General features: G+C 40.9%; 6 protein-coding genes across 16 annotated transcripts in view; 3 read left to right on the top strand and 3 right to left on the bottom strand.

Moving 5' to 3' along the window:
• The window catches only part of RORB (RAR related orphan receptor B), a 207,928-nt gene extending 9,487 nt beyond the window's left edge, over positions 1-198,441 (top strand). The window contains exons 2-10 of the mRNA XM_073346242.1: positions 138,280-138,365; positions 145,371-145,512; positions 149,369-149,770; positions 182,703-182,824; positions 185,970-186,102; positions 190,346-190,453; positions 191,825-191,935; positions 196,373-196,485; positions 198,083-198,441. Of these exons, the coding sequence (XP_073202343.1) occupies positions 138,280-138,365; positions 145,371-145,512; positions 149,369-149,770; positions 182,703-182,824; positions 185,970-186,102; positions 190,346-190,453; positions 191,825-191,935; positions 196,373-196,485; positions 198,083-198,238 (1,373 nt within the window). The 3' untranslated portion in view covers positions 198,239-198,441. The remainder of the gene's footprint in view (positions 1-138,279; positions 138,366-145,370; positions 145,513-149,368; positions 149,771-182,702; positions 182,825-185,969; positions 186,103-190,345; positions 190,454-191,824; positions 191,936-196,372; positions 196,486-198,082) is intronic.
• LOC140911727 (uncharacterized) lies at positions 69,928-105,808 on the top strand. The gene is made up of 3 exons (XM_073345343.1): positions 69,928-70,040; positions 71,325-72,167; positions 105,555-105,808. The coding sequence occupies exons 2-3, from the start codon at positions 71,357-71,359 to the stop codon at positions 105,806-105,808; spliced, it is 1,065 nt and encodes a 354-aa protein (XP_073201444.1). The 5' UTR covers positions 69,928-70,040; positions 71,325-71,356.
• Positions 198,442-235,250: 36,809 nt separating the features above from the next.
• TRPM6 (transient receptor potential cation channel subfamily M member 6) lies at positions 235,251-396,364 on the bottom strand. Of its 4 annotated transcripts, none has more exons than XM_073345123.1 (39): positions 390,860-396,364; positions 356,110-356,189; positions 354,824-354,862; positions 338,305-338,485; positions 325,844-326,057; positions 323,375-323,499; positions 320,040-320,211; positions 318,369-318,543; positions 312,778-312,901; positions 308,650-308,722; positions 308,433-308,533; positions 305,286-305,420; positions 302,852-302,905; positions 300,899-301,039; positions 299,452-299,589; positions 297,817-298,097; positions 296,377-296,605; positions 296,056-296,211; positions 292,300-292,440; positions 289,473-289,601; positions 286,470-286,721; positions 283,423-283,597; positions 281,371-281,485; positions 279,699-279,898; positions 273,985-274,117; positions 271,229-272,127; positions 270,951-271,075; positions 269,409-269,532; positions 268,115-268,212; positions 264,418-264,476; positions 262,881-262,906; positions 259,500-259,550; positions 255,929-255,994; positions 252,938-253,224; positions 252,606-252,688; positions 248,930-249,135; positions 246,786-246,837; positions 237,788-237,894; positions 235,251-236,482 (listed from the first exon to the last, which is right to left on the bottom strand). In XM_073345123.1, the coding sequence occupies exons 1-39, from the start codon at positions 390,866-390,868 to the stop codon at positions 236,358-236,360; spliced, it is 5,880 nt and encodes a 1,959-aa protein (XP_073201224.1). In that variant the 5' UTR covers positions 390,869-396,364; the 3' UTR covers positions 235,251-236,357. The 4 variants fall into 4 exon arrangements, with proteins under 4 accessions (XP_073201224.1, XP_073201225.1, XP_073201226.1 ...); XM_073345124.1 differs by having other exon boundaries at positions 270,963-271,075; XM_073345125.1 differs by lacking the exons at positions 338,305-338,485; positions 354,824-354,862; positions 356,110-356,189; positions 390,860-396,364 and adding an exon at positions 326,405-326,478.
• Positions 396,365-396,450: 86 nt separating this feature from the next.
• CARNMT1 (carnosine N-methyltransferase 1) lies at positions 396,451-442,699 on the bottom strand. 4 transcript variants are annotated; one of them, XM_073345131.1, is made up of 9 exons: positions 442,615-442,699; positions 435,380-435,575; positions 434,155-434,318; positions 418,399-418,539; positions 408,976-409,154; positions 407,064-407,177; positions 406,315-406,418; positions 405,843-406,016; positions 396,451-396,525 (listed from the first exon to the last, which is right to left on the bottom strand). In XM_073345131.1, the coding sequence occupies exons 1-8, from the start codon at positions 442,635-442,637 to the stop codon at positions 405,900-405,902; spliced, it is 1,038 nt and encodes a 345-aa protein (XP_073201232.1). In that variant the 5' UTR covers positions 442,638-442,699; the 3' UTR covers positions 396,451-396,525; positions 405,843-405,899. The 4 variants fall into 4 exon arrangements, with proteins under 4 accessions (XP_073201232.1, XP_073201229.1, XP_073201230.1 ...); XM_073345128.1 differs by lacking the exon at positions 442,615-442,699 and adding an exon at positions 438,478-438,592; XM_073345129.1 differs by lacking the exon at positions 442,615-442,699 and adding an exon at positions 438,395-438,549.
• On the bottom strand, positions 440,692-457,127 carry NMRK1 (nicotinamide riboside kinase 1). Of its 5 annotated transcripts, none has more exons than XM_073345137.1 (9): positions 456,177-456,563; positions 454,560-454,620; positions 453,626-453,716; positions 452,581-452,629; positions 450,557-450,728; positions 450,379-450,450; positions 448,645-448,751; positions 444,420-444,504; positions 440,692-442,717 (listed from the first exon to the last, which is right to left on the bottom strand). In XM_073345137.1, exons 2-9 carry the CDS (start codon positions 454,586-454,588, stop codon positions 442,714-442,716), a joined length of 609 nt encoding a protein of 202 aa, XP_073201238.1. In that variant the 5' UTR covers positions 454,589-454,620; positions 456,177-456,563; the 3' UTR covers positions 440,692-442,713. The 5 variants fall into 5 exon arrangements, with proteins under 5 accessions (XP_073201238.1, XP_073201233.1, XP_073201235.1 ...); XM_073345132.1 differs by having other exon boundaries at positions 456,064-456,562; XM_073345134.1 differs by having other exon boundaries at positions 454,560-454,648; positions 456,064-456,560.
• Positions 456,457-482,022, top strand: OSTF1 (osteoclast stimulating factor 1). The gene is made up of 10 exons (XM_073345138.1): positions 456,457-456,852; positions 468,337-468,383; positions 470,523-470,573; positions 470,674-470,737; positions 474,986-475,039; positions 475,645-475,752; positions 476,297-476,346; positions 476,465-476,543; positions 477,019-477,117; positions 480,983-482,022. Exons 1-10 carry the CDS (start codon positions 456,819-456,821, stop codon positions 481,039-481,041), a joined length of 645 nt encoding a protein of 214 aa, XP_073201239.1. The 5' UTR covers positions 456,457-456,818; the 3' UTR covers positions 481,042-482,022.
• The last annotated feature ends 94,694 nt before the right edge of the window (positions 482,023-576,716 follow it).

The raw sequence follows: 576,716 nt of genomic DNA, 5'->3' as shown, positions 1-576,716 counted from the left end.
TAATGAGTGTTTTCAGATAATATGGATTCTGGTGTTCAAAGGTACTTATTTTGAGAAAAGTGGAAGATGCAAGGACAGGGGGCCCAATTCTGCTTCCATTGCAATAAGTGACAAAATCCTGCTTATTCAAAGGGATTAAGACTAGGCCTTTAACTAGAATAGTGAAAACAGCATCAGAGGATGAACATGGATAGAATTTACAACCCACTTTTTAACAGACTCACTTAGGAAAGGGATGACTGCATATACTGTATATGAACAACAGTAACTAAGTCAACATGTTGTTTTAAGGATAACAAGAAGGATTCTAGCTAAGAAGTTATAATAAAGAGACATTTGTCTCTTGGTCTTCCATTTTATGAAAATGTGCCTGGTTTTATTAAGTGGAAAAAACTTCTAGCTGGATCTTTTTAATTTAAGACACTGTTAGAGAAGTATAACTATTCTTTAGAAAACTTCATGCAGCACTTCCAGTGTTTGTTTTCATGACCACTTGTTAGTGCTGATTTTGTTTGCTACAAGATGTTTGGAAAATAAAACATTACAAATCAGGTCTTAACTATATAATCTAGACATAGTTAAAAGGATACTTGTGGGGTTGCCTTTCGTTGATAGCTGTCTGGGAGAGAAATAAAACAGTGGTACTTGTTTCTAGTTACTCAGAACTACTATGAAAAACCATCCTGACAACAACATGTAAATTTTTTTTACAATATAATTATGTACTAGAATATGCTTGGTATTAATTTATACTGCTGCAAATTTTAATTATGAGTTTGGGAAAAAAAGCCAGATTTGCATATCTTTACCCAAATACAGGGGAATCAAGAATGAGCAAATGTGGTAGTCTGGTAGCACAGAGAAGCGATGACACTAGAGAAAAACATTAGGGAAGGGGGCACAGTGTTTTTCTGGGGTCATATTTTTGAGAAGGGAACCTGTCTTTGGAGCAAGTCGTATTGATAACTTATTTTAACATGCTTAGGAATATATAAGGTAGCGATCATTATCCTGTCTGGGTATGCTTGAAAAAATATTTAACTACCATCAATGATTGCCATCAACTAACTGCAAATCAGACTTCTTCCATTACGATTAATTCCACTTTGCCAACAAAAATGTACACTTTCAAACATTAAGTGCTCCGTTCAAAATATAGAAAGCCAAAATAACAAAACAAACAAACAAAAAATCCCAATCAGATGGGTCAAAATAATAAACTATATTGCACCACCAGTTTTTAAGAAGAAATATCAATTGAGATCAGTGGAGGGCTTTTGTAATAATTGGGCTTACAAATTTACTCAAATTATAAGATCATCTGTAAAAAGTATGTAAACATTTATAAAATGTTACAATAACCTAAGATAGCTAATGTTAATTTTAAAAAGTACAGAAAGGACTAAATTAGTCTAAACAAAAAAGCCTACTAGTATAACTCCAGAACAATGTTAGAGTTATGGTTAATTAACAAGAAAACTGTTTGTTTGTTTTTTTTAAAAAAAGGGTTAACCAAAATTAGTGTGTCAGAAACTAAGCCTAACTGGTAAACAAAAGAATTAGGACAGTGTTTCTCAAACTTGCTCTGCCACTTGTGCAGGGAAAGCCACTGGCAGGCCGGGCCAGTTTGTTTACCTGTCGCATCCGCAGGTTCGGCCAATTGCGGCTCCCAGTGGCTGCAGTTCACTGCTCCAGGCCAATGGGAGCTGCTGGAAGTGGCGCGGGCCGAGGGACGTACTGGCCACCGCTTCCAGCAGCTCCCATTGGCTTGGAGCAGCGAACCGCAGCCACTGGGAGCTGCGATCGGCTGAATGTGCGGACGCGGCAGGTAAACAAACCGGCATGGCTCGCCAGGGGCTTTCCCTGCACAAGCGGCAGAACAAGTTTGGGAAACACTGAATTAAGAGATGGGCTGTTCTGCCCACCAATCCCTTTGTGGGGCCTTAGAAAGAAATTAGCTGCTGAAGCAAGCTTCACCTATCATGGCTGCCACCTTTAACCTCTCCTGGGCCTTTATCATCCTGATCCTGAGAGATATTCTTTCCAGACCAGGCTAAGGGAGGAATCCAGATAGTATCACCACATCTACCAGCTCCTGCTAAATCCAAATCACCACCTGAAGTGAAATGGGATTGGATTTTAACAATAATAGCAATGACACTAGCCCATGTCACTAACTCCCAAAAGACAGTTATTACCATCTTTAATACAATCTAAAACCCGTCAAACATGGTTTGTTTGTTTTTCCCGTCTAAAAACTCTCTCCTGCTAACAGGAAAGAGAACAAGTAATGTTATTAAAATGAAAACCGTATTTAATACTTTACATTTCAAATGCTTTAACTGTTTTTCCTTTCTTTATCTTTAATAAAAAGTTAAAAATTTTTAATATAGTATTTGTCTTAATATGAAATTGGCTGAAGTCTCTGTATAACAAACCCCAAACCTTATTTAATGCTGTTTAATGTTAATTAGTGACTAAGTTATGTTGACGCTATTGGCCTATATATTCCATCTAAATTAATACAACAGAGCTCTACTTGAAAATCAATGGCACAGAGTAGCTTAGTGAAAATTGCAAAAGCAGGAGATTTTGCACTTAACCTTCTGACTCTAAAATCTTTTATAACCATCGCGGTTTATTCAATGCAATTACCTGAAACGGTCCACACCCAAATGAGAACATAAGTCTTCATATGCTGAAAAAACTAAGTGTGCTAAGTGTTACTAAAAAGAAAAAGAATCAGTATCAAATGTTTCTTGATTATAATAAGGTTTTGTCTAGTTCAAGCTGAATTCATCCCTCCAGAAAGAATAAAGAGGGGACCTTATTAGTGAAGAAAAGGATAAAACAGTGATGTCAATAGGTTTGGGTATAATTGTATCACCCTTACCAATGTGTAGCAATTTACAATCATGAATAGTTCCATTGTATAAGAATTGCAGAATCAGGTCCTATATAATTAACAAATATTCAAATAAAGTGTTAAATATTTCTGGATCATCTGGATTTACCTATGAAATCATTTCCTTACTGTCACTTACTGAGAGTAGCTTAAACTAAAAAAGGTGTTTACAATTGTAAGGCTGCTGTCAAGATAGTAAGGGTGGTGTTTTAAAGAGCACCCAATGTTTTGCCTTACTTGGCTTCCAGTTTTGCTCCTGACTTCAATGGCAAACGGTGAGTGCTCTTCAAAATTCCACCCCAAAAGTCTTATTTTTCAAGTAAAAAGTATCTTGCTCATTTTGAAGGACATTTTGCAGGCCTCTCCTCACATGAAAGGTTTCTAGAATAATTGTTTTTGATATGCTTCTCTATATAAATGTCAATATCCCAACTGAACATCTAGTATATTACATTTGGTGAATAAAATCTGTGTGCATGCAGAACTTTTGCTCACACTGGGCCATAATGTATTCTTGATTTTTTTTTTTTTTTAAGTCAAACTCTCTACTGACTTTGACAGGGGGTTCTTAAAAACTGATGGCATGACATGCCTCATCAGTTGGAGTTTGCTCCAAGAACATAATAAGGGTGTAACATAACCCTCTGACTATTATTGAAAGATAACAAGGCTAGACAAGGACATCATGTAAAGAAAGAAATTACTAAGGGCTAGGCTGTGCTATTTACACACATCTCACATAAAGGATAGTGTGGAGCCATGTTGCCCTGGGGGAACACAAAATGCATTCTGCTTTGGGGAGGCAGAGTACATCTCTTGGAGCTTTGATGTGTGCAGGCTTCAACCCTGCTTCTGTACCATTTTATAGGTTGTAGTTGTCCTGCTTCCCCTCTGCCTTCCCTGTTCCCTTTGCAGCAACATGTTTCCCAGGAATGTATGGAGGGAGCAGGATTGTGCTCTTCAGAGTTCAGGGGCTGGTATTTCTGTTTGGTCAGCTATGCAAGGGGAAGAAGGAACCTTACACCCTCCCCGCACTCTGTGTACTTAGGCAGACTCTGGCTTCAATTGAATTTATTGTTAAGTAGGTATTCAGCTGTGTCTGGGCCAAAACTCCAATCTTTGACTTTGAAATGAACATTTTTCAATATCTGCTCTAAGCCAAATAGTAGCTACAACCCAAAAAGGCCTATGATTGCATGTTTCGAAGTATCTTGCAGGGCACATATCAGAATAAGGTATTTTGCAACATTTAATTCTAGACTGCTGAATGCAGGGAAAACCAGGAAACTGAAGGGAGAAAGTGAAAGAAAAATATATGAGTGTGAGGGCTGGAGCATCTGAAGAGATGTAAGGGGAAGAAAAGGGAGGAGAATAGAGAAAAGGGAAAACTTGGCAACCCAGAGGAGAATATTGGAAAAAATAGGAAAATGTGCTATCAAGAGAGAAAAGAAGTGGAGGCCAAAGGAAAACATAAAGAGAGAGAGTGGAACTGTAGAGAGAAAGGACAGAAATAAAAATTGCTCAGTATTACAACACACTGAGCTCCCTCACTTCCCATTGATGTCTGTGGGAGTTCTGGCACTCTGTCAGAAAGGCAAAAGGAAAAGAATGAAATAAATGGAAAAAGAACGAACACACAACATTAATCTGCTAATTGTATTACTATCCAGTATTTGCTGTTGTGTTTGGATTTGGTGGGTTAAAATCTCCAGGTATTTAATATTCAGCCAAACACTAACATTAGCCATCCAGTACATTCTTATTCATTCCAGTACATTTACGTTGTGGTCTGCTCTTTCAGACTGCTGTGAAATTGGCACATCATATTTATATTTACTGTGACATACATTCTCATGTCACACCATAGTTTATATACATTTCCTCTGAATGTTTGGCCTGGCTATTAATTGTAAATTTTATACATCAGTCATATTCTCCCAATTCCAAAATATGGCCAAAACCAGTCACTTAAAACACTATATTGAAACAAAAATTGTTTTAGCTTTAATTTATCATATAAAAAGAGAAAAGTAGAACAATTTGTTTAGAAAAGTTGTAGACACTGGTTATAAAATGCAGTACTTGTTCTTGCATCATAGAGTTACCCATTGTCTCTATTTTAATTAGTCCTGTTTATTTTACCAGATTATTTTATTATTTTGGACCCACTGTTTGAAGGGTGGTTCATTCACACAATAAAGAAATTAATGACAATGTTAAGAACAATGAGTCAAATCCTGACCCCCAGTGCATCTCCTCTACATTTGTGTGGCTCCAAAACCTTGGAGGAAATGTAGATTCCCATCCAAGTACACAATTTGGTCCCAACATGCTGTATATTTACTATTTTATAGATTTTGTTGAAACAATTGAATTATCTAGAATGCAATTTTCCAGTCCATTTGCACATCTTGTGTTTATTTTTGTAGGTTTTCATCTTAGAACTAAATAGTAATTTCAGGAACTTTTTTTTTTTTAACAGTTTACCGAAAAGTAAGAGGCTGTGTACCTTTTAGGTTGCAGATTCAAATCCAGCCGAGGTTGGTAGTGACTGATAGTTGTTATTGTCTCATGGCTGCTTAGAGGCCCAGAGTGAATAGAGTTGCTCCAGTTCTGTTTTTTGCGAGGTATTCCCATCAGAGAAAGCACCACCATAATTGTCACTCTTGGTGGCATTCTCAAAAGGGAGACCAAATACTGAATGGACACTGAGAATGAATTGTCCTTTCAGCCTTTGATGTGGTCCTTACAAGTCAGTCATGAGGCTCATTGGCAGGGCAGCACAAAGAAGGAGCTTTTACTTGCCAGGCTATCCATACCCCTGGCTATAAAAAAATACTTTATTTTCCAAGGTTGTCAATCTGGCACCATTTACCAGCAAGAGATTTAGATGAAAACTATAAAGAAAAGTATGCATATTGTAATAAGGTATGTGATTTTTTTTCTTTGATTGAATTCTTCTCTTCTTTCTCTTTAATAATATACTTGTCTTGGTTTCCACACGATATAGTGTAAGAGTAATAGCTTTCTAAGGTGAACACATTGACCACATTTATGCACTAAGGAAAAAACAATAAGAAATATTTTGTGAAATGCTAGTGTATAAGGTGGACCCAGCCCTTGGCTATGGGAACTTGCCCTGTTTTAGAAGTCAAATAAGCACTATAAACAAAGAATTGTTGTAAAGCAGGGACGGTGATCATGTACCTTCAGAATGATCAATACTAATTTAGTACTGAAAGGTCCCACACTGATCTCACTCCTGGAGACTGAAATGTCTTGGGACCCTGATGATGCCTTATGTATTTGAGTAGTTACATGGATAAAGTTACCCATACGCCCAAGTGTTGAAAGGATCGGGCCCTTATTTAGCTACAGAAACAGATACAGGAAACTGTACAGGCAGTGTCAGAGCAAGCTTCTCCCAGGCCGTTCCACTACTGTTATTCAACCTTGACCTGGAGAGACCCCTTTTTCATGTCCATTAAATCCTTGGCCTTACAGCTGAGACTGCCAACGGGGGTGCCAATTAGTGCTAACAGAAGTGTGTGTTCATTTTTTTTAAACAAAGTCCATTGAAAACTGGATTGAGACCACCAACTTATTTCACACAGGCCACCAAATAGCCATCACATTTTTATAACATTAAGTCACTACTGACCTGAAGTTCAACCTGCAGTTTAGTCTCTATATTCATTATGAATTCCCTGACCCATCTAGTTTTGAGAGGGTGCTTGCTAATTGAGCAGCATATATTTTAAGAAGTAATGTAAACTGTAAGTAATAAATAAGTGGTACAAGGCAAATACAGAAATAAAATCCATGCAGATGTTGTCTTTCATGCTGGTATATCAAATTTATTTGATCAACCATGTTTTAAAAAAACCTCAAGATTTTTTTAACATAAAATTTGAATATGATGGAAAATTGAAAGAATCATGCCAGGCAGATGAATAAAATGGATAGGACAATGAATAGCTGAGCAGAACAGAGTTTATTTAGAAGTTTCCCTTATATCTTTTTTGGTGTTCAAAAAAAAATCTTCTGTATTATAATAAATCTCATAATCTAATACACATACAACATTTTTTGTTATACTACTATGGATTTTTATATTAGGATGGGGGAATCTAACAATATTTTCAGTTACTAATACCTTTCCACCTAGAAATGCATATACGTATCCATAAATCTAGCTTAGATTTATTAAGAACTTCCAACGGTGAGACAGATCCTGCCTTTTATATACCTGTATTTGCAGGAGCCTGCGTTTAAATGGGCTGCCCTGAAACATGGTTCTATTTTTTTCCCTAAAAAGGCCATGTAGTAATGGAAATAAGAATTGTTTTTAATATGTGCTTTGACTTTTTATATAGGGAATAGGATCTTCTCAATATCTGATATAAGGGTTAAATAATCATTAGTCCCTCTGTAAACCTGTAATTCTCAATTTCAGATTCAAATACTGTACACCCTGTGGTTAGTCAAAATAGTGTCTGAAATGCTGGGAGAATGAAATACATCTGTGTTGGATGAAGATGGCATGTTGCTTTTTATCTTTTAGAATAATTAAAAAATGAGACGGCAACATTTTATAACTAGGCCGGGAGTCAGTTTTCTTTTCAATGGAAATGGTGAACGTCAATCTCTCACAATGCAATATATATTTTATAGTCAAGTCCTGTTGTGATGGAGTTAAAGTTGAGTAAAATTTGGAACTTCTTTATTATCTAGAGTAGACTGGAAGCCACAGGGACAGCTAAATTGACTTTTTATTGAGCTGCAGGCTGTGCTGCGGATACATCCTGTTAGCATAGCAGGCTTGATATTAAAAAAGGTTAGTCTTGGTATTCCAAATGTATATACTAACTGAGAAATTTCAAAAGGAATCATGTGAACGTTGGATCTGCTTGGAAAGTTATGCCAAAAGGGCATTTTTTCCAGTTCAGTAAACTTGAGTTCTGTAAATTTGTGTGTGTGTGTGAGAGAGAGAGAGAGAGGGAGAGAGATTTTGTGTGGAGAGAGTAAAGATTTCTGTGTGAAAGATGAGAGAATTGGGAGAGGGAGACACTTTAGCCTCTCCTTCAAGAACATCTCCCTCCTGAGTACGTTTACTTCCATCGCAATGGACTAGAAGAGATCCTTGTTTAGTGGTGCAGTGCCCCTGAGATCTAATTTAGCTTTTATAGGAAATTCAAAAAGAGACAGAGTGAGCAAGGGAGAACAGAACAAAGATATGAGTTTGCACAGGGAATATTGATATTTTGTAGGTTGCTTCTATAAATCCTTTCAAAGAAATTCTCTTAGAAAATGCTGACTTGGACTTTCTGCTAGAAGAGGGCAGAGCTTCAGTGCTGCACATTGAGCTTCACTCTTCTTCTTCTTCCAAAATCAAGGGTGGTCAGAAAGTTTGTTGTTGTGTGGTCTTCATTTTGTTGTTTTAATATCATAAACACAGTAACCTGTTTAAAAAGTATGTTTAATGTTGTTGCCTTTGGAAGCTTTTTTTAATTCTGAGGCTTATTGTTAAAAATATGTACTGGGCCCAGCTCTGTGAACACTGCAGCAAATATTCTCAAACATTATTTGAATAAAATTCACTTGAAAAATATTTGTGAGCATGACAAGTGATCAATCATACAAGCAATTCTGTTTGTTTTTTCACAAGTGTGTTAGAGTCTAACAAAAGTCTTGCAAATATTCATGAAGAAATTTGCACCAAAAGAGTTTGTGTAGCCCTCTTGATAGCTTGCTTTTTTTTCTGTATTTAATTTTTCTCTTCATATATTCAAAAATTTGTCATCCGATCAAGGAGCTGAAAAAATACCATGCAAACTAGGTGACTGATCACACACTATGAATAACCAGTTCCTGTAGAATTCAAACTTCCAAGTGAACAAGCAGAGGTTTATCCATTGCTAATCCCTGCAGGTGGACCCTGCAGGCATATTTCATGTAACCCACATGAATCATATCCAACTGGGTTTGTTCTCTTCATCCTGATTACCAGTCTCCCGCTTTCCCCATTATACATGCTCCCGTATGATCCTGAGCAGCACTAATCTAAAAACACAACATGAAGCTATTGTGTATGTGGGGCAAACTTTTAGGGGAAAACAGTCAATTTAATCGCTATGAAATTAATTAGCTGTTGAGAAATGTGTCATTTTCATATCAGTAATAACACATGAAATCTTTAATGTGCTCTGGGCAGACAGGTATGAAAATGTTCTTTTGGTTGGTAAGAGGCCAGATGAATTGCGTATACGTTTCTTTTATTTTAGGTTTTGTTGGTGGCTTTTGGCTGGCCCAGTTGTATCACTGTATAGTTTTTTAATTTTCTTTTTCCTTCAACTAATATTTTGTAAATAAAAATATGTTTGTCAAGAACAGATGGGAAGCTGAATTCAGACAACATGCTTTTTTTTAGTGATACCACTGGATATTTATTCTTTATTCATCACCTAACACTGATTGGATTCCTTTCTCTTTCCCCTCCTCTAAAGAGCACATAGTAAGTCACTAATAAATATCCTGCATCCAGAGAACCATGCCCACAGCAGTACTCTCCAGTTTATATCATATTGCTTAGCTGAAATTGTTGTTGTTGTTGTTTGTTGTTTCTAGGCAACTAGATTTATATAAACTGATAGAATTATGTAATTTGGCTCTGTAACAGAGTGCAATTAAGGGTCCAATCACATAATCAGTTACTTCAGATGATCAACTCCAGAGGTAGAACAATGAACCAGAAACCAGAACCACATTCACATTTGGTCCTATAAGGTTTTCATAATAGGTCTTACATTGATAAATCATAAAAATAATTATGCAATTAATTGAACTACTTATCTTTTTCTTCTTTACTAGCAAAATACAGCATTAGCTACAGGGCCATATTTTTCCAGTGCTTTACGAATAGATTTTATCCCTACATAAAAATATTAATGATGTTTTCGCAAAGTCCTGTTTCTGATCTAAAATGGTGAGGCTAGGAATCAGCAAAATAAAATCTGGGCTAAGGGAAAAATGTAAGCTTTTTAGAAGAAAGCTTAACAGTAATTTAGAGAAAAAATATAGGGAACTGCATTTCAATAATAAATTAAAGAAGGGATCTAAAGGCGAAACAAGAAGCTTTAGGATAAAAATGATATTTTGTATTTATAAAGGATTTATATAGGAATGCTGAAGAGCCATTTGGGAATTAGTAAAATGAGATATTCTTCAATAACATTTCTTGGTGATTTGAGTCATCTTTTTATACTGTGCCAAAGTAACCAAAAATTAAAGATACCAAGGCAGATTCTGAGATTGGTATGGTTTATTAAAACCTGGACTAATTCTGCTGACTTTTGATTTACTCCAGTGTAGTTAAGATCAGATTCTGGCCCAGGAGGAAATATTTTTGCAGACACCTTGTTATTGCTACTTACCCAAAAGTAAACTGAATATTTTTCCTGTTAATATGAGGTCAAAATTGAATTTGCACAATTTCACTAACGTTCTTACAGGTAACAGGCCTTGTCCTTGTAAAAATAAGCCTGAAGAATTTGTAGAATACTGTAATGGTACCTGGACCTATTTCCTACCCTCTGTCCATGTACCCTCTGTACGTGAAGATACTGGAGTCGGCTACTTGAAGAAAAAATAGTTAGTGTTTTCCTTCTCGCTGATGATGCCATATCCTTTAAGTGAATTCAAATTCTATAGTAAACTGGAGTATGTCTGCATAAGGACTACAGGATAGGCCACTATTATTGGAAAACTAAGTAGTAAGCTTCCAATATACAGCTTAGCTATGGTGTGTTCCATAGCAACTGAATGGAAGCTATTAGGAACCAAATTCTGCCCTCTTTTTTGCCAGATTGTTTTCAGTGGGTTTGCACAGATGTAATTCTGAGGAAAATTTGGCCCTAAATGTCCTATTTTATCCTGAAGAGGCCCAGAAACCCTTTTTCTCTGTGTGAAATAAATAAAATGTTCTCCTCCTGGCAGAAAAGAGATGGCATATTTCAGTTTCCATGTTTGAAAACAACCCCTCAGATGCTGAACATGGAGGAAGAGTCCATAAACTGGATTGTAACTGGTAAATGTCACCTAATGATAAAGGTTCCTGAAAGGTCAGGTTCTGTGCTACCCCAATCACTGGAATCTCTTGTTATTACTGAGCTTTAGGCTGAAGAGACAAAGTTCAGTGTATTATGCTCTCGTCCTCCTGAAAGTCACAGATAAATGAGTTTGGTAGTCTTAACAAAAGATCATCATCACACAGTTACTATAATAGTCTGTTGCCAGAAAAACCCAGGACTAGAATAACAGATGCACTGAGTTTCAGAATCCATGTTTATTGACAGATGTGTACAATAGGACTGGGCTGGTCTCCTCTTGGCCAGGCTTTACGTACCTGATGGTACAAATTCTGCTTGCCTTCCTCATATACGTAGTCCCAGCAACTCTTTCTTGATTACAGCCAGCAAGCTTTATACTTATGTCAGTACATCTCCCTGCTACAATATGAACATAAGAACGGCCAGACTGGGTCAGACCAAAGGTCCATCTAGCCCAGTATCCTGTCTTCTAACAGTGGTTAATGCCAGGTGCTTTAGAGAGAATGAACAGAACAGGCGGTGGTGAGCTGGAGCCAGTTCCCACCGGTTCGCTAGAACTGGTTGTTAAATTTCCAAGCCTTTTTAGAACCGGTTGTTCCGCGAGGGACAACCGGTTCTAAAGGGGCTTCTAAATTTAACCGGCCAAAAGTGGTGCCTTAGGCGCCAACTCCATGGGTGCTCCAGCCCTGGAGCACCCAAGGGGAAAGTTTGGTGGGTTCAGAGCATCCACCGGCAGCTCCCTGCCCCACCCCACTCCCGGCTCCAGCTCACCTCCGCTCCACCTCCGCCTCCTCCCCTGAATGTGCCGCCCCGCTCTGCTTCTCTGTCCCTCCAGGCTTCCCGTGAATCAGCTGTTCGCGTGGGAAGCTGGAGCGGGCTGAGAAGCAGGTGGCAGCTTCTTGCTCAGGCCCAGGGAGGCAGAGGTGGGCTGGGGCGGGGGGGGACGGGACGAGGAGGGCCGCCCGTGCCACAGCAGGTAACCCAGGGTGTGGGGGCACGCAGGGGAACCACTCCTCGCCCCAGCTCACCTCCGCCACCCTCGGCCTCAGTGTGAAGCCGCCACCTGCTTCTCAGCCCTCCCAGGCTTCCCGCCGAACAGCTGATTCCTGGGAAGTGGGGTGGGGGGCGGCACGGAGAAGCAGAGCAGGGTGGTGCATTCAGAGGAGGAGGCGGAGCAGAAGTGAGGTGAGCTGGGGCTGGGTGCAGGGCGGGGAGCTACCCGTGGGGGCTCTGCACCCACCAAATTTTCCCTGTGGGTGCTCCAGCCCCAGAGCCCACATGGAGTCAGCGCCTAAGGTGCCACTTTTGATGTGATCAGTGGGGGGAGTGGCCGCTCCCCTTGCTCCCCCACCCCTAGGAGCCAGAGGGACCTACCGGATGCTTCCTGGGAGCTGCCCCAGGTAAGCACCGCTGGGACTCCCCACTTTGCCCCCCGGCAGGTCCCTCTGGCTCTTAGGGTGGGGTGGGCACCCACTACGATGGCCCACGAGACCCTCCTGCCTGGTTCTGGGGGCAGTCAGGGGACAGGGGACGGGGGTGGATGGGGCAAGGGTCCTGGGGGGGGCATCAAGGAATGCGGGGGTTTGGATGGGGCAGGAGTCCCGGGGGGCGGGGGTGGGCAACGACCCCCTCGTGGGGTGAGGAGGGAACCAGTTGTTAAGATTTTGGCAGCTCATCACTGAGAATAGATAATCATCAAGTGAGCCATCCCCTGTTGCCCATTCCCAGCTTCTGGCAAACAGAGCCTAGGGATACCATCCCTGCCCATCCTGGCTAATAGCCATTGATGGACCTATCAAAATTAAAATACAAAACAAATAAAAGGAGAAATAAGTGGTCTGGAGGAGAGCAGTGCATTTGGTTCAATTCATAGCTCTGCTTTGACATTTGTCACTCCTTTGAATGTCAGCAAATGACAACAGGCTATTTGATAAAGTAAGGAGGGACGAGAATTATTGTGGAAGCATTTGCTATTTAAAAAGAATAAGTCAGTATTTTCCCAAATCTAAAATTCAAGAGAGGTGTAATTTTTAAGAGCAATGCACAGCACTGAAGACATTTGGACTCTGAAGGGTCAACTTCTATTTTTAAAGGGTCTACCTGGGTGTTACACAATTTTGGGGTCAGATCCTGTGAGGCATTTCTCAGGAGGCGCAGCCCAGAGGTGGAGGCAATGTGACTTTATGCCTCCTTGGTACCTCTCTAATTCTGGATTGCTCTGAGGCCAGTGCTGCCCACAGCATCAGGTAAAGGACCCACTTTATGTATCTCTCATGGGCTCCTCCATAACCCAGAATTGTTAGTGAAAAGATGAGATTCTAGAGCACAGTTCTGTGGCAAGGGGTGAATTGTACAGTCATGGAATCAGTGCATAGATAGCTCCTTGAATGTAACTGTATAACATGCCCTACTCCAGCTCACTGTATTATTAACTGTATCACACTGATTGATTGGTCATAATGCTGCAGTTTAGTTTCAAGTCAATAAACCATAAGCATCCTTTTGGAGATCACTTAATCTCAAGTGAGAAACTGTTGCTTCTTCTGTATTTCTAGATTTCCTTTTTCTTTCTTAATAGGTTTTGTTGTATTATTTTTTCTTGTATTTTTATTTGATCTTTTTGTTCTTTTCCAGTCTTTCCTTGTATTTGCTCCTCTAGTTTTTCATTTGTTTTTGCTTCATTTTCTGTATTTCTACTTATATTTCTCTCCTGCCAGTTTCTTCTTTTAATCTCCCTTCTTTGTATTTTCCTCTTCTCTACTCTTCTTTCAGTCATCTCTCTCTTTGTTGGCTTTGTCCATTGAGTGTGAATTGATCCATAGCTAGTCATAGCCCTTTAGAATTAAAGGTTTTCATGAGTCTCAGCTATTTTAAGAACCAGAATATCTCCTCTAACTCCACTGATATCTCCACAGATTTCAGCTTTAATATTGATATTAATAAAACAAAGTTAACCTGTCAATTACCTTGTCCCAAAGGGTTCTCAAAGCCGGTCTGCCACTTGTTCAAGGAAAGCCCCTGGCGCGCCGGGCCGGTTTGTTTACCTGCCACGTCCGTAGGTTTGGCTGATCGCGGTTCCCACTGGCCGCGGTTCACCACTCCAGGCCAATGGGGGCTGAGGGAAGCGGCGCAGGCCGAGGGATCTGCTGGCCACCCTTCCCGCAGTCCCCATTGGCCTGGAGTGGCGAACCGCGGCCAGTGGGAACCGCGATCAGCAGAACCTGTGGACGCGGCAGGTAAACAAACCTGCCCGGCTCGCCAGGGGCTTTCCCTGAACAAGTGGTGGACCGGCTTTGAGAACCACCATACTCACAAGCTTATTCATCACCTGTTTTGCTTTTTGACTGCACTAACTTCCAGCCCAGATCACGATCAAATCAATACATAATAATATATCTGCAGTTTGGGGAAAGTTTTGATTCCACCCATGTTAGACATATCTCCTACAGCATGTAAAAATATGTTATTTCTTATTGATTCCGAAGGTAGGTTCACACCACAAAGAGCACCATTTGTGTTTTCATGACCTAGGATGTGATTCACCATATATATAAGCATTAGCAACCAAGGGACAGATCTTCATCTCATGTAAATCAGCATAGCTCTCCTGAAGGCATTTCAGTAATAACAATGTAGACTAGCTAAGGATCTGGCCAAAGAGATTGATTATATGGAGGAAGAACTCAATTGCAGTGAAGAGTGGTTTTAAATGTCCTTCTTTGGTACCTTCCAAATTAATGACAGAGGGGTTAATTGCCAGATGGTAAACAAGACTCTGGGAAGTTCTCTTCCCTGCCTGGAGCATGCAGCTTTAGCAAGGACATTCTTACCCTTTTCCTATTCTGTAACAACTCCAAGTTGTCTGTTTTTACTGTACTGGGCTTGATTCTTCTTCTTTCATTTATATATTGGTTTTACACAAGTGTGAATCCATTGACATCAGTAGAGTTATTCCTTAGTTAGCAAAATTCATATTGGTAGCATCATAATCACTGTGGGGCAGACTCTGTTTTCCTTACTCACATGGCTTATTCCAGGAGTCATCTTACTGATTTCCATGGGCTTATTTGTGGACTGTTCAGTATGAATAAGGATGGCAGAATCTGGCCCTCAGTGGCTTGTTTTACCCTTCAACTTCAGGATGCTTCTGAATATAAGTACCAACAGTTTCAATGCTAATACAAAGAGGACTATCTGACTTCACTCATCTTTGCCTCTTTCAAAAATGAAACCATCCAAACCTTGACCATTAGTTGCACTGCTGCTTTTTGTAATAAAGAAGTTTCACTAGACAATGAAGCTCCTGTGGGAGGTGAAGTGAGGAAAGGGAGCACCTGGTAGTCCTCGGGTTCATTACTTTAGTTATTTCTTGAAATAACTTCAGGACTAAACAAGCTGATTTTAAGTTTAAGATTCTCAGCTTGCTCCATGAGCCTATATCAGTACATGAAGTGTTAAAACTGTACGAGAAAACTTTGTGCCCTTAAATCAGGACTCTGAGGTAGTCCTATTCTCACCAAACTATCTGTGATTGTAATGCAGACCTCTGAGATTCTTTTAAGCTTGGGACTATAGTTTCCAGTGTTTACAGGTTTTAAAGGCCCTCATTATCTGATGGATGCTGACATTCCTACTCATGTTGAGTAGAACCTTATTCCGCAATTAGCCCTATTGATTTCAGTGTGACTACTTGCAGAGTAAGGTGCTATTCAATGTAAGGGCGCTTGAATCTGGCTCAATGCATCTTGTAAAGGGTGGCACACAGCTGTCATTCACCCTTTATAACCACACATCTTCAGAACACTTGTGAGAAATTCAGTTTTATGACTTTTATTACATAGCCAATTGAATATTTTATTCTGATTCATACTTCCTATGTGGGAACCAGTAGCCCCACTGTTTAAATGAGTGAAAGAAGCTCAGTCCTCTTCCACTATAATAATGGCTCCATAAAGCAGCAGTCCAAAGATATAGGCTGACCACTTTGTCAATCTGTAGCCATCCCACCACATATGACCTGTGCTTTTCAAAATTTTATCTATATATTTCAATAAGACTACCCTTTTCTCAGCCCTATTCACCAATAATGGTCAAAATGAAGAATTTTGAGGTCAGTTCTCAATTTTCTAATTAGTTATCATCCATTTTCTTTTGATATTTTAAACAACATCTTGGCAATTCCCTACCCAATCTGGTCAATGCATAGAATGGGGACATCTCTGCATATTCTTTGCCCTATATTTTCTCATAGCTTGCACCAAACGTTTATCTAAAGTCTACTACATGCACCAGCAATATCAATCTGCTTTGGCAAGGCCCATCATTTTGCGTAATTTTGCTTGAACATTTTTGTCTTCTCTTTTTCTATTAGCCAGATGTTCCCATCTGGTTCTGATGCTGTAGTTGCCTGAGGTTTGACACAAACTTGACCCATAATGTTTTTCCTCTGCCTGCGAAATCCACTGATGCAGCCCCTTTCCTATTAACCATCTACAATCTGAACAATGGGTCTTACATACAAGAATCACTGCTGTGTGAGCACTTCAGAGTCTTGGTTGCAGAGAAGAGTAATTGCTCTTAATTGCTTGCAACCAGCTGCTCAGATTATGTATCACAACCATATCATTGAGATAACATGTTCAAAACTATTGCATAGTCTTTGTCATACACCTTAGAGTAAGACACTCTTTTTTTGTGTCTTCACTACTGCATACTTCCATCCTATGACAGACTTTCCTTGGCAGCACATGAGATGACCATAATTCTATTCTCTAATTTCCCTCCTTTCCCACAATTTTCTACTCTTTTTCCACCAGCATGTCTATTCTTAAATTACTTTGGGTACCTTGCTGCATGCAACCCTTTAATGGCACACTTCATGGTGTTCTTATGTTGTGTTTCCTTTGATCTTTTTTCTAGGTTTGGCCCTCTTAGCTCTGATTCTTATTCTCTTAGGCCAGACCTACTTTCATGATGGGCCTGCCCAAACCTTCAGCAACTGTGTACTATTTTTCTTTTCATCTCTTATTTCTTGTTCTCACTATGATAATTTGGTATAGCATCTAATGGGGGATATGTTGCAAGCACTCTGGATCACAACCCTGGCATACCTTTTACATCTATAATAATTTACCATATGTGGATTTTATAATAGAAACTCTGAAATGCTGTTTTTCCCCTTTGGAAAAGATGGAGGAGCTTGATTCAAAGTTCAGGCTTCCTGTTTGGCTTACAGTTATTTATAACTCTCTTGTTTTCTGATATCGCTATCATAAAATAATACAGGGGTCGGCAACCTTTCAGAAGGTTTATTTCATTTATTCACTCTAATTTAAGGTTTTGCGTGCCAGTAATACATTTTAACGTTTTTAGAAGGTCTTTTTCTATAAGTCGTAATATATAACTAAACTATTGTTGTATGGAAAGTAAATAAGGTTTTTCAGATGTTTAAGAAGCTTCATATAAAATTAAATTAAAATGCAGAGCCCGCCCCCCCCCCACTGGACCAGTGGCCAGGACCCAGGCAGTGTGAGTGCCACTGAAAATCAGCTCGCATGCTGCCTTCAGCATATGTGCCATAGGTTGCCTACCCCTGAAATAATACCATCATGGTCTCCATTGAACTAGCCACTAGTGTTTTAACTCACAACTGCCTCCTACTAACTTACAGTTGAATATCCCTCTATGACATCTATTGAATAACATTTAATTAATCCTTTTTTAGTAAATGAGAGTTTTTTACAGATCCTTGCTAGTTTACTTGCCATGCTGCTGCTGATTCTTTCTCCCTGTTTGTTTTATCTCCATGCTGCTACTTTATCATCAGTGATGCTTCTCCACTGCTACTGATTTGTTCATTCACTTGGTCACTTAACCATTTTCCCACTGCTGTAAGGCATCTCTTTCTACTTGTTCTCCCCTTCATGCAGACGAGTGGAGGTCCTTTCCCAAATAGATCATTCAAAGTAGTCATGTGCCGTTAAAATCTGTTATGGTTCTTACTGTCTGGTTCTTATTCACTTTTTTCAGTCAGTCCTTTTGTGTGAGTAAGGAATTCAGGAGTTTGTATAAAAATAATAGGGTAATCATTGTAACAGTAGCCACCACAGTCAGTGAGTACTGATCCCTGTCATGTGACAAGAGTAATGACCTTTAATCCTGCCCCTGCAAGTAAATGGAATCATGCACCTGCACTCCTGTGTGTTACACTCTTATTACAGTCACCCGCGCTTCTCTAAATGGCCTACTTAATTGGATTAATTCAGTTATAACAAACATTACCAACTTGAGAGGTGAAAAGAAAAGGAGTACTTGTGGCACTTTAGAGACTAACCTAATTTATTTGAGCATGAGCTTTCTTGAGTTACAGCTCACTTCATCGGATGCATACTGTGGAAACTGCAGAAGACATTATATACACAGAGACCATGAAACAATACCTCCTCCCACCCCACTCTCCTGCTGGTAATAGCTTATCTAAAGTGATCATCAAGTTGGGCCATTTCCAGCACAAATCCAGGTTTTCTCACCCTCTGCCCCCCCCACACACAAACTCACTCTCCTGCTGGTAATAGTCCATCCAAAGTGACCACTCTCTTTAAAATGTGTATGATAATCAAGGTGGGCCATTTCCAGCACAAATCCAGGTTTTCTCATCCCCCCCACCCCCCTCCAAAAACCACACATACAAACTCACTCTCCTGCTGGTAATAGCTTATCCAAAGCGACCACTCTCCCTACAATGTGCATGATAATCAAGGTGGGCCATTTCCAGCACAAATCCAGGTTTTCTCACCCCTCCCCCCCCCACACACAAACTCACTCTCCTGCTGGCAATAGCTCATCCAAACTGACCACTCTCCTTACAATATGCATGATAATCAAGGTGGGCCATTTCCAGCATAAATCCAAGTTTAACCAGAACGTCGGGGGGGAGGTAGAAAAAAACAAGGGCAAATAGGCTACCTTGCATAATGACTTAGCCACTCCCAGTCTCTATTTAAACCTAAATTAATAGTATCCAATTTGCAAATGAATTCCAATTCAGCAGTTTCTCGCTGGAGTCTGGATTTGAAGTTTTTTTGTTATAAGATAGCGACCTTCATGTCTGTGATTGCGTGACCAGAGAGATTGAAGTGTTCTCCGACTGGTTTATGAATGTTATAATTCTTGACATCTGATTTGTGTCCATTTATTCTTTTACGTAGTGACTGTCCAGTTTGACCAATGTACATGGCAGAGGGGCATTGCTGGCACATGATGGCATATATCACATTGGTGGATGTGCAGGTGAGCCTCTGATAGTGTGGCTGATGTTATTAGGCCCTTTGATGGTGTCCCCTGAATAGATATGTGGGCACAGTTGGCAACGGGCTTTGTTGCAAGGATAGGTTCCTGGGTTAGTGGTTCTGTTGTGTGGTATGTGGTTGTTGGTGAGTATTTGCTTCAGGTTGGGGGGCTGTCTGTAGGCAAGGACTGGCCTGTCTCCCAAGATTTGTGAGAGTGTTGGGTCATCCTTCAGGATAGGTTGTAGATCCTTAATAATGCGTTGGAGGGGTTTTAGTTGGGGGCTGAAGGTGACGGCTAGTGGCGTTCTGTTATTTTCTTTGTTAGGCCTGTCCTGTAGTAGGTGACTTCTGGGAACTCTTCTGACCCTATCAATCTGTTTCTTCACTTCCGCAGGTGGGTATTGTAGTTGTAAGAATGCTTGATAGAGATCTTGTAGGTGTTTGTCTCTGTCTGAGGGGTTGGAGCAAATGCGGTTGTATCGCAGAGCTTGGCTGTAGACGATGGATCGTGTGGTGTGGTCAGGGTGAAAGCTGGAGGCATGTAGGTAGGAATAGCGGTCAGTAGGTTTCCGGTATAGGGTGGTGTTTATGTGACCATTGTTTATTAGCACTGTAGTGTCCAGGAAGTGGATCTCTTGTGTGGACTGGACCAGGCTGAGGTTGATGGTGGGATGGAAATTGTTGAAATCATGGTGGAATTCCTCAAGGGCTTCTTTTCCATGGGTCCAGATGATGAAGATGTCATCAATATAGCGCAAGTAGAGTAGGGGCGTTAGGGGACGAGAGCTGAGGAAGCGTTGTTCTAAGTCCACCATAAAAATGTTGGCATACTGTGGGGCCATGCGGGTACCCATTGCAGTGCCACTGATCTGAAGGTATACATTGTCCCCAAATGTAAAATAATTATGGGTAAGGACAAAGTCACAAAGTTCAGCCACCAGGTTAGCCGTGATATTATCGGGGATAGTGTTCTTGACGGCTTGTAGTCCATCTTTGTGTGGAATGTTGGTGTAGAGGGCTTCTACATCCATAGTGGCCAAGATGGTGTTATCAGGAAGATCACCGATGGATTATAGTTTCCTCAGGAAGTCAGTGGTGTCTCGAAGGTAGAGACTGGGAGTGGCTAAGTCATTATGCAAGGTAGCCTATTTCCCCTTGTTTTTTTCTACACCCCACCCCCCACCCCCGACGTTCTGGTTAAACTTGGATTTATGCTGGAAATGGCCCACTTTGATTATCATGCACATTGTAAGGAGAGTGGTCACTTTGGATGAGCTATTACCAGCAGGAGAGTGAGTTTGTGTGTGTATGGGGGTAGGGGGGTGGGAAAACCTGGATTTGTGCTGGAAATGGCCCACCTTGATTATCATGCACATTGTGAGGAGAGTGGTCACTTTGGATAAGCTATTACCAGCAGGAGAATGAGTTTGTATGTGTGGGTTTTGGAGGGGGGTGGGGGGGTGAGTAAACCTGTATTTGTGCTGGAAATGGCCCACCTTGATTATCATACACATTTTAAAGAGAGGTTTCAGAGTAACAGCCGTGTTAGTCTGTCTTTGCAAAAAGAAAAGGAGTACTTGTGGCAACTTAGAGACTAACCAATTTATTTGAGCATGAGCTTTCGTGAGCTACAGCTCACTTCATCGGAAGAGAGTGGTCACTTTGGATGGACTATTACCAGCAGGAGAGTGCGTTTGTGTGGGGGGGCGGAGGGTGAGAAAACCTGGGTTTGTGCTGGAAATGGCCCAACTTGATGATCACTTTAGATAAGCTATTACCAGCAGGAGAGTGGGGTGGGAGGAGGTATTGTTTCATGGTCTCTGTGTATATAATGTCTTCTGCAGTTTCCACAGTATGCATCCAATGAAGTGAGCTGTAGCTCACGAAAGCTCATGCTCAAATAAGTTAGGTTCGTCTCTAAGGTGCCACAAGTACTCCTTTTCTTTTTGAGAATAGAGACTAACACGGCTGTTACTCTAAAACTTCAGAGGTGGTGTGCCTAGTGGATGGAACAGAGGGGGGTCAGGCCTCCTCTGTCCTAGTTGCAGCTCTGCAAGTCAGTTAATCTCTCTGAGCCTCAGTTTATCCCCTTTAATGTGTGGGTAACAACTGCTACCTCTCAGGGATGCCATGAGTATTAATTATTTTTGGTTTTGCTCTGTCAGATGCTATATTAATTACAGAGTATTATTATTTAATTTAGGTTTATGATATAACAGCTAACAGCACACAAACCTGAAGGGACTGAATGGGAATATAGGAACCATATCCCCTACTCCACTATAAACACCAACTAGTACTACCAATAAAGGATAATACTTACAATTAGAAGAGAAATATGGTGCAAAGGGAAAACAGGCACAAGTAAAATCCCTGTTTAATTGGTCATGGTAGTGAGAAGGAGCCTCTAAGTTATAAAGACACTGAAGTGTTTCTAAAGTGAACCGCAACTGTGAAGTCACCTTGTATATAATTGTCTTTAGTTGAGAGTGATGTGTTGCCCTAACTAGTCTATCTGGAGTAGTGCCTGAACTACATCTAAAACACTGGGATCATAAAGACATAAAAGGGTCACTTGCTGGATTCTTTCTCTGCTTCCTTACCATATTCTTTCATTTTGCCTACAGCATAGCATCAGCCAAAATCTTTTTCAGTCCACTAGTGCTTTAAAAGGGATGCATATAAGGAAGACCTCCAAATGGTTTCATTTTCATGAAGTGTTTTATCCAGATTGTGTTTGACTTTTAAGCCAGACATAGCTTTTTCAAATTATTGGAACATTAACCCCAAAATGTTTGGTTTACTCTTATAATCATTTCAAGTATCCAGTTAGGAATCAAACTATTTTGTTTAAAAATATTTGAAGTGCAATTAGTGCCTGCTCCAAAGCCCACTGAAGTCAGTGGAGTCTTTCAGCTGATTTCAGTTGCTTTGAATCAGGCCCTTAGTGTGCATAAATTTGAGAAGACAGCGTTATTCACAACTCACAAACGAGTTAAGCAGTTCAACCCAAATGAGTGCCAATTAAAATTTGTATAGCAAGTCCCACCATCATACATTCAGTAAACAGATTTTGGAGACAAACAAATCAGTGAATATTTTAGAGAGTGTAAAAAAATTATTGGTAATATTTTTTCAATGCCCTCTGCTTGCAAAGCCAGGCTTTTAGTTACAGTGACTCAAATACTACTACTTTCAGTTGTGCCCTTGTAAGACTGGAGTAACCCTGCTAGCAGATTTACTATGGTGTAGTGAGATGAGAATTTGTGTCAGGAAGCCCAACTGTACAGGGCTTTGAAGGACAGGAAAATTATTGTTAAAAAATGTACCTTAAATAGCATTTCTACACATAATAATGTCAGAGTTTTAAAATGTGAGATCAAGTATTCTTTATATCAATGGGAAGCTGGTAAACTCCCTTTTATGTTGGAAAACTATTCAACAGAATATTGTGAATAACTCTGGTCAGTTTCCTGCACTTGGTTCATGTTTGGAAAGCTATTTTTATAACCATATAGTTTAGAAACATTTTTTAAGTATTTATTTATTTGTATAATGAAAGAGCTGCCTCACCTTAGGTGAGTGGATTTTTCAAGCACGTAGTGTGTGTGCACAGGTGTTCGTGTCTGAAAGAGAGAGAGAGAAATGGAGAGACACATAATGACTCCTTAAGTAAGAATGAAGTTATAATTGTAATCATAAATACACACACACACACTTGGATAACTATAGATATAAAAAAAATCAAAAATTAATTTCTTTTGGTAAGGTAAAAGAAACCTCAGGAAACCCATCTTTGATTTGTGTTGTATTTAAACAAATGAAGTAACTAAAAGTTTCATAATGCTGATGGTGGAAAATGGAACACTGTTTTTATCCAAAAATATGTTTATAATCTTTAGATCATGAAATAACTATGTAGGCAATTCTTCTTTTTAAATTTAATACACCAGAATTACAGAAACCACATAATACAGCTCTAGTAAGTGAACAAAGACTGAAGAGAATAAACAAAATGTGCTTCTGCTGTCTGTAATCCCTCCTGTGCTTTATTAAACACTCGGTAAAATAAAATACAGATGTTATAAAGAGTTGGAGGGAACATTGATTTTTTCATTACTAGCTAAAGGTTTGCAAGCAGTATAAAACCAATTCAAACATCATAGCAGCAAGAAGTAATGTTTTTAAAATTCTTTTGTAGAAAGCAGCAGGAGACCAAACAACAGCTTGCTTTAGTTATTGTTGTTGTGGTTTAATGTGTGGAGATGGTGGAGTAGGGTCTTACTTATTTCTGATATTAGCAGTTTTTGTTCGGTTTTGTTTATGTTTGCGGGGGAAGGGGGTTATGTGTGTGTTTATTTATTTTTAAATAAAGCTATAGATTACAGCTAAGTAAATAGTGTATTTGATGCATTTTGCCCCCTTTGTTCCTAAATTATTCACAAGCAGGCAGCAAATTTATCAAATTATTCACTATTACATATTAATTTCTAAATATTTTCTGTTATAATTCTTGGTGTCTAGATTGTTCACAAGCGGTAAGTTGCCAAAGTTTGATTTTCAAAATTCAAGATGTACTGGTTAGGTCTGATCACATGACATGTGGTGGTGTTTCTGTTTCCTGACAGGATTACAGTAACTCTTAAAACCAGATTTTCTAGTGTGAATGCATTCAAAATTCATGACATTCTCTAATATTAACTTAAAATTAGTTGTTCCTGAAATTCAGTAATTTTTTTTTGCTAGACTACTTGTGGAAAGTGAACATGAAAGGAATATGAAAAAATCTGAAGCTAATTCAATTTTTTCAGGTAAATATTTGCTGAAAATATTTTTAGGTATTTGCTCAGCTCTACTACAGATTAAATATTATTAGTCTAGTGAAATTTTTCCTAAATTCCTTTATTTGCTTTGCAGATATTATAGACCAGTCAGCCTATCTTCAATACCTGGAAAGATACTGGAACAAATTATTAAACAATTTTTTTTTAAAGCATCATGGATTTGTCAAGAACAAACTAACCTAATTTCCTTTTTTGACAGGGTTACTGGGCTAGTGAATGGGGGTGGAGGGAGCAGTAGACATAATATTGGTTGATTTTAGTGAGGCTTTTGACACAATTGCATGTGACATTCTCATAAGCAAACTAAGGAAATGTGGTCTCGATTAAATTACTAAAAGGTGGGGTGTGCAACAGATTGAAAGACTGTACTGTACTTGAAGAATAGTTAAGAATGGTTTGCTGTGAAACTGGGATGGTGTACTTGGGGGGTCTTGCAAGGGTGAATCCTGGAGCCAATACTATTTAATATTTTCATTAATGACTTGGATAATGAAGAGGAGAGTATGTTTATAAATTTTTTGGATGACACCAAGCTGGGAGGGGTTGCAAGCACTTTGAGAGACAGTATTAGAATTCAAAACAACCTTGACAAATTAAAGAATTGGTCTGAAATCAACAAAGATATGTGCAAAGTACTACATGTAAGAAGGAAAAATCAAATGCATAATTACAAAATAACTGGCTAGGTGGAAGTACTGCTGAAAAGGATCTGGGAGTTATTGTGGATCAGAAATTGAATATGAATCAACAATGTGATGCAGTTGCGAAAAAGACTAATATCATTCTGGGGTGTATTAACATGAGTAGTGTATATAAGACACAGGAGGTAATTTTTCCATTCTACTCAGCACTGGTGAGGCCACAGCTACAGTACTGTGTCCAGTTTGTGCCAAACTGGAGAGAGTCCAGAGGAGAGCAACAAAAATGATAAAAGGTTTACAAAATCTGATGTCTAAGGAATGGTTAAAAAAAAACCTGGCCTTGTTTAGTCTTGAGAAAAGAAGACAGAATGTGGACTTGATAACAGTCTTCAAATATGTTAAGGGTTGTTATAAAGAGGATGGAGATCAATTGTTCTCTAACTCCATGGAAGATAAGACAAGAAGTAACGGGCTTAATCTGCAGCATGCGAGATTTAGGGTAGATATTAGGAAATACTTTCTAACTATTAGGACAGTTAAACTCTGGAATAAATACGGAAGGGAGACTATGGAATCTCCATCATTGGAGGTTTCTAAGAATAGGTTAAACAAACACCTGTCAGGGATAGTCTAGGTTTACTTGGTCCTGCCTCAGTACAGGAGACTGGACTTCATGTCCCCTTAAGGTCCTTTCCAGCACTACATTTCTATGATTTTATTTGCTGCATAGTTTGTATTGTTTAAGATGATGATGTGTATGCATGTTTCGGTGTGACAAATTGCATGAATATGGTCTGCAGGATCAAGTCGTAGTACAGTTTGCTTATATTTGTGTGGGGGAGAGTGCAAGCTTGTATGTATGAACAAAGTGGTGTGTGCATGCATGCACACGTACACAGATAAATAGCAGGCTACAGTCCTGCAAACACTATGCAACAACTAACGTGCCAGTCTTTCACTACTGAAGTCAATGGCAAAACTGTCATTGACCTCAGTGGGATAGGATTTAATCTTCATAGACTTTAATGATGCAGAGATATATCCTAAGGATGCAATGTTCATTGCATCTGTGAGCTGCTGAGCTCCCTTAATTGCCACTGACTTCAATGGAAATTGAGGTTGCTTAGCACCCCTGGCTGCTTCAGTACCTTTGGTATCAGATCCTCTCATATTCATTCTAACTAAAACCCTTTGTTTAATAGGCTATTTATTTACTTGGTTTCTGATGATGAGATAACAGATGACCATTTGTGGAACCAATACTGATGACTGAATTGACTGATTTTATAGCTGTGTTCAATACATTATTTGAAAAGGTTCTTTCCTGACTTTGATACATGCACTTTGTGCTATGTTCTCTTGTCAGACTAGGTGAAATGGCTTTTCTGGAAAAACATGAAGAAATAATATGATAAAGTAAGCTGGTAAAAGCATCGGATCTTTCTTATATACATTATCAAATTATTTGGTATTCAAATACAAATTTCTATCATTTAAAAAGATCTTAAGTTTTCAAAAAGTATTTTAAGAGCCTAAGTCCCATTTTCAAAAGCAGTTAGTTAAGCAGTTAGAGCCAGATTTGAAAGGTATTTAGAACCTAACTCTGACTAAAATTAATGGAAGTTAGGTGCCTAAATACCTTTAAAAATCTGGTCATTAGGTCCAGATCTTCAAAGGTATTAATGTGAAGGTATTACCTTCAAAGGTATTAATCTACTAACTCCCGTAGATTTCAATGGGAGTTAGGCTCCTAAATATCTTGGGGGATCTGGGCCTTAGGAGCCTAAGTCCCACTGACTTTCAGTGAGATTTAGAGGCCAGATTTACAAAGATATTTTAGGCACCTAAAGATACTGACAGGCAACTTGTAGGATTTACAAAAGTGTGCAGACAAGTTAGGTGAAAGTCCGTGGGAGTTAGTCACGTAACTCACTAAGGTGAATTTGTAAATCTCACTAGGTGCCTGTCTGTGTCTTTAGGTGCCTAAATACCTTTACAAATCTGTCTGCAAATTTACAGGTAGGTCTGCACAGCTCATGGAAGTGAGCCTCCCAGCCCTGGTCAACAGACCTGGGCTAGCTGGGCTCGTGCTATTGCTTTAGAAATAGCTGTGTAGGCAGCACTTTGAAGTTGCGGCTGGGGTGGAGCTCAGGCTCTGAAGCCCACCCCTTCACCTCCCTAGCATTACAGAGAAGATATATTAAAAACAACAAAAGGACTTGCATGCATTCTAATAAGCCTATCAGCTCCAAAAAGAGCTTTGGCAAGTGAACGGTCCATCAAAACCCACACAGTGTCTACAACAGCATAACACCTTTTTCTCAGAACAAGAATCTCCATGAGCAGGTCAAGTCCTTCCAACCCTTTCCAGAAAGGATTGAACTCTCCCTGGTACAGAAGGTGCCGTCCATTTTCTGGATCAGAAAGCAGGCCCTGATTGAGTTTAAACTCAGGCAGTGTATCCAAAAGTCGTTTCTTTTTCTGCTGATCTGTGGAGAATCCAGTTTGAACCAGTAGATGAAAGTCTCTCCAGGCAGTGGTACCTTTTGGGAAGTGTTACAACCTGAGTGAGTTTGCCTAATCACCCCCAACTGTTCTTACTTTCTGGAAAGTTGTTCTTCCCCGACCCCTTGGAATTGCATACAATCTCTGGCCCACAGTGATGCATACATTTAATACAGTAAATCTCCTGGAGACACTGCGGGAAATTGCCATTGTCTGTCATGGAAGGTTGTGCTGCTTGTCACTGGAAAGATAATTTTAGCTACATTTATCGTAAGTATTTGGATCTGGCATTTGACCTGAGTAAAATAGGACCACATTTCCAAAATAAAAAAGCAGGACCTTTGTGAAGGCAAAATAGTCATAACAGGAAACTAAAGTATACTTTAAAAAAGTGTGTCCTTACTGCCAGTTTCTAATGGTCCTGAGACACCTGGGTATTTCTCAGCTTGGAGGATTTTTCCAGTAGCTTAAAGCACTGAATGAGTTTATCATGAAACACTAAACAGGTGTCATTAACATTTACTTTGAGCAAAAGAATATCTTTGATAGAATATATATTCATTCAACCTTTTGCTACAAACACCGTTCGCTACACCCAGTGCTCATTCCTCACTGGACTGTTTGTTCCTGATAAACAGAGCAAATGTTACTGAGTTTAGCAATATTCTTGCACATACATTTGGCAGTTATGGAATAAATAAATATTTTGACTGATCAGATGAAAAGCTGGGAAATTTCAGGACATCCCAGAAGTTGTTCTTGGGATACTAAGACATTATATGAAAAATTGGGATTGTTTTTACTAACACCATGACACATGGTTACATTATCACAGTGTAATGATGTTTTGTGCAATGGGGGTTGTAGTTGCCTTGTGTCACCGCAACTCCCCTCCATGCTGGCTTTGCACAACTGATCCTTTGTGTAATGCCATCAGAAGCCAGTATAATGGCAACGCTGGGGCAGAGTTGTTCAAGATGTGTATTTTGGGAGGATGGAGTGTCTGGGTCACTCTCCTGGGACTCAAAGTCTACCAAGTGGTAGATGAGTTTGTAGATGCATTATTTGCCAGCACCTGGTTACTAGGAAGCAGAGTATGAACAGCAACTGAAGGCCAGTTGACACAAGGCTCTGGTATCAGAAGTCTTCTAGGAAGTTTATTGGCAACGTATTGCAGTTGAAATAAATTCATGAATAAATAAAATGCCTATTCACTGCAGAGTATTCATCTGTTATCTTTTGAACACTTGGGGGAAAGATTAGATGTATATCTATCTGTTTTGATTCCCCCCCCCCCAAATGGAAACTGGTTTTGAGTTTTATTGAGCTGCCCAGGCAGAGGATCCCAGATGAATTTTAATAAGAAGCTGGGAGGAGGGGGGGGGCGCAAGGGGAAGGACTCCAAGGACCTTGTTGACTGCCCTGCATGTGTTTAAATGTTGTTTCCCATTTAAACATTCTCCACTGGAGAAGACTTTGGATTTTCTACCTTTCATTATGGAGAGGGCATGTATGCATGTTCACTGAGGGCCTGGTTATCGTTTCTCAGTTGTTTGGATTTTCAGGAACACTACACTCCTAAGGTTGGTAGAAGTTAGTTTTATCCTCTAATATCTAATGTGATTCTGTAGCTGAGGAAGTCTTGGTTCATAGACAATGGCAAATCAGTGTTCTCTGGCCCTAGTGATCAGGTAAATTGTGAAGGAAAGAATGGATTGTATTTTATCCTTGCATTGAGTCACAGATATTGTCAGTGACTTTTAAAGGTATAGTGGAGAATACAAACATGACTGTAAATACAAGCAGGATATGTATAATGCATATTAAAAATCCATATCAACAATTATATTCTCATCATAATGTTCAGGGATTTTATATATGTAACACTGGGATGAAAAGTTATGAAATCTGCATAAAATAGTTGCTTTAAAATTCAGAACATGGCTGTTTTCCAAAATGAAAACAGATATTAAGTATCTGTAATACTGTATATTTATCTTGCAGTATATTGACCTTCAAGACTTGCCCATTTGGCCTTAGTTAAATGGACCAGTTTATCCTAATATGTATGGTATTACCAAAACTTCTATCTCCTTACTATAGGGGAATACCTAAAATGCTACTGTTTACCTAAGATTTTATTTATAAAAGAGAATGTGTTAATTATGTCCTTTTAACCAGAGGAGAAAAGGACTATAGGAACTAGAAGTTTCCTTGTCACTTAGATTATGAATGTCACTTAGAATGGGACCATTAGGGCTTGAACTTGTAACCAAAACACACATGATTTGGCCTAACCATGCAAGTAGGCTCACTGATGCGTGAGTAGGTGTCCAGAATTGGGTCCTAGGAGGGAGGAGAGATCAAGTGGAGAAGAGGGAGAAGTGTGTCAGTAGCAAGACCCTCCAGGAGGAGCAGCACAGGGAATAGTAAGTGAAGAAGAGTTATCAGGGTAAAGTATGTGATAAAAACATAGTGTAAGGGAGGTGAGTTAATAAAAGGAAGGAGAAAGAAAGAAAAAGAAAAAGAAAGTGGCTGAACTAAGAACAAAGTAAGAACAGAACTTTGCCAACGATGGAAAAGCAGACTGAGAAATCCATCTGAAAATATTCTCTCCTCATTATTGCTCACTTCACTGATGGTATGGGAGGGGTTTAAATAGCTGCCTACCGCTATCTCATGCTTACACATGGCCCAAATTCAACGCTCACTAAGACCAGTGCAATTCCATTGTCTACATATATCTTTTCTTATTGAATAAAGGTTTGTCAGTAACACACTGATTGATTAGTTAGTGGAGCTGAGCAAAACATACTTATTTGAATGTATCTGGAAACGGTCTGTCTTGCTTGGCAAGTGTTCACTTGGAATTTTGGATCTGATTGTTCAAATCCAGGGAGCTAGTTGTGTGGGAAGGATTATCACTGGCAGTGCAGGGCACCTGAATCTCCTATGAGGTTTCTGTCAACTTTACACACAGTTTCACAAACCTACACCCGAAATTCACACAATTCTCTGCTTTTAATTAAATTCTTTCTGAAAATCTCCTACCATTGCTCTTGCAGACAAGATGAATGTATTTCATTCTCTGTGTAAAATTTTAGAAGCTACTCCCGTTTACTCTAGATATGTGCAATAAATTCACCACTGTGGAAAATGGATTTACCAGTTTTTGCATCTGTCAAACATTTACCCCCACAAAGCAGCATAACAATTTCTTTTAATCAGTGCTTTCTGGCTGATAGTTTGCTATCCAGCTAACATCTCAGTGCTGGCTAGAAACAGATGTGGCGTAGTTATAGTAGTTGATGCGTTAGCCAAGGAAATCTGGTTACTTACACCCATTAATCTGAAAAGATGTTCAGTTACAACTTCTTTTTGGACCCAGTTCCACTGCAAGAGATGCCTATTAAGAAATAGAGGTCTGGGAATACTCAGCCTGCTAACTGATTGAACAATGTGTAGTGCTTTAAAAAGCAGTTTGTGCTACTGTCATGACTTTGTGTAAAGAGAGCACTGGCTGGGAAAGAGATACTGTTATCTCCTGGTTGAGCATTCTGTCTCATCACTTCCCTGGATGGGCATATTTTTATAATGGGAAATGATAAGTCCATTCTCTGTAATATCCTCTTGAGCCATTAATATGCTGTCCTGTTTTGGGAATGGCAGAGAGTTGCGTTGAGCTGAGTCAAGCCCCAGGAGGCACTGTGTATGAGAGAAACCGTGCTACCTGGAGATTTTGTGTGCTTGGGGAGTGGGGGGTAGTATGAGCACTGTACCACTCCATCAGAAGGTGCAATGTGTGCCTTGCTCAGCAGCACCCAACTGTCCTGGCAGGTATGGATGTGGGCACTGCCTAAGGTGACCAGATAGCAAGTGTGAAAAATTGGGACAGGGGGTGGGGGGCAATAGGAACCTATGTAAGAAAAAGCCCCAAATATCGGGACTGTCCCTATAAAATCAGGACATCTGGTCACCCTAGCACGGCCTCTTTCCTTTACCCCTTTGTGGTGCCTTCTGCCCAAGGTGATGGTAGCAGAGAGCAGTTCTTACGTCCAGGAGAGTGACAGTAATTGTGCTGGGGGACACATACTGAGGGGAAAAGGCTTCTTTCTACCTTTTCCCACCCACTTTTTCACCTCCCAGCGGTCAAGAAAATCTGGTTCACAATACACAGCACCTTTCATCCCAAAGGATTATGAAGTACCTTATAAACGATATACAGACCAATACAGGAATCAGGCAGCCACTTCTGGGGTAGAAGAGCTGTAACCAGATGGATGTCTGCTAAAGAACACTAGAGTGGAAAACAAATGCCTCTTCTTACCAAAATAGTGCCGGGGGGTATTAATGTCCACACAGAGGAAATAGGACATTGGCATTTAAGTATTACTGAAGATCTCCTCCTACCTGTCCTCCCCTCTTGGAATTCAACAGGTATGTTCCTTCTTACAATGATAAATACCTACTTTACCCTGTTTACTGTTTTCAAGAGCAAATTAAAAGATTAATAATATTTTAACGTTTACATTTGGGGTTATATCTTAGCCCTAGAGAGGCTCATTCATATCAGCTATACTTTAAGTTTCTCAACTTGTACCCTTTACTCATAAGGTGATACTCCTATACTAAGTGGTATCTCTGATGATGCATATTAATGTTTATGGCAATGCTATACTGTACACTCACTTTGCTGAACTGGAAAAGAACAGTGTGTCTTTCAGTGTGAGCTAACACCTCCTTAAAGATGTAAACTGACAACCAGCACACTGGAATTTCACTAATTATTTTACCAAGCCAATGACGACTAATCAAATTGTATTATTAGGCTGTCTGCTGTAAAGTAGCTGGCACTACCTGTTTTGTGGATTTAGGATTTCTCTTTCTCACCAGTATCTGCTGTCAATCTAGCATCTTTCATGAATACAAAATTCACTGAAGAATCTGAAAGGAAAAAATAAACAAAACTCTGTGAGGTCAAAACAAAATCTCCCTAGGCTCCTGATCTTGAAATATCTCCCACAATTTTAAAAAATACAGTCCAAGATTTTTAGTGGGAACTACTGTGTACTTGGCTTTTTTGGAAATTAGGCCACTAATTTAAGTGCCTAAATACAGACTTTAGAACTTGTCTTTAGGCCCCTATTTATTAACATCTTGGCCACAGTTAAGATTTTAAGCACCAAGCCTGCTAGTCCTCTGCTCACAGAACCTCTTTTAACATGGCAGGAATTCTGTCACTTGTTTTGAAATGCGTTTTTGCTACTATGTTGTTAAAGCCCAAGTTCTGTCCTTTGACACATGTGCGGCTCCAGGGCAAAAGTATATGTAGGATATTTCTATGAGAATATTCTAACTATGGAGTACTGGCACGGCTGATGTTTAGGTTCATGGGTTCAGATATTTTGGTCACTGTAAAACCTTTGTAAAGCTTGTGCTGCATGAAGAAATGTTTGTTGTCTTTTATAACTGAGCAGATATATTGTGTCCCTATCTGAAAATAAACCTATATAGTCCATTGAAGCCTGACTCCAAGCTGAGTTTTCTGTCAAGACTATTTGTCCTTAAGCAGGCTCCCTAAGACCTCAGCAGAGAGTCTTTAAAGAGAAAAAAAAACAGTAATACCGCAGGGGTGCTCACTGATATCATTTCCACATAAGGTAAACTAGCAAGTAAAATGTAATTATGTTCTATTAGTAGCAACATTATTTAGTAACAATTATCAGATAAGAGCAAACAAAATCTACCACCAGAAACCATAACAGCATGTTTGAAGGAGGTTCCAACTCTTTTCCATTCGTAACCCCATCCAAGTCCAATTCTGTCCTTTATATCATTTCTTCTTGATTTCTGTTTGTGTTATATTCATCACTGATGTATTCTGGACTACTCAGACCCAAAACAGCCTAGCGTGTTTTATGTAATATTACATAATTATCAGCATTTTGTTTTGATGAGATCAGTATGTGCACAGAGCTTGTGGAAAACTCTAGAATGTTCCCATCAGGGCTCTTTACCTGAGCTATTCCAACAATTTTGGTCTCAGAAATTATGTAAATTGGAATGTTTGGCTGCAGTGATTAAAATATAGAAAACCAGGTTTCACTGGTGGCCACTGTAAGTGCCTAGCACACTTTTAGTTCTACACAAATGATAAATACTGTGGCAGGACTGACGGAATAGCAGTACCTTATCTTCTCTGATACGCTGCCTTGTTTATTGTTCATCTCAATGTAGCCACAGAGGGATTACATCTTCAGTATGTAGAGTTTTTTCCCCTTGATGATTTCAATCACTTTAGTGTTAAAAAAGAACGCACCTTTTAAAAACCAGTGTTGATTTATAAATAGTTTACTAAGCTTTAAATCCCAGCATAACAAACTTGGGTAAGTAGATGACACTGCTAAGCAATTACAGATGTAACAAAAAAGATGACTTCTTTCTGTTTATTGTTGTTGTTGTTGTGTTACTGTTTTCAAGGAAACGCAAGATGTACAATAATTCTACCATTAGGAATTGTTTAGTGGGATATCGTTTGAGATTTAAATTTTTCAGAATAACCTGATTTGTTATTGTATAGTTCTACATTCTACAGAAGGTGAAGACATCTAGGTGATGTCGCTATTGCAGACAGAGTTTATCCATAATGATATAATGCTTCAGCTGTGGTCTTCATAGCATTATCTACCAACAGCCAACTTTCTGTTTCACTTAGTAGAGATTTATCATGACACTGCCTTTCTACTCTACTTCCACTGTGGTGGTCACCATAATCCTCTGTGTTGTGCCTTTAAGGACTCCCAGTAAAGGGGGCCTGTGGCAGGGCAGCGGTAAACCCCTTTAAGGCCCTGCCAAAATGCTGGCTGCAGCCTGCCCTCTGGTCAGGAGGCCAGGGGTAGAGACACAGGTATTCAGCAGGGAGCCGAGCTGCAAGCCCTAATGAGGGCTGGCTCAGAGGAACATGATGAGCTAAGTGCTGACAGCTGGGCTGAGGCATGAGAGGGCTATAAAAGCCCTGGGCAAACCTCAGTGTGGAAGCTAGCCTGGGAGGAGACAGGAGGGTGGTATTGCTGTCTCCTTACCAAAGAAGGAAGCCTCAAAAGCCAGGAGACCCTTGGGAGGGTCTGTGGGGCACTAGCTGTTAGGGGATCTGGGAACTGCATGAACACTGTAAATAAAGACAGTTGGGTGATCCAGCAAAAGAAGGTATGGAAGATTCTTTATTATACCAGCCTAAACACAGGGTGCAGGCTCAAGAGGGAGGAAACCTGTGGTGATCCTGTGACAGGGCCTACTGCCTGAAAAACCAAATCTAATTTTGTATATTGTGATTGCACCCAGATGTGTCTTGACTGCAGCCAAGGAGTCTCCCTGATGCAAATATCAGAGAAACTGCATTAGGATGCAGCGTCCCCCTGTTTGCATGGAGCTCCTCACATCCCTAACTCAAATCTATGTGTAACTCACACAGTCTGACTTTAAACAGTTTGTCCATGGTCACACAGTGAGTCAGTAGCAGAACTGGGAATAGAACATAAGAATGGCCATATTGAGTCAGACCAATGATTCATCTAGCCCAGGACTCTGTCTTCCAACAGTGGACATTGCCAGGTGCTTCAGAGGAAATGAATAGAACAGGTTAATTTATCAAGTGATCCATCCCTCTGTTGTCTACTCCCAGTTTCTGGCAATCAGAAGCTAGGGACACTCGGGGCATGGGTTGCATCCCTCACCATCTTGGCTAATAGCCATTGATGGACCATCCTATATGAACTTATCTAGTTCATTTTTGAATCTTGTTATAGTTTTGGCTTTCACAGCATCCCCAGCAATGAGTTCCACAGGTTGACTGTGTGTTTTGTGAAGAAGTACTTCCTTTTGTTTGTTTTAAACATGCTGCCTATTAATTTCATTGGATGATCCCTGCTTCTTGTGTTATGTGAAAGCATAAATAACACTTCGTATTCACTTTCTCCACACCAGTCACAATTTTATAGACTGGTTTTTACTTTATCATATCTCCTCTTAGTCATCTCTTTTCCAAGATGAAAAGTCTGTCTTTTTATCCTTCTCATACAGAAGCTGTTCCATACCCTCATTCATTTTTGTTGCTCCTCTCTATAACTTTTCCAATTCTAATATATCTTTTTTGAGCTGGGGTGACCAGAACTGCATGCTGTATTCAAGTTGTGGGTCTACCATGGATTTATAGTGGCATTATGATATTTTCTGTCTTACTATCTATCCCTTTCCTAATGGTTCCTAACATTCTGTTAGCTTTTTTGACTGCCACTGCACCTTATGCCCAGGAATCTTGATTCTTTCTCCCCTAGTAATAATCCACTCTCTCCCAATAGTTATAGTAATCTGTAAAGATGCAGATTAATACAGATTTTGTTACAGCATAAACAAAATGTCTTTTATTGACACCCCCTGGAAAAGCACTAACAAAAGTAAAAGTCTGACTGAATTGAGTGTTCTGTCCATCAGAAATAAAGCAGCTCTTCAGAAAAAATGGTCATTTTTTTCCTATTTGTTTTGTTTTTCTTTTTTTCAAAATTAACGGTGAAGACAAACTCACTGTAGCAAACCACAAGCCAGACTTCAAGGGCCCCACACTGGACCAGAACTGTTTTGCGTCTGCCACAGGGAGAAGCATCTAGAGTTGACCAGAGACCCCAAAGAGAGGACAGGAGAGACTAAAAGAGACTCCTCAGCAAACTACATGCTAGACCCAAAGGTCCCCATCTCTCATGTAGAATAAAGGGCTGCAGCTGCCTGAACCCTAGGAGGAGGAGGCAGGGGAAGCAATGAAGGCCCTGCCCCCAACAAACCTATGCCATTAGCTTTGGACACTTGGGGCCTGATTCTCCACTTTGTTATGCCAGTTTTATGACAGTGGCATAAAACTGGCATAACGAAGTGGAGACTCAGGGCTGGTCTACACTAGAAAATTAGGTCAGCATAACGATGTTGCTCTGGGGTGTTTAAAATCCACATGTTTTAGTGGTGTAGATAAGCCGACCGAAGTCCCCATGTAGACAGTGCTAGATCAAAGGAAGAATTCTTCTGTTGACTTAGCTATTGCCTCTTGGGGAGGTGGATTGTCTTCACCGATGGGAGAATCCCTCCCATTGGCATAGGTAGTATCTACACTGAAGCACTACAGTGGCACAGCTGTGCTGCTGTAGCATTTTACGTGTAGACAAGACAGTCCTTTTAGATGCTAGTCACTTAGAATCAATGACTTATGGGCTAGTCGCTCTTACTTTTATCCCCTCGTGACATAACTTCCTTGTACTCAGATCAAGGTTCCTGAAGAGAAGGAAGGAGGGAATAAGTCTAAAGGAAGGGGTGGTGCACACTGTCTACGGTCGGGGAGGTGGGTCAGGAACAAATGGCCAGAGGGAGAAGATGAAAAGGAGTAGGAGGAAAGGGGGTAAAAGGAACTAACAAATTTTAGATAGATGGGCAGTTGGGGATGGCTTATGTACACTACCTTAAGCAATGGAACTAGTAAATTATGCATCAGTTATCACCCTAATCATTTTGCCTGTAATATGGTATGTCCCTTTCTCTCCCGCTCTGTTTTAGTTTTTACTGGTTTAGATTGTAAGATCTACAGGCAAAGACTTCATTTTCCAGTATCTCTGTACAATGCCAAGCACACTTGGAACTTTAATAAAAAATAGTAATTTTTAAAAAAGCAGAGAAGCCATTTCAACACATTTTACACTCTAGGTTTTCCACTGGTAAAGCAGAAGAGGGAGTGGAGACTATGAAGTTCCCATGAGAGAGATTTCAGAGTAACAGCCGTGTTAGTCTGTTTTTGCAAAAAGAAAAGGAGTACTTGTGGCACCTTAGAGACTAACCAATTTATTTGAGCATAAGCTTTCATGAGCTACAGAGAGAGAGAGAGGTTCTCCAGCTAGCAGGAAGCTCCACTCAATTTGTTGGAAAAGCACTGCGAAGCATTGGGAGCCCTGGAACAGGCTCCACAACCCCAGGGTTGGAGTAGTGTATAGTCTGTTAACTGAACTATGTGAGCCCCTGACAGAATAGTGCTAGGAAACAGGAACCCAAACTAGGGCAGTGAATCGCAAGGAAGCAGCGGGAACCCAGATGGACCCCACACGGAAACAGAGTAGTCACCAGCTTACTCCCTATAATTATATCTGCGAGCAAGTGGCATCAGGAGACTCTGAAGGAGAGGCACTGCCTACTCTTAATGGTCAACAATCTTGAAGGTCAGCTGGAGCATCCCTGAGCACATAAATAAACCATGTCAGAAGAGTACAGGTGGAGGTTTCATTCACAAAACATGAAGCTGAACACAGTTTAAGCTGAACAAGTGGAACTTTACTAAACTCTGTCCACTGCTCCGTCTATAGAGCTGAGTTGCCTCCAGCCTAACTTCTCACCTACCTTGTTCTCCTGGTGGCCCTTCAATAACAGTCCTTGCAGGGAACATGGGCCCTCTGAATCCAGTTCCACTCATCGTGAGACAGAGGGGACCTCTTCAGATTATAAAACTTGTCCTGGGGTCAGAAAAGGTTCCAGGGGGGAGGGGTGTAACAAGGCTGCCTTGCCCTTGAAGACCCAAGAGGTTTTGGGTCATTTGGCCCTGTTCAGTTAGCCCTGCCCCACTGCACATGTGCACAGTGTGGGACTTAAAAAGAGGAAAGCACAGCTGTTGGGGGATGGGTGGGGAGGAGGGTGGACAGACTGCACTGATATGGGGCAAGAAGCTGGACTTGAGCTAGGAACTGTTTGAGGGCTGTGGCCTGTCAGACCTTGGTAGGAGGATAGACCTGACCTTGGATGGTTGAGTTGACTGGAACCCAGGAGCTGGCGGCTGAACAGTAAGACAGGCCGTTGCTGCTGGGAGCCTGCCTGTAAGGAAGAGAGTTGAAGGCTGAACCCAGCAAGGCAGACAACACTTTTGTTGCTTTTAGACATGTGCTAGGGGTTGAACTTTTTCAAGTAGCTTAGCCAGAGCGCCAAGTCACCTCTACAGTGGGAGAGGGCCAAAGAGCCTGGTGGGGAGGGTGAGGCAGAGTGGCTGCAATGAGAGGGTGTTCTGGGATGGTCAATCTTGTACACACAGGCTCTTCTTTAATAATAGTGCACCTGTGTTTCTTTGTAGCAATATTCATTTGGCCAACAGTAGCTTTACAGCATTTTTCACGAATCCCAGTGATGATTTTAGCTGTGTAAATTATCCTTGATATTGCCAATAATGGCAAGAGCAGGAATTTTTGTTGTGACCTGGTACTGCTATACAATGATATGCATGCACTGCAGTGAATGTATGATGAAATGAGTCGAGGACCCCTATGGCTGAGCTGCAAGACTGACACTACTCCAAACAGTTTGAGATAGTGATTATAATAATATTTTCCCCCACAGTTATTGCACCCCAAAGTAGTTATGTCAGGACATCACTACTACTTCTGTTTTCTCAACAACAAAACTGGGGTTGGAATTCATTTTGGCAGCTGCTGAGCCACCCTAATATAGCAGCAGACGAAGCCAGGCAAAGAACAGATCTATCACTATATCTGACTGATCTTTCTGTTTATGCACAGTGACAAATTCTCACCTCTCCATATAGATCAGCAGGCTCTGTAACCAGTCAGTCACACATAAGTTGTGACAGCACATCACAAGATTGGCAATTTGGAGCCCTGGAGAACAAGGTAAAACATGCAGTTATTTTACATGAACACAGAAGCCTTTTCCATATCAAGAATTTTTTTCTTTTGCATCATCTTACAACATTCTTCTCAATATATTAAAATACATAGAAAGATATATAAAGATAGGAGACCATGAAAACAAATCTTTACAGTTCTGTTTGCTTCTTTTTCTCTTTAACAGGATTTTATTCTGAGGTGGCTGGACAAGGTAATAAATGAAGTTATTGACTAATAATTGGCATGATCACCTTCCGAATTAAATTATAGAACTGAGGACTGATTCAAAATATTTGAAATGGTATTATCCCCTTTCCTCCACCACAAAAGTTTGTGGTTTTTTTGTTTTTTTGGGGGGGGGAGGGTTAGGTACTTACTCTTCATTATGAAAACAAAATCAATTACTGTCTGCCACTGCACCCTTACAAACCAAGGACTGAAAATTCAAATGAGTCCATAAAGCTAGGCACCTAAATCTGTATTTAGGCACTTACATAAAAAGACCTGATTTTCACAGGCTACTATCAGCTGCCATTGGCTTTCCTGAATCCTTTAGGTGCTTTGGAAAATCCAACCTTTACTCTTCTAGTTTTGAGAATTTTGACCAAGATGCTTGGAAAAAAAGGTATTTTGGGGAGTTGTGAGGGAATTTGTTTTCATTTTATTCTTTGTTATAAATGTACGTGTGTGTGTGTGTGTGTGTGTTGAAAGAGACCAAATGGTAGCCACAGAAATGACTCTAGTGCACCAGTATTCAAATGTGTAAAATTTAAGTGAAAAAAGAGGACAAACTGGCACTGAGAGCTTCTGGTTTTAATGAAAAAAAGTCTAGGAGCACAAAAAATTAGGGATGGGGATGAGGGAGAACTGCGCAGCTGAAGGGGAAAGAGAGATACTGAGTCTTCCATTTTGAGGTTATTGGCTCAAATGGTAGTAAGCAAAATGTATTACATTTTTTCCTGTGGTTTTAAGACGAGTAAGAGTAAACCAACAACTATCTTTCACGAGGGTGTGCACACCCAACATGTATCCATCCCTCATAAGATGGGAGGAAATTAGGTAAGTTGAAAAATAGCTGTGTTATTTTGGTATTATTTCAGACAATGTTGAGTGAGGCTTTCATAAAAACGAACATCCAGGGAGAGAAATCTGAGGGTGGGGTGAGGACTGCAGAAATATAGATGGAAAAGAAGTGTTGGTACAAAATTGGAGTTTATGTCCTGCCTTCAGTCATGTGACATGAGTTGAAGGTCATTACTCTTGTCACACAACAGGGTTCATTATCCAGTGGATATTGTTACAGCCACCACTGTGTAGTGGGCTTATCATCGGATGATTTTTCAGCAGTTTGTGTGTAATTAGTTGGTGGTCTCAGCCCATTTCCTGGTGGAGATGTGTCCACACCACAAAAACTACCACCTCAGTTTCTGCAGAGAGCACAAAGATTAAATGGGCACAAAGACTGAAATATCTTTTCAACAGATGGCCCCTGGTCTATGAAGTGCAGGAAATGTTACTTTACTGCAGCACGCAGAGTGGAGTGAGAATGAGTAATAAAAGGGGGTATCTCTAAGAAAGGCAACCTAGGTCTCTTAAACTGATATATAATTCTAGAAAAACCATAGTATCAGGAGGTCAAGGGTCTCAGAATAATGGAAGCTTTCCAGAATACAAGCTCTTTTGTGTTGGTCTTGATTCCATAAAGAGCCATAATACCAACATTTTTCATTTACGCACAATTTCGGCAAGTCTTTTGTCTCAGTTGGCAGTACACTGATCACTTACATTTAAAAAGGGACTTGAGAAAAATGATAGGACTTCTACCTTCATTTCATCCAAGGCTGAGTGTTACCACTAAAAAGGGTTTTAGCCTGAGAGGGTATTCTTGAGGATGGGGCAGTCGTCCCTCCAAGAATGAGACTGTCCTTTCAATATCAGGAGAAGTAACTTGGGGCACATGGAGGGGCAAATGAAGATCCAGAATAAAAGAGAAGATAAAACCCCTAAACTTCTTTGACTAAGCCACGAGTCTTTCATTAGGGATGAAAGAACTAGAAATATCTATTATTTACCAAAACTCACAAAATACAGTGAAATCCATTTGTGAAACTCCATGGATAGTGCAGTGGAAGGGAAGTCCCAAATTCTTTCAATGCTCTGCACTATCAGTTGCAATTCTGATTTTTGTGAAACTTCACGTACCGTATAGAATACAATGTGAAAGAAATAATTCACTATGAATAGTTTCCAATGTACTTGCAGCTTCTCTGCTTCCAATGTATTACAGCCTCGCTGATGCATTTCCCTGTAATGTCATTCCCAAAAGCACCTATCTAAATTGGCAGTACTTTTGAAAATCCATTGTAGGACCAAGCCAGATATTACTTTCAGTGCTGCAGTGATAGTCCTGTCAGTACTAATTTTCAAGGTTTTTGTAGCAATAGAGAAATATCCATCTTGCCTTTTGCCCTCCAAACATCCCCCAAACTCGGTAGCTCAACTTTAGGATAAACCTCTTTGGCAGAGTCCCTGGCTATTTTTGAGCAGAAGGATGAATATCAAATATTGGGGTTCAGGGGAAGATGGGTGTCTTGCTATGATGACTTATTAGTCATTAATAAGCAAAGTCTCCATTAAAAGTATAACTTATGTTGCAAGCTAGTAAAATACTGTTTAATATTTAAATGTTAGATTTTAAAAGTGGATGGAATTTTTTCCTTTGTAATAAAGTAGAGGGAATTAACATTTATTTAGCAGAACAAAATAATAAATGACTAGGAAACCCAAGAAATGTACATTATATTGAGTTTCTTATATAGGGCCAGATCCTCAGTTGGTGTAAATTGGCAAAGCTCCATTGTAAATTAATCTGCCCTATAATCTATAGGAAGCAGTGTAGTGTAGCACCAGCATTTAGATCAAAGGTTTGGAAACTAGAAGGCTCTCTGTTTGAATCCCACTGACACACTACCTGACTGTGTGGGCTTGGACATGTTACCAGACCTCATTGTTCTCATTCACCCTATCTGAAAACTTGCTACAATCCAGGACCTTTTTGAAAGCAAGAGGCTGCAACTTAATTACATTTTTGTGGATAAACACATTGGAAAGAAACTTAACTATTCTTGTGGATTCCATCCATTTTCATATTTAAGTGACATGAACAAGGTGAACAAAAATAATAAAATAAATAAAAGGCCATGAGGCAAAGGCCAGGGCAGTTACTGTTAGATTACACACCACCAGTTATGGGATACCTTAAAGTCCCCCAAACTTCCGGTGCCATAAAATGCCGTTAGATGTTCCTTCAGATAAGGCAGAATCTTATTTTTAATAAAAGGAGTGGTCAGAATGTTCAGGGTTATGTTTGGCTCAGAAATTCTTGGATACTTTATTTTTTTAACTAGAGGAGGGGAAATGTTAATGTTCTTTAGAAGCAGGGGGATGTTTCAATGTAAGCCACAGTGGGGTTTTCTTGCATTCTTTTGTTTTACTTCTAGGGACTAGATTTCCTCCTTTTCAATCTATTTGTTGTCTCAAGAAGGACGAGAGTCTGCCAGTAATGCAACTGGAACGGGTGTAGAGAGGCCACATTCCAGAAAAAGCCTTCAAGAGAAATTCTGGCTAAGCCAATCAGAATTATTTCCAGAGGCTCCCCGGGAATGCATGTCACAGCCGCGGCTCTGCCACACATGCTGAGGCTATATTGTGCTCATTGTTCCATTCCCACCCAATTCTGTGGGCCAATGTGAAGGAAGGAACTATAGATCTGCCCATCCCCTCTTTGAGGCAGCTAGCACCCAAGAGAGCAACACAAGGTAGCAGGAACTGCAGTCACTACTCACTAGTGACATTTGGGCCAGACTCTAAGGGTCCATGACAGAAATGAGTGATTTGCTACTACACTGACCAAAAATCTGCTTCCTGGGACTGGCCAAAATCTGGGCCATAAATTGTAAGCTCTTTGGGGGCAAATACTATGGCTTCCTGTAGCATGTGTTCTGTAAAATATTATGTAAATCCATGGTACGGTTCTACATAAATGTTAATCATCATCATCCTTACAAACGCTTGCTATACAGTAAAATAGTATGTCTTTCAAACCATTGGCTAAAGCCTCGGCAGGAAGTAAGCTCTTTAGCTTTATAAAAGATCTGATTCCACTGGAAGTTCAGCATCTTTTGTCTAATTCTTCTTAAAGTATCCATTACACAGTGAGCCTTTTCAGATGAAAGAAAACTTTGCTAGAGAGAAAAGGTATTTGTTGTCCAGGAGACTAGCTTTGACTCCCTTTCTTTTAGCTGCATCAAAGAATAATTGTACCAATTGGTAATGCAAACCCCAAAAGAAACAAAAAAGTCAGGAAAATTTCACAATCAATACAAATGTAAATGCAGCACATTTTGATTTTTCTAAAAGCTGAACCTTTTTTACAAATATGAGAATTTGTTTAAAAGCAAGGAAGAGAGAGTTTGTTGGACTGAATTCTGGCTGAATTCAACTGCCTTAAAGCTAAAGTAATTCCAGTGAAGTCAATGGATGTTGAGTGGTGTAACTGAAAACAGAGTTTGGTCTAGGGTGTGAATGTGCTCTCAAGAGACTAACCCTGATTCTTTTTTCACTCACACCAGTTGAGAGTAACTCCTTTCAAGTCAATAAAGTATCTTACACCTCTGGTGTAAAATAGAAGAGAATCACACCCCACTGTTCTCATTCTCCAGCAATTGCACATTTGCTAAATGGGTTTATGCTACTATTTGCCCTTACTGAGACCACGCCACTCTTTAGTACCCTCCATCTTCCAGAGGATTAGCTCGCAACCTTGCCAGACAACTGACAAGTCTTGTAGGGGAAGGCATGGAAACTGTGACCATTTTAAACCATTTTGAACTCTCCTTCAGCAGTCAGGTAAATACTACATACTTTACAAAAGTAAAACAATAAGATCCAGATAAGGATCCCCATCGATATATTGAACTGCAGATGAGTATGTAATATGGCAACTGGAGCTCGTACATGTCTACTGGAACAGACTAAACTCTGTTGTACCCCGTAGATGTTCTGAAGTTCTGCTTAAATATGTGTGATAATAGTAATACAGAATAATGGAATATTTTATGACCAACATCATCTGGATGTTGTATGTAAAGCTAAGGGTATAAAAATCTTGTGTTTCGAGATGTAAACTGATTGCTGCTGTGGTCAGGAAGTCATTTCTTCTACTCCCTTTTCTAGTCCCATTATTCAGCTTTGTATAAAAATTAGCTCCCTGCAGTGTGTGTGAATCTGGGGGCTTTTACATTTCTCTGAACAACCAGATATTGGCTACTGATTGAGGCAGGATACTAGACTTATTGGAGCTAATGCTTTGATCCTTAGTTATGACATATTCTCTATTCCTATGTGTAATGCAAAGCTTCTCTACTGTTTGCGTATTTTTTTAACTCTGTATACTGTTCCCAGCAAGATGAGATGTGTAATCAAAAGATGGAGTCTTTTTCTGGTAATCAGCTGCAGTACTTAGCAGAGAAGGTTTGATAAATTTCAGTTATATGAAAGGATTTAATGTAATATAAGGAGGAGGGGTGTAGATCTGTTAAGATGAATTATTTTTGCGAATGATCAGCTGTTCCTTTAAAATTTGCTCCTTCACACCAGTTAACATATATATATACTAGAGAGGCCCAAGGCAGAAAATGTATATCTGCATCCAAATTTCAAGCAGCACAAATTCTAGGTGCGTGTGGAGCTGTAGTCACATCTAGGTTTTAATTTTGGCACATAATACAGAAAGGGGCCTAGCAAAATATTTGGATCAGGATCTGAGCTTGGATTATGAACGCATCATGCCAAACTTTATGGGATGTTTTGGTTTGGGCTACTTTCAAATTTAAAGGAGATTCTAGAAAAACTCAATATGTGTTCTGTACTCTCCTAAACTTCTTGAGCTAAATCCTCTGCTGGTGTATTTCCACTGACTTAAGCTGAATTACACCGGCAGAAAATTTGGCCCCGTATACTAAATGTAACAAAAAGCACAGGCCAAAATTGTCAGGCATTACCTTACACTGATTTTCACTGCATCTTCATGTTGGGGTACCTACTAAACTGACAAAGAGTCCTGTGGCACCATATAGACTAACATACATATTGGAGCATAAGTTTTCGTGGGTGAATACCCTCTTCGTTCAGACTACTAAACTGAGACACTCAGGTGACAATTTTGACCCTCTGGTATAACAGCATCGATCTAAAAGAGTGCAACAGGCTTAATTACACAGCTAATTGGAGAAGAACAGAGATGTGTGAAATATTTGCAACAAAATATTCAAAACCCTTATCATTTGAGTTGTTCTTGTTTCATTGCTAATTATTGAAAATGGTCCAACTTCATGAAAAAGCTGTGACACTTTGTAGCATTTCTTTCAAAACTAGGACTGTTCTATTTATGTTCTATTTAGCATAAATGGTTCCCTCCTGACCACTGTCACTGCATTCTGAGGAAGACTATATGAGTCAAATTGCCTTGTTTTTTATTTGCCCTCCCTCTCCTATATAAAAAGAAATGTGTATCAAGTATTATTGGCCTTTGTCTCCTTTGGTGTGTCGTTACTGCTGGTGTTTTGTTTTGGCTGCGTAATTGAAAAGCAGCAATCTTTAGTGTGCCATAGGTAAACTTGAGAAGACAGCATGGTGCTACTTTGAGGTTCAGTTTCTTCAAAAATCGAGTCTGAATAAATTTAAGAAATAATGAAGGGTTGTTATCTCTTTTAGTGGGTGCTTATCTGATTGGCGCTAAAGGACAAGCTCTTTTTTGTTGAAGTAAAGTAAATACAAAGGGTTCGAGAAGAAGTGGAAAGGTAGTTGAAATATTAGCCTGATCATTTTGATGACCCAGAGGAATACTTGGTAGCACCTACAGCTTGGTTGACTTTCCTCTCTTCCTCTTCTTTCCCCCTGCACCCCACACTTACTTTTCAGGTAAAATAGTATTACAGAAAATTTTGTTATTCTAAAACTCTTGCAGCATCTCGTTTCTACTGTGGTGAGAACATACAAATGGTATACAGTTGCCCAGATGAGAGAGAGAGCTGGAGGGTATAAAGGGTCATAAACTAAATTTGGAAATATCCTGTACAGTAAAGCAGTAATAAAAACAAGCCAAACCTTGCTTCCTCTGCCTTAGTTCCACCTTCCCACACCCCTTTGATGGCTTTATTTCTTTACGTGCTGAGGATATAGCATGGTCTGCCTCTTATGTAAGTCTGAAATCAGAGCTGGCATGTGGTTTGTTTCAGCCTGTCACAGATGCAGTGCACTGTATTCCATTCACCAAGGCTGTTTAACATAGCATATGACTGTAAATCTTCTCTTTCATACACTCTACAGTGGAGACCTTTGTCCCAGCAGTGATTTAGCAGCTTTTATTAGACTGTGCAGGGCCTAGTGATCAAAAGAGATTTTGAGAGTTTACTAATCTTGAGAGAGAGAAAAGCAAAAGCTAAATTCTTTAAAACAAATAAATTAAATCAGATCCAACATACAGGCAGTTGATGGCTTTATTTCATTCATGATTATGGAAAAAATTATTCTTGCAAAAATTCTGCAATATATTTTGTTTGTAAGGCTATTATATATCAGGAATTACTCACTGAGTAACTTACTCAGAAAAAGCTTTGCAGGCTTGAAGGCAGTAATTTATTTAATGCCTCCTCTTTCTAAGTCCCTGAAAGTTACTGTCTACTTTGCACTGCAGTGTAATTCCAATTAGGTCTTGGACTGACTTTTCAGCAAAAGCTGCAAACAAGAGCTAATAATGCTTCTTTTTGCTGCTTCCAAATGTTAGATTTGACATGGCAGTTTGTGTATGATGTCAGCATGGAAGAAAGAAGGAATTAGCATCTGTAAGCCTAGCAGAAGCTTCCAAAGAAGGCACACATCAGGCTCATATTGCTGAACACACAGTTTAGACACTTTTAAAAAACATATATTTAAGCTTTAAGATCCTGTCAGTTGTTATATTTGTATTGCCAAGCTTTAACTAGACTTCACTAAAATAATGTATTGTATTGCTACTCAGTGCTTGTTATCTTCTTCCTGTATGTCATTTCAACTCAAATTTCTGCATAAAGCAATTTCCAAGACTTAAGCATTGATATTAACCCATCCCATGCTGTACCTCTGAACCACTGAGAGTTTAGGAGACGAAGACTATTAATTTAAATCATTGTAGCAACAACGTATCCTGCTTACACCATGCTCAATCACTAAGCTCACATTGGAAGTATTGTGTGTGCCTTAGATCCCTGTAGCACTGATGGGATTAAATTACTTTTGTAATTTAATTTGTTCCTTCTTTTCAGTAAATGGCACAGCAAAAGTGGACACAAGAGGTTGTAGAAGTTACTGTTGATTCACAAGAATCAGCAAGGACAGGCTGATCTGTTGAACTGTAGATGTCTATAAGAGCATTCCTGCAAAACTGAGCTCTCTCCCCCTTTCCAGATGTAAGAGTTTGAGTGTATATTTATGAGAGATTTGCATGAAACATTCTAAAATGTTCCATACTCCCAGAGAGAAAATGCTTGAGAATTAAAGGTGAGTGAGTCAAAAGAAAATGATATCCAAGGAAGCATAGAAGTCCAAACAAAGACCATTAGCATCCTAAGCAACTGGCTCTACTTAATGTAGACTGAAATTAGATGTAGTGAAGGGGAATACAAGAAAGGCTACCTGAGGTCCTATCTTAATCCCTCTGAGCAGCAGCTGTATTTGTTTGTTTGTTTAAACAGAAGGTATTAGGACCAGAAATAAAACATCTTTGGTTCTTTTTTCTGGTTGCATATTATGTATATGTTGCATATAGTTTGTGACCGGGAAATTGCAGTCTGTGATTTAGGAGCTGTGGAAATGGAAAAACTGGGAATTATGGGATGTTTGGCTTTAATTCTGTTCCATCTATAGGATAAAATACAAGCTATTCTATACGCATTCTTCAGTAAAGATCTAACAGGCTCAAACTAGAATATAGATTCACCCCCTCTTAGCACTTGGGAGCAGTCCAAATTTTTATAACAATTTATGGCTTGAGTCTTATTTAATCATTTAAAGTGAAATTCTCCAGCACATAGTCCATAGTAGCTGGAGTTTGTGGGAAAAACACACTCCCCCCCTCGTCTTCCTTATTGGTCCCATTTATTTGGGGTTTATGTGACAGATGTAAATTTCATTCTTATTAAGATGATTATAGTAAAATACCCCCAGAAGAGCCAAAATTGTGAGGATTGTGTTAGTATGAGAAAATGTTACTATCTAGGTACTATTTGTTTAAAAATGTAGCAGGATGCAAGCAGGAAGGGGCTGGAGAATGTTCTAGTCAGAAGCTCTACAAAGGGGCAGAGCAATATTAGAAATAATCCTAAATAATCAAATAAAGTTTCTTGTTTAGTGTTAGAAGAAAATGACTGTGAGTCTTTACCAGTGCCATATGACACTACTGAGCAATACAGTTTAGAGAGATGACAGGTCTGAGTGAGCACTGTGATTGACAAGCAAAAGTTCTAATTCATGTGATTCACAGAGAAGCTGTCACTCTGTACCTATGAAGCCATTTAAATCAGGGTGTGCCAACATTAACCGTGTAGGTATTACAAGTATCTCCTAATCTAAATATAGGAAAAAACTGATAATTTGCTGTGATTTTTTTTGGCTATACCATAGTTGCTCTTACCATTTTTTCTCACTCAGAAAACTAATGATGGTCAGCTAATGATGGTTGAAATTCGGAATTTTTGTCCCAAAGGAAATTCCAATATTTCAACATTTTCAGTGTAATATTTTGATCCCAAATCTAGATGAAAAACTAAAATATCAAAAAAAATTCTCAAAATTTCCAGTTGTTGAACTGACCAAAACCATTATGCTTCAGCACAGTTCAACATGAAACCACATTTCTCTGTTGTGTCACATTGCCTCATGTATCGAGGACCCTCATGCCCCTATTCTTCCCAGGATCCCTAACTGGACTATCACTTCTATTATGCACCTAGTCATGTGACTCCCATGATGTACTACACAACCGGGCGAGCAGGAGTCATAGTGCATTATGGAATGTAGTCCTCCAGGAAGCCCAGCCCATAGGAGAGAATGAGGTCCCAAATTACTACTCCCAGGATGCAATTCTTCATGATAGGGAAATGCCACTTGATGTTGAACGGATTTGAAACAAAATGTTTTAGGTCATTTCAACAGAACAAAATATCCAATTTGGGTCCAACCAAGAGGAAACAAAACATTTCATTTTACTTTTCCTGATGGAAAATCAAATTTTTGACAAAATTGAAATTTCCCATGCAAAAATTGTTTTTTTGAAAAGTGCATTTTCCATCAGAAAACAATTCTGATGAAAAATTCCCAAAATTCCCTAATGATAACACGTTTCTCAATGTAATAACAACACACCATAGGTGGTTATTCTAAAATTACATCATTTCATGACCTTTATTCAGTCCTACACTACTGGAGTATATTGCAACAATCCTACTGACTTCAGAGATATAGAACTGGGCACACGCATATGGAGCAATTCCAAGTGTGTATTTTACTCAAGTGCTTATTGCTACAGTTTAGGACTATTGCACCTGCATTTCCCCTCAGTGGTCAGCAAGGACACCCACTCTCAGGTTTCCAGCTTCCTACCCATTGCATTGCTGGGTGGGGTATTTCCAGGCTGCACAGTTCTCTGTTGTCATTGTATTATTCCCAGCACACATAGATTGCCGAAGGACATCAGCTTGCTTTCTCCTCAGAGACAGTTAACAGGTGTAATTACTATAGTTATAAGTACCACAGTTCTTTCTATGAAAGCCTATTTTATTCCTACAGTAAAAGGCATTACAGAGAAACCATATTAAAAATAATAAAAGAACCTACACATAGCCTAATAAGCTTATCAGAGTTAACTCCAATTCTAACAAGGATTTTGGGGAGAATAATCCTTCAAACCCAACCCCCCACACCTTCTCCCCACATACAAACACCACCACCACTAAGGGCTATTCAGTGTGGTTACCAGTCCACCACAGCTTCAGCTCAAAATGAACACCCAGTCTTACGAGTCCTCAGTAGGCCCAGTCCTTCCAACACTGCCCTAAGAATTGGGGCTCCCAGTAGAGTAGGGGTCCTGTCAGTTTGCTGGATCAGGAAGGAGGCCCTGAGCCTGTTTAAAACCAGACTGTTTATCCAAAAACTCTTTCTTAGTCTGTTGATCCCTGGAGAATCCAGTTTGAACTAGTATATGCATCTCTCTTCAGGGGGTTGGCTTCAAAGCGTTGATAATGGAGGAAGTTCTTTAGCATCCCTTCTCCATATGAGAGAAGGTACATACAATGACACAGTAACACCTACGTAATTGCATTTTAATACAGTGTACCCCAAGGTATTAACCCTAATTCAATAAAATTTATTGAATTAAATTAAACCTTATCTTAATTCCATAAAGTTTGTTCAGGCTATTACAGGATATTGTTAGTCTGACACGTTTATTCTACCTCTATGTAAAGTATGCAATGATACATACATTGGTTATGAAACAGGATCAGACAGTTTAAAAACAAATGAAGAAATTTCTAAATGCCTTTTTTAAAATTCTAATACTTTGGTTTTTAAAAAGATGTTTGATGTCCCTAAATTTACTTTTTGTACCATCTTTGGTACCACTTTAATGGAATCCTTGATCATTTTAAATTATTAAACTTTTTGGAGGATTATAATTGCTATTACTAATTATACATTGATTTATAATCAAATATCATCATCATAATTGAGATAAAAATGTTTAATCCCAGAAATGTTTAGAGCAATGCAAAACATCCTGGATTTAATTAAGATAGAAGGTTAGGAATTAAATTTTAAAGGAAAACCTAACGTGGGATGGGGAGAGAGGGGACGGGCATTTATGTGTTTTAAAAAATTTAACTTAATTGTTAAGTCCTCTTCAGTTTAAGTTCAGGGGAAAGAAGAGATCCATAGTAACACAAAGGGAAGGCAAGCTACATTCCAGCCAAGGGTTATGGCCAACCAGGACTTTCACTTGCTTTGCATGTCTTCATTTACACTGGTCACTTAAGCTTTTAGACAGACTCCTGTTCCTCTATGCATCTCATTGCAGGACTGAGGGGTTAAATTGCACCTTTGCAGGAGAAGACATGAGGCTTTTAGGGCACATTTTTCTTGTTTATCCTAAGTCTTCACCCCAATGTTTCCACATACCCTTGTTTTTTTCCTAGTGAGCTCATGTATTAAGCTGAGTGAGAGACAACAATTTAAGCAACTCCACTTACATTCACAGGAAATTCCCAGAACAAGGTAAATATATACTGTGACTCTGATCCAGTTTATGACTCTAAGGCTGATGTGGTTTTGTCATGGGCCTTGCAGATATTCCTCAGAGTTCTAGTATTTCTTCAAATCTTGGATAACAGTGTTTTGTGTTTGGATGAATATACATGAAACCAAGACTTACACTTGAAGCCTCCATGTTAGGACAGAAAGTGTCCTCCTTGCTCATCTCTAGTTTCACTCTATTGTTTCTAAAAAAAAAAATGTTTTCTAGGAGAAATAATAAACTCCAGTTACCATCTTCTTCACATAGCTGCTAGATCATTGTGAAGAGGGCAATTGTATACCTGGTTCATGGTCTCATTTTGTATTGTTTAGTTGGTAAGCACACTTAATACAATATAAATAATGTAACTTCTTAAATTTAACAAATATTTTAATCTGACAAAACATTTCTTAATTTAAAAAAAAATAAAAGCAATTTTATGAGGCACTTCTAGTGCCAAGTGAAATGTCCAACGGTAAAATTTTGAAAAGTGGGTGCCAAGAAATTGTAACCCAAGAGCTGAAATTTGGCATTGCTAGTTGTAACTAAACGTTATGATGTCTTAGGACTGTGATTTGAGAATCTTCAGATAGTGTCTTGAATATAGTTATTGCTAGCATCAGCTATGAGTGCAGATGTAATTCTGTAATATAATTCTTGCTAAGGTATGTGTAAAATGGATATTGCTTCTCATTGGTGTGAATAGAAGATAGACACTATTCTGAGTATAAAAAAGTTCTATATAATGTTCAGGCCAGTTTCATTCACGGATTTGCTAATGTTTTGAACCCTTGACAAATCTGGACTGATTTATAGTTTTGTATCAAAAATTGCCATTTCAAATAGTTTCAAACTACTCAGATTCAAAACCTCAGTGACTATGAACCCGCTCAGAGCAAAGAAAGTGTTCCAACAAATCTCTGTAAAGTGAAACAGCCAAGTTTCACAGAGCTCTAATTAGATGTCTAATGATGGTAATACTTGTTCACAAGCAGAGGGTTTTACTGATGATCCGATTTGGAACCAGGAAAGATATTTTCTTGACAGGGAAGATCTGTTTTTCTCCTTCCTCTGGAGCACTGAGCAAGGATCACCACCAGCAGCAGGCAGCTGTATCCGGCACAATCAGATTCTACTAACTGCAAAGAAGGATGGGTAAAGATGGGTCTCGACCTTTGTTTCTTTACAGATCCACAGCACTAGAAACAGTTCAATTTGCCACAGCAAATCTGATTTCAGCTGTAGTCTCAGGATTTCACTAACTGAACTGCGGATAGAGTATGGAGTGTGAAAACTGTGGAGATAAGTAACTTTCAGTCAGTCAGTGTTTAGCTTGCCAGCCTACTATTATCCTTACTTTACACTAGCACATAGGTGGGGTCTTACTGATTGCTTAAAAAAATTCAACTCTAGGCAAATTATTTTTTTATCTATGATAATGGAAGAAAACAAACACTTCATACTATACTCAGCAACTCCATCAGCTTGTAGGATGGTTTCTCACCACAGTACCGGGAAAGCTACCTTAGCTACAGACTTCTCGTACTATTTATTCTGTCACAGTGTCATTGCCACTTCTGGTGCTCTAAAACCTGTTACTGTTATATTCACTGAGTTTCATACCACTCCACACTATCTAGGTGTCTATATAGTCTCAATTACTGTAGTATCTGAGCATCTCACGAAAGTTCATGAATTTAACCTATGAGGTAAGGAAATATTATTACTCTCATTTTAGAAATGGGACATTGAGGAAGAGAAAGATTAAGTGACTTGCTCAATTTCATACAGGAAATCAGTGGCAGAACAGGCCAGAAATCCATCTCAGATCTTCTGCATCCTAAAACATAAAACTGCCCTTCCTCTGTCCAGCCAGTGCTGGATGATGGAGTACAGTATAATGTGCAAGTATTACCAGTTGCTTTGTTTCATCAGAGTAATGCTACCAGAAAAACAAGCAAACAGTCATGTGTTATATTCTCTGATACACTTGGAAAGTCACAAAGGAGTGCAGATGTATTGAACAGAATATTGCTTATACTGTCCACAGTTAATGTCCGTTCAAGAAAAAGAGTAAATGGAACATGAAGACTTTATCTCTGTCATTTAGGCAGAAGTCTATTTAGACCCATTACATTAAAGATACTATTCAAGAAAGCTACCCTTGCATAATATTGTGGTTTTATGCTGGCAAGGTCAGGTTCTGTATGGATTATCTGCTACATAAGCATCAGCTATGTGAGTTAAATAAATTGAAGGTAGCTTTATCATGGACTCTCAGCCTCGACTTTTCCCAGTGTAGGGTTTTATGAATCAATTTTATTTGCCTGAGCATGATTCTCTTTGAGACTGATCTTGTCCCTATTGAAGCCAATGGTAAAACACCCAATGACTCTAGGGAGAGCAGGATTGAGCTCTTTATTCTATTTCTCTTCCTACTTCCCTTTGGATTTGTGTAATTGCACTTCCCGCTCCCCAGACTGAGTGACTGTTTCTTTGTGTGATCATTAACCCACATTGATAAAGATCAGTTTCATGTATGAGGTTTGTGCTATGTAAATTTTCATATAATTTACACCAAAATTTGAATCATTCATGGCATGTGACAGGACCCTAAAACTGTAATGAAATTTGTGCTACAGGAGATTCAGGTCAAGAAAGAGTTATGGTCTGCTGCTGCCTCCTTTTCAGACATGTTTTGGCTGCACAAGACAGATTTTAACAGGTGTCCTTGGGTTAAGCAACTTGTTTTGCTCCTTTCAGTTTGAATTTTTATTTAGGACTCTGTTCTTATGGCCTATTACCATGACTAACATCGCCAGCATTAGTACCAATTAATGGGAGCTATGATTGTGGTGTTTTGTGAAGTGAACACTATAAGACTAGGACTTCGAACCTAGGCAGGATTTGAACAGGTGGCCTACTGGTAAAGAGCTTTCTCTGCTATTTACCAGTCCCTCTCATCATGAAACCTGAGATACACAGTTAAAAATGTTACCTTCCCTAATTTAGGACCGAGTCTTGCTAGATGCTGGGCACCTCTTGGAAGAAGCTGAAATCCACAGAAGCTGAGGATGCTTGGCACCACCTTGCAGGATTGGGCCTCTTGTCACATTCTCCACATTTTGCACCCCAAGTGTCAGTATAATCAGAAAGGAAGTACCAGCATTTTTGTTGATCAGTTTACAGAGAGGACCTTATCAGATGCCTTGTCACTAATGTCTTCTACAATATTCTGAGTAGGATTATCAATATTTGTATTCGTTGGTTTGTTTATTTAGCAAACATGGATTTCAATGGATTTTCCATGGCTGCATGTATCAGACATCACAGATTGTAATCTGGTAAATCATTTAACAATCAAAACACACTGGCCTATTTTCAAGTGTCAGTCATGTCTTCCCTTCCCCCTCCATACTCTCCACACAAATCAAAATTCATGATGCAGTCAATTCTGAATATGTATGAAAAGGTTGACTACAAAAATTAAAAATAATTCAGCACTGGACAGCACTTTCTGTTAGCTGAGTGATTCTGGTTAAAAAAATGCATTTCTGTTTTTGCCTGCAGCATATATTTACATGAATTTTCCAGAAATGGGAGCCAATGTGCTAATCATTATTATTTCCTGTTTTACCTGGTGACACAGGAAAGTTACAGAGTGAATGCGACTATAAACAGAACTGTCACTTCTTTTCCACAGAAGAACCAACTAGACATAACAGATTTTTTTCATAATAAATAACCTATAGCTTTCACTTTATTGTACATGTTATGTGGCAAATTAAAAGTATATTGTCATTTGAAGTAATGGAACCTTGAAAATCCAAAGAGAAGAAACTCTGATTCTTAACAAGAAAAAGAAAGATATTATAAACTGTTTCTAAGCTTCAGATGTTTACAATACATGCTGTGAATCTACAACCATGAAATTCATTAGTCTAAACATTGTACATTCATAACTGGAGAGTCAGGAAAACTACAAATGTTACAGGATTATCTGCTGCCTGTACATGCAAGTCATCACAGTTCTATATATACCCTGTGAAGATATGACATATTGAATGTGTGAATGGTAGGGTTACTAAATGGTAGTCAAAATTGGTTAAGAAATCATCCTTGCACAGTGGATATACTACGGAAATCATACTGTGTAGTAAAACATATCATAGCCTGCCAGCAATAAATAGTTAGTGATATTTTCCATATATATGCTGTTGATTGAGTGGCCTTATTACACAGCTGTGAGACCAATCCTGGATTCCTTGCATAACCCAAACTTCCCGTTGATTTTTACCCGAATAAGGAGTGCAGGATCCTATCCCTCATAATTAAAGTTTGCACCACACTTTGATAATGTAAATCTTGATGTGCTAGTCAGTAACACATATTTGACTATTTACAGTTATTACATTAAACCTTGTAATCCTTGGATATGACATCAGAAATGTAAATAGTGGCTAGATTCTCAGCTAGCATAAGTCAGTGTAGCTCCACTGAACTCAATTGAAGCTATGTAATTTTATACTAAGAATCTCATCCTGTGGATTTTAGTTGGCATAGGCTGAACTGTGCCTGATAGGCAGAGTGGTTTGGAAGAGGTGCAGAGCCTTACCACCGCAGGGGAGCATTAGAAGGTGCTATACAAGCAGCATTTACTACAGCCCTTGAAAAGGTATAGCATACTATCCTCTCAACCTCACATATTTTGCCATAAGGCTAAAAATGTTGGCTCTCTAGTAATTTATTTTAGATATCTCTCTCTCTTTCTTTCTCTCTCAATTTTACAAAATATATAAAAATATAAATAGTTACAATCTTTATCTCTTAAATTACATTAAAATATGCAAGTATTACATAAAAGAGTGTGGGAAAAGTTTCACTAATTGTTTATATCACCTGAAATCACAATGTAATTTTCTCATAAGGTGTATTCCTTCACATAAGAGAGCGAGGTCTTTGGGGATGTGGCAGACTCTACCGAATGTGGTCTTATCCGATGAGATCTGGGTAGTTTATGTGATGTCAGATTTACTACTATCCTATGTGCCTATCACCCACATAGTTTATTTTCTGATCGACAAAACATACTATTATTAGTCATGATGTGCATTTATAGCCAATCAGATTGACCAGAAATAAACTCCAAAGTATGTGACTGAGCATGAAACAATATAATGTACTGGCAAATGAACATGTGTTCCAGTGACTTCTGCTAGCTGGAATCAGAATGGTTCCACTGTGGCCAATATTATTCACAGCTAATGGAGATTCCTATTTTAGCTCAACTAGTACTGTCCTGTGTTGTGGAGCAGGAGCATCTGAGTTCTACTCCCATTATTGACATGAAATTCTTCATAGGCCATCAGCATAATGACAGCCAGAAGTCCTAGTTTGTCTCGGCTTGTAACAATCTAGAGGAGAGTAATATCCTGCAATTTCCGACTAAGAGGCTCCCAAAACAAAATAAACCAGGGAAGTGCTTCTGCTCCCTTGAGAATCATACTTCTATGTAACAACAATCGGAAATACTACAGAATGTGTGATATTTTTATGGAAAGATAGAATTTTTAGTAAGATAAGACTTTACGCCAAATTCATCCCTGGTGTAACTAGATTGATGTCAAAGATGAATTTGTCCCAATAGGTTTTAGCCTATAAAGAATGAAAACCACAAATGTTCCTTGCTTATGTGACCAATTTTACGAAACTTCTTTCTATGACGCTGTAGTTCTCAGTGACACCATGTGGCTGATAAAGACATGTACAACTTGGTGCATCTGGTGTAATAGATCATTTGATACATTGTAATGGATAGGTGTCATATTTCAGCCTCACAATCTATTTTATGTCATATTTATAATAAGGAAATTACCCCCAAACTGGGAAAATAATTGGATCAAATTCTATTGTTGCAAGTATATACTGAGAGCCTGTTCCTTCTCTCACTAAAACTTGTGAAAAGCAGTTGTTAGTGTTAGTGTAGTTACACCACTATAAAAATGGTCTAAGATTTTCCTTGCTCAAAATGTTGGCACAGAGGAGTAGAACTGTATTTTGTAGTATTATTACAGTACTGCAATAGAAAAGCTTTTCCACAGAGTACAAATGAACTACCCTCTGTTTAAGGAACGTAGTGTATTTTAGTTTATCACAGAATGACCAAGAATGCATATTGCCTAAAGACATTTCTGAAATAACTCTGATGTATTATTAATTACAGTAGTTAGACACAACTGGGCTTGTCTCCAAATTCTGGGAGCGCCCAAGGAAAGAGGGTTAGTATCAGTGTTGGAATTATGCCAGGGCCCACAAGGGTTGTATCCTGATAGTTCAAGAAGGAGCCTAGCACCTTCTGGTGAGGACAGACTAAATGGAAGTGCATCACCCTGGTTCTGACAGCTGATTTCTCATGGCTGTAAACAGCTAGAAGCTGCCAAGGGAGGGTCAGCCCCCCAAAAACTTAGGGAGTAAATTAATAAAGGAAACACTGAGTCTGGAACAGAAGCTTGTTTATCTCACTTTATTAAAAATGGACTATTAGTACAAAAATACTCATTAAAGCATTACTTTTTAAATGAATAAAAAGAACTATTTAGAAATTTGAAAATGTTGCAAACAATCTTCTCTCCGAGTTTCTTGAAATGAAATCTTCTACAGCATTGGTAAGCTGGAAGTCATTTTTTTCTTTGTGTACAAGTAAAATCATATACCAGTTGAGCAGTGATTGTCCCGTTGTGTATCAAAGCCATGTTTTAGCAGGACATAGATCACTGAAACTATGCACTCTAACAGCATAGGTTGCTAGTACCATCAAAATAATTTTTTATCAATTTTACCACTTCAGAAAACAGCTGATATTTGAGTCAGATAAGCAAACTGAGGTATTTCTGAACTGACTTCAGTGATCTTTCTGTAGGCTGATGGTTTGCAAGAAATGAAGCTGAGTAATCATGGTTGAAATTGAAACCATACACCTGAAACACCTCTTGAATTTGTGTTTCTGTTATGTTTGGAATTTTTATGAACATTTCAATATGTTTGAATAATTTTGTAGCCTTTCTATTCAGATTTTGATTGAATACTGGACAACGTAAAATCAATTAGTTCATGGTAGATGTACTTATAAAATTCCTGAATTTGGGTAGCTGCGTTCATTTGTCCCTATTTGCATTTTCTTGGTAACTTTTCCTTGGAAGTTCAGCCATTCAGACTCTCTACAACTTTAATCCTTTTTGGTAAATTTGCTCCCAGTGTAGTTTTCATCTGATTGAATGCACTGAGGTGAAGTAAGTGTAATTTTTTTAAGAGATTGGCCTTCTGTTCCTGAAACTTCTGATCCATGTTTATGACTTTTTGTCTTTGTTCAAAGTAAAAGAGTAAGTTAAACTTTTCCATTTGAGCTCCAATGCCGCCAGTTTGACCTCTCATTTCAGGATCTTTCACTGCGTCCTTTGCAACCTCCCACGTTGCACAGAGTGCAGGGTAGTTCTCAGAAACTGAAGCAAATTCTCCTGCACAGAGAGGCCATCTTGGTGTTGTACTTGCACTTCTCATTTTATGTCTTGAAATATAGCATTTTGGAATGTTTTTTAATTAATCTGGAGATTTTGTAAGGTGTTTGTGACAGTATTACTTTTAATGGTGTCTGGGCATGCCAAATTCAAAGGTTGCCTGTAACAACGAATATACAGAGCTTGTGCTTGCAATCTGCTTGCTACACCTGAAACTAAGCCACCCATATTAGCAGCAACGTAACAGCTTTGTCCATGACAGTTGTTGATGCTTGGTTTTAGGCACAATACTGTATCTTTAATTACTGATATAATTACCTCCTTCCTTCCATTTGTGAAAAGAGCACACTGAAGTCATGTTGTTGGAGGAAGGAGGAAGAAGAGAGAGGCCAACTAGGAGACTTCAGGAGTCAGCCCCAGAGAAGTGGCCATTGGCTGGACATATCCCAAGTCTCCCTGGAGAGAGGAAATCAAGTCCTCATACACACAGAGAGAAAAAGTGGATCAATGGCCTTAGTGAGAGGAGAAAAACAGCCAGCCTGGCTGCAGAAAGAGTGGGAGACTTTGCATGTTGAGCCATTTTCCAGCCAGGGAAGAAAGGAATCCGAATTTTCTTTGGAAGTAGGGTTTCCAACATTGTATTTCAAAAATAAGGAACTGTTTTCTTACCAGCTCCACCCCACCCCTCCTCCTGATATTATTATTAGTTTTATCATTATTTATTATCTTTAATAATAATAATAATAATATAATAATAATCAGTACTCACCAACATTCACCAGGAGCATTTCTTGCTGCTTTTTCAGCACTCAGCAACTCCTGATCTTGTACAGAGATGAAAAAATAAGGGATGTCCCTTGTAATAAGGGACTGTTGGCAACCCTATTCAGAAGAGACCTTCAACCCATCCCCTGATTTCAAGAGCCTGCTTATATTCTGGGGGAAAGAAAGGAACTATCAAAAGACTGTACCCTTCCTGGGCTGAAGAGAACAAAATGCGTTATGTGATAACTGTCCCTGCTATGATTATTAGATAGTGTGCAAATGGTATTCAACAGCTATTAGCTTATTATTTTTTTTAATTCTAACCTCTCAAAAAAAAGTTGTCTATGTCCCTGATTCTGAATTAAAGGTCAGAATAGTATCTAGATCTCTTTCCTGCTTTTTAAAAATCTGAACTTTCCAGAAAAGTGGGACAAACATATCTGGAAAAGCAGCTATAGGTATCTTAAGACACAGCCTGGCTAAGCAGTTTCACAGTGGCATAGTCTTTCAGCAATCAAGGTGCTCTTCACCGTTTTGTAAGTATTGTGTTCATTGCCTACCAAACACATTATACTATAATTCAGAGGGAAGGATAGTTCTTGAAATAAGTTAAAAGTATGGGCCATGTGACACCAATGAGAACTTTAATTTGAAAAAGGCAGCTTATACATACATTTGCAATAACTGCCAAAGATCATGCAATTTTGGATTGGCCTATGCAGTCACATGAGACATTGCAAACTATCTACATCATAGGTTGCAACTCCTGTCAATAGGATGCCAACAACAAAAAAATGATCTCAGGACATGATCAGTCAACGGAGGGTTTGTTCTGGTGATGTAATGATTCATAGTTAGTGTTTTATCGGTTGAATGTGTTGTCGCTCTAGCTTGATATTTTTGATTACTGTTGTTCTCTACACAACAAAGGAACATATAGAAAGTCTGCTGTGAAAGCTAAAAGCTAAGATATTTTGGAAAACAAAGTTTTGTTTATCTTTAAAGGTATTTGTGTGTGTTTCGATTTAGAGTCAGAGAAACTTGTGTTTTTAAAGGGTATATTAGTAATAAGGCTTCATTAGTGCATGGGAGCAAAACAGAGGTGTCTGTTTCCCCCCTCAGTGTATGTATTACTCTTAGTGATGCTAACTAGCATTGGGTAAAGTATTTGCTGCAAAAAAGTTAGAACATAGGTCCCTTTTCTCCTTCAGAAATATCTGTGAAAAGACTGATTTTTACAAATTTGGGGAAGATATGTTTTCCATACCCACCTTGTGCTAACAGATGTAAATTATGATGCTACATGCAAATACCCTTCTCATTTCATTGAAGTGAGCCGTTAGACTCCATTTTGCCCCTGTGTTCCACCTAGCCTGTACTTCCGCATGTCATATCATCTTCCCACTGTCATCTCTATGGCTTCTTCTGTGTAGCCTTATGCCTGCAATCTCTCCCAGGGTTCGTCTGCCATTCCTTGAACCTCTTCTTCTTCAATTCCCTCCTTAAAGTGCATTTTCTCCATGAAACCTCTAAAGCCCTCACAGAGAGTGTTAACCCACTAGATGAATGGGAAAAGAAATCCTATCCATAAAACTAACATGGTAGTCCCAAGCATCACCCATCAAGCATACAACTTTTCATTACACACATCCTTTTATTTGTATCCTGCTGATACTTATGCACATGCCATTGTATTTACATGTATATGTGTTGGCAAACTGAAACCTGGGATTGTAAGTGCTTTGAGATAGGGATCCTGAACCTGACTCTCTTTTCACTTACACCAGTATAAATCAAGAGTAACACCATTAGAGCCAGTGGAGTTAATCATAGAATCATAGAAAATCAGGGTTGGAAGGGACCTCAGGAGGTCATCTAGTCCAACCCCCTGCTCAAAGCAGGACCAATCCCCAACTAAGCCTGACCTTAAAAACCTCTAAGGAAGGAGATTCCACCACCTCCCTAGGTAACGCATTATAGTGCTTCACCACCCTCCTAGTGAAAACTTTTTTCCTAATATCCAACCTAAACCTCCCCCCACTGCAACTTGAGACCATTACTCCTTGTTCTGTCATCTGGTACCAATGAGAACAGTCTAAATCCATCCTCTTTGGAACCCCCTTTCAGGTAGTTGAAAGCAGCTATCAAATCTCCCCTCATTCTTCTCTTCCGCAGACTAAATAATCCCAGGTCCCTCAGCCTCTCCTCATAAATCGTGTTCTCCAGCCCCCTAATCATTTTTGTTGCCCTTCAATTTTTCCAAATCCTTCTTGTATTATGGGGTCCAAAACTGGACACAGTACTCCAGATGAGGCCTCACCAATGCCGAATAGAGGGGAATGATCACGTCACTTAATCTGCTGGCAATGCTCCGACTTATACAGCCCAAAATGCCGTTAGCCTTCTTGGCAACAAGGGCACACTGTTGACTCATAAATTAGTTAAATTAGTTTGAGAGAGGCGCCTAGACCCCCTGCCTTCCTATTAGTTTCTAACACACCTAAAACAATGTTGTTGTTGTTGTTATGGTCTATGGCTCCAATCCTGCAAAGTTCTAGAGCTAGTCAAAAATTTTCAGTTTAAAAGGTTTGAGTGGGGGGTTGTTTTGTTTTGCTTACTATCTGGTTGGTACAAGAGAGATGCCTGTTTTTTATTAATTTTTTCAGGTTTTTGTTGAAAAAACTCAGCTGATGTGGGGTGGGGGTGGGAATTCAGTAAAACCAAAAATGTTTGCCTGGTGGCTGAAATGTTTCAGTTTTCAGTTGCCAAAAACAAACTTTTTTTTAAAAAAATTCAGTTTTTAAATTTCCTTTTTTTTAATAAAACCCTCAAAAAATTAGAAAACTTTTGATGAAAATAAAAAAAATAGTTTTCATCTACACTTTTGGTAGTGGGAAAAATCCATTTCTCAACTAGCTCTATAAAATGCTTAAAGCTAAACACATGGGTAAACCTTTGTTGGGTTGGGGCCTAGATTGTGAACCCTTTCCCTGTCTTGTTGAGCAGTTACTTATACAAGTCATGCCATTGAAGTCAGTGGGACTCTTTGCATGAGAAAGTGTTTGCCAACGAAAGCAAGGAGTTGACAATCTGGATCTAACAGTAATAATAGACCACAAAATTTTAAAATATATTTTAATCCAGCTCTTAATCTTAATTCTTTATTTTGTTTATTTATTGAATTGATAGTCATTTATCTAGCTGATACATCCACAGACTTATTGGTCTGTGCTTTTATTTTAAAGGATATCAGAGATCAGGTAGCCAAGAATAGCCAACAGCAGCGCTTACGCATGTCATTTGAACTAATGAATTTCTCCATTAATCTTTATATTTTAGAGGCAGCTTTGGCACTTTTATTTATTTCATGTAGGGACTGAAACGCAGAGCTCCTGTGAGCCTGATCTGACAATATTCAACACAAAGGCAGAACTCCTGTTGTTAGACCACTGGACGTAATGATCACAGCAAGTCGGATTGAAATTTTATTGGTGTGCTTCTGTGTGACTGTGTGTGACAACGCTGACACTAAATCAGAATCAGTTAGCAAGGGCTCATTAATGAGTTCTGCTGCTTTTCAAGGTAGAAAGGACAAAGCATTCTGCAATCTCCATGCTGCAGATTAGTTGCTATCTCAGTGTTAACAGAGCAATAGTTTAGGGAACAACTGCAGGATTTTCTCCCTAGATTAATGTTAAAGAATGCTTTGCTAATGAATCCCTAAATAAATGTGTTGTTTGTGTTATTGGAGAAGGGGGTGCCAGGAGAGAAAAATGCAAGAAAATGTCCTCAAGTGCTCTTGAAGTGATTTATAAAACCATTCTGAAGCTTAGAGAGCAGTGGAAGCTGCATCTGTGGATGACAACATGGCTGAACAGAGATTCAAAGCTGCCAGGGGAAATGCATTCTATTGTCTACTCAGCATATCACTAAAGCTAAGGACTGTGCCTGTCATGCATCTCTGCTGGGTATCACATTCCAGGAACACATGGGAAGTAACACACTATGTGCTCAATCCTGCAGGGTGCTGAGTAATCTGGCCCTGATCCAGCAAAGCACTTAAGCATACGCTTAACAGTAAGAATGTGTGTAGTGCCATTCAAGCCTCTGGGGCTATGCTAGAGTGTTCACCACCACTGAGCTCTATCAAAGTAGTAGTTAAACAAATAGGCCACTAGACAACAACCAGAGGGAGATGAGAAGGATGCAAGTTCTAGATTACAGGATTGTTGTGAGTCATAGCCTGCCCTTAGCTTTTCTTATTTACTGTTCATCCAGTAGACTCATTAATACGCTCTAGGTTTTGGAAAAGAAATGCCCCCCCCGCCCCCCCGCACCAAAACATCACAAACACAATTTCCTGTTGCAATTAGAGAATAACAACACTAATAACTTTCCCTTAAGATCTACAAACCGGCCCAATTATTTTACAAGGTGTTTGTGTTCCCTTCAAACACTATAGGAATATTATTACAGAAGACAATACAGTTGTTAATATTATTACCACACTTTAATACTACACTGAATTTTAAAAAGTAGTTACATTTCTGGTAGATACTACATCTCTCTGTATTATGTGTTCGGTGTTGTATTTAAAACATAACACCCATTAAGCCCAGGTAGTGTGGCAGAGGAAATTGCATTATTAAAATACAGAAAAGACAGGAGCCAGACCTGGTGCTGGTGCTGGGGGAATAGATGGGGACACAGAATCTTGTGGAGCGATTGAGACTGTTGTGGGGACGGGAGAAGAAAACTGAGACTGAGTTGGGGTGAGAGGGTGTAAATGTTCTCAGGTACCCAGGACTGAGAGTAATTTTATTACCCCCTTGTCCCCAGTGAGAGGGAGAATTGCTTGTGCTTAACTGGGTATCAGCTTCCTGACACCTTCAGTCTGTCAGCCACCCAAACAATCTTCTCTAGCCTGTGCCAGCCCTCCCTTTTTGCCTTGCAGGTTAACGATAGGTGTACCCCATACCGCAAGCCCCTTTGAAATATTCCCCTTTAGTCTGCAGCTCCTTATCCACTGAACACTCACAAGAATACCAGGTCTGTTGTCCCCCCTGGGAGCAATGTACCAGCTTGAACGATTCAACCCAGGACCATCTCCTTGTATAATACCATGGCACTGAGATACATTTATAGTGAAAACAACAATGTATTTATTGTGAAAGGTTCATGGTTCAGGAGATAATGTGAAAGGATAATAGAAACAAAGAGGTTACATATAAAACAAAATCATACAATAATTTCTAGAAATTAAATTTCACTTAAGCTAACCTTCTGTCTTTTTCAGTGTTTCCGACCAGGGCAGGTTGTGATCCCATTTTCATGAATGTAATCATACTGTTTAGTTACTTCCTAGATGCAGGATAAAGGGATGTCTCTTTGCCTTCCCCTTATATACCCCAAAGTTCATTGTCAGTATCTGAGTCAGGGATAACTCCCTGTAGCTTATTCTCTGGCGTGCTGCCTCCCTGTTGATTTCACATCTCCTCCCCCACCCCGGGGACTTTGTATGAAAATGACTCTCCAGTGTGTTAATTTACAATGCTTAATTTACATGTCAAAGGGACAGGTGAATAAACATCTGTTGTGTGACAGAAAACCACTCTGCCTTGATACAGACTCTAGGAGCATATTTTCAGCACACATACATAACTCCTTACAGAGTACCTGTATGTACATTTCACAGTGATACTAAAGGGAGACCTTGGCTTTCATTTAAGACCTTGCTTTGGTGAACCAGAATGTACAGGATCAGGATATTCTTGTAACGCCCTTGCCAGCTGGCATTTAGGTGTTCTTAGGGTCACAGGGAGGAGACTGGGACTGGGAGTCTGTCCACCAGATTGCAGTCCCCTCCAGAGCCTGGAACAGAACCCAAAGATTCTATAATCTCACCATTCCCCTGCTGTCAGCAAATATCTGTGAAACCCACCGACAAAGTATTTCATTCCATCTAAAAAAGAAAATGAGTACTAGTGGCACCTTAGAGACTAACCAATTTATTTGAGCATAAGCTTTCGTGAGCATCCGATGAAGTGAGCTGTAGCTCACAAAAGCTTATGCTGAAATAAATTGGTTAGTCTCTAAGGTGCCACTAGTACTCCTTTTCTTTTTGCGAATACAGATTAATACGGCTGCTACTCTGAAATATTCCATCTAGTGCTGGTCTACATAAAGGATAACAACTACAGCTGTGTGGAGAACAACCATTCCATTTCCTATAGGATTTGGTTCAAAATTTGATAGAATTACAGTTCGAAATGTTTGGTTTGCATTCCAAATTCTCTAAGAAACAGAATCCAGGAAAAAAAATGAAAAATTAAAAGTTTGTTTTGATCATTTCAAAACAATATTCTGCCTGATGGACTGAAGTGGGAGTTGGGAGCCTGGACGCCCTGGCTCAGCACACTCAGCACACTGGCTGAACTGGGAGTCTCAGAGCTTGGGAACCAATGCACTGCGGTTTCCAGGCTCCCAACTTCCTGATAGTCTGCCCGACAGGCTGCCAAAGAACAGGGTGAGCAAGCTGGAAGGAAACCAGGCAGGGCCCCTGCCTCATTCAGAGCACAGAATGGACCTGCTCTGGGGATGAATCAGGGTTGAGCAGTGAATGGCATTGTTGCCTGCAGGACTTCTAGTTCATTTGCTGTAGAATTTGGTGGCTGTGTAGTGAATGAGGCAGGGCATTGCAGTTAGATAAAGGATGTCTCATGGTTTAGGCAGTTTAATGCTGTGCTGGAGAATTGGATTCTGTGTCTGCCTCAGCCAGAGAGCTCTTATGTGATGCTAGTCAAGCCACATAAACCAAATTTTTTACACATAGTCACTAACTGTGTGTTCCTCCTTTTCTTGGTACCTGATTTGAGACTCTAGGGTCTGATTTGCAGAAATGCTGAGCACTCACAGCTGCAGTTGAAGTCAATGGGAGCTGGGCTTTGAGAACATAACAATACAATGCTAAGTATTCTGAAAAATCAGGTCCTAGTTATTTCAGATTGGATACCCAGAATTAATTGATACTTTTACCTTAATTTCTCTGTGCTTCAGTTCCACATATGTGAAATGGGGATTATAATACTCCCCGCACCCAAATCTCACTGGGACTTTGTGAAAATAAATTCATGAATGTTTGAAATTAACAAAAACGGAGCAGAGTTTCAATAGTGTGCAGTAAATAAGGCCTAGGGCTGCACATTGAACAATAAGGAGAAACAAAATACTGAATAACTGCTCATTAATTGAGCACCATCCATTCTGTGCACTGACTCAAGCTCAGTCCTGTGCAAACTTAGTATCTGACCATGTAATTAAAGATTGTCTCCTAGAGCATAACCATAAGAAGTATAAATTAAGGTTATACAGGCATCCTTAATTCTGGCATTTCCTAATTTTTGAGTGCTTGATTTTCCAACCACAATAATTCTCTTTTAATATGATGGGAGAGGATTGTGTGTAATGTACATACTAGATATAAACATGTGGAAAAGCATGTGCAGCATTCCGTCAGACTATAATGGGCCAGACGTGGTCCAAATGTCATTCAATCATGCACAGCTTGCAAAACCTAGTTTTTTGTTTCTATCAATAAATCAGATAATATTCTATATTTTCATGTGATTTTTTCATTGCATTCATGTCTGATGAATGTAGCAGAGAGGAAGTATGGTGTGAGTCTAGGATCCAGGAACTTCTGAGCCCTAATCCTAACTCTGCCATTAAATTGGTGTATGCAAATCACCACATCAGACTCTGATCTCAGTTACAGTGGTGTCAATCTGGAATAATTCAATCAAAGCCAATGGAGTTACACTAGAAGTGACTGCAACTGTTCAGAATCTGGCCCTTTAAATGCAATATCAGACCTAAGTTTTTTATCGTTTTTTATTACTCTAGTTTGAATATGGTGTGTTCATTGTCCTCTCTTACATAAGGCTTATGTAATTCTTTGTAAACTTGAGCCTTTATTTATACATGAACTTTCCCATTGCATTCAACTGGTGATACAAAAAACATGTTTTTTCCATTGAAAAAGAATTTCAATGATATAATATTACATTAGATAGACTCAGTATTAGTAAGGAGATTCTTCTAGGATGCTAAATGGAATAATGTAATAGAAGCAGTTTGATCTTTGATCATAACGTTCTATCATCATATTCCATATTCTTTTAGAATCTGATACAGTACATTTTATTTTGATTTAGGGTTTACCTTGGTGCTGTCCTTAGACTTTGTGGCAAATTATGCGAAAGGCTTTTGTTCTTTATAATACTTTGTTTATATATAAAGTAGTGCCTTTCACACAAAGAGGGCAGAGCACTTTACAAACACAAATAAAACTTGAGAATGCTTTTGAAACGCTTCCTTATTGTGACCATTCCCCTTTGGAAGTCAATTACCTTTGACATTAATCCGGACTCCAAAATGGAGCTTTAAATTGCTAACTTCACTATTAAATATATTGGGGTCCTAAGCTGTTTATTTAACTTATTTGAGCTATTCCTCAGTGGAAGAAATACTGCATTTTAAACTGTATTTTTGGTAAGATCAATAAATGCTTTGATATGAAAATACTGTGGACTAGGTGGTGGCATTACAATTTACCAGGCAATAGATTTGTTTTATCATGGCTAACATTTAAAATGTGCTACTAATAATATTTTTACTTTTATAGTTCCTTCCATCTAAGGATCTCAAAACATAAAGGGACAAATCCTGCCTCCCCAATGTCAGTGCCAATCTGTGCCTATAAACTTTGGTGGGTTGTTCTACTTTGAAGGGAGATGGGGAGGATGTGGGGAACCTACACAAGAGGGCAGCACACAGTTGGGTACAAAGAGGTGTGTTTTGTGGAATTTCCACTACCATAGTATGAAGGAATGCTTTGGGGATGGGCTAGGGGTGTGCACAGGTGATCTGCAAGTTCCCCCAATCGACCAGTAAAGTAGGGAGGGATCACAGCTAACATAGAAGCTACTGCAGCATTAAGGCCCGAGTACAGCCATGGAGCAATTTTGTGGTGTTCCAGGGTTTGGAATACAGGATTCAATTCCCCCGTGCAACATCTGTGCTTAACCCTTTGGGTCAGTCTTGATCAGGGAGGAGTTTGGGCTCCAGTTAACTGAGCTACACAACATCCTTTTAGTAAGGAATAAACTATATATTTAAACGATATGTAAACTAGTTACATAGAAGTACTAGTACACTCTCAGAAGTATCCATCAGATGTATTTTTCAGAATATCTGCGTACCCACTTCTTCAGCTAACATCAGTGAGAGCTACAGGGGCTCTGCAAGTCAGGGCTTCAATTTCTCATAATGGATACACCCCAAATTACTGGACACTTTTGAAAATGTTGGCCTCTATGGTTGTGAGTTGTTGGAAGAGCAAAGAACAAACCCAGGGAGTATTCCAGACCTTGTTGCATAACCATTAGATTGCCCATCTCCCCTAAGAAAGGAGGTGGTTAGCTAAAATGCCTTATCAATATAACTCAGACACGTTGCATTATCCCAGCATCATTGGGCTCAGATTGCAAAGACTTGCTAGAGCTACAACAAATGGCACAGCCATCAGTAGGAACCTTCCTTGCAGACTTTGTGGTGGGAGTGACGCAATTAGTTGGGCAGAGCCGAATGTGATGATAATGCAGTGACAGGTTTGCCCCATTTGCCTACCAGTGCAGGAATTGCTGAACCCACCCATTTTGTAAGCATTGAGTGAAGCTGTTTTTGCGGGAGTTATTAAAATTTATCTCCAGTAAAAGGCTAATTATACAAATGCTAAGAAATAATCAAGCTAACATTCATGATTCACTCTATCTTTTAAATTACATAGAGGTGCTAAGAAGGTTGATTAGTTGGATGGGTTTTTTTGGTTTTATTTTTTTATTCTCCAGTATAAGTACAACACAAAGAAATGACACTTTTAACCTGAGTCGTAACTAGGCATTTTAGCGACCATGGCAAGCAAGCAAGAAAACCTCTGTGCTAAATGGAAAGCTGAAATCGGGGAGGGGGGGGGGGCGGGGGACACAAAAAGTTCGCAAAAAGAAAAGGAGTACTTGTGGCACCTTAGAGACTAACAAATTTATTTGAGCATAAGCTTTCGTGAGCGACAGCTCCCTTCATGGGATGCTGTCATAAATATAAAGGGAAGGGTAAACCCCTTTGAAATCCCTCCTGGCCAGGGGAAAGCTCCTCTCACCTGTAAAGGGTTAAGAAGCTAAAGGTAACCTCGCTGGCACCTGACCAAAATGACCAATGAGGAGACAAGATACTTTCAAAAGCTGGGAGGAGGGAGAGAAACAAAGGGTTTGTGTGTCTGTCTGTAGTCGTCTTGGCCAGGGACAGAACAGGAATGGAGCCTTAGAACTTTTAGTAAGTAATCTAGCTAGGTATGTGTTAGATTATGATTTCTTTAAATGGCTGAGAAAAGAATTGTGCTGAATAGAATAACTATTTCTGTCTGTGTATCTTTTTTGTAACTTAAGGTTTTGCCTAGAGGGGTTCTCTATGTTTTTGAATCTAATTACCCTGTAAGATATCTACCATCCTGATTTTACAGGGGGGATTTCTTTATTTCTATTTACTTCTATTTTTTATTAAAAGTCTTCTTGTAAAACACTGAATGCTTTTTCATTGTTCTCAGATCCAAGGGTTTGGGTCTGTGGTCACCTATGCAAATTGGTGAGGCTTTTTATCCAACATTTCCCAGGAAAGGGGGAGTGCAAGTGTTGGGAGGATTGTTCATTGTTCTTAAGATCCAAGGGTCTGGGTCTGTAGTCACCTAGGCGAATTGGTGAGGCTTTTTACCAAACCTTGTCCAGGAAGTAGGGTGCAAGGTTTTGGGAAGTATTTTGGGGGGAAGGACGCGTCCAAACAGCTCTTCCCCAGTAACCAGTATTAGTTTGGTGGTGGTAGCGGCCATTCCAAGGATAACGGGGGTAATATTTTGTACCTTGGGGAAGTTTTGACCTAAGCTGGTAAAGATAAGCTTAGGAGGTTTTTCATGCAGGTCCCCACATCTGTACCCTAGAGTTCAGAGTGGGGGAGGAACCTTGACATGGTGGCGCAGCGGTGGGATTAACCTGAAATCATTTTGAGATCCAGTTGAGATTTTTTGAACTAGAAATACAGATTTTAAAAAGGAATTTTTAGGAAGTCCAGAAGGCAGCTTTGAAACTGAAAGCAGCTTGGTTTCTCTCTGCTTTGTGGCCAAGCAGAGACAAAAGGGGATTATCTTGTGAATTGCAGGTTTCATTTGCCTGGAGGCAGGGTACTTAACTCCTGCAGGGAAATTCACAGTCTTCCAACCCAGAGGTTTGTTTTTTTTTTTCTTTTCTTCCTAAAAGTAAATAGGGGGTGTGTGCTCTACCCATTTGCCTGGAGACAAAAGTGGCAGGGTTTTTTTTAGGATTTTGATTTTTTTTTTTTGTTTTACAAGGAGCACAGGTTTGAAAAGAAATTTTTTTTTTTCTTCGTTGGGCTGGGTAAGCAGGTTTCCAAGTAGTTGGAGGTTTTTTGCTTTAATTTGGGCCCAGAGCAGAGACAAGGGAATTGTCTTTTTCTGTAGGCTGACAATCACTATCAGAGAATAGGTATTCTATTCCAGCACAGCAAAATTTTACAGCCAAGTTTTGTTTGTTTATTTCTAAACCTCAGGTGTAAAGTTAGTTAAAAACAGAGAGGTTAGAATGACCAAATCCTCAGCTCGACTACAGCTGGAATTAGCCAAATTTCAGGCTGAGGAAAAACAAAGGGAACATGAAAGACAGATAGAACTCATGCGGCTGGAGAAGGAGGTACAGGAGGCTGCACACAAGAGGGAAATGGAGGCAAGGAAGCATGTGGAGGAGGAGAAGGAAAAAGAGAGGAAGCATGTGGAGGAGGAGAAGGAAAAAGAGAGGAAGCATGTGGAGGAGATGGAGAGGATAAAGGCCCAGCAGAATATACCAACAAACCCTAGCAATCCTTCTCCAGGTACCACTTCCCATCCCAGAAAGTTCCCCACCTACAAGGCAGGTGATGATACTGAGGCCTTCTTAGAAAACTTCGAAAGGGCCTGCCTTGGGTACAGCATCTCTACTGACCAATACATGGTAGAGCTGAGGCCGCAGCTCAGTGGACCCTTAGCTGAGGTGGCAGCTGAAATGCCTAAAGAACACATGAACAAGTATGAACTGTTTAAATCCAAGGCGAGAGTCAGAATGGGGATAACACCCGAGCAGTCTCGTCGGAGGTTCAGAGCCCTAAGGTGGAAACCAGACATGTCATTTACCCGACATGCCTACCACATTGTGAAACATTGGGATGCCTGGATATCAGGAGCAAGTGTTGAATCTCCAGTAAATTTGCCCTTCCTAATGCAAATGGAACAATTCTTAGAGGGTGTTCCTGAGGAAATAGAAAGATACATCCTAGATGGGAAACCCAAAACTGTAATCGAGGCAGGAGAGATTGGAGCCAGATGGGTGGAGGTGGCAGAGAAGAAGAAAACTGGTCGCAGTTGGAGCGGAGACCAGAAGGGACCACCCCAGACCACACCCTATTACCGGGGGCCGCCCAAAGCCCCACCTACCTCCCAAAGAACCCTCCAGACCCCTTATCGTCCCACCACCCCGTTCTCCAGCAACCCTCCTCGTCCCAGTGACCCGTCAGCTGGACGATGTTTTAAGTGTAACGAGCTGGGGCATGTAAAGGCCAACTGCCCCAAGAACCCCAACAGATTACAGTTCATTGCACCGGAATCACACCAGAGGTCCACAGGCCCAGATACCTCCCAGATACCCTTGGAGCGGAGGGAAACTGTGAGTGTGGGCGGGAAGAAGGTCACCGCGTGGAGGGACACCGGAGCACAAGTGTCAGCTATCCATGCTTCCTTAGTGGACCCCAATTTAATCAACCCAGAGATCCAAGTGACGATTCAACCCTTCAAGTCCAACTCTTTCAATTTGCCTACAGCCAAGTTGCCTGTCCAGTACAAGGGCTGGTCAGGAATGTGGACTTTTGCAGTCTATGATGATTATCCCATCCCCATGCTGTTGGGGGAAGACTTGGCCAATCATGTGAAGCAGGCCAAGAGGGTGGGAATGGTCACCCGCAACCAGGCTAAACAAGCCGTGAGGCCTAGCTCTGTTCCGGAAACTTCTATCAGGACCCAGTCAGAGGTGATGGACCTGGACCCCAGGCCAATGTCTGCAACAGCAGTAGTGGATCCAGTCCCAGAGACCCAGACGGAACTAGTCCCAGAACCGGAACCAGCCGAACAACCAACACCAGACCCCGTGTCAGCACTGAATCCAGTACTTGCAACCTCAACACCAGAGGGCCCCACCGAACCTGAACTGGCAGCAGCCGATAACCCTACACAAGAGGCTCAGCCGGAGCCTGAATCCCAACATAGTGCACCAGCGGAGAGCGGTTCACAGTCAACAGAAACAGCTCCATCCCCTATATCGCTTCCAGAGGGACCAAGCCTAGGTCCACAATCCCATGAGGAACTGATGTCTCCAGCATCAAGGGAACAGTTCCAGACCGAACAGGAAGCAGATGAAAGCCTCCAGAGAGCTTGGACGGCGGCACGGAGCAACCCACCGCCTCTCAGCTCTTCTAATCGATCCAGGTTTGTTGTAGAAAGAGGACTTTTATACAAGGAAACTCTTTCTGGGGGACACCAGGAAGACTGGCATCCTCAGAGACAGTTGGTAGTTCCAACTAAATACCGGGCCAAGCTCTTGAGCTTAGCCCATGATCACCCTAGTGGCCATGCTGGGGTGAACAGGACCAAAGACCGTTTGGGGGGGTCATTCCACTGGGAGGGAATGGGCAAGGATGTTTCTACCTATGTCCAGTCTTGTGAGGTGTGCCAAAGAGTGGGAAAACCCCAAGACCAGGTCAAAGCTCCTCTCCAGCCACTCCCCATCATTGAAGTTCCATTTCAGCGAGTAGCTGTGGATATTCTGGGTCCTTTTCCGAAAAAGACACCCAGAGGAAAGCAGTACATACTGACTTTCATGGATTTTGCCACCCGATGGCCGGAAGCAGTAGCTCTAAGCAACACCAGGGCTAAAAGTGTGTGCCAGGCACTAGCAGACATTTTTGCCAGGGTAGGTTGGCCCTCCGACATCCTCACAGATGCAGGGACTAATTTCCTGGCAGGAACTATGAAAAACCTTTGGGAAGCTCATGGGGTAAATCACTTGGTTGCCACTCCTTACCATCATCAAACAAATGGCATGGTGGAGAAGTTTAATGGAACTTTGGGGGCCATGATACGTAAATTCGTAAATGAGCACTCCAATGATTGGGACCTAGTATTGCAGCAGTTGCTCTTTGCCTACAGAGCTGTACCACATCCCAGTTTAGGGTTTTCCCCATTTGAACTTGTATATGGCCGTGAGGTTAAGGGGCCATTGCAGTTGGTGAAGCAGCAATGGGAGGGATTTACACCTTCTCCAGGAACTAACATTCTGGACTTTGTAACCAACCTACAAAACACCCTCCGAACCTCTTTAGCCCTTGCTAGAGAAAACTTACAGGATGCTCAAAAAGAGCAAAAAGCCTGGTATGATAAACATGCCAGAGAGCGTTCCTTCAAAGTAGGAGACCAGGTCATGGTCTTAAAGGCGCTCCAGGCCCATAAAATGGAAGCATCGTGGGAAGGGCCATTCGTGGTCCAGGAGCGCCTGGGAGCTGTTAATTATCTCATAGCATTCCCCACCTCCAACCGAAAGCCTAAGGTGTACCATATTAATTCTCTAAAGCCCTTTTATTCCAGAGAATTAAAGGTTTGTCAGTTTACAGCCCAGGGAGGAGACGACGCTGAGTGGCCTGAAGGTGTTTACTACGAAGGGAAATGTGCTGGTGGTGTGGAAGAGGTGAACCTCTCCATGACCCTTGGGCGTATGCAGCGACAGCAGATCCAGGAGCTGTGCACTAGCTACGCGCCAACGTTCTCAGCCACCCCAGGACTGACTGAACGGGCATACCACTCCATTGACACAGGTAATGCTCACCCAATTAGGGTCCACCCTTACCGGGTGTCTCCTCAAGCTAAAACTGCTATAGAACGGGAGATCCAGGATATGTTACAGATGGGTGTAATCCGCCCCTCTGAAAGTGCATGGGCATCTCCAGTGGTTCTAGTTCCCAAACCAGATGGGGAAATACGTTTTTGCGTGGACTACCGTAAGCTAAATGCTGTAACTCGCCCAGACAACTATCCCATGCCACGCACAGATGAACTATTAGAGAAACTGGGAAGGGCCCAGTTCATCTCTACCTTGGACTTAACCAAGGGGTACTGGCAGGTACCGCTAGATGAATCTGCCAAGGAAAGGTCAGCCTTCATCACACATCTCGGGCTGTATGAATTTAATGTACTCCCTTTCGGGCTGCGAAATGCACCCGCCACTTTCCAAAGACTTGTAGATGGTCTCCTAGCGGGATTAGGAGAATATGCAGTCGCCTACCTTGACGATGTGGCCATATTTTCGGATTCCTGGGCAGACCACCTGGAACATCTACAAAAAGTCCTTGAGCGCATAAGGGAGGCAGGACTAACTGTTAAGGCTAAGAAGTGTCAAATAGGCCTAAACAGAGTGACTTACCTTGGACACCAGGTGGGTCAAGGAACTATCAGCCCCCTACAGGCCAAAGTGGATGCTATCCAAAAGTGGCCTGTCCCAAAGTCAAAGAAACAGGTTCAATCCTTCTTAGGCTTGGCCGGTTATTACAGACGATTTGTACCGCACTACAGCCAAATCGCTGCCCCACTGACAGACCTAACCAAAAAGAAACAGCCAAATGCTGTTCAGTGGACCGGAAGGTGTCAGAAGGCCTTTAACAAGCTTAAAGCGACACTCATGTCTGACCCTGTACTAAGGGCCCCAGACTTTGACAAACCGTTCCTAGTAACCACAGATGCATCCGAGCGTGGTGTGGGAGCAGTTTTAATGCAGAAAGGACCTGATCAAGAATTCCACCCTGTAGTGTTTCTCAGCAAAAAACTGTCTGAGAGGGAAAGCAACTGGTCAGTCACTGAAAAAGAATGTTATGCCATTGTCTACGCTCTGGAAAAGCTACGCCCATATGTTTGGGGACGGCGTTTCCACCTGCAAACCGACCATGCTGCACTAAAGTGGCTTCACACCGTCAAAGAAACTAACAGAAAACTTCTTCGGTGGAGTTTAGCTCTCCAAGATTTTGATTTCGACATCCAACACATCTCAGGAGCTTCTAACAAAGTGGCTGATGCACTCTCCCGTGAAAGTTTCCCAGAATCAACTGGTTAAAATCGTCCTTGAGATGTGGAAAATATTGTTAGTCTTTATGTACTTGGTAGTATATTTAGAGATGCATGTGTCTTATTAACTCTGTTTTCCTAGAGCTCCAGGAAGAAATCCCAGCCAGTGTTTCACCCTAGCTGAGATTTGGGGGGCGTGTCATAAATATAAAGGGAAGGGTAAACCCCTTTGAAATCCCTCCTGGCCAGGGGAAAGCTCCTCTCACCTGTAAAGGGTTAAGAAGCTAAAGGTAACCTCGCTGGCACCTGACCAAAATGACCAATGAGGAGACAAGATACTTTCAAAAGCTGGGAGGAGGGAGAGAAACAAAGGGTTTGTGTGTCTGTCTGTAGTCGTCTTGGCCAGGGACAGAACAGGAATGGAACCTTAGAACTTTTAGTAAGTAATCTAGCTAGGTATGTGTTAGATTATGATTTCTTTAAATGGCTGAGAAAAGAATTGTGCTGAATAGAATAACTATTTCTGTCTGTGTATCTTTTTTGTAACTTAAGGTTTTGCCTAGAGGGGTTCTCTATGTTTTTGAATCTAATTACCCTGTAAGATATCTACCATCCTGATTTTACAGGGGGGATTTCTTTATTTCTATTTACTTCTATTTTTTATTAAAAGTCTTCTTGTAAAACACTGAATGCTTTTTCATTGTTCTCAGATCCAAGGGTTTGGGTCTGTGGTCACCTATGCAAATTGGTGAGGCTTTTTATCCAACATTTCCCAGGAAAGGGGGAGTGCAAGTGTTGGGAGGATTGTTCATTGTTCTTAAGATCCAAGGGTCTGGGTCTGTAGTCACCTAGGCGAATTGGTGAGGCTTTTTACCAAACCTTGTCCAGGAAGTAGGGTGCAAGGTTTTGGGAAGTATTTTGGGGGGAAGGACGCGTCCAAACAGCTCTTCCCCAGTAACCAGTATTAGTTTGGTGGTGGTAGCGGCCATTCCAAGGATAACGGGGGTAATATTTTGTACCTTGGGGAAGTTTTGACCTAAGCTGGTAAAGATAAGCTTAGGAGGTTTTTCATGCAGGTCCCCACATCTGTACCCTAGAGTTCAGAGTGGGGGAGGAACCTTGACAGATGCACTCAGTGAAAAATACAGTGTGGAGATTTATATACATAGAGAACATGAAACAATGGGTATTACCATACACACTGTAACAAAAGAGTGATCACTTAAGGTGAGCTGTTACCAGCAGGAGAGCGGGGGGGGGGGAGTAAACCTTTTGTAGTGATTTTGTAAATCTCCCCACTGTATTTTCCACTGAATGCATCCGATGAAGTGAACTGTAGCTCACGAAAGCTTATGCTCAAATAAATTTATTAGTCTCTAAGGTGCCATGAGTACTCCTTTTCTTTTTGCGAATACAGACTAACATGGCTGCTACTCTGAAACATGATCCTCTGTGTGTGTGTGTGTGTCCCTGCAAACCTCCCCATTTTTCCACCCTGCGGCTTTGTACCCTGGGCAGCTGCCTCTCTTGCCCTGCCTTGATTATGGCCCTGCATAACCTCTTTAGTTTAACTTGCAAGGTTACTGAATAGTTCTTGAATCTTTTTATTAAAATAGGGAAAGCATGAACTTTCTTATGCAGTCAACACTATAAGGTTTGTACAAATGAATGCTGCATGACTCAGTGGTTTTTCTGATCAACATAGGTGTGAATCTTTTCACTGCAAGAGAAAGTATACCAAAGCAGGGTTTTAAAGGGATGCTCTCCTAGACTTATTTTCAGGGTTTATATTTGAATTTTTATTTTCTGTTTTTAATTTCTCTAGGAAGCTTGAATACTCTTTATCATGTATTTCTCTACCTTTTTGTCCTTTTTGGAGAAACACAAAGCAACATGGCTTTTTGTTTGTTTAGACCTTTGCCCACAGAGTTGTCATTGATTATGTATATGATTATGTCAGCACTGTTATGTGGTTGGGTTTGTATTAATTAATTTGATTTGACTGGCTGGGCTTCCAGTATCAGAATAACAAGATTGTGGAGTCACACATGACTGTAGATTTATTTTCATATTTCTCATATTTCTTGGCAGTGACATGTTAGATTAGTAAGGTACATAAATAGGACTAGATGGTGCATATGAAATCTGCCCTGTGTAAGAGCAACACATACCTCTGCCACCCCAGGGCACTGCAGCTTGAGAGAGGTGCAATTTCTTCCCTTCCCTCACCTCCTCCTGCTCCCACTCATTCCAATGGCTTATATGATCTGTGTAGGGTGACCAGATGTTGCAATTTCATAGGGACAGTCCTGATATTTGATGCTTTGTCTTATATAGAGGCCTATTATCCCCCACCTCCTGTCCTGATTTTTCACACTTGCTGTCTGGTCACCCTAGATCTGCTGCTTGTTTACACCAATAACACATTACTCCTCCCCACCTGCACACTGTCTCAGCTGCACCAGCCAGAGCATTGGTAGGAGAAGAAAGCTGAGCCAAGACTTCCCCCTTCCTCTACCCCTCTGTTCCTACTTGCTCAGTTCATGAGGGGAACTAGGATGTCTTACTCCACATTAGTCCTCTGCATGGCCACATAGATCAGGCTATGATTTGGCCCTGTAAATCCAGAGAACCTTCTTCACTACTAGATCTATATTACTTGACTGTATCATGTTAATGATTCAGAGATATTCTGCTATGAAATAAATGTGAAGAATGCTAATGTCATAAAGGGCTATTTGAAAAAGGCCATTCTTTTCTCTTGCAAATGCTAGAATTGAGATGTCTGCCTACCTACTTAACTTGGACTACAGTTTTGGAAGTGTAAGGTCCTTCTAGAAATGTACCCCAATTAGTTAAAATATGTTTGTGTCAGATGATTGTTTTGTGGAGAGGTACGTCATCCTCATTCTGACTTGATTTTGAAATAGCATCTCATTTTCATCTCACATCAGCACTTTACCAGTTAACCCAGTGATTTTACTAGCATGGCTCCTAATTTACGTCCGTGTGACATCAGAATCAGGCCTACTTGTCGGATTTTTATTTTTTCCATTCACTTACTCTGAAGGTGCATGCAAATCAGGTAACTGCATATGCAAAATGATGGTTTTGCAGGCAAACAGCACACACAATGAGCAAATTTCCATATACAGGCACAATTAGTTTACATGCAAATTAGATGTGCAGTTGCATATGTATTTTTACATCTGCATAATTTGTACATTTGGGCAATTTGAGGAAGATTTTTCAAGGTGCAAAGGGGAGTTAAGCACCCAACTCCCATTAAAATCAATGAAAATTGGACACCTAACTGCTTTCTGTACCTTTTAAACTCTCCCCCATTCTGTCTATGAATATGAGTAGAAGGTCAGGACTTGATGACGTTTTAGATGTGAGAAGTTTCTTTATTTCCTGTTTTATTCATTATGTTCCCCTATCCCAGTCTGTTACCTAACTAGTTACAAAGAATAACAATGTAGATCTGTGAATGCTACTGGTTGTATTCTGCTATTTCCTTTTTAACATTTAGACTGATAGACTTTAATGCCAGAAGAGACCATCAGGATCATCTAATCTGATCTCCTGCACATTACAGGCCACAGAACCTCACCCACCCAGTCCTGTAGTAGACCCATAGCTTCTGTCTGAGCTACTGATGTCCTTAAATCATGATTTAAAGACTTCAGGTTACAGAGAATGCACCATTTACTCTAGTTTAAACCAGCAAGTGACCTGTGCCCTCATCCCCAGGATTTAATTGTGAGATTATTGGTAGCATTTCTGTGCAAGCATAAGATACTATTATTTTTTGTCCTTATTTCATAAGCAAGCATAAGCATGGGCTAACTTTGAGAAATACAATTAAGAGAGCTCCAAAAAGTACTTGTAATGTTGAAATGCCTATAGATAGGAATTGAGAGGTATAGCAGAAAAAGCACTGTTCCATCTTTCACGGCTGGGACCAGTGTTCAAGTGTGGATAGATTTCCTAAGAAATAAAATGAACCGATCACAGCTGGATGCCTAGCAAATTGGAGTCCACTGTAAACCACCACACATGACTGAGCAGTTAACTGAAGCCCAGGACTGTAATGAACTATTCCTTACCCTGAAAAGGGAGGATCTTCCAATTCAGAGATCATGAGAAAAAGAAGAGGGCTTGGATTTCCATTACTGTTACTAATATTCATAGGCAAAAGTATACAAAATAAAACAGATTGTCACTATATTAAAATGGCATCATTTTACTCACAAAGCTGCCCCTCATGTGTACCCAGTTGTCATATCTTCTCTTTTTAGCGAAGATCATTTCTGCACTGTTTTTTACTCCTGCTAGTCAGGCAGAACTAACATAGCTAAGAGAGAGTGACTTAGATTCAGTAGAATTGTTTACAAAGTTCTAACCATGTTCAACCATCTTTGATGGGCATTGATTAAAAAGTGGAAATCATGTCACATATGTTGTCAAGCCACTTATGTTTGCATTTGTCTTCTGGAAAACTCTACCTCAAGTCAGGAGCCCATTATCACTACCAGGACAGACCAAAGCAAGTCATTTCAGAGCAAAGTCAAGAGACTAAAAGGACTGAGCCCAGGCCAGGTAGTGAAAGTGGGGTTTTACTCTGTAAATTAACTATATAAATATGACACCTGCTTGCTCAGTAGAACTATGCGTTATGTCACTTACATCTGTAAAAGGCAATGGAGTGCCATAGATCTAACTGGAGTGCCATAGATCTAGCAAAATGATCTCTGGTTGAGTTTGCAAGGCTAACAGTGAGAAAAACCCCTTTTTTACTTATAGACCGAACACATTTGACATGGAATTCCTTGAGCAAGACTGTAACCATGAAGCCTCACCATGCTATTTTTAGAAAGGCACTTCTCAGAGTACAACTGCACTTCAGTGAAGTTTGTATGTTGACACTGGCAAGAGCAGCCAATATTGTTAAAACCATTTGCCCAGAAAGGATTAGGGTTGACCTATATATATATTGGTATCATTGGATTACCCCTTAGTAAGGGGGAGAATACATAATAGTATTTATAAATTACTTCATATTACAGTATATCAACAGTATGGAATAATAACACTTCACTCATGTACTGATTTACATATTCAAAGTTTTGCACAATCTTAACAAATTAAGCCAATTAGTTAATACACACAGACTAATTTAACTAATTAAAGTTTACATCTATAGTGAAAGATGCTACTTACTGGACCCCATTTAAAAACAATGGCATAAGAAAATATTCTGGAGGTACTTTATAGAGTTGGGCAAATTTAAATTGTTAATTTACTATTAGTATTATTACTGCTTTGTTACACCTATCAGACCACAAGAACTGAAGAGCCAGGAAGAAGGTGATCATTTACAGTATGAAAGAAACAAAGTCCTATTTTGTTTTTATCAGATTTTAGCCCTCTTACTCAGAGCAGAAGTAGGGACTTTTCGGTTTTCAAATAAGATCTCACCGACACAGAGAACAATATATATTTAAGATGTGAATTTATATTTAAGATGTGAATTTGAAGACAATATTCACATCTTCTGAGGCTGGAATGATTGTTTGCACTGGATGAAAAGGTGAGAAGAGAAAATCATTCAGAAGACAGGAGTAACATTTTCCTCATAGATGAGTAACTGATCTCAGTGAGAGTTATGTATATGTCAGAAGAACAGACTACTGCAGACAGATCAGCCACGCAGAACAGAGAATTTTGCCAATGAGTAGGAAGGGTAAAGCTGGGGTTTCTCTTTCTCCCCACTCTTTCCCAATCCGTCCCAGCCTATTGGCTTTCATGGCTTTTATTTGGAAAGTAGCCCCTGCTCTCTGCCTCATCCCCATGGCCAGATCTGCCACACACAGCCAAGAAGGGGAATAATGGAGAAACTTTAATCCCCTGCACATCTTAGTAAAGACAAGGGACTGTTTAGCCCTTGGTTTGCATTATTAGCATAAGGAAGCTCTCTTGAGAGCTTTGAGTCCATGGCTGATATTTTTAATGTACCCTTTGGCAGCTCAACAAAAGATGTACTTTTGTGTTCATTTTTTGTTATGCACACAACATATGTTCAATATGCTGTTTTATATTATTATTATTCCCCTCTCCCCTGCAGTACACAACATGAACACACACATATACAGATTGTGTTAAATAAATTCTCTACTACCCCTCAGTGCATTGCACTATCCAGTACTGAGGTACTAAGACATGGTTGGAATGTATCGTTGATCTTTGGTCCTCTGTCTGTTGCTTGTATAGTACAGTTTTGAGAATGCTTCAGCAGGGCTTTGAGAATGCAAATGTGAAAGCACACTGCACATATTTTGCAAGCATTAAATTGTTGGGGGGTTCTCCTCTTATCTAAAAGTCAGCAAGAGAAAATGAAAAAGGAAATAAAAAATTGTCCGGGATCAACTGGTTCATTGAATTTTCTGAGGTCTTAGATTTCTATTGGGTGCTATTTCTATGAGGTGTATACCTCTGAGGATAGACATAAACATATTCCTTCAGAAAGTCCTCCAAGTGACTAGCTATTTGCATCTATTCTATTGAGTGGGGCTTATAACCTCGTGGGTGAAATACTGGGAAAAACAATAGTGTTAAACACCAACTGAAGAAACAGTACATAATGTTGAGTTGGACTGCAATCATGGAAAAGTGTACGTAATATTAAAGTATACACATTAATAAGCACTAGTATTATGCTTTAATAGAGATTACTTGATCAACATAGTTCCACAAGCTTACCTAAACCTGTCAAAATACAAAGCTACTCTAGCGCATATTTCATAATAGTTGTCACTCACACACATTTGCAGTATTTCTCTCCCTAAGGTTCTGAGGCTTTGGAGGAATTTTAAAAATACTTCCACTTGTTCAGCCATACAGACTGCTCAGCTCTTTCTGACACCTTCTTGACTTCAGTACAGTTTCTCCAGATATACACTGGGGTAAATGAGAGCAGATATTTACCTGTTTGGCTTCCACAATTAAATGTCCACACTTCGTGGATGATGTATTCACTCTGTTGTCAGCATTAGGGAGAAGCGTTTTTTCTTCTTTACACATTTTTAAAACTCTCTGCTTCTTTATTTAATAATAGTATAAAATGGAGATGGACCTGAAATGGAACCTGGAATCTGAACCTCTTTGTATCTCAAGGAAGTTTGGATTTGAATTGCTGGATATTAACCCTTCCTTACGGTTTTTACTTTTTTCAGGTCAAATCCAAAACCAAAGAGGCCTACAGTATTTTCCATTTCTAATTTGGATAGAGCTGAAACCTAATTCAAACAGCAATTTTTAAAAGATTTTAGCCCCAAGTGGCAAAAATCTTATGAGACCAGCACATCTTGTGAAATTTCTGCTACTCACAGTGAAATTGTGCAAGATTAGCTTCCCTCACAAGAACAGTCCAGAAGATTGTAATGCTGTCGAATTCAAATATAAACCTTAGCCCTGATTCATCTTCAAACCTGAACTCTAGGTTAACCTGATTTGAATCTGGATCTTAACACTGCCTCCACAGTCTATATCTAAAACTACATTCTCAATTTCTTCTGTCTTCCAAGTACTGCACTGAAATGTGGTTTCTCTAGCTTCTTGGGTATGTCTTTGTAATATGGAGTTTTTTAAATTAATTTGTTACTCCGTATGACCAGGTGTATTCTTTAGTAAAGTTGGAAATTTTAAGTGTCTCAAAATAATTTCCACAAAGGTACATCATAAAAACCATTTGAACTAAAGTGTGTACGATTTATATGTAGAGTATAGTAAATTAAAAGGAATAAATCTGAGATGATATTTGAACCTTTTCTTAAGGTATCTTATCCTATACTTTTCATTGTAAAGAAGGCCTAGGGTAGTTGTATCTAATTTCCATGCTGGTCCCATATTGGCCTCTTAATGATCAGTGAACTCTCAAATGCTGTAGGTATTATTTTTATACAAGATATTGGTAACGTATTTGTGTGAGGTTTGCAGAGCATAATTTTGTTAGTTCTCTCTCTATATTTTTTTCATATTATCTAACTGAGTTTGGCATTTTTTATTCCTCATTCTTTTATCATCCTTTAAAATTGGCAGAAGCCTCATATTGTTCATCCCCACAAGTATATTTCTATGCGTAAGTTTTGTCTGAGAAAGGAATCAATGACCAAATTTGATGCAAGGATCAGACAAAACTGGCTGGTGGTTTGATTATGTGTAGACATAATTGTGAACTAGCTTTGCTTAAACTAATAATATTCTCCCTCCCTTAATCCCGGTTCCAGTTCTTGTTTGTCACGGAACTAGACCCTCTACCGAATAAGTACACATTACATGATACACTTTGTGTAAGATTTGTTGCAATTGTAGAACAGTGGTAGCAACAATGATAGAAATGGTCATTTTCAATCAGACAGCATCACACTGAACAAGGACTGAGTAAAATTCAATAAGGACCTCATGATCTGACCCAGAGGATGGTTTCAGTGAAGTATGTAGTAAGGTTTAATTCAAATGTTTTTACTGTTACTGGGGGAGGAAGGATAGTTCCAGGGACTTTGAAGACTCAAGTTCAGTTCCTTGCTCTGCTACAGACTCCCTGGATGACCTCGGGCAAGCCACTTAGTCTCTCTGTGCTGTAATACTCCAGCTGTGAAATGGGGATGATAGCACTTCCCTACATCACAGGGGTGCTGTAAGTATAAATACAGTGAAGGTTGGGTGGTGCTCAGACACTAGAATGATGGGGGAAATATAAGTACCCCCCATAGATAGATAGATACTTTATACATCATCCATCCTTTACATTTCTTTTATTCTCTTCTTCAATTAGCTTTTAACTGTGCTTAATAATGGCTATCTCCTCATGCTACCTTTACTCACATTGAGTAGCACCTTACTCTACAAAGGGTCCCACTAGCTTCAGTGGGCAACTCATGGGTGAACACTGGTATCAGAATCTAGCCCTTAGGGAAAATAAGTAATGTTCGCCACATATCTTTGTGCATTAAAGAAAAACAATTGTAATAAACCAGATGGCACTGTCATAGGACAATCAACTGGACTAATGCTATCACTGAAGAAAAAGATGTTACAAACTATAATCACCATTCTGTTTTTATTATGGCTATCCTTCCATTGATTACATATAATATTTTCTCTGATGTTCACTCTTGTGTTTACTGTTAAAGTATAGTTTTCTATACCAGTAACACCAGTTACCAGTACTGTCTTAAATGAGAGTATCTCTGTTAATTCACCCATGAAAAATCAAATTTCCATGACAGTCCAGTGCAGGACAGTTTAAGTCCACTAGTATTGAGGATGGATAACTCTTTGAAAACTGCATCTCATTCTGTCACACTGTCACCAGGATCATTTCTCTTTGCTCCATTGCTATGGCTGGAAGAGACATCACATCACTGAAACTCTCATGCAGCGATCCTCTTCACATCCTTTCTTGCCACTGCTCTATGTGGGGCCTAGGTTCTCTTCTTTGTTTTTAAAAAATAGTCAATTAGTTGAAAAGTAGCTGTATGTTTGCACACTATGGCTGAGCTGGGAAATGGGGATACCTGTTGTTATTAATGGGAATGGGGTGTCCAAATCCACTAGACAGCTTTGAAAATTTCTATAGCCCTATCTTTGCTTCTGGATCATATGATCAATGTTTAGCCTGTGCCTATAACCATGTGTCATATTAATTTCTTTGTTCATTATTTGTCTGCCACATTGTTCTGGCTGTCCAGTCCAGGACTGATTCCCTAGCCATATCTTACCTGGGCATAATTTAGGCCAGCTAAGTAACTGTTTAATGGAAATCAGGAATAAACAATATTTGAATGAAATTGTAGGCTCCAAACAGTCTAACCAACATGTGTGAGCTGAAAATACTATGTATATTTGCTTTTATTGCTTCTATTCCTTTTGGGAGTGCAGTAATCACAAATTACAGTGTAATATGCCTGACTGGTATCTACAGCAGGATTTTGCACTTAGGGTTGCAACTTTTTGTGACATGAGACTTGACTCTTGGTCCAGAGTAAGGCACATCATAAGAGGGCTTTTTAGACTTTCCAAGTCACTCCTCATTCAAAATCCCAAAGCATCACTTGTCTTCTATTTGTACATACCAAAACTTTGCAGTACTCACCCACAATTGGGACTTTTTGTATTTTCCATTCAGTGTAGTTTCCCATATACAAATTTCAGAAGCAGTTAAATAAACTAGCCTGTATCTAATTGACTCAGGTAATTTAGATTGAATGATAGTTGAATTCATTATTAAATGAGGAGTATTGCTCATGTTATGTCTGCCAGAGATGATAAATTACATATGGATGAGTGTTAAGGCATTCATTTGGTTGTGGAGCCAGAAAACCCTAGAGAGTGTCACAGACCTACATTAATGGCTCAGAGCACTGAACTTTGTTCTGAATCTCTGAGGTAGCTGAAAAAGTATACAATCACATGTGTGCTAACCACTCCCTGCTAACAATGCATTTGGGGAATAAGCACATCGATTATGTAGCACTCATGAAATGTGCTTCTGACACTAATTTCAGAAAATGAATAAGCAAATAACCAAGGATGTAGTTAACAAATTTGGAATGTATATACATATTGGCACATCTATTGTGCTCTGTCTGCCTTAAAGCAGACCTGTCATTGCAAATCTCCATTTATAACAACATATTAAAATTGCTTTAAAGTAAAGCTCTATAAGCAGGAGAGGGAAACTATCCTGTCAGCCTTGCAAAGTATATATCCAACCTTGCAAAGCATTTATATCTGATCAGCTTGTTGGAATTCAGTTATATTGCCCAAAGTGATACCACAGAAACTTTAACAGATCCTATAAGGTCATTTTGCTTAAACTAGATATGGTCCTGAATGCTAACATTTGATTCTGGATCTGGAAGCAGATCTTGAATCCTCCCAGATTTTCAGGGTGTTCCAATCTGGAGTTGCAGTTCAACTCATGAGAGACAGAGAAAAACTCCCCTTACCAATCAGGGCTGTTTGAATCTGGTGCTTGTCTCTATATAACTAACTTGTAAAAACACCTCTTGTTTAAATAGTTTCACAAAACAAAAAACAAAACAAAAAGTGAATTAAAGGAATGACAGACAACAACCACCAATTGCCAGGATTACCAAAGATGAAAAAATATTTTCTTTTAAATACTATCAGTTGTACCAATAAGGTATGTATAAATAAACATTTTATGAAATAAACCGAGTGACTCCTATCTTGATTTTCTGTCCCCAAAGTAGATGGTGTATGTTAGCAGGACTGGTCACTGCTCTTATTTTTATATGAAAAGGTCAGTGCAGAGATCAAGAAAATCCTTTCCCAGATGCATTAGGATTATGAAAATCCCTTTTTATGGCAGTTTGGCTCAGAGAAAGCCTCCTATAAGTCCACTGAGGACAGAGGGATAATAGCTTGGGTCTGAGAAACCTTGCCTAGACCTGGGTGTTTCTGGAATACTATATCAAAATGTTATGGTGCAGTGTTGTGTGTTCTGAGTTTACCAAGTTCTCATTTTTCCTGAAGAAACTCTTCACTCCATTTTTCTTGTTATACTCTGAAAAGTAACTACTCTGTGTATGTGTGTGTGAACACATGTGTGTATATGTGTCTACATATTCTCTCTCTCTCTCTCTCTCCCCCCCTGGATGGATCTTTGCTTCTGATGTATTTTCAGAATTTATAGCTAATCACTTTAATAACCACAGTAAGTTTTTAATTTTTCATACTCCTGTTAAAGCTGTAGAACCATGACAGCTAAGAGAGCATGATCTGGGTTCTGTTCCTCCTTGTGTATCATCATCAGAGTTGATTAATAAATTCCAGTCATTTACTCCTGTTCAAATACCCAGTTTGCAGTGGGACTGAACAGGTGTCATTGAGGTCATGGAAGACTGGAAGACATTGAGGTTGTACGAGTATAACTGAAAACCTAATTTTTCTTGCAGAGCCTTTATTAACTTAGATGATGGCTCAGAAAGAGTCCAGCTTGATTCTCAGATCCCAAGTTGAGTTTTCAGGGATTACAATTAGAAAAACAAAATCTTGTAAAATCGATTTGCTTTGAAAATTATTAAGAAACAATAAAGATAGAACTCACCATTCAATTTGTAGGTGTTATTTTTCAGAGTGCAAACACACTTTAAGGAGCAATATTGTACTTCCCTTAACCACTCCACATATCCCAAAACAAGCTATGCTGGCATTAATTTTGGAAGAGGCTAGTTCAGTACAGAATCCTCTTTCTCTCTCACACACACACATACACATTCTCTTTCTCTCATTTTTGTTGTTGTTGCTTTCCTCCTTGTACTTAGGAAGTGTCTTGTCATTCTGAAAGGATCTTTCTTGAAAACTAATGAACAGGAATTTCTGCAAAATACAAATACAAATAAAGGGTTAGTTTGTGGCCAGCACCTGTGCTGCTGAGCTAGGGAGCCTCTCCTGTGCAAAGATCAGCCACACTTAGCACAAGGATGCCCCTTGGCTGGTGCTGCTAGAAGTGGTAACCACACTAAATTAGGTATAGATAAAATGGGACCATAGCCCCTCCCTTTACTATGACCAAAGGAAGAAGGATACAGTGCAGCCCATTAAGCGGTGTAGGAGTGGGTGTGCTCTCCTATGCACCAGGGAGCTCAGAGAGGCATTGTGCATAATACCTACTGGAGTAGTCTACTGCTGAATTGCACCAATGCAGGACAGTACCTTAAACGAACAATTGAGCCCAAGTTTTCATGTAAGGACTACAGGTAATTGTTCTTACAATTCAATAAGAATTAATCAAAGAGTATGTTTAAGTAAGACGTTTCTTTTTTTAAAGGATTCAGGGACAAAATCCTCTGTTCTGTGTATCCATGCTTTTCCTTAAAAGTCCTTCCCTCTTCCAGCCAGTGACCTTCTACTCTGCTGGTACATAATCATCCTCAAATTGCCTACTTGTTCTTCCTCTTTTCTGAAGAGATTTCAGAACTCTTTTACCAAGAGCAGCTTAAAATAACAGCCCTCTGCCCCCTCCAACCTACTGTTTATTTACACTAATAGGGAGTACTCGTATGTTTAAAGTAGATAGGTGTTTAAGTACTTTGCTGAACTAGGTCCTATATTGTTTTTAGATGGGTCAATTTGATAGTGTCCTTTTCAAAAATAGACCTTAGAGGTCAGCACTACACTCTGGAGAGGTCAGCACCTTAGTCTAGTGACAACTGCTACCCAAGAGACCTGAGTTCAAGTCCAAAGCTTACTCTAAATTCCTTAGTCATGAAATACACTCTACTGCCACATCCAGCAGTATTATTGTGGTCTTGAGCAATGGTTGCTGCCATGTGGGATCTTTGAGGGTAGGGTGAGAACCCCTATTTTTCTCTTGGAAAAATAAAACTTTTCCAGGGCTGGAGAAATCAGTGATGTTAGGCCTCATGAATACTGTCACATTAGCAGCGTTAGGAGATGAATATTTAAATCCATGAAAGAGGCACAACATCGGTAACATGTGAAGTTCCGCTCATCGTCTCACAATATGTCCTCACCAATACCTGGAGGTATCACTGGCAAAATGGTAGTTCACTCTCCATGCCCAGTCAGTCCCAGGTATGTCTCTCAAACCTGCCATCAGTCTCAAATTAGTTCCAGCTTTGATGTGCACATCTGTCCACCTGGATTTAAGTTGATAACACAAACCCATTTCAGACTAATCAGACATTCAATGGCAAATAAGGTTTAGCTGCTATCAACCTGGGCTGCTTTCAAATCCATTAAAATGTGGTTCTTTTGTTAAAGATATTATATTGTTGCTGGCCTCCAGAAAACAATTTTCTTACAAGCAAAATGTCAGGAATAAAGAAAATCTGTGAAGTTGTACATCTGTGTGTTTCACAGAGAAACACACAGATGTACAACTGTGAATGAAACAAAAATCTTGTTTTGAGTCATTGTGTACCAGGTACAATCCCGTGGATGACTAAAGACAATGCTACTGATAGTTTGCATTTCTGGGATCAAATCTGTTCTCTGTTTCACATGTGTTGAGGTTATGTAGGTGCAGCAGACAGTAGAATTTGACCCCTAATCTTTACAGTAACATTTCAAAACCATCTATGTGACTCAAGCACTTAAGTCCCATTTTCAAAAGAGATTTAGGCAATTAGGTGTCTAAATCCCATTCACTTTCAATGAAATTTAGGCTTCTAAATGCATAATCCCTTTTAAAAAAAATTATATTGATTTTCATAAGAAACAGACAATGAACGGTACAAAAAGGGAAAATATTTACAGCTTGTATATATTTCCAAATCTTATGCGTCACAGGATCTCCAATAGAATTAAAAAAAATTGAGGGTGTCAAAAAGCATGTGGACAAGGGTGATGCAGTAGATACAGCATACTTGGACTTTCAGAAAGGTCCAGCATCAAAGACTCCTATGCAAACTAAGCAGTCATGGGATAAGAGGGAAATTCCTCTCATAAGAACATAAGAATGGCCATACTGGGTCAGACCAAAGATCCTTCTAGCCCAGTATCCTGTCTTCCAACAGTAGCCAATGCCAGGTGCCCCAGAGGGAATGAACGGAGCAGGTAACCATCAAGCGATCCATCCCCTGTTGCCCATTCCCAGTGTTTGGCAGACAGAGGCTAGGGACCCCATCCCTGCCCATCCTAGCTAATAGCCATTGATGGACCTATCCTTCATGAATATATCTAATTCTTTTTTGAACCCTGTTATAGTCTTGGCCTTCACAACATCCTCTAGCAAGGAGTTCCACAGGTTGAGGGTGCATTGTATGAAGAAATACTTGCTTTTGTTTGTTTTAAACCTGCTGCCTATTCATTTCATTTGGTGACCCCTAGTTCTTGTGTTATGAGAAGGAGTAAATAACACTTCTGTATTTACTTTCTCCACACCAGTCATGATTTTATAGATCTCTATCATATCCCCCCTTATTCCTCTCTTTTCCAAGTTGAAAAGTTCCAAATCTCTCTTCGTATGGCAGCTGTTCCATACCCCTAATCATTTTGTTGCCCTTTTCTGAACCTTTTCCAATTCTAATATATCTTTTTTGAGATGGGGTGACCACATCTGCACGCAGGGTTCAAGATGTGGCCATACCATGGATTTATATAGAGGCAATATCATATGTTCTGTCTTATTATCTACCCCTTTCTTAATGATTCCCAACATTCTGTTAGCTTTTTTGACTGCATCAGTAACTGGTTAAAAGATAGGGGTAGGAATAAATGGTCAGATTTCACAGTGGAAAGACATAAATATCAAGGTCCTCTGTGGATCTGTTCTGTGACCTGTGCTGTTCAACACATTCATAAATGATCTGGAATGGGGATAAACAGTGAGGTGGCAAAGTTTTCAGATGATACAATGTTACTCAAGCTAGTTAAGGCCAAAGCTGACTGCAAAAAGTTACTGTCAGGGTTCCCTTTCCACTCTGAACTCTTGGGTACAGATGTGGGGACCCGCATGAAAGACCCCCTAAGTTTATTTCTATAGCTTAGGTTAAAAACTTCCCCAAGGTACAAATTCCTTTTGTCCTTGGACGGTATGCTGCCTCCACCAAGTGATTTAAACAAACACTTAGGGAGGGCCACTTGGAGCCCTATCTCCCCCAAAATATTCTCCCAAGCCCTTACACCACCTTTCCTGGGGAGGCTTGAGAATAATATCCTAACCAATTGGTTACAAAGTGAGCACAGACCCAACCCCTTGGGTCTATAGGACACTGAAAAATCAATCAGGTTCTTAAAAGAAAAATTGTATTTAAAGAAAAGGTGAAAGAATCACCTCTGTAAAATCAGGATGGAAGATAACTTTTCAGGGTAACAAAAGATTCACAAACACAGAGGAGCTGCCTCTAGGCTTAGTTTCAAAGTTACAAAAAACAGGAATAAACCTCCCTCTAGCAAAGGGAAAATTCACAAGCTAAAAACAAAAGATAATCTAACGCGCCTTGCCTTATTTATTTATTCTCTTTGCAATATTGAGGCTCATTTTAGGATGATTTTAGGAGAAGGAATTTTCTGACCTGATGCTTCTCTGCATCCCCAGAGAACACACAAAACAAAGAGCACAAACAAACCTTCCCCCACTCCCACCCCCAATTTGAAAGTTTCTTCTTTCCCCATTGGTCAGGTGCCAACCAGGAGCTTCTTAACCCCTTATAGGTAAGGAGGAATTCTAGGCTACCCTTAGCTGTATGGTTATGACAGTTACAAAGTTACTAAATTGGGTGACTGGGCAACAAAATGGCAAATGAATAAGACCCTACTTGAATTGCAGGGTGATTGTCAAAAAATTGCGGCTGAAAATTGCAGAAAAGTAATAATAGACCTTATTATTTACAGTAATAAAGTCCATTGTTACTAGTCCACGATTTTCCACTGTCGGCTGCCTGGGGCTGAGAGCGTGGCCTGGTGCTAACAGCTGGAACACAGGGCTGAGAGCAGAGACTCCCACTCTGAGCCCCGGAGTTCTTGATGTCAGAATTGCAGTGGACGCTTAATATTGTGGAATCCACAATTTCTGCTATGTCACAAGTTAAGTGGGGCTTTACAGATGAAATTCAATGTTGATATGTTGATAAATGCAAAGTAATGCACACTCGAAAAAAATAATCCCAACTATACATACAAAATGGTGGGGTCTAAGTTAACTGTTACCACTCAAGAGAGAGATCTTGGAGTCATTGTGGATAGTTCTCAGCAAACACTTTTCAATGTGCAGCAGCCGTCAAAAAAGTTAACAGAATGGTAGGAACTGTTAGGTAAGGGAAAAATAATAAAACAGAAAATATCATAATGCCACTATATAAATCCCTGGTATGCCCACACCTTGAATACTGTGCACAGTTCTGGTCACCTGTTTCAAAAAAAGTTATATTAGAGTTGGAAAAGGTGCAGAGAAGGGCAACAAAAATGACTAGGGGTATGGAACAGCTTCTATAGGAGAAGAAAATAACAAGACTGGGACTGTTCAGCTTACAAAAAAGATGACTAAGGAGGGATATAATAGTGATCTAAATCATGAATGGCATGGAAAAAGTGAATAGGAAAATGCTGTCTATCCCTTCACATAATACAAGAACCAGGGATCACCCAATGAAATTAATAGGCAGCAGGTTTAAAACAAACATAAGGAAATACTTCTTCACACAATGCACAGTCAAGCTGTGAAACTCAGTGCCAGGGGATGTTGTGAAAGCCAAAAGTATAACTACTGGGATCAAAAAAGAATTCGATAAGTTTGTGGAGAATAGGTCCATCAATGGCTACTAGCCAAGACAGTCAGGGATGCAACCCCATCCCTAAACCTCTGACTTTCAGAGGCTGGAATTGGACGACAGGAAATGGATCATTCAGAATTGCCCTGTTCTGTTCATTCCCTCTAAAGCGTCTGCTCTGGCCACTGTCGGAAGACAGGATACTGGGCTAGATGGACCATTGGTCTGACCCAGTCGGGCCGTTCTTATATTCTTAAGTATTCAGTTACACAATTTTACAACTTGTCAAAGCTGCAAGACTAGACAATACAAACCCAGACACTACTACATACACATACAATGTCAGGGTGGAGGTAACAGTAAAAAAAAAAAAGGGCAGGAGAAGACATACATGAACAGGGAGAAGAGAAAATGAAGACACAGGGAGAGGGGAAAAGAGGAGGCGGAATTGAGCTCTGGCATGCTTAGAGCCATATCAGCATTTTTTACCCCAATGTATCTAGAAACAGGGTTCAAATTTTTTTGAATTCATATAATGGCTCTTGACAGCGATAAGATATTCTTTCTTTGGCTGCTAACTCAGACAGGTCTGAATACCACCGTTCTATTTTGGCCATAAGCCTGGTTTTCTGTTTTTGTAAAACCATGAGGTTGGTGATGATTGCAGGCCTCGAGAACCAAAATCGCTGTGGCGGAGCTCAGCAGGTAAATCACCTAGGATATAATTTTCAGCTGAGGTTTGCTTACTGAAGCCAAGCACCATTTTAACTCTCGTGTCCACCTCTTTCCACAGCAACCTGGCTGTTGGACAGTCCCATAGCATATGCACCAGGTTTCCTTATACAGCACCAACAAACATCAGAGCATAAGGCCTTTATCTTGTGCCTCCTCTGTAGCATCCAGTACATTTTGAATAAAATCTTGTTGTATCAGGCATAGGCTGAAATCCAGAGAAGCATTTTTAATATTCCCATAATATCCTCTGCTATTGGGATTCTTTTAGGGGACTGGTGATAAATCTTCTTTCTACACTTGCATAAAGTACTCCATACTAGTGGCATTCCTCTTCATTAACAAAGTTTACATAGTGGATATGGGCCTGGGGAGTTTATGAAGTGCTTCTAAGGTATCCAGTAGTTCTGGGGCCTGTGGCAGTCCTAGGGCATCCAGACCAAATTAATATGCTATCAAGTGTGTTAATTGTAAGTACTGCCAATCTGCTAAGGGTGAAGGATCATAACGTTGCTTTTGCATTAGAAAAGGAACAAAGCACTCATCCTTGGCTGCTTGGGAAATCCACACAATGCCCCTGCACAGCTAGTGCTTCCAAATTATAGATTTGTTCCCAATCTGCAAGTCTGGGTTGCCCTGAATAGGTGATTTTGCATCACGGCAAGAATGAAAATAGTACCTCTTAGCTAGAACAGTCCAAACCCTTCAACCAGCAACCACTGTAGACACTTTATTTCTCCATTGGACAAAAAGAGGCATCAAGGAGACCCACAGGGGGAACTGGATACATAAATACATATTCAATATCCACCCACATGGGTATAAGGGTATTAGCATAGTAGAACCAGTTTGACACCTGTGACATGGTCATTTTAATTCTGTAGGTCTGGGAGCCCAACTTGCCTATAGGGCATTGCAGTTTTTAAATGTTAGTCATGGATATTGACCATGCCTTACAGAAAGGGTCTACTAATCATATTAAATTTTCCAGTATGCAGATAAGCCATTTAGAATATAGAGAAGCCAAGGGAGAATATTCATTCTTATTATGTTAACCGTTCTCCACAGGCTCTGGAATAGAAGATGCCATCTATTTGTATCACTATTTGAGAGACTATGGGATCTAAATTTATCTGCATTAGTTTATTAGTATTTCTTGGTACTTTTCTACTGAGACACTTAATTCCATCAATGTGCATCTATTGAGAGAGAGCCCCACTATGTGATAACCAGGAGATTTCCAATAGTTTAGATTGTTCCCAATTTATTTGTAACCAGACACTCACTGATCCTGATTTTTGAATTAGTGGAATTGTGGTTTTTGGCTAGGAAATATAGAAAAGGGCATTGTCTGCATATAACATTAATTTATAGTCCATGGAGCAAAGCTGTATCCTCAGATATTTGAATGAGCCCATAAGTCATTTTTAAAAATGGGACTAAGGCTACTAAATTACTTAGATACTTTTGAGCATTTTACCCTCAGCAACTAACATGCTATTTCATACACCACCAGGCAACAAAGAATTTACCTGTTCACCAGAGCAAAACTTAACTGAATCACTAATAATAATAATAAATTGATATTCTATATTGTTTGGTCTATAAGAAAAGTGGTCAACCCTTTAATATCATCTTTGAAAGGGTTTGTCGATAATAAACAAATGCTGACTTCTGTTGATATGAATATCAACAGCTATTGACCTGAGATGGTCAATATTTAATGCAAGGGCCAATAAAATTTCATTACTCACCCAAACAATTCGTCAGTTTGTATATTTTTACATATATTCTGAATTTCTTCGTTGAAATGAATGTATGTGAATCTTCCATTATGGCCACAAAATTAAAAAATGAAACAGTTTCCTTGAAATAAACTTTCTCAGAGTATATACAGGGATCTAGAAAAGCTTCTGTTTATTTCCTGGGATGTGAATAATAGTACCATAGAATTCACTGCAAGTAATTGCAATGCAATTATTCACATGTGTTATCCAATTGGTAATTTTCCAAATCTCATTATTGACCTCTGAGGAGGTAAGCAATAGAAACGTATTGGCATGTCACATGATGGTTTTCAGCTAAGTAGGAGCTAGTACTTTACTCTTGTACCCGGCAATAAGCAGATATTGATATCTGTTGTGACAAATAAAGATGTATTGATCCCACATAGTTGAGGTCAGTCATATTTGCATTGAAAGACAATGAATCTACATGTTTTAATCCATAAATGAATCAGTTATATAAAGTTATTTTGAATGTCTCCATCAGCTTTACCTAGAAAGATCACCATTGTGGCCATGGATTTAAAGTGTTATGGTTTTTTAAAGCCATGCTATCTGAGTGGCTTCAGATTGTGGTGTGGGAAAGCTATACTTGATTGAACCCTTGAACCCTGTCAGAGGCCAATCACTATGGAGTAATTTGTGCATGCAATTGAATTAGTTTACATTGTTCATTATAAACCTCTGAGGTGGTAAACAGCAGAAACATCTTGACTTACCACAGAATAGTTTCTGCTAGTAATGAGCCAGGATCATTTCTTCCATATACCAATAACTGATATTTAAATTTCAATTAAATCTAGTTCACTGTTAGAGAGCAATTGTTTTGTTGATTGGTTCACATTGCTGTAAAGTTGACAAAGGGAAAGGATTCAAACCATTTGATTTTCTTTTCACAGCAAATTTATCATTCTGGACAATTTCTAACATAAGGTCAATAGAACAGTAACAAGCAAAATGTAACTTGACCAACATTACATGCAATCCATAATTATTTTCTTTAATTATGCCTGTTTAGTAAATATAGCATTCTACTGGACTGGCAAATGTCTTGTACAATTCTTGAAATAATTTATTATTGTTCATTTTATGTATGGTTGTCTTGAACTGTTTTTCACTAAAAGCAAATGGTGTTGGGAAGCCAAATATATTCTGTTCCAGAATATATTCATATCACTAGTTCCTCAAGTGGGCAGATAATGCATTTTTATTACTAATGCACCACAAGCAGATGACAATGGCCTTGCATTTCTGACCTCTTTAGGTATTCTGTTGTTATTTTCCCCATGGTTTCCAGTGGCCTTGCATGTCATAAAATTTCATCTGGAAGTGTTTACTAAGAATATTTTCTGAAATAGTGCAATATTACAAGACCTTAGCTGTGATACAGTAGTTATATGTTAGAAGCAACAAAAGAGGATCAGATACTTTAAGGGCCAAATTTCCAAAATCTTGTGCAGGCTAACTCACAATGTGCAATCAAGAGCTACAATTGCATGGATATCCAGGCTGGTGGTAATGCACTGATCATGCGCACACCACAGAATGGGCAGTGTAGAGGGAATAGCCCCTGAGGTTAGTGTGCACAATCTTCTTTCAGAATTGCATGAGGTGCACTGAGGCTGGATTAAGCACACACAAAGTAGATGTCGTTTTGGCAGGTGGAACGTAGATGGAGAAAGTCTCCCATCAGCCCTCTATTCTTCTGCTACGTAACTCACTCTGGGTCAAAGAGGCAAAATTTGAGGAAAGGAACCCATATATATATACACACTACTTGTATTGGAGAGAGACAATTTTCTGAGTGTAGAGAGGAGCTTTGAAAAAAAGGGAAGAGGAGAGAGCCCGGGGATTGGAGGAGGAAATAGCCTGAGTTTTGTGGAGCTGATGGGAAGGGATGGCAGATGGAACCTTGGGAATGGGACTGAGGAGCAAGCAGCAGTGCTGGACCTATTAATTCTAAGGCAGATGAGGAAGAGGAGAGCGAGAGAAGGAAAGAAAAGACTAAGGGCCCTAACTCAGAGGTAGAGTCCACAAGCCACCTTCTTGCTATAGGGAAGAGCATATTTGGCTACAGACTAGCTAACCTAATGAGGAGGGCTATAAACTAGGTTCAGTGGGGCAGGTGACCAAAGCCCACAGGTAAGTCAAAAACATGAAGACCTGGGAGAAGGGTCAGAATCTGGGGGGAGCATGGGCTGTTATAGCAGAAAAAAAAGGGAGAGACAAGACAGAACTTCAGGAGGGAGGGAAATCAAATCAGTATCTTAGATGTCTGTATACTAATGCGAGAAGTGTGGGAAATAAGCAGGAAGGACTTGAAATGCTAGTAAATAAACACAACTATGACATAAATGGCATCACGGAGACTCGATGGGATAATACGCATGACTGGAATATTGGTATAGAAGAATACAGCTTGCTCAGGAAGGACAGGCAGGAAAAAAGGGAGGAGGTGTTGCCTTATATATTAAAAATGTATACACTTGGAATTAGGTTGAGCTAGAAATAAGAGATAGACTTGTTGAAAGTCTCTGGGTAAGAATAAAAGGGGTAAAAAACAAGGGTGATGTCCGGGTAGGGGTCTACTACAGATGATCAAACCAGGAAGAAGAGGTGGATGAGGCTTTTTTTAAACAACTAACAACATCATCCAAAGCACAGGACTTGGTGGTGATGGAGGACTTCAACTACCCAGATATCTGTTGGGAAAATAACACAGCAGGGCACAGATTATCCAACAAGTTCTTGGAATGAATTGGAGACAATTTTTTATTTCAGAAGGTGGAGAAAGCTGCTAGTGGCTGTCCTAGATCTGATTTTGACAAATAGGGAAGCACTGGTTGAGAATTTGAAAGTGGAAGGCAGCTTGGGTGAAAGTGATCATGAAATGGTAGAGTTCACGATTTTAAGGAACAGTAGGAGGGAGAAGAGCACAATAAAGACAATGGATTTCAAGAAGACAGACTTTAGCAAACTCAGGGAGTTGGTAGGTAAAATCCCATGGGAAGCAAATCTAAGGGGAAAAACAATTGAAGACAGCTGGCAGTTTTTCAAAGAGACATTATTAAGGGCACAAGAGCAAACTATCTCATTAGGTAGGAAAGATTGGAAGTATGGCAAGAGACCATCCTGGTTTAACCAGGAGATCTTCAATGATCTAAAACTCAAAAAAGAGTCCTACAAAAAGTGGAAACTCGGTCAAATTACGAAGGATGAATATAAACAAATAGCACAAGTATGTAGGGACAAAATTAGAAAAGCCAAGGCACAAAACACGATGAAACTAGCAAGGGACATGAAGGGTAACAAGAAAACATTCTACAAATACATTAGAAGCAAGAGGAAGACCAAGGACAGAGTAGGCCCATTACTCAATGAGGAGAGAAAGACAATAACAGAAAATGTGGAAATGGCAGAGGTGCTTAATGATTTCTCTGTTTCGGTTTTCACCAAGACGGTTGGTGGCAATTGGACGTCTAACATAGTGAATGCCAGTGAAAATAAAGTAGGATCAGTCTAAAATAGGGAAAGAACAAGTCAAAAATTACTTAGACAAGTTAGATGACTTCAAATCACCAGGGGCTGATGAAATGCATCCTAAAATACTCAAGGAGCTAACTGAGGAGATATCTGAGCCATTAGCAATTATCTTTGAAAAGTCATGGAAGACTGGAAACATTCCAGAAGACTGGAAAAGGGCAAATATAATGTCCATCTATAAAAGGGAAATAAGGACTACCCAAGGAATTACAGACCTGTCAGCTTAACTTCTGTACCTGGAAAGATAATGGAACAAATAATTAAGCAATCAGTTTGCAAACACCTAATTTGTTATACCTTTGTACAAACCAGTACAAAGATAATAAGGTGATAAATAATAGTCAAGATTTGTCAAGAGCAAGTCGTGTCAAACCAACCTGATAGCTTTCTTTGACAGGGTAACAAGCCTTGTGGATAGCGAGGAAGCGGTAGATGTGGTATATCTTGACTTTAGTAAGGCTTTTGATACTGTCTCACATGACCTTCCCATAAACAAATTAGGGAAATACAACCTAGATGGAGCTACTATAAGGTGGGTGCATAACTTGTTGGAAAATTGTTCCCAGAGAGAAGTTATCAGTGGTTCATAGTCATGCTGGAAGGGCATAATGAGTGGGGTCCCGCAGGGATTGGTTCTGGGTCCAGTTCTGTTCTATATCTTCATCAATGATTTAGATCAGTGGTTCTCAAACTTGTTCCGCCGCTTGTGCAGGGAAAGCCCCTGGCGGGCCGGGCCAGTTTGTTTACCTGCTGCATCCACAGGTTCGGCAGATCACGGCTCCCAGTGGCCACGTTTCGCTGCTCCAGGCCAATGGAGGCTGCTGGAAGCGGCGGCCAATACGTCCCTCGGCCCGCACCACTTCCAGCAGCTCCCATTGGCCTGGAGCAGCAAACCGCGGCCACTGGGAACCGCCATCGGCTGAACCTGCAGACGCGGCAGGTAAACAAACCGGCTCGGCCCAACATGGGCTTTCCCTGCACAAGCGGCGGAACAAGTCTGGGAACCACTGCTTTAGATAATGGCATAAAGAGTACACTTATAAAGTTTGCGGACGATACCAAGTTGGGAGGGGTTGCAAGTGCTTTGCAGGATAGGATTATAATTCAAAATGATCTGGACAAACTAGAGAAATGGTCTGAAGTAAATAGGATGAAATTCAATGAGGACAAATGCAAAGTACTCCATATAGGAAGGCACAATCAGTTGCACACATACAAAATGGGAAATGACTGCCAAGGAAGGAGTGCTGCAGAAAGGGATCTGGGTCATAGTGGATCACAACTAAATATGAGTCAACAGTGTAACATTGCTGCAAAAAAAGTAAACATCATTCTGGGATGTATTAGCAAGAGTGTTGTAAACGAGACACGAGAAGTAATTCTTCCGCTCTACTCCATGCTGATTAGGCCTCAACTGGTGTATTGTGTGCAGTTCTGGGTGCCACATTTCAGGAAAGATGTGGACATTTGGAGAAAGTCCAGAGAAGAGCAACAAAAATTATTAAAGATCTAGAAAACATGATCTATGAGGGAAGATTGAAAAGATTGGGTTTGTTTAGTCTGGAGAGACTGAGAGGGGACATAACAGTTTTCAAGTACATAAAAGGTTGTTACAAGGAGGAGGGAGAAAAATGGTTGTTCTTAACCTCTGAGGCTAGGACAAGAAGCAATGGGCTTAAATTGCAGCAAGTTTAGATTGGACATTAGGAAAAACTTCCTAACTGTCAGGGTGGTTAAGCACTGGAATAAATTGCCTAGGGAGGTGGTGGAATCTTCATCACTGGGGATTTTTAAGAGCAGGATGGACAAACACCTGTCAGGGATGGTATAGATCAGGGGTCGGCAACCTGCGGCACGCGTGCCAATTTTTACTGCCACGCTGCTGCCAGCTGGGGTCCCAGCCGCCAGCCCCGCTCAGCCCACTGCCTGCCTGGGTGAATAGAACCTCAGACCAGCAGCGGGGCTGGCGGCTGGGACCCCAGCTGGCAGGAGCCGATGGACAGAACCCCAGACCGGCAGGGGGCTGAGCGGCTCAGTCCGCCGCCAGTCTGGGGTTCTGTCCGCTGGCCCCACTCAGCCCACTGATGGTCTGGAGTTCTGGCTGCCAGCCCCTTGCCAGCCGGGGTCCCGGCCATCTGCCCCACTCAGTCTGCTGCCGGCCAGCCGCTGGCCCTGCTCACCTTGCTGCTGGTCTGGGGTTCCAGCCACCCAGCCCCCTGCCAGAAGGGGTCCGGGCCTCCGGCCCTGCTCAGCCCTCCTTCCGGCTTGGGGTACCAGCAGCCAGCCCAGGGATCTGCTTCTGGCCTGGGCCCAGCGCTCTGCAGTTCTTATCAAAAATTACACTACAATTAGCTTAAAAACTTGAAAACTTAAAAAATTTAAAAGTTTGTATATTACAGTAATCGTTAAAAAATGTATAATGTTAATAAATACATAGGTTTGATGAAACAAAGTAGTTGTACTTATGTGCCTGTGCTTAATTTGTTTTCGATGATTTACCTTCTAAACAAATCTCGCATGTCTTGCAACCCTGGAAAGGGCATCTCTCATCCCCAGGGGGTGCGTGCATCCCAGGTTAAGAACCACTGCACTAAACTGATAAGATCTGCATTTTAATTTAATTTTAAATGAAGCTTCTTAAACATTTTTAAAACCTTGTTTACTTTACATACAACAATAGTTTAGTTATATAATATAGACTTAGAGAGAGAGACCTTCTAAAAACATTAAAATGTATTACTGGCATGAGAAACCTTAAATTAGAGTGAATAAATGAAGACTAGGCACACCACTTCTGAAAGGTTGCAGACCCCAGTCTAGATAATACTTAGTCCTGCCTTGAGTGCAGGGGATTGTATTAGATGACCTCTCGAGGTCCCTTCCAATTCTATGATTCCTGGTCCTGGAAAGAAGGGAAAGAAGCAGGGAAAGAAGCTGGCATTCCGTACTCTCTTCAGGGAACTAAAAGATGGATTGGAGAGCCAGACTCAGCAGAGGCATGTCCTTCCAATTTCTGTGAAGGCCACCATGACCCTTGGAATCCTTTGAGACACTGTGTAGTCAGTTACCTGCATATACTTCCCTAGATTAATTCTTTAAGCATTTCCCTGTAGGATCAGCGAATGTATCCATTGTCCAAGGGACAAAGAGAAGTAACAGCAAACCATGCAGGAGGTCTATACAATGGCATAGTTCCTGTTTGTCCTGGGTATCATGTCCCCCTGAAGCCACCCAAGTAATAAAATGCTGCTTACAAAAAAGAAAATTCACCTACTTCTTGTCTATAATAGCAGTTTACAATTTCAAGCAGATGTTCACATATGCAGCAGCCTAGTATCTGGGATCCTGTCATGACTCCTTCATACTCAGGCACTCTGGTCTGGTAGAGGGCACTGAGATTATTTGTACTATACACATAATCATAATATACCTAACCTAAGTAACCACTGTCATTGCAGACAAGGATGATCTCCTCTCTTCTAGTGTTGTCACCACAGAATGGAGATAAGTAATTACTATTGAGTAATCACTGCACCGGGGACAATGTAAGGATAAAGGTTTGCAAATGCACAGCACCCAGTTTAAACAAGCACAACACATTCCTGGGGAACCGTAAAGCACCACCTTGTTGTTTAGAATAGTTGAAGATCATGGGATCCTAAATTAAAGGAAAAATGCATCCAATGAAGTGAGCTGTAGCTCACAAAAGCTGATGCTCAAATAAATTGGTTAGTCTCTAAGGCTCCACAAGTCCTCCTTTTCTTTTTGCAGATACAGACTAACACGGCTGCTGCTCTGAAACCAGGAAAAAGGCAGTAAGCTCTGGCCCCTGTCACTTCAACCCCTCTTTTCAAGACACTTCTTAGCGTGTTCACTAGTAAATGAGGTCCTGCTAAGGCAGTGAGTGTGTTGTGTGAACAAGTTTCAGCACCAATGCAGCAGAGGCAAGGGACCAAAAAGTGCAAAAACACTGTGAAGAGCTGAGACGTGAGCTGTCTAAAACACTGTTCATTTTTATGATCAGTTATTTGTCTGTATTTGGATAAATCTCTGGTAGTTTCCTGAATAAGACCGTGCCAGTACTATAGTGTATCTCAGGGGTGGGCAAACTTTTTGGCCCATGGGCCACATCAGGAGTGCGAAACAGTATGGAGGGCCAGGTAGGGAAGGCTGTGCCTCCCCAAACAGCCTGGCCCGCACCCCATATCCGCCCCCTGACTTCCCCCCTCAGAACCCCTGACCCATCCAAAACCCGCCCCCCCCACTCCTTGTCCCATGACCTCTCCCTCTCGGGACCCCCATCTCCTAATCGTCCCCCCCAGGACCCCACCCTTACCCAACCCTGCCTGCTCCCTGTCCCCTGACTGCCCCAACCCCTGTCTGCACCCCTGCCCCCTGACAGGCCCCCTGGGACCCCCGACCCATCCATTCCTCTCCCACTCCTTGTCCCCTGACCGTCCCCTTTCAGGACCCCGTCCCTAACTGCTCCCCCAGGACCCAACCCCTTATCCAACCCCCCCTGCTCCCTGTCTTCTGACCGCCCCCCCCGGAACCTCCACTCCATCCAGCTGCCCCCTGTCCCCTGACTGCCCCCCAGGACCTCCTTCCCCCACCCCCATCCCTTTACCCTTACCAGGCTGCTCAGAGTGGCAGGACAGGCTTATTTGAAAGCCTGGGAGGTGGGCGGGCACAAGTCACGCTGCCCCCACGCTGCGCTGAGGCTGCAGGGGAGGAGGTACAGCGGGGGAGGGGCTGGTGACTAGCCTCCCCGGCCGGGAGATCAGGGGCCGGGCAAGACGGTCCTGTGGGCCGGATGTGGCCCGCAGGCTGTAGTTTGCCCACCCCTGCTCAAGATTGCCACCAATATGTCTTTTTCATTTTTGGTCCTATTGTTTTACATAAGGGAGAGTCACATTTTTCACTGAAATAGCAGAGATTTTTCTTTCACACGGAATCAAGTTGCTCAATGAAGACAGTAGTCTCATCAACGGCTGTTGACATTTGAAATTGACAGGAGGGAGAGAAAACTTTAAATACACATAAACTAATGGAGCTAGCAGCAGCATTTGAGAAACCCTTAACCTAAGAGCCTGCTGTTAGGTGTAATAATCCCAATTTGTTATTGAGAAAAGAGTACAGGAGTCACCTGAAGAAAGAGGATTCATATTTTCTTCTAGACATGTCCTTTCTTAGCATGCTGTTTAAAGACTCAACTGTATAAAACAGGATTGACATTATGTAATTACTTGCCTTTTACACTGTGCTAACTTAATTTGCTTTTGGTTCCCAGGTATTTAAAAGACCATTATTTTCCCATCAGACTTTACTGTCTGCCAATTAAAGCATTAGATCGATGAGGTGGAGAGAGAACTTTGTTATAAAAGGTTTCAGGTAGACATATTGAAAACATCTGTTTTTCATTGCTCAATTTTTTGCAATTTTACTGGTTAATTATAACAGCTTCTCTGACATTTTTTTTCCCCAATTTTGTTCTCCAAAGCAAAATGTTTGAGACTTAATAACTGTTTTGCTTAGCAACCTTAAGTGGAACAGTAAGAGCAATGGGAATTCAGTCCAACAGCTGCAGCTGTTTTTTAAGTCCCTTTTGCCCTCTTGGATGTACCTACTAATGTTACACCCAATAAGCGCACATTATTGTGGGCTGCAACTGTGACATGGCTCTGTACTTGGTTTCTGGAATTATTGTGTTTCCCAGTGCCTTGCTGGATACTTTTCAGTGGGCCAATATTACAGCTTCCACTGGATCTTTTGAGTTGCATGATCGGAAATCATTAGTGTCCAAGAAAACATTAAGCTGGAGTTGGATAATAAGTAAGATATAACCATCTGAAATGAAAATGCATGTGCTGTCCCTTGTTATCCACTGTCATTTTAAGTAATAAGAGCTATGTTAGTAAGGTCTTTCTTTCTTGCACGGTACTTTGAATTCAGGTCATTTTCCTTCTCTCTGTGTAGTTATGGGAAATGACTGCACTTTTGAGGTGCAGAAAATTATAGCAATTGCATTATGCATGAGAACTGTGGAAAGGGATAGCCAGTAAAAAGATGTATACATTTTCTTTCCTCAAAAAGAGCATTTTAAATGAAAAGAATAATGGATAAAAGGTCACTATTAGCAGACTAAGGTTTACTATACCATTAACACATTTTAATTGAGATGCCATTTTTGACAATTATAATATGAATATAGTGCAGCATTTAAGAGTACAGTGGAAGTATCTTAGTACTTTACTTTGATAAAATATGATTGTTCTACTGTAACCTTCATTTAACTTTTTCTAACAAATTATGTTCTCATTTTCAGGACCTAGAAAGGAATGTCTTGTACTTTCAATTAGGGATCACACAAGTATCAGAATTAGAAATCTAGAGAACAGTATTTTTGATTATGCCATCCTCTTTGGATTCTTGCATTTTATCATCTACCATATCTCATTAGGAGATGCCAAATTTGCATCTAATTATTTTATTAGCTTCATCAGAGGATATGTCTTTTATCCCATCCAAGAACAATCAAAACTTAGCATGGATAAAGAATTGCAGGCATTCATTGTGTAGGCAAAGTACATTTCCTTCAGTAAACTTGTACTTTCCAATCTGGATGATCTAAGACATATCTGGAAACATGTATATTTGCCTATCAGGAAAATGCACTATTTTTTTCTTGACAACTTTCATGGACTCTGTCCTAAGTTAAGATGTACAAAATCATATCTTCCCATCCCTTTTTAAAATAAAATTCATCTCTAATTCCTTGAAGATGGTATCTATAAAACTTTTTCCACCCAAAAGGGATATCAGATGTCACCTCCATGAAAAAATTCCAGTAACACTTAGGTTCTGTCAGTGGTCTCTGCACCCTCCAGTCTTACTTTCAGTTTACACTTTCTGACTTCCAGTTTCCTGTAAATCAGATGAGCTTTCCTTACATAAGACTTCTGATAAAGCCATTACACTTTAATACTATGTGGCAGGAAATTGTGTTGCTGATTCAGTGGGTGGCTCCCTTCTCTTTTATTCAATGCTTCAGCACTGGACAATGACAGGATACTGTTTGTTGGATAAAATGTTAAACTGAGGGCCTGTACCCAGAGGTGAAAGTAACTTAAAGGACTTACCGTTACTCTGGAGTCCTGAGAAGGGGGCATGGCCTCGATCGGAAGGGGCATGGCCTCCACTGGAAGAGGTGGGCCGGGCCCTTTAAATCAAGATTTAAAGGCCCCAGGGCTCCGGCTGTGGCTGGGAGCCCCGGGGCCTTTAAATCACCCCCAGAGCTACCAGCTGCAGAGGCGGCTGGGAGCCCTGGGGCTCTTGGGCAATTTAAAGGGAGCCCTTTAAATAACTGCCAGAGCCCTGCCACCGCTACCCCGGGGCTCCAGCAGCGGGGTTTGGACAGCGCTTTAAAGGGCCCCCCAAACCCCGCTGCCAGAGCCCCTGGGATAGCGGCAGGGCTCCGGAGGTGCTTTAAAGAGCCTGGGGCTCTGGCTGCTGCAGAGAGCGCAGGGCCCTTTAAAGCGCCAGTCTGGGGGAAGCCAGTCCGGTCCAGCATGGCATACTGGCTCTTGCCGGTACGCCGGACCGGACCGGACCGGCTTACTTTCACCTCTGCCTGTACCCCTTGTGGCCATTAGAGAGTCCATGACTCATTTTGCAAGAGTAGGGGCTTTAGCCCTAGAGTCCTAGCCACACCTGAATTTGGGTAGTTTCATTCCACCTAACTAACTAAATATCCCATGAGGTTTTAATACACAGAGTAACTTTTATTTCCTGTCTTGAGCTGCTGTGTGGTGTATCTGATGGTATTAAATAGCTATCTTAATCCATCCCAGAGATGGCAGCATTTCTGTGTTGGTTGCAGTGATTTCCAAATATTACCCTATAGCTTGTAAAGTGCTTTGTGATCTTTTGGGCTGACCAGCATTATGTCAGCATAAGATTTTATTATTATTTTACTACTTAGAATTTATCTCTGTTTTCATATAGCTTCATGTTGAGTTTGGGTTTTAATTATGTGCATTGCAGCTAGCTTGTTCCATGAGCATTTTTATAAAAGGATGAACCATTTTCTGTGATTGCTGCAGAGATATTCAGTGAACTGCCCTCCTTCCCTCCAATGCCGATCCCTGTCCAGACAGATTAATTCAGATATCTCAGTAGGGATGCCCTATCAGTTGATTTTTTTCACTTATAGGGCATCCTTCTCTTCTGTTAGACTGACATTCCAATAGGACCCTGCACAAAAGACCTCATGTGGAGGGGGAATAAAACTCCCAATGGCAACAAACTGAAAAACTTCTGATGGAACATAAGAATTGTCAGACCCAACGTCCATCTAGTTCAGTATCTTGTCTCTGACAGTGGCTGGCACCAGATGTTTCAGAGGAAGATGTAAGAACCCCACAGCAGGCAGATGTGGGGTAATCTCTCCCCCATATTAGGTCTCATCCTGGTCTCTAATATTTAGAGCCTGGCTTAAGCCCTGAAGTAGGAGGTTTAAAAGAAAAAGTCCTCTTACTGATTACATGAAAATTCAACCCGAGAAGTGGTGGCTACCCTGAAATTCATTTTTAAGTCTTCTACTGAATATGATTTATACAGTATAACAGCAGCACTACTGATTCACTATTTATCCCAGAAAGAGGATACATCATCCTGCATACTAGTCTTATTCCTAAAATTTTAAGGTGAGATTAATAAAAGGGATTTCCCAACTCATAGGCCCCCTGCTGCCTAGTGGAATTCATAGCCCTCAGTTAGGCATCCAGGTGCCCCAGACAATGCATAGGGAAAGTTAGGCACCTAAAAAATAAATTCACAGAAGTCAACATGCTGAGTGAGGAGCCACCTAAATTAACCAGTAGGAAACACCGAGGAGAGGGGCATGGCCTAAGCCCCACTCCTCAAAGGAAATTAGATGCCTAAATCTGGATTGAAGGAAGGTGGCTCCCTTCACTCAAGTTGCACAGCTATGGACTGTCTCCTGAAGTTAGGTGCCCAAACCAGATAAAAGCCCTTTCTCAATAAAAAACAAGGAAGAGGAGCAGGTGGTGGTAACAGTGCCACCCCTCCCTTTACCAAAGAGCCCAGCGGTGAGAGCACTCACCCATTATGCAGGAGACCCAGGTTCAAACGCCTTCTTCGCTTGATGTAGAGCAAGGACTTGAACCCAGCTCTCCCCTTATGACTGCATCATAAGTCATATGATAAGTCATGACCACTGGGCTATAGGGTATTCTAGGGTGGGCATCTCTCAGTCACTCTGTTGAAAATGTTCCACTCTGTATAAATAGTTAAATATTCTTTGAGCCAGAGAGAGAGAGAAAGGAATAATGCTATGACCCAGGGATAAGGGCACTCACCTGGGCACGTGGGGGAAGACCTCCGTTCCAGTCCCTACTCCAGTGACACTTCAAGTAGTTCTTACAAAAGAACAACTCCAACAAGAGAGATAGACATGGCTCTACTCTACAGTACCATATAGCCCAGTGATCAAGGCAGTCAGCTAAGTCCCTGCTCCACATCAGGAAAAGGAAGGATTTGAACCTGGGTCTCCCCTGTCCTGATGACTGTGCTAAGCACTGGGCTATTGGGCTGAATGGGGGTAGTACCCCCTGTTTTGCAGAGATGGAGGGGTGCTCTGAGCACACCTACTGTGTTGGGACCCAGAGGTGAAACAGATGGGGGAATGCCTAGATATTGAATCCCACCACGACTTAGGCATGAGTTAGGTGCCTAGCAATTTGGCAGTGTCAGGACTGAGGTGGCTGAGGTGCATGTGCCATGGGGCAGAAATTTAGCCCTCGGCGTCATTACCAGGGAAACTTAGATGCTTCCAGGATTAGGGAGTAGCTGAGCAGGGGTTTTGTGAATGTCAGTGGTGCCTAAATATTGGACTGAAGCACCTACAAGGACTGTTAGATGCCTCAGCCTTCCTTTTTAATCTATTTTACTATTTAGTCATTACTGAGAATATAACAGGGTAGATTTTCAAAGTAGCTTGTGTGTCTAATTCCCATCAGTGGGAGTGAGGTACCTAAATGACATTTTTGCCTTTTAAACTCTACTCCAATTTCACTGTGTACTCAAAGCATAAAACCCATAAAATCGCCTTTAGAGGAGTGGATAGCTTGGGGAGCTGGTAATGGGTAAAGTAATTTTCACCTCTGTGTTAAAAGTCAAATGTAGAAATGTTCACCTCTTCATTATCAGCTGAAATACAACACAGGAGACTAGTGAGTAAAAGAAACCACAGAAAATAGGATTGCTGTTTATCCTGGCTTTTGCAGGATCCTCCTAATTTTGAACATAACAATCCCACATAAGTGTCCCAAAACATCTTTTAGGGCATGACGGAAGTTGAAACGGAAGCCTCGACATACCATTTTTAATCACTGATTACAGATGAGTTTTGTCTTGTAAAGTTGGTGGATTTAATTGACCAAATTACTTTGAGCTGCAATCTTGTTAGTTTTGATGATTAGTGAGGTAAGAGTACTCAGAAACTCTGAGTACAAGCTGTTGATGATTCATCAGGAGGCAGTTCTCCAGTTAGGAACCCTGGCTGCCACACTGCAAGGTCTTAACCAATGCCTGAGCAAGGTGTTAGGACACAAGGTTGTTGGGATGCTGTGTTTTGAAAGAGAGAGAGGGAGAAAAAATCCCAACCATTTTTATTCATGAAAGACACACAGCCCTTTTTATAGAGGATGGTTGTTAGCTCCCATGTGCTCCTCAGATTCCAGTTTAAATAATTACATCTGGCCTATTTAAATTCCCCTGGCGGGTGCAATTGGATATGGAATGTTTCTTCTCTTCTTGTCCTAGACTGTTTGTGTTGTGTTTTGCTGTGCACTATTAAACAATCCTCATTCTCCTCTCGAGAAGTGGCTGCTTTTCAGCAATGACTGAAGTGATTATATATTTTGTAATACATAAGGGCTTGATCCTGTACATTGCAGTAGAGTCAGGACTGTTGCACATATAAGTGCAAGCTATGAAATGATGAACAGGAAAAGAAGCCCAGAGAAAACAGATCCTACGTTAATGAGAGAGCTGCAGCGCAGCTGATGAGTTCTTCTTTTCTCATAACAGGAGTAAGGTCAGAGATAATTCCCTATTGTAGCTATATTCCTCATTGTTGTGCTGAGAACCACACATAAGCTTATGTATCTTCAGACAAGCCCTTCTGCCTGCATATAGACACTACCTGTTTTATACCATGGGCTGTTGAGAATAGACGGAACATCTTCTCAGTGTGGAGGTCTACATTTAGTCCCAGATGCACAGAGGTATTTAGGCTCCTAACTTCCATTGATTTCAACAGAAGAAAGGAGTCTAAATATCTTTGTGGATCTAGACTAGTGCTTACCCTTATTTCAGCCGAAACATAGCGTCTGCTCACACTGGCATTGGAGCACAACTCCCTTTCATGCCTTCCTGTGCACTGCACAAGGACATCCATGGTCAAGAGAGTTGTGCAAATAAATAATTTTGGGGGTTTCTGTCAATTCCAAAACAAAACAGGGGGGGGAGGAAATTGGTTCAGTTTGAACAACAATTTTGGAATTTTCAGTGAATTGAAAAAGTTGAAAAAAAATTATTTTGGGGTATTTTTAACCTTTAAAAGGGTAAAAGGAAATGAAGGTCTAGATAATGAAAACTAGGAGGTCCAGGAGGCACTGCATCCATCTTTTGCCCCCATAGCCATTGGCCCAGTACTTACGGCATTCTCCTGGGATATGAGACGCCCAGGTCCAAATCCCTGCTCTGAAGTGGGGATTCAACTCCCATTTTGCAAATGTCACCTAAATTGCCTTGTGAATCTAGCCTGAAAAGCTGACTTGTTCTGATAACAATTTGATGTGTTTCAATATTTCTGAATTTTTTTTGATTGAAATAATTTGCCAAAATTGACACAAATTTGCAAAATGTTTTGGTCGACCAGAACCTTCATCTTTCAGCAAAAAAAAAGTTTCAGATGAAAAATTTCACTAGTGCCAGAAGTTATATATTTTGTGAAATGTTCTGAGATCCTGTCAGATGAGAACACTACAATAATAGCACATTATTACGATTGTTTCTAGCTCCCAAGAAATTAAGTTTATTTCTCAGACAACAGCAGAGATCTTTTAATTTTTTTCTTATTTAAAAATACTGACCTCGGCATGTATTATTTACGTGCTGCATTCTGAAACAGAAAACTTTGCAGGCGTTTAGAAGAATGACTTAAACATGGATGCAGTCTTTTTGTCAAAGAGCACAGTCCTCACCTTTGGGAGTGCCAGTAAGTGCTGACAGAGCAGTTAAAGCATAGTTCTGGCCTTGTTGTTTTAGAAAGGTTTAATGTATTTTGTATTATTAACGAGCACGAGATTCAAGATTAGAAACCCAGTACTGATGTTTTCTTTGCAGCTGACCTTGCAATGTGGCAGCCAGTGGTCCTATTTTTGAAAACTAGCTTGAGAATTAACATATTACCAAAAAGCACCTTTAATATAAGGCACAGGTTTCCCCCTCCCTTTTGCACCCTTCACATTGACATTCTGTAGAAAATGTTATTCATGCAAATAGAATAATGTCCACATTGTTTCAAGATGCCTACTTAAATAATTTTGTTGTGTCTCTCATTTCATACATTTGGGCTTAGCAGACAGAGAGGGATTTCTTATAAATACAATCAGCACCCAGTGGCCACTGTTAACTAGGTAATATTCACCCACAGTACTGCTTATACTTTAATGGGAAATAGCAAAGGTCTCTGACTCAACTATGCAGTAACACAGGGGTATGTTGACTTTGTAATGGCGACTACTGTTCATTGATAGATAAGACTTGTAAGGCTTTCTGTGTGCATGCTTTACTAAATTGCATGTAATTCGGGAATTTTATAATGGATTTTATTTAGGAGCCAGAGTGCAGTAATTTTACTTCACAATTAAAATATTTGAACACAGTGAAGAGGTTTCAGTTCAGATATAATAGTGATTCTCAAACTTTTTTACCACTGACCCCCTTTCACATAGCAAGCCTCTGAGTGCAACCCCCTCTCCCCCCATCAATTAAAATGCTTTTTTATATATTTAACACCATTATAAATGCTGGAGGCAAAGTGGGGTTTGGGGTGGAGGCTGACAGCTCACGACCCCACATGTAAGAACCTTGCGACTCCCTGAGGGGTCTTGACACCCAGTTTGAGAACGCCTGAGATATAATGTAAAATATGGAACGTATAAGTTACATTAAGGCTTACATTTCATATTAACACATTCTTGCATACATGTTTCACTGAGATACTTGCTTTATTCACAAATTAGTCTAAACCTTCTAGTTTTGTTATGCTTTTCTCTGCAGCTTGAGGCAAACACACTGCTATTCCTAGCAGATCACCCAGTGCCAGTGACTGCCTTCAGCAATTCAAGGCAACCTGTTGGATTGTTAGCTCTACAGTTCAAGTGGTTGGACCTGTTAGTAGTTTAGATTATACCACTTTCCCTTTTTTTATTGCCAAGAGTCATCAATAGCATTTTCTTATTGGACACTTTTATAGTCTTCTCAGGCCCTGATCACTTGTAAACTTCCTTGGCAGATCGGTTCTCAGTATCCCTCCATGTGTCAAGAGTTGATAGTTCTGCTATTCCAGAAAGCCGGAGTTTATAGTGGAGGCACAGTGGAGGTCCTGCTTTACAGATATCCATCCCCAGAATCCTTAGAAAGATCAAGATAACACTATGACATTTCTTTGGGAAAAGGAGGCATTTACATATATCCTAACTGTGAAGGTGTCCTCCCAACCCAGAGGACAAGAATAGAAAAAATGACTAACTTATATCCCTTACAGGCACAGATGGATGGTGATGCCTCATACTAAACAGTATGTCTTGATTTTATAGAAATGATATTATAAGGCATTATACGGGGCCACTGCGACTGCTTCCCTTCTGCAACTTACCAAAGCCCAGGATCTGCAATTCTAATTGATTTTATCCTGTAAAAGCAAAGACGTCCTCTGCTTGGGAGCCAAGCTACATAATACGTGCTCAGAGCATCAGGCCAAAAGAGAATAATATGGATTGACATGTTAGACATGAAAGCAGCCTTCAAAGCTTTCCTGGTTTTCAGAAGCTGACTCATGAAAAAGAAAGAGTTTATTGGCCAACCTCACTTTGGTCAAAAATATCTAAGGGATCACCAATCACTTAAAAGTGGAACTCAGCACATAAGCTGGCAAATTTCCGATGTACCAAATACATTGGAAGATGTCTAAATTTGGATTTTACTTTCCTAGGTTAACTCATTTTCAGAACTATGATTTCTTGTGTACCCATGACAGAGTGGGAGTGAGTGCTACATTTAGGTTAAACCTAACAAGAATTCCAGCTACAGCTCTCCAGTCACAACCAGAAGATCTCCAATCATTACACTGTTATAGAGACTGTCAGAGAGTACCAATGTGTGCTGTTCTTTAGAAGTCAATCAGATCTCTGTTGTGTATATTTCCTCATTACTAATGATTGCAAAGATATTAGAAAAATGCAGTTGCATGGCTGGGAAAATTTACTGATTCCACAGGAACATAAGAATTGCCAGACTGGATCAGATGCAAGGTTAGTCTAGCAGCCTGTCTTTGACAGTAGTCAATACCAGATGCTTCAGAGGAAGGTATAAGAACGCAACGGTGGGCAGATATGGGATAATCTTCCCCCCACATTAAGTCTCATCCTGGTCTCTAATAGTTAGAGATTGGTTTAAATACTTAAGCATGAGGTTTGGTATCTCTTCCAAAAAAATTATTATGATTAATTATAGTCACTCTGGATATTCTTGTTATCCATACAATTGTCCAATACCTTTTTGAATCTTGCTAAGTTCCTGGCCTCGCTAGCATGAGGAAGCCCAGCATCCAAAAAGTTGTGATGCAATGAGTTCCACAGTCTAATTATGTGTTGAATGAAAAATATTTCCATATTGTAAAAGGGGATGAGGTTTCCTGAATTGGTGGACTTGGCCATAAATGTTCCTTTAGAGATTTCAAAGAGCCTGACATCATTTTTCAGGAGACAGATTTTTACCAAGAGCAGCCTGTCACTCACTGCTTGGAAAGTGAAATGGAAGCAGTGAGGCAAAAAGGTCATCCGGACATTGCAAGTTTCCAGCAAAACGTCTAATAATAGAGCATACTAAAAATCGGAGGTCAGCTTTTTTCAATTGGTTCAGTTTAGAAGATACTGTTTTCTACATGTCCTTGATTTTCTTCTTCTTTGGTATGGATAACTTTCTAGCTCACAGAGTTCTTAAAGTGGTGGTTTTCTGTGCTATTAGAAGTCATATTGCAGGGGAAAGTCTCTCTACTTACTCTAATGTTGTAAGGTTCTTCAGAGACACTTCCTTTCTCTTCATAAAGGCAAAGGCTCTGTTACCATCTTTGAATTCTTTGAACTTAAATGCACTGCTCAGTGGACCAACAGACCTTTAATCTCTCTCTCTCCCCGCCCCCGTTCTAGAGGGTTTATTTTCACAAGGTCCAAGAGAGAACTGGGGCAATGTCTTTGTTGAGATCCCCCATATATAGTAATCCCAATATAATAATAATATATAGTAATATATATATATATATATATATATATATAATATATAGTAATATAGTAATATATATAATAATATATAGTAATCCCAATGAAAGTTCCTGTATTCATTCTGTATACATTAGTATTGATTTTCATTGAAACCAGGAGGCAGTGTCACAATTTCTGTATTTTAAGCCTGTGAACAGAATTTAATTCATATTGGCAAAATGTCCCCAAGGCCATGGAGACTTAGATTTACAGATCACAAACGTCAGAATGGCAGAGAGACTATTCTTTGTATTCTGTATGCACAAGGGAGGAAGCCCAGCATCCAAAAAGTTATTTACAAGGTGGATCAGAGCCTGCATGGCTGAAGTATATAAAGCAAAAAAGAGTAAGCCTGCAGGTTCATCTGATCACATTCCCCAAGGACAATACCTACTTCCTACAATGAAAGAGTAGAAGCTTCTTCTTTGAAATTGTGCAGGGCCACAACCTAGAAGCTGTTGCTCAATTTCCTATGGCACTGTCAGTAAAACCCGGGGGGGTTACAGCATATGCAGCTTTCAAAAGAAGAGCTCTGCAGTCAGCTGCACTTTTTACAAAGTTCTAGTCTTTTCTTTAGTCTACTATAATGACTGATGTAGGAATAATTGAGAAGATAGGACCAGATCCTCAGATAGTGTTAACTGGCACAGCTCCATTGACTTCAGTGGAACTATGCCAGTTTACATCAAGTCAGGAGCTGGCCATATAGAATTTATTCTTATGTGTAGTTATACTTTTTCAACCCTCCTTCTCCTAAAAGAGTTGGATGTATTTTCATAAAATAGAAGAAATGCATTTTGAGAAAAAAGTTCCACTCTGGATACATTCGGGGCTTGATCTTAAAATATTGGTGCACTGATAGGGGTGTGTGGATAGCAATAAATGCAAGCTGCTACTCTCCTTTAATCTCACCATTTATAGCTGTCTCTAAAGCTTGGGCCAGATTGGCCTCAGTTAAGATGAACCATCTCACGTAGAACAACTGAAATGTTTTACGTTATAAAAACGTATGCAGGGTTGCAGTAATCACCATAGTCTGAAATCAACACACCAGAGTATGGACAACACCCTCAGTTTCCACTCAGCCCTATGCAGGATCAGTTCCTTTGTCATCAGATTTAATCAGATCTATTTCAAACTGTATATTTGTTTGATTTTTGCCTTTAAATCCAGCCCTGCATTTTTATCATTCGAAATATCAATATTTACTTCTGGAGGCAAGGAGGCTATCATAGGATTGAAAGTTCCCCCTCCTTTTCTTTGCTCTACACTGATCATGTAATAATTAGCCTGTGAGTCCCTCATGCATTCCGTGCACAAGTCTTAGCGACCAGTTACAAGAAAAATAAAATGTAAAGCTAATTTTATAGACTTTAAGTCACCTACATGTGGGACAGATGCAAATATAAAGATGTTACTGTTTATTGCTTTCAAAATCTGCAATCTCAAAAAACAAAACCTGGAGTACCTGACAGATTCTCTCTTTTAATGCCTCTGACTTTTGAGGATCAAATTCGTATTATGGTATAATCGCTGGTATCCTCATATTTCCAACCAATAGCCTATAGTGTTGCTTGTTCTTGTAGTTTCTTTTCTTTTTCAGCTCCTAAGGAATAGATGCCAACTTCTTATTCTCTCTCACCCTCTTCCCCCTCCCAGCGGGAACTTGATGTTTACCTCCATATATTGGAAGAAAATACAGAGCAAATCATGGTTCAAGAACGACTGAAAGGGCATTCATAGATAAGACTGTATTCCACAGTTTAAAGTGACTATGCATAGAACAGCAGATATAAAATGCCATGAAACATATGAAAAACACTCTTCATTTTAATTCCTTGACCTTTTTCAAAGAAGTTTTCACATACAAGAATACCCTTTTCTCCTTCATTGAACAATACTACTTCATCTTAACTGCCAACCTGGCAATACTGCACATGGGGAATTTTTTTCACAAACATCCAAAAATGTTTTTTTCTTGGTTCCCTTGTGTCTAATGTGTAAACGATGCCTGAGTCCTTGACATTCATGCAATAACTACTGTGCAGTAGTTTGATCATTTAGGTAAGTACTTTTTCAGCTCAAAATGGAGGTAGCAGTGGAACTTCAGGGATTTCGGAGCTCACATAACTCTGTACTAAGAGAATTGGAGTTCCAGTGGGCCAGTCCATATTTGTTGAGCTTCTGTAATGGTGTCCTCAACGTACATTTTCAGGAATAATAGAATAATTCATTTCCGGAAATGTTACCTACTGTAGTTTCATCTTTCTATGAACTTGAAATAACGTTATAGTCATATATTTATTTTCAAAAGCTGCGGTTCAAGTATTGCCAACTTTTCTAGAAATAGAACATCATTACCAAATTCAAGTTGACTATAAATATTTGGGGCCAAATTCTGCCTTCACTGATGCCCATCGAAATCAAGAAGTTACTCTTCCTGTAAATACTGTATAAATAGATCCTGCATTCCTTGCACACCAAAAATTCCCATTGAAACCAATGGGACTTCTGAGTACACAAGAGATGGATAAGTGGATTTGAAATCTAGCATATCAGTAATTGAAACTCTGCACCAATTGGAAGTTAAATTCTGTGTAATATTTGGTGACAATCTATTGATTTCCTTATGACTTACGCAGAACCAATTCTTACTGAAACAAATTAGAGAGGAAAAAATGAAAACAGCTTCTATGTTGTTCATTTCCTTTGGCCATTTCATTGATCCATGTACTTATATGGGAGAAACATGGTGGGTTTAATATGAAACAGTGAGCCATAGAAATCTCCTTCTGTGATCACTCATTCAGCAGTATAAAATGCTGTTGCAACAGAAGGGAAATTATACACCAATTATTTATCAAATAATCATGAAAAATTATGCCTTGCAACTTCAAAGGCTTGCATTTTATGAAATAATAGAGCTAGGGCTATCCCTATTCTTCTAGTATGCAAGACTGCCTCTTGAGGGTTTTTTATTCATCTGAAATGCGGTATGCCCAGTGTTTTGGAATAAGAAATGAAGCTGCTGCTTATTTAGGATTATAACCTACAGTATAAGAAGTAGCCTGTGTTACTGAATCTAAGCAAGATCACATGAAAAATAGCCGGAGGCTGTTAGTGAAGATTTAAATTAATTATTATTGGTAATTAACTCACTGCTGTTGCTCAATGCAATGATAAAAATAATATACAATAAAAACATTGTTTTTTATTAGCGACTCTAACTTTCCATAGACTAAATCGTCATTGGAAAAAATATTTAACAGGGTGACATGTTCTTATGCATTCCCCCCCCATATTTTCCCTTAACTTTCTATATTTTTCCTTATTTTGATAAACTTTTGGAACTCCTCTTAATGTTTTCTCATTTGTCAATTTCTCCTTTAAATTCCTCAACAATTGTATCAAACTCATACAGATTTTCAAAGTAAAGTGTATGTGACATCTCATGGGGTCCAAATGCAATAGATGGCGAGAAACAGAAGTGGCAAATTAACCTTTTAGCTTCAAACACAGGTCGGAGTGCATTATTTTACATGATGGTTTTATTACATGTATTAATATGGCATCTGCAACATGCCATTCAAATCTAGTCCTCTGTTTCACATATCAGACTGAATGAATGATTTCTGATGTTAGGACAAGGCTGAGATTTATCTATATATCTTTCTAAAAAGCATTAGTTTAAAAAAACTGCAGGTAAATAAGAAACAGGATTTTCCATTCTACATAAAGATGGTATCAACCTTTTCCATCCCTCATTCCCTCACCCAGTCTCTCACTGTTTCTTAATGAAATGGAACAGTCTAGGCCTTTAACACTTCTTTCATTTAATCTTGCTAATGCAGTCTGTTAAGATTCCAGTTTTGCAGCAGCATAGGTGGAGTAGCCAGTAAGTAGAGTAGTAGAAAGAATACTATTCTGTATTTAGGCTTTATATTTATTTGCATCAAAATGTCTGATAATCAACTCAGAATAAAAACTGATGCAATTGGTGAGTTCAAACTTTTTTCTTCTTCCATTCTTTGGTAATATGAGGTGTTCACATGAAGAATACATGGAAAATATTAATCAAGTTGGGCCAAATATATCCCTGATATACCTCAACTTGGAGTTTTACTTAGACTGTATATTACCCAGTGAGTTAAAAGATACCAAATTAAATTGGGAAGTTGACAGATAGCCAGAAAGCAGACTTTGCAACAGATGCAAATCCATGAGCTATCTCTGGCTGATTTACTACCTTTGAAAAGAAGGTACAGTGAAATTAAATAAAAATATGTCAAATTGAAAATCTATAGATAATGATCAAAAATATGACCAAATACAGAAAAACATGAGAGTGGATCTAAAGTGGGAAGTCTAGCTGATTTCAGAAAAACTTTCTGTCAGCCTGAAATCTTTGTTATTGTTTATTTGTTGTGGTGTTGCTTTAGCTGTAACAGTTTTGCTTTGTGGAAGATGTGCTGTGCATATATGATACTGGATAGTTAATGCAGGGTCTAATCCAAATCCCAATGAAAGTCAATGGAAGTTCTTTCCATTAACTTCAATAGCATTTCTATAAGATCCCAAGATAAGGTGGGCCAGATTTTGATCTCTGTTGCACTGGTAAATACACTTAAATTACTGGAGTTACTCCAGATTTACTCACGTACAAATAAGACCAGAATCTGGCCCAGCAGTGACTCACATCCTCCCTCACATTAGTGAACTTTCAGCAGATGGTTAATTTAGCTTTGAAATTTCTTATTCTTTCAAAAGGGGGGGGAAAAGATGACAGCTCAGGTTTGAAGAAAGTTTTTGCTACTGAATCATGCTCATTAATAAAATAAAGACATGAACTATGCTCATGAAGTCTTCCTTCTAAACTTTTCCTTGAGCATTGTAGTTAGCTATTTTGGCAAGGAGCCTAAAGCAGTAAAATATTAGCATGAAAAGCTACATTAATTAATTACATTTCAGGATTGCAAATATACTGGATATTTTGCTTACTAAAATGTTTTTTTAAATTGCATCATACCCTGTGGTTCAAAAATATACTGTAGTTAATCAAAGTAGATAGTAGTAACAATCAACTGGGCCAAATTTTGCCCTGAGATATCTTACATAAGTCAGAAAATGATGTAATTAGCAAAATAGCCTTAGTTGCATGGTTATATCATTTTTCAATAAGGGCAAAAGGCATCTAGCTTCACCGAGATACCAGAAGAGCAAAGGGATGTCTACCAGGAAATGGGAGCATGGCCAGATTAGGAGAAAAAGTTGATCTTATTGGTGGAGGGAGGGGAAGCCTATATGGTAAATGGGCCACTATTCTTCTCTGCATTCATCCTTCCACTTCTCTTACCAAGACCAGACCCAAGTCTGTGGTTCCTGATCCACATTCCCTACTTAGTGGTCCATGAAGTACTCTGTAAATCTTCGAGGACTGTTATGTCCGGCAGATTAGATGTCCAGAAGACCCAGTGCTCACTGTTCTTCATAGGCTAATGCTGGCCTCATTTGTATTCTTAATGTTCCTTGTATTTTTTAATAAATAAAAGGAAATTCTGCCACAAAAAAACTTAATTACTTTAAAATATAAGTTTGTTACAGTATGTAATATAACTGTGAGAAAATATACATACCTTAATAAAACCTAAGCAATGAAAACTATGGCAATGATCAGTGAAGGTAATGTAGATAATGATTTTAATGCTCTTACCAGTCCATATATCCTCTTTAAAATATAGATGAGGGAATTCACATTAGATATTTCAGTAATCTTAACCCTGACCCCGTCCTCATTTTTTAATTATATATGGTAGTGCACATACTTTCTAATAACTATGGTATGGCATAAGTAATCGGTAATGTAATGAATAAGAGAAAAGTAGTGGCTAATGAATAAGGCAAGTGTTATGGTATTTTATATATTATATGTTTTACATATTATAATACTTACTAAATAAAGATATGTCCCTGATGTATATCAGTATGAGATAAAAAAGATTTTGTTTGTTTGTTTTTAATATATTGTGTACAAAATTCAATATTCTGCAATATGTGCAGAAAGAGAAATAAACCACAAAATGTATAGTTTAGATAGTTTGGTGAAAGTCAGTTTATAGTTACTGTATATACTTCAGTGATGTGTACATGTAAGTCATTTTAACTTAAGTTTGTAAAACTTGAAAAGTGAAGTGCTACTTTTGGTAACTGTGTATTATAGGTCAGAGTTAAGGTTGTTACAATGTATAAAAAGAATTTTCACATCTGTTTTTGAAAGGGAATTTATGAGCTGCAAAGGTATTAATATCTTCACTTTAACTAAAGATTTCCACACCTGGTAATGTTTTGTTCCAAATTAATTCTAACATTTTTATATGTATGTTTTTAGAGCAACTTTTATGATAACAACCAGTTGCACTGGAATAATTTTTATAGTAGGGGGACTGAAAGCCTTTGAACAAAATTGTAAATCTCATATATGATGAAAAACACTTCAATTCAGGGGTGCTACTGCATCCGCAGCACTTAGTTCCAGCACCCGTGATAACAACAAAGATTTCTGTCTGGTCAGTATTAGGTGTCAAATGTTTTAATCCCAGACTCCCTTCTTCTTTTACTTCCAGTATTGTGGGTGCAAAAAGGAGACCGAACTGAGGCTTTGTTAAATTCGTACCATGTATGAATAAATGTTCACATGAGGTGAATGATATGAAACATAATTGCCAAGCAACATGAGCAGCAGCAGTGACTTGCTTGTGACAGAATAAGATATCTTTTCCATTCAAACGTTATTAGCAAGTAACTTTTCTAAATCCATATCATAATTTTAAATAATCTTATTTATTTCTAACAATTTACTGCTTATTCAATGTTCAATTTTTTATTTTTTTCCATGTATGGTGTAATACATTCCTATAAATGGGGGTTGAAGTTTAGTCTCTCTTTGATATTTATACTTAAGATGAAAGCTGTATGCTGATATCAGGAAGATAATATACTAGAGGTAGGCCCACACCTTAAAGTTCAGGTCTAGATATAATTTCTCCAAAGTGTGGGATTGTTTGATTATGGGGGTTTGATTTGTATCTCTAGAATGAACCCCTTAGATTCTAAACTGTTCTCAGTAGAGCATGACATAATAAAGAACCTTACAAACACATTACTGTTTCTGACATCTCTATAACCCAGAGATTGCTGCAATATTTATCCTTCTTATTAGTCAGAGTGATTGTAGTGTTGTTGTTCAGAGAATAAACAGTTTAGAGGAGGAGTTAAACAGGAGTATACTTGAAGCACGTGGGCCACAAGCTTTATTTTGTGGCATGAGTCATGAATATTAAAGTTGCTTATTGTCAACTAGTTTTCTGTCAAGGTCTTACATTGTATCCCCTGATGATTAGGCCGGGCATGGAATTCTGTTTTCAAGTATTACATAAAGGGTATGAAACTCAGACAGCTTGAGCAGGAAGACATTTTCCTTTGGGGACAGGAAGTTTATAAGCACACTTTGGCCTCTATCCTGTGGTGCATAGTTGGGAGTGGAAGGCTGCTCACAGAGACTGCATGAGCTCAAGTAAGAGTAAGCATTAGACATAGTCTTCCATCCTCAGTGGAAATAATTCACAACACTTACACACTTGCTGTCTGGTCTCATACAAGCAGTGGTTAAAATGAGTGGGTGTGGGTAGAGACTAAATGTGTCTATGGAGACATGAGCTTGATCTTCAGCCTTTAAAAGAGGCCCTTCAGTATCTCTTCCATGCTTTAGCCTTTCTTCTGCTACTAAGCAGGAGTAACATGGTGGCTGTGTAGCAGCATGACTCTCATTAATGCAGGATCAGGCTTCCTTGTGCTCTCTATCCTGATAATTCCTATTTATGTGATATTCCTACTAGTACGTGCAACACTCTGCACATATACTGTTGCAGAATCCTGTTCTTTAAGACAGAGTAATGCAAAAAATCTCTCACCATTTTTAAACTCATCAAAAATCAAATCTTTGCACCCCTGCAATAGCTAAACAATTTACACTTTGAGTGTTATATGTGAATGACAAGCAGCTGTCATAGGCAAAATGCTTTCAAGTTTGTACGTGAATACTGGGAAAACAAAAATAGATAATTAAAATTAAAGGCATATGTTTGGCAGGCCAAAAATTTGCCCTACTCTTTTGCCCAATCAAATTGCAAAATCTGTGTCATTCTTTCAGTTTCTTCCCCCCCCCCCCCCCGCCCCAAGAGCTCCCAAATGTTTGCATGACATTATGTTCTATTAAAAAAGAAATCAATACTAACAGACCAATACTCATGAACGGCTTTCAAAACAAATCACTATGTGTGTGTGCGATGGAGTAGAACATGTGGGGAGGGAAACGGATTTTGGTTTTAAGCTGCAAAGAGGTTATTAGATATTGAAACAGTGGTGGGGAGGGGAATGTTCTACAAAGAGCTTGACTGTGTAAAACAGTGAATATAGAGCATGCTTCTCCTAGAGAAGAACTTCTCATTTGTAATATATTTTCCATATATGCTATTATTGCTCGTATAAGTACATATTTTTGCTGTAGTTCATTTTGTGCAGAGAAAAGACATGGTCGTCTTTGCTCAAACAGTCATCCTGACCAGCTTATGTAAACACTAGCTAAAGCTGCTGGAGATTATTTGCAGAACGTTGGAGCTGATGAGCTCAAATATAAGATAGCCTGGGTAGTATAATATTTTGGATTACAATAGTAATCGCTTTAGGAAAAGTGTGCAGCGTCAGCAGTACGGTTGCTTGAGTCTTTATGGGATGTGGGAACTGTGCACTAATAATTCTGCCTTTATTATGCAGTTAAATCTTCTCCTAGTAGTAATGCTGGACATGTGTCCCTGCTGTTTTTAAGGCTTGTGTATGGGGCACAGGATATGGCTTTTAGAGTTTTCTTAAATTACCATGATTTGAACATACTAAAGTAGCCCAGATTGCTGGTTGGGGGGCCTGCTTCTTATCTTATGTGGTGCTTACTTTACTTTAACATCTCCATTAAGTTCTGTATGTATAATTTGGAGCCATATTATGTAAAAAGTAAAAATGGGTTAATAGATTTCAATAGAAATACCAGGCTGTGGAAGAGGAAGCACCTTCCTAGGGAAGCTTAAGAAGTGTTGTGCTTATAGTCACAGTTACTGAGCTAACTGCACCCCGACTCCTCTGAATGCATCCCTTCTCGCATTCAGGCCTCAAGCTATCACCTCCATCAGGATGGGATCACAGGATTCTCCCATTCTCAGACCAGGCCTTGGGCTGCAGTTGCTTGATACTAACTGTGATTACCTCAGCAGGTTCAATTTACATTGAGTATCTACAAGTCTGTTCCTTGCATGCCCAAACAGCCTTCTAAAAGCAAACTATGTCTTAATTTAGAACCCAAAGCCTTTCAGGAAAAAAAGATCCTACAACAATAAGCAGTCTATATCAATGCCTGTTTTCCTCACGTTTACCATCCCCTGGAAGGCTGCAGATACCCTGGCTGCTTCACACACTCCACCAGCACTTGTGTCAGGGTTAGCCTGTTCCCCTCACAAACAGCATATTGACAACTCTCCCGAGAGTCTTTTTAACCAGTGTGGCTCTCCTTGATCTCTACACTCCCTCCCAGCCTTTGCAAAAGATCTGAGTAACTTTGGGTTGGAGCCTGGACGTAGCATCTTTACCACTTAGAGCTCAGCCGTTGTCTTGTAATTGCCCAAGTGTTTGTTGGAAGGCTGATTATCTAGAGCTGTTTGCTGCCTTCCTCCTTGTTTTTCCAGTAGCTCCTTGGAAACCAAACAATACATTCACATAAGCCCAAGAATCCAATATAGTTGTACAGTAACTGTCTCACTAAGTAGGTCACATACAGTATTCATAGCAGCTGCATGTCCATCACACTAATGTATTAGAAACTCGAGGTGGAGGGCATTTATGTGTGGATATTTTGCCTAGCTCTATTCTTCATGATGTAATGGGAAGAAATTGCTCTCCTCAGCTCATTTTCTCCTATAATTTCACCTTCACTATTGGATGTAAAGACAAATAAATCAACATTTCTTGGAAATGTATCTATTTAGTATTCTAAAATTAGTATATGCCAAACAAGGTGCAGTAAACTAGGATAACATGGACAGTCTGGAGATTGCCTTTGCCTCATGAGTAATAATAATCACTAATAATTTGGACTCATATCACTTTTCATCTATAGATTTCAAAGCACTTCATAAAGGTGAGTAAGCATCATTATGCCCATGTTACAGATGGGTAACTGAGGCATAGAGTTTTGAAATGACTTGCCCAAAGTCAGTACCTCATCCAGTAAATACAAAAAAATTCTGAGCCACAATGGCCCCTAATTACATTTGGCATCTTGTCCCACTTGAGTTGAAAAAAGCTATGCAACAAAGCATGAACTACAAGGAGGACTGAATGATGGCAATTGTGTTTGATGTTCACTGTTAAAAAGGCAGAAATGATGTGTCATGAAAATTTGTACTGATGTTTGTATTTATAAGCTGAAAAATGCCACCTGAGAACATGATACCATTATACTGTTATGATGAAGTAAAGTAAGGTAGTGCAGAGTCAAGGCACAGAGTCAGAGGTCTGGGCACAGGCCAAATTTCTAAACTGTGAACCTACATTGTGACTGACTGTATAAAAATGGCACCTTTTTATAAAACAGCTCAGTTCTTTGTGTATAGTCAGAGTCATATCTGCTTACTTTAGTGACTAACATAATTGTAGTCTATCTATTCCCTCTTGTGCACGATCAACAGAAGTGATTACTAGATTCCAGAGCAAACCAACTGAAAGCTTGAAGGGTGATGGGAGTTCCTGAAAGCATTAAAGTGGATGCCATCAGACTGCTCACTGACTCTCTAAATCGCAAGCTCCACTGATTTTTCCAAGTATGATCTCTGTGGTATCAACAAATCCACTAAGAGATATCTTTCCCTTCCAGCTGAATGCCATCTCTTGTGTACAACACTCTTTTGATCAGGAACAACATCTTAAAAGCTTTGAATACCCCCTCGACACACACGCTCCTTCCCCAACTAGTCCAAAGTGACCAGTTTGGATGATTATAGTCCAGCTTCTTTTGAATGAAAGTGAAGTTCCTCTGATGTTAAGCAGTGATTGCATGAGACAGAGTCTCATTTAGTCCTGCTTTTTCCTGCCAGACTGCATGTGGACATGCTTGGCCAGTCTCACATTATCCAGAACTCCATAGCCTGCTTTTCTTTTTGTTGCTAAGACCAGGAAGGAATGGTCTCTAGCGACTATCAAACACATTGTACAAAGGACACCTGCTGACTTTTACTTACATTTCAGCATGAACTTTGTAAACTCTTTTTACACTGCATTATAGATTTACCACTAATTCCTTATGTTCAAAACATATGACTCTTACCTCCTCGTATTTTAGGATATCTGGTTTGACTATAGCCAGTGAATGACATTTCTAGTAGGAATGGAATTAGCTCCAGCTAGAAAAAATGCTGGTCTATGCTGATTGAATACAGTTGCTTATATTCCTTTGGTTGAGTGAGGAAGCTGTTTGTTAGCTGTATGATGTGCTGTCTCCTTGGAACATGTGATTGAAGACTTGGATCTTTGACATATTGAGCTCAGAGGTGACTGAGTTCACCTACAGCTACATCACATTTAGAGCGTCCAGTCAGGCAATGGGATTTTTTGTTTGCTTGTTTTCCACTCTGGAGAGAATCTGAGAGACTGGGTAACTAATGTCTGGCTTGAAGATAGTTTAAAGAACACATTTACACAAATGTTGGTACACAAATCCTTCTCTTTTCAGGGGTTTTCCTTGAGTGACATTAATTTATTCTGTAGGTATTCCTTTGCTGTTAGACTTTAAAATGTCATCTTCTGCACTCCATCTCCTTTCACTATTCCCTGCTGTTATTCTAGTGGTATTAGGTTCCATAAAGAAAACCCCATTTTGGGGTTTTTTAATTAATTATCATTTTATTATTTATTTGTATTGTCAGCTCCCAATGGCCATAGCCCCAGTTGTGCTAGCTACTGTACAAACACATAACGAAAAAACAGTTCCTGTCCCAAAGAATTTACAATACAAGAATAAAACAAGACATGAATACAACAAACTAATGGGGTGAGCACAAGTTACCAATGAGATGATCACGATTAGTGTGATAAGCACCAATCACAGCACAGCAAGTGCCTAACCAGTGTTGATTTTTTTTAGGCTTCATAGCAGAGATAAGTTTCAAGGAGGGATTTGAAGGAAGATGATCTGGTAGCATTTCAGATCTTTATGAGGAGCTCCTCCTATGCAATTTTTCGAGCAAGCATCTTCACACTTTCTCCCCAGGCATGGGAGAATGTGTGAAGGTGCTTGCTTGAAAATTTGGCTAATGGACAACTGAGACCAGTATAATTGGCAAATAGGAGACAGAACTCAATATTCTCAGTAGATTATTAGATATAATAAGTTGGAAGGGGATAGGCCATGAAGTGCCTGAAAAGTGAAGACAAGTAGTTCTCTATTATACTAATATATAATACGTTTACTGTGTCTGAGTGGTAGAAGGACATAATTTCCTGTATTGCTGAAAGTTGCCATGAGTGGCAACTTTACTGTTAGTTTATTTTCAAGGTACAAAATGTAATGACTTTAACGTTCTGAAAGAAACCGAAAATACCCCCTTGATAAAAGGATACATTTGTTATGCTTATAGGGGATTCAAAACGAAACAGCTTCTTTTGTAATAGTTCTACAGAAAGAGAGCTAATGTACTATTTGATCAACTCGCTGTTTGAGAGGAGGAGGAGGGAGAGGGGAAAATATACAAATCTAAAGCATTGAACAAAGATGCAATGTGAAGAAGGTGTAGGAGCTGCTGACAATCATTAAATCTGCAAAGGAAACCTGGTACACTGGGTGTTAATTACAGTAATTCAAGATGTTTCTGGGAATACAGTGGCTTCTTTTTCTTCTGGCCTGTACAATTAACGACTCAGGTTTTCTGTTATGAATCCTTAAATTGTCCTGCTGTCTTATGAACAAAAGAGAAATGCCTAGGAGACAGCAGCAAAGTCTGCTTTTCCAAACTTCTTTAAATCTCTTCTCTCTGCCCTAGAGATGTTTCATTTTCCATGAGCTATCTTAGGGGATGTCTACACTGGCAGACTTACAGCACCAGCAGTTACAGCGCTGCTCAGAGAGCACTGAAGGGAAACTGCTGTTGTGTGTTCACACTGTCAGCTGCCTGTGCAATAGCATGTTCACACTTGTGGTACTTGCAGCGCTATTCGGGGCTGTGCACTCTGGGCAGCTATCCCACCGATAGCTCTTTTCTGCTGCTAAGAGTTGTGGGAAGGCGGAGGGGTTTGCGGGACATCCTGGGTTGTGTCCTGATGCCCCATGGTGCATTGCTTCGCATCCCAGCAATCCCTGTGCTTCCGTCCGCATTTGGCGCCATCTTTCAACGGTTTGTGTACTGCGCGCTTTGCCTCTTTGGTCTGGAGAAATGGATCCCGAACTGTTGACCAGTATGCTACTCGCTCTGACCAACAATCATGAATGGCAGTGGAGTTATTCCTTAAACTACAAAGGGAAGAGGAGTGCGACATTGATTTCACCACGCGTAGTAGCTATGACATGAGATTGTTTGTGGCATTCACAGACATGCTGACCACAGTGGAACGCTGCTTTTGGGCTTGGGAAACAAGCACTGAGTGGTGGGATCACATCATCATGCACGTCTGGGATGATGAGCAGTGGCTGCAGAACTTTTGGATGATGAAAGCCACATTCATGGGACTCTGTGATGAGCTTGCCCCAGCCCTGTGGTGCAAGGACACAAGAATGAGAGCTGCCCTGCTGTTGGAGAAGCATGTGGTGATTGCACTGTGGAATCTGGCTACTCCAGACTGCTACCAATCCGTTGCTAACCAGTTTGGAGAGGGAAAGTCGACCATTGGACTCATGTTGATGGAAGTATGCAGGGCCATTGATTGCATCCTGCTCCAAAAGACCATGACTCTGGGCAATGTGCGTGACACTGTGGATGGCTTTGCTCAAATTGGCTTCCCTAACTGCAGAGGGGTGATAAATGGCACGCACATTCCAATTCTAGCACCAGACTACCTAGCCACCGAGTACGTTAATTGGAAGGGGTATTTCTCTATGGTTCTCTGGGCGCATGTAGATCACTGTGGGCATTTCACGGACATTAATGCAGGCTGGTCCAGAAAGGTGCATGACACACACATCTTTTGAAACACTGGCCTGTTTAGGAAGCTGCAAGTAGGGATTTTCTTCCCGGACCATAAGATCACTGCAGGGGAAGTCGAAATGCCTAATGCGATCCTGGGAGACCCCGCCTACACCTTAATGCCGTGGCTTATGAAGCCATACACGGGTACCTTGACAGCAGCAAGGAGTGGTTCAACAACAGGCTGAGCAAGTGCAGAATGACTGTTGAGTGTGCTTTTGGCCATTTAAAGGCCCGCTGGTGCTGCCTCTATGGAAAGCTGGACCTGACCGATGACAGTATTCCTATGCTTATAGCCATGTGCTGTACACTCCATAATATTTGTGAAGGGAAGTGTGAAAGCTTCACTCAGGACTGGACCACTGAGGCTTGTGCCTGGAGGCTGAATTTGAACAGCCAGAGACTAGGGCTATTAGAGGGGCGCAGCGCCGGGCCATAAGGATCAGGGATGCCTTCAGGTAGCAATTTGAAGCTGAAAGCCACTAATATTTGTTGCTATGCTAGGGAGTGCAGTGCTTGTAATGCTAGGAGGTGATAGTGATTGGTGCAGATGATGCAGTATGAAGGTTTAAGATAACTGTCTGTTGCTTTGCAGAGCTCTGTTTGCTTTCAATTAATAGAATAAAGATTGCTTTCAACCAACACAATTATTTTATTAAAAACAGCAACTGGAGGAGAGAGACAAACAAAAAAAACACATCAGCACTGAGGGGGTTGGGGTAAGGGAAGGTCCCAGGAGGAGGTGGGGTCCCGGGACTGTTAAAGATTTGTGTATGTCCAGGGATCATACCCAACCTTCTTCGGAGTGCAGCAGCTACTGTACTTCAACAGGGCTAAACTGCAGAGGGACGCGTGTTGAGTGCAGTGGGTAGTGGGAGTCCACAGTGTTGGACTGTAACGGGGGAGAAGTGGAATGCCGCGGGTACAGACTGGAGCCAGGAGGTTGGCGTTTCTGGGGGGGCACATGGGAAAGAGTTTTGCGACAGCGGCTGCAGGGGAGGCGGGCATGGAGCTGCTCAGTTTGCAGTGCTTATATTGCCTGGAACATGTCCACTTGGTGCTCCATAACGTTTAAGAGCTTCTCCGTGGCTTCATTCTGGTGCATCGCATTCTCCTTTCAGTCCCTTTTCTCACTCTCCCTCCACTCCTTCAATTCCTGTTTCTTGGCAGCAGAGTGCATCGTAAACTCATGGAGAAAGTCCTCCTTAGTTCTTTATGGCCTCTTTCTAATTCTGTGCAGCTGTTCAGCCGCTGATACCAAAGAGGGAGGCTGGGCTCCAAAGGTCATCTCTCCACAAAACACAAGATTTTACAGAGCAGTATTGTTTGCAACACAGAGAACACTGATTCAGTGATTTAAAACACAGTCACTATTCACATACCTGTCACTAACTGGCTGACCCCAGGCAAGCACAGATGAGCCACAAGCCACAAGGGGCACTGTGGGGGGGGATCATTCCTGTCCCCACACTTTCCACAGGCTGTGATCATTATGGAAGATATCTTGCTGCTGAGGGTGAGCAGGGAATCAAGGGAGGGTCTTCTCCAAGACTGCGGCTTCTGCCCTGGCCCTTATGTGGATCGCCTGTGTTGAGCAATGGTCCCCACACCCTGTGACGGCACAGTGGCACGGGAAAGTTAACATTAATGGGGCAAGAAGCAAAGCAGCTCTGACAAAGAACCTGCAGGAGTGGATTGCCCAGTATCTCCATGAGAGTTTCCTGGAGATCTCTGAGGGAGATTCCCGTGAAGTGGGGGAGTCAATCAGCAGCCTGTTCCACCACTCAGACTAGGCATGTGATGGTACGCGCATGATACAGACACAAGACTGCTTTCTGCAACCCTCCTGCCCCAACAACTCACTTCAGCAATTCCCAAAATCAAATCCACTTACCAGGGGCCTCCTCTCCTGTTTGTACTTCACCAAAATCCGACTGCTGTGACTGCCTCCTCCAGAGTAGAAAAGAGCTCTTGGCTGCATGCATCTCTGACCTCCGAGTTGTCCTCTGCCTCTGGGTCCCCCGTCCCCTCCACATCCTCGTCCAAGATTTCCTCCTCCTGCCTCAGTCCACTCTTGACTGCCATGCGAGCCACCGAAGTATCTACAAAAAGAGAAAAGGAGTACTTGTGGCACCTTAGAGACTAACAAATTTATTTGAGCATAAGCTTTCGTGAGCTACAGCTCACTTCATCGGATGCATTCAGTGGAAAATACAGTGGGGAGCTTTATAGACATAGAGAACATGAAACAATGGGTGTTACCATACACACTGTAACAAGAGAGTGATCACTTAAAGTGAGCTATTACCAACAGGAGAGCGGGGGGGGAGGGACACTTTTTGTAGTGATAATGAAGGTGGGCCATTTCCAGCAGTTGACATGAACGTCTGAGGAACAGTGGGGGGTTGTCTGTAAGCAAGGACTGGCCTGTCTCCCAAGATCTGTGAGAGTGATGGGTCGTCCTTCAGGATAGGTTGTATATCCTTGATGATGCGTTGGAGAGGTTTTAGTTGGAAGCTGAAGGTGATGACGAGTGACGTTCTGTTATTTTCTTTGTTGGGCCTGTCCTGTAGTAGGTGACTTCTGGATACTCTTCTGGCTCTGTCTGAAACCTGAAGCAAATACTCACCAGCAACCACACACCACACAACAGACCCACTATCCCAGGAACCTATCCTTGCAACAAAGCCCTTTGCCAACTGTGTCCACATATCTATTCAGGGGACGCCATCATAGGGCCTAATCACATCAGCCACACTATCAGAGGCTCATTCACCTGCACATCTACCAATGTGATATATGCCATCATGTGCCAGCAATGCCCCTCTGCCATGTACATTGGTCAAACTGGACAGTCTCTACGTAAAAGAATAAATGGACACAAATCAGACGTCAAGAATTATAACATTCAAAAACCAGTGGGAGAACACTTCAATCTCTCTGGTCACTCGATTACAGACCTAAAAGTTGCAATTCTTCAACAAAAAATCTTCAAAAACAGACTCCAACGAGAGACTGCTGAATTGGAATTAAATTGCAAACTGGATACAATTAACTTAGGCTTGAATAGAGACTGGGAGTGGATGGGTCATTACACAAAGTAAAACTATTTCCCCATGTTTATTACCCCCCCACACACTGTTCCTCAGACATTCTTGTCAACTGCTGGAAATGGCCCACCTTGATTATCACTACAAAAGGTTTTTTTCCCCCTGCTCTCCTGCTGGTAACAGCTCACCTTATGGTAACACCCATTGTTTCATGTTCTCTATGTATATAAAGCTCCCCACTGTATTTTCCACTGAATGCATCCGATGGATTGAGCTGTAGCTCACGAAAGCTTATGCTCAAATAAATTTGTTAGTCTCTAAGGTGCCACAAGTACTCCTTTTCTTTTTGCGAATACAGACTGAAACAGCTGCTACTCTGAAACCTCTCAAAGTATCTACAGTGGCCTTCGCAGTGGAGGTGGGGTCGCCACCGAGTATCGTGTCCAGCTCTTTGTAGAACCGGCAGCTCGTGGGCACAGCACCTGAGCGGTGGTTTGCCTCCCACGCCTTGTGGTAGGCGTTCCACAGCTCCTTCACTTTTACCCTACACTGCAATGTGTCCCAGTCATGGCCCCTTTCTATCGGGCATCATTAAATCTATCCATAAGTATCATAATTCCTACGGCTGGAGCGCAGCTGAGACTGGACAGCCTCCTCTCCCCAAATGCTGATGAGGTCCAACAGCTCAGCATTGCTCCAAGCTGGGGATCGCCTGGTACATGGAGCAGGCCTGGCCACCTGGTAAGATGCATTGAGACCACTGTGCGCATCACCGAGCAAACAGGAAGGGGATTTTCAAAATTCCAAAGGAATTTATGGGGTGGAGATGACGGTTGGTAAGCTGTGGGCAGGGCAGTAGAGTTCAACCCAATGACCAGAGAGGCGAGAGCAGGCATTGTGGGACACCTCCCGGAGGCCAATCGCAGCGCTGTAATCGACCAGGGTGTCTACACTGGCATCGCAGCGCTGTAGAACGCCTCTCGTCGGGGTGGGTTTTTTACAGCGCTGAACTGCACAGTTTCTGCGCACTAAGTGGCTTGGCAGCATGTACCCCTCAGGAGTTACAGCGCAGAAAGCTGCTTTACTGCGCAGAAACTTGCCAGTGTAGACAAGGCCTTAGAAGCAGCAACACCAATCTGCTGGAGACTGTTTTCACTATTACTATAATACACTAAGCCCTCCAGTTCCCTTCCCCCCAAAACCACATGACTGGAGAGATGTTAACAGGCTACTTCACCTTGAATGGGCTCTTGAAATATGTGTTAACTACTTATGCTAAACAATTTCTTCCACCTTACATTTAGCTGTGACACTTGAGAACCTTTCCCAGATCTAAAGAAGAACTTTGTGGGCTTGTCTACACTGGCAAGTTTTGTCGCCTAAAACTGCCTTTTGGCGACAAAACAGATGAGCCTACACACTACAATGGGACTTTTGTCGTAAAAAATGCCCAGTTTGACAAAAAACTTCCACCCTTACCAGAAACTTTTGTCTTTTCCCCTCCCTTTATTGTGGACAAAGAGCCAGTGTAGACACTGCTGATTGTTTTGTGGACAGAACTGGCTTCCGCCAGTATCCCATATTGCCTGCCCTGATTGCTCTGCTCAGTGTTTTGATCTCTGCTGCCCTGCAGGCATGTGCCCCTCCCCTTTCAAAGCTGGGGGAAGTATCTGTGTGCTGCTCCTTTTGGGGAACAAACAAAGAGCAAATCATTGGAATGCTCCTGTTCTGCCCTGCACTAGGAATGCAGCAGCAGGCAGACTACTGCTGCAGGGGAGGGGGACAGACTGCCGTGCTGCTTTGCCCTTCCTCAGCACAGAGAGCTCACAGAGCTACTCATGATGCTGCTCTCGGCAGCTGAGGGGGCTCTGGGAGAACTCAGAGAGAATTCCAAGATGCGCAGCGATCAGCTCTTCCCTCCCACAACACTGCACTGTGGGATACATACCCCCGGTGCATTGCTCACCCTGTCGATGATGGTGTCCCCAATGTGGACATGAGCTGTCGACAGAGGGAGCAAGTGTGAACACCCTTTGGTGATTTTTGTTTTGTTGACTTTTGGATGTCGACATAAGTTTTGTCAACAAAACTTGATAGTGTAGACAAGCCCTTAGTAATCTTGAAAGCTTGTCTCTTTCACCAACAGAAGTTGGTCCAATAAAAGATATTACCTCACCCACCTTGTCTCTCTAATATTTATTACTACTAACTTATAAAATGATTAGTTTGATTCTGATTTGCGGATGAGGTCTCAGCGTAGTGTATTTGTTTCATAATAATTGAAATCAATAGCTTTAGCATTTAGGGACCCAATTCACAAACACTTATAACTGAGCACAGTACTTATGAGTAGTCCCTTAATGTGTGTAGTATTATTGACTCTTCACAGTAACAAGTATGAAGCTCAGTGCAGCAAGTGTTTGAAGAATTAAGCCTTATGCCCTTGTTCCTATCACAGGAATAAATTAATAAGTAGTAAATATGTTTAAACTATTTTTTAAAATCTAATTTTTTTATTATTATTATTATTTTATTTTATTATTCCTCTATTTTCACTTGTTGCCTCACACATCTTGACTTATTAAGTTTTGAGGATTTCCCCATATTCCAGACTTTAGCTTCTGCCTGAGATCTACATCTCCCTTTGAGTCTGGCAACCCAAAACAGTCCATTCTTCCAAAGACTAAACTTTCTCCCTCTGCATGGTTCTCACCCTAGGGATCTACAATTACTTGAAACCCAGTCTCTCAACTGGCAGCTCAGGCTTTGTCTTTGCTGCCAAAAAGGGTGTGTTTTTACCATGGAATAATTAGGGTGTCTTAGCTGTCCCAGTGCATAGTCCTTGTGGAAGTAAAGAACTGCAGTTTTACTGTGAGATGAACTGGGCAAGGTCAGCCATGGGTGAGGGTATACTGTAGACCTCACCTAGCTATCTCACACTAAAACTGCATTGCTTTGTCTCCACAAGGATTTTACAGCATAGTAGTTAATGCCTATTAATTACCCTGCTGTAAAACCCCACTACCATCTTTTATGCAGTGAAGGCATAACCTAAGGTGAAGCTAGAGTCAAGGGTGGCCTAGGAACAAAATTTACTTCTACAGTATATCTGAACTTTCCCAGAGTTCATAGGCACTTGCATTAAGGGATTTGGTTCTAGCCCATCTCTACCTAAAATATATGAACAAAAAATTATATTCAACTCAAGCTAATAAGTAAAATATGTGATAGGTTAACCATAAATCAACCACATTTTGGAAACAATACAGTAATGAAATAGCATAGCAGAATTACTTTACTTTATTGTTAAGTTTGGGGCGGGGGGTATTATTTCTTCTTGCTCCCTCACTTTACATGTGCAGAAGCTGTCTTGTGTGCTAGGTTGTTAGATGAGCAATTGCACCGAAATATATGAGATTTGTGTGAGTGTAATTTAGAGACTCAGTTTAAAAACCCATTTGAAAATTTGTCTTTAGTGAACTGGAGTTCACAAGTGCATGCAACTGTGTATGTCTAGATCATGCTTTTATCACCCGGTCTTGCACTGGGGAAGACAGACAGCTGAGCTACTGTGCCCCAAGAGGTGCTCAAGGAGATATTGTGCCTCAGGGAAGCACAGTCCTTCCCCAAATGCCTTAGAGTTCACAGTGGGTGTGGAAGTTTCACCATCCATGTATGTTCCTTCCTATCTCCTTCCTTCCCTCTGTGGGACACTGTTCACCTCTGGGAATACACCCAAGGAATATTCACCTCCCTGAAAGAAGGGGCCTCAATTATGACTGGCAGGTTTCAGAGTAACAGCCGTGTTAGTCTGTATTCGCAAAAAGAAAAGGAGTACTTGTGGCACCTTAGAGACTAACCAATTTATTTAAGCATGAGCTTTCGTGAGCTACAGCTCACTTCATCGGATTTGTGCTGGAAATGGCCCACCTGATGATCACTTTAGATAAGCTATTACCAGCAGGACAGTGGGGTGGGAGGAGGTATTGTTTCATATTCTCTGTGTATATATAAAGTCTGCTGCAGTTTCCACGGTATGCATCCGATGAAGTGAGCTGTAGCTCACGAAAGCTCATGCTCAAATAAATTGAATTATGACTGGCTTGCTTTCCAGGCTGTTTGAGGGTGGGAGGCAATTGTGCAGGCCACTGTATCTGGAAATTAAACTGAGTTATTTAAAAAATGAATTCTTAACCACCATAAACAATCATTTAGTGGTGAGAGACACACAGCACATTTCAAGAGGTTGTAGGGACAACCCCTTACAGGTACTCATCTGATTTTAGTCAAGCTATAAAGGGAACTATAAAGATAATTGTAATGAGTCTCTGTTCTCTCACCTGGGAACAATGATGACAGGTACAGTTTGGTACTAGATTATGAAGCCAGAGCACTTTACTGCTTTCCCAACAGCATCCATAGTATGAACACCTGAATGCATGTGTGTGCGCAGTAGTTTGAAAATGATTTTTTCATTCTCTTCAGCTAAGTGTGCGCTCTAGCATTTGTGGTACCTCCAAGTGAAAGCATGGTTTTTAAGGGAATGCATCTTAGGTTCCCTCTGGGCTGTTCCGTTTCCCCCTCACTCCCATCATGGCTCACTGTATGTGCACACTTGTTACTTACTAAAAACCAGATTGTGCCTTGAAGGCACTGACCCACAATCTGTCCCAGAGCTCTGGGGAGTGCATACTGCACTACTCCCTTAGGAGACAGCATGCTCCCCCTCTGCATCCATCCCAGCCAGGCTTCAGTGGCACGACTGCCAGATGCATCTTTGTGGTGGGAGGCGGGCATGTGCCTTCCCCACTCACTTTGGGGTGGCATTTGCCTCACCAGGGAGTCAGAAGGAAGCAGTATTTTGCTCAGGAGGTCACACCCACAGCTCCACTGACTTCATTAGAGCTATACCAATTTGTACCAGCTGAGGATCTGGCCCACAACGTGCAAGGGCTACAATTATGCCTGGCTCTTGCATGGGAAGGAAGGCTTCCTGCTCCCTCTCCCAAGTGCACCTGCCCAGAGCCAAGCACAGTCTGTCCCTACATACTGTACTAGTAAGCAGATGTGACAATGCAGTATAGACAGGAGAAGTCATGCAAAGGATTCAAAGTTGGAGAATGAGGCGAATATTCTGTCTCACATATAGGACGGAAAAAAGAAAATTATATGTAGAGAGAGGAAAATATATTTTCAGATTAAGAAGTGATTGAATATTTAGGTTGTAGAAGGGCCTGAACCAAAAGCAAACACCTTCCAATTCTGAGTATATCTGAATCTACATGCAGTTCTGAATCTTGCAGTTAGCCGCTAATTCTATAGTTAGCCAAAGCAAAGAACGGATACTGGAGATGTTAGGATCTGGATCTATAGCTCCTGCTCATCTCTAATTTAGAGCCAGTAAATAAATGGCTTTGACTGGAGTAGGTGAGGTATGTCTGCAAATAAATCACTGGTTTAAGCAATTCCTTGGAGGCAGAACTTTGCAGATATATACAGATGTTGCTAGTATCTTTGATGTATGTCAGTAAATCACAAATCAGAGGACATGAAAGAATATCACATGAATTGCATCATATCAAATGTACAAGTACAATGAGCCATGATGGGGGTGAGAGGGAAGAGCCCAGGGGAGCTTAATAGAAAGAGCATCAAATCATATATGGCCATTCTGCCTCAGCAAAATGAAGAGTGAGGATATGATGGAGGATAAGATTATTGGCTAGCAGTATTTGAAGGCTAAAAACACCAAAAAAAGGAGATTAATTGTTTAGAGTGATCCAATAGGTATAGCTAGGGGATGAAATTTAAAAAAAAAAAGAAAACTTACGGCGAATGTCAGGGAAAGTTTTCTTATCATGAGATCTATTAGATTGTGAAACAGTCCCTTCGGGGAAATGGTGGAAGCCCCATCATGTGAATCAATTAGAACTGGACTGAACAGAGCACTAAAAAACAAAAAATATCATAAAGAACAATTTTACATTTGCAGGGAGTTAGATGTCTGACCAGCTCTAACATCTATGATCAGTAGTTAGGGCAGAAAAGAAAGAAACAGTATTATAAATCAAAAATAACCCTTTTCTCTTTTTCAGCACAAATTGAAGTGATACCATGCAAAATTTGTGGAGATAAGTCCTCTGGAATACACTATGGAGTCATCACATGTGAAGGCTGCAAGGTATGAGACTTTATACAGCACTGTCATTGGCATCTGCATTAGCCTCAGGCATCTGTGTACTTAACAACACACTCTGACACCCTTTCAAACAAGGCGTGTCAAAGGCTGTAATGCCTGCTGCTGATACACAGGTGTTCCGTGTCTAATTTTACTAGTTGTCTTCCTTATTCAACAGTCAGATGATATTTAGAAATAGCTCCTGGTTTGAGGCTTTGAATTATTAATATGTGATGCAGCATAAATGGTGATACAGATGCTGGTTACAGTATGTTAGAACTGCTCCACCCCGAATGAACCTGGAGACTAGTTTTGTGCTCTTGTTTCATTTACGGTATGTGTGAAATGTCAAAGTTAATTTAAGTGTCATAATGCACAGTTTAAAGAGATATGGTGCTGATTTTGGCCCCCACTCTGGTGCCTCTGTGCTCTCAAGGGGACATAAATAAGTTGCAATTGCCCAGAGAGAAATTCCCCCAGCTCAGGAAGAGTGTAACTGGCATGGCATTGTCCCTCCTTGTAGGCCTGGCATACCCCGGTGATGGAAGGGAGCAGGCTGGGGTACAAGGGAGAATGCCCACATCCGATGAAGTGAGCTATAGCTCACGAAAGCTTATGCTCAAATAAATTGGTTAGTCTCTAAGGTGCCACAAGTCCTCCTTTTCTTTTTGCCAATACAGACTAATGCGGCTGTTACTCTGAAACCTGTCACCCTGCTCCAGTGATTTGAGGCTGCAGCACAAGCCATTGGCACCTGTGGGAAGGCTGCCATATGTTAAAGCAGTCCCTGTGGCTATTTTGGCTCTCACAGCAGCCAAGAATTTTGCAAAGGCAAATCTTGGTGTTTGCAGTTCTGACTACCTGCTTGAAGGTGCAAAGATGCAAAGGCTCTGATTAGCACCTGCAGGTCATTTTGTAGATGGAAACGTGCACCTGTACATTTTGTGGGCGCACATACACATCTATCTACATGTGTGTAGTGTGCAATATCTCGCTCCCCAGGTTTGTATTTAGCATTTTATAACATTGAAGGCATCTGAAAAATCCAAAACATTGGATTTACCACATCCCAAAAATAAAGAGTTTGATTTAATGCCAGTAAATTGAGAAGTGACATATTGTCAAAAATCAGACCTTGCCTTTTGGAAACTTTAATAATTGTAAATGAGCCATCCCCCCTGTGACACGGTTTTATTGTGATACTGGACTGGAAATAGACATAAAACAGGATTAATCTAATCGATCTGATACTTTAAAATTGGCACAAAAATAATAATAAAGAAAAATGCTTTTAAGCAGAAAAAGAGCTTCTTGTCTCTGTAACCAGTCTACACAAAGCAGTAAGGAATAGAGTCTCCTCTGGATGTGATTAGTGTTAATGGTAGCCCTTGTGTGTGCCTCAAGAGGAGACAATACCTCTTAGCTCTATGTGCATATTGAGATAAGAAGCTCCTCTACCACTTAACACAGTTGTAACCCTATTGTTTTTGTGCCAGTTTCAAAGTAGCAGATCAATTAGTCTAATCCTGTTTCATGAGACTGTCATGAAGAAAGATGTATGCAGTCTAGTTGTAGCTGTGCTGGTCCCAGGAGATTAGAGAGACAAGGTGGGTGAGGTAATATCTCTTACTGGACCAACTTCTGTTGGTGAGAGAGACAAACTTTTGAGCCACACAGAGCTCTTCTGCAGGTCTGCGAAAGGTACTCCCAGCATCACAGCAAAATGCAAGATGGAACAGATTGTTTAACATAAGTAGTTAGCACATATTCTAAGGGACCATTCAAGGTAGAGTGTCCCGTTAACACCTCTGTAGTCATAGGACAAAAACAGAGGGGTAAAGAGTAACAGGTTGTTGTAATAAGCCATAAATCCAGGAAATCTGTTCAATCCATGATTTTTAGTGTCTAGCGGAAAGATGAATTTAAGCACCTGGGCTCATCTTTTGAAAGTGTTGTGCAGGTTTCCTTTGAGGATGAGGACTAAGGGGTCAGATATAGGCCATATCTCCACTACAGACCTATATCAGTATAGTATATAGTATAGTATAACCAATATAACTACATCGCTGAGGGGTGTGCAAAATCCTACCTCCTGCGCCCACCTCTAGACAGTGCTATGTTAATGGGAGAGCTACCGCCTCTTGGGAAGGTGGATTAACTACACTGATGGGAGAGGCTCTCCCAGCGGCATAGTAGCGTCTTCACTAAGGCCTTGTCAACACTGCCACTTTACAGCGCTGAGACTCTCTTGCTCAGGGGTGTGAAAAAACACCACCCCGCCCAAGCAATGCAAGTTTCAGTTCTGTAAAGTGGCCGTGTAGACAGTGCACCAGCACTGGGAGCTTCTCCCCTCATGGGAGTGGTTTTTTTACAGCACTGGGAGAGCTCACACAGCCACGTTGGTAGTGAAGACATCCCCTTAAGCGCTACATTGGTGCAGCTGCAGTGCTGTACACGAAGACAAGCCCATAGAGTGATTGTTTTGTAAACACCCACTGCTGGCGTTTAAACAACCCCTCAGCCTTTCCAAGCTCATCATCAGAAGAAAGCTCCCCACAGACCAGGACACAGAGACTCAAAACGGCACCAGAACCAGACAGAACAACGGATGCAAAACCTGCAGCCATATCTCCACTGCTACAATGATCAACACCCACCACAACACATCTTTACTCTTCGAGTGCACTAAATGCCCCAATAAAAACTATCTGGGTGAAACCAGATAGTCACTGCTCTCTCAGATGAACTCACACAGGAAAATGATAAAAGACAAAAACACCCTGTCACCTGTGGGTGAACACTTTTCACAAAGCTATCACTCTATATCTGATCTATCAGTCCTCATTGCACCTTGTTAAAGGGTGTAGCAAATAGCACTATTGTATCCTGCAGCATGCCTGGGCACCTTCAGTGCAATCTTTGCCCCATTGAAGCCAATGGGAATTTCCCCACCAGCTTCATTTGGACCTGGATTTCACCCCTTGTTCCTACCTCAATGTCTCTGGGGCTCTCAAAAGTGTCTCGTTCCACCTGTCTCTCCACCATTGTGGGAAGTGGTTAAAACTGCAGCCTAGTTCTTTGAGGTATGGGACATATTACTATCCCTGTTTTACAGACTGGGAAACTGAGCTAGAGAAAGGTTAAGTGAGTTGCCCAACATCACGAAGTGATTTAATGTCAGAGTTAGGAAAAGAACCAAGAAACTTTGTTTTTAGCTCTTCTACTCTACCCATTAGGTCAGTAAAAAGAAAAGGAGTACTTGTGGCACCTTAGAGACTAACCAATTTATTAGAGCATAAGCTTTCGTGAGCTACAGCTGAGGAAGTGAGCTGTAGCTCACGAAAGCTTATGCTCTAATAAATTGGTTAGTCTCTAAGGTGCCACAAGTACTCCTTTTCTTTTTGCGAATACAGACTAACACGGCTGTTACTCTGAAACCTGTCATTAGGTCAGTGCAATTCTTCTACCCAAAAGAGCAATTGTTCTCCCCAATAAATGTAGCCATTCAAAAAAAGGATATAAAATATTATATATTCTAAGAAAACATTTAGCTCTGATGAGGGAAGGGAAAAAATAAATTATACCAAGTCAAAATTTGAATATGTCCTATGATATTCTAATAAGAACAAAGAATGATAGTGTAAATTCCTGTATGATAGAAAATAAGCGACTCAGTCTTCACTATCAAAAGCTTTGTAGCACTAAAATATGATACTCTACACTATGTAATAGTTACAATTTTAAAAAACTTAATTTTTATAACTGTTACATTTAAAAATAAGATTGACCTGATCTGATTAATCCAGTCTTTCAGTTCCCTATTCACACTGAATTGCTTAAATTTAAAACAGAAAACCCTTTTTATGCCAAAAAGGAAATTTGTAATGAAGTACGGCAAATACATAAGAAATGTCTCATAATTAGCGCTAAATTAGCCTTAAATTAATCCCACAGCCATTGGTTCAGTAAATTCTTTGACAGTCAGGATCAGATAAGTGCTTTACAATTTTTCATTGGCACTTTCCCTAAAGGACAACTGCATTCCCAAAGATAAAAAACTCACATATTAAATTAAATTTTAAATTGGTTGTGTTAGTGGTTATAACCTATGCAGGGTAGATGAAATGGGACTTTAAACTTCACTTCATGGACTGGGAATGTCGGTATCTTTACTCAAACCCAATACCTGTTGTCCAGTGCTAGTGACACCTCTGGCCATCGTTCAATGCACTAGGACTTGAGTGAAGCGTCAAATACTGTCTTTACTGAGTGAATCCAGTCATGTACAATCCAATTACATTGTTTCTTCACCATTGTTTCTCCAGACTCCACAGCTATTATTATTGCCATCATTTGCTGCTGTCATCCATAGTCCTGTACTGAAACAACACTGGACTAGCTGTTGAATGAAGCCAGCCCTAGCTTTCTGATTCAGTTCGGGTTTAGTCTACAAACCATCCTAGCAACACTCAGCCGCCTCACTGCCACTGCTACCAGTGTCTAACCTTACTCTGTCTTCCTCCTACAGATGCTAACTGCACTTTTTACCTTCTATCTGCCTTCATGGCTTCCTGCGGTTGCTAGACTCCCCCTCCATCTCTTTCTCACTTTGTAAGTGTGCAGTTGCCTGTTTCTAAAGCTGCTAGGTTCTCCAATGAATTTCTCTCCTTTGTTTCTCTCCCCCTCTTTGGGCTCCCTGCTCCTCCTGTGCTCTTTACCTTTCGTTGTTCTGTAGAAGAGAGAAGAACATCACGTGTCGCTTTACGTCTCTCATCTCCCCTTCCTGGCTCCATTCCTCTTGACATCTCTGGAATTTCTTGTCACTTCTGCCCTAATATTGCCTGATGGTGCCATTCTCAATGGCTATGACTAAGTAAGGACATGCTCTCCAGTTCTAGTACTCTTGTCCCCAGTCACAAATCCAAACAACTGGCCAGAATAACACTCAAAAAAACCCTACTGAGACTGGGTAACTAAAAGTTTTAAGGTTTTTTAGCCCATTCCCTAGCTAAACTGGGCTTTTTAATTTTCTGTATTTACCTGATAATAATATATTTCTTTTACATATGAAATGTCATGATTTTTTTCATGGAGGAGGATGGTATTGTTTAAAAGTGTTGCTTTTTCCATTGCACTTTAGCTAATAAGGTCATTAAATCCTAGGGCTCTTGTAGATGCCTCAATTTGAATTACCTGTCACTTGTGGAGTATCTGCTCCCTCCAAATCAGTTCATGCTTCTCCAGGTTAACCTAGGGAATCACACAGTACATTACATCAGAGGGGTAGCCATGTTAGTCTGGATCTGTAAAAGCGACAAAGAGTCCTGTGGCACCTTATAGACTAACAGACATATTGTCTCAGCCTGGACCAATCTACACAGGAGGTTCACTTCTTAGACACCACAGTGCAAATAAGTGATGGTCACGTTAACACCACCCTATACCGAAAACCCACCGACTGCTATGCCTAGCTTAATGCCTCCAGCTTCCATCCCGGACACACTGCATGATCCACTGTCTACAGCCAAGCGCTGACGTACAACCGCATTTGTTCCAACCCCTCAGACAGAGACCAACACCCACAAGATCTTCACCAACATTCTCAAAACTACGATACCCACACGAGGAAATAAGGAAACAGATCAACAGAGCCAGATGTGTACCCAGAAGCCTCCGGCTGCAAAACAAGCCCAAGAAAGAAACCAACAGAACTCCACTGGCCATCACATACAGTCCTCAGTTAAAACCTCTCCAAATCATCATCAGTGATCTACAACAATCCCTCACTTTCACAGGCCTTGGGAGGCAGGCCAGTCCTTGCCCACAGACAACCTGCCAACCTGAAGCATATTCTCACCAGCAACTACACACCGCACCATAACCTCTAACTCAGGAATCAATCCATGCAACAAACCTCGATGCCAACTCTGCCCACATATCTCCACCAGCAACACCATCACAGGACCTAACCAGATCAGCCACACCATCACAGGTTCATTCACCTGCACGTCCACCAGTGTAATATACGCCATCATGTACCAGCAATGCCCCCACTGCTATGTACATGGGCCAAACTGGACAGTCCCTACGTAAAAGGATAAATGGACACAAATCAGATATTAGGAATGGCAATATACAAAAAACCTCTAGGAGAACACTTCAACCTCCCTGGACACAGAATAGCAGATTTAAAGGTAGCCATCCTGCAGCCAAAAAACTTCAGGACCAGACTTCAAAGGGAAACTGCTGAGCTTCAGTTCATTTGCAAATTTGACACCATCAGCTCAGGATTAAACAAAGACTGTGAATGGCTCGCCAACTACAAAAGCAGTTTCTCCTCCCTTGCTGTTCACACCTCAACTGCTGGAAGAGGGCCTCATCCTCCCTGATTGAACTAACCTCGTTATCCCTAGCCTGATTCTTGCTTGCATCTTTATACCTGCCTCTGGAAATTTCCACTACATGCATCCGACGAAGTGGGTATTCACCCATGAAAGCTTATGCTCCAATACGTCCGTTAGTCTATAAGGTGCCACAGGACTCTTTGCCGCTTTTACAATACATTACAGCTTCTGATACCACATGTAGCCAGTGAATAAACAAATTGTCCGTGTTAGAAGTTACCAGTACATTTTCTTCAACAAAAAAAGTATTCGGAGCAAATGGCACTAAGTCGCCTTGTTATAAATATTGGTGAGAGTCTCCCTGAGCATTTGATGAAGTTCAGTGTTTATTGTATTATTGAGGATGTACTATATTTTATCACTCTATCCTATTTGTTACCCTCATACCCGCATATTATATTTTACGGAGTAATGCACAGGTTTTTCATATCAGGAGAGAACATGAGTTTATTTCACTATTTATGGTTAAAGCATCTACAAAGTTGTATCATAAACAAAATGTCACTGAATTAGAGTTTATTGCAGTGGCATGCCACTATATATATATCTATATATATGGTAATTTTCTCTCTCTCTCCCTCTCTTTTTCACTCTGTCTCTCTAGGGTTTCTTTAGGAGGAGTCAGCAGAACAATGCCTCTTACTCCTGCCCCAGGCAGAGAAACTGTTTAATTGACAGAACCAACAGAAATCGTTGCCAACACTGCCGACTGCAGAAGTGTCTTGCCCTAGGAATGTCTAGAGACGGTAAGGAGTTAGCTTCCTGCTTCATAGATAAACCCTTTGAAACTGTTCTTCATTGCTGCTGACTACTTAAACCCCTGACAGATTTCTGGAAAGAAAGAAGAAAAGCTAACTGCTCCTTAACATGTTCACAGTAAAACAGATCTTTGCCGTTCCTTAAACTTAGGAGCATTTTTTCATGGGGGTGGGAGAATAACAAATAGAGAGCAACATTAGATTAAAACAAAATGTTATAAAGAGAAATGTGGCATTCTGGTTAAAAGCAAAAAGGTCCTCCTCTCTTAGAGATGGCTTCACATGCTGGATCAGATAACATTTTATATTAATAATATTAAATATTGATGTATTAAAACTCCCCTGCTTAAAAATGTTTGAGGGCCTGAGACAGTATAATAAATAAAATGTACAGTTAAAAAGGAAATATGCATGCTTAGAGCGATTTTTATGCTAAAGGATCTGAAAGCACTTCAATAAAAATTGCATTACATTACAAAGGAATGACTTGGTGCAACCTTCTGCTGTTTAGCAGTGAACAAGAGAGCTACACAACTGCTGAAAACAAAAAAATGAAGAAGGTTCGTGTATCCCGTTGAAACTTCAGGGTGAGGCTGCACAGAGCAAACTATATATTTTGGTGCTGGTGGTCTCCGCTTGGTCCTTACTGAGTTATTAGTCCTCTTAACCACTTCCCAAACTGACACACAAGTCAGCATGATTGACAAATTGAGAATTGCCTGGGACTAGAATAAGAGTTGTGTTGCAGGTTAGCATTGAGGTGCAATGGCAGAGCTGTGCAAGGAAGCTTGAGCAAAGCCCGTTGGCATTATTCCAGCCCTAGCTACTACTGTTAATTTGGGTTCTTCCCAAATCCATACTGAAATTTTAAAATCATCAAAAAGAAAACAAAAATTTCTCCTATTTTGTAGGCATAATTGTACCTTAATTTGCTTATCTATAGCTATATAGTGGCAAAAAAAATGGTCATGGAGAGTTATAAAAATGTGCCATTTGAATTTATTTTAAATTTCCTATAGCTTTGTAGATCACCAGAGAAATTATGGTCATTTGATGGTTCAGAGGTTTTAAATTAGTTTAAGGTCAGATTGCAATACTCATATGCACTTTGAGTAGTACTCTACTCCATAGGTACAATGGGGCGGTTCACAATGTAAAATTCTATCCAACATGCGTAAGGGTACCACAGTCTCACCATTAAGTGAATTCAACTTGGTCTCTAGCATGCAGCAGACCGGGTTCTTAGCCTCTCCTTTCTGCCCAAAGAAGATTAATGCTGTGCTCTTTCAGCAGTTAATCAGCATATAGTCTCCTCATAAAAGTGGTGTCTCCTGACTGCAGCAGAAGGATCTAAGGCATCACAGGGACACTTGTGTTTGGCTGCTAGAGCTCTGTCCCTCACCTGTAAAACAGAGTTTCTCAGTCTGTGCTCCTGAGTCTTCTATAGTGTAGATGAATAGAAGGTTTCATCTCCCAGTGCTGCCTTCCTCTAACCAAGGGATTGGCATCTTTGGCATGAGGCCCGTCAGGAAAATCTGCTGGCAGGCCAGGATGGTTTGTTTACTTGCAATATCTGGAGGTTCGGTCAATTGAAGCTCCCACTGGCCACAGTTCGCCATTCCAGACCAATGGGGGCTGCGGGAAGTGGCGTGGGCCAAGGGGTGTGTTGGCTACCGCTTCCTGCAGCCCCAGTTGGCCTGGAATGGCGAACCGTGGCCAGTGGGAGCTGCGATCGGCTGAACCTGCGGATGCTGCAGTTAAACCAACCATCCCAGCCTGCCAGCGGATTTCCCTGATGGGCCGTGTGCCAGAGGTTGCCACTCCCTGCTCTAACCTCTACAAGTATAAACACTGTAATATAAATAGTCTTGCCTTTATTGATTTTTTTTCATTGTTACAAAGAAATCATATGTGAATTTTAACTCTCAGTCTAATAACAGACTAATTTCTATCACACAGAGGCAGGATGCTAATTGACAGCAGCTGGAGAGCCCAATTAATGAAAATATAATGAGCATAAACAGTGGGTGTTTGTTTCTATTACTGAGGCCCTAAAATTAAAGAAAATATGTAGTTGCATTTTTCAACATAAAGTAGTTGTGGATTGGCCCTCCCTGCTCTCATCTGCTGAGGTTAAAATAAGAGCGAGAAGTGAATGATGGGCAGGATCCATAGGTAATGCAAATGACGGTGTAAAGAGATATAATTTATATGCTCAGGGGATGGAAAGGCAGGGCCATAGCAGGGAATCGAATCCCTAAATGAATCCATCGAATCCCTGATGGAGCTGTTATCTGATATACCTTCTTGCACCCTGCTTTCTTTGGTGCTTTTCTTCTCTTCTTGCACATCTTTCAGCTCCCTCAGATTGCAAGTTACACTCACATTCGCACAGACTTATAGGATCTGACTATCATAAGGGGGTCTGAAAGAGGATATAAATAGAAGTATAAAGTGGCCCTAGTGTAAATGAGAATCAGGCCCATCTTCAGCAGTCACTTATGTTGTCTCTAAATTTAGCACAATAAGTAGAAGGATCTAAAGTAATTCAGCGGCTTTGGAAAACACTTGTCCTCATACCACATGAAAGGAGTATTTGATGCTTCATTAAGAATGGCCATACTGGGTCAAACCAAAGGTCCATCTAGCCCAGTATCCTGTCCTCCGACAGTGGCTAATGCCAGGTGCTTCAGAGGGAATGAACAGAACAGTTAATTAAGTGATCTGTCCCCTGTCACCCATTCCCAGCTTCTGGCAAACAGAGGCTAGGGAGACCATCCCTCTCATCTTGGCTAATAACCATTCTATAATTACATTCCCAAAAAGGAATGTCCTGGTGTCCCTCCCTTGTGCTCTGTATTGGTATCCCTCAGGACTCCATCCTTGATACCCTCTTCTTCCCCCTCTAGATCTTCTGCCCACTAAGTGACCTCATTTGTTCTAAAAGCTTATTTACCATCTTTGGGCTGAAGTTTCCCAGATTTGCCCAAAAATATTTAATAGATTTTAAGGCCAGAAAGGACCATTAATATCATCTAGACTGACCTCCTGTATAACATAGGCCATAGAATTTCAGCCAGTAATTCTTGCATCAAGCCTAATAACTCATGCTTGAATTAGAGCATACCTTTTAGGAAGACATGAGTCTCTAAAGATTTCAAGCGCTAGAGAATCCAGTTTGTACTCTGATGCTGACTTACTCTAAAAGTAACACTATTTCCTTCATTTGTCAACAGTGAAGAATGTACAAATTTTATCGATGGAGATTAGGTAAAATATGATTGTGCAAATCCAAATGAGATGTGCCATTCATTTATGCTGCTTACCTTCAAGTCTGCTGTTTCCCTGCAGGTCCTGACTCTAACCTATAATGTTGTTTAAAAAAAAGTAGGAGTGTGAAGATAATAGCCCCTTGAAAGGTTTCAATAACAGGCCTTTAGGATTTGCTTTCATCAGAAGGCACTAATCAGTTAGTGCATAGTTTAAAGGTTTGGGAGCAACTTGATAAAGCACATGGGATACAAATCTAAAGGTTGTAAGTTTTATATACCTCTGGGTTGTTGTGAAGTGAACACAGCGAGAGAAGAGAAAGATGCCAGGTCTTTTTAACATTCACAGCAGGGAGAAATATGTTGCTTGACTGAGTCCCTGTCTGTCAAAATGGAGCAGCGTTGGTACCTTGCAAATCCAAGAGCATACTGCTTCAGCTTTCATAATACGTGGGTAGTCTGCAGATTTGTGTCATCTCTGATTTCCCCAGCAGAAAGACAGGGCAAAAGTGATGTTAAAAGGGAAACAATTTAAGAAAAGAGAGCAATGGTTTCTGTTATGGTTTGCTTTTCAGCTGTGAAATTTGGAAGAATGTCCAAAAAGCAGAGGGACAGCCTGTATGCTGAAGTGCAGAAGCACCAGCAGCGATTACAGGAGCAACGGCAGCAGCAGAGTGGTGAGGCAGAAGCCCTTGCCAGGGTATACAGCAGCAGCATCAGTAATGGCTTGAGCAACCTGAACAACGAAACTGGTGGCACTTACTCAAATGGGCATGTCATTGACCTGCCAAAGTCCGAGGGTTATTATAATGTGGATTCTGCCCAGCCCTCCCCAGATCAGTCTGGGTTAGACATGACTGGAATCAAACAGATAAAGCAGGAACCTATCTATGACCTCACTTCTGTACCAAACTTGTTTACCTATAGCTCTTTCAACAATGGGCAGTTAGCTCCGGGGATAACCATGACTGAAATAGGTAAGAAAAACTCTCACTCCTCAAGCATTCACTATTCCATTTGACTTTCTTTGTTGTTGAATAAATTGCAGTCCAGTTCTAACTGATATGGTACACAGCCGATTCATTTAGAATGGACTGGTCCTGAAACAGGGCTGGCTGGCTGGCTGGCTAGCTGGGCCTTTTGTTGTGGACTGAGTTTACGACATTCTAAAATAATTATTACATTTCTTAACTCAGCAATTCATGAACTGTTTATGAAAATGGAACACCAAAAGCAACTGATGAATCAATCAAAACCAAGTAATAATTACTAACAGGGAGCTTGTTTCAAATGAGCTCATTACCAGAAGGGTTTAATGATCTTTTCTGACAGCTATACATATTCTTGTCAAAACAGAGAGTCCCTAAGGTGGCTCATTCTATTGTGTTTATTAAAATGAGCACCAGATTCTGATCTCAGTTACATAGATGTACGTTTGGAGTAATTTCACTGATCTCTTGATTTAAAAGCAGTGTAATTGAGATGAAGATCTGGCCCGATATAGGCTGTGATTTGTATTCTCCTGATTAACTCACTCGATGTTTTAGGCATACGTCTTACTACAGTTTTCCTTTAGCTGCCAGTGCAAGCCTTCTGCCAGCTGTTTCAGTTAAAAAGGCTGTGTTTGGGTGAACAATAATGTTCTTTTGGTCACACTCTAGGGAAGGTTTCTAACGAAATAAAATGGCTCAGGCTCTCATGTGTACACACTCAGCCGAAAGCACTGTATTCTATTCTAAGAAAGAAAGAACAAGAGGCTGGCTTTCTAATTAAGAGCTTCCCACCTCAACAAGTGATGACTGCTGAGTCAGTTGTGGTTTAGAATAAAATTAGAGGGTAACACCTCTCTAATTGGGTTTAATTAAAAAACAAGAGGGAAAGGGTAATCTCTAACTTTTTTTTTATCTGAGCCCCCCCACCCCCGAACATGCTATAAAAACTCCAGGGCAGGTGGGGCGGGGGGTGTCCTTGGGCGTAGGCGTAGTTTGACTTCCATTTTCGGGGGGAGCAGGGCTCAGGCCAGCTCTGCGTAGCGTGGCTCAGGGAGGGATCACCACCTCCACCCCCTGACTCACCTCAGCAGTCCATCCAGCCTATCAGGGGACAGGAAAGCTGGAACCAAAATTTATAAAACAAATGGGAGGGTGGAGTGGGGCTCAGCTCAGTTTGAAAACCACTCAAGGTGCAGGCTGAGGCAGGGAGTATCTGGGGCTATGTGCAGGGAGGAGAGGTAGCTCAGGGTGCAGGGAAAGGAGTAGCTAGGATTTGCATGGAGAGAGGGGTGTAGCCCAGTGCAAGGAGAGGGGTAGCTAGGGGCTGTGTGGAGAGAGGGGTGTAACTCAGTGCAGGGAGAGGGGTAGCTAGGGACTGTGTGCAGGCACGGGGGTAGCTCAGGGTGTAGGGAGAGGGGTAGCTAGGGGCTGCGTATCAGGAGCCCAGGAACGCTCCCAGTCCTGCGGTCACTGCTGCCTGAGGACTCTGCTGTCCAGGAGTCGGGTCACCCACTTTGGTGGCTCTTACCAACTGCTCCAGCAGTAAAAGCTGGGAGCTGAGGAGCAGCCACAACCCTGGGCACCATCAGCAGCAGCAGTAGCCGCAGGAGATAGGAGAGCTCTGTGGCTGCCCTCTTCATGGCAGCAGCTGCCCTCCAGTGCCTGGCTCCAACTTCCCCCTTCTGACCTGGCCAGGGGGCAGGGCCTCTTGGGGTAGAGAATGAGGTGGGGGACAGTGTGGAGTTGCCCCCAGGACTGCCCCGCTCTGGGTAAGGCACTGCCATTTTGTGGGGAGGGGGTGGAACAACGCCCTCTGTGCACTCCCAACTCCCACTCTTGGACTTGGGGCTTCCGCCCTGCGGGGTGGCACCAGGGCTCCTGGCTTCAGTCCCACAGCTCTGGGCTCAATCCTGTGGGTGGGGCTAGGGCTTGGGGCTTCAGCCAGGAGTACTGAGGCTCAGAGCTACGGGTTTCAGCCCTGTAGCTCTGGGCTTTAGCCCTGTGAAGGGCATTGGGGCTCGGGGCTTCAGTCTTCATCCACGGGGCCCAGTGGCTCTCCTGAAATGACTCGCAGACCCCCAGTTGAGAACCACTGATCTATAACATCAGTAAAAAAATAAACTAAAGTAGGTTCACTCTCAGAAAACCAAATCCTTGAGCTCTTTGCACACACTGAATGGTTTGCAAAAAGAAAAGGAGTACTTGTGGCACCTTTGAGACTAACCAATTTATTTGAGCATAAGCTTTCGTGAGCTACAGCTCATGCTCAAATAAATTGGTTAGTCTCTAAGGTGCCACAAGTACTCCTTTTCTTTTTGCGAATACAGACTAACACGGCTGTTACTCTGAAAACTGAATGTTTTATACACTTGGCTTGTGCAAACGTGACTATATGCTTTGGAAGAGTCACATTTCCAATTTGTGCCTAAAGATATCTGGGGTGGGAACAAAGGAGAAAAGTCAAGTCTAAGAGATACCACCACTTGTGACCCTGAAGTATCTTGTGTAGGAAGGGACTTTGTAATGAGAGTAAAGATGCTGCTGTAATTTGTACCATCAGCCTATTTGCTACTTGTTTATCTAAAAAACTGTGAACCAATACTCACCTGCACCAGGGGACCAATAGCTTCTGTGGTGTGCTAACAGAAACACTGCAGTAGATTGTTCAGGTGGGGATGATGAGGTGCTGCCCCAGTGTTTCTTGGGCTCTCTATGGGCTTGACCCAGACACTTAAGTCAGTGGGAGTCTTTCCATTTACTTCAGTGGGTTTTAGATCAGGCCCAAACTCTCTCGTCCTTCAGGGTCACTCAGATAAAACAATATCCCTGCCTAAATCTTCATCCTTTCCTTGCTTTCCTAGCAAAAAACTGAGCTGGGCTCACCTTGATCTTCCACTCCCTCTGATCATACCAGAGGTGAGCACATCAGACAACTGCCTCTTCAACACACTGTAATGAGACAATTTAGTGAGCACTGAGTTGGCACTCACCCTTTCCTTTCCCTAAATTTCCCTCTGATCCCATATATTCGGGGTAACTTTAGCTTCCTGAGGATGGAACAAGGTTGAGGAGCATGAGGGTTAATCAGAGGAGTTTGGAACTCAGCACAGGAAGAATTCTCACTCTCTCCACTTAGTGAAACTGAAAACCATTTGGTGGTTGAGCAGCCTTATACTAGCTCCAAATTTGGGTAGGGAAAGTTGGACTAAGCAAAGGTTTTTGGCTACATCCACAAAGGAATTTAGGCACTTAACTATCACCTAAGTCCAAATTTAGATCCTCAAAACCTCTGCTCAGTCACCACTTAACCCTGTAGGCACCTAAATTCCCTAGATTGCTAAGTTTTCACTGGTAAAGTCCCCGATGAGCCTACATTTCTGCCAGTGGGCATGCACGCTGCCTAAATCCTGATGCTACCTCAGTTCCAGCAGGATCCTCAAGCTAGGAATTCCCTCATCTATCTCGCCTGTGGAGGCCAATCCGTAGGCATTCTCAGAGGCCACTGTAGAGCATGCCTACCAGATCAGGCTCCACACAAACAGAAAGGAAGAAGGTGAGTAATCTAGCTGCTGGGCTATATGGTATTCCGTATATAAGGTGGATCTCTCTCAATCTCTCTCACTGCCCTACAGTCCATGGTCCCAATACAGGAAAACACTAAAGCACATCTCTCCTGTTGAAGGTGTTCCACTTTTTATGAAATACTTAAATAGTCATTGGAGCAGGGCCTGGAATCCAGGTCTCTCAGGACAGTGTGCTAACCACTTGGCTATAAAGTCATTCTCACTTTCTCTCTGACCCAGTGACCAAGTTACAGCTAAGGATTTCAGTAGGTGGCAGAACTCTAAACATTCGGTATTGCACTATGGAGTTTACGTTTCCTTTATGGATCTAGCCCTTTGTGAAACTTAACTGCCTAAGTGCCTAAGTTACTTTTAAAAATTGGTCATAGGGCCTTTTGAAATTTTACCCAAGTGGTTTTGTTTTGTTTGTTTGTTTGATTGTTTGTTTTGTTTTAATGAATGAAAACTACTGTGGATGCTCTTAAGACCAGATCTTCAACTAGTGTCAATTGGCATAGAGTAGAACTTCAGAGTTAAAAACACCTCAGGAATGGAGGTTGTTCAGAACTCTGAAATAGTCATAAGTTTACAACTGAACTTAATGCGGCTTTGAAACTTTACTGTGAGAAGAAAAATGCTGCTTTTAACCATCTTAATTTAAATGAAACAAGCACAGAAACAGTTTCCTTATCTTATAACATCTTTTTTTGTTTAATTCTTCCTTTATTTTGTTAGTAGTTTACATTTAACAAAGTACTGTACTATATTTGCTTCTTTTTTTTTTGTCTCTGCTGCTTCCTGATTGCGTACTTCTGGTTCCAAATGAGGTGTGTGGTTGACTAGTCAGTTCATTCCTCTGGTGTTCGGAACTCTGAGGTTCTACTGAATTTCCACTGACATCAAGTTTGTTCCATTCTGAAAGATCCTGTTAGTTTGAGAGATGTTCCCTGTGTCTTTAACTGCAGGAACCAGTAATATTATTCACAAGGGAATGAACTGTTCAGTACAATGACTGTATGTAGCTTAGTACAAATAAGAAATCAACATATTTTTCAGCTCTTCAGTCCTTTTGTTGACTTTCCAGTTATATATAAACAATTCTGACTACCTGACTCACTCTTAGTGAAGAGGTATGTTTAAACAAAATAGAAAAGATGTGCTAATGCTATATTACTTGAACTTTTGGAAAACTGCTCTGCAGTCCATGGTCCCAATATATGAAAACACTGAAGCACATGCTTAAGTCCCCTCTCCCCACATTCAGGATATCTCTTAAGCATATACTTAATGTTTAGCATGTGATTATGTCTTGTTGTCTTCAGTGAAATTGAAGCTTGGGCTTAAATTTAAGTATGTACTTAACTATTGTGTGAGTAGAAGTGCTCTCCTGAGTTATGGCCTGTACTATGTGAAAATGATAGAGAATAATATAAAATAGAGATGGAAAGGATGTATTAAGTTGATCCTATGCCAGTGAAGATTGCTCCCTATAATATATTTTCTTGTGATTTACTCAGTCTTGCTTTAACTGTCCCAAGTGACATTAATGTTCCATTAATTCTTACTACTCTTTGGAAGCATTCCAGCCAATCTCATGGTTAGGAAGTTTTCCAGATTAAATTTTCCTCTTCTGTTTACATTCTTAAAATACTTTTAGTTGGTTATCTTGCTGCTCCTTAGTTGTCACTTAGCCAGTTGGTACTATACCCACTCTATTAATCTTACCTCAAGAATCAATCTCTCAAACTCTGCAGCCAAAATACATGTTGCTATATTTTATTCAACTCCCGTAAATTGCTTTACATCTCTTTGGTACTGAGATACCCAAAACTGATTGCAAGTTTATTCTCATGGGAATCATGTGGAGAAATGGAGAGACACAAATGGTTCCATGGTTTGGGACATGTTGGCTCTGCAGAGGCAATCCAGAATCACAGTGACCGTTTTTGCTTCCACTTTATATGCCCACTAATCTCTATTTTGCTGCTCACCGTAGCCCCTTCATCTCTTTTCATATTAGAGCTTTGTTCTTTTCTCCCACACATCGAATTTCTCATTTGGGGCTAGCTTCCCAAGATATATTGGTGTGCATATTTCCAAGGCTGAATCCCCTTTTTCTATACCCATACTTTTAACCTCTTTTGGTCACTTTAAATTGTCTCTCTCCTCACTTACATTTGCACTTCCTTACAATTTAGAATAATTTGATCATTTAAATAACATGTGGCGAATCCTCTCTTCCAGATTATTAGACAAAATGTTCAATATTGGTAGAATTAAACCTAACAATGATCCCTGCTGCACCCAGCTAAACAACTTGCTGCAATTGAATAAATTGCCTTTGAGCATTTTGTTCATGGCCCATCAGCCAGTTTGCAGTCCATGTCATGGTGTTCACTTAAAAGTCAATTTAATTTTATAAATAAAATTTCATGAGATGCCCTATCAAATGCTTTATACATTGTCGATGGTCCCTTCTTCACGTACTAATTTTGTAATTCTTATTAAAAATAGGTCAGGTTTGCCTGGCATGATTTGTTCTTTAAAAACCATGTTATTTTTAGACCTTTTTAAAAAAATAATAATCTTCACTATGTTCTGAATCTAAGTTCACATCCATTAATATCAGTAATGAAAATGTAGATGTGTTAATGTCATATTCATCTCTTCATTTTGAAGTTCACTACTGATACCCAATTGATATTTTAAAAAAACAGGGTCCTATCATGTCAAGGCAACATGAGGCTTTTTTATGGGCTAGATACTCAAGTACTGCATGCCAGTTTGTGTTCCTAAGTATTGTAACAGCAAATAGGCCTGTAGGAGGAAATATTGACAAATAGTAGTTAAATTCCAGGCTTCCACATTGTATTTAGAAACATAGTGCATTCATTCAAAGCGGTTGAATAGTTCCCTGTATAACTGTACATGATCTGGTCACAGTATGTGCTAAGAGGGTAAAATGACTGTCCTCTGTTAAACACAGGATATATATAATCAAAAGCAGCATCCAGGGCGTAGAAGCAAAACTGTGAAGTCTTTTTGCTAGCTAAGAAATAATGTTCATGATGAAACATATGGAGCAATAAACAGGCTTTGTGGATAATTAAACATAGATGCAAAACTAAGGCATTTGATAACTGGAAAATCTATTTATTGAAAGAAATATGTTCCAATATCCTGATTCCTATTACATAGCTAAATAAAATAAGACTACTTACAATATGTTTTTAAAATGAAATAAATATATAGGGGCAGATCCTCAGCTTTGCACCAGCTAAGGATCTGGTCCCTTTTTCTTTTTCTTTTTCTTTTTCTTTTTCAAGAGTGATGGAAACTGTTCTCCAAGAATCATGAACCATTAGAACAAAGCAGATGAAATTTGGCAGATTTGACAGAATTTACCTTTTTATTTTGGGGTTTCGAACCTGAAATTCATAGTGAAATTCATGAGATAAAAGTCTGTGTGGACTGCAGCAGAACAAGGGTTTGATAACCCCACTGAATTTATCACTGCTCTAGCTATGATCAGCTAAATCACTTCTCTCATTTTATAAGGAGTCCCTTTGATTGCAGGGGATTCCACTGTGGTGTTCAGTAATGACTCTGGGTCCAAGAGGCTTGAAAGAAATCCTCATTATTCAGGGACACAGTTCAAACTGCCTCTGTATAACTTCCTGTCTGGGATACTAAACTATTTTAAGGTACAGTTCCTAATACCACACTTACACTGGTGAATCTCTTGGCAAGACTGGGGTCCAATACAAGACAACTGGCTGCTGTGGAAGATGAATGGGAAAGTTGATAGTCATTTAATATTATTTTGAGGGAAAGGAGCAAGCCCCATCCCCTTAGTTCCTGTAAAATCCACAGAAGAAGGAGAACAATTTATTATTATACCTGGTGAGGGTGGGGAAAAAGCCTATTCGGGGATACAACTGTGGAGAGTGTTACAGGAGTGTCTATATCTATATATACATATGCAAATAGTGAATAGGTAAGATAGATGTCATTCCTGATTGCATAGCATAATTCCTGGGTTTTATAGGGCCACTAAAAATGTTGTCGTGCATCAGAAATGGCTTCCTCTAGTAGCTCTTTACATCAGCTCTTAACAGCGGGCAGGAAGTGGTGGTAATCTACTTAAGCTGCACCTGCCAGCCTTGTGTATCTACAAGTTTCTCCTAAAATAAGCAACTGTGAAATAGTGAACAATGTTGACATCATCTGGCCTGATATTATCCCCTCAGCCTTCACCACTGTGAATGAACTAACGTGCTTTAACACCTGCAGCCACTCTTTAGTGTGCTGTGTAGGAGGAGTGTATGTTTTATTTCACACAGGCCCCTGCAAAATGAAGGGCTGGCCCTGACCCTGCCTTCAACCAGAAACCAAAAGCAAAGTGAGGTCTGCAACATGGCAAAAATAAACAGTTACATTTAAAGTTAAAAACCCTTGACTGGTATTTAACAGAAAAGAAAACCAAAATATGGGTTGAGGTCGGGGGCACAATAACTTCCAGTTAAGGGTTCAGATAGCCCCACAGAAACAACAATGCTCAATACCTTGAAGGTTTCAACCGTGATTCGGTTCAGTGTATAACAATGCTGAAGGTCCTTGGATAAACAGCATTATATACAGTAAAGTGTTGTTGTTATTATTATTATTATTTATTAAAGCACTCTGACAACCAGGAATTTAGCACACAGTTTCTCATTTTTATATGAGATATTAATTTTTAAAAGCTTTTGGCTCCTTCACTGATGCATTTTAAGGGCCGAATCCAACTCCCCTTCATATCAATGGAAAAGCTCTCATTGACTTTAATGGGAGCTGGATCTATCCCTCCATGCTGACATTCTATTGGGATTTCAGCAGCACTTTGAACTGAAGCTCTATGCTTTGCCTCATATACCAGGTTCCTATGATAGCACCAAACTTTCTTGCAAGACCATGTAGTATGTTTCATTTCTAAGGGTATGTCTATACATGCAGCAGCACAGCTGAGCTGTTACAGTCGCACTGCTGCAGCACATCTGGTGAAGATGGTGATGGGAGAGACCTCGCCCATCGCGGTAAAAAACCCACCTCCGCGAGCAGCAGATGCTGTGTTAGCGGGAGAAGCTCTCTTGCTGACATAGCACTGTGTACATGAGCGCTTATGTCAGTATAATATATGTCATTCAGGGGATGTGGAATATTCACACCCCTGAGCGACATACATTTTGCCAACATAGGCTGAGGGGTAGACATAACCTGACTGTTGAAAAAAATATGTCCCCAAGAGTATGAATTCTGTTTTCTCTAACTCCTGCTTCAGTCACTCCAGAATTTGTCTTCTCTGCTGAGTTGGATTTCAGCGGGCATGTAATTTAAGATGATCTTTTCAGTCAAATGTTACTTGAAGGGACACTCTGGAGACTGACAGAGTCGTACTGTAACCCATCTCCCTCCATAAAAATATATTTAAAATTAAAAAATGTCTTCTTAATATTTCAAAAATGTCAAAAATACTACTGCCAAGTACAATGTTAAAAACCCACCTACTCTATAGGATTATCTTGCCATTGCAACACACATGCACAATAAACCAGAACAAACTGATACATCTGTAACTGTAGCCCTGTGAGCCTTGTGTGTCTCTTTGCTTCTCTCTTTCCCAGGCCATATTTTAAGATCCCTCTTACAGAGGTGATATGAAGTCACATTTCTCAACTCCTGTTTTAAAATCCCCTCAAGTACAGCAACAGTATATGTCTTAAAGCTATATTTCAATGGAGCAACGTTGCCATCTAGTGACTAATTAAACTACTCCAACGTGTGTATTCCACGGACACCCTTTGGGCACTATTCCACACCATCATAACCTTACTTTCCATACCTATTTAAAGGTGATAGTCAAAATAAATTAATATGACAGTTGTATGCCCATTTCAGCACATCTGACTCAGTTTAGACCAAAAAACCCAACCCTTAATTTTGTAACTATCACGGTAACTATTTTGTTAATTCTCTCTCTCCCCTCCCCTCTCATACGTTCACTCAAACTCACAAAGAGAGAGCGGTATATGGCAAGATTTAAAACTAATTTGACAGCTTTCCTCAGTCAGAAACTGTTTCAGCTACATCACACAAAGGGACAGAAAAGCAGAGGAATAAACTAGAACATGCCAAAACTGAAACACCTTCATCTTTCTCGCTTCAGCTGATACTGAACCTAAGAGCCTTTTTTTGGTTTCCTCTTCACTGTAAAACCTGATTTTTTTAGCTGCTCTGGGCTTATCATTTAGAAATAAATGTTTGATTTGGTCTCAAAAAGTACTGTATAAGTTTGCAGAAATGCAGAGGATTATTTTTTTAAACTGAAAAGTTTGCTAGTTTTACAATGCCTTGTTTCTCATTCAAGCAAGTTGTCATGTGTCATAGGGTTAAAATTAACCTAAAACAACCTAATTATAGATATATGCAGTGGCCTTATTAGCGTTTGTTACACAATGTGACAGTTTAAAATGAACTAAATGTACATAAATAACTTACTATGTTGTTACAATGTAATCAAGGCATATTTAATTGCTTACTGAACTGTAATGACTTTTGGGGGAATTCAGTCTGCAGTATAACTCATGATGCAGTCTTTGAAAATAAACAAGATTTTCACAAATAAGGGCTTTAAGTTAAGCACCTAGGCCAATATTTAAACACCTAAATAACTGGCCTGATTTTCAAATTGCTTACCAGCCAGAAGCTCCCATTGATATCAATGGGCTTTGGATCCAGACCATAGTCTAACAAGTCAAAATCACTTCAATATATCTCTGAAAGGGATTCAGCTTCCTTAAAATTAAATCAATTCACATGTCAGTTGTAGACCTGCTAATAAAGTCACTATAATGTTACAAATGATGGCCGCTGGCAGTGTTCCTAATTGGGGTTTGATCAATTTACGCTAGACTCAAAGCCCTTTAAATATTTCCCTTTAAGTTTGTTGTGGAGGTGAATGTTCTAAGTAGAAGTTTAAGCAGAGTTCTGCCTAGGGTGATTTAAAGTTTATTTCCTTTTTGTTTATGGTATATTATGTTGGGGGGTTGGGTGGGAAGGCAGTTTTCCTTGGGAAATGAGTTTGTACAGCACCCGGGACAATGTTTTGGGGAAGTTTGGGGCATTACTGTAAGAGTCAGAGTTTAAGCCAGATGGAACCACTAGATCCCCTAGTCTGACCTCCTGTATATCACAGGACACCAACACCACCATTGCACTAAACCCAACAACCAAAATCAGACAAAGCAATGCAACTCACAGGAGACTAGATAATTATGGGCCTCAGCCAGAAAACAGGAGGGACACAGTGCTTGAGGTCCCTAAAATGTCAGGGAAATGACTAAGGGAGATATACCCAGATAATCCTGGCAAGTGACCCACACCCACACACTGCAAAGGAGGGTGAGACCATCTAAAGTAACAACTTTGGGGGAAATTCCTTTCCGACCCCACATATGGTGATCAGTTAGACCCTGAGCCTATGAACAAGAACCAGCCAGCCAAGTACCTGAGAGAGAGAATGCTTGGAGCCACGTCAGAGTCCTGGCCCACCCCACCCACTATTCCATCTCCAGTCATGTCCATCCCTGATGCTTCAGAGGAAGGAGATTAAAAAAACCCACTCCTTGAATACACTGGGAGATGGGGGGAAATCCCTTCCTGACCCCTGCTATTAGCCAGCTGAACTCTTGAAGCATGAGCTTTAGGAACATAGGACAGAAACTTTTGAGCCCTGCCCCCATTACAAACAACCCTGTCATACAATTGCATTCATAAATTTGTCCACTCTCTCTCAAAACTAATCAAGTTGTTTGTCCCCATAACTCCTATTATGAGGCTGTTCCAGAACCTCACCCTTGTGGTGGTTGGAAACCTTCTTCTAATGTTCAGCCTAAGTTTGTGACCAGTTTATATCCATTTATTCTGGTGAAAACATTTTCCTTCATCTTGAATAGCTCTTCACCCTCCCTGGTATTTATTCCCCTAATGTATTTATAGACCGCAATCGTATCCCAGCTCAACCTCTTTTTTTTTTTTTTGATAGACCTCTCATAAGACAGGCCCTCCATTTCCCTGATCATCCTAGTAGCTCTTCTCTGCACCTGTTCCAGTTTAAATTCATCTTTCTTGAACACAGGTGGCCAGAACTGTGCCCAGTATTCCAAGTGAGGTCTTACCAGTGCCTTGTACAATGGCATTAATACTGGAAATGCCTCAGCTAATACATTCTAGGCTTGCATTGGCTTTTTCATACCCACATAGCTTTGGTGGCTCAGAGTCATCTGTCCAGGTAACTGGCCTCCTCTGTTGCGTCCAACTGATGAGCCCCCAGCTTGCAACAGAAATTCTTATTATTAGACCCTACATACATGACCTGGAGAATTACACTACAAATTTGTAATTGTAATACAAATAAATAGAGATGGATGGTACATTTTGAAAGTCATAATTTCAGTGACATTTTTCATTTACATTTTTGATGGAAAAAATCGGGGCAACATTTTTGTGATTTTTATGACTGTTTTGACCCACTTTTCCAAATGAATTAGAAATAATAATAAATTTAAATGTACTTACAAATTTTAATAAGCAAGAACAGACTTTACCATGGATTGTACTCCAAGATGTTAAATATAGGCCAGTGAAATAGGCTGCATTTTAAATTTTCTTAAAGGAACATTGTCTAAATAAAAAAATGGGAATAACTCCTTCTATTGTAAACTGATAAAAACGAGTTCGTTCCATTGAGTGCACAAAAAAGTATCTAGAAAAAATACCTCTATAGATGTGCAGAATAAGCGGATCATCACGTAACCACACGTTTCCCATGAAATATTGTGATGAAAGATTGTATTCTTTTCAGGGCAGGGATCATGGCTGTGTTTGTTCTGCATAGTGCCCTGAACACAGTTGGCACATAATAAAAAATTATAAAAGATCAATTTACAGCCAGTACATTGTAATGAATAATGAGATATACCATGCCCATTTAATGTCAGAGGGATGGCCATTTAATCAAACAAAAGTATATGGCATGGAGCAGCAAAGTCAGTAGCAGAAGTAATTTAATCTGGCAACTGGTACCATCATAACTGGCCCATGATGAGGACGTTCTGGAGGGAATGGGTCACAGAAGTTGCAAGAACAATTGGGGATGGGAAATGGGAAGTAGAGTAGCTGCAAAGTAAGTGTTAGGGCCCCTAAATGAACAGTAACTGACATGAATGATAGAAATCCAGAGAGGTGTCAGCAGGGCAGGCGATGGAGGGAAGAGCACCTTTGTGACGCTATGCCAACTGCTACAGTGATGTCCATGCCACACAGAAGCACAGAAATGCTTTGGTATCTGTGAGAGTAAATGTGTGCTGGAGTTGTACTATTCTGTTTCTGTACCTTCTTTCCTTTTTAGACACCTGCTGCACCATCTGAGCAGCCTTTGTTTTCCAGCATTTATCCTCCCCTCGTCTTAAGGTTTACGTTGTCTCTGGCTGATCCCCTTCCTGCTCTGTATATTGTTATTCTGCATGTCAAGTCCATAAAGCATTGCTCTCTCACACTAATTAACATTGTCTCAGACTCTGACATGTGTTCTTTGTGGAACTCCCTTTAACCATAGTCACACTAGAGCACAGGTGAGCCGGTATAGCTTGTAGCTGCTTGGAGCAGCTTTACTTTATACATCTATAGTGCATTTTCTAGAATATATGCATGGGGAATATGCATCACAGGTTCTTTTCACAAAACCACATCTCCATTTTCAAATACTATGTGTCCTGTACAGTAGATGTGTTGGAAAACCACATTGTTTGTCACTATCTACTATTTCACGGTTGAGAATGTTGTACTTCCTTTTTAATATTGTTTATGCTGCTGTTCCCACCTTCATTAGTAACTTGTGTCTTGCATTGGAAGAAATGACTGGGCACTGTTAATTTTAAACATCTGTTTTATTTCATGAGGAAGATATTCACAAACTGGAGAGAGTTCAAGAACAGTAACAAAAATGACTACGTGGCTAGAGACTTATATGCGAGAAAAGAGTAGATGAATGACAAGTATATGGGAGATGGGGAAACATGATGCATTTATTTATGGTGGGATATAAATGGCCATAATGAGATCAAATTAACACACCAGACACTTGAGGCAGGATATCAGGAAAAATATCTTAATAATGAAATAGTCTTTCACAAGGGTCTATATAGATTGGGACTCTTAAAGCTAGGCTGCAAGTCTCACCATATATGTTTCTTGTTTACTGTTTGCAATGAAATCACTCAAATTGGCCAGTTTTGTTTCTATTCAGTTTCATTTCCTATGCACTTGCTCAGTGTTGGTCTGTATTAGTTTCCAATACTGCCAGGGAAGATATTAATTACTTTTAGAATATTGTCATGATTTTTTAAAAAAATATTAAAAACAAAAGGCAAAATGTTCATTCGTAGATTTTGTGAAATCTATGGCCTTATTTTAGCAAAGTACTGAAGCAAGTGCCTAACTTCAAGCACATGAGAAGTCCTGTCGTTTTTAATGTACTTGGTTGTGTGTGTTTGATTCTCTTCTGAATTATTAAATATTATTGTGGGCCACAAATTTTCTGATTGAATTCCAAGAGCCTTAAAATGCCACCTGTCCCTCAGGAATTTCTTGTCCTTCCAGGTGAATTCAGCTGAAAATTTATTTCTTGTTCTAATATTAACAATAATAATAATAACAATAATAAAAAATAAAGACAGCCCCTTATTGCAAGATAGATTGAATTTTAATGCTCCAGGACTGCATAAAGATGTCTTTCTGTGAGCTGTGATTCCACACTGGAAAGAGTCACAAAGCAAATCATCTCAAATACTTTAAAATATATCTGTAATAATTAAATGTTGTTTATAGAGTCCACGTCCTATAGTCTTTTAACTATTCAGTTGCTGTGGTGTGTGCTTCTACAGTCAGCTAACCTTGTTTCTAATCGGCAGAAAATCCATCTTTTGCTAAATGGTCCCAATTCCAGCAAAGGTATCCTTAAACCCTCATGCAGTTCATTGAATTCTGGATGGGAGTATGGGGTCTAACTTTTTGCAGGATTGGAGCTTTATTCAAATGTATTATAGTTTCCATTTTTTTAATGTCACATTGTTGAGATGCAAACAATACAGTGATTTATTTGAAGGGAAGGTGAGGGAGAAGCCACAGAAAATTCACACTCACATGCTTCTATATTATTTGTCCTTTTGCTCTTAGCATTCAATCATTTCAGACCAGGGAATTAAATTAATACAATAGGTTTGTGCCTATTGGTACTTTAATTTTTGTTGTTGTTTGCATTCTCATTTGGCGAATGGTTGAAAAAGAGATTAGAAAAAAAAAAACATTTTCAGGAAAAATTAGTTTCCCCTTCCCTTTCTTTTCCCCAACAAATTTTTAAATTTGAGATTTTTCAGCCAGCGCAATAGTCTATATACATTAAGGGCATACACTTTGGTCCACAGTTGTGACATCTTCATTTGCCTTTTTCTGCATTCATAACTCTATCACCTCCTAAAAATTCCACAAATTAATTAATGAAATGACACATAGAGAATAGAGACCATATTTTAACAGAATGCAAAACATTTTATTTTGAAAGCACAAAACCTAGAATTAGGACTCGGATGGTAATGGGACAACAGCCTAGCAATATCCCGGGCACTCCATCAGTGATTTTTGGCTTGAGAGGCTGTGTGACATTTTAAAAACCTGACATAAATGCTTACAACAGCTATCAAACAAAGCTGTGGTGTTTTTGCAGCATTAATTCAAAGTGGATCCCTAAGAGAGCTGAACTTAGGATATAAGCTGAGATGAGCTCTTAGCTACTCAACTGGATCCTAAGGGTAAGCGGCAAATTAAAAATTCATTATTCATTTTAATTGAGGATGATTATCAGTATTTTAGGAGGCACACTTCAAAGTTCTTCAGCTCCCAGTGCAAAAGAAGGGGATGCTGAGAAAGCTAGACTCTCTCATGAGACAAGAGAAACAAATGAACAAACTCAAGAGCCTGTAGGAAACATAGACTACATAATTCTATGTGTAGCTTATATTTAGCAGGCCAAATGCCCTGCTGGTGTAAGCGTCATTCAAGTAAATGAAAATGCACCCACTTACACCAGATCTGCATTTGTCCCTAAGTCTAAGTTTTTCCCTTATGAACCGTCAGCACTGCAGTTTGGGATCTTTTGATACTGACATTAAACATGGAGGGCCAAATCATCAGCTAATGTAAATCTGTGTAGCTCCAAGCTATGCTGATTTACGTCATATGTGGACCTGTCCTGGAACATTCAGCTTTCTGTACATGTCTTGGATGTAGGTAGCTTCTTAACTCACCAGCACAATGTATGTTTGAGAGGTGGTAACCTTTGAGATCTCTACTGAAACCTAAAATAAGGAAACTTCATTGGAAAAAAATAAAAATCCAGCCGTGCTACTGAAATCAGAAATAAAAAAGGTCACTTGCTATTTTGGAAGTTGTAAGCTATAGTCCCAGTTTTCGAACATCAAAGTTGTTAACCATACATTGTCACTTTCCCTGCAAAGCATTTTTTCATTGTAAATTAGGCCAGTCTTACAAAAATATGCTGGTTTCCTTTTTTTCTGCCTGCAGTTTAAAGAAACCTTGACTGAACGTAAAGACCTATTAAGTTAAGTAGCCCATCCCTTTGCCGGGACACAACTGTACCCTAGTGTCCCAAACTATACGTCCCCCATCATTTCCTTTGGAAGACAATTCCATATTCTGATTGGCTTCCCTGTCCAGATTTTTTTCCTAATGATCAGCCTTAATTTTAATTATCTTCATTTCAATCTATTATTGCCAGTTAGATCCTCTCTACAATACTAAACGGACCCCGTCATTCAAATGTAGGCCCTAATACTGCAATTTGTGCATGGGTGGATTGTTGCACCCGCCCAGAGAGTCACTGAAATCAGAGGAACTGTCTGCCTATGATCAGCAGTTTGCAGGATTGTGGTCATACTTTGTAGATATTTACTATGTCCCTGCTCTCCCTAGTCATCACATAATCAAGTTAGATTATTTTCGTCTTTTATACTTTCATCACATGTAAATCCCTTTTTTCACACAACTATTGTTTCATAAATTTTAAGGCCAGAAGGCTCTATGATGATCATCTAGCCTGTCCTGCAGTATAACACAGATCACAGAATTTCAACAAGTGATTTCTGTAGCAATTCTATAACTAGATCTAATCTCAATTTAGAGACCTCAAATGATGGAGAATCTACCACATCCCTTGGTACATTGTTACAGTAGTTAAACCCTCCTTATTAAAATGGTGAGCTTTATTTCTAGTCTGAATTTGTTCAGCTTCCAGACATTAGATCTTGTTACACCTTTGCCTTCTAGATTAAAGAGTCCTCTTCTACCAGAAATGCAGCTGTCATTCTCTGAACTCCTGCTAGTTTGTCACTATTTTTTGGTGCTGAGAAATGATCCCAAGTGTCCTCTTACCAGTGCCACTTAGGGATCATTATTATTAGTAGTGTTGTTGTTGTTATTTCTATTGATTTATTGTTATATAGTATGATATTTTACTTATATCAAACATGTATGTAGTACTATAGCTTTGCATGACACTTTCCAGAGATATATCTGAATAGACAGGTTCTTGTCCTTCTGACAAGAATTGGGATGTCCTTCCAAGCAAAGGAATGAGCATGACAAAAGGCACCAGATGAGAGTAAGAGAGGGAGCAAGAGGGTGAGAAGAATGAGCAGAGTATGAATGGGGAGTGACAGGGGATGACGGATGATACATAGGCAGAGCCTTAAAAGAAATGATGGAAAGTTTGAATTTTGCATGGATGAAAGTGGAACCAGTGGAGTTACATGGTCATAGTGCTGGGGAAAGAAGATTGTTTTATCTGTAACATGATGGACAGATAGAAGAGATGAGAGCTAAGGATTGCAGAGAGGAGGAAGATAGAGTTCTTGGCATGAGAGAGCACCATGGCATGAACCAAAGTTTTGGCAGTGAGGACAGAGAGACCTTTGACAGAGGGGTCTTTTATCTCTCAGCTGCAAGATCTGCAGCTTCTCCCAGCATTGCCCAAAATGTATCTGCCTTTCTACTGCCATATCTCTTTGAAAAGTCATAACTGTTCTGTTGCCCACTCTCATTTCTAAGTCCCTGTGGATATTACTGATTTCCAGTTTTCTCCCACACATTGAATATCTATGTTGCTTGGATGAATGGCCCCCTCCCAGTTGTGCAATGTTAGCTGGCTTTGTCCAGGTTGAGTCTCATTTTGTTATTTCCTCTTCATCTTTCTTACTATAACATTTGGCAAAACACTCAGGAGTCAGAATTGGCAGGAGAGAAGAAGAAGTGTGATGCACAAAAGCGCTGTGAAGAGACAGGCTGTTGTTTTCTGGCTCCAGTCACAAAACATGGATCAGGGTTACAAAAGACTGTCCCCTGTCTCACAGCAGGGGCCAGTATTCACTCAGTTCTATCTATCCATCCATCCTGGTTCTTACAGGGCCTCCATCACTGCAGGATCTGAGCTCCTGTTAAAAGAACTGCAACATTTCTATCAACTGCAGAAGCACCCAGGTGAGTCTGATCACTCAGGTTCTGAAAGCTGCTATTTCACATTGGGCACGCTCATTGTGTTGATGGATATTAGCAAAATCATTCCCATGCTGGTGAAATTGATACCTATACTTACATCCTTCCCTTTTAGCTATTTTAATTCTTCTTTTAACATTGAAATAACATAGGGTGATGGATCTGCAAAGCAAGGGACTACACTCCCATCAGCCCTTACCCCTCTGTACTTCCCTTTTCCCTGGCCAGGTAAGAGGAAAGGTCCTGAACCAGGAAGTGGCCAGGTTCTGTTTAAGGCTTGAAAGTGGGAGCTGCATGACATCAGGGAGCTGTAGAGAAGCCTTAGGGACTGTGGACAAAGCTGCGTGTGGAACAGCCCTGTGACTGCCAGATGTTACACTGTATAGGATTTAGGGTGGAGCAGCAGTGGCTGGGCAGGGAGTCAGTGTGGAGAGGTCCCAGTGGGAGACACTGACCCTGTCTGGAACCCTGCAAGCACCTATTTGCTGGAATAGATTCTGGGCTGGAAAGGGTAGCCCAGACACTAGGCCTGCAGAGCCCTGACTCATGATTGGGCTGCTCAGAGACCCAAACAAGAACTGCTGTTGCTCACTCTGAACTCTGTTTACGCCTCTTTACCTAGGGTATTTGAAACCTTTCCCTTTCCTGTCAGCCCTAGTAAAATGCCCTTTCCCATAGCTGTGTGTCCAAGTGCATACTGTGGCATACCAGAGCTAGCATCTGCAAGCCCAGCTGCTGAAACATCTCCAGAACTTTCCTCCTAGTCGTGGTACCCCTGGCACACTACTGACACTCTAGGAGTTTGGGGTACTGGGCAGCCATAATAATTAAAATATCAATAGATTTTGAAATATTTATTTGTCACTTAGTCAGCTGTAATTTATTTCAGTCCTTCTGAATTTGCCTGTTTTCTCAAGAAATGGTCACCCAGGGCATGTCTACACTGCATCTGGGAACATGCTTCCCAGCTCCAGTATACAGACACACACTCGCTCTACTCGAGCTAGCTCATCAAACTAGCAGTATAGCTAGGGGTAGCATGGGTGGCAGCTTGAGCTAGCCACTCAGTGATGTCCCCAGGGCTTGGGGGCGGATTTGTACTCAGGCAGTTAGCCTGAGATGTCATCTCGGCTACCCAGGCATGCTGCTATTTTTAGTGCAGTAGCTTTAGCAGAACTATTGCGTGTCTGTCTACTGGAGCTAGGGAGCACACTCTCAGCTGCAGTGTAGATGTACTTGAACCAAATTCACCCTAGTCTGATTACTTATGGCCTCAGCCAGGTACTGCCTAGATGAGGCAGCTTTGCCAGTGCTGGTATCTGTAGTGATTCCACACTTGCCAATTTTGGCGATGCTAGTGCCTGTATCTATTCTGCTGACACGAATACAAATTCTTTTCTTTCTCTATTTGGTTGTTGAGATTTCCTCTTTTTCTACTACATCAGCAGTTCTCTAGGATATCACAAGTACTTCAAATAAATCTTGATGGTTTCTCCAGTACTTTTGAGAGTCTGTTTCATCAGTGTATATGCATGGCTCTGAGGGAGGGCTAATGACTCTTGTTTGGTTCCAGCTGTTGTTGTCAATTCTCAAGTGAACTAGATTCCTGGTTGGACAATTGCTTTTAGGTCTGTTGTAAGAAAACTGTCATTTCTTTTCCTTTAATTCAGTTGTATTTGAGGTTTTGTAGAAAGCCAAGTCCTTGTTCATCTCCCCACTAGCATCTGTTCTGGGGGAAACCAATACTTCTACTGGTCTGCGCTTCTAAAATCCAAAGAAACAGATTTCTATTGGCAGCTTCAGCTTTCTTTAAGATATTTTCATTGCCTAAATAGCTCTCTTGGTCATGATGTTACTCTGGGTGTGTTTTAGCAAGGAGGTGACTTACTTAAACTAGTCAGTCTTAGTAGAAACATGAAATTCTACCCAGCAGAAAAGTGGTGAGTTCTCAGGTATCAGAATCTTTGGTATTTGATGTCTGTGTGTGTTTTTTAGTTTTGAAATTCCTATGAATTAAGAGTAGAAATCAGTTAACAGCAAATAAGTTTCCATGTCAAGTTCAAGCAGCCTTTACCAGTTTAAGACCTTGTATAATCAGCCTGGAATGAGTTATATTAGTGTCTGTGGTCTGAGAAATTTAATCAGATAGATACAGAACAGAAATAAAGTTTAATTGATAATTATATGTCATGTTGGGTCTCTCTAGTATTTCATGACCTTGTATTCCTTGAGTTTTGCATATAGTAAGTAAGTACCTTTTTCTATAGTTGAAAATGATCTACCAAAATTGTTTTTTGGCAGAAAAATGAGTTTACAATTGAACAGATTTTTGTTGTGAAAAGTATCTGCTTTCCATGGAAAATTTGCATTTTTTTTGGCAAAAAAAATGAGTGCCCCAAAACCCAAAAGGTTTCAAATCCCAAAAGCGGCCCAAAACCCACATACTTCAGACCAAAATAGACCAAAACCAGAAATAGTTTAATTTGGTTACACTACTTAGGTGCCTCATAGGAGTTGTAGTTCCGTTGTCATGTCTCTATTCTCCTTTATAGGCTGTGCTCCCCAGCCAGATTTCATCTCCATGACTCCCATGATGCACTGCATCAAGAGGAGTGTTGAAATGGATCTTTAATGGCCCATGGCTGGGCAGATGTTACCAGTACCAGTGAGAATTTGGAAACCCATATGCTTAATGCACAATAATTTATTTGAGAAAGAATCACACAAGTAGTTAAGGTTACACTGTGCATGTCTTTTCCTATAAACCTTAGCTCCCCAAGCATAAACCCTCAGTAACTATGTTGGCCATACACAGAATCCTGATTAGCAAACAAGGCAGATATATCTACCAATTCTAGCTGGAGACTTCTTTTCGTCTCTTCTTTTCCCTTTTAGGTACTGGATCTGTTAAATGTCCCTCAAAGCAGGGTCTAGGTCACCCCGAGGACTTTTGTCTCACAGTCTTGAACCTCTTCAGATGTTAATTGGGGAACTAACTTAACTAATTTACTTTGCTTAGCATTTATACCTTTTTGTTCTCAAAGGAGTCACATGTCCCAGAAATATGCCTCGTGAGTATTTATCACTGGTTTTCTCTAATTAATATTTGGAAGGAGAGGCTGCAGAACAGACCCAGACCAAAGCTCAATCAAGGTTTACCCTCTCATCCATCATTCACTTAAGCTCTTAGCGTGATGTTATCCAAAAGGGGTCATTTTGACCCATGTCAGCCTGCACCAAGCCCACCTATCGCATGATTGTATGTGTTTTTTTATCTTGTGAGCTGGTTCTCTGCTGATATATTCCAAATTTCTATGTTGAAACTTACACGGCCATCGAGCCATTATTAACCATTCAAATGCAGTTTCAGCACCTCCAGTAGTTTTCCACAACATTCATCTAATGCTAAAAGTATTCTGCTCCCAGAATCCTCTAGCAAGTTCAGGCATACCAAGCCATACAAAACTCATGCTTATCACATTCGTTCATTTTAATCACAGCAATTCATAATAATTTGGCATCGTCTCAACAGTCCCTCACTCGATATCCAATTATCCAAAGTAATTGTGATATCGCACCAATCATGCCAATTGTACCAATATGTCAATTATTGGATCATGTGTCTCCTTTTGACCTACAGCCTCATTTTATGATCTTTAAAAACATAATCTGACAATTTAATTTTAAAAGTTTTCTTCAAAGCTTGTCTTTACTTTTATACTGCTTACATATTTGGCATTTAAAACAGAAGCATAGCAGAAATAATACAGTTGTTTTACAAATTTGAAATATTATTACCCATTTAATTTTATTTTATTTTATTACTTGGTATACAACATTATACCAAACACACATTTTAGATCTTAAGTTTTCTGCAACTTTTTAAATAATTTTATATTTTCAAGCAAGTGTATTTTTTTTTCAATTATTACAAGTGTGGTGATTGTTTTATTGTCACATTACTCCCCCCCCCCTTTTTTTTTCAATTCCAAATGCCAGTTCCTTTTTTTTTTATTTTTTTTTAAATTAAGATGCCCCATTCTCATTGGGCTCCTATTATTTGTTTTCATCCCTCTCTGGGTATCCACCATAATCCCTCATTTCCCTCTGGCACTATTTCATAGTACCCTGTTTCATTTCCCCAGGTGCTTGCATATATTACTGGATGCACTTCTTGTACCTCCCCATTAGCTATACCAGAAAGGATAAGGGCACACTGGCGTATGGTACATGTGTGCACTTGGACCTTCCAGGTATCTTGGAACAATTGGTTAATATAGGAGACTCAATGCCCAATTAAATGTCTCTGGCCAATTACCTCTGCGACTTTGTTTCAAGATATCTCTTCATTGTTCTCCCAAGATTCCCTAGGCTTCTATACATACTTTTCTCCAGAACAATCCTGAACAAATATTTTTATTTGTTTAACAATTTCCAAAACACTCTTCCCCAGGAGTTCACTTAGTTCCAATACAGAGTATCCCATTTCTTGATCCATTCTTTCTCCTTGCTTCTCAGTGTGTGCTGATTTTACTCCTGTACAGTACTTTTGCAGGGATTGGTTCCAAGTTGTCTCCCACAGTAAGGTTTACTTTGGTTGGCACATTGATCAAATCTGTACCGTTGTCTACCCCAGTATTGGAATTTAGACTTTCCAAAAGCTTTTTCAGAACTTTTCCCTCCCTCGGAGAATTAACCTTGGAGGCTACTTTCAGGTTTGGGGATTTTTTTCTATTTCTTCAGTATGTTAAAGGTTTAAACAGGTTAATTGAATACTTTTATCGGTAGGTTTGTTTTATTTTCTACACACCTACTAAACCATCAGTGAGGCCACTGTGTGACCACGGTTAATCTGAGGAACTGTCCCAGATTAAAGTATCATTAAAGGAGGTTTTGGGAACAAATAAATGGTCATTCTTTAGAACAGAAAGAGGTATATTTTGGTGTCCAGGGATCTGTACGGGGACCAGTACCGTTAAACATATTTATAAATGATCTGGGGGAAAAAGGGGGTAAACAGCGAGGTGGCAAAATTTGCAGATGATATAAAACTACTCAAAATAGTTAAGTTCAAAGCAGATTGCAAAAAGTTACAAAGGGATTCTACAGAACTGGGTGACTGGGCAAGAAAATGGCAAATGAAAATTAATGTTGATAAATGCAAAATAATGCATACTGGAAAACATAATCCCAATTATACAAAATAATGGGGTTCAAATCAGTATGCCCACATCTTCAGTAAGATGTATTGAAATTGGAAAAAGCACAGAAAAAAAACAAAAATGATCAGGGGTCTGGAACAACTTCACATGAGAAAAGATTAATAAGACGTGGACTCTTCAGCTTGGAAAAGAGATGATTAAGGAGGGAATATGATAGAGATCCATAAAATCATGACTAGTGTTGAGAAAGTAAATAAGAAAGTGTTATTTACTTTTTATTATAACACAAGAACTAGGTGTACTAAATAAAATTAATAAGCAGCAGGTTTAAAATAAAAGGAAATATTTTCTTCACATAGTTAACCTGTGGAACTTCTTTCAGAAGGACGCTGTGATGGCCAAGACTATAACAAAAAAAATTAAAAAAAGAAAGAACCAAATAAATGTATGGAGGATAGGTCCCAATGGCTATTAGCCAGGATGGGATGGGATGGTGTCCCTAGCCTCTGTTTGCCAGAAGCTGGAAATGAGCAACAAAAGTTGGATCATTTGATGATTGCCTGTTCGGTTCACTCTCTTTGAAGCACCTGGCATTGGCCACTGTCGGAAAACAGAATACTGGGCTAGATGGACCCTGGGTCTGACCAGTATGTCCATTCTTATATTCTTATATTTGTGCCCCTAATAGGGGTGATCATTGTATTAAAATCTGAGTAGTAACTTAACAATCTTCTGGCTTATTCTTTGGATAGAGTCCTATGGCACAAACAGGTCCAGCAATCATACAGAAAACAAGCCCAGAAGCAACAAAATGAAGTAAACTTCACAGCATACTTCTTGCTTTCATAAATGCATAGGTTAACCTGCAAAAATATAAACAAACAAAAAGCAAACACCTCTGACCAGGCCTTATAGGTGTAACCCTTCTGCCCGTCAGAGTTGGCAGCAACAAGGGCCGGGTTCAATATCTAGGGGATCCATTCCACTAACACAATGCAAACCGGCTCGAGCCCCCACCCAGTGACCTGGGACAAATATATACCACCCCCGCTGGGCGCCTCCAAGAGGCAATACTTCCCCTCTCGCAAGCACATAGTCTGAGTGTAACAAAAAAGCCTTTTAATAACAGAGAGAAACAATGTGGCATTATGTTGGGGAAACACCACCAACAGGATTCATAACACAACCCATGAGCAAAAAAACCCACCCCAAGCAAATTGGGGCATGCCCCTTTCCCTTTGGTTCTTGAGTCCAGCAACCCCAGATCACCCAAAGTCCCAAAAGTCCAATGACCCAAAAGTCTCTGTCCCTGGTCAGGGCAGCCCCAGAGTTCAGAAGTTTATCTGCGGAGCTTTACCTCCCAACCTGGGTGGAGATGAGACGGGGGTAAGAGGCACCTTACATGATCTGAAGCTGACCGCCCCACAGCTCCATAGGCCTTCGCCTCGCTCTGCTCCGCTCCACCAGCCGCCCCACAAACTCCTTTGCTCCGCTCCGTGGCCCACAAGCAGCTCCTGCCGTCCCACAAACTGCTCCGCATCCCACCAGCAGCTCCCGCCGTCCTACGAACTGCTCCACCAGCCTGTCCACAAGGCGCTCCAGCCATCCCGCAAACTGCTCCACAATATATCTTCAGGCTCCCCCACTACTTAACACAACGCTCAGTGATTTCAGCTCTTAGTCCGTTCAGCTCTTTGGTGAGTTCAGCTTGTAGTAGGGGAGCCTCAGTGCTGGTGCACCATTAGCCCAAAGTGAGCTCAGCAGCCTGTAACTAGACTCCTAATGGAATCAAAATTAGCTCTGATATTCCACAGTGGAGAGAGGAGGAAGTGCAATTAGCATGTAAGGCCCTCACCAAGGGGCCCATGCCACCAAGTATTAATACTTGTCCCCAACCTCTCTCAATTCACAGAGTTTTAAAACCCATGACCCTTGCCTAGCGAGTGCTACTTAGTTGATGGTGAGTCCCTCCATCACAACAAAAGGCCAAGCACAGTTCCCATAATCAGGGTAATAACAATTTATTCTTCCTGCCCCAATAACAGAGACACTGGGGATCCCACAGCAGCCAAAGTGACCATTTGGGAAGCTATGGCCTCATTCTAGACGGGGTGGGTGTGCCTATGCAAATGAGATCGGCCCCTGAATTCTTTTCCACAACTTGCCACACCTCACCACCAGATGTCAGGGTGGAGCTCATCCTGACACTGCTTACATAGGTTAGTACATACTATGCATTCATTTCTGATAATTGTTATAACTAGTCTGTTGGCAAGTATAATTTGATTTGATCAGAATATCTTCACACACCTCCATCCAAAGAGTTTACTAAAACTGCCCTGAGACTGGCCACATACTTAACTGGAAAGAGTTCCTTTTATATAGGTTTTATTTTACCTTTGTTTACCAGTTCTTTAAGCATCACCTTGTTCTCTATTTTTCATTGATATTTCAGTTGTTCCTTCTAGTCTTTTTTTTTTCTGCGTTGATTTTTTTCCCCTGTCCAAATGTTTTTAACTGTTTGCACCAAATTTGCCACCCAGATCTTCTTTCATACCCACTCAGGCATTTGTTTCTTTGGTGTTAACAGGAACCCAGGAGTTTTCAAAACTTAGTCTGTTATTAATTTAAAGAAGCTAATGGAATAGCAAAGAAACAATTAGCAATGTTCAGTATAAAGTACCATTTAGGCATGGCCACTACTCTGTTCATTAAAGTTGGAAGGTGGGCTACAGTTAGGACCATAGGTACTGTAGCTTTATTATGTTTTCTATAATCAGTTGTGGGATGCCATTTGCCGCCCAGTTTCCGTACAGAGCAGACTGGGGAGTTGTAAGGACTTTGACATTTTACTGCTACCCTCTGTGCTTTCAAATCCTGTAACAGTTCTTCTATATGTGCAACAGCTTCTGCTGGGTAGGAATACTGAGGAGTTGGTGGAAAAATTTGTAAAGCCATTTCCACTGCTCTTCTATGTCTTCACATTCAGATTTCTTTTCTAGCCCAAACCATGGGAAATTCCTGCATTCACTCATTGCCTGGCAGTGCCGCAGCTGCCATAGCCTTGCAGGCCCACTTTCTTAATCCTTCTGAAATCCTTCCGCTTTTCAGTTTCAGTCAGAGGATGAATTACTTCCTCTTGTATTTGCCATGGAGGCTGAGGCATTTGCACTCCCACTACTGGCTGGGTTACCAGAGGTCCTGGAAGGGGCTCCTCTTCCTCCTGTATCTTTATTCTTTCCTCTGAGTCCTGACATGTATAAGTTAAAGCTGTTATCTGCTGAGCCTTAGTTACATTCTGTGCTACAGCAGTTTGCAGGTCCAATTTCAGGTTTTCATTTTGCAATTTTAGTTTTTCCAGTTCCTGTTCTAAACTTCCTTGGTGACATTCCAAAACATCTCGCTGACATTCCGAAACATCTTGCTTCTTTGCAAGCTTATTTACAGCATGATACATAGCACAGACGACTTGTGCTGATGTTTGGGCTTAGGAGTGTAACCCTTTTGATACCCCAACAACAAATTGTCCAAACCTTTCTCATGCAGCGTGGGGACTGCATCAGCCAGACTTGAATCTGACCCCAGTCTATCACATGCCTGTTTTAGTAAGCACTTATCCACCATACCCAGAGGCTTTGAGGTATCGCCCTTGTCCTCTGAAGTAAACCCGCCTTGCTTACGCTTGCAGAACATCATTGGCTTTAAGATGACACTGATACAACCCTGCGTACTTGTGTGTTTCTCTCTCTCTCAATATACTGGTTCCAAGCTGTATTTAACTCCTGGTTCCCCAGCACCATACAATATCTCAATATTTTAACTTGGCTTACCAAAATATTCTGGTTCCGAGCTATATTTCCCCAGTTCCCCGGCACCATACAATGCTTTAAGAAAATATATTGTTCCTTTTAGCTTGGCTTACCAGTTCATGGTAGCTTTTCCCACTAGCATGGTAAACCATCTTCTGCTACCAATGTTGAAACGGATCTTTAATGACCCATGGCTGTGCAGATGTTACCCGTACCAGTGGAAATCTGGAAACCCATATGCTTAATGCAGAATAATTTATTTGAGAAAGAATCACACAAGTAGTTAAGGTTACACAGTGCGCGTCTTTTCCTATAAGCCTTAGCTCCCCAAGCATAAATCCTCAGTAACTATGTTTGCCTTACACAGTATCCTGATTAGCAAACAAGGCAGATATACCTACCAATTCTAGCCGGAGACTTCTTTTCTTCTGTTCTTTCCCCTTTTAGGTACTGGATCTGTTAAATGTCACCCGAAGCCGAGTCTAGGTCATCCCGAGTACTTCTGTCTCACAGTCTCAAACCTCTTCTGATGTTAATTGGGGAACTAACTTAACTAATATACTTTGCTTAGCATTTATACCTTTTTGTTCTCAAAAGAGTCACATATCCCAGAAATATGCCTCATGGGCATTTGTCACTGGTTTTCTCTAATTAATTTTTTGGAAGGAGGGGCTGCAGAACAGATCCAGACCAAATCTCAATCAACATTTACCCTCTCATCAATCACCCGCTTAAGCTCTTAGAGTGACGTTATCCAAAAAGGGTAATTTTGACGCATGTCAGCCTGCACCAAGCCCATCGATCATATGATTTTATATGTTTTTTACCTTGTGAGCTGGTTCTCTGCTGATATATTCCAAAGTTCGACATTGAAACATACACGCCCATCGAGACATTATTAACCATTCAAGTGCAGTTTCAGCACCTCCAGTGGTTTTCCACATAATTTATCTAATGCTAAGAGAATTCTGCTCCCAGAATCCTCTAGCAAGTTCAGGGATACCAAGCCATACAAAACTCATGCTTATCACATTCATTCATATAAATCACAGCAATTCATAATAATTTGGCACTGTCTCAAGAAGGTGAACCCATGGTGAATCATGGGAGATGTACTCTGACCAGGGAGATGTACTCTGACCAGGGAGGCTGGCCTATAGAGGAGAATGGAAAGATGAAGCCCCCAAACTACAACTCTCATGATGCACTGTGGCAGCATTTATTGCATTGAACGATGTTTGGGTTTAGCTAAAATATTTCAGAGTTTGATTTTTTGCCAAAAAGTCGGTATTTTCCACGAGACCCTTCCCTCCATAATATGACCAGCTCTATTTGTTTCATACTGAGCTATCATGTATGCTATATGAACATCTCTCTTTCTCAGCACTGCTGAAACAGTTGGTTTTTGTCTTTTTGATGGGACACTCCCCCATTCCACTGGTTCGAAGGATAATGAAGTAAGTAGAGGCCTCCACAAATGTATGCTAGATAAAATCCATACATTAAACTCGTGCCCTACACCCCAGATCACAAGACAGACATGCCACTTACTGACCTGGCAGGATATTATCTCCAGTTCAGCCCCAACATTGCATCAATTGCGGCTCCCTGACTGACCTACTAAAGGGCCAAGACACCAAAAATGCCCAGAAAGATGTAATGCCTTTAGAGTGTTGTGACAAGAAGATATTCTGTACACTTTGCTCTTTTTACCTGAAGTATCTTGTGTTGCTTGTCCCTCAGAAAACCCATACTTTTACTTTTCATCTCTCTCTTGTCAATGGCTTGTGCAAAACCCATCAGCCAAACACTTGCCATTTTAACACTAATCCCCTTTTCCTTTTCATGACTGCCATCTCTGAAAGCAGGCAAGCAGTTTCCTCTGATGCTTATGCATCTTTCTAATCAGCCAACAGAGGGAGCTGTCAGGATCCTTTCCCCAGAGACCAAGCATATCCTTTTTATGATACAGTCAGACTTAGCTGGCCTGCAGCACCAGAATTTCAAGTACGTCTTTGCACCTCGTTCATTTTGGAAGGCAGCATGCTTCCCCTAGGCCTTCATACACGTAGATAGGTTTTAACATCAGCTCAAGAAACAATTAATATATGGGAAACAGTTCTGTGTACAGCTGTACAGAGCTATCGCTTGGATGCCAGCCCCACAAAATATTGAAGAGCATATGAATGGCCGCAGAACCAGCTCATCCTAAGTAAATACATAAATAGGAAGTACAAGAATAAGAGAGCAGTGATTTGATTGTTACATCTAGCTTATGGTACCCACGCGTGTATTTCAAGGCAAATAATGCTAGAGCATGTGTATATTCTTTTCACATTGTTAAACTTCAGTATGCCTCGTTCTGACTGAAAAACAATAAGCTACCTCCTCTACAGGCTATGCAGTAATATGTTTTTTTATTTTCTTTATAACAAAAGTATAAATAATTCTTGCTTCATATAAGGAAAGGTGGAGGGTGGGGTAGGAAGAATCAATGAAAACCGCAAGCAAGAACTTGAAGTCAGTAGAAAGGAAATGAATATACTAGCCCCAAGAGCTTGGGACTAAAACATGGTTTGCAACATTGTCTGGAAAAATGCAAAGTTAAAATTATGTTTCCACTGTCAGATATTTTGATTAAAAAAACTTATAAATTCCTGCACTTTAGTTGACTGCACTTCAGTCTTACAAGTTGACTGCACTTCAGTTCCATCTGGTTAAATCCTCCTCAGTGTAAACAAGCCCTTCATCTTGAGCTTAATTTCTGCAGTTAGGTTTGCTATGGTTCAATATGTTTCCAGCAAACATCATATACTTATTTCTCATTACCTTAATATTAATGTATTCAGTGTTATATCTTAATGACATCCATAGGAGTTAAGACCGTTCAGAGTCCAGGCTGAAACTCCCTCCTTAATTTACCACCATTATGTCCAGACATTGCTGGAGTTTAAATTCAGTGATTGATCTTTTAGCCTGGACTGCATGTACTTCAACATAGAGATATATTTGGGTGAGTTAAATAAGGATTAAATGGAAGCCTGCTAGTTTTTAGTGATAAAAAGAATCCCAAATGGAGTTAACCCTAATCTAAAGCATTTTTAAGTGGTTGTACTTTGAGATTATTTATGAGCAGAGCAATCTTTCAGATTTGTGTTTTTTAATTATTCTAATTTTGGTTTTCTTTTTAAGAAAAAATAGCTCATTTTCTGGGGATAAAAACTGAGATTTGGTGTTTATAAAATTGTTTTCTTTGAATCACTTTTAAAAAAAAAAATCAGCCTTATCTGATTCCCTTGAGAGAAGGGAAGAGACAATAAAATCTTTAGCGCTTGCCACACCCTTAGCAAATAAATTTCAGTCCTGAAAAATGCCCTGGAAATTTTCAAAGGCATATCTTATAAATCCCTATTTTCATAGTCTTGCTTCAGCTAAGTTAACATCATTTTAACATGAAACCAGAAACGTGGGGCAAATTCTTCCCTGTCTCACACTGCATCCTGCCCAGTGGTTGGACAGAACTGGACCTTCTTGTTCAGGGAGCTATTTTTTCCGTGTGGTATGTAGGAATCTTTTAGCATGCTGTTTATTAAGTTGAGAGAATGTGTGTGTGTGCGCATGCATAAAATACAAGCACATATATTTTGTATAAGTATTATACATATTGTATATGCACACATTTATATACTATCTATAATGGTCAAACTGTTTATTAACTCTTCATTTATAAGTGGTTTAGAAAGAGTTAAATGATTAGTAAATGTTATAAACATATTATAGACTTGAGTAAGTAATTATAGTCTGGTTTATTTTTAAGTATAATTTATATTAGATTAATTCATTGTTGAGCCTGATCAATAAGCATGTGGGAAATTTTTTCTAACATCTTGGTTGTACAGCAACAGCAAATGGACTATGCAATTTCTTGGGAAGTGATAAATGTTCTTGTGCTGAATGCTGCTTTGAACCAGTGTAAATCCACAGTATCTCAACTGAAGTCAGTGAAGTAACTCTGAATAACACATGTATAAGGGGAAATAAGAGGGGAATTTTTTTCCACTCAGTTATAATTTGAGTTTGGAGATTGAATTAACCTGAAATATTTAAAGTGAGACTGCTAGGCTTTGTCTAAATTCTGGGTAAAACCATGATAACAAGTGAATTTTCACGTGGTTTCCTTCTAAAACTATAAATGGGACTCACCTCTTCTCCTCCAGAACACTACCTGAACAAGCCAGGATCGATGGTCTGCTTTAACCCATTCCACAGCTATTAGGCACCCAGATCACTTCATGCTAGCAAAACTACTGCTTTTGCCATGACAGATTTAAGTGGAGGAAAGTGGTTTTCCTTCCAGCCATAGTACATTCAAGAGATGGGTGCATTGAGACCTGCCATTACTCGGTATGAAGATTTTACACCCAAGTCCCTGACTTGTCTGATGTAGTTCTCTTACTTTCCTGTATCTTCTCTACTCCCTTCCCAGGATTTTCTTTTTCATCCCTTTCTCCCAGCATGACCAGATATACAGTAGGTTATTAGTGTGACAAAATAGGGCAACCTGGTACCCTGAGACAAAGGTTCTACCTCTCTCTCCTGGATAATAATATGGTATAGACCCTTCGCAGTCACTAATATGCCCTTTTGTTGTTATTACTAGAGCTGGGTGAAAGATTTTGGCTGCAACTCTTTTTCACAGCAACATACACATTCACGTTGACCAAATCATTTTTGTGAGTTTATGTTGACTTTGGTGAATTTTTTCCATTTAAAAAAAAAAGGAAACATCAGAATGAAATATTTTGATTTTGGCGTTAGAATCACAAGGGGAGTTAAGCACCATTCACAAAGTGGTTGCAGCATCACTACTCCCTATCCCCTAACAACCGAGTGGATAGGATGCTCATCTGTGATATGGGAGCCCTAGGTTCAAATCCTTGCTTCAGAGCAAGGACTTGAACCCAAATCTCCTCTCTTCCATATGACTGCACTAGCCATCAAACCACTGAGGTGTGGGGTCTCTCTTAATCTCTCCTGTTGCAGCTGTTCCACTTTGTATAAATAATGAATTATTCACTGGAGCAGGGACTGGAATCCAGGTGCCCTCCCTCCCAGATGAGTTCCCTAACCACCAGGCCTCAGAGTCATTTTCTCACTCTCTCTCTGGCCCAATGAATATATAATTATTTATACAAAGTGGAACAGTTGCAACAGGAGAGATTGAGAGTGATGTAGACAATGATGAAGAAGCTATGCTGTTCCTGCCCAAGTCTGGCTAAAGCACCTTGAATGTACTGCCTCTTTCTGAGGAATACGTTGTCATTTGTGTATGAGGTTTTTCTGCTGCTGCTCCATTTCAAAATCTATATGAAAATACCACCCTTGGTTTCTAAAAATGTGTGCCTATCCGGATACAGATAAAACTTTCATTTCCAATTTTAACTGGGTACATTTTCAACCAAAGGCTGGCTATTTTTAATTTTGTAATCCACAACCAAGCAAATTTCTTGTGGCTCTGGATTTAATAAGGAACATTTCCACAGCTCAAACGATAACTAGCTAAATACGAAAACATTGATAAATGTGACATTGTCCAGTCACCTATGCCATAAAATATATTGTTGTCTACTGATCATGCCCCGCAACATTTATGTCTTCAAAATTTTGCTATTGCAAATTACTATTCATTGTGACTTTCTGCTTTCCCCCCATTTCTTAGATCGAATTGCACAGAATATCATTAAGTCCCATTTGGAGACGTGTCAATATACAATGGATGAACTACACCAGCTAGCATGGCAAACCCACACGTATGAAGAAATTAAAGTATACCAGAGCAAGGTACAATACCCTAACACTACTTCTCTTGCTTCCCCTTCTCCTTGCGATTTATAGTGATTCAGTGCACTATATTTGGCAAGGACTTGTTGATCAATACCCAGTTAAGCTTTAAACCTTTGGGGTGGGAAATAGCAGTTTGATATTAGAAAAACTTGGCAACTGAAGATGTGAGAATGGCATTTTAAAATAGAAATAACAGCTTACTAGTGTGTATGCTAGTAGCATAATGTCAGGGAAAAGAAAACGGTGATAAAATCAGCCTCCCATATTAATTATTTGTTTCCATGGGCCTGATCTTTTCCCAAAACTGCAGTTGATTTTATTGGGAACAGGATTGGACTCCATATGTTGGAAGAGTTTTCAAAACAGAAGATAGATTTGTTTAACATATTTATGACAACTGTTAAAACTGTCCCCATTTTCATGTGGAAAAATGAGTGTTTTTTATTGCAAAGAAAGTAAATCTCCATCACCTATCTACAGTAGATAATGCAGAGTTTAACACACTCGGTAAAGTGTGGTAATACTGTTTGTTGAAAAGTGGCCGTAAAAATGCCTTTATTTGGTTGTATATTTATTCTCCCCCTATGATTCCCATATCAAATTCATTCAGAATATTTCTCCCACTTGCAGCTCTTCAAATTCAGCCGAGGCAGGGGAAATCAAGCTGAGTTCTTCTGCTTTTTTCATTTTCACCAATAATTCTGATTCAGCAATCAGAATTTAGACAAAGTAGAATAGAGTTCAGTTTGTTCTTTGACAGCTCTGTTGGCTCCTCAATGATAACAGGAGTCGAAACCCACCTGTGGCAGATGTAGTCCAAAGATACACTTGTGCACGGGCAAGCACGCACACAAAGGTGATAAATTGAACAAGAAGGTCCCGATTTTGTGGGGTCATTATTCTGACTGTAATTACACTTTAATGGTATTTTGAAAAGGTTTTAAACCCAGCAGAAATGTTCAACAAGGTGACTAAATAGCATTAGTCTATTTCCTTTGCTAGCAATATATTTGCATTGCCTAGTTGTCATTCATTTATATCTATATGTAGAAAGAGATAGATATAGGCTAGATTCACAAAAGGACTTAGGCACCTAACTGCCACTTTAGGTGCCTAAATCCCAGAATTAGGCCCTACTAGGGTTCACAGAACCCCCACTCAGCTACTGCCAAACCCAATAAGCACCTAAATTTGTTCAGCACCCTAATTTGTGCAGAATTTTTTTCTGTAGATGCGTGGGTTTCTGTCTCTGTGCATGCAGACTGCAACCCAATACCAGGCATCCAGAGGACTAAGGCCCAGAGCGAGGCATGAACCAACAATGCTGATGCATTTTTAAGCCTATGCTTGTTATTGAGAGAGAAATCTTTAGGGAATATCCTTCTGCGATAAATCTGTTTTGCTGCAGTCTGTCACACTTGGCCTTGGTTTAAATCCACCTGTAGTTCCTGATCTGGTAGGCGATCTCAGAATTTTCCTATCAGAGCGGGACCCTCTAGATGAGCTTACCCCAAACACCTGGGTGGTAGAAGACCTCTCTCATAATGTTTGATTAGGGTACTTCCCCCCCCCTGGATTTGGGAGCCCCCCCAATTCAACTCCCCCCACCACCTGAGGAATCAAAGGGATTTGAACAGGGGCCTGCCATCTCTGCGGTGTGTGCTCTAAACAGTATGCTATAGGATATTCTGACGTAGGGCTTCTTCAGTCTCTCATGCTGAAGCTGTTCCACTGTGGATAAACAATTTAAAAAGTCATTAGAGCAGGGGGACTGGATCCTGGGTCTCCCACATGATTACTCTAACCAGCAGGCTACAGAGTCATTTAGTGCTTTTGCACTTTCTCCCCACCCCACCCCACCATGATTCCTTCATTATGCATCCACAATACAATAGCTTTGAAAGGGGAGAGTGAGAATCCCAAACAGAGGGAGGCTCCTATCTCCAAGAGAGAGGCAGGGCTTAGCACACATCCCTTGGCTAGGCACCTCCCATTGGCTAGCTTAGTCAAGAATTCCACTCTGAGGTGCCTAACTCCCCCTATTCATTATATAGGGAGTCTAACTGCTGAACTCGGTCTTTGTGAATCCCAGGGATTTTCTAGGCGCCTGAAAGATCGGTGTGGCAATGTTCAACACCACCACTCCTGTTACTTTTTTTAATCTAGCCCATATATAGTGCTTGACTTGGAAACCTTTGTGATGTTTAAACATAGTTTTTTGTGTAATATATATATATACAATACAATACAATATATATTTTGTATATATATTACACAAAAAACTATGTTTAAACATCACAAAGGTTTCCAAGTCAAGCACTCAAAAGTTGGGAAATGCCAGCTTTAAGCCTGTGCAATATTAATTCACCTCCCTCCCTTGTATGTCTGAATTATGATACAGTCTTTAATTACATTCTCAAATACTTTTTTTTCCACAGGAGCTTGAGAAATCCCGTGCACAGAATGACAGTGCTCCCTTAATGAGCAGCTATTCAATATTTTCTTTTCTCCTCCTTGTTCAATGTGCAGCCCTACACCTTGTTTACTGCACTCTAGCCAAACCTTGCTCTGAAAAGAGAACTATTAATTTCTTCATGAGCTTTTCTATGGTTCTCATCACTATAGTTTCAGAGGACTTCACATATATTAATGAATTTATTTTCACAACATCCCTGTCAGGTGAGAGGGTGTTATCCCCATTTTATAGATGGGGAACTGAGGCAAACAGAGAGATAGTCAAAAGTACCAGATTTCATGTCCTTCCTCCAAAGCATGGAGGCACTAGAGTTTTTAAAAAAGAAATTTACATGAGCAAAACAATGTATTTGTCATTAGCCTTGTTCTTGTAAAACGCTGACATGATTTGGCTGAATTTTTCCAAAAAAAATCTTCAGCCAGAGGCAGACACCCAGCATGGAAAATTTCAGCCCAAACAGTTAAAGTTTGGCAAAGTTATAAGCAACTGCAAATAGGATCTTATAATGGGAAGAGTCAGGCCACCTTGATTGTAAGTGGAGTTACCAGCTCTGCCTATTATAAAATCTAAATTGCACACTTTGTGTAACACAGCATTGTGTCGTTTTGCCTCTGAACATTCTGGTTGCTTACTGCTTTATTTTTTATTGCATATTTCCTTTGGAAGGCAAGAGAAGCATTGTGGCAGCAGTGTGCCATCCAGATCACTCATGCTATTCAGTACGTAGTGGAGTTTGCAAAGCGGATAACAGGCTTCATGGAGCTCTGTCAAAATGATCAAATTCTACTCCTTAAATCAGGTGAGTGGTTTCGTCAGTCATTCTCTCTTCAAATAACCTTACTTCTCCCCATCACAACCTTGCCTCCCCACACATGTAAACCCTACGTGATCTTCTGCGTTAATAACATTCATGTCTTCAGATCCCATTCCCTCTAAAGTCAATTGTGTTTTTCATTTACAGAAAAACTTAACTGTTAATTGCAGAAGCCACAAGCCCCAGCTTGACATGCCGTGTAAGGTATTATTGAGTTGAGCTGCTTGAATCACCAAACTGCTGCTTCTAAAACCACCACTTGATTTTAGTTAGTCAAATCCATGCGAACTGTGCCCTCTGGCCTCTCTGGTCAACTCTAATCATTTTAATGATGCTACAGCAATACCTATAATCTTATGTCAGTACTTAGTAGGAGAAATCCCTGTGGGCGATAATTAATACTGGAGTGAGCGTGGTTGGGTTGCGGCAGCATGCATTGACACTGTTGTGTGCGTGTGCGTGTTGTGGTGTGTGTATGGGGGGGCGGGGGGGTAGTTTTTCTGTCATGTCACACAGCAAGTCCCGCCCTTCTTTTAGAATAATCATTTTAAGAAGCACTCTGGTGACATTTAGTTGTTAGGAATTGTGAGCTTGCAATAACTCCATGTCACTCAGTAGGACCAAATGGTATTATCAAACAAGCTGCATCTGGTTATTAACTGCATTACCCTGTGCTACCCTGGTCCCCAGATCTGGCAGAGGCTGGGATGTAGCATGAGGCAGTTTCTTTGAGCTAGAGAAGTGCCTTGTGTCATTCAACAGAGAACTCTCAGGCAGTTCTGAAAGAGGTAGTGTGATCCAGTCCTTGCTCAGAAGGCTGTGGCTATAATATGGGACCAAGATGCTGGAGGCAGGTGCAAACTGCAGAAAAATAAGAGGACCAGCAGGAATACAGAAAATTCCCTGGAAAAGAAGGCTCTTAGCATGAGAATAATTAATAATATCCTCATTAACAATCCAGCTTCTGCATTAAACAACTGTATTCATTTGACTGGTAAAGCAAAAGAAACAGGAGCACTTCAAAAAAAGATTCAATGACATTTGGACATAAAATGTATTAAGAGAACCCTAATTAGCTACAGAGTGTATAAACTGCTAAGGTTTTACTGCCCCTCATGCTGCTAATATTGAGCAGAGCTAGCCAGAATTCTGGGATTTTTCTCACAGTTTCCTTCAAAAATCCCCCTTTGAATTTTTCCTGTGAGGAAATTCTGGTTTCTCTGTGGTAAAGTTTAAAAATGTGACAAAGTGTTATTTCCCCCCTTGCATTCCACACCCTCTGACTGTTTCTCCTCTTTTTCCATTATGAGAAAGGGGGGAAGCCTACGTTTCACACTTTCTTACAGTTTTCCAACTGAAAACATCATGGAAACAGTGTGGAAAAGTGTGTGTAGGGGGAAACAATTTTTACATTTAAAAGTAGAACTTCCATTTTTAAGCTAATTTACTGTCAGAAAACACTTTGTTACAGTTTTCAAACTAGCAAACATTGGAAAACTATCAGAAAGTGTGGAAACCCCCATAATATCTAAATGGAAAAACTTCAAAAAATCCAGAAAAAAATGTCCTAATTTTTTTCTTTTCATAGAAAAATTTGGGATGCTTTTTCAAAAACTTTCATGTAAAAATTTTTTAATGAAACCCTTTAAAAAAACAACTTTTAATCAGAAAATGTTTGACTAGCTATACTACTGAAATTAGGGATGGCCTGATAATATGCACTCCCCCTAGAAAAAGTGGAGCTCTAAACGGAAGGGAAATGGGACTGGATCATGAATTGCTTCCTTCTCTGGTCAGTGGCAGAGGCAGAGATTGGAGGGTGAGTTGTCTCCTACTCAGATCCCATCAGCAAATGTGTAGGTTGTGGTGTGGTGTTTGAGTGGGATTCACAAGGGGGACATAGATGCTGCAACACTCCATATTGCAGCACCTAACTTTACGGTAGAGCTAGGTAAACAGTGGATTTTTCAGTTCGATGACATTTCTGAACAATCAAAAAAGAAAAACTGAAAATCAAAAAATTGTGAAAAATATCAGTGTATCGAAAAATTCTATTTTAGGTCAAACAAAACAAAATCTGAAAATAGATTTTTTTTCCTAGCACTTGTGAAGGGCTCGATAGTGGTGGTGGAAGAAACCACTACTACAACTTTTAGCCCAGTGCTTAGAGCACTCATCTGGGATGGGAAGCCCTCCGTTCAACTCCACTTCTGCCTGATATGAAGAAGGGATTTTAACTGGGGTGTCCTACATTATAGCCCAGCCACTGGGGCTATGGTATATTATGGGTAGGGCCTTTCTAAATCTCTCCTGTTGAAGTTGATCAACTTTTTACAAATAATTAAATATGAACTGGCATAGCAGGAATGGAGCCTGGGGATCAAAGTGGAACAGCTTCAACAAGAGAAACGGAGAGAGGCCTGTCCCACAATATCCCATAGCCCTGGGGTGAAGGCATTTTTTCTGGGAGATGTGAAACCCACGTTCAAATCCCTGCTCCACACTAAGTAGAGCGGAAAGTTGAACCTGGGTCTCCAATGCCCTGGGGGAGGGCTAAAGGCTGTAAGGAGGGGACACAACATCCTCTCCCTGCTGTTTTGTGGGAGTTTCAACATGCTCTGAGCACATCTACCAGATTGAGCCCCCCAAAAGGCGGGGGAATACCTACTTCTAATCCCACCTCAGGTTTCAGCGTGAGTTAGACACCACGCTGCTGTGCAGTGTCAAGATTTAGGCAGGTGTGCAAATGCCCCGCTGCTGACATTTAGGCCCCTTGGGGACTTCAGTAGTGGGAAGTTAGGCACCTAGGCCCAGATCTACAAAGATATTTAGGCTCCTAACTTCTGTTGAAATCAGTGGAAGTTAGAAACATAAATACCTGTGTGGATCTGGGCCTTAGGGATTTAGGCACTTACAGGGTTAGGGGGCTGCTGAGCAGGCCAGTGACTGTGAATGCCAGTGGCACATAATATTGGACTTAGGTGCTTAAGCCCCGCTGTAAATCCCACCATTTGTGCAGAAGGTTGTTTCTGTTCATTGGTATTTTGCAAGAAACTTTTTTGAAATTTAATACATTCTGCTTTCAAAAGTGCCTTGAAACATCATAGAATCATAGAATATCAGGGTTGGAAGGGACCCCAGAAGGTCAGCTAGTCCAACCCCCTGCTCAAAGCAGGACCAATTCCCAGTTAAATCATCCCAGCCAGGGCTTTGTCAAGCCTGACCTTAAAAACCTCTAAGGAAGGAGATTCTACCACCTCCCTAGGTAATGCATTCCAGTGTTTCACCACCCTCCTAGTGAAAAAGTTTTTCCTAATATCCAATCTAAACCTCCCCCACTGCAACTTGAGACCATTACTCCTCGTTCTGTCATCTGCTACCATTGAGAACAGTCTAGAGCCATCCTCTTTGGAACCCCCTTTCAGGTAGCTGAAAGCAGCTATCAAATCCCCCCTCATTCTTCTCTTCTGCAGGCTAAACAATCCCAGCTCCCTCAGCCTCTCCTCATAACTCATGTGTTCCAGTCCCCTAATCATTTTTGTTGCCCTTCGCTGAACTCTCTCCAATTTATCCACATCCTTCTTGAAGTGTGGGGCCCAAAACTGGACACAGTACTCCAGATGAGGCCTCACCAATGTCGAATAGAGGGGAACGATCACGTCCCTCGATCTGCTCGCTATGCCCCTACTTATACATCCCAAAATGCCATTGGCCTTCTTGGCAACAAGGGCACACTGCTGACTCATATCTAGCTTCTCGTCCACTGTCACCCCTAGGTCCTTTTCCGCAGAACTGCTGCCTAGCCATTCGGTCCCTAGTCTGTAGCTGTGCATTGGGTTCTTCTGTCCTAAGTGCAGGACCCTGCACTTATCCTTATTGAACCTCATCAGATTTCTTTTGGCCCAATCCTCCAATTTGTCTAGGTCTTTCTGTATCCTATCCCTGCCCTCCAGCATATCTACCACTCCTCCCAGTTTAGTATCATCCGCAAATTTGCTGAGAGTGCAATCCACACCATCCTCCAGATCATTTATGAAGATATTGAACAAAACCGGCCCCAGGACCGACCCCTGGGGCACTCCACTTGACACCGGCTGCCAACTAGACATGGAGCCATTGATCACTACCCGTTGAGCCCGACAATCTAGCCAGCTTTCTACCCACCTTGTAGTGCATTCATCCAGTAACGAAGTATGTGTAGTTTTCATAGTCTTTCCTTGTCCAACAGGCTGCTTGGAAGTGGTTTTGGTGAGAATGTGCCGTGCCTTCAATCCACTCAACAACACTGTTCTGTTTGAAGGAAAGTATGGAGGAATGCAAATGTTCAAAGCTTTGGGTAGGTTTGCCTTTTTTATTTTCATCCATTACAGTGAGCCAAATTCTGGAGTGAGTGGGAGACTTACCTTTCTAAATATAACCACCCTCCCAACCAAAAGTCATTAGCAGCTTTTGAATCTTTTACCTTTAGCACTGAAGAACAGGGAACTGCCATTTAAACTCACAAAGTAACTCCAATAGCTGCTAGCAGTAGGAAGCTGTTTTTCCCTAATAGAAAAGGAGCAATGGGAGGTTTGCAAGATACACTTTGGCAGTGTGCCACGTAAGGACTGAATAAAATATGAATGAAGATTTCAGAATTTGGCCTATAGTGATCCCAGCTCATTTGTGGTTGACATTTGCACTGGTGTGTAATATCAGCATGACATCAGCTAAAAGAATGGTTTCAATATTGAAACCCGTGTGGAAGGAAGGTGAATGTTGCAGAACGGGTAAGTGGATGAAGTCTATTTTGGCCTCTTGGCAGAGGCAGATGGATGGATGGATCCCACAAAGGTCATGAGGGGGCACCAATGGGTTATCCAGAATACTCTGAAGCTTGAGAAAGATTCAGGCAAAGCTCAGGTTCATTCTGATTCGTTTGGTAGAGCAACTGTTTAATTCCTCATCACTATATGTAACATGCATGATGACTGTTACCTTGCTTGTAGTGTTACCTTATAAATTATGTCAGTGTTCTGGTTGTGAGAATAATTAACCTGTTAATCATTCAGCAATCAGAACCAAAGCCAATGAAGGTTTCAATATTGGTAGTAATTAATAAATATTTAGCTCATTGCTTACATATACATCATATATAAACATTCCATGTATGTTTAGCTGGTTTTCTTTGTCCCATAGCATGTTTTCCCCCAAACTTCTAAGAAGGCTATCTTATACTGTTATTGATGGGATGTTGTAGGAGATCGCTGTTCTGTATTAGTCAGATTCCTTTTGTAGATGTCACTTTGGTTTCAAAAACAAGATTTTCTTTCATAAAGAGAAAGAAAATTCTTGGCTAACATTTCTGTGTGACATTGCAAAAGACATTTTTTTTCCTTGATTTTTTCTTTGGAGTTTTCAGAGAAAGAGTGTTTCACACTTTGTACTGAATAGATACTGATTCATTGAAAGTTCTAGTGATATGCAGCTGCAAATGCTACTTTTTAAATAGCCTCACATTCCATGTGAGTGCAAATTCAGCAGTCAATGAAAGCGTTCACCTAACCAAAACACTTGCTCACTTACTTGCACTCTTTCTCTCTCTCACTCAGATGTGTGCACACACGCACACACACGCGCACTCCTGACATCAAAACAAGCAGCTTTTCAAGGCAGATTAAAGAGCTGATAAATTTCTAGCATTGACTTTGTTCTCTGTGATCTGTAGGTTCTGATGATCTGGTGAATGAAGCGTTTGACTTTGCAAAGAATTTATGTTCCTTACAGCTGACTGAGGAAGAGATTGCGTTGTTTTCGTCTGCTGTTCTGATATCACCAGGTAGTTATCTCCAAGTATTTTGATAAATCCTCTTTTTCACTGCATCCTTGTTCATATTTTTTTGCCGGCATAAACAGCTGTTGTTCCTACTTAAACTGGCACACTAAGTAATTGAAGAATTGCCTGGATTATTCTCTAAAGTTTTCTTGAATACATTATATTGACAGCAGTTAACCTGCTGGAAATAGGCTCAGAACAAAATATGGCTACACCAGCCTAAAGAGCCACAGGTAGGCAGATTTATGACCTGCCTGTTATCCAAAACATTCTGACCAGCTGTTCAGAACCTGAATTAAATTATAGAAAAATAACTGGCTGGATCTAAGCCAAGTATTGTCTCTTCAACATTCAACAGCACTGTCATAAGATGAAGGAAGAAAAATAGGAACACTAGAAAGAGAGAGGGGGCCAGATTGTGTGTGATAGGTATAGATACTGATTACAAGTAGGGCAGAACAGCATTTCCCCAGGTGGACCTCTGAGAGATATTGTGCCTCAGGGAGGCATATTCCTTCTTGAATTTCAGGAAGCACAGGGCCTCAGCTCCTTCCTTCCCACTCTGAGGCAGCAGGCACTCTCATGGTTAGCACTAGGGAGCATGCTCTGCCTTTGGTAGAGTATAGGGACAGCACTGTGACTGGCTTCTCCTGTGGGATGGGAGCAAGCAGGGCAAGGGCCTTCCCCATACTGCCCACCTGTACAAGGGCAAGTCAGAAATACATTTATTGTCATGGGAATATGCTCATTTGCACAAAATACCCATAGTCACACATATGTGTTTGAAAACACACTGGCTGAATGAATGTTCATGGAAAAGCAGAAAAACCAGGGTCTGGACCATGGGTGATTGGATCAGATCACAAGCTGAATCTAGTGGACATATTCACAATTCAGTGTGGGATTTTTTAAAAGCACCTTAGGGAGAAGTACTTTCCCACGGAAAGTTAATGGGTATTGTGCGCCTACCTCCTTCAGGCCTATATATCGCCCCTACACACACACACACACACACACACACACACAATTCACCCAGTTCTGCTCCTGGCCTCCTCTAGGTTTCTCTGCCCTTTGTCACATCTGTGGAGGAGATTAATTTAGATAAAATTAGACCAGCATAGATGGTGTCAACACGCTTGATATCTTCATAATAACATGTGCTGCAAGGATTCTGGTCCTTGTTATTTCTACAGGAGATTTTGTGTTCTGTAACAGTTTGCTCATTGATGGAAGGGATGATCCAGTGAGTACTTGCTGCAGGTTAGTACCATTAGCTTTGTAGATAGAGTCACCGGATACAAAGCCGCTTTTCTAGGATGTTTTCTTGGCTGGAAAGTTCCTCAGCCACAGGAGAAAGGACAGCAGCAGTGCTGTGTGCAGAATCATACTTCTCCAACCAAGCTTTGTTTTATATTACAAAACCTTCACAATGTGCAGAGGTGGAATCCTTGTGTTTTTGTATTTAAATCTTCATTGAGAGTTGTGTTCCAATTTGATGTCTTACAACAGTGACTCGGAAATATAGGATCTGATCCAAGGCACATTTAAATCAGTGGGAAACTTTCCATTCACTTCAGTCGGCTTTGTCTCAGGCTAGTACAGCACATCCGTAGAAAAGGTGTGTGACAAGTGCAGTAGTTGAATGTGTTTGGGAGCTAGAGAAACTTCAGTGAAATCAAATTTCTACCCAATGTTATGCCTCAGACAATACAGGAAGGAAGAGCAAATTACTGCTTCAGCCAGCCAGCAAGATCTGGTAACAAATCTGTCAATAATTCTAAGACTATGGCACTTTCTTTGGGCCTGATCCAAACCCCACTGAAGTAATGGACATATTCCCATTAACTTTAGTTGGTTTTGATGCAGCCTTTTATGCTTAGCTGCAGGGAGATGGTACATGGATATCAAAATATTGATTCATCCCTGTGGTCCTCTAAATAACCCATCGTTTGGAAAGTACCAAATGTTTCTACTTGGTACTAGTATTTGCTGTCAACTGAGAATCCCTTGCTCATTTCTACTTTTTCTAAACCATTTGTGGATGTATTTAGCACTCAGAAAAGTGAGTGACTCAGCCCTGACTTTGAGACAATTGAACTGCAGGCAAGTGTTCCGAAAGCTTCCCCATTAGCTTTGCTAATGAATTCAGTCCTGCTATACAACCGTCCTGCTACAGTACTCAAGTGCTGCGCCTCTCTGGAACAGAAATGGTTGGATATAGCAAGCTGTTTGGGAGTTGTGTCCTGTAGATAAACAGGAGCAACTACCAAACTCATATTCACTGTGCTCCAACTCGGAATTTCAGTCTGCTCTTCAGAGGCACAAGAATAGTTACTGTAATATCCCATAGTTCTCCCTTTCATCTCTTGAATGGGTCTTTCCTACACACAGACATGAAACCTGTCAGAAAGACATGTGTAACTGATTTCTTTTCTCGCCCACATCACAAAGAAACGAATGTCAAAGTGAATGCTATGTGCCACTTCTTTCTGCAGTGTGTGTGTGTTTGTATATGGGAAAGGGGTAATATGACAGACAGATGGGTTGAAACACCATGTATGACTATGCCAAACTCTTTTTCATTAACTTAACAACTGTTATGCTTTGTGCCAAACAGCCCTAATGTGTATCATTAGACACCAAAACGTAATTCACAAACACTGTGTACCAACAATGCTGGTTCATTTTTAAACCCATGCTTGTTACTGAGAGAAAAATCCTTAGGGAATATCCCTCTGTGATAAATCTGTTTTGCTGTAGTCTGCCACACTGGGCCTTGGTTTAAATCCACTAGAGTGCATGTTTTTATGACAGCATAAAATTTAGCACTTCATGTATGAAGTCTGAATATTACTGTATGCTCACTTAGGCAGGTGTTATGTAAGCTCTTAGCTAATCTTGTTACTACTGCTATTACCGAATTCAGTTGCTTACCTTATGTGAACAAGATTCTTTATCTTTCTAACAAGGTTCCTTTCTCTGAGCATCTGTTCAGTGTCTGGAGACCTCAGCTCTGTCTCTTTTCAGCAAAGGCTCAGACTAGTGTGTTCCAAACAGCAATCTTTTCATGCTACACCCTTTTCATGCACTTCTCTTCACACAGGGCCTGACAAAACGATAGTATCTTGTTAATTATATGTTGAAACATCACCATTATCTGGCCTGTATGATAAATTTATATTAATGGTTAGTTTACAATAATCCTATGTAATCAGTGCCATTACTTCACTTCTGTCTCTGATTAACAAAATAAGCATCTGAATGAGGGAAGGGCTCTTCTGCACCTCCTGGCTCTTTCTGTAAAATTCATCTTCTGCACTAAGATAGATTTTTCATTTCCTGTTTGAAAGCCAAAAACTATTTCTAAGATCCAATCTGAATAGACAGAGAGAGAGAGAGAGATTTGCAGCATGATAACAAAAAAAAGTTTACTGGTACAGTAAATGCATTGTATTAATGGACTCAGAATTGAATCAAGATCTGCTGCACCACTTGCCATATGGTTGTTTCAGGAAGCCATGAGTTGGGAGAATATAGATCCTTATCTTTCCCTGAAATCAGGGGGAGTTTTGCCTTTGACTTCAGTACAAGTAAGATAGGTTCCAAGCAGCTATTTCTGTAAATGTATTATCCCAGATAATTTAGAATTTATTTTATCTGGAGCCATGTAAAAAGGAGTGTATTTTTTAAATAATTGCACTTCAAGATGTTGCAACAAAAAAATTCATCTAAAGTATTAAGAAACTCTTTTGAAGGAAACTATTTCTGTTCATTCAGACTTAACTGTTGGTCTCAAAATGTTAGCCCAGTTGAGACTCTGGTTTATTTTATTTTAAATTTTCAAATTGTTATATTTTATTACTGTCAAAGAGGTGTGATTACTTTGATCAGTTTGTTTATTCTTTCTGTACTCAGTAGACACTCAGATAGCATTACTTGTGAGATATGAAATAGATATTCAGATTGTGAGATCTGTTATTGTGATATTATATAATATATATATTATATTATTATATTATTATCTGATATTGTGAGATATTACTCTGTGAGATATGAAATAGAGAAATATGAACTAGAAAACAACAGTATAAATGAATTACTTGGACCTTGCTTAATTTTTTTGCAGGAGTTGTCCATTTTGTCACATCTTTCTCTCTTTTGTCCTTTTTTAAAAATCCTCATAGTCAAGTTCAAACATGTAAAGGCAGTGCATTGGTAGCAAGTACGTACTTCATGTCCATGACTTGAACTCCCAGGTGATCTTATAGTAGTTCATAACATCCTGCCTCTGAAATCATGTGTTAATAGCACTGCAGTCCCTCAGCATAATGAGATTATTATTAACTCTTGTCAGCCTGGTATGTGGTGCCCATGTGTGAATGAGCTGGTTCATTTTCCTTGTTCTTGTTGGCTTTAGCCCTTGCCTTTCTTCTTTGTCAGACCGAGCCTGGCTAATAGAACCAAGAAAGGTCCAGAAACTTCAGGAAAAGATTTATTTTGCACTTCAACATGTGATTCAGAAGAACCATCTTGATGATGAGACCTTGGCAAAGGTAGATCCTTAGAACATGCTAGTTCATGACTATATTAACGGAACAAGTGTTCCTAAAATTCAGGAGTGTTGCCAACATGTACATAGCAATTCTATTATAACTCTTATATATCTGATAACCAAAGTAAGGCTTTGATAGAGGATGATTTCAAAGTGGAGGAACAGCAATAGTGCTGCCGAAGGTGAAGTGGCAATTTAGTCAGTATCAGATTATCTAATGCAGTATTCAAAATGTAATCTTTTTTTTTAAAGAATTCACTGAGAATGAGAGTCAGAAGACTCTGGAAGATATTAATATAAGAATTCAGAAAGCAAGCTCAGTCTTAATATATTTCCCCACTGAATAAGGGTAAGAAAGAAAGTGTTACCATTTTATAATATTTTGTTTCAGTTGTTCGACTGAGGGGGTAATAAATTCTGGAATTTGCAATCACATAAGGGGAACATAGCATTGAGTTATCCCTGACGGTTCACAGCCATAGATCATCCTGAATAAATCTGGTATTTATTCTTTATTCTATTGGCCAAACTATTTTGCTTCTGAGTTGCTGTAATTGTAATTCTTTAGTCTATTGGCCAAACTATTTTGCTTCTGAGTTGCTGTAATTGTAATTGTTTAAAAGAGAAATAAAATTTGTAAACTTGAAATGAGGCAGGTCCCTTCCAGATTTCAGTAGAACCAAGATAATAGCTTTATGAATTGGGCTGGTAAGGCTTCTTACTGAAATGCTCCTATACACATATCTGCTAACATCGGGGGAAAGTGTAGGCACATTGTTCTAGAAAATCAAATGGAGAGCGCATAGCGAATCTGGCCCCCTGCTTTTTTCATGTCCACTGTAAGGATCACAAAGATACTTATTTTGTAATTTTTAGAGATTTCATATCTGTCAAATGTATGTACTACTGTAAAAAATTTATTGAAACTGTCATCAGAAAAGCAAGGCAGTCCTGGTAAATAAATAAACCTCCCATTAATTTCAATCAGAGTTTTGCCAGAGGAAGGACTCTGAAATGTGTGGCATGCATTACATAAATTGTAAATTCAGAGGAAATGGAGACATTTTAATTAGGTAGGCTCCTTACGTAACTGCACTCAAATCTGTTGCTAGACAAAAAATATGTTACTTTCCACAGGAAATTCTCTCGGTTTATGTAGTGGTATTTTGATTCAGTTAACGGCAGCATGCTATATGCTTAGTTTTTCTAGGGAAAAAAAAGGGAGTTATTGCTATTCTTTTCCCTGGTACCCTATCTTATTGCCTTCCTTTTTCACTACAACCATTAGTGGTTCTTTGGTGCTATTACGGGAATGAGACTTCATTAAGGACCACCTCCAATATGCAGCCCTCTTTCTTAAATGGCCACTTTAAAGTAACACCAAGGTTTCTAGGACAATTGTGTTTGGCCTTTAATTAAAAAACAGTCTCTTCTAGACCATTTCATTTTGCCGGTTGGTGTGGTCATTTTAAACAGGTTTCACTATTCTCAGTGAATCACAGTCAGTTACTCTTCCACCCAGCAGGATGCTACCTCTGTTCATTCTGGAAACCCTGCTTTATTCTAAACACTTTCTTGCTCTTTTTTTCCCCTTACAGTTAGTAGCCAAGATACCAACCATTACTGCACTTTGCAACTTGCATGGAGAGAAACTGCAGGTATTTAAGCAATCTCATCCAGATATAGTGAATACACTGTTTCCTCCATTGTACAAGGAGCTTTTCAATCCAGACTCTACCACGGGCTGCAAGTGAAGGGGAAGATAGAATTGTCACATAGTCCTGGAATGCATCACTGTTAAGACAAAAGAAATGTTTTCATGAAGACTTATTAAAAATGTCACTACTGCAACACTAGGAATGTCCTGCACTTAATAGAATTATTTTTCACCGCTACAGTTTGAAGAATGTAAATATGCACCTCTGAGTGGGGCTCTTTTATTCTTGTCTTTCTTTTACTTCTTTTTTTTTTAACTGACCATAAATATACAAATATAGGACACTGGGTGTTACCTTTTTTATTTTATTTTATTGGGGTATGTTTTGGGAGACAACTGTTCATAGAATTTTATTGTAGATATAAATGAGAATAGAGCGGTACTTTGCAGTATTACTCTTGCTGTTTATTGTTCAAATATAATTTAAGAAAATTCCACTTATTACACTTGCCTATTTCTATGTTTTTAGATAGTTTAATGCATGTAGAAATTTATAGCTGTCTTGGAAATTGTTGTGCATATATGAAATATACATATGTATGTGTACTATAGACATATATATATATGTAATATATGCACATGCTGTAGCTTAAAAATCCCATGCCTACTTTCAAAGGATGCTCAGTCAGGCTCTCCTGCAGGTTTTACTCTCCAAGTCATGTATTAAATTTATGTTGGGCAATCAGGATTTTGCTCTGTGAGGCAGAGTTAAATCCTCACTCACCAATGTATAATGAAAGGACGGTATCGCTTCTGAGAAACTTGTCATATAGTGTGTATATGCAGTCTGCAGTCTGTAAATCAAACATTAAGATTGTATCAATGATGCAAAAGCCTTGTCTGGATGGTTCAAATGGACAGAGGAAAAGTTATTTGGAATTTTCTCCCTGTTAACGGGAATAAAGCATATATAAAAATGAACATAACAGGACAGCATGCCAGTAAAGTATCCAAACCGCAGAGTCAAAATGTAAATTATCCCAAACAGAACATTATTGTGAATCAGCAAAACATTATATTTTATTAGCGCTTCTTAGAGAAATAGATACAGGGCCCATCTTGCTCCCATTGACTTAAATTGAACCAGCAGAAGGCCCAAAATATAGCTTTGAAGAGTAAAAATGTGATGTGGTGATGGTTGTGGTGATGATGACAGTGACACTCTGTCGCCAGCTAAGTCACCATAAGCTGTTGGATGACAATGGAGGGTTTCCATTTCATAAAACTATCTTGCTCAGGTGCTACTATTAGAGGTTCAGGATAGGCAAGTGAAGGGATGTGATTTTTTTTTACAGATTTGAATTAAAAATAGAGCTAGGCCTGAGTAGCAGCATTCAAATGCAAATGTGAATCGGTCCCAGATCATTCTCCCAAACCTGAGAGTGTTCAAATCTATGGTTTGTCTTCATGTTTGTCTCTTTGTGCCGCAGATACTGGGCAGAGGGGAGTGGGAGGATACCAAAAGCTGAAAAGGCAGTAATGAAGAATGTGTTTGTTTCTCCCAGATCCACACACAGTAGACCTTCCACCTGTGGAAAGATGAGGGATTCAGCTTCCCCCATAGCACAATCCCTACTGTCCCCTTATCCTGCGAAGGCTTCTCCATAAGTTCAGGGACCTGAGAGTGGATAGCTGGCAAAGAGGGAGAATTCTGAGGGTGTGGGCCACAGTGAGATGAATTTCCCTCCCCACTCTCCCACCCCCCAAACCACACAGAAATTAATAGTCATTCAGCACAGCGGAACTACCCTGTAAAGGGATTTCTGCGGCCTGCATGGAAAGCCCTGTCGGTATGGCTCCACAGTGGAACTGTGTTGATAGGGAGCTGGAGGAGACACCCCAAGACCCCACAGCTGATGTGCAGGTGCAGGGTTTCCACACGGGTAGCCCTGAGCCTCTGGCCCATTTCTAGGAATCTGTAGGATTCTGGTCTGAATCTCCTCCTCCTCCTTCCTCAGGGACCAAACCCCACATCTTATCAACGAATCCATAGGAAACTCTGATAAGGGAATTTCCTTTCCCCCACTGGCCACTATTCTGTTTCTTTGGCATGGGAGTGGCCTATCTGAGCAAAGTTAAGAATTGTTTGTCTCACATGTTCATTTTCTTTCGTAATCACAGACAAGACACAACAGCAATAATTTTTTTAAGCCTCTATTATGCATGTAACCTATAGTTTTATACTAAATCATTTTTTCCACCGGCCAGTTTCTAATCTCAAAAAATGCACAGCTGACGTAGTTCTGCTGGGAAAGGATTTGTTGTAAACCTGATTGTGCTTGCAAAATTACTTTGTACTGTAATCCATTTCTGAAATAACTTGTTTTCCAAACCAGGGCCATGTCCCCTGATATTACTAATTACACCAAAAATGTCCTCAGTTAAAAGAAACAAATAAAATTTGCACTTCTATAGCAACTTTCATCTCAATACAACTTACAAATACTGATTTAACCCTAGAACACCCTTGTATGGTGAGGAATGTATTTATATCCCCATTTTACAAAGGAGGAAAGTGAAGCACAAGAATACTAAGGGGCTGACCCTGTACCTCCAAAGTGAGAGTTTTACTTGACTTCATCTGAAGCAGAATTTAGAACCAATGTGTGACTTGCTAAAGGACATGCAGGACATCTGTGGCAGAATGATGAGTAGAACCCAAATTCCATTCTTCCTCCTCATATTATTACTGTCTAAAGCCTTGGTTATCTGAATTTACTCAGTGACCCTCCAGACAATCAAGGTATGCAAATAAGTTACAATAAGAACAAATAAATGTAAATACAGCTAAAAATAAAACTACCCGCCAGGTCAGGTGGTAGCAGCTCAGAAGAATATATTTATAATTATACATGGTTAGTCCCCTGCTTGTCTTTTTTTAAGCACAAGAACAAAAACATATAGTTGAAAACCCTCAAAGTGTTTGTTTTAGTGTTGTGGTGACCAGACATCATAAATTTAGCCCACCCTCCAGACCCATAGAGTAAGTGATTAAATATAATTGTCCTGTTTGGGGGGGTAAATAATGAGGCATTGTTATGTGGGTAAATAAGAACAGTCCTTCATTATGCTGTGTTGCTTCCTGAAAAGTTATTCATTCCTTTTCTTTCATAAAATAAAACAACTATCTTTGGGAATTTTACCTCTTGTACTCTAGTCAAGCTAACTGGATGTAGATACAAAAGATATTACTTAGCATTTATATAGTGCTTTTCTTCATCAAAGCACTTACTTTACCCTCAACCAGTTAAACCTTGCAACACTCTTCATGCATAAGGATTATTATACCTATTTTAAAATGGTGAAACTCAGGCAAATTAATTAAGAACCTTGCCTAAGGCTACAGAAGAAGCAGTGTCCAAACTGGGATTAGAAAACAGGGATTTTTTTTCTTAAATCATTTTTAATGTGCACTGCTGCCCCTTTGCACTGAGATGTGTATAACAGTGGTGTTTAAAAATTGCTGATTCACAGAACCTTGATCACCATTAAAAAGGCAACAGTTATCAACAGTTACCACTATAATTATTCAATTTATTCCTTGCAAATTATATTTGTTGTGAATTTAGCATCCCACTTTTTTATTGCTTTTGAATAATTTGCTCATATACCCTGATTTTTTCCAATTTATTTGTTAGTATTCACTGAATACTTAATACAAACAAATTTTGATACAACTTGTTTGCAAATGTTGACTAGTTGCTAATTGCTATTCATTAGCTGTGGCATGAGACTGGTAATTTAAGTAAAATGGTATTGTTTCTGCTCCTTGACTGGATGACTAAAACTTTTAAAACCCAGAGAATAATGAGTAATCAATCATGCACTCTAGTGCGAATTTTTGGATGATGATTCATTTGTGCTCAAATTTGAAAAAATTGGGGATTTGATACCTTTTTCATGAATAGATGACAACCATATTAAGAACAATGTACAATATGAGCTCCACACTTAACAGCACACGGAACATAGTTTTTTATTTATTTCAGAAAGTATTTGTGGATCATTTTATATATTATTCGTAGCTCTAGTGATTCCACAGTTGTATCAAAGACAGCAAAGGTTAATTCCCTACAATTAGAATATGTCATATTTCAGCCACCACTGTGTTAACTACTGATACATGGAGACTTTTTTAATGGCAAGCACTTTAGATTAGACTGATTTTCAATGACTGATTAATCTCAATGCTTTAACAAAAAAAGAAAGTTTTAAAAAATGATTCCTGCTCCTCCATTTCTGGTATTGTATTCAGATAATTCAACCACATTGAACCAAATTATCCACACCGTCTGAACAGACAGATGTAGACGGCTTGTTACACTACTACAGAGATTTAATTTTGGTATAAATGTCACTCCTGTTAGCTCTTTGTATAAAGAATTAATTCCAAGAGTCATATTTCCTTCTAATGGGAAAATTACTTTCCTGATTGCTGGGAAAACAGGGTAATAGAAGTCACTCAATTAAACTGAGCAGTTTCCAAATACAATATATGTTTTGATTGGTTTGTGATTGGCAGCATTTGGGGTCTGATTCTGCAATTTGTCGAGCTCCCTTAGCTCCAGTTATAGATAATGAAATTGGAGGCCCCTCAGCACCTCCCAGGAGGTATTTGGCACCTGATATAATCAAAGGCCTCAGAGTTTGGAACTCCCATTTGAGCTTTGTGGAATGCATGTCAAATGTTGCCTTCATACTTATTTTAATGTTTTTACTTTGTGGTTCCCATTGTTAATTTCAGCTTCCTTGCACATGGGATAATTTATTTCCTCCGCTTCACCTTCGATTTTTAGATTGGGCCAATTTATGTGTTTAGGAAGGTGGGGAGGATCAAAAGTTTATTACCCAAGACCAGTTTTACGAAGTGATTGATTTTTTTGTTTATGTTCCTCATAGGTAGCCTGCAGTAGTCTGAGTTTTTCTTTGGGTTAGCTGTGGTTTGTTCCCTCTCTCACTCCCTATAATGACATTTACACGGAAAAGGGGGCAAATCCTGTTCCTTGTGAACAGTTGTGTAAATAAACTGTGTAGAGAAGTGCTCTGCAAAGGCTGGGGAAAGGAACATTCCCCTTGCCCCCTTCCACCTCCATTCCAAATTGTGGAATGATAGTAGAGCTGCTTCCTGGAGGCTACTGTAGCCTCCGATGTGCTGCAGCCCCTAGGACTTGGAATTTGTTCTGGCAGGTAGATCTGAATAATCACAGATACACAGGTCCTGGCCCCTGCCCCCAAAATCTCCCCTATGCTACTATGGAGCTGTACAATATGTCACAAAGGGTGTTCAGTCTCCCTACATCTTCCCCCTAACACTATCCTTCCCCATGCAGTCTATCGCTATTGGTTGTGCTGCAATCAGAATCACACAAAGCCCTTGCTAGGACTGGAGGATTTGGCCATATTATTATACAATATTATGCATTCCTGAAATATAACTGGGTAATGAGATGAGAATGAAACATGATACCATCATTTTGAGCTAAGCACATCCTGTAAAAATATGTGTGTTGAAACTGAAACCCAAGACAAACATAGCTTCCTTTTCCCTGACACTAACAAAATATCTATTCTTAAAATTACCCAGCACTTTCTGCCTCCACTGTAAGGACTACCTACTGTCTCTGACATCCTGTAAAAACAGTGGATCAGAGAATCAGTCCTCTTCTTTCCTTTAAAGTTTCACACTTTGTAAATGACAATCACTGCTTGATGCAGATGTTGCACTGTATGCCACTCAGGGATGTTTCATTATTAAAAATAAAATATAATGGTAATAATAAGGAAAAGAATGTTAGAGGCTTTGAAGGGCACCCATTTAGATGCCCAAATGAGAGATCCAGACAAGGCTTTCAAGCCAATGATTAGAAATGACATTGGTTAGAAACTGAATTCACTGTCATTGTTGCCTCAGCTCAGTGCAGTACCTTCTTCACTTATTGTTTTATTCAGTACAGTGTTTCTGAGCAATTAATTCATGTTTTTGAAATGTCCCCACAGAATCAGAATGTAAATTAGCTCTGTATGATTTACTGAATTTAGACTATTGACAAAAGAAAGTTTGATTTAAAGGTACTGAGGTAAGGTACCATTAATCTGGGCTATATTGAGAATGGCTGGAGGCATGTAGGATGAAGGACTAGGACACAGAATAAATGATAACATGTTGGTAGTAACAGCCACCATTTTGCTGACTGACCATATGGAGAAATAATCACTGAGAGCAAGCAATAGAAAAGAAAGAGATTAACTACGCTCCTTTCCTCTCATGGATGTATCAGATCATCAAACCCAATCCCCATCTGGGCCACTAAGCCAACTCTTCTCCCAGCCTACACCCATGGGCTTCTGAGCTCATGCTCATTTCTGACTGAGACACTGTTATTTTTTGCTACTCCACCAGAGGCATGATATTCCCATATTCCAACTACACTAGAATTGGGAGTCTATGCTCCTCCTCCCCAGTCCTACTCCTCGATGCCTTAAGCAGGCCCCTACTTCATCTGTTTACATGAACTGCCTTGCCCTCAGTGTGCAGGGAACTCAAAAACACACACACACACACACACACACACAAAATCAATTCCCTTCAGGTCCCTGACCTAGCTAAGCTGTTCCTACCCCCTGACCATGATAAGATCACATCACTTCTCCCAAGTGTGTTAGGGGTGAGGGCAGCTAGGATCCCTTTCTACCTCTGTGTCCCCCATATAGGAATGATGAGTGGGAAACCTCACATCAAGAGTTGGAAGGGAGAGATTAAGGCCCCTGCTACCAGTGGTTTAAAGCTATTGATCTAGCTAGCTGAGTTCTTATACTGGCAACCATCACCATAGTAGCTAGCACCTTGCAGCTTGAGTTTAGGCTATTCAATTTTCTGGGCTACTTCGAGCCTGTCATGGAGGTTATGGAGATCCACAGGTACTGCATCAGCACATCAGAAGGCAGAGCCCCCAGACCAATCTCAAATATGACTGGGACACTCAAGATTTGTGAAGTGACTGGCCCACTTTGGAACATGCTTAAAGCTAATTCACCCCACAGAAGCCCTCCTCTCTCCTTATCCTGGAGACTTGTGAGACCTTCTCCACTGGAAAGGCAGGAAACTGCCTCCTTTGTCTCTCTCTCTCTGCCAGCAAAGGCAAGTGGATTGGACTTTATGGTTCTCACAGTTAATCTTGTAAATCACTAATGGTAATATCCCACTAATGCACAGTCTCCGAAGTGGTCTAGAAGAAGATCACTTAACTATAAAAGTCACTTGCATGCACAGCCTACACTATATAAAAAAAAATAACCAGTGTGAAAAGAGAAAAAATTCTCCAGTGGTATCTAATAGATCAGTAACTCTCCCTAAAAGGCAGTCTGAATGTACAATGACATGGATGGATTATGCCAATCTGCTAGTGTCCTTTTTAAACAATCCTTCCATTTAGTTTACACTAAAAGCCTAAGGAAACACACAAAAGCATCCGCGAATAAGGACTACATTCTTGTTTGGCGCTTAATATTGCCTGAACATTTATTGCAGACAATGCAAATAATACTGTTGACAGTGAGTTCAGTAACTCGATGTATTGTACGTACATATATTTATCATCCTAACAATTCAACCGCATCATATAGGGAGAGTGAAAGAAAACATCACTGAATATAGCAGCAATAAATTCTAAGTGTTTCTTTGTAACTATACATGCAGAAAATGTTTGCTTTGCACGCTGTCTTCTGTACAGTAACATAAAGAAAAAACTTCATCTACTGTAGATATGACAATGTTTTTCCATATTTGTTGGACTTTGATTGAAGATACTGCTGTTGGGAAACATGTATATGCTTCAAGGCAAGGCAACACTCCTTGTTTATTGCTATACATTGGCAACAGTGAAACTATATCTGGACAGAATTAGAAAATTGTCTCCTTGTTTTCAATTTTGTAACCACATTATTCAAGCAGCAAAAGCCCAAATGCATTGAAGAACAAATAGGGCCAGATGGGCAGCCGCAGAGAACAGACTTTACCTTGAAGACTGTTCTACTTAAAAACAGCTTATAAAAAAAGCACTTATATTTGTCTTGATTAGACGCCCAGCTTAAGAAATCAAGTAAATAGATTAGTCTGTCAGCTTCTTCTGGGATTCAAATGCACTATAATTGTTTTCTTTAATGTGTCATTTCAGTGTCTGAATCAGGCAAATTTTTTGTTGTTGTTAATACGAAATTCTAATAATGATGTAAACCTTTGAGGTTCTAAAGTGTGGACCATGCATTTGTGTGCAGTAGATGGGGATTTGTTCATGCACTTATTATTTAAAAAAAATCACTGAATAGCATAACAAGTGAACTAGTTGTGGTAATCTCTGCCTCTTGCATTACTGTAGTGTGACCTCCAGTGGGCTACAGGGAGCAGCTCAGTGACAGTATTTGTAGCCATGACTAAAGCACAACCGAAACTCTAACTGAGCTACTGTTCACACCCTGTTCAAGAAAATGTAGGGGTGTTTTGAGTTTTATGCTAATCTCTGTGGGATGATTCCCATGTCAAACTAATTGCCCTGGCTGTAATTGATGGACAACAAATATAAATGAATTAGGAAGCTGAATGACTACATAAATCCCTTATTTTACTACTGCATTGTCTGCCTCATCTGATTAACACTAAAGAAAGTACTAAAAACAAAACAAACAGAAACTGAGTATGTATTGTAGAAATGTAGAGGACAAATAAAATATTTTTTCAAAAGCAATTACTTTTAATATATGCTTGTGGAAGGTCTACTACTATGTATGCTGTCTCTGTAATTTTTGCTGTAAATAACTTGGGACAGTGAATACACTGATTTTTTCTATGTCTCTGTTTAAGCATAAGACTTTGTAACAATTTTTTTTTTAAACAGGAAAAAACATCAAAGAGCAAACTATGTACTTGCTTCCTATAAGTGTAATGTTTTCTTCAGTTTTTAATGGAAACTGATTGTAACAGATAAAGCCTTTTGATCAGCCATTGGTGTTTAGAGTATACTTCTGCTTGTAATGGGGGAGGAATAAGACAGGTCTGTCAATGACACCTGTTCCCAATGAGTCTGTAAAGTGAATATTGTGCTAATAATACCTGAAGACCGCATTTGAACAATACAATTTGCAAAAGGTTACTCAAGCAAATAATGTTTCCTTACAGCGTATGGCTTTTATGAATCTTTCCAGCATGAATTATATTAATAAAAACAAATTCTTCTTTCCCATGAACTAAATATTTTTGTATGCTTTTAATTTCTTATTCAGATTTGAGGTCAGGCCACTCATTAGCTGTAATCTGAAGCCATAACTGACCTTCGCCAAATAAACATTTTAAAGATCACAATAGAAAAAAGAAACTGTGTCCAGTGTATCAACAGCTATAACAACACAAGCAGGAGCATAAATAACATGCGAACCATTTGGATGCCTTTCCTGCATCCTAAATATGATTTTAATGGCTAGTATTTTATGATTACCAATTTATAAATAAAATAAAAATAGCTATTTAGATTTAAATGAAACTTTCTAATATTTTTAATATCCCTGAAAATGCTTCCTTGCTTTTAGGATTGTGAGCGGATATGATTTTTCATATACTTCCAAGTTTCAAAGGTTTAATGTTTTTATCCTATTTCCAATTACTTTTGTTAGCGTGAAGTGAGATGTTAATTCCCAGATTTCAAAACCCTGAGCTATTTGGTGCTTGGCTGTAGCTACATTGTTGTAAATTGATTTAATTTGATTTTGGGGGGGAAAGCGGGGTAACTTGCTACACAGTGAGCATGCTCACCACTTTAGCAACACACAAGAGCTTCATTGCCTGATGACGAGTGTAAAAAAAATCAAATAAAAAATGACTCACACTCAAAGCAGAATGAAAAGTACTTTCTGAAGCTAAATGCCTCCTAGAGCCAACATTGATTTTTGTTTCTGAAGCTTAATTGTATAATAATAATAATAATAAATTAATCATGAATGATGTATTTTTACTAGCCTGTAGATGCAAAAAGCAAAACCACAAATGACAAAGAGACATATTGGTTGAAACTCTGGCCCCATTGAAGTCAATGGCAAAAGTCATATTGACTTTAACAGAGCAAGGATATCATCCACTGTTTTTACATCTGCAGTTTTCTTCTGATCTCTCTCTGCTCTCTTTCTCCCCTGTTTAATATATGAGCCCTAATTTATGTGTATGTGAGTAAAACTACAGCCTGATTCGTTTAGAAAGTGACCATTGAGGGGTTTTTTTTAAGATCATGAATACCCTAGAACCAGCATCCCTGTCGAATAAAAAGGTTTTATATTGCTTTAGAATGTAATAGATTTTTGTCTTATTTTATGTCCTGTAATTTATTAGTTCAATACTTTTAGCATTCCATAATAATGCACACATGATTTTTGAATGTTTTCTGTAAATGACAATCAATGTTGATGAAGTTCCTTTCTTTAACGCTGAATTAAAAAAAACTGTATAAGAAAATAAAACCTGCCTTCTGTCTTTGTTTTATTCTGCAGTGGGGGGCTGTATGTTTATCATTTTACGCAGTGATGGAAGTGTAAAAAAAAAAAGGCATGAAAGAGAACATTTTCAGGATTTTTTTTTCTTTTACCTATAGCATGACATATAATATGTGTATCCCTCAATGCACCAAAACAACTGTTAATTTACAACTTAAATTAGAGCTGCAACTTTTGAATATGTAAATGTTAGCCATTTCTTTGGGTTTGTTTTGTGGGGGTGGGGGTTGTTTGTTTTTAAGAAAAAGCTTCAGCTAGTAGAAGAGTGACGGATTTTAGTTCAGCCACTTCCATGAATGGAAAATTCAGAGTAATATAAGATTTTCTAATCAGTACACCTACTGAAAAGATGACCATGTCAATCATATATTTTTAAAATTTACTTATGTGTAATAAAAGTGACTAACACTGCTTCAGAAAGTCTCTATCTTCAGAGTCTGAGGACATAAGGCTAGATTTTTAAAGATATTTAACAAGGCAGCAAATCCCACTAGGTACTTATCTATGCTTTTAGGTGCCTGAATACCTTTACATATAGGGCCTGACACTGCAAACCTTTACCAAAATCACACATGTAGTCCTGCTGACTTCAGCGGCACTACTCCCGTGTTTGGAGCTAAATATCATTACACCAGGGCTGTGGTGGATGGGGCGGGGGGGGCCCTTGAGCCCCCACTGCACCATGGTTTGGGTTGCTTCCCCTCTCTGGCACTCAGAGTCCTTCTCCTGCTCAGGGCATACAAGAGTCTCTCCAAGCAATAAAAGTTCTCTCCCTTCTTCCCCTCCCCTCCCCCATTCCTGAGGACAGGTTGAATCACAGTAAAGAAAAGAAAAAGGAAATTAAAAAGTGCTGTGTCTCTTGGGCAGTCTCTCGGTCACCTCTTTGGGGCCTAGCTGGTCTGTGGACTTTTTAGTGTCCTGATCATGGTTAGAGTCCATCCTCCACCCCTCAGCTTTCAGTAACGCCCATTCTATATCAGTTAGTATTTCCAAGGGGCACTTCTATGTGTGAGAAGAGCTTCAGGGGGTTTCAGGCAAGGGGGGGGGGGGGAAATGATGCTCAGGCTCTTGGGCAGTTTCTCAGTCGCCCTTCTGGGGCTTGACTTGTTAGTGTCCTGATCAGGATTTGAGTCCATTTGCGACATTCCTGTTTTTTGTCGCTGCTGTTCTGTATCTGGTCCAGACAGTCTCAGTGCAACTGTCTCCCTCTTCACCGATGTCACCAGCTGTCTCTGAAGCACAGCAGTCTGGCTCTAGTTTCTGTCCCATCCTGTGGCAGGCTTTCCCTTTTTAAGCTTCCTCCCTGCAAGCCAAGCAAGCTTTGAGGCAGTGGTGGATTAGCGCTAATTTGGGGACCTCTGAAAAAATGGGCACCGCGAGCCCCTGCAGAAGCCACGAGGTTACAAGAAGCTGGAAACTCCTGCACAACCCCTTTCTCCCCACCAAAGCTCTGCTCCCCCCCACTTCCTCTTCCCCCAAGGCTCTGTCATTCCCGCTTGCTCCTCTCCATCCCCTCCCTTTGCTCACCCTTAAGTAGGATTGCCAGCTCTCCAGGATTGCCCTGAAGTCTCCAGGAATTAAATATTAATCTTTAATTAAAGATTATGTCTCTGATGAAACCTCCAGGAATATGGCCAACCAAAATGGGCACCCCTAGCCTTAAGGCAGGTAAAAAGTGGAAAGGCATAGCCCTCCCACTTTTAAAAGTGATTGGGCCATGGCCCCCTGGCTGCCCCTGTTCCAGCGACCCTGGGCTGAAGCCCTGACCCCGGGCGCCTACTCCTCCAAGTCCTAGCAGAAATTGCAGGGCAGAAGCCCTGAGCCCAGGTGCCCCGAGCCCTGGCAGAAGCCACTGGGCTGAAGCCCTGAGCCCAGGAGCCTTCCCCCACCCCCACCCCAAGCCCCAGCAGAAGCCCAGAGCCCCATGCCCCACAGCTGAAGCCCAGCACTGTAGAGTGCAATTCATTTCCTGCAGCCAGGACTGAGTAATTGCTTCCCTCTCCCTACCCCCTATGTCTTTGGCTCCACTGCCCAAGCTCTGCAAGTCCCCAGTCAGTTGAAGCAGGCTCTGAGACTTGGTGCCGTTTGGGGGGAGGGCTGAGGAGGGAGGCAGGTTGCACACCTGGCTTGCCTGTCCCAGCTTTAAGGCAGCATCATGCAAAGAAGCCACCATGTCAGTGAGTGGCCAGAGAGAATGAGAGAGCAAATCACCTCTGCCAACACCATCCAGCTGACAGGGAAAGGCAAAGCCAGAGGAAGATCATTTGCATCAAGGTGTCTAATTAAAACCACACCCCTGCCAGAATGCACAGTTCCATGCACAGTGCAGTTCAATGGCTGCACCCTTGTGTCCAATTCAAAGAAGCAATACATGTAACTGGCTGTAGCAGTAGCAGCATCTCCAGTCAGTGCGCCTCTCCCACCACAGGTGACTTTCTTCCTTGGGCTCCAGGAGTGCAGGAACCTGTGTAGAAGTGAGGGGCCACCAGCACTGGAACTGTGGTGCCCCCACCCCGCTCCTCCTCTTCCCCTGAGGCCCCGCCCCTGGCCAGGCCAGAAGACGGAGCTGGGCCATGGTAAGAGCTGCCCAGGGAGCCCAGGCCACTCTGGGGAGTCCCAGACCCTCCACCTGTCCTGGGCAGGGGGTCAAAGTGTCCGAGAGCAGCCCCTGGCTTGTGTCTGCACCACCGGCATACGCTGCCCTGGGCAGGTGGAGGGTCTGAGGCTCCCCACAGCAGCCTAGGCTCCCTGGATGGCTCTTCCCATGGCCTGGGTCTGGCTTCTGGCTCTGGCTTCCAGCTTGATTGGGGGCAGGGCCTTAGGGGGAAGAGGAGGAGCAGGGGGCAAGGTCTCTGCCTTGAGGTTGTGGTTTGTTAGTTTGGGCTGAGCCCCAGACAGCTTGTTAGCTGCCTTCCTATTAGGGAGAGGGCATGCCCCCCTCACAAGGGCCCAAGTAAGTACTGATTGGTAGAATCTGACCTATTATTTAACATGCAAAAAGTATAACTGAGCATAATGAAACAGCAAAAGGTTTTTCATAACGCCACTATAATAAATCTGTTTGTGTAGTATTACTGTTTAATTTAACGGTGGGTTCACATACTGAAGCTTACACAGTGGGCAGCGTTAAAAAGTGGACATTTTACAATCCATGGACCTTAAAGTTAGAAATACTGTAAATACTGCAGTAAATGTAAAACTAGGGAATGCTGCAAATACATTGGAGAGGGTAAAAAAATGCAGTGGGATAAATACTTATTCTGAACTATATTTTTATAGTGAACTATATTTTCTGAGCAAAAGACGATCAAAGGCAGTGCTGTACTTTACAACAACTGGGAAAGACACCGGTCTATTTCATGTCTCCCTTTCCCTTAGCGGCCCTTCCTATGGCTCAGCGTGTTTCATCTCACTCATCTTCCTGGGGAGAAATATCAGTAAAATTATTGCTTTGCTGAACAATATAATCAACCTCTTTCACATGTATAGTACCATTGACAGACACCATGGTGATCAGCACAATGTGAGAACCTGAGTAGAGTAGAACAATTGTTTCTAAACCATTATAAAAAAATCATTTAAAGGACGTGAATCATAATAAATGTATTGAAAATCTGATGGTATGTTATTTGGACTATCTTAGCCTATTTGTTTGCAGTGTGGTTGTAGCCCTGGTAGTCCCAGGATAAGAGGGAGAGACAAGGTGGATGAGATAATATCTTTTATTGGACCAACTTTTGTTGGTGGGCAGGACAAGCTTTCGAGCATCGTCACAGCTCTTCTTCAGGTTTGGGGAAGATAACTAGAGTGTTCAAGCTAAACACCATGTCAGACAGATTGTGAAGCGTAAGGGATGTTGTAGGAGACCGCTTAAAAGAATGCGGGCAATAAACACCTCTGCAGGCATAGGACAATGGAGGATTAGCAGGCAGCAGAGTTCTACATATTGTTGTCATGGGCCATAAAACCAGTCACTCTCTTACGTCCATGGTTTTTAAGAGTCCAGGGATAGGGTATTTTTGTCTTTTATCATTTTTCTGTGTGCATTCATTCAAGAGCATAGTGATTGTCTGGTATCACCCACATAGTTGTTGTTGGGGTGATTTTTTACAGAAATGGGATAACAAGCCAAGCTTTTGTTTTTGTAAAATGTTTCTTTATATTACTCACCTCCACCTTGTCCTGATTTTAAAAGATAAAAAAACAAAAAACATAAAAACCCAGAGATTTCATATGTATATACTGTATATATAAATATATGTGCATACACATTATACAGTTGACTAGATATGCAAATTGGGCCCATATAAGTCAGTGGGAATTTATGAAAATGTATGGCTAATTTATAGCTAGAGCTTTTTGTAAGTTTTCAGAATTTCCGCCAAAAGAATGACAAATCTGGATGAACGGTTTCACACAAATGTTTTGGCATTTTTGGAGCAGTTCAGCTTATAATGGATATTCACTTTCATATGGTTTGATATTTCCATTGTACATTCAAAAACAAAACATATGTATGTGTATAATTTACAAATATTGGAATGTTATTGTAATGTCAGGTAAGAGACCGAGTGCATATGATATAAGACTATTCAGAGAGTTACATAAATTCTAGAATAAAATGCTGAGTGATAACAGAGATCCTCTTTAATGCTAAGTTACTTAACAACCACAACTGCCCAGTGTACTTTTAAATGATCTTACAGGACTGTCTCTTAGGGAAGCAAATATGGTTATGGTTCAGTCTAACAGCCACAGAACAAGACATTGTGAGACACTGAAAAGACAAATCACCTCAGAATAAGGTTGAGTGGATTTCATTAAATGGTAACATATGAGAGAATGATGTAGAGACTGCAAAGTCAGCATAGGTTTGAGAAACCCTATATGGTATATAGTATAAGGATAAAGAAACTACTGCTGACAACTAATATGCAGTGGTACTAGATTAACATTATGATAAAGAAGCAGAGAAATGTAGGCTTTATCAAAAGCCACCTTACCAGTTCATCTAGGATTAAACAATATTTGTAAAAAGAAAAGGAGGACTTGTGGCACCTTAGAGACTAACAAGTAGTCTCTAAGGTGCCACAAGTACTCCTTTTTCTTTTTGCGGATACAGACTAACATGGCTGCTACTCTGAAACAATAATTGTAGTTCACCTCCCCCAACACCTTGTACCAATTTAAACATTAGTTTGTCCATTTTCTATAATTCTTCTCTGTTATTTTGTATCGTGATCTAGTGCAAGGGTCACATACCAAGAAACTTCCTAACAAACAGAATGGACTCATTCCATACACAGGAACATGACAAGTAATATTGCTCCTTAAATATCAGTTTAAACTGAGAAGTTTTGAAGTCATCCATACCAAAACAGGCTTAAACAAGACTTCTTATGCAATGTAAATGTCCTAGTCAAGTAATTTTATAGCCATTCAGTGCTAACTACAACACTGGTAGCTCATAATACAGAAAAGCGTGTGGGAACCCCTGCAAATATACATTTACAAATGTAGAACACAGCATTAAATGAAGGGATGTGCTGTCCATCCAGTATGATTGACTAGCCATGGGCTACTCTCTGTGCATGTCCTGAAGCCACTGCAGCTCCGGACCTTTGGAGAGGTCATTAAGGCTACACCCTGGGTATGATATACTAGCTCTTTATTAACAGAAGTAAACAAGCTGAGCGCTTTTTGTAACTCAGTTGGTTCCTAGCTCTTTTTTGGATGCCCCTCGGCGACTGTACAGCATACGTTTGTAAAGTTATAATGCACAATAGATTATACTTGTTCTCTTCTGGGTTTTTCATGTGCTTTTCTGGGCAGTAACATAGTTTGGCCCAATCAGGCCTGGATAAAGAGGACTGGAGCCTGTGTTCCCTCAGAATACTGCATGCAGCTCAGGAGCATTTCTAATTGCATGGAAGCAGAAAGCAGCACAGTGGAAGTGTAGTTTGGGGGAATCAGAGTTGTTCTGCCTAGACATGCTTAACTCAAAATAAAAATACAGTTGTGAAAGTCATAGGTTTTTGCAGTGAGCAGCTCAGCTACAGAGAGAATGGGGGCTGGAGGAATACAGACGAGATAAGGAAGCATGCAAGCGGGAAAGGAAAAGAGGGAGACAGTACAGAAAGCATCCTGTTGTGTTCAGTCAAAAGAGGCCGACTGAGTTCGGAGTGGCAAAGCTGTCAAAATGTTCCAAAAGCGAGGCCCTGCTTCCCCTTCTTGAGGTTGGTCAAATGCTCCAGTAAGGTCATGTGCTTTTGGCACTTCAGTTTGAATTTGGCTCCTCCTTTAGCAAAAGAAACTATTTCCAGTTTCCACTCCATGACAGAAAACCCCACAACGTTGTTTTGTACTGTGCACCTGCTGGACTGGTGTGATGAGCTTGTAAACTAACTTCTTGTTCCTTCCCCATTTCTGTTCTGGGTGTATCTGCATGAAAAGGTTGATTAGGCTTTTGATTTTCAAAAGGCTTCAGCATTAGTCTAACTCTGCTCCCACAGACGCGAATGGGATTTTTACCCTTAACTTCAGGAGGAGAAGAGCTTGGCCAATCCCACCCAAGATATCTTTATTTACCAATCTTGGGTTGGATCCGTACTCCCTTGGGCTTCAGTAGCGATATTTATGTGAGTAATTAGTACTCACATGAGCACGTGTTTGGAGAATCAGAGCCTTTGTTACTTTTTTTATTTGTTGATGTGGTTTTTTTCCCCACTTTTATTTCACAAGGATCTGACATGAAAAGTTTTTTTGGTTGTGTGATAGCATTGTCTGTGTGATATTAGCACAGCTTGATGAACAGTTTGTCAATTAACTTCTCCCTAGAAGCCAGCAGAAGGACCTAGGACCAAAAAACATTGTTAAAGGTTCTTCATCATTTTGTTCTGCAGGTCACTAAGAGCTCCTCCGTGGTACTCCCCTCCCTCCTCAAGGACCCACTGCTTAGATCTGAGAAGTTAACCCGGGGAGGGCCTCAAAGATGAATGGTGTTCTGTGTTCTTATTTATATATCTCTCTATATATAGCAGCTGGCTTCTATAATTCGTTTTACTCATAAAGCTGTGCATTTGCAAAGTGAATCCTTCTAACAATATTTAGGACTTGGGCCAAGGAGCTTTTACTAGTCTTTATTAATATAATATTTATATTGCAGTAGCACCTTGAGGCCTCATACAAAAGCCAGGCCCCACCTGAAAATGGTTCTGAACAAATTCCTACATGAAATGTGATGATCTATGGGTGAGTTTCTACAGATAATGTTATGCAGGAGGTCAGAGTAGATGATCATAATGGTCACTTTTGACCATCAAATATATGAAGTAACATGGTGCCTGCCCAGAGAGCGGTCAGACAAAGACGGGAGAGTTTAGCATAGTGACTGTTTAACAATCATTGGGATGGGACAGTAGGAAGGAGGAAGCTGAATAAACTTCTGCTGGTATAACCTCCATGCTTACATCACAGCATTTAGTGGTGTAAATAAGGGAAGAAACACTGGGGAGGATACTTGGTGCTCGGGTTTGTTGTGGAACACTGTGTCTGACTGCAGACTTGGCAGAGCGAGGCAGGGTGACGTTGGACCAGAATCATCCAGAAATCGGGTGTGCCAGGCACTAAGCAGTCGGATTGGCTGTTTGTAGCTGGTTAGGTGCTCTCCATTGTGGATACACCCAGAGTCACTCTCTCAGAGAGGAACCAATGGGACCTCAAGGAGAGGAGGAGGTGTTTATAAATAGAAGCAGTGAGAGCCAGACTGGAGGGGAGGGGAGAAACAGTTGTGGAGCAGTGCAAAGACAAGAAAGGTCTGTTGTAAGGATTGTGGACATTGCCAGATTATAGTATTTAGACTGCAGGCCACCTCACCACATTGGAAAATAAGAAGAAGAGGACTAGAAGTGCTGCAGGTGGTGCAAATTGCAGCTTGCCATTGCAGAGACAGGGAGGTTGAAGGAGACTGTGGGACTATCACTTAGTTCCCAGACTTTATGGAGCTGGCATGACTTACAGAGGGTCTGGACATCATTCTGGAGACTGAAAAGGAATATATCCTCCAATAGAAGGCCTAGGGGAATGTAAGTAAGTGTGTGTGTGTGTGCATAATAATACTTTGCTGTATTCCACCTGTGGCCTCATCAGAGAAGTATAGTCACCTCCATATGCAGCGTCCATGTGTGTACAGTACAAAGTCACACTGGTCTTTTTTTTTCCCCCTGTATACATGTGTCTATCTGTGGATGAGTTTGGGTGGGACCCCATCCGAACTGACCCTTTTGCAGCAGTTGTTAGAACGTAAAGAGTCTCAGAGGAACACCCGTGTCTTTTAATGTGCTTACAATTAAAAAAAAAATCAGGACACTTCGTAATTCCAAAAGCCTTAAATGAAAATAAGCTGCATTCAGAATTGAGTTAATTGTGCTCTATCTATGTCACCCCTTGCTGCAAATCAGTGCAGTTTTCAACTAACAAGAATGGGTGCCCTACTTGATCCAGCAGCCCACATTTCCCCTCCTAGGAGAGGCACTTAGTATGGCATTACCATCATTACATCCCCAGGTTAAAGGCAATGAAACTCCAGGAGTGGTAAAGTCAAATCAGTTCAATTGTCTGATTGTTCATACTCATGAAGCAGTGAAGCTGGCAGGGGTCCAGTATAAAACTTAGGGTTTTACAGAGGAGCTCTTTTAAAGTAATTCATTGCCCTCTGCAGTAGCTTAAATCAGAAGGGCTAGAATGGTCACAGTAAATGTGACTCCCGACACTTCTTAAGAGCAATACACCAGATAGCCAGCTGCTAGGCCAGATGTCAAAGGTGCGTTAAGAGCACTTGGTTTTCATCTAATCCATTCCAGAGAAGTACAATAGATTTGGTTTTAAGCACTGCAATAAAAAAAGATTGTGATTAATGAAGCAGTACAACTTAATAAAGCAAGTTGACTCCCGCTTCCTTCTCTCAGGCATTTTCACTGTCCACAAAACAGTTCTTTTACTTACCAGCAGGGACATGTAAAATGTTAATCATCAATCTGTGGGCCATTAAAGAAGTTGCTTTGCCTTTCTCAACTTGAAAACCAAGGGGGAAAGATAATAGGTTTGGTTAACAGAGCTGTTCAGATAATGGAGATGTTCAGAGGAAAGCTTTGATGAAGTCAGCATGGGAGCTCAATGCCCTAATCCATCCTACTCTTAGGTACCATGAGTTCAAAACATAGCTGGGGACTGAAAATCAGGTCTGAGGTGGGGGTGACTTTCTTCAACTTTGTGGGATCATCGTCAACCTGGACTTGCCATATGTGGCAGAGCCAAAGAGGGAGAAAGGATATTAATCTTCATTCTTCATCACTTGAGCTGAGTACACACTGCTAGCAGTATTAGGTAGGCCTTTCCCTACTGGTTTATCACTAGGTAAAGAGACTAGGGCAAAATACATTCAGTATGTGAGAGAGAAAACTAAAGAGAATGTGGATGTGGTGTGTAGTAAACCAGGGATCTTTGCAGTAAGTGAGGAGCATTTACAGTTCTGTCTTTTCACATTAAAATGTTTGAATTATAGTGCATCATGCACAGCAAATGTTGTGAAGATTAAGGGACTGGCAATACTGAAAACAGAAATTTTGTAGATCCACAAGCCATTTTGCAAAGTGATTCCAGCTTCTGTTGTTTCAAGGAGTGAAAGGTGAGGTAATTATTCAGACTACCTAGAATTATAGGGAGGCAGACTATAAATCTGTGACAATCAAAGGAACATGGCAATCTTAGCAGAATCAAGAAGCCTACCAAAAACTCAGTCCACCTAGGATCTCAATGTAGATTCAAGCTGTAGTCCTGGGCTCCATAGGCGCTGACTTTTGGTTTTGCTGTGGGTGCTTGGAAAAGGTGTGTGTGTTTGGAGGGGGGAGGGGCACTCTGCCAGTTTGCGGGGCGGGCTATTTTCAGCATATTTATATACTTCTTTCATATTCTAGTTATTGAATGTGTCTATCATTGGTATCTTTACTATTTTAATAATGATTAAATTGTTATGAACTACATAATTACATTATTATGAATTACAATAGATTAAAATCAGTGCACTCACCTACAAGCTGTCTTCACTAATGTCCCAGTTTAAAGACATTATGTCTCACTGTAGCGTTCTGGATAAAACTGTCAGCGATCTTATTTACATCTAGTTCCCTCGTAAGGACAGTTACATTATTCAGTTGCTTCTGTCCCCTTGATGACTGGAGATCATTTTTGAGTCTTCTGAAGCTGGGGAACATCTCCCAAGTCCTCACAAACCAAGAAAATAAGGCACAATTTCAGCTCACATGAGATGGCAGCAGTGTGCCCAAACTCCATTATGACACCCTGCGGCCTTACAACCCTGAGGAATGAGGAACTCCATTATGATTAGGTTAGTGCATTAAGTTAATGCAAATAAATTGCATGTGAGGAGACTTTTTCAGTAAGCAGATGTGGGAAACAGAGAGAAGCTGTAGAACAGATTTTAGGACTCCTTTGTAAAATCCCTGGGCTGCGTTGTTGCCTTTATACAGGCTATGTCTACACTACGAAATTAGGTCAAATTTATAGAAGTCGGTTTTTTAGAAATCGATTTTATACAGTCGATTGTGTATGTCCCCACTTAAGACCATTAAGTCGGCGGAGTGCGTCCACAGTACCGAGGCTAGCGTCGACTTCTGGAGTGTTGCACTGTGGGTAGCTATCCCACAATTCCCGCAGTCTCCGCCACCCATTGGAATTCTGGGTTGAGATCCCAGTGCCCGATAGGGCAAAAAACATTGTCACAGGTGGTTCTGGGCACATGTCGTCAGCCCCCCCCCACTCCGTCCCTCCGTGACAGCAATGGCAGACAATCGTTTTGCGCCTTTTTTCCTGGGTTACCCATGCAGGTGCCATACCATGGCGAGCATGGAGCCCACTCAACTCACCATCACCATACAGCTCCTGGGTGCTGGCAGACATGGGACTGCATTGCTACGCAGCAGCAGCTCATTGCCTTGTGGCAGCAGATGGTACATTACGACTGGTAGCAATCCTTGTCGTCTCCTGGATGCTCTTGGCCAGCCTTGGTGAGGTCGGTCGGGTCACCTGGGCAAACCTGGGTGCTCCTGGCAGATCTCAGTGAGGTCTGTCTGGGGCACCTGGGCAGACATGGGTGCTCCTGGCAGACCTCGGTGAGGTCTGTCAGGGGTGCCTAGACATAAATGGGAGTGACTCAGGTCATTCTCTTCTTTAAGTTTTGTCTAATGGAGATTCAGTCCTGCCTGGAATATTGGCAGAGGGATAGCTCGGTGGTTTGAGCATTGGCCTGCTAAACCCAGGGTTGTGAGTTCAGTAATCCTTGAGGGGGGCCATTCTGCCTCAGGCTGCTCTCCCAGCCAGCAGCACTGCAAGCACCCAGGAGATGATGACAGCTAGCAGTCGTACTGCACTGTCTACTGCCAACCTACCCCTTGCTCCTCCCTCCGTGAAAGCAACAACAGACAATTGTTTTACACCTTTTTCCCTGCAGGCACCATATTGCTGTCAGCATCATCATCCACCCACCGCTTCAGCTGCCACTCTGCTCTCCTGCAGACGCCATACCACGGCAAGCATGGAGCCTGCTCAGATCACCGCGGCAGTTATGACCGTTCTAAACACCACGCGCATTATCCAGCAGTATATGCAGAACCAGAACCTGCAAAAACAGTTGAGTAGGCGACGGCAGTGCGGTAAGGAGAGTGATGAGGACATGGACACAGACTTCTCTCAAAGCACAGGCCCTGGAAATGTGGACATCATGGTGGTAATGGGGCAAGTTCATGCCATGGAATGCCGATTCTGGGCCTGGGAAACAAGCACAGACTGGTGGGACCGCATAGTGTTGCAGGTCTGCGACAATTCCCAATAGCTGCAAAACTTTTGCATGCATAAGGGCACTTTCATGGAACTTTGTGACTTGCTTTCCCCTGCCCTGAAGCGCCAGAATATCAAGATGAGAGCAGCCCTCACAGTTCACAAGCGAGTGGCGATAGCCCTGTGGAAGCTTATAACACCAGACAGCTACCGGTCAGTTGGGAATCAATTTGGAGTGGGCAAATCGACTGTGGGAGCTACTGTGATCCAAGTAGCCAACACAATCACTGAGCTGCTGCTATCAAGGGTAGTGACTCTGGGAAATGTGCAGGTCATAGTGGATGGCTTTGCTGCAGTGGGATTCCCTAACTGTGGTGGGGCGATAGACGGAATGCATATCCCTATCTTGGCACTGGAGCACCAGGGCAGCAAGTACATAAACCGCAAGGGGTACTTTTCAATAGTGCTGCAAGTACTGGTGGATCACAAGGGACTTTTCACCAACATCAACGTGAGATGGCTGGGAAAGGTACATGACGCTTGCATCTTCAGGAACTCTGGTCTGTTTCAACAGCTGCAGGTAGGGACTTTATTCCCAGACCAGAAAATACCCATTGGGGATGTTGAAATGCCTATAGTTTTCCTTGGGGACCCAGCCTACCCCTTAATGACATGGCTTATGAAGCCATACACCGGAAGCCTGAACAGTAGTCAGGAGCTGTTCAACTATAGGCTGAGCAAGTGCAGAATGGTGGTAGAATGTGCATTTGGACATTTAAAAGTGCGCTGGCGCAGTGAAACCAATATTCCCATTGTTATTACTGCTTGCTGTGCGGTCCACAATATCTGTGAGAGTAAGGGGGAAATGTTTATGGTGGGGTGAGAGGTTGAGGCAAATCACCTGGCTGCTGATTATGCACAGCCAGACACCAGGATGGTTAGAAGAGTACAGGAGGGCGCGGTGCACATCAGAGAAGCTTTGAAAACCAGTTTCATGACTGGCCAGGCTACGGTATGAAAGTTCTGTTTGTTTCTCCTTGATGAAAACCCCCACCCTTTGGTTCACTCTACTTCCCTGTAAGCTAACCACCCTCCCCTCCCCCCTTCGATCACTGCTTGCAGAGGCAATAAAGTCATTGTTGCTTCAAATTCATGCATTCTTTATTAATTCATCACACAAATAGGGGGATAATGGCCAAGGTAGCCCGGGAGGGGTGGGGGAGGAGGGAAGGACAAGACAACACTGCACTTTAAAACTATTGAATACCAGATTTCTGTTGCTTGGACAGTCCTCTGGGGTGGAACGGTTGGGTGCCCGGAGGCCCCCCCACCACGTTCTTGGGCGTCTGGGTGAGGAGGCTATGGAACTTGGGGAGGAGGGCAGTTAGTTACACAGGGACTGTAGTGGCGGTCTGTGCTCATGCTGCCTTTCCTGCACCTCAACCATTCACCGGAGCATATCAGTTTGATCCTCCAGTAGCCTCAGCATTGACTCCTGCCTTCTGTCAGCAAGCTGACGCCACCTATCATCTTCAACCCGCCACTTATTATCTTCAACTCGCCACCTGTCCTTGAGATCATATTGTGCTTTCCTGGTCTCTAACATTGTCTGCCTCCCTACATTCTGCTGGGCTCTTTCAGTGTGGGAGGACTGCATGAGCTCAGAGAAGATTTCATCGCGAGTGCAGTTTTTTCACCTTCTAATCGTTGCTAGCCTCTGGGAAGGAGATGATAGTGTGAGCATTGAAACATTTGCAGCTGCGGGAGGGAAAAAAAAGGAGAGTAGTAGTTAAAAAGACACATTTTTGAGAACAATGGGTGGACTCTTTCAGGGTGAACCTTGCTGTTATCATTACATAGCACATGTGCATTCGGTACAAGGTCACATTTTGCCTCTTATCTTGAGGATCAGCCGGTTTCGTGTGAGAGATCACACACGCAGGGCCGGCGGGCAACAGAATTCGGCTTGCAGGCAGCCATGGTAAGCCACAGTCTTTTAGCTTCTTTAACCTTCATAACATGGGGGAATGGTTTCAAACAGCAGCGCCCTCCTTTCTCATACCAAGCACCCATTGGTTTGGCCATTTAAAATGGGTTGGCAATTTAAAAGGAGGGGCTGCGGTTTTCAGGTTAACATGCAGCACAAACCCAACAACCCCCCCCCCCACACACACACACACACCCAATTCTTTGGGATGATAACTTCACCCCTCCCACCACCACATGGCTAACAGTGGGGAAAATTTCCATTCAGCCACAGGCAAACAGCCCAGCAGGAACGGCCACCTCTGAATGTCCCCTTAATAAAATTCCCCTATTTCAACCAGGTGACCATAAATGAGATCACTCTCCTGAGGGTAACACAGAGAGATAAAGAACCGATGTTGCTTGAATGTCAGCAAACACCGGGACCATATGCTGCCATGCTTTGTTATGCAATGACTCCAGACTATATGCTACTGGCCTGGCGTGGTAAAGTGTCCTACCATGGAGGACAGAATAAGGCAGCCCTCCCCAGAAACATTTTGGAAAGGCTTTGGGAGTACCTCCAGGAGAGCTTTATGGAGATGTCCCTGGAGGATTTCCGCTCCATCCCCAGACACGTTAACAGACTTTTCGAGTAGCTGTACTGGCTGCAAATTAATCATTGAACACACTTGCTTTTAAACCATGTATTATAGTTACAAAGGTACACTCATCGGAGGTCCCTTCTCTGCCTGGCAGGTCTGGGAGCCCGCCTTGGGTGGGTTCGGGGGGTACTGGCTCCAGGTCCAGGGTGAGAAACAGTTCCTTGCTCACAGGGAAAACGGTTTCTCCGCTTGCTTGCTGTGCACTATCATCATCTTCCTCATCCCCAAAACGCGCATCCCTGTTGCGTGATAATCCATTGACGGAGTCAAAGCACAGGGGTGGGGTAGTGGTGGCTGCACCCCCTAGAACTGCATGCAGCTCATCATAGAAGCGGCATGTCTAGGGCTCTGACCCCGAGCAGCCGTTTGCCTCTCTGGTTTTTTGGTAGGCTTGCCTGAGCTCCTTAAGTTTCACATGGCACTGCTGCAGGTCCCTGTTATAGCCTCTGTCCTTCATGCCCTGGGAGATTTTTTCAAATGTTCGGGCATTTCATCTTTTGGAACGGAGTTCTGATAGCACGGATTCATCTCCCCATACAGCAATCAGATCCCGTATCTCCCATTCGGTCCATGCTGGAGCTCTTTTGCAATTCTGGGACTCCATCATGGTCACCTCTGCTGGTGAGCTCTGCACTCACCTGCAGCTTGCCACACTGACCAAACAGGAAATTGACATTCAAAAGTTCGCGAGCCTTTTCCTGTCTACCTGGCCAGTGCATCTGAGTTGAGAGTGCTGTCCAGAGCGGTCACAATGGAGCACTCTGGGATAGGTCCCAGAGGCCAATACCTTCCATTTGTGACCACACTACTCCAAATTCAACCCGGCAAGGTCAATTTCAGCTCTAATCCCCTTGTCAGGGGAGGAGTACAGAAATCGATTTTAAGAGCCCTTTAAGTCAAAGTAAATAGCTTTGTCGTGTGGACAGGTGCAGGCTTAAATCAATTTAGCACTGCTAAATTCAACCTAAACTCCTAGTGTAGACCAGGGCAAAGTCAAGTAAACTTTTCAAATGTGAACTTGTCTTCCTGAGGCTTGGGACAACAGCCTGAAACAATATACTGAGAGGTATGAAACAGCCCATCCATCTGAATTGTGTGCTAACGCAGGCCTAATAATGGCAATGTTCATGTTAATAACAAATGAGCATCAATAACTAGCTAATGTGCTTACCAGCATGATTGAGAAGCATAGGCATTAGAGCATAGGTATAGATCTATGAAGCCTGTGATATATAAATCCATGGCTCTGAGCTGACCTTGGCTTCAATATTTCTCTGGACAAGAAGAATATGGGTGAGGGTGGGCGGAAAGTAGAGAAAGCCTATATGGAAGCAGCAGATGGCCAGGGCAGCTTGTAGAAGGCAAGTTCTGCAGCCAGCTCTGGATGACTCAGCTCACTAGATGTCTGAACCCAATGTATTTTCATATACTTTAAATTTTTGACCTCCGAGAGAACGAGAGGCCTTTGCCAGCCACTGCCCAGGAAGCGAAGAGGATTGGAGGCCTTTGTTTGCTGGGGGTTACAGGAAGCTAAGAAAGGGGAGCATGCCTAGACTCAGAAAACAGGTGTTTTAAATGGGTAAGCTAATTCACAAGGTTTTAACAAGATTTTAAACAGGACTTAGCTCCCTGTATACACAGAACAAGTTGCGTTTTAAAAAATGTTAGCTGGTCAACCTTCAGCGGTGACTTTCTCTTCAGTCATATTGCTCACATGCTTAAAGTTAGGCTGAACTGAAGCCAGGAAAGGGGTCAGTATCTGCTGACTCCAATGGCTGTTACCTCTCGGAGCTTAATGAGAGCAAAGGCAAGTCCTGTCATAAGAGGTGAAATCTTGACCCAAGGTGTGTACAAAAATGTTCTCTCTCTCTCTCTCTCTCTCTCTCTCTCTCCCGGTGTTTTCACTGATGGTGTAGAACTGTTAAATACCTTGTACTCCGCTCTCTGACAGGTACCTGACAATAGTTCCATAGAACAATAAACATTGCCTCTTCATTCAGCTATTGTATGGTGAGTAAAAGTAAATGTTTTACACATGAAGTCCAAACCAAATCCTAAAAGGAATGACGTGTTAACAGGAGTGCTAAATGCTTTGAACCAGGTTTTTATTAAAGATGTTAAATATATTCCAAAGGACATGCCGCAATTAACTACCTTACATAAAATCAGGGTTTTACATAATTCACTACAACACACAGAATATAATGCTCCCTACCACCTAACTTTAGCTGTTGACACGGCTAAACCGTACAGTGATTATGGTCATTCAGTGTAGGAAATGAATTAGATTCTCCACAGGATTCTCATTTGTGCTGTATATTAATAGACTTCTTACATAAATAGTCACTTGTACATCACTGCTTATTTGCCTGCTAGCTGGGTTGTATCTAATTTAGAAAAGAGGCAAAAATGTTTAATTTGACATAATGTAGCTTATCCAACAGCAGTAGTTTTTTATTTACATAATAGTTATTACCTGAAGTAATCTAATACATATTCACAATAGCCCATCTATCTTTGGGCCCAGTGGCTCTAAAGATATTACAATGCTGCCTAAAGATAGTGGACAACATTTTAAAAGGTGCCTAAATGACTTTGTAGTTTCAGTGGGGCTTAGGCTCCTAGGTCACTAAGGGTATGTCTACTCTGCAAAAGAAAAACCATCCACATCAAGTCTCAGAGCCCATGTCAATTGACTCAGGCCTGGTCTACACTAGAAAATTAAATCATCATAACTATGTCGCTCAGGGGCGTGAAAAAGCCATACCACTGAGTGGCATTGTTAAGCCAATTTAAATCCCTGTGTAGACAGTAATAGTCTTCTGTTACGCTAGCGACTGCATCTGCGGGAGCTAGATTACCTATGATGAAGGGAGTCTCCCTCTATCAGTGTAGGGAGGGGCTTGCTGAAGTGCTTCAGTGGCACAGCTGTGATGCTGTAGCATTTTAAGTGTAGACAAGCCTTTAGGCTTGCAGACCTTGGGCTAAAAATAGCAGTGTAGGTGCTCTCACTTAGGCTGGAGGTGGGCTCCCAAACCCAGCAAGGTGGAGGGTCTTGGAGCGCAGGCCCCAGCCTGAGCGGGAATGTCTACACTGATATTTTTAGCCCCATGAGCCCAAGTCAACTGACCAGGATGGTGAGATTCAGCACTGGCGGTTTTTCTTTACAGTGTAGGCTTACCCTTAGATGCTTTGCAAATGTGACCCACTGGTTGCAGTTCTCACTGCACTATGCCATTATTTTCAAAGTGCATCTTAATTGTAGTTTTGGTTCATAATCTCCACTGCACATAAGTCTGATGATACTGTGAAATATGAAGGTGTGGTCCTTTGCTTCTTATCTCCTTAGACTGCAGCTCTTCATGACAGAAACGGTCATTAGGTGTACATATACAACCTACATACACAATGTGGAGGTCAGTTGAGTAACACTAATTACAGCACGTAAGCTCCCAGTTGGTTTCAGTAGCATCCTGAGGCTGAATCTGGTAGCTTTTGAGCCACTCCAGCTTTCTAAGCCCACATCACATGTGCAACACTTTTTCTGTGTAAAGGGAATAGTTCCCTGAGCAAAGCCTTGTTCATATTCACTGCTGCCCTATGTATTTTCACTGTAGGTGCCTAACCTGTTCCAGGATGCTTAGTGGTATATCAGGGATGGAGTCAGTTCCCAGAGAAATTCTTCTATTTTGGATTTTCTCAAATTGTCCTGAAATGTGAGTTCAGCTCTTGGCAGCATAAAAGCCACTACAGTTAAAGAACCATTGGGGACCAAAAGCATGCAATCAGCAGATCTGCCAACTTGTGTTATGCATACATTCCCATATGACTTTGACATAAGAGAGAGAGACACTTTCTCCCCCCACCTCCCCACCCCCTGCCACTTAATACATAGAGCATAGGGGAAAGAGCACTGAACTACCAACTAAGAGTCCATGGGGGTGCTAATCTCAAATTCTTCTACTGACTGCTCTGTGCATTTCTCACCCCTTATTGACAATGGCTGTAATTGCTACATTTGGGGACATATAATTCCTCCATTTTATAACTTGGATAACTATGAGGTTGGACCAAGTCACTGCAAGGAGACCTAGGCATAGAACCTAAATCTTTGTTCTATTGCTGCCAGGTGAAATATGGCAAACTACCTCCTGTGTAACCCAGGCTAACACAGTGTGGCTTTTTGGCCATCTGTAGTAGCAAGACCTCATACAGAGGTTTGAATCTGCTACCATCACCATACTGCTTGGACTGGTTCTTTAGTTCAAGTAGTAGAAGCTCATACTTCCAGATTTAGCAATCCCAGATTCATTCTCTACAGACATCCCAAACAGGGCCAGCCTTACATTGGATTGCACAGTGTCTCACCACTCGCCCATATTCTACTCCCAGAACTAGAGAACTTACTATTGATCATTCTAGTCTGAGTTCACAAAAAGTTGTACAACCCTGTATGGGGTGTTCTCATGGAGAAAACAACATACCTCCCTCACCAGTTGCTTTTATATCTAAAGGGGTAGAGCTCTTTGCCATGCTTCTGAAGGTTGAGGGATCAAACCTGGCTAATGACCTGTGGAAATACATGTGGGCCAGCATGAACACCTTGCAACAATTGGTGAAGTTATTTTATATTTGAAACATTGCATTTAGAGGTGAGCTTGGAGGTTGTGTTAATATTTGTTTTATGTTGCATTTGTACTATTTCTATTTAGATTAATAGGAGCTATACCTTTAAGAACAGGTTGGGGGCATGTTACAGGTTTAGTTTGAAGAAGCCTCAGATAGGTGTGTGAAAGATGTTACCTATGTGTGCAGAAAGAAGATCCGACCTGTGCAACCTCTAAAAAGGTCAGCACTTGCCCTTGGCCCCACAAGCAAGGTAGGCATTCGACCACCATCTTCCCTGACTTTGCTCTGTGGCTTAGGTGGGAGGTAGGTGCCCAGATGCCAAGAGGAAGGCAGCAGTGTGCGTGTTCAGAGGCAGAAACCTAGGTCCTAAAGGAATTTTTACCCTGAAAATTTAGGTGCTGAGTGAGTTTAGGTGCCTACAGAGTTCAGCGGGAGTTTTGTGGACCACAGTAGAGCCTAAAACTGGGACTTAGGCACCTAAGTACCTTTGTGCATCTGGACCTAATCAACTATAGCATTGTTCAGGAGATCACAAGCAGAACAATGCTAAGGTACTTTGCTAATCCTACGGTTGATGGTGGTATCACAGTTACACTACAGCTGCTGATAGAAACCAAGGGGGTCCAGACAACCAGTTCCCTGCTCTCGCAGTAGACTGTACTCTCTTCACACTAATACCGTATTTCAGTATGTCTATTTCTTTCACCTGAATTCAATATCTTGTCTCCTAGTTCTTTGATACAATGTATTTCCCATAGTAAATTGCCAGTATTAATGGTGAGGTCACCATTGCTTTATCTGCTTGTTCCAATCCCAGAGGCATGTTAGCATAATACAAGTGTCAGAATTATACAGAAGCCAATACTCTTTAATTTAACATTCCCTTAATCCCTTTGTTGTGCATAGCCCAGATCACAAAGGCAACACACACAGTTGGCCATAGCTCAGCAGGATTACAGGTTTATTCCTGGTTTCAGAGTAACAGCCGTGTTAGTCTGTATTCGCAAAAAGAAAAGGAGTACTTGTGGCACCTTAGAGACTAACCAATTTATTTGAGCATGAGCTTTCGTGAGCAAGTGAGCTGTAGCTCACGAAAGCTCATGCTCAAATAAATTGGTTAGTCTCTAAGGTGCCACAAGTACTCCTTTTCTTTTTAGGTTTATTCCTGAAAGCTAAGAGTAGAATGGCTATGGAAGTCAAAGTCCCCTTTCTGATCCTTGCTCTCCCCTCGCCCTGGCCTACCAGTTGTGGTTGCATCAGACTGGCAGGGCACTGTCAAGACCCTGGATTGACCCTGTTCTGGGACAGACTGAGAAATGGAAGGTTTTAGCTTCCTAACTAAATCCCTGACACAAAAAGCATGTCAAAAGCTTTCTTTGCTGGAAATGAGTAGCTGGTTTTTTCTTTCTTTCTTTCTTTCTTTCTTTCTTTCTTTTTTTTAAACTCTTCAGGGGTTTTTGTCACATGGCTACATGACACAATCTGGAGGAAAATCATTTATTTTTAACGTTTGGAGAGAGAGAACAAATAAACTAATGTCAACTAAGCACATCAAGTTTTCCTTCCCCGTAACAATATGTGTACACTACAATTAGACATTCGCAGCTAGCCCGTGCCAGTACCACAGGGCTCAGGCTAAGGGTATGTTTAATTGCAGTGTAGATGTTCCAGGAACACTCCCACCGCATGGGGTCCTTAGATTCCTGAAGACCATGTCAAAGCACAAGTTGAAACACCTCTTTGCATCTCCCTTCTAAGAACAAAAAACAGACTTAAAGCCAGACTTAAAGACGGTGTAAATTAGCGTAATGAATTGACTTCAACGGCACTCTAGTGATTTATATCAACTGAGACTCTGGCCCAAAGGTGTTTGTTTATACCAAATGCTTTATTTTCCACTCACACTACAGTTCCAGAACTATGGTTTAGGAATCATGCAGTCACTTCAAATTAATTCATGTTTGGTTTATAACAGCTTCTTCATTTAGAAAATGATTACCAAGATTTTTACGTATTAAAAATGTAGGCAGATAAAGTGTAAAATTAGAGGCTTATTTTATGAACTGAGCTGTATTCACTAGCCCTGACTGTAACTAAAAAGACAGTGGAATTCTAATGGAAACAGAGTTTCCACTTTTTTAGATGGCGCAGTCACATGTGTGTAAAGAAGAATTACTATAATGGGGAAAAAAGAATTAAAAGGCACATGACAGAGACATAGAAATAAAATCTACTTATTATTTCAAGGTCCTAATTATTCCCAAAAATTCCCAAGTAAAAAATAACTTCCCATTATTTTCTGTATGTAGCTTGCTGCCTGTTTCCATTACCTTTAAGAAACATGTTCTGTGGTTGTACATTTATCAATGAAGAAATTGTTTTTATTTGTTTTCAGAATAGGATAAACCAGACCAACAAAATCACAAAAACCCTAAGTACGTTCATAGGAAATTATATATCGTATATCCCTCCTATCTTTTTTCACCAACAGTAAAGAAGTCACTGACTATGCCATGACCATTACAAAAGCACATGAGAATAGATTGCCTGAGAACAAGGTCTGAAACCTTTAAACTTCCCATATGTTTAAGCAAAAGTATCCAATGCGAATGGCAGCTGAGATTAGTGTATCATTTAGCTTTGAGTAATTTAACTTACTTCCTTACTCCAGTAAAGGTCTTTCACTCACATTTTTGATACGTGCCTGTAAATTCTTTGGTTCTGATTTAAAAAAATGCTTCTATGTAATGAATTCCTATGTAGGACCAAATCCTCCTTGTGAGTGAGTGAGTAAGGTGAGTTGGATTTGGCCCTGAGCCCACAAGCAAGGTAAACATTCTCCCAAATGTGTTTTTAATCTAAAACAAATCTTGAAATTTAAAATCAGACACTTCTGAGCCTAGACATGAATTATTTACTCTGCAGTGGGTGGCACTAAGTAACCAGAGAAAAAGCCCAATCCTGCATACCCTTTGCGCACATGAATGATCTTTGTTAATAAGGGGCCTGACCCTGTCCCCACTGAAGTCAACAGGAGTATTGACATTGATTTCAAAGGGACAATGTTAGCAGGAGTTTGCAGAATCTCAGAAATAGTTGATATTGACACTGAGGATTAAAGAAAAAAAAATTCTCTAATTTTTCTTATTACACTTTACAATGCACTGTAAAAGAGACAGAAAAAAGACATTTTTAGTCAAAATATCAGATTTAAAACTATATGAAATGGAAATCAGCCCTTCTCAAGTGTGTATTTTAAGTTAAGGTAAAAGTAATTAACAGCTATAGCTATTGAAAATTTACTACAGTGCATTGTGCATACATGGAAAAGATGAGTACTATGTTGGAAATGCAGCCTGAAACAGTTGTAAAGGCAGGCACTGTATTGCGGTTATAGCATTAGAGATTAAGCAGAGTTTGACATTGTACATGTTCACATTAACTGCCTTTAAAAACATCTGTGATTTTCTTGGGCACTGTTAAAAGAATCCATGATTACTTTGATATATATTTACCTGGGCACGCATATACATTAGAAAGTAATGTCAAAATAATAAGCAAGTAACAATTTGCAGTTCACATAATTATAACCACTCATGAGAGTTACTGCAAATTTCAGAAGCCACAAATTCTTAAGAGGACAACAACTATTGTTTAAACAGTGTCGTAACTAAGGGTATGTCTACACTACGAAATTAGGTCGAATTTATAGAAGTCGATATTTTAGAAATTGTTTTTATATATTCGAGTGTGTGTGTCCCCACAGAAAATGCTCTAAGTGCATTAAGTGCATTAACTCGGAGTGCTTCCACAGTACCGAGGCAAGCGTCGATTTCCGGAGTGTTGCACTGTGGGTAGCTATCCCACGGTTCCCGCAGTCTCCGCTGCCCATTGGAATTCTGGGTTGAGATCCTAATGCCTGATGGGGCTAAAACATTGTCTCGGGTGGTTCTGGGTACATATCTTCAGGCCCCCGTTCTCTCCCTCCCTCCGTGAAAGCAGCAGCAGACAATCGTTTTGCGCCTTTTTTCTTGAGGAAATGAGATTCAAACGTTCGCGGTTCTTTTCTTGTCTACCTGGCCAGTGCATCTGAGTTGAGAGTGCTGTCCAGAGCAGTCACAATGGATCACTCTGGGACAGCTCCCGGAGGCCAATACCGTCGAATTGTGTCCACAGTACCCCAAATTCGACCTGGCAAGGCCGATTTAAGCGCTAATCCACTTGTCAGGGGTGGAGTAAGGAAATTGATTTTAAGAGCCCTTTAAGTCGAAAAAAAGGGCTTCATCATGTGGATGGGTGCAGGTTTACATCGATTTAACGCTGCTAAATTCGACCTAAAGTCCTAGTGTAGACTAGGGCACAGTCAAGGTTAAATACGTTGTAAGACTACTTTAAAGACTTCTGTGTAATCTTAAAAAGTCACCAGAAAGTCAGTTAGGCCCAAATTATGGCATCGATTCAGGAAAGTATCCCTATTCAAGGTAGCACTTACGCATGTGCCTAACTCTAAGGAATTAATTTAATTGATCTTAAACACATGCTTAAAATATGGATGGTTCAATATTTAGGAGTTCCTTTCCAATAATACAACACAGAACTGGCTTGAGCCCCCACCCAGTAATCGGGGAAAATTATACACCATCCCTGGGCGCCTCTGAAAGCCAATACTTCCCCACTCACAAGCACAGAGTCGTAAGAACATAAGAATGGCCACACTGGGTCAGACCAAAGGTCCATCCAGCCCAGTATCCTGTCTACCGACAGTAGCCAATGCCAGGTGCCCCAGAGGGAGTGAACCTAATGGGTAACGATCTAGTGATTTCTCTCCTGCCATCCATCTCCAGCCTGTGACAAACAGAGGCTAGGGATACCATTCCTTATCCATCCTGGCTAATAGCCATTAATGGACTTAACCTCCATGAATTTATCCAGTTCTCTTTTAATCCCTGTTATAGTCCTAGCCTTCACAACCTCCTCAGGCAAGGAGTTCCACAGGTTGACTGTGTACTGAGTGAAGAAGAACTTCCTTTTATTTGTTTTAAACCTGCTACCTATTAATTTCATTTGGTGGCCCCTAGTTCTTATGTTATGGGAACAAGTAAATAACTTTTCCTTATTCACTTTCTCCACACCACTCATGATATTATATACGTCTATCATATCCCCCCTTAGTCTCATCTTATCCAAGCTGAAAAGTCCTAGCCTCTTTAATCTCTCCTCATATGGGACCAGTTCCAAACCCCTAATCATTTTAGTTGCCCTTTTCTGAACCTTTTCTAATGCCAATATATCTTTTTTGAGATGAGGGGACCACATCTGTACGCAGCATTCAAGATGTGGGCATACCATGGGTTTATATAAGGGCAATAAGATATTCTCCGTCTTATTCTCTATCCCTATTTTAATGATTCCTAACATCCCGTTTGCTGAAAGAAAAAGCAAAGAAAAGAATATTTTAAAGACAGGGGGAAGTCACACAACATTAATTAGGAAAAATGCCACAAGCAGGATTCATAAACCTAAAACTGCGAGCAGGACACCCACCCCAGGGTGCGTGGGGTGGTGTCTTCTGCCTCGTGTTCTTGAGTTCTACAACCAAAAGTTCCTTTACTGTGTCCCTCTCTGCTCCCTCACCATACCACACTCACAGTGGTTGTCTTTGGTCAGTGAGGACCCAGAGTTCAGAGGTGCATCTGTGAGAGTTCACCTCCCAGCCAGATGAGCACTTGCTCTGGCTGGCCGCCCTGCCAGATGCTCTTCCTTGCTGCCCAGCCAGCTGACTGCTTGCCACTCCCACCAGCCACTTGTCAGTTCACCGCTCCCACCGGCCACTCCTCAGTCACCTTTTGCTGACACCTGCCTCTCTGCTGTGACCGCTACAGGTCAGTATCTTAATGATTGTCAGCTCTTATGCTGGGCAGAAACACTGCCCCACCACAAGTGATTTCAGCTCTTTTGAGCACTTAAAATAACAAAAGGCTCCTAATGGAGCCTATTTAGCTCTATCTTTGAGCAGTGGGGAGGAACAGGTTAAATCAGACCAGGGACCCTTAGGGAGAGTCCCCACCGCCTGGCTGGGACACCTGTCCCCACCCCTCTTACTTTCACCAGGGTCTGGCATTTGAGCCCCGGGCTTACCAAGGTCCTTTCAGCTGAGGGTGACCCCTGTGCAGGTTAAGCACAGTTCTGCTCCCCTTTATTCATACAATACAACAACACTGATAACAACTTTTCACTACTCCTGTATTTAGTACTAAAATTATTTGTAACCCAACACCAGCCAAAGTTGATCACTTTGAGCAACACCACTCTATCTGCTGTATATCTAGGCAGAGCATGTTCATGTAAATACAGTTTGCTCCTGAAGTCTCTCCCCATCCCAGCTAGCTGTCACGGGAGAAACTCATTCAGACCCTGCTTACATCTACATATACATTCTCTAAATGTACCAAATTCATGTCAAGTCATAGTGGGGCACAATGCTGCTCTCAGTTAAAGTAATGGGAGTTTTGTCACTGACTGCAATGACAGCAAGATCGAGCCCCAGTAAATGAAAAACACTGGATTCCAGGGTGAAATCCTGAACCTATTGAAGTCAATGACAAAATTCCTTTTTTTTTTCAATGGAGCTAGGATATTATCCCAGGTAGCTTAGCTATGCACTGACCTGTAATGGTCTGCTTCAGTGCATGATTTAGAAAGATATGCTGCCTAAAAGGAAACAAAATTACTGGTGCAATCACGTGACATTACAATCTTCTTCCACAGAGTCAACTAGAATGTCTTTGTTCGCAACTCTCAGACACTCAAAGTCTCATGATGACTTCTGCAATGAGTGGTTCAGCAGCTACAAAATATAGTATAGAGAAAAACAGAAATGTAAGATTTGTTTTTTTGACGTTTCCTATCCTTTTAAGTTCCAAAATTTGGCATTTCTAGCATCAACTATTTACAACAAGAAGAAGAAATCAGCTAACGCAAGATTTGGAATTTGATTGGAGGGGTTAAAGATTTTAGAAAGTGCAACGCTGGGGTCACTACGGCCCCAATCCTGCCAAGACGTGCTTACTTGTACCCCCTGCTTTGAGTAGTTCCATTGAAATCACAGTGCACAATTTAAGCACATGCATAAATCTTTGATCTACCACTGGATCTCAGTAGGAAAGAGCGAAAAGAAAATGTATCTCTACACCTACTCAATCACACTTTGGGAGAAAAGCCAAGTACCTACAATATTCAACTAAACACCCAAGCAAGTGTAATTTTATATTATTCATTAGGTTTTTTCAATTTTCTATTGTATCTTAAAACTTAAAGAATTGAGAGGGTTTTTTTTTTCAAATTACAGACATTTTCAAGAAAGACAAAATGCTATTTAAAAATTGAAATTATTTGGTTGTAAAAAGTATAGTGCTTTTGCAGCAGATGAATTCACCTTCTGACCTATTCACATTTGGAAAGACATGCAATTTCATTACACCTCCAGTTTTCACTTTAATGGGATTTTTGGGGTATGAAAAGAATGCAGGAATGGGCCATCATTGCACGGTGCAGTCCTCTCCCAAACTCACAGAATGAGGACTTTTGTTTACATGACTTTTAAACTCCTGAGCCCAGAGACTCAAGAGGTATTTCAGAACTTAAATCCCATGGGATTTAGGCAACTAGATACACTGGAGAATCTTTATCATTGTTCTCACATGGCCCATCTCTGCATCCAAACTGCACTACAGAATCACCAAAAAACATTTTCCCAGTTTTCTCCACACTGAACACACGGGGGCCATGTATACAGCTCTAGAGCTATTTATGCATATGCATACATACATTGTTTTACTGAAAGCAGGGATCAGGTAAGGTAGCAGGGAAATAAGCACCATATAATTCCTACTTGGGGAAATACAACTTTAAAAAAACAGCCCCATTTATTTTCCAAAATAAACACCGTTCAGCTTCATATCATATGTCCAGCTAAGGCACTGAAGTATAAATGAACTTTATTAGCAGGTAAGGCAGCCCCCTGTTCCAGTCTTTTTACTAAGCAGTATTACAACAAAGTACAAAAATCTTCAGTGCACTGAAAATAAAGAATTTCCTTTGGAAAACATGTGCCCTATTTACCTGTAGGATATCACTCTTGTGCATTTATGGGTTTGTCTATACTGTAATCAAAGGATGTGATTATAGCTTGAATACACATACTCCACCTAATCTAGCTATCTTGGGTCCCAGAACAGTTAACCCACAGTAGCGTGAGCTTCCCCCATGAATAATTACCCAGGGTTCTAGGCAGGTTCATACAAGCCACACAGACTCCTGCTGCCACAACTTCACTGCTACGGGACCTGACCTACATTAAAGCTAGCTCAGGAATGCCTACTTGACCTACAGTCATACCCTGTGGTTATGGTATAGACATACCCAAGATTTTGTCCTTTCAGACTGACAGGTGACAAAACTAAGTAAGGAGTGTTTTCAAGTGTTCAAAAGGCCAAAAGTCACCCTGCTTGATCACAGACGGGTATAATTTTCCAGAAGCTTGTCATCAGTAGCAACAGCACTCTCTGCTCCTGCCTCTGTCTCCACTTTGACAGCTGGATTGAGCCTTGCAGGGGTGTAGTCATTTCGTCTCATATCTGTGGGGGGAAACAAATTCAGTGACATGGACAGTAACTGTTTGAAGAATATATGCAGACTATGCAAAAGCCAGATCCTGAGGGTGAGAGTAAGGGGCACGTTAATCCTATGTTGTGCTAGGGTGACCAGACAGCAAATGTGAAAAACCGGGACAGGGGTAGGGGGTAATAGGACCCTATATAAGAAAAAGACCCCAAAATTGGGACTGTCCCTATAAAATTGTGACATCTGGTCACCCTATATTGTGCATTGGGGGAGAGGGAGATGCTAAACTGACCTGACTCTTTCTAAGAGAGGTCAGCCCAGAGTGGGAGGAGATGCACTAGAGGAGGACCCATGGATAGGCAGAGGGGGTGGGGAACTTACACAAATGTATTCTCCACTGTCCTACACTACTAGTTAATCATTTGCAAGTCCTGCCCCTTCCTCCCGCATCCCAATATCCATTGGCCACAGAGGCAAGCAACCATATTCAGAATGAGGCAGCTATTGAAATCAGAGTATTTTTCATTAGAAAAAAAAAACATAGATAGCAATTCTCTGTCTTTCATCCGACACCATATTACAACACTTTTCACCCAGAACTGCAATTATTTTTGACACTCTGAGCCCCATAAAACAGATCTGATCTACATCACAATGAAAAGTACATTTCTAACAAATATAATGTATGTGATAGGTGGTTCCAAATACATAGAAAGCAAAAGCTGTGATATATGGAGCCAAGTTTGAAGGTAACATCTGCAAGCAGAGAAAGACTCACGGAGATCTCTCTGTGGGCTGCTGCATTGCTGATTTTTACGGATTTTCTCAGACCCTTATTTAAACGCTAAAAATTATTGCTGTGGTAACTATATTGATCCCGCTGGAAAGTGATCTATCATTTTACATGGAGAAGAAAATAATTTAATGTGTGTTTAATGGTAGGGGTTCACATCATGAACTCCAGACCTCTGACTGATGGCTTCTAATTTAAAAATGATAGCCAGGCAAAAGAAAAAGGGAAGTTGAGTGCCAATCAGTGCAGCGCAGCTTCATCTGTGCATGCAAAGGGAGCTCCAGATCATCAGCTTTACTGAGGAAAAAGATAACCTGTCAGTGTTACTCAATCACAACTCACCAGAGTTCTAAGACAATACCTGTTAGTCATTTCAGGACCTTTGTTATTTTGGAGTTAGAAAGTTAGACATGGACTGGAAATAAGACACAACAGTATGCCCAATATGCCACCCATACCAGCTTCTACAGAACTCTGTTCTTAAAATGGATTTGCTCAGGAACATATAAAATCTTACAGTTCATACCAGGAAGTTTCAGCTTCCTGCAGCAGGAGTTACAACAGTGCTTTGTAATGAAGTTTTTAATTGCATGTTCCCCTAGGTTTGCTGGTCCAAACACCATCCTTCCAGATCTGAAAGAAATGAGAGAATATCAGTGAGCTGAAAGTTAAAGAAAGGATGTGCTTTATGCATTATCCCTTGGAATACTACTCTTTAGAATGTAGTGAAGCTGTTTCAGGGATAAGTTATTCAGTGAGACCATTTTTTCTGTGTAGCAAACCAAAGTACAACCAAAACCTTTTAAATAAATGGGGTCAAACCTTGTCTCCAGTGCACAACTGGGGAGATTAATGAAGTTATCCTCCTCCAACTCAGCCCATGGAGGAGTACCAGGTTACTCCCTGGCTACTTCTGTAACCTCAAAGGTCCAGGAATACTAATGGCCACTGTGCTCTGTCTCCACTGGGGAGAGAATCCCTGGTTGATTTACTCAGTCCCCACTAAAACCCTCTTGACAGAATTGTGATCTATGGTGCTTGGGGGGCATGGGCTCCTGGTGTGGACCTCCCTCCACCTACCCCACAACAGGACCATCATGGTTGTGCTGCACCAACTATTCTCCAGACCTACAGAATGAATAGGATTGTGGGAGACATTAGGGTATAAACCAGAGCTACCAAAGAAGTGAAATTCAATGGAACTATGACCTGATTTAGGAACAGATCATTTAAACAAATACAGTTCCAGCGTTTGCAAACAGAAAGAAATTTCCTAAAACAAGAAGAACTCTATTTACACCAACACCTATTAAGAATACAGTGCATTGCTAGTAAACAAGGCTCTTCAATTATCTGCTTCCAACTGTACTCATTTCTGTATTCCTACATTTTCTGGGAAATTCAGCAATGTAACCAAATTCATTTGTGGAAGCATATAGCATATTCTGGATGAAGCTGACAAAATAACAAATAGACTAAGATAAACCAGACATGTATTAGAAGAACTGCATAATTATAACAGATTCTTAATGTCATTTGAAAGATCAGTGTTCATTAATTTTAATATTTCTCCACCATTATTCTCGAGGATTTAATTGACATTCTAGACATCATGGAACAGAGCACATAAGGAACACTTCCAAAGAAACTTTATGAAAGCTAATATTTTATTTTAATGACATGCAGAGTGGAAACAACACATTTTAAAATCTGAAATCAATTATAGCTCAGAAAAGCAGACCTGAAAAAAAGAATCTGACTCTCACAAATCTCTACTCTCCACACAAAAACACATCAATCACCTCAAAGGAGAGCAGCTTTCAAAAAGGGCATGGTCAAAAATTGACTTTTCCCATATATATATAAAATGAATCCCCATTTCCCCTGGAGAGAAGTACAGTGGTTACAAAGAAGAAACACCAAACCTAGAATGGGAGGCCTGATAACAATTTAATGTCTGGCTGAGAAGCAGAGACTGTTCCCAGGCTCATTCAAGGAAATAACACAACTAGGACTAGTTCTAGTGTCCTCTATGGCTCCTTAGTGCCACAGAAATAGAGTAGAAGCTGCAAGGTATTAAAGTGCCATCAAAGCACTTTGAATACCATGGTATGTGGTAGTCGCTTTTGGTCCAATTTGGTAAAGTGCCAACAAGTTGCAGTCATAGGGCTTGTCTACACTGGCAAGTTTTATCGCCAAAAACTGCCTTTTGGCGACAAAACAGCATGAGCCTACACACTATAATGGGACTTTTGTCGTAAAAAATGCCCAGTTTGACAAAAAACTTCCACCCCTACCAGAAACTTTTGTCTGTTCCCCTCCTTTTATTATGGACAAAGAGCCAGTGTAGACACTGCTGATTGTTTTGTCCACAGAACTGGCTTCCGCCAGTATCCCACATTGCCTGCCCTGATTGCTCTGCTCAGTGTTTTGATCTCTGCTGCCCTGCAGGCATGTGCCCCTCCCCTTTCAAAGCAGCGGGAAGTATCTGTGTGCTGCTCCCTTTGGGGAACAAACAAAGAGCAAATCATTGGAATGCTCCTGTTCTGCCCTGCACTAGGAATGCAGCAGCAGGCAGACTGCTGCTGCAGGGGAGGGGGACAGACTGCCATGCTGCTTTGCCCTTTCTCAGCACCGAGAGCTCACAGAGCTACTCATGATGCTGCTCTCGGCAGCTGAGGGGGCTGTGGGAGAACTCGGAGAGAATCCCAAGATGCGCAGAGATCAGCTCTTCCCTCCCTCAACACTGCACTGTGGGATACATACCCACTGTGCATTGCTCACCCTGTCAATGATGGTGTCCCCAGTGTGGACATGAGCTGTCGACAGAGGGAGCAAGTGTGAACACCCTTTGGCGATTTTTGTTTTGTCGACTTTTGGGTGTCGACATAAGTTTTGTCAACAAAACTTGGTAGCGTAGACAAGCCCTTAGGCACTCTTGTAAGTAAAGCAGCATGCCTGTGCTAATGCAGTGTGAGTCCGTCCCCCGCAGTGCCTAGACCACAACAAAGTTGAGGAGTCTGAGCTGCCTCTGAACTAATGGACCTTGTCTGTCAGCTCAAGCTATACTGGCTCGTGCTTTCAGATATGGAGGTCCTGCATTCAAGCCATGTAGATGGCCTGTCCAGCACACTGAAGGGAAGCCTAGTTCTGTACAAATGCGCTAGAAAAGTTTTATTTTGGCCCTTCAGACACATGCTGATGGCCCTTCAGACACCTCTGCTTGCTGGTGTCCCAACCGCCTACCTTGGCATCTGCGTGGAGATAGTGGGAGTTCTAACTCCTACTGCCTTTAACCACAGCCATCTCCTTTGTCTTATATCTTTTTATACCCTCCTGTGGCATGTTTTTCTTGCTACAAGCCTGTTCGTCAGCTCTCTCAGTATGTAAGTTATGCCAGGCTAATGCTGCTCATCCTTATTTGCTAACTCGAAACATAAACCCCTATTTACAGCACCTCTGAACTAGTGTATAGAAAACTACAGAACTGTTGTGACAAATATCATCATGCCATCATAGAGGGGCGGGTCTTGGCATTGAAAACTCCATTTTAAAGGCAATGGTAGAATGCACGAAAGAAAAGACCCATTATGAGATAATGGCATAAATCTCCCACACAAATTACTTTAAAAATGAATCCCAGAATCAATGGAACTAAAGAAACAACACATTAATAATAATTATAATGATTATTAGTAGTACTAAAATATGCACCAGCCCCATCAGTCAGATGTCGCCCACTCTCTTATGGTATCTAAGAGAATATGAGCTCAAAGACATGCCTTTGAGTCTTGCTAGCAACTTTTCAAGCAGCATGCAATTTTTGGAGAAATAAGTCATCGATAAAGGAAAACATAAAACAGACCCCAATACTCTGGAATTTTTCCCTTGTGAGTGAGTGAAGGAGAAAGTTAAGAGTGAATTTTAAAGTTTGGGTTTTTTTAGGAAGTATATCTCTGGAATGATCACTTTACACAAGTATATTGCTAGCTGCATACAAGTGCCATCTGTAGCTTCATTGTCATATTCTCTCAGATCACCAAGTCAAAACAACACTATTTTGCTTATTGCAGTTCTTAAGATTTCCCCTAACACATGAAGAGCAAGCTGGTTTTTTTGCTTCATTAATCAGTGTCTGCTATAACTCATCTTTAGCTAGTATACTGAATGCCTTTTAAATGGAAACTGTATAACTCGTTTTTATTAATCTGGGTGTAATGCTTTAAGTGTCCATAAACGATGGAAGGTACTTACCCTTCATAACTGGAGTTCTTCAAGATGTGTGGTTCCTATCTGTATTCCACTGTGGGTACACATGCATTCCATGTGCCTGAGTATCCATTGGTCCATACCCTTGCTTTCCTGATGCTCTGTGCTGATTGCGTAAGGGGAAAAGTCAACCAACACATCTCCAGATCCTCCTCTTAGCACAAATCAGAGATGATCCTTAGCAGAGAGAAAGGAGGGCACATAGTGGAATACAGACAGGGACCACACATCTCGAAGAACTCCAGTTACAAAAAGTACGTAACTTCCCTTTCTTCTTTGAGTGCTGGTCCCTATGTGTATTCCACTGTGGGTGACTGACAAGCAGTACTCAGTGAGAAGGAGGGTGCGATGATGGAGGAGGTCTGGTTGTTTGTAGAACCACTGTTTTCATTCTACTATGGCAACAAACAGCCGGGTGACTTTTCAATCTGTTTTGTTCTCTATAGGTAAAATGCCAATGATCATTTCACATCAAGGGAATAAAATCTTTTCCTTTGCTGGCAGCGTGAGGTTTTGGGAAGATCAGAAGTAACTGGATAGTCTGGTTTATGTGAAATTCCAAAACTACTGTAGGGGTAAATTTTGGATGTAGTCATAGCAAGGCTTTGTCATTATCAAATAGTGTGTAATAAGGATCTGCCGTTAGGAACCCCAGTTCACCTGTCTGCCTGGCCAAGGTGATGGCAATGAGGAAAGCAACCTTCATAGACAGATGAAGCATTGAACAGGTAGCCAGGGCGTTGAAAGGTGGCTTGAAAAGTGATGAAAGTACTAAATTAAGGTCTCATTGAGGGGTTAGTTTTCTTATTGGTAGGAAAGCTCTAATTAAACACTTTAAGAACCTAGAGGTGATTGGATGAGTAAATACAGAGAGTCATTTATTGGAGGGTGACATGACCTAATTGCCTATAGGAAAACTCGCATCGAGCTAAGGGAAAGACCCATCTTCTTGAGGGTAAGGAAGTAATCAAAGATATCAGGACTACCTATTGTAACAGGAGACATACTGTGGTGCTGGGCCCAGACAGAAAAATGCTTCCACTTGGCTAGGTAACATTTTCTGGTGGAGTCCTTTCTGCTTTAGTGAGAACGACTTGCACAGTTTCTGAATAGGAATGTTCTAGATCCGACACCCATCCAAATACCAACCCGGGAGGTGAAGAGCTTCTCGGGTGGGATTTCTGATCATGAGTCAAGAGGTCCTTGAAGGGATGAATGCTGATGGATAGCTGGGCCGACACATGCAGGAGACCTGGGAAGCAGAACAGTTCAGGCCATTTGGACACAATGAAAATGGTTCATGCTCTGTGCTGTCAAATCTTTCGTAAAACTTGAGGAAGTAGTGGTATAGGAGGAAAGGCATAGTTCAAAAGGTCTATCCAAAGAAGTAGGACAGCATCACCACTGAATAACTGGCCCTGAGCTCCCTTGGAACGGTATGTGCTGTACTTCCCATTTGTCTGGGAGCAGGTCCCAGGTAGGCTCCCCCTGAGCAAAGATGCTGTTTACCACTGAGCTGTGAGGCACTCACTTATGATCAGTGGCAAAGTACCTGCTGATGCTGTCTGCCAGTGAATTTTTGGCTCCAGGGCAGTACACTGCTGATAGAGTGATTGTGATTCTTCCAGTTCCATACATTGACCTCTTCTATACACAAGGCAATGGAACTTACTCCTCCCTGTTTGTTTATGTAGAATATGGTTGTCATATTGTCTGACATTATGAGAGAGCATAAGATTGAATTAATGGTAAGAATGCCCTGCATGCTTCTCCGACTGCTCTGCATTCCACAAGATTTATGTGCATTCTGGTTCCCAAGCCATCCAAGTGCACTGTGCTATGTGACTGTCCATGTGCATCCCCAAACCTAACAAGCAGGCAGCTGTGATTATTGTCCTGTTGGGTGTGGGGGATAGGAAAGGAATGCCCATGCATATTTGTGCAGAATCTTTTCACCAAATCAGAGAGGCCCTTATCTTATTGGGGATTGTCACTACAGTGTTCATGCTGTGTTTGCTCAGTATACATACTGTTTGAAGCCAAGCGTAAAGGCATGGAGATGGATGAACAGCAGTATGTAAGTAGATGATGGCATGTGACCTAGGAGAGTAAGGCAAATCCAGACCAATATCAGAGGATTGTGCATAACCTGATTTATTGGGTTGCCCATGACTTGGAATCTAAGTCATGGGGAGCTAAGCCCTTGTTTTGAATCTAAGGTCACTCCCATGAAATCTATAGTCTGAGCCAGAGCCAGGATAGACTTTTGCATGTTCACAGAGATTCCCAGGGATTCTAGGAGATGAAGCAGAGATGAGGTTGACATTATGACTTCTGAATATGTCCTGTCCGTAAGAAGCCAATCATGTAGACACTGGAAGATGGTAGAACCACTCAGTCTAAATTGTGTGGCTACTACAGAAAATAATTTTGTAAAGACGCTGGGTGTAGTTGCTAGACCAAACGGGAATACCCTGTATTGACAGTGGTCAGGACCCACCACAAATATGAGGAATCTATTGTGCGAAGGGTGAATATCCACTGAAAGTACATGTCTTTTATATCGAGAGTTGTGAATCATTTGTTTTTTCTAGGGATGTTATTACTGATGCCATGTAGAATTGTACCTTATGAATGAAGACCTTGAGTCACCACAGGTTGACAATGGGTCTCCACCCACTTGTCTTTTTGGGACTACAAAATACTTGAAATAAAACCCTTTTCCTTGATGATAAAGAGGTACATACTCTATTGCTCAGCATTTGTGGAGGGGTGTTATCTCCTGAAGGAGGATCTCCTCCTTTAATGGACCTTCAAAAGGGATACAGAAAGAGGTAGTGGAGGGGGTAAAGAGAGAAACTCGATGATATAGCCAGATGGATGATAGCCAGCACCCACTTGTCTGTTGTTATTGACCTCCAATTGTGGGGAAATTATGGTAGGCATCGACAAAAATGGATCTCGAAATTGGATGGAGATGGCATCAACGTTAATTTGCAGTTCCCCAAAGTACCATCAAAAGAATCTTTTGGCTGGGTGACTGCAGTAGAAGTGAATGGGGCAAAGTATCTTGATTTCTGCACCTTCTGGCATATGTGAGGTGGCTCATAACAGGAACTGGTGGTAGAAAGGCTGTGATAAAGACCTCTGCTTGTAAGGTTGCTTCTGGTACTTCTTCTTCAGGGCTGGTGTATACATACCCAGGGAACAGAGGGTTGCCGCCCTAGAATCCTTTAGTGAATGCAAAGACTCATCTATTTTTTCATTAAAAAGATTGACTTCACTGAAAGGCAATCCTGTGCAGTGTTCTGTACCTCTCTGGGGAACCCCGCAGAGTGTTGCCAAGATTCCTGGTGCATCACTATAGCAGTCACCATGGATCTTGAACCAGCATTGACTTTTGCTTGTAACAAGGTTCCTACAACCAATCTGCCATCACCCAATAAGGGCTTGAAATTGAGCCCTATCCTCCCAGGGTAATTAGTTTTTACAGGCCAAGAATGTAGAATAGTTCAAAAAATCATATTTGGCCAGAAGGTCCTGGAATTTAGAAATTCTAAATTGGAGGCTGGTGGAAATAGACTCCATTCTCTCCATAAGGTCCAAATATTTGGCTTCCTCATCAGCAGAGGTGACCCCTGGTGGTGTTGTCTGGACCTTTCCATGACCACTTGGACAACCAGGAAGTTCAGGGCCAGGTGGGAAAACAAGACCTCTATTTTCTCAGAGGGGACAAATTACAGCTTTTCTGCCCTCTTGAAGGCAGGGCACAGATAGCTGGCATATGCCATACTGGGTCCAGTATGGCCTCTTTCAGTGGGAGAGCTACTGAGCTGGATCCTAAAAGCTGTAGGAGGCCCAGGAGGTTGTGTTGTGAGTCCTAGGCTTCCTCTAAGGGGATTTAGAGCTCTTCTGCCCCTCTCTGAACCAGCTTTTGGAATTAACTGTGGTCATCAGGAAGAGACAGCAAGACTGGAGCAACCGGTTCATCCTCCTCCTCTTCCACAGGCTCAGGAGTTTCCATCTGACCTCTAGGAGGGGAGGGATGGCAAGACTCCCTGTTGACTCATACGGACTCTGGGTACTGTGCATATGGGTCCTGTGGCCCCAAGTAAGGCCTGTATGAGGGGTCAAAAGTAGATTGTCTTATATTTGTTGTGAAACACCTAGCACATTTTTTCAATAATACATATATAGTATATATAATCAAAATGTGATAGTAATTACTTATTAATGTTGTGCGAATGTTTATTAATTACTAATGTTATTGATAATACAAATAATATTAGTCATAATAATGGTTTTGGAGACAGGAGATCATGTTTTTAATTCCAATTCTGGAATTGACTTGTTCTGTGTCTTGGGCAAGTCATTTAATATTTCTGAACTTCAGTTTCCCCTTTTGTGAAATTGGGTTAATGATATGTACCCAGTACTTAGGGTACTGTGAGATCTAACTATAGACAAGGCTTGATCCAACACTCTGATCCATACAGATCATCCATACATCTGTCTGTGTGGAGCCACGCTGACCTGGGGCCTCTGTGCAGGTTAAGGGCTTGTCCACACAAACATTTAGTTCACACAGAGCTGGGGTGTGAATACACCCCTGACTTGGTCTGTCACGCACTAACTGATCCGATGGGATCTAACAGTATAACAGTATACTCTGATCTACTCTGCTTTGAAACAGGAGTAGATTAAAGTGCACTAACAAACTTCTGGTGCACATCATCAGGGTCCACATGGACAGTTAGCATGCAGTATATTCACATCCCAGCTTGCTGTGAACTCAGTGTTCAATGAAGTCAAGCCCCAAGTGTCATAATTTAAGGTCAGAAGGGGCCATCAGATCATCTAGTATGACCTCTTGTACACCCCAGGCCAGAAACAAAACCATTGTGTCTCCCCATATGGATCAGAGCCATTGTATATGAAGAGTTGTGTATATAAAAAGCACTATTAACAATCCTGTTGTGAAACCAGGAATCTTGTGTGCCCAGTCCCCTCCCCATTTTCCTAGATCATGTATAATTATTCAGTTGGAACTACACCATCTGGAAAAAAAACATAACTACTACATTCAAATCAAGTATTTAACTCCTGACTAAAAAAAAAAAATAATAATCAAAAACACTCATTGAGAATGTAAATATCCACTTAAAATACACCATTAACTATCAATTGTCTGAAGTGAATTACATCAAACACCTCATGTTCTGAAATGACAGCTAATAAAATGACAATAAACTTACTGCTTGCCTTCAGGTTTAATAACAGATGGATCTGTAAGGACTTCCCCAACACCTACAGTAAATTAGAAGAGAGTGTTACAAGCAAAGATTGTTTTTTTTAAATATCATGTTATGAAATCATAACCATGTAAATACCAATTTCCTCTATAGACTCTAAATTTACACTTAAGGTAGAAATAAAATGCTAAACTATTTGTTAAAAATAGACAAATGAATGCTAATTGTTCTCACCCCATTCCTGATATTACGTGCTGGTTGATTTATGAATGGATAGGCTAGAAACTTACCCAAATGATTCTATACTATGAAACCATGGAAAGAGTTGCCAAAACTGTTGTAACTACAGTAAAATGAGGCCAAATCCTGAGGCCTGTATTCATGATTAATAGCACCTTATTTCATTATTAAAATCCCGTTGATTTCAATAGGACCACTCAAGAGGAAAGGTGCTATTCAAGGTGAGTAAGGGTATCAGAATATGTCCCTTTATTTAGATGCTGTGCTGTGAGGATGCTGGGGTCTATTCTCCCCTGACATTCTGGTGGTGGTTACAGTAGAGTTAGATAGGTAACTCCAATCAGTGCTAATAGGCGTTTTATGGTAAATCAGTGGAAGAACAGATTCCTTTGTTCTAAATTCCTCTCTTCAACCAATGCCCCATTAGCGCTTATGGGATTCTACTTTAAAAAGTCATTGCCTTATATCTTAGTAAATGATTGGGCTGCTGATGTACAGGAAAACTTCCATGAACATTAGCATCCAATTATTTTAATTCCCACGGTCCATTCGTGACGAACTCATGTGCTGCAATGGATACAGGTAGATAGGTAAAGAATAGCTATAACTATTGTGCTCCCCGTATATTAAAACACCTGAAAATTTGTAACACATTCCAATGACAATGGGCCTTTCTTAATAAAGAATATATTTAAATAAAAGTATAATAAATATAGTTATAGATATTGTGTGTGAGAGAGAGAGATTTTTACACACACGCACATCCCTTTAGTTGCACGTTTCCAATAGACAGACTAGTCTGCCTGGAATTCCAACAGAAACAGATTTTGTGCTCTGATTAGAGAGCTCCAGTTTAGGGACAGCCAATCTAGTATGGACAAACCGAACGCTGACCCATACCTAAGTCAGACCTTTTCTCAGGTTTAAAAGAATTTTGTAAATAATTTTATTCCATTTTTTTCACACTTCTCTTTCCTGGTTTGGGATGGAAATGAGGGCCCCAGTTTTGCAAAGATTTATGCACATACTTCCCTTTTGCAGGCGAAAGCCACTGGTACTGGTCTGTCAGTTTCAGGAGTATTATACTAAACCAAATTTTAAAAATAAGGGACAAGGTGTGGCTCAGTTCCAGTATGTTGTAACAAAGATATACAAAGTCCCATTATATTTCTTAATGTGAAGATAAAATCAAATGAAGGCAAGCATGGACTTAATGGTTTATTTTGCTTGACCAGGAATTCTTACTGTAATTCACAGCTTCTGAATGCTGTAAAATGTAAATATGATAAGCTTACGCCTAGCAGTGCAAATTGCCCTTGATAGGAGTGAGAACCAATGATGTTTAAACTGCGCAATGGATGGTGTTCGTTTTCTGTACACTGTCAAATATTTATTTTTTTAAATATACCGTGTTCCCCTTTACACATGTGTTGTAAAGTGATCATACCACACACTGTGTTCTTTTGAGGAGCCACCAGGCTCTGTGAATAGTTCTCAGAACTTCAACTTACTTAAACTGTTTACAGTTTTATTAATGAAAAATATAAAAAATAACTGATGCCAGTTTTCAGCCTTCCGATGAGAAAAATGTGTTTTTGTTACAAATATTTAACAATCTTCATCAACATTAACATGTGAAGTGGCTTTTATACAGCCAATTGAAATGTTACTGTGCATTGTTTTAGTACACGGTGCTTGTACACCTAAACTAGATATATGGGGCCAGATACTGTTCTCATTTACACCTACATTCAGAGTAACTCCATGGATGTCTTTGGAGTTGCTCAGGATTGACATGGATGTAAATGGGGGCAGAATTTGCCTCTTTTTCTCTAAGTTGAATTCAACATTGTTTTCTTAGTGGCATCTCTAAGTTATATAATAAACTGTTACATTTTGGCAGTCACCTTGCAAATCCAGGACAAGGAGCTCCCCTCGGGTGTACTCGTAGGTCCAGTGAGAGAAAGCCAACATCATCTCTTCCAGCAAATTGCTGGGGGAAATCTCATCCCCGTTGTTGTTGTTGTACTTGCAGAACTCACCCGTCATGTACTTCTCTATGGTGAGCCACTGATTGGCTGAATGGCAATATATTAAAAAAACCTCCAGAAACCTGTGGGTAAAAATGCTGTCAGTCAGGAGCTGGCAGGATGATGAGTGTCCTGGCCATCTGGTCACAATTATTACGGAGCAAAGCAAATATACTGAAAAGTGGGGCACTACTCCACCATTTACAAACTTCAAACCTCTCAGAAAACTCTCAGCAGCAGAAGATAACAAATGGTGGATAGCAGGAAGTCATTCCTGAGAGATGTAACCTACTGGAGTAGACAGTTCAGAGAATGATCTCAAACCAAAGCCATTCTGTGGACAGGAGTGTCAGTGGACAAGAAGCGTATGCTGAGTAAACCAGGAAATGCTATTGGTACACTAGCTAATCTCTACAGCTACATCTAGGCTACGAGCTAAGGGTGTTATTCCCCTGTTCACATACACATACTTGCCCTTGATCTCATTGATCTAGCACAAGTATTATTAGCAGTGTAACTGCATTAGCGTGGGTAGCAGCTGTGGAGGCACAGGCCAAGTACGGACCCCCTGGTTTCAGGCAGGTTTGTACTTGGCACAGTTAAGCCATGACTCCATTGCCACTACTCATGCTATCACAGCAACACTCCTATTTACACTTGCTCTTGTTCAAGGAGAGCTAGCGCGGGGTATGTGTACTCACGCAGGTGAATCACTCCCCTACCTCGTAGTGGAAGCATAGCATAAATAGATAGACTGAAATCTTTAAGATTAATTAAAGAAATGGCCTTGAACAACAACTGCTATAAAATGCTAAGTCAGGACCCCTTTGGAAAGTTAATTTACCATCACACACCATTTTGTAAAAGAGGTGCAAAGTTGCAGTCCTTCCCCTGCGAAAGCCTGATGATAGTCTTCAAAATAACAAAAAAATCCTCATTTTTATAAGACACACTTGGGCTCATAGGACGCACTATGTTACACCTGATAATCTACTCAGTATAAATCAGGAGAAGCTCCACTAAAGTCAGTGGAATTGGGGTTTACCTCAGTGTAAAACTAATGAGAGAGGATATTTAGTGTCTAGGTTCTCTTTGTTAAGATGGCTCAAATCTTCCTTTCTTCTGCAGAAAGAAAGGAGTAAAATTATGCATGCAGTTTTTTGTTTTGTTTTTGCGGGTTGGGGGGGCATTGTTTGTCTTTTTGAGGGTCTCTCAAAGTCACAGGGTTCCTCTCAAACTCAAAAACTTTCTTCAAAATAAGCCAGTCTAAAGATATCCAGTGACCAGTAATGCTCACAGATGCCACAGTATCTAAGTAATGGGGTGAACAGGGAGAATATTCATAGACCTTAAGGCCAGAAGGGACTATCGTGAACATCTAGTCCAGTGGTTCTGAACCTGGTGTAAACGTATCCCTGGGGGTATGCACAAGTCTTCCAGGGGGTACATCAACTTATCTAGATATTTGCCTAGTTTTACAACAGGGTATATAAAAAGCACTCACAAAGTCAGTACAAACTAAAATTTCATACAATGACTTATTTCTACTGCTCTATATACTGAAATGTAAGTATAATATTTATATTCCAATTGATTTATTTTATAATTATATGGTAAAAATGAGAAAGTAAGCAGTTTTTCAGTAATCGTGTGCTGAGACACCTTTGTATTTTTATGTTTGATTTTGTAAGCAAGTAGTTTTTAAGTGAGGTGAAACTGGGGCTACGCAAGACAAATCAGACTCCTGAAAGGGGTACAGTAGTGTGGAAAGTTTAAGAGCCACTGATCTAGTCTGACCTCCTGCATATCACAGGACACAGACCCTCACCCACCCACTTCTATAGTCAGCCCATAACCTCTGGCTGAGTTACTGATGTCCTCAACTCTACACTTAAATACGTCAAGTTACAGAAAATCCACCATTTACCATAGTTCAGATGAGCAAGTGACCCATGTCCCACTCTGCAGAGGAAGGCAAAAAACCCTCTAGGATCTCTGCCAATTTGATCTGGGGGGAAATTCCTTCCCGATCCCAAGTACTGAACCACAGTTCTATATTGTTATTCCTAAGGGGAAAAAAATGCTCATAAAGGTAACAAAAAACAGCATACAGTGAGATGGAACTGGCTTGTGTAGAAGTGTGGCTGCTACTGAATGAGAGATCAGAAATATACTTGTTTTCTCCCAAGAGTATTTCTGGGTACTGGGTAATGGGAATGTTTTGGGGACAGGATCAAAAGCTCATGGTTTCCACATCTGATGCTGCATATTCGCCCCTGATGTAGTAATGATATAATACAAAGAGATCATATCCATGCCCACTGAAGTAAATAGAAAGACTCCCACTGACTTCAATGGGCTCTAGATCAAGCCCTACATATAATCCTAAATTGTAACACACATGAGGTCATCATTCCCACAGAAGCACAGGTTTTAACAGTGGCATTTCTAGAAATGGTATAGAAAAAACAGGGCTGTGACCAAAAGAGAAGGAAAAGCATTGGTGCACATAACAAAATATGTGCCCTAATTATTTGACTAATAATATAACTAATTTGAATTATGGGCCTTCAAATATCTTGGCCCTCATACTTTCCAAACCGGATCTGCTCATCCCTCCTAAACATGAGGTTTTGCTTTTCTGAAGTGGAAAGCCATTTTCACTTTGATAAAACTTTGATGAGCAGAAGGCCTTATGTTTCCTGTCATACTCTGTAAACTTCCTCGTAAAAGAAACAGTAAAACTTTACTGAAAGTACTCAGTAGCAAATATTGATCAGCTTTCCCATATGAATAAGGATCTATCGGGATGTCCAAAATATAAGCAATTCTTTACATGCACTCTCTTTTCAGACCACTGGAAACTACCTCACATACCTGAAAGGATTTTTTCCCCCCACACTAAAGCAGCTACATCTCAGAGCAGCATGCTCAGCAGAACTGGAGACTGGCTGTTCTCTCATGAACACTTGGCTTTCCTTTTTGCTCAGTAAGGGCCTTTTCCAAACGCCACTGAAGTCAATGAGAGTCTTTCCAATTATTTTTCAATGGACTTTGTTTCAGGCCCTTCTTTCACAAACTTCTTCAACACCAACAAGCAACAGATACACTTAGAAAAAAATCTGCAATGCCTCTAATTCACGTATATTTATTTTATTTATTTATTTCAGTTTAATTAATGCCAGGCATAAGCTTTATACACTTTACAAATATTAAAAGCATGGACACAATTTCTTTTCAATTGACATCTATTAAAAAAGCTTTCCCACTCTGCCCCAGTTAATGCACTCCACCAGATCCTTTATATTTCCCCAAAATTTCCTCACCCACCCAGTCAGATGTTATCAACCTACCCCCTCCATAAAAACTACACAGAAAAAAAATAGGCCTTGAAAGACAGTCAACAAAGCTGGGCTTTGTCAGACCACAGACAAGGGGAATAAGTTCCCTACTTGAGAGGTCTCACTGAAAAACTCCTGCCCCCAGCACCCAAATATTGCAGAAGGTTGTATTTGGTCTTTTCCACCTCACTCTTGAAAGGCAGTTTCCCTACCTTGGGGTATATGGAATGCTATGTGGCTTCAGGTGGTTGAAGGTATATATCAGCTTCTGAGCAGCCCTTTGTTGTTGTATTTCCTAAACAAAAACATATGTATAGGTATTACTTTTAAATAAGCCTATTAAGAAAGACCAGAATATATAAAGAAAGTGAGTGTTCCTTACTAATCATAAATAGGAGATGGATTTTTCCATGGCCCTCTCTCCAATAGGGTAGTAACAATAATTAAAGAGCAGGTCACTCCAGGCTGGAAGTGTTTACATGTACCAAACCATTTCATACCTGCCACACTGTACTGGACAGTTTTCCTGCAGGTTTATACTTACCCGCAGGCACAGATGTAACACTGTACCCTCCTGAAAGATCGTCTGCCATGTCTGAACCACCTCAGGAAGAAATGACTTCACAATGAAGACTTGTCCCAACTTCAATACATCATTCTCAGACCAGGTACAAATGACCTTCATGGCTCTCCGGAGACCTCCATCCATCTCCTCCTGGGACAAGACCTGGATCATTGCAGCCATCCCACGCTGTGACCAGGATGACATGCTTTTATCTAGGTTCAAAGGCGAACTCTCTTCTAGCCTATAGATTGTCACCTCCTCTCCAGCTGAGATCAAAAGAAGTTTTATTTATAAATATCACAAATCACAGCAACACCATTTGAAACTTACATTTCTTCCCCTAAAATAGCATATAACTTTCTCACTTTACAGTACTTACCAATATGGGTTTCCACTATGCTAGAAGAGAAACTGTATTCCTGAAATATTATCCAAAGTCTTCTATTGTTCACTAAAGGTGATGTTCAACCCTATTCAGAGGGCCAGCACAAGACCTATGCACCCCTTAAATTACATTGTCTCTTTGTACTGGCCTTCTTCATAGGGATGAATTCCAGCCTTCAGACATGCTTCAATACAAGCAAACTGAGATGATTTAAACCAGTGGATCTTATCAAATACAACTGTGGTCATTTTCTTCTTTTCAGTGGCTTTTCTCAGTGTCAGCAGACTTACTGGATTTTATGGATGATTGGGTCTAAATCTTTTCTTTTAAACACCAGTCTCTTATCTATAATTGGTTAAGCTGAAATTAAATCAAAATACGCTGAGATTTTCTCTCTCCCTCTTAGTCTGTATTTGCATAAAAGAAGAATATTTAGCAAGATTTTTTTTATCTTACAGAAAACAATTAAGATCGATACTACTCATACCGCTTTTCCCTTTTGATCTTGCTCGCTTGTAAGAAGTAACACCTTTAGCTTCATGACAATTGTAAAAGCCAATGGCTAGATTTTGCCACCCTTACTCACATTGAGTAGCACTTTGCTCCGTGACAGTCCCATTGATTTCAGCTGGGTTATTTGAGAAATCAGGCACTAATCAACATGAGCAAGAGAAGCAGAGTCTGGCCCAAACTAACCCACACAGCTGGGAACGAGTCCTCTGAATCTAGAAAAAACATCAGCTTTCCTATACTATTTAGGGTTCTGTTTTAATATAAACTAAAAACTTAGAAGAAATTAAGACAAATAAGCCTGGAGATTTAAGTTTACTATTTTAGATTAAGAATTTGACCTTGTGCCTAGAAATTCCCATGTCATCTCTACTGCACAAAATTTCAGAAATTCTATTCCACTCAACAGCATCATTTTGCATGCAGAAGGCATTTGGTGAGATTCAGCTCAATCTTACACTTTGTCTCACTATGTAGTTATAACGGTATTCTACCCTTGACAGGGGGAAAACTATTCATTATTATCTTCCATAAGCTAATATAACAGGCCAGAGTTTTAAAGCCTGCCCTCCCTTTTTGTGACTGAGATTATTTGCAGAGGCAGTTGATGTAATATGGACATACAAGCATCTGATCTGTGAACACCTTCAGGTTCTTAATATCTTTAACATTGCCTGGAGACACAAATAATTACAGGTGCCACAAAGGAGGCCAGGTATGAGCCAGGCTGAAAATCAGGCCCACTGTATACAAATGTTCAATTGAATAGAATACTGACCAGAATTATTGATAAAATAATTACACATCTACAAGTACCATTTCTATGTCTTAAGTTCTTTTTATACAACATCCAATGGACATATTCTGCAGTAATGGTCCCAGACATGAGGGGTCTGATTCTCCGCTCCATTACACAGATCTTATATCAACTCTGCCAAAGTTGAACCAATTTAAGAGAGTGAAGAATCAGGTCCTAAGTTTTATCATCAAGATGTGGCAGTGTTTGGAGGGCGATTACTGTAGAATACTGCATTATTTCCTTAATAAAACAGGAACTGCTAATAAAATGGATAAAAGAATAAAAATCCTTCAAATTCTGTATCTATCAGTTTTATTGTTTGGCAATCTCTCCACACAAAGGAACTCCACAAGCGGAGGGTGGATTTAAAAACCATACAAAAAAAGCCACACAAATCATGGGTGAGGGAGAAGCAGGGTGAAGAGAAGTCAAGAGGAAAGGGGAGACTTGAAGGAGAGACATGAGCTGACACATTAGATTTCAGTCTCGGCTCATCCTCGGAGACTGGTCTCACGAATTGGCCTGGAAGAAGGACCTGGATCCACAAAGGAACTTAGGCTTTGCAACACTCAGCATTGCAATGCCTAACTTTTAGGCACCTAGAAAAATCACTGGAACAACACTGTGAACCACAAAGCCTGAGCTAGGCACCTGGGCTCCCTACACAATGAATGGGGAGAGACAGTGGCCTAAGAATGAAATCCACAAAAGCCAGCATGCTAGGTGTGGAGCCACCTAAGATAACAAATGGGAGATGCCAACAATAGGGGTGCATCCTAAGATCTTCTCCTCTCAGGGTGTTTGGCACATAAGTATGGGCTGCAGGGAGGTATTTATCTATCTATCCCAGTGGTTGGAGCACTCACTTGGGAAACCCAGGTTTAATTTCTCCCTCTGCCTCATGGGGAGGAAAGATATGAACAGGGGTCTCCCCAGTTTCAGGAAAGTACTTTAGCCACTGAGCTATGGCATATTCTGATGTGTGGGGCTCCCTCAGTCTCTCATGTTGAAGTTGCGGATAAATAATTAAGGAGTCATTGGACTAGGGGAACTGGACCCTGGGTCTCCCAGGTGGATGCCTTAACCACCAGGCTATAGAGTCATGCCCTTTGGCCCAGAGTGGTGGTTACAGAAGTTGTTCCTTTCAGAAAATAAATGTAAGTTATATCTACCTAAATTAATCCAACCTATGAGGTTTCTTAACTGTATTCTTTAAAAAATAATCCATGCTGTGATTATAATATATTCAAAACAGAATAGAGAAACTGGCACTCACCAAAGAACTGGACTGGCGTAAATGGTATAGTCTGAGCAAGCCTCATTAAGTTGTTCCTTTCAACAGCTGCAAACAAAATTGACAGTTCCGCTATGCTGAGCTAGCATTGGCTTGGCTGATTTTCAGAAATATTTGACAGTGTTTTATTGTAATATTACAAAAACAAGTACATTTTGTTGTGACCAGCCTTCCCTCTAGCTATGTATATAGCCTCTAGCACTATAACACCTGAGCATCCACTAAGTGATTATGGATTTAGCTTCACAGTATCTAAGAAGCAGAGAAGTACTGTTAGCCAGAGTTTCCAGAGGTGTGAACTGAGGCACAGAGAGATTAAGTGATTTGCCCAAAGTCACACAGGAAGTCTGTGGTAAAATCCAGAACTGAACCCCGTTTCGCTGACTCCCATCTACTGCCGCAGACACAAGTCCATCCTTGCATTACAGATGAAAAAAATTAACCCAGAAGCCTCCAAAAACATCTTATTTTGGTCAGATTCTAGATTGCGTTGAAAAATATCACCTAATTAAATAACATGCCCAAATATATGCTGAGTCAAATATGTTGCTGGCATAATATTATCAAAGTCAGTGGAGTTGTGCCTGTCCATGGAATGAAAAAAAATGGACACTATACATTGTAACTATGGCACAATCTCTGAACTTCAGATACCTGTATACTTGCTTATGTTTTATCCAAGGTTTCTCATGAAAAGGTCTAAGGTAGTGTGGTAGACAGGGACATCTGCTGGTAGGTTCTGGACAAGTCTCCTCACCCAAAAGCACAGAAACCTGTAGGTTTGAAGCAATCTCTGCGCATTTTCAATTTAGGAATCGAACAGCACAGTGGGCAATCAGTGTCCAAATGATTTATTCCCTGCCAGACTTCCAGTGAGTTCATAAGTATATAAACACAGATTAAGGAGTACAGTACAAATTAACTGAAGAAATCCACTCCAGCAAACCAGAAGAAAGAGGGAAATTGCAGGGAATACTGTCCTTCATCCAGATGGGAGCCGATAGCTATGAACTAACCAGTGCCCCTGTCTTTTCTGGGCATTACAGCTCAGTTCCTGAAGTTTTCATCAGTTGTAAAACTAAAGTTTTTTACTGCCAAGGTCTAGTTTTTTCTTTATGATCATTTGCCAACCAACACTTGAAATGGCCTCAATACCGTGTTAGGTATGAAATTAATATACAGCTTTCACTGGGGTGGGCCCTCGTGTGACTCTACAAAGTGGGAGCCACAGAAGATGACAGGAAAAGAATTAATGTGCTTGTGTTACGGATTCACAGGGTCTGGTGTGCCAGACCCCCAAGGAGCCACACAGTTCAATAGAGGCAGGCCCTTGGCTTCCATGACTCCAAAACTGGGCCTTTGCATGCTAGCAATTCTTGTCTCTCTCTCTCTCTCTCTGTGGCTCCCTGCAGCGAGTCCAGCCAACTGTGGGAGTCGTGTTCTTTACCCATTCAGGACACAATATGCTGAGTAAGTATTTGAAAAGGCTGCCTGGTGTCACAGCAAAGCAAGGTAACAATTTATTAGTCACCTGACATATAGACTCTGAAAGCCCTTAGGTCAGGGGTGGGCAAACTTTTTGGCCCGAGGACCACATCGGGGTGCGAAACAGTGTGGAGGGCCGGGTAGGGAAAGCTGTGGCCCAAAACAGCCTGGCCCCCACCCCCTATCCGCCCCCTCCCACTTCCCGCCCCCCTCAGAGCCCCCGACCCATCCAATCCCCCCTGCTCCTTGTCCCCGACCGCCCCCTCCCAGGACCCCCCACCCCAAACCTGGGATCCCAGCCCCTATCCAACCCCCCATGCTCCCTGTCCCCTGACTGCCCCCCAGTTCCTATCACTCCCCCCGACAGGCCCTCGGGGGACTCCCACGCCCTATCCAACCCCCCCTGTTTCCTGACCCCTGACCGCCCCAGAACCTCCGCCCCATCCAACTGCTCCCTATCCCCCGGAAGCCTCTACCCAACCCTGCCACCACCGCACGTGCCCGCCACCGCTGCCACCCCCTTACATTGCCACTCAGAGCGGCAGGAGCTCGCAGCCCCACTGCCCGCGCAGTGGCGTGGCTGCGAGGGAGCGGGGACAGAGGGGAGGGGCCGGGGGCTAGCCTCCCCGGCCAAGAGCTCAGGGGCTGGGCAGGATGGTCCCTGGGGCTGGATGTGGCCCGCGGGCCATAGTTTGCCCACCTCTGCCTTAGGTCAATTGGAAAGAAAAGGTGAAGACATAATCTAAACAGTCTAAATCCAGTGAACCCTTGAGCCATGCTGCTGTAGGAACCATTTCTGCTTCCTTTCTCTGTCTCTGTTCCTTTGTCTTCAACCCAGGTGAGAATCTGGTCTCTCTAGGCATATGTCTGCACAGCAACTAGACACCCACGGCTGGCCTGTGCCAACTGACTCAGGCTCTCAGGGCTTGGGCTGCAGGGCTGCCTCTTTGCTGTGTAGACTTCTGGGATCAGGCTGGTGCTCAAGCTCTAGGAACTTGAGAGGTGGGAGGGTCCCAGAGCTCGGGCTCCAGGGTGAACCCAGAATGAAGTTACACAGCAATGAAACAACCCTGCAGCCCAAGCCCAAGTCGGCTGGCATCGGCCAGCCACAGGTATCTAATTGCTGACTAGCCATTCCCTATGAGCTCATCTCTTAACACAGCTACTTGACTCCTTTCCCCTATGTTCTCCAGGGCCTTTGCTCTGCTCTTGGCTACTACTGCCTAACGGTTTGTCTCCACTGCAATGTAAACCCAGAGTTAGTAGAACTTGAGTTAGCAGACTCTGGATTTGTTAACTTAGGACGTTAGTGTCTACACACATTTGTAACCTCAGGTTAGGAATTGCTGAACCGTGGGACCCAACCTGAGGTTCCAGCATCTACACTGCATTATGCCAACTTGAGTCCTGCCACCCATATCCTAGGCTTCCGAGCACCCTCCCAAAATGTGGCCGCTCTAGCCCTTTGTTCATGGTGTAATGTGGGAAAACTTGACTGTCCACCAAACCTGACTGTCCAGAGAACAAAAAAAGTCCAACTGTGGGATTGTGGAATGCTTTTAGTGGATGCCAAGAGCATGAGTCCTGTCGGGCTGCATCTACACTGCAAAGCAATAGGGCTTGAATCCTGGGTCCCAGCTTGATACAGGCTCGGACCCTCCACTCACGTGGGGTTCTGGGACTCTGGGTCCAATCCCTGGGTTAGCATGATTTGTGTGTAGATACATGGAAGGAGAGTTAGGCTTGAGCCTGAGTGTGAACCCTGGGCTTATATTGCAGTGTAGACATACCCTAAGTGTGAATATCTCAGACACTAGGATAGCCATTGTCTCTTCTGGATCCTCCATTCAATGCATAGGCTCTATTCAGTTTGTTAGTGACTCTGATTTCCAATCAAATAGCTACATGAGTCCAACACCTTGTCCCTTTCATCTATATTCAATTCATATTAGTACAAAGCACAGAGGGAAACTGAGGCATGCATAAGAATAAAAAAATATTACCAGAATTTCCACAGCTTAAAATCCGGTGCAGTTGCTCAGCTGTCATTCAAGTACCTCCTGCTTACCTGAATAATGATGGTGCAGGTCCTGAGGTGTTTTCAAGGAAACTGAGATTTCTGAAATTATTTTAAAAGGATCATTATGTTAATTATGGTAGCAGAGATAAATGCATGATTTTGAATTTATTCCCTTCAAGTTTGTCATGAAACAGATTAATCAGAATTACTGGCTCAGCATTCTAAAGAGAGGAATCACTAATTGACATTAAGTATGTTGTAATGTATGGTATATGTTGGCAGTTTTCAGTTATCAATTTAATATAGCCATCCGAGTTATTTATATAAGGAAATGAAGGGAGACTAGCAATATTAACCTCAAGGACATGTCGTTCCTCTAAACCAGTTACACCTCTGGGATGTTAAAAGCACTTTCCTGTCCATCATGCTTCACAGAATCCCAAAGGCATGATTTTTGCAACTCTATACGTAGTCATTATGCATTCCATTAACTGTACTATTACATTGAAGTTATAATAATACAGGTCCAGTAACCTATGACATCTAAAATGCTGTAAAAATATAAACAAGTAATTTATTGGCAAAATTAAAGAGACTCTGTCAAGTCAAATTTGGTCCCAAATCTATGTTTTATAAAACAAGCCATTATATTATTTAAGACTAATAGAAATGTTTCCATTATCTGTTTTAATTTATTTTGTTCCAGTTTATTTTTGTTCCAGTAAAGGAAGTTTACTGACCTTATAGTAACTGGAGTTTTTTGTATTCACTGTGGGTGCACATGCTCTCTATGTGCCCAGGATCAGGGATACTTTGGGAAAGATGATATAAGGTGGATCTGCAATAAGGGCCCCAAGTTTGCCTGTCTTTCTGATTGGTGTGATAACCATGAGGAGGGCTACCTTCATTGATAAATGTAATGGGAAGCAGGAGGCCAAGGTTCAAACAATGAATCCTTTAGATAGAGAGAACCAGGTTCAAACTCCTAGCCAGCACTGACCTTGACACCAGTGGAAATGTTCCCATAAATGCATTTTTTTTAAATTATTGTTGTAGGGTGGGTAAAAATTGAACAGTTTTTTCCACTGGGGGATGGAAGGCATTAAAGGCTGCGAGACGTACTCACCATGAACTCAGTGAGAGGCCCAAAGATTTTAAGGAGAGAAGATAGTCCAGGATAAGGGGAATTCTAACCTCTTCTGGGAACAATTGATGTTCATGGCACCAAAGGGAAAGGGCTTCCATTTGGCTATGTAACACATCTTCGTGGAGGGCTTCCTGCTATTGAGGAAGATGGCTCAGACCTTCTTCAAGCAGGATCTCTCTAACCCCATTGCCCATCCAAAAGCCAAGCTGTCAGATGGAGAGGTGTGGGATTGGGATAGATGGAGAAGTGCTGGGTTGGGATGATTGGTTCTGCCCCCATTCTGTGACAGTAGATTTGGTGACGTCTGAAAGTGAATGCATGGATGGGAGCTCACCTGGAGAGCCATCATAACTCAAAACTGCTTCAGCCACCAAGAGCTATTAAGATTACTGTCACCTTGATTTTTCTGAGGATGCATGGTAGGATGGAGATGGGTCAAAAGGCATACATCAGTGGATCTGACCACTGTATTAGGAAGGCATGCCCTCTGGAGCTTCATCCCTGTGCATTAGGAGAACAGTAAATTCTTGTTTGCCTGGGTTGGCAAAGAGGTCCCAAGATTGAGACAAAGATGGAGACTGAAGTCAGATCTGTTGTTCCATGGATGAGTTCCATTTCCATTCATGGCTCTCATGAAAATGCCTGATGAGGCTGTCTGTTAGGGAGTTCATTATCCGTGGTAGGTGCGCTACCAAGAGGGTGAGATGACTGTGGAAGTATCAATTCCATATCTGTGCCGCCTCCCTGCAGCGTGGTGTGCACCTGGCTCCCCCTCTTTATATAGTAAACCATTGTCATATTGTTTGACCTGACTTGTATGAGTGAATCGGATGAAAGGCAGGAATTGCTGACACGCTCTGTGTACTGCTCATAGCTGGAGGTGGTTGATGTGGCACATGGACTCTTGTGGCATCCAGGAACCCTGAGCTGTATGGTTGTCCAGGATATGTGTAGACTGCCAGCCTTGAGCAGGGCTGGAGGAAAACTTGCTGGAGTCTCTGGTATGGAATCTGTCAGTGCAGTCCCCGGCCCACTGCCCAGGGCAGGTGGAGGGTCCATGCTCCGTACAGCTGCCTGGGTGGCTCTTACCCCAACCCAGCTTTAGCTGGGGGGTGGGGCCTCGGAGCCGCAGCCTGGCCATGGTAAGGGACACCAGGGAAGCAGTGCGGAGCCGCAGACCCTCCGTCTGCCCTGGGCGGGGGGCCTGCTAGGCGAGGACACGGGCCGGGGGCTGCTCTCGGACCCCCCACCCTGGTCAGGTGGAGGGTCCATGGTGGCCACAGGTGCCTGGGTTTCCCAAATGGGCTCCAATTGCCAGCCTGGCTGGTGGAAGGGCCTTAGAGGGGAGAAGAGGGGCAGGGGCAGGACCCATGGCGAAAAGTGGATGGGCCAGGCCATTGATTCCACCCAAAATTATTGATTCCACCCAAAATTCTCTTGTAATGATAGGAGGACATAAAATATGTTCAAAACCTTTTTAAGGAATTAAAAGCCAGTCTGCTCTTCGAGAAACTTGCATTTTTAAAAAATGTGACCAGTTGCAACAAAATTCAACTCGATGGTGTCTCTTTAGTATGTGACTGTAGCATCCGCAGCCCAAATACCCATTGTACTACCCATTGTGAGCATAAACTTGACTAAAAAAGGCTACATACAAATGTTCTACATTTGTTGGACAAAGTCATCCTTCTGATTCTTGAGTGAATATCAAAGAAGTTTGAAAACGTATTTACCATCTTTGACATTGAACTCCTGCACTGACAATCCCACAGTGGACCAGATCCTTCAATGAGAGTTCAACATGCAGAGGAATTGCAAAACTGAACCCAATACCACTTACTAGAGAGATGGCTGCAACCATGACTGTGCTTAGAAACACGCATTGTAATCAGAAATGTTATGCTAGACTTAACCCTCAGATATATGTCAAGCTTCCTATTTAACCCAATGGAACTCTCTTGCAATCCAAAGGATAGAATTCATCTGTCTCTTTTTAAGCACAGCATAGTTAATTCCTGCTGAAAAGTGTGTGATATTTTATATTGCTGGGCTGAGCAAAATAGATGGAAATTTCCTTTAGCATGAGGAAAACATATTATCACATTATTTGTAGTAAACTGCAAAGAATCTGTTCTTTCTGTTGGGTATTAATTATTGTTAACCCTCTTCCTGTTTACCCTCCATGCTTACAATAGAATCACTGGTCACGTATTTCAGTGAATTGTGAAAGTAGGATTTACAAATAAGAATTAAAGACAAGTAATAATCAATCAAAAACTTACTGTCAATGCCGCTTGAACTTCTGAACCTGTTTTAGAATCAACAATAGGAAATTATGCTTCAAACTTTTCTGTGATTAAACAAGAATGACATGAAAGGATTTGAACTATGTGAATTCAAACTCACAAAGATTTAAACTCACTTCATAAAACACAAGAACCACTAGCATAAAGTTGTTTTTTGCTTTGACATACAGCTGATCATTTGTTACTAAGGAACAGAAGTATTTCTCTGCATTTTCCCCTCTCTGATTTGTGCTTACAATTCTGGGTCACTGTCTTGTTTAGATAATAACAATATTGTTTAAAGAGCACTTCAATCAGATATGAGTGGTGGGTGGGTGTATTGTTTGTTTGCTTTTTAATTTTAACCTACGTTTTGATGTACCGACTGGTATGTGTCTCACTGCCCTCTACAGGATGAAATCAGACTTGCTCAATTTTTTGCAGTTGCCTTGCACTTTGTTAGCTGATCTATAGGGAGGCTATACTGTAAACCCTACTGCTTCTGATATTTAACAGTCTCTGTTGCCTCAAGTTGATGGAAGCTTTTTGCTTGAGGGAGGGGATAAAAAGACAAAAGATTATGGGCATGATTCTCCTCTCACACGGGTGTAAATCAAGACTAATTCTACTGAAGTCAGACCAGTGTAAGTGACAGCAGCATTAGCCCTGTGAGTTCAGTTCTCAGTTTAGCATGTATGCAGGTTGGCTACTGCCTGCAAGTATGCCACAATGGACTGTTAAAAAGAACAGTATTTTTTCCCTGTCCCATGTTGAAATCATGGAATGTGGCAATTGCTTTGTGCCTTTTATTTATTTTATCAGGGATGTTACTAAGTAGTGGGGATGTATACTGCAGTGATGAACTTGAGAGGCAGAGAGAGAGGGAGAAAGAGAAGCACACATGAAAGCATTCCAAATATTAAGATAATTATCAAGCAAGCTGAAAAAACATCCAAGAGGTTTGAAGAAATTAACAAGAAAACTGAAGACACTTTTCAAGCCAGTCTGATTTTATTTCACTTTGATCAGAGATAAACCACCACCAAAATCTCTTTATAGAAAGCAAGTCAAATATTTTGCAAATGCAGACAGACTTATTGCCAATGCAGAGTTGATACAAAGGATTTTAATCAGAGAATGACAGCCTTTCAGGATTTTTGCTATTTTAAAAAGAAATATACAATGTATGCAGCAAAAGCAAATGTTGCCTTTCACACTCTAGTAGATTAGAATAAGTAGTTAAGATCCTGTGGTGACTGAATGAGAAAATTAGATAATACTGGGATACAAAAAGATAAAAGTATCTATGTTCCTTCTAAAATTAGAAGTTATATTGGAATTAATAACCTTTTATAATTAAACAAAAAAGCTTTATTTTATTGAAAAAAGTCTGTTTTACATATGCACAGATTCCTCATGCTAAATGTGTTATAGAACTAAAATGGAAATCTGCAGTATCTACAGAACTGGGTTACAATAGAGTCTGCTTTTGTAGGTATGCAGCAAGTATCTTAAAATAGTTAGGAATACATACAAGGAATTCCTGCTCAGATTATTCTTCCTGGTGGTCCCAATCATGCTATTAGTCAAATCCTGAGAAGAAGAAAAATGATGTTACGGGTACAGTCTATATATCACTGTCCTACGTATATAATCAGAGCAACTCATAAAGCTTCCAATCCTGCAAATACTTATGCATGTACTTAATTTGACTACCGTGAGTAGTCCCACAGAAACCTAAGTGTTTCACAGCTCTATTAAACCAACACTGATTTGGAATATGAAATTGTCCTGGTTGCAATTTTCTATAGAATCTCCATGCATTTAGGTAGATAGTAGAATAATTTAAGTGATCTAGTTATATCAGACTGCACCATGAAAAAACTCTAAATGTACATGGAAGTATTTTGCAGCATAAAAACTAGTAGGGAATTTCCCTTTATAGCAGAAAAATGAAATATATGAAATATAAATATTTAATGAATAAGATGTGTCCTACAGTGTTACACTAGAAAGGTGTGACCAACTGGGGGATTTGCTTAATGGTTTGCATGAATACTGTGTCTCCGTTTTCCCTATGTGCTGTACGTTTAACGAGGTGGTGGGAGAGGGTGTTTGTTGTTGCAGAGGACCAGGTGAGACCTCGCCTAGCCGCCTGGACCCTGGCTTGGACACAGTGGAACTTAGCAACTGGTGACCCGGAGGCCCACCCCATCTGGAAGCCAGCTGGGTTTGTCCAGTGAGAGAATAAAGGGCGGAAGAGAGAGGGTCCAGGTGATCTGGTTGCCCAGGAAAGAAGACAAAAGACGGAGGAAGGGCTTTTGGGGAAGGTGATATAGGGTGGTTAGCTGGAAAGAGGTCGCTTCTGGATTGGTACAAAGAGCAGCCTGAGCCCACCTGGGCGTTGGATGGGCCCAGATGGACTATGCTGAAATTTTCTATGTTTGAGGCCCTGAGAACTTTCTGTGCTGTGTTCAGATGCACAATAAACCCTTCTTTTTTACACTGGCTGAGAGTAACTGCAATCTAGAGAGCGGGTTTGCATTGCTCTGTCGGGGTGTGGAGGCCCTGGGGTTCCAGAGTGAATGGACTCCCTGAGGGGGCTCACAGAGAGACATAGGCATGCTGAAGGCTCAGAGGTGCAGTTCCAAGAGGTGGTGGAGCCCAAGGCTTAATGCCCCAGAGTGAGACTCCTGAGGCGGGCTGTCAGACTGAAGGGGGTTCTTCCCAGGAACCTTACAGAGCTGAGAGAGCATGGGTCCTGTGAGGCCATGACACAAAGGAAACACATCTCACATCTAACAGTTTGAAGCACCAAGCATGGTGTATTTTTAAGAACATTGGAGTTTTTCAATATGATATTTAGATTTTATATATTTCATTTCTGTCAGTCGAAGGTTCTTAGTCCCTTTAATAGTGCAAAACCTTCCAGCTACATCAGGGAAAATGCTCCTATAGAACAATCTGATTTTGGAATATTCTCTTGTATTAGTCAGATATTTCAATATTCCTCTGAAAAATCTGACCAAGGCAAATTCCTTTCCCCAAAGAAGAGTGCACCAGGATTCAAATAAAAAGATCAGAGACAAGCTTTTAAGACAAACTAGATAAAACTAATCTTTAAATATTGCCTTAAATTTAGTTTTAAAATTAACTCTCTCAGATGTTCTCCCATGTTTTAATTCAGGAGATTACTTTTTGCATGAAAGTTCCTCTGGTAACAGGTGACCTCCCCACCCACAATCCATTGGTTTGTTCTCAAAATGTTTCATCTTGTTAGGCATAACAAAAGACCTGTGGACCAATGTTGATCCACAGATCGGTCTGAGAAGAACTAACCCAGGGAAAACTCATTTCTTAAAAATATATTGTGCCCTATTTTAAAGATTTATTGTCAAATTGACTTAAACCCCAAAATTAATGTTTTACAGAATCTAGGATCAGTAGAAATGTTTCTATAATTTCTTTTCTTCAATATAAAATTCTTTTGTTTAAACTTGCTCTGTTGTGTTTGGAACTCGAACTACAACACTCTGAAACCACAGGAGAGTCAAAAAGTGAAACTGACAAGAAACAAAAGTTCATCTAATCTACTTTCATGGTCTAAGGAAAAAAGCTAAAAGTAACAACAAATAGCATTTATAGTGAACAGTAACTTTTTAAAAAAAAAAAAAAAGAATCAGGCAAGGAAATGTGCTCCCTTCTCTAAAATGAATTACTCTTGAGAAAGGAAGAAGAATGGATAATTTCCCAACTTCAGTTCTCAATTTATTCCTTGTTAATTTCCATTCCTACCCCTGGTCTACCTCCTGCAATGAGTTGAAAGATGCAATTTGTGCCGTCATCCAGGCCATTTAAGAACAGAGATTTCTGCAAGCCAGTTTCTTGCCCACATTCTTTTCTGAACTATGGGCCAGATCTTCGGCAGATGTAAATTCCCATTGCTGCATTAACGTCAATGGAGACATGCTGATTTACACAAGCTAAGGATCTGGACCTATATCATAGAAGATTAGGGTTGGAAGAGACCTCAGGAGGTCATCTAGTCTAACCCCGTGCTCAAAGCAGGACCAAGACCAACTAAATCATCCCAGCCAGGGCTTTGTCAAGCCAGGCCTTAAAAACCTCTAAGGATGGAGATTCCACCACCTCCCCAAGTAACCCATTCCAGTGCTTCACCACCCTCCTAGTGAAACAGTGTTTCCTAGTATCCAACCTAGACCTCCCCACTGCAACTTGAGACCATTGCTCCTTGTTCTGTCATCTGCCACCACTGAGAACAGCTGAGCTCCATCCTCTTTGGAACCCCACTTCAGGTAGTTGAAGGCTGCTATCAAATCCCCCCTCACTCTTCTCTTCTGCAGACTAAACAAGCCCAGTTCCCTCAGTCTCTCCTCATAAATCATGTGCCCCAGCCCCCTGATCATTTTTGTTGCCTTCCACTGGACTCTCTCCAATCTGTCAACATCCTTTCTGTATTGGGGGGCTCAAAACTGGATGCAATACTCCAGATGTAGCCTCACCAGTGCTGAACAGAGGGGAATAATCACTTCCCTCAATCTGCTGGCAATGCTCCTACTAATGCAACCCAATATGCCATTAGCCTTCTTGGCAACAAGGGCACACTGTTGAATCATATCCAGCTTCTCATCCACTGTAATTCCCAGGTCCTTTTCTGCAGAACTGCTGCTTAGCCAGTCGGTCATATAAGGTTGCAAATCAGTTCTGACAAATCATAATTTTTTAAAAGCCAGAGATTAAGAAAACCACTCTAAATACAGTAGGAAACATCTTTGCACTAGAAATATTTAACTCTCACTTTACATGAAATAAATATGGTCACCTAATAGCTAAGAAGATGAACTTGCCAAAGGTTGCCTTGGTTCTCTAATCACCTCTGCTCACACATTCTACATCAGACTGTGTATTTGCTTAATGGCCTAGAGTATTACTAATAAATGCTCACCTTTCTGACCATTGTCTTCATACACACTCCCATTTCTTGATTCACTAGTTTAATATCCTACTTTATTAATTGTTGCTAAGTATTAATAGCTGTTAAGTATTCATTTACTACCAAAGATGTGGCTTGCCAGCATGAAATGAAATTTCACACACATCAAAAGGTGTCTCATTAGACAGAAGCTCAGCTGGTGAAAATCAGTGTAGCTCTATGGAAGCTACAATAATTTATATGAAGATTTGGCCCATGATATGTCCTCAGGTCTTACCTCTTGAGACTGCCTCAGAGAGTCACAGATTTGCAAAGAGCGCCTACCAGTTTCTTGATTTTTCATTTTCTGGTGCATATAACTGAGACGTTCCAAACCTAACCAAGAAAGTAATCAGAGAAAATATATTTCTAAAACTGAAATGAAAAGCATTATTACTGTAAAATAAACACCCATAAAATATCTGTATGATGTATTACTCTAGAAGCCAACAATATAAAAGCAACAATGGAATTTCACAAAAGTGAAGTAGATTGTTCCCACTTTCTCTTAGCCTACAGGTTCCAGTGTAGCTCGGGTCTTCTCATACTATGATCTGTAGAGCACCACTGCTCCATGGTGCTTTTCCTGGTGGTCTGCAAAATGTAATCTAAGAGCTGTGTAGAGACAGAGTCAGGAGATAAGATGATCTGTTGGAGGATCTCACTCTTAAAATGAGGCCTGTATAATGAAAAAGCTAGAGAATCACTGCTATACAAGAGTCCGAAATGTCATTCCTCAAAACTTGAACTAGACCTGAAGAAGAGCTCTGTGTCGCTCAGAAGCTTGGCTCTCTCAACAGAAGTTGGTCCAGTTAAAGTTATTACCTTACCCATCTTCTGTCTCTAATATCCTGGGACCAACATGGCTACAACTACACTGCACACATTACTTAGAACTTATCACTCAAATACAGGTGACATAAATTTACTTCTCCATGAAGAATGTATTCTGAGCAATGACATCTGAGTACTCTAAGAATTTATGGCCAATTATCCATTATGCTGCAAATGGAAAATGGAAGGTTGGTACATCAAATGGATGAAAATTACCAAAAACCAACTAATCGACGCATTATCATAGTAATACCTATGACCACAAACCTCTGCAAAAATTACCAATAGCAGCTAGATTGTGCTTGTACAGTGAGATGCTGTGATACTCCAGAAATTCCCCAGGCCAGGAATCATGCCTCACAGAGACACAGTTCAGTTCCCTAATCCCTGTTTACTCCTGAGAGGTAGTAATCTGCTACTGTACCACAAAAATAGCAAGTTACTCCCCCAACTCCTGGAACAGCTCAGCAGTGGTGGCCAGCAAACTGGAGGAAGATGAAGCCCAGGGTCCACCCACTCCATGCTTCTGTCTCCCCATCCCTCTGTTTGAGGGGTATGTGTATGTACAGTGTCTGTTCACAATCTGACCCTATAATTTGCCTCCTGAGGTGGTACTGGTTCATGACACTTTAGACTCATGCACTGTTACTGGTTTATTCAGGAGTTCTGAGCTTCATCAGCTGAAGAGTGTTACATACTTAGCTGATTGAAATTAGATGCAGTTAGCCAGTTCTTGTTGTATTTCTCTTCACCCAAGAAACAGCTTTCTGCTGGCTCTGAACTCATTTGAGTGGTCTGGGGACAACCATCCACTGTAATCATCTGGCAGGGGACAGAAAAAATTTTACTCAATATTTTAAGACAAACAGCTCTGCAGCTCCTCTGTAGCATGGTTCTTAGAATCACTGCAAGAGGAATGCCAGCAATAATTATTTTCACTTGTATAAGGTCTCAAAATGCTTTACAAACAATATGAAATAAGTCTCAAAATACCTCCATGAGAAAGAGAAGTGCAGTGTACCTTAGATATCCTAACCTCCCCTATCCAAACACCTCTGGAATGCCCCTTGTGCCCTGTTTCAGATTTCAGACCTTCAGAAAAATGATGCTCAAGTAACAGAAGTGGTTTACCAGCTTTGCCCAAGGCCAAACAATTGAACAGGGGCAGTGCAGGGAAGATCAGAGGCTGTGAGGGAAGCAAAGCTGGCTGAAGTGCTTATATGGTAAAGCAATTCAGCACATAATATTTTGTGGAAAATCAGAGAGGAACTTGAAGATTTTGGTGTCCTATGGGTCTTTCAGATAACTCAGGATACACTGTATTATTCTTCCCTTACTATAGATTGGTGAACTGAAACACAGAAAATTGATCAATATTAGCTGGCAAGTGACAGGACAGAGGACGAAACCTAGGGTTTTCTCTCTCCTAGATTCCAGCTCTAACCTCTATGAAATATAATAATTGAGAAAAATATATTCTGTATTTGTTACATGTTGCAGAAAAAAACCCGCTGCACATGTATAGAAAAGGTTACAAAGCTGGTCAGCTGATATTTAAAATGAAAGTCCTGTGACTTTTTAATACACAATCTTTAAAATATAATTGCTTATCATGCTGTCTAGTGATGGGAATCAGCACTTCAGGGTTCTGTTCATAACTCTGCTAAGGCTGCACAATAAGCCATTATTAAGTAAATGAGTTAAACCTTTCTCTGCCACAGTTTTCTCATCACTAAAATGGGGATAACTGTTCTCCAGCTCAAAAGGATGTTGGGAATCTCTTTGTAAAAAGTACTGATGCACTCCACACTCCTTTAAAAAGCAGCTAGGACTTAGGGAAGGAGGATTGAAGCTGCTCCTTCCTTCTGTCCCAGACGTTATTCAAGTGCACCCTCCCAAACCCTGGCCTTAATCAGGAAGAGAGGGCAGAGTCCTTACAACACAAAACTGATTTAGGGCCTGATCCTGCACCCTTTAAAGTCCATGGTAACCTCTCATTGACTTCAATGGGTGCAGGATTGAGCCACTAAACGTTTGAAATAAAGAGCATTTAAACAAAAACAAAGCAAGACAATAGATTTGGGATTAATTATTTAGGGACTTCCCAGTTTGATCATGACTGCAGTACTTTTCCAGGGCTAAAACCCCAGTGGGCATTAATGCTAACTTTACTATCCCCTATTACGATACTGTCACTAAAGAGCTACCGAGGCAGATTAAGAACATGGCATTCCACTTACACCTGTACCTACCGGCACCTGAAGCATTTTTTGTTTCTTCTTGTCCTCCTGGGATTGTCTGTCTCTATTCTGTTGTTTTGCTTCTGTCCACACAGATGGGATCAACTCAGCAGATTTCGATCGCTCTGAGGGTAAAGGTAAACAAAATTAAATGATTATACAACAGAGACTTTATTAGAAAGTGAAGGCTCAATAAATAATATTAAAATGAATAATATTCCCCCTGTGCAGTTCCCCAAACCTCAGTGAAAGATGCTATCGTAAAATAAGATTTCTACCTTTGGTTTTGCAGGTCTTCCCCACTTTCTTTCCCTTGAGGGACTGAAAGCTGCTGCTCTTGTGGATAGTCCAGTCTCTCCTGAGTGGGTTGATCCAGAAGATGGTGTTGCGCTGGCACATGGGCTCAGGCTCTGAGGTGTCACTGGCATATCCTGATTTGTCTGAGTTGTAAGAGAAGGATTTTGATGCTTTTATCTGGACATGCTGTGGAGTGCTACGGGTGCAGTTGCAGTCATTGTTACAGGAGGAATGAATGCATGATTTCTGCCTTTTCTCACTGCATAAAACTCCTTTTTCATCCCCTTCAGAGAACCCCCAGTTCACATAACCATCTCTGGTTACCTCACTGGGGTGGTGTGAGGGCACCTCTTCAGTGGAAGCAGCTCCCTGATGACCAGTAGGGACCAAGAGGAACTGTCCATATCCAGGGGTTGATTTATTCTCAGAGGATACCCCAGAAGTGAGCGTGTCACTTTCTATTTCTTGCTTTATCTGGATGCTTGCTATCTTCATTTCCTTGTAGTCCTCAGTTTCAACAATGTGGCTATGGCACTCTGATCGCCACTGTCTTCTTGCCAAGCTCTTTAGAATGGAAGGAGGCATGCTGTAGTAGTTGTAATTCTTATCATTCAAACATTCCAAACTGCTCAAAGTCTTTGAATACATGGCATTATTCCAGCTATGTGGCAATTTCCTACAGGCTCGGTGCTTTGTCTCAGCCAGCAGGGCCTTTTCTACCTGCAGTGTGTCTACAGCAGAAACGACTTTTAGGGTATCGACAGTCAAGGCAGAGAGGTCCTGCAGGTGTCCTAGCTGGCTGTCCAGGGAAAGCAAAAAGTCTTTGATGTAGAACACCTTCTCATGCACTTCCTTCAGCAGCAAAAACATCTCCTCCACTCTAGGGAAAAACACACCCATATTAAACTAATAAAGCAGAAATCTTTGTATTATTTTATTTCTTTATTCCAAATGATGAACGAAAACTTTAAAACAGAGGAAATCTTTACCATTCTATAATTAAGCAATCCACTCCTATTTTTCTACCGTGATTTCCATCTTCATAAACACCTCCATGTGATAATAAACTAACCTGATTCATGATCTACATTCAGAACTATTGAGCTAAAAGCTAGAAAGCCTAAAATGAATTTTACACTGACTTTTCCATTGGGAGTAATCTCCTCTAATAATTAACACATTCAAATCAACCACCACTCCCTGGCACAAAGTTAATGATCATGGAGAATAAGAGAGAACCAGAAAGGATGGGTAAATTGTTTGTGAGCCCTTCTGTCTTCAGAGGTCTCTTTCTTTCTTGTGCAAAAAAAAAAAAAACCCACTCTAAAAGGGCTCACAGGACTACAGATTACTTTTTTTCATTTCTTACATATAAAAGCCTAGCAGGAAAAGAACTTTTTTCAAAGGATCTATTTGCCACCTTGATCATATTTTATACATCTGAATGTTAACTTTTACTTTCTCTGTAGAATTCATCTGCCAGTCAAGCAAAGTATTTTAAGGCCTTCAAACCCTTAATGTACATTGTGAGAAGTTCCCAACCTGAAATGATTCAATAAGTTAATTTTAACTAAATGATTTCCTTAGTTCTAGCTATAGATAGATCAGATCATATAATCTCTCCATATGTCATCCCATCAATGTACAAAGGAATTAACCTAGCGGTAGGCAGTACACAAGAGGAACTGCATTCTATTAGCAGCATGGTATCTAAAGGATGCAGTGTATACCTCCAAGAATCTAAACCAGCAGCTGTGCTGAACAGAAATCATGCTACAAAAGAAACCTTGGTGATCCAAAAATGTTATTCATCTAAGCAGTATTCTTTTAAGAGGGATTCTTTCTATTCTGCTAAATACATTTTAATTTAACTGATCTATTGTTTATCAGTTCAGTTTTCAATTAACTCAGATCTTCCTGGTATAATAGAAATTTGCTATATGGACAAATCTATCTTTTTATCAGCCATTTTTTAATAAGATTCATTCATTTTGTTGTATGCATTTTGGTTTGGTATATGGAAAATGAAGTCCATGAGTAGATAGTGTGTTAAGTGGGCTACATTTCACCAGGCAAAACAAATTGATGCTAACAGCTCAATGGTGACACTTTGTGTGAGATTTTCACACAAAGTGGGGAATGAGGAAGCTTAGTTAGGCCAGCACTCATGCTTTTGGAAGTCCCAACTAGCACACCTTTGACACATTATGACTAGAGGGAGGAAGTGTAGCTGAAACTATAACAAAGGTAATTCCATACGGGCTGTAGATATTAGGCCTCCATATCATGAATGATAGGTATACATCATCTAGGGTCACTGTAAAGAGAATGTGAGGTCACTGTGAGGAGAATGTTTATCACTGGTAATTAATAAGCCTGCAAATAAAAACATGTTGCATATCCTCCACCCCGCTACCATCCTCTTAGTGGTACATAGTTTGCAAAGGTAAAATGGTGCAATTCCCTAGCCACACCCTCAACTGTTCATGTACTGCACACATGTGGGAGTGCATTTCTGCCAGAAGCATTAACCAGCCACACTTTGCACTTAGTTTAAATGGATACATTATGGATGTAGGGTGGGAGAAAGGGCTATATAAGCCCTTTCCTCTTTCCCTGCACACATAAAGTGGAGCAACCATACTTTGTACTCAAAACATTTGTTAGCCGATAGTCTTTTATACTGCAATGGATATCCCATTCTAGGTAGGTTTCAGCAGCAGCAAATCCCTCATACCTTTCTGATGTCACATGGATCCTTTCACTGTCACTGGAATTCAAGCTTTCATTCTTTTCATGGAAGTACCTCTCCACACACTGCTCCTCAAACTCATGAAGTTTCTTTAACTCCTCATCACTCAGGTAGAGTTCTAAACAAATAAGATGATAGCTGGTACCAAACATACCGACAAAGAAATGCATTTGTCCTGCTTTACTAAAAAAGAAAGAAACTGTTAAAATATAGTGCCTTGCATAATGGCAGGTTTCAGAGTTACAGTCGTGTTAGTCTGTATTTGCAAAAAGAAAAGGAGTACTTGTGGCACCTTGGAGACTAACCAATTTATTTGCGCATAAGCTTTCGTGAGCTACAGCTCACTTCATCGGATGCATACTGTGCAAAGTGTAGAAGATCTTTTTATACACACAAAGCATGAAAAAATACCTCCCTCCCCACCCCACTCTTGTGCTGGAAATGGCCCAACTTGATTATCATACACATTGTAAGGAGAGTGATCACTTTAGATAAGCTATTACCAGCAGGAGAGTGGGGTGGGGGGAGGTATTGTTTCATGCTTTGTGTGTATAAAAAGATCTTCTACACTTTCCACAGTATGCATCCGATGAAGTGAGCTGTAGCTCATGAAAGCTTATGCTCAAATAAATTGGTTAGTCTCTAAGGTGCTACAACTACTCCTTTTCTTTTTGTTAAAATATATTTCCTTTTGTTTCTTGAAATTGTGCTTATATATGGAGACTGGTGATGTGTGTACACTCCAAATATATGCTTATGTGCTTTATAGCATCTTTCTCAATCCAAGGAGAGAAAGGGTAGCTGATATAAGCCCTCTTGCATGTTGACTCATTTTATAAAAAGATTTGAAAACGCACAGCCAAATAACTGATCTTAGGGATACATTTTCTCTCCAGTATTTTCATGCATTATGTTTATATAGTTATACTTAATAGCCAATACTTTCCACTATATGACTTACTTATGAGGCTCTTCTTTCATATGACTGCTCTACCTTGTCTCAAAACATTTCTAAAGAGAATTTACGCCAGCTATAGCAACCAGAGCTCTTTCAAACATTCAGTGTGATAGGTAGTCATGGAGTTCTTTTTCACTTAATTGCTTTCAAACATTCATATGTATACAAATATTAACCAAGGGATATTGCAATACATATTTAAATGTACAACTCCAGACACATGTAACAAGCTTGGCATGCTTTGAGACTATTCTTACAGTAGACCAATAAAAGATTTTTTCACAGAATTGGTCAAGTCTAAGCTACTGCTAAGACATGTAAACAGTATCAAACAATTAGTCAGTCTCTGGAGAATTTCTCTTCAGGATATTTCACTGTTTTCTTCTTCTAAATTCATTTTTCTTTGGATTTTTTTCCAGCAACTTCAAAGTGGATTTCAACACTCCAGAGATATGTTTCTTCATGTATTGGGATTCTCAGATTTGGGAACTATACTATCTCCATTCACACAATGCATTTGGCAAAAATTTCTTTAAAAAAATAGAACTAATTTTCTTTCTCTCTGTCTGCAAATTCCCTTTTGCCATTGTCTTTAGCAGCTGTACTGCAATGGACAGCATTTGTGTCCACATAGTGGTGTCTGAGATACCATAGGTTTCAGAGTAACAGCCGTGTTAGTCTGTATTCGCAAAAAGAAAAGGAGTACTTGTGGCACCTTAGAGACTAACCAATTTATTTGAGCATAAGCTTTCATGAGCGACAGCTTATGCTCAAATAAATTTGTTAGTCTCTACGATGCCACAAGTACTCCTTTTCTTTTTGAGATACCATAGTTTCCCACTACACTGTGGTAACTGTGTGGAAACTGTGAGGTAATGGCTAGCAAAGGTTGATGTTAAAATATTTTATTGTGTCTTTGTAATACATGGTACATCCTCTATTGGAGTACTACATCTTTCTTTGCAGTGGAATGTACTCAGTAATCTAATAGGTCCTTCCCATGACCTTTCTGCTCTTGCCTGGCTGATTCCACTCACCATGCCTTTGTATATGCATTCATTTTCCACTCGGTGGCACTGTTTTCCTATGTCCTGGGTAGACACTCACCTACAGAACTTTAACTTGATGCAGAAAAATCTTGCCAAGCGGTTTTGGATATAGTTTTGGCTTTGTAAGCAAATTCAAATACCTGAAATAACTGCTTTTCTGAAAAAATGTGTGAAGCCAAGTCAATAGCCTCTCTATTCAAAGAAACTTTAAGTGAGCTAAACAGCTCTTTTACTTTTCTGTGCCCTACAAACAAGCTATGGCATGCAAATATTCACTTATGGCATGCAAATATTCCAGAGGAACATTACTACTTCAAAGGAATGATGTGGCTTCCTTCCACAGCACAGGAGCTGAAACAACGACTAGCAGTGAAGTGGTTAAACTCTGACTAGTTAATCTTGAATGTAGAGTCAGTTATCAGTTCTGACCATGGCTGATATCTTTAGGAATGCATATTCAGCACAGCAAGCACAGATTAGCAATAACCTGGGATGTGTTTGTGATCACCCCATTATAAGCATAAAGAATGCATACTGCAATGCACTGTATTTCAAAAAGCATAAAGTTGTCCATTACGATGGAATAGAGCATCCTGGAGCTAATAACATCAACATTGGTATCTAATTTAAAGAGGATATTTTGGATGTGGGCAGGAAACTAGCTGGGCAGGAATTTCCTGTTACTTATATTGTTCACTTACATAACCAAATCTTTTGAATGGTTCCATTTTATTGCTCCTTTAAATCGAAAAGCAGCTTTTATTTACTCACGCTGAGATGGGATCATCAAATGTCATGCTTCTTCTCATCATTGCCTGCTTGCTATAGCAGCCAAGAAGGAAAACTCCACCTGTGTACAGCACTGCACAATAAGTCAGGTGCATAGGTCAGAAATTGCATTCCCTGAAGAATCAGGCACAGATTCCTGACCATTATTAACTACTGGACATCTCTGCCTATTTAGGTATTTATATGGCCTCATCATATAGTATCTTAGGACCTGAATCATTAATGGATTTTTACTGAATATTGTCTTACTGGGTGAGGCTTGTACTATGCCAGAGGTCAAACTAGACGACCATAATGGCCCTGTCCAGCTTTTAAATTTATGAATGTAGGTACAATCCTGTGAAGTAGGGACATTTTATCCCAATATTACAGATGGGAAATTAAACAACTTGTTTAAGATCATGCAGGAAGTCTGTGGCTCAACTGGGTATTGAACCCAGGAGTTCTCAGTCTCAGTCCAGTGCCATATTCACTAGATTACCCTTCGCCCTAAATTGTTGACAGTGACTACATTTGCAAAGCCCCAGACTTGTATTTCTGTTTGCACCTGGGGCATATTTACATGTGCATGTGTAATGTCTTACGGACAAAGTTGCCGGCGTGTGGAACAGCACTCTGGTGCAGCAGTCTGCAAATTGCACAGTATAGATGAGATGCTGGTAAGTTGGTGAAATAAACACTATGTATACTGGGAATGGCAGTAGTGTTTAGCGGATGAAGGGGACTACTTCCAGTATGGACCCGAGGAATGTTATTTTAATTGGCCCATGTGCTGTTTCACACCTTAATTTCCTGTGGTGATACAAACATTATCTCCTATCATTTTTTAAAATAATGTAACTGAAATATAGGTAAAAGGATGTTTTAAAAGTATAGCCAAGTTTGGGAATCCTCCCTTAAGCCTGGATCTTAAAAGCTTAACAGCCAGAACTGCTGATCAGGGTAATAATATGTGCAAGGCTATTGCATGTGGTATATACAGTAATCAACTTGAAATTCATTTGGTTCAGGAAATAGTAGAAATAAAAATCAGGGTTTAGCAGAATGCACTTTGGAACAGCTGGTAACCATCATGCAACTCATATCCAAACAAATTAGTGAGGTGATTATACCAGCATTGCAAAAACAGGTAACCTATGGTGAGCTATCCTAAAGGAGGTTAGCCTCCAAACCATAGTGCAGACATTAAGTTTGTTGTTAATGTGTATACAATTTATAGCCACCATTGTGGTTCTGGGAATATGCTGCTGAGTAATACACCTTAAAAACAAACAAAAAGAGAAAAACGTATGATTAAACTGAAAAAGTTATATCTATGAAAGAAAAAAAAGTGTTCAGTGTAGATTTATTCTGAACAAGGAAGTGCAACAATGAACAAAGTATGAATTCACAGTAGCCTTGTAAATATGTAAAATATGTAGCTAGTAGAAAAGAGACAGTAGGGCAATAAGCAATATGCAAGAGATGGCATATGTGCGATGCATGAACAGCTCATGATCTGGGTAGAGATTGCTTCCCAGAAACTAATGAGCCAGTCACAGAGCATGCGATACTATGTAGAATAGAAGGCACATGTGGCAGTTTGTTTCAGAATGTGTATATAAACTGATTAATAATTTTGTACTCTCTATGTGTGGTCTACACTGTACCCATCCCCACACGAGTCTCATCAGCTCCATATAGTTTGACTGTATGCTAATAAACGAACCTCAGCAATGAGTCTGGAGTCGAGCTGAGTTCTTGGGAAACGATAAAGTCTCAGGGGCTACCAAGTGGATATGGTCTCAGAAGCCATCCCAACATACCCCTGAGTGGATAAGGTCTCAGAGGTTACCCTAACACATATGAATCAGCAGGGAGATAGGATATTCACAGGAAGGAAAGAATACCAGGAAGCCTTCCTGGCCCTTGAAACAGAGACAATGAACTTTGGGGTGATATGATGGGGCAAAAAGACATTTGAGTTCTCTCTCACTTGAGGGATTCAAGGGTCCAGAGCTCTTGAAACCACAGAACATTTCATCCTTCAACCAAGAGGGTTGCAGTCTTTGGGAACCAAATATAGGTGAGGCAAAGATTGCAACTTGCTGAAATTAATTTTTAATCTTATAAGTGTATTTTTACTTTTGTTTGCTTGTAACCCAGTCCATCTTTATTCCTTATATTTGGTATCACTTACTTCCATGTCCTTTTGTTAAATAAACTTGCTTTACTTTTACTATAAACCATTTCAATGCTGTGACTGAAATAAGGCTGTTCGTCAAACCCCAATTAAATTAGTAAGCTGCAGCATATTGTCTCTTTAAAGGAGCAACAAATGTAATGTCTGTCAATGTTCCAGGAGAGGACTGGTCAGCGCTGAGGGATTCGGGAATTGGGGTTCACTGATCGTTGTCTGAAAGGAAAGGTTTGGACTGGCAGAATCCTAAGAGTTTGCTGACAAGTTCCCACAAATGTTAGCAGTAGCAAAAACACTCACTTGCTTAGGGAAATCAGGTAACACTGTAACTCACAGTTCTGGAAACCTCAGCAAATTGTCATACCAGCAGAGGGTATGGCAGAAATTCAGAACTGGGGTGGTGTTGGGCTCACTCTGCACAAAGTAACTGGATGGTGGAAGCCAGGGTGTGACCTACATGCTTGTATGTGGGCTGTTAGCATCAGGGCTGTGAGGCAGAGCAACATGGCATTTAAGCCACCCAGAATTGTAGGGTTGGAGGTGACACAACCCCTTACTTGTCTGGGCTGATAGCCAAATTAGGGCTTACAGTACAAACCTCAACAAGTGTCCTTTTCACTATCAAGCCCACCAACAAGGTGATGGAAGGCTAGCAAAACATCCCTGATCACCTATTCCTGTAGGCTCCCCAGCAGAAGGCCTGGAAAACCTGCCCTCTGCTTACTTAGTCCAACATCGCCTTCCTCTTGATCCAGCTCATTTGAGGGACGATGGTGGTAGATGTGGCTTATGAGGTGGCCAATATGGCTCAGAATGATGAAAGGCGGTGGCAGCCATGGCTTCTTGTGATACGTCATGATGTAGCGGTAACGATGGTATTTCCAGAGATTGTTTGAGATGGATTTCATATCATAATAAACATTACTGTAAAACAGAGAGAGGGGAGAAAAAGAGAGAGGTTCATGTGAGGAACACATAATAACACAAGATGCCTGTCTCCAGATACACTGCACTATTGAAACAAAGCACCCAATCCTAAAATGGGGTAAATCAGTTTAGCAACTTTAATTTAACAAAGCAGCAGCAGGTAGAGGCAGACAACGCACAGAGGCTGACATTTTCAAAGCTGCCTCACAGATCTAGATATCCAATTCCCATTAAAATTAAAGAGAATTGTGCATCAAACCCACTGAGGTGGCTTTGAAAATCTCAACCAGAGTGTTTCAGTTCCCTCCTCCCCTGTCAAATAGTCTCAAGAATTCAACATTGCCTGAATATCTGAACTGGATTAAACGTAGGAATCAGGACTGGCAGCCAGGGAAATGGTTGTAACAAAACAATGCTGCAAAATGGAAATTGTTCTTCAGTACTAGTTCCTCCACTTCCCTCTCTCTGTCTCCTTCCACCAACACCCTACAGCAGAAGGCAGCCGTTCAAAAGGCTCTCCTGCAAAGGGTTCTTTGGGGGTCAGTGACACTGCTAAACTTGGCACCGAAAAAACATCCAACAGTGTATTGTACAACAACAGCCAATGCTCTGGAAAGCGACCTTCAGTCTTGAGGCACAGCTTTCAATTCAATCTATTTATAATTTCCCGGTCACACCTGGCTCTCGAAGACCCAGAAGTGAATCATAACAACACCAGTTCTGTTTCTGAGAGAATAATTAGATGTACAGCTAAATCTGTACTGAGGATAACCAATATTTGTCTCCCATGAGAAAGAAACCAAACTGCAGAACTGTTGGGTTTAGCACATCGTTGCTATTGAAGATATAAATATAGAAATAATTCACACTGCAATTTCACAGCTATATATGAAAAAGAAATCCATGCCTTGCCACAATTTCCGCACAGGAATTTCTGTTTGGGAATGGAAACAAAGATGGATGTTGATCATTCAATTGCCTTGAAGTCTAATCACTGCATTTCTTCAAGTTGATTTTTTTTAAAATCTATGGCTGGAAATAGATTTGAAAAAATTTCTCCACTGAAATATTGAAACTATAGAATAAAAAAAACTAACTGTGCAATGGAGGGGTCTCCAGGGAGCCTCTTATTAAAATTCCACCACCAAACTGGAAGAGAAATTGGTGTGATTGCTCTGTCTTTGATGGCACTCTCCATCTCTGGATGCAAAGGTTGCCAGAGATAAATTCACCCCCTATGATTCATAAAAATAATGATTAAGATCAGGATTTTTTATTTAGGGTGGATTAGACTACACCAAATGACAGAAACCTCCACCTATCTACAAGCACAAATACACCCTGGAAGTTCGGGGTTTATCATAGGCTAATGGGGGGGGGGGGGCTTTTGTTGGAGCCTCCTGTAGAAATATTGGCAGCATAGCCACTGGTTTGGTTTGGTTTTGCAACAACGTATCATTGGTACCTACTTAAAGAAAGCAATCAGCAAGTTGACCATGATGATGTACTGTACAAAGAGGTATACAGCTTGGAGGAATGGTGTCAGGAAGGACCCAGGAGGGCAGTCTTCATTTACTTCACAAGCTTCACAGGAAGGAAATGAAAACCACAGTTACCACATAAATCAGCATAGCCATGGTAGGTTAATATTTAATATGTGTTTCACTGTAGAAGGACAGATCTTATCTGGTGTAAAGCAGGGAAACCCTAGTGACTTTAGAGGAGCTGTGCCAATTTATACCAACTGAGGAGTTTTCCCTCTGTTTTAAAGAAAAATCTTAGACCTCTTCAAATCACAAATCAACAAACACTTGTTTCTTACTGATTTTTGTGGGGGGCTGTTTGGGTAGATGGGGGGTTCAATGTTATGAGTGTAATTCTTGCTGTGGTGAAAAGGCTCTGCAGTATTTATTCAAGGTGGTCAGATTTTGGATTGACTTAATCTCCTCCAGAAATTCATTCCAAAGCAGGATCCCCTGAATGAAAAATGCTTTGTCACTAGCTCCCATGTGCTCTGTCATGGGCTTTGTGACTTCATTTACAAGGTTAAATTTATAGGCTCTAAAGCTGATTTAACAAAGACCCTAAAGGGATTTGCAAAAAGAAAAGGAGTACTTGTGGCACCTTAGAGACTAACCAATTTATTTGAGCATGAGCTTTCGTGAGCTACAGCTCACTTCATCGGATGCATACCGTGGAAACTGCAGCAGACTTTATATACATGATCATCAAGTGGTTTTCTCACCCTCCACCCCCCCACACAAATTCACTCTCCTGCTGGTGATAGCCCATCCAAAGTGACAACTCTCAGTTCCCCCCACACAAATTCACTCTCCTGCTGGTGATAGCCCATCCAAAGTGACAACTCTCAGTTGTCACTTTGGATGGGCTATCACCAGCAGGAGAGTGAATTTGTGTGGGGGGGTGGAGGGTGAGAAAATCTGGATTTGTGCTGGAAATGGCCCAACTTGATGATCACTTTAGATAAGCTATTACCAGCAGGACAGTGGGGTGGGAGGAGGTATTGTTTCATATTCTCTGTGTGTATATAAAGTCTGCTGCAGTTTCCACGGTATGCATCCGATGAAGTGAGCTGTAGCTCACGAAAGCTCATGCTCAAATAAATTGGTTAGTCTCTAAGGTGCCACAAGTACTCCTTTTCTTTTTGCGAATACAGACTAACACGGCTGTTACTCTGAAACCTAAAGGGATTATTCTCCTTTCTGATAATGCACGATATAGCCAGTTAACATTAGATGCACACTGAAACCAACATGCTTTGAGTTAGTATCATAGAATCATAGAATATCAGGGTTGGAAGGGACCTCAGGAGGTCATCTAGTCCAACCCCTGCTCAAAGCAGGACCATCCCCAATTAAATCATCCCAGCCAGGGCTTTGTCAAGCCTGACCTTAAAAATCACAAAGGAAGGAGATTCCACCACCTCCCTAAGTAACGCATTCCAGTGTTTCACCACCCTCCTAGTGAAAAAGTTTTTCCTAATATCCAACCTAAACTTCCCCCACTGCAACTTGAGACCATTATTCCTTGTTCTGTCACCAGCTACCACTGAGAACAGTCTAGATCCATCCTCTTTGGAACCCCCTTTCAGGTAGTTGAAAGCAAATATCAAATCCCCCCTCATTCTTCTCTTCCACAGACTAAACAATCCCAGTTCCCTCAGCCTCTCCTCATAACTCATGTGTTCCAGTCCCCTAATCATTTTTGTTGCCCTCCACTGGACTCTTTCCAATTTTTCCCACATCCTTCTTATAGTGTGGGGCCCAAAACTGGACACAGTACTCCAGATGAGGCCTCACTAATGTCTAATAGAGGGGAATGATCACATCCCTCGATCTACTGGCAATGCCCCTACATATACATCCCAAAATGCCATTGGCCTTCTTGGCAATAAAGTATGGACTTTATTGTTGGTCCAAACTGTATGGCCCAAATCCAGCAAAGCGCTTAAGCGCATACTTAACTTTAAGCACATTAGTAGTCCCATCAAGATCACTTACCATCGATTTCTGCAGCATAGACCTCACCAAACATCATCCAGTAGGGTTGGAACACAATATCTCGTGCAAGAGTCCAGCTGGGAGGCTCTTCTGGAGAAAGGATTGCCTTTCGTGATACCCCAAAACTCAGCAACACTATTGCCATCATAAATACAATATAGAACATGTTTGCTGTCTGCATGGAAAAATGAAATACAGATAGCTGTATTAAAATAGTGATATTCATTCTGAGTGGGAGTACAAATCAGAGCTTTCACATGTATGTATTTAAGTAATAATATATGAAAACTAAATGAACTACTTGCATCGGTCTTCATGGCTGAGGATGTGAGGGAGATTCCCAAACCTGAGCCATTCTTTTTAAGTGACAAATATGAGGAACTGTCCCAGATTGAGGTGTCATTAGAGGAGGTTTTGGAACAAAGTGATAAACTAAACAGTAATAAATCACCAGGACCAGATGGTATTCACCCAAGAGTTCTGAAGGAATTAAAATGTGAAATTGCAGAACTACTAACTGTGGTACATAACCTATCATTTAAATCAGCTTCTGTACCAGATGACTGGAGGATAGCTAATGTGACATCAATTTTTTAAAAAGGCTCCAGAGGTGATCCTGGTAATTACAGGCCTGACTTTGGTACCGGGCAAACTGGTTGAAACTTATAGTAAAGAACAGAATTGTTAGACACATAGATGTACATGATGTTAGACACATAGATGTTGGGGAAAAGTCAACATGGTTTTGTAAAGGGAAATCATGCCTCACTAATTTACTAGAATTTTTGAGGGGGGTCAATAAGCATGTTGACAAGTATGATCCTGTGGATATAGTGTACTTAGATTTTCAGAAAGCCTTTGACAAGGTCTCTCACCAAAGGCTCTTAAGCAAAATAAGCTGTCATGGGATAAGAGGAAAGATCCTCTCATGGACAGTGACTGGTTAAAAGATAGTAAACAAAGGATAGGAATAAATGGTCAGTTTTCAGAATGAAGAGAGGTAAACAGTGCTGTCCCCAGGAGTCTGTACTGGGACCAGTCCTATTCAACATATTCAGAAACGATCTGGAAAAAGGGGTAACCAGTGAGGTGGCAAAATTTTCAGATGATACAAAACTTCTCAAAATAGTTAAAGCAGACTGCGAAGAATTACAAAGGGATCACACAAAACAGAGTGAAGGGGCAACAAAATGGTAGATGAAATTTAATATTGATAAATGCAAAGTAATGCACATTGGAAAACATAATCCCAACTACACATATAAAATGATGGGGTCTAAATGAGCTATTACCACTCAAGAAAGAGATCTTGGAGTCATTGTGGATAGTCCCCTGAAAACATCCACTCAATATGCGGCAGCCGCCAAAAAAGGTAACATAATGTTGGGAATCATTAAGAAAGGGATAGACAGTAAATAACACAGAAAATATCATATTGCCTCCCTATAAATCTTGAATACTGCACGCAGATGTGATCGGACCATCTCAAAAAAGATATATTGAAATTGGAAAAGGTACAGAAAAGGACAAAAAAAATGATTAGGGGTCTGGAACTGCTTCCATATGAGGAAAGATTAATAAGACTGGACTTTTCAGTTTGGAAAAGAGACACCTAAGGCAGAATATGTTAGAGATCTATAAAATCATGACTGGTATGGAGAATACAGTTGCCAACCCTCCAGGATTGACCTGGAGTCTCCAGGAATTAAAAATTAATCTTTAATTATAGATTATGTCATGTGATGAAATCTTCAGGAATACAGCCAATCAAAATTGACAACCCTAGACTGGAGAAAGTAAATAAGGAAGTATTATTTACTCCTTCTCATAATTCAAGAATTAGAAGTCACCAAATGAAATTAATATGCAGCTGATTTAAAACAAACAAAAGGAAATATTTCTTCACACAGCACACAATCAACCTGTGGAACTCCTTGCCAGAAGATGTTGTGAAGGGGTTAAAAAAAGAACTAGATAAATTCATGGAGGGTAGGTCCATCAATGGCTATTAGCCAGGATGGGGTCCCTAGCCTCTGCTGCCAGAAGCTGGAAATGGGCAACAGGGGATGGATCACTTGATAATTACCTGTTCTGTTCATTCCCTCCGGAGCACCTGGCATTGGCCACAGTCAGAAGACAGGATACTGGGCTAGATGGACCTTTAGTCTGACCCAGTATGGGCGTTCTTATGTAAAATCATCATTTCTTGGGGAGAGGGAAGTCCAGGTTTTATTTCCATAAATTGGCTTGGCCGTATTATCCACTAGAGGTGAAATTCATGCCACCTCAGAGAGCCAGTATGAGGCCTACCCATCACTCAAGTCCTTCTTAGAGAGCGTAAGTGGGATTTGAATGGTTCATAGGCCTTCAGCTGGTCCTCTGACCAGGGTGAATTTCAGTCATGAGGTCTTCCTCAATGAATCTCAGAGAAAAGAATTTCACCTTCTAACACTGTGCTATAATTATTATGTGATACAAAATGTAAAATATTAGTAAGACATTGCCCAATAACTGAGGGAAATTACAGCAGGAGTCCACAGATCTCTCTCAAGAGCATATAGTAGTTCAGTCTCAATTCTGATGCAAAAAATAACTTTGATCTCAGGGCAATTTTGCCTGCTAAACATGAGACAAAGAATTATTTGAATCTAAACATAAAATAATCATGTCAGTTTCCAAGAGCTAGGGGAATTACCTAAGGTACTAAGTCACTGTCTGTCACAGTTAGAGAGGATTTTTGTTTGTTTGTTTTTTCCTCACTGTTGATCAGAAAGCTCAGCTAAAATGCAGCCTTTTTCTGAGGAACCAAGAGAAAATGGCTTCTGTGGATAAATTAAAATAATGAACAAATTAGCAAAAACTGTGCTCCGATCATGGACAACTTATGATCAGAAAGAGAGGCACAACTTGTTGGTAAAATACTTTTGAATTTTTAGCCCAGCACTAGTCTGGCCACCATTCCATTTTGTGTCCATTTCTGAACTTCACTCATCCATCATATTAGGTGTCATAAGTGCAAAAATGCTACCCTGCAGTCAAATACTCACCATTTTCCCAATCATCATCAGATATGGGCCTGCATGTTGATTTACAGCAAAGAAGTCGAGGAGCCGTGCATACCAAAATATTATATCCAAGCAGTAAATTAGCCTCCCTGCTGTTTGAAGAGGAGGATCAGCCCAGCGTAAGCCAAAACCAGTCATAAACAGGATGATAGCTATGGAATCAGTGAAGTTCCAGTACTCGTAAATCCACACCTTCACCTTTTGGCTGAACTTTCCTGGCTCTGAAATAAATATCTAAAAAGAAAGTGAAAAAAAATAACGGAGGCCAGTAAAACCCTCACCCTTCAGCCCCTCACCCTGTCTGAACCATCAACTGGTACATGGAAATATTTGATTTATGGCAAGTTTTTACAATGAAAGTTCACAAGGTCAGTGCTCTGCAATTCCATGATTGCTGGAATTTGAAATGAAATAGTAATGGTCGTAGTGCTCAAGAACCCCCCTTGCCACACCAAATAGGTTAGTTCTCTCTATTGAGAAATGAATTCTGCTTCTTAATTCATTCACTGAGTAATATATTCCATAGCAGAAAAGAGCAAGTGGTATGCAGTTGCTAAGCATGTGTATTTTTTGTAAACAAATATGGGGTTTGTTTGGAGGAGAAATGATCATGACCTACAGAAACCCTTTCAAAAGCCCCACAGTCATGGAAAATACCAGCCCAACCCTTCTGACATTAAAGTAATTAATGTGTTTTAGTTTAGATCTGAAATACAAAGTAAGATCTCTGTATGCCAATCCTGAAAAGGGAATGTTGGAAACTGGGAAGGTAGAGATTGAAATGTTTGCTTCTTGAACTGTAAGGGTGCCCCAAAGGGATTTTCAGCTTCACTAAGCAAATGTGTGAAGTGGAATCCTTGGAAGGCCATAAATAAGACCTTTACACATTGCACGATTGAGGTCAACTATGCACTGCTATGGACGATCAAACTGATAAGGAGCAAATAAAAGAGATTTTGAAACGTTAGGCCCTGATCCTGCAAAAATTTACTCATATGAGTAACTTCATGTAATTGAGAAACCCCACTGAACTCAGTGGGACTACTCACATGAGTAGTTACTTACATGAATATTTTTAAAGATCAGCCCCTAAGGCTGTAACAGTTCCTTGATACAATCTAGAGGAAACACTTCTGCACAGTCAAACATAACAAGGCCCTGAGGAATCAATCAGTTGCATGTGTAAGACACAGTGTTAATTTTCCAGTAGACCAGAACTGGAACATGGACTAAGATATTCTCCTGTATATCCTGTTTAATAGTCTTGATGAACATGTTCCTGAACCCACAAACAAGAAGTGCCATAGCACAACTGTGACCTCTGAGATGCTTGGTGTTTCATACTGTGATTTTTTTTTAAATCAGATAAAACTTGTGTGTCCTTTTGTCATTTTTAACCTCATATCCAGTCATATAGCTTCCACATCTGTTCCAGACTCCATTTTCTACCCTAGATTTGGGCTTCCCTTTGAAAGCCTTAATGTCCTCTTCCTCTTTTTCCAGGGGGTCACAATTCAAAAGTTTCTTCTGTTCTGAGAGATAAAGGTGTTCTAGCAGAATTCCCTACTTTCACTACAAGGAATTGTCTCAAATTGGTAAAAAAAATTAAAGGTATCCATTTCGCTTTTAACAGTAAGTAAAGCATTCCAACATCATATTAAAAATATTTATGGTACTTATTTTTATTTTATTTATGTTCGTTTGTGTGTTTGTTTAGGTATTATAATAATTGGATGAAGAGAATTTTGGATTATTTGTCTCATCCCATAAAATAATGTGGACAATACGCCACTGTTTCTGTCACTAACATCAACTATAGCTTTGGAGTGTGGATTGTACTTAGCTTAGAGGATCCAATTTCAGTAAGGTTGTTTTTTCACCTAACAGTATGTTTGTAGATGTGTCAGTGTTTCCACAGAACATAATGCCGTACAGCTAGCTGCAGTGCAAGCTTCCTCATCTACCTCCTTAGCAGAAAAAGTACTACATGCTCATTCAAAACTTGGCTTCTAAGCTGAGACATCCACCAGAGGGGCCAGTTGATTTAATCAGTCAATTGCAATTACTTTTGAATGCTTTCTTAGCTTTTTCAAAAATCAAAATCTGTAAAAAAAAATAAAAAATCTTCGTTTCAAATTTTGAAAATTTTCAACCAACTTTCATTTTTATTATGTGGACTCTTCCCCACAGAGACTGGAAGGAGACCTCCAAAGTATTTTACATACAATAGATCACCAAACAGCTATTAATTGGTAATAACTTCCAGTCAATGACACAATCAAAGCAGTGACCTAGAGGTATAATCCATATTCCATTATCAATGAACCAGTGGCCTAAGCCAAGATTTTCAAAAATGGGTGCCTTGATTTAGGCTCTTACCTCCATATTTAGTCATCTAAATAGGTGGATTAATTTTCAAACATGCTGGGCACCTACCAGTTCCCATTAGAGCTGGTCAGGAATTTTTTGACCACTGTTTTCATCGAAAAATGTCAATTTGTCAAAACAAAAACTGTTGACATAACAATGTTGGTTTCGATAACTCTCATGACTGGATAGGTGTTTGGTTTTTTTCTTAAGTTTCAGAATAATTAAAATGTTTCATTGCAACATTTTTAAACAAAAAAATCAAATTTTCCAGTTTGAAATGACCTTTTGTATTGAAATTTAAGCTAAGTATACTAAAGGTGATGTTTTTTTAAAAAAGGTCAAAATTGAAATGAAACATTTCAAAACTGTTTCCTGCCAAACTATTGTTCCCACTGGCTTAGGTGCCTAAATAGGGATTTAGGAGGCAAAGTTTAGGCACCTATTCTTGGAAAAACAGTCCCTAGTTTTTAATTAACTAGGACAGCTGAAAAGTAAAGGACAGGCATATTTCTTCTGGTAAACCTTTGGAAAGGAATTTAAGAATCTACAGTCATTATTTATCATTTGTCCTCTAGAGATTTGTAGAGTAGAGAGAGTGGAAAAGGAAGAGCTCACCTCCCTGACTTTCTCAATGGCAGTAGTGAAAATGTAGATAATCACAAGCCACTCTTGCACACTAGGCCTGGGTTCCATCTTCACCAACACAGTGTAAGTGAACAGCATGAGAAATGCCAAGTACGCCATCTGCAGAACACATAATACACATTTCATATGCATAGGTAGCTGTGACAAAGAAATTAGAAACTCACCAGAAACACAGCCAGGAGGAAAACCAAGTGTGCTATATAATTAAACAAAATTTTGTCAAAGTAATGGGACACTACCAAGCGCTTGATTCCAAAAATTTCCTGTCAGCCCTTCAGATTGCTATGCCCTTCTGGGGAATGTCCTCCAGAGCTTTATTATCATTATTTTTCATTATCTGTATTACCGTCCCCCCTAGGAACTCCACTCATGAACTAGGTCCCCATTACTTTAGGTGTTGTACAAACAGAATAAAAAGATAGTCCCTACTCCAAAAAGCTTAGAATCCTAGTATAAGACAAGAGACAACAGATGGATACAGACAGAATGATGGGGGAGTACAAGGAAATAATGAGCTGATATTGTCTAAATAGACCAAACAGGCACAGTGAGGGAAGGGGTGTAACACAAAAGCAGAGTGAACAATGTGATGGCAGCAAATGTCATGTTAGTTCTGTGAGATCATTTCTTTTTTTATTTTTGGGTGTGGGGAGGGTTGTTAGTTATGAAGGGATCAGCTAAATTGAAAGAAAAGTAAAGGGAAAAACATGAGGGGGACAGGGCAGGGGAGATGGGGCAGTTGTGGAGTGAAGCTGAGGTGAGGAGACTGTGGCTACGTCTATTCTTGGAGCTGGGAGTGCGATTCCCAGCTCGAGAACGAGAAGGCATATGCACACAAGCTCTCATTGGAGCTAGCACAGTAAAGAGAATAGAGTAGCTGCCATACAAATGCATGGGTTTTTACTCAGGGTGGCTAGCCCGCTGCCTGTGCTACCATGGCTACCACAAATATTTTTAGCACACTAACTTGTGTCTACATGGGCTGGGAATCACGCCACTAGCCCCAAGTGCAGACATAGCCTGTGAGGGAGGAGAAGGGTTGGTGCAAACTGTTGGATCATATTAAAGAAGTTCTGTATTAAAATCACAAATGAGTTTGATTCCCCATAGTTTAAATTCCAGGGTATTACTCATTAAGAGGTCTCTTGGTTTTTGGTACTGTTTCTCTCCCTCTATGTATAAAACTTGCAAGCTGCTAATTGCGTTAGTACATTCTAAGACAGAATCTGTTCTTCAACGCAATACTCTGTAACAACAGAAACAGCACCCAGAGACTCCCCGCCCTTTTGTTGTATTAACAATTGTGATTAAAATAGAGATAGAGGATGTATGTGGATGGATGCTTGGTGTGGATAATAACTGAATGATCAGGGAGGTACCAGCCTAAGAATCCAGTGTCCACCGGCTGAAGAAGGCGTCAAGTGGAAATAACCAGAGGACCCCCGGAGGGCAGACTGGAATCCACCCAACAGCCTCAAGAATGGGAGAACCAAAGAACAAGATAACATCTAGCAGCACGGAGCTGTCAGGAATGTGCCATCTGCTGATTGATTCAGCAACAGCATGATGAAGCAATTCCCATAGACTGGCATAGGAAGAAAACGGACTCTAGAAAGTGAGAACTTTGGGGTCTGATTCTGCAAACCAACTTCCAGGAGCATCAGATGAGCATCTGACAAGGCCCTGCTCCCTCCTCATGTCCAGGCCACCTGGCCAGTGGCTTGGCATGAGCAACTCTAAGGCTGGTAACTATGATAACAACCTTGCAGAACCTGTGTGTGTGTGTATGACTGAACGTGTGAATAAATATGAGATTGAATGGAATGTTATAGCTATAACTAACTGCTTACTATGATTCTTTCTGTATTCACAATAAATGTGGTATTTTGCCTTTTCCCCTTTAATAAGATCCTGCTGGTTTTTATTTTATTGGTATAATATTACAGCTAATCATAGGGTGACCAGAACTGTGAAAAAACAGGACAGGGAGTGGGGGGTAATAGGTGCCTATATAAGAAAAAGTCCCCAAAAACAGGACTGTCCCTTTAAAAATGGGACATCTGGTCACCCTAGCTAATCGGCACAGAGCAAAGAAAGTCAGGAAACATGCTACAGTTTTTACTGGAATGTCCAGAGGTTTTGGCTTTGGCTGCTTCTGTTCCTACAGGCTGGTATTTCTGGATGGCTGCTCTCTGCAGTTGTCCCCCAAGGCCACATGGTCAGGGGAAGGGTCCCCCAAGGTGTGTGGGTGGTTTGTCTCCCCTGCACAGATCTATGTCCAGGAGGGAGTTGGGGAGGGGTGGCTCCCCACTGGGCTTCATTTTACTCTTTCCCCTCCCTTAGTGCAAGAGTCCCGGCTTTGGCTGCAGCTTTTTAAAAATAAAAAAAAATGTCTCTCTGCTTTATTGCCAAAATATTCAAGAGAAGACAGGGTAAAAACTATTTTTCCACGTTATATGCAGCACACATTCAAAACCCACAAAGGCTCCAATCCTGAAATTTACAATGTGCAGGCAAAATGCTGCAGCTGCACAGAACCCCACTAAAGTCAAACGAATGTTATGAGCTCATCCTGCTGGTTCTCCCAACCCAGAGCTAAGATTTGCACATACAATTAACTGTGAGGATGAAAAATACAGGCAGGAGCCACCTTCCACCCAAAGAGCGGCTGCATTTCAGTGGTAGGTGAAGTGATTCTTTTATTTTTTTATATATATATATATATATATTCCGTTAAAGGTTTAATAGATGCTTTAGGCAATATTAATATCTAGTTATGCTTATTGCAATGACCAACCGTATGAAACCAGAACTTGACAATTGGGGCACTGTAGAATTCATAGACTTTTCTAGTCCTCGGAAGGCTTCCGTGAGCACTGTCAGTGGAAAAGGTTTGGCTTTTGTCTGGCTTCTCAGGTCCCTTTTCTGCATCATAATCCTTTTTCAAAAGGAAACAGAGTTTTAAAATCAGACAGCATGCTGTATGAGTACAAGAATTCAGCCACATTAACAGAAACACAGGGAAACTTGGAAAGGCAACTCTACAGTAAATGCTGTGTGGTATATGCAGAAACAATTAGCATATCTCAGTCACATGCAGTTGCAACTGTCTTTTGCAAGAAGCAATACCAGATAATATTCTTAGCATTACACTTAACTGTAAATACACAAGGTTTTTTTGAGTTTCAAAAAGGTGGTCTTATGGTTATGGCACTGGACTGGGAAGCAGGAGATCTGGATCTATTCCCAGCTTTGACACAGACTTCGTGTGTGACCTTGGGCAAGTCCCTAAATCGCTTTGTACCTCACTTACCCAATGTGTTGGGATAGTAATAACTCCCAACTTGATAAAGATGTGGTGTACTCCTTTTCTTTTTGCGAATAAAGACTAACACGGCTGTTACTCTGAAACCTATAAACCCATTGATGTTCACAAGGCATTCAGATATTACAGTGATGAGCACCACAGAACAGTTCTAAGAAAATTTGGAATATATACATAGAGAGAGAAGAACTAAAGGATTGCAAAATTATTAACCTGGGGAATTTGTTGTGATTTGGACAATGTGCCTGATTCAGGGAGCGTGAGTGAGTCAGCACCATTCTTACACAGGTCTGGGCACATAGGCATGTTGGTGTCCACTTTATTACCTCCAAGGAACAGATGTGCAGAGCCCTCCACCCACTGACCAGTGCAGATGAGCTGGCACAGGAGGGAAGTCATAATTTGCTCTTGGTATTGGCCCTCGATATATTACTACCCACCACCAGCCCACACAATTTTCTTTTAAGTCTTAATAATGGCTTCTGCCAACTGAAGAATAGAAAATTGTCCCATGAGCTAATACAACTTCTAGTTTCAGCAGATTAAAGTATAATTTACAACCACGTGTGAAAAATGCACTTGTACTGAATCTGTATATCCTGGAACTCTCCTGTGGTTTTTTTAAATTTGTTCATATCAACTCACTGCCAGAAAATTCACAGCTAATCTTTACAGTTTATGGAAAAAGAATGAACACTCAACACTTGATAAATTATGAAGCTAACAACAGTGCTTCTCTAGAAAGGAAACCTTCCTGTCTCATTCAAGTCAGATAACATTCATTCTACTTTGTTCCCTTTACATACCTGCAAGGGGTCCCAGCTGCCCATAATTATAATTGGCCTTACCACTGAATCGTAGCTGTTATCTAACCAGTAAAAGACCTTTTTGAATTGCCTTTATTAGTCAGACGCTGCAGGGCACAAGTGCATCCACATTCTTCTGCCTCGTAGAGAGAAACACTTCAGAATTGGCATTGCCAACTTCTGAGGAAGTTCTGGAAAAAATTCTTTTATTTTAGGCAAATTGAAAGTTAATTGTGAAAGAAATGTCCCAAACATTTGTCTAATTTTATTTATCATCGGTGAGGCTGGTAGCATGGTTGCCTTAATAATTTCCTATTATAAAATCCTCTTTTCAGATGCTTTTAACTTTGCCTAACTTAATCAGTTTGGGCTGAAATTTTCCATGTGAGGTATCTGCTTCAGGTTGGAATATGTGGAAAATTTCAGCCAAAATGGTTCAGCCATTTCCAAAAATGAGGCTATGGGAAAAAATTGCCAATGATAAAAAATTCTGGTAATCTTTTCTTTCAAGAGCTCTAGTACTCCCTTGCATTGGAGTAGGAATTTGAGATTTGACTGGGGGTAGTCTTTGTGTCAGGGATGTGCCTTTTACTATCCCTGTGAAAAGCTGCCTAAATTTGGCCAAATTATAAGCACATGCTCAGGAGAAACTTCCTAGATTTCAGCAGCAAAACTCCCAGAAGATTCTGTTCACACTAGGCATGCAACAGCTAGGGGATTTCCTTGCAATTGCAGCTTTGGGCTGCTGTGAAATGTGCTGGGTCAGGGCACCTAAACTGACAACAAAGAAATTGTCTCTGCTGTGCTGTCAGTCATTCAGGCTGAGGCAGTGTGGAGATAGATGTTCCCTGATTCAACCAGGCCTGTGGACAGAGACATGGGGAGTAGATTGGTACACGGTGGTTGGGACTGACTGGGCAAAGATATTTGGACTGTGAGTCAGAGAAGGAAATGGGGGACTGGGAGCCAGTAGGTAGGTGGGAGGAGACTGATCATGTAATTACTGCCTGTATCATAATGCATAGGCACAAGAGGACCAAATGAAGGTTGCACAGGCAACCTTAACACTGGCATTTCCTAACTTTTGAGCACTTGACTTTAAAAATGTTCTTCTAACATTTTTGGCTGTGTGAAATATATATAGATATATATATATACACACACACATACATACACACACACTATATATATAAACATACATACATACATGTATTTATCAAAATCTTATATGGCTACCATCACCATGTAAACACCATAACCATGCACCTCATAATCATTAAAGGATTTTATCCTCACAGTACCACTGTGAGGTAGGGTGGTATTACCTCAGTATTACAGATGAGGAAGTGATACACAAGATAAATTGAGCGATTTATCCAAGGCCACACAAGAAGTGTGTGCCTAAGCTGAGAACAGAACCCATGTCTCTGGAGTTTCAGTACAGTGCCCTATCCACTAGTTAGATAAACCTTCCTAACTTTTCAGGACTATATATTGTTTATAAAGTGATAGAACAGATCTTGCCAGACTTGCCAACAGCTGAGCCCTGTCCTGATGTGGGGAGAGGTAATCTGGATGGGGGGAAATGTGTACCACATTGATTGTTTTTGTGGACAGATCTGTGGCCAGCTGCCAGGTAGACTGATTTAAAATTGCCACCTTTTTTACTAGCTGGAGTATCCCATCCACTCTTGCACCAGCTACCCAGGTAGCACCTTTCATTTATTGTCCCCTTTCCAATGTGTTGAACCACCAATTCTCTGCTAGCATCCTCCCACCACAGGCCCAAGCTTGTTGTACAATGCAGGTAAAGTCTGAAAATGTCCAAGCTCAACTCAAGACTGGGAAGAGCCTTTGGAAAAGAAATTCCAAACTGAAACCACCTGAACATACGTCCCCCCAAAACTCACATCCATTCCTTATGTCCTCTACCCCACAGTCTGAAAGCTTTGTAACTCTAAAATCTGGACTAGGCTTCCAATGGAGGTTGTGGAATCCCTGTCACTGGAGGTTTTTAAGAACAGGTTGGACATACACCTATCTAGGTTTATTTGTTCCCGCCTCAGCTGGACTAGATGGGCTCTCGAGGTCCCTTCCAGCCCTGTATTTCCATGATTTCACTGTGACATTTGGCACTGATGTGCACAAGTTATGGCGATTATAAAAAATCAGACTGTGCCAAACTTACTTACAATGAGTAGTAGCTTAACTACAACTAATTCCACTGATTTTAATCAATGGGACTAGTTGAAGAGTGAAATCTTACTCACATTAAGTAAGGGAGATGGTAATAAGCTTTCTAATCTAAGTCTTCTAAGCATTGTAACATTTTAAGACAAAAGGCTTTCAATGGAATAGTACCAACCCAGATGTTATCCCTGTTTCGTGAAAATATAAATGCTAAAGATGATGCCAAACTAACCAGAGACAACTCATCTTTAGTGGTGGACGGGCTCTGATCACTGTGATGCCATGTGAACTGATGAAAGTCCTGGAGCTGCGGCACATGAGACATTTCTGCCTTGCTTTTAAACTCCAGCATCAAGATGGTGGGAGGCAGAAGAATACTTAGAATGACCTAAAAGAGAAACACAAGTCTGAGGAGGTGCATTCAGCGTGCATGCTGTCTTTAATGTGTGTCTGCATTAGATCAGGACAAAACCTAGCTACATGTAAGGAGAATGCGTGCTTCAGCATAAGCTTCCTCTGCAGGTTTAGATGCAGCACAAGTCAGTGAGTTTACCTTAAACCAGGAGTTCTTCCGCATCTTCAGGCGTCCCATCCACATATCAGTTAGTAACATCTGTGTGCAAGTGTGAGACACAAAGGGCCGCAGCCCCACTGACACAGCCAGTTTCAGGCAAGTTGAGTTGCTCCAATTTTTCAGCTCGGAGGTCAGTAGCTTCATGGCCATTTGCTCGTTCTGTTTGAATGCATTATCCAGTACATCTAAAGCAAGCTGCCCAAATTCACTAGGACAGACAGAGCAGCACAGAGAAAAAAAAAATCACCATTTTACAATATGGAGAAAAAACCACAACTGAAAATGATCATGAGATCACATCTCTAGTTCAAAAGCTTCTTTCACATGTGGTAAGATATGAAATTGTATTAACTACAACTTCCCCACCTCTTCACACAGTCTCAGCACTGCACCCAGAGGAAAAATAATTCAGGCAGTAAATCTAAGTCTCTTCTCCTAACCACAGGAATTACTCTACATTCCTGGACCCTGATCTTTAATTAGCCTCATTGTGTGGTTTCACACACATGCCATATAGTTCAGCCTATTATTTCATTCAGTAATGCACTTGCCAACATGGTAAACAGGTGCTGTGCTCAACTGCATCAGCAGCCTCAGACTGAGTCAGACCCTAAGCACCTCTCAATGGGAGCTGAAGATGCTCAGCACCTCAGTGAATAAACTTTGCTTTGAACAGAGCCCTATAATTACATGTAAACAGAGATAATCATTCGTCCTTGAGCTCTGAATCTGCTCCATTATGGCTATGAAAGTACAGTACATTACATCAATAAATTTCAAGGTGCACTATCAGATTAGGGAGCCGTTGTACATTTCCTGATTTCATGATACAAAACCCTAAATCCTGAATGTTTCACAGATATTCAAAGAATGAAACTAAAATTTAAAAATGGGAGGAAAACTGATTGGGCTGTTCAGCAAAGTAACCTCTTTGAGGTGCTGGGCTACGGTATCAGCACATTTCTCCTTTAGGCCTTAAATAGACTAGGATTTAAGGTGGGATATTAGTACATGTTAAGTAACACATATGTACTAATACATTTGAAAAGCCTTAAGTAAACAAGGCACGTGGCCTTAACTCATGCTAAACTATTCGAGTTAAAGCCTAAAGGGAAGTGTAGGCTTTAACTTCACCAGTTTAGCTCGGTGTTAAAGGCAACTGTCCTTGTCTACTTTAGACTTTTCAAAGGTGTTAGTTAGCTAATACATGCCAACATCACTCCTTTAAATCCTCATGTGGGCAAGGCCTTAGTGTGTGTCCTTTGTACATTAAACTGAGCAGATAGCAAAAAGTGCTTCTTGTACATTTCACAGCATATGCAGCCACTGATCTTACAGGTTAGCTGATGGAAAGAACAATGTCTAACTATTCTAAACACTGTAGACTTTTATTAACTGTAGTGAAGGGAGAACTCCTACTCTGAGTACTTCTTCAGTTCTTCTGAGGTGTCATCCACCATATTGCTCTGTTTGGCTTCACGTGCCATTGCTCTGTAGAGTTTGCAAGCCATGACTGCCTTGACCATAGCTTCTTCTCCATGCTGCCAGAAGAACATTGCCATCTTCTGTCTTTTCATTAACACTGCCCAAACCAAGAGGTCATTATACGGGTAAATAAAGCCAGCTGACTCATCGTCCTCTAAGAAGCTGAGTTCATCTTTTGACTTCTTCCTAGACTTATGAAAAGCAGATGACTTTTCCTGTAAAATAGCAGACAAAATCTGAGCAAGTTGCTGCATCCTGAATTCATGTAATGCATTAGCAATTTGGTTGTTCCTCGGTCATTATATAGATGGATATTAGAAGAATGGCTAAGATAACATTCAGACTATGAATGTAAGCAGTTGCTTGGATCAACAAAAGCAAAAATGCACTGAGGAAATTAAATGTGATTTCAACATTCTGAACCTGTGCCTCAGCTTTTAGATCCTGATCCAGCAAAACGGGGAGTGCCCTCCACTCCCATTGATTTTATTGAACTAATTTTACTAGTGCGCCAGTCTACTTATGTCACACTGATGGAAGAAAATGGACTAGTAAAATCAAATATAAGTGAGAGAGCTGTGATAGCTCTCTTGATTTTTAATATATGTGTCACATTTACAGTAAGTTGGGTATTTATGGTATGCTGTGTTTCGGCCTGAACTGTCTTACATTAAAATCAGGGGGGAAATTCCTGTTGGCTTCAATGAGACTGCTCTGATGACTAGCTGTTCACAAACTGGCCTTCAGTAATGTTAATGAAGTCCCACGGACTCAAAGATTTTAAGGGCAGAAGAGACCATCAGGATCATCTAGTCTGACTTCCTGCACTTTGCAGGCCACAGAACCTCACCCACCCCTGTAATAGACCCATAATCTCTGGCTGAGTTACTGAAATCCTCAAATCATGATTTAAAGACTTCCAGTTACAGAGACTCCACCATCCACTCTAGTTCATACCAGCAAGTGACCCATGCCCCATGCTGCAGAGGAAGGTGAAAAACCTCCCAGAGACTCCACCAATCTGACCTGGGGGAAAATTCTAGTTTTATGCTGAGTTATCTGAGAGAAGAATGGGATTCTTTTTGTTATCCGTACCTGACACAGTTTCAAGAGAAAATATTTTGCCATCTGCTTGCAATTTACATCATCAACTCTTTTCTCAAGGGGATTATTATTGCCACTTACATGAAAGTTTCTGAGAGGTTTGGGGCAATGAATTCCTATGCCTGCATCCAAATAAGAGGGTTTATCATCTGTGCCTTATATTAGGAGATTTTGGCAATGTTACATTTCAAGGGATGAAAGCCCCTATCAACCAGGGGGTGGAGATTAATGAGTTTCATTGAAACAACTGGAGCTTTACCTCAATGTTGTAAAATAGCAGTAATTGTACTTCTTGAGCTGTGTATGATACAACCTTGATGTCTTTGGTGTTTACGGAGAGTTAAGCATGATAAGCATCCAGCCTGCATCCCGCATGTCTGAAATAACTCTCTTGACAAACTGATCTGATTTTTCAGTCTATTATACCCCTAACATATTCCCACCATAAGCAAGCAATGACAGTACCTTGTATTTGTAAGACTGTTCTGTTCTGATGAACTGAGAATGCAAGGTGTTTTCAGCAGATTCAACTCTGCTACCCATCTGATTATTATGACAAAGGGAATGATGAGAAAGGCTCTGAGCAAAGCTGGAGACCACACTCTAGTTCCAAAGATATCCCACAAAACACAAAGAGAAAAATATAAATTAGGGATGAAATTTGCCCTCATTTATCTTGGTGATCTACCTGCCAGCCTAATAATTACTGTGCAATTTCTGGAACTTATAACATCAAAAAAATGCCCTATTTTGAATTTGGTCATAACTCTTGTTGAAAATAACCCTACTCTTGTAAAAAACTGCCATATGATATGTAAGAACCTCAAGTCGTCAGGACCTCCTATTTACATTCCTTCTACCAGAAAGCGTCTCTATTATCTCTGGGGACTTTATTCAATATTAACTCCAAGGGAAGATGACTCCCTACTGAATTGTTAATACCACTTCCTGCAGCTCCTAGTTTTTGAAGAACTGATCCCACTCAACCATGTTAAACTTGTGAAATTTGATGAGTGCTCTGGCTGCAGAAAATTGATGTTTTGAATTCAGAAAGTCAACTAGCACTTCCAATATTTTTGATTAAGTATAGTATATCCCATTTCAGAAAATCAATTGGGTTGCTATCTCTTCATTTTTTCCCTTAATTCTATAATTGTGTTGTATAATTTTCCTCTGGTTTCCTCATCCCAGTTTGAGCTTTTCCATTAATTCTGACAGCAATACATTGTGAGTTTGGCTTATGGAATTACTGTACTTAAAGTTCTACTCTGAAAACTCAGTGTGGAAAAAAGACACCTTCTTACTCAACAGATCACTTTTTGTGTGTGTCAGTTATACCTGATTAATTTACTGAAAAGTTTGGACCGCTTTTCAAATGTTAGTCTTGAAGCGCCAACACAGGAAAATGAGAATGAAATGGATTCTTTATTTTTCTTGTGCATCATCCATGAAAGTTATTGGTCTGTATAGGCAACACCAATGACCTATCCAAAACCCACTGAAATCAATGGAAAGAATCCCAGTAACGTAATTATGCTTTGGATCAGCTCCCTAATAACATACTGGGAAGATAATGTTGTCTCATAGGTGTACATGAGGGTCCACCATGGCCTGCAAATCCTTTCTTACAGGTGATGATGAATGAGAATAAAAAAAACCCAACTTGGCTTTCAGAGGCCAGGATCAGTTTGCTGAACAAGCAGTTAACTTAAAGAAACACCTTTTTACTTGTAACCTTATCAAGGCTGACATGGAAATTATTGAAAGACATTAAATGCCATTTTACCATTAGTGTCATTTTAATGGTTACTTTTCAGAGCAAAACCACACGAAGTGAAAAGCATTATAATTATTGTTACCTAGACATTTCAGCTGTTCCCAATGACACAAATAGCCATTTCATTGATGTTACCTTGCGTTTTCTGTAAAGGCCGTTGTACAGAACTCTGAAATGTTTCCTTGTGTAGTTGCTCCGATAAGCTCCACCAATCAGATACTCTATCACCAGCCCAATATCAATCAATGATATCTTATAGTCCAAAGGAAGGGCACTCTGTAAGACAAATATTTACAACATTTTATAATGTCATTTTCTACAGCAACCCACGCACACAGTGTGAGGTCCATGGATCCTGAACCCAGCTTCCAGGTTGCTGCTGCATTCACAGCACCACCTGAAGGCTCTACTTCTGACTGAAGAATCAGGACCCCTACGGCTTACTTTCAACTAAAGATACCACCCATAGTGAGCTGATTGGAGGAGCTCCATAGTCCCTGATTGGGCCAAGTATACTATTTAATCCAGAAAGAGACATAGCAAGTTGTTTGTGTACAAGGTGAATTCTGGCTTGTAGTTGCTACAAAGCCTGCCATCTGCTACCTGACTCCTGGCCTTGTCCTAGTTCCTGACTTCAACCATGCCCTGTTCTCAGCTCCTGTCCTCAGCCTCATTCCAGTCCCTGAATCCTATTGCTCTGGTTTCTGACTGCCCCAGTTCCAACCCTAGACTATGGATCTTTGGCTTCCAACTCAGTGCTGGCCCTTGGCTTCAACTCCTGTCTGACCCCAGCCCCAACTTTCAGTTCTGACACCTGGAAGCTGACTCCAGACCTGTCCAATTGGCCTCTACTTCCTGAACAATGTGGTGACCTCCAGGCTAGACTGCCCAAGTCTTGGTCACTGGTACCAATCTTCTACAGACCCTGACACCTGGCTAGCATGAACTGAGTTGTGAAATCCTGTAGCATAAAACTCCTAAATCTGACAGAGAGCGCATAGATTCTTCAGGCATATGAAGCTGCTATAGAAGTAAGACAATTAAATACCTGTCAACATGTTATGCGCCAAAATTGGTAAAACAATGTCTACCATCCATTGCACTCTAAAGTTTATAAGAATGTCTATTACAATAACAGCATTTTGTAACATAGTTCAAACATAGGCAAGACCAAACTGCATTGTAACAATCAGGAGAGGAACATGTTAAAACATAATCCACAACACAGTCAAATAGATAGGCCCTCAGATAAGTAGGACCCAGAAGTAAAAATAGATTTGAAGTGAGCCACTCACTGGACCAATCAAAATTAAATGCATAAGAGAGGTCATCTTTGAGGTCTGATCTACACTTAAAATTTGATTAGCCTAAGGTCTAAGTTGAGCACCATATTTAAAATAATCTAATCCCCAGTGTAGATGTGGGTCGGTCAACAGAAGAATTCATTTTATCCTATGATGTATATACTTGGCAGACATGGTGAAATTAATCCAGTCTTAGATCTGGCCATCTCTTGCACTTGACATCAGATGCAAAAAGAACAGCCTCAATGCTTCCTATATTAGCAATGTCACAAGATACAAGAGATAAAAGTTTGAAACAGACTATAAATTACTAATTCCTCTCCAAGCAGTAATTATTCACTGCCAACTTCTGTTCTCCTAGAGTGTACAGAAAGAGTGTTGCACCTGTCAGAATATTTTGCTGTCATTGTTAAGCAAGGCAATTCTTTTGACTGAAAAAAAAAATGGTTATAATGATGAACTGTGGCAGGGTTACTGTAATGGTTCCCCAAATCCTTGATTTATTTAATAATGGTACTTTTGTAATGTAAGATAAAGGGAGTTTGATAAAGGGAGTTTGTGAGTGTAAGTCAATACATTAAGGTACAGAACCCTGGAGAGCATTCCATAGCTTTGGGGAATAGATGGGCTAGAGACAATTCATTCAGTAGATATAAAAATAGACATGAAACCGTCATTTCTAATTCTAAACTTTCTACAATACTATCTGATAGCAATTAGTGTCACTAGATCCTGGTATATTAAGTTACATTCTTATATTCCCAGACTTTCAGATTTAGATTACCTGTTTTACATCTCGAACAAGATGATGCAAAAGTAGATTTGTTGGTCCTTGTTTCTGTAATGTTAATCAAAAGAAAAAGAAATTAAACAAATGTGCATGTTTATGCATTAATTTCAAAATCTGTGCAAGAAAAATGTTGAGATCTCCACAGGATAATCGGTAGTTATTCAAGCTTCCTGCAGTTCTACAAATGGCCTTCAATGCAAATCTGCAACCAGCATACTATTATCACAGTCCTGGGCCTCTCCTAAGAAGAGACTAATTGTCTCCTTTGCTAAACTGTATGACAATTTTGAATGTGCGTAACGTACACCAGCCCAGGTTAAAATCTAAATTCATTTCTCATGAAATTCAGCTTGAAACAAGCTGTCCAGAAGTGAAAGGCTGGTACATAGAACCAATTATCCTCTGCCTCAAAATCTTATCATCATAATTACAGCTGATCAAAATGTTGCATTTAAAACTTTCTGAGGAACAATGGCCTTTCTTCAACAATGAAAAATGTAATTTGTTCTCAATTTCTTGATTTTTTTTGTTAATATTTTTACATTCAATTTTTTTCCATTCAGATTTTATTGGTGGGGGATCTTTCTCCCCTATTCCTTTTTTTCTATGGAAAAATTGGAACAAATAATTTTTTTCAGACATGTTCACCATTTTGGATCAGCTCAAGCAACAGTACTTTTGTAACATTGAAAATGTGCTGTATTTTGGTTTTCTTTGTTAAATGTGTTGGGTACCTTTTATTCACACATGAATGAAAACAAGTTACAATAGATTTTAGCATGCAGACACAGTGTGGAAAGGGCTTTGGAGTACCCATCACTTCCCATTCCTGAGTAGAACCTTTAAACATTCTGTCTCTCTTTTTGCCCTGAACAGAGGATACAGACTTTACAGACATAGAGCTGCATCAACCCATAGAGAACTGAAGCAGGAGCAGGGTCCTCAAAGCAATGTTCTCACTCAAGACATGCATTGTGTGGCTGGAGGTTTTTCACTTCCCCTCTTTCATTCCCATGAGTCCAAGATGGAGAAATGGGCTTTGCCCTCAGGCAGAGAGTGGAGTTTGGTCACTGCAAAAAGGGCTTTGAAATTACTCTTCAAGGGTAATGCTTATCTTAGGGGACATCTAAAGATCAATCCGTTGGGCTATATTGTAATTCACTTACTCATCTTAAGTAGTACCTTACTCTAAGAGTACTCTCATTGATTTCAATGGGAGTACTCCAGGAGTAACATACTATTCAGTGTAAATAAGGAGGTCACAATATGGCCCATAGATTGCAATATAATTCAGTAAAACCCACAGCTTCCCAGATTTGTGACCAATTTTATTAGTGTTGACAGGAGAAGTATAACAGGCTGCCCTGCTGAAACTAGTGCAGTAAATGAACATTTTCAAAATAGAAAACTGAGGGCTATATTTTTAGGATTTCAAATACAAATGAAAATTTATTTCAAGTGGGCCAGCTTCTTGCCAGAGCCATCCATTTGGTAGTTGCAAAAAAAACTCCCTATTGTAGTTGCAAAAAATAGTCTTGGCCTAGAAAGCACTACATCAGATGTTATTAATTAGGTGAGACACTACTTTAAACATTTTTATTGGCCTCCTATTGCAAGATGACAGTGCTGCAGGAGAGGAGACATGCATCAGTGATATATACATTCTTGCACTTTCTATAGCCACTTGCACCTTACAGTCTGATTTGGCAGCTTTATATACCCACTTTGCCTGGATGTAACTGGCTATGCAAAGTGCAGGGCAGCAGAGAGCCAGGTCCTATGAGCTAAATTTTCAAGAAGGTTGTGCTTCCGAATTCAGTATCTGGCTATGTCTACGCTGACAATTGAATGACAAAACTTTTGTCTTTCAGAGGTGTTAACCCCACAAACACACACACACACACACACACACACACACATGACAAAAGCTTTGCCTCAACAAGCGCCAATGTGAACAGCACTTTGTCAGCAGGAGCGCTCTCCTGCCGACAACGCAAACGTCACTTGTTCGGGGCGGAAGTTTCTTGTCAGCAGGAGAGCTGACAAACAGTGGCTACGCTGCATGACTTTTCGCAGCACAGGTGTAGTGACACAGCCATGTCACTAAAAGCTGTGTAGTATAGACATAGCCTCAATTAATAAAAACAGCCACTTCTTTTGAACAGCTCAGGAACCGTGAGCCTGTTTGGTTGTCCTTGTTCAGACATTTACACCAGCGCAACGAGGGTATAGAACACTATGCTCCACAGATTGCAATATAAATGGTAGCATTTACATCCACTTTACACTGGTGTGACTACATAAGCTACAAATCAACAGGGAATCAGGCCTTCCAATTCTGCCATTTTTGTCTAGTCTATCTGTCTATCCATCCAATACTTAGCTATCTAGCCAGAAGCTACTTTGCAATGGGGTTTCAGGTACTCACTGTATTGTAGAGTTCTTCCAGTCGGGATATAGTAAGGAAACGGTGCAGATTCACTCCATGCTCTATTAATAACTTTACAAAGTCCACCCGGTCCATCACTAAAGCATCCAGCATTGCCTGTTCCAGGGAGCCAACCTTCAAAGGGTGAGGGAGAAGGGGAGGAAAAAAAGAAAATGGGAAAAAAAATCATTCTGGATTAAATAAAACAAACCCCAAACAAGAGTTAAGGATCTATTTATCTTCATGCTTTGTCCCTGTATTTCATGTGTACTGTAGAAAATAAAAATTTGTTAGAAAATGCACCTATGTAAAAATCCAGTGGGGAAAATTATTCTGCACAAACCAAACCTTAACAAAGACTTCTTCAAATTTGCCTTTACAACCATTGCACTGGACAGTGCATCTCCTATTGGCCTTGTTTTTAAATCATTTCAGCTTCAGAATTTAATCTGTCATAATGAAAAGACTTTCTGATTTGCCACATAACAAAAAACAGAGGAACTATATGAGACCAAGGTATTTAAAGAAAGGCTATATTAAAAAAGAGAAAGAATATATAAGATAAACTTTCTGAAAATTATATTTGAAGGTGGTAAAAAAAAAACCCGTGTAACACAGAACAGTATCTGCATTAAAATGGAGGACTCAATTCCAAAAGTGCTCCAAGCATAGGAGCACTTTTATTTATCTCAACAGAATTTCCATATGCACAGCAGCTAAGGAATTGGGCCTATGGAAGGCTTTGATTTCAAAAATATCTACTTTGCTTCTACAAAATATGCCTGCGTGCATACATCCATACAAATAGGCAACTATGTGTGCAAAATGCATGTTTTGGTGTGCAAACTGGGAAATAGCCAATACCGATTGTGCACACACAAATACTTCTTCCAATGTGCAGGTTTATATTTTGTGGATGTAATATCCTGTAATATTAACAGATGTGTAGTATGCATTAAAAAACATTGTCACATTATAGCTGTGCAAAGTTTGCGTAATGTTATTAAATTACTTTGGTTTCAGAAATATTTCACAGTCTGTTGTACAATCTATTTGATGCTGAGCTGACATTTATGCAGAAATGTAGTTACAGCTGATTATAATCATTACCTATTGAACTTTTAGGAAAACGTTTTTAAAAGCGAATCCATGCATAAGTGTGCACTTTCACTTGTACATACAAATACTATGAAAGTTTACACAAATCACTTGGAAATTGCTGCCTACATACCTGGCAATTTGAATATGTAGTAGTCAGGATAACTGCACAAAAATGTAGACCCTCCCAGCTGTGTATTAACTTTGGGCCCCACTAATTAAAAATGTGGCTTTTAAAGGTCACCAGCACAGGATATTTTTAAAAATGGGCTTGTGCCTGTCTTTTGCTTCTTTATGGTGTATAATGAAAACATTGCTGTTGAAGGTTTTTTTTCTACATGTTTTTTAACTTTGAAATATCAGGGATGTAGACCAGGCCCAGGAAGGTCATATGTTATACTAGAAAATTAATTACTGAAAAGTCCATACACCTTGTACAGAGTAGTTAAGATGACTTACCCCCCAGTATAGACAGCACTATGTCAACAGAAGAATTCTTCCATTGACCTAGTTACTCCCCCTCAGGGAGGAAGGTTGCCTATGCTGATGGGAGAATGCAACAGCAATGCAGCTATGCCACTGTAGTATTTCAAGTGCAGACAAGCACTCTGTTTTTTACTGGAGAACAAGTGAGGGTATTAAGAGTTATTTATTGTGAACTCTTAAGGCTTTAACTGAAGGGGTGCAGATATTCAATATTTAACAAAGATTTCCTTCATTCAAAATGTTAATTAATGACTGTACTTAAATAGGTATGAACAACAACAAACAAAAGCCAAAAAGTTTCCACAATCTCAATTTAAAAATCCCTTCCTCTCTTACCAGCCCAGTTTTCACTTTTTTTCTTCTTCTTCCTAATTTACACTTGTTCACCAATCATTCACACGCTGGCTCTCGCTCGGCCCAAAGGACTATATAAATATGTTCCAAAGTAGAACAGCTTCAACAGGAGAGACTGAGAGACAGACCTACCCCAGAATATCCTATAACCCAGTAATTAGGGCACTCTCCTAAGAGGTGGATGACCCATATTCAAATCCCTTCTCCCTATCTGTCAGGGGGAGGGAGAGGGAGAGGAACTGAACTAGGCTCTCCCACATCCTGGAGGAATGCTATAACCACTGAAGGTATAAGGGAGGCAGCACCATCATCTACTTCATCAGCAGTGCTTCTTTCAAAAAATGGCTTAAGCACCTGACTCCAGGAGAGGACTCCCAACTGCGGAGTCCAAACAGAGACAGGGCACCTAAGTCCAAGAGAGAGGTGGGGTTTAGGACACACCCATATAATTGGCATCTCCTATTGGTTAGTTTAGGCAGGGAGCCACCTATCATTCTAACTTTTGTGGATCCCATTCTTAGGCACCTATCTGTCCCCATTCATTGTATAAGGAGCTTGGGGGCCTAATTCAGGCTTTATGGAATGCAGCGATTTTCCAGACAACTAAAAGTTAGGAATTGCAATGCTGAATGTTGCAATACTGAATGCCTAAGTCCCTTTCTGAATCTATGCCTAGCACTTCATATGTTCAAAGCATAGCTCTCATTGACTTCAACTGCAGTTCTAAGTGCTCAGCACTTCTGCAAAGCAGACTCCAAGGTCTCTAGTCAGGGACCCAGAAAATGAGGAACACACAATAGTCTGGGAGCATAATGTAGTGAAATCTTATTCCATGGACAAATTAGTGATAGAAGGGTAAGAGACATGTCACTTGATACGTAAAAATCTACAGAATCATAATGTTAATGGTGTCACCCTCTGCAGCATGGCAAGGGGGGCTCGTGCCTCCTTACCCCAGCTTCAAGTCCTCCAACAGAAGTTAGGAACAAAACTTAGTTTGAGCATTCCATGTTGAATGCCCCCTAGGAAAACTTTGCATTTCCAAATACTAACTATGCTTACACCACCAGACAGGTATGTGAACTCAAACTCCAAGTAACTCATCAGACAGAGACTGTCAGATGCAAAGCAAAGGTGAAAACACAAAGAGAATTAAAAAGCTTCTCTGTAAAAAACAAACACATGCTGGAAAATAAAATTGAAAAGTACCTTCCAGTCTTGTCCACAAACCAATATATGTTTCTTGGCAATGTCCAGTCTATTCCATGCCAAGGCCAAATTTAGCTGATCTGATGCAGACATATTTGTACCTAGAAAACAAGAAAAGGCTCCATTAACTTTCATACATTAGCTTCTTTTCCTTCCTTTCTTTGAAAGGGCATGTCAATGAATCTGTAGGTCATAGGAAATATTATTAGATAAGTACCTTTCAGGAGTGCTGTCAGGATTGCCAAATCAATGTCCTGCTGCTCCTCTGACTCTGCATCAAATATGGTTATCTGTCAGTGTTGCAAAAGGATGTTATTCGGGGGGAACGTGGACAAGCCCTTCCAGGGAAACACTGGGTGTTCGTTCTTGACCTAGTGTCCAGTGAAATAAGTTTCACAGCTCTCAGCAACATTAACAAAGCGATCTATACATGAATGTATCTCCTTGTGCACCGCAATGAAAATGTACCATTAGGGTATGTCTACATAGCAATTAAAAATCCACGGCTGGCCAGTGCCAGCTGACTCGGGCTCACAGGGCTGTTTATTTGTGGTATAGATGTTCAGGCTAGGGCAGAGGTGGGCAAACTACGCCCCGGGGGTCGCATCCAACCCTTCAGACATTTTAATCTGGCCCTTGAGCTCCAGCCGGGGAGCAGGATCCGGGGCTTGCCCTGCTCCACACATGCCGGGGTTCCACGTGGCTCCCGGAAGCAGTAGCATGTCCCCCCTCCAGCTCCTATGTATAGGGGCAGCTAGGAGGCTCCACACACTGCCCCTGCAGCGCCCATTGGCCGTCAACCACGGTGGTGCTGCACAGCTAAGGCAGGCTAGTCCCTACCTGTCCTGGCACTGCACTGCGCCTTGGAAGCGGCCAGCAGGTCAAGCTCCTTGTCGGGGGGCCAAGGGGCTCCATGCACTGCCCCCACCCAGAGCACTGGCTCCACACTCCCATTGGCTAGTTCCTTGCCAAACTAGTGTATGGAGGGGAGGTACCTGCGGATGAGAGCAGCCTGCAGAGCCTCCTGCTCCCACCCCCCACCTAGGCGCCAGACCTGCTAGCCACTTCCTGGGCACAGCACTGGAGTCAGGACAGGCAGGGAGCCTGTCTTAGCCTCGCTGTGCCACTGACCAGGAGCCACCCGAGGTAATCCCATGTTCCAACGCTGAGTCCCAACCCCTCATCCCCAGCCCCACCCCAGAGCCCGCACCTCAGCCTAGAGACCAGACCCCCTCCAGCATCCTCACCCCCTGTCCCAGCCCAGACCCCCCTCCCACACCCTGAACCCCTCATCCCCAACCCCATCCCAGAGCCCTCACCCCCTGATGCACCCCAATCCCCTGCCTCAACCCGCAGTCCCCCCACCTGCACTCCAAATCCCTCTGCCCCACCCCCCAACCCGGAGCCCCCTCCTGCTCCCCAAACCCCTCATCCCCAGCTCCACCACAAAGCCCGCACCCCCTCCCACACCCCAACCCCCTGCCCCAGCCCAGTGAAAGTGAGTGAGGGTGGGAGAGAGCAAGCCAGCAAGGGAGGGAGAATGTAGTGAGCGGGGGCCGGGCCTCGGGGATGGGGTGAGGATGGGTGTTCGGTTTTGTGCAATTAGAAAGTTGGCAACCCTGGCTCGGGCTGGAGCTCGGACTTATATGACCCTACAAGGGGGGCGAGTCCCAGAGCTCAGGCTGCAGCCTGAGCCCTAACGTCTATTAAACAGCTCCCTAGCCCTAGTCCCACAAGCCTGAGTCAGCTGTCACGGGCCAGAGGCAGGTATCTAATTACAGTGTAGACATACACATAGACTCTTAATGCAAGGAAATCAACATGCAAATCATCATATTTCTAATCCTGCAACACTGAATCTCTCTTTTTGGCTGACCTTGAAGGTTGAGACATTAAGATTCATACAATGACACCCACATACTTACTTCTCACACAGTGGAAGATCTTGAAACCTTGTAATAGGATGGCCTGCCCCTTTAGGAGCCAAGAGTCCCTGGGGCTAGCCAGCCCTCTTCAATCAGCCCCTCTTGCCCCAGAGTCAGCTGCCTTCTAACATAAGGCGGCTGAACTAAATGGGGTCAAGTGACAGCCTGAAGCACGTGGGCCTCATAAAAGGGCTGAGAAAACTCAGTTTGAGAGAGGAACCACAGGGAATAAGTTGAGCTTATGTGGAAAGCCCTGAAGTAGGGTCTGGAAGGACTCCAGGGAAGCAGCCTGGGAGTCAGCACTTTCTCCCAGAGAAGAGACACTTAGGGTACATCTACATTGCAATTAAAAACCCACAGCTGGCCCATGCCAGCTGACTCGGGCTCACAGGGCTCAGGCTAAGGGGTTGTTTAATTGTGGTGTAGATGTTTGGGTTTGAGCTGAAGCCCAAGCTCTGGGACTTTCCCCCTCGCAGGGTCCCAGAGCTTGGGCTCTACCCAAAGTGTCTACACCAAAATTAAGCACCCCCAAGACCGAGTCAGCTGGCATGGGCCAGGCGTGGGTGTCTAACTGCAGTGTAGACATACCCTTAAAGGTAGCCCAGAAGCCTGGAGGGTGGGCTGAAGAGAAGCCCAAGCAGGGTAGAAGAACCTCTTGTTTGTTTGGACTTTTGTTACCCCATGTGGGAATTGAACTCTGAGAGTAATGCAGCAGGAGAGGTTAGCCATGTGAATCCCCAGAAGAGACAAAAATTTAAAAAAAAACCTGGTGAGGGCAAATTGAGACAGGGAGTGCCTGTGGCGCCATTCTCAGAATCACAGGTGCTATAGGGCAGTCATGGCCTATGACAACTTGACACCCCCTCCCATCATGACACCCCCTCCAATCAAGGAAGAATTATGGGGCAGAGAGATACAGACACCTTCTTTGGCTGGGGAACATCTACCTTGCCAAACTAGTGTATGGAGGGGTATGCTGAACTCCTTTTAGCAATAGGGAAAGGAGTGGAGGACATCCTCCACCTGCTGGTGACAAATCACAAGCAGACACAGACAATCCTCTTGCAGTTGTGGGAGGGCCAACAAAAGCAACAGTGGCTGGAAATACCCCAGCACCAGCCTGGGACAAATGCTCTGGTGTGCTTCAGGTGTGGAAAAGTGGAGCACAGGAAAGAGGGTGGTGATATGTTTTTCCTGTGGGGAGACCGAAGATATTAAAAAGCTCTGTCCCACTTAGTACTTGAACTGTGGAAAGAAGGATTGTACCAAGGGGACAATTAGGGGCCTAGGAATAGGGAGCAGGACTAAAAGCTGCAGAGGCTGAGCCTCAAGATCCAGTTAAGGCAGATAGAAGCAGAAAGGAATCGCTTGGAAAAGCAGCTGACCCAGGAGGGGCAGGCAAAGAGGACTCTGGAGAACCAAGTTTTTGCCCTTCAACAGCAGGTACAAGTTCTGGAGAAAAAGTGCAGGGCTGAGAACACAGAGAAACACTGTGATAATAATGGGGGCAACTACAGAGGCTGGAGAAGCAACAGACTCTGAAGTCATGGCAGTGCCTGATATGTCAGAGATAGTGGAGGAAGTTGGAAGTGGAAGAAGTTGCAGGAGATGCTCCTGAAAAGGGATCAATTAAAAAGAGACCTGGAAGAGAGACACTCTTCCTATGTTAGTGCTGTGGCACAAGCCATAAAGCAGGAGCTGATCTGGGAAGGAGAACCACTGTGTGGAATTGGCTGCCTTGGAGAAAGCCACACAGCAGGCTCTGAAAGAGAAAAAGGAGTTGGCTGAGGGGAAACAGTGCTTGGAATTACAAGTAATGATGCTGCAATGTGACATGGAAGATTTGGTCCCCAAATCTCCAACATGGAGAAAGTGTGCTGGGAAAAAGACCAGTTGATCTCAGATGTTAGCCAGCTAAGAGAAGAGTAGGAGAGATGGCAGCCAGGAAAACAGCCTGTCCAAGCTTGACGTATGGCTGTAAATGGTAGAACTTGCCCTGGGGCCAAGCAAAGCTTTAGGGAGAGAGGGAGAGAAATGTGTAACAGGGTGGCCTGCCCCTTTCAGGGCCAGGAGACCTGTGTCTGCTAGCCAGCCCTGTTCAATCAGCCTGCCTTTGCCAGAATTAGCTACTTCCCAGCCTAAGGGCACTGGACTAATTGTGTTGAAACACCTGGGTCTCATAAAAGGGATGGGAAAAGTCCATCTGGAAGACAAACAACTTATGAAACCTTCATTAACACAAATGAGACTGAACAGAGGTAATTGACGACAAACTTTGGCCTGCTATATTTATATCAGAGATAACATTATTACAATAGCCTCTGTGCCCAGGCCAATATATTTCATAATCAACAAAAAGATCACACTTGTATAGCAAATGAAAGAGATCGTAATACAAACCAACAATCCATCATACTCACAGATTCTCTGTGCGCCATACACTCCATCAGCATTTGAAATAGATGAATGGACTGTTTCTGCCCAAAATTAAAGGTGTTCTGAATCATTATTGATATCTCCTCCTTCAGCTGAGGGAGCAAGTCTCTGAGGAACAAATAAATACACAGACAAGAATAAATTGTACCGTAGGATGCCTCATCTGACTGATCTCTTTGTCAGATGTTACACTGACAGAAGAAACTTGTGAGAACAGAGTAGACCAGTGGATACAGCAATGCATACTTTGTCTTCAGTACGATATTGCCTTCACCTTTCACAGTACCACTCATGCATAACAAAGGCAGGACATAACCAATATACAATATTAAATATTTATTTAATACTGTATTTAAACGTTATGAACCCATGTAAACGCAATCAATGGCAAAGCTAATTAGTTTGAAAAGTATTATGAATGGAGCTAGTAAAAAATTTAAACAATTTCATGAAAAACTGAGATTTCAAACTTGCTTTTGCAATTTTTTTCTACCTTTTTAATTAAATTTTGTGAACATAATTTAAGTTGCTTGGTATTTTACTTTCCGTTTATTATTTTCTGGGTTTTTTATTGTTATCTTTTTTCATCTTTTTTCATTTCTCCTTTCATTTTCCAGTAAGTTTTTTTAACTAATTTCTTTTTAATGACAAGAAAAATAATGGAAAAAAAGGAAAGGGAGGGAGAAGAAAATAAAAAGAGCAGGCAAAAAAGATATAAAAGTAAGTTACCAAAAATATGAAAACATGATTCCAAAAATTATACTCTAAAAAGCTAACAAACAACATCAAAGAGAGATATAGAACAAAATATATACCACAAATGTTTAAATAATGACAACGTTGTGAATAAGTCCATGAACATTTTCAAAAATGGACAATTGTTCATTAACATTTTTGATTTATAAAAAAACCCATTTTCCCATGAAAAAAATAAAAATTATTTTAAAAAATCCACATTTGTTTAGATTTGAGGTGCATTGCTGGCTCTGAGCTAAGGTTGGGGTTGGGCATAGATGTGGGCCTTAATTAGAGGCTCCTGGCATGTTGGGACAGCATACTAGGTTTAGTATTGGGGCCAAAAGGGAACCCCAAACTCGGCTCAGAATTAGGGACAGATTGCAGATGAGGGACAGAGATACAATATGGCCAGATGGCAGACCCAGGAAGATGTGGGCCCCAGGTTGTTAGAATTGAAAAGTGTGGAGAGGGGTCAGGATTATGCTTGGAAACTAAGACCTAGGGTTCAGTTTTGATCTGCATGGGGACCTCAAATCAGGTTTAGGGATGAGGTCAGATGGGGGCCTCAACTCAGGAAAATGGCTGGGACAGGATGAAGTCCCCATGCTAGGGTGAGCATTGGGACCAGATAGGGGCCCTGGGCTAGGGAAAAATCAGCTGATGATGCAGGGCTGGGGTTAGAGTTGGTGCTGGTTATTAACAAAGATTGGGACCAATTGTTGGCCCTGGGGGTGGGTTAGGGATAGGGCCAATGGTGATCCTGGGCTAGGTTTGGATTTGGAGTCAAGTGCTAGCCACTGTCAAGTATTATGGTTGGGACTGGCTGGAAGTCCAGCACCCACAATCAGTGTCAAGGTCAGTACTGGACATGGTATTCTATGGGTAAGTTTCTGTTAAGGTTCAAGCTTGTCTATGGCCCTGGCCTACAGTTGGGGCTGGGGTCAGTTGGTGGCCATGGCTGAAGGTCACAACAGGGTTAAGGCCACGGCTGCAGATTAGGGTCAGAGCAGGACCTGTGGGGCTCACCAGGGATAAGGTCAGATTTGGGGCCTGCAGATGTCCATGGTGTTATGGCTTGGAATGGAGCGCACAGGTCCATGGGGATAAGATTGGGGCTGAAGTCCGCAAGCATCCCTGGGAGTGATGTCGATGTTGAAATGAGTCGATGACTTCAGGATAGAGTAGAGGTTGGGCCCACAGGCAGACCCAGGCTAGTGTCAAGGTTGGAAGCTACTGCCTTACTCCACACTAAACAGCCTGAGAAGGTGCTTACCTTCTCTTTGTGGGCTAGCATCAGGGACAAGACTGATCTGTGATCCTGGGCTTGGGTTACGGCGGGGGCCCGTGAAGAGCCAGGGACACAATCATGGTTTGGGCCAGAGGGTGACCCAGGAAAAGATTAAAAATGAAGTGGCCGGCTGGCCCCAGGAGAGGGTTGCATTTGAAGTTTGGACCCACAGAAGTTCATGATCAGTGCCCATAGAGATCACCAGACAAGGGTTATGGATGGGGTCTACATATGTCTCAAGGATAGGATTGGACATACAGCCAGTAGAGCTCCTTGGGTTCGGGTTCAGGCTGCAGAAGTCAGACCTAGGATTGAAGCTGGGGTTGCATCAGTGTCCTAACATTGGCCCGAAGGCCTCCTACTAACCACAAATATAACTCTAGCCCAAGGAAGACTACAGGTTTCTAGCAACCAGAAGTCTTAGGTCTAGGATTAGAGTTGGGGTTGCCAGAGGGACCTGGACTAGGGTTACAGTCAGTGACCTAACACTGGCCTCCACTAACCACAAATATTGCTCTAGCCCAAGGAAGGCTACAGACTCAAATCACAACCCTAGGCTAGAAAGGACAACAGACACCAAACCTGACCCTGGAATGGTGAGGACTACAGGATCCAACTATAACCCTAGACCAGTGAGACATACAGGACCCAAATCTAGACTGAGTACAGCAAGCCATACAGGACCCAATCCTAATGCTACCCTGGACATACCTCCAATTCCATCCCCTAGCTGGGGGAGGCCTCTGACTTCCAACTCAAACCCAAGACAAGAAGAATTATGGCCTCCAATCCTAATGCTATTCCAAGAAGGCCTAAGACTGACAGACCTAACTGTGCATGGGGATACTTCCAGACCATAATACTAGCTTAGACAGAACTATGGGGCCAATGCTAACCCTAGCATGGGGAGTGTGCTACAGCCTTCAACCCTAACCCTACCTCTAGCCTAGTCTCAACCATAACAATATCTCTGAGACATAATGATACAAACTCTAAATCTAGAAAAAGGATGCTGACTGGTCCAAACAAAATTATAACTGAAGAAGCCTATAGGCCCAAACATTAACATTAACCCAGTGACACCTAGGATCACAAGCTCCAACTATAGACTGGGCAGAGCTATGGGCCCAAGCATTAATACTGGCCCACAGATGCCTAGGGGTCCCAACACTAACCCTAATCTATGGACATCTATGGTCTCCAACTCTATCCCTCACCCAGAGAGGCCTCCATACTACAACCCTAACCCATGCTTGCAAAAGCCTGCAAGCCCCAACCTAATTAGCTAATGTGAAGCCAATTTTTAAAAAGGGCTCCTGGCAACTACAGGCCAGTAAGGCTCACTTCAGTACTGGGCAAATTGGTTGAAACTATCATAAAGGACAAAATTGTCTGATACATAGATGAACATAATTTGTTGGGAAATAGTCAACATGGTTTTTGTAAAGAGCAATTGTGCCTCACCAATCTACTAGAATTCTTTAAGGGGATCAACAAGCATGTGGACAAAGGAGATCCAGTGGATATAGTGTATTTAGATTTTCAGAAAGCCTTTGACAAGGTCCCTCACCAAAGGCTCTTAAGCAAAATAAGCAGTCATGGGAAAAGAGGGAAGGTTCTCTCATGAATTGGTAAGTGGTTAAAAGATAGGAAACAAAGGGTAGGAATAAATGGTCAGTTTTCAGAATGGAGAGAGGTAAATAGTAGCATCCCCCAGGGATCTGTATTGGGCCCAGTCCTATTTAACAGATTCATAAACAATCTGGAAAAAGGGGTAAATAGTAAGGTGGCAAAATTTGCAGATGATACAAAACTACTCAAGATAGTTAAAGCAGACTGCGAAGAGTTACAAAGGGATCTCACAAAACTGAGTGACTGGGCAACAAAATGGCAGATGAAATTTAATGAAGATAAATGCAAAGTAATGCACATTGGAAAACATAATCCTAACTATAAATATATAATGATGGGGTCTAAATTAGCTGTTACCACTCCAGAAAGAGATCTTGGAGTCATTGTGGATCGTGCTCTCAAATATCCACTCAATGTGCAGTGGCAGTCAAAACAGCGAACAGAATGTTGGGAATCATCAAGAAAGGGATAGATAATAAGACAGAAAATATCATATTGCCTCTATATAAAGCCATGGTAAGCCCACACCTTGAATACTGCATGCAGATATGGTCGCCCCCATCTCAAAAAAGATATATTGGAATTGAAAAAGGTTCAGAAAAGGGGAACAAAAATGATTAGGGATATGGAACGGCTTCCGTATGAGGAGAGATTAATAAGACTAGGACTTTTCAGCTTGGAAAAGAGGTGACTAAGGAGGAGGAGATGATAGAGGTCTATAAAATCATGAGTGGTATAGAGGAAGTAAATAAGGAAGTGTTATTTACTCCTCCTCATAACACAAGAACTAGGGGTCACCAAATGAAATTAATAGACAGCAGGTTTAAAACAAACAAAAGCAAGTATTTCTTCACACAATGCACACTCAACCTGTGGAACTCCTTGCCAGAGGATGTTGTGAAGGCCAAGACTATAACAGGGTTCAAAAGGGAGCTAGATAGATTCATGGAAGATAGATCCATCAATGGCTGTTAGCCAGGATAGTCAGGGATGGGGTGACAGGGCATGGATCACTTGATAATAACATGTCCCTTCATTCCCTTGGGGCACCTGCCATTGGCCACTGTCAGAGGACAGAACACTGGGCTTGATGGACCTTTGGTCTGACCCAGTATGGCCATTCTTATGTTCTTAACCCTAACCTTGGAAAACCTCTGGCCTCCAACCCTAGCCCTAGACCTATACCTGGGCCAGGGAAGAGTATGGGCCCAAACCCTTATTCATAGCACATGGAGACCTATACATTCAAACACTAACTCCAGAATAAGGAGACCTTCAACTCTAACCCTGGCCCAGCAAGGACTACACATAGGAATGTGAAGAACCACAGGAGGAGCAGATGTGAGGCTGGGGGAGCTGAACTGGCATGGGGTGAACTAAGAGGCTAGGGGATGGGGAATGAATTTATGGGGACTGGGTGGGCTGACCTACTGGGGGTTGGGATTGTGGGGGGACAGAATTAATTGCTGGACAGAGGACAAGCAGATTTGTAAATGAGAGCTCCTTCAGCAGCAGCCGAAAATCACCTTGCCCAATATATTTAGGATGGTGGGTAACACTAATTGTCTCAAATAAAACACACACTGACGATGTGCAAGAGGATTCCAAAAATTAAAAAATGGATCACCAAAAAATTAAAATTTTATATATTAACTATTTAACAATAATCTCATTATTTTTGTGCAAATCTTGCTATTTTTTATCACAAGGGAAATTCCATCCGAGAGGTTAAGTCTAGGGAAAGGTCACAGGGGCTGGAGAGGTTGTCATCAGGGGTGAGATCAGAACTCTGCACTTCCTGGCAAAGACTACTTCACTACAGTTCTCATAATTGTCTTTGATTTGGAGATAAGCATTTTCACTACCACCACACAATAATTAAAAAAAAAAAAAGTGGTGCAGCCTGCAGCTACTCACCCTGTATCTACTGTGTGTTTATGAATAAAAGCCAGAAGATCTGCAGCTCGGCCAGTGCCCTCGCAGACCACCACAGGGACAGCAGGAGTATCCCTCACATACTCCCAAACCATTAGGATCACGTTTGGGCCTCCTTCTACCACTAGCCCAACCACCGGTACACCTTGGCCCATTCCTGTTTCAAACCACACACAACCGTTACTAACAGCAAAGTTATCACTCCCACAGTACACATCATAAACATAGGTTTGTCAACTTGTACCCACAAAAAATATCTCATAGAAATCATGTTTTTAATTGATAAAAACAAAACAATGCCTTTATTTCTCCCACCTTGTGTCAGGCATTTCAAGGCTGTCTCAAGGGAACTCTGCCATTAAAACAAAAGATTATTGAGAAACTGTGCACAAGATTATAAGCAGGCCTGGGCATTGACTCATGAGGAAGAAAATGGGGCACAAGAAGCCTTCCCTTCCCTTGCATGGCCTGCAATAGCAGTTCTTGTGAGTTTTGCTTGCAAAATTTGTGCATGCATAGAAAAAGTGACTATGCATATAAATATTTGCACACACTCATGAGCAACCGGGGGCTTTTTTTAAAAAATTGTCTATATGTTATGTATTCTTGGGAGAGGTGATTTTAATAATTTGAAATAGCTGGTAGTTGGGTAATGGTACAGTAAACAAAAATGGACATAGCAAATGAAAACCTAATATACAATAATTAAGAATTCTATTTTTTTATATCTAAAACTGAACAGGAAACAAAAAACATGAATGGATTCAAGAGATTCTTGGATGCGTCTCTGTGCTAATAAGAGGTGAGTAGGTAAAAGGAAGGAAGGACTTAACAATTACAATTGACCTAATGGTGTTTCTTTCTAACATACCTTCTGATTTGCTCATTAGACCAGTATCAAGCTTTCCATAAATCACTGATGATGGTCTTATTACATGAAAATAAGTACTTTACACAGGCTACAAATACCTATTTGATGGTGTCTTTAACTCAGACATAACTGAGGTATTAAATGTGCAAACAATTCCACAATGGAAATGAAAGTTGTGAAACTTGCCTTTCGCTTATTTCACAGACACAAAAGATTGATTGGATATTTTTTCAATTCCTCTTTTGCAACTAGTTATTGCACTGTTTGCCAACAACAAAAATGACAGTTGTGGAATGCAAAAGAATTGCACAGTGAGATTGCAAAACGTGAATTTCACTGTATTTGACATTTTTTTCTCTTTATAAATGTCTGGTAAATATTTGAGAAAAAGTTATCAGTGCTGTCATAAAGAGTTATGAAACAGAAGCCATGCTCTACTCTGGCTTTCTAGAACTCCAGGTCAACATTTTCAATTTTTGGGTGCCCAGTTTGACAGGCTTTAAATGGGTCTGATTTTCAGTGTATAATATCAGAGTCATCACAGAGGTCCCAAACTGGGAAATCAAAAACACCCAAAGTCATTAGTGATTTTTGAAAAAAAATTGTTCCTTTCCTTCCCCTTCCCCCCCTTTGAGTATTTATGGCTTGATCCTTCAAGATGCTGAGCCATCCTCATTCCCAGTGAAATCCATGGAAGTAGAAGACACCCAGCATATCACAGGAAGTCCTCAGCATCTTAAAAATCTTTTAACCTGTGATAAATTTGACATCACAATACTCACCAGTGTGTATTTTCTGAAGGTTTAAGTATTTCTCAAGATTCCTCCTGAGCTTCATCTCATTGCCATATTTTCCCACTGTCCCATCATCTGCCAGTACGAAATGGGAGTGCGTGCTGTTGAGGGTGCTCAGCTTGCTAAGAGGATTGCTGAGAGTTTGATATAGGCGAACTACCTGAGAAAATCAAAAGGAGGCTGAAGTAAAGTCACCTGGCACATGACCTAACTTTTATATACTTCATTGTTACATGATAAACTTGTAAAAGTTTCTACCACACCTAGGGGAAAATTCTCTACATCATTCTATGGGAGGCTACAACTGGTCTATCCTCTCACCATTCATGGCACTCCAGTGGAAAGTACACTGGAATCAAGATCTGGAAAATAACAATGTCCAAAATTATTTTTTCTGTGTACCGCTGCTTGGCCTCACTGTGTGGACCAGACTGTGGTATGCTTACTCACACTGAATAGTACCTTACTCCATGTCAAGTCCCGTTGAAGTCAATTTGAGGATTAAGAAACTACCAAATGTGAGTAAAAGTATTACTGTCTGGCCCTATATTGTGAAAGACAACTATGCCATTTTAGTATTATTTTAGAGAATATATACATGATCCCAGATTATTTATTCATTCATTCATTTATGGCCATTTTTACATTCTGAATTCTAGATGAATGGAAATCTTTAAAAAATAGTAAACCTTCAAGTCTGTGTAATATATAGTCAATGGAAGATATCATTATTATGGAGTCACTGATTACTACCCCCTCACTCAAGTTTTCAGAATTTTCAGCTTATTTTGTAAAAAATCTTAATAAAATGGTAAACACAAAACTTACAAAGTAAACTTTGAACACTATTTGAATTTTTCATGGTGTTTTGATGAAAATTGGCTTCACACAGAAAAAGTAATAGTTCCAAAATAGTTCCTTTCTTAAAGTATTTTATGGGATTATCTCACTTTTTTGGGATCCCTTTGCAAAAAAACCTATAGCACTCTGTGCTTTGCACCACATATTGCTCTTCATCTGCTGATTAATAAAATATCAGTTATGAACCCTGTCCTAGAAGGCAACCTAATATGAGCTGCGACCTCATTTTACAAATAAGTTAATAGAGAAGTTATACAATGATATTTCGGAAATAGAACCCAGGGCTCTAACATGTCAGCACATATCTTATCTAGTCAGCCACACTGCCTTTCACGATGAATGTGCTTTGAATATCCTATCTAATCACAAAATCATACTCTTAGCCCAGAGCCAGAGCTATAGCCCAGCATTCCTGGTATCCAGCTATCTAGCAAACAGTTGTGTAACCCACAGAAAAAGTTTGTGCCAAATCTACCTCTAGCAGCTGAGCCTTAAGTAGACACAAGCAATTACTATTGCACATCAAGTGATAGAGATTTAAACTGAGGGACAAGGGTTCAAACCCTGCTGTCCCCTCTCTGAGATGTTGTTATGGATGTCCACATATAACAGATTTTGTTTTTAGAGTTTTGTTTTAAAAAAGAACTAGTTTATTTAAGTCACACAATGAGAAAATATCCTATAACACATATTTGTAATTAAGGACTACTACAATTTGTAAATTATAGTGTTACACACCAAAATACAGGTGTTTTATATTTCAGCCATTTGCATCTCCCCCTCTTCTCTCTTTGACCCTAGGGGCCAACCCTCTACAAAAAAAAAAAAAACCTAGGAAATGAACACAAAAACTTCTCTTCGGGTATGTCTATACTACCCGCTGGATCGGCGGGCAGCTCAGTGATAACTTGCTCTCTAGCACAAAATCTTAACGGTAACCTCAGCAATGTTAAGGCATTATTAATTATTAGTAGTATTATTATTGTCATTTGTATTACCATAGCACTTAGGAGGCCTAATCATGCTCAAAAGTGCACGTTTGATGAAGCTGGCATACATATTTTTTTTTCGTATCTGTCGGAAATGGAAGTGAAAGCCTTATGGAGTGCAGGAGTGAGTTATCGACAGTGTTGCAGACAATATGAAAGCAGCAAGAAATGCAGGAGAATTTCCCCTTAACTTGTTATTTCCATACTTTTTAGGTTTTGAGTTGGTGGGGCATTCCCAGTCATCCTTAACTGTCATTAAACAAAGTTTTTATGGGCTTAATACTATTAGTGCTGGTTGGGAATTTGCTGTCAATATTTTTTTTAGGATTGTCATAAATATAAAGGGAAGGCTAACCACCTTTAAATCCTTCCTGGCCAGAGGAAAAACCCTTTCACCTGTAACAGGTTAAGAAGCTATAGATAACCTTGCTGGCACCTGACCAAAATGACCAATAAGGAGACAAGATACTTTCAAAGCTGGGGGGGGGGGGAAACAAAGGGTTCTCTCTGTCTGTGTGTTGCTTTTTCCGGGACCAGAGCAGGAATGCAGGTCAGAACTCCTGTAAAGAGTTAATAAGCAATCTAGTTAGATATGCGTTAGAGTCTGTTTTGTTTAAATGTCTGATAAAATAAGTTGTGCTGAATGGAATGTATATTCCTGTATTTGTCTCTTTTTGTAACTTAAGGTTTTGCCAAGAGGGATTTTCTATGTTTTGAATCTGATTACCCTGTAAGGTATTTACCATCCTGATTTTACAGAGGTGATTCTTTTACTTTTTCTTCGATTAAAATTCTTCTTTTAAGAACCTGATTGCTTTTCCCTTGTTCTTAAGATCCAACAGTTTGGGTCTGTGTTCACCTATGCAAATTGGTGAGGATTTTTATCAAGCCTTCCCCAGGAAAGGGGGTGTAGGGCTTGGGGAGATTTTGGGGGGAAAGACATTTCCAAGTGGCCTCTTTCCTGGTTATATTTGTTAGATGCTTAGTGGTGGCAGCAATAAAGTCCAGGGACAAAAGGTAAAATAGTTTGTACCTTGGGGAAGTTTTAACCTAAGCTGATAAAAATAAGCTTAGGGGGTTTTCATGCAGGTCCCCACATCTGTACCCTAGAGTTCAGAGTGAAAAAGGAACCTTGACAAGGATAAAATGTATTTTTTACAAAACTGAAATTTTCCACAGGAAAAAAGTAAATTTTTCCTAATATTTTTAATTTTTCCATTTGAAAAAATTGAAACAAACATTTCATTTCAGGTCTACACTTGACTGAGCTACTGTAGTGCCTTATGGGCACCTGTAATGTGAGTGCTTTATGCCTTTATTCCCTCCATGGGCTGGACTACTTCTTTCATGATGCATGGCAGTTTCCCATCTGGCCACCAAAAATTAAGATACAATACAGTGGAAACCAACAAGTGGATAAGAAAGCTGGCAGACTCTTGTACAATTGACTGAACAAAAAGTTAATTAACTCACATCTTTTCCAATCAAGTCCCTCTGGTTCTCAATGATACCCCAAGGAGGGATTCCAATGGCACAGACCTTTCTCAAATATTGAGAGGCATGAGCTTTCAGGGCATCCCCCACATGCCTGGACACTCCTAAATAGATAATCATCATTATTATTATTCTACATTTGAATTCCTGCTACACAACTGTGATCAACACTTCCAAAGTTGCTTCCATCATCTATTTTACTCTGTAGTTATTTTTAATGTAAGTGTAATTATAATTATACACTCTATTGTTATACTTCATATAGATTACAGCAGTGGTTCTCAAACTTGTGTACTGGTGACCCCTTTCACATAGCAACCCTCTGAGTGCGACCTCCCTCATAAATTTAAAAAAACACTTTTTTGTATATTTAACACCATTATAAAAGCTGGAGGCAAAGCGGGGTTTGGGTTGGAGGCTGACAGATCGTGACTCCCCCTCCCATGTAATAACCTTGCGACCCCTGAGGGGTCCCGACCCCCAGTTTGAGAACCCCTGGATTATAGGAAAAGTGAGGTTTAATTAATGGACACAATAATATAGTGCCCCATTCTTCCAGACTTGCTCATGCTTAACATTACACGTGTGTGTAACCAATGGGACTATTCACATGCATAATGTTAAGCGTAAGTGTTTTCAGAAATAAGGTCAAAATGGATCTCTTCTTCAGGACTTACTTTTTAAAGTATTGAATCTAATTTTTATTTTTAACCATTTAAATAACTTTGAATGGATATCAAAGTTGATGTGCCCCAATTTTTGAGAACTTTTTTCAAAATAAACTAATTGTTTTTGAATATTTTCACCCAGAAGAAACCTGTTATTTTATAAAAGTCCTACATAACAAATCAGCAGCCTCACACTGAGGAGAAACTCTACACTTAATAAAATAACTTGAGTAAAAAAACCAAAAAAAATGGATAAGGAAACATTTCACTTTCAAATTTTCAAGCAGTTATGACAACTAACAGCAATTAAAAATTATTTTAATATTATAAAAAAAATACCTTGACTGTGACCTTTTCTGATTTTTGAATTATAGAATAGCTAAAAAACTAATGCATCTTTCTTTCCCTTGTCTATTATCCCCTTCCAACCTCTTCTAATACACACTGAAACAGTAATTTCAAAACTGAAAGTTCCTCAGCCCACAGTATGATGAATGCCAGCCAGTGATTCAAGGCCTGATCCTGATCAATAGGGAGCACGCACACTTAGAACTGGAAAATTGCTATAAAAATGGTATGAGAGTATAAACATCACCAATTCACTTTGTTAGTATTCCCAACCCTCCTTTGGTTTATTCCAAACAGGGATTTAATGTGGTTTAAGTAATCCACTTCAAATTCACATCTTTAGTTAATATGGATTAATTTCCCTGAATGTCCCTGTGCAGACAAGCCCTTAGTTAAAAGGTCTGACCCTCAACTGGTGTAAGTCAGCATTGCTACACTGATTTTCAGAAAGCTATACTGATTTACACTAACTCAGGGGTTCTCAAACTGGGGTTTGGGACCCCTCAGGGGGTCACGAGAAGATCTGGCCCACTGTGAATAGTTTGCAAATAACTCATTGTCTGAAATCTGTGTGTTTACAAAGTGTTTTAACAATTTTGAAAAAGCTAATCTGTTAAAAAAAAAAGTCTGTTTGCAGAGCCGTTACAGATAACAGAAAAATGATTACATTAATCTAATAATTTATAATGTTATGAACAATTACTCTAGAGTTCAGTGATATGGCAAAGTCCATCCCATAGATTTTATAATCTAATTATTATCGCCATTTCCATTATGGGATATTGCACTATAGCAGGGTAGTATAGGTCATTGCGAGGTTCCCCTAGATCAGCATGTTCCCTAAGTGAGATGACTACACTGAATACAACTAAAGAAACAAGATTATTTCAGCATTTGAGGAATGTAAAGAGTGACTCTTCAGGGAGTTTCAGTGCATTCACAGGTTAGTTAACAGAGCACCATAATTTAAAATGCTCACACTTATAAACCTGAATGAAATCTAAATAAATGAAATTTTGTTTAAAACAAACACTTGACCAAAATAGCTAGCAGTTGATACAGTATTAGGACTCCAACCATTTTACTAAAATAGATCAAAATCTATTCTAAGTCAAGCACTCCAGCCAACTCCAATTGGTCTGCAGTTTGCTTCTTATTTCATGCATAACACGATCAGGTCTTTTTTCATAGAAAGTATTAAAAATACTGGTCAAAACTGGAGCAGCCTGATGACACACCCATGTCTACTATACCCTCAGAATATCTATTTTCTTTTATTTTTATTTCCAAATTATAGTTTCTTATTTTGTGTTATAAGTAACCCCAAATTACTGCATTACATCAATACATTGTATCACCCCTCAAGTTTGTACGTCTGAGAAAAACAAAGAGCAAGTATTAGATGAAAAGCCAGATAGATAAAAAGAATTACCACTGTTGATGCCTTCTGTTATTATCCATGCTCCTGTAGTCTCAGCCGCTTTGACCAACCCTTTGCTGAAAACCTGTTTGACCTTAGATGGAAGCTTGAAGTTTTGGATGCCTCCATGAACAGAGATCACTAGCTTTGGCAGCTCCATCTGCCATTCTTTCAGCATCAGATGTAATAGCTGGTCCAGCTTGGTGTCATAAGAGGTTCTAATATACTGGAAGAAACACACTCGTGTATATTGCATGTTTTTTAAATAACCAAAACTAGACATGGTGGCACCTTAGAAAGTACTCAGTTCTAAAGTCTTCAAGACCTTGTTGTGAAAGTTCTAATGTTTCACAAAGAAAGGGACTTTAAAAAATGAGACCTACTGAGAATAGCATAAAAGTGTCCAAGTCATTGAGACATACATATAGCCATATAAATCTCCCTAGTTTGCAAGGTCTTAGTGATGTTCCATAGCTGTGCTTGTGGTAAGAAAAAAAAGAATGCAAATGGGGTTCTAATACTGAAATATCAAACTTCAGTGAACTCATAACAAGAAATATATCCACACCTCACCTAAAAATTTCCCTCCTTGGAATAATGATGTCCACAAACCCATGACATTGGATCTTTGCTCTATGCAGCCTTGGTGCGGACAAAACCTGTCAATCAGAGGCAGGGGAGGTGTGGCTCCACCTATGAGACACTGCCATTTGAGACACTTCCATAGCCTATAAGAATTAATCACAAATCAGTAAAAAAAATTTTTTTCAAAAAGCATTAAACTAAAAAGAACAATACTCCTGCAGATCAAGGAATTCAATAAATAACACTGAGTGCCAGTTAATAATCCCAAATCTTTTCCCAGTTAACATCCCACTCAGGATGTGTTGGATCTGTGGACCTCATTACTCCAACAAAGGAAATTTTCAGGTAAGGCGCAGATAAATTTCTCTATTCTTATTTGTAATGAGGTCCTCAAATCCATGACATTGCAATTTTCATAGCTGTATCCATTTGAGGGAGGGGATGGGGCGAACCTCTATATACAGTTATGAATAGATGTAAAAGGGATAACCCTTTCCTAATAATTACTGGGATACTACAGCAAGGAGCACCTGACTACCAAAGGCAGCATCAAATCATGACTGATGTCCAGCTTGTAGAATTTAAAGCTAGTATGGACAGATGACCAAGTGGCTGCTTTACCAATTTCTTTGTAGGAAGTGTAAGGTCTTCTGGCCCATGAAGTGACTGCAGTTCTGGAGGACCAAGTTCTGATATTGGAAGATGGAGTTATGCTTTCTCACTTCTATGCTGCTGAGATACCATTTCCAGGTGGCTCAATTACTGAAGATTTCAAAGCCTTCTTTCCCTTTGACACCAGATAATAAAGCATAAAAAGCATTTCTCTCTGTGATCTGAACTGTGCAGTGAATATATCCTTTGAGAGCTCTGCAGACATCCAAAGTATGCCACAGTTTGTCTTTGGGGGTCAACAGAGGTGGGCAGAAGGGTGGAAGAGCAATATCCTGTGCTTTATGGAGTCTGGAGTTAATCTTTAGTATTAAGACAAGGTCAGATTTATGGAAGGTGCAATATTGAGGTTCCAGAAAAAGAGCACCCTACTCTGACACCCTGTGAACAGACATAATTACAATAAAAAGGCCACTTCAATGGTTAGGAATTAATTATACACCTTCATGAGTGGTTCAAATGGAGGGCCTTTAATGGCACTGAGAACCAGGTAAGATGTCATAAAAGAACTTTGTGCAACTGAGAAGGAAGTAGAAGAAAATGTTGCTCTCATAAGAAAAATGCTGGACATCTGGGTAAGGTGAAATTTACTTCTTGTCTGCTGCATTAAGGATGCTAGACAAAGCAGTAACTTGATCTTTGTGAGTCTAAACTGCCAGGCCTAGCTTGAGTCCATCTCAAAGAAATTCAAGAATCTGTAGTATTGATGCAAATGTGAGGAGTGAACTCCTTGTCCTGGTACCAATGGATAATCCTCAACCAGGCCACTGAATACACTGAGTTAGTCAACTTATCTCTGGAAGCTAGAAGTGTGAATATTACTTCTTCTAAGATTTTGGCTCAAGAGGCTCCATTCAAGAACCAGGCACCTAGGTTCAGACTTTCTGGATTCTGACGCATAACCAGACTTTGTAATATCATATCCCCTCTAGGTGAAAAGGGCATGGGAGGTATTTGTACTATGTTAAGGTGGTCAGAGAATCAAGATCTCCTTGGCCAGAATGCAGCTGTGACAACTAGGGGCCAGACATCCCAAGTGGAGAACTAAAGGGTTATACCCCAAAAATGAGCAGTTAAAGCAACTGATTACATACTGTATTATTGTACTATCAAGTAAGGTCTTTTATGAAAACTGGTAATGTTCTGAACTTGATCGCCATTATGAGATATGTATACAGACTGAAATTATGAATCTGTGTATTTGTGTATATGGAAAACTGTGCTCATAATCTGTACTACAACTCCAACTACACTTCCCAGCAGGAGAGTGAACAATCAAGCACGGAGGGGTGGCCCTCACAAGCCGGGTGTTTACATGAAACCAGATTTAAGTAACAGTCCAGCCCAGGAAAAGACAATGATGGACCATTAGAGTTAATGTATGCAGTGTTGTTGTAACTGTGTTGGTCCCAGGGTATTTTAGAGAGACAAAGTGGGTGTGGAAGTATCTTTTACTGGACCATCTTCCGTTGATCAGAGAGACAAAACTTTTGAGCTTATGCAAATCTCCACACCTGAAGTAGAGCTCTGTGTAAGCTCAAAAACTTGTCTCTTTCACCAATAGAAGTTGGTCCAATAAAAGATATTACCTCACCCACCTTGTCTCTCTGTTAGAGTTAATGGAAAACATTGAGACATCCCCCCAAGCTGTCGAAGTTAAGAGGTAGTTTCCCTCCTCTGAATAACCATGAGTTATCATGGGCCAAAAGGGGGAAATAGAAAAGAAAAAGCCTTTTAAAAACAGCTTGCAACTGATGTTTTTTTATTCAGAACCCGAGGAACAGTCTTGAGGTGGGTGACTGTCCATAAATGCTGGATCCATGAATGTGATAGCTAGGGTGTATGCTGGGAAACTGCGTAAAGGCATCAGGGTATTTTATTAGATAAGGGATTTTATTGATGTGAAAGTGTAAAGGCTGAGATTGTGTCTTTATGTTTCTGTGTAACTTGTATATGTTTGCTTTTGCTTTACTATTTCATCTTTGAATCTGTGATTTTTCTATTAAATAAACGTTTTGATTATTTTCATACCAAGCAGGTATCTGGTCTGCAAACTGTATTATTGACTATTGATCTCTGACCCAACTTTGGAGGGTTTATAGTTTAGGGTAAAATTTAACATATCTGCTTAAGCATGCTTATAGAAAGAATAATGGAAGTTCTTGAAACTGTAATAGCAACTAGAAGTATGTAGTTATGAAAAATACACTTGGCTATAGGTCTTAAATATTAAGTATTAAGGGCTTAGAATGAAGCCCATTAGAAGCTGGCAGTTGGCATAAGCCAGCATGAGTAGTATGTGCTTGACCAAAGGTTATGAAATGATACTTGCTTGACCTATGGTTATAAAATTTAGCAATATTTATTTTGTGATCATTTAGTAATGTATTGTGTGATAAGCAGGTAAACCACACATGAACACACGGTATCACCTTAGGGTACTTTTGTAATATAGTAACCATGGAGCTAACTGTGTGGACGTAGTGAAACTTCTGGGACATTAATTGATGCAATTGAGGTATTAATGGTCAGCAGTTTAACTATAGTTAGCCAGAGTACCACATATGGTTGGCTAGAACACCACACACGTGCTGGAATATGTACCTGGACATGTGTCAGATCTGGACCTGGTCATATGTGGGTGGAATAGGAAAAGGTATACAAATGATGTGGTTGTCAGACCTGTTATTGGGACACCAGAACAATTACATGGGACAATGAGGTGGGAAGCCAGGCCCAGCACCTTTCTCTTGGGGTGATCTCCTTTTAAATTTCCTTCCATCTTTGTTTCTAATGGTCTCCATAAGGTGGTAAGTATGTGCAGTGTAAGACTGTAAGTGCGAACAATGCAGGAAACTATATTATTGTATTTATTCTTGTGTATATTAATTTATCTCTTATTTCAATTATATTTGTCTTTATTAACTAAAGCTCAAAGTTTGTGTGCATTTCACCAATTTCATCTTCTTAATTAACTCCAAGTAGCTGCCTGAGTTAGAGAACCTGTTATTTGTGACAGATGTACTTTGCACCCTAGCTCAATCCCAAGACACAATGTGGCATGTATATGCCAATGCAAGCTGGTAGCTGGAGGGCTGATTTTGGGGGTGATAAACCAGGGGGGAACAGTGCCAGTGTTTGGTAATTAAGAACTCAGGGAGACTGTATTTGGAGAGACTCGGGACTAGAAGAGCTGTTGGTGTCACCCTGCAAGTAGTAACTAGGCTGGTGAGAGCCCAGGTGAGAACTTATGCTTGAGGTCTGGCTATTGGTGTCAAGGATCTGAATGACAGCTTCACAGCACAAAGTCTCACACAAGGTAATAGGGAAGGCAGTGTCAGAGCCCCATACTGGTCTGAGAGCACCCCAAAACATCACAGTGGCTTCCAGATTTACCAGTGCTGCTTCTCTACCGATCTTTTGAAGCATCCTGGTGAGGAAAGGAAAGATAGGTAAGAGTGTCTTTTGGCCATTTTTGTGACCCCACAGCAAAAGAATAGCACTGAACTTTGTGATTCAGGTGGGAGGCAAATAGATCCACTTCTGGGAGACCAAATTCTTTATCAATAGATGGAACACCATGGGGTGTAGTTCCCATTCTGAATGATCTAACTTTTGCCTGAGCCATCAGCTGTGACTTTCAACTTTTTATTGGATGTCAAGGGAGTAAGTTGACTGCAAATTCTCCTCTGCCCAAGTCATCAGGAGGAGTTTCTCTTTGAAGGACTATAAACCTTGTTCCCTTTTGTTTGTTGACATAGGACATACCTGTGGTGTCATCTGTCATGATCAGCATGAGGTGGGCCCAGATATGGGAGCAGGGCCTTGTTATCATATAGGATTGCCCGGAGCGCTAGCCAGTTTATGCTGTACTTGCTCTCTTGTTTGGACCAGATTCCTTGGACTGTCCTCAATCCTGTGTGAGTGTCTCATCCCTCTGGGCTTGCATCTGTGGCAATAACTATCCTGATTGATTCTCCTATAATAAAACCTGAGTTGAATCTGCTTGTAGTCATCCACCATTTGAATGACCTGAGAATCCTTCTGGCAAGAGATAACTTCACTGCAGATCAGAGGAAGCTCTGTAGCCTTGCCTGTCTTTCTGAAAATAAGGAACTTTGTAGAGGATAGCATCTGTGCTCACTCCAAAATGGGGAATACACAGAGAGTGAGTTAACTGATTCTCTCTCTAAATGAAAAGGAGTACTTGTGGCACCTTAGAGACTATTGTCTCTTAACTAATTATTGTTAGTCTCTAAGGTGTCACAAGTACTCCTTTTCTTTTTGCGAATACAGACTAACACGGCTGCTACTCTGAAACCTTTCTCTAAACAAAAAGAAAAGGAGGACTTGTGGCACCTTAGAGACTAACCAATTTATTTGAGCATGAGCTTTCGTGAGCTACAGCTCACTTCATCAGATGTTTACCGTGGAAACTGCAGCAGACTTTATATACACACAGAAATCATGAAACAATACCTCCTCCCACCCCACTGTCCTGCTGGTAATAGCTTATCTAAAGTGATCAACAGGTGGGCCATTTCCAGCACAAATCCAGGTTTTCTCACCCTCCACCCCCCCACACAAATTCACTCTCCTGGAGTGTGAATTTGTGTGGGGGGGTGGAGGGTGAGAAAACCTGGATTTGTGCTGGAAATGGCCCACCTGTTGATCACTTTAGATAAGCTATTACCAGCAGGACAGTGGGGTGGGAGGAGGTATTGTTTCATGATTTCTGTGTGTATATAAAGTCTGCTGCAGTTTCCACGGTAAACATCTGATGAAGTGAGCTGTAGCTCACGAAAGCTCATGCTCAAATAAATTGGTTAGTCTCTAAGGTGCCACAAGTCCTCCTTTTCTTTTTGCGAATACAGACTAACACGGCTGTTCCTCTGAAACCTTTCTCTAAACAGTGATTCTACAGCATCCTTATCCCTTGGGAGGTGCAGTCTAAGACTGCTCTGCATGAGGTTTGTCTAAGGAGGTCACACGGTAAGAGTTAGACTTGGATTCCTTCATGTCTGAAAGCTACTACTAACACTGCCAGCATTTCCATAAACATTTGCAATGCTGTTGCTAAACCAAAAGACAAGAACCTGTACTGACAGTGTTGTGCTCCTAGACCAAGTTTAGGAAGTATCTGAGAGACTGTCAAACTGTTGTCACTTCATGTTGTCAAGTGCTGAGGAATGTTGTTGCTATGGCAACACTGTCAAGCCTGCTAAGCTGTCACAGCAGCTAAGTGCTTCTGTTCTTGGAGCTCCGGTGTTACCAGCATGAGCAGAGAGCACAGCCTACTAATTCAGCAGACCTTGATGTTACTCAGAGACAGACCATGGGCACAGTTCAGTGACAAATGCACTCGGCAAAGTTTATTGCCCTCCAGGCACAGTCCTAAAGACTTACACAACTTGCTCAAGAACATTAACACGAGTGCCCCATGGCAAGGAGTGGCTCAGTCAGCAGTGGAAATCTCTGCTCTCCCTTCAGCCAGACTATGGGTTAAGGCAAGGTATCCGGACATACCCCTTATGTGTTTCATGACATCTGTTTGTTACCTTCCCTTGTACCTTTTTAAATAGATTGAGAGGGGCCATCCATGTTAGCATTGCTTGTGGAAACCTACTGGAGCCCTTAGGGTGAGATGACAGTTCTTTTTTTTTTTGTTGGCCTGGTCCCCTGATAGTTTTTGAGCCCAAAGGAGGGGCCCAAGATTATGCCAGCCTGAACTTGGCTGCCTGTGACAGGCCTGTAGAGTGAGGTGGCCATTCTTTCAGGTAAAAAAAATAAATAAATCCCACTTAGAAATGACAACTCCCTGACCACAAGGGGAAAAGGCACATTTACCTTCTGTAGTGATCCCAGGTTAAATTTTGACATTGAGGGAAAATCCCTATCCCATTATTACACCCTCACAGGGGCATGAGGAGGGGTATAGAGCTATAGCTTATCTAGGGCACCTGCAGACTTCATTAGAACAGTTTACAATTCTCAGAATACCCAACACATGCTTGCTTGAAAGTCCATCCTTTTGTCTTTTCTGGTTTTTTACAAAAATATTTTATTATTTGAGTTTCTAACTCTGAGTTGGAGTGCTGGTCTTCCTGTACTTTGTGGGGTTGTGTGTACGGAACACCTAGAGGAAACAACATCTGTGATTTGCAAGGCTGCAGTTTGTGATAGTGAGCTGGGGAACCCAACACTGATGATTATCCTGTGTGAGGGTGAACAGAGGAACTAGGTGCTGACGAATATCCAATGTGCTGCACTCATGAAGGTGAGCAGAGGAATGAAGTGTTGAGAAATGTCTCTCTCTTGTACTCTGCATATTTAGGCAGCTTAAGGAAACACATTTCACTTTCACTTTGTGCTTCTCAGAGCACCTCCTACAGAAATCCCCCGAGTCAGGATCTTCAGAAGATGAAGGGGATCGAGGGGCTCTTTTTTGTGCACTTTATGTTAGGGTGACTCTCAAGTGCAGAGAGTGATATTTCATAGTGACAGTCCTGTGAAGAGGGACCCTGTGGTTACTTTTTGAGCAGCTTTCTTACCCTGAAATAGAGGGGGTTCAGGCAAGAGGTTTGTGCTGGACTGGGGCCAGAGGGGGCTTCTCTGGGTCCCATGCTTTGTTCAAGGGAGATTCCTAGATGTGGCCTGGAGATAAGCTGACCCTACCCCAGGAGTACACCAGGCTCCAGTCTTGGAGGTTCAAAGTGAGTACTTGGGCCACTTGTTGCACTATGAGACGGATCTGGGCTGACACTGTTGGCCAGGAGTAGTTCTGGGCTACTGCAGGGCTGGCCAAGCTGTAGCATGGAAGGAGGGGTTGGGGTGAGGACCCCTTATCAGGATCTCTTTGCTCTGTCTGCTCTGGAACACTATTGGTAGCCCCCTGCCACTGCAGCGGTGTGAGGGAGGGACTGGGCAGCTGTTCCACAGCCAACAGTTGTGGCTAGCATGGGCTTCAGCAGCTCGTCAGGAAGCTTCCCTGGCCCTTTGGTACAGTGCTTCAGTCTTCACTCCTCAGGGATGGAGGGATGAGGTAAGAGGGGAGAGAGCTGCTGATTGTGCTGGTCGGAGGACTGGTATCCCTGCCTGTGCCAGACCCAGGGAATTTTGCTGCTGAGGTGTTGCCACTGCTTCCTGGGAGTACTCCTGCTTGGAGACAGAGGCTGCAGGAAATCCTACCAAAATCCTGCCACAACCTGAGCACTTGAGAGAGCCATGGGCCTCCACAAAAGAGGCATAGATCTCTGTGCAGGCACTTAATCGGCAGGGAGGTATAGGAGACAGTGTCTGGTTCTCTCTCTGTTCTGAGCCTTCTCTGCCATGCTGCATGCTACCTGGAAAAGCAGGGGGCACGGAGAGGCACAGGGATTCAGAGAAGAAAAGGGATCATTTCTGCTGATAAAGGCAAATCCTGATGGTCTGAAGATTTTAAGCCTTTTTTTTCTTTAAATTTGCTCTGCAGTAGGGGAAGAGCTGGTCTGCCTGCCTGCAACTGGAGAGGAAGATGACATCTAGCAGTTTCTCAGAGTACCCTCTCCTGCCTCTGATTGACAGATTTGGTCTGCCTACGTAGAGCAGAGGAACAGTCATGGATCTGTGGACCTCATTGTGAGTAAGAACCAGACTGTTTTGATCACAGTGTACAGTCTGGGAGTGTGTGTAGTTCTATTGGCAAGTTAATGATAGAAGGGTAAGGGAGATGTCATTTGATTAGTAAAAATCTACTGATTCATAATTTCAATGCTGTCGGTGGCATAGCGGAAGGGGATTTGCTGTCCTCTCAGCTCCAGGTCCTCCATTTGGTGGAAAGGTTTATAGAACAATGTCCTTGGAAATGGGTCAAGTTGGGTGTCATTTGAAAGCCCTTTCTCCCATGACCAGCATGGTACCAACCATGACAAACCTAGAACAATTATGTAGATATACAGTCCAGAAAATATTTTTTAAAATTAACTATTTTCATTTCACTTTAACACAGGAGTGTCAGGCATGTACCCTCACAAAGTTAAATTGCGGCCCTCGACTGACAGTAGTGTGTTATCAATTAATGATCAGAACATGATATCTGATTCATGTTTTTAAAGTTACAGATTAACAGATTATAAAATGAAAGGGGCCCTTCAAATTGATTTGCAATTACCAGCTAAAAAGAAGTAGTTCTATTGCTTATGAGCTTTGCTTTTATGCCAAAAGAGTTGTAGTAAGGCATTTACTACTGTTTAAGGTGTCAGCATCCAGCCAGAAATTATTGGAATCCATCTGCAAATGGCATGCACAGTTACATAACATACATTACAAAACAATTAATTACAAACCCAAAGTATTACAAAATCCTTGAGTTTACATTGGTTTTGATCATTTTTAGGCATCAGTCGGAAGACAGAGCATACCGACTAGCAGCTGCATCTTTGGAGAATATCACCATGGAGCACCTGGTTAAACACAATGCTCAGTGGCACCTTACGTACTCTAAGAAGTGTGCCCATAAACTAAATCATGGCAAGGTTGGAGAGGAAGCACATCAAGAATCAGGGAAAAGTTGAAAATCAGGGACAAGTACTAGCTGTGGGCAAGACTCACTGTGACTGAATGCACCTTTGTATTCACACCCTACATATTACTGTAATAATCTTTGTACAAAATGTCTTGGGAAGTATCATTTGAAAACTAATAGCTCACCAGTCAATAATATCATGGTGAACTGTATGCAACAATATTGTGTGTAAAGTTATGAAATCCACCCTGTATAATGATAAAAGCACATGTTCAAACCCACCTAGCACCAGTTAGGGCACAACCAGTCAAGCAGGACTTAAAGGGATGTATGGTTACCGCAATTTGCAAATAAGCTGTAAATAAAGTCCTCAGACAGTGAGAGAGAAAAAGAAGACAAAGAAAAACTGCATCTCAGCACACAGGATAGCACTATATGAGGGGGGCTGAAGTATAACAGTGAAGGGCAAACATCCCAAGATATCTCTCTCCCTGTCCATCTCCCTCCTTGCACCTAAGACGACAAAAGAAACAGCTGTTGGACTTTGTGGGAGAGGTCCTAACCTGAAGATTTTGATCAGGAACATGGTTGGAAGGATATGGTAAGGACTTTACCTGGAATCCAGTGAAGTTTGTTAAGTTAGGAACTAGAAAATGTTTTATCTTTATTCTTCATATAATCATTTCTGAGGTTTATGCCTTATTACTTGTACTCATTTAAAATCCTATCTTCTTTTGTTAATAAACTTGTTTGATTGTTTAATCCAATCTAGTGTGTTTAAATTAAATTGCCATTTAAGGTGGCAAGTTGTTGTGTATTGTTCCCTTGGAGGGACAACAGACCTAATATCTCAGGAGAGGGCTGGACAGTACATAACATACATTCCAGGGGTCACCCTGTAGTAGTGGCTGGTGAGAGCCAAAGTGTGACTAGAGTACGGCTGGCATGCTGCAGTTACTCACAAACACTCAGCGGCATCTGCATGCTGGTGACTGTGAGGGATTCAGGTTGGGAGCTACAGCAGCATGGCATTGCAGGGCACCTCAGGTTACAGGGCAGGTGATGATACAGCTCCTCACTGCTCTAGATAACACGCTGGTATATGCAAAAAGAAAAGGGGTACTTGTGGCACCTTAGAGACTAACAAATTTATTTGAGCATAAGGTTTCGTGAGCTACAGCTCACTTCATCAGATGTTACACTTGACTTATAGTAGGTCCCATGACATGTGTTTCAAGAACACCACCTGCTTCTTCTATGGCAAGCCAGAAGCCCAAAGGCATCCATTAAGCACAGTTTCAACCCATGAGACAGGAGAGAAACTATATGAGGCAGCCACTCTAAGTGGGAACGTTGCATAAAAGTAAAGTTAAATGGGTGCACTGACCCAAAAGACACCATGCAAATGATATTGTGCATCACCTCAAGTGCAACACCAAGAATGTATGTAATGTGTTTCATCAAAAAGTAAAAGCAACAGAAACAAATACTGTTTTACCAGTGCAAACTGTGTGACTCAGCCAAATTCATAAATTTTATCAGAAGGCATTTGATTCAACCTCTAAAGACACTCTCCTCACTCTGAAAGTGCTTGGAATGGCTGAGACAGTCACTGGTGAGGTCATAAATGCATTGGAATCATTCATATGTCAAGTTTACCATTTGAAGACCAACATTACAATACTTGAAGAGTTACATTAGTGGTTGTTTTCCAAGAAAAAGACAAATGACCAACAAGGGGTACATTTCCACCCACTATCAAGAGGGAAAATTATCAAGAAATGGAATGGCTCCAGAATGACTGAATGAATCCAAAACTACCCTCCTCTATAGGGCACACGTATGTCTTGGAGGATGGACTGATCCCACCTGTCTTGTGTGAAATACCATGTTCTCCCAAATCAGTTCTTCAGCTAATGAAATGCTTGGGTGCAAAGCTCAGGTGCTCATTTCCCTGAAAACATTTGGCCAACAGCCTGCCCTGTATGGAAATGTATGAATGTGGCCCAGACAACGATCAGGGTGACAATGCATCTAGGAGTGGTGCCCTAGATGGAGAAGATAGGACTTTGATGAATAAATGTTTTGAATCCTACTTCTCAAGGCTAACTTCCCTAGGATTACCAAAGATCAATGTTTTTTTCTGTGTACGCACTGCATCCCTGTGTTATGGTATAATTTAAAAAACATTGATTTTTAAACATTTTCTCAATATGTATTTGTTCTAGGTTTGTTGTGTTTGGTATCATTGTGCTCATGGGAGAAAGGGCTTTCGAATGATACCCAACTCGACCCATTTCTGATGACATTGTATTATCAAAATTTCCTCCAGCCAGAGGACCCGGGGCTGAAAGTCTGGAGGTCAGCAAGTTTCCCATGCCATGTCGCAGACGGTGACAACATTAAAATGATAATTTTGTGGCTTTTTACATATCAAACAACACCTCCCTTACCTCTCTACAATTAACTTGTCCACATAATGAGATTTTACTACCTTCTGCTCCCAAACTAATAGTGTAACATGAAGGCACTATATGCATGCTTTTACTGGGCCACTTTGAACTTGGTCTGTTTTCTTGTTTCAGCCAAACAGTTTGAGGTTCACCTAGTGCTAATTTTAACTTGTCCAGTTTCTTTATCATTAAAATCGTAAAAAGAGAAGTCATGTTAACCCAGCATTGTTAAAATCAAATAAAGTTGTAGTTTACAGGCAAACCTTGGCATGGTAAGTGTGATCTCCGTCTTGGAAATTGATCGTTCCAAATGAGTCAGTAGGACTTGTACGTGTATGCTTTTCGACAGACCATTCTTCATTCTCCCTCTCTCTGGTAGACTGGTAGACAGGTGAACTATACTCTATCCCAGGATGATCTCTAATCAGCCGTCCACAGCAACATCTCAAATTAAAAATAGAGTCATGCATTACATAGATTATCTCAAATACCACTTGTTAAATCTGCAAAATTGGCATCACACTACATAGCAATCTGCCATCAAATTAAATTTAATCAAATTAAAACAATTAATAGGGACAAAAAGACATGGGATTAAAACACCAACACACTCAGCTATCTCTGGGTCTTGTCTCTTTCTTACACTTTGCAAATGTTTGTATAGCTTGCCACATCCATAAGCTATTAATGAATTAAACTGAAAGTTGAATTTCAGACTTACAATGCTCAGCCTTCTGGATTTCTGGATCCCAGTTAAGATAAATAGTGGGATTCTAAAATGGATTATGATGATGATTAATTTATTTGTATTGTGGTTGCACCTAGGAGCTCCAGTCATGGACGAGTAGGACATCACAAGGACAGGGCTGCCCTTTAACTGGATAGAGATTAAGAAGCTTTATGCTATTTTATCTCAACTACTACTTAATTGAATGTAATAAAGTACGTCCACTGAAGTAGAATATTAATGAGACATTAGCAGAATTGCATTTGGCATAGAAAACCCACAGCAGAAGACACTACTATTCAACAAGTTCCTAGTCTCGCCTTCTAGCTTAATCTATTAATACACCTGGCATCTTCTCTGGGAACATTTCAGGTTTTAAAATATTCTTGTGATATTCTAAAATTTGCCATGCCCTTAGCAATATTCTCCCTCTGATCCTGTCTATTTCTATAGGGAAAATCTGGCCAGTCTACCAGCATTAAAAGATAGTAGTATTTTTAGTATCCTAAAAATCATGGATGAGCAAATCAATCAGTTAAGAGGACAAACTATTCTGAACTCCAATCCTTTCCCTGAATCAATCCAAAATTTTAAGGATTTAGATTGCTTTCATAAATCTGCACCCAGCGAGCTCCCACCATGTCCCTCAATTTTTACCATCCACCCAAAAGCCCTCCCCCAACCTTTCCTTCTCTGTTGTACCTCAGCAGCTCCCGACATATGCACTCAATGAATTCTTGAGCACCTCTGAAACAACAGACCACATACAACTGAAATCAATAGCTGATCCAAGGTCAACAGTAAAGACTAGACCTGCAAAACCCCACAACGGGATCAAAGTTAAGAGGTTTATGGAAGCCTTCCAGAGAGACAGGGAATCGTGTGAGTGGATCCCTGAGTGGATACAAAATGTGTATCAGCATCCAATCAGCAAACATGGTACGTGGATATCCACAGATTTGTAGGGCTCTACTTGTGAGGAGCTGAACATGGGAAGTTAGGGATACAGAACTGGTTCTCTTGCAAAAGGGAAGGATGGGAGAAGAGAACTGGCAGGGTTTGGAATAGATAGTTCAGACAAGTATCTCAAATTTTTACTAGTTATCTGAGCCAAAACCCCAAATCTTTTAAGGTTTGCCTAACACTGTTAAAAGCAGATATAAAAATTATAACAAATGGGGATGGTTTGCTACAGAGAAAAAAATAGCTACAAAAGAGAGGCATAGGCAGTAAACAAAGGAAGCAAGAATAAAAAAATAGAAGATAAAAAATAAGTCTAACCAAGTGAAGGATGAAATAGCAAGAAGAAAGAGCAGATAAGAAAGCAATACAGAACCAAAAAAATTATTTTAAATGATCGCCAACTCTCTTTTGTAAGATTCCAAAAAGACGGGGAAAATTACATCAACAATGTTTAAAATAGCAGTGTCAATCTACACAAAACTTAGGACAGTCATCACCTCCTGTAGATCCTGAGAAATCTGAAATGCAGACTTCCTGGTCTCTCTACCACAAAGAATGATGGCACCATAAGGTTTGAAATAACCATTACATTTTAAGCCTCTCTTTTTATACTGTGACAGACTAGAACACCATCTGAGGGAAATCATGTTTGAAATACTTAATCAGAAACAGGATATTAGTCTTTCCTCACATAATATTCTGATTAAACTAATAATTAAGTCAGGGAAAACAGAGCTGCCACAGAGAGAACCTAAAGCTATCACATCTGAACCCGAGTACATTGTATTCAGCACAGCAAGGTCATTGTTTATGAAGGTACTTTTTGGTACCTAGAGACTTCTTAATTATACATGCATTCAAAACTCTTTGATATAAGCAAATAAGCTTAATTAAATTTGAGCTATTCAGCGTCCTACAAATGCAGATTGGAGGAATGAAAACTCACATAAATACTGAAAAAAAACTGGTACACACAATGGGGAATTGAAGAGTTGTAGAAATGTAACTACCCTCACTATTGCTTGTGCAATGATGCTTGATTAAAAGTCAGAAGGTAATGAGGACTCAACACTTGAAGAACAAAACATAATGAGACTGCTTAGTAAGCACTCACTTCCAAGACAAACAAGCATTCTGATTCAATATATAACAGTGGAGAGAAGTTTGCGGGGGGAGAGAACTTCTCTGAAACAAGGATATGCCACACAGATCCGAGGGGTTTGTCTTGATTACGCAAAGTGGTTCAGTTTTAGTTGGGCTTAGTTAACATGTGCTAGCTAAATTCAGTTTAAATGTAGCCTTTTTCTGAGTCAGGACAAACCCTGAAGGATTAACAGAAAACACAGACCTGTCAGAAAGAGGCCAGAGATGGACAGGCATACACACACACACAAACACAAACTCTAAGGCAGAGGTGGCTAAACTATGGCCTGTGGAACCGTCCTACGCCTGCCCACCTCCCAGGCTTTCAAATAAACCGTCTTGCAGCTTTGAGCGGCATGGTAAGGGGGAGGGCGGGGAGGTCCCTGGGGGCAGTCGGATGGGGTGGAGGTTTGGGGGGGGTCAGGAGACAGGGAGCAGGGGAGGTGGGGTCCTGGGGGGTCCCTGGGGTCCCGGGAAGGGGGGGACAGAGAGCAGGGGGGTGTTGGACAGGGAGTGGGGTTCTTGGGGGGAAGTTAGGGATGGGGGTCCCAGGAGGGGGCGGTCAGGGGACAAGGAACGGGGTTGGGGTTCCGGGGGACCTGTCAGGGGACAAGGAGACGGGGGGGGGGGGCGGGTTGGACAGGTCGGAGGTTCTGAGAGGGGCAGTCAGGGGGCGGGAACTGGGAGGGGGAGGATACGGGGTGGGGGCCAGGCTCTTTGGGGAGGCACAGCCTTCTCTACCTGGCCCTCCATACCGTTTTGCAACCCCAACGTGGCCCTCGGGCCAAAAAGTTTGCTCTTAGAGCAGGGGTTGGCAAACTTTTTGGCCCGAGGGCCACACTGGGGTTGCAAAACGGTATGGAGGGCCAGGTAGGGAAGGCTGTGCCTCCCCAAAGAGTCTGGCCCCCACCCCGTATTCCCCCCCTCCCACTTCCCGCCTGCTGACTGCCCCCCTCAGAACCCCTGACCCATCCAACCCCCTGCTCCTTGCCCCATGGGACCCAACCCCGCTCCCTGTCTCCTGACTTCCCTGCCCCCATCTACACCCCCACCCCTGATAGGCCCCTTCAGAACTCCAGACCCATCCAACCCCCTGCTCCTTGCCCCCTGACCCATCCAACCCCCCCCCACTCCTTGTCCCCTGACCACTCCCTCCCGGAACCCCCGTCCCTAACTGTCCCCCAGGACCCCACCCCCTATCCAACTCCCCTACCCCGTTCCCTGTTGTATCAACCAGGCAAGGTACTAACAAGCTTCAACAGAACTTTATTTTCAAAGTGGAAACCTCTTTACCAAGCTGCTGCTGCACCCTCTGTAGCTTTCTCCCAGCCTCTCAACTCTTCCCCCCTCCTTCCTGTTTCCTGTCCTTTCAGACTCCCAACAGCCAGTGCTCCCAATTCTAATAATTACAAGCAGCATCTAAACACCACATTCCCTCCTCTCTTAAGAAACTCTTCCAATTAAAATAAACATTGTTGTTCTAACCACAGGAACAAATATGAAACAAGACACTATACTGTTGGCAGAAATATTACACTGAAAACACTGTAGATACTATATAACATAGTCTCTAGTCCAGACAGGTAGTCGTCTGGGTCTGACGGGTCGTCTCTCAAGCCCCAGTTCCAGTGCAATGTCTTGTTGTGTTGGTACTACGGTGAAGTCATCCAATGCAGACTGGGTGTTGGCATAATCTCCTCTTGGTGCATAGGCAGGTGCAACATAAGAAGCATTCCATACCCACCCATCAGAAAGTCGATAGGTGTAAGGCCCCTTCTTCTCTATGATTTTAAGAGGAGCTGTGAATTTATGGTCCCCTTTGCGTAAAATTCCAGGTTTTCATATTCTAATGAAGGAACCACACTCAAACTCTGGTTCCTTAGCACCCCGCTGATTGTCTGTGAAAGCCTTAGACTTTGCTTGGTTCTGTTCAACAGTTTTTCTCACATCATCCTCTTTTGGGGCATCAGGTCATGCCTTTAACAATCCAGCAATGTTCAGTTTAGTATGCATCTGTTTCCCTTGCAGTAACTCTGCAGGTGATCTTTGCATTGTGGCATGTCGTGTAGCCCAGTATGCTTGCAAGAAATCAGTAGTGAAGGTTATCCACAATCGCCCTTCCAGTTTAGCCGTTTGCAAACTCTCTTTCAAACTTCTGTTACACCATTCGATTTCCCAGTTGGCTTGAGGGTAATGTAGGGATGAGCTTCTGTGTAAAATGTTCCTCTCTGCTAGAAAAGTTTCAAACTCCAGGGAAGTAAATTGACTACCATTATCTGAAACCAGTTCTTTGGGGTTACCTCCCTGCTAAAAACTGAAATAAGGAACTTAATTACTGTAGCAGAAGAGATTTGCGATGTAAACGCTACTTCAGGCCATTTACTGAAATAGTCTATTAAAGTGATGGCATAACAGCAGTCAATTGGAGCAGTATCAAAGGGTCCTACAATGTCAGTCGCCACTTTTTCCCATGCAGATTCAGGAAGAGGAACAGGCTGTAATGGAGGGGTACATGTCACTGCTGTTTTATCATGCATTTGGCAAGTGACACAGGATTTTATGAGTACTTCAGTTTGAGAGTCCATCCCTGGCCACCAATACAGATCCCGTAGTCGTTGTTTGGTTCGGACAATTCCTTGATGATTATCGTGTGCTAGGTGTATGAGTTTTGACTGTAATTCTTCTGGCACAAGGAGCCGGTGTGTACCTCGTAGCACACAGCCATCAAGCAAAGAAAGTTCATCCCAAACTCTAAAATAAGGCAGCAAAACTGGGTCAAGGTTTTTAGAGTTACTGGGCCATCTCTTTGTCAGAAATTCCCATAGTTTTTCTTGAATTGGACACGCTGAACAAGCAGCTTGAAATTGGTCTCTTGTAACTGCAGTGAGAGTGCTTGTAAAAAGTGCAACTACTACATCCTCCTCCTCCTCCGGTGGACCATCTGGTGAAGGCAAAGGCAGGTGAGAAAGGCAATCAGCTACCACATTTTGGTTTCCAGGCTTGTATTCCAGTTCATAATTGAAAGAGAGTACTCTTGCAGACCATCAAGCAATAAGGTATCCTGCTCTTCCCAGTCCTTTTGTGGTGAGCAATGTTGTCAAAGGGCTGTGGTCTGTGCGCAACTTGAACGTGTGGCCCCACAGGTAAGTTCTCCATTTTTCAGTAGCCCAGACACAAGCAAGTGATTCTTTTTCAACTGTAGAATATTTCCTCTCAGCATTACTTAGTGTCCTTGAATCAAATGCAACAGTCCTCTCTGTGTTGTCCTCCTGAATTTGTGTGAGGACAGCCCCAAGTCCATAATCAGAAGCATCAGTAGTTACAATTGTGAGCAATGCAGGACTGAATAGTGCAAGTACTGGATTATGTACAATCAAGTCTTTCACCATTTCAAAACTAGCTTGTGCATCCATTGTCCACACTAAGGTTGAACTTCCCCATAGTAATTCCCATAACAGTTCAATGACAGAAGCATAATTGGGAATGAATTTTGCATACCAGGAGGTAAGACCCAAGAAGGAACATAAGGTTTGCAAATCTGTTGGAGGTGGAGCATTTCAAATTGCCAGGATATGATCTGGATCTGGTTTTAGTCCAGCCTGTGAAATTGTTTGCCCCAGAAAGGAGAGTTCAGTTTGTCTAAATTTGCATTTGGACCTATTGAGCTGGAGGCCTGCTGTGCTGATGCAGTTTAGTACAGACTGCAGGTTATTGTCATGCTCCTCAGAAGTATTTCCGAGCACGATAATATCATCCAGATAGCACTGAACTCCATGTTGATTCTTCAGAATCAATGACATCATTTTTTGAAAGGCACTTGGGGCAGATGCAAGACCATATGGAACACGTTTAAAATGAAATAGTCCCTCGTGTAATAAATGCTGTGAGGTCTCTGCTATCTTCATGCAACATAACCTGGTGGTATGCAGTCTGCAAATCAAGAGTAGAAAACATCTTTGCTCCATGGGAGTTCTGCAAATACTTCTTCTATGTGAGGAAGAGGATGGCTGTCAATCACAACGGCTTTATTTGGCTCCCTTAAGTCCACACAAAGGCGAATGCCTCCACCCTTCTTCTGTGTCATTACTATAGGTGAAACTCATTCTGAGGAGTCAATCTCTTCAATCATGTCCTTTTGAACAAGTTTTCTAAGTTCCTCTGAAACAGCTTCCCTGTCTAAAAATGGTAAGTGCCGTAACTTCTGTCATACAGACATCACATTATTCAGCACTTTAACTTTATGCAGAAACCCATAAGCACAGTCGAGTTTCTCCTCAACCTGGTGTTGGGTCCCAGCTGAAACTGGTGTGGGTACCTCAAGAGTGCTTTGCTGAGGAAGATCAATTCGTCCATTAACTACCCTGAGATTTAAAGCAGCCAATAAATCTCTGCCAAGGATAGGAGTGCCTTTGTGGACAATGTAGAACTCTGCAGTTACACAGCAATCACCAAAAGTAACTATTACTGGCCGGCAGCCATGTACTGGAATATGGTTTTTCAAATAGCACACCAAGTGAAGTTTGGGTTCAGTAAGAGGCACATCTTTAAAGTAATGCAGATAGACGGAATCAGGTAGTATAGATACTGCTGAGCCAGTGTCCAAAATTAGCTGAATAGAGTGTGGCTTGCCTGAGGGTGTGCCAGAAACGTTTACAATGCATTTTATTTGTTCTGGAATATGTGCAGTAGTGATTTTGTCCACGCTCAGCACAATAACATCTGGTATTGTAACTGCATGCACCTGTTGATTGAACTGGCTACTGCGACATACTTTAGCAAAATGTTCAATCTTTTTGCAATGATTCTACTGAGCTACTTTTGCCTGACATCCTGTGTAGCTTGCAAGGTGTTGTGGGGATCCACAGTGAAAACATGCTTTTACTGTATTTTGAATTTGCTGATTCCGTGGTTTTTCATTAGTTTTCCTCTTGCAATTGTGTGTCTGCAGTGGTAGTGAACTTTTCTGCAAAGGAGTCACAGCCTGGACAGTGCCTCCTGTATCCATGCTCATTATTTTGGCTTCAGCTGTAGCTGACTCAATCTGAGTAGCAATGGTTATCACTTTTTCCAGTGTAAGTTGTGGTTCTAGAAGTAAGTGTTCTCCTACCTGAAGCATGGTTGTTTTCTCAATGAGCTGGTCTCTAATCATCTCATCTGTCATATTCCCAAAGTCACAAATTACAATCAGATTCCTCAGGGAAGCAATATACTGCATTACAGTTTCCCCTGGTTTCTGCTCACGTTGGCACAATCTGTAGCGATTAGCTACTACATTCACTTTTGGCACAAAAATGTTCTTTAATGCAGTGAGTGCAGTCTCATATTTATCATCTGCAAGGGGAAAAGTGTAAAATATACACTGTCCTTCTGCTCCAAGGCAGTGGATTAGCAGAGCACACTTTCTTACTTCAGAAATCTCTGTAGCACTGATTGCAAGCAGATAAGTCTTAAACATATGGATCCAGGTAGTAAAAGCAATTGGAGGCTCACCTGGGCTTTGCAGAAAGCGTGCAGGTGGGTTCAGAGGCAGAAGATCCATCCTCATCACCAGAATGTTGTAGCAACCAGGCAAGGTACTAACAAGCTTCAACAGGACTTTATTTTCAAACCTCTTTACCAAGCTGCTGCTGCACCCTCTGTAGCTTTCTCCCAGCCTCTCAACTCCTCCCCCCTCCTTCCTGTTTCCTGTCCTTTCAGACTCCCAACAGCCAGTGCTCCCAATTCTAATAATTACAAACAACATCTAAACACCACACCTGTGTGTTCCCCCCCCCACCCCGGGACCCCACCTCCCCTGCTCCCTGTCTTCTGACCGTCCCCCCGCTCCCTGAACCTACGGCCCATCCAACCACCCCCTTCCCTGACTGTCCCCTGGGACCTCCTGCCCCTTATCCAACCCTCCCCCTCCCTGCCCCCTTACCTTGCCACTCAGAGTGGCAAGACAGGCTTATTTGAAAGCCTGGGAGGTGGGCGGGCGCAAGCCACACTACCCGCGCAGCAGCATAACTACAGGGGAAGGGGGACATCGGGGGAGGGGCTGGGGGCTAGCCTCCCTGGCCGGGAGCTCAGGAGCCGGGCAGGGCGGTCCTGTGGGCTGGATCTGGCCCACGGGCCATAGTTTGCCCACCTCTTGTGTAGTGTAATGGGACAATTTTATCCTGCCTACTGGAGGCTTTCATTATTCCTAGAATACTTATGATATATCCTACATAGCTTTGATTGTATTTCTGTTATTTAACTTGCTTTTAAAGATAATTTTGGAACTGTTAACTTATTTTGGGATATGTTCTGAAAGCTAGAGTCAGAGAAAAAGAAAACAAGCCCCTGGATCCAGATATGTGAGAGTGGTACTCCTGGGCCACTCAAGTCAAAGGTATATATCCAATGGAAATCTAACCCCGGCCCATGTCCACTGCACCATAGGGAAAGCCTAAAGAGCAAAAGGCTGGCAGTCACAGCTGACATATACCTTTTCTCTAGTTTTTTAAAGTTGTGGTGTCACACTAGAACCAAAATCTGTTAGACTCTCGTGGAGGTAATTTTGCTATAAATACAATGTTAGGTAAACTTTTAATCATTGGATCTGATTCACCCAGGTTTTATGTTGGCATATGCCCTACCAAAGGCAGATAATCCACCAGGGTATGAAGCTGTAGCAGCACAAACCAGCCACAAATTGAGGATGGAGGCCTTGGAAACTATCACAGTCCAAAAAGTGAGCCATGCTGCCTGTCTGAAAAGAGCATGTGGCCAGAGTGTGTGCTGGTTCACCACTTCTCAGTGGCTCCTAAGGTCTTCCAGCAGGAACTACAGTTATTCCTCCAAGGAAGAGGCAGTCGTGATATTATTATTAGGTGTATTATTGCCATGCACTGAAGTGAATTTCTCCTGCAGTCCTGGGGACTTAGCCCTTAATCACACTGTTCCAGCTTCTCTGAGTCTAGATCATATACTTTTTACTTCTTTGGAAATGTTGCAGACACATTTTTAAGTTGTAGCAAAATGTTTGTTGCTCATCTTTAAAGGAAAAAAAGAGAAAGGGAGAATCTGGACATACTTCTGTTCTCCTATGGTCCTGAAAAGCCCTTATGGGCTCCCGTATAGATGTACAGTGGGACTCACATTAACATACCATTATGTCATTACTGCTTCAGACATCATACTGAATAACACAGAGCAAACAGCAATCCCAGTTAAACAATACAATCCAATAGCCAAGGCCTGTATGTGCCAGCTATTGAAAGCACTTACAATGGTTAAGCAGTCATATGCAGGAAATGGAATCATAGCACTTAGAAGTGATCAGATTCACCAAAGCTTGACTGTGCTTTGTGAAGGCAATTTCAGCACACACAATAAACCACTATCAAAATATCAGCATACACTGACCATCTTATACCTTCTTATGCATTACAGAGCTATGCCAGCAGCTATTCCTATAGCTGCAGGTGCTAGAAAACGCGGCCTACCCTATAGAGAGGGTGGTTCATCATCTGACATTATAAGTTATTCCAATGGACCTGAAGCTGGAGCTCATAGGTCCAGCGAAAGCTGAGCAGCTTTACAACAATCACTCCTTATATTAAGGGTATATTTATAAACAGTTTAAAACGGTTAATAGATGTTATATGTTAGTATATGGTACAGACTGTTAGACGCATTTCCATGGATGTTATAGATGGTTATAGACAACCTACTGGACTCTATAACAATTGACTAATCATATATTCAAACATCCATTATGCAGTTATTTACCCATGCAAACTATTTGCAAATGTGCACTTAAAAGAAAGTGTTCTAATAATAAGACAAAGCAGCTCCTTTGAAATACATTATTATTTAGGCTGATAGCTCAAGCAACACACAGAAGGAACAAAAGGATAGAAGGATCCAGTCTGGGGAATCCTCCCTTGCAGGAACAAAGGAGTCTTGAAGGAGATTTAAATGATGCGGCAGTAAAGCCCAGTTGTGATAGCTGGGGAAGGTTGAGAGCTCCACAGCAGAGCCAGGGAGTTTGCAAAGAAGGGGCCATGATGTAATGCTGACAGCTAGTATCACATTCCCTATTTTGATAACTTAGTCTCAGTTTCAGAAACTGACTGCAACGAACACTCAAGTATCGTTGTGACAGAGACAGTTTCTACAAGGTCACTGCAAAGCTGGGAAACAGTCACTCCTGCAAAATGTGAAAGCCTCAGCAGCAGCACTGAACTTGGAGATCTTCCCCAAAGAAAGAGAGTAAATGAGTGAGGCACCAGATGCAGCCAGATCAAGATCACTGACCTTACCAAGGAGCTTTCCTCATTCTCGTTGCCTTTTTTTAAATGATACGCATAGGAAACACTGTCATACAAAGTGCAATTTACACAGTCTACAACCCTTTGACAATTACAGTGAGAGTCATTGTCAGTACAGTCATTGCTTCACAAATGTTGCTTGGGTGGGAGCCAATTTCCAGAAAAGGAAATGGCTGTATAACACATGCACCGTAGAGATAAAAAGTACATTCCACAGATAATGAGAGCGCTGCAAGAGCCCAGGTTAGACAGATAGAGAGACCCTAAAACATATTAGCATATGTCTGTACGTGGGTATATCCATCCAACCCCACTCTGTTTTGTGAATACCCTTTTAATTGTAAAATTGTGCTGTGCCTTCACTTCTGCACTGTGGCCTCCATCTTGAACTGAAGCACCCACAACATGTTGGGGAAATTCTTGCTCCCAACAGACTTCTAACAATAAAGAACAATCTTGGCTTTCCATAAATGGAAGCTCCCTAGAACAAGGAACAAGTTGTAGCCCAGGGAAACCAGTTCTCCAAGTCTGAACTTTGGGTGGGTGGGAACTAAGCAATGAATCACTTGAAAAGAGACTTGAAGCCCCTCAAAGGGGTCACCTAATAGTAGGGACATGAACTTCATAAAAGGACAAGTTCTGCTCTGAACTGGGTCTCGCTCTCCAGCTACCCATCTGCTGACAAAAGACAAGACTGGGCAGGTGGAAAGAGGGTGCACAAGAATCCAGGATTCCCTGGAAGGACATGCCTATGACAAAAAGGGCTCTCAGGAAGGGTCAGAAAACTGAGGCAGGGTCTTGCATGCAGTTATATATATGCAGCTATACATAGTTCTGTATATCTACTGTGCTGTAGCTGTGTTTAAAAGTGCCTTTACAAAGTCTCTGTGTTACTTCCTTTAACTGTCACAAACTCTCCGAAGGGTGAGACAGTAACCCAGAGTACCCACAAGGGTGGAGTTGTGCAGGTGTGCTTAAACTCCTGGAAAAACTTGGGGTCTAGGGAAGCTACTGTCCCATGCCCTGAGAAGGGAAACCAGGAGTTGGAGTTTGTATCTCATGAGCGCATTTAAGAGCCAGACCTGGAGACAGTGCCTGAATTCTGTTCAGATTACAGAGTAGCAGCCGTGTTAGTCTGTATTCGCAAAAAGAAAAGGAGTACTAGTGGCACCTTAGAGACTAACCAATTTATTTGAGCATAAGCTTTCATGAGCTACAGCTCACTTCATCGGATGCATTCAGTGGAAAATACAGTGAGATTTATATACACACAGAACATGAAAAAATGGGTGTTATCATACCACACTGTAAGGAGAGTGATCACTTAAGATGAGCTATTACCAGCAGGAGAGCAGGGGGTGGGGGGGAGAAAACCTTTTGTAGTGATAATCAAGGTGGGTCATTTCCAGCAGTTAACAGGAACATCTGAGGAACAGTGAGGGCGGGGGGTGGTCTACAGCCAAGCTCTGCGATACAACCGCATTTGCTCCAACCCCTCAGACAGAGAGAAACACCTACAAGATCTCTATCAAGCATTCTTACAACTACAATACCCACCTGCTGAAGAGAAGGAACAAATTGACAGAGCCAGAAGAGTACCCAGGAGTCACCTACTACAGGACAGGCCCAACAAAAATAATAACAGAACACCACTAGCCATCACCTTCAGCCCCCAACTTAAACCTCTCCCACACATCATCAAGGATCTACAACCTATCCTGAAGGACGACCCATCACTCTCACAAATCTTGGGAGACAGGCCAGTCCTTGCGTACAGACAGCCCCCCAACCTGAAGCAAATACTCACCAGCAACCACACACCACACAACAGAACCACTAACCCAGGAAACTATCCTTGCAACAAAGCCCATTGCCAACTGTGTCCACATATCTATTCAGGGGACACCATCATAGGGCCTAATCACATCAGCCACACTATCAGAGGCTCATTCACCTGCATATCTACCAATGTGATATATGCCATCATGTGCCAGCAATGCCCCTCTGCCATGTACATTGGTCAAACTGGACAGTCTCTACGTAAAAGAATAAATGGACATAAATCAGACGTCAAGAATTATAACATTCAAAAACCAGTCGGAGAACACTTCAATCTCTCTGGTCACTCGATTTCTGATCTAAAAGTTGCAATTCTTCAACAACAAAAACTTCAAAAACAGACTCCAACGAGAGACTGCTGAATTGGAATTAATTTGCAAACTGGATACAATTAACTTAGGCTTGAATAGAGACTGGGAGTGGATGGGTCATTACACAAAGTAAAACTATTTCCCCATGTTTATTCTCCCCCCTCCCCCCCTCACTGTTCCTCAGATGTTCTTGTCAACTGCTGGAAATGGCCCACCTTGATTATCACTACAAAAGGTTCCCTCTCCCTCCTCCCCACCCATTCCCCCCCCCCGCTCTCCTGCTGGTAATAGCTCACCTTAAGTGATCACTCTCCTTACAGTAAAAAGAAAAGGAGTACTTGTGGCACCTTAGAGACTAACCAATTTATTTGAGCATAAGCTTTCATGAGCTACAGCTCACTGCATCCAATGAAGTGAGCTGTAGCTCACGAAAGCTTATGCTCAAATAAATTGGTTAGTCTCTATGGTGCCACAAGTACTCCTTTTCTTTTTGCGAATACAGACTAACACGGCTGTTACTCTGAAACCTCTCCTTACAGTGTGTATAACACCCATTTTTTCATGTTCTGTGTGTATATAAATCTCCTCACTGTATTTTCCACTGAATGCATCCGATGAAGTGAGCTGTAGCTCACGAAAGCTTATGCGCAAATAAATTGGTTAGTCTCTAAGATGCCACTAGTACTCCTTTTTTTTCTGTTCAGATTAGTAAACTTAAAAGCTCATGGCCTTTGGATCCCATACAGCAGCCTGGTGACCATCCAGAAGGGGGAGTCAGTCTGGGCTGTCACAGAGTCATTATAGTGTTGTGTTTGCAAATTGATGCTGCTCAGAAGCATGTGTCAGCCTTTCCAATGTATTTAGTAAAGTTGGTAGAATAATGGAGAGTCACCTATATATTCACAATTAAACTACTCAAATTTGATTAACAGCTATTTGTGAGGTCATGCCATTCATTATTTGAAAATATTTGTATAACCACCGGCACTCACTAAATGTTTGCAAACCTTGAGACTCCATGTCTTCCTTCTGAGACCCCAGGTCAAAAACAACCCAATTTGAAAAGTAATCTGCCCAAACTATAAGGCCAATATTTACAAATATCAAATACAACCAGTGCCATCTGGAATGATTCATGAATAATATCTAGACCAAAGTAGGCCTAAATTGGTTGAGTTTTTGTCCCAATAAATACAGTTTTAACCAGTTGTAACATTTATGTCTGTATTAAGCTTTGCCAGAAAAATCCTTTCAGAATGAAGCTTTGTGCATATCTTTCAGCTAAAAAACAACAAAAAACAAAATCCTTTGTTTTGAAAAATGTAGCTGGATGCAATTTTTATATTTATAAATGTAAACACTGAAAGTGCACACTAAAAAAAAAAATCGTAATCATTGGACCTAGTTCTTATTTTTACCAGTTTGTTAGCCATTGCTTTAATATGCAGTAACTCATGCAGTTGTTTTGTTTCAGTTTCCAGACTCAGCACACACCATAGCAGGAGGACTGGAAGGAGACTTTCTACATAGAACAAGTGCCAAGGAAGGTCAACATTCTGATCTAACAGCCTTTACAGTAGCATCTTAAATGCACACTAGTGCAAGCTGTGCACGGGCACTCATGTTAATTTCAAAGGTGGGATCAAAAATCTGATGATGAACATAAGTAGTATGAATATCAGCTGCCTAAAAAGACCATTGCCCTGTTAAAATACACACTACTATGTGAGGTCCAGTGCATTCCCCTTTCCCATCTGTGATGTCATCTGATTAATATATGACCTTATAGATCATTGTTGCTACCACTGTTATACAATTGCAACAAAGGTTGTGCAAAAATATGTCATGTAAGGTGTCTATGAAAAAGATATGGTTTGCTGAATATGATTATGCATGCATGCATGCATCATTTTTTTTTATCTGAAGTTATTATGAATATTGACTCTATGCCTGTATTTCAAATGTGTTTGCTTCTGTGGTCACACCCACAAGGCAGCTTATTTCTAGTTTGGCCAGCACATTGTAAAGGGATTATTCAAGTTGAATAGCCCATCAAAGAACAGTTAACTCACAATGGACCATAAGGCTTATCCCTACCTGATGGCCCTTCCTGTGCACATTCTAGCTAGAATATGGGTAATGGCCTCTGCTATGACTCAGCGAAGCATGCAATGGCATGTGACCAAATCATGTGACCCTAAACTCCATCTTCTTATCTGGATTTTTCCATAAACTGTGCTAAGGGCTTTGTTTGGAACAATGGGTCTCTCTCCACATGGCAGAAGCTATAAAAGGCCCTGAAAACATCTCCATTTTGCCTCTTTCCTACTTTAACCTCTGGACTATGGACTTATACTAATGGGAGCATTTTAACCAAGGGCCTGAGGACCTTCCAAATCATTTGGAAGCAACCAGAAACTTAACAAACCAGTGGTTTATTTCATCACTGCTTCAAGCCTGAACTAAGACTTTTGCAATTATTGTATGTTTTTGATTCCTTTAACCAACTTTAAATCTCACCTTTCTTTATTTTTATAAATAAACCTTTAGATTTTAGATACTAAAGGATTGGCAACAGCGTGATTATTGGGTAAGATCTGAGTTATATATTGTCCTGGGTGTGTGGCTTGTCCTTTGGGATCAGCAGAACCCTTTTGTTTGATAAAATCAATTTTAAATAACCACTCATCATTAAGTCTAGTGTCTGGGTATTAAACCCAGGACTGGAATTCCTAAGGAGGCTGCATTCCTGACTTCTTGTTAACCAGTGTGATGAGACAGGAGTTTACTTTTGTTGCTGGTTTGGTATATCTTATGGAAGAATTACCACCAATTTTGGGGTATGGTTGCCCTATTTCTCAGCAGCTTGTCCTGAATTTAGTATTCTCAGTTGTGACCCACTGAAGCACAGTGACACCACCTTAATAAATTAAAAGAAAACAGACCAAAAACTTTTCTAGTGGCCTCACATCCTTTACACTTCCAAGCTGGTTTCTACAAAGCAGGAGCCCTGAACTACCAATGTTATCTGCTGATGACAGATGCAAGCCCCAAAATTTTGGAGAGAAAAAAAAAAGTCGTCATCCTTGTATTGTCCCCCTTCCACCCACCAAGGATTCCATTCCAACCACTTCCCTTCTCATCTGATTCCTACTGCCTCTCACATCCCTTCCACATCCTGTGCCATTCAGCATATGGCTAGAACTGTTAGCTGCCTAGTAAGGAGTTTTGTACTATTTCTGCCTGGTACCCATCAGGTCAGGATTAAGACAATTTGCCACAGAAATCTTTCTTTGCACATTTCCTAGTGTGTGTGAATTCAGTCTTAGTATGCAACTTACTTTAGCAGAATCTATAATAAATTCTTCCAACCGACCCCAGAAATTATGTTCTGACCATTTCAGTGGCTACAACGTTTTGCCATTGCTTGCTGGATTAAGAATACCAATTGTTTCTTTAGCCCATTTTAGAAAGCATAGCCTCAAATTTATAAAGGTCTTACCTGATTAAGTTCTGGCATATCTGGCATCGTGCAGGACATCTGGAGGAATATAGATCAATAAAACAGTGTGTTATTATATACAAGAAAACATCTGTAATTTGATGTATTAAATACTGGGTAATAAAAAGACGTATGAAAAAAATTCTAAACAATGGTATTGAAACTTGTGTATAGACTGTAGTCATCATCTGAAGATTTGTTCGAAAAGCTCAGTGTTTTATTTGGAATTTTAACTGTTATACTATTAGTATTTCATAGCTGAAGTCATCATCCTAATAAGGCATTAACCAGTTTAGTCTCTTGAGGACTGGAATGCTTTAATCTAACCCAAGTTATTGAGATAACTGGGTAAAATTTAATGGCCTGTGACACACAGGATGTCAGACTACATCATCTAATGGCTCCTTCTGGTCTTAAACTATATGAAACCATGAATTATCATTGTTTATTGAGCACCATCAATGCACTCAGAATTATATGATCATAGTACTACCCCCAAGAAGTTTACAATTTTAGGATCCGATCCTACAGGCCTTATTTAGTTAAAGCTACCACTTTAGTCATAAAGCTTGCGAGGGGAAAAAAATGTTTGTTTTGTTCATTCCTCAAATGAGGGTTGAAGCATTTTAATTTTTGACTCTTTCCAGTGTTCTATGGAAGAACAACATGATTCAGCTCACTCCTCAAGACAGAGACCTGCTGATAGGGATACTGGGATTAACAGTAGCTTCTCTTCTTCTATTTAGAGCAGGTTCTACCTTACTGTTTGACACAAGGTCACATTTTTGGAGTAGGAAGGAGAATTTCCACGTACCAGTAATGCAGTTCTATGAACTGCATCTCACATGGAGGCTCAGCCACATTTTCAGCTACCGGACTTAGAGCTACATGTCTGAAAGTCCAGAAGGGTCAACAGCTTCCAGTTTTGGTTTGCAACAAACAAACAATGGGGCTGTCATCACTTTACAAGTGTGTTGACAGAACTGTCTATGAAACAATTAACGAATGACAGTGCAGTCCTATCATGGTTATGACTTTTACTGGCCATCAAAAAGTGACTAAATCCTCTCCTATATATAACAGCATCTATTCTACACAATCTGTGCCTTCCTTAATATTTAAACAAAACATTGGTGTGAGCTTCTAACTGCATTGCAGCAGTGGACATGCCGCCCTCATGTAATTGTGGCACTGCAAAACAGTAAGAACAGCATCCACAGTATCCCTATAACATCTATCAGTTCTCTTTCAAGGTAACAAAAATAAAACCAAAACCACAACTATACCTGTGAGGATCTTTTGAGCTGGGTATGACTTTTGCACACTCTCTTTTATTGAAGACTTCTTCAATCCAAGATTTCTGAGACTGAAAAATAATGCCAAACAGAATTACAGTTCTGTACCTCAGAAAGCAAAATAAATAGTGACTACATAATTTCTACAGTGCAGGACCCGTAAAAAAATCTCAGAATGCTTTATACAATGATATGTGTGCAGTGTAGTTATAGCAATTTAGGTCCCTGGATATTAGAGACTAGGCGGGTGACGTAACTTCTTTTATTGGACCAACAGAAGTTGTTCCAATAGAAGTTATTACCTCACCCATCTTGTCTCTCTGTTACACTGTGACGTCAGGAAACCAAATGCCAACTAACATTATCAAGGAGCCCAAATGAAAACCCTGAATCAGAACAACCCCAACACCTCACTCCCAAACTTAGAGGCATTCTATCTGAACCTGAACTTGGTAGTTTGGGTCCATCTCTTATTAATAAATGTGAAAGCTCACTCAGGGGAGGTTTAAGACTTACTTATAGCAGATGAAGTATCTAGGACAACCCAGAAGTGAGGGGAGATAAGAAATAAATGTTGATCTGTCAGTATCCTCCTCCTTCTGGATTATATATGTTAAATGTCTAGTATGTGGCTATCTTATGAAAGATGGAGGATTGCATTTTCTTCTTTTATAGATGAATATTAAGAATTGCAGTTGTCCCAGTTAAACATTTACTAATATGAAACTACAGAGAAATGCTGAAAAAGGCCTCTCCAAGGAGTTAATCCAACCTTTACTGAAGTCAACCAGAGTCCTTCCATTGGATAAGGCCCCTAGAGAAGGGCTATAAAATTGAGTGAGTTAGAAATGTACTGTGCTATGGATACTTCTCATGAAATCTCCCCAGGATTTTTTTTTTTTCCAATCACATGATTTATTTCAAGACCAAATAAATCATCATCTCATGCTAAACTTCACTCTTCTGTCACTTTGACATTGTGTAGATGGGGGATAGGGAACCAAAAGTACCAAAAGCAATCTAGACAATTAAATGTTCAGGGCAATGATCTGTCTTCATACTTACAGTATTCATAAAGGGCCTATCACACTCTAAGAGCTATGTAAAATAGTAAATAATAAAAACAAATGAGAATGCCAGTAATTCAATACTAGATTATACTATTTGGAGTCTTATAAGAAGAGTTCTGTTAGAACCCAGAATAATCTTCTTCAGCTTGTTTGATTAAGCATCATATTTCCACTAATCAGACAAGTGGTTTTTTTTAATTCACCTAAAATATTTTCATTCCAAATCGATGGCTGTTGATTTGACTGATGTACAGAACATCAAGAGCTGTGTAAAATGTGGTGTAAAAATGTCTAAAAGGTCCCCTTTTGACTCCCCTTGAAAGCAATGGGATTCTTTCCTTTCAATAATAAGAGCCACATGAGGAACTTACTAATATTAGAGTTTGTAAGAAAGTAGATTTCTTATAATGATTTCTGTGTATATTCATCTGGGAACTACTGCATTTAATTCAGGCTAGTTATATCTTAGAAAGATGATGAATGGGAAAGATAATCCTCAGAGTTTGATAGGAGCTCAAAAACACACAGGAATATTAATAATTTCAGAAAGAAATTCATGGACTACAAATTTTAAAAAGAAGGCATAGAAATGCAGTTCAGGGGAAATGTTGAGTAGGAGCTGCATGGACTAGTTTCATTATTTGATAGCAGGTTTTGTATATACATTTCTCAGAAACCATTTGGACACATTCCTATTAGGAGCCATTACTCCTTCATGCCTCCCAAACAACTCCATCCTTATTTCTTGAGCAGTCAAGCAAAAAATTGAATTGACACCATTATAGCATACGGGGCTTCCAAAAATCTACCACTGTGGATTCTAAGCCTATCAAAAGTGGCAGAGAACAGCATGTTCATTAATTTTACTCACTGCCTTGAGGAAGAATTCATTTTGCTGAACTTGTTAATTAAAATGACTATGTTAGGGTGACCCAGTAGCTCTTTGATTAGTGCTGCACAGTACAACATGAGAGATCTGGACTCAATCTCATGCTCTCTTGGTGGGCACCACCTGGAAGCCCTGATAAAGCCAACAGGGGAAGAAAATGGAAGAGAAAAAGGAGTTGAGGAGAGCTGGCCATTTCTCAAAGACACAATATTAAAAAGGCACCACAGCAAGCTATCCTGATGCAACGGAAAGATAGGAAGAATAGTAAGAGGCCAATATGGCTCCATTAGGAGCTCTTTAATTACCTGAAAATCAAAAAGGAATCCTACAAAAAGTGGAAACATGGACAAATTGCTAAGGATGATACAAAAGAATAGCACGAGCATCTACAGATAAAATCAGAAAGGCTAACACACAAAATAAGTTACATCTAGCAAGGGACAAAAGACAAGAAGAGGGTTTATAAATTCATTAGGAGCAAGAGAAAGATGGGTTCAGTACTGTTCAATAATGTTTATAATGACTTGGATAATGGAGTGGAGATATGCTTATAGAATTGGTAGATGACACCACGCTGTGAGGGGTTGTAAGCATTTTGGAGGACAGAATTAGAATTCGAAAGGAGAACTGATCTGAAATCAACAAGATAAAATTCACTAAAAACAAGTGCAAAGTACTACCCATAGGAAGGAAAAACATCCATCTCACAAATACAAATCTGGGAATAACTGTCTAGGCAGTAGTGCTGTAGAAAAGGATCTGGTGGTTATAGTGGATCACAAATTGAATATGAGCCAAGAACGTGATGCAGTTGCAAAAAAGACTAATATTTTAGTGTGTATCAGGACTGTTGTGTCTAAGACAAGGATGGTAATTGTTCCTCTCTACTCAGCACTGGTGAAGCCTCAGCTGAAGTGTTGTATGCAGTTTTGGAAGGCACACTTCAGAAAAGATATGGACAAACTGGAAAGAGTCCACAGGAGAACAACAAAAATTATCAGAGATTTAGAAAAACTAACATATGAGGAAAGGTTAAAAATGCTAGATACGTTCAGTCTTAAAGAAAGATGACAGAGGGAAACTGATAAGTTTTCAATATATTAAAGAAGATGGTGATCAATTGTTCTCCATGTCCACTGAAGGTAGGACAAAAGATAATCAACTTAACCTGCAGCAAGGGAAATTTAGGTTAGATATTAGGAAAAACTTTAAGGATAGTTAAATGCTAGAATAGGTTATGATGGAAGGTTGTGGAATCCCCATCACTGGAGGTTTTAAAGGACAGGTTAGATGAAACCTGGCTCAACACAGGGGGATAGAGTCGATAACTACTTGAGGTCCCTTCCTCCCCTATATTTCTATGCTCAGCCCTGAGAGACAGATGAGATCCTAATCTGCTTTCACTTCAATCTACGAGCAGCACGAATAGGTCATAAGAATAATTGTCCTCTTTGAGATCAAGAGATTAGTAACTCAAGGTGTCAGGTGACTTTCCTTAGGCTACACTATTTCCAGGTATTACCAGACTTTTTTTTTTTTTATTTCCCAAAGGCATTCCCTTAGTTGGAATACTATGGTCCAGCTGTCAGATCCAGCTCTATAGCATGTAGTTCTAGTAGAGATCAAGTGTACTCAAATCATCCATAGACGTCTTGCTCCTGGGGGCATCTGCGCCAAAAAGTTAAAAATTATGCACGCAATATTTTAAAATTCTGCAAATTTTATTTGTGAAAATAACACTACATAATCACACCAGTTTCAATTATTTTGGCAATTTATTTCAAAATACCTTTCAGCAAGTATGTCTGAAACAATACAGACAAACACAAAAATTCCTCCAGGAGTAGAGAGTTAAAGAAACCCCTATGACAACCAAGTTCCTGTTTCTCTGCACCCTTCTCTCCCCCCAGAGCCCAGCCAGGGCCAGACACCTACAACCCCTCCCCCGCCCCCCCGCCAAAGCCCCTGCCAAGGTACCCCCCAGCCAATACACCCAAACCGCCTCCCCCTCACCAAGCCCAGCCGCGGGTGCCCCCATTGCCCAGATACCTGCACCCCCTTTCCCCCAAAAGCCCAGGGATCCAGAGGGAGAAACAGCCTAATGCTTGGTCCCAGGCTTGTATGGAGTTTCCTGCACGCTGCTGTCTAACTTCCCTCAGGGTGTGCTGTGAACTGAAACTGCCAGGAACCCTCTAGCTCTCTCCCCCTGGCAGTGTCTTCTATGTGTGAGCTGGGCTCTGTCTGGTTAAGCAGCCTCTAGTGGCAGCCAGCAGTACTGTGGCCTATTTCTGTGAGGCGGAAAGGAAATTGTGTGTGCACGTTAATTTCTGCAAAATTTTGCATGGCACAGTGGCACAGAATTCCCTCAGGAGTAACGCCCCTGCCCCTAAAGATCACAATATTTATAAACAGAGCTTTGGATGCAGGCTGGGGCCCGAAAGAGAATGGTATCAGGAGAAGTTTTGCCTGCCTAACTTTAAATTCTTCTTCATTGCCTTACACAATGCAAGTGATAACATATGCTATTAAGTTTAGAAAAAGAGTAAGGAAAAGACCAAACACCACATCATAGCCATTTGGTGAAATGTTCAAAGCCAAAGGACAACTTTCAGTTTCACATTGTCCGGAAGCATAGAAAGAAAAAGGAGAGTGAGTTTGTGTGTGTGGTTTTTAGAGGGGGGTGGGAGGGTGAGAAAACCTGGATTTGTGCTGGAAATGGCCCACCTTGATTATCATACACATTTTAAAGAGAGTGGTCACTTTGGATGGGCTATTACCAGCCGGAGAGTGAGTTTGTGTGGGGCGGGGCGGAGGGTGAGAAAACCTGGATTTGTGCTGGAAATGGCCCAACTTGATGATCACTTTAGATAAGCTATTACCAGCAGGAGAGTGGGGTGGGAGGAGGTATTGTTTCATGGTCTCTGTGTATATAATGTCTTCTGCAGTTTCCACAGTATGCATCCGATGAAGTAAGCTGTAGCTCACGAAAGCTCATGCTCAAATAAATTGGTTAGTCTCTAAGGTGCCACAAGTACTCCTTTTCTTTTTGCGAATACAGACTAACACGGCTGTTACTCTGAAAGAAAATGCATTAGACAAGGTAACTATATGTAGTTTTCCTTATTTTTCTGTATTTCTTACTATCAGCTTTTCGTACCACCTGTGACGGGTTCAGTCACAGAGACCCCCTTGGGACTATCACCTGATGTGCTGAAACTACCTCTGAGACAGTTTTCTTGGTCACCTTGGGACTCCATAACCCTGTCTTTGTTGAGCCAGACACGCAAGCCTGCTGCAACACAGACCCAGGGTCTGAACCACACCCCCAAATCTGCAAACTTAACTGGAAACAGCTCAGCAAGTACTCCTGTCTCCAGCACCCAGACACCCAGCTCTCAATGGGATCCAAACCCCAAATAAATCAATTTTACTCTGTATAAAGCTTACACAGGGTATACTCATAAATTTCCGCCCTCTATAACACTGATAGAGAGATATGCACAGCTGGTTGCTCCCCCAGGTATTAATCACTTACTCTGGGTTCATTAATAAACAAAAGTGATTTTATTAAGTTTAAAAGGTAGGATTTAAGTGGTCTCAAGTAATAACGGACAGAACAAAATAAGTTACCAAGCAAAATAAAACAAAACACGCAAGTCTATGCCTAATACATTAAGAAACTTAATACAGGTAAATCTCACCCTTAGAGATGTTCCAATAAGCGTCTTTCACAGACTAGACGCCTTCTTATTCTTGGCCCAAGCCTTTCCCCACTACAGACCTTTAGTTCCAGCTCAAGTGGTAACTTGGGGATTTCTCATGACTGGCAGCCCCCTTTGTTCTGTTCCACTCCCTTTTATAACTTTGGCACAAGGCGGGAATCTTATTTCTCTGGGTTCCCACCCCTCCTTCTAAATGGAAAAGCACCAGGTTAAAGATGGAATCCAGTACCAGGTGACATGGTCACATGTCCTGTGAGACCCCAAGCCTTCATGCTCCACAGCCTGACTCACAGGAATGCAGGAAAGCTTGCAAGTAAACAGAGCCTTTTACAACCAATTGTCCCAGTCAATGGGAGCCATCAAGATTCTAAACCACAATCAATGGCCCACATTTTGCATAATTACAATAGGACTTCAGAATTATATTTCATATTTAAGAATGATACATACATACAAATACGATGAACACACTCAGTAGATTATAAACTTTGTAATGATGTTGGATCATATTAAAGAAGTTCTGTATTAAAATCACAAATGAGTTTGATTCCCCATAGTTTCAATTCCAGGGTATTACTAATTAAGAGGTCTCTTGGTTTTTGGTACTGTTTCTCTCCCTCTATGTGTGAAACTTGCAAGCTGCTAATTGTGTTAGTACATTCTAAGACAGAGTCTGTTCTCAAAGCAGTTCACAGAGAGAGAGACTCAAAACAATACTCTAACAACAGAAACAACACCCAGAGACTCCCCGCCCTTTTGTTGTATTAACAATTGTGATTAAAATAGAGATAGAGGATGTATGTGGATGGATGCTTGGTGTGGATAATAACTGAATGATCAGGGAGGTGCCAGCCTAAGAATCCAGTGTCCATCGGCTGAAGAAGGCGTCAAGTGGAAATAATCAGAGGACACCCCCCCCCCCCCCCCCGGTGGGCAGACTGGAATCCACCCAACAGCCTCAAGAATGGGAGAACCAAAGAACAAGATAACATCTTGGAGCCGTCAGGAATGTGCTATCTGCTGATTGATTCAGCAACAGCATGATGAAGCAATTCCCATAGACTGGCATAGGAAGAAATTCCTATAAAAATAGACTCTAAAAAGTGAGAACTTTGGGGTCTGATTCTGCAAACCAACTTCCAGGAGCATCAGATGAGCATCTGACAAGGCCCTGCTCCCTCCTCATTTTCAGGCCACCTGGCCAGTGGCTTGGCATGAGCAACTCTAAGGCTGGTAACTATGATAACAACCTTGCAGAACCTGTGTGTGTGTGTGTTTGTATGAATGAATGTGTGACTAAATATGAGATTGAATGGAATGTTATAACTATAACTGCTAACTATGATTCTTTCTGTATTCACAATAAATGTGGTATTTTGCCTTTTTCCCTTTAATAAGATCCTGCTGGTTTTTATTTTATTGGTACAACATTTTGGTGGAGAATTGCGAAAGGGGGAATATTGGTAAAAAACCTCAGTTATTGTAAATATTGGTGTGCACACCGCCAGCTCTAGTGAGCTAGGCATTTCTATTAGGTTAACCAGACCTGTTGGCCTCCGAGAAGGTAGTAGGGAAAACAGATTAAACCAGACCTGCTGGCCTCCGAGAAGGTAGCAGGGGACCTGCTGGCCTCCGAGAAGGTAGCAGGAAAAACAGATTAAACCAGACCTGCTGGCCTCCGAGAAGGTAGCAGGGGACCTGCTGGCCTCCAAGAAGGTAGTAGGGAAAACAGATTAAACCAGACCTGCTGGCCTCCGAGAAGGTAGCAGGGAGAAACAGGTTAACCGGACCTGCTGGCCTCCGAGAAGGTAGCAGGGAGAAACAGGTTAACCGGACCTGCTGGCCTCCGAGAAGGTAGCAGGGAGAAACAGGTTAACCAGACCTGCTGGCCTCCGAGAAGGTAGCAGGGAGAAACAGGTTAACCGGACCTGCTGGCCTCCGAGAAGGTAGCAGGGAGAAACAGGTTAACCAGACCTGCTGGCCTCCGAGAAGGTAGCAGGGAGAAACAGGTTAACCAGACCTGCTGGCCTCCGAGAAGGTAGTAGGGAAAACAGATTAAACCAGACCTGCTGGCCTCCGAGAAGGTAGCAGGGAGAAACAGGTTAACCGGACCTGCTGGCCTCCGAGAAGGTAGCAGGGAGAAACAGGTTAACCGGACCTGCTGGCCTCCGAGAAGGTAGCAGGGAGAAACAGGTTAACCAGACCTGCTGGCCTCCGAGAAGGTAGCAGGGAGAAACAGGTTAACCGGACCTGCTGGCCTCCGAGAAGGTAGCAGGGAGAAACAGGTTAACCAGACCTGCTGGCCTCCGAGAAGGTAGCAGGGAGAAACAGGTTAACCAGACCTGCTGGCCTCCGAGAAGGTAGCAGGGAGAAATAGGTTAACTGGACCTGCTGGCCTCTGGGAAGGTAGCAGGGGACCTGCTGGCCTCCGGGAAGGTAGCAGGGGACCTGCTGGCCTCCAGGAAGGTAGCAGGGGAAAAACGCATAGATTAAGCTATGATTTCAGAATCTAGGCTGTGTCACTTGCTAAGTAATACCAGCAGTGACAAAGAGATTGAAATATCCATGTTAAGATGTTTAAAAGAAAACAGGGTAAGCCAGTACTAGAGGGAGGAATGGAGTCAGAAGGAACTCCAACCTCACCTTTTGTTAAAGAAATTACACCTTTTAAACAAATCCTTCAAAAATTTGGGCACAGTCCTTGGACTAAACAAGCCCTAGCTGATGTCTGCACTATTTCGGACCTAGAGGATAGATTGGCTCAGTATATCCTCATATACAAACCTTCTAGTGCTGCCAAAAGAGATGCAGCAGCAATTTGGTTGTTGTGGGAGGCATGTAAGGATTCTTCCCTCCGCTTGTCTTCATGTAAAGAGGAAAAGGCACAAATGGAAAAGGGAGCAGACAATTGGAAGGTGCTGGCTACAAATACCCAAAGCCAGCTGAAAATAGTGAAAGAGGCACTCCAGGAATACAAAAAGAGTGAAAAAGTTAACTCTGCAGAGGCTGGAGGGAGGCAGGTAAAGGGGGAGAAGGTCCTATGTACGGCACCCCCAGGCATAATTACAAAGAGAAAAGAGAGTAAAAAAAAAAAAAAAAAAGTTAACTCTGCAGAGGCTGGAGGGAATTAAGCAGTTAAACTTTGTATTTCACCCAAACAACTTTTAACCGAAAATGTTAAAAAGGAAAAGTGTTAGAGCATTCTTGGTTTCTTTGCAGCCATTCTGAAAGAAAAATGGGCCCTTTTCCAAAGGAATGTCCGTAAATTAGCCAGGCAAAAATAAACTATCTGATTAAAATCATTTGACTGGACAATTTAGTCAAATTTGCTAAAAGAACATAAGAGGGTTCTATTGGAACTTAACTGCCTCAAATGTATAAAGGGAATGTAAGATGTAAAAAACAGAGCAGTGTGGAAGGGATGTTAAGGAAAAGAAAATGTGTATGTATCTGTCTGTGTGTGTGTAAATATGTAAAGTTCTAAGGACCAGTTAGTTTTGTTTTTGTTTTAAATAATGCCACTAAAAATCCATTTGACTCTTTAATTCAAAGTTGCAAAACTGACAGACCTTTTTGCTAGACACAGGTAATTAGTGTTGTTTGGCTTTGGGATTTGGCATTTAACCCTTAAAAGGTAACTCAATGCTTTACAAAATTTAAAATGTTTTTAAGTTGTGGCTGCAGCAGGGCAGTCAAAATCAGGAGAATATAAAAAAAAATTGTTTTGGATTCTTTTTGTTTGTTTTTTGTTTGTTTGTTTTTGTAACAAAATAGCAGATGAGAGTTGTAGTAAAAAAAAAAAATTAAAAAAAGACAGTGCCTCTCTGAAGCAACAGCAGGGGTGAGGTGCACAAAACAAAAAGAAGCAATGTTAGAAACACTGAGTCTTAAAATGGCTCTGAGTAATCAGACTGTCACTTTGATAAAGGTACATGAAAACTCTGTAAGCAAAAAAAAAGAAATAGTGACACCTTATGTAAAAATGGATCTGGACAATGTTATAGAAGTTAAACTATGGAAGGAATGTGCATTTGCCCCAGAACATGTGCAGGGTATATTGTAGAAGGGGCAAAAGAAATGCAAACATACCATGCTACTTAATTAAAATGCTATTAGGGCTCCAAAGGGAGCCACAATAGGTTGGGTTTTCTTTTTCAGATTGCTGTGTGTTTTGGAAGCAGAAGTTAAAAGTAATCAAAACTCTGGTGAAAGTTGATTGTGTCCCTTTTAAGATAGAGTCTCTGAGCTGCTGATGGCTTTAAATCCAAAAGCAGGAAGTTTCTGTGAAAATGCAAATTACCTAAATGATAAAGGAAGGAAAGAACTAGCAGCACAAAGGAGCTGCAGATAAAGGACATACCTGGTCAGCAAACAAATTGTCTAAATAAAAGGCATGGGATAACAAGATAATTTTAATAAATGTAATGATAATAAGTATCCCTGTAACAACGTATAGTGTGTATGATTTTTGGAAAAATCCTTTAAGGTCGTATGGTAATGATGCTTCTCAGTTATTACCTGTAAATAAAACTTAAAGCTTAACACAGCAGGAAAAACATTATAAACTTAGTCTGCTGTATAAGAAGGAAAACTCAGGGATTTAATGACTAAACAGTGGGATAATTTCCCCATAACCCTTAAAAGATAAAAGCCTTTGAAACCTGGCCTGCCTATAGAACAAAAACAGGAAAATATGGGGGCAATTTCTCTGTTTTGCCTGCAATCAGCAAGGGTATTTGTAAAAGAAATATTTTAAGCAATAATCTGCCACCCCAAAAGGGGTAGAAACATGTTTTTTTGTCTTTCAGAAAATCAGGAAAAGCTGCCAGCTGAAAAGCAACCCAATACCATGAATCTACTGTCACAATAGAAATTGTGTTCTGTGTTCTATGTTTTGTCTTGTGTTTTGTGTTGTTGCTAGCACTGTTGTGTGTTTAAAAAAAAAAAATACTGAAGACCTGCAGGAACTTAAAAATAAATTAAGCTTTCTGTCCCAGCTACAGGACAGCCTGATACAAAAACAAGTACATGCCAATGTAGACTTGGTCCAAATTGGTCTAGGTAACCTAAAAGGCCAATGGAATCTTTAGTAATGGCTTAATACTACCACATGGCTTATCCATAAGAAAAAAAAAATATTAGAAATAGGAAACTACACAGCCATAGCTATGGGATGCACTGAAATGCAGATACTTGCACTAGCTACTTTGGAACACAAAATGTTCTGGGTCATATTGGGAAATATTAAGGGTTTGATGCATTTGTTAAAAAAGAAAGAGATCATTGTTTGACACTTATCAATATGAATGGATGCAATATGTTTCCACTATTGTAAACCAGACTTGTTAATGGGAGAAATTGTTGTCAAAATTGCACACCAACAGTCCCTGGAGGCAAAGGTATTGAAGGTTAACCCACTCCCCATATTACACATGGGATCCTTTTGGCTACCCTGGACCTTGAGCCAGTGGGCTGGGGAGGAAGGGAAGCTATTGGACACTAGAGGTTGTACTGAATGGACTCCTCAAAAGTGGGTGTGCCTCACCTTGCCTGTTGCCCCAGAACCTTGTAGTAAAGATACATCACTAGGATCATGTATGTGGCATGAATTGGAATCACAAACTCAAATTGCCTCACAGTACTTTCTCTTGAATAGGCTACATAGAAAGTGACACTGACGATTATAAATCTTAGTGTCAAAAGGGGGATTATGTTGGATCATATTAAAGAAGTTCTGTATTAAAATCACAAATGAGTTTGATTCCCCATAGTTTAAATTCCAGGGTATTACTAATTAAGAGGTCTCTTGGTTTTTGGTACTGTTTCTCTCCCTCTATGTGTGAAACTTGCAAGCTGCTAATTGTGTTAGTACATTCTAAGACAGAGTCTGTTCTCAAAGCAGTTCACAGAGAGAGAGACTCAAAACAATACTCTAACAACAGAAACAGCACCCAGAGACTCCCCACCCTTTTGTTGTATTAACAATTGTGATTAAAATAGAGATAGAGGATGTATGTGGATGGATGCTTGGTGTGGATAATAACTGAATGATCAGGGAGGTGCCAGCCTAAGAATCCAGTGTCCATCGGCTGAAGAAGGCGTCAAGTGGAAATAATCAGAGGACACCCCCCCCCCCCCCGGTGGGCAGACTGGAATCCACCCAACAGCCTCAAGAATGGGAGAACCAAAGAACAAGATAACATCTTGGAGCCGTCAGGAATGTGCTATCTGCTGATTGATTCAGCAACAGCATGATGAAGCAATTCCCATAGACTGGCATAGGAAGAAATTCCTATAAAAATAGACTCTAAAAAGTGAGAACTTTGGGGTCTGATTCTGCAAACCAACTTCCAGGAGCATCAGATGAGCATCTGACAAGGCCCTGCTCCCTCCTCATGTCCAGGCCACCTGGCCAGTGGCTTGGCATGAGCAACTCTAAGGCTGGTAACTATGATAACAACCTTGCAGAACCTGTGTGTGTGTGTGTTTGTATGAATGAATGTGTGACTAAATATGAGATTGAATGGAATGTTATAACTATAACTAACTGCTTACTATGATTCTTTCTGTATTCACAATAAATGTGGTATTTTGCCTTTTTCCCTTTAATAAGATCCTGCTGGTTTTTATTTTATTGGTACAACAATGATACCTTACAAGAGACCTTTTGCATGAAGCATATTCCAGTTACATTATATTCACACTCATCAGCATATTTCCATAAAACATATGGAGTGCAACGTCACACCACCAACCCATTCTGAACTAGCATTAGATTTGTACATCTCTTTAAAAAAAAAAAAAAAAAAAAAAAAGTAAAGATAGACACCAGATGTTCTGGGTACTTCCCATGGCATATTTGCATTCCTTTAATACACAGCCAGTTTTTCCTGTGATTAAAACAATAATGGCAATAATCACCCCATAAAACTTAATCCTTAGGTAGCTGACCACACTAATTCTAATCACAATGAGCCAAGCCTGAAGATATCAATAGAAAAAAATCTTATTGACGTCAATGCACTTTGGATCAGGCCCTAAAGACACAATCCTGCTTCAGTTAAGGTCAATGGTACAATTCCCATTTACTTCAATAATGCAGGATCAATTAATTTCCTTCTAAAGCTGGGGACACCGTCAGAGGGTAGACGATTCCCAGAGTCTGCACCAACTCCTACAGCATCGTTCACATCTCTTGTTTAATTCTATGTCAGAACTCTTAATAGCTTCTCCTAAACCATTCACTAGTACCTCTCAATAATACATTTCAAATTGTACACAATTTCAAACTGGATTGAGGGAATAAGTAAGTTTCCCCTTGCACCAGAAAGGAGCAGGAAAGAATTGAAAATTCGTCCCTACAAATATTTCTACATTATTTAATTTTTCTTCATGGGATGAAATGGTCAGGCCTTTCTACAGAATTTAAATATATATAGTTGTGTTATTTCCATGTTGGACACAGCTATGATAGGCAACAATTAAAAGGTTTGCGTTGCAGGACCACATGTATTCATGTTTAAGAAGTCTGGTTAAAACAAAATGCAATAACTCTGAACTTGTGAGGCTATTATCTTCACATCAGAATAAGATTAATTAAACTACATGCAGTACACGTTTTGTGATGTTCTGATGCTCATGAGACACTGTCTAGTTCCTTAGACAGTGATATAAACAAAAATCACAACAAACCAAATAAGTAAATATAACCAAACCAAAATTGGGAAAAATAAAATTTAGGTTTGCAACTCTCCTTCTCAGTGAAGGTGAGCTCCCTAGTTCCTGCGCTAAAGGAGATGGAAAATATTGATTATTTTCATTTACAGCCAGATTCTCAGCTGGCATTAATAGTCTCTGCCAAGTTACACTAGCTAAGGATCTGGCCCGTAACATTTACTGAGCTCTGTTTCTTAAATTAATGCTTTGATGAGGCATCTAGACTTGCACTGAGTGATCAGCAAGAAGGATTAGCTAGAGAATCCTGCATGTATTTTACAATTGAGTAAGGACTGCAGGATTTGGCAGCTAGAATTTAAAAACATTATTTCTCATTGTAATTAATTAACACACACTTACAGCTGGCTCCCATACTACTAGCAAGGTGCAAAGGCACTAAATTTAGATCAAGAAATGCTGACTAATTCACTATATTTTCAAATATGTCAGTCTATGATAAAAAGTGGTGCTTACTTTATTAATTTTCAGATTGGTAGTTCGAAAGCAAGTGCAGTTTTCATTGCTGCCTGAGTATTCCATCAAATCCTGCCTGAGTATTCCATCTGAAATCATAGGGCTACTCCTATAAAAACAAGGAAAGCAGGATTTGGCCCTCGGTCTATAATTTATATCAGTATTTCCAGATTATGAGTTTTCTGCAAATTTGGATAGGTGTATATATATATATATATATATAAAATTAATTGTTACAGGTCACACTGCTTTGGAGTGATTGTGTAGTTTTCTGTGTAGTCAAAATGCAATCAGGGCCTGGGGTATTGATGCTTTGGGCATAGAGTTCAACTATTCAACTAGCCAGTAATATGCTTGCTTCTTCTAAAGTCAAAATCTTGCTCAGCGTGGCTATTCACAAAGCCTCAAATGCTCTTTCCTTGGTGAAGTCAATAATATAAAGAGATTCCAATCAATACACGCTATTTTTGAAGCTACTTCTATACAGCTGTTTGGACAACCTGGATTTTTACCAAGATGTCTTAAATTAAACATGAGCTATCCATCTACTGTTCCTAGAAGAACTGGGCTCCACCAGATAGTTCAAAGTTATCTTTATTCAGCAATTTTACATATAGTTTCTGGGTGAGCCTTACATAGGCCAATAAAAATGAAACAATGTTAAATATCACTATCACTTTATTGTCTGTACTATAAAACACGTTTTGTATGTGTATGCTTTTCAAATAAAGTTTACCAATAAACATTGTGTGTTTGTTTGTTTTTTCTTTGCTCATTAGTCACAGCTTTCTATTATCATAGTCAGCATTCTTCATGCCAAATTCTGTTCGTTTCACTTTCTTTAGTCCCGTGGTTTTCAAACTATGGTCCATGGACCCCTAGGGGTCCACAGACTATGTCTAAGATCTCCAAAGGGGTCTGCACCTCCATTTGAAAAATTTTAGGGTCAGAAAATGAAAAAAAAAAAAGGTTAAAAATCACAGCTGTAGTATCCAGTAAAGTCCATAATACACCCCACATGATGTTTAAAATACTGTTGTGCTCTAAACATTGACAATGAGGAAAGTGGCACCATCTTTTTTCTCAAAAGATTTGTTCTTTGTGTGTATTCAGTCATACTGAATCTTCATTTCTTAATGACAAAACCATTTCAACAAAGACCTTTCTTCCTTCTTTCACCTGACACCTGCAGGATCCCACCTCTGTCCTCATGGACGGCGGCAGAGGGTAGGAAATCCTTCCTGTCTCCAGGAAGCAACCCTGGCAACCCTGGGGTGTGGGGCTTATAGAGAGGGAGAGTAGGAGATGGATAAGGAGTCATGGGAATTGTTTAACTTCTGGGTTGTTTTTTTTGTTTTTAAATAAAAAACAGGAGTTCATAAGACTTATAGGTGGCTGGGGGCAGGGACAAAAGGAGAAAACAAAATACACACTACTTAAATGGCATAAATAATTACTGAGCTGAGGGTCACTTTGGTTGGGGGCAATGTCAAATGGCACAGTAGGTAGTGATTTGATGTAGATTAATTATAATTAAAGTTTAAATGATTTGGAGTCATCAAGTTGTGCACATTGGTAGCCTATGAACCACTTGATCTTATTTCTGTCATTCATTCTCCCCGCCCCTTCCCTCCAATTGTTTGTTACATTCATTTGTTGAGTCTTATCTTTGATTGGGACCCTGTCTAATGGGGCTCCACATGGGCAGAGCAGTCCACCTGCACACTGCATATTGCAAGATATGGGCCTTAGAGCAGAATTTTCAAAATTCTTGTCATACAGCTGCTCCCAAACAGGGCACCCTCACGTGGCTGACCACAACACAACAAGCACAACCTGCAAGCTTTCCTTTACTTCATTCCCCAAAGCCAGAAAATCGCCCATTCTCTTTTCCACAGACCAGACCACTGGCCATCTCATCAGCCTCGGAAAGGAATGATGTCCCCGTAAGAGACTAATAAAAGCCCTCTTCTAGGCATCATTTATTAATATGCGTACATCCATTGGTAGGTCTCTCAAAGTGAAACTGTTCACAAATCCCAAAATAAAACAAGCTAAAAAAGAATAGTTTACCAGTTTTGTCATCCCTCTCCCAGGACCCCACCTCTGCAGGTCATCTACACAATCCTTGTTCCATGATACCTGTGCTCCTACTCCAGGACCTCCACCCTGCTGGCCATTCTCCAAGCTTCTTACAACTCTTCTGCCACAACCCTCATCTCAGATCTTCTGTGAGCAGGCTCCTCACAGCATTCCATTCTCCAGGCCTCCTTTTCCCACAAGTCTCGTCCCTGCTGAATTCCTCCAGAATCACACTCTTCACTTGAATTCAGCCTGCCCCTACCTAAGCCAGATCTTCCCCTTTATCTGGGGGCCTTCTGCTTGGTAAGGTTCCCCAGCTCCAGCCAGTCAACTCTCTTCTGTTCTTTCTGTGCACTAGCACTTCCCCTGAAGCAGCTCTCAACTCCTATTCTTTTTTGGAGGGAAGGTGTGGAGGGGGGCAGGAAAGAGCTAGTGCAGAACTAGCAGCTTGCTCCAAGGAACCCTCAACAGTTCCCAGCAGCAGCAGCTGCTGATCCTTCCTGCATCTTCTTCCTCCCTATCTGAACTGCCTCTTGGGTTTTTAGAGATGCCAGGTGCTTTCTATCAGGCCACATTGGGAGGTGGCTAATTACTCATAGGTGAACAGGACCCATTCCTTCTTAAAGGGGCCAATCATCCTGTAACACCTAAGCAATTTAAGTGCCTAAGTCCCATTTCCAAAGTGACTTAGGAATCTAACCTGCCCATAAGCCTTGCCCACCAGTAAAGTGGTATAATCCCCTCTTTTGGATGGTGTAGTTGTATCAATATAGGGAAGAGGAATAAACTATACCAGTATAAGACATCTTTATACCGGTATTACTGCATCCACACAAGGGCATGTCTTGGTATAACTATTGGTTAAATAAAAAGTCATGCCATTAATTTTAATAATTATACTAGTACAGAAATTGTGTGTATTACAGGCCTTAGTTTATGAGCTCTTTAGGGCAGCAACAAAGTCTTTGTGTGTTTGTACTCTACCTGCAACAATGGAGCCCCTATCCTGACTGGGGGCTGTAATAATACTATTTCATTAAGCAAAATAATTGATAATACATATTTTTAGTACTCTTTACTTCTGTTCATCCTGCAGAATCAGCACAGTTGAGAGGAAGCAAGCTGAATTCTTACTTTTCTGTGCAATCAACAACATTTCTTAAGTTCCAGCTCTGACCCAAGAGCCCCTCAATGCCCACTGGCAAAGAGTTCACTGTTATGTAGCAGCACTGTCTATCAGACCTCACAAACTCACTACCAACATATTGTCGTCATGGTATTTATCTATAAAGAATGTTGTGTAAGGGATTAAATGAAAACTTATATCAGACTGGTCATCCTAATCATTGCATGGTGTACGTACAGATAACAATTAAAAAGTTGTGGGTATGTACTAAAAATATGCTCAAACCATGAAACAAGGCAAGCTTGGTAAACAAGTTTGTCCAGACAGAGGAATTTTGATTTGCCTGTCTGCCTAGGTCTGGAATGTAAATGGAGCAGGGAAGGCCAAAGCCAATGGGAATTACATTTGCATCTGAACGCAACAGGAAAAGCAAAATAACAAGAGGATGAGAAAAGAGTACCTGGTACCAGCAAGAATACATCATCAAGAATACTTTTTCCAAGGTTTGCTGAACTCTAAGGCGGGTGGGGGTGGAAAGAGACATTGTGGTTATCCATCACTGAGGGAACAAAGAGGTCAGCATCTTCTGTATCCATGAATGGTGGATCCCCAGTCATGTGGGTTGGTGATGCTGAGAGGTGGCTTTATGGGAGAAATTGCCTTAGACAAGGATTGTAGCCTGTTAAATATTAGTCTCTAGAAAGTGTGTTATACTTTTGTTTTATTTGTAACTATTTTCGGTTTCTATTACCTTTGCTTAGTATCACTTAAACTCTGTTCTTTTTTAGTAAGCTTATTCTTGGTTTTAACTATAAGTTCATCTCAATGCAATATATTAAATTGCTGATCCCCAGCTGATCTAACAGGGTGGTGTGTATATTATCGCTTTAGAGACAGCAGATTTGGCAATTTCTGGGAGTGTCCAGTGACAATGGCTGGATACTTCAGAGGAATGCTTTGTAATGAGGTTGGGGTCAGAGTGCACTTAAGGTTAACCTGCAAGGCAAAACAGAGGCTAGCAGAGCTTTTGAGGATATGGGGGGCGTGGAGGAGGCTAACAGTCTGGAGTGTCATGGAGATGACATGCAGTTTAGTTCTAACAAGTCCTCCCTCACTGAGGCAAGGGGTTACACGTTAACTCACACCAACCCATTACACATATAGCCAAAGACAGTTATACGAGTGTCACAGTGGTTTGCACTATTTTATAACCAGCTGATTATCCCCCAACTAATAATAGAAAATGGAGAAGGTCTCGTTATATTTCACCCTCAATACTACATTCCAATATTTTGGAACAAAAGTATGGTTATGATTACTGATATTCTAATATTGATATTTAATAATAATCTCATACTGATCATAACTGTTCCTGTTTTCTTATGCTCCCTTCACCTCTTTATTGTATCCACCTTGCGGCCTCTTGTCTTACTGTAAGTTCCTTGGGGAAAAGACAATCTTTTTATATTCTGTTTGTACAATGCCTAGCACATTGGGTTAGGGATGGAAGAAGAAGAAGAAGGGTGATGTGGGGGGGCAGTTCGCCAAAGCTGACAAAGGTAAAAAACAGTTACACCTCTTTGTCCCAGACTGCCCTTCTCCATCCCAGTAGGGATGCAAAGGTGTACCCTCATTTCCAGGGCACCTACTCATCCCTGCATGTAGCACTGCAAGGACTTTGCCTTTCATATCCCCCTCTATCCCACCCACTGGTCACTTTGTTGTCTCCAGTGGTCAGTCTCAGCTTGCATCTTTTCCCAACTCCCTTTCTGGGTTTTCTATGGCTCAGCCCTCCAGCCAAATCATGCAACAGTTCACCTCCCTTCTAGAATAACAAAAAGGCCCAACTAAGGCCAAATCAAATGTCTATATTAATAGTTCTTCTGCTCCTCTCAAGTGACACTGAAGTCCTCTGCTTCTTGAGCCCTTCTCCTGGCACATCTGCAGAGCTTCTGTTATCTTGCTTCTTCCATAGAAGAAATCCCCTACTGCTTCCCCTGGCCAGGGACTCTAGCAGTTTACCTCTGAGGATCTCCCTGCTCCTTTTAGGCCCTATGTCAGGGCTCCCCCACAGCAGCCTGCTCATGAAACTATTTTGCTCTTGCAGGTCCTAACTCAGGGCCTAGGGCCTCCCGCAGAGTCTGCCTGACTTCTGCAGGCTTCCCAGAGGGGATCTCTCCTTATTCCTCCCTCCAGGGCTTTCTTTCCTCTAATAAGTTCCCAGCTCTGTTTAAGTAGTGCTCGCTCGTGCTCTTTAACCACCACAGCTAGGATCAGTTTTTCTAATTAAACCCTTTTACATCTATCTGGAGTCACTGATCAGCCTTATGCTGCCAGCTCTTCAATGAGACTGGGGAATAGATGCTAAGTCATGGCCAAGGCTGAGCCCAGCCCACCTCAAAGGGCCAGCCAGACCATGACAGGGTTAGTCATTATTAGGGAGCACAGATGGCGCTACCATCTCCACCCCTCCTTCTGAGGTTTCTCCCAGGGTGATGACAGCTGCAGACAATTGGGACTAATGGTTTGCCTACCCTGGAGATGGAAGGTGTAATTTCCATCTCAGATAGCCATACCCTTGCTAACTCTGACTGAGCCAGTGCACTAAAAATAAAAGTATTTGCAGTAGCATGAGCAGCATGAGGAGCTAGCCACCCTGAGAATGTACCTGTTGGAGACCCTAGGTACCTACTTGGAGTGGCCAGCTACTCACACTGCCATGACTACATTTCTATTTTTAACATGTTAGGCCAGTCAGAGCTAGTGTGGGTATGTTTAGTCAAGCTAGAAATTACAACTTCAGCTCACTGTAGATATACCCTCAGTAGAAGCCATAGTGGTGGAGGCTACCAAAGGGATGTGCCAAATGAGCACTCTCCCTGGCCCCACCCTTCCCATACAGCACTACTCATTTTTATGGCTATACAGTAGAACCTCAGAGTTACGGACACCTTGGGAATGGAAGCTGTCTGTAACTCTGAAAAAAGCACAGTTCAGGCTCTGGATCAGCAGCTGCCACTCCAGGCCAGGCTTCGGCAGCAGCTGAGCTCCCTACTCAGTGCCAGCATGAGTTTGCAAGCTTGTCTCTCTCCCCTACCATGTGTGTGTGTGTGAGAGAGAGAGAGAACAGTATGTTCCCAGCCTGGGAGAGAGGGGGTAAAAACAGTGCAGCACATCCTCCTTTTGGGGGGAGGGGTGAAAGCAGCACAGAGCCCGGTGCTGCTCCTGTTCTGCTGGCTCTGGCCAGTGTCTTGCTGCAAGTGGCTGTCCCACGTGCGGGTGAGGACAGGCAGCCCAGATGTGCCTATCTTTAAAATGCAATACAGGCACAGTACAGTATTTGCTTTTTTCTTTTTCTGGTCTCTGTTGCTGCCTGATTGGTTACTTCCAGTTTCACATGGTGTCTGGTTGACCAGTCAGTCCATAACTCTGGCGCCCGTATCTTTGAGGTTCTTCTGTACTTTACTTCAGTAAGGAAATTACTTTCACTTTTCATCATTGCAACTTCCCTTAAGCAGACATTCCCCTGCTGAAGCACTAACAGAGCAAGAGCCAATATTATCCAGGGATGAATCTGGCCCTAGGACTGTTAAAATCTATTGTGTTTTTTTTAAGACACCAGACTCTGTAGTACACAGAAGCAGTTGAGAAGAACTTTGAATGACAGCATTCAAATAAAATATTTTTTTTTGCCTAGTATGTTTAATACTTAAGATATCCCAAAGTTCTTTACAAATACATTAGACTCTCTTTTGCCTTGCATCTTATGCAGTTAACAATGCTATGGGGTAGTGCTTTACACCTACCTTGAACTCATATTGCACTGTATAAAATAACTAAACAAGATACAGGGCAACAGAGAACCGTTGCCAGAAAGGGCAATCTATCTTCCAAAGCTGCACAGGTTCAACTTTAAAACAGTTATGTCAATGATTTAATTATACCAGTGCAAAGTACACTGTGGCACTCTGAATTTGATTAATATATTTTATGTACATCATAAATAATATACAAGTTATTAAATTAAGCTAAATCAGTATACATCAATATAAAATTAAATTGAATTAAGAGTGTCCACAGTGTGTTTTGCACTGGTTTAGCGAAGTCATTTCAAAACACATTGTTAGTTAAAATGGTGCATCTGAAGAGAAACAAGGGGTAAAATTTTCAAAAATGCTTAAGTGACTTAGGTGACTAGTCTCAATTTCAAAAGAGACTTCGGGCCTTAGGTTCCATTGATTTTCAATGGGACTGAGGCTCCTAGGTGTGTAAGTGTCACTTTTGAAAATGGGGCTTTTAGAAGTTTTAGCCAAGGCTAAATGTGAAATCCTGTAAGTACTTTGCAATAGCGTGCACATGCACTGAGACATAGATTTAGTGAGATCAGACTTTGTTTTATGGACAGAGGGAATGTTGACACTTGCGCTTTAGTTATCTTCTAGTCTGTAAAACAATTATTAGACCTTTATACTTCCACCTGGATTGTCACGGACATAGAAAAGAAATCAGAAAATATTTTAAAAACTGCTATTGTCTTCCTTTGTTCTCCCCAACCCTGACAGATACGTAGATACATTTAAAGAGATGGGATCCACCTCACCAAGAAGGGGAAGAGCATCTTCGTGCACTGACTTGCCAACCTAGTGAGGACACTAGGTTCAAAGGGGGCAGGTGACATTAACAGAGGACTAGATGTTGGGGTGGGGGAGAAGGGAGACAAGACAAATGACAATAGGATCATAGGCACAACAAGAGGGAAATCAGTGGGGGAATCTGCTCAACATCTTAGATGTCTATACACAAATGCAAGAAGTATGGAGAATAAACCGGAAATATTAGCACAAGCTAAATTATGACTTAATCGGCATCACAGTGGGTGGCTTAGTTGGATAAGTCACATGACTGAAATATTGGTATAGAGGGGTGTAACTTTTTCAGAAAGGACAGACAGGATAAAAGGGAAGAGATGTTGCATTATACATCAAGAGTATATTTACTTGCTCTGCGGTCCAGAACAAGGTCAGAGGCAGACCAGTTGAAAGACTCTGGGTAAAGATAAAATGGGTAAAAAATAGGGATGACATAATGGTAGGGGTCTACTATAGACCACCAAATGAGGAAGGAGGCAGATGAGGCATTTCTAGAACAAATAACAGAAATATCCAAGCCACAAGAATTGGTAGCAATGGGGAACTTTATATACAAGTCATTGGTTGGAAAAGTAATACGGCAACACAAAAAATTTCTGCTAAGTTCTTAGAAAGTATTGGGGATAACTTTTTGTTTCTGAAAGTGGAAGAAGAAACCAGGGGCAGCCATTTTAGACTCAATTCTGACCAACAGGGAGAAATTGGTAGCAAATCTGAAGGTGGAAGTCAATTTGGGTGAAAATGATCCTGAAGGGACAGATTTTGAGAGTCTAAGGAAAGAAAAGAATGAGACCAGCAAAGTAAGGGCAATGGACTTCAAAAAAATCAGGCTTTAAACAGATTCTGAGAACTGTTAGGTAAGGTCCCAAGGGAAGAAAATCTAAGGGAAAAAGGAGTTCAGGAGAGCTGGCAGTTTCTCAAGGATACAATATTAAGGCACAACTGTAAACTATCCTTATGCAAAGGAAAGATAGGAGGAATAATAAGAGGCCGTCAGGAGCTCTTTAATGACCTCAAAATAAAAAAGGAATCCTACACATAGGCGCCGATTTTCTAGTTTCCCCAGGATTGCTCAACACCTGCTTTGCCCCAGGCCTCCCTCCACCCCACCCCTGCTTCTTCCCACTCCTGCCCTGTTCTGCGCCCTCCCCTTCCTGCACATTGCTGAACAGCTAATCCAGGCTGGTGGGAGGCACTCGGGCGGCGGAGGAGGAGCTGATCAGTGGGGCCACCAGTGGGCACTGAGCACCCACTATTTCTTTCCTGTGCATGCTCCAGCCCCAGAGCACCCAAGGAGTCAGCACCTATGATACTAAGGTAAAAAAACTTTCTAACTTTAAGCATAGTTACGTTCTGGAATAGGCTTCTAAAGGAGATTGTGGAATCCCAGGTTTTTAAGAACACATTGGACAAGCACCTGTCAAGGATACAGTCTAGGTATAATTGGTCCTATTTCAGCACAGGGGGCTGAACTTCATGGCTTCTCGAGGCCGCTTCCAGCCCTACATTTCTATGATTTTATAAAATTGACTGAAGAGAGAGGGTGTTAAGGGGGGAAAAAATTCCTTTTCCCAGAACTGGCTATGTAGACTCTCTCCTCAGGCCCTACGCTACCAGCACTCCCAGCTATCTTCGAGACACCACTGACTTCCTGAGGAAACTACAATCTGTCGGTGATCTTCCAGAAAACACCCTCCTGGCCACTATGGATGTGGAAGCCCTCTACACCAACATTCCACCCAAAGATGGACTACAAGCCATCAGGAACAGTATCCCCGATAAAGTCACACCAAACCTTGTGGCTGACCTTTGTGACTTTGTCCTCACCCTTGATTATCCCTACAAAAGTTTTTTTCTCTTGCTGATAATAGCTCATCTTAACTAATTAGCCTCTCACAGTTTGTATGGTAACTTCCAACTTATCTGTATGTGTGTGTGTATTATATATATAATCTTACTATATGTTCCATTCTATGCATCCGATGAAGTGGGCTGTAGCCCACGAAAGCTTATGCTCTAATAAATTTGTTAGTCTCTAAGGTGCCACGAGTCCTTTTCTTTTTGCGGATACAGACTTACATGGCTGCTACTCTGAAACCTGTTAAAGGTGCAGTCTTGATTCAGTCAATACAGTTTTATTATATGATCACCTACTATTTTTTCCACAGGATGGATGGTTCTCAGAGAATGAATCAGCATTGTGCAATGAGACAGGCTGTTGTCAGTTGAACACCTGCCCCATTTGTTGCAGAAGCTGAAAGACATGTTGTGAATGCGACAGGCACAGAAAGGATGGTTTAGGCAATTGAATGCCATGCTGGAGAACTGGATTTGAGCCCTACCTTTGCCACACAGTTGCAAGTCACTTAAACCAAATTTTTTTACAGGTGTCCATAAGCTGTCTCTCATTTCCTGGGTGCCTACTTGAGACACCTGTAACCTAATTTGCAGAAGTATTTTGCATTCACAGCTACAACTGAAGTCAATAGGAGTTGTGCTTAAGTGTTTTTTTGCAGGGGAGGTGCGGGTTGTTCCTGAAAATATTGAGCAGTAGTGTAGGTAGCTCTCATCATTAAACCAAACAATAAAAAATAGGAAATACAAAGTTAAGGATTAAAAGGATGCAAAGTTAAGCACTCTGAAGCTAAATAATACCAGAATGAACATTGTCCATGCAACCTTAATTCAGCCCCAGGGCTATGCCAAATATACATGAAAAAGAGCTGTAATTTTGTAACTTATTTTCATTTACCCCTTTTTGAGGAAAGTAAAACAAAATTACCCTTTGAAAAGAAAGTGCAACTTACTACACAATTTAGAGTAGCAGCCGTGTTAGTCTGTATCTGCAAAAAGAAAAGGAGGACTTGTGGCACCTTAGACACTAACAAATTTATTTGAGCATAAGGTTTTGTGAGCTACATGCATCCGATGAAGTGAGCTGTAGCTCACGAAAGCTTATGCTCAAATAAATTTGTTAGTCTCTAAGGTGCCACAAGTACTCCTTTTCTTCTTACTACACAACGCAAATCCAAAGAACCACAGCAGAAACTTACCCGTACCCAGCATGCTTTGATTATGGTATATCAATCATCAAAGGCAGCCATTGCCATTCATTACAACCAGAGCAATAGTGAGTCTCCCTGAGTATGTAAATTAACTGGAGGGAGAGAGCGATGAATGACTGATTCTCTCTGATATCACAACATTACTTTGCAGGACTAGCACCAGGGCAGCAAATCTGCACCGTAGGGGGAAGGGGGAGAAACCAGGCTTTTCTGGAATTCCAATTTTCAGAAATTTTCTTAAAAAAACCCACAACATACAAACACAAGAAGCATTATCACCCCAATTATCAATTAGTTGCTGAAATTTGGTTCAAACAGACTCCATAACAGAAAATTTTTGACACAGCCTTGATTATGATCTTGTTATTGCATACCATAATGAAGTGTTATAAAAATGCTAAGTACTCTGAAAAATCCAGGCCTCAGTGTTTCAGGACAAGCACCCAAAATTAGTACACACTTGACAATTTTGGCTTTAATCTCTCTGTGCCTCACTTCCCTTTCTGTAAAATGAAGGCAATGGTACCAAGGTACCTCATTGGGTATTGTGAAGATAAACTCATTAATGTTTGTGAAGCACTCAGATAGTATGGTGATGAATGACAGGATGAAATTAATAATTCTATAGTCGATACGGGGGTTAAAAAGTATGCAGTAAATAAGGCATGGGGCCACACAGAATAATAAAACCTCCCTCTTCAGTGAGTACCATCCATCCTGTGCAATGAGACAGCGGTCCTGTAGAAAAATAGAACTCATATACCCAAGGGGGCCAATTACAGTTGTATAGGCAACCATAATTCTGGCATTTCCTAATTTATTAGTGCTTGACTTCGCAGTCTTCACATTAAACACCATTATTTTGGCTGTAATATACACATCAAGTATATCTGAATGAATCTTGTCTTCTCCTGAGTCTGAATACAGCCTTAAACAACCATTTTAAGAAAGATGTGAACTTTTCCTGTTCATTTCAATTGGCTGTTAATGCTAAAATGTAATAATGATTAAGTGTCAGTATTGTTAAAATAAACTGCAATGAAAAAGTCATCAGAAACATCAAACTAATGTGGCAGAATGTTGAGTTAACTTCTGTCCAATATTGCTGAAATGGAAAATCAAAAATTGAAACTGTCCTTCCCCAAAATTTAAAAAAGGAGCACTTGTGGCACCTTAGAGACTAACAAATTTATTTGAGCATAAGCTTTCATGAGCTACAGCTCAGAAGCTCACGAAAGCTTATGCTCAAATAAATTTGTTAGTCTCTAAGGTGCCACAAGTGCTCCTTTTCCTTTTATGGATACAGACTAAGACAGCTACTCTGAAACCCAAAATTTGAAGTCACCTCACCTGCTTCCCTGTTTAGAAGGGGGAAGAAAAGGGAAGATCCACATCTCCTCTTTGCTGCCATAAACGGCAACTGCCAGTCATGCTTTCCCAGGTGGGAAAAGGCACAATTGTCCTTCATCCAGTTTCTACTTTGCATTTGTGAGTTTCCAGTACAAACATCTATGGAAGTGATAATTTTAGAGCAACAAATTAGATTGACTGACATCAAAATTCTTCATTACAGACACTGTACTAGACAGGGGCAAGAAGGACCAATGAGAGGGAGAAAACTGGGGTTCCTCACTGCAAAGTTGAGTTTTAGGATGCAATATAGAAGACTGGTGTCTGCTTATCTTCATAATTTAATGACTGCAGTCAAATCTGTCCAACTCTAATATCACAAGAAGCTTTAGTAATGATTTATATATTCTGGTCATGAGACTGTCACCCACACACCTCTCCCTTCCACTCCCCCCCCCTTTTTTTTTTCTATATTGTAGTTAATCTTTCATTGTAGCTTTTCCATTGTACCTGCTAATTACTAGATTTTATAATTAAGCTATGGATTTTAAACGCTATGTTACTTGTACACAGGTATTTAACAACTGGAAAAAATATATCTCCCTGTCTACAGGTTGTCCTTCATACCAGTGGGGATTCATGCTTTATAGTAATCATCAAAGCAAGTATGTTAAGTAATACAGAGCTGTACAAGAGAGCAATGACATACGATTGTTTTTTAATTGTGTAAACCTCTATACGAGATACCCTTAGGCAACCAACTGCCAAATTTAAAGTTTTTACTCCTAAACATGCGGGTGCTAAAACTTCTCAAAGAAAAAGGTCACTATGACTTTTTACCATAGGCAAAATGTATTTTTCTCTAACCTTATTCTCAGAACCAGCTGAGTCATTCTGGGTGACATTTTCCAACAAATAAATTAATTCAGTCTGAGGCAGACGCCCAGCATGGAAATTTTCAGCCCAAACAGCTAAATTTTGGTAAACCTATAAACTAAAAACTGGGTCTGACAGTGGGAACTGTGGGACAACTTTAGTAACAGACATTGCTACTAGCACTGCCTATAATGTAGGTCCTGGCTGTGTAATGAGTTGTGTACAGGTATACCCAAGCACCCTCATAGGCTTCATTATGTGTCCAAGAAGGAGCATGCATCTGCCTGTGTTCATTTCAGTGAGGTACCGAGGGCATTTGGCATTTTCACAATTCCATGTTACTCACACCTCATTACAAACTATATGAATTCTTTCAGTCATGACAGATTTTATGTTTTCCCTGGCATTGGACAGGGCTCAATGTGGGTCATCTCTAGAACTAATTGTATAAAAATAAAGAAATCTGGTGTAGTATACTCCACCAATCCAATCACCTTAACGCCCTTGTAAACTTTACCACTATATTCACCAATATCTGATACATGGATTTTCTAAAGACCTGATATTTGGTACCTCAGGATATATCTAATCTCACATAAGCTAACTCGGGCTTGCGGGGATTGGGCTGCAAGGCTATAAAACTGCAGTGTAAATGTTTGGGCTCGGGCTGGAGCCTGAACATGTCTGAACATCTACACTACAATTTTACAGCCCTGCAAGCATAAGTCAACTGACAAGGGCGAGCTGCAGGTGTTTATTGCAGTGTAGACATACCCGCAGAGACCACTTAACTATCAAGTTAATCATCAGGAATCTATGTAGAGTGTACCTCTTTACCACATTATCTCCTTGTGTCTGAATTATTGAGATGTTCCTATTACAATTTCCCTAGAAAAATCAATCAATCCTATTTCAATGGGACTCGCCTTCAGACCAGAGAGCTCATTTACCCATCCTTTGTCTTCAATGTATCATTTCTTATCTGTAAGGTATGACTAAAAGCAACATCATCTACAAGAATAGGTGAGCTTAGCCAGGGGCTCTCTTATACCCACTAGAATCAAGTCTTCAGAGTGGCACATTCCTGGCTTCTGATATTCTGCCTGAGTGTAGTGTCTTCTTTTGACCACAATCCAGATACCATAGAATTGCAGGGTTGGAAGGGACCTTAGAAGGTCATCTAGTCCAACCCCCTGCTCAAAGCAGGACCAATCCCCAACTAAATCATCCAGAACAACTCAACCAAAAAGATAAGTTTGAGAACAGCAGATGTTCTTTTCCAGCTTTGTTAAGGGTATAAGAATTTCTCTTCAAAACAGAGGTGATTTTAAGGAAACCAATATCCACTTGTTTCCATGCCATATCCAGAACATACCTAACATATGTCCACTCTGGTCTGATGGATCAAGCCTACTGTTCAGGAAATATACAAAACCAGGATACTTCACTAGCCTGGCTTTAGCCAGGCAAGATCTACTGTAGGAATGTCCGTATTTAATTTTGTGCTGAAAGAGGCAACACCCAACTCTGACATACATGCAAAGCTGCTACATAGGGAACTCCCAACATGTTTCTTTGTTTCTTCCTCCCCAAACACAAACTTTGGAAATAGGGTTTTACAAGTCTCTATCTCTGACTTTCTTTCACCTCTTCCTTAGCACTTTGGCTGAGAATAAGGGTTGAGGTGAAGACAAGAATGAGGAATGAAATAATTATTGGTAACAATTGCCTATATGGTTCCTTTCTTCATCTCTAAATCTATGAGCCCTCATTTGAAAATCTTTAATCCTAGTAAAGATGCTGCTCTAGGCCCTGAGTCAGATAAACCACAGGTAGAATTCTAAGGTAGATTGTAATATTCACATTTAAATTTGTCCAGGAAACAGGATTAACACCATTACTCTATAAAAGTAGTCTATTAACATTATATAGGTAATGGTAATTATATTCATAAACTTTTCATAATGCAATATATCTTATACACACACACCATGTTATTATTAAAATACATTACACAATGTTAATGTAATGCAGAAAGTTGCTATATTGAGAATAGGGATAGAACTGGTCAAATAAAGTTAATCAGAATGTAATTTGTCCCCTATGTTATTTGATAAATACTCTTTAAACCCTCATTTAGTAAAGCACTAAAGCGCATGCTTGAGCTTTGATTTCAGTGAGACTTAGCACATGCTTAAGAGTTTTGATGAATCAGGGCCATAGAGCCAGGGGAATAATTCAAAAATATCTGTGTATATGTATTCTGCAGATATTTTATTTGTAATATTCTTTCTTCAATTTACACCCAGATCTAATTTGGAATATATTTTTTTAAAAAACCTTGAATTCGCTTTGTCTTTCTTTGTGATACCTAAAACTTTTTTAAAGTTAATTTTAATTAGTTCTAATGTTCACCTAGCTGTTGAAGGGGTAAATATAACCAAGTGTATTAGCTGAAAATTCATTTCACACAGGAGTAGTTAACACATGTTGTTGCTGCCAGACATCTCTACATGGACTGAGGACCACCCAAACAGTGACACTGATCAGTAGCACTTTCAATATTTGTCATTAGAGCTAAAAGTTAATGTTTTATTAGACTCAAAAAAAGTTTGAGTTTACAAAATCTTTTGGAATTCATTTGAACATTTAAAAAACATAACTGCATTTGTTTCTTTAGAAAAATAATAAAAAAATATCTAAAAATGATCACAGCTGCCCAGGCAAATTATAACATATAAGGGCAAACTTGAAACCACCTTTAACTCTTGAACACAAAGGCACAGCCACCTTGGTCCCACCAGCTTGGGTTCTGGATTCAGATCAATTCAGTCAGACCCAAAGATCAAATACTTCAGTCCTTCAAGCACTTGTATTTAAATTTTCTCACTTGAGTATTCCCATTAATTTAAATGGGATGATTTATGTGTTAAGTACACATACATTTGAAGGATCTGGGCCTTAATAAAGTGAAACATTTTTCTGGTCACAGATATTGGTATAGGAATAATACAGGTTGAGAGTGGGAGCATGGTAGCTGTACATACTACATATTTCTACAGTGGATAGACCATTTATGAGCAATCCATCCATGTTTTAAAACTGTAAAAAATGAAGTTGAACATTTAGAACTTTGCTTTCTGCAACTATCCTTTCTGTAATAAACATACAGTACTAGTACCTCTCCATGGTTCTGATCCTGCAAACCTGTGCTCATGGGAATGAATAATCTTTACTCGCAGGAGGAAGAGTTTGCAAGATCAAACTCCACGAGATGGGATAGCGTACAGCTTCAAGGGTTCTCTCCTAGTACCTAGGTTTCTTGTAGGATCAAGTCCATATTCCTTGAATAGTTGAAACGCAACTATATACAAAGAGAGCTGAAGTGTGGACGTAAGATTTTCCAATAATAATAAATAATAATAATATATTTATCATGCCCTCCAGAGTCTGCAAGTTCAAGTCCCTGCTGAATGGAGAACAAAGTGGTCTATTTTAAAGTAATGAGATGTCATATTAATTGTGTTGTACCTGTTGTCAATGGTTATATTGTAACAATTAATTTCTAGTTCTTGAGTGGCACAGAAATATTCGGTTTTAGTAACTGTGCCATAGCTGTAAGACAAAAATGAACTTTAAGATGTATCAAGGATTGATAAAAATACAAAGAATAAAGGTAATAGGAAATAACTTAATTTTAGTTAAAACTGTCTAGAACAGAAAAGGATACATCAAAAACCGGACAACACCCCAAAACAAAGCCCCAAAATTCAACTTCCCCATCAGTATTTTACAAGCAATTTAGAGCCTGATACTGAGATACTGAGTGAGCAAGCTATCTTATGTATTTACTTTTTTATTTTTTGAGGTGCTCAGTTACTACAGTCATGGTGTCTCATAAAAACTTATCTTAGATAAATTGGCAGATAGATGGATCAATCACTGACAAAAAAGAAATCCAACTACTCTGTTTTTGAGAAAGCTGTTTAAGTTTTCCTGCTCTTAGGAACATATTAAATCCTTTGAGTGAAATCCTGGCCCCACAAAAATTAAATGGAATTTTGCCACTGATTTTAATGAGGCCAGGATTTAACCCATTGTACACTATTTTGAATTCATTATCTGTTGAAACATTGCTGTTTTGCCGAGTGATGCGTTTCTTTTCTCCAGTTTTTTAATAGATTTTGTAACACTCACACTGCAGTGAAATTCTGCTCTCTGCTGTGCAAATGGTGCTTCCATAAACAGGTCAAAGGGAGTCACGTGCTTGCATATTAGTTGTGTATGTGAATACAGGTATTGACCTCTAGTAGTATTTGTATTTTGATTCTCTAAGGTGAACTGAAAAGCTATCTTTATAAATAAGTAACTTGCATCCCCAAATAAATATAAAATATGTATAGATGATGTGGAGAATAACAATAAATATATTGTTTAAATAATTGGAAATTATTGTCTCCTTGATTACTTATCTGCCGAGTCCTAAGGGCTTAATCCTGCAAACGCTTACGACTAAACTTAGTGTTTAATACTGTGGACGGCCCTATTGAAGTCACCATTTTAGTGTCTAAGTCTTATGGCAGTAAAGTACTACTCTTTTAATGTCTGCAGGATTGAGCTCTAAATTAGAAAACTGCATTTCCCCTCCAAAAACTGATGCTATTTCTATCTCTTATAGTAGAACAATACAGAAGAAACACAGACCTTGAAAATCAGGTCTTGAAAGGCAAAATGTTTCTTATTTTTATTAATGGGGAGTCTGAATGCATATATTCACAAACAAAAGGGGGAAAAAAACAAAAAAAAAATCCTACTACATAAAATGAGTTAAGATTGAGAGCAGTTATCAGTAATTAAAGGGCAAAAAAAACAAAAACCCCAACCAACCAATCCAAACCACCACCTCCTTATATTAAAGGATGATAATGCACATTTAAGGCATCAAAGAAATCTATACCTTACCTTGTAGTTACACCATGCAATCATATTGCTTGTGACTAAGGCATTTTACTTTTTGGGTTCCAGTTCAAGCTAATTTTTTTAAATCACTTCAGTTTGGATATTATTCATTTTAAGAGGTTTTATTTTGGGGGGAAGAGAAGTTTGCACTGCTCCCTGCCCCTCACCTTCAGGGTGTCACTATAGAGTGCAACTGAAAGTACAATTTGGCTATCAACATTGAACGAGTTTGATACACCTGATTATAAGAAAAAAGCTGTAAATTTTCTTCCTTCATGCCATGCATTCCTTGTTAGGATATAGATTATCTGTCTGCAAAGGCCTGTACTTAAAGAATTTAGGTATATTCTTATCACTTGGCTAGTTATGGAGGTATAAAAGAAAGAATCAAAATCACTGTCTGCTGGTGTAAGGTCCTTCTCTTACTGTGACAGTCTGAGGCCCTGTTCTTAGGCTAAGGCCTTTGGCTAACCAACAGGCAGCCATAAACTGGGAAGGTTTCAGAGTAACAGCCGTGTTAGTCTGTATTCGCAAAAAGAAAAGGAGTACTTGTGGCACCTTAAAGACTAACCAATTTATTTGAGCATAAGCTTTCGTGAGCTACAGCTCACTTCATCAGATGCATACTGTGGAAAATACAGAAGATGAGCTTATGCTCAGATAAATTGGTTAGTCTCTAAGGTGCCACAAGTACTCCTTTTCTTTTTGCATAAACTGGGAAGCGATCGGTCACATCCTCACATTCCAAACTAGTCACACTGAAAGAAGGTATTATTGGGCTGTTAGGAATACAATCTTGTCCTGATACTGCCTATCACCTCCAGAGAAAGGAAAGTGCCTAGAAAATGTAAAAGAAAACTTAGTTTGATAGCATCCTGCCTGGCAAGAACCCACTTATCAATAGCTAGGATGTGAAATCCTCACTTCTGTATTGTTTTGTTCCCACTTTGCTATTGTTTGTCTGTATAATCTCTGTCTGGTTCTGTGATTGTTCCTGTCTGCTGTATAATTAATTTTGCTGGGTGTAAACTAATTAAGGTGATGGGATATAATTGGTTACATAGTTATGTTACAATATGTTAGGATTGGTTAGTTAAATTTCAGGAAAATGATTGGTTAAGGTATAGCTAAGCAGAACTCAAGTTTTACTATATAGTCTGCAGTCAATCAGGAAGTGAGGGGGTGGGTGTGTGGGTGGGGGTGGGAAAATGGGAACAGGGAATGGGGGTAAGGAAATTGGAATCATGTTTTGCTAAGGGCAGGAATGGGAACAGGGACACAGGTGTAAGGCTCTGTGGTGTCAGAGCTGGGAAGGAGGATACTAAGGAAGGAAACTGGAATCATGCTTGCTGGAAGTTCACCCCAATAAACATTGAATTGTTTGCACCTTTGGACTTCGGGTATTGTTGCTCTCTGTTCATGCGAGAAGGACCAGGGAAGTAAGTGGGTGAAGGAATAAGCCCCCTAACATTCCTCCTTAAATTCCGTGTTATCTACACGGAAGTACAAAGTTTTCTCTGAAACATAGTGCTACACCATTTAACCACAGAAGGTTTTCCAACGATCGGAAAAATTAGTACTTAAAAAGCACATTAATAACTCTGTAATATGAGCATAGTAGCAAGATTTTATGATACTGTCTGGTCAAAATATACTGTGATTTACAAGTGACAACTGTAAAACGGTGTGGCATTTAGTCTATATCTGTTTATATAAATGCTGTACACATTAATTTGATAATCAGAAGCAAAATGTATCTGTTTGAGATCCCAAGAAGAAAAGGGAGAGGAAACAAACTAACAAAAAAATTGCAGAATCTGGAATATAAATACACTCAGCACTTTCCCTTTATAAAGAAAAGGGAGGTTTGACACTTAAGGTTTGATCCTATGAGACTAAATTTTATGTGTTTCAATGTAATTAGAAGCATATTATGCATTGTTCCAATCAAGGGTATTACAAAACTGAGCTGTGTGTGGTGTCATATATTGTGTAAAAGTTCTATGGTCCTATATATAAAAACTTGAGATAATTAACATTTTCCTTCAAGTTTTCATTGAGGCCACAACTTTTTCTTTTAATTTCTTCTTCACAGCCTCATATTTCTCATGCAGTTTTGTTTCCACCATATTCAAATCAGATCCCTAAAAAATTCTGCCATCATAAAACAAACAAACAAACAAAGAGGTACTTCACAAGCCTCTGTTCCCACTTTCATCAGTTCACAGTCATTCCAAGAAAATCCAAAGGTAATCTGTCCGATTGCCCATACAGTCTCAACTATGAAATGATATTATTAGAAAACAATTTTCCAGTTTTTCAGATGCTAGCAATAAATAGCATTAAGGAAACTGTTTTTACTTCAGACAAGAAACAGTCCATAACACTTTGGGATGATTTGCATGGGTTTAATTTAGGAAGACTGGTTTTAAGTACATTTGTTACTATTGGCTACCATTTCATTGCACAGAATCACCTTCATATTAACAGAACAGTTCACTTAAAGAAAAACACTGATGATTAAAAACTGCATAGCTTACTGTATTGAAATCAAATCCCATAATATGCACTTTAAATTCAAGATCATTTTAATGAAGGAAACATATTCTTGTTTTCACTAGTTACAAAAAGGCAGAATCATTCATTAAAACTGTAAGAACACATTAGAAATTTCATCACATTTTAAATGCCAGTTATCTGTATACAAATTCTTAAATATTGCCCCTAACAATAACCCTCATTCTTATGAGTTAACATACTTACCTTCTTCATCCCTATGACTAATGAATAAACTTCATGTAGCCTTCAGCCACTGAATTTTAGACTGAAGTTTCCATACACCACACAATCAGATAAAGCTTGCTTTGCAATTGCAGTTAATGGAAACAGTGCTAAGAAACAATTACTACAAATTTCCACATGCTTAAATTGAAAAGCTTTCAGAGAGAGGAACAGGGTGATTGACTGTGAAAACTCTGGTGAACTGTTTTTATTGTAATGAAATTGAAGAGCTTGTGTTACCTTGTAATCAGGAACTTGTGCCTTCATCTGCTTTCAGTTGCAAATCACAGTAAATAAATGATTAACATTCACAATGTCACTTACTTGGATTTTCAGTAACAGTTCAGGATAACATTCCAATGATAACAAAATGTTCCGTTTTACAATAGTTTATTGTGTATGTACACTGCCACCTACAGTTTCAAGGTTATAACTGTATGCTCTGAAATAATTAACCCAGCCAAATGTACAGGTTGGTCTAAAAGTTATTTAACATCATAAGAACGGCCATACTGGGTCAGACCAAAGGTCCATCTAACCTAGTATCCTGTCTTCTGACAGTGGCCAATCCCACGTGCCCCGTAGGTAATGAACAGAACAGGTAATCATCAAGTTATAGAGTAATGGTGTTAATCCTGTTTCCTGGACAAATTTAAATGTGAACATTACAATCTACCTTAGAATTCTACCTGTGGTTTATCTGACTCAGGGCCTAGAGCAGCATCTTTACTAGGATTAAAGATTTTCAAATGAGGGCTCATAGATTTAGAGATGAAGAAAGGAACCATATAGGCAATTGTTACCAATAATTATTTCATTCCTCATTCTTGTCTTCACCTCAACCCTTATTCTCAGCCAAAGTGCTAAGGAAGAGGTGAAAGAAAGTCAGAGATAGAGACTTGTAAAACCCTATTTCCAAAGTTTGTGTTTGGGGAGGAAGAAACAAAGAAACATGTTGGGAGTTCCCTATGTAGCAGCTTTGCATGTATGTCAGAGTTGGGTGTTGCCTCTTTCAGCACAAAATTAAATACGGACATTCCTACAGTAGATCTTGCCTGGCTAAAGCCAGGCTAGTGAAGTATCCTGGTTTTGTATATTTCCTGAACAGTAGGCTTGATCCATCAGACCAGAGTGGACATATGTTAGGTATGTTCTGGATATGGCATGGAAACAAGTGGATATTGGTTTCCCTAAAATCACCTCTGTTTTGAAGAGAAATTCTTATACCCTTAACAAAGCTGGAAAAGAACATCTGCTGTTCTCAAACTTATCTTTTTGGTTGAGTTGTTCTGGATGATTTAGTTGGGGATTGGTCCTGCTTTGAGCAGGGGGTTGGACTAGATGACCTTCTAAGGTCCCTTCCAAGCCTGCTATTCTATGATATCTATGAAGTGATGAATCCCATCACCCCTTCCCAGCTTCTGGCAAACAGAGGCTAGGGACACCATCCCAGCCCATCCTGGTTAATAGCCATTGATGGAGCTATTCTCCATGAATTTATTGAGCTCTTTTTTGAACTGTTAGAGTCTTGGTCTTCACAACATCCTCTGGCAAAGAGTTCCATAGGTTGACCGTGCGTCGTGTGAAAAAAATACTTCGTTTGTTTTAAACCTGCTCCCTATTAATTTCATTTGGTAACCTCTAATTCTTGCGTTATGACGAGGAGAAAATAACACTTCCTTATTTACTTTCTCCACACCAGTCATGATTTTACAGACCTCTATCATATCCCCCCCTTCATCCTCTCTTTTCCAGGCTGAAAAGTCCGAGTTTTATTAATCTCTCTTCATGCGACGGCCATTCCATACCCCTAATAATTTTTGTTGCCCTTTTCTGAACCTTTTCCAATTCCAATATTTTTTTTTTTTGAGATGGGGTGACCACATCTGCACACAGTATTCAAGATGTGGGCATACCATGGATTTATATAGTGGCAATATGATATTTTATTATCAATCCCTTTCTTTAGGATTCCCAACATTCTGTTCGCTTTTTTGACTCGCTGCACATTGAGTAGATGTTCTCAGAGAACTATCCATAATGATTCCAAGATCTTTCTTTAGTGGTAACGGCCAATTTTGACCCAATTACGTATGTATAGTTGTGATTATATTTTCCAATGTGCATTACTTTGCATTTATCAACATTGAATTTCATCTGCCATTTTGTTGCCCAGTCACCCCGTTTTGAGAGATCCTTTTGTAGCTCTTTCCACTCTGCCTGGGTCTTCACTATCTTGAGTGGTTTTGTATCATTTGCAAATTTTGTCACCTCACTGTTTACCCCTTTTTTCAGATCATCTATGAATACGTTAAATAGGACTGGGCCCAGTACTGATCCCTGGGGGACACCAGCATCACCTAAGGAACACAAGAATTGTTTTATCACACCAGTAGTCCATCCAATCTAGTATCATCTCTAACTATGCCATACCAGATGCTTCAAGAAAACATGCAAGAATTATGGGCTAACATGCTCCTAGCATAAGTGTCTTCCTACAACCTCTTCCCCCACAAACTCACCCTAAACTCACCCTAAGGATCCTCTACATGCTTTACTTCTGGGGGAGTTCTGCACCAAAAAATTAAAAATTCCGTGCACAAAATTTTGAGCTGTCTGAGGAGATATCTGAGCCATTAGTGATTATCTTCGAAAAAAGTCATGGAAGACTGGAGAAATTCCAGAGAACTGGAAAAGGGCAAATATAGTGCCCATCTATTAAAAAAAATAAGGACAACCCGGGGAAGTACAGACCAGTCAGCTTAACTTCAGTACCTGGAAAGATAATGGAGAAAATAATCAAGCAATCAATTTGTAAACACCTAGAAAATAAGTAACAAGTTAGCACGGATTTATCAAGAACAAATTGTGTCAAACCAACCTAATAGCTTTCTTTGACAGGGAAACAAGCCTTGGGGGTAGGACGGAAGTGGTAGATATGGTATATCTTTACTTTAGTAAGGCTTTTGATACGGTCACGCACACCCTTCTCAAAAAAAACCAAAAACTCCTTTGCCAACTAGACACTTAAAGGGGCATTGTGCCCAAAAGCCATTAAGGGGTATGATTTGTGTTCTAATCTTGAGAATGAGAAGAGTTCTGTGTCTTGTACTAAAGAACACATGACCTAGGAGTGAGAATCCTGCACAGATATATAGAAAAGAATCATACTCATAACCAAATTTGCCTTTTCAGCATATGTAGTGTAAGATGTTTAATTTCACACACACACCATTTTTTTAAAAAAATTCTCAATTCTTCTACCTCACATTTTCTTACCTGGAATTTTGAAGGTAACTGTAGCACCTTTTGAAACAGTAATTAGTTCTAGTCAGTGTTTGGTTCAATAGGCTGCTAAATAACTGGGTAGTGGAGTATGACCATAACCTTTGTGAATGTGCATGTTATTCATGTTTTACAGAAACACTGCCAGAAATATTAGCTTAAAACATCAAATTAAAAGTAATTTTAAGTACTACGCTTGCACCTGACTCCCTTGAGAGTCTGATTTTATAATATTTTCCTATTTTTAAAAATGATATTTCTACTTTGCTGTTGGGTAAATAAACCACAAGAACTTATGGAAATAGGGAGACTGGCCACTCACAAAGATGTCATCAAATACACAAAATGAACCAACTACGAAAAAAAAGAAAAATCTTACTTTCTACTAACTTCTTTCAGTTATAGTAAACAGATGTTACTGAAAAGCACATAATTTAAAAATTATGCACAATTGACTTTTTAAAAAAAATTGACTGTGTCCCTTTAAATCCAAGATACTGTAAAACTTAAATAAAAATTATACAGTCAAAACAAACACTGAAAGCTTTAAAAATGGACCTCGATATAGTAGCAATGATTAGAGCATTAGATACACCTCTGGAGATGTAGGATCACATACAAATTAAAATGAAATTTATTTTGTTTTGCTATAGTGCAACTGAGGTCTAGTCAAATAAAAACACCAACACAATCTGACAAATATCCAGAAATACTGGCCACTTGAGTTCAAGAAGTCTATTTAGGGAAACGCAGCAAAGGGGAACATTGAGGAGAGAACCAGGATACACTGAAGCAGCATGGTAAGAAAGATTTCCAGCAAAAGCTTCATGCTATGCCCAGGTCTAGCCCCTTTCTTCACCTCTGTGCGAACCACAAAAAAATGAATTCAAGCTGCACACAGTGTAAAAACTGAAGACAAAGTACAAACACTAAAGGATTTTCGAAATGTTTACTAAGTAGGCCATCCAACTTAGTACTGTAACCAAACATATCCAAGCAATAACAAATTACAATTACATGAGTAACATTCTGAAGACAGAAGAAAAGATGGGTAATTTAAATATAGTACAAAAATGCTCAAATATACATTGAAAACTTTATTGTTCTTTAGCAAAATAAGTTTTTTAAAAATTCACCAAAGCCTTCTCAAAGCAAATATGATACCAACAAAAATATCTCATTTCCAGGATACTTGGAGACAAATCACATGAAATCAAAGTTCACCAATAAGACATGACATCTAATTTCGGACAACTATTAGTGACAAAAGTGTATCAAATAAAAAAAAATGAGCACTAAGGTCCCATTCCTGCAGCAGCACATGAATTTAATGGGACTACATAGGTGTGAAAAGTTATGTACATGCACAAGTCTTTGCAGGACTGGGACCTAAATCACTCAACCCTGAAAAAGTGTGCCTGATCATTTCACTCTGCTCTTCTTGTCAGCTTTGTACATCTCAGGCAGTTCAACCCCACAAAATGCTCTAATCCCAATGACAACAAAAAATGGGAATAGCACTAACTTGAGCACGTGAAAAAGAAAACAATACACTCATAAGCCACCTACTGATTCAAGTTATCACTAGTGAGAAGGTGAAGTAACTTAGGGCAGCTCTCAGCAGAAAAGAAAATCCCACCATAGTCATTTCTGGTTTGCATAGAAATACTTGTATCTGATTTTTGTTTGTTTTTGTTCAACATCTAAAGCAAAAACATCAGAAAAGATTGTAAAGGTGGTTGTTTTGGTGTAGTTTTTTTAAATAAGTGCATGGTATAAAAATCTCACTTTTATGTATGTCAACTACATCTTTTCTGTTCAGGGCAGGAGGAATGTTTTGGCATTTGTCTTCTACCGGTAGCGCTCCAAGCTATTCATTTTGCTGGCTATGAAAGTCCAGAAATAAATTCTGATTTTCTACACATTGTTACACATCCATTTTTCAAATATTTCTGCCAGTACTGTGTCAGTAGCCTTCTCGCCATTGTATAGGTAAATTCACCTTTCCAATTTATTGGCAAGTGTCCAACAACGACCCTTCAATCAATGTAGACAAACCCATCCTTACTTATGCAGATTGGAACAGTAAGTATGTTTCTGACATTTTGAAAAAAGAATGTTATACTTTTGTCAAAGTAGGAAAAACCTGAATACAAACAGAAACAAGCCCCCTCAAAATAGATTTGCTACAAGGAATTAATTACTCAGGTCTCCATTTCAGTCTCTATGATTTCAGTCCTGGAAGTAGTTCTTGCATCTGTCATGTTCTCCCCATCTAAGTCCAGAATGCCAGACAGATCAATAGCAGGTAATGGTGCTCTCCAGTACTGGAATGAGTTGTATTGCCAAATTTCTTCCTCATGCTTTGGAAATAAAACATAACACGTTAATGTATGGCACTAGAGTAGAAAGAAGAGAATAACCCCCTTTGCAAAAGAAACTGAGCCAAGAGGTACTTCCCAGATGGTTTTAGGGTTATATATTTTACTTTCTTAAATGTTCTAAGAAAACGTAATACATTAAAAAATAATGGACAATCCTAACCAAATAATTTGCTTCTGTTTTTGGCGTAATTATTTAAATATTTTTGCTGAGGACTATTGTATTGTCTTTGGGTACCTTGTGTACAACCTTGTCTACTGCAGCTCACAGTTTATGCATGCAATGATATTTAAGAGGCAATGTTTCTGCACTTTAACTTTACACAAATCAAAATTGTTCATCACAAACCCTCCTTTGTTGCCTCTCACACAATATACGAACACTATGGACAATTTCAAAGTCTGAGACTCATGAGACGTTTCTTAGCTTAAGGAACATTCCAAAAGTGGTATCAGTCACAAGAATCGTAAGTATTTCCCCAGTAGAGAGCTGAATACATCTATGGTAGATTTATTTAAAGAATGGTAGCTACAGTGAAAGCAAAATATTAGAAAAGATTTCTAATATTTTCTGTTCATTTTTTCTTTCTATATCTACGTATATGTAAATACAAACAAAGCAAAGTTAATAATGAATTTTCACCAGGGTATATGATAAGCAGTGCAGATGACAACTAATAAGACTGGAACAAATTCATTACTGATTTACTCTGCAGACAGATTTGTTACAAAACTGTTTTTCCCCCCCTTCTGTTGGCAAATCTATCTGTTTTTAGCCAGAGATCATTACTCAAATAAGCAGCACTAAAGTTAATGGAGTGAGACACTCCAAGCAAAGACTGTTTCTGTTGAAGAAACACAGACCATAAAAAAGGGAACATAATTAAACCTCCAAGTCATCCACTGTGGGATATATAAAATATTTGTTATGTATAAAAGTTGCTCCTCCAGACTCATGATTCCTTCCTACCCTAAGGGACTAAGCAAAAACAATTACTCCTGTCACAACTTAAAATGACATGTATTTCTGTATAATTTTGTTTTACTGTATTGTTTCTAATACTCAGAATCTTGAAACAATTCTTTCCATTTCTATTGGAGTTTGAAATTAATATGGTATTCCTAACTGCAGAATTGGCATCATTCAGTGTAGACATGGCTTTTGAAATAAAATTTTGCACCCTCTGCTGGCTCTGCAGTAGACGAAAACAAAATGTGATCAAATAATTACATAGAATTATCAGGCAGTCATTTGGTGTCATAGTATTAAGTGTTTGAACCCAACATGCAGTTTTTATGAAGATCTCTAGGCATTTTGCAAAGCCTACATCCACATACATGTGCACAAATACAATATGTTTTCAGCTAACAGCACTTTATCATCATTATTATTTACTATTTGTATTACCATAGTGCCTAGGAACTCTAGTCTAGGAACCAGAACACCATTATGCTAAGCACTGTAGTGCTTTACTATCACAAATTGTGTTTTTCATTTATACAAGATCTTTGGAGACAGACTAAAATAGCATAGTATGCCCATACGTTAGATGTCTGTGACACAAGCAGTAGGAGAATGTAGTGCCATAGAGATAGAAAGGCTATTTACATTTTAATTAAAATAAAGACAAAATTACATTCATAATATAGGGGATTATATGCATCAAAATCTTTCAAATTTAAATTTTTATATTGCATAGTATCAATGATGCACGTAAAAAGTAACGATTTACATTGCTGAAGCTTCTAGAGGCTTCAAACAAGCTAAGGTACGATTGTGCTAGGAACTGTACAACCATATAGTAGACAATCCCTGCTCCCAAGTGGTTACAATGTAGGGCCCCAATGCAAAGACCACTCCTGCTTAACTTTAAGCATGGGCGTAAGCTGTTGTAGGAACAGGACCTCAGCTTATTTACCGAAAGGAAAAAATAAACAAAGAGTCCCTTTGTATCATGCACAACCTATACTGCCAAAGAAAGGATAACTTCAGACCACAAACGATCGCTGCAAGCGCCAAACACTAGCAAAAAGAATGTGTGGGAAGGGTCAGAACTTTTGTATAACTTTGGAATATTTTCAAAACAGGGCTTTGAAAATCCACTTGCCAAGGGTAAGTGGAAAGCCTACAGGCCTTAAACCATCTATAGAATTTAATCTTTCGTTTGAAAAGACTGATTTTTTCTAACTCTACCGATACAAAGATAAACTCCCAAATGTGACAAACGATGCTGTCTTCTTGAGTCTGCAAAGTCAGCTCTAGGACAACTGCAGTTATTCACAGCTTTGCCAAGCAGCAGCATTAAATTAAAAAAAAAAAAAAAAAAAAAGATTCCGGTCCGTTTTGCTACTGTTATTATGACATCTATAGGAAGCAATAAAATTGTGAATAATGTCAATTTCATTATGCTGCTGTTTGGGAGAGCTATGAGTAGTAGAAACATCAATGGAAGAGTTAGCAGTTTGCTGGACCCCAAATAAACAGGTTAGAGGGGTAGAGTAACCAAGTAGTTCTGTTATCAGAAAACTCCACCTCTTCAGGAGTGTGTATGTCTGATAAATTTGGAACTAGAGGATATCAAAAAAGAAGCACCCTAAGCAGAGTTTATAGACACTAGTAAATTTGTCAAGACTTATTTGTCAACATATAGCCCAAAAGATACTTTAAAAACAGACATTTAAAAATCTTTCTGCAGAATTATTTTCAGCAAGTCATATCTATCTCCTTAGTAAGGCAGAACAAGGTATGTTTACAGCCTTCTATACAGGAAAAAAGGTTTACATCATTACAATTAGTAATTACAATTACTCTGACAAGGTAAAAACAGAGATAAATAATGAACTCAACATTTCCAATACAAATCCTTAAACCAACTTGTGCTATCAAAATACTCAGTGGAGGAAGGAGTCGGTCTTTTCTCCTTCCAAACAGAGATATGTTCTTGTATGAAGCATGGCGTAGTATGGGTTTTCCATTGGATTAAAAAATCCTTCCTCACTTCATTTGTGGGATAATTCTACATATTTCATATGTACATTTCTGAGCATGAGGGAAAGAAAGAGGAGCAGGAGAAGAGAACACGATACTGTACATGGAAAGCAGAAAGCCCAACACAGCTGTCAGTTGTACATAGTTATGTCTTCAAGGACCCAGATTTTAAAAAATGGTTACCTAAAACTGGGGTTTTAAGTCTATAATTGGCCAGATTTTTAAAAATACTAAGTCTCCAAGAACTCCCCATTAATTTGGTCAAGGCTTCTATTTTCAGTTAAAACAGCTAAGTTGGCAGGGAGATGAACTAATAGATCTTTTCTACCCCAGCTTCTATAATTTATACTTGGGGAGGAGGCTTTACAGTTGTTTTATTCAGGAATTTCCTTCAACAAAAGTTAAGTGTTGTAGAACTCTTGCCTATCATTGCCATTTAGTTTTATTTTTTAAATATGCATTTATTTTTCTGCCTCATGACAGGTTTAAAGATGTGCAACAGGTTAAAAGTATGTACTTTCCCCCTATAATATTGAATATAATCACAGATCTGCGAATTGCACTTTTATAATAATAATAATTGAACTGATGCTTATTTGTGACATCTTCCCACTGGACCTGTTGCTTCAAGTGGGTCACTCTGGCAGCACTGCACAGAACAGCTGTGCTAGGGAAAAATTTCAGTGCAAAGTTAGTCTCTGAGAAACCTCAACTCTGTGGATTTAATAATCTAGAAATGATGTCAGCCATTAACATGGAATCCTTCTTGTATGTATTCCAATGGTGAAGTGAAGTCAAACTAAACTGTCATGTGTTCAGAAAAAGTTCAGTTTTACCTTCTGCCTGGAGAATGAGCACTACAGAGAGGGAGAGTGGTGACACAAGTCCTCGTAGTGTTCCAGTGAGATGAAAGACCCCTGAAGGAGGCATGCGTAATCTATGGAAGACTCCATTTACAGGAGGCACAAGCTACACAGAAATCTTAGAAATACAGAGTAAGATATCTTATCTAGTTAAAATTCAAGTGAGGTGTGTGCACTGTGTTAAACCAGTAAGTTTTGTGCAGCGGCAGTGGAACAATCTGTATAGTGGGGCCGCTGAGAGCCATTGAACCTAACTGTAAACCCTGTATACCATGCATGGAAACTACTTTAAATACCTACGGTTTTGTGGTTAGAGACTGATGCAAATAACCTTTATATATTGCCCAGCTGAAGAACCACCTGTGTAGGAAAGCACTCACTTGGTCCAGCTACAAAAGATGTTTTGTTAAAAAGCAGAGATGATAATGCTCAACCTTCAAACAAGATTTACACAGAAGTAGCTGGGAGGAACAGCTGTATCTGGACAGTGAACAACCACCAGGTGTTTCAGATAAGCCCAACACTTGTTTGGCCATACCCATGAATGGCAAGTGCCTTCTGTAGGCACAAGAGAGAGTTTGGTGTGAAGAGAGCAGCTAGGCAGGGGCAAGAGAGGGGCACGCTGTGCTTTCTGCACTGACTTTACCGGGCTGTTACCCATGCGGGACACCCCCCCCACAGAGGAGCCGTGTGTCCGAGTCTCTCCCACCCCGCCTTTCCCCTCAGTGCCTGGCACAGGGGCCCTGAACCGCCGAAACCAAGCCCGGTCTGCAGGCTAGGACCCTCTCGAAGCCTTAACAGCCGATCCACCCGAATCAGCACGACCCCTCCCCCGCCCCGGCCTTTACCTCCTCGGGTCCCCGCTCTTCCCCCAGAGGATCCGGGCCGCTTGCCCGCATCGCCGGTTCCGGCCGGGGCCCTACGTCCCCCCCGCGCTGCTGCCGCCTCCTCCCTCCCGGGCTGGCGGGGTCTCCAGGCTCCCTCCCAGGCCTGTTGCCTCTGAGCCCAGGCCGCTTCCCCGGAGGCGCCTCGGCCTCCTCCAGTTTCCGCTTCTTGTCCGGGCCCCCGGATACCGCGCGGCCGGGGCTCCACAGCTCGGGGCCGTCCCGCAGGCACCTCCCGGGCACGCGGAGCAACGGAGGCGGTTCGGGCAGGAAACGCTTCCAGGGCGCGTGACACACTAACGGCTCCGCGTGCCGCTTGGCCATCAGCTGGCTGAGCGCGAGCAGCTGTACCTCCGCGGCGCGCGCGGCCCCAAGCACTTCTCTCCCAGCGGGCGGGACAGGGCGAGGTGCGCATGCGACTTGCGGGGGGATAACGTCCTTCCCTCCCCTTCCGCGTCTCGTAGTGCCCTCTAAGGGGCGTGCTCATGGCGCCAGCTCTCTCGCTGCGCGGTGGGGTGGGCTGGAAGCCGCCATCTCCACACCAATGTAGGGGGGAACACTAGAGCCTGCCACGAGCTCTGGCTGTTACCGCGTGAACCTCTTGCCCGGCTGGTCACTTATCTATGCCACCCCGTCCCGCGCCTTTCTTGGTTGGGCTGCTTGCTTCGGAACTCTCTCCTGTTTTGTAGCTACCCAGTGTTGGAGCAGGGGCACGAAGCTGTACAACCTCACTAACCACCTGTAATTTACCAGGCTCCAGCTGTTTAGGACCCTTGGTATAAACTAGAGCTAAGCACTGCTGATTTAATGCCGCCCGGGGCAGAGGAGCTACGTTTCAGCCCCTGTCTTTATCTTGGCGCAGGGTGAGACCTACAATTCACCGCAAGGGTCCAGCTGTGGGCATACCAAAGTCACATGAAGAGGGATTTAGTACATCCCTGCTTAGGGACATATCTCTAGGGATGAAGTTCAAATGTGGATTCACCTTGTTGCAGCTTTAGCCCATTACAAACTTTGCTGTCGCTTTAGCATAACTGCGTTCCAGGTCTAGGACTGAGACTTTTTGGGGGCTTAGCATGCAACAAGTTGATATTTCTAGTAATGATTATCTAAATAAAATCAGTAACACAGTGTGCAGACAGGTTTCAGAGTAACAGCCGTGTTAGGCTGTATTCGCAAAAAGAAAAGGAGTACTTGTGGCACCTTAGAGACTAGTCTTGGTTAGTCTCTAAGGTGCCACAAGTCCTCCTTTTCTTTCAGTGTGCAGACAGATAGAGAAAAAATGCATTCTGAAATAAAAGGGCAAGAGCAACTGGGCAATAATACAGGTGTAAAGGGACTGTATGATCAACATTTACCCTAAATGTACCTTATTTTAATAAATTTAAAAATGCAAAAGGCTTTTTGAAAGTATCTATCTATAAAGAATTAAAGTAGATTGTACACACACACACACAAAAAGCCACAGAAGACCATCAGTTGCCTTCTTAAGGCAACAGGTTTATTTATTTTTATTTCCCTTAATGGCAGCATCTAAACTTTCAACAGGCTTTACTTAAGGTTGGACTAATTTATTTTGATTAAAAAAGCAAAAATCTGGTTCCTTTTAGAAAGTTCAGACTACCTGCAAGTAAACCTTTACTGAAACTGCTGTAAGTCCAATATTTTTTCTGGCTAGGGATCTGAGCAGAACAGTTTTTAAAAATGTGCAAGTATTATACAGTCCTAGACAGCATTTAAAATAGTAAATGCTTTTTTGCCCATGTGAACTTTAAAATTGTACTTTCAATTAAAGCAAAATTGGAAGCGTGAAATATCTGCCTTAAAAACAGAAAGCGAAAAATGACCCAAGAAAAAGGGACCACAGCTAGATGAGTGAGAGTAAGTTTAAAATACCATAAATTTTAAAATCTATTATCCCTGGAAAAGGCTTGATTCCCTACCATACCTTTTTTTACTTTTAAAAGGATTTTCAAAGGGGATGATAGTATAGCTAAATTAACCATTAGATTAATGTAAGGAGAACACCACAATTAATTTGATCCTTCCTCTAAACACAAGCCATTTAATAATTATTCTCATAGAAAATATTTATATAACTTCAAAATACAAAACGATTGTATGAAATTACAATCTGTGGATTAATATCCATCTAATTTATTTAGTAGGTAATTTACTTAGAACAAGGAAACATAATATTAGAGGTAGATTTAAAGTACCAAGGGTAAATTGCCTTAAAGGTCCAACCAAGTATCCAACAATTAATCCAGGTATGCTGAAACAAATACAGAAGTTGTTGCTAACAGTCAGAGGGACTGGTGGGCAGGCACAAGGGGTCACATGTCCCCCCAAGATTTCTACCAGGGTTCACACCAGAAGGTCAGAAATACGAGGGTCGCTGCAGAGGCAAATTTAATGGTTCTGTAACAAACCCTGGCAGCAGAGGCAACATGTGCGGGTGGGAGGGCGTGCCATGTGGTCTAATAGGCACTTGTTGAGCCTTCTTCAGTGCAATGCACAGCACCTCCCAGCTCAAAGCCAGCTCCCTGCCTTCTGTCCAGCCCCACCTTTGGCCATACACTCCCAGCCCAGCCTGGCCTTTGGTCACAAGATCCCAGCTCCCTGGACTCTATTCCTGGCTCTGTGATGGACTTTGAGAGCTGGGACAAGGCAGCTGGGCCCAGTTTTCAGGGCTGCAGGTGCACCCCTGCGTGCGCACACATGCCTGCACAGCTGCATGAGGTTAAATGCAAGTCCTCCCCCTCTGTATAATGAGGGATCCCCACCTCACTCCTAGCAGTGCAATGCAGCTTGTAAAGCACTTTGAGACACTGCTGGAGCACAGCAAGCTGATTGCTGCTCTAGACATGCCCTGTGAGCCAGCTTCAGAGCCTATCCATGCTGAACTGAGACCTCCAGATTTCTGCCAGTCTGGGGGTAGCTTTGAATGACATTCGGTCCTTGGGCAGTGCCCCTCCATCTGTCCCCCATCTTCAGCAGGTAGCTTACACTGTCTGGAGCGGGCTGAGCCCCTACGCTCAGCCAAGGGCACATACATGAGGCTGTCTGCTGCTGCTGTCTGTGCAAAAGGGCAGACGGTGCCATCTGCAGGGAAGGGAAGGAGCCAGGATCCCTCACCCTTACTCTCGGTAGGCTAGGGTTTGGTGTCTTCTCCTCCTCCTCTGTGCCAGATCCCAACACCTCTGCAGGTTCCCTGGGCTAGTGCACAATGCACCCTTAACTCCTTCCTGTCTGTGCTGGAGCTGGGCAACAGGAGGTGGCTGGTTTATGTCAATGGGCAGCAGCAACCTTGAGGCAGTAGCTGCCTTTCCATCATGGGAAGGGACAGAGCTGCTTCCACCAGCAGGTGTGAGGAGGGGGTAAGGGATGAGCTCTGCAAAGACACAGGTCAGGGGAAGCTCCTGCGCAAGGCAAAGGCGCTTCACATAGGATTTGCTTAATTTTAAATTTAATGACTCCCCATTATTACAGCACAGCTGTACACTCTGGGCACAGTTGTCCCAACTGTGTAAACTGCTTTCTAAAAAGAAAAGAAAGTTGCAGGATTTTTCTATTGTCTAGTAATCCTTAAAATAAATGCTTCAAACACTTTATTTAAGCAACAGATAAGTTACACTGATAAACTTCAAATGGGCAAAGTGAGAGTGCAGCTCCTGCATTACCAGACCAAGTCTTATTTCCATTTCAAGGTTAATTTACTCCCGCTCCTTTGTGACATGATGCTTTGCTTCACTCCGTACTATGATTTCATATACCAATATTCAAATTACCAAAGCCAACAAACTATTAGAATAGATTGCTAAGCTTAGCATGGCCAGAAAATTAAAATATTTTAGAAGCTCTTAAATTATATCTTTTGTTTCTATTTTCAGTCCTACAGAAAATGGTCCCGGGAGCGCTAAGTCACAATGAATGCAGCTTTCAAGAAACATTTTAGCACTGTTCAATAATTTCAGATTTTGTAAATTTTCTATTTTTAAATTGATGTTAAGAAATCCTTCTCTAAACTGTGGCTCAGCTTGTATCATACCTCTAAACATTCATAAAGCCACAAGGAAAAATGAAAACAATTAGAATTTTGTTTAAAAACTGAGGCAGAATACAAACATTTTTGTTTTAAGCCTCAGATCAAAAGTGGAAATAATATTCCCAGTACTGATATCAAACACAGAATTGTACATCCTTTCCAACAGGTCCTGAGAGCTGTAGATTGTGTATGTTACAGACAGCTGCAGATAAAAGGGAAATTATTTTGGATTTCAGTATTGTTTAGTAATGATTAAACCAGCCTTATCAAGACAACCTCATGGCAGACATAAAACCAGGAGTTTTAGACTTATGAAAATGGGATGTTTTTATGGATTCTGATGAATGACGGCAGTGTATCTGTACATTTTCTTCCATTTTCACTAGTACAGTACAAATATGCATGGCACAGTATATATCTGGATAGCAATACAGGTATTAAGAAAATAGACACTCTCAAATTCCTGTTAAGAAGAAACAAGGCACCACTGATTTGAGGTTGTATCCAGTCATTACCTAGTCCATTGTGTGTTGTAAATTTTAGCATTATCTCCAGCACTTTTTCTGAAGAATCTATTTGAAACACTTCAACTCTGGTTTCCTAACCACAAACAACACACATTCATAGTAGTATTTCATCATGGATAGTTCATTCACAGTGTATGTTGATAATACAGATTCTTTCTCCACCTGAAAATAAAAATTGAAGTTTTCAGAATATTTTCTGAAATTGCACCTGAAGCAATTCCCTCCAAAATGTGTATTTCTCCTCTGAACAGGCATCACTTATGTGTTTACACTCAGTGTTATTTGCCCTTTAATGAATTAAAAACCAGACAACTTAAATATAACTACAATTGGCAACATAAACATGTAAGCATCTTAAAAGTTAAAAATCTATATGAAACATTTAAAGGTAAAGCCCTAATATGTATAGTTTTGGTTGACCCATCTACTCCAATAAGTATTACTCACAATCTATCCGTACCTCTAGATGGAATCCATACTGTAATATAACATTTTTTATATCCTCATAACTCAATTCTATAGAAAGTTCATTTGCCAAGTTCTCAAAGTGGTAAAGGAGAGGACCTAGAATACAAAGATAAAGGGATTCAGTAACACTAATACCAATTTTATTGTCAGAAGTACACTTTTATCTAAAGTCAACTCTATAGCATTTCAGCTAAGTATTAAGTCAACAAAAAAAAAGTTTGACACACTGAGCTGTAAAATAAACTGATAATATGTAGAGCTAGCTGACAGTGGTGCTTGTAATTAGGTTGTCTACCATTTTCCATTATTAGCCCATTTTCAGTTGCTTTACCAAACTAAAATTTCAGCAACAAATGGTTCAGCCATCTGAGAGAACAAGACTGGGGGGAAAATACACTGTTTTGCCAATGTTAAAAAGAAATGGTTAAAGAATTTAAGAAACTGAGCACCTCAGTGCTTTGGAGTATGGATCTGACACTTTGAAGGGTGCAGTCCTCAGGCCAGGGAGATGTATTTTGTTTCCTTATGAAAATTCACTCAGATTTGGCTGAATCATAAGAAACTGAAAATCACTGTTGACACATGTTCAGAGGCTTGAGAGAATGAGGTAGTTAAAAATGCTGAAGATTCCATGGCTATGAATGCTGAGCAAAACTTCCCCTCTAAGTGCTCCTCCCACTCACCAGGGGCCATTGGTCATGCCAGACAATAGAAGTGAGAGCAAGATGATGAACAATTTACCTAAATTTATCCATATTCCTCCTGGTTTGAGAATTTTCCATATTGTATCAATGTAATCAATGACATTATGCGCTGTGTCTATGAAGAAGCAGGTTGCTATGCAGTCCCACATATCTGTACAAAGAAAATATATTATCGAGTGCACATGATCAGTTTTAACATCAATCCTCTGCGCAAGATTTCAGAGTTGGCTTGTATTTAGCATTTAGTATCAGAATATATAGGTATTTAGTCACACCTAAGATCAGCTTTCTCTAACAGTAAAGAGAATGGCTAGAAGTTAAATATTTCCTGACATTTTATTGAAAGGAAACCAGTAATACTGTATTACTGTAAAAGCTGGACAAAAACGGTATGCCTACACTGCAATTAAAAACCCTGGGCTGGCTCATAACAGCTGACACGGGCTCAGGCTGCTTAATTGTGGGGTAGACATTTGGGGTCAGGCTGCAGACAGAACGCTGGGACCCTCCTTCCTTGCAGCTACTGGAGTCTGGGCTCCAGCACAAGCCTGAACTTCCATAACACATTTAAACAGACCCTTCCCCTGAGCCCTGCCAGCACTGGGTTTTTAATTGCACTTTAGATCAGAGGTTCTCAAACTGAGTGGCAGAATACATTTAGGCGAAGGGGGGTGAGAGAAGCTTCATGAAAAAAACAAACAAAAAAAGAAACATTTAATGTGGACATTTTACCCACAGCAATGAATAACTAGAGCAAAACGGATTCCTCTGCGCATATCAGGTCTTCAGATGACACTGTGCATTTGACTCTACATGGGGCTGCGCATTTTGATAGATTTCCATTAAGCTTGCACAGTATTACACAAAGTTGTTGCCATCTGTACATTAATCTGTCTGCTATAATGCGGTGTGTACATTTAACTGTAAGCAGGGACCACAACTACAGTTTTGGTTTTGCTCTTATTACAATGGATCACTGGCTCATTCGTGCCACCGGGGGTGTGGGAGACAAGCAAAAAACAAAGAAGCTGAAACTGATTCAAGTGAAGCACCACTGTCGCATATATGGGTATATGTACTTGTGTGGCGGCAACAGAGATTTAAAACTACTACAATACAAAGAAGGGGGACACGATCAAATAAGTTTGAGAACCACTGGTGTTCACGTACCCTCAGGGCCAAGGAAGGAAGAGCACCAGCTGGTTATTTAGTACTTTGTATAGACAAGTAACCTCCAGATAAAAAAGAAATCCATCATCACTTCCAGTCTTACTAGCACTAGGAACTGAAGTGGAAAATATTTAAGTACAGTTATCTTCTGTACATGAAATAGGGGAGAAAAATTACCTCATCAGTTGCAACAAAAATTATTTGTCCAGACAGATTTCACAAGTGACAATAAAGATGTTTGTGTTGACAGGAACATTGTGATCCTTGAAATACTGGTCATTGATATTTAATGAATATCTATTTGTTTTATTTGTAAATAAACTGTTTTAGTAATAATTTGCTATGTTGTCTATTTTTAAACCAACAATAAATAATTAGACTTCACTTTATTTATATCCATGTAAAGCATATGCTGTTTATATTGTGCATTTCTTTAACATCAATCATTCGTCTAATTCAAGGAAAGAAAATAGGCATGAAAGATCAGTGTTGGAAGTTGTCCAAGATGTCACTGTTCTCATTAAAAGAGCAGAGCATATATAACCCTACAACAAGGATACAATTTAGACACTTAAATATGCGAGAGCACACATAACTTTTGCTTCTTTCAATTCAACTCATTTTGGTTGAGAAGAATCTAGTCGCAATATACAACTTTAGTGCCTACTTTAATGATCCAAGCCATAATTTGGTTTTAATTTTAAATAGAATTCTGTTCTTCCATACTTGGTATATATCTAGTATGTTCATGAATTCTGACCTCTAATTTCTCTACTTACTGCACTCTGAGTAAATTTCTTGAAAATCCCCTGCTGTCATAGAAAAGTTTGCACCAGAAGGAAGACTGTGGGGGTCAACATCAGGGAAATAAACTGGTCGTATCTGATCAGCAGATCTCCTGTTATTGCTAAACTGATGAATCCAGGGATAAAGTTTATGAGAGTTAATTTCTGAGCATCTGCAAAATATGAAAGTCAGAACGATTCAGTTTCAACTAACTGCTCATGTATTACTTAGAAAAGTAAGTGTTTTGCAATAAAATTGGTAAGTATAAAATGATTTGATTTTCAACAATATGTATGATGAATTTAGTTGCTAATCTGGATGTTATAAAGTATTTCTGTAGGCTTTTACTTAGGTTATTATTCCAACTTCTTCAAGACAAATAAAACACACTAAGTTTTATTGAAGGGCGGGGGGGGGGTGTGTGTCTTCTTTTTGCTTCCTGTATTTCAACCATGTTTTATATCTAGCTTAAAAGAAAACCAATAGTGTAGTTCTTTCTGTAAGATGAGTGAAAATTGCCATTACAGATGTTCAGTTGTGCTAAACCATTAGAATTCCCATTTTGTTTGTCATGGAAGAGGATACTTGTTTATTTTATAAATAAAGAGAAGAGTGATGACTTAAGTCCTTTCTTATTTTTATATTTTCCCAAGAATACCTATTTTCATTCTAGATTCTTGCTGAGAGTTGCCTTTCTTGAGTCAGAATAAAAGAGACTTTACAATACAGCAAAGTAAAAACATTTTTCTGAAACTGTCATTCTTTAAACAAAAATATGTATTTAGATTATTTCAATAGATCTGCAAAGTACAATAATTTGCCAATAGGCAGTTTTACTAATATCATTTGAGCATATACATCTACAGTACTGCAATTAATCTTAACAGCCTCATGCCATTTCTCTTTCTGTACACCGCAATGTGGACCAACACATAGCAAAGTAACATGGAACCCTTACAAATTATTTCAACTATGAAAAGTGACTAAAATGACATAGTGGATTCCCATGTTTATTGTATCAACGTCTCCAGATCACACTTGCTCAGTTTATTAAAAGATGCTTTTCGGATATCCCTGCAGACTCATCCTGGAATCAGAAGGTGAAGCTGTTTTCATTCTATCCAATGCATCACCAATAAAATACTGCAGAAAATTTTTGCCCTCAGTTATACTCACTCAGTCCCAATAATGGAAGTGGGATTGCAGAGACATAACTCTGAGGACAGTTGAAATGTGTAGGAATAACTGAGGATATAAATTGTCCTGCAAAATTTATGTTTCCTAGAACTTTGGATATTAGAGGAGTCAGGGGTGAGGAGACGGATGCGTACAGTAGACCTGATGAACACTGAAAGTGAAAGGCATCCCTCAAGGATCAGTGACACCACCCACCTCTGAAGAAGAGCTAGGTTCGTTTCCTGTTTATTGCCATGGCAGACAGTTCTATTCCACGGGTGCCCCATTGCTGCAATACATGGAGAGGTATGATGAAGCTCCCCTCCCCAATTCATGTTCTTGAGAAAAGTGCCTGCTGAAGGTGTTTGCAGTCATATTCTGAACTTCTGGAAGGGAAGCTGCTGTGATGACAAACAGCCTCAGTGCAGGAGGAGGGGGATCTTGCCCATCCTTGCAGGTTGATATAGAACACGCATTGCATGTTGTCCATCATGACCTTTATCTGTTTGCTCCAGATTAGTGGTAGGAACTAAAAGCAGGTATATCCGACAGCCCTTAGTTCCAGGAGGTTGATGTGCATAGTGGTTTCTGGAGGCAACTACCTGCTCCGGGCCATGCGTGTGTCCAGATGTGCTCCACACATCAAGAGGGCTGCATGTGTCATGATGACAACCATTGGGGGAGGGCAGATGAAAGGGACTCCCTGCACAAACACTGTGAGGGTATTTCCACCAATTGAGAAATTCCCTTATGAAGGGGAGTAGGGAAAGTAGTGTAGTTAGACTGTATACTGAGCCACTGCTGAAGGCAATGCATTCAGTCTTGCATGGTCTATAATGAAAGAGCCAGCAGCTATATACCCCAACAGCTGAAGACAGTTTGTGACCAGGTTTTGAGGGCTGATCTGGATTGCACTGCCTATGTTGGATAGGGCCACACATCTGTGCATTGGGAGGCCTGCCTTGCCACTACTGAATTGAGACAAGCTCCTATGAATTCCAACTTTTGCACAGGGGTCAAGGTGGACGTTTTGAATGTTCAATAGTAGGCCTAACCTGAGGAAGAGGTCTGTGGCTTCACAACATGCCCGTGAAGCTACATCCAGGGAGCAACATTTCAGAAGTTGTCTAGATAAGGGAACACAAGATTTCCTTTTCTGTGGAGGTATGCCCCTACTACTGACAATTTTTGAAAAGGCCCCTGGGGCAGAAAATAGGCTGAAAAGATGCACTGTGAACTATAAATGGTCCTGACCAACAGTAAAACATAGGACTCTTTTGTGAGATTTTTGGATCGCAATATGGCAATGAGTGTTGTGAAGGTCGAGGGCCAAGAACCAATCCCCTTGGTTCAGCAATAGAATTACTGCTGCAAGTGTCACCATTTTGAATTTTGGGGCCTTCACAAAGGTGTTAGTAGCCTTATAGCTGGGATGGGTCTCTAACCCCCATTCTTTTTTGAAACCAGGAAAATACTGAGAATAAAACTCTTTCCCTCTGTACTGCACAGGAACAATTCTTCAGCCCCCAAGAAAAGGAGAGAGCACATTTAGTTTTGTAGCAGGTTCTTGTGAGAGGGGTCCCTGAAGATGGACAGGAAAGGGGCATTGGCAAGTGGAAGAGAAGTAAAATGGATGGAGTACCCTATGCAGTTGATCTCCAAAATCCATTTGTCCATAGTGATTGACTCCCAAGCCTGCCAGGAGTGATAAAAGGTTGAGAAGTAGGTGGTGTTCTTCCCTGGAATCTCTGTCTCTTTCATTGAGGTTCATATAGTCTCTGGGAGAGCTCAACAATTGGGTAGGATGAAATCTCTTCACCAATGGGAAATTACTAAGCTTTCTCTTTTGGGCAGCTGTATGGATCCTGAGAGAATGCAAAGTAGCCCTGGAGTCCTTCAATGTATGCAGAGATTCGTCCACGCTGTTAACGAATAATGTATCAAAATGGAGGTCTTCGACCGTATTTTCAACCTGCTTTGGAAATCCTGAGAGCTGGAGCCAGCAGGCCCGCCTCATAACTACTGCTGTAGAAATCGAACAGGCGGTAGTATCAGCAGCATCAAGGGCCGAGGCCTGAGCAGCTAGCCTTCTGTAATAATTGGCTGGAAATTGCTCTCTATGTTCTGCTGGTAGATGCTTAATGAGTTCAGCTTGACATAACTGGTATGACTGTACTTTACCATTAACAGCTGGTAGCTGGCAATTCTGAATTGCAAAGTACTGACGAATATGATTTTCTACCCAACAGGTCAAGGTGCTTATGCTCCTTGTGGTAGGTCATAGATTTAGTATGGTGCTGCCTCCCACATTCATTAATTGCATCAACCACAAAGGAGTTAGGAAAGGGATGAGAAAATAAAAATTTTGCGTCCTTAGACTGAATACAGGAACTCCTCACTTAACATGGTAGTATGTTCCTGAAAAATGCGACTTTAAGCGAAACCATGTTAAGCGAATCCAATTTCCCCATAAGACTTAATGTAAATGAGGGGGTTAGATTCCAGGGAAATTTTTTTCACCAGACAAAAGACTGTATTTTATTTTTTATATATATACACATACAAACACACATACACAATAAGCTTTAAACAAACAATTTAATACTGGTACACAGTGGTGATGATTGTGAAGCTTGGTTGAGGTGGAGGAGTCAAGAGGGTGGGTTATTTCCCAGGGAATGCCTTACTGCTAAATGAAATAGCAATTGGCTGAGCCCTCAATGGTTAACTCTCACACTCTACAAGGCAGAAGGAAAGGTGGGAGGGCAGGCAGGCAGGCAGACACACACCCCTGTGCGTGTCTGAGAGACAGAGATGCGCATTTCCCCTTTAAGTAGGAAGAGTGGGGTCAGAAGTACACTGCCTTGTTAATTAGATCAGCAAGTTGCAGGGGGCAGCTGCAGCTGCTGCCTTCCCTCTCTCTGTGTGTCCCCTCTGCTCTATGGAAGATGGGGTAAGCGGGGTGCAGGAGCGGAGGGAGGAGGATACCCTGACATTAGCCCCCCTCTTCTTCCCCTCCCCCCCACACAGTAAGCAGGAGTCTCGGGGAGCAGCTCCAAGGTAGAGGGCAGGAGCAGCACGTCAGTGGGGGAAGGGACAGCTGAACTGCAGGCAATTGATAGCCTGCTGAGCAGCCGCCGCTGCACAGGGAACTTAAGGAAGGGGGGAGCTGAAAGGGAGGCTGCCGGTCCACTCTGGTTCCAACCACCCACCAGCTAGCTGCAACAGGCTGCTCTTCTTGCAAGCAGTGAACAAAGCAGGTGGCTGCCACACGACATAATAAGGGAGCATCACACAACTTTAAACGAGCATGATTCCTAATTGATCAGCAACGTTAACCGGGAGGAGTTCCTGCATTTCTTATCTGCTCCCTTGCATGTAGGTGGCAAGGGTGTGCCATATAACCTTTGCAGGGTCCAGTAGGGCCTCTAACAGCAAAGGTAACACAGACAGATGAAGCTGTTTGAAGGATATGAAGCAGCTTACGGTGTGGATCTTTAACCTTCTCAGGAAGGATCTGCAAAGAATCCACAATTCTATCGGCAAGTTCTTGAAATTGCTTGAAGTCATCCACCAAGGATGGAAGCATTGGCATAGCTGCCTAATCCAGGGATGAAGAAGAGAGGTCGGCTGGTGGAGAGACCTTTTCATCAGCCCTAGATTCCTGTTCCTCAAAAGGTTTCTTCCTGCAGTTCTGGTCTCCTAGGGAGGGAGAGTGATGACTCTCTTTGTGGGTACCAGGTCAGTGAGTAGTTTTCAGAGTAGCAGCTGTGTTAGTCTGTATCCGCAAAAAGAAAAGGAGTACTTGTGGCACCTTAGAGACTAACAAATTTATTTGAGCGTAAGCTTTCGTGAGCTACAGCTCACTTCATCGGATGCCACAAGTACTCCTTTTCTTTTTGTGAGTAGTGGTTCTCAAGGGCTAGAAAATTACTGATGATAGGCTGTCCAAAGGTCCCAGTATGGCCAAAGGGGTGGTGCATGTGGCATGGGTGGAGGCATCCATAAGTGTTCATACCAGCGAGACAGTGGTCAAGCCATTTCTGACAAGCAACACCAATCTCCTCAGACATCTCTGGAAAAGAGCCTCAATAGGAACGGAGGGAGAGCTTTGCAGAGATATTTGGGAGATTAAGGCAAGATCTTCATCAAAATCATCCTCTTCCAAATCACTCTGTAGTTGTGGAGCACCGGAAGAAAGATGAAACCATCAGTACTGGGTGAATGTCTAGACATCTGGAAGCCCTCGGTAATGGGAGTATATCGGAGCCATGTAATGATGAGCTGGGCACAGCAAAGTCACGGGGAAAGCAAAACTCCTGTGATACCAAGTGTTGTCGGTACCTTGTCCATGGCCTGCGCTGAAATAATAGTGGCTGAAGGAGTTGACAGTACCATGAATCTCAACTGCTTCGAGGACAATACAGAGCCGAGTGTGCTTCTCCAGTACTGGGTGAGAAGAGATAGAGCTCTTCTTGAAGCCTTGCTCCACTGGTAGTATCGATGACCTCCTGGAGCTTAAGACTCTGCAGCAGTGGTCCCCAAACTTTTCAGGGTCACACCCCCTTTTACCCCATCTGCATCCTGGCTGAAAGTGGAGCTGCAGCTCGGGGGTGGGTGGGTGGTGGGATGTGTGGACAGCGGTAAGGAGGCTGGTGCTGGCAGCCAGGGCCCCAGGCACGAGGCCAAGAGCAGAGCTAGGTGGCACTCCCTCCCCACCCCCTGTGGGGGCTGGCCCGGGCGCTAGCCACGCCCCCCCCAAGTTCCTTCATGCCCCTCCGGCGGGCACGCCCCACAGTTTGGGGACCTCTGCTCTACAGTCTTCAGGTTTGACTGGCCTGAAGAATCAGCAGCCTTGTGGGTACCAGGTCAGAGAGCAGTGGGTGCTGAAATACAGGAGTCATCGGAGACCACAACTTCTTAGAGGCAGATTTGCTACATGAAGAAACTTGAGGGACGGTCTTTGTGAATATTATGGAGGAATCTTGGGTCTTCCTCTTAGATGCCCTCAAGGAGAGCAGTTCAGAAACAGTGACGGCAGAAGACTTATTCACAGACTGGTGTACAGAGGGAGTCCCCTGGCCAGGGGTAGAGGCCAGGTGCAGTGAACTCTTCATCATGAGGAATCGAAGTTTGATCTCCCTGTTTTTCTAGCTCTAGATTTTTAATGCCACATAGCACTTCTGGGAAATATAAGATTCTCTGAGTACAGATGCACTAGGACTAACCATCACTCATTGGGATTGCTTCCTGGCATGACAGGCAACATTTGAGACCAGGAGATCCCAGCATACCCTCCGAGAAAAATCAAACTCCCAGGAGAGGAGAAACTATCTACAGGGTACTAAAAAAATAGCTATATATTTATATTTAAACTACTACAGCCAAAATTACTACTAACTACTAAAAAAACCTCATGGGACACAGTGGAGGTAAAAACTCAGATAACTGCTAAGGCTCCATCTCAGGCCGAGAAGGAACTGAAGGCGGTTCATCCACGCAGTGCTATATAACAGCACAGAGCACGAGACTAAGTAACATGCATGTGCAGGCCAAACAGATACTACGATGAGAAATCTCCAATCAAAGGTGCAGGAGTCTCAAGCACACTTAGAATGGAGCACCCATAGGGACGTTACTCGAAGAACCAGTGGCTTACAGAATATATTAATTATACCACATAACTAACTGGGGATGGACGAGATAACCTCTTGAAGTCCTTTCCAGACCTTTTTATGACTTTTATACAGAAGGGGACTTTGCATTTAGGGGTCTCAACAGAACACAGGAAATCAGGTGTGTTAACCTACACATCTAAGAGAGATTACTCATTTATGAATGATAAAAGTGGGAACACTAAACATAAGCAGTCTCCCAACCACCAGATATCACTGCCTATCAGGATGAACAACAAAGTCATTATTTCCTTTCTCTCCTCTCCCCCGTTTGTCTGTACATATACATCTGTTGGCTCTTGTTTATATTTAAGTATGTCGACACTGTAATTAGACACCAATGGCTGGACCGTGCCAGCTCACTCAGGCCAAGGGACTGTTTAATTGCAGTGTAGACGTTGTGGCTCGGGCTGCCGCCTGAGCCCAAATGTCTATGCCGCAATTAAACAACCTCTTAGCCTGAGCACAAGTCAACTGGCCCGGGCCAGTCACAGGTTTTTAATTGCAGTGTACACACAACTTTAGACTATAAACTCTTTGGGGCAAGGGCCATTTTTCTGATATATGTTTGTACAATGCTATCACAGTGATGTCCTGGTCCATAACTAGGGTTCCTGGATGCTATAGTAATAAACTTTTTTTAAAAAAAAAAATTGTAAGAATCAAAGTATTAAGTGTTTTCACAGGTGTTTGTCACTTCAGACAGATGAGCCAGTCTACTGGCTATCTGGTTCCTTTTGAACCTTGAACCAGATAATAAATGTGATATCCTCCCATATACTTGCTGGCATTCCAACTCAAGGTAAGAACAACTATTGTATCTTGATATCTCCCCTCCCCAAATCCACTTTCTGTTCTTCCTCTAAACAGCTTATCAGTAGTAGGATTGGCTATTTCCTTTCTCGGACTTTGATAACAGCCAACCACACTTCTCTCTCTGCTTCCCCATCAAATTCCCATGGTTCTTAAATTTGCATACAATGCTTTTGAATCAAATATTAACTTCACTCACTTAAATACAAATCTGAACCAAGTGTTTGATGGCAAACATGTTTAGAGAGGGATGCTATTTTAATTACACATTAATAGTCCATATCAATTTAGAAGTATGGAAGTTGTTTGAATAGATGCTAAAGGCAAACAATTAGATAGGATTTTCGTATCCATCAAAAACTAGCTACATTAGCAGCATGTTTTTGAAACAATTTTTTTTTCAAAATGTGATAAACAAGATATGGACAAAGGAAAAGAGAGGAATGCTATCTACACTTTACATCTAGATATAATACATAAGAGTCCTTTTTACTAAATTAAGCACGAGGGCTTGTTTGTTTTTTAAAAGTCAGTAAATAAAAATGCAAGTACCAAAAGAGAAAGTATCGAATAAAAAAAATGGTTAGCAACTCACTTCATATGTGAAGCTTTTATAGTCCTGCTGGAACAGACTCTGAATTTAGAGCTTCTGCAGTGAGATCTTTCTAAATGAAATTTAGAGCATTAGCCAGAAACTGACTAAAAGTGGCACCAGATTCCTGCTCATATCATTTTTCAGATAATGTATTGTTGGAGATAGCTGGTGAGGTACAAAACAGAAAGCAGCTTAACAGATAAAGAAAGATTGGAGCACTCCTGATTCAGTATTGTTTTGATTTGTCAACTGAAGATTAGTTATGGAAATAATTCTATTCTATATAGGTTCTTATGCTGCACTCATTAACATACAATCTGAGCGCCTTCCAGTAGCGCATTCAGCAACATGACTAATAGCTGTCATTAATGGAAAATGAACATGGGACATCAACATATCACGCTTCTAATTAAGTGTGTGGTGTAATGCTTATATCATAGCCTCACTTAAACTTAACACTTATAGTGGATTCTACAGCTGTGAGCCTATGAGTAATTAGAAGGTGTACACAGCCGCTGGATGAGAAAGCTTGCCTAATACGTGTTTTGATATTTTTATAGCAATGAGGCATCTATTAATATTTTTCTGTCAAACAACAAAAAATGTATACGTAAAATTAAATAAATACTTGTGGAAATTTGCCTGAACTTTTAGCAATAAATGCAACCTATTTTATTTTTATTTATAAGTTTTCTTTGATGATTATCACCATAGTATCAGAACTCCTTGAACATATGAATCAATTTATACTCAACATTTTTATGAGATGGGAAGTATGTCCATTTTACAGATTTAAAACAGAAGCACAGAAATTATATAACTTACTCAAGCTCAAATTTGTGGCTGAGCCAAGATCTCCTGAGTTCCAGTTCAGTGCTTAAATCACAAGGCAATTCTTGCTTCTACAATCTTTATGACATACAGGTATGGTGATAGTAAATTTCCAAGTCAAATTTTGGAATAATCTCCCATTCCTCCCTCCTACCCTCTCCCAGACATTTACATGAATGCAAGAGATCTAAAAGATCTGGTTATCTAGATTAGGGATTTAGAAATTTATTTTGATTGGTTATTACTTTGTTAAAGGATTGGTCACTGATTTTTGCCTCCCTAGTATATATAGGTTGCAACCAGCAAGTAAAATATAAGCTAAGTACCTGTTGAGTACAAAATTAGAAGAAAAGAGCATAAAGAGGCTCCATTCATTTCCTTGGCAAGCATAACCGAGCATAGCTATTTCCCAGGCCAATCTACCTAGCCCAGCACCAGGTACCAGGATATTAACTTTGGAGAGATCCCTGCAACAAAACAAAAATAGTAGTTAATCCTTTAGCCAATACGTCTTAATAGAATGTCTATGGTCTGGCTAAATACTGTGATTTTCATATATTTAAACAGAGATAATTCGATAAGAATTTTCATTTATATGTTATGATTTCGCCGTAGACAAATCAGACTTGTTGTGAACAGGTGCCCTGGGGGGAAAAAGCCCATCATACTGTAACAGAGTAAGTTATGGAATCTCGAAGTATTCTTTTTTGGGGGGGGGGGGAGGGGTCGGGGGAGGAAGAAGAAGAGAAATTAAAAAAAAATCTATAGGCAAAACCTGATTTGTGAAAAACAACATTCACACCGAATAAAAGATAAAATAATTCACACTTAAGCAATCCTTAGTTGCGGTGTAATACAAAATTAAAAGACAGCTATTCTTCAAATCGTTTTCTTAACTTTTCAGACGAGCCCTCTAAAAAACAACTGTATTTGTTTGTAAAGGTGACTTGCAAAAGAAAAAAACAGGTTTGTGCCCCTTCCCCCCCGCCTTCTCTTGATGCAGAGTGACAACCTACTAAATTTTTAAATATTAGAAATTCAGGTCTTGTTTACCCTAAAAGAGTGCTTTTCCTTAAGGACTATGGACAATTGCAGACCTAGTAGGGTTTGACATCAGAAACACAAAATAAACGAAATCTTATTTATTGACATGGAAGTATTCAGCTGATTGAAAACTGTTAATATATTTAACTCAAGTACTTTTTATACATTCAGTACCCCCTTTGATTATGGATTTGGGAGCTCTTTCAAACTTTATTTACGTCACTGCAGGGCGTCTACCAATAAGAACAGAAAAGGTAAGACTTGATATTCCTGATGTTTCTAGAAAAGAACAAGCAGACAAAAACTGAGGGAGGAAAGAAGGGGGAGAAAATTTCAGGCCCCTTTTGTATGTCAAAAGCAAAAAATAGTGTGCACTCAACTTCTTCTCCCCCTTTGCAAGTCACCTTTAAGTCAAGAAGTCATTAAATGGATGTAACTAAGACACTTTAAAACAGCATCCGACTAGTATGCAGGACAAGACAATCCCAATTTTCAAGATGTGGAGGTGGGATAAAATGAAATGCAGTCTTCAGAATATTGAGAACCAGGTAGCCAGAATGGTTACAAAGAGTTGGCATTACCATGTTCCCAAAGCATAAAGAGGAGTGGGGAAAGTCAGCTTTGGAAAGACTGGCTTCAAGAGACAAATCCAGATTGCAGCGAAGAAAATGCTGACCAGCTTTAAAGATGGTCTTCTTTAAAAAAGACCATGTATGCAGTATAATTATAGCCATGTCGGTTAGGTAATATCTTTTATTGGGCTAACTTCTTTCTCTCTCATCTACATAAGTCGGTTCAATAAAAGATATTACATCATCCACCTTAAAAAAAAAAAGTTACAAACTTGTTCCTTGAGATGTGTTGCACATGTCCCTTCCACTTCAGGTGTGCGCGCCCAGTGCACTGTTGGAGAGTTTCCCCTCAGAAGTACCCATCTGCTGCCCTGCGCTAATGCATGGTGGTATACAGGGTGGAACCACCCCAAATCCAATCAGTTCCTTTTTACTGGAGAGAACGATATGGAGGGTTAGTTATAGAATGGGCACATGCAACTTACGTCCAAGAACAACAGTTACTGAACAGGTTAGTAACTGTTTCTTCAAGTGATTGCACATATCCATTCTACTTTAGGTGACTCACAAGCAGTTCAATCCCACCTCCAGCTTGGAACCTACCTGAATAAGGACTGGAGGACCACATACCCAAATACAGCATCATCTCTAGATTGCTGAGAGTCAACAATGTGAGGCAAAGGTAAGCACTGAAGACCAAGTTGCTGCTTTACAAATGTCTAGGACAGGCACATGAGCTCGTAAGGCTGCAGAGGCTGCATGTGATGTAGAAGAATGTGCTTGTATTCTGCTTAGTGAAGCTACACTGGCCAAGTCATAACACAAGCCTATACAGGAGGATATTCAAGTTGAGATTCTTTGAGAAGAGACTGGGAGACCTTTCCTCCTATCTGCAACTGCCACAAACAACTGTGAGAATGATCTAAACTGTTTGTTAGTATTCTACTTGGACAGGACCACTCTCCTGATATCCAAAGCGTGGAGTCTCTCTTCATCCTCATGAGCATGAGGCTTCGGGAAGAAAGAAGGTAAGTACATTGCTTGACTGATACGAAAATGAGACACACCTTAGTAAGAAATTTTGGATGTGGACCTAGATAAACCTTGTCTTTGTAGAAGACAGTGTATGGAGGAGAAGACAGAGCATACAATTCACCTACTCTCCTGGCAGAAGTGATTGGCACCAAAAAGAGTACCCTGATAGAGAGACACAACAAGGAGCATATAGCTAACAATTCAAAGGAAGGAACCATAAGTTTTGACAACACCAAACTCAAGTCCCAAGGAGGAACAGGATGCTCCACCTGAGAGTACCACCTTTCCAAACCCTTCAAAAACCTTATTGACATAGTATTGGGGGGGAAAACAGAATTATCAATTGGAGTGTAGAAACCTAAAATAGCTGTTAAATGAACCTTAATTAAATGAATAGCCAGACATTGTTTCAGGAACAACAGATAGCTCAGAATATGATGTGGTGGAAACTGGACTTGGAAGACCTCTTTCTAGTGGGACAAGATGAAGAATCGTTTCCATTTAATCAGATAAGTATACTTAGTGTATGGTTTTCTATTCTTTAAAAGTGGATTTTGAATTTCCTTTGAACAAACTTCTTCCTGGGGCATTAACCACAGAGCATCCAGGCTGTCAGGTAGAGGACCTGCAGGTTGGGGAGGTGACTGTGGTCCTGGGAGACCAGATTTTGATCCAGTGGTAGAGTCAGCAGATCTTTGACCGAGAGGGACAGCAGAGTGGAAAACATTGCTGATGTCATGCTGGAGCTGCAACTTTGACTTGGGCATGAGCCTGCCTCATTTTCAACAATATTCTTGGTATGAGTGGAAGTGGAGCAAGTGTATACAAGAGCACGCTTGCCCAGGGCAACAGGAAAGGGTCCGTGAGGGACCCTGGACTGTGACCTTGTTGAGAACAAAACTGATTACACTTCCTGCTGACTTATGTTGCAAAGACATCTACACAGGGAGTCCCCCACAGCCACAAAACGGATGTGGCAATGTCCTGATGGACAGACCACTTATGACTAGTAAATGATCTGCTTAACCAGTCTGCCAGACCATTTTTCACACTTGCAATGTGAGAGGCTTTGAGGCTGATTGAACTGGCGATGCACAAGTCTCACAGCCTGAATGACTCTTGGCATAGCAGAGTCAACCAGATCCTCCTTGTCTGTAGGTACACGTAGACTTCTCTTGATATGAGGAAGGAAGACTTGACAAATCAGTTGAATGGCCCTCAATTCTCTGATGTTTATATGCAGAGTTAAATCCTGTATAGATCATAAAACTTGTGTCTGCAGAGAACCCAGGTGAGACCACCTGCCTGAGGGCAGAAGCATCTGTAACTAGGATTAAAGCTGATTGAGGAGAAGCAAATGGTACTCCAGGCACACACTTGAGGGGTCTGTCCCCCAGCCCAGCGTAGCCAGAATTTGAGTGGGCATTTGCACTGCCACATCTAGAGGGTGATGAATTGGCAAGTAAACTGAAGCCAGCCATCCTTGCCATTTCCTGAGATGGAGCCTGGCATGCTGGACTACATAAATGCATGAAGCCATACGCCCCAGAAGCCTGAGGCAATTTCATATTGTCATGGTGGGGATGAATTTTCAGGTCTAAAAGACTAGCCAGCATCTTCTGGAATTGTAATTGCAGGACAAATGCCTTGGCTTCTGCAGAGTTCAAGACTGCTCCTATGAACTATTTTTTGCACTGGAGACAGGACTTCTCTGTGCTGATAAGCAACCCTAGTGTATCAAAGATAGAATGGATGACTGTCACGCTGGACAGCAGCTGAGTCTTGGACTGGCCTCTCACCAACCAGTTGTCCAGGTAGGGAAAAACTTGAAATCTTGATTTTCTAAGAAATGCCACCACCACTGTCACACAGTTTGCAAACATACATAGGGAGCTGAACAGGCCAAATGGTAGGCATGCAAATTGGTAATGGCACTGGTTGACCATATATCTCAGGAATTTCCTGGGGCTCTGATGTATTGGCACATGGAAACCTGAGTCTTTCAAATTGATGGCAGCATACCCATCTCCAGAGAAGAGATAATAGAAGACAACATGACAATGTTAAATTTTATCTTTTTCCAGAGAGGTCTGTTGAGCTTCCGCAGGTCTAGCATGGGTCTCCTTTTGCTTTTAGGACCAGGAAATAGCAGGAATAAAATCCCTTTTCTATGAGAAACTGCAGAACCTCCTCTGTGGCTGCCAAATGGAGGAGAGATTGCACCTCCCAAAGCAGAGCTTCCTCATGAGAGTGGTCCCTGAAGAGAGACTGGGAAGGGGCTTGGATAGGGTGACCAGATAGCAAGTGTGAAAAATCAGAATGGGTTGGGAGGTATATAGGTGCCTAGCTAAGACAAAGCCCCAAATATCAGGACATCTCGTCACCCTGGGCTTGGAAAAAGGGGGACAGAAATGAACTAAAGGGTGTATTTCAATTCCACTGTACTTAAGACCCACTGGTCTCCAACGATTTGAGACCAAGCACTTGAGCAGGTAGATAGCAGGCTGGTAAACAGAGGGATAGGATAGGCTGCATGCTGTCCTTGACATAAACATAAAAATATTTGCTTAGAACTCCTAGTCTGTCTGGATGAACTAGAAGCTGCTGCAGAAGAAGGGGGGAGTTTTCTCCAGTAATCTCTGTTCTTTTTCCTCATTGGGTCATGGTAGCGAGGAATGAAAGCAACTAGTGATGTGGTTCCTGAGGACAAAACTGCTTTTAAATGCCCGAATATCAGGCCATGCAGCCTGTCAGTCTGCTCAGAGAAGAGTGACAACCCTTCAAAAGGAAGGTCTTGTATGGTCTGTTGGACCTCGAGGGAAACCTGGCAACTGGAGACATGAACATTTGTGAATCATAATGGCTGATGCCGTGACCCTAGCAGCAGAGTCGGCAGTGTCCACCCCCACCTGAAGTGAGGTTCTAGCCACTAATTTACCTCTTCAACAAGGCAAGAAATTCCTGTCTTGCATTCTCTGGCCATCTGTCTCTTTTAATATACCAAACCTCGGAAGTTGAAGTCATAGCACCCTAACAACCCCTGCAGTTAGCAATCCTGAAATGCAGGCCAGCCATAGAATAAAGCTTTCTGCAACAGGTCAAGTTTTGTAGCAGCCTTTGACTGCAAGGTAGACAATTGTTGCCCCTGGTGCTTTCTCATCGGCAGCTGAGACCACCAGCAACCCCGGAGAGAGGTGGGTGCAGAGGTGCTCAAACCATGGAGAGGGCTTGACAAAGGTCTGGCTGGGATGATTTAGTTGGGATTGATCCTGCTTTGAGGACCAGATGACCTCCTGAGGTCTCTTCCAACCCTAATCTTCTATGAGGGTACATGATATCTGCGCTCAGCTCACTCTGATGTGGGGGAAGGAAAGATAGAGTCCACCACAGAACCTTGGTGGGCTCCAGGACAGCTACATTAATCAGAGCGCCACCCAAGAAGTCTAGCAGTTGCTAAAATGTCAATCAGCCTGTGGAATGACAAGAAAATCTCTTCCAACTGGATAGCCAAGGCAGAAACCACCCTTTTTAAAAGGTCCTGGTGGACCCTCTAATCATCTGAGCCACTGCCTCATCAGGTAATGAAGAGGACAAAGCCATAATCGGCTGAGGTGGAGCCCCCTCTGGCCTTTCAAAGGGAGAGTCGCCTGAGCAATATCTTCCTACATGGTACGAGCATCGTATTGGTCACTGACTCCTGGTGTACTTGGCAGGATGGTTCTTAACACCTACTTGATGTTACAGAAGTGGGTGGGCACAAAGAGTACCCAGACATCTGTGGGAATCCCAAAGCATTCCAGAATGGCACTGGGAAAGCCCAGAAACTCAATTACTTTTGGCCCATGGATCCCTACAGGCTGGCCTGGAAGGGCTCTACTGTGGATACAAGGAGTGGTAAGCCCTCTGAGGGAAACGGCAAGGTGCACGACACGACTGTGAGACGTATGAACAGACCTTTTAGTCTGAAGATAATCAGCCTCTTCTGACCAAGGCAGGCTGGGGGACTGATCCTGTCGGTGCCTGTGATCAGCGTTGGGAGCCTGCGGACAACGATACTGGAGAAATTGTCGCTGGCTTTCCTCTTCACAGCACTGTATGATAGACATTTGGATATCCAGAGGTGCCCACAGTACTTAACACAGTATTGTAGTAGCTGGCAAAGTGTGACCTGCAGTTGTCGGTACCGTGTGAAAAGACACCTGTATCACGAGCAACACCGGTACCTAGAGGCTGATCAAGTCCCTTGTCGCAGCAAATGCCTCCTGAGTTGATGGCACAAGGATAGCCTCCAGTTGGTGGGTAGAAGCAGACTGCACTGATTAGCTCGATGATGCCATCTCAGGGGATGGTCTTGATAATGCCTGTGCTGGAGTCGATGGTCTCAGCTTCAAATTGACTATTTCCATTGTCTGCATGCCTGCCAGCCTTCAGTACAGGGGATCGCCCTTTCACTGATGTTGAGTCCTTGGAGGCCAACTTGCAATGTTTCTCTCTCAGCTCTGAGGAAGACAATCAGTGCTGGGACTCAGCCAATACAGGTGGAGCACTCCTCACTAAAACCAAAGTGCTTTGGCACCCATTTGAAACAGGAAAGTCTCTCAGATGGAGGGAGCAGAGCTGAATCTATCAGGAGAAATTAAAGTCTGGCCTCCCTGTGTCTCTTGGTTCTAGTTTAAAGTCCCTGCAAATTTGACACCAATCGCTGACATGCAACTCTGCGTCACACTTCAGGCAACTTGGAGTGGGGGGGGCTCTCACTAGCACTGGTTTCTTGCAGGAGTGGCAGGGCTTGTATCCTGGTGACTGAGGCATGCCTTGGCAATGGTAACAATACTCAGAACAGGAACTGAAGTGTTTAAAAAGATAAACACCATAAAAAAAATTTAACTATCACTAACTAATACTATAAACTACTAACCTATCGGTGCCAGTAACAAGGACCTGTACTAAGGCAGAGATGATGTACTCCATCCAGGAACTTGAGTGGTGGCGATAGAGGTTTTGAGGAAATTCCTTGTACTCAAGTGAATCAGCTCTAGCCAATGCCTGGACTCATGTTAGCTAACTTTAAGGGTTAAACATTTCTTCAGTCCTTGGATCGTGAGAAATTAATCTCTATGTACCTTTGTAAAGGAGGAAAGAGATGTTCATTGTGCTTTTGCATAAGAATTATTCACAAAAAGAAAAGGAGTACTTGTGGCACCTTAGAGACTGACCAATTTATTTGAGCATAAGCTTTCGTGAGCTACAGCTCACTTCATTGGATGCATGCTGATGAAGTGAGCTGTTGCTCACGAAAGCTTATGTTCAAATAAATTGGTTAGTCTCTAAGGTGCCACAAGTCCTCCTTTTCTCTTTTTGCGAATACAGACTAACACGGCTGTTACTCTGAAACTTATTATGCAAGGCACTGCATTTAGCCGTATGGAGTGGAAATCTATCAACTGCATGAAAAAACTTGTACAAATACAGACAGACATAGTCTTCCTTTCCAAATGCAAACAGATGGACATCGTACCAAAAGGACTGAAGATAAAAAATCCATTACAATCTACATACCACACAGACTATGCTGACAGCTTGTGCCACATGCTCTCAAAGAAACTGCGGAATCACCTGATCAACATCCTCTACAGCAAACAGGGAAAGATTAAGAATGAGCTCTCAGAAATGGATACTCTCATAAAAAAACCCAACCTTCCACACAAACTTCCTCGTGGCTGGACTTTACTAAAACTAGACAAGCCATTTACAACACACACTTTGCTTCTCTACAAAAGAAAAAAGACACTACACTTTCTAAACTACTACATGTCACAAGGGGCCACAGCAATGGTTCCCTCAACCCACCCAGCAATATTGTTAACCTATCCAACTATACTCTGAGCCCAGCAGAAGCAGCTGTCCTATCTCGGGGCTTCTCCTTCTGCCCCTCCACCCCCACAAACATGATACAGTTCTGTGGTGACCAAGAATCCTATTTTTGACGTCTCCGACTCAAGGAATATTTCCAACATATCTCTGAACAACATACTAATCCACAGAGACCTCCCTACCAACACTACAAAAAGAAGGATTTTAGGTGGACTCCTCCTGAAGGTTGAAACAGCAGACTGGACTTCTACGTAGAGTGCTTCCGCCGACGTGCATGGGCTGAAATTGTGGAAAAGCGGCATCACTTGCTCCATACCCTCAGCCGTGCAGAACACAATGCCATCCACAGCCTCAGAAACAACTCTGACATCATAATCAAAAAGGCTGACAAAGGAGGTGCTGTTGTCATCATGAATAGGTCGGAATATGAACAAGAGGCTGCTCAGCAGCTCTCCAACACCACTTTCTACAAGCCATTACCCTCTGATCCCACTGAGAGTTACCAAAAGAAACTACAGCATTTGCTTAAGAAACTCCCTGAAAAAGCACAAGATCAAATCTGCACACACACACCCCTGGAACCCCGACCTGGGATATTCTATCTAGTACCCAAATCCATAAACCTGGAAATCCTGGGTGCCCCATCATCTCAGGCATTGGCACCCTGACAGCAGGATTGTCTGACTATGTAGACTCCCTCCTCAGGCCCTACGCTACCAGCACTCCCAGCTACCTTCGAGACACCACTGACTTCCTGAGGAAACTACAATCCATTGGTGATCTTCCTGATAACACCATCCTGGCCACTATGGATGTAGAAGCCCTCTACACCAACATTCCACACAAAGATGGACTACAAGCCGTCAAGAACACTATATCCCCGATAATGTCACGGCTAACCTGGTGGCTGAACTTTGTGACTTTGTCCTTACCCATAACTATTTTACATTTGGGGACAATGTATACCTTCAGATCAGCGGCACTGCTATGGGTACCTGCATGGCCCCACAGTATGCCAACATTTTTATGGCTGACTTAGAACAACGCTTCCTCAGCTCTCGTCCCCTAACGCCCCTACTCTACTTGCGCTATATTGATGACATCATCATCATCTGGACCCATGGAAAAGAAGCCCCTGAGGAATTCCACCATGATTTCAACAATTTCCGTCCCACCATCAACCTCAGCCTGGTCCAGTCCACACAAGAGAACCACTTCTGGACACTACAGTGCTAATAAACGATGGTCACATAACCACCACCCTACACCGGAAACCTACTGACCGCTATTCCTACCTACATGCCTCCAGCTTTCACCCTGACCACACCACATGATCCATCGTCTACAGCCAAGCTCTGCGATACAACCGCATTTGCTCCAACCCCTCAGACAGAGACACACACCTACAAGATCTCTATCAAGCATTCTTACAACTACAATACCCACCTGCGGAAGTGAAGAAACAGATTGATAGAGCCAGAAGAGTTCCCAGAAGTCACCTACTACAGGACTGGCCTAACAAAGAAAACAACAGAACGCCACTAGTCGTCACCTTCAGCCCCCAACTAAAACCCCCCCAACGCATTATTAAGGACCTACAACCTATCCTGAAGGATGACCCAACACTCTCACAAATCTTGGAAGACAGGCCAGTCCTTGCGTACAGACAGCCCCCCAACCTGAAGCAAATACTCACCAGCAACCACATACCAAACAACAGAACCACTAACTCAGGAACCTATCCTTGCAACAAAGCCCGTTGCCAACTGTGCCCACATATCTATTCAGGGGACACCATCACAGGGCCTAATAACATCAGCCACACTATCAGAGGCTCGTTCACCTGCACATCCACCAATGTGATATATGCCATCATGTGCCAGCAATGCCTCTCTGCCATGTACATTGGTCAAACTGGACAGTCTCTACGTAAAAGAATAAATGGACACAAATCAGATGTCAAGAATTATAACATTCATAAACCAGTCGGAGAACACTTCAATCTCTCTGGTCACGCGATTACAGACATGAACGTTGCTATATTACAACAAAAAAACTTCAAATCCAGACTCCAGCGAGAAACTATTGACTTGGAATTCATTTGCAAATTTGATACAATTAACTTAGGCTTGAATAGAAACTGGGAGTGGCTAAGTCATTATGCAAGGTAACCTATTTCCCCTTGTTTTTTCCTACCCTCCAGACGTTCTTGTTAAACCCTGGATTTGTTCTGGAAATGGCCCACCTTGATTATCATACACATTGTAAGGAGAGTGATCACTTTAGATAAGCTATTACCAACAGGAGAGTGGGGTGGGAGGAGGTATTTTTTCATGCTTTGTGTGCATATATAAAGATCTTCTACACTTTTCCACAGTATGCATCCGATGAAGTGAGCTGTAGCTCACGAAAGCTTATGTTCAAATAAATTGGTTAGTCTCCAAGGTGCCACAAGTACTCCTATTCTTTTTGCGAATACAGACTAACACGGCTGTTACTCTGAAACCAGGAACATACAGTGTGCCATCAATCCTTCTCCTGCTCTTGGCATCACCACTCTGCCTACAGCATGATCCTATCATGGGGGCCATACAGAATGGCAGTAGAGGGTCACATAAGTTTGCACTGCTCTGAAAGAATTACACATGAGTCACAGTGAGGGCTGGAATCTGGCCCAATATGAGAATAGAAAACAAGTGATGATATGGTACCTGAGTGCATGGAGCTATAAACAAGCTGTCAATGTGGCTTGGGCATTTCTTTAAGAGATAACATATGAAACCAGCTATGTCAGATCCTCATGTTCACTGTCTAGACAACTGTGCTACCTTATAGAACTCCCATCCATTTTATTCTTAACACTAGAGTGTGTGAACCAATACAAATTATTCTAACTAGGTACTTCATGTATAATTCTAGCAAAACAAATTTTAAAAGAAACTACCAGGTGACTCTTATCCTGACAATTCTCATACTGATAACCGTTTGTGTATATATTTTCCCGTAACCACACTTGACATCTAGGTGAATCTGTTGACATTACCAATCTCGATAGCATTCCTTAAATGTTATTTTCTAGGTGAGAGGTCATGTTCATACCAGAGAGTTTCATCCTCAAAGTGCACTTAGAGCAGACCTCCATAAAAGAGAATTCCAGAATTCCATGGCCATACTCGAAAGTTTAAGAGTTATAAACTCTGTATATAGTTAGATAAAAGTCCCATTTTCTAAGTCTAGTCAGAAGTTCTACCCATTGGTTTGATCACAAGATCCTGTGGCTGCTTTTCCCATTAGAAGCAAAGAGAAATGAATTTTAATTTTCAGCTTCCAACATCTCTAAGATTCCCACTCCCCAACCTTCTAGAACCAACTCTAATGGAAGAAAGGGGAAACACCATCTGCCCCATATTCAACAGCGAGAGTACCTTAAACACTGCTCTCTGCTCAGATGGGGCACCTTGCATTCCCTTCCATATCTTAACAAACTTGATTCCTCCTGTGAAGGGAAGCAGCTGTTCCCCACCAACATCCAAAAAGAGGAAGCAAGTTAGTAATATCCTTTTTTGCCCATACAAGTTTCTTCTTCTACAGAGTGGGCAAGGATGATGGGAAGAGAACACTGCTAGTAAACTCCAAAAATAGATGAACATACAAAATGGGTACTACTCTGTACTGCATCTGTTGCCCTAAAGAGGCATAATAATCTGAAGCCAGAGATCTTCCAGATTCTAGAAAATAAACCACCCTGGATATGAGCATAGACATGATACACTGCAGAGAGAAATAAATGCATTATGTAAGCACCACTCACATTTCCATCATTGAGTAGTGTTTTAAACATAGCAAATTCTTTTAAATTACTATAGTATGCACTAAAGAAATCCAACGTATAGTATTAAAACATAGAAAAGATGTTTGTGCTTTTATTTCACAGAAACTCAGCTGAAGTGGAACTGAGATATGATTGAGTGGCCTAAACTAAACCAATGGGGACTAAAAACAATGCTAGACCTCCAACCAGCATTTTAGAACAAATATCTTGGTCATATAGCTACTGGGATGGAACTGATATCAAATATTTTGTCTAAGTGAAAAAAAATAACTCTTAAAATCATCATGTAGCTGTCAACTGAAGTCAATCTATGCCAGGATATTGCTTCCTACATGCAAGTGTAAAGTTTGACTTGAGTTTGTTGATCACAAATCAAAGGTTTTGACTTTTACCACTTCAGGCATACAGTGTTAAGATGCTGAAACAGAGTGAGCTTTTCCATGGCCAAATTTTTGAAAATTTTAATCTGAGAGTTAATTTTTAACCTTAAGACCATTACTCTTAAAAGTTAATTGAATATGATCCCTCCTTTAGCTCTGCATCTGTACAGAATCTGCCCCATACAGATCTGTACAGAAACTTCAATTAACTTGCAGTGGCTGATCCAATTTATTTATTTTTGAATTTATTTAGTGCATCTATTAACACTCACTCTGAATATGTGTAAAACCTGAATCACTTACAGTTAAAACACAACATGATTAATCCAATTCACAGAGCACTTCTGCCTTAGGAAAAGCCAAACAAAATTAAGGATACTTGAGAAAACTGAAGCTTATTGTTTCATATACTGTGCTAAAAATATAAATTGGATGAAATTTTGAAGAGTGCTTAAGGGCTCGGTACTTTGGATAGTCTTATCCAATGTGTCTTGTTGGGAAAAGTTATCTAGGAATGACAACTTTTTTTAAACTCATAGTTCAAGATAGGCTTTAGTCTGAAAAGTCTACATATCTGTTTCCAAACACGGTGAACAACAAATAATATGCTTGCACCATAAACATTTTATAAATACTTATATCCAGCTGGTCGCGTAAGAAATGGGAAAATAATTTAGACTTGACAAATTTAATCAGAACTGCTTTTACACATATACCATTTTTAAATCATTAGGAACAATTTGGCTCAATGCCAATAAAAGAGGTTTTCCACCTTCCTTTAACGTCACTGGCCTCTAAATATGCCCTCAGGCAAAAAGCCTGGACAGATAGCCATTGCTTTGCTGCATTATCTACAGTCTGAGTGGTCGCTAGGTGTAGCTTTTTGTAGATCACATTACAGTAATCCTATGAGACAAAGCTATAATAACTATGGCAAGGTCCACATCTAAAAGGAGTCATGATTTGCTAGCCAACCACAGGTGGGAAAGCAAGAAGACACTAACTTGCTCATATAACCTGAAGAGGTAGAGGCAAAAAGCCACATAAAGGAAAAAATTAGGATTCAGAATTCTAAAGTAAAGAATTTCTCCTACCTCAGCTTTTGGGCTCAAGTCCAGATCTTTACTGTATTTCAAAACTATGGTCAGCTACAGTTATTTTATACTACTAAGCAGTTTATTCTGAATATGATTTCTTCACAGTTACATATTTTCCTATCAAAGCCATTTGACATAAAAACATTAGTCATGGCTCCACAGTTAAGGTTTGGGCAAGTTCTGCATTTGAAACAAGAGACTTAACTTGCATTATGAATGAAGGACGCACAGTATCTTCCCCAAAATTAAAGCTCTTTCTCGAAGTACAGAATGAATAAAAAGTTTTAAAATATTTGTTAAGCAAATGTTTTTCACTATTTACCAAATTTAACATACATGTATTCATAAGTACTGCTTTCATCTATGGGTTACAAGTCAAAAAAAGATTTAAATTTTCTTTCTACATCATTTTTCCTGGTAGGAACAGTACACTTAAGATATCTGAAGTGAAAAGCTTAATAAATATTCTCCAACTTTCATCCGATTTGGCTTTCATATAGAAAACTGCTTCAGAGTTGCCATTGCAAATTCAGCTACAGGAACTGCAAATGGTTTTGGGAGTGACGCACCATCATAGCCTTCCTACAAAGCAAAACTAAAAGAGGGATTCCATGTAGCCAAATATAAAAAACTTGTTAGCCTTTAAGACAAGGATCTATCTTACACAGAGGCTTCCATTTCACAAGAAAAAGCCACTGACAATATTGATGCTTGAACTGCACTAACATACCTATGAAATTTAGAATAATATAATAATGAATAAATATCCGCAACAAAGGGCAACTTTCTATTTTTATCATTTTTATGAGGGAATTTCTAAACAGAAGATAACTTTACTTAAATGTATAAAAACTAAACTTACTGTACCTTTTCTATAAGAAGACATTCCTGAATGCATTGTATCTAACAAGGGAAGAGTATTCAAGTTATATTTTTGAAAGTGTTATACAAATCTCATCTTCCAATGAAATCTTAGTGGGCTAAGTCAGTGGTTCTCAAACTCTCCAGACTACTGTACACCTTTCAGGAGTCTGATTTGTCTTGTTTACCCAAAGTTTCACCTCACTTAAAAACTATTTGCTTACAAAATCAGACATAAAAATACTAAAGTGTCACAGAACACTATTACTGAAAAATTTATTATTCTCATTTTTACCATATAATTATAAAATAAAGCAACTGGAATATAAATATTGTGCCTATATTTCAGTGTGATACTTGAGCCTGTTTTGCACTGTCTGAGGAAGCTATTGGCTGTAGCAAGCTTAGGCTACAGCCAGAGCTATCAGTCCTCACTTTTATAAACACCGAGTTCACAAATGAAATTAAAACATAAGTGTCAGTGCGCCACTGTTTTTCCTCATTAAAAGAGCCTCAGTAAGTTTAAAAGTGAAATTATGTTTATTTATGACAACTGCACTAATTTCAGTAACTAAATCATTTATATTTACCTTCTTAGGACATGGATTTCATTAATGAGTTGTTTTCTCATTTTTATTACTATATCACTTTTGGTAAATAAATTTGCTCTTTTTAGGTTGTTACCGTATCAGCATTCATCCTACCTTCAGACACACAGACATGCGTTACTCTTTGTCAAGTCACTTATCAAGATATGCACACAAACAGATGAGAATTTTACAAGATACATTGTATCTTGTGTCTGAAATCAATATTGGGCCTGAACACTTACAAACAGGATTGTAAATGTAATCAAGCTGTACTAGGGGTGAAGGAACTTTTACTCATTTCCTCTCCCCCCTCACCAAGGATAACCACATTTTACTTCCCCTTCCCTTCAAGGGATCGTATATTTGGCCTCCTCTTGAGCTGAGGCAAGTTGGACATGGATCCTATCACAGCACTCTCAGCAGCTGCCAAACTGGAACTATGATTCCTTGTATTGTGCTGCTGTGGAATCACTAGGCTTAACTATATTACAACTTTTTGAACTCACATAATAAAAATATATTTAGACCTTTCAATATTGGCCCATAGAGAGAGAATACATAATTCTGATTTATTATTTCTCGGTTTAACGTTTTGTATTCTACTGTACTACCCTACCATACAAGCATTTTTTGTTTATGCAATTAACCCAATGCTATTTGCACTTATTTTTAAATATTTTTAAATTCAAGCTTTTTTTTTTTCCCCACTCTCTATAAACTTTTTACAAGTGGCGTGCAACATGGAAGGCCTATATATTTTCTTTTATAATAAATCTTAAAAACAAAGCACTATTTACCATCTCTCTTTTGGAAAGTTCTTTACAATTTCATTAATGATTGGCTGGTAGCAGGAATCTCTCTCAGGTTTCCCCGTTTCACTCCAGTCTCTTACAAACTGTTTCAAAGTGGACTTTAATTTATCCATGTCAAACGTTGACGCTGGCACAATCTTCCCATTTTCCTGATTAAAGGGCAAATAAAAGTTAGACAAAAAATAAATCCAGAAATTTAAGACGTCAAACAACCTTAGCTTTGAATACTGAAACAGACATGCTGTAGCAGCTATATGGGTGGTTTAGTTGATAAAGCACTCGCCTCTCACCTCTGGGACCAGGGCTCAAATCCAGCTTACAGTCCTATATGAAATGAGTTTGGTGGTATCAGCTCAGCCCTCAATAGACCAGCGTCCACATCACAAAACCAATATATAATATAGCATAATTCAGCACAACTGGTAGTCCTTATTCAGGAAAGGACAAGGGGTGAGCTAGTATGGAGACCGAACAACCTCTCACTCTGAGAGGAAGGTCCCTCCAGGTCATTGATGAGGCAGCATGGAGAAGCTCACACTGGAGCTGCCCAGAACTGTACCCAGCCTATGGATACAAAAAAAAAAAAAAAAAAAAAAAAGACTTCAGTTTCCATCACTGCCAGTCCCTTAAGGTTCATAAGTGTAAAACTTCATTACAAAAATAGAAAAATGTAGATCAAGTAGGGGGAAAATTATGCTAAAATTTTACAGAACTATAATACCACAAATAGTTAACTTACCTAAAACCCATAGGTGATTAAGAATGGTGTAAACTAATGTACTACAAAAACATTATTTATGGTCAATGCAGCCAAGTGAAAAGTCAACTTTAAAAAAATAACTTGGGTACAGTTAGAACTCCATTGGAGTTCTATCATACTGATCTGTTATTAAGAGTAATTACTGACACTTGCCATAGCAGACAAGTACTGTTCTCCTGAATGATTAACTGTACCTATATTATAGAAAAAATAGCCAGAGATGCCTTTATTGAAAAACTATACAATATGTTTCAAAGTGGACTTTAATATAACATCATGCCTATAAGACATGCAAAGGTGAGGGGGCAGGGTAATTAAGCAAACATGAATTCATGGGGTGGGGGAACAAAAGAAATGGAAACCTGAAGTGAGAAAAAGAAATAAAAAACTAAAAAAATGTACAGAAATTTTTACTTCTGAAATATGAAAAGCGTCCAATTTTTTACATACATCTTCTCCATATTCTTTATTTTCAAACATATGTTTGCACTCGTTCACAATGGTCTGTAGGATCTCTTGATTATGATCAATGCATTTCCGAATCTTGTCCAGATGAAGAAGAAATTGAGGAAGTAGGTTTTGTTGGTTAACTGGGAGGGATCTAAACTGTCTCTCTGTTCTGTTCACTTGCTCATGCATATTAGTTCTAGAAAATAAAAAAAGTTAAAGTCTGTCAGTGTTTAGCTTCAACTATAAATGCAAAGAACTCACATTTGAAGACACCCCAGATTACAGCTACCACAACTTCTCCATCTTTACTCAAAAAGCTTCGATCTCATTTCACAATAATCCTCTAACCAAGCCAAAAAACCTCAATTCATAAGAATTTTATGGAGAATGTGGTTATTTTTGACTGCATATTATGAAGCAGTTATCTATTCCCAGATCTGTGCACATTAGCGTCACCATCAATGGCACTGGTTCACAAACTGAAGTCTACATTGGTTTTAATACCATTAGAAATTCATGGAAATAAGACTGATTCGGAAAACGGTTTGAAAATATCAAGCTTTTAACTGTGCATTGAAAAAGTAAAGAAAAATAATATTAGAAGTACACACGCTATGCTGCATAAGATACAAGGAACTCACTTCACTTTTAATATCACTATAAGGAAGAAGTTTTTGTCAATATATCTACCTGAACCATGATCCTTAAAGACTTATGCACATGCTTACCTCTTCACACTGAACAGTCCAATTAAATCAACAGAACTACTCACAATATGGAAAATTAAGTATGTGAATAAATCACTACACAATTGAGGCCTTAGTTCTCTACCCTGAACCCCTCATTAACAGAAAATTTAAGTACGAACACAAATTTCACTGTAACTACATAGGATAAAGTTGCTGTCTTCATTTTTAATTCTGATCTATACAATATTTTCAAATCAATGTAAATTAAGGGTATTCCATAGCAAATTTAAGAACAGAAGAATGTACATACTGGGTCAAACTAATGGTCCACCTAGCCCAGTATCCTGTCTTCTAACACCTTCAGATGCCAGATGCTTCAGAGGAAATGAATTTAAGAGGGCAATTTATCGAGTGATCCATCCCATCATCCGTTCCCAGCTTCTGGCAACCAAAGGTTTAAGGAGACCCAGAGCACGTGGTTGCATCCCTGACCATCTTGTCTAAAAGCCACTGATACACCTATCCTCCGTGAACTTATCTAATTATTTTTGAACCCACTCATACTTTTGGCCTTCACAACATCTCCTGACAACAAGCTACACAGGTTGACTGTGCATTGTGCAAATCTGCAGCTATTACTTTCGCTGTGTGACCCTTATTTCTTGTGTTACATGAAGGGATAAACAACTCTTCCTTATTCTCTTTCTCCACACCATTCATGATTTTGGAGACCTCTATCATATCTCCCCTTAATCATCTCTCTTCTAAACTGAACAGTCCCTGTCTTTTTAATCTCTCCTCACAAGGAAGCTATTCCATGATTTTGTTACCCTTCTCTATACTTCTTCCAATTCTAATACATCTTTTTTGAGATGGGGCGATGAGAACTGCATGCAGTATTCAAGGCATACCACAGGATTATGGTTTTTAATATATGAGAGAGAGGTATTAGGATATTTTCTGTCTTATTAGCTATCCCTTTTTTAATGGTTGCTAAGACAGTCATGTAGAGACATTCTCTCCTCTGAATTGGAACTCACTTCATTCACAGTTTACATGGGTATCTAAAACCACTCATTTCATATTTCTATATTCAAGCATTTGGACTGTTGAAGAGACACCCTTTAATTTCAATAACCTTGGTACAGTTTATAAAAATAAAGCTATTTGAAACATGTTTTATTGACACTAATTATTAAATATGGAGCTCATTTCAACTGAATCTGGTTAAAGCTCTTTTGAAAGAGATGGTCCTATAATTTAAAGATCATGAATGACACCTAACATTGTCCAAACAAGACCACTACACTATAATGGTCACAGATGTTAAGTTAGTCAATTGAAATATAAAAAGTATAATATGGATCATAACATCCCAAATCTGTTTCATGTATTTAAATTTGCTAAAAGGTTCTAAAGTGACGGAAGACATATGATTTCCAAGTTAATGTCACAAGTGTGGCTATAAACAGTTACTTTCTCTAGATCATTTATTTTTGGTTTAAACTATTTGATGTGTCTCCTCTGTTCTATACATCCGGGAGAAAATTATTTTTGAAGCTTTCTACTCTAGCTTATTGTTTTTTGAAGGGCCATAAAGCACTATTTTGGTAGGAAACCAAGCTCAGAGAGTTAGTTATATCCTTCAACGTCAGTACTGAATACAATGCTGTTAACTGGCCTGGTTTTTGCAGTGTTTTAATAGTCTGTAAAGTTCAATCTCAACAGTCCAAAATAAATGTTTATGAATAATTATGTACTTTTACATTTATTATCCAAAACTCAATCAGGTTCACTTCAAAAAACAGAAAAATGTGCTTCTCGCTTCATCTCCTGTAATTAAGCAACTTTGCCCGAAAGGGAAGATATGAAGATCCCTCAACACGCTTCTAGTATTTCTCCAGAGCTAACAAAGCACCAGCTAAACCAACATGCTCTGCTATCACTTCTATACATGCACTCAGCTCCACTTCTAAATAAGTTTGTATTTCCACAGTTATAAGAGAAAAACTAGAAACAACTGTCATGGGGGGACAGAGAGAGCGATGGGGAGCAGACACACACCTGTGGCGTGGGGGGTGGGAAGGGAGAGAAAGGGGTGCATGGGAGAAAATGGGCAGAAAGGTTATATAGGCAGTGACTTCCTGGCTCCACCCGGCTAGTTTCTTCGGGGTCAGGGCGGGGGAAGCCCAGGCCTGGGAATTGGGTAGGGGGTCTCGGCCTCGGGGCAGGGGGGCGTGCGGCGGGGTCTCTCGGATTCAGGAAACCTGGCGGGGGGGGGGGGGGAGGGAGTCCCTGGTCTTCCGCGGAGCAGGGTATCGGTTACCCGTAATATCGGAAGGCGTTGATGATTCTCCGGAAATGCTCCCCCTCCAGCCGCTCCTCCTCCTCCTCCTCCATCCTGCTCACCGTCCCCTGCTCCGGCTGCTTTCGCCTGAGCCGCTCGCTGCTGAACGGAACCTCCCCGTCGTCGCAGCCTGCCCGGTCTCGCCACGGCCGCTGTTCCCCCCCATCCCCTTCCCAGTCCCCCTGCCGGCGCCCCCTGAGCATCGCCCTGACCGAGGTGTGTCCTCCTCGCCTCAGGGCTGCGGCTGCAGCGGGAGCTGCCCCTTCCAGGACAGGCCGCACGCGGCCGACAACTCCGACGCTTTCCCCGCCCGCTTCCGGCACGAGCGAAAGAGGCGCGCGCGCGCGCGCGCGGCCTGGGCCGAGTACTTGCTTTATCTGACGGGAGGACACCGCCCTCCAACGGCGATACGCAACGGGCACGGTCCGCGCAGCCGCACAAAAGTCCGTCCGACCCCTCCTACCCGCTCGTGAGTTATCGTGAGACAACGCAAGAGAGAAGAGACGAGTCAACGGCCTAACCGCGGACTGTCGCGGGGGGAGGTGTCACCCCTCCCCTCTACTGGCAGGATCCAGGTCGGGTGTCGTAGACACCAGAGGGAGGAGAGCCGGAGGCGCCGGACTGCAGCCTGGCTGCAGCAGAGACGTCTCTCCCTGGCCAGAGAGCGTAGCGCGGCCCCAGGCGACAGCAAAGAAAGGGGCAGTAGTTTGTAACGGGGGGGGGAGCGAGAGAGAGAAGAGAAGGGATGAGTCAGTGGTGACTATTTTCCATTGAAAAATATGTTTAAAGAGGTGCCATACCTATCTGTAAAGAAACAGGGTACCAGGGGGCAACAGCTCCCTCTCACCATGAGTGGCCCAGCCCTTGCAAAGGGCATGGTTGGATAATTTAAGCCCTATACCCAGATCTATAGACACTCTTTTCTTCACCTCGGTACTGTATAATTTTTAACATTAGCGTTAATAAAAAAAATTGAATCTGCACGTCAGTAACACCTATATTGTGATTGGACTCTGCTCCTTTCTAACTCCAGGGCAGTTTTGCTGTTAATGGCACTGGAGGGCAGGAGGGAGCCCTATCCTAAGAATGGACCATAACACAAAAAGTAAGAGCAGAGAGTGTGAGAGGAAGGAGTCGTCTTGCTTATAATAAGTGGTAATGAGGACAGCGAGGGCCAGCCAAAGCAAAGTCCAGCATCTTGTTTAGATGAAAATGAAAGATGCTTTTGGCTACTTGTTCTATTTTATATTAACTATTTTTATCACCACAGGACTTGTGCTCCTGCAACACAGCAAAACACTACGTTACACAAATGATAGTAATATCCTAAAAGACAGATCTATCGCGTTGATATATTTTTAAAATATATAAGAATATGTAGGGATACAGAGGTGTCTAAATAGGATCCCTCAGATGGAGAAAATCTGAGAATAGAAGGCAGATATAATTCCAGCCTCAGTTAATGTTAACGGTAGCTAGTTTAGAAAAAACTTATCTATGGCAGTGGCCCCCAACCTTTCCACACTACTGTACCCCTTGCAGGAGTCTGAATTGTCTTGCTTACCCCAAGTTTCACCTAACTTAATTACTTGCTTACAAAATCAGACACAAAAATACTAAAGTGTCACAACACACTATTACTGAAAAACTGCTTACTTTCTAATTTTTACCGTATAAATATAAAATAAATTGGAATATAAATATTGTACTTACATTTCAGTTTATAGTATATAGAGCAGTATAAACAAGTTATTGTCTGTATGATGTTTCGCTAGTTGGCTGTACTGACTTCGCTAGTTCTTTTTATATAGCCTGTTGTAAAACTAGGCGAATATCTAGGTGATTTGGTGTACCCCCTGAAAGATCTCTGCGTACCCTCAGGAATACGTGTACCCCGGTTGAGAACCACTGATCTATGGTATAATACATTGTATTGTAAAGATATCTTTAAAATACAGCTAAAATCTAAAGATGTATCAAAGATCATAGCTCTTAAGGACTTAAAGTTAACTAACAGGTTATACCCATTTCTATTTTACCTTCTCCAACCACAGTTAGGAATAGAACCCAAATCTCTAATTTAACAACCCCAGTTTTATCTGTCTTACTGTACTTATACCCCAGAGACAGAATCCAGGATTTCTGAGCATCAGAATAAGAAGTTTCTGGCAAGTAGCAACTAGTCTAATACATACTTGCTTTGCTATCATATGACTGCACACCTCCCTGCAAAATAAACATATATGTTTAAAGCCATTTATTGTTCTCACAAGCCATTTCAGAAAACAGTATATTTTATTTTTGTATAAAACGGAGATACAGAAATTCACATTAGAAAGTACTTCATCTTAAACATATTTCTACAAACACTTACACTGTGCTTCTGTTTTAGTAGATCACCACAAATGTAGTTTCTGTATACTGTAAAGGTCTTAATATTGCATTCATGATCAGAAAGTCAAGATAGCTACCATATTAAGTCATCAGGCTAAAAATATCCCAACCAAAAAAACCACATTTCTGTTCTACCAAAAATGCCTGAAAGCGAACAATACTAGAACTTTTAGGGCCAGAAGGACCCTGTAGTACGGGGTGGCCAACCTGAACCTGAGAAGCAGCCAGAATTTACCAATGTACATTGCCAAAGAGCCACAGTAATACGTCAGCAGCCTCCCACTCCCCATTAGCCCCCTCCCCAGCGCCTCCCACCCACCATCAGCCCCACCGATCAGTGCCTCCCGCTCAGCTGTTTCGTGGCGTGCAGGAGTCTTGGGGGGAGGGAGGGGAGAGAAGAGAGGAGCGAGGGCATGGAAGGCTCAGGGGAGGGGGTAGGAAGGGGTGGAGTAGGGGCAGGGTCTGTACAGAGCCAGGGGTTGAGCCGTGAGCACCCCCTGGCACATTGGAAAATTGGCACTTATAGCTTCAGCCCCAGAGTCGGTGCCTATATAAGGAGCTGCATATTAACTTCTGAAGAGCTGCATGTGGCTCCGGAGCCACAGGTTGGCTACCCCGATGTAGTAGGTTATATGGCTTTCACCTTTAGTTTGAGTAGAATTAAGGTATCTAGACAATCCTCAAAAGATAGTTTGTTTTCAAATAGTTTTAAGTCCTCCCTGTGTGTATTTATATATTTTTATATGAAGAAGAAGCTGGTACTATTCCTTAGCTCAGTGTTTCCCAAACTTGGGACGACGCTTGTTCAGGGAAAGCCCCTGGCAGGCTGGGCTGGTTTGTTTACCTTCCGCGTCCACAGATTCGGCCGATCGCGGCTCTCACTGGCCGTGGTTCGCCAATCCAGGCCAGGGGCTTTCCCTGAACAAGCGGCATCCCAAGTTTGGGAAACACTGCCTTAGTTGATCTCAACCATATAATTTTTCTGTTCTCTAATCACATTGTTTTTTCATTTATTTCTAATCATTTATGATTAATGAGAATCTTATTCTTTCCTTCTCCTTTTTTGTAGCATCTTTTATACATTTGTCATCCAGAATCTTTTACAACTCCAAACCTCTTATTTTCCAGGCTGCATGTTTTTCATCCTATCACTGTTAACACACCTGAACTACCACCAACCTCTCTTCTTATCCTACAACTCTTTCTAATGGCCTAGTAGTTGCTCTTCAGATTATCACTATCCTTTCCATATGCCCCAAACAATAGACTACATCTGGAGTGTTGTGTAACAAGCACCATGTGAAAGAGGAAGAATTCTGTGGTCTCAAGAGCAATACCCCTATTTACATACTTCCAAAATGGCTTTTGCCTCTTTAACCACATCATGTCATTTAATACTCATTTAATATTTTATGAGCTATTACTTCTATTTTTCCCTATATTACTCATATGCAATCACGATGCATTTGTGATTTTAAATTCCAAAAATATTTTACTTGCATATGAAATTGTGCACATAGTATATACTTATGAAAGTATATTTATGAAATATCCAGGGCTATATTTTCATACATTAAAGTAATTTTCAAATTCTGTATATTACATGATTAAATATTAAATCAGGTTTAAAGTTTGACGCAGAGTTACAGATTCCACTCTGAGCAAGGCTATCACTTTAAAAATACTGCTCTGGACTACTGGATGACCTATACTGTCTGTTCATCAATATTTATAAGTCTAACAGAAATAGCAGTCACTACAGTACAATGTGGATTTGTATAAACTGGTGTTACTGATGTACATACAGTAGATTGGCAAAGTGATCCATCCAGACATCATAAAATTGACCCTGAATCCATACTGGAAAGAATCTCAACTTCTCACATGGTTTTGCTGTGACCTGCTCACCTTAAAAAAATAAAAGTAAAGATATCAGTTCACAGATATTACAGGGCATCTATTATATGTCCATCACAATTCTTGTCACCTGCCTGAAGCTCAAAATACGTAATTCTTTCCCTCTACTGCTCAAATCTTGTCAAACCTTTTTTCCCCTCAAACATAATGTTACCATTTTCTCTCAAAAACTTTCAAATATATCTCTTAATTCTGCAAAGTTATCCAGCTATTGATCTGTTCCAGATCTGAAGAGTTGTAAAACAAGTATTTATATTCAGTTTCTATATAATCTACATTAAGATACTAAACATCCCTCTCATTCATAAGGATGGCACATCCACACAATATCATTGACTGTATTTTTAATTATTTTTCACTTAATTTTAATTTTTCAATTAATGTTAACTTGCTTCACTCTGAATAGCTGGTATTTGTGATGACCTTCTCTGCATGCCTATTATGCATGCTATGTATTGGCACAAACCATAACCAGGAGGTTTATTTGGCTGGGGTTTTGCTACCTCATTTCCCCTCTCTCTTATTTTTAATAGTAAAGATCAGTCACAACTCTGTACCCAGTTGTCTATATCACGTACGATGTATGTTTTATGAACATTCAAATGTTAATGGATTTTGAGTTACAAAATAAATGTAGAGACTGACCAGCGATATCGATACATTCACTGCACTGCATCAGTATCAAAGAGGTAGTAAAAGCATTGCACACGTTATACACAGTAGAAAGGACAGACTTATGGGATCAACTATTAAGACACAAACTTGCTTTTTCTTTCAGATAAAGATGCATTGATTCTTCCTCTAGAGTTCTTTTTAAGAACCAGTTGAGATATTATTTGACAGACTTCAGTTAGCTTAGTGCTGCAACTCCTTTAACTACTGTTTAATTAAAAATAATAATAAGAAAAAAGGTGTGTGTATGCTTCCTAATCTAAAGAAAGAAAGGGGGCATTTTAGCTAAATCACTCTAATGATTGTGAGAATTCAGTAGAGAGATAATAAAATCACCCCATAACTACAAATCAAATAACGTGTGGAATAGGGGATTAGGAAAACTAGATTTACTAAATTTCCCTGTTCTTCAATATTTAAATAATTATTCAAGAGCCTTCCTATTCTCTCTAGTTGTGAATAAATCCACAGGCCTAATTCCTCCACTTATGAAAAGCAGTGGTTTGAGAATTTGGGGGAACATAATAAAAAGGTTACTCCTAACATGCAACAAGCACCAACAAGAGTGAGAACAGAGAGGGGATCTAAAATGATAAAATAACTCAGTCTTTCAGTGGGGTCAAAGAAAATACTCAAAATCTAGCTCTAAACGAAACGCCATAAGTTCTTCTCTGACCGAGAAGCACCAACATGGGCTCAGTTTTTAAAGTTTTACTTAAAGCCCACCCATAGTAAGCAATTAGTATACTCTATTAGCATACCACAAAAGGATGAAGGGCTAAGCCAATACCGGTGTACTTGGAATCTATGGTTCCAGAGAGTCCAAGTATTTTAGATCTAAGACTCAGACCACAAACATAAAAAAAGCTGTTTCTTTAGCTTTTTGCTTCCTATGTAGGAAAACAAGAGTTTTGTAACACAGGACTTCAAATGCTAGGTATTTACATTATCCCTTAATATTGGCATAGATTTTTGTAAATGAGTTCCCTTATCCTGTTCCAATTTCCCGAAGACGACTTACTTATTCCATGTTTCTAGCTCCCGTACTATATCATTATACACATGTGAAAAAAGGTCTTCCTCAGATTTTGTTCCATCCAAATAAACTGAGAAAGAAGGGGAGAGAAAAGTGGTCACAATATTACAGTTCATTTTAATTAGTAACTTCCTATAAATTTGTATAACACCCAGCACAATCCCGAATGGCATCTGTAGGTGCTATCATGATAGAAATCAAGAATACTTCCTCTCCCAATATTGCTTAAATAAAAGTCCATAAATAGGGGATCAATCCACCCAAAAATACCAGATTCATTTTTAAAAATACATAGTCCAGAGTCATCCCAAAAGGACAGAAATCCTAGTTCTATGGTAAGCTGAGAAATTCAGCAGAAATTTTCCCTTGTAAGGGAAGCCCCTTGGTGAAGAAGGTTGGGAACCATTACTGCCAGAACTTGCGCAGCCAACTAGAAAGTGGATGGTTAATGCAAATTAATATTCTTCTGTGGCCCATTATGTATGTAATCATTAGGACCTCCAGCTAGGTTGTAATAACTCTCCTAATGGGGAGAGGATACGATGATGAATGTGCTGTAATCTCTAATACTCCTGGGTGTTTAGGTTAAAAATATATATTATATATTTACTTTATTTATTTATTTATTTATTTGAGTGGGGGGGAAAAGACAGATTAAATCTTTGTGCTATGCATACTCTTTTATTACTTTCCCCATCCCTAAAGGAAATAATGACAAACTTAACAAAACTGTTTTTCCTACCCAACTATAAATATGGATTGGCTGATGAAGTCCAGGTCTACATTAGAAAAGTATAGTTATATTGGCAGATCCTCCTAGTGTGGAGGCACCTATTAAACTGGCAAAAAAGTGCTTATCCCAGCTTGGCAAGCAAAATAAGCTAGACCAGCAAGAACACTTATGTCAATATAACAGTCTACCTGCAAAAGCCCCAGTGTATAGAAACACTGCAAAAAGAAAAATCAAGTCACACCCCCAACTGACATTGCTATCCCAGCAAAAATATTTCTAATGTAGACCGGACCTGAGGAAAAGTTGGATATGGCTCTTTTATTGTTCCTTTTTGCAGGATTGACATTTATTCTGTCATTAAAAAAAATAATAATAAATCCTCTCCAGACAGAAGGTTTGAGAGATTTTGAGAATGCTGATTTGAGTCTCTCAGCATCCTTCTGCAGCCCTCTGTTATCTGAGCATATCAAATTTCACGCTAAGCAGGATTTGATCTGATCAGTATATGGATGAGACCCCTCTTAGGAACAAGAAAACATTCCCACTTCAGCCAGTACAATACCAGGCAATTCCTCAGCATAGCGTTTGGAGGGCAAGAGGATCAACAATGAAAAGCTGGGATTGCAGAGGACAATATCATACACACAGGGTTCTTAAATTATCAGGGCTTTGGGCACCACTAGCTTCATTTCAAACAGTTGAACTGCATTTTCTCAGATTGCGGAGAGAACACCCATGTTGCAGGTGCTTATTCAATAGAGTCTTCCATTTTCTGGAAGCCTACATTCATTCCCCTCTTCTGTTTTCCATAAAAGATCCAGGTTTCTGAAAATAGACCAGCATCTCCTAATTACAGAGTGGGGATGTCAGTCTCCCTGGGCACAAGACATGGTTTTTTTTGTTTTTTAACTATGAAATTGAGTAGAAACCGAAGTCTCATAATTCAGCCTCTCATTCAAGAGAAAAGAGCAGCACTCCCAAAAAAGAACACAAACAAGCAGATTCTCTAAGGGTTAAAAAACGCTGCTACAGACAGAGTAAAGGTTTTTTTCACTTTTAAACAACAAGCTTTAACAAATGTAACAGCTAGCCAGTTTTGTTGTCTATTTTAATAAAAAGGCAAAGATACTTTGATGCAATAGAATGGAATAAACTGTTCCTAGAGAGTAGTTATCAGTGGTTCATAGGCATGCTGGAAAGACATAACAAGTGGGGTCCTGCAGGGATCAGTTCTGGTCCGGTTCTGTTCAATATCTTCATCAATGATTTAGATAATTGCATAGAGAGTACACTTATAAAATTTGCAGACGATACCAAGCTGGGACAGGTTGCAAGTGCTTTGGAGGACAGAATTCAATTTCAAAATGATCTGGACAAACTGGAGAAATGGTCTGAAGTAAATAGGATGAAATTCAATAAGGACAAATGCAAAGTACTCCACTTAGGAAGGAACAATCAGTTGCACACATACAAAATGGGAAATGACTGCCTAGGAAGGAGTACTGCGGAAAGGGATCTGGGGGTCATCGTGGAACACAAGCTAAATATGAGCCAACAATGTAACGCTGTTGCAAAAAAAAGTGAACGTCATTCTAGGATGTATTCGCAGGAGTGTTGTAAGCAAGACATGAGAAGTAATTCTTCCGCTCTACTCTGAACTGAAATGGAGAATTGTGTCCAGTTCTGGGCGCCACATTTCGGGAAGGATGTGGACAAACTGGAGAGAATCCAGAGAAGAGCAATAAAAATGATTAAAGGTCTAGAAAACATGACCTATGAGGGAAGATTGAAAAAATTGAGTTTGTTTAGTCTGGAAAAGAGAAGACTGAGAGGGGACAAGATAACAGTTTTCAAGTATTTAAAAGGTTGTTACAAAGAGGAGGAAGAAAAATTGTTTTTCTTAACCTCTGAGGATAGGGCAAGAGGCAATGGGCTTAAATTGCAGCAAGGAAGTTTTAGGTTGGACAGTAGGAAAAACTTCCTGTCAGGGTGGTTAAGCACTGGAATAAATTGCATAGGGAGGTTGTGGAATCTCCATCATTGGAGATTTTTAAGAGCAGGTTAGACAAACACCAGTCAGGAATGGTCTAGATAATACTTAGTCCTGCCACGAGTGCAGAAGCCTGGACTAGATTACCTGTCTAGGTCCCTTCCAGTTCTATGATTTTATTTGTAAATCAGTGTCAGGATGGGTTACTTCTAACAGGGCCCCAGCTAAAGATTATGTATGACTATATGTCCCATAATTCCAGCATAATCCATTTGAAAGTGACCCAAAGGAACAACTCTACTTCTGAGATGATCCTTCAAGGCTTTTTTTTTTTTTTTTTTTTTTTTAAAGGCAGTTTCTATTCCCTCCCCCATCCCATCTCTCACACACCCACTGATTTTCAAACATGTGCTTCAGCTAATTCACACATTTATTTTGGCATAGTTCACTCTAGTAGAGAGCCTGTAAGAGGCTCTATGTACACCCAATACATGATGTACAGAGCCTTGCACGATCTCTTGCCACTCGGGTGAATTTCACCATTAACCTTTTTGATAAATACAAATCTTTAGTATGATATTGATCAATAAAAGAAGAAAGAATTTAATGCCTGATCATGAACAGTGTTGAGCATGCCTAACTGCCATTCAATACAAGCTGAAGGTGCTCCACATGTTGCAGGATCAGGTTCTAACAGCGTTATTAGCTTGGTATTATGCAAACTTCCCTACATAGTTCCACCAAAGCACCAAAATCCTGACATGTCTTATGTCAGACTGTGTAGTGGCTTGGCAATGTGTACAACTTGGAGGAATCTATTAAACTTATTCTATCTTAGGGATCGTCTACACTACCACGCGGGGTCGATCTAAGATACGCAACTTCAGCTACATGAAGAGCGTAGCTGAAGTCCATGTACTTAGGACTATTTACCGCATTGTCGTCACTGCTGTAAGTCAACAGCTGACACTCTCCCATCGACTCCGCTTGCACTCCTCGTTTTGGAGGAGTACCGGAATCGACAGGAGAGCACTCAGCGGTTGATTTATCGTGTCTATAGTAGATGTGATAAATCGACTCCCGCTGGATCGATCACTTCCCGCCGATCCAGTGGGCAGTGTAGACAAGCCCAAAGACCTAAATCAGGATTGTAAGCCACTTTCTAATGCATCAACTCAATGAGCCATATAACTCCCCACAATTTTTCTAGTTAAACACACACACACACACAAACTGGTTTGTCACATGGAGTTTAGGAATCACTAGTCAAGGTGACCAATGCATTTTTGTTTATTCCTATAACTCACAAAGGTGGGTAATCTCTACAAGATTTTCTTGCATGAAGATCACTTATCTATGAGCAGACAATAAATGCATCTAACACTGCAGCGTAAATGCCAAAAAAAAAAAAAAGGAAAAATAGAATGATTTGCAAAAATCACTACTTTTAATCATTTTTATATGTTTAAAGATTATGTATATCATACCAATATTATTTGTATTTTCTTCCATTTCCCTCTTATGTTTCAGATACATAGGCCATACATGTCCATCGAAGTATCCTGGTGGATCTGCCGGTTGATAAACTCTGGTACTACAGAAAAATATATTTGCTTTCTTGTGCAAGTTTTACATTTTTTTTTCTGGTGTGCTCACATATACCCTTCATCGTTTATTTAGTACGAATATCTATCCAAAATATTAAGAGAGAGGGAGGCTGTGTATCTGCTGGTCACAGCAAAGGAGACTCCTTAATTATAACAGGATTTAGCATATTGCCCACATGACCTCTATCAAATCACCTATTTCTGCCGATCATTTCAACTGCAAAACTGGGTAAGAGCAGATTCTTATTGAAACAGATGTTGCATCTTAAACAAACTTCATTGCATAAGTAAGTTACATAAGAATAGCCAAAATACACTTCTATCACAGAGAATATTTTTCACATTGGTCTAAATTCTGAGAAGGGACTAGTGATTTTGGTTGCTCAACTTGCTACACCTTAGAACACTGGCTCTCAACCTTTCCAGACTACTGTACTCCTTTCAGGTATCTGATTTGTCTTAAATACCCCAAGTTTCACTCACTTAAAGACGACTTGGACTTGCTTACAAAATCAGACATAAAAAAATAGAAGTGTCACAGCACACTGACTGAAAAATTGCTTACTTTCTCATTTTTACCATTATAAATCAATTGGAATATAAATATTGTACTTACATTTCAGTGTATAGTATATAGAGCAGTATAAACAAGTCATAGTCTGTATGAAATTTTAGTTTGTAGTGACTTCACTAGTGCTTTTTATGTAGTCTGTTGTAAAACTAGGCAAATATCTAGATGAGGTGATGTACCCCCAGAAGACTTCTGCATACCGCCAAGGGTATGCATACCCCTGATTGAGAACCACTGCCTTAGAGGGCCTGATTTTCAGAAGTACTGAGTACCCACCTTTTGATGATTGAATTCAAGGTCTCTTAAATTGGGCTCCTAGAAAGAAAGGAGCCCCAAATCTACTAGTCACTTTTCAAAACATAGGCCATTATGAATATGGGAATTCTGCAATCAGTGAATCAGATTCTGACCTTAGAGTAACTTGTGTCATTCTAGAATAACACCATCAAAACCAGATTTGCAACAGTAACTGAAGGCAGAAAAGGGCCAATATCTAACTCAAATAATACACAACGTAACTGCATGTCAACTCTGCCACTGAACAGCATTGTAGTGGCACAGTTTCTTGTAGCTGCAAGAGTAAACACTTTGTTTCTGTCCCCTTTTAAATAATGCTTAAGTGCCATTGTACTGTAATTAACCTATATTTTAAGTTCCTTGGGCGAGGGGCTTTTTACTTTGTTTCTGTACACTGGCAGTCTGAACAGTGATTGGTGTCCCCATGCACACCTACAATATGAATAATAATAATAATAGTGATAAACAGGGGATGGATCTATACATTTAAGGATTATAGATGCTGCTTGAACTTCCCTGGGAACCACAAAGGCTCTACCCTCAGGGATGGAATAGTAACAAGGCGGAGCTCACTACCTCAGCAATAGCAAGATCACACGAAGGGACTGAGGAGGGTCAGCAGTCTCTGCTCTAAGAGTTATTACAGTTGGTGGATGTGTGAGAACACACTGGCATACAGGAACCTTTTTATCTTACGGGTACTAGGGCATAGTGATCTGCAGTGAGCAATAATTTTAAAACATTACCTCCTTCTCCTCTTGCATTCTTCATATGGAATGGTCAGAAAATATTTTCTATCCCATACTTCATTAAGAGGCCTAAGATGACAGCATGTTTAGTCATTTTGTTTCCCTAATATCAACTGTAAATGGGGCGTGAATAACATGACATTTTAAAAATTATTTCTTAGGTAGCATTGCTTACTCATAGTTATACAGAAGAAAACCTTCAGCTATTAAAATGTGAACTTCTTCTGTACTTTTCAGATTGAGAGGTGTACTCTTTGATTCTGCTGTTGAGACAGAAGAGCCCGTTGGGTTTTTCATCCATGAGTATATGCTTGTCACCATTTCCTCCATATAAAGGGCATCAAGTACTAGAAAAGACACAAAAGGTTAGGTGTTTTTGTTTTGGCTTTTAATTTTTGCATTATTTCTGAGTTAAGCAGAAACCCTGTCAAATGGTTTAAGAGCTAAATGTAGGTGTTAAGTAAAAGACGCAGGGTTAATTTAAAAGAAATGGAAATTTAAATGTTAACATTTCCATTTACTACTGGAACCTAAACCAACAGCACTGAACTTGGGCATGTGAACCAGAATGTCCAGCTGATTCATCTAGTTTCATTGTCAACTGAGTGAAGTTCAGAAGTTGAACTGAAAGTTACATAGCTGATGAATGTTGGTAGTAAACACAGAATTCAAGGTTTAGGCTAATGTTATAAATACCCATATATTACAGGAAATCTTAGATCAGCTGCAGGATATTAAACTGTAGGTTTATAATTAGAGATGGCCTGATGACTAGCCTAGAATTTAAAGTTTAGATTCAGATCTCAAATTGCAATTTGGACTCATTTTTAGTTATAATCTACAACACATTTGGTCTGTGGTACAGTCCTGAACTCAGTGAGACTTCTTGCATTAGAAAAAGGTTGAAACTTGAATCCGATCTTGCTTCATTTAGGATGTGATTCTGGGAGGTGCTAAGCAGCCTTGATTCTCAGTGACTTCACATCAGGAGTTGAGGATGTTATGGGAAGTGCTCAAAATCTCCCAGGATTGGGCCTACACTAACTTTGCAGGCTAACAGCCATTCAACAAAACACGGACATTTCATGTCATGAGGTGCAACTCTACAAATGGGGAAAAAAGGGATAATCATTTAGCAAATAGTGCAATTTAATTTAATCTGATAACTTTCTATATTACAACTGATTTCATTTAACTGGCCTGGAATTGAAATATAACTACCACTGACTTTGGGTTGGGGGGGGGGGGGGTGTCAGAATTTCACCTCTGGAATGTAGTTTTCTCTAAGTTACTGTCAAACAAGAATAAGAGATTAATATCTATATTTTACTTATTTGGTTTTAAGGTGCATATTGCTCGTTATGGGCCAGATTCTGATACTCATGTTGACAACATACTCCACAAGTAGCCCTATTAAGTTAGTGGGGCTACTTGTGAAGCAAGAGGCTACCCAAAATGAGTAAGGAAGCCAGAATATGGTCCTAAATGACCGAACAAAAACAAACATTTAACACTGTAAAATGGTGTAATTGGTATTAGGTTTGAAATCACAACTACTAATGCTGTTCAGAAGAGTCTTAATATTGACAGGTTAATAAACTGAAAAGGTTTCACAATAAGCAACAGACAGTTGGCTGTATCATGCACCATAATTTAGAAGACCAAGAATAGAGAGAATAAAAGTCTGTTGCAGATCGTTTGTTTAACTAGCCTCTAGAAAAGGAAAGCACTGGATGAAGCAGTCTGGAGACCCATCTCCTCAGAACTTTAGATATATGCTGTCACTAGAAGAAGTGTTCATAATACCCTATGCTAAGCAAGAGCTGTTTCTGGAGAAACAGAAAAGGCTAGCTAATTTGCAAAACAGAAAGCTATAAAGTCAGTGATAAATGCAGGAAGTTAAAATATTATTGCCATTCCATAGTAATAGTATTGTGTAATAAGCAAATAAAGGTATGCTCTATTAAACTGTCCAGTACGATGATGATGATGAACTTTTAAAATACTGACTTTGTTAAACCAACATCCTGAAAAAATCCTCTATCGAATTATATATATTTTTTGCCAGACATACCCCACTAACCATTTTTTTAAAAAACAAAGCAAAACACTGTCCCCATTGATGACTACATTGATCCAAAAGAAACAGAAGCTAAAGTTAATACATAATGTTCAAAAGCAATATACCAATTCACTTACCATCATATTGCTTAAATCCATGTTCATCTATCTCTATTTCAGATTCTGGCTAGAGAGAAAAAAATGCAATGAAGGCCACCATCAGGTCACAAGGCAATAGTAACCCTATTACTCTGAATTCCCTTGTGTAGTATTTATGGTATGGATGGATAGAAGGCCGGAAGGCCAGTGTGACCGGCTTAGGGAGAAGGGTTAGGTTACTATGATATGAAGCAGAAAATGTAACATGGGCAGGGGGAGAAACAGGAAGCCAAAGAAGCGTGTGGTGTAAGAAAAGACCGTAGTAGAATATTCACAGTATTTTTCATAAACAGTGGATTGCAACATAGCAGGAGTGTTGCTCCCTGCCCCTCCAAATTTAATCTTGATGTATCACTAAGACCCCCCAAAATTACTCTTCAAATAAAAAATAATTTTTCCCACATGTCCCCCCCAAAATAGTACCATCCAGGTAAAATTATTTACTAATCTACCGAAATTGATATTGATAATATATCACATATTATATAAACACAAGCATCTCTGGATTTTAATATTAACTTCTGAATAAACTATAGTTTTACTCGAGAACAAGAGCCACATCAGGAACAGGCCCCTCTCACTCATACAGATACGCTTTTGCATTTTAAGATATGAAAGAACAAGCAACAATATTTAATTTTTGTTGCTATTTTGTTTCTATTTGTTATTTTCTATCTAGAGTTAAAAATGAACTGCAAAAAGATGAATTCAATAGCATGAAGCATTCCCTGAAATGCATTTGTTTCTCTACTCACCTTTAAATATAATATCAGAGGATGCAGCGAGATGATTATTCTGTTAGTCATGTTCCTAATATTTTTTGGCAACCGAAAGCTTTAACATTATTATAGCATTCTTAATTATATTTCCCTCTCTTCTAGATAATACTTTATATTGACTCTATGAACGGAATTTCATTTTAAATTGTCACATACTGGTAGATCAAGAAAAAAGAATAGAGTCTTGCAGGAACTACATTTAAAGTCTACTTTTATGTATGAAGTCATTCCATCAGTTCAGTTACCTTAAAGAAGTCATCTTGATAGAGTATACTGCAGTTCGGAAGCTGTTTCCCAAGTCGTTTTGCCAGTGTTGTTTTCCCCCCATTTGTCACACTGATTTTGAAAATGGAACAAACAGTGGGTCAGGACAAAAATAATGAATAATGTGCAATGTGCGCTAGCAAAAAGGCAATTAAAAATCTAATTTTATTCAGAATATTAAATACTGTTTGCAGTTTCCTAACATTTGTTTGGAAAATACTTAGTCCTGCCATGAGTGCAGGGGACTGGACTAGACCTCTTGAGGTCCCTTCCAGTCCTACAATTCTATCTTTTAACTAATTTTAGTCTGCTTATAGGACTATGGAAAAGAGGAAGACTAGAGTTGATGTCTGAGAGGGTCAATCTATGGTGGAGGGTGGGACAAGATATCAAAAATTAAACCAGTGGCATAGCTAGGAGTGGAAATTTGGGTGGACCCTGACTTTCAGGTGGACGGGCAATGACAGACTGTGGTAGCTCAGCTTCTCCCCCAATGCCATGCCCTCTTCCAAGCCCTGGTACCCCAGACACAAGGCTTCACTTGCCGAGCTGGGCATGCGCATAGGGTGGCTCAGAAAACGGCAAGGCAGAGCTGTGGGAGCGTAGCTTTCTGAAGGGCGGGCGCATACCTCCGTCCTGGATTTCAGGTGCCAGAGTGATGCTCCGGGGCACTGTGGCACCACTATACCCCTGATCAGATTTGGATGGGCCTGGATGCTAACGGCCCACCCTGGCCCATCTGTGGCTATGCCCCTGAATTAAATACAATTGACAGTACAATATTAAGCTTAAGTTTTTTAAAAAAAGTAATTAAAGACAGCTATATTCACACTCAGGGATTGTTAGATCGCAATATGGAGTTTGAGGCAATCTTAAATTTTTGTTTTAACAGAGACTGAACTTGTTTGCACTTACCCTCCAAGTCCAATGACTAACACCTTCATAATTTGTGTTCTATCCAGTTCCCTTCTTTCCACTGTTTAAAATATGAACAATGAACAAACCTATTTGGACAATGACAAAATCAGCTGCTACACAGGAAAACACCAATTATCCACAAAAGGCATTTTAAAGGTTTTCAACCTCTACCACTTTTATTGAGTTGTCTTCACAGTCTTACCGTGAGGGCTCCTTTAAGGCCCAACCCTGCAATTGCTTACTACCAAGCATAGTTCTCACTGTTATGAGCAGTCCCATTAAAGAAAACAGGACTACTTAGTGCAATAGTAAAAAGTGTTTGCAGATTGGGCCCTTGAACGTAACCTGGGGGGGGGGGGGGGAGAAATGAGTTTGTGTTCTGTTTTGTTTCAAGTTTCTTCTGGGAACTTCCTTTTCTGATTTTTTATTTTTAACATTACAGTATCAGGAATCTCAGATCTTGTTTTCCCAATTTTTTGGAGGATTTTCTTGGACACTTTGGGTGTTCACCTAGACTGAATTCTTCCATCAACCTAGCTACCACTTCTTGGGAAGGTAGATTACTTATGCCAACGGGAGATAGGTACCATCTACACGGAAGCGCTGCAGTCATGCATCCGTGCACTGTAGCATTTTAAGTGTAGATAAGCCCTTAGCAAATGACAAATATTTTATAATGAACATCAATAAAGGCCTTTCAGTGCAGGTAAGGTTTGATGCAAAAAGCAGTATTAGCTGACAAGTCAGATACCATCTACACATATCTGAAAAAACTTTTAACTCATTAATTTATGTCATTGCCTGTATCAACTATAGTCACAATTTAAAGGAAGGATTCCAGAGTAAATAAAACAGGCAACTTTATTTGTATATATGTGAAAAATAAAGAAAAGTGGAAACCAAGAGTGGGTAATAAAATATTTTGTTTGCAGTATAATTGCAGCCAATTGTTCGCAGGATATCAGAGACCAAGGTTGGTGAGATAGTATCTTCTATTGGACCAACTTTTGTTGGTGAGACACAAATTTTTGAGGCAGAACTCTGTGTAAACTTCAATGCTTGACTCTTTCGCCAATAGAAGTTGGACCAATAAAAAAAAATTACAAATATACCATCTTATTGCACATGGCAAGGTCATCATCAGGCTTACCATGAGCAGCCTACAATGCCAAACATTAAGGCACCAATCCTCCCAACACAGATGTACACAATTAGTACTTTAATTTTGCATTTCCTAATTTTTCAGCTGCAATTTTTAATTATGCCACTGCAAACTACTGGTATATGTAAAGTATCTGCACAAATTATTTGAAGTGGCTCAGTTACGGGGGGTGTGTGTGTGTGTGATTTGTAAGGGAATGCACAGGAAAAATAAGGTTCCGAGAGAATTTTCAACTTTATCTGCCAACTTGGCAGTAGTCACCAGCCGGTGCGTGATTCAAGAAACTGGCGTAAGGACAGCATTTGCAAATATGCCCCACAAAATACATAGCAAGAGCACCTGAACTAAGGGAACGGCGCTGCTGGAGCCGTGGCTCGGATTTCATGCGATGTCAGGGTGTGTAGGTGGCACCGCAGCGGTACGATCAGGTCCAGTGCGACCCACCGCGTTACCTGAGCAGCCGAGGCCTCTGTTGTCGCTTCCCCAGGCCGGTGGTCTGCAATGCAAGACTATGCAGCGAAAGCACAGAGGTGCGCGTGAACCACCAAGCCAGACCGACGCCCCGCGGAGCGCTGCCCCACCAGCGGCTGGGCTGAGCAGCGGGCACCCACCCCGGAAGACGAGCGCTCAGGCGCCCCTGCGCGCCGAGACAGGCAGCGGCCTGCACGGCCCACCCCGTCCTGTCCCGCTGACTGCCGGGATTGGCCGGCTCAGGCTGGGTCGGCGAGGGGAGGCGCCTGCCTGGCGCGACGCGCGCGGAGATTGGTTGCCTCGCGCTCCCGGGTCCACCCCTGCAGCCCCGCCGCCCGCCTGGTTCCGCCGCCGCCCCTAGAGGGAGCAGCGCCCAGCGGCCGGCTCGCTGCTGCTCCGGCTCCTCTCACTTCCTCACCGCGCCCGCAGTGCGCGCACTCCGCGGGGACTCGCTGCCGGGACAGCCTCCGCCGCTCCGCCTTGAGCCCCGCGCCCGCTGCAGACGAGGGGCTCCGCCGCCGCTGGGCTCAGGTTACCGGGCAGGAGGAGGGACCGGCCCAGGGCCGTTTGCGGGGAGGCGGAGGAAGGGGTTTCCCGGCTCTGTGCTAAGCCAAGCCGCCGCGATGTCCAAGCCGCCACCTAAACCAGCCAAACCAGGTAAGGGAGCGGCCTGTCGCCGCGCTCCTCCTGCACAGGAACAGCAGTCGCCTTGCACCCCGCCTGCATTTCCATCACACGGGCCTGAAGTTCATGCTCGGCGCTAGACGCGGAGCTGGGCTCTGACACGTGGGCGATGTTTTTCCTTGCTCCCTTTTTATGTGTCCGGCGCGGGGCCCCCTTTGCGATGTGCTGAAGAAGGGGTGGGAGGGGCAGGCTCCTCGGGCTAGCAGAGCACCAGGAAGGTTATGGCTCCAGGGCGAGGGGCTTCCTTTTTATCTGGGACGTGGCTCGGGCTGTCACTGTCAGAGCGCACTTGCTAGTGGCCGAGAAGTAGGAAGTGAGCTGAGCTCTTAAAGTCCCCGCTGAGGCTTTGTGGCGAGGAGGAAGACGCAGAAGCAAATGGTCTTGGGATCATTTTACAACCCTTTTTAGTAAACTCGCTGCTGCATGACAATTGCGGAAGGACGGAAACAAGCCTCGGTTAAAATGCTCTTCTAAGGTGCTCGATGAACAAGCTGCACCGAGAATTATTCTGTGACTAAGGAATGTCAAGCTAGAAAGTTGAAGCTGATTGTCACTATGGTGCCTCCACGTGGGAAGAGGTGTCCTAACAAGCACCCTTCTTGGGAGCAGTTTTCCTTACTTGCCATAGCATTCTGTGATTTAGTACTTGCCATAAATCTGAGACTTGCTCCTAAAAAGACAAGATTTTTTCAGTTATTATTACCAAAAAAAAAACATTAAAATTGTGACAATAACTGATGAAAGATCAGAGAATGAGTTGTGAACTCTCAAGGCTTGATTGGTAAAAGTGTGTTGAAATTGCCAAAGCACAGAAGACTATCTTCTTCCAAAGCCTGAATACACAGTTTGTCCTCTGTTGAATGGAGCCTTGGATAAGGATCCAGGGCTCTATACAAGGTATGATCTACTGGGATCCAATGACTTTTAAGGTGCTTAGAGTTGTCACCCTTAAACTTTTGAATTTTCTGTCATTTGCAAATATGTGATAATATCCTGTTGCTTAAATTTCCGTTTAGGAAAAGATGCTATCAAGATGATTCAGTGCTTGATTTGTAATGAAAGAGGTGCCAAGGCCTGAGCAGTTTTGTTACTTTAATAACTGACATAGTATAAACCCAGAGGTGCCGGGGCTTTGAACTGCCAAGCCTAGAAGTGCCTGGGCTCAGCCCTGGCACAAATTAAGCGCTGATTAGATCCTAAATCTAGTTTGCTGTTAAGTAGGGAATGGTCTATTTCCATTTTAAAAAAATGCTAACACTTTACTAGTTCTTGCATTTTCTAAAATAAGTGTGTGTGAAGGGATTGAGGGTTTTATATATATGCTACAGCTCTTTCTCCTTTTTAGACTTAAGTAAAATACCATTTTTAATTCAGTCATGTAATTTTCTTTAAAAAAGAGGGAGAAATTAACTATGCCAGTCTGTATGCTTGTGCAAAGGAAAGTTATCTGGTGACTTAAACTTCTTGATAGCATCTCTTTTAAAGAGAAACCAAAAGCTATACTACATGCTTGGTTTACTCAAGGAGATGCAGTTTAATTAAAAACATACAAATTTTGTGAAGGAATGCATATTTACCAATAGAATCATGGCTCCTTTAATGAGCCACCATCAGTTTTGGTTTTGTTAGAATTAATAACAAAATTGTCATTGGAATTTAGAAATCACCATATTGGATCAGATTTATGGTGTATCTAGTCTAGTATCCTGTCAATTTCCAGGAAGGTGCAAGAAATCCCACAGAAGACTGATGTGGGATAATCTGCCCCCATGAATGTCTTGTCCTAATCCTTAATAGATGGAGGGTAGTTAAGCCAAGAAACATGAGGTTTTCTATCCCTTCCAATAATCCTTTTAGCATTAACTGTCAAAACCTGGGATATTGCTATCTATACAAATGTCCAGGCCCTTTTTGATTTTTGTGAAATTATTGGCCTCAATGATATTCTGTGACAGTGAGTTCCAGCCTAACAGCTTTGTTTGAAAAAGTATTTCCTTTATCAGTTTTGACTTTGCTACTTCTCAATTTCATTGAATATCCCCTTCTGCTTGTGTTTGGAGACCGGGAGAACAGAAGCTTTGCCTATTTATCTGAATGGAAGAAGGAAGGGCCTCTGAGCAGGAGATGATCCTTAACCCTTACACAAATTTAATCTAACTAAGCTCCTGAGTAAGGACTAATTTCCTGAATAATTTGCAGGATCTAGTCTTTAATGTAGTTGGAACATGTTACACATCCTTATTTAGATGTCACAAAGTTTGTTTGGAAAAACTAATTAACAGATTTTTAAATGACCAGAAAATTCTATATTAAGTGCTGTATTTTGGGGGAGAATATACTGTATTTTTAACAGATATGAGGTTGAATCCCTATTTTAAGTGCAGAACTTAACTCTAAAGTAATTGTGGAGCTGTGACTGGTGCCTCTAATAGAATTACCACGTACCCACTAAAATATTTTTCATCTTCAATATCTTGGCCACTTGCTATATTTCTTGAAATACTTAAAGTACCCAGTTGATAGTGTTGACTAAATAGCCAGTTTTTAAAAGTAACTTCTTTGCATTTGACTGTTTAAAGTCACACAAGCAAAACCCCTTGTAGGACCTGAAAATGGACATTCCCCTATCAAATTATTGCCCCACAACGAACACACGCCACCCACTAGGTATAAAAATATTATTCATACCTTCATCACCTCTTGGCTGGACTGCAGAAATACAAATATACCTGGGCAGGCCGGCCAGCCCCAGCCAGTCTGGGTCAGGGTACAATGCCGGGAATGGCAGGAGAGGGTCTGGGGGCAGAACATGGGCAGGACCACGACAGGCTGTTTGGGGAGGCACAGCCTCCCCCAGCCTATGATACTCACCATCCATGGTCAACAGCTTTGCACATTTGGCACAGTGGAACTCAACGATAAGAATAAAGCTTGTCTGTGTGGGAGACAGAACTTTCTCTAAGACTTCTCCAAAATCAAGGAACAAAACTCCCCCAGGAAGTAAGGACCATTACAAACCTCAGTTGTTTCTATTCCAAGTGTAAGACCCATTTCTTTGACCTTGTCTTCTCTAATAACAAACACATAGTAACAGCTATATTTAAAGAAGAAATAAATAATAATTTAAAAAAAACCAAAAAACACAAGCAAGAACAGCACAAAAAGCCCTACCAAAACAAGAGACACCACTTTGGGGAGAGGAGGAGAGGACACATGTGACAGATGTATATTCACATTGCTTACTGTACTATGGAAGGCAGTCAAATGTTGTGGTGATGAGCACAGTAAAAAATAGAAAATAAGCTATACAGGATAAGGTTATGCAGTCATTTGTGGTGTAACGTATGCATAGGGTTAGTTCCTATTTTTAACAACTTTTATAAGTTAATTGTTTTAATGCAGATAAATGCAGCCACTAATAGATCTTCACACTTGCAAACAGGATTGTAAAATATCAGTAGTGAAACTGATAAGATTCTTGTTAATTTCATGGTTCAGAAAAGAAAAGCTGAAGAGGAGGCACTGAAGGGAACACTGCATTCATTCATACTTGGAAAGTCTTTGGAACCAGAGGAATTTTGTTGTTTTTGTTTTTTAAACAAATGCTTACATTCTAGATTCACTGATAGTTTAGGTCCCCTTGCTAGCCAAAGAAAACTTTCTGCTAGTCAGACATGTCTTAGAAAGTGGATTTAAGGAGCACTGAATTGCTGTGGGTTTTTTTTGTTTGTTTGTTTATTTGTTTAACACCCCCACACACCACCTTTATTATATTGAGCAGCTTACATTGGAAATACGAACTGATATTTCTGGCCCCAGTCTGGATAGTCATTGTACTTGGGTGGACTGCTGTGCAGAGCCCAGCTCCATGTAAGTGCAGTAGTCTGCTTGCATACCACAGATTGCAGGATCAAGACCTCTGTGAATAAATGAAGTTCCTAATATTAAACAGTGGGACACCTGAACTTCACTTGTAAAGTTATTTGCAAGTAAATTTTATGTTAAATAATTTTTCATACCTTTTCCTTGAAGATATCCCAATACAGTTTGTTTTTAAACAACTGTTAAACACTCTGGGCACCTACAATATTTGAGGTGCTGATTGATACAGTATTAGTGTAGCTAAGGTGCTCTAACTTACTCTCCATATAGGCCACCATTAGCAAACAGATTTGCATGGCCTTCCATTTTGCAAGTTTATCTACATTTAATCAATCTCTTCAACAGAATACTCACTCAGACTTATGCATTCAGTGGGACTTCTTGCATTCATAACTCTTTGCAGCATCAGGATATTAAATATCCTGCATTAAATACTGTGCTGGATACATTAGAAATATCTATGATAGACCTTGTTACCTTTTCTGGGGCTAACAAATTTATTTATCTAAAGTAGTTCCAATGAAAAAGCAGTTTATTTTTGTCAATTCTTAATCCTGAAACTTTAAAATCCACAAAGACATAGAACTATTTTGCATGAGTCTGGTGGTGATAAAAATGAGACAAGTGATACTCAAGATCACTGGATATAGAACAAGCAGGTTCTGTGTAAAATTCTCCAAATGGCCTTACCACTGCATCTTAATTCTGATTTGCAACATCAGGGGCTCGTTCACCTGCACGTCTACCAATGTGATATGCCATCATTTGGCAGCAATGCCCCTCTGCTGTGTACATTGGCCAAACCGGAGAGTCTCTATGCAAAAGAATAAAAGGACAGGCTTGACAAAGCCCTGGCTGGGATGATTTAATTGGGGATCGGTCCTGCTTTGAGCAGGGGGTTGGACTAGATGACCTCCTGAGGTCCCTTTCAACCCTGATATTCTATGATTCTATGACACAAATCAGACATCAAGAATTATAACATTCAAAAACCAGTCACAGAACAAACACTTCAACCTTCATGGACACTCAATTACAGACCTAATAGTGGCAATTCTTCAACAACAAAAAACCTTCAAAAACAGTCTCCAACGAGAAACTGCAGAACTGGAATTAATTTGCAAACTGGACACCATCAAATTAGGCCTGAATAAAGACTGGGAGTGGATGGGTCATTACACAGACTAAAGACTATTTCCCCATGCTAATTTTTCCCCCTACTGTTACTCACACCTTCTTGTCAACTGTTTGAAATGGGCCATCCTGATTACCATTACAAAAGTGATTTTTCCTCCTGCTGATAATAGCCCACTTTAATTGATTTGTTTCGTTAGAGTTGGTAAGGCAACCCCCATCTTTTCATGTTCTCTATGTGTGTGTGTGTGTGTGTGTGTATGTGTATACACACACACACACACACACACGCTACTACTGTATTTTCCACTTCATGCATCTGATGAAGAGGGGTTTAGCCCATGAAAACCTATGCCCAAATAAATTTGTTAGTCTCTAAGGTGCCACAAGTACTCCTCGTTTTTTTTGCTGACATAGACTAACACGGCTACCACTCTGAAATCTGCTATACTAGTTCTGGACCTGAGAGAGTCATGAGTTCAAATTGAACCAAGTGGGAATATTAACAGTTTGTCTGCAGCAGGGTGGATAAAAATCAATGATTTAAAAAAAAAAAAACATTTAAAAAATTTGGATTTTTTTTTAAACTTAAATCTGATTTTTTGATAAAATGCTTTGAGGAAAAAACCTATCTAAAGATAGTTTTAATTAAAATGCATTATAGCTCAAAGATATCTCATCATGGAATAGGAATTATAAATTCTAATTCTATAGTATGAGACAATATATTCATGTAATGTTTAAGAAAAGTTTTGAAAATGAGTTCCAGTAGTTCATGGATTAGAGACCCAATCTTATGGGGTTCCAGGGGCTTCTGTATAGAGTATTTAGGTTAATCTTTCTATCTACCCAATGGGACTCAGTGCTCAGTCTAGAAGATAAGATCAGAGATGCTTACTTTTGCAGTTCTCAAACTGTGGATTTGTGTCTCCAGAGATAACGTGTGTTAACAGCAAAAAATGTTTTTTAAAATAAATAAATAATAGAGGAGAAAAACAATAGACCTCAACCCTATTGTCCCTCTTCAAATTTGTGTACCCAGAGTCAATCCCTTACCTCTATCTAAAAGTGCAAAGTTTGAAAAAGTTCAGTGAATATAAGATTGTTGGGGGCGGAATAGATCTGGACAAGGAGAAGAAGTCTGGAGATAAATGTGAGAAGGGAGGGACAGGCAGTAGAAACAAAAGTGAAACTGCTTGAGCGGCAGATTCCAGAAGTCTTGAGGTGTTTCTGAGTGTAGCCTTCATTGATTTGAGATTTACCATACCATTCTGTCACTAGGAGGGAAAACGTATAATGGCAGCAGGCTGTAAAAGAGACCCAGTTTGAGAATAAGAACCATTCAAGAAATATATGTTTGCTGATGATGTTTTAAAGAAAGTCACTCCAGTGAACTGGTGGAAGTCACTTAAGCACTTGGATTCAGAGACTGTTGAAGTGATAATCTCACTTTTAACAGCAGTAGCTTCTTCTGCCTGTGTAGAAAGAATATTTTCTTCCTTTGGACTAATTCATTCCAAATTGAGAAATCGTTTGGGATCTGAAAAAGGAGGAAAGCTTGTTTTTCTTTTCCAGATTATGAACAAACAGGAAAATGAAGGTGAAGACGACTGAGTTAGCTGCAGAAGCCAGTGTTGACCTGGCTGACAGTCTATTTAATTTTGGGTTGTTTTTTTTTTTTTTTTAAATTCATTTAGCTATTTTAGTTAAACAATTTTAACAAAAACAAACCCTATTTTAAAAAACGTGAATGTTTAATACATTCAAAAATTCATATGCTTGTTTCATTAAAATATTATATGTTTGCTGTTGAAGGAAAAAAAATCCAGAATACATAATATTGTTGTTTTAGTTATATAAAACAATTTAAATGTTTGTCTGGTAATGTTCTTCTAATACAGCATGGCAAGAAAATCCTCCAAATATTAATGATTAACCTGTTGAATTGGAGATAGTTCACCTCCCAATGACTTCATAAATATCTGCTTCAATTACCTTTGGTAAATGAAATAACCAATCATTCATTTTCTGATATTGCTGTAAAACAAATCTGAAAAGTTTTCAAAATAAATCACTTAACAAATGTATAGTGTGTACCTTCTAAAAATTGAAACCTACATCGATCTCTGAGTTGTGAAGAATATGTATTAAGGTTATAACAACCAACAAGAATGCACTTTTATGTAGAAATTCATGGTTAAATTGAGTCTTCCTGACTAGTGATTTAAATCATGATTTGATTTAAATCAAATCCACCCTGGTCTGCAGTGTTGATTAGGGACTCTGGAAAGAGCACTTAATTCTTTTCTCCTCACTTACCCATTGCCACAACCTTTTGTTTAGAGGCAAATCATTCTCCTGCCCAGTTACTTCCATTGCCATGGAAATACCTCACAAGTTGTTCCAAAATCCATGTCCCCAACTCATCAGAGAGTTCTGGGAGAAGGGACGTGCAGGAGCTACTGGATTTAGTGCTGTTCTGAGGCCTGTAAGATATTCCTTTCTTCCCTACCCTCAGCCCCATGAATATCTAGAGCATAATCCAATATTTATGCTGTGTGTTGGGGCTAGGATTTAGCCCTTATTACCCAAATCAATTCTAGGCACCTGCTCCCAGATTTTGAACTGTGCCCAGTGAAGCCTAATGGGTGGAAGGATGACGATGACTGTATGGCAACCTCAAAGCCCATGATTCTAGAGCCAGCCCAGGGTTAGTTTAGTCCATTAGAAAATTAAATAAGTCTGAGGGCATAGAGGTGCTGCATCAAATCTCCCTACACCAGGTTCTAAGATGGTGATTTATGACACTCAGGGTATCCCTTTAAGCTAGTTAAGATGGTTTTCTGGCTGTTTGGTGTTGGCACAGCAATGCAAAGCAGTCACAGCAGTAGCCAGAATCTGGTCCCTGGTGTCCTGTTTTCCTGTGGGAGAATATGAATAATTCAATCAATGGGAACTGTTTGTATCCTACAACAGGAGAACTGGGCCCCTGAATTCTAATAGAAGAGTTGCATCAACTCACCCTGCCAAGTACCAGCTCCACTAAATATTAGTTTATTGCTTTATTTTAATGTTCATTTTCTAGAAAGAAGAAATAAACAGCTCCCCAAGCTAACTTGTGTTTGTTCTACTTCAGAAGCAAAACTTATTTTAACCAAATAGAGTTGAAAGCTTTCCCTCCCCTTCCTCTCCGGAAGTTCAGCCTCACTCAGATGTCGAAATAAGTAGCTTCACACATAATGGATAATTTTTTTGAGGAGTGGAGCTGAAGAAGAGGAAGACAGGGAAAGCTTTAGTAGTGAGTGTAATAGAAGAGGGGATTGTTGCATGGTAGTATGTAAAAACTGCAGGCTGGTACAGAAGAGTTGGAATTGGGGGAAGGAAAGAACTGATTAGAAGAACCCTAGTGTGAGAAAACTGTAGCCTCTTGTCAGGAAAACACTAGGCACTTATTTGAAAACAGCCCTCCATTAGTACTGCTGCAATTAAAACAAATTGCAAGTTACTCAGAGGAAAAAAATGCTTTTTCTAATGTGATAATATTTTTCTTTTTAAATTACATTATAAAACACAAATAAAGTTGTGTACTCATCTTGCTTGTTTGTAACAGAACAGTCACAGCACTTCAAAATGCTGCTTCTAATTTGCCACTGCAAGCCCTTTAAGGATTTCATTTTTGTAAACTGTATGTGTTGTTCATAGTTTTCAAACAAACCAGTTTCTTAGTTGGAAAGGAAGTCTTAGAAGTCTCTATGAGCATCATGTTTCTGTGTCTAATAGCATTTTATGGGAGCAGTAATCCAGAAAGGCCCAGAGAGAGCCAGGTTGGCCTTATGCGGTTCAGTTGTTTCCTTTAACTTAAGTAGCAGAAGCAGGTCACTGATTAGAGAGCATCAGTAGTTAAACAAGTCATTTACATGTTCTATGATAGACTCACACTTTAAGGCCAGAGGGGACCCTCATGATCATGTAATCTGATCTCCTGCACATCACAGGCCATAGAACTGCACCTACCCACTCCTGTAATAGGCCATAACCTCTGCCTGAGTTACTGAAGTCCTCAGAGCCTGATTTAAAGATGTCAAGTTCCAGAGAATCCACTATTTACTCTAGCTCAAACCAGCAAGTGACCTGTGCCTGAGATTGCAGAGGAAGACGAACTCCCCCTGCAGGGTCTCTGCCAATCTTACCTGGTGAAAAATTCCTTCCTGACTCTAGATATGGCAAATCGGTTAGACCCTCAGCATGTCGGCAGAGGTGATACATGGGGGTGGGGGGGGCATGCAGGGTCAAATGCCACCCAAGATTGGCCTGCTGGTGGAGGGGGAGCAGGGAAAAGGGTTCTGTCCTCCTGCTGTGCCTGCGTGCCCCCCCCCCCCGCCACTTCCATCTCCCAGAACGCTCAGTCCCCGTCAGTCAGGTGCAGAGGGGCAGGACCAGCCACTTCTCACACCTTCCTGAGTTAAGTGCCCCTCTGTGAAGACACTTCTCAAAATAGTGGTCCTGTTGAAAAAGAACTTGGTCTGATGTACCTAATTGAAGAGTTTTGAACCTTTCATGTTTCTAAGCTCAGGAATGACTGTAGAGAACTTGTGTGAGTGTGAGAGTTCTCACTTTGCTGATCAAGTCCCATATTACTTTCTTCTTCAAATTTTTAAAGTTTTGGTGCAGCTAAGGGGTCACGTTATGTATTGGAAAAAAAGTCATATCCTGAAGTGCCTATATGCATCTGGTAACTCAAAGCTTTTAGAGTTTATTCATGAAGATATACCATTTAAATATAATTCTATGAAAGACTGTGCTACAGAAATGTCTTTCCCTGGAGGTTACTCCTGTGTAGGCTTTTAAAAACAGGAGCTCAGTAAGTATATGCTTCCGGATAGCTCTTGGTGAGAGCCTGGGTGTTGTACACAAAAAGGTCAATCCAGAACTGTGGAGCTTACTGCCAGATGAAATAAGAATGACCCTCAGTCTCACCACTTTCACAGCTAAATACCTATCTCCATCAGCCTCCTTGAACACATCACTGCATGCCTAACATATTTAAAACAAAAAAACCTCACAACTTTAAAAACCCCTTTAAGTTTGCTTCCTTCTAACAGGACTGGAAGAGAAAGCAATATCTATCCTTCCTTACAGAAGCTGAGGGGGCATGTGGGTAATGCATCTAAGAAAATAGTTTAACTCTTCCCATTTGACTTCTGGTTTAAAGATCTGCTTTTGAAAAATGCTATTTAAGCACACAGTTTATTTTACAGTGCCAGACCTCAACTTTAAGTTCATGGATGCCTGTGAGGATGAGCAACATAGAATGTGGTTCCCAGTTATACAACACCATGATGCACCATATTCTGGGTGCAAATTGGTCTGATTCACCATAAGAAACATTACGATTTTTAGGAACTAGAAATACTATGTGGAAGGACTAATGATTGAAACTTCAAGCACTTAAAACTAAGCACTGCAGAATTGTCTGTGTAAGATGTTTTTTCAGCAAATTCTATAGGTTTCAACAGTTCTTTGAACAGCTGATAAGTTACCCTCTCTTATAATTTATTTGGTCCTTCTTTGTTTTCCTAAAAGTAATGCAGTGGAGGATATTTCATGTCTGTATAGAAGCTTGTTCTGCAGTTTTTATGTGTTTAGATTTTTGATACTCTGCAGTAAGAGCAGCCATGCCAGCTAGTGGGTGGCCTTGACAGTTTTAAAACTATTTAAAACAAACAATCCTAATGTAGAATAAAATTTTAATTTAAATTTCCAAACAGAAGCCCTACCTGAATCTCCCCTACTCATCTTGTGGATAGGGGAAAGATGTAGTAGTGTGCACATGCGAAAAAACAAACAAACAAAAACACAACACATTACTGGACTTAAGGGGACTCCTGAAGGAAAAAAACTGATACAACTGACTGCGTAAATCCCATTTATATAGTCTGCTTGAAAAAATGCTACAGTCAAAGACCATCATGTTAGGCACTTAATTCCTCTGTGCCTTCCTCGGTGCTTTAAGGCCTGATCCAACCACCACTGGAGTCAGTAGAAAGATTCCCATTGATTTCAATGGGCTTTGATCAGACTCAGAACCTGGTTTTGTGGAACTCCGTTGAAGTCAATGGCAAAACTCCAGTTGACTGTAATGGTGCAGAATGAGGGCCCCATGTCCTTCCACAGAAGGCAGGTTCTCTTTAGCTGACAGACTGGCTGTTGACATGAAAGCCATACTATGGAGTAGAGCCTTAGTGGGACTTTAGAGTTAATAGATACAAAACAACACATAAGGGGCTGTTTATTTTAAATTAACCATAATACGACTGGGGGAGGAAGTGCAGCTTTGGCTTTTTTGAGCTAGATTTGTAATGCTGATGATATATTCTGCCCTAAGGAAGGGAGAACTATCCCCATTCCTCTGTCGTTAATGCTTTTTCTTCTTCTTTTTAGGACAGGTCAAAGTGTTCAGGGCCCTGTATACATTTGAACCCAGAACTGTAAGTACTTAAGTTTTCATATCACTCATAGAACAAAGTGATCTAATTGCGTGGGCTAATGCATCAGGACTGTAAAAAAAGCATAAACAGCCTTGTTACGCTGCTATATAAATAAAAACTAAATGATTGGTTTAACAGAGCTATAACTAGTTTCCAACACTAAACAAGAATTCACTGTCCATTTCTTTCTCAAGCTCAGATTCCTCTACATGCAACTTCTATTAGGTAATGCTGTGAGCTCTGGTGTGTTCTTGGTACCATATGTCCACAATAGAGGATTAACAGATTCTGAGACTGGGCTCACTTACTTTTTCCTCCTCCCAAAGGCAGCATAAAATTCAGCAGGACAGAGGGGGTGGATGGACTGGGATGCAAATCAAACATGGGGGTTAGTGAGAATTTGTGTAGCCCACTGGTGTTTACAATAAAACCAGCACACCTTTTCCCATGAATGCTGACCCTCTGCCCCTCCATCATGGTTGCAGGTTTGAGGGGCTACTAGTTTGTGCTCCTTGTCTATCCCCATTTAATTAGGTTAATTGGATTGGTAGCTGAGAAACATAAACCAAACCTCCCCTTAAAAGTTTGCCATTTAGTACTCGTGCTGAATAAGCACATCTTCTGAGTAGCCTTTGCCAGAAGGGCTACTGTGGAGTCCTACCAAGAACTTAAGGTGCCTTTCCCTGGCAGAATCCCCAGGATAAGAAGAGTATTTTCAGAAAGGGTTACATTACAATCAGTAAGGGGGCAGTACAGGAGTTAGTTGTCTTTTTGAAGTCTGCCTCCTTTAGAGTAGGTGTAAGGGTGTTAACGAGGCAAATAGGAGTGCAATTCACTGCCAAAAACCTGACAGAATTAAAGTTCATTCACAGTGCCTTGTACCCTTCCAGAATGTTAAGTGTGGTTATACTCACGCCTCCGAAAACTAGGAAATAGAGTTACAGGTTAGCAATTTTCAAAACAACTGAAGCATAAGTATGGATTTTAAGAGCACTTTGAAATATTGGCTCTTAAAACCAGAATTTTGCTTTCAGGAGGAGCCACTGCAGAATGCAGGCAGAGAGCAACTACTATCCACACCCCATGTTCTCAGTAAGCTGCCGAGATCAACACTTGAACTCCTAGTATATGGGTGCTACTTGGGCATGTCTGAGACATTCATTGACTGTGATGTCACACTACCTACAAAACATGGATTTGCAGTAGAGCTCCTGCCTGCAGCATAAACACAAATGACTTTCTGTGGCTTGTCAGTTTGGAAAGCAAATTGTAGATCCATTTTTATACTGACTAAGTATTTAAATATTGCATTCCGACTGGGCAGTGGGTGCCAGACCCTAGCTGAGATCAATCCCAAGTGGATGGTTATCAGTTTGGGGAGGATCACAGTCATAGTTTGAGTCCCAGGTAGGCACAAAAGGTTAAAATATTATTTTAAGTTTATTTTAATGTTAAAATAATTTTGGCCAGGGGGCGGAGGGGAGAAGAGATCTGTATCTCAGAAAACCCTTGGCTCAAACAATCTCAAATTTGGATCACTAGTCCTATCCTGTATCCCCTTCATCATTTTCCAAAATATTTATTTGCACTATGTACATTTTAGAACATTTAGAAAATTGGCTATTAAACAGTAAGCTATTGTCAACCTTAATGATAAGGATGTGATAGCCCCACTATAAGATTTCACACACTGCTCTGCTTTAACCTTGTCCTTCCAAAGTCAAGTCGTTGAGATGTCTTAGAATCTTTGGCGTTTCCTTCTCCACACTATTTTTATTTTTTAAAACTAGATTACATGTCATTAGTACAGACAGATAAATGACAGATTCAGTTTGCCCAAAGATATATTGTGCAGAAGAATTAAAAAAAAAAAAAAACCTAATTACTCCCCATTCCACTTAAATAGTTTCATTCAGTACATGGTAGGAAGATTACCAGCCTCATACGGTACTGCCTGTCACATTTCTTACTTGTAGTACAAGTAGCTTGACTTGCCGAGAATGTAAATGACTATCAAGCAGTTGACTTGACACTGGAGATTTTTGGATGGTGCAATATTACCACAAAAACTAAAGGTGCTGTGCTCTTTTCATGTACTTGCTTTATCTCTTCACACATATTTATGTTTGTTTTTTTCAGCCAGATGAGTTGTATTTTGAAGAAGGGGATATCATCTACATTTCAGATATGGTGAGTAACATTATTTCAGCAGCGGTGTCACATGTAGACTGACTAAGTTTAAAATGCAATAGACTGTTTTTTAATTTTTTTTTTCCCCCTTCCCCTCCAGAGTGACACAAATTGGTGGAAGGGAACCTGCAAAGGCAGGACTGGACTTATTCCAAGCAACTATGGTAAAGTCTAGAATTTATTTTTCTCTTTGTTTACATATCACTAAGTAGAAACTACTAGATATGATTATTTTTTTGGACACTGGTAACAGTGCTGCAGTTAAGGGTCCAGTATCAAAGTACATCAGAATACTTAATCAGCATTTCTCAAGTACCTATCACCACCATAGGTAGACATTGTATATAGGTTATAAAAAACAAACAAAACAAAACCAAACCTGTGGGACTGTCCAGACATGCAGGAAGTTTTTTGTCCTACTTCTTGCTCTAATTATCGGTTTCCTACTCTGGTATGCTGTCAAGTTTTTTGTGGTTCTTTGGGAAATGCTTTGACTAAGGAGTGATCTTAAAAACTAAACATGGTGATGGTAGGACTGACTATTCTAGATATCCTTCTTTGTGGAGGAGTTTGAAAGGCTATTGCTGGCTCACCTTAGAACCCCTTCAGTCTATACATGTGTGTCAAAGGGTGTCCCTGCCCTATAGCACCTCCTTCTGTCCAAGAGGTTTTTAGAGGCCTGCCTGAGTTTCCCCTTAACTCAGGCTCCCTTAAAGTCTACTCCAGTGGCTCTCAACCTTTCCAGACTATTGTACCTCTTTAAGGAGTCTGATTTGTCTTGCTTACCCTCAGGTTTCATCTCACTTAACAACTACTTGTTTACAAAATCAGATATAAGAATACAAAAGTGTCACAGCACACTATTATTGAACAATTGCTTACTTTCTCAATTACCATATAATTATAAAATAAAGCAATTGGAAATTAAATATTGTACTTACATTTCAGTGTATAGTACATAGAGCAGTGTAAATAAATCATGGTCTGTATGAAATTTCAGTTTGTACTGACTTCACTAGAACTTTTTATGTAGCCTGTTGTTAAACTAGGCAAATATCTAGAGGAGTTGATGTACCCTGTCAAGATTCCTTCCCCACTCTGAACTCTAGGGTACAGATGTGGAGACCTGCATGAAAAATCCCCTAAGCTTATTTTTACCAGCTTAGGTTAAAACTTCCCCAAGGTACAAACTATTTTACCTTTTGTCCCTGGACTTTATTGCTGCCACCACTAAGCATCTAACAAATATACAACAGGGAAAGAGCCCGCTTGGAAACGTCTTTCTTCCCAAACTCCTCCCAAAACCTACACCCCCTTTCCTGGGGAAGGCTTGATAAAAATCCTCACCAATTTGCATAGGTGAACCCAGACCCAAACCCTTGGATCTTAAGAACAAGGAAAAAGCAATCAGGTTCTTAAAAGAAGAATTTTAATTGAAGAAAAAGTAAAAGAATCACCTCTGTAAAATCAGGATGATAAATACCTTACAGGGTAATCAGATTCAAAACATAGAGAATCCCTCTAGGCAAAACGTTAAGTTACAAAAAGAAAAGACACAAAAACAGAATATACATTCCATTCAGCACAACTTATTTTATCAGCCATTTAAACAAAACAGAATCTAACACATATCTAACTAGATTGCTTATTAGCCCTTTACAGGAGTTCTGACCTGTATTCCTGCTCTGGTCCCGGCAAAAGCAAAAACACAGACAGAGAGAACCCTTTGTTTCCCCCCCACTTTCAGCTTTGAAAGTATCTTGTCTCCTCATTGTTCATTTTGGTCAGGTGCCAGCGAGGTAATCCTAGCTTCTTAACCCTTTACAGGTGAAAGGGTTTTTCCTCTGGCCAGGAGGGATTTAAAGGTGTTTACCCTTCCCTTTACATTTATGACATACCCCCGGAAGACCTCTGTGTACCTCCAAGGGTACATGTACCCCTGGTTGAGAACCACTGGTCTACAGAGTTTAGATATTAAAACAAAACAAAAAATCCCCTCCTGCAGTTCAATTTATTAAATCCTGCACAAAGTCTTTTAAAAACAGAACTCAAGCTTACGCAGTCTTCATCCATGAATGTTTGTCCTTTCTTTAAACTTCCCTTCTTTCTCCCCAATCACAATCTGGGCACAGCCCTTCCTCCCTGAGGGTTTGTCTTCCTGTGTTTCCAGCACCTCTTGCCTGGAGTTAGGCCTTCTCCCTGTTAACTCAGGGTCCTTCAGGAGCCTTCTTACTCCCCGCAGTGCCTGCAGGCATCTGACAACCCATCTGAAGCTGTCTCCTCCTTTGTAAAGTCCAGGTGCCTCCCCTTAAAGCCCAACTGGGCAGCAGGTAATCAGTCGAGGTGCACTGAATCCTGCTCCCTTTCTTGCAGGGGCAAGTCACTCTGTGACAGTATCTTTTAAATACATTGTGGTTGACAATCAACTGTGGTGGCTCTGAGAAGATGTCTGAGATAGCATAAGCCTGTTGCTTTAAAGAGATTTATAAATCAATACCAGAATCTCTAGGTGGCTCTAATAATGAATACGGAGCTAATACAAATTGCAGAGTACCAGTATATTGGGCTTCCTGTGCCTCTTTCTGCTTAGAAAATGGACCGTTGTTTTGTTTACCAGCGGTGACTTCTTTATGAATGTCCTAATTAACCATAGGTAGAGTGAGCTGCAACAATCCAGGGTCCTGGTGACAAATTCATGACATACTGCAATGGTGCTGACCAGTTCCTCAAAGTCTTTTCTTCTTCAGCTACCACCTGAGTTGCAGCCTCTGAGCTTGCCTGCCAGCTCGGGTCCCATTCAAAATCCAGCGGGAGGTGGTGCCCACCTTATAACTTTTATCCCAGTGGTTACATCACTCACCTCTCTGCCACGGGGCGGGGGGAGGATTTGAACATGGGGGGCTCACACGTCTCCAGAGAGTGCTCAAACCACTGTACTATGGGATATTCTAAGGTGGGGATCCCTCAGTCTCTCCTGCTGAAACTGTTCTATGGTGCCTTACCCCATCCCTAAGCTACTTTGAGGCACAGTACATTGGCCTGAACTCTGATGTAAACTTAGTATGGATAAATGAGACACAAGTTACAGGAGGTCCAATTCAGGGTATATGCCCTGATACAGCAAGCATGCCTATCCAATGATCTTGTGCTCCATCTGCTTGACCTGCAGAAGCACAAACTGAAAACCAATGTAAATTTGACAATACTGATAATAGGGAGATATTAAGTGCCACAATAATTCCATCATAAGGAACTGAGGGGAAAAATTGCCATTTGGCAATAGTATGAAATAATGGGAAAGAAATTCAGTCTTCTGAGAGAAGTACAATCCATATAGAATAAAAAGAAGAGTTCTACTTCACATTGTATAGTGCTTTTAGTGTACTGTATAATTAAGCAATTCTGTTTGCAGAGTGGCTAAGATACAGTGATCAAATTCTGCTTTTCCCTCCATATATTAATTGTTTAACAGCATTTGTGTGCATAATCAAAGAATCTCGGATTAGCATTTTTGCTTTGTTCAGGATTAATCAAGTACTTCAACATATGAAACAGTGCAATTATAAACCACTGTTTGGGTGATATCATAAATGGAAAACTCAAAGAAAGTCTGGATAGCGCAGGGGATTTGACAATGGAATTAAAATCCTTTCATGTAAAGCAGGGACCCCTACCACCACATTCTTCAGAGTACCACTGACATGAATACCACGGACACGTCCTCAAAGTTGCCTAATGCTTGCACCTCAGTTTTTCCAAAGAGAATAATTCCATTTGCAAACCAACTCTCTGCTGCTCTGCTGTGGAGTTTCACTAGCTTTGCCACTTCCCACAGCAACAGCATAGGGCCCGGGAAAACCAAACACACATGCTTCACCCTGGCCTTCTGGAGCGCACCCCTCATCACCTTCTAATCTTCACCAGCACCAGTCAATGCTTTCCTCCCCATTCCAAGTCTTAGCTAGAAAGAACACTCACAGGAAATGTGAGCTTCAGAGTGCAGATCACTAGATGCTGGTGGTCAACCATTACAGTCACTTCACAAGCTTAGCACATTAGGCTAAGAAATACCATGTGTGAAATTGTGGCCCAGTTGCAGTTAGAGGTAATTTTGCCATAGATTTCCAACAGGGTCAGGATTTCATCCTGGGATCTCTAGCTTCCACAGCCTCTTTTGAATTGAGCTCATGTGCACAGGAAGTAGAACAGTCTCAGTGACTAACCCATCATTCTTGAACCCACTTCCACAAGAGACAGGAAGACCACTAACCTTAGCACTATCAGAACAAAATGCAAAATCTACTTCTGTACACTAGCCTCTCGGACTTAATTATCAAGAGTCTGAAAAAAATGAAATACAAAAATCTTTACTATGAGAAACTGATCAGAATTTATTGTGTGTCTCATTTCAGTGGCTGAACAAGCTGAGTCCATTGATAATCCATTGCATGAAGCTGCCAAAAGAGGTGGGTGTGGGTGTGTTTTTTGGACTGTGATATCCTGGACTTCTCATTTAGAGAATTTTAAATTTTGTAATACCAAAAGAAGTCTGTGTGTGGTTTGTGTATGTATGCACATGTGTGCCAACAAAGGCATTCTATTTTAATGTTATTTGAATAAAGACGGAATGTGCTGCATATTTTGGCTGGCTAACCTGAATATTTTGAATACCTTTGGTATCTAAATTCTGCAGCATTGAGTAGCAGAGTAAAATAAAAAAAGGGGATGGGAGGGAGGGCAGGGAATTTACCAGATTGCAAATGGATGCAATATATAATGTGTTTGTCCTATTCCATTACTGATTAGCTTTTAAGGTGGGAAAAAATTGTCCTCTGAACAAGATGTTTAATGGTAGTTGGACTATTTTTTCCCCCTCCATAACCTGTAGCAATAACTATTACTGCCAAACATGGTTTCTAATGAATTGCTAAACAAAAATTAAGTTCTAATGCAACATAGTATTTATACAGAGCTAAATGTCCTTCGTGGTTCTGCTACTCAATTCTTCAAACAAAATCTCTATTAAAAACAGTGATTTGAAAAAACAAACAGGTTTTTCTATTTGTTTCAGGAAACGTGAGCTGGTTGAGAGAGTGCTTAGATAACCAAGTTGGTGTCAATGGTTTAGACAAAGCTGGAAGCACAGCTCTGTACTGGGCTTGCCATGGTGGGCACAAAGGTACAGTATAGCACTCAATCAACTCTACTGATTATGTTCTATTTTTTTCTATTTGCTGGGCTAATGGATCACTTATTACTTAATCTGCTATAATCAGTAACAAAGTCTATACTCTTATGTAATTCAGGTTAGCAAAAAAAATAAAAATAAAAATAAAAACCAGCGGAGAAGGGCTCAGATATGTCAAATGTAATGCATTTTTTTAAAAAAATAGAACATCTTTAAATCCTTTTATTTTAAAAGCAGACAGACATTCTTAATCACAGTCTGATTATAAAAAATGAGAGACGAAATGCAGACTGCTGAGAGGAAGAGCAAAAAAATGGTGTTTGTCACTGAGGTTTATATTTATGTTTCACTTCTGTATCTATTTGTAGTGCTTGCTCAGCAGTCTTCACAGGCTTTAATGATATGGATTTTCTCTAACTAATTGGGTTTATATCCTTTCTCTGTGCAATCCTGACTTCAATGCTGTAATTGGAATATAAGAAAGCAAGTTTTGATTTCATCAAGTTTTCTTTTCCTTTCCCTTCATTTTATGTAGATATAGTGGAAGTGTTATTTACCCAGCCAAGTGTAGAACTAAATCAACAGGTAGGAAGTTTATCCTGTTTATTCAGACATTTACAGTGCTGTTATTGTTAATTCTTAGTGCAAATGGATTATTTTTTGCTGTGTTTTAATCCTGTTGCTTTTCCCTGTAACTCCACAGAACAAATTGGGAGATACAGCTTTGCATGCTGCTGCTTGGAAGGGTTATGCAGATATTGTAGAGATGCTACTGGCAAAGGGTAAAGATCTTCACCAAGATTTTAATACTCTGTGTGTGGCAAATCTGCTTCCTGTGTGTAAATCACTGCTGAGTTTGTAATTTGCATATTTTATCAATTTGTTTTCTATAATCTCGTTATGGTTCCTAGCTAGCCCAGCGTATATTTGCAAACCATGCAAACCCTGGAAGTTGTCTGTGCAACAGGCTGACCCATCCAGAGTAAAATTTCACTCTGCTGTGGAAGACAAAAATAGGTACTTAAACCCAGTAAAGCAGCAAGGGAGCTCCACAGCTCCTAAGTAGGAGCCTGATCCTAAGCCCACTGGGTATCTTTCCATTGACTTTGTATAAACCCCTAGATGAGCTGTCCATTGCCCCTTCCCATTGGTTATGCTGACTAAGCTACTTGTGTGAGAAGGGATTTCATTTTACTGTTACTGAAGGTTTTGCTAGGGCAGTATTTTTGGACATAATTGGACTTTATTTTTTTTAAGGGGCAAGAACAGATTTAAGAAACAATGAGAAGAAATTGGCTCTGGATATGGCTACCAATGCTGCCTGTGCTTCTCTGCTTAAAAAGAAACAAGGGAGAGGTATTGTTTGTTTCTCACTTCTTTGTTCAGTTGGAACCATGGGGAGCAGGGCTCTAACAGACCTCGTGTTCATCAGAGCAACTCCATTTTGATGAACCACGAGAAGCTGAGTTCTGATGAGCTGGTTTCAGGGTGTCCACCAAGCATGGCTGGTGTTAGACTCGCTCGGGCCCAGGGCAGAAAGCTGAAGCCCCACCTTGCAGGACTGCAGCCCAGGGCCCTGAGCTCCAGCACCTGGGGCTGAAGCTTGAGCAACTTAATTTTGCGGTGCTCCTTGTGGTATGGGCCCCCGGGCAACTGCCCTGCTTCTTACCCCTTAGTGTCAGCCATAGCTGTTCTGTGGAGAAAAATAGTTGTTGTGGTACTGGTGGGCCGTGGAGTTTTTATAGAATGTTGTGGGGGCCTCAGAAAGAAAAAAAGGTTCTCATCCCTGCTCTGTGCCTCATGTGGTTAGCCATATGAAATGTTTTCATGCCTATTTCTATCCCCACAGCTTATCCCAGAAGCAGAAACCACTCTTTCCCATCAACACCATCCCACTCCATTCTCCTCACATACTCCCCAGCCTCCTGCTGGCTTGAGAAAGGGAGTTGTGCTCTAGTGTGTGTCAGAATATAATCTTCCCACAATCTTTCCACCCATATCGCCACTCCCCTGACAAAAAGAAAAGGAGTACTTGTGGCACCTTAGAGACTAACCAATTTATTTGAGCATAAGCTTTCGTGAGCTACAGCTCACTTCATCGGAGATGCATCCGATGAAGTGAGCTGTAGCTCACGAAAGCTCATGCTCAAATAAATTGGTTAGTCTCTAAGGTGCCACAAGTACTCCTTTTCTTTTTGCGAATACAGACTAACACGGCTGTTACTCTGAAACTCCCCTGACAGATTAACTTTTTAAACACAGGTATAGCTCCACCTATACATACTACACACACTGATACAGGGCAGTTTTAAAAAGCTTAAAGTCAGTTGTTCAGGATCAGGGATGAGATAGGTGGACTGTGGGAGGGAGTAGAAGTGAGATGGGGAACCTGTATGGAGTGTTGAAGGGGTGGAGAATGAGTTGAAAAGGAAATAGGACGAAAGTATATCTTAATTCAAAGTTAGCAACAGTTTTGTTTGGGGGATAGTTTTATGGAAGTTTAACTAGGCAAGGAAGAGCTATTATAACCACCCTTAAATAATGTTAATGAAACATCTGACAACTCCTTAACCTTGAGTACTTTATGGAAGTAAATTAGGAGGTAGTAGCATAATATTCAATTTCTTGCAACATCAGAATATCTCGTTTGTCAACTTAGGGTCAGAAAAAAACAGTTATAACAGAAGCCACACTGGTTTTTCCTAGGTTCCTATACATTTTTCTAGTGTGAATTAATCTCCATGAGAAGTATTTTTTATCTTCCTCTTTCAGAATTCTGGGATTCAAGCCATCTACTACTGAATCCTTCTCTGTTCTAATGTCCCTATTAGTTACATTAATTTTTCCTTTTTCATCTCCAGAAAGCTAACCTTTATTTCTGGAATATTTCTTTCATTCCTTCTAGACAACTGAGAAACAAAAATCATGTCATTTTTTATCAATATCCACCTAATCTATCACCTTGTAATTTGTAATATTGTTTGCAGTTTTCATTTCAACATCAGTGTTTAACTTCTTGCTCACTTCTCTCCTTTAAATGATCTTCCATAATCTTCCCTCTTGTTAACACGGTCACAGCTACATGTGTGCTTTTCTTGTTCCCTGAATTTCTCTGACCATTCATATTTGATACTGTTCTTCCCCTCTTCTTATGTTTGTTTTTCAAATGCATCTGCATCTATTGCACTCCTTGCAATTTACATTTCAGTACTTGCTATGTACTATTTTAGGACTCTTCCTGTTCCTAGTATCAAACTATCCAAGTTTAGTTCTGCTTCCAGTATGTTCTCTGTAGCATGAATGTGGCATATTTATAGCTTCTGCGGTCTGCTTTAACTCATTTTACAATATTTTAATTTGTGCATGTTTTTAAAAATGTGTTTGTACTTAATGGCACTGCATTCAATTGATTTGTTCTTTCCATAAACCTTATTTTTAAAGCATTAGGAACCCTCTTAGTTGGTTTACTTTTCAGAAGCTACTGTAGTAACATCAAATCATAACAGTTGTGTTTAAAAGTTTGGAGGATTAGGGAGAGGAGAATATTTGAGAAATTCTGATGTTTGGAAAGTGTGATGCACTCCAGAATATTAAACTCAAGACATGATCTCTTCCCCAGAAAGTTTATATTGTAATTCAGGTAAACAAATACAGTTGGGGATAAGTATTCAAATATAAGGTTGCAAAGGGATATTAGAGATTCTTCATTGGAAGGCTGTAAAAAAGGTAGATTTAAAGGAGATAAAGGGTTGGCAGAGAGCTGCAGAAAGAAAGAAGATCCTGAGAAGAGGAGGCGATGAAGGGAATTAGAAAAAAGGAATGGGAAGAAGATAGGAGAGAAATGTGCTGGGCCTTTCTGAGAATGAGAAGTCGGAGGCTGACCTTGGTACAACAGTGTCTGGAAGGGCCATAGCGCTTTGATAGATAAGGCTGTGTGGATATTTGCACTTACAGCTGGGACTAAACCTTTATTAAGCAAGATGGTGTATATTCCCCACCTTTACTACCCTCACTCTTAAATATTAAATGGATTTTCTGAGATTTTAAAAACAAGTCTTTTTGGGCTCCCTTTTAGCAAAACAATTCCCGAGATCAGAGTTTAAAATTGACTTCTCAATTACTCCAAAATATAAGACATGGGCTGGCTTACTAAGATGATTGATTGTTTTTTCAATACTGCTTAACTTCAGAATTTATCATCAAATATATTTTATTAACCAGTGTAGAACAGATTATGCATCAGTTATTTTTGATGGAGAATGGTTGTACAACACAACTCTGCAGGATAAGTCATATTTGAGGAAACAGACAGAAGCCGTAGTTGGTTAGGACTGCCTTCCATTCCTTCACTGGAAGAGATGTAAATGAGAACCTCCTTGCAGGGCTCATCTCCTGTAGGAGGGGAACTCCTGTCCAACAACAAAAGAATTCCCCTTCTATGCATCTCTTTAAGGAGCACAAGCCAGATGCTCTTCTCTTGACATTACTACATATCTGGGTGAGGAGGACCACTTTCCCAGTGTCCACTAGTCCTATGCCCTCCCTCTCTGCTGTATCCAATTTTCTACTTGCCATCCAGAAGCACAAGGTTTAGATGTGTTTTATACATGCAGTTTTTGAAAGTATAAGTCCATGCCTAAAAACTAACACGTAGTCAACAAGAAGACAACCAGGTGGGGAAGAGAACAAGGGACAGTGGATGACAGGAAAAGAGACAGGAGATGTCTGCATGGGAGTTAAAGTAGAGGATGAAGACTGACTTAGAGCCTTCAGAATGAGCTAGGGAAACTTCTTCTAGTTCACCAATCAGATATTCTGTGTTTAAAACTTTCCCATTAGAGAGGTTTAAATTGTGTCCAACTTTCTTCTGGTGTGCAAGCTTTTCAGGCAGCCAGGCTCCTGGAGCTTCACATGAAGAGAACTGAGCAGCAGGCATGCCAGTGTCTCATCAATTGAACTTTCTCCAAAAGACATATGCAAAGGTTCATGTGTAGAAAAGGTGACCATTTGACCAGCTCCTGGCTAGCTCCTCACCTACAAATATCTTAAACCCTAAGAAATCCCCCCCCCCCCCGCCAAAAAAAACAAAAAAACTCTTAATGTAGTGTTAAGAGTTGCTCACATGTGTTTGCCCACAGCACTACAAATTTAAACTATTAAAAGTTTTGTGTTTTTATGCCTGATTCTGTCCCTGGCTAAAGTAGAATTGTTTTATTTTCAGATACAGTGCGGACATTAAGTAACGCAGAGGAATACCTCGATGATGAAGACTCCGATTAACTTCCTTCATAATGTCTTAAAAACGATAACCTCTATTGCCTGTCATTCCCAAATCATATCCTTGCAACTGTAAAAAATACCTTAGAGTAATGAAGTCTTGCAATCTCTCACTATAACATGTAAACAGAGGGTGAAATCTCTTGCACAAGGAGACCCCACAAAGGCTAGGAAATGCCAAATTTTAAATCAGAGTTCCCTTGAAATCATCATGCTGGAGGTCGTATGCTCTCTCTCCCCATCTTGCTGTATGGGGAATGGACTTAGCCCTCTAAACATGCAGTTGTCCCAAGATATCCCGTCAGGTACCTCGTATCTCGAGAATACACTCCTGAATCCTAGCTGTCGTCTTTGTCAGCATAGATGTTCTCCCACTGGGAGCACTCCCAAGAATTCTCTTGAGGTGTCTTTCTTATGTGTGGATAAGAACTTGCTTAAAACATAATGCTGGCAAGGTGAGCATTATTTGACATGGGGAAACCCTGCAGGTAAGAGATGGGATAATGCAATGGTGAATGCATTATCTACCTCCACAGAGCAGGAAGAGACAATGTAAGGCTTCTTTTTATTTCTGCCATATGGGAGTAGGGGTGTGGGGTACAATGGCAGGGGAAGAGCTGCCCTGAGCAGTTTCTTGGTTTATTATTATGGGCCTAATCCTGAAATCCTTACTTGGGCAAAATTGCCTCTGGAATCAGAGTTTTGCCTTAGGAAGGAACTTGGACTCTGACTGGATTACTTTGCTGTTTGAATTGTATTGGTGTTGGAATCATTAGCATTGAAGTGAGGAGGGAATATTTTTCTGTTTATCCTGCCTAAAAATTTTACTGATCTTTTGCTTTTATTTTTAAAAGTGTTCTTGTTTTTCCTTTAAAGTACTTTACCTCAAAGCTGAAATGTTTTTGAAACTATATATATTATATTAAACCAAAAAAAGTGTTGAGAAAATTGCCTAATCTGAATAAATCATTTAAAACACTTGAAGTTATGTTATATCCTATGAATTCAGTAGAGCTGGCAAAAGTAAGTTGAACCACTACTTTTTAGCCTTCATGTGAAATTACTCTTTAAAAGCTTCCTTCAACTGGCATACCTTCCAAACAGCTGTACTCAAGGCACTAGACTGTGCTGCGGAGTTCTTGATAAATATGTTCTGTCATGAAGTTATAAATGGGATAATAATTTGTTATGTGTATGTATTAGCAGCTTGAACAGTTCCAACACCACAATACATTTTAAAGCAAAAAACTTGGCAATTTGGCAAGTTCTTACCCTCTTGAAAAACAAGTTAGGAAGAGGGAAGAAGATGAATCAGAGAATTTCACAATTAACCTAGGTCATGGCATGAACATGTCCGCTTCTGTAAGAATGTTGGGTCATATTTCCTTTCAAGTATAGAGGAAAAGATGGTGTTAGAACACTGGTTAAGTATGACTGAGACAAGGACTGTCCTGTTCCACACTATCTCTGGTTGTGGTTAACTGGCCATAGAGTTCACCGCAGCCAGATAACCTGTTAAGACACAGCAGCCCTGGTTTACAATGAGTGCTGAACAATATTTAACACTGAATTAGTCAGCATGATGTGGGAGTAGGAGTTGCTTGCAATGATAACTCTGCTGGCTCTCTTCTCTTTTCCCTGAAGCAGGACTTCTCCAGCAGAACCTGTGTTTGGTCATCCTCCTGCAAGTTGCTCAATTGCAGCTAAAGAGGAGACACCATTTTAAGAAAAATCAGCTTCCACTCGCATACCCATGAGATTAGCAGCCTCCTATCGGAGTAGGGGACTGGCTGTTCACCTCCAGGTCCCTCTGTAACACTTTCATGCAAAGCCACCATTAAGGGACATTTGTGAGGTACTAGAAAGGGAGGAATGGTGACAGATATTAAGTTGGACTCAGAAGCCTAAATTTTAACTGCATTGATCAACATTTTTATTTTAAGAAGGGAAATTTTGAAAAGTGCATGATTGTGTCAGGCAGCAGCTGATACCCTAACACTGTTTCTGGGATCAAAATAGTTACTAAGTGTCCAAAAAAAGCTACATTTTTTCTTGAACAACTATCAACACATTTAATTGTCACAGCTGCTCAGTTCCACAAGATGTGTACAAGACCCAGCGGTTTTCATTTACAGCATTATGTGCAAGCAGTTTCTGGGGATCTTCAATCTGCAAGTCTGTCTTAGAGTTTTAGCTCTGAATGATTCAAAAACCAGAATAAAACTCTGGAAACAGGGGGAGGCAAAGTTCAAGGTGAAACCATGCAAAAGGTATCATGGCTTTCCTCTGAAACCACAATGCAGTACAGGCTTCCTGCAAAATCTGGAAACTTCTGCAAAGCTAGCTGGCTTCAGGCTTGTAAGAAAACTAGTTTATTTGAAAAAAAAAAAAACACTCTGTGGCTCTGAATTAAAGACTCAAACATAGTCCTTTCTCTTGTGAGTAGGGTGACCAGATGTCCCGATTTTATAGGGACAGTCCCATGGCCACAAAGGTACTTAGGCACCTGAGTTTAGGGGTTTAGGTACCACTGTGATCTATAAAGCTTACATCGAACCCTGTAGGCACTACATTCACTAAGTGCCTAAATTTTCAGGCTTGAAATTCCCTGGGTGCATAAACTTCTGCATCTGAGCAGGCACACTGCTGCCTCCCTCTGAGTGCTGAAGCATCTATCTCCCACCTAAGCCACAGAGCAAACTGATGAATAAGAGGAAAATAAGTGTGTTCATCCCTATCTCGTGTGCGGGATCCAGTCCAGCGGGTGAGCTCAGAGTTTGCCTACTGCATCACGTCCCATCCAAAATCTGGCCAGAGGTAGAGGTGCTACCTTCCTGATAACTTTTAGTCTAGTGATTAGAGCACTCACTTGGGATGTGGGAAAACCCGGGTTCAATTCTCTCCTCTGCCTGAGTGGGGGAAAAGATTTGAACTAGGATCTCCCATCTCTGAGGAGACTGTTCTAGCCACTGAGCTACAACGTGTGCATCGAGGCAGGGTTTACCCATAAAGAGGGGTGTTTGCCTCTCCCGTTGGCTGGCTTAGGAAGCTCCTGGCCTCCCATGCTGATTTTTGTGGATCACTGACTTAGACACCTCTCTCTCCCCCTTGCATTATATAAGCGCCTACACGCCTGAGTCAGGTGTTGTGGATTGCAGTGGGTTGTTCCTGTGATTTCCTAAGTGCCTAGAAGTTAGGCATTGCAACACCTAAGTCCTTTTGTGGAGCCAGGCCTAGGTGACTTATCCCAAGCTACTGAGGTACTGCTTTGGCAAGGTGTTTAAAAAAAAAAAAATCCACTCACCCACTCAGCCTTCTATCCCCAAATGTCTCATCTCCCTGAAGTGCAATTTGTGTGCATGTGATTTACAAGAGACAGCATGGAAAAAGAGATGAAGTCACGCAAAATACTCACATCATGTGGCCCTTTCCTTTAACATTATCTGCAGCTTAGGTCAGTGTTTGGCAGTTGCTAATAGTTTTAAATGTAGAGGATATTTCATGTATATTGTGGCTTTATACATGATTTTTTAAAATCCAGGAAAAGGATGTGCTTTACAGTCAGTTTATCTGATCTTTTGATAAACTAGTGACAGGTGGAAGGAATTTCAAATGTTTAGGTGTTTGCAGCACAGATCATTCCCAGTTAGAAGTACTGTGGGTTGGACTGGTGGCTGCTTAATTTTAAAAGTTCAAGTGATTTCATTTCATTTTAAATTTTAAAAAAGGCCATCAATCTCCAACTTCTTAAACACAGATGAAAGATGAAGTTTGAGGAGAAGTACTGCAAGACAGCTTATTAACCACAGCGTATGCTGATCATCCAAAAGCGTCACATACAAGCAGAAGCATTTTTTCAGGTCTTTGTACCACATGATTCTTCAGAGGAAGTGAATTTGATCACCAGAAACTCTTAAGAAAATCCAACAAGTTATTTGATTAGTTTCACTATAGAAGTTTTGAAGCTAGAAATAGTGTTTATTTTTAATTTTGACAGATCCACAAACAGTTAACAGAAGTCATTCTCGAAGGTCTTTCCTAAATATTACATGCAGAATTTCAATTGACAGTGTCTAGAGCAGGACAATTGCTTGATATGTCAGAAAAATTTATTTGAACTCTGATAACCTGATGGTTATGATGTTACAAATTTTTTCATCTTACCCTGTGGGCAAAGGGTGATAATTTGTGTGAAGTCTGTGCATCTCCCCTAGCCAATATGCTGATGCACCCTGCCCTGACAACCAGACTAGCCTTCAACCTTCCAGTCTGTAGCCCCTTCCTAGAATCCTGCACTATTGCCTTTCATTCCCTGCCAAACTCTCCAATCCTCCTTTGTTGGGACCAGGACTGAAATTTAATACTCATGGGACAGGGGAACTATTTTCTGTGTGTTAAATACCTGCCTTCTATAAGGATGATAAAGAATGCTTAGGCCTTCTCCTTCAGTGGATGGAACACAGCAAAGATCTATGAAAAATATCTTTGTTGAATAGTTCTGCATGGATTTACAGCAGCATGGAAGGCTACCTGTGCAACTCGGGCCCAACAATATGTGGGACCGGGATTGTGTTTAGTTTGTAGAGAGGACTCCTCACCCTCTGCCTGTTGAGAAATGAGTTTCACTCAGCCGCAGTTACATGCAGGAGAATTTTCAGGATCTGCACTAATATATATCCACTTACCCCCAATCTCTTTGGAGGAGGTGCATAGGGGCAGTAATAGCATATGAGAATCTATTTTCTTCCACCTGTACCGGTAAATTTCTCCACACAGATTTGCTTGGGATTTATATAGGGGATAATGAATTTCACCCTAAGAGAAAAGGGTCTCTTGTCCCTTCCCTCTTTTCCTCAGCAAAGATCTAATCGAACTGCAAATGCTGCAGTGAGCCTAGATTTGACCATACAAGTATATAAAATAGAGATTGAAAGATCTTTTATACTACCCACAAGCATGCTGGGCACATCCCAGGCATATCAAGAGACACGTCTCTGGTCTGACGATCTTGCAATCTAAATGACGACAAGGGAAGATATACAAGGCCCCAACAGGCCCAACTCACACTCTTTGTGTAACTTCAAGCCCAATATAAAAGTTCGTTTTTATTTGCTTGATCTGTTTTGTTTATTCTATGGCTCAGTGCATTGCTTTATTGCAGAGTTAGTGACTGTTTCATTTGAATTCATGTCAACCAGGAAAATCTCATAACAATGAAATTAGTCCATAGTGCTCTTCGCAGACCTACAACATAAAATTATAATTAAATTCCTAAAAATTTACAACTGATTTTAATGGTTCAACGAAAGTTAAAACCTTTAGTTCCACATTAATAATTTATCCTAGACTTGACAAGATTTTAATTTTTTCTTGTATTATTTCTGAGCATAGATAAAAGGTATGGCACACTTCACAATCTGAAATTCATAGTAGTTTTCTTCCTTCTCGGTCTACCAATTTTTAGATCTCTATGAAATGTGGCAGATTGCCAGCACTACTATGATGGGTCTCGCGCTTTCTCTTCTTGGAGGGAGAGGGGGGTTCAGGGCATCGTTTCTTGCCCCTGAACTGGAGTATTAACTGCCCCACTAGTGTCCTAGAGGAGGGGAGTGGAGAGGGAGGGACCCAGGCCCTCCCTCTACTCCGGGTCCCAGGCCCTCCCTCTACTCCGGGTCCCAGGCCCTCCCTCTACTCCGGGTCCCAGCTCAGGGACCCTAGGGATAGCAGTAAACCACTGGTACTAGTGGTTCCTTCCCCTGGGCTACTTCCCTCTCCTGACCTTCAGCTTGTGGGGCTTCCTGCCCTCCCTCTGCACAAACCAGGTGTCCCTTTACCTAGGGTCTTGGTCTTCTTAGCCCACTGCAGCACTTCTCCAAACTTTCCTCTGCTTCCCTCCAAACTGCTCTCTGCTCCAACACCAATCCACTCTGCCTCAACTCCTCCACTTGTCTGATTGAAGCAGGGGATTTTTATCATGTGACTGGCTTCAGGTGCTTTAATTGGCTTTGGATGCTTTAATTAATTTATAGCAAGCTTTCTTCCCTCTACAGGGAATATGGCTCCCCTCTGACACTCTCCTGCTGCCCTCTGGCCATGCTGTATCACATATCCCTTGGCCCCTTGCTCAACACTATGTGGTTGGGCTACTTGGGAGGAGAAGCAGTGCTGTCGTGATAGACCATCAGTGTCGCTGTGTTGGCTTCCAACCCTGTGCTGTACCCGGAAATGGAAGGGCTGCAGGGATAGGAACCACCTAGTCACTCTTGCGTCTTCTCCTTGTTTCTGTGCATCCACTGGAGTGGGGCGTGGTCTACCACAATGGTAAACCGCCACCCCAATAGGTAGTAACGGAGAGTCTCCATAGCCCATTTTACCGCCAGACATTCCTTTTCAATGACAGCGTACTTTTGTTCCCTGGGGAGGAGTTTCTGGCTGAGGTACAAGATCGGGTGTTCCTCGTCCCCTACGATCTGCAAAAGGACAGCTCCTAGCCCTACCTCCGAGGCATCTGTTTGTAGGATGAATTCCTTCTTGAAGTCTGGGGCTATGAGTACTGGATGGCAGCAAAGGACTGTCCTTAAATCTGCAAATGCTCCTTCTGCCGTATCAGTCCACTTTACTATCTCGGGGCCCCAAGCCTTTATAAAATCTGTCAATGGCCCTGCTCTCGTGGCGAAATGAGGGATGAATCTCCTATAGTATCCTATCCCTAGAAATGCTCTGACCTGCTTTTCGCGTACTGGTCGAGGCCAACCTTGTATTGCCTCCACTTTATTCCATGGGGGTTTCACCAAACCTCTCCCTACTACATACCTGGTACCTGGCCTCAGCTAGTCCTATCACGCACTTGAGAGGGTTGACTGTAAGGCCAGCCTTCTGCAGGGCGTCTAGCAGCGCTTCTATTTTTCCTAGGTGCGTTTCCCAGTCAGGGCTATGGATGACTATGTCGTCTAGATAGGCGGCGACATACTTGGCATGGGGTCGCAGCAATTTGTCCATAAGTCGTTGGAATATTGCAGGGGCCCCATGGAGTCCGAAAGTGAGGACAGTGTATTGGAACAGGTCATCAGGTGTAGAGAATGCAATCTTTTCCTTGGCATTCTTGCCCAGGGGAATTTGCCAATATCCTTTGGTCAGGTCCAGGGTGGTTAGGTATCTGGCCTTGCCTAACTGATCAACTAGCTTGTCAATGCGTGGCATCGAATTGGGATACTTGGGAGACATTGTATTCGGAGACAGGCATCGAATTGGTATACTTCATTCAACTTCCGGAAGTCATTGCAAAACCTCAGGGTGCCATCAGGCTTGGGGTCTAGGACGATAAGGCTGGACCACTGGCTGTGGGATTCTTCAATAACCCCGTGTTCCAGCATCTTCTTCACTTCTGTCCTAATTTCTTCCCTTTTAGCTTCCGGTATCCAGCACGGTCTTATCACCCTTACTCCGGGCCTGGTGACAATATGATGTTGGGCCAGTGTCATACGGCCCGGCTGTGTACAGAACACGTTCTCGTTCCGTTGGATCATATCCATGACCTCTGTTCGTTGTTCTGGAGTTAACTCAGGAGATATCTTCCCCTGCCCCCATGGGTCGTCTGTCTGGGGTGGAGCTCCCCGAATGACCAGGCATGTCTCTCGGTCACGCCAGGGCTTCAGTAAGTTGATGTGGTAGATTTGCTCTGGCCTTCGGCAGTCTGGTTGTCTGACCTTATAGTCCACCTCCTCAATGGCTTCCACTATCTCATATGGTCCATGCCAGCTGGCTAGGAGTTTGCTTTCTGCTGTCGGTACTAGCACCATTACCCGTTTCCCCCGGCTGAAATCTCCGTACTTTTGCCCGATGGTTTTAATATGTCCGCTGGGCCTCTTGTGCTTTTTCCAAATGTTCTCGTACTATAGGAGTTACTTGAGTTATTCACTCTCTCATCTGTGTCACATGCTCAATGACATTCTTTCCTGGGCTGGGTTGTTCTTCCCAATCTTCCTTCACAATATTTAATATTCCGCATGGGTGGCGTCCATTTAGTAGTTCAAAGGGAGAGAAACCAGTGGACCCCTGGGGGACTTCCTGTATAGCAAACATTAGATACGGTAGAAGGGTATCCCAGTCTTCTCTGTCCTGTGCTACCACCTACCGGATCATACTATTAAGGGTCTGGTAAAACCGCTCAACCAGTCCATCTGTTTGTGGATGGTAGACTGAGGTTCGTATGGCCTGGGATGCAGAGTAGGGTACATAAGTCTTTCATTAATTTTGACATGAACGGGGTTCCTTGGTCTGTCACGATCTCCTTAGGGATGCCCACTCTAGCAAAAGCCTGGAGTAGTTCTTTTGCTATTGCCTTGGATGTGGGGTTTCTTAAAGGAATGGCTTCTGGATACTGCGTGGTGTAATCAAGGATGACTAGTACGTTTCGGTGGCCCTGTGCCAATCTTTCCAGTGGGTCCACTATGTCCATTGCTATCTTCTCAAAAGGGACTTCAATAATAGGCAAAGGTACTATTGGGGCCGGCAAGTGAGGTCGGGGGCTATGCAACTGGCATTCAAGGCAGGAGGCACAATAACGCTGGACCTCTGCACGTATTCCTGGCCAATAAAGCCTTCTTAAGACTCTATCCAGTTCCTTGTCTACTCCTAGATGTCCCCCAAATAGATGACTGTGAGCTAACTCTAGTACTGCCCTTGTGTGTTTCCATGGGACTAAGAGTTGCTCTACTTCTTCCCCTTGTATTTGCACTATCTTGTATAACAGATCGCGTTTGAGCACATAATATGGCCTTAGGTTTTTCCTTCCACAGGTACGCCATTTACTTCCACTACCTCCTCTCTCACATTTGCATATAGCGGCTCATTGGCTTGGTCCTGCCCGAAATTCTCACGTGCGGTACCAATCTGACCTAATTCCAGGGGGCCTGTTTCTACTCCACACCTGAGGTTGCCCCTACTTGGGCTAGGAACCGCCTCAGAGTCCTCACTGGCCTGAATTATCTCCTGGCCTCCTGAACGGGTTCGCCTACCAACAACGGAGGTTTTCTGGTTCTCTGCTAGAATCCTGGTCCCTAACCTTTTATCTGCCCTCCTTTCCTGCCTAGACTTTCAGGGTTTTCCAGGGAATGAGTAACTCTGGGGCAAATTCGGCAAACATTGGAGTGAGCCTATCTGTAGGTGCCTCAGTCTCATCCCAAGGGTTGCTACCCTCGCTTGGCTCTATTGGGGAGAGTAAACTCTCAAACCCGGGGAAGTCCTCTAACAATTAAGACAGGGTAGAGGAGCCTGGGGACCACCCCTGCAGTCACCCTGGTAGTATTCCCCTGGATCTCAATCCATACCGGGATTGTGGGGTAGAAATTTACGTGCCATGAATGCACGTTACCCTTGTGTTTTTGGCCCAGGTTAGTTGGTCTTGCCCCACCAACTTTCCTGAGACCAGCATGACAGCACTCCCGGAATCTACTAATGCTATGGTTTCGATTCCATTAATTTTTACTGATCTTGTATACCCATGTGAGGTCATTGCGACCCCTACCAGGCCAATTAGGCCACATTGCTCCCCGTAATCCCCCAGATTACATTGCATAGGCTCTTCCCTGTTGGGGTACTGGGCTGCTATATGCTCCAATTCCCCACACTCATAACACTGCCCCCTTATTCGGGTTGCCGCCTCTGCCTGGGGCTATTTGGCCAGCCCTCTCTTCCTAAACCCCCAGGTCCCTTCTTGGCCTCGGGCAAGCTCTCAGTGTCTTTCCTCCCAGTTATGGTTCTCCTGGAGTTCTCAACAGTCCGGGGCCTTGTGTTTGGGACTGGCTTCCTGGTTTGCCGCATCTCACCCCCTGGGGTCTGGAACAGTTTGCTGGCTGCCAGTTGTCTTTCTGAGAGGGAGACCAACTCATCATAGGCGGAGGGGTCATTCGGGCCAACCGAAGCCTGGAGCCCCGATGGTAGCCCCCTCATATACCGGTCCAGTACCAGGAGCTCCATCATATTCTCAGAGCTGAGGGTCTCAGGGCACAGCCATTTCCAAGTCAGGTGGATCAGGTCAAACAATTGTGATCGGGGTGTCTTGTCCTCCGTATGCTGCCACTCATGGAACCTCTGGGCTCGCAATGCCTTCATTACTCCGGATCTGGCCAGGATCTCTGCCTTCAGCTGTAGTCTCCGTGGCCATATCATAGATGACCTTCTGGGCCTCCTCACACAGGAACAGGGCGAGGATACCAGACCACTGATCTCGGGGCCAGGCCTCCCACAGGGCTGCTCTTTCAAAAGCCAGGAGGTATGCCTCCACATCATCCTCCTGTGTCATTTTCTGTAGGCAGTGGCTGGCCCGTATGGTCCAGGTCCCATTGCAGTTGTGGTTCAGCTCTATAAGGGCCTCCATCTGGTTCATCAACTCTTGCAGCAGGGCTCAGTCCTGGGCAGCCTGACTCATCAACAGACCATTAGTCTCCTGCTGCATCCAAGTCGCCTCCTGTTGGGTGGTTGCTTGGACCTGGGTAGCCTCCTGCTGGGCTGCGATGGCTTGTATTAGGGCCTTGACCACGTCGTCCATCTTAGGGACGGGAGGGTTTTGGCTAACCCTGGTTTAAGTCCCCAGCGCATAGATCCCACTGCTAACACCACGTGTGGCAAATTGCTGGCACTACTTTGATGGGTCTTGCACTTTCTCTTCTTGGGGAGGGTTCAGGGCACCGTTTCTCGCCCCTGAACTGTGGTATTAACTGCCCCACTAGTGTCCTAAAGGAGGGGAGTGGAGAGGGAGGGACCCGGGCCCTCCCTCTACTCCGGGTCCCAGCCCAGGGGCCCTAGGGATAGTGGTAAACCACTTGAACTAGTGGTTTCTTCCCCTGGGCTACTTCCGTTTCCTGCCCTTCAGCTTGTGGAGCTTCCTGCCCTCCCTCTGCACAAACCAGGTGTCCCTTTACCTAGGGTCTTGGTCTTCTTAGCGCACCGCTTTCCCTCCAAACTGCTCTCTGCTCCAACACCAATCCACTCTGCTTCAACTCCTCCTCTTGTCTGATTGAAGCAGGGGGGTTTTATCATGTGACTGGCTTCAGGTGCTTTAATTGGCTTCGGGGGCTTTAATTTATAGCCAACTTTCTTCCTTCTATGCTCCCTTCTAACACTCTCCTGCTGCCCTCTGGCCATGCTGTATCACAGAAAGTTAGTTGATTTTTGCTGTAAGGTATTTCAGTATTATTATAATATTTTGCTAGGAAATCTTCCAGAGATCTGGCATCCTTTTGTCAACAGGCTCCAAGGAAAACAAGAACAGCAGCAAAAAAACAAAAATAGATTTCAGGATTACCCAGATCCTGAGAGGTCCTTAGGAGCCTAACTCACATTACTTTCAATGGCAGTCAAGCACCTAAATACCTTTGAGCATCTGGCCTTGTGTTACTACATGCACCAAGGGACTGTCTAGTAAACATTTTGATAATGGAAGAGAAATTTCTTAAGGAATGTTGCAGAAGCTCAGGCCTTGTCTATATAAGAAAGTTCCACTGGTTTAACTAAAAGTGTTGTTTTATACCAATTTAATTAGACTGGTGCAAACCTAGCCATGAGCGTTTATTTTGGTTTTATGGCTTGTCTACACATGGAAAGTGACTGGTATAACTATTGTTATACTGGAATAACTTTCTACTATAGCTATGCTAGTATAAAACGCACCCCTGTGGACACAATATTCTAGAATAAAAGGACTTTATTCCAGATTACTCAATCTTCCAAGTTTCCCTGTGTAGATGAACCCTCAGTGTCACAGCAATGAGATAAAGTGAGACTCTTATTTGCAATAGAAGGGCTTTTAAAGTTTTTCAAACACAAGTGACTGATGATGATGGTTCACATCTGGTCCCCCTCAGCTGTTAGACTGTTTAACTGCTACTGTAAATGTGACAAGGTTATTGTCAAACAGTTGCAGGAAATATGATTGAAAGCCATCTAGAGCAGTTAAATCATTTCCTTCCACTTCAATTGAAGAAGGTTGAGTGAAACCCATTGATGACACCCACTATTAGCAAAGAATCATTTTCCTTGTGATGACTGACCCTAAGGGTGGAATCTTCAAAGGGACGTAAGTGTTGCAATGCTGAACATCACGGTGCCTAGGAAATCATGGGAACACCCCCCCTCAAGATAGCCAATGGGAGATGCTGATGTGCTAAACCCTGACCCTTTCAGGGAGGTGCCTAGCTCTCCTAGAGATCCACAAACAGGAGCCCCTCTCCTGGCTTAGCCACCTATGTCGTTTCTTGCAGGAATGAGTTAGGCACTTGCCTCACTCCACACAAGATAGGGGAGAGGAGATGGTGGTCATGTCCACCTTATAACCTTTAGCCCAGCAGTTTGATTAGTCACCTGAGAAGTGGGAGACCCCCACTTTTAAATCCTCTCACACTCTGCCAGTGAAGGGGGAAATTGAACCTGGGTCTCCCACACTCCTGCTGAGTACCGTAGTTGGGCTAAAAGTGGACACCACCCTCCTCCAGCTCGCTTCTGAATGGAGCCTGATCCATTGTAGGCATACTGAGCACACCTACCAGATCAAGCCCCGCATGCAAGTTAGGTAGATGAATGCCTGTTTTCCACTGGTTTGTGGATCACTCTGGGGCTTAGGTAGGAGATAGGCATCCAGATGCCTAGTAGGAGACAGCAGTTCACATGCCCAGAGACAGAAACATAGGTGCAGAGGAAGCTTTTACACTGGAAATTTAGGTGTTCAGTGAGTTTAAGTGCCTGTGGGATTTGTGGAGCAAAAACAGGAACTTAGGCACTTAAGTATTTCTTTAGATCCCACCCCTAACACCCAGTTCAGTGCCTTATCCACTAGATCATGTTCAGCGTTGGACACTTGGTATAGTAAAGCCCCAGCTCATGGAGTCATGTGACTACATGAGAATTTGAGCTTTCATTTTTTATACGAGTGTATATTTCTAGCCCTCATGGCTGCAGAAGAGAGCTTGAAAATATGATTCAAGTGTACCCTAAATGGTAAATAATCCAAACTGCACTTAAAAAAACCAAAAAGACAAAACGGATTATTTAAACTGGTCCAATGATTTTCGAACATCCAGGGTTGGCAATAGTGTGTGCCGCCTCTTTCAGACACACAGATCAAAGGCAAAATTAGCTTCAGTGAAGAATCTCTTTGCACATACTCTAGAAGGGGTAGGTACTTAGCTCCAGCACAACATCCATAAATTTCATGTTCATCCTAGCAAATTTACTTTCAACTAATGTTACAGTTACAAAGAGCATGGATTATCAAACATCTGGATACAAATTTGCAGGGGGCAAAAAATGTGACTGTCTCCCAACTCCCCAGCAAAGATTTGATTGCAAGACACAGTAATAAGAGCTCATTTAAAAAAAAAGAATCTCACTTTAAATGGATGTGTTAATATTATGGAGACAAGATGGGTGAGGTAATATCTTTTATTGGTTTAAAAAGCAATATTACCTCACCCATCTGGTTTTTATTGGTTTAAAAAGCAACATTACCTCACCCATCACCGCATCTAATATACTGGGACTAACATGGCTACAGCACAACTGAATATATTGATACACACGGCAGAAGTTAGAATTAGTATATTGTGAAGCACTGTATTATAAGCTACACTTCTGAAAAGTGAAGAATCTGTTTTATTGTGTTTGTTCATTTACAGACCAATTTTGCTCTCATTTGAGGTGAGTGCCAGGAGTGCCCCCTTTGAAGTCAGTTACACCAGTGTGAAAATCAGCATGAGATCAGAATTGGGACTTAACACACATAATGAATTCATAGAATTCATGCTGCCGCTTTCAGACAAACAGATCAAAGGCAAAATTAGCTGCAATGCAGAATCCCTTTGCACATACTCTAGAAGGGGTAGGTACTTAGCTCCAGCACAACATCCATAATTTCATGTTCATCCTAGCAAATTTACTTTCAACTAATGTTACAGTTACAAAGAGCATGCATGCCTTACAACTGTTAGTTAGTAAGTAATCCAGCTAGAAATACGTTAGATTTCCTTTTGTTTAATGGCTGGTAAAATGTTTTTTTAATGAGATTCTATTGCAGTTAATAGTATTTGAAATTCAATAGGTGATAAATTAAGTTGTGTAACTGAATGATACCAGCAGAGCAGATTTCGCAGATTTCTGTTGCCTGACATAGAACTCTAAAACAAAATTTAAGTAATTAAAATCAGTTATTTAAAATGTGGTTCTCCTCTGAAAATTGAGTGTAAAAATGTCATTGTGAGGCTCCATCTTTGTCTCGTTGATTTCTATATCAAGTGTTTTGTTTTTAACTGTCATCCTTGAGAACACAACCTGGGCTTTGAAAGCTAAGCTGTATTCTTCCCATCTCAGGCATCTGCACCAAACATAAAAGGTTCTGCAAGCCAAGATGGGGTTTTATAGGAGTCAGAGGGCCTATCACCTTTCATGTGTTTGCACAAGTGTAACTGACTGGAACCAAGTAAACAAACCTCTTGATGCATGTCATAAATATAAAGGGAAGGGTAACCACCTTTCTGTATACAGGGCTATAAAATCTGTCTTGGCCAGAGGCAAAACCCTTTCAACTGTAAAGGGTTAAGAAGCTAAGATAACCTCGCTGGCTCCTGAACAAAATGACCAATGAGGAGACAAGATGCTTTCAAATCTGGAGTGGGGAAACAAAGGGTTGGTCTGTCTGTGTGATGCTTTTGCCGGGAACGATCAGGAATGCAGCCTTACAACTGTTAGTTAGTAAGTAATCTCGCTAGAAATGCATTAGATTTCCTTTTGTTTAATGGCTGGTAAAATAAGCTGTGCTGGATGGAATGTATATTCCTGTTTGTGTCATTTTATAACTTAAGGTTTTGCCTAGAGGAATTCTCTATGTTTTGAATCTGATTACCCTGTAAGGTATTTACCATCTTGATTTTACAGAGGTGATTCTTTTACCTTTTCTTTAATTAAAATTCTTCCTTTAAGAACCTGATTGATTTTTCATTGTTCTTAAGATCCAAGGGTTTGGGTCTGTGTTCACCTGTATAAATTGGTGAGGATTCTTATCAAGCCTTCCCCAGGAAAGGGGGTGTAGGGGGAAGACGTCTCCAAGTGGGCTCTTTCCCTGGTCTTTGTGTAAGACGATTGGTGGTGGCAGCATATGGTTCAAGGACAAGGCAAAGTTTGTACCTTGGGGAAGTTTTTAACCTAAGCTGGTGAGAATAAGCTTAGGGGGTCTTTCATGCAGGTCCCCACATTTGTACCCTAGAGTTCAGAGTGGGGAAGGAACCTTGACATGCACAATAGAATCCAGTGCATTTTTGAATATGCAGTTGCACATGCAGTTATGAAAACTGACACTACAGATTTCAGAGTATGGCCAATGTCTGTCAATTTCTAGCTAGTTAAATCGCACAGTACAGCCTAATGAAGTTATTCACATTAGTGAATATTTACTTGATAGCACACTAGCTAAATAAATATTATAAAGCTCAATTTTTCACAGCTCCCTTCAAAGTCAGTGAAAGTTATGCATATCTATCACAGAATAAAATTTGGCTCTTAGTAGAGAATACTAAGTGTTTTGCAAAGCTTGATTGAAACAAACAAGTTGGATTGCCAACAAAAGGACAGAAGTTAACTAAGAGGAGCACGTTATTGTTTAATAATTTAGAGTAGTCAATCTCATTGACTACTTTCCACCCGTCTCCAAAAAGCACAAAAGCAGCACCCCCTTCACTTCCCCCCCAAAAACAATCCTTCGTCAGTGTGATGTTTAGATGTTGCTTGTAATTATTAGATCTGGGAGCACTGGCTGTTGGGAGTCTGAAAGGACAGGAAACAGGAAGGAGGGGGGGAAGTTTAGGAGGCGGAGCGAAAGCTACTGAGGGTGCAGTAGCAGCAGCTTGGTAAAGAGGTTTCCACTTTAAAAATAAAGTCCTGTTGAAGTTTGTTAGTACCTTGCCTGGTTGCTACAACATTCTGGTGTCGAGGATGGATCTTCTGCCTCTGAATCCACCTGCACCCTTTCTCCAAAGTCCAGGTGAGCCTCCAATTGCTTTTACTGCCTGGATCCATATGTTTGAGACTTATCTGCTTGCAATCACAGCTACAGAGATTTCTGAAGTAAGAAAGTGTGTTCTGCTAATCCACTGCCTTGGAGCAGAAGGACAGTGTATATTTTACACTTTTCCCCTTGCAGATGATAAATATGAGACTGCACTCACTACATTAAAGAACTTTTTTGTGCCAAAAGTGAACGTAGTAGCTAATCGCTACAGATTTCACCAGCGTGAGCAGAAAACAGGGGAGACTATAATGCAGTACATTGCCTCCCTGAGAAGTCTGATTGTAACTTGTGACTTTGGGAATATGGCAGATGAGATGATTAGAGACCAGCTCATTGAGAAAACAACCATGCTTCAGGTAGGAGAACACTTACTTCTAGAACCACAACTTACACTAGAAAAGGCATTAACCATTGCTACTCAGATTAAGTCATCTACAGTTGAAGCCAAAATAATGAGCATGGATACAGGAGGCACTGTCCAGGCTGTGACTCCTTTGCAGAAAAGTTCACTATCGCTGCAGACAAACGATTACAAGAGGAAAACTAATGGAAAACCACGGAATCAGCAAATTCAAAATACAGCAAAAGCATGCTTTTGCTGTAGATCCCCACAACACCTTGCAAGCTACACAGGATGTCAGGCAAAAGTAGCTCACTGCCATCATTGCAAAAAGATTGGACATTTTGCAAAAGTATGTCGCAGCAGCAGCCAGTTCCATCAACAGGTGCATGCAGTTACAATACCAGATGTTATTGTGCTGAGCGTGGACAAAATCACTACTGCACATACTCCAGAACAAATAAAGTGCACTGTAAACGTTTCCGCCGTACCCTCAGGCAAATCACACTCGATCCAATGTTGGACACTGGCTCAGCAGTATCTCTACTACCTGATTCCATGTATTTGCATTACTTTAAAGATGTGCCTCTTACTGAACCCAGTAACTTGGTGTGCTATTTGAAAAACCATATTCCAGTACATGGCTGCCTGCCGGTAATAGTTACTTTTGGTGATTGCTGTGTAACTGCAGAGTTCTACATTGTCCACAAAGGCACTCCTATCCTTGGCAGAGATTTATTGGCTGCTTTAAATCTCAGGGTAGTTAATGGACGAATTGATCTTCCTCAGCAAAGCACCCTTGTGGTACACACACCAGTTTCAGCTGGGACCCAACACCAGGTTGAGGAGAAACTCGACTGTGCTTATGGGTTTCTGCATAAAGTTAAAATGCGGAATAATGTGATGCCTGTATGACAGACGTTACGGTACTTACTGTTTTCAGTCAGGGAAGCTGTTTCAGAGGAACTTAGAAAACTTGTTCAAAAAGGATATTATTGAAGAAATCGACTCCTCAGAATGGGTTTCACCTATAGTAATGACTCAGAAGAAGGGTGGAGGCATTCGCCTTTGTGTGGACTTAAGGGAGCCAAATAAAGCTGTTGTGATTGATAGCCATCCTCTTCCTCACAAAGAAGAAGAATTTGCAGAACTCCCGTGGAGCAAAGATGTTTTCTACTCTTGATTTGCAGACTGCATACCACCAGGTTATGTTGCATGAAGACAGCAGAGACCTCCCAGCATTTATTACACATGAGCGACTATTTAGTTTTAAATGTGTTCCATACGATCTCGCATCTGCCTCAAGTGCTTTCCAAAAAATGATGTCATTGATTCTGAAGAATCAAAATGGACTTCAGAAGTATTTCCAAACACGATAATATCATCCAGATAGCGCTGAGGAGCATGACAATAACCTGCAGTCTGTACTAAAGTGCATCAGCAAAGCAGACCTCCAGCTCAATAGGTCCAAATGCAAATTTAGACAAACTGAACTCTCCTTTCTGGGGCATACAATTTCACAGGCTGGACTAAAACTGGATCCAGATCATATCCTGGCAATTTCAAATGCTACTCCTCCAACAAATTTGCAAACCTTACGTTCCTTCTTGGGTCTTACCTCCTGGTATGCAAAATTCATTCCCAATTATGCTTTTGTCATTGAACCGTTATGAGAATTACTATGGGGAAGTTCAACCTTAGTGTGGACAATGGATGCACAAGCTAGTTTTGAAACGGTTGTATGATTGTACATAGTCCAGTACTTGCACTATTCAGTCCTGTATTGCCCACAATTGTAACTACTGATGCTTCTGATTATGGACTTGGGGCTGTCCTCACACAAATTCAGGAGGACAACACAGAGAGGACTGTTGCATTTGCTTCAAGGACACTAAGTAATGCTGAGAGGAAATATTCTACAGTCGAAAAAGAATCACTTGCTTGTGTCTGGGCTACTGAAAAATGGAGAACTTACCTGTGGGGTCACACGTTCAAGTTGCGCACAGACCACAGCCCTTTGACAACGTTGCTCACCACAAAAGGACTGGGAAGAGCAGGATACCATATTGCTTGATGGTCTGCAAGAGTACTCTCTTTCAATTATGAACTGGAATACAAGCCTGGAAACCAAAATGTGGTAGCTGATTGCCTCTCTCACCTGCCTTTGCCTTCACCAGATGGTCCACCGGAGGAGGAGGAGGATGTAGTAGTTGCACTTTTTACAAGCACTCTCACTGCAGTTACAAGAGACCAATTTCAAGCTGCTTGTTCAGCGTGTCCAATTCAAGAAAAACTATGGGAATTTCTGACAAAGAGATGGCCCAGTAACCCTAAAAACCATGACCCAGTTTTGCTGCCTTATTTTAGAGTTTGGGATGAACTTTCTTTGCTTGATGGCTGTGTGCTACGAGGTACACACCAGCTACTTGTGCCAGAAGAATTACAGTCAAAACTCATAGACCCGGCACACGACACTCATCAAGGAATTGTGAGAACCAAACAGCGACTACGGGATCTGTATTGGTGGCTAGGGATGGACTCTCAAACTGAAGTACTCATAAAATCCTGTGTCACTTGCCAAATGCATGATAAGACAGCAGTGACATGTACTCCTCCATTACAGCCTGTTCCTCTTCCTGAATCTGCATGGGAAAAAGTGGCGATTGACTCAGACTCAGATATTAAGGTCAGAAGGGACCATTATGATCATCTAGTCTGACCTCCTGCACAGTGCAGGCCACAGAATCTCACCCACCCACTCCTGCAATAAACCTCTCACCTATGTCCGAGCTATTGAAGTCCTCAAATCATGGTTTAAAGACTTCAAGGTGCAGAGAATCCTCCAGGAAGTGACCCGTGCCCCATGCTACAGAGGAAGGCGAAAAACCCCCAGGGCCTCTGCCAATCTGCCCTCGAGGAAAATTCCTTCCCGACCCCAAATATGGTGATCAGCTGAAACCCTGAGCATGTGGGCAAGATTCACCAGCCAGATACCCAGGAAAGAACTCTCTGTAGTAACTCAGATCCCACCCCATTTAACATCCCATCACAGGCCATTCAGCCTATTTACCATGAATAGTTAAAAATCAATTAATTGCCAAAATCATGTTATCATACCATCTCCTCCATAAACTTATCGAGTTTAATCTTGAAGCCAGATAAGTCTTTTGTCCCCACTGCTTCCCTTGGAAGGCTGATCCAGAACTTCACTCCTCTGATGGTTAAAAACCTTCGTTTAATTTCAAGTCTAAACTTCCCAATGGCCAGTTTATATCCATATATGACATTGCAGGACCCTTTGATACTGCTCCAAGTGACTGCTGTTATGCCATCCCTTTAATAGACTATTTCAGTAAATGGCCTGAGGTAGCGTTTACATCGCAAATCTCTTCTGCTACAGTAATTAAGTTCCTCATTTCAGTTTTTAGCAGGGAAGGTAACCCCAAAACACTGATTTCAGATAATGGTAGTCGATTTACTTCCCTAGAGTTTGAAACTTTTCTAGCAGAGAGGAACATTTTACACAGAAGCTCATCCCTACATTACCCTCAAGCCAATTGGGAAATCGAACAGTTTAACAGAAGTTTGAAAAAGACTTTGCAAACGGCTAAACTGGAATGGCAATTGTGGATATCCTTCACTACTGATTTCTTGCAAACATACCAGGCTACACGACATGCCACAACACAAAGATCACTCTACGCAGAGTTACTGCATGGGAAACAGATGAATACTAAACTGAACATTGCTGGATTGTTAAAGGCATGACCTGATGCCCCAACCGAGGATGATGTGAGAAAAACAGTTGAACAGAACCAAGCAAAGTCTAAGGCTTTCACAGACAAGCGGCAGGGTGCTAAGGAACCAAAGTTTGAGTGTGGTTCCTTCATTAGGATACGAAAGCCTGGAATTTTATGCAAAGGGGACTATAAATTCACAGCTCCTCTTAAAATCATAGAGAAGAAGGGACCTTACACCTATCGACTTTCTGATGGGTGGGTATGGAATGCTTCTTATGTTGCACCTGCCTATGCACCAAGAGGAGATTATGCCAACACCCAGTCTGCACTGGATGACTTCACCGTAGTACCAACACAACAAGACATTGCATTGGAACCGGGGCTTGAGAGACGGCCTCTCTGGACTAGAGACTATGTTATGTAGTATCTACAGTGTTTTCAGTGTAATATTTCAGCCAACAGTATAGTGTCTTGTTTCATATTTGTTCCTGTGGTTAGAACAATGTTTATTTTAATTGGGAGAGTTTCTTAAGAGAGGAGGGAATGTGGTGTTTAGATGCTGCTTGTAATTATTAAAACTGGGAGCACTGGCTGTTGGGAGTCTGAAAGGACAGGAAACAGGAAGGAGGAGGGGAATTGAGGAGGTGGAGTGAGAGCTACTGAGGGTGCAGCAGCAGCTTGGTAAAGAGGTTTCCACTTTAAAAATAAAGTCCTGGTGAAGTTTGTTAGTACCTTGCCTGGTTGCTACAACAGTCAGTTGACTGCTTCATTAGACAAACTAAACACACATTGGTTTTGCTGAGCTGTGCAGTAATTCTACAGTGATCTGAATTAAACCTGCTTTGTACTGGATGCAAAGTAGTCTGTTGATTAAGAAATTTAATTATCTGAGTATTGTCAGGACTTCCATGTTCAAAACGGAAGCATGGGCATTGGCGTGAAGTTAAGCTTGCATTTGCACCACCCTTATGAAGAGGAACTTTTTGGCCACTTTCCAATAAATAAATACAATCTTGATGTCCAGTCATGGAATTATGCCAGGATGCCAGGACTGAGCCCCAAGTTGTTCAGGAAGCTCCTCTTGTGAAGGGAGAGGAATAGTCTGAATGAAGAGTGGCCTCATTAGATCTGGGGATTAAATGCCAGATTTTGACAGAAAGAACAAATTCTGCTCCTGGACGTCTGTATGCAGTTCCTACAGCCTTCAGTCTGATTTCACTGCTCAGGCATCTGACAGCAGAATTCAGCCCTTAGTATGGTATGTGTACACTGCAGTAAGACAGCCTGAGCCTGAACATCTACACTGCAACTTTATAGTCCCACAGCCCAAGCTCCACATGCCTGAGTCAGCTGACATGGGGCAGCTGCAGGTGTTTTATTGCAGTGTAGACATATCCATAGTGTTTATCTGCTTTTAGGTGGTAGACTGACTTAGTTTCATCTAGGATTTTTTTCCCATTTTAAATTGTGATTAGACTGAAGGGGACAAAAAAGCCAAGAACAGTTGCTTTATTTTTGCATTGTTCTGTAGAGACTGGTTACCAGTTGCCCCCCCCCCCTTCCCAATAAAGTTAGTAAGCAGAATATGCTTCTTTATTATATTTTCTCAACTTCTTTTTCTTGTAATTCCAGTAGCATTCCATCAACTGGAAGAGGATTTAACTTTCACTTTTATATTAAATAATGAATATGTAGGCAATACAAGTCACCTTCCCTCAATAACCTTGTCTACATTGCATGTAGTTGTTGTTGCAAGCAGTCATCCACATGAGCAGCTACCAAGAGAGGGTCTTCAGCCATCCTAAGATGACAAGCAATTGTCACCAGAGACTCCATACTAAGAAGAGTGGACAGAGAATTCAGCAAAGGACACATGGACAACAAGATGGCATGGAATCAATATACTTCCCAACTTATTAAAAATGGACATTAATAGTAAGCATTAAGGACTAGTGGAAAGGGGCAGGCCAAAGATGGCTGCACTGTGGTTTTCCCAGTGCAGCCAGACATGCCCCTAGATCCCACTGAGCCACAGCAATGCTGGGTTTTCTAAGAGGGACTTCTGTGGTGAGCAAGAAGGGGACGGCAGAAGTATACCGCCTTCTGGTCTCCCCACTCCCATTTTCATGGCCTTTCTACATGTCATGATATAGGGAATCTCAGCCTTTCAAACAGGAGACATTTATTATACAAAACAGCTGTTAGCTATAGACACAAACAGGCCCACAGAGCTCAAGTTCCAGCTTGATCTGCCTTTGTTTACTAGAGACCATATGAAATCTGGAACACTACTCAGCATAAAGGTGTCTAGTGGTAAACTATTATTATACTATCCCTTGTCTCACATATTCATAAGGGAGGATTTGATCTGAAGTGAGGTGATAGCAGTACAAAACTTGTACAGAAAAAAAGAGACAGAAGAGATACCAATATCAAAAGGTAAGTGTGGGATAAAGCACAAACAGAGTGAGTTTTCCCATGAAGTAATTTTTCTTTTTTTCAAAAACTTTCAGACATACAGACATTCCACTCTGCTTAGTGGTGTCAAGTGCTCACAGGAAGAAACTTACAGTTATCCTAAATTACACATCTAGGGTGAAATCCTAGCCCCATTTAAGTCAAAATCAATGGTAGTTTTGACGTTAACAGGACCAGGATTTCACCTCTGGAAGATAAGTGATTCTAATAAAAATCATAACAAGTTAATCAAATTATGAGGCTGTTTCAGAGCTAACCAAGCCATCTAAGACCTCAGCAACAAGATTTATTCAGGCATCCCACTGGCACATATTTTCTGTCTTGCAAGTTCCCATTCAATGAACACAGCAAACTTGAAATATAACTTGTAAATATTTTCATCAAACAAACAGAGTTAATGATAAAATATACTGGGGGAGAAATGATGTTACCTTCTCAAACCCACTGTTGGCTCTGACGCATAAGGAGAGGTCAGTAAGGTTGATGTGTCATCCTATAATAGCTAGTGGAACTGCAGTTATGATTCTTGGTTCCTTGGATGCTCTCCATGATGGAGGAAAGAACTGAGGCAGCTGGGCTTGCACTGCCTTACATAGACTTGGACATCCAACATCAGGAGAGGGTGCATGTGCTCAGCCCCAGCTTTGCAACAAGGCACTGGTGGCACCTTTCCCACACGTGGGAACCAACTATTCTTATAGTCACCCTTGTGCAAATTAGGCCTTGTGCTGGCTAAAGGTACAGGGGTAAATTTCACCTGAGTTCTAAATGTCTTTTGAATCTTACGTCAAGAATTCTCAGAGGGAAAACAAACCATTTTTTTCCCACCTCACATCAAGCAGGCACTGGGAGGAATGGCCACCTTTCAGGGGACTAGCATAAAGTACCTTTATTTTATATAAATGTACTGCCCTAATTTCAAACAAATTTTAATTTGTTCCAAAGGAAGGGACATGTAGGCAAGTTGCTGGTGCACCCCTATTAATGTCTCAGATGGGAGGTTATTACACATGCAGGAGCAAACATATGCCATCACTTTCAGCACAATGTGTTTCAACAGGAAAAGTCCTAAGGCACTCAGAAGGAACACAGCAGGATTTGATGAAGCCATGAGCCTTATTTTGTCACTTCCTAATTTAAGCAAGCAGCTTTTATTAGCTGCAGCTGTGGGGTGTGAAAAAAATCTAGCTTTCTTTGCGTTACATGTAGACATCTTATGATTTACATGGTGTAATGTATTTGAAGGCATAGTACTGCATCTGAAGAACAAACATTGTCGCAGTACCTTAAGATGGAACAGTAATTTTAGGGTTTATTCAACTGTATTTTGAAAATATCAGGCAAAATAGTTTAACCTTCTACTAGAGTTCTAAGGGTGAAATAACATCATTAGTAAGAATAAACGTTTGAGTTTCTATTCACGGAAACACATGACTATGTCTTTGGAGTGAGCCAACATAGATCATCAGCTGCAGATTCAGTGCATGTTCCATCATGCTGCATGGATCAAGTGTCTGGACATGGAGAAGGAATATTCCATATCTACAGTGTTTCTGTGTATGAAGAAACTATAGGACACCCTGGACCAAGGAAATGGTATTTATCACCTCCCAGAAATGTGGAATATTATAACTGAGAATTTAGGAAAAATGTGGCTTTCCCTCAACTAGTGTCCGAGTTTGCAATCCTTACACAAGCAGAGCCATTTAACTTGAATCGGTGTATGGTCCTTATTCTTTTACCAATGTGACGTACAGCCATTTAGAGTTGGACAGAAAATAAAGACTAAAGGTATGGTATTACCCAGCCTGTGACATGTGTGCAGACAGCAAGATAGAGCTGCTTTTTGATTTGCTAAGTTTCCCCGATTAAGAATATTTGCTTATAAGTAGGGCAAACATTATAGACATTATATAAAGGTTTTTAGGTTTGACCTTTTAATCTGTTGGCAGCATGCTTGATGCTGTACAGATACCTGCTCCTGGTTGCAATCTAAGTTAGAACCAATTTTGAAAAGCTACAAATGCTTAGAGGCTCCCTGTCACAAACGTTGTACAAGAATTACACATGAAATATGTCCTTAGCCAAGCATAATCCTTCATGTTCCTTGCTTTGCATTATGCATGCACGAGCCTTGCAGTTCTGCTGGTGTGAAAGCAGCTTTTCCTACAATAGATAAAAGACTCTGCACTCCAACAGTTTTCTTTTCCCACACTATCTCCCATAGTCCCCTACCCATCCCTGAAGTCATGAACTAACAGCTTCCCTCTCCTCCACAAAGCCGACTCACATGCCTGCACCAAAGGAATACACTGATTTGGAAAAACTGAACTAGCATAATGTGAGGCCAAGGAATCTCTTGAATTTATACTGTGTACATCTTCCTGTGGCTTCTGTCCAGTTCCCCTTCTCCCCCCATCTGTGGTCATCTCTCCACAGGTCATGTCACAACTTGCAGCTACAACACTTAGAAAGATTCTTGGTCCAGGGACCTTGTCTTTAATTTGTCTGTAAAGTATAATGCACACATGTAGGGTTGGTTAAAAATAATACACTAAGGCAGGTTGCTGATCTCTAAGGCCTTGTCTACACTAAAGAAGTTTTTCAGAAGTTTCCACCTGTTACTAACACTGGTTCAGCAGAGGTAATGCACCCCAGAAAGAGTCTCTTGAAGTACTCGGAGATATTGCTAGGTTCTAAAGTAAACTGTAACTCCTCAGAAAAAAAAGACCCCAGAGAGGGTAGCTTCAGTCACCATATCTCAAAAAAGATTTAATAGAATTAGAAGAGGTCCAGTCACAGCTAATTACTGTGATTAGAGACATGGAAAGTAAGGGGGACTGAAGACTTTTTAAGAGAAGGAATGAATGAGAGGGGAGATGTGATTGAGTGTCTTACCTCTCCATGATCCAGATGTATTGCTCTCACATGGTAGTCAGCAGGCCTTTTTGCTTTAGTCACAGGATTATCTAATCAGCCCCTCAAGGTAGCACCACTGAAATGTAGGGCATCCCAGCCCCTTCTTCTACTTCAGGCTTCAACCTAACAACCTTTACCCAAGAAGCAGTTGTCCTCTTCACTCAAAAGCCTTCCCTGCTTCATTTTTTCCTGGGCTTCTTCTATACTGCCTGTCTCCTGTTGCCTTCTTCCACTCTCTTTAACTGACCATATGATGGGTTCTGTTCCCAGTTCCCTGTCTATAGGGAGCAACTCAGGTCCCTCACAAGCTTCTTCAGCTTGCCTCTATGTTAAAACAAGACACTTTCCAACTCCTTCCTAATGAGAAGCCATACTGGTACTGTTCTACTCACTGGAGGAGGAGGAGGAGTACCTCCTACTCCTACAGTCTCACTCTGTTACTGAGGTAGAGTGCCTGTCTTTTATCCCACTTCCTTCTTCCCAGTGGACATTGCTCCTGGTGCACAGGTGCGTGAGTGGGCAGGAAGGAGGCAGAATCCAGGTATGTGTCAAAAATGGGACTTGAACCTCTTTAAGGCTCAGCTCATTCTGGGATAGGACACAGTAGAGGTATTTAAACAATGGGTGCTCTAGAGAAGGTAAACCAAGCACTCCTATTTCCCTCTTTCTCATAATTCAAAGAGACATATAATTAAGTTGAAAGATAATACATTTAAAATTGATAAAAGTAAACTTTTTCAGAGAACCCACCATGTATAATTATATAGAGAAAGTTTACTGCCATGTAACAATCACGGGGGCCAAAGGCCTTCTAGAAGGCCTTATAGAAGGATTAGCCATTTATATTGATAATGATACAGGGAGCATTCTGGGGAAGGCAGAAGGCATGCTGCATTTCAGTGGTCCTGGGAAGGCAGAATGGTTCTAGCCCTCATTATTTATGTGATGGGCCAGTTTAGGGTTGTCAGTTTTGGTTGGATGTTCCTGGAGATTTCATCACATGACATGATCTTTAATTAAAGAAATAAAAGGAGTACTTGTGGCACCTTAGAGACTAACCAATTTATTTGAGCATGAGCTTTCGTGAGCTACAGCTCACTTCATCGGATGCATACCGTGGAAATTGCAGCAGACATTATATACACACAGAGATCATGAAACAATACCTCCTCCCACCCCACTGTCCTGCTGGTAATAGCTTATCTAAAGTGATCATCAAGTTGGGCCATTTCCAGCACAAATCCAGGTTCTCACCCTCCACCCCCCCCACACACAAGCTCACTCTCCTGCTGGTAATAGCCCATCCAAAGTGACTGAAACCTTTAATTAAAGAGTAATCTTTAATTCCTGGAGACTCCAGGCCAATCCTGGAGGGTTGGCAACCCTATTTTACTAGGACTAGGGAGGTGGGAAAATGTCTTAAAGTTACCTTTGTTTCTCTCTTATCTCAGCTGCATCAAAGCCCTAAGCTCCTAAGTGGGAGTGTGTTGTGCTACCGCTAGAAAGTTAGGCTGACCCACTGAACATTTTTCTGAGTTTATGATTTTCACTGTTGCATATTCCTTTTCTGTATATACATAACTGATTTAAAGCTGCTTGTTTTGCTCATGTGAGTAGGTCAACAGAAATAATTATTGATGTTGCTAGGATTTAGTCCATTGTATCCTATTTGCACCTAAGTAAGGGATCTGCTTCTCCACTTCCTCGCACATTGTGTAAATCATTTGCATCAGGAAAAGAAAGCGCGAAGTGTCACCACTGTAAAAGGAGAATTCTGATTTAGTAACATTTTGTACCTGATTTGTACTCCCTTTACATAGTTATAAATAACTAAGGGGCAAGGCAGTGCAGGATTAGGTCCCCTGGCTAAAGCCATCAAGCGAGCGGAGATATACACCCCAGGTAGATTTATAATGGCAATGCTGTCAGGACCTTAATAGTAACTATTTTTCATATTTGATATGAAGTATAGTTGTGCATATGACAAATCATGCATTGAATTACACCTAGTGCAACTCCAGTGACTTCTGTGTGGTTCCATAGACTGTAAATCAGAGCAGAATTTGTCCTTATGATTCTAGTTTGAGAAAAATGTTCCAATAGCAAGTGAAGTGAGGTAATATTTCTTTTTGGACCAACTTCTATAACTTTCAAGCTTTCAGAAGAGGAGCTCCCTATAGCTTGAAAGAGTGTCGCTTTCACCAACAGAAGTTGGTCCAATAAAAGATATTCACACACCTTGCCTCCTATCCTGGGGCTAACATGGCTACAATACTGCAAACTGATAGCAAGTGTTAATTATTTCAACCACTAGAGGTCACTCATAGCAACAGTAAACAGCTCACGTTTCAAAGCTGCAGCTTAGTAGATCTATTTTTTCCCCTTTCTTGTGTTGTCTGACTGATATTGTATTCTTAAGGTTTGTTCAAATATCTACAAAATAGCTTCACACAGAACATACAGAATCATAAACTGTAACATACAGAATCATAAACTGTAACAACTCAGCATAAATCTGCAAGGACACGGCCAAAAAGTAGACTGAGAAATCCTCACTCAAATTGAGAAAGGCACAGTGCTGTGTGTTAACACAATATAGCTAACCCAATGCCAAGGGCTAAATTCCTTTTGGTCTCAGTATGTGTATTAAGTAATTCTATTGGCTTCGGTGGAGATATTTTGGATTGATACTAGACCTGACCAGAGGATGACAATTCAGTTTGGCTGTAACTTTAGAGGTTTCGAAATTTGTTTTCGTTCCACACTGGAATGAAAACAAAACCTTTCAGACGTTTTCACACAAATGGAATTGTGTTGACATGTCCATTTTCAGACTGAAATGTGCATGTGGCTTGGGGAGACCCAGATTCAAGCAGGGACCTGAACCTCGATCTCCCTCAGCCCAGGCCCGTGTCATTACCACCAGACTAGGAAGTATGAGAGTCGCTCTTTCTTTCTCCCTTCTCTCTCTCCCCCATAAAAGTTTTGTCACAATCAATATGCCTCTGTAAAACATCCTGGCTTTGGCTAAACTGCATAATTCAGCAAAATTTAATTTTGTCAAAAAAATTTCAACCAGCTCTAAATTACACTAAGATATTGGGCTTTGGCCCAGAATATCTATCAAGTGAGGTGGTAGGATGACTGGTTTGTTAGAAAGGCTTGTAACCTAGTACAGTTCAGTTACTTATCGTAACTGGGTACAAGCTCTCTAACAAAGGTACACAAACCTGGGTAATAACTTATTGTGAGATGATTTCACTCACTGGGGTTGAAATGTAAGTATCTGTTTGGTAACCCTGATCTTAAGGACAATTGTAGTATGAGAGAGGACATTTTATTTTGGAGATCAGTGAGTGATGACTTTGTTCATTGGCGTTGTGCGGAAGAGGGGATTTTGTTTTGAACGCACTATGCTAGAAGCAGTGAAGGAGGCACGGAGCAGAGGTTTTTGGGGAAAAGTTAAGTGAGTTGAGAAAGAAAGAGTTGAAATTCCCCCAAATAATTGCACCTGGACCTCCCATTGAGAGTGGATGGGGCTCAGCATGAAACAGGTGGCTCTCAGGATTTTGCAGAAATGCACCTTACATAGGGGAATGGAGGGGATTGCTGTATTGCACCAAATAGCAGCTCAAGGCTGCTGTAAGGATTTCAGTGTTTGGAAGCCAAGTTTAAGAGAAAAATAAAGAAGCTTTCATGATGTTCAAGGTACAGTATTCCAAGCCATGTTACTTTTCAGTTATATTGACAGTCACCACTTATTTTGACAGGACTTAAAAATGCTTGGCAGCTGAGTTGAACAAGGTATCATGTTTTGTTTGAGGAATTGAACATCTTAGGCTGTACTCAGTTTTGCAAGATCTTTTTTTAGCAGAACTGCTAGAAGATTTACTTTAACCAAGATGTTGATCTATTTTTCCCTCAGGTGTAATAAATGTGACCTCAATTCCCATACAGTTTTGTTCCCAGTATAAGAATTACTTTCTAGAAACACAATCCCCCAAATTCAGGCAACTCTCATTAGAAAAGGAACTAACAAGATGTTTAGATAACATAAGCATATCCCACAATCTTTCAATTCTACCACTCCTCATAACTCCACTCTCTTTGCTATGTCTGCATTAGATCGCAGATACCTTGAATCAGAAACCTTTCTTTTATTCCGCAGAGCCAGTCTATGGGCAACCTAATAAGCGCAGCTGGCCTGGAGTAGACGGCATGATTGGCTACACCACCTGATTGGTGGGAAGAGTCAGCAGACCAGCTCTTAAACCCAGTCGTAGCAGCAGTTTAGTGGCTGCTCAAAGCCATTGTTGTCTATGGCTGTGAGTGCTCCAGTACCTGCTTGGTCTCAGCTCTGCTCCTGTCTTGCCTCACTCTAGGTAACCTGGCTCAGTTTTGATTCCTGACTTGTGGCTTTTGACCCTCAGCTCTAGCATCTGGCCTCTGACCCTGGACTCTTAGTCCTGGCTACTGACTTCTGCTCCAACCTTTGGGCATGACCCTTCCCTCCCCCACCCCCAGGTGTTAGTAAACAATGATTAAACTTTTATTGCATTTATCACAAACTCTAAATTCATTAGAATTTTAAAAGCATAAAATAGAACAAACATCTGAAGAACGTGTCTTATTCTTAAAGACTCCAGAAGCAGGAGAATTTATGGCCAACTATAACTAATAAAAAGGTACTGTGTGTCTAATGTGGAGTCTCAACTATAGTACATGAGCTTATTCATTGAATATCAGCACTCTTAACCTTGTTGGCTATGCCCACCATCCCTCGGGTAACATTTAGTCTATATACTTTTATAAAAAAACATTCAAAATATGAAGAAAAACAAGAGCAATGATACCTGAAACTGATCCCACTGTATAACAAGAAATAAAAGCTTTTGGGATTTACTGCTTATCAAGGTTGAATCCAGGCTTCTCTTCTCAAGGAAATAAGCTTGCCTCTCAGAGACAGAGAATGGAAAATCAATTCACCTTACGAGCATTCGACTATGCTGACAGAATTTATAGTAACACTACTGCATCCTTTTTGCACAAGATGGATAAATTGTGTTAATATGCAGTATTTTCACCTGATCTGATGGAAAGAGGAGCCCAGAGGGAAAGCAGGGACGGGGGCTAGATTTCAGACAGATTGGCAGCCACTGCAGAAAGATGGGTTTTGAACACAACAGTCCATTTGGATAGAACCTTATTTTTTGTGAGGAAAATATCATTTCCCTGCTGGTAAATTTGTATACGAATGTCATTGTCTGAGTCCAGAAAGCACATCAAGCCAAATTCTGCTAAATTACCTGGGTATAAATTCAGATGAACACCTTTGATCTTCAATGACCTTACATCTTCAATGTCAGTTTAAACCAATGTAAGTGACAGCAGACTCAAGCTTTCTGTATTTATTCAGGTAACAAATCATGCCACACTATCAATTTTCAAATACAGAGTTGAAGCTGTAGCCAATTATTGATGGCTACCAAGTCCCTCTCTATTTTTGGATTCTAGTGGTTGCCAGGACAACTTTACTTTTGGATTCACTTGTTTTGTATCATTTAACAACTTTCCGGCTCACCATGTTTTTCCATTGTTAATTGGTCCTTGCTAGCCAATAAATGTTGAGGGAAAGGTTCACAGACCCCCACTTCTTTTTGTGCAGTACTTCTATCAGTTTACACATGGTTACACTGAAAAATGAAAAATCGGAGGCTATAAAGCTTTTACTGGCTAGAAGCACCAAGTCTATCAGAAGTCTGGGGTTTCAGACGTGAGTTGTTAGGGAAAAGCATATTGATGAAGCGCTACCCTGGTAGAGGATTTTTGGCTGCAATCCTCCGACAACAACATCTGTTAATAACCTATCCCTCAAGCCCCTTGGAGGGAGCCTTTCTAGTTTCGCTCTTCAGTCTAAGTATGTGGGCATGCTGTATGTGTGCATGTCTGCACACACTCATTTTTCTAAGTGAGGGCTGTGTTCTGGTGCACTACAGTTATTAGCCCACTTGTAGAACGGTGTGATCTCACAGCAGTCCATGGCTATGTTCATAGAAAATACGTGGAGTAAGGTGCAATAAAGCTTTTGCTGGAGTTTTCATTTGTCAAGATTGAATTTAATCTGTTTTGGTGCTGCCTAGCACCTAGCTTTGTCAGATTCCTTGAGTTTCTCAGAGACATCCTTAGTCTTGGCTATCCTAAATAACTGTTTCACCTGCAAAAATTTTGCCACAACATTCTTCACCCCATTTTCCAGATCCTTATTGAACACCTTAACATTGGTCTTAATACAGGTCCTTGGGCACACTACTGTTAGCCTTTCACTTTGTAAAAAATTGGCAATTTATTTCTTCGCTTTGATTTCTCTCCTAGCCAGTTTCTAAACTATGACAGAGATTCACCTCTAACCCCAGGACATTTTTCCTTAATAACCTCTATGGAAAGTCTTTGTCAAACAGTTTTTAAAAGTCCTAACAAAAATTCTAATTTTATAAGAAATAATTAAGTTCTTAGACTAGTAGCTAGTTAAACTTTTTGTATCTGCCCTTAAGAATTAATACCTTTTCTACCAACTAATTTGCTATTTCAGGACCTAGCCCATTACAAAGTTACCGCCAAACCAATCTAAATATGCTAAAACCTATGATCACTTAATACCACGATGGCTGGACAGAAATTCAGGTATCTAAAATTTGACAATTCAGAATTGAGCTGTTCTGTCTTCCATGATTTTACTTCTACAGTTTTCCACTATTTTGATACAGTGAACTATGGCACCACTCTCTTTGCAAACAGATGTTAGGTACAAATCTAGATCTTCAAAATTAATGCTAGAAAAGGAGGAACGTACTCAGGATTATAGTCCATCAATCATACTTCACTCCCTTCTTCCTCTCCAGGTAGAATAAGTGGTGGAAAAACTCCATAACTACTCTGAATGATTTTTGGATTTTGTCCATGCATGGTGTCAGTTCTTTGTTTATTAGATCAAGCTAGATTTTCCCTTGAGACTGTGACAATAGTATCATTGTTCTGTAATCCGTCCAATCCCTCTGAAACCTCCTCTGATGGCTTTTGTAAGTTTTAGGCCTCTTTATCAGAGTGCCTCATTATGTAAAATGCAGGTAATGTTTTGATCAAAGTCCTCCTTTGTGATAGTTGGATGCTAACAGAGAAACACAATCTCCTTGAGAGTTTTACCAAGTGTAATTGGGAAGCTGAGGTATTAACCACCCATGAAGCAGGTGGTGGTTGCTGAAGAACAGTCCTCAAGCACACTGTGGAAATTCAAAAGTTCTAGGTGTTTCAACAAGACTTCAAATGGTGTTCTCAACACTCATACATCAGAATGAATTCTGATTTTGCCTTTATGATATAAAGATGTTCATCGTCTACTCTCGGTACTTTTGCTATTGTTAAACAAAACCCAAATTAGCAGTAATCCCCCCCAAAGAAGAATTCCAGCAGAGCTCCATCCCCAAAATGAGGATTTACCCCTCCCCAACATGCTGTCCCTCACAAATAACTACACCAACTAGTTCCCACCCTCTTCAAATGATGGCACAAGTGAGACATTTTCAATGTCATTTTCATCACGTGCGATTAGGATCACTGTTTCAAGAAATTGTCACTTTTTTTTTCATTTCATTTTGATTTTCTAAGAAAATGTCAAAGATCCTTGCCATATTTTTCTCTGCATGCTACGATGCCATCGTCAGCATCTTGGACACAATATTCTGTGGTTTTCTTTTCAGATGTAGAAAGAATAACATTATTTTCCCCCATATGGATGCTTGTAGCCATTTCAGTCAAATGATCAAACATGAATAATAAATCATTGGTATTAATGTCAATGCTAATTCTTTTAGTTGTTCTCTTATTTCTTCACTTGCATAATCTAGCAGTGAACATGTAAATGTAAGTCTGGCTGCAGGCCTATATCTAAAATAAAGTCAACGGATTTGAAATTGCACATTTTGTGCTACCTTAAAGGGGATGTTTGCCTGAGTGAATCCTGCAACTGTCTTATTAAATTTAAGTCTTTGCCTTTCAGTTGTTCTTATGACACAGTCACCGTTTGAGCATTGCCCTTTTTATGGGGCATCAAGTATGATCAGAAAGTGTTTCTGAATGAAGAGGATGTTGAAAAGCTGCATGAAGACCTGGAATAGGGACCTAAATCTACATCACTGCTGTATTTTGATTACTACAATGACACTAAAAATGTCTCACTTGTAAAATCATTCAACTCAAGCTCTTCCACTTGGAGATAAAATCCATTCAATGTTAACTGGTATTACAGTAGTTCCTAGAGGCTCCAACTAAGATCAGGGGTCCAGGGTGCTAAATGCTATACATAAATATAGTGAAGAACAGTCCCTGCACCGAGGAGTTTACAATCCTTGGCTCAAATCCTGCAACTGGATCAAGATGGGCAGATCCCTACACCTATGTAGAGCTCAAGGATTTCAAAGCAGAGCTCGTTGCATGATGGGAGCGAAAATGGACAAGATGGGAGAAAGGAGTTGGTCTTATCCCCATTTTACAGAGGGGGGAATTGAGTCAGAAAGATTAGGTGATTTGCACAAGGTCACACAAAAAGTTTGGTGCAGAGCTAGGAATTTATCCCTACTGTTCCAAGTCCCAGTCCAGTGCCTTAACCATAAGGCGACCATTCTTCTCAAGGGCACAGTTCATCCGGAAACATCCGAAGAAATTGATGCTCTGCACTTTTTGAGATTAGCACAAATCCTCACTATTTTGCTACTTAACTTTTGATAATGTTGACATTATACTTGTTAAGTAATCTCTACTTTCTTTACTTCATGTCCATTCAGTTGCTTATTTCCTATTACTTCATTCAGTTCTAGGAAGGTTTAGTGAGGTCAGTTCACACTCTGATGTGATCACTAAATCACCCATTTGCAGTACTGATCACCAGCTTTCACATTTACTACAGTTAAAATGTGAAGATATCATCTAGTGAATTGTCCACTATGAAGACTGAAAAAAGTAATGGGTGTTTTTCATTAAAAATACCTGAAATCTTTCAAGATGAACAGGTTGGGAAACCAGGCAAGTTTTCTTATCAGAATTGCGTAATGGAACCAATTAACTTCCTATGTGACCAAAGGACTAAAGTGCACAGAGTTTTCATCATTTTAAAACGTGTTTTGAGTTATTTTTGAGCAGCCTACAAGCAAACAAAAGAAACTGTTTGCAGGACAGGGATTTTTTCATGATTCCATTTATACATTGTATACGTTCCTCTTAAAACTGCTCTAAATAAAATACATTCAGTTTTAATGTGATACATACTGTACATTTGAGCTTGTTCTCACCATCTTCAGTCTGCCTCATTTGAATGCATTTCATTACAAAAGGAGAAAAGAGAATTTATTGTAATTAGCTGGGTATTTCTTCCCTACTTTGTTGCTATTTTACTATCATTTTATTTATATTCGTATTTAAATATAACACCATATTGTAAACATTTGACCTGCTGCATGGTCCTATTTCTGCCCCTGCTAGCTCTATTAGAGAGTCAGAATGCTGACCCAGTCTTGACAGCCAGGGACTGTCTGTATCTGGCAGACTTCATAGTTTTGTACTGATGCACTTGGGGCCTGATCCAAATGGGAGACTCACCATTGACGTCAATGGGCTTTGGATCAGGCTGTTGCTCTACAGAAAGACAGAGAAACCCTATAATCAGGGGACTTTAGGATGCAAATTGGATCACTAATCTAGCATTTATCCCATCATTTTCTTGTTCATTAGGGAAAGATTCTGCACTGCTGCTTCAGAGGACTGTAGTCTCCATATGCCTCTATGCAGTAGAAGGATGTACCCCTGTCTGAACTATGCTTCTATTTCTCCTGACATTCACCTAAACGTTTCATAGGATGGGGAGAATTAATAAAATTGTTAGTGGTTGATCCTGCAGCCTTACATAAACATGGTACAGAACGGCTGAAGATCAGCTCCTGACTCCCAACTTCTCTTTCCCTTTCCTGCATTTAGTCTACTCCTTTCCTATGGATGAGGCCATTGAGCTCCTAGCTCTGCCCAATCCAGATTTCCATTTTTACTTTTAGCGCTACTTTTGTAGTCTGTATTCATTGAAACTGATGTCTAGGGGTTTCAGAAAATTCGGTTTGTTTTTAAATACACAAATAAACACTATGTTTATTCTCACTTATCACTAATATTTCTATGTATCAGGCATAGTTATTAACTACTAATTAATATTTTGACTTTCTATGCACTTCTAAACTGTCCTTCCAAGGATCTCAAAACACTTCACAGAAATGAACTCATTTAGGATATGCCTACACTACACAGCTTTTAGCAACATGGCTGTGTCACTATAGCTGTGCCGCTAAAAATCGCGCAGCGTAGCCACTGCTTGTTGGCTGCCCTACCAACAAAAATCTTCCACCCCCAACGAGCAGCATGTGCGTTGTCAAAGCGCTGTTCACAAGGGCGCTTGTCAGTGGCAAAACTTTTGTCTTTCGGGGTTTTTTTTAAACACCTCTGAAAGACAAAGGTTTTGTCATTCAATTGCCAGTGTAGACACAGCCTTAGCCTCACAACATCCCTGTAATGTAGAGAAGTGTTATCTTCCCCACTCAAAGATGAAGAAACTGATGCTGAGGGAAGTTAAGCGATTTGCCTACTGTCAGAGAATGAATCAGTGTTAGAGCCAGAAGCAAACCTAGGTCTTGGAGTGGAACTACAGAATACCTTAGGTATGCAGCTGTCTCAGAATACTGCACTTTATCACTGCATTCAGAATTATATCATGCTGATGCTATGCGTTATATGTGTCTTGGGTAAGGCCCAATCTTGCAATCCTTAATCACATTCATAATCTTTCTTCATGCAAGTTGCCCTATTGAAGTCAATACAATCACTTGTATGAGTAAGCTTTGCGGGATCAGTCTTGTAAATTGTAAGATGTCATCATATTATGTTACAACTTGAGTGAAACTAACCTTAATTGAACATGGGCTTATTGACTAAAGACTCTTTTGAAAATGTTTTGCTGTGACTGGAACTGTGCTGCAACTGTGAATGCTGTGGAGAATTTGGATGAAAGTAGATTTGTTTTACTTTCATTTCTCCTACCAGAAGCCCTTCGTTTTGCAGTATCACCAGTTGTCCCAATAGCAGAACTGCAATGAATTGCAAGTTCATTGTGGGGAAGGGGGCAGGATTTTGTCCTCTTACATGTTTTGTAAAATGTATGTTTATTGTGACACTAACTCAATTAGCCAATTTGAAAGGTCAGATACTTACAGAGACGGGGTGTAACTGTTGATAGTGGGGGTAAGGGACACAATTGAAAGGTTCTGGTGGTATGCAGCGGGGTTCTGGGTAGGGCATATAAACACTGGCAGAAATCTGCGGGGCGGGGGGAATATGTGACCCCGACTGCCTCTTCACACACCTCTGAATACTTATGCAGGAGGAATTCAGTCTAGATTAAAATAATGATGTTATATTATTTTAAAATGGGCAGATACAATCATTAGTATAGGTTTTATATGCATTTTTTTCACTTCTACAAATGTACAATGGACAGTTAAACAAATTGTTTCGTACCGGCTTCTTGCTTAATAGTATGAAATAAAGGCACATTTGTGCTAATTTGATGCATTTGAGTCTGTAAACTTTATGGATAATCTCTTCTGTGCTAGCTGCTTTCCAGTCCCAATGACACACAAACAAGTGAATAATACAGTATAAAGTATATAGTAATATTACAATTTAAAGTTGGGTCAGCTGCAGATTCAAGCAACATATTTACTGGGCAGGAAATTCTTTTTTTCTGTTGAAAATAGTTTTGTTAGTGGGAAGCAAAAAACATTAAAATAATATTATTAATAATAGCCCCAATCCTTCAATGATATCCACACAGGCTCTAGGATCTGTCCCTGCTGACGTCGTTATGGGATTGAAGCCAAGATTTCTACATCTGTAATTAAAAAGGAATATTTGACTAGAAATATTTTTGGATCTAGCAGAATAAATATCACAAACTCAAACACACTGATGTATCGCCAAGAATTTACTCAAATGTCAAAAAATCCCAAGAACATCCAGACAGATCTAATTAAACAGAAGGATTGGGCAGCACAATAGCAGATGAGCTTAAATCAAATGAAAAACAAGCCACTTTGGGGAATATAATCTGAACTCACATACACTGATGAGATCTGAGCTAGCAGCATCCTTCCAGTAAAGAGTTCTAGGTAAAACTATGTATAAATGATTGTATAGCAAGTGTGAGGATTTGGGAATATTTTAGATAAGCTATTACCAGCAGGACAGTGGGGTGGGAGGAGGTATTGTTTCATATTCTCTGTGTGTATATAAAGTCTGCTGCAGTTTCCACGGTATGCATCCGATGAAGTGAGCTGTAGCTCACGAAAGCTCATGCTCAAATAAATTGGTTAGTCTCTAAGGTGCCACAAGTACTCCTTTTCTTTTTGCGAATACAGACTAACACGGCTGTTACTCTGAAACCTAAAATTAATCACAGTTAACTCACACGATTAACTCAAAAAAAATCATGATTAAAAACGTTAATCATGATTAATCACAGTTTTAACCACACTGCTAAACAATAGAATACCAATTGAAATTTATTAAATATTTTTGGATGTTTTTCTACATTTTCAAATATATTGATTTCAATTACAACACAGAATACAAAATGTACAGTACTCACTTTATATTATTTTTAATTCCAAATATTTGCACTGTAAAAGTGATAAAAGAAATAGTATTTTTCAATTCACCTCATACAAGTACTGTAGTGCAATCTCGCTGTAACACTTTAGAGCCTACAAGTCCACTCAGTCCTACTTCTTGTTCAGCCAGTTGCTAAGACAAACAAGTTTGTTTACCTTTACGGGAGATAATGCTGCCTGCTTATTTACAATGTCACCTGAAAGTGAGAACAAGTGTTCGCATAGGACTTTTGTAGCAGGCATTGCAAGGTACTTACGTGCCAGATATGCTAAACATTCATGCTTCAACCACCATTCCAGAGGACATGCTTCCACGCTGATGATGCTCGTTAAAAAAAATCATGCACTGATGAAATTTGTGACTGAACTCCCTGGAGGAGAATTGTATGTCTCCTGATCTGTGTTACCCACATTCTGCCATATATTTCATGTTATAGCAGTCTCAGGTGATGATCCAGCACGTGAGGTTCATTTCAAGAACGCTTTCACTGCAGATTTGACAAAACGCAAAGAAGGTACCAATGTGCGATTTCTAAAGATAGCTACAGCACTTGACCAAGGTTTAAGAATCTGAAGTGCCTTTCAAAATCTGAGAGGGACAAGGTGTGGAGCATGTTTTCAACAATCTTAAAAGACCAACACTCTGATGCAGAAACTACAGAACTCAAACCACCGGGGGAGGGTTGGGGGGGGGGAAGAATAACCTTCTGCTGGTGGCATCTGACTCAGATGTTGGAAGTGAACATGTGTCGGTCCACGCTGCTTTGGATCGTTGTTGAGCAGAACCCCTCATCAGCATGGATGCATGTCCCCTGGAATGGTGGTTGAAGCATGAAGGGACATATAAATCTTTAGCACATCTGGCATATAAATATCTTATGACACCAGCTACAACAATGCCATGTGAATGCCTGTTCTCTCTGTCAGGTGACACTGTAAACAAGAAGTGGGCAGCATTATCTCCCCTAAATATAAACACACTTGTTTTTCCGAGCCATTGGAGGAACAAGAAGTAGGACTGAGTGGACTTGTAGGCTCCAAAGTTTTATATTGTTTTATTTTTGAGTGCAGTTATTTTTTGTACATAATTCTACATTCGTAAGTTCAACTTTCATGACAAAAGATTTCACTACAGTACTTGTATTAGGTGAATTGAAAAATACTATTTCTTTTGGTTTTTTAGAGTGCAAATATTCGTAATCAAAAATAAAGTGAGCACCGTACACTTTGTATTCTGTGTTGTAATTGAAATTAACATATTTGAAAATGTAGAAAACATCCAAAAATATTTAAATAAATGATATTCTTGTATTAACAGCACGATTAATCGTGATACATTTTTTTAATCATGCAATTAATCATGCATATTTTTTTAACCATTTGCACGGTCCTAGTCTGTACACTTTATGAATTCTGATTGCATCATCTACACCTATACCTATGTGGATCTACCATTGCTGATAGTCCCTGTAGCAGATATGCACCAGACAGATACAACAGAAGGTGCTTAAGACTCCGTGATCCTATTCAGGTGCAAACATATATGAACAATGGGTAAACTGCATCCTTAGAAAACCAGTTTACCTGACTCCACTGAAGGGAGGGGGGAAGGAAGGAGCAGTGAAAACTTACCAGGAGTAGAAAAGAGAGAAGGTGACGAGGACTGATTTAAATAAATAATCACGCAGGACAGAAGGAGTGGGAACTAGACAGGAAGAGGAAACATGAGGCAGGGGAGAAAGGGCAGAAGCTGTGCAAGGTGCTCCAGAAGGGACAGGGAGTCAGCATGTAGCAGCCTTATGGGGTGGTGGTGAGGGCTCTGCCTGCTTCCCTGAGCCCAGAAGGCCGCAAGGCCTTTGGAGAACTCAAACAAGTTTGACCCCAAATCAAAGAATGCCCTGGAGTGGTGAGGAAACTGAGGCAGGGACATACATTTAGGCCATGTCTACACTTCCACTTATGTCAGCAAAACTTATGTCACTCAAGGGTGTGAAAAAAGAAACACTACCAAAGACATGATACTGGGTTTAAGAGACCAAATTGTCTGATCTGGTATTTCAGTTCGCAGGTTCCCATGTTACTCACAACCCAGTGTTCTTCAGCATCCTTATGTGAAATTCAACCTCGCTGGGTACCTTAAAAAAGGCTCAAATCACATGCACGCACACACAAAAATTATTCTCATTTTCTGTATTTAAAAAAAATAATTTGCAGAGCAGTAATCACTGATCTGTAGGATGTAAATAATCACATCCTTTATCTCTAATTTTACAAGCTGGAACAGCACACTCAAATTGATATAATAAAATGCAGATTGGATTTACATCCACACATATATATAAACCACAAACTTACTGGAGAAAAAAATCTCATACTGGAAAATAACCAGAGCAATGAGAATATTCATTTTCCAAAATTAAATATTAAAGATATAAATCTAAATAAATGGGAAATGTACTTGATTTTTTGAAAGTAAAACTGACTTTCAAATATAGTCAATCTAGTATTATTCATAGGAAAGCAAGCTTTGTTTATGTTCAGTTAAGGTAGCACTAATCAAATTAAAAAAATACCGTATAATCTGGGAAATACACTCTTAAGGAACTGTCAGGTAATTTCTTCTACGTCAACAAATATTTCAATCAATTTCAGGAATTCTCCCTTTTGTTTTTTATATAATTACACTTTATTTAATGACAGGTTTCAGAGTAACAGCCGTGTTAGTCTGTATTCACAAAAAGAAAAGGAGTATTTGTGGCACCTTAGAGACTAACAAATTTATTTGAGCATAAGCTTTCGTGAGCTACAGCTCATGAATGCATCCGATGAAGTGAGCTGTAGCTCAGGAAAGCTTATGCTCAAATAAATTTGTTAGTCTCTAAGGTGCCACAAGTACTCCTTTTCTTTTTACTTCATTTAATGATACTAATGACTTACAATATATTTCCAACCAGAATTCTGACTTACTGTTGTTGTTCTATTGCTTTTGATATTTAGTAAAATTTACATTTCTATGTACTATCTACACAGATTAAAATACACTGTAGTTTAATTATAGTACTTACATTTCTCCAAAGACTTTAGGTAGTTGGAAGTTAAGTTCTTCATGTGTACCAGTGTTTTCTTAATATATAGGCAGAGTTTTATAAGGATTATAATTAATTTTTTGTTTTACTAAAACTCACTCACAGACACAGACATTTACCATTCTTTCCACTGTCAAACTGAAAGTGTTTAATACAACCTTAACCATAGTGCAGCCACTGCTGACCCAGAATATTTAGGTTTGGTTTACTTTTGGGTATATCTCCAAAGTGACCTGCCAGCCATACTGAATGTAACTAGGAAGGTAGTGAACAAGATCTTACAGAGATAGTCTCAGGCTCTGATTCTACCCACTCCTGACAACTAACCAGATGCTGCTGACAGGTGTAATGAATTTATATGGTCAATTTTATAGTTTACTGGTTAAAATGAATGCAAAGTTTTTGAGGTGGCTCCCAGTCACCTGTTGCTTCATATATAGTGATAGCTCCTTCATCTCTATCACTCAAGCTGAATTGACAGTACTCTTGATTTGGGTTTTGTTTACAGTTAAGTACAGTACTTTGTACAATGCAATTTAATTTCACAGTATTTAGTCACAGAACTCTTCCACAGTTCAAAACACAAATTTCATCAAAGCAGCATTTTTCAACAATTTTGTTCCCTGCTCAAAAAAAATCTCAACTAGCTTTAATATTTGAAAGACTTTTTGGGCAGCAACCATGGCTGTTTTCAACTGCTGGCCTCCTGTGAGCAAACATTTACTCAGTAGAAAGATGGCACTTCATTCCCAAATTGTGATGCAGGCAGATCCCTGATTTCCCTGCAGGCTGAACAACCAGTTTCTTATCTTTGGAAGCCAGCCAGCTGCTTTGAGTCATGCAGTAGGTGCATTGAGGAACTTCAGCAGCTTTGGCTATGTGGTTTCACATTACTCTTTTAATTATTCTGGGAGAGAGTCAATTTATGCTTTTTTTCCAAATCTGATTTTTCTTTATCTGGGCAGAAATGAAGGATGGTAAGACATGGGGTCACTTTTCAGAGTGGCATCCGTGTTACACTGTTAATGTAAGTCTTTGTCCCAGTTGATTCTTCTTAAGCTAGGTTCAGATAAATCTCTGTCCTTATATTTTCAGGGTAGAAGTTCCAGTGTCTGAGGAAGTTCTCCCTGAATATAATTAATCTGAAGTGACTTTTGAGACTTTTTATTTCCAGAACCAAATTCAGATCAATGTATACATTATCACTGGAGTGTGATTTATGTTTAATATAATATTGTAAAATATACCTAAAAACAACACAGTACAAACCCAAGAATGCAGAATAACTATGTTTATACATATGCCACCATCAACAGCAAAAATTATGGAGTAGAATTTGGAGAAGTAAGTAGTGTGCAAAGCAAATGCCAAATAGTCAGTTAAAGCAGTTAACACCTAATCAATCCATTATGCTCAATAAATAAGTGACCTGGTCAGAAAGCCAAAACAAAGTATAGAGCACCCATAAAATATTTAAGTGGAGAGGTCCTGTAGAGAGGCATGAGGATGAGACTGGGTTGAGCTGTAGTGCAGATCTCACCAGAACTGTGGAAAAATCAAAAAGCACAGTCTGGAAGCTGTCTTGATGTCCTAGCCAGGCAACAAAGAAAAGGACAGTGGAGGGCTTTTCTCCTTCCCAGTGTCAGATAGGGGGATAGTGCATGGGGTATCGAGACTGCTGGGGTCTTTGTTAGCATGTGGAGAGTGTGCTGGCCAATGGTTGCCCACACCTGCCATAATAGATACTGCAAAACTTCTTGTGGCCAGTGCCATCCACTCTCTGGTAGTTCACGTGTCTATTCTCTGTTTGGATGACTGAGCCACTGCCGGTATTTCAAATAAAACAGATGAATAAATTTTTGAGATCTCAGAAACTAGACAAGACAGCACAAGAACTGCTAAAGTCAGGTAGCTGCTGCATGTGTAAACTGTCATTTGATTTAATTGAACAATGACAATTTACATCAGCTGAGAACCGGGGCCAGTGCGTCCAAAGCTACTATCACTGAACTCAAAAGACGTCAATGGGTGAAGGATTCGGCCCAATCGGTATACTATCAAAATGGGGTTATATGTCTTGATGCAGCAAAGCACTAAAGTATGTGCATAGCATGTGCATGAGTAAGTAGTCTCATTGAACTCAGAAGGACTAGGTATGTGCTTTGTTGCAAAAAGCCCATAATTTCCATCCCTAGTAAAATACTGCATATCGGTAGATAAAATAAGAACATTAGTCTCTGAAGAAATGAAATGTGCATTATGGAAAAATTGTTTCTGTGGATAAGATTTTTATTGTGAAAACAACTCAGTGTGCTAACACCTTCCTAAAACATATTTTTAAAAGATATGTCAGGCTGTTGTCTTTACAGACAAAATGAAACAAAATAATCTGCTCTCTCAGTATAATACATTTCTAGGCATGACTGTTCTACAGTATAGATGAAAAGAATAAGTATTTCTTGTGTAATATTAAAAGCAATACAATTACATTTTTGGTAATTGGTAAGGTTTTTACCTGATAATGATCGGGGTCAGGAGTTTAGAAGCGTCAGCAGAATATGCTTTGCACATAAAAACACCCTAAAGTTGTACACTGAAAGCCAGAGATAGAAGATTTAAAGGATAATACAGTGTTGCCAGTTCTCACAATTTTATTGCAAGTCTCATGATATTTGGTGTTTTTCTTAAAGCCCTAGCTGCTTCAATCAAGACATTAAAGACATGAGAATCTCAGCTGTCTTAAAAACACACAAGTGTCTAGCCCTTATGGTTGTGGAGAAGAGTCTGAAAATGTGAAGCAAGTGCACCCAAGATACTCAGAAAGCAAATGGTCCACAATAAAAACAGTCCACAATTAATTTGTAAACATCCCTCATGATTTTTAAGCCAATCTCATGGTTTTGGGGGGCTGACTCTTGAGTTTGGCTGGCTTGAGGTTCGCAGCACTGTGTTTATGAATTGTCTGAGTTGTTTGTGATCTGTCACAATATTTAAAAGTCATAATTTAAAACATAAGAAACAGCTTCTACAAATAATTTTTATCTTATAGAGTAAGTGATAACTAATTCTATTACATGCATTTAAGGTAAAAAAAAAAGAGGGGAGGTACACTTCCCAGATGGAAAACTGTATTTCAGAAGGGAAATGTCGACATTTGGCTTCATGTTAACATTACAAGCATGCATAGATCTAAAACACTTGTCAAAAACGTAAGTTTTTAGATTCCTGGCATCACATACATCAGTAGTTTTCAAACTTTTTTTCTGGCAACCCAGTTGAAGAAAATGGTGATGCCCGTGACCCAATGGAGCGGGGGATGAGGGGTTTGGGGTGTGGGAGGGGCTCAGGGTTGGGGCAGAGAGTTGGGGTGCGGGGATGAGGGCTGTGGGGTGGGGCTGGGAATGACGGGTTCAGGGTGCGGGAGGGGATCAGGGCTCTTGGCTGGGGGTGCAGGCTCTGGGGTGGGGCCAGGGATGAGGGGTTTGGGGTGCAGGAAGGTTTGGGGGGGAGTCAGGATGGGGCAGGGGATTGGGGCCTAGGGTTGGGGCGCGGGCTTACCTCGGTGGCTCCCGGTCAGTGGCACAGCAGGGGTGCTAAGGCAGGCTTCCTGCCTACCCTGGCACCACAGACCATGCTGCACCCTGGAAGTGGCCAGCAGCAGGTCTGGCTCCTAGGCGGAGGCACACAAGCAGCTCCACGCGGCTCTAGCCCACAGGCGCCACCCTCCCCAGGTCCCATTGGCCAGAAATCGGGCAATGGGAGTGTGGAGCCAGCACATGGAGCCCCATGGCCCTGCCGCCTAGGAGCTGGGCCTGCTGCTGGCCGCTTCCGGTGTGCAGAGCAGTGTCAGAACAGGTAGGGACCAGCCTGCCTTAGCCGGGCAGCACCGCCAACGGGACTTTTAATGGCCTGGTTGGCAGTGCTGACCAGAGCCACCGTGACCCAGTACCTTACATTCCACAACCCAGTACTGGGTTGTGACCCGCAGTCTGAAAACCACTGACATAAATAATAGTACCTGCATGTTCATACTATGGATATTTTCCCCTTTTTCTTATATATTTCCAAATACATGATTGCAATAACAATTGGAGCAAGAGTACAATCAGATTAGTGGGGTAATGAACAATTGAAAACCAAATTCCTGTCCTTCTTTTCCAGATGGAAGCTTGGAAATGAGTAGGCACCTGGATAACTTCCCATTGCACTGCTTTAAAAAGCTACTGTGTCCGATACTGAAAGAGTACAGACCACGCTTATAGGATATAGAAAGTAGAACTTTGCTTTGGCCTCCTCAGCCACCCAGAAGGTAGATCCAAATGGAAGTGATGATTCCTTAGTCTTTTAAAATTGAGGCATTGCAGTTTGTGGACACTCTCACTGCTCCATTCCTCCTCTTCCAGCTTACTAAGAAACCTAAGCTATACAGCAACATGCATGTCAAAATTCAGCCCTGATATGAGTTCTCCCATCTAAGTTAATTGGAATAGCACACGCACCTTTGAGATCAAGATTTGGCCAATATTATAATCAGTTGCCACTGTTATTTCAAAGGCTATTGGTATGCTTTAATATATTTTGAAGTGTTTGTACTCTAGTATGAACATGACATTTGCTGGCATAACAAGTGAAATATATTTAATATACATATATCTATTGACTTTTTGGTACATATGTATAATACTCAGGCATGATCAAAACCAAACAATTTCCCCAGTCACTGCAGTGGGAAAATTGTGAGTTTCTGTTCCCATTTTAGAGCAGTATGTCACTTTTCACTGGAGGATACTTTACCCATATCTCACTCTGTCATAGAGTATTCTCACCTCTATCTAGCTAAAGATTCTAAGCATTATTATTTCTATTTTCTGCCTGGCATGTAAATTCTGGTTAACTGGATAATTTCACCTTCCTTTCTGATAACCTCTCACACTCACGCAGAGTTTGAAAGAGACGATTTTCCTCTCCCCCTCATTAATTAAATACATGTTGATAACTAAAATCTTGTGCTAATTAATGTTACCTTTTTTCAGGCTGCAACTTTGCTATGTGTTAAACTACCTCCCTTGATATAGCAAACATAACCCATCTGTGGGAGAATTATTCTTATGCAAGAATCATGGAAAAAATTTTTAATTTGGTTTCTATGGATTCTCAGTCCAGGAAGAGAGAAGAGACAATGATGCACCATGCTGTGCTGTCAGGATTGAATCAGAAAGAAATCTTCAAGATAATTATCTTTATGATAGTGCATATTATCATGGTAATGTTGTTGGGGTTCAATAAAGTTACAGTGGCATGAGTCATGAATAACACTGAGAAATAACCTCTTAAATGCCGGAACAAACTTATTTCCCACCACATCTGTTTATCTCTGGGTTTTAATACCATATCCACCTCTGTAGTATCTGAACACTACATCTATTTCTGGTCTGTTTGTAATGATATTGGGGATGTTCCAGTGTAATCACATTATTCAGGAGCAAAGGAAGTCCCCTTAGGATATCCCATGGTACATTAATTGGAGAACTGTTGGAATCTTCACAAGAATAACTTGCTCTCCTAGGCTGGTTCTGTACCTTTTAACATTCTCTTTCAAGGTCGTCCATAGAAGTGGTTGAACCTCAAGCTTCCATGGGGTATGGAAAAATCTAAACACTTGGAGGCAGGGACCATGGGTGAAATCTTGGCTTACTGAAGTCAGTGGCAGGACTTCCAATGACTTCAATAGGTCAGAATTCCACTCCGTGTCCTCATACATGTTTGTTCAGCACTTACACACCGGGTCAGTGCCTCAGTGCGCTAACGTCTGAGCACTGTCTCAATATAAATATTCACATAATAATGATAATGGCCGAGATCTTTTTTTCAGTGGGTTAGTGCCGAACATTTAAAAAAAGGACCGAGGAGCCTACGTAGGAGCCTAACCTAGGCAGCCATTTTGGAAAAGTCTTTACTATTATATATTTTATTTTGATTAAAATGAATTTGCCTCTCTGTGCATCCACTCCCAGAAGGATCCGGTCCGTGGGATTGCCAACCCCGTGGCGCCGTGGGGCTGAGGCAGGCTCCTTCCCTGCCCTGGCCCCGCGCTGCTCCCGGAAGTGGCCGGCACCACGTTCCCTGCGGCCCCTGGGGAAGGTTGGGGGCAGAGGGCTCTGCGTGCTGCCCTCGCCTGCGGCTACCTCCCCCGAAGCTCCCATTGGCCACGGTTCCCCATTCCCAGCCAATGAGAACTTTGGGGGAGGTAGCCGCAGGCAAGGGCAGCACTTGGAACACTCTGGACCATGTGTCACGGACTGAGTACAGAACCACAGGGATCACAAATAGTTGTGCCTAGTGCAGGTCTTGTTCTCCATCCTCAGGTGAACACTCACACGCCCACTGAATTTCTACAGATGCACATATGATTCCAAGAGATTGTCTACTGAAGAAAATTTACCTACATAACTATCTGGTACAACTCTCCATAAGAGTGACCGCACAAGAAGTTATACAAGTAAATTTCTTTATGTAGATAAACTCTAAGAAGCAAGCTGATTATAAACCATTTAAATGCACTTTTAAAAATGAATTAGATCTTCCAAAAATCTTATCTGTTCCAGGACATGTTATCCCTTTGCAGAGAATGTAGACTTTAGAACAGAGGTGGGCAAACTATGGCCTGCGGGCCAGAGCTGTTTTAAGCTAGCCCGCGAGCTTCCGCTGGGGAGCGGGGTCTGGGGCTTGCCCTGCTCCGGCGCTCCAGCCGGGACACTAGGTCAGGGACTGCACCATATGGCTCAGCCCCGCTCCAGCGCTCCAGCCTCTCCTCACGCCCCAACCCGCTGCCCCAACCCTGATCCTCCTCCCACCCTCCGAATCCCTCGGTCACAGCTCAGAGCACTCTCCTACACCCCAAACTCCTCATCCCCAGCCCCACCCCAGAGCCCGCACCTCCTCCCCAATTTTGTGAGCATTCATGGCCTGCCATACAATTTCTATTCCCCAGTGTGGACCTCAGGCCAAAAAGTTTGCCGACCCCGTTCTTTAGAAGAGATAGTGAGTTAACCAAGCATTGAAATTTATGCTTCATTCCTTCCCGATGCCCTTTACAGTGATGCAATTTTCTATAGTAGATGGCCATATCATCTTACAGCTTATTTCCCCCTTCTGGTTCCTTCAATCAAACTTTAAAAGGGCAAAAGCTCTGAACTGGTGTGGTGTGCTCTTTTTAGGAGCAATTTATGAGAGGCAAGGGAGTTTTTCCATTGTAGAACATGAATACCACAGAGCGGATCAAAGCCTTGTCAAATAAGCTTCACACCAAAATAGAAGAAAAAAGTTCAAACTCCCCCCCCCCCCCCCCCCAGAGGCTCCCACCTCTTTCTGCCCCATGCACTTCTGGCTTTTTAAGCACAATCATGCTGTATCAAAGTGTAAAACAAAAGACAGAGGAATCTTTATTAGTCATGAGGGTCTGTGCCTTTGTCATAGCACTTCTGTAACAAGGTCATCCTGGTCTTAAATGCTTGTCAGATAAATTTATACACACCTTCAATGTATATTCTATACAAAAAGCAACTTACTACAGTATTAAGGTTGCAGTTAAGAACTCAAAAGGCAGATAATAGCAAAGCTCTAGTGCAATCAGGTCCTGATCCCTGACTGGGGCTCTTACATGCTGCGTAATCCAAATAATTAATAAAATATATGTGTATATTTATGCATCCCCAATTCTGTGCTCCCATGTGTATGCATTACACCACAATCTTTAATTACACGGTCACATATTATAAGTTACACAATATCAGGCAATTTCTTCTACAAGCAATACACATGGATAGTACTTTGTATTATTCATCATCAATGGTCTAAAATTTCTCTTTGTTGATGTAGGGCCTGCTGCTCCACTCTGTTACATTGGTGTCATTCTATTGCAGTCACTGAAGTTACGCAAACTTAACATTGATGTAATGGGGTGGAGATTTAATATGGTAAATTCTTCTCTAAACTATATAACGTAATAATATTGTTAATGTCCATGCAGTACACATTTTCTGGGCAACCAACAGCAAAGCCATCAGTAAGATGCAATTCAGGGAGTAAAAATTCTTTAAAATCCCACTTTAGCTGACAAATGATGTAACATATCACTACATTTTCAGTATTGCCAGATGAGATACGTAATACATAGTATGTTGTATAACTCCGGTTGACTGTACCTATATCAGTGACTTTTCATTTCACTTCTTCACATATACGATGTATCAAATAGTTCTACAGAATGCTACACATGCTGTAGCAAAAGGCTGCATGATATTCTACTGTATTACTAGAGAAACAGTATGCGTTTATGCAATTAAAGACTATCACATTGCACATGCATAACAGAGCAGAGTTAAGATTGCACATGCAACCTTAACTTTGTCATTTCCAGATTTTGGAGAGCCTCCCTGCAATTTTAACACTCACTTAAAGTAAATTTTTTAAAAAAAACAGAAAAGGAGAAAAAAGTGCTGTTTCCTTCAGTAGGATTTCTAAGCTCTGCTACCTTGCAATAATTTGGTATTAGCATGTGTAATTTCCATCATATGGATCCATTTGACTAGACACCACACACACCTTGAGAAACCTATGAGAGACCATTCTGGGGATTTACGGAACTCTAAAAGTCTATCAGAACTCCCTCCTGCACATGTTACAAAGCGCATAGCTGCCCTCCATACTTTATAAGATCTGCTGGAATTAAGGGCTCCTTTGGTGGGAAAAAAAGTCTACGTTATAGCACATGAATACCATGGTGTGGTGGATCACAAGGTCCTTTACAGACATATCTAAGATTAACTTAATTTTGTAATTGCCACCTAGATCCTACATTGAGACTTGCATTAGAAACAGATACATGCAGGACACAGGAATGTCCTCTAAAATTGTCTGAAAAAATATGCTGAAACTTTTTCAGAAAGATCGAAGCAGCAGATGAAAACAAGGTGTGAAGAGTGTCCTCACGTCACAAAGCCCTCATTTACCCCGTTAAGAGGTACAAGTTGTCAATATCTAGATACAACAGAAGTAGCTTACCATGCATTGTATTAAAACAGTGAAACCTACATTGAGGACTACATCCAATTTGCAGCCACCACCTATCTTGAACAAAACCTGATTGGATTCACCCTTGTTATAAATTGCACTTCCTAGGGCAGCCTGCACTTTAGGGGAATTTACTTGAGGGAGGGCAGGGAATGGAACATCTGCCTCTTTCCGCCAGCAGCTTGGAGCTTTAAATTTCCAGTGGGGGCTCCCCAGCTGGCAGTGGCAACATGCTGAGCAAGCACCACTTCTCAAGATGCACTGGTCTCCTATGGAGTCTCCAGCTGCTTTGTATGACCCCAGACAATCCCTGATGGACCAGCACCAACAGGTGTGGGTGCAACCCTTCAACCCAACTCTCGTACCTAGATGACTTTTGACGGTGGTTGTTTAAGGCAGGTGTAATAATATGGGCCCTTATGAGGCTCCCCAGTACTTTTTGAAAAAGCACCTCTTCCTGCCTCTGTTGTGTTGTCAGTGCAGGAGATGCAGAAGAACAATTGTAAATGTCAAAAATGCCTGAATGAGGGACCAGGGCCAAGAAGTGGAAAGGTCATGAACAGCTTCATTTCTGCTCTCTCAGTGACATACTACAGCAGCTGTTAAATACAAAAGATTCATCAGTCATTTGAATGTGCCACCCTGCATTTAACGTCTCAGATAATCAGTCTCATTTTGCTGTTTGTTATTATTATCCATTCGGTACTAATGGACTGTTATTCAGTCTCACCTATGACAGGTGTGGTTGGCCACCACTGAAAATGGATGTGCTCACACTCACAGCAAGAGCTTCAGGATTTTAATTATGAGACAAGAAAAGGAATACTTGTGGAACCTTGGAGACTAACAAATTTATTTGAGCATAAGCTTTCATGAGCTACAGCTTATGCTCAAATAAATTGTTTAGTCTCTAAGGTGCCACAAGTACTCCTTTTCTTTTTGCGAATACAGACTAACACGGCTGTTACTCTGAAACCTCTCATTATGAGACAGTAACTGAGTCCACTAAGGTTTCCTCTGCTCAGCTTCTGTAAAGGATGATTTGGAGAGTATTGTTCAATCTGGGCTCCTGCACGCCCAGAGGAGAAGTGCGCAGATTCTTTTTATCCAAGACAGACATAAAAGCCCTCACAGTTTATGCCCATAGGGAAAGAAATATGGTTACAATTACACCACGCACCTGTACACACACGGCTTTGTCTCACCAAACACAGCTTCTTGCATGATCAGCAAATTAGCAGAATGATCACTGGGAAATAGTTTGACCTCTCTCCTCTCTGAAGAGCACCCATAATCCTTCATTAACAAGTCACTCCTTCCAGCTCAGTGCCCTTTACAAAATATTGCCTATTTTCCTCTGGCTGAAGACACCGATCAAGTCTAAGTTCCACATGGCACTCTGTTTGCTCCATTTTGCATTGCACATACTATGGATTGCATTGCAGCTTCAGACTGTAAACTCATGGAGTCCCTTGGTACAACTTTCAAATGTGCCTAAATTGCATTTTCAAAAGTGATTTAGGAGCACTTAAGAGGCTAGGTCTATTTAACTTTCAATGAGACTTAGGCTCCTAAATCATATACATTTTTAACAACAGTGTTGAGAATGGATTAGCTCTCAGGCTTTCATTTGTACATATATACATCAGTGTGTACCATGTAGAGACAGGCAGGAGAGCTGGAAAATCCCAAATTCTAATTCTGACTCTAGGTCACCCCGGGCAATTCTCTCACACTTCCATGCCTCGGTTTTTTTGTGTGTAACCTGGAGATACTTAAATACCACTGAGTGAGGACTGATTAATGTATGTAAAGAGCTTTGAAGGTACATATATTATTATGTACTTGCCAGTTTGGGTATTATATTGGGTAACAAACACCGACTCCCTCAAAAGGCAAAACAGCCTGTAGCATCTTAGGTCAAGAAGCCACTGATTTACAAAATCTACTCTAAATAATGATTTAAAGAACAACATGCAAAGCTATCATGCTATTTTCTGCTTTTTTTCTTCTTTATTCTCTAGATGCTGTTTTTGGCATGTCTGACAAAACTTGTAATTTCTGGAATGTACATTTTGTTTTACAGTTATGGCACTTTGAGGAGAAAACAGGGCTGATGACCCACCAGCTCTGGGGCTGATTATTTCAGCCAGTAAAACTCCAACATCTGTTTCTGTAATAAAAAGCCAGGAAGAGCAATGTAAATAATTTTTTCACCTCCTTTTCTCCATTTTAAAAAGCTGATTACCTACAGTCCTGGTCCTGGTCACAAATGAGGTTGCAGTGTCTGAACTGATGGCATTCAATTAGATCAATATCCAAAACAGTAAAAAGTCAATGAGGCATACATTTGAAGTAGAATCTGTTGGAGCTCTAGCCTTAAGGAGTCAAATTAGTTGGTCTGGTTTATACAGCAGTGTTGTGTGCAATTCCCTGAAAAAGGAAAACATCTTTCAACTTAAAGATAATGGTGTTGTTTGAAAGAATTATTTTATCTGCAGTCCTGTGTTATATTACTGTCCTTTATTGAAAATCCTCTGTCAGACTATTTTGGGGCACTAAATATTTTGTATCTTAAAGCTAATAATGCCCAAGAGCAAAAGGCAATAGCCACAATTAATTAAGAGGCCAATGGACATAAAGGCTGTTATACTAAATATTTGTATAAGCAAAGTGAATTTATAAGAGGTTGAGAAACTCGGATTTATATTCACTACTCAATTATTAGGAATGTTTAGATGACCATTAATTTACTTTTCTAAAACTGCAGGCAAGTTTACAGTAATTTTGTGCAGTCTGACTATTAAAGATAGATCAGATGGGCAAATAATTTCAATATGAACCTTGCATCATTTGTGCTACTTGTTAAATATACCACTATTTGATGTTGTTGTTTTAAGGAAAGAACAACAAGGCACTCAGAGGAAAATGGTTACTACAATCTTTCATGCGAGAGAAGCTTGTCTATTAAAAAGCATAGACCTAGAAGTCTCATGACACTGTATCATGTTTTAAAGTATAGATATTATACATTTATATAATCTAGAAGAGCCAAGGAATAAATACAGACAAAAAATCTAAGGAATAAATTAATCATCAAATTCTAGACTACTTAATCACTTAGGTGCCTATTTGCTCCCATTGGAGTCGATAGAAAAATTCTCATTAATTTTAATAGGGATAAGATCTGGCACTAAGAATATAAATGGTGCATTTACATGGAGGGGTAAATGATTCAGAGACAAAGGAGTTGCATAAAGCCCAGGCCCACCAGAGCATGGGAATGCTGTTCTGTGACTGATCTTTAAAATGTACCAGTTACACTTACTTATCTCTCTTCCTTTGAATTGTCTCCTCCAACTCCATATACTGTTCTTTGAGCTAGCCAATAGCATTATTCACTAATTTTAAACTATAACATCATTATTATGATTCTACAACACATGAAAGTGTCGACATACTTATAAAGTACTATTTCAATAAGCAGTTGCTTTTTACATTGTTTAAATACTTTGCTAGTTATCTATTTAACCCCACTCACAATCCAATCCGAAACCAGCTTTTAACACAGCTCCCAAAACTACTCTAATCCTAACCTCCATAACCACGAATTTTAGATTCTTCTCATCCACTGTGCCGCTACTCAGTTCTGACCTACTGCATCACTGGCCACAACCTACTGGACCCCAGTCCTCATTATACTGTTCTCTGTTAAACTGCTGCAGGATTCCAACATATACGCATCTGGGGAGAAAGCTGAATATGGCACCACATCAGCAAATCAACTTACGCACATGCCTAAATCCACCCTGTTCAGGAAAGCACTTAAGGATGTGCTTAAATGTTTTGCTGAACTGAGGCCTGTTTCCCTACCATGTAGAAGTCTGGAATGATTGTAGCTCACTGGAGACTATTGAACATGGGGCGAATACAGTGAAATAGCAAGTTATCTGATAGCCCAGATTTTTAAAAAAATATTAATTTTACACTTCAAAAAGATGTCAGATTAACATCCCTAGAGACCGAACTCCTCTCTGGAGGCAGTATTGTCCAGTGGATAGTGCACCGGACTGGGACTCAGAAGACCTGGCTTCTGTTCCTGAGTGAATTGCTGTATTACCTCAGGCAAGTTTCTTCACTTCTCTGTGCCTCCATTTATCCCCCCCACACTTCGTCTTGTCTAATTATGTTGTAAAGCTCTTGGGGCCGGGATTGTCTCTTACCATTATACAATGCCTAGCATACTGGGGCCCCAATCTCAGTTGACACCTCTATGCACGACTGTAATACAAATAATATATAATCATCTATTATGCACAGACCAGTACAAGATGGGCAGCAGCTCCACAAGTTCCCCTGTTTAATGGAATGCTAAACCAGATTATATTGTTCCATCAGTAGGTGACACTGTAGCCAATCCCCATCTGGTACAGGACCATGACACCCTGCACAGAGCCTACATTTTGATATGGAGAAACCATCTCTAGGGCAGAGGGTGATTCTATTTCCATACCCATTAATGGCTAGGTTCTTCAATTACACTGGATCAACTGAGAGCCTCAGCTTCACAGTTGAGATTGTTCAGGTGTAATTGGGGCACTTGCCATTGTTCACAGTTTAAACTCTGTAGGGCAGGGACCATGTCTTCCTCACAGTTTGCACAGCACCTACCACACTGTGTGAGCTACCACAAACAATCAATAAAAGATTCCCATCTGCTTGGAGGAAAGGCTAAAACCACCTAACATGTTAGAAAAAAATGTGGAGCCATCAAATTAAACACACACATAAAAAGACAGTGTGGAGCCACCAGATAGTAACAACTTTCGATCTCTACCAAACTAGGTTTGACGTGAACAGGTAATAGACACGAAAGTCTCTCTCTCCAATACCATGAGCTATCCAGTCCCTCAGTCCATTTTTTTCAAGCCACATGTTTAGTTAGCAATTGGTCAGAAAAGCTCCCAAAGCCTGTAGTGAGAGAAAAAAAAAGTACTATCATTGCAAACGATATTTCATGTACAAAGACAAGAGCAAAATGACAATCTAGTTCTGCTAGTGAACTTGGGAGAGTTTAACAGAAGTTAAGAAGGAAAGCACATGTTATATAAACAAGGTTAATGAACCATCCATCATATTTGCAAGCACTGTAATTCTGATGCACACAGAGAAAGTTTGTGTACAATATTTATAACACCTCAAATCTGAAAGTGACATGTTTCATTATACAAGGGGTCTCTCCTCCACGTAAAGGCTAAATTCTGGTTTAACGTACCCAGGAGAACCCTACCGATGTCAGTGGACTGCACAGCATGAAACTAAGAGCACAATGTTTCCCCAAAGATATTTGTAAGCGAATTTTTAGTGTGGCAGACAAGAACAGCACGTAAGAGGGCTTGGCTGTATTTTATGCTTGAGTTTGCTTTCATCTCTCCTTTTTATTTATTTTTTAAAAAGGAGAAACAACTTCTAGATCCTTGTGCACAGTGTGTATACATCAACAAAATGGTCTTTTAATCCTATCGTAAATAAATCGGAAAACGTACGTTATCCAGTAATTGCAAAATTGGCACTAAGAACATGAACAATTCCTCTTTCATCACTAACAATGTGTCGCTTCCAAGAAGGCCAGTCGTTTAACAGAGAGAAATCTGAGATGCCAAAGTTTAGCACTTGACAGTCACCGAATGAACAGTCTGCTTAGAGGAGATCTAGACAGAGTATGTGCAATATCAGGGAGGGGACCTGGCTTCACCCCAGTCACAGAGCACAGTGATGCAGTAACATGTATCGGTTTCATTTGTCCTTGTGAACAAATTAATTAATAAAGAGAAAACTTTGCATTGTAAGACCTCTAAGTGAGCAGATTTCAAGTGACAAAAATCAAGGAAATCATGTAAGCTTCCTTTCTGTTCTTTGTAAGACTCGCAAGGTTGTTAACATTTTTTCTGTGGTAAAGTATAATACTTTGCTGAGATATATGTTTTAAGTACAGGAAATTCCTCAGAAGAGTGAACATATTGGAGTGTAATAAATATTGATGTTTCCAGTTTATCCACCATACTGCGGGACAGAACAAGGATCTACAGACTACTACAAAAGCTTGATATACTGTGCCACGTGTGCTACAGGACATAGGCACCGAGTGGGTAAGGGAAGAACGCCAGCATTTGCAATGAATCTTCACTGTTGCTTTAAGTAAGGCTCTTGGGGGTAAAATCTTAAAAATGGTGCCAGGGATTTTGGCACATGACTCCACTGAGATTAATATGGTTCACACAGCCAAATCCCTTCACAGTGCTCTAAATATTTACTCCTTATGCTGTTTTCATATATTATTTTTGCAGTTACATTTTGTTATTAACAGTTTTACCTAGGGCCAGTTGCTTAGTCTTTCCATGTCTCTATTCTCCGTCTGTAAAATAGGAATAACAACTTACCATCTTTCTAAAACACTTTGAAATCCTCCAATGAAAAGCACTATATAATAAGTACAAAGCTGCATTAATATTTAGTTCATTAGTAAACCATGGCAGTATGAAGCTATTCAGCTGTCCCTGAAGAAGAAAAGAAACTTCTTGCCAACTCTCACAATATTTGGAGTTTACCTTAAAGCCCAGCTCTGGGAGGCCTATGAGAATCTCAGCTTTCAAATTTTTTTCGCTTGAAAATGTGAACCAAGCGTACCCTAAAGACTCACAAAACAGAAGGCAAATAAAAAGAAGCCCAAATTCGCTATTTTAAAAAAAAGGAATCTCATGATTTTTAGCCCCTCTTGTGACTTTTGGATGCCTGGAGTTTGCAGTACAGCATTATAGCCATGCAGTATTGTTCACCACAGTGTGACTGAAAGATGACTGCATAACCAAAACAACAAAAAAAGTTCCAAAGCATTAACAAGCAACAGGCTAATAAATTAATCTGAAAGAGAAATCTTTTCCATCAACATCTAAATAGTATGTGCAAGTCCAATAGCAGTTACATTAAAATGATAAGGGTGTATCCGCTCTAGCAAAACCATAGCACAGCAGTAGTCAGGTCAGGGCAGATGTTCATGACGGTGGTAAAAATGCCTGAGGTCTGCCTCCACTAGGGGCTTACCCCACGGTTACCACCAGTGCAGATACACTGTTGCTGGCAGTTGCTGTTAAGGAGACTTGTTTTTCTAATACAGATGATCTCTGTGCAGGTGTCACATAGGGAAAGTGCCCACTGGGTACAGCTGGACCAAAAAGACCATACATCCATCTGGTGTTGGAAAATAAAAATCTTTACTTAAAAAGACAACAAGTCAATCAGAAATGTAACCCTGGCCCAAGCTGGGTGGGGGTTAGTATCAGGGCCAGGGATAAAGAACCATCTAGTCCATAGCTAGGCCTTCCCTTCTCTCAGGGAGACTTGGGCACACTCTTCCACCCACCAAGTGGTTGAACACTCTTCCACCCACCAAGTGGTTGACTGAGTCTTCCCTTTTCCTTGGAAGTATCTTGTCTCATTGTCTGACTATAGTCTCCAGTACTGTGAAACAGCTCCATATAAGGAGAGGTGTCCTTCTAGTCAGGGCAGTCACTTTTGTATCTTTTCTCCACTTGTTATTAATTCTATCGCAGGTCCTTCCTCCAGATCTTGCACTTTTGGCAGATGTCGTGGGGCAGAACTAATTTAAATCTGCATTACCAAGATAGACCACTTACTCATTCCTGTCCTGACCTAGTGTGGGATTTGCATACCCCATCACAAGGCTATACTGGCAGGGCCAATCTTTGGTCAAATAATTCCCTTGGCTAACCAGAAGTTGCCTCCTCCTCAAAGGCAGTCAACTGGGGAAGAAAACTCCCCTGTGAACAAGATGAACCTCAACTTCATTCTCAACAGAGCACACACACACACACTGAGAGAGTGTCAAAACCCCACTCTCCTTCCTGGAATTCTCCTTTATGATACCCCTTAAATAGATAAAACAATAATAAAAAAGCACTCCTGGCTTCCTGAAGAGCAGGGTGTTTCTCACATTATTCAAGAAAGGTTTCCTGTCTGACCCTAGTACTTTTTGCCTCAGAGAAAGAGCACAAACCCTTTCATACTCAAAAATTGGAGCTACCTTGTCTGACTGCCAGTTGAGTAACCCTGCTGCTCTGTGCAGAGCCCTGGAAACTGATATCCAGTCACATGCCCTCTATATTTTAGCTCCTTTGGTAGTCTCGCGGGTCAGTCACTTCGAAGACAAGTCCATTTTCATACCAAATGCCATGTGAATTACCACTGACACATACGTTTTCTGTATTTGTCCATCTTCAGAACTGTCACAATGTCAACAGTGCAAGTGCATAGTTTGGGGTTACTCATAATACCATCAGAGGAGTTATCTCCTTGATTCTGTTATACATTTTAGTTGAGCTTTTGTTTTTACTATATTCATTTTTTATTATTATTTTTTTTAAAAATAGAAGATTGGTACAAGCATCTATTACATTTTACAGTTTGACTTCAGGTCTCCTGTGCACTATGTATGGAACAACATGCTATGTTTTCATGTCTATCTAGCTTCTCAAACTGTGCCCTCTGCTGGCTGGAATGTTATTGGGAGACTGGCTGAAGTATGCATGTATGTGCTTGTTTGTTATCCTCTAATGGTTTCAACCTACAAAGGATAAAATCCTAAAGAATGGGGAGGAGAAAATGAGAAAAGAGGCTACCTTTGCTGTCATAATTCCACCAAACCTCGATTCCGCTTCTCCCCCCCACCCTCCTTCACGAGTACAGGTTAGTCTATATAACAATTTTTTCCCTCTGTTTTTCTCTTTCCAGGATTAGATTTTTTTTTCATGAAAGATGCTCCTATAAAATAGCCTAGTTAGTGGGAAAGTATACAAAACTTGGAGGCTAGTAGAGGAGGTCAGGAAACTTCAGTGAATAGAAAAATGAGAAAAAGAGCTACAAGTGTTCTCAGTGGTAGCAGATGACAGAACGAGGAGTAATGGTCTCAAGTTGCAGTGGGGGAGGTTTAGGTTGGATATTAGGAAAAACTTTTTCACTATGACGGTGGTGAAACACTGAAATGCGTTACCTAGGGAGGTGGTGGAATCTCCTTCCTTAGAAGTCTTTAAGGTCAGGCTTGACAAAGCCCTGGCTGGGATGATTAAATTGGGGATTGGTCCTGCTTTGAGCAGGGGGTTGGACTAGATGACCTCCTGAGGTCCCTTCCAACCCTGATATTCTATGATTCTAAGTGAAACTGTGTAGAGATAATCAAAGTTACGTTTTTGATTTGATGGGGTTAGAGCTCTGTCATAGAAATTCAATTAAAAATACATTTCAGATTATTCTCAGTCCCAGATTAAGCCATACTTGACAAAAATTTCTCAGATTGATGTTGGAATGATTATGGAGGGAGGAGAAGCCTGGAACATGTTTTATGGTTATGTCCCAAAACTGGTAAATATCTAGTCCAGGGCCCAGAGATAATTAGAAATATAATGAATAAGCTATTTCACTGGAATAATATCTCAGCTACTTAAAATCTCCTCTCTAGTCATTGACTGCTCTATTTATTGCTGTTACTTGTACAGTGTTATGGCACATTTAATATATTCAAGAAACTTCTGTTCACTGTCCATCAAACTATGGGATAGAAATCAATTTTAAAACTGAACAACTAAATAACACTGTTACAACCAAGCTATATTCCTAGTTTAAAACCATTGTTTTAGAAAACAAAAGACTTGGTCCTACATCTATTGAAGACAATGGCAAAACTCCCAGTGACTTCTAAGGCCCTGACCTTCCAATGCACTCAGTGCAGTCCTACTTGTGGTATGGAGGACTGTGTCTTTAACAGATGAGCGTCTCAGACAGAGAACCTGGCTGGGGCACTGTGAAGCCCGTGTTACTGTTATGCACAGCCAATTGCCCGACACAAAATAAAGCAGAGCTCTTGCAAGCACTTTAAGCACTGAGGCCCATATCATCAGGCGTATTAGATCATAGAATCATAGAATCATAGAATATCAGGGTTGGAAGGGACCTCAGGAGGTCATCTAGTCCAAACCCCTGCTCACAGCAGGACCAATCCCCAATTAAATCATCCCAGCCAGGGCTTTGTCAAGCCTGACCTTAAAAACTTCTAAGGAAGGAGATTCTACCACCTCCCTAGGTAACGCATTCCAGTGTTTCACCACCCTCCTAGTGAAAAAGTTTTTCCTAATATCCAACCTAAACCTCCCCCACTGCAACTTGAGACCATTACTCCTTGTCCTGTCCTCTTCTACCACTGAGAATAGTCTAGAACCATCCTCTCTGGAACCACCTCTCAGGTAGTTGAAAGCAGCTATCAAATCCCCCCTCATTCTTCTCTTCTGCAGGCTAAACAATCCCAGCTCCCTCAGCCTCTCCTCATAAATCATGTGTTCCAGACCCCTAATCATTTTTGTTGCCCTTCGCTGGACTCTCTCCAATTTATCCACATCCTTCTTGTAGTGTGGGGCCCAAAACTGGACACAGTACTCCAGATGAGGCCTCACCAATGTCAAATAGAGGGGAACGATCACGTCCCTCGATCTGCTTGCTATGCCCCTACTTATACATCCCAAAATGCCATTGGCCTTCTTGGCAACAAGGGCACACTGCTGACTCATATCCAGCTTCTTGTCCACTGTCACCCCTAGGTCCTTTTCCGCAGAACTGCTGCCTAGCCATTCGGTCCCTAGTCTGCAGCTGTGCACTGGGTTCTTCCGTCCTAAGTGCAGGACCCTGCACTTATCCTTATTGAACCTCATCAGATTTCTTTTGGCCCAATCCTCCAATTTGTCTAGGTCCCTCTGTATCCTATCCCTGCCCTCCAGCGTATCTACCACTCCTCCCAGTTTAGTATCATCCGCAAATTTGCTGAGAGTGCAATCCACACCATCCTCCAGATCATTTATGAAGATATTGAACAAAACCGGCCCCAGGACCGACCCCTGGGGCACTCCACTTGACACCGGTTGCCAACTAGACATGGAGCCATTGATCACTACCCGTTGAGCCCGACAATCTAGCCAACTTTCTACTCACCTTATAGTGCATTCATCCAGCCCATACTTCTTTAACTTGCTGACAAGAATACTGTGGGAGACCGTGTCAAAAGCTTTGCTAAAGTCAAGAAACAATACATCCACTGCTTTCCCTTCATCCACAGAACCAGTAATCTCATCATAGAAGGCGATTAGATTAGTCAGGCATGACCTTCCCTTGGTGAATCCATGCTGACTGTTCCTGATCACTTTCCTCTCATGTAAGTGCTTCAGGATTGATTCCTTGAGGACCTGCTCCATGATTTTTCCGGGGACTGAGGTGAGGCTGACTGGCCTGTAGTTCCCAGGATCCTCCTTCTTCCCTTTTTTAAAGATTGGCACTACATTAGCCTTTTTGCAGTCATCTGGGACTTCCCCCGTTCGCCACGAGTTTTCAAAGATAATGGCCAATGGCTCTGCAATCACAGCCACCAATTCCTTTAGCACTCTCGGATGCAACTCGTCCGGCCCCATGGACTTGTGCACATCCAGCTTTTCTAAATAGTCCCTAACCACCTCTTTCTCCACAGAGGGCTGCCCATCTACTCCCCATGTTGTGATGCCCAGCGCAGCAGTCTGGGAGCTGTCCTTGTTAGTGAAGACAGAGGCAAAAAAAGCATTGAGCACATTAGCTTTTTCCACATCCTCTGTCACTAGGTTGCCTCCCTCATTCAGTAAGGGGCCCACACTTTCCTTGGCTTTCTTCTTGTTGCCAACATACCTGAAGAAACCCTTCTTGTTACTCTTGACATCTCTTGCTAGCTGCAGCTCCAGGTGCGATTTGGCCCTCCTGATTTCATTCCTACATGCCCGAACAATATTTTTATACTCTTCCCTGGTCATATGTCCAACCTTCCACTTCTTGTAAGCTTCTTTTTTATGTTTAAGATCCGCTAGGATTTCACCATTAAGCCAAGCTGGTCGCCTGCCATATTTACTATTCTTTTGACTCATCAGGATGGTTTGTCCCTGTAACCTCAACAGGGATTCCTTGAAATACAGCCAGATCTCTTGGACTCCTTTCCCCTTCATGTTAGTCCCCCAGGGGATCCTACCCATCCGTTCTCTGAGGGAGTCGAAGTCTGCTTTCCTGAAGTCCAGGGTCCGTATCCTGCTGGTTACCTTTCTTCCCTGCGTCAGGATCCTGAACTCAACCAACTCATGGTCACTGCCTCCCAGATTCCCGTCCACTTTTGCTTCCCCCACTAATTCTTCCCTGTTTGTGAGCAGGTCAAGAAAAGCTCCCCCCCTAGTTGGCTCGTCTAGCACTTGCACCAGGAAATTGTCCCCTACACTTTCCAAAAACTTCCTGGATTGTCTATGCACCGCTGTATTGCTCTCCCAGAAGATATCAGGAAAATTAAAGTCACCCATGAGAACCAGGGCGTGCAGTCTAGTAGCTTCTGCGAGTTGCCGGAACAAAGCCTCATCCACCTCATCCCCCTGGTCCGGTGGTCTATAGCACACTCCCACCACTACATCACTCTTGTTGCTCACACTTCTAAACTTAATCCAGAGACACTCAGGTTTTTCTGCAGTTTCGTACCGGAGCTCTGAGCAGTCATACTGCTCCCTTACATACAGTGCTACTCCCCCACCTTTTCTGTCCTGCCTGTCCTTCCTGAACAGTTTATAACCATCCATGACAGTACTCCAGTCATGTGAGTTATCCCACCAAGTCTCTGTTATTCCAATCATGTCATAATTCCTTGACATCACCAGGACCTCCAGTTCTCCCTGCTTGTTTCCAAGGCTTTGTGCATGCCTAACTCCCATTGAAATCAATTATGTCAATGGGAGTTAGGCACCTAAATCTCTTTGAGGATCTGGACTTGAGCGATCAGTGAGCACCACAATTTCCAAGTACCCATGAAGTATCTCTGAAGTCAATAGAACTCTGCAGTGGTTCAGGGGTCTGCCTGTGTAGAATATGTTGCAGGGTCAGTGTCTTAGAATAGGATCAATACAAAATTTGCAGTTAGTTGGACAACTTGCAATTTAGATTTCAACCTTATGCAACTTCAAAATAGCTGCATAAAGCCCTTGTACTCCAAGTCCCTCTCTGTATAGGGCCCACAGTGGGAATGGCAATTCAAGGTCAGATTCAGGAAGAGCGGGCTCTTAGTTCAGCAATTTTGGGGCCTGTAAACATCACAATATCACAAACAATATTTGATGGGCCACGCCTATTCAACATTATGATATGTGAGGACTCCTCCAATTGTAAAGCTGTTAAAAAGAGAATGGTGAGCCTCCATGTCCGCAGAAGGTAGGACAAGAAGTAATTGACTTAATCTGCAGAAAGAGAGATTTTAGGTTACATATTGGGAAAAACTCTCTACCCATAAGGGTGGTTAAGTACTGGACTAGGTTACCAAAGGAGGTTGTGAAGTCCCCACCATTGAAGGTTTTTAAGAACAGGTTAGATACACAGCTGTCAGGAATGGTATAGGTGTACTTGGCACACAGGGATGGACTAGATGACCTTGTGAGGTCCCTTCTCACCCTACAGCTCTATGATGCTATGCAGCTTCATGCTATGGCCTCCATCAGCCTTGCCAATAATCCAGCCCTGTACGAAGTGGTCTCCAACTTCAGGATTAACACAGTAATGCAGTGAAACAGAGGGCCAAATTCTATTCCCTGTGTGAATCCACAGTCATCAAGCAAGAGTTTTACCTCCCTTTGGTGTAAATAAGCGATAACTCTGTTGAAGTTGATGAAGTGGCACCAGTGTAAAACCAGTACAACTTCATCAACTTCAACAGAGTTATCACTTATTTACACCAATGTGAGTAAGGCAATAAGTGGATCAGGCCTGGTTAAGAGAGAAGAGTTGCGTATCCGTTATGTGGGTGTAATTGACTTCACTTGAGTGACTTCAGATTTACCTCAGTGTCAATGACAGGCAAATCTGGTTCACTATCTAAAAATTATAAATGGAACCAGTGCATTTTAAACTGCTGAAGAAATGCCAGAAGCACAGGTTTTCCCTACCGCACACATCTGGTTTGATTCACATCTTGTAAGATGGATTTTCCATCACTACTCTCTTAAATAACCTTTGTCTCCTTTATCTCCACATGTCATAATCTTTCTCGCCACATGATTTCCTACAAATGCTAACACAGTAATAATCATAATCATGATAATCGTTTTCAATCTGAACTGAAAACCAAGCAGTATAATGAAGTCCCAGGGTTCTTTCTTGCAATTTAATTTAAGAATTCTCTTGAGTTGTAGTCTCACAGCTGATGGTATTAACTAGAGGCACCTCTGGGATGAATTACGGTTTCTCATGTTCAGTCAAAGGCTATGTATTATCATACTGATGCTTTTCATATTACTATATATAAAGACCGACAAATTTGGGGTTTAGATCCTACAGATACTTGTTTAAGATGATGTTGTCCAAACTTTGCAACACTGGCCGTCTCATTAGCAATTTACCAAATCCCTAAGAACCACACCCTGTTTGTGAATGCATTGATAAATGTTCACATTGTGGTGTATTGAAAAATGTGTTAAAATTACCAGCTATCAATTTAAGTTTGTAAGGGGTTTCAGGGTCCTGCTTGCAGGTGAGGGGGCTCTGTTGGGACGCATGCAAGCTAGCAGCCGTCAGTCTGCAAAGAACACGGTCGGATGAGTTGTGCCTCTCTGCCTTAGAGAGCAAGCTGGTTTTGGTTCTTGTGTCTAAAGGTTCTAGATTTTACAAAATAACAGTGTTATGTTGCAACCTTTCAGCAAGAGTATTGTATGTTTGTTTAATCTAATTTCTCTGTTTGTATGCCATGAACATACCACATAACCTTTGTATATTAGAAACAAATACTACTTTGTATATTAGAAACAAATGTCTACATGCACCTGTGTCTTCCTTGATAGATATAGAGAAATTGTGTATTTGAGCTCACTGGCAAAACCAACAACAAAAACAAACAAAACCACCATGCAGCTGAACACAGAATCATAGAATATCAGGGTTGGAAGGGACCTCAGGAGGTCATCTAGTCCAACACCCTGCTCAAAGCAGGACCGATCCCCAATTAAATCATCCCAGCCAGGGCTTTGTCAAGCCTGACCTTAAAAACTTCTAAGGAAGCAGATTCCACCACGTCCCTAGGTAACACATTCCAGCGTTTCACCACCCTCATAGTGAAAAAGTTTTTCCTAATATCCAACCTAAATCTCCCCCACTGCAACTTGAGACCATTACTCCTTGTTTTGTCATCTGCCACCACTGAGAACAGTCTAGAGCCATCCTCTTTGGAACCCCCTTTCAGGTAGTTGAAAGCAGCTATCAAATCCCCCCTCATTCTTCTCTTCCGTAGACTAAACATCCGCAGTTCCCTCAGCCTCTCCTCATAACTCACGTGTTCCAGTCCCCTAATCATTTTGGTTGCCCTCCGCTAACCTCCTTCCAATTTTTCCACATCCTTCTTGTAGTGTGGGGCCCAAAACTGGACACAGTACTCCAGATGGGGCCTCACCAGTGTCGAATGGAGGGGAACGATCATGTCCCTCCATCTGCTGGCAATGCCCCTACTTATACATCCCAAAATGCTATTGGCCTTCTTGGCAACCAGGGCACACTGTTGACTCATTTTTGGCTCAGGCCTCATTTCATCCTTGGAATGCATATTGTGCACCCCTGATTTAAAAACTACTATTAAATAAACAAAATAAAGGAAATAAATGCATTTCCCCCACCCTACAAAGAATCATATGACTTCTTAAGAAGTTGTGCAGCACCACTTTTGTTTTTTGACCATTAAAGTCTCCTTAATGGCATGCATGAGACAGAGGCTGGAGGAGATGTCAAAGTGAGCAAAATGCAAGACTCATTTCATTCCCAGTGAAGAACTACTATCGAGTATTTTTCATGTTGTCATTTGAGTTGGTTGAAATGCTTTTCTACAAACATTGCTCTTAATATTGAAAAGTGGATTTTGATAACAGCAACAATTATGCAAAAATTGAATTTTTGTCAATCTTTTTTTTCCAGCAAAATTTCTTCAAACTGTTTTGCATTTTGCAAAATACCTTGTTCTGAAATTGTGGGGAGCTTCCCCTCCCTTTTTTTCCACTGGAAAAAGATGGGAGGAAAAGTAAAAATGTTAAATAAAGTGGGAGGAAACTCCAGTGGAAAACAGGGGAGACTTCCATATCCAAATTTCAAAAATTAAATGAAAATTTTTGGCGAAATGAAATTTTTTTCATTCTCCCCCCAAAAAAAATAACTCTTTGGGTTTTTTTGTTTTTTGACCAGCTCTAGTCATCAAATTCCAGCATAGATATCAAATGAAGATATGTGATTATAGCTACAAGCAAACTATTTTAGAAAGCACAGGTGTAACAGTTTCTAACAGAACAGAAGTTTTAGTCAGAGGTGATGTGCAAAGGGCTTTAGGAGGAAATCAGATAACTGACTCCTCTTTGTCCTTCTTCCAACCTTCTGCTTCTATACCAGTCCTTTCCTTTTCCCAAATTCCCTCTTTGGTTCCCAGGCCCCCGCAGCTCACTTTCACTGTGGCTCACAGCAGACCTTGCAATTTACCACCCACAGTGCCTAATGCCCCCCCAAAAGATTCTCAGCAATCACCAAAGCAATCTACATTTGGGGAGCCTGCTGTGAAGTGCTGTGTTCCACTGAAACACCATCATCAAAGCAATCCCTGCATATAGTGTAGGCCTCTGACAATACAGCCCACTGGGTGTCTAGGGTTTGAACAACTGGCTGTTTCTAGCAGACAGCTTGCTAGACTTGATGGGGTCAACTAAATTGTGGAGCTGGTGGGACAGGAAGGTCACACAAAGAAGGATGTAACCAGTTTGTGTCAGGAAAAGAATAAAAAGAGGCTCTACATGGCCCCAGCTAGGGATTAAATTAATGAAAGGGGAGAGCAAGGGACCAATCAGCTCCCTTCCTCCCCTGGCTGGCCAATGAATAGATACAGCCTCCATTCCCATCAAGTTTTCCACACCTTAAGGTGGTTGTTTGGCAGGGGGGACTTGACTGAATCAATGGAAACAAATTTAAAACATTAGGCTTTGAGTTGAGAAGGGTCTGAAGAACAGCTTGAAATTTTTGGAAAAAGTGATGGTATGCTCCAAAAACGCCAGGATTTTAATTTAGCCTCTGTTCTCTTCATTCAACACTCTCTCTTCCACCTTTACTTTTCAAGCAGCAGCAGTGAGAAGTTTAATGTCTTAACAATACCTATACCTGGCCATTTTTGAGCACTAGGGATGACAAAATCTCAGAATTTAGGGTTTTTCCTGGAACCTTCATATTCAAGGTATCTTGGGACTGTTTTAAAAATAAAAAGGCGATGAGAATAACAAGTGATACTCTGAGGATAGAAAGAGGTAATGCATCTAGGTATTGTAGAGGCCAGTGCTCTATGAATACGGAGACCAGCTAGATTAGACAGAGAAGTAACCAGAAAGGCAATAATGGCATTCTACAAAAGTATGACATTAGCAGGCAAACTTATAATTCAAATACTTATCAACCACATCCAATAGATAAAGTTACATATGCACAGCTTTCAGAGTAACAGCCGTGTTAGTCTGTATTCGCAAAAAGAAAAGGAGTACTTGTGGCACCTTAGAGACTAACCAATTTATTTGAGCATGAGCTTTCGTGAGCTACAGCTCACTTCATCGGATGCATACCGTGGAAACTGCAGCAGACTTTATATATACACAGAGAATATGAAACAATACCTCTTCCCACCCCACTGTCCTGCTGGTAATAGCTTATCTAAAGTGATCATCAGTTGACCATTTCCAGCACAAATCCAGGTTTTCTCACCCTCCACCCCCCCACACAAATTCACTCTCCTGCTGGTGATAGCCCATCCAAAGTGACAACTCTTTACACAATGTGCATGATAAACAAGTTGGGCTATTTCCTGCATAAATCCAGGTTTTCTCACATCCCTCCCACCCCCATACACACACAAACTCACTCTCCTGCTGGTAATAGCTCATCCAAACTGACCACTCTCCAAGTTTAAATCCAAGTTAAACCAGAACATCTTGGGGGGGGGGGTAGGAAAAAACAAGAGGAAACAGGCTACCTTGCATAATGACTTAGCCACTCCCAGTCTCTATTTAAGCCTAAAGTAATAGTATCCAATTTGCAAATGAATTCCAATTCAGCAGTTTCTCGCTGGAGTCTGGATTTGAAGTTTTTTTGTTGTAATATTGCAACTTTCATGTCTGTAATCACGTGACCAGAGAGATTGAAGTGTTCTCCGACTGGTTTTTGAATGTTATAATTCTTGATGTCTGATTTGTGTCCATTTATTCTTTTACGTAGAGACTGTCCAGTTTGACCAATGTACATGGCAGAGGGGCATTGCTGGCACATGATGGCATATATCACATTGGTGGATGTGCAGGTGAACGAGCCTCTGATAGTGTGGCTGATGTTATTAGGCCCTGTGATGGTGTCCCCTGAATAGATATGTGGACACAGTTGGCAACGGGCTTTGTTGTAACAGAATACAGCTGTACAGAATACAGAATACAGAATACAAGTTCCATAACGTTACTAAGATATTTATGGTCTATTCAAAGCCACAGACCCACATAATGGTCAGCTAGCTCCTTCACTTAATTAAATGACTATATTACAAACAAACTCAAAACATTGAAGAGTCAACTACAGATATTTTCTAACAAATCAACACTGTTTATATTAGCATAAGGTTTCACCTTGGTTAGCTAAAATAACTCTTAGCTGGTACTTGGTATACTCAGATGGCCCTGGGACTGCTTCCTTCTAGCAATCAAGAATTCATTCCCTGGATTTGAACCCCAGATTACCACTTTTTGTACACAAACTGATGTGTGCTTAGCAGGGCTGATAGCTATTTCCTGAAACATCATTTCTCTGAAACACCTTTAGATCATTTCCTCTGACACACACAGTAGAAGCAAGTAGCAGGTTGTTGCCAAATGTTGTGATAATTTGCTCATGGAAGGAGTGTTAGACTAATTGTCCTGTCCCTTAATTTACTCATATTGCCAATTTTTTAAATGGCAGCATCTCATTGAAGTTTTAGCCTGTTGACAGATATTCAGGAATATATTAGGGAGAACTGGGAGGGACACAGTTTTCCCATTCTGCCAATTCTTTTGCGATTTTTTTTTCTCATCTCAAATTGCATCAAAAGTGAACATCTCAAATATTTTTATTAATCCAATATCTGAAAAAAAAACTGGTTTGGTTCAATCAAGCCATTTTGTTTCAATAATTTTAAAATGTTGGATTTCAACCATTTATTTTATGTTTTTTACTATAATTAACTTATATTTCCAAACAAAGTCATTTCAATTTTGAAAAACAGATTTTATCTTGGTTTAACAAAAGTCAAAATGATATATTTCAATCATTTCAAAACTTAATTTTCTGAGTCAAATAATTTTTCAAAACCAAGCCTTTCCAATGAAAAGTGATTGTTTTGACAAATTGGTATTTTCCAGTGAAAAAAAGTCGTGGCAAAAAATTGCTGACCAGCTCTAACATTAGGTAACTATTTTCTTCTAACGTGTATTTTCACTCCGTTATTTCCTTTCCATCTAGGAGTATCCCTCTTTGGTTTCTTAAAAGTGATGCCATCCGGAGACATTCAGGCTATAAAACAATTCCATTTCTCATCACATAATTGCCTGAGTACAAGCACAGTGGTTATCCACCTGATCCATCAGGAGAACGACTCTCCTTAGTGACTGAAAAGAAGTGGTCCATCATTAAAATGACAGTCTCACTGAGAATGTTATATGGATAGTAAGAACTGGGATTTACTGCACTCGACTATCCAGTATCCAGTCAAAAGTTAAGAGCAAAGAGTATGTTGACTGGAAGTGAAAGAATCTCAAAAGATTCAGAGTTCAGGATCAGCTTGCATAAGCATGGTCTGAACCTCCGGAGGTTGCAGAATTGGCTGGAAGTCTTGAGAGAACAAGCCATCTCAGCAGAAACATCACAATCAGCCTCTCATAGTATAATACTATTTCTGGTCCAAAATAAAACAGTGAAGAGGTGGGGAAATGATAACTAATGGGGAAAACAAGACAAAACCAAAAAACCCAACAACCTAGCATTCTTGAACTTAACTTGCCTTCTGTGAAGAGAGTCTCTTTGGAACAGATTGTCTCCTGTTAAGAAGAAGAGTCACTGACCTTTTATGTTCAAAACCAGCAAAATTTGTTAAGTATGCATAAGTTAGTTAGGAAAGAGGAAGCAAGAGAGCTTTCAGTTACTCAAGTGAACTGACATGTACTTCTCTACAAAGTAAAGCAGTGGAGTATTAATATACTGGAATGTCCCTACATAAATGCAGAGGCATGAGAAACATGCACAAAAAGTTATTAGTGATGTTAATGATGGAGTTTATGAAATTTTAATCTAGTGAGCAGAGCAGAAACATTTGTTTATCAGAACTTGAATACCAATATTGTTCTAAATGGAATTGATCTATATGTAAGTCCAGTGGCCTGAAGCTCTAGATAGGGAACCCTATATTTCTGTATATAGATATTGTGTTCTTGTGTTTTTCCAAATTAATGCTGCGTTCCCTAACCCACCAATTAAGTTTTCCATGTTTCTTACAAAGATTCAGTGCTGGTGTGTGGGGAAACACTGTCTATTAAGTTTGTTCAGCTAAGGTACTATTTAGTGATCCCAGAAACTCTGGGTGGGATCTTGAGTTGGCAGTATTTGTTAGTTAGAGGGATCTCTAACTATTCGAACGCAGTCCTTGTTGCTGCTAACAGCATCTGGCAAAGGGGTTACATACAAAGAGAAAAAGAAGAGGTAGAGTGCTGTTGCTGTATGTTAAAATTAGTTACATCGGCAATCTGCAATTCAGGAAACAAGAGCAAGGTGGTGAAAAATCTTTGTAAAAGGAGAAATGACAGGAGTACTAGAAGAGAGAAAGGAGAAAACATTAATGGGCCAGTTTTTGAGGTGATCTAAACCACAACACACCATATTCATAGGGGATTTTAACTGCTCATGTGTCAATTGCCAAACATGCCTCAGCAATTTTTAAATTAGGAAGGCAGCAAGAACTAATACAAAAATACCCGATGAGGATAGAAAAACAAACAACCTATCAAGATTACCCCTAACCAGAACTGAAGTATCTGTACTTAGAACTTGGTCCAATAAAAGATATTACCTCACCTACCTTGTCCCTGTCAAAAAACCTGGATTCAGTTTGGAATAATGCAAGCAAATGCATTTGGGGGGAGGGGGAAGGAATGGTCTGAAACACACAAATACAAAATGTGAGGAGTTAACTGGGAAGAAGTACATTTAAGAAAGACCCCAGCATAGCATGGATTATGAGTGGTTTATGGTGCTTTACACCCACTCTAGGCCACTAAAGGGGGTCTACAGCCCGAGTCCCAGCTGTAGAAGGGTAATTCTGGTTCAATGTGTTCAAAAGTTGTTTTGGTTTTTTTGCATTTCTTGATTTCAGACAATATTTTTGAACAAACAGTACCCTACTTCTGGTTTCAGAGTAACAGCCCTACTTCTGTATTTCAGAAGGGAAATCTTTGTTTTTTCTTTCTTTCTCAGCAATATGATGGAACTGAAGGCTCATACTTTCTGAGATAATAACTAGAGAGCTGTGATTCATCCTTTTGCTTTCCTGTTGAGTATTGTATGTACTGACATTTGTGAAACCATATTTCTCACCCTTACAATATAGGAAACTATGGTATACATTTTTAAAGTGAGCTTCAGCTACCGTAAGCTGCTTGTAAAAAAAAACAAAACAGAATTTGTGCCTTAAGACCTAACAACGGTCTCTTTGAAACAAGCAAGTAAATAAAATATACAATATTACTGCTCCAAAATTAGAGATAGAGTGAAGGTACACGCTCAGATGGATTACAGGAAAATTCTCAGTATATACATTATGTAGGCAGCGTGAGGGAAAGAAGAATGTTCTTCTAGGTACTGGACTGGGACTCGGGAGATCTAAATTCTGTTCTGGTTCTGCACAAACTTCCCATGTGACCTTGGCCAAGTCACTTGATCTCTCTCTGTGCCTCAGTTTTCAATCTATAAATTGGGGATAGTACTTCCTTTCCTTACAGGGGTATCGTGAAGATAAATTAGTGGGGTGCACAAATATTATAGTAGTGAGGGTCATAGAAATAGATAATATTACAGTATATTCCTGGGAATGCGACCCATTCTAAAAAAGGACACAGCATTTGCTAAGAGTCAGAAGTACAGGAGTACTACCAATATAAGATATAGTGTGTGGAACATTTCTATGGAATACTGCACTTTCAGTTTAAAGATTTTAAATTTCCAAGACTTAAACAATTGCATTACTGCCCTTATAAAAAAATATTAACATAGTATTCTACAGTAGTGGTCCAAACCACTGAAACTTTCGATAATATTTTGAGCTATTACTGTAGTATTTTTAATAAGGGAGTATTTTTCTGGTTTTTATTTAGCTGTATTTGAGGGACCAAGCTTTTCCTGAAGTCACTAAATTTGTGCAATGCCACAGATATTAATTGAATTCCATTTGGTAGATGTAACTCAATTGGTTGCATGGATGTAGCTAAGAAAAAAAACCTTATCTCACTTTGTTCAGTGTTACTATGCGCCCCATCCTGGATTACTTGCATGTCTAAAACTTCCACTGAAGTTAATGGAACATTGGAGTATACATCGATAAGGCCTTAATTATGCAACTGTAACAAGTCTCAGCTCAAGAGTTTTCTAACCCACCAGCCAGAAGAGGAATAGGCTATCATCATTTGACAAGTGCTAACATAGTACCATATCTGGTTGTATTTGAAAAGTTTAATAAAAAGATAATTATAAAAAAAACATTAAAATGACACACACAGGATATTTAATAAAGCAGATTTCAAGCTGGTATTTGATATTCCAGTTCTACACAACCACCATTCATTTTTATTGTTATTAAAAATGATCCAGAGGCAAACATTTCATATTTTTCCTCCACATGAGATTCTTGTAAATGCCCTCCTCTCGCAAAGAGACAGCACAGAATGAAGCTGACTGGTAAGTAGAGACATCTAGTAGCAAGAATGGCTTGTGACCATGACTGCAAAATCAAGGCACAGATGAGGATTTAATATCCCAGCGATATATAGATGAACATAATCATTCGTGCTATGCTTTCTTCATAGGAAGTTTCTCTTTCAGAGAAGGCTACTACAACAAGTTTGTGCGGCCATTGCTCTACAACAGGTCCAGCCACAGGAAAAAGCAATATGCAGATTATTAGAGACAGGCCTGAGCCACAAACTTCAGATCCATGTGTGAACTTTCAAAGTACAAGGAAGTGTTTGGATCTGAGATTTTGATTAATCCCATCACAGAGAGAAGGGGACAGCTGCAAATCAAGCTTGCTCAAAGACTGGGGACAGTGGGGAGAGCTAGATCCAGAATTTGGGGTGGAGGGTTTGCCCATAGTTACGTATTATACGTATTACGTATTTACATACTATCCAGCCCTGCATAGGTGCAAAAAGAAAGAGGATGCAAGGAGCCTTCATCTCTTTTGTCCTGCACAATCGCTGGGCACAGCGGCAGTCCTTGTGCTCTGATAATGCTGGAAGGGGTGAACTGGCAGGAAGAGTTATGGGCCAGAGACTGCCACATGCGAAGAGAGCACACCTTGCAGCCAATCAAAGGTGTTGCAATGGCTGTGCTCCTGCTGTGCTGCGGGAAGCATGGAGCCTGCCAGAGGTACCACGTCTCCAGGCATCCTACCATAGTGGTGAGCCTCCATAATGCCCCTGAGCATCGGCTGGGGCTTAAGAACCACTCTGCAGTTCCTTATGTTTCAGGCTTGAGGCTTTCATTGTTTTCACTATAAGAAAAGTAATAATTTAACCCAGCAACAACCCTCCTCCCAAAAAAACACCCCAACCAACCACAACCAAACCAGACCCTCTTGTCACACCCTAATCCAGCGGGTTTAGAGCTGACCCAGATCCATGTGCAGAGATGAGCCTGTGGCTGTCTTTAGTTTAAAATAAATAAATGAAACCAGAACGTTCCCACTTCCAGCAGCTGAAGAATTTTAAAAGGAGGGTGGTGACTTCAGCAAAGAGTACAGCCAAGCTTTGCATCTGGCCACACACGGTGCTCAAGTCTAGACTGATTGGCCCAGACATCACTACAGCCACGTTTTCAAATTAAATTAAACCTTCTGATCAAAGAACTGGGATCACTCAAAGCTTGCCATAACTTCTTACTTATACATCTTATTTGATCGGAGAAAGACGTAAAGCAGTGATATTCAACAACTTTATCCCTGGGTTTAAAAGAGCTGCTTATGCTGGAGGAGCAATACAGAAAAGCAACATCCCATTAAGTACATATTTTATACAAACTTCTGAACAAAAAGTTGAATGACAGCTGAGTGTGCTGCACTAGGCAAAGAGGTAGAGACATATAGATGGGCCAGCGTCCTGTTTAAAAAACACTCCAGTCGCCCACTAAGGGGAAAAATCCATTGTTGGATACAAATAAACACACACAGTAGCTGAGCCATCATATGAAAAGTTTTGTTGTGACTCTGAGCAGTAATGTAGCCCTTCCCACCCAGTGTGTTAAAATCACTTGTTTCTGCCTTGAACATTCAGCAATGAACATTTCATTATGAAAATATTTACAGTGTAGAAACTCTCATGTGAAGATTCATAGACTTTAAGGTCAGAAGGGACCATCAGGATCATCTAGTCTGACCTCCTGCACATCACAGGCCACAGAACCTCACCCACCTGCTCCTGCAATAGGCCCGTAACCTCTGGCTGGGTTAGTGAAGTCCTCAAATCATGATTTAAAGACTTCATGTTACAAAGAATCAACCGTTTAATCAGTCAGCAAGTGACCTGTGCCCAATGCTGCAGAGAAAGGTGAAAAAACCCCAAGACAATAAAGGGTGGTAGTGGGGAGGTGGAGAGGGACAGCAAGAAGGAAGGTTGTCTTCATCCACACAAATCAAATCTGTTGGGGTTCTTCCTCCCACAGGAGATGCACACTTTTGGAAGTGGGTGCCCTGTTCCTCCTGTAGGGAGGAGAGCTCTGTGTATGTATAAGGACAGACAGGAAAGGAAAACAAACAAACCAAACCACAATATCCGTATATATATCAGCACCACTGATATGAACTGTGCAATTTGCTGAGGTCCAGAATTTAGCAGAAAACAATCTCTACCTTCTTAAAACCTCACTCATAGGTCTACTTAGACCCAGTGATAGTGGGGTTCCTGAGGATGGCTTTTCTCCACCTGCCTGCTCCAATCCAGAGAAGTCCACACAACCAAGTCCCGCTCTGATGTGCGCTTACCTGGTTTAGGCCTGCAACAGCAGGTCTTCCACCACTGGTCTGGTCAGTCCTTACTACCTTGTGAGGCGCTGTGAAGCCAGCACTGTCTTGCTAACAGTCTGATCAGTCCTCACTGCAAAGCCAGTTCTGTACAAGCCGGTTCAGCTTGGTCCAGTCCTGCAGGGTCACTCCAGCCACGGTTCAAATCTCTAGATGGGGAACCCAGAGAAAATTGGACCCTTAGACAGTGTCCCTGCTCTCTGAAATAGGACTCCTAACCGCTAAGGCAAGCCCTTGTTGAACTTAAATCCTGTTCCCTCATCAGAGTCCACTGCTTGTGAAGGCATGGTGATCATTTACTCCAAGCATTTATGCACAATGCCTATGCCCTTTCATCAATACAGTTACAGTAACAATCATTATCTAATCAAATTCCCACTGCAGCAAAACACAGTTTGTGGAACTATGGGTAAGCAATATTATATTTCATGTAAATGAGGCTCTCCAGAGCTGGCTTTTCCCCTGTAGAGGCAGCAGATAGTTCCATTCTTTTAAGCCTTCTAGCTCTAGGGCTAACACAGATGGAAAGCAATAAGGAAAATTATTTCCCCATTCATCTCTATTCTCTTTTTCGCTCCGTGCATGTATCTGCACAGGGGTAAAGGGACATTAGACAAGTTCAGATCTTTACTAACCATACAGATGTGCTTTGTAAATGTTTTACTGTTGTAATGAAACAGTCAGTGCTAGCCTTTATTTAAACAATTCTCTAGGTGTGCCAGAATTTGGTGACCTTTCCCTCCCCCACAAAACAAGTGCACTTCATCCACTCTGCTATCCAGCCTTGACAACCTGTAAAACAAGTGAACTTTTTAGTGTTTCATAAAATTACATGATTTATGATGTGCGGCAGGTACATTTTAAGGGATTGGCAAATTGACTGTATATGGGTTAATCATTACATTCACTCTCTGAGATTAAAATCTGTTCAGCCATGTCAGAACAACATGGTTTAAAAATTAAGAGCCTGTGATAGGAAACACCATTGTGACACACAGATGGAGCTAATCACAAAACAGTAGTTTAATGAGGTGATACCACATGACCATCATGTTGAGCTTTTGTCCCAAACATTTTACCACAGCTATGTTTATAACAGAATTCAGTTATGGCTCAGGGACAGTTCTGAGCTTTATGTAAAGGACAAACTGCACGGATGTTATTTATCAGTGGGTTAGCAACTAATAAAGTGAGGCCCGGCTTCATAACTCTGTACATCTGGATACGCCAAAGGCCTAAAAACAGTATTGTAGCATGTACTGGGTGTACTTTTGACTTGCTTACTGAAAACCTAAACATCTTCTTGAGTTTAACCAGGATTTAGCATTGCAAAAATAAAAGCCCACTCTGAGTTAGGAAAAGACTTGGATGCAGTTTCTGGTTCTATTGCCCCTGCAATAAATCTGGACCATTCTGCCTCAGGTGCAGGCATCAGAGAAGGAGTCAGGAGACTCGGGTTCTAGTCTCAGGTTTGCCACTGACTTGTCATTAGAGCTGGCAAATTTTTTTTGCATTAATGCTTTATTTGCCCAAAAATGCAGATTTTTTTTTAACGTTTTGATTTGCCAAACAATTTAGAAAAGTGTCGTTTTTGGTTCAACCCAAAACAAACAAATTTTTCCCCTTGATTTTTTGAAATTGCCAGAAAACCAAAATACCCAGTATTTGCCCAGTGCTACTTGCAGTGTGACCTTGGGCAAGCCACATATACTCTCTGTGCTTCATTTTCTCCATCTGTATAATCAGGATTGAAGTACCCACATTTACAAAGCACTCGGTAAGTGCTAAGTACTGTCGCCTCTCCTTCTCACACCAGTGCTCTATTTCTGACACCACCATCACACTGCTGCTGAGAATAGCAGACGTTTGGGGCCTTGCAGGTCAGCTTCCTAGTGGAGGAGAAATCTGTGATATTGGGCCTGGATATATTCCAAGAATGGCTTCCAAGTATGAAGACTAAAGCAGAAAGCAAAGTATTTGTTCAAAAGGACACCTGCATAATAAAAACTAACAATAATACTGTGTTTCGTCAAAGCCTAAAAACTTGCTCATACTCAGAAAAAAACAACAACCTAGTAAAGTTTTGTGTAACAGCACCATCTGATGACTCCTGCCATAACAGTGCTATTGTTTGTTTAGTTAAGATTTTTGGAGTGTCTTAATTATACACCTGTGACCCAATTCACCACTCATGCAGATGTGAGCCACTCCCATTTGACTTCTGTGGCAAATATGTGTATCCCGTAAAGGGAGAACAGGATCCCAGAGGTTTAAAATGGATATTAATATAGAAGGGAAGTTTTAAAGCACATTGAACACACTCCTACAAAGGTCTTACTTTAATTTTATGGTATGGGTCTGGCTGAACAGGAAAATGAATTCCTGGAGTTCCTTTTTCCAGCTTGATTGAGAGACGCAATTAAACACCTTTGACATAAGAAGCCAGTGGGAATTATGACCACTTATGCTAGAAGTGAATTTAGGTCATTAGCTCTATTTTCATTTTGTTGATAAATGCCCAAAATATCCAATCTCCAAAACCTTTCAGATAAAGACAATTCAGTGATCAATTAAGCATGGAATTCTCTGCAACAGGGATATTTGATATAGCTCAATTCCTCCACTACCACGGTAAAACACATCTACTAATTTACTGTAAGGTTCAGGCAGAATTGTGAAAGAAGAGCTACACTATTTGAAAAATCTGAGCTTCCTAACTGAAAGTTTTGAGCTGTCACCATTTAATGACATCACCATATAGCAAAAGGAGGAGGAGATGCAGAGACCCTCCCTGCTTCACCCTCAGGCAATGGAGGAGAGAGGGAAGCCCAGGTCTTACTAACCACTCTCGTACATTGGAGTTTCTTCTTTTGAGGCAGCTATACAGACTGCTCTTCCACTATGACATTTGCTCTCAAGGGGAAAGTTTGGAGGTTTGCTTCCTTGGTCCTTTCTAGTTTCATCCTGTTGGGACAACCAGGTTCCTGGCTTGTAGCCCAGAGCCAGGAAGCTTTCTGCTGGATCTCATTATTCTGAGTAGTGGTACTAGTCCCAGCGTCCAGACCAGCTTTCAGTTTGTGTAACAAACTGTAGAGAGAATTTTGTCTGTGCAGAATATAGTTACATACAACACTGTTAACTCTTCTACCCGAGCAGCTAGTCAAAGTTCAGGGCTTGCAGGTTGTTTCTGTTAGGAAGAGAAATTGATGATAGCATCGGGTCTCTTTGATGTAATTCTGTAAAGATGTACAAAGTCTCATTTCCCTGAACACAGCAGGAATCAAGCTACATGAAATAATTGCTTTTCTCACAGCTTCATGACCCATTCAGCCAGCACTCAGCCAAAAAAGCTCTCTCTCTCTCGGCTTTTCTCTGCACCAACACTGACCAGCTGCACCAACACTTTTCTCTGCACCAACATCTTGTTCAGGATGTGTCTGGAGCATCTCTCTCTTGCTTTCTTACACACACCCACACCCCTCGCCACACCCACAACTTTCCACCAAACAATACCCAGAGTACCCTCCCTCCCTCCCGCCACTACACAGTTCAAATTACTGAGCAGACTCACATGTGCCTTTGTTTTGGGCAGTGACATTTGCTTTGATTTGGTTTGAGGTTCCTATTGTTACTTACATTTATCCCAAGTGAAGAGCAGTTGCTACACTCACCAGTTTTAATGACGTTTAACCCAGCCTATAACAATATTCTTCTTTGCTTATTACCCTGCAGTGTAGTGTTGTTACGTGCTGTTAAATAGCTGTTGCACCTCACAACAGAGATATTTCTGTGATGGCAGAGTAGTTTTCTCTTCACAATTTATAAAGGTATTTGGGATCTTTTCAGCCATATAATACTACATAGTCGTAAGACTTAATAATTCAATTTTAAATCAGGAATTATTTATTACATATCAGAGCTGTGGTTAGAGAGTTAGGAGAAGCTCCTTTACTCTCCTGCAGTAACTCAGAAGAACGGATAATAGAATAATAATAATAGAATAGAATAATAGAATCATAGGACTGGAAGGGACCTCCAGAAGTCATCTAGACCAGTCCCCAGGCACTCATGGCAGAATTAAGTATTATCTAGACCAGGGATTCACAACCTTTTTCTTTCTGAGGCCCCCACAACATGCTATAAAAACTGCATGGCCCACCTGTCACAACTGTTCTTCTGCATATAAAAACCAGGGCCAGCATTAGGGGGTACCACACACAGCAATTGGCTGGGGCCCCGCCCCACGGCGATCCCTGCAAAGCTACATTGCTCAGGCTTTGGCTTCAGCCCTGAGTGGCGGGGTTCAGGGCCCCGGGCTTCTGCCCCATCCAGTTGGGCTTTGGCTTTCTGCCCTGGGCCCCAACTAGTCTAATGCTGACCCTGCTTGGTGGACCAGCTGAAACCTGCTCATGGCCCCGGACCCCCGTTGAGAACCACTCATCTAGACCAGCAGTTCTAGATATTAGTTCGTTTTTATCATTAGAAGGAACTAGGCGCACGACTTTGGTGAAACACATTATAGTGGCAGCGTCTTGCTTTAGAGGGATAGTATAAACAAAAATAAGCACACACAACCCTGTCTCAGTTTCCCCTCTTGCAGGCAGGGTAGTTCATCCCGCTGGCCTATCCCCCCAAATTCTTCCCCTTTCAATGTAAAAGAGATTCCAACAGAAGTCCCCCAGATGTCCATCTGTTGATTTAGGGGCTCACAAGCAGTCTTTTCTGCATAGGCTTTTTTGGAGGAGAAGCAGAAATAGTTGGTGTTCCTGCTTTCTCTTTCTCTCCACCAGTCCCTCCTTCAGTCTTTAGTTTTCTTATCCAAAACACCACTCCTTCCTCCAGGTGCTTTCCCTAGCTGTCCTTCTAGGTCTAGAGCTCTTTGTCTGGAGAGACCCAACAGCAATTCCTTTTCCCTTCTAGTCGAGAGACTCACAACTAATTTTATCTCTTCCCTGGTTTCTGTCTTACTGGGTGGAAGGGAGCTCTTATATATCACAGCCACTTTCCCTGGAAGTATTACTTACTGACCAACCTATATTTTCCCTGCTCCTTGGGAGTTCAAGTGCCCAAATACGTTGGTTCTGGGTGGACTCTGAACAGGGTCAGAACTAGACCCAAAACCCCTTAAAGGGACAGCATGTTTATAAATGATATGTTATGAGACTCTGTTGTTACATTACAGTATTAGAATTTAGTTAGTGTTAATGTAAGCAACCCTAGAATTGTAGTATCCTCGAATCTAGAGATGGAATGACTTATTAGGTCCTCTAATCTATGTCTCTGCCAGTGCAGCATTGCTGTCGACTGAATCCTCAAATGACCTGGAAGATTTTAGCACTGTGAATTAATACTCACACTGGCTCTTTGCCAAATAATGAAGCAGTTTATGGGGAAGACTTATGGCTTCCTCCCTATCCCCTCCGGCCTCCCCCGCCATGAACTATGATAATCAGTTAAATTCTGCTTACCAATCATTTTTAAACCATATGATTCAAAAACTGACAGTCTGACCTGATCAAAACCAATGTCAGCCATAATCTAGAAAGAAAAAAGGCAATATTGATAGTGGTTGAACATGACATAACTTTAATTATTATAACAAGGCCTGGGAATAATGCGAGCAGGTTATTAATTAGACTGTAATATGATATGCAGTGCTGCGTATCAAGGCAAAGATAAGTACAAATAAAAAAGTTTCCAGAAAACTGCTTGGGTCATAGAAATAATGGGATTGGGGCATGTCAAAGCAAACCATAAAGTCCACACAGCTTTAGAGAACCAAGTTTTGCCATTGGCTGTGCTTTTTGAAATAGCCCCTCCAGACTCAGCATTTTTAAATCAAAAGAAAGGTGTGGGGAAAGTGTTAAAATCCATATTCAGACCTGAAGCAGGTGGGTGCAACTCCCATTAACAGAGTTTTGCCACCTGCTTAGTCCAGGGCTGAACTTAGCCCTCTATTTCCTGAGGAATTTTTTCATATTTCCCCTTTGTGCAAACAAAATCCTCAGTCAACGTTGCTTGAATAAGGATAGGGTTAAAATTGAGTAAAGACCTCTGGATCTAACCACTAATTATTTCTTTTCCCTATATCTACATTCCATATAGATATCACAGCATGTTTTCTGGTGCATTAGTTATATTCCCTGAGCACTTAACATAAAAACGGCCATAATGGGTCAGACCAAAGGTCCATCTAGCCCTCTATTCTTCTGACGGTGGCCAATGCCAGGTGCCACAGAGGGAACGAACAGAACAGGTAATCATCAAGTGATCCATCCCCCGTTGTCCATTCCCAGCTTCTGGCAAACAGAGGCTAGGGACACCATCCCTGCCCATCCTGGTTAATAGCCATTGATGGACCTATCCTCCATGAATTTTCTTACTATTTTTGTTCAAAATTTTCAATGTTATTTTAATGCATGAATTCTTTCCTATTATTTCTTTTTTTCATATTATTGTATCCTCTTTCATTAGATATTTATTTTTTATTTAAGATTTTATTCCTTTTCTGATTTATTTTATTTTAATAATTTTTCATTCTTATTAATATTCCTTTTTGATAGCTTAGCTTTTTGTTTAAGCCATCCACTTGCTACATGCGCAATGCAGGGAGACTGATTTTTAAAAGATTTAGGATATAATACATGCAGCTGGTTGAAATTTTTTCATTTAAAGATTTTTTGATGAAAGATGGGTTTTGATCAAAATTAAAACTGCCATAGAAAAATTCCATTTTGGTCAAAAATTTTCTCTCTTCCCCCTCAAAAAAGAAAAAAAAAAGAGAAAATCCTAAACCAAAACCCAATTTTTAAAAATAAATATTTTGAGGTTTTGGTAAAATCTGAGGGGCTTTGGGTTTTGAAACCAAAATTTTTACCAAAAACTGAAAAAGTTTACTCAAAACAATTTTTGAAAACCAAAAAAGATTTTGGTTTGTTTTTTCATGAAAAAAGCAAAACATATTCACAGGATTCCCTTTTTCAAAGATTTTTTTAAAATTCTGCCAAAGAATAATTGCCATTTTCAAGTGTCTCCAATAATACCTGCTAGGTAAGAAGGAACACAGTGTTCAAGCAAAGAGATGGTAGATAAAACAAGCACCATTTCTTTACCTGAGCATCCTATGGGTGAGGTGAGGAAGTAGGGAAGGAGGAGATTTAATATCCCACACAAAGAAATTATACATATTATCCCCATAATGCAGCATTTTGGCACCATAATAAATCTGAAATAAAACTAAGGAAAAAAGAAAGGCTCTGTATACAGCAACATTCTTATACATTGGCTGCCAGTCATGACTGAAATAACATTATTACTAGGGGGAAAATCACAGCAAACCTCTCTCACACCCATCATATCATCTGAAAAGAAAACACCCACTTTCTTGTCATGTCCCTCTCCCTCCCCGACCCATCCTATTTTGGATTTCCCACCAGCTGAAATGTTTGTCTCCTACCACAGTCTCACTTACATTCTTTCCATCTTCTGTGAGCCTCATTCAAATGTGAATTAAAATCAAAACCCCTCCTCAGAATTTCAAATGCTAATGATTTTCCCATCATTTGTCCTACTGTGGTAATTTTAAGTCATTCTTCTGGACTCAGTGAGCTCAGAATCTGTTATGAATGGAGAATATTGGAGCATCATTAACATTTTAATACCATTTTATTATTTTGTATTAGCCTATGTACGGGTTTAGACTCAAGACTTAATGGAGTGCAGGAGTTGTGTGCAGACCTCTCCATGCAATGTACTGAAAAATCTGTCCCAGGTATGGTTTATAGAATGGTTAACAATTTTGAAGACTCCTCCAAGGAGTCATGTTTTGCTCTTCTCTAATTGGATATTGTATATAAAAAAACTCCTTGCCAAGTATCTTTTCTCAGCCCAATTAGGTGTGAAATGCTAAATATATCATATAAAATGATTCCTTTTGGATCATAAATTCTACCAAGTGCTTATGAGCTCTTTCATTCTCAGAATATTGGTCAGTAAAACAACAAGAGCCAAGGATGCATATTAGTCACAGTGAGTACACTTGATAATGTCTGGATTTGCAATTCACAAGCTAAATATAATGCATTATAGTGTGTATATAGACTATAGATAGCATTTATGTGTTTAATATGATTAAATGGAGAGTATATGATAAACTGCACAAGCATGTGATAATATAAATTTATCCTCACGTCTCTTCGGTGCTTATAACTCTCTTAGGTACCCACTACCATAGATGCTGAGTGCTACACAATCTTTTTTAACCACAGAATCATAGAAATATAGTCCTGGAAGGGACCTCAAGAAGTCATCAAGTCCAGCCCCCAGCGCTGCGGTAGGTCAAGTAAATCTAGACCATCCCTGATAGTTGTTTGTCCAACCTGTTCTTAAAAACCTCCAATGATGGAGATTCCACAACCTCCCTTGGAAGCCTATTCCAGAGTTTAATTGCCCTTCTAGTTACAAAGTTTTTCCTAAAATCTAACCTAAACTCCCTTGCTGCAGATTAAGACCAGTACTTCTTGTCCTATATTCAGTGGACATGGAGAACAATTGATCACAGACCTCTCCATAGAAGCCCTTTGTGAATACAAAGGTTTGCATTATGCCTAATGAAAATCTTTAGTAACTATTTTTTTCATTAGTCCAATTAGTTCATCTTTTTTTTATGTAACTGAGCATATTATTCACAAATGGCAAACCCACAAGTAATGTATACAGTACTTGTCTGCGATGACTTGCATAAGTTCCATGTATGTTTGCCATTTGTGGGTAGTGCACCATCTTAAACATTTGTGTATGTAAATATATACTAAATGTGCAGCTTTGAGCTACTATTTTTATTTACATGTTAAAAATATAGTATAAATATAATGTCACATGGGAGCCTAAGATTTGCCATTTGGTCCTGTGACAAGGTAAGTTCACTGCAGTCTGTAAAGGTTAACAGGTCCTGCCAGTTGCAGGCCATTCTGGCAGAGTACAAAAGGAAGGGTCTCTCTTCTCCTTTGGAAATTATTGCCTAGTGTTTTTTGATAGATTTACTTTGTTTTTCCCATGGACAAAAAACAAGCTCTGAGGAAAGAGTCCTAAGCTTCAGGCATTACTATTCTATTTCTCTTCCATGGCTGGTGAAATTGCTTGCCCGCTTACAGATGCACCTAGTCAACTATTCTGCTTCATTCAGTAGGAAAGCAGGATGAAGCCATAGGTGCTTGCCCCCTAAGCCCATTCCAGTGAAGCACCTGAGCACATGCTTAACTTTAAGCTGGTGAATAGTCCCACTGACACCCCAACATCTGACACTTCAGAGAAAGATAGAAGAAAATCCATGAAGTTCTTATTCAATTGTGCAATGCTGTGAATGGATTAAAAATATTCCTTCCTGAAAAATGGCAATGTCACAAAACATGAGATTTGATTACCCCCATGTAAGTGGACAGGTGTGTATGTGTAACAAAAGTTGGCTTGCCGACTCAGAACTCCCGTGGACTTCCGGAGGAATTCTGAGTGCACAAAAAATAGAGTGCTGGACCCTAAACATGTATGTATTACTTTCAAAAAGTTTTATTTTCCAGTTATGCCCCAGTTATTTCATCTCACTATTGCCGTGTGCTTCCTCCCATCTGCGTTTTGTACGCACCTGTCATCTCTCATCTGCTAGTTAGATTGCAAGATCTTCAGGGGCCATCACTATTATATGTTTGTACAGAACCTAGCACAGTGGGGCAGAGCATCCAGATGCTATTGCAGTACAAATAATTAAAAATAATAATATAGAACACAATCTGTGCGAAAGATGGCAACACTCTGAATCAAAACCCTATGAATAATTTTAGCATATTTATCCTGGGATGCGTAGAACAATCATCTCTAGAAGTGCTGAGCACTTTCCAAGCACCCCTCTGGATCATGTCCATATTCTGCAATGTGGGAATGCAAATCCAAGTGACATAGTTTAACATACTCTATTTTTGTCATGTTAATCTAGTGTAATTGAAATTACATTTTCACTCCATCTCCTGTAAATGCAGAAGAGAAGATTGCAACAAAATATTTGTAGGTTTTACCTAAATTGGCTGACTGACGAAACAAATAGTTACTAAAGTTCTTAATTAGGTACAAGGAAAAAAACCAATTATTAGAAACATTTCACACAGGCATTAGTATCTATAGATAAAGAAGTAGGCCAAAGGAAGACGGGGGAGAGAAGGTTTATTTGAATGCACAGATTTTCCACTCTGTTACACCACTTTGATTCCACTGAAACTCTGCTGAAGTCAGTGGGGTTACACTTGTGTAAAACTAGAGAATTAGATTCAAAATGCCTGAAAGAGGGCTCCTTTCTGCAAGGGGCCATGGGCCACCTGTGCAGTTCTGAGCACCCTCAACTCCCACAGATTTCAGTGGAAGTTGTGTGTGCTCAGCATCGGCTCTCAGCAGCTTGCAGGATCGAGCTAAGAGGCTGAAAACTACTTTTTCCAAAGCAACTAATTTACTAAAGAACTACGCAGTTAGAGAATTTAGTGCTCAATAATCACTTTAATAGAAAAAAGAGGAGTTAGTAAAAAGCAGACCCGTTACTCCAGACTTGCTGCTTCTGAAATAGCCCTTGTGCTGACAGATGGAAGGAGTAGGTTGCATAGAGCTGGCCATGTTGGCTTTATTACACCCAGGGCTGCTGGGGTATCCTCACTGCAGTGCAAAGCAGTCAGGAAGGCAGGGGAGGCTGTAAAAGGCCCTGAATACACTTAAATAAACCTTCTCTTCTCCCCATCTTATTTTTTCTCTCTCTCGCTCTTCTTTTGCCCTACTTTGCATACAAATACCAACACCTGTGTGAAGTGGTTTTGTCTGTTGTTGACTTCAGAAGAGTTGTGTCTGCTTATGCCAGGGCTGAATTTGTCATGCTTTATGCATACATTAGTGAGGACTAGTTATATAAAACAGAACTGGACCCTACAGGTAATTTATATTATCAGTCTCACCAGAAGGAATAGTATGAGGATGTTTTTTTAAAACTGAAAGGTGGGACTTGGGATTTACCATTGAAATACAAAGGGGAGTTCATCATTCTGGCAAGTGGAGGAAGTTAGTGGTGTGTTCTACTTTGGGACTGTCTGGCTGGCTGCTTTTCAGTGCAAGTACCGTGCCAGGCATGTGGGGCTAAGTGCCGAACATCTGTGAGAAATGCCAGCTAGAAAAATAAGAGACTTCTGGATGTGGTTGCCTTCCACAGAAACCCAACGTTTCAGCAACTTGGAAACAAAAGACAAAACTTGCTGTTAGGGCTCTGTAGCTCTTTCATAAGTAATCAAAATCTTAAAACTTAAAAAAAGAGAGAGAGAGAGAGAGAGAGAAGTAATTACATAGGTGGTCCCAGCACAGAGCTGCTTTAAATACTGTCTCACTTCACCTGTGAATATTAGCATGACCCATATTAATCTCCCTTTTTTCACTGTTTGCACATAAGAGCTTTGACACTGAGATAAAAAAATTATATTCCAACATCTGCTGCTGTGAGAAACCAATACCACCAGTGAAAACCTTAATAAACAGGGGGCTGATCTTGCAAGGTGCTGAATATCTCATTTATTTCAGTGGGAGCTTAGGGGGGGTCTCAGCATCTCCCAAGAACTGCTCAGCACCTAACAGGGTCAGGCCCAAGGGCCTACCATTGAAGTCAGAGTCTCATTGATTTCCATGGTGCGGATCAGGTTCTAAGGACAGGATAGCCATACAAAGCACCCTTCCATGAAGAAGCCTATTTTAAACAGAAGACAGTCTCTTTGCAAGATTTCATATTACAGGACCTTGAAATGAAGGCAGACTGGACAGTGATTAGAATGCAGCACTATCTTGGAGATTAGGATCTTCCTTGTAATAAAACTGCTTTGTGTCTAGGTATTATCTCTTTTCTCTTCCCTCTTTATAAAATATACTTTTGATTTCCTGTATGAACAGCCACTTAGAGAACTATCCTCATGCCCTTATATCTGGATCAAAGGCACTCTCTACATAAAAATATTATCTTTTTTTGGACCAACTTCTGTCTCTCTCACTGTGACGTTATGAGCGTATCTCATTGAAAGATGACAGAGCCAGAAAGAGTAAATTAACTCACAGACTGACCTGACCCATGGCTGAACTTTAAAGACTGGTTAGGAAGATATGTAAATTAATAGAGCTTTGAAATGCAAGCCTGCATTATTAGAGATAGAAGGGTAGATGTTTGTTCAGATCTTGTGCTGTAAGCAAACAAGTCTTGTCTATTGCTATAGCTTTGATTCAAAGACCAAAAAAGGAATATTAACATTTAGGAAGACACTTGAGTGAAATAGTATTATTGTCTATATGTCTCTTTGAAGGTTGTGGTAACTGTAGCTGAACATGTTTAATGGATAAATTACCCTGTACTAATTGCCATGATGTTTAGGAGAAGGAAAGTTAAGCCTATTGTTTTCTCAGGCCAAAAGGCTGTTGGAAATGTATAAAAACCTTGGGACACGATCCTTCTTCATCTCAGATCTGCTTTGGGTTTCAAGAGGGGGAAACCTTAAGCCATAAGGATTGAGATCCCCAGTCACTGACTGGAGTCACCCTGAATATGGGCTATAATCTATGGACTATTTCTAAAAGGACTTTTGGCAGCTACAAGCTCATCTCTGCTCTGTACCTGAACCTCAAGAATTGAACTCAAGTCAGTGTGTATATTGATCTTTTAATCAACATTCTCTCTCTTTTCTTTTTAAATAAATTTTAGTTTAGTTAATAAGAATTGACTATAAGCGTGTATTTGGGGTAAGATCAAAGTTATTATTTTACCTGGGTCTGGGGCTTGGTCCTTTGGGGTCAGGAGAACCTTTTCTTTTATATGATGAAATAAGATTTTCAGAATTTATCATCATATGTTTGACATGTGTGTCTGGATGGAGGCCTGAGGCTGGGTACTTTAAGGGAACTGCATTATTTGGACTTCTGAGTAACCACGGAGGTACTATAGAAGCTGGCTTGGTAAATCTAAGTACTGGAATATCCACCAGCGTTTGGGGCTTGTTTGCCCCGTTCTGTTTGCAGTTCACCCTGATTGAGCGACCTCAGCTGGCTTCCACAGGCAGCATCGTCACACTCACCAACAGAAGTTGGTCCAATAAAATATATTACTTCACCCAAAATATTCTGGGACCAACACAGCTACAACTCATGCATACATATAATATTATGTCCATTCTGAGTCATAATACCTTCTGTAGGTCACCAAGTAATGATAGCAATATAATTACTGTATTGTCAGTAGCCTTTTTGTCTCTGGGCCAGAAGGCCATGGATTCAAATGCTGTACTGGGATTTAGGCTCTTATCCAATGCTGACACTGCAGAGCACTACAGTGGGCTAGAACCCAGGCCTCAGGTTCTATTCTGGACTCTGCCATGGCAAAGTGATGCCCCTGCTTTGTAAAATGCATTGAGAATGATAGAAGAAAAGTGCTGGAAGATCTCAGTATCATTTTCAAGGCCTCTGGGAATGCTAAAGTCGTTCACAGCCATATTGCCTGGAAATGTTCAATTCAGAGTGCTTAACTTCTTAAATTTACTTAGGAAGGGATTTCCAAGGGGGACTTAGGCACCTAAAGTAGCAGGTAGTGCCTAAGTACAAAATGTAGCTTCCCAAAACCCCTGCTCAGCTGCTGCTTAACACAATAGGCACCTAAATTTCTGCTGGCGGAGTGTTCACGACTGCTTTATTCCTGATACCACCAAGCAGCTCGGTGGCTGACACAGTGGGATTCACAAACTAGGCATTCCCTCTAGCTTGCCTGCGGGACCTTCAAGCACATCTACTGGATTGGCCCTGCACAGAATATGACTAGAGTAGATTTCACCGCTCCCCCTAGCCCCACAGTTAGGCACTGGAAATGGGAGACCCAGGTTTAAATCCCGTCTCGTCCTGAGATAGAGCAGGGATGTAAACCCAAGTCTCCCCTTTCCCAAGTGAGTGCCCTAACTGCTACTCTAAGTTATACCTAGCTCAAACAGTTCCTGTGGGGCCAAGCCAAATTGCATCCAGCTTCAAACTCTGCTAAGGGGCCATTCCAGAGTACAGAAGCTTTTTGCTTAAGCCTCCTTTCCTGCAACTACTCCCCAAATGCTGGGCATGGAGAAAGGGCAGGTACAGGGCTGGCTATATAATACCCTATGTAGCTGATTCAGCTGGCTTTAAGGCTGTTTCATGTTGCTGGAGCAGTGCAAAACATTCCTATCTGGTTTGAGGATGCAAATGCACAGGTATCATAGCTGCTATTCCCACCAGAGACTGCCAGAAATACCCTGACTCTAGGCATAATGGAACTTTCAACAATAACGGGTAAACCTCGTCTGCACAGGAGACGGAGCTTTCTTGGGGGCTAGCCCAAGACTGTGGAATGAACTCCTAACAGGAGCTAAGGACTACCACAACCTCACTGCAAGAGCAAGGCACATTTCTTTGATCTTGCCTTCTCTAACATAAGAGTGTAGCAAAGTGTACATGTGGACTAATGGATAGTATGCTGGACTGGGACAGGAGACCTAGGTTCTAGTCCCTGACTTACCCTGTGACCTTAGCGACTACACCTTTCTGTGCCTCAGTTTCCCCATCTCTTAATGATAGTGACCTCCTTTATAAAGCACTTTGCGATCTATGGATGAAAAGTTCTGTCTAAGAGTCAGGCATTATTTATTTATTTATTTATTTAAAATATTTCAAATCAAAACATTCCCCTGCACATACTTCTCTTCTCCTCTCACCAGGGGGAGAATAAACATGACAGATGTTAGTCACATTAGTTAATTCAGTGCTGCAAGTCACTCAGATACTTTCATGATGCTGGTATAAGAACCTATATAGAATAGAAAGGGGGTGGGGAGTGGATTCTTCTTCACAACCCTGCTTAGTTCCTCACACAATGCTCCTTTATCACTTCCCTGTTTTCTCTCTAACCCATCTACTAAACAAAGTTAACTCTCTCTAGAGTGCTGTGCAAAACGAGGGTACTACAGCATCATCTCTGAACCTGGCAATTAGGTTTTTATCCTTTTGCTCAGTATATTTCCAGTAGTTATCTGAGCCAAGGAGATTGATTATTATGAAAGCAAGACATGTGGTGGTGAAGTATGAAGGGCCCGATCCTGCAGTGTATCAACTGTCTCCTGAGGAGTACTCAGCATTTTTACCTACTATTGAAATGAACAGAAGTCGAGTATTCAGTAGGTGCTTAGCACAATGAATCTCTTGCAAGATTGGTCACTTGAACTGCTGTGCTGTGAAGTGTCAATGAGTTCTCAAGAGTGATTTAGGGGAATACCTTTAAAGCTTGCCTGGAACCAGAAACTCTTTGCTCCATACCATATCTAAAATTGCATTAGGAGGAGTTTAACAGTCTGAGGCTGTATCGAGGCTTGTATCCAGGCTTGCAGTCACAAGTGCTCAAAATCCCCCAAATGACCAAACCTGTGTCTGTCTAGGTTAAGAGTGGTGCTCATCACTATAGTAAGGACTATAAAGATATTGCAGTCTTCCTTCCCTGCTGGCATGAGGCAGGCTTAGTGCCATTCTTTAAAAAAATAGTATATATTTAAAGTGTGATATTTTTGCAGTGCCAGGAGAAGAGGTGAATGTTGCCTTTCTCTCCAAGTGTAGCAGAATTGCCAGTCACTCATTATTTTGTGTGGCATGCAATTGTTTAAAGAGTTGTGACTGGAATTATCTATGTATCTGTAAGGCATCCATCATGATAGCATGTTGGAATCAGAAGCTGAGGCAGTAAAAGGAACAGTGAGAGAGATATTCTCAAGAGACAAGGAGGATGTTGAAAAGAATCTACACTGACCCAGCAACAGCTGGACTGAGGCAAGGAGCTGCTCTACTGTCATCCGACAAGTAAAGAACTGATGGCTGGAGGATTTGGAGGTCACTTTGGTTCCTGAGCAGGGTCACTGTGCTACACTGCCTGTTCGGGACCAACTTCGGGATCTGAGTGTGGAGCCTTATCTGTCTATGTAAGTACTATCTGGCCTTCATTTCCACAGTATCTGAGTGAATAAGGGGCTGATTGGGTCCTCAGTTACACTGCTGTAAGTCTTAAGTAATTCCATTGAAATTAAGAGTTGCACTGGTGTAAAACCTGCATAAGCAAGACTAGAATCAGGCCATAAGAGTGGCAATCTATTGTGACTGCTTTTAGAAGAGCATGAGATTTGACCATCCTTATTATATTACTTTGCATCGTGTTTGACTCAATGACCTCCATGGTCCAATTAGTTTAATTACTAATGTACAGTAGATTCCCTGGGTATTTGTCTTAGGCCTTGATCTCTATATAAAGAAGGCCACTGGGATTAAATACCATCAGTTTGTCAAGTCTGGTACATAACTCTATTGGCTAGTATTTAAAATGTTTCACCAGCCTAACCAAGCCTGAATGCATGGAGGATTTTCAATAGTTCTTTCTGCTCTCTTTTATTTCATCCTCCCTCCCTTTGTTTCTTGCTTTCTTTCTCCTGCCACTTCCCTTCTCTCTCTGTCAGCCCCCCAACCTGTAGCAGATGGTTATTACGTTATACACTATTGTACTCTAAACTCTACCACACACAAAAAACAATGTAAAAATATATTAATGTTTTAAAATCAAGTGTTCAAAAGTTAGGAAATGTCAGAATTTAGGTTGTCCGAGCAACCTCAGCTTGACTCTCTTATGAACATTATTATTTTTAAGATATATATTACCATAGTGCCTAGGAGCCCGAGTCATGGGTCAGGATCCCACTGTGCTAGGCACTGTATGAACACAGGAAAAAAAACCAGTCCCTGTCCCATGGAGAGTATATATTATGATACACTTCTTAATTACATGACCACATACTATTTTTTCCACAGGACTCTGCCTCATTCAGTGTACTGGATGGACCATTTTGGGGGATGAATCATGGTTATGTAGTGAATGATGCTGTTTGTCTGTAGAATCCATGACCCATTCGCTGCGGAAAATGGAAGGTGTGTAGTGAATGAGGCAGGGGATTGCAGGAACAGAAGGGAGGGTCTCCTGGCTAAGATAGCTGAACGCTGCCCTGGATAATTGGATTTTATCCTTGCCTCTGCCACAGAGCTCCTATGTGATTCTGAGCAAGTAATGTAAGTCAAACTTTTCAGAGATGGTCACGAGAAACACACAGTTAATTTCCTGGGTGCCCAGTTTGAGACATATGGCCTGATTTGCAGAAGTGCTGAATGCTCACAGCTGCAACTGAAGTCAATGGGAGCTGTGCTTTGAACAAATAAAGTGCTATCTAATGCACGTAATCTGAAAAACCAAGTCCTTGGCATCTCAGGATTGGGCACTCCAAACTAGTGGATACTTTTGACCTTAATCTCTCTATGCCTCAGCTCCCATTTGTAAAATGGGGATAATCTCTCCTTTTAATAGGACATTGGGAAAATAAATTCATTAATGTTTGTAAAGCACTCAGACATGATAGTGATGAGTGTCACAGAAAAGCCCTTTAGGAAAGTAATAATTTAGTCTTCAAAGCAGTGTTTGAATAATGTGCAATAATTAAGGTCTGGGGTCACACACTGAACAATGAGGAGACAACAAAATACTGAATAGCTGCTTGTCAAGTGAGCACCATCATTCTGTGACTGAATGAAGCAGGGAGTCTTATGGAAAAAAATCGTATGTGGCCACGTAATTAAAGACAATATCATAATTTATACGCAAAAGGTAGCCACATTAAAGTTGCACGGGCAACCTTAATGCTGGTATTTCCTAACTTTTGAGTGCTTGACTTGCAACCTTAATAATGTTCTTTTAGTATAGGTTTTGTGTAATTTCCTGGTTTTTTAAAAAAAAAACCTGAAAAAACAAATTCCATCATGTGTCTTCATATTGACACTGACATGGGACAGCAGCAGGGTTGGAACCTTTGGATCCACCACGGAGTCAGTTGCCACTTGAACTAATGGAACAAATGGTAGCAGTAGTGGGTTGTCATCCTGTACATGAGCCAGCACTAGAGAGGATAGGACACTTTGATAATGGGTTTCCCAGATATTTGCTGACAGCAGAAGAATGGTGAGACTTGGGATTCCATTCCAGACTTTGCAGGGGAGTGGTACAGACTTTTTTGATCATTCTCTTTACGCTTAACCACTTCTGTCCCATCCCCTCCAAACAGACCCTGTCCCAGTCCTGTCTCTTCTCCACCACTGGCTCCTCATCCCAGTCCCTTTCTCCATGCCTACCCACTCCCAGTCATCCCCTATGGGATCACAGTCCAACTCCAATCCTTCTGTCAGCTTCCCCACACTGGCTCAGAGTCCTCGTCTCCTTTCTTGGGCTCCTCACCCTACCTCAGTCTCCCCCTGCCCTGGCTCCTTGTCCCAGTCTCCTTGCCCAGCTAGTTTGAGTTCTTACCCAACACCCAAACTCCTTGTCACATCTGTCTCTCCTCCTGCACAGTCCCCATTCCTCCCTCACTGGTTCCTACTCCCAGTGACACCCCGCAGCCACAGTCATCTTTGTATCCCTGACCAGTTCCCAGTCCCAACCTCCTCACCCAACCAGACCCAGCCTCCCCTCTCCCCAACGCCGTCTCCCCCCTCCAATTCCCAATGGCAGGTTCTCTTCCCCCTTTCAGTCCCAGTCTCCCCACTCATTTTTTTGTTCCACTCTTTTCCTTTCCCTTCCATGGCTCAGCGTTTGTTCCCCTCTGTATTTGAGTCAGGTGGCTTCTTCCTCCAAGCTGCCTGGGTCCAAGCAGCGGGGTCACTTAGAGCGCAGGAGATGCATCCTCCCTGCTCTCAGTTCCAGTGCCTGTCCTGGACCTAGACTGGAACAGCTGGAACCAGCATTTACAGTGAAAGTTTGCCTTTGCCCATCTTGTAGCTCTGAGCTGAAGAGAGCTTGCTCAGTTGCTCTGTGAGGATGGCACAGGCAGAGGTGCCGGCTTCCTCCTCATCCCGGGGGTACTTAACCCCTGCTCTGCCACAGGTCCCGCCTCTTCCCATCCCCACTCAGCTGCTGCCCCACCTCTTCCTTCCCAGTTCTGTCCCCTTCCGCAAGTGCGCCCCATGCCCACTCCACCTCCTCCTCCCCCCGCACCTCAGCTGATCACAGGAGGTGCTGGGAGGGAGGAGAGGAGCTGGATGCTGGTGGGTGCTAAGCACCCACACATTTTTTCCCATGGGTGCTCTAGCCTTTCAAGATTTCAGCTACTCAAAGTTAAGAAATCTCTACAGAGCATGTGTGAACTGTGATTTTTCAAAGGCTTATAACTTGACCATATTTAGGGGGATTTTCACAGTGGTAGCAAGAAGCACATCCCTGATACAACTGTGCCAAAATTTCAAGCCCTTGTTTCAGAGCCTGGAGGTGCCAAAGCCTTTAAAAGAAAAGGTCACTAGAATATTTTAACAAAGGCAAAACAACATTTTTCTCTACACTTGACCTCAGAAACAGCTGAACTGTGTTAGCTGAAATAATAATAAATAATAATAATAAAAATCAGCCTGAGGCAGACACCTGACAGAAAAATATTAATATGAATGGTTAAAGTTTGGCAAAGTTATAAGTAACTGAAAACAAGGTCTTATAATGGGAAGTGTTGGGTAATCTTAATGATCGGTGATGCTACCAGCCCTACCTGTAATACCTCAGGAAACATACTGGTTCGAAAATCACTTTCTAAAGTAAACATATCCTGAATAATGTTTACTGTCATTTTGTTTCA

This window comes from Lepidochelys kempii, chromosome 5 (genome assembly GCF_965140265.1).
Source record: "Lepidochelys kempii isolate rLepKem1 chromosome 5, rLepKem1.hap2, whole genome shotgun sequence".
NCBI classification, from domain to species: domain Eukaryota; kingdom Metazoa; phylum Chordata; order Testudines; family Cheloniidae; genus Lepidochelys; species Lepidochelys kempii.
Note: the sequence above shows the minus strand (reverse complement) of the source record. Positions and strands in the feature narration are given on the sequence as shown.

What these genes read in the sequence shown, in the direction of transcription:
- LOC140911727 (XM_073345343.1), top strand. Translation starts at nt 71,357, where the DNA reads ATGACCAAATCCTCAGCTCGACTACAGCTGGAATTAGCCAAATTTCAG. An exon ending in GAAGAAGAAAACTGGTCGCA is followed by an intron (nt 72,168 to 105,554) that starts GTTGGAGCGGAG and finishes TCTCATTTTCAG; the next exon opens with GACCTAGAAAGGAATGTCTT.
- TRPM6 (XM_073345123.1), bottom strand. An exon ending in CCTGACAGCACTCCTGAAAG is followed by an intron (nt 308,534 to 308,649) that starts GTACTTATCTAA and finishes CTTGTTTTCTAG; the next exon opens with GTACAAATATGTCTGCATCA. An exon ending in GGAAGAACTCCTGGTTTAAG is followed by an intron (nt 296,212 to 296,376) that starts GTAAACTCACTG and finishes TTTCTCTTTTAG; the next exon opens with GTCATTCTAAGTATTCTTCT.
- CARNMT1 (XM_073345128.1), bottom strand. Translation starts at nt 438,581, where the DNA reads ATGGGGGGGAACAGCGGCCGTGGCGAGACCGGGCAGGCTGCGACGACG. An exon ending in AACTTTCCAAAAGAGAGATG is followed by an intron (nt 418,540 to 434,154) that starts GTAAATAGTGCT and finishes GTTTTGTTGCAG; the next exon opens with GGATCTCTCCAAAGTTAATA. An exon ending in AGGAATATGGATAAATTTAG is followed by an intron (nt 406,419 to 407,063) that starts GTAAATTGTTCA and finishes TTTGTATTCTAG; the next exon opens with GTCCTCTCCTTTACCACTTT.
- NMRK1 (XM_073345132.1), bottom strand. Translation starts at nt 456,109, where the DNA reads ATGAAATCCGAGCCACGGCTCCAGCAGCGCCGTTCCCTTAGTTCAG. An exon ending in TGGATTTAAGCAATATGATG is followed by an intron (nt 450,729 to 452,580) that starts GTAAGTGAATTG and finishes TGTCTTTTCTAG; the next exon opens with TACTTGATGCCCTTTATATG. An exon ending in TTTCTTCTGTATAACTATGA is followed by an intron (nt 450,451 to 450,556) that starts GTAAGCAATGCT and finishes CTGTCATCTTAG; the next exon opens with GCCTCTTAATGAAGTATGGG.
- OSTF1 (XM_073345138.1), top strand. Translation starts at nt 456,819, where the DNA reads ATGTCCAAGCCGCCACCTAAACCAGCCAAACCAG. An exon ending in ATACATTTGAACCCAGAACT is followed by an intron (nt 468,384 to 470,522) that starts GTAAGTACTTAA and finishes TGTTTTTTTCAG; the next exon opens with CCAGATGAGTTGTATTTTGA. An exon ending in AGAGATGCTACTGGCAAAGG is followed by an intron (nt 476,544 to 477,018) that starts GTAAAGATCTTC and finishes ATTTTTTTTAAG; the next exon opens with GGGCAAGAACAGATTTAAGA.